Genomic DNA, 452,500 nt, shown 5'->3' with positions numbered 1-452,500 from the left:
AATGTGCCACCCCCGACCCCAAATGTGCCATCCCTGACCCCAATGTGCCACCCCTGACCCCAATGTGCCATCCCTGACCCCAAATGTGCCACCCCTGACCCCAAATGTGCCACCTCTGACCCCAAATGTCATGACCCCAAATGTGCAACCCCCGGCCCCAAATGTGCACCCCCACCCCACCCAATGTGCCACCCCTGACCCCAAATGTGCCACCCCTGACCCCAAATGTGCCACCCCCGACCCCAAATTTGCCACCTCTGACCCAAATGTGCCACCCCTGCATCTTGTTTTATATTTGTATATTTATATTAATGCAAATATAAATATAAATATATTTTTAAATATCATATAGTTACATTTATAAAATGTATATGTATATCTAGAAAAATATATATTTATATTTATAGGTATAGTTATAGTTATATTTATGGTCATATTTATATTTATGTTAATGGTTATATTTATATTTATATGCATATTCATATTATTTTATATTTATACTTATATTTATACTTATATTTATACTTATTTTATATTTATAGTTATGGTTATATTTATATTTGTATTTCTATTTATATTTATATTATTTTATATTTATACTTATATTTATAATTATATTATTTTATATTTATATTTATATTTATAGGTATAGTTATAGTTATATTTATGGTTATATTTATGTTAATGGTTATATTTATATTTATATTTATATGCATATTCATATTATTTTATCTTTATCTTTATCTTTATATTTATACTTATATTTATACTTATTTTATATTTATAGTTATGGTTATATTTCTATTTCTATTTCTACTTCTATTATTTTATATTTATATTTATACTTCTATTTATACTTATATTATTTTATATTTATATTTATACATATATTTATACTTATATTTATATTTATATTTATATTTATATTATTTCTATTTCTATTTCTATTTCTATTATTTATATTTCTATTTATATTTATATTATTTATATTTATATTTATATTTATATTTATATTTATATTTATATTTATATTTATTTTATATAGTTTTCTATTTCTATAATTTTATATTCATATTTCTATGTACATTTACATGTACATTTAGATTTATATTACCATTATGTTCATAAATCGAAGTATTTAACACCATGAGGTGTGTGGATAACGCGGTAGCTGATGTCACTTGTGCCCTTTGTGTCGCTGCGCGCCAGGCGCCGGCGGGCAGTGCCAACCTGCTGCAGCTGCTGTAGCGTCCACGAGCCGCTGTTCAGTGACAGGTACCCCCCACCTCCAAAGCGGGCGCATGGGACACCAAACAGGGGCATGGGGACACCAAACAGGGCATGGGGACACCAAAGGGGGCACGGGGACACCAAACAGGGCATGGGGACACCAAACAGGGGCATGGGGACACCAAACAGGGCATGGGACACCAAACAGGGCATGGGACAACCAGAAAGGGGCAGGGGACACCAAACAGGGCATGGGACACCAAACAGGGGCATGGGACACCAAACAGGGGCATGGGGACACCAAACAGGGCATGGGACACCAAACAGGGGCATGGGGACACCAAACAGGGCATGGGACACCAAACAGGGGCATGGGACACCAAAGGGGGCATGGGGACACCAAACAGGGGCATGGGGACACCAAAGGGGCATGGGACACCAAACAGGGCATGGGACACCAAACAGGGCATGGGGACACCAAACAGGGGCATGGGACACCAAACAGGGGCATGGGACACCAAAGGGGCATGGGGACACCAAACAGGGGCATGGGACACCAAAGGGGGCATGGGGGGCACCAAACAGGGGCATGGGGACACCAAACAGGGGCATGGGACACCAAAGGGGGCATGGGGACACCAAACAGGGGCATGGGACACCAAACAGGGCATGGGACACCAAACAGGGGCATGGGACACCAAACAGGGGCGGGACACCAAAGGGGGCATGGGACACCAAACAGGGCATGGGGACACCAAACAGGGCATGGGGACACCAAACAGGGGCATGGGGACACCAAACAGGGCATGGGACACCAAACAGGGCATGGGACACCAAACAGGGCATGGGACACCAAAGGGGGCATGGGGACACCAAACAGGGCATGGGGACACCAAACAGGGCATGGGGACACCAAACAGGGGCATGGGGACACCAAACAGGGGCATGGGACACCAAACAGGGCATGGGACACCAAACAGGGGCATGGGGACACCAAACAGGGGCATGGGACACCAAAGGGGGCATGGGACACCAAAGGGGGCATGGGACACCAAACAGGGGCATGGGACACCAAACAGGGCATGGGACACCAAACAGGGCATGGGACACCAAAGGGGGCATGGGACACCAAACAGGGGCATGGGACACCAAAGGGGGCATGGGGACACCAAACAGGGCATGGGACACCAAACAGGGGCATGGGGACACCAAACAGGGGCATGGGGACACCAAACAGGGCATGGGACACCAAACAGGGGCATGGGGACACCAAACAGGGGCATGGGACACCAAACAGGGCATGGGGACACCAAACAGGGCATGGGGACACCAAACAGGGGCATGGGGACACCAAACAGGGCATGGGGCACCAAACAGGGGCATGGGGACACCAAACAGGGCATGGGGACACCAAACAGGGCATGGGACACCAAACAGGGGCATGGGACACCAAACAGGGGCATGGGGACACCAAACAGGGCATGGGACACCAAAGGGGGCATGGGACACCAAAAGGGCATGGGACACCAAACAGGGGCATGGGACACCAAACAGGGCATGGGGACACCAAACAGGGCATGGGACACCAAACAGGGGCATGGGACACCAAACAGGGGCATGGGGACACCAAACAGGGCATGGGACACCAAACGGGGCATGGGGACACCAAACAGGGCATGGGACACCAAACAGGGGCATGGGACACCAAACGGGGCATGGGACACCAAACAGGGCATGGGGACACCAAACAGGGGCATGGGACACCAAAGGGGGCATGGGGACACCAAACAGGGGCATGGGGACACCAAAGGGGGCATGGGACACCAAAGGGGGCATGGGGACACCAAACAGGGGCATGGGGACACCAAAGGGGGCATGGGACACCAAACAGGGCATGGGACACCAAACAGGGGCATGGGGACACCAAACAGGGCATGGGACACCAAACAGGGGCATGGGACACCAAAGGGGGCATGGGGACACCAAACAGGGGCATGGGACACCAAACAGGGCATGGGACACCAAACAGGGGCATGGGACACCAGAAAGGGGGGCATGGGGACACCAAAGGGGGCATGGGGACACCAAACAGGGCATGGGACACCAAACGGGGCATGGGACACCAAACAGGGCATGGGGACACCAAACAGGGGCATGGGGACACCAAAGGGGGCATGGGGACACCAAACAGGGGCATGGGACACCAAACAGGGGCATGGGAACCCCAAAAAGGGGGCAGGGGACACCAAAGGGGGCATGGGAACCCCAAACAGGGGCAGGGGTACCCCAAAGGACGGGCTGGGGTTGGGCTGGGGTGCCCAGGGTGGGCAGGGTCTGTCCCCAGTGCTGCCCAGAGGGGTTTAATGGCAGGAATGGCATTTTGGGGTCATTTGGGGGTGCCCCGTGAAGGCCTTTGGGTGATGCCAGGCCTGTGTTTGATTTAACCTTGGTTTTAACCTTTGTCTTGTCTTCGTGCCATCTTTTAAATTAAATGTGTATTTTTTATCTATTTTATTGTATATGTTTAATATTTTTATATTTTTTATATAATATAATATATATTTTATATATGTCAGATATATTATATATAATATATATCTTCATATATTTTAATATATATTTTATAATGATTTCATATTCTATATATATTTTAAAGATATAGTATATATAATATATGTTATATACTTTTATTTATGTTACATATTTTATATATATTTTAAATATTTTGATATATACACCAAGGAGGAGCAACTGCAGCTCCTTGTTTTTATCTATATTTTATCTATATCTTATATATATCTTATCTATATCTTATCTATATTTTATCTATATCTTACCTATATTTTATCTATATTTTATCTATATCTTATCTATATTTTACCTATATTTTATCTATATCTTATCTATATCTTATCTATATTTTATCTATATCTTATCTATATTTTATCTATATTTTATCTATATCTTACCTATATTTTATCTATATTTTATCTATATTTTATCTATATTTTACCTATATTTTATCTATATCTTATCTATATTTTATCTATATTTTATCTATATTTTATCTATATCTTATCTATATTTTATCTATATTTTATCTATATCTTACCTATATTTTATCTATATTTTATCTATATTTTATCTATATCTTACCTATATCTTATCTATATCTTATCTATATTTTATCTATATCTTACCTATATTTTATCTATATTTTATCTATATTTTATCTATATCTTACCTATATTTTATCTATATCTTATCTATATTTTATCTATATTTTATCTATATTTTATCTATATTTTATCTATATCTTACCTATATTTTATCTATATTTTATCTATATTTTATCTATATCTTATCTATATTTTACCTATATTTTATCTATATTTTATCTATATCTTATCTATATTTTATCTATATCTTATCTATATTTTATCTATATTTTATCTATATCTTACCTATATTTTACCTATATTTTATCTATATCTTATCTATATCTTACCTATATTTTATCTATATCTTATCTATATTTTATCTATATCTTATCTATATCTTATCTATATTTTATCTGTATTTTATCTATATCTTACCTATATTTTATCTATATTTTATCTATATTTTATCTATATTTTATCTATATTTTATGTATATTTTATCTATATCTTACCTATATTTTATCTGTATTTTATCTATATCTTATCTATATTTTATCTATATTTTATCTATATCTTACCTATATTTTACCTATATTTTATCTATATCTTACCTATATTTTACCTATATTTTATCTATATCTTATCTATATTTTATCTATATTTTATCTATATCTTACCTATATTTTATGTATATTTTATGTATATTTTATCTATAGCTTATCTATATTTTACCGCTGTTTTCTCTATATTTTTCTATATTTTTAATATATAATGTATATATATACTTTAAAATATATTTTATTTCTATTTCCTATCTATTTAATGTACTTCTATATATATTTTATATACACCAAGGAGGAGCACCTGCATCTCCTCCTGGCTACAAAAAAACCCCAAAAACCCCCAAATCAGTGCCAAAATCCCCCTGTGCCCATCCGTGCCCAGGTACGTCTTTGCCAAGACCCTGCTGGAGGCCGGGCACCTGCAGCCCCTGGAGTGGGCGATCTACCAGGAGTGGCACGAGCTGCTGCTGCGGCACCTGGCACCCCACGCTGCCCCCCACGGCTTCCTGTACCTGCGCGCCAGCCCCCAGGTGGGCACCGGGCACTGGGACTGCCCCAGGTGGGCACGGGGCTGCCCCAGGTGGGCACCGGGCACGGGGCTGCCCCAGGTGGGCATGGGGCTGCCCCAGGTGGGCATGGGGCTGCCCCAGGTGGGCACTGGGACTGCTGCAGGTGGGCACTGCTCAACCCCCAGGTGGGCACGGGGCTGCCCCAGGTGGGCATGGGGCTGCCCCAGGTGGGCACTGGGACTGCTGCAGGTGGGCACTGCTCAACCCCCAGGTGGGCACGGGGCTGCCCCAGGTGGGCACTGGGACTGCTGCAGGTGGGCACTGCTCAACCCCCAGGTGGGCACGGGGCTGCCCCAGGTGGGCACTGCACAGCCCCCAGGTGGGCACTGCTCAGCCCCAGGTGGGCACTGGGACTGCCCCAGGTGGGCACTGGGCACCAGGACTGCCCCAGGTGGGCACCGGGCACGGGGCTGCCCCAGGTGGGCACTGCTCAGCCCCCAGGTGGGCACTGCTCAGCCCCCAGGTGGGCACTGCTCAGCCCCCAGGTGGGCACTGCTCAACCCCCAGGTGGGCACCGGGCACGGGGCTGCCCCAGGTGGGCACTGGGACTGCCCCAGGTGGGCACTGCTCAGCCCCCAGGTGGGCACTGGGCACTGAGACTGCCCCAGGTGGGCACTGAGACTGCCCCAGGTGGGCACTGGGCATGGGGCTGCCCCAGGTGGGCACCAGGCACTGCTCAGCCCCCAGGTGGGCACCGGGGGCACCTGGAGTTCCACACCTGGGGGAGCAGGGCGGGGTTTATCCCGTGGGTTTAGGGTGGGTTTTAGGATGGGGGTTAAGGTTGGTTGTTCAGGTGGCTTTATGGGGGTTTAGGATGGATTTTAGGCTGGGGATTAGGGTGAGTTAAGGGTGGGGTTTAGGATGGGTTTAGGATGGTTTTAGGGTGAGTTTAGGTGGGGTTTAGGATGGGTTTTACATGGTTTTAGGGTGGGTTTAGGAGGGGTTTTACAATGAGTTTAGGTGGGGTGTAGGATGGGTTTTAGATGGTTTTAGGGTGGGTTTAGGATGGTTTTAGGGTGAGTTTAGGGTGGGGTTTAGGATGGGTTTTACATGGTTTTAGGGTGAGTTTAGGAGGGTTTTACGATGAGTTTAGGTGGGGTTTAGGATGGTTTTAGGGTGGGTTTAGGATGGTTTTAGGGTGAGTTTAGGTGGGGTTTAGGATGGGTTTTACATGGCTTTAGGGTGGGTTTAGGAGGGGTTTTACGATGAGTTTAGGTGGGGTTTTGGATGGGTTTTACGGTTTTAGGGTGGGTTTAGGATGGTTTTAGGGTGAGTTTAGGTGGGGTTTAGGATGGGTTTTAGGATGGGTTTAGGGTTGGTTCAGGGTGGGTTTAGGGTGAGGGTTAGGGTGGGTTCAGGATGGGGCTTAGGGCGGGTATAGGGTGGGTTTAGGATAAATTGTAATGTGCTAAATTGATTTATTTTCATGTATTCCCCCCAGACGTGCCTGCAGCGGCTGCGGCGGCGGGCGAGGAGCGAGGAGGGCGGGATCCAGCTGGGCTACCTGCAGCAGCTGCACGGCCAGCACGAGCTCTGGCTGGTGGCCAGGGCCACCGAGTGAGTCCCAACGCGTGCCCAGCCTTGGGGTGCCCCGGGTTTTGGGGTTTTTTGCGGTTTTTTGTGGGGGTTTTGGGGTTGAGCCCTGGCCGTGCCTCCCCCTGCAGGATCCACTGCGAGGCGGCGCGGCGCGCGCCCGTCCTGGTGCTGGACGCGGAGCAGGACTTCGAGCACGACGTGGCCAGGCAGGGCCAGCTCATGGCACAGGTGGGTGCCACGGGGGGGTGGCACTGCCTGGTGCCATCCTGCTGCCACCAGAGCCAGGGTGGGGTGGCACAGGTGCGGTGGCACAGCCTGGTGCCAGCAGAGCCAGGGTGGGGTGGCTCCGAGGGGGTTAAACCTCAGCTGTGCCAGGGATGTGCTGGTGCCACCCTTGCACGGTCCTGGTGCCACCCCAGTCCCTTCCTACACCGTCCCAGTGCCAAGGCCATCCCAGTTCCACCCCAGTGCCATCCCAGTGCCATCCCAGTGCCATCCCAGTCCATTCCTCCACCGTCCCAGTGCCAGTGCCATCCCAGTGCTACCCTACTCCACCCCAGTGCCATCCCAGTCCATCCCAGTGCCATCCTGGTGCCACCCCTGCTTGTTCCTGTACCGTGCCAGTGCCATCCCAGGGCCATCCCAGTGCCACCCCAGTCCATTCCTACATCATCCCAGTTCCATCCCAGTCCATCCCAGTGCCATCCCAGTGCCACCCCTGCCCCATCCCAGTGCCATCCTGGTGCCACCCCAGCCCATTCCTACACCATCCTTGTGCCAGCCCGGTGCCACCCCTTCAGCCAGGCTGAGCCGGGCAGGTGGAAGGCCCTTGTGACGGGATCCCTGGGTCCCAAAGACAAAGGACATGCATCCCAGTGCGGACACGCCCTGAGCTCGGACAAAGGACAGCGTCCCCGGGAAGGGACACGGAGAGGGACAAGGGACACGGTCCCAGGGACAGGGGACACGGTCCTGGGGACAGGGGACATGATCCCAAAGACAAAGGACACGGTCCCAAGGACAGGGGACATGATCCTGAGGACAGGGGACACGGTCCTGAGGATGTGGGACACAATCCTGAGGACAAAGGACACGATCCCAAGGACAAGGGACACAATCCTGAGCACAGGGGACACGTCCTGGTCCCCACTGTCCCCTCATCCCCTCTGTCCCGGCCAGGGCCGGATCCCCAGGGCCGTGCGGGGTTTTGGGGTCAGGATTGCCCAGGTCCTTGCTGTGACCCCCTGCCCCTCTTTGGGGTGGGTTTCCTGCTGCAATTCCCGTGGAAAATCCCGGTGTTTCACCCAACCCCCATCGTTTGTTATTTTGTATTTAATTGTTTCCTTAAATTAACATCAAATCGCTGAGGAGCTGCTCCGTGTCTTTCTTGGGGTGTGCAGGGTTGGGGTGGCCCTAAGGGGACACGGGGGGGACAATAAGGGGACAATAAGGGGACATGGGGGGACATTGTTCCCCCAGTTTTGGGGGTTTGAGATGGGGGGATGGCAGTGCCCCGTGGGTTTGGGGGAAAACCAAGGGGATTTGGGTCCTAAAAGGGGAATGGGGGACGGTGCTCAACCTGGTGTGAGACCCTACAAAAACACGGGGGGGTGGGATTGGGGTGGTGATTTGGGAGGATATGGGGCAGGGAATGGGGGATCCGGGTTGTGAGGGATTTGGGGGCTGTGGGGTGGGATATGGGGCAGGAAATGGGGGAATCGGGTGTGGGGGATTTAGGGAATGTGGGGTGGGATATCTGGGGCAGGGTAGAGGGGATTTTTGGGGCTGTGGAACAGGATATGGGCAGGGTGGGGGGCACAGGAGCCGGGCTGCCACCCCTTGGCATTTCCCCCGGTGACCCTACAACAACACAGAGTGAGACCCGCCCAGACCCCTGCTACCGACCCTACAAAAACAGCACCAACGCCACCAGAGGACTCAAACAACCCCACAAACCCAGCAGGGTCGCACAACCCCCCACCCTACAACAACCCTACAAAAACAGCTCAGCCACCCTACAGCAGCAAAACCCCACAACACTCCCACCCCCCTTTCTCCCTGTTACCCCCGGGGTTCTCCCCCTCCCCGTTATCCCCGTTCTCCCCATTAACCCCTGGGATTCGTCCCCTCCTCGTTGCCCCCCGTTCCCCTCGGGGTTCTCCCCCCTCTCCGTTCCCCCCATTACCCCCAAACCCCTCGGGGTTCGCCCTCTCCCCATTACCCTCGTTCCTCCCGGAGTTCTCCCCCTCCCCGTTTCCCCCGTTCCCCCCGAGCCCCCCGGGGTTCTCCCTCTCCCGTTCCCTCCGGAGTTCCCCCCGTTTCTCCCGGTGTTCTCTCCCTCCCTGTTTCCCCCGTTACCCTTGGGGTTCGCTCTCTCCCCGTTCTCCCCATTTCCCCGGTGTTCTCCCCCTCCCGTTCCCCCTGGGGTTCCCCCCGGGCTTCGCCCCCTCCCCGTTCCCCCCGGGGTTCTCCCCGTCTCGTTTCCCCCCATTTCCCCCCAGGTTTCCCCCCGTTCCCCCAGGTTCGCCCCCTCCCCATTCCCCCCGCTCCCCCCGTTACCCCCGAGCCCCCCGGTGTTTTCCCCCTCCCGTTACCCCCGTTCCCCCCGCTGTCCTCCCCCTCCCCACTTCCCCATTCCCCCGGGGTTCTCCCCGTTCTCTCCGCTGCCCTCCCCTTCCCCATTTCCCCGTCACCCCCGTTGTCCTCCCCGCTCCCCCCGTTACCCCCGCGGTTCCCCCCGCTACCCCCAGGGTTCTCCCCCTCCCCGCTTCCCCGTTTCCCCCGTTGCCCCCGGGGTTCGCTCCCTCCCCGTTCCCCCCGTTCCCCCCGCCGCCCTCCCCCTCCCCATTTCCCCGTTCCCCCGCCGCCCTCCCCGCTCCCCCGTTACCCCCGAGCCCCCGGCGCGGGCCCGGAGCCCCCCGTGCGCCCGGCGGGTCCCCCGAGCGGGCGCTGCAGAACAAAGGAAGCAGCAGCAGCAGCAGCAGAGCGGCGGCGGCGGCGGCGGCGGCAACGTGCGGCGGCTCCGGGCTGCCCTCGGGGTGCCCGCGACATCCCGAGCCCCTCGGGGTCCCCCCGAGCCCCCCCGGCCGCCGGCAGCGCGCTCAGCCCCGGCCCGAGCCCCGCGGGGAAATAGCGGGGGCGAACCCCCATTGATTTTTGGCCGGTAAATGAATTTTTTTCTGTGGAAATTCGGGGGATTTTGGGGGAGGCGGAAAGTTGCCGGTGCGCGGCTGAAGTTGGGAAGTTGTGCGGGGTTGAGGGGGGGGGGGAGGAAAAAATGGAAAAAAAAAAAAAAAAAAAAAAAAAAAAAAGAGAGAGGAAGGGAAAATGAGGTTGGAAGAAAGAAGGGGTGGGATTAAAAGCAGCGAGGCTGCACCCCGGTTTTGGGGGGGGATTGAGGGGTGGGGAGACAGCGGGGCCGCCCCCCCCGTGTGGAAACTCAAACGGGGGGTGACCCGCGGCTCTGTCCCGCAGCAGCCGCGCTGTCCCCGCGCTGGGGGACGCGCTGACCCCGCCATGTCGCCGTCGCCGCCCTGGGGGCTCCGCCAGCCCGGCCCGGCCGCCCCCCCGGCCGGGGGAAGCCCCGAAATCTGACGCTGCCCCCCCGGGATGGAGATGGAGAGGCTCCGCAGGGAGGTGAGCGAGCCCCAGCTCCCCCAAACCCCGTCCCTCCTTCTCACCACCACTTTTTGGGGTGATTTGTGACCCCAAACCCCGTCCCCCCCTCTCAGCCCCACTTTTTGGGATGATTTGTGACCCCAAACCCCGTCCCCACCTCTCACCACTAATTTTTGGGGTGATTTGTGACCCCAAACCCCGTCCCCACCTCTCACCACTAATTTTTGGGGTGATTTGTGACCCCTTTGTAGCGTCACTCGGAGGGGGTGGGCAGGGAAAGCCCCTCCTTGGTCGGTGGTGGTGGTTGGGTTTGTTTTTTGGTTTTTTTTAAGGGTATTTCCGTGAGAAATGGGACTTTCTGCTGCCTTAAAGGCCACTTGGATGCTTTAAACCACCTCCCAAAAAAAAAAAAAATAAAAATTTCATCTCGTCCCTGGGGCATCCCCAAAGCAGCGCCGCGGGACGGGCGGGACCAAACCCAACTTTGAACCGAATTCCTTGGGATTCCTCTCAAAACGCTGCACGGAACCCACCCGGGTGCCCCCAAAAAAAGAGGGGGTGCCAAGGAAGGGGGAGGCAGAGCCGTGCCGGGCCGGGGGCACCTCGGAGCTGAACGAGTCGCGGCGTTTTCTTCACCCCAAAAAAATCCCAACGCCGGGGTGCTTGGAACCCGGATTCCACATTTTGTACAAAAAAAAAAGGGGGGATTTGCTCCAGCTGGGGGGTCCCCAACGTGAGAGGGAGAAACATCTGCTTGGCGTTGATTTTGGTGCTTTTCCCCCTAAAAAAACCCCAAATCCGGTGTTGCTTTGCGCTGTTTTTTTGGTGTGTTTTCGTGGTGGATCCGAGGTTTTTTTTCCCCTCGGGAGGGTGGCACGGGTGGCATGGGGTGGCATGGACCTTGGCACAGGTGGCTCGGCGAGGCACGGCAAGGACTTTGCCCTGGGCAAAACGCGGCTGGAAACCGAAAAGCGGCGGGGAGGGTTTGTCCGTGCTGCTTTTTCCAGGCAGGATTTGGGGGGAAAAAGAGGAATTTTTGGGATGTTGGCCGGGGGGCATCCCCGGGCCGGGTGTGCCGCGATTCCCACGCTGTGCCCGGAGTCTCTCCCTGCACCAGTTCCTCCAGTTCCTCCAGTTCCTCCTGCTGGGCCAGGCCCGCCTGCAGCTCCTGCTGTCCCCCCGGGGCTGATTTCCTGATTTTTCCCCCCGATTTTCCCCATCCGTGGGGAGGAAGAGGAGGAGGAGGATGGCAGAGGTCAAGGCTGAGCTCTCGGACCCTCTGCTGCCTTCCCGCGCGGCTCTGGGTGTTTTTCCCACTCATTTGCATAACTAATCAACGTCTTGGGAAGCCGCTCATTAGCGCCGACCGCCCCAGCCCAGGGAAGGATGCTCCGACCCATCCCCTTCAGTTTTGGGGAAGAAATCCTAAATAAACCCCACAGAAAACCCCATTCCCAGCAAGGATGAGGGCACCAGCCCCGGACTCAGGTTTATCCAAGTCTGGACTTCGGATTTATCCAGCCCCATACCTGGGTTTATCCAGCCCTATACTTGGGTTTATCCAGCCCTAGACTCAGGTTTATCCAAGCCCGGACTCAGGTTTATCCAACCCTTGACTTGGGTTTTTCCAAGCCTGGACTTGGGTTTATCCAACCCTGCACCCAGCTTTATCCAGCCCCAGACCCGCGTTTATCCAAGCCCGGGCTTGGGTTTATCCGAGCCTAGATTTGGATTTATCCAGCCCCAGACTCTGGTTTATCCAAGCCCGGGCTTGGGTTTATCTGAGCCTAGATTTGGATTTATCCAAGGCCTGGACTCAGGTTTATCCAGCCCCGGACTCAGGTTTATCCAAGCCAAATGACCAATATTCCCCAATTAACATACCCAAATTAATGGACAACAATTAACAAGGTAGCCAGGGCTTTAATGGCAGGAGAATGTCGGGGTGCGGTGTGTGTAAAGAGCTTTTGGGGGCTCCCCGGCTGCTTTTGGGCTTTTTTGGCTGCTCCCACCCCCGCCACAGTTTCCTGGGGGACAATGACACAAAGGGCAGGGCTTGGGGGGCGTGTGACCCCATTTTGGGGTTGTGGGGTCGCGGGCCTGTGTCCCTGTCCGCGTCCCCCTAGTGCGCCACCTGCAACCCCCCATGTCCCCTCATGTCCCCACATCCCTCCATGGGCCTCTCATGTCCCACTCGTGTCCCCATATCCCCCCCGTGTCCCCCTCGAGTCCCCACATCTCTGTCATGTCCCCCCTCGTGTCCCCTTCATGTCTCCCCTGTCCCTCCTCCGTGTCCCCCTCGTGCCCCCAAATCCCCCGTGTCACCGCTTGCGTCCCCATCATGTCTCCCTCCGTGTCCCTCTCATGTCCCCACATTCCCCCGTGTCCCCCCTCATGTCCTCACCGTGTCCCCTTCGTGTCCCCCCCATGTCCCTCTCATGCCCCCCGTCCGTGTCCCTCCGTGTCCCCACATCCCCCCGTGTCCCCCCCCGCGTCCCCCACATGGCCCGCTCCTGCGCAGCGCAGGGAGCGGGCGGGCGGTGCCACTGCGTGGGGGAAAGGGGGGGGGGCTGCGCGTGGGGGGGAAAGGAGGAGGAGGAGGAGGAAGAAGGAGGAGGAGGAAGGAGGAGGAGGAGGAGGAGGAGGAGGAAGGAGGGAAGAAGAAGAGGAGGAGGAGGAGGACAGGGGGGGAGCAGGGATGCGGCGCTCATTCCCCCCCCCGGCTGCAGCGGGGCGGCGGTGAGGGAGCGCGGAGGAGAGGGAGACAAGATGGCTTCCTCCTGAGGGCCGGCGCCGTGCGGGGCCGGCGGGGGCTGCGGGGCAGCGCGGGGGCAACGGCGAGGTAAGCGCACCCCTTCTCCCTTCCAAAACCCTCCCTTTGCAGCCCCCCAAACCCTCCCCAAAAATCCCCAATCCCTCCTGGGGCTTGCGGGGCGGTGCGGGGGAGGTTAAAGACCACCCCCCGCGGTGTTGGCGGCCCCGCGGGGCCGAGAGGACAAAGCGGCGGGGCCTGGGGAGGGCCCCGCGCCCCCGCCCCCGTTTTGGGGCTGTTTTCCTTCTTTTATCCCTTTCCTTTCCCTCCAGCATCGCTTCGTGGTTGGGGGGGGGTGAAGGGGGGGGGGTGGTGTTTAGGGCTGGGAGGGCGATAAACCTTAAGGTGCACCCCCCTCTCCCCCCCATATCGTCATTCCCCCGTGTGCTTTTTCGCCTTTATTAATCATTATTTCCATTAACCCATCGCGAAATGCGCTGAGCTCAGAGGTGCGGCGGGGTGATGCGAACAAGGGCGATGAGGCTCCCCGCCGTGACGTCACCGTGACGTCACCCGGGGCCGGTGGCAGCTGTCATCCCTCGCCGTGACGAAGTCCCGGGGTCCGGAGCGGGCATCCCCCCGCTTTCCGTCACGGCAGGACGGAGGTGGGCGCAAAAAACAGCTGCTCCTCCTCAGGATGGGTCTCCCCCACCCACCCAGGCGGTGATTTTGGTTATATCCCGGCGCGGTTTGGCAGTTTTGGCATCCCGAGCGGCTGCGGGTGTTGGTGGCTCCAAGGGACATTCGCCGAGGTCAGGGTGGGGAGAGCGTTGCCAAAAATCCAAGTTGGGAGCCGGCGGTGAGCGGCGTTTTTGGCACCACATGTGGGGATGCTTCGGATCTCGCGGCCGGCGCGTGCGCCCGCCAACGCCGGAGCTGCCTCCGGCTGCTGTGCGGAGAAAAAAGCAAAAAACAAACCCCAAAAATCAGAAATCGCAGCTAGAGCCGGTGGCAGGTGCCGGGGCGGTGGGTTGTGCCGGGATGCGGTGAGCCCCGAGGTTGCATCATGCTGGGAAGGGCTGGGCAGAGTCCTCCAGGGTGTTATGGTGGCCCCATAAACGAGCCCAGCTCTTGGCCTTTGGCACCTCGTTAGCTGTGACCGGGTTTGTTTTCCGGATTGCCTGGCATGGACTCTTTTCCACAGGTAATTAAGGGGGAAGGTGGCTCTGGTGGGGTCTGGGACGTGTGTGTCCCCAGCATTTTGGCCTTTCCTTTGAGGGGCTTTGCTGGCCCAGCTGGGAATGGGGATGGCAAAGTGGTGGCATGATGTCTCTGGGACTCCTGGTTGTGCTGTGGGTCTGTGTCCCAAAAAGCCCTTGCTGGGGTGTTCCTGGTGCTGGCACTCTGGGAATGAGCTGTCCCCATGGCACTGGGGTCCCCAGTCCTTGTCCCCATGGTGCCAGGGTCCTTGGTCCTGGTTCTGCACGTGCTGCAGTCCCCAGTTCTTGTCCTCCTGGGTTGCCTGGTGCCCTGTCTGTGTGTGCTGGGGTGCCTGGTCCCTGTCTCCGTGCCTTTGGGATATTCAGACTCCTTCCTGCGTGTTCCAGTGTTCCCAGTCTCCGTTCCCACACTATTGGGATCCCTGCTCCCCATCCGTGTGACATCGGCGTGCTCTGTCCCCTGCCCGTGTGTCCCCGTGGCAGTGTGTGTGCCCCTGTCCCCACAGCCTTGGGGTTCCCTGTGGGAGTCTCCCAGTCCCTATCTGCTCCATCAGGATCCTCGGTTCCCTGTTTGTGTGTGCCAGTGTCCCCATCCCCATGGCAGCGGTGTCCCTTGTCCCCAGCCCGTGCACGCTTGGCTCCCTGCTCCCTGTTCCTGCAGTGCTGGCATTCCTGATCCATTCCTGCCTGTGCAGGGTCCCTTGTCCCCATTCCCATGCCACTGGGGTCCCCTATCCCCTAGTCCCATTCCCATGCCTTTGGGGTCCCTTCTGCCTGTGCAGGGTCCCTTGTCCCCATTCCCATGCCACTGGGGTCCCAAGTCCTCTACCTGCATGCACAAGAGTTCCTTGTCCCCATCCCCATGCCATTGGGGTCCCTTGTCCCCATTCCTGTGCCATTGGTGTCCCCAGTCCTTTCCTTGTGTGGACAGGGCTCCCTTGTCCCCATTCCCATGCCACTGGGGTCCCTTGTCCCCATTCTCATTCCCCTGGGGTCCCTTCCTGCCTGTGCTGGACCCTTGGTGACACTGGGGTCCTCGGTCCCAGCCCGTGCCAGCTTTCCCTGTCCCTGTGGCGCTGGGTCCCCATTCCCTGTCCCCACCGTGTCCCTGACTCCACGTGTGCTTCCTCTCAAGGGGACATCCTGAAGGGGCCAGCACCAAACCCAGTGTCCCTGTCCCCTCGCTGTCCCCGCTGCGGGCTGGGGTGGGGAAGATGCCCCCAAATCCCTCCTGGGGACACCCCCTGCTCCATCCTGTGCCAGCGCTTTAATCTCGGCGCTTTGAGCTCTGTGTAGAAGGGTGCCAGACCGTTTCTGAGGATGAAAGAGCTTTTTTTATTTATCCCCCGCTCCCCGGGCCGGCGTCCAAGGGGAGATGAAATGAAACGGGAAGAGGCTGGAGGTGAAACAGCTGCGATGGGCCCGTCCCCATTCCACATCTGCCCGCCACACCACTGCCAGCCCCACCAACCCAGCTCAGCCCCTTTGCTCCTCTGTCCCGGGGCCAAAATCCCCTTTTGCTGGGCTGGGGTTTGCAGGCAGGGCTGTGGAGGCAGGGACAATGCAGCGTGTTTGTTTGCTACAGCTAAAATGGCAGTTCTGAAGGGGAAAAAAAGAGAGCGAGAGCCAAGTGCTTCTGCACATCCAGTCACCGCATCTTTTGATTAAATGAGATTTTGCTGTCGAAGGGGGGAGCTGGGGACCACGAGCTCCTGAGCCTGCAGTTCCCATCGCAGCCAAACGAGGGGAAAAAAATATTCCGAACCACCCTGAGCCCTGAAAATGCTGCAAAAAAAAAAAAAGGAAAAGGATTGGAGCAAGTTGTAAATGCTGCAGTTGTCAGCGTGGAGGCCGTGGGGTGGCCAGAGGGTTTGTCACCACAGGGCTGGTGGCACAGTCTGCTCTGCTTCTCAGGCTGGCTGGAAAGGATGGAGAAACATCCCGGGAGCTGGGATGGAGCAGGGAATGTGGGGCAGGGTGAGTGAGGGGCTCCAGAGGTGGGACAGGGTGAGTGAGGGGCTCCAGAGGGGGGCAGGGTGAGTGAGGGGCTCCAGAGGGGGGGCAGGATGAGTGAGGAACCCACTGGTGTTGCAATTAAAGCCTCTGCACTTAAGGCCGTTGCATTGACGCCGCTGCAGTTAAAGCTCAGGCGCCTAAACCCTCACCAATTAACGCCGCTGCAATTAAAGGCCCAGCACTTAATTAACGCCACGGCTGCACCAGCCCTGGTGGCAGTGCTGGCTTCTCCCAGCTGTGCCAGGTGTCTCTGTGAGCCTCCCTGGTTGGGATGTTTGGTGTTGGAGCACACTGGGAACAGATGTCTGCCAGCTGGAGTGCACTGGGAGCACTGGGAGTGCACTGGGAGCACGCCTGCCTGCTGGATCACACTGGGATCGCACTGGGAATCCACTGGGAGCGTACTGGGATCACACTGGGATCATGCCTGTCCTGTGGATCTCCCTGTTCCCCCCGGGATCCACTGGGATTGCCCTGGGGTCACACTGGGATCCCACTGGGATCCCACTGGGATTGCACTGGGATCCCACTGGGATCACACTGGGATCGCACTGGGATCGCACTGGGATCGCACTGGGATCGCACTGGGATCCCACTGGGATGGCACTGGGATCGCACTGGGATCGCACTGGGATCGCACTGGGATAGCACTGGGATGGCACTGGGATCGCACTGGGATGGCACTGGGATCGCACTGGGATGGCACTGGGATCGCACTGGGATCGCACTGGGATGGCACTGGGATCGCACTGGGATGACGCCGCCTGCCCTGTGGCTCTCCCTCCCCGCCTCCCCGCCGGCCCAGCACGCTGCCTGCCCGCACATGGCTTTTTTTAGGTTTACAAACACCACGGCCCCGTGCACGCGCCGCTTCCCCCCCTCCTTCCTCCCGCCTTCCCCGTGAGTCATCATCATCAGCCCCGCACCGCCGGGCTGGGGACACCGGAGGCGGCAGCGGCGCTGTCCCCGTGCTGCTGCTGACCCCAGCGAGGGGAAAAGAAAAAAAGGCAAAACCAGATTACATTTTTCTGTTCTTTCACTGTTTGGTGCTTTCCCCTGTGCTGCTGCTGACCCCAGCGAGGGGAAAAGAAAAAAAGGCAAAACCAGATTACATTTTTCTGTTCTTTCACCATTCAGCGCTTTTCCCCGTGGTGCTGCTGACCTCAACAAGGTGGGGGAAAAGAAAAGGCAAAACCAGATTTCATTTTTCTGTTCTTTCACCCTTTGGGCGCTTTCCCCCATGCTGCTGCTGACCCCAGTGAGGAGGGCAGGGAAAAAAGGCAAAACCAGATTTCGTTTTTCTGTCCTTTCACTGTTCCATTTCCTCTTTTGGCGAGCGAGGTGGGGAGGATGAGGGTGGCTGCCGTCCCGGCTCGTGGGTGGTCTGTGCTGAGGTGTTTTTGGAGAGGACCCACGGCCGTGGTTGGAGGGTGGGAAGGCTGGAAACGTCACCGGCTTCCCCGGCGTGCTCACTCTTTGTTGGTTGCGTTTCTGTGGTGTTGGATTTGCGCGGTGGCTTTGGGGATGGCTGAGGAGGAGCCGGTGAGACCCCGGAGTGCTGGCAGAGGTGTTGGCAAAGGCTCCGAGGAGCGTGGAGATGCCGAACCCCCGCGCTGAGCTCATCGGCTGATGTGGCCCCGGTGACTCAGCAGAGCCGGCGCTGACTCAGCGGCCCCAGCCCCCTGAGGCAGTGGGATAGCAGGAGAGCTTGAAATTTTTGGGTAGAAAAAGGGATTTCTTTGTACAGCGTGCTGCACTTTGCCGATGCCGTGCTGCCAACACATTTTCCTCACCGTGCACCTTCCTCCAGCTCTGGGGAAAGGGATTTCATCCGAAGGAGCTGCGTCTCCCACCTGCCACGAGATGCTTTTCCCCACGGGGAACGGGACGTGGCGGCGAAACCAGCTGTGGGTTTGGCAGGGCAGGCGTTTTCCCCGCTCCCAGGCGGGGCAGGGCCCGGCTCCCACTCATCTCCCGGCTCCTGCCCGCCGGCCGTCGCGCCAGCAACGTGCCTGTGCTTGCCAGGCGGCACACACGGCTCTCCTCCTCCTCCTCCTCCTCTTCCTCCTCCTCCTCTGCTGAAGGTCGGGCTGTGCGCGGCGTGAGGAGCCCCACGTCCCAGGGAGGGGGGGCACAGCAGCATCCCCCAGGTATGATGGGATGGGGATAACCTGGAGGGGAGCTGGGCACCCATGGGTGCTGGCTGGCACAGCAGCATCCCCCAGGTATGATGGGATGGGGATAACCTGGAGGGGAGCTGGGCACCCATGGGTGCTGGCTGGCACAGCAGCATCCCCCAGGCATGATGGGATGGGGATAACCTGGAGGGGAGCTGGGCACCCATGGGTGCTGGCTGGCACATCCCTGGCTTGCACCTGGCGACCAGGAGGGTGCAGAGACTCCTCCCCTGTTCAAAGCCTTGGAAACTGGGGTGCAGTTTGGCTGTGGAAAACCTTTCCTCCTCGCTCCTCCAAACCTGGCTTTTCCCCTTGATTTGCAGTGCAGAGCAGTTGGTGGGGTGGAAATGCTCCCACTGGGGGCTGTGGGGGCTGGGAGGGGACGGAGCCTGCTCCTGTGGGGGATGCTGGCGCTGAGGGCTGTGAAATTGGGCTGGAGTGGGATGGGAAGTGCAGCTGGGCCGGGTGGCAGGTGAGGAGAGGCCCCAGGCCTTTCCCACACAGCTCATGTGCTTCCACTTCCTTCCCATGTGTCCTCGTCCTTCCCTGCCCCTGTCACCTTCCTCCTGTCCCCCTTCCCATTCTTCCCCTTGTTTCCCTTCCTCCCCATCCCCATCTTCCTTTTCTATCCCCCCTTCCCCTCCTTGCCCATCCCCTTTCTCCCATTCCTGCTTCCCCTTTCTTCCCTTTTTCGCTTTTCTCCCCATTTCTCTTCATTCCCTTCTTCCCTTCCCCTTCCCCTTGCCTTGCTCCTTTCATCTCCTTCCTCTTTGCCTTCATCTCCTTCCCCATATTCTCCTTCCACTTCCCTCTTCCTCTTCCTCTTCATCTTTCCCTTCCTCTGCCTCCTCCCCTTCCCTTTTCCTTTCTCCCCTCCTCTCCATCCCTTCCCCGGGGTCGGAGCAGGCTCGGTGATTCAGCCGTGCCAATCTGGGAGCCGGCACGAGGGCAGCCAGCTGTGTTTAAGGAAAAAACCGCTTCGAGAAACAAAAATAGTCCCATGGGGTGTTTTTTTTTTGTTGTTTTTTCTCCTTTTCTTCCCTTTCAAGAGCTGGGCTCCGGGCCGGGCCGGCAGCTGTGCCGTGCCAAGCGTTTCCCTGTGCCTGTGCCAGCTGGCGGCTCCCGGGCGGGCTCGGCGGTGCTGGGAGCACACGGCGTGGGCATTCGGCCTCCCAAAAACTGCTCTGCTGGGAGCGGCCACTGGGAGCAGCTGCTGAGGCAGTGCTGAGCATCCCCGGGTGCCCCCGGCCCGGGTGTCCCTGCTCCGAGTGCCCCTGTTCCCTGTCCCTGCTCCGAGTGCCCCTGTTCCCTGTCCCTGCTCCGAGTGCCCCTGTTCCCTGTCTCTGCTCCGAGTGCCCCTGTTCCCTGTCTCTGCTCCGAGTGCCCCTGTTCCATGGCCCTGCTCCGAGTGCCCCTGTTCCCTGTCCCTGCTCCGAGTGCCCCTGTTCCATGGTCCTGCTCCAGGTGTCCCTGCTCCGTGTCCCTGCTCTGTGCCCCTGCTCTGTGTCCCTGCTCTGTGCCCCTGCTCTGTGCCCCTGCTCTGTGCCCCTGCTCTGTGCCCCTGCTCCGTGTCCCTGCTCTGTGCCCCTGCTCCGAGTTTTCCTGCTCCTTGTCCCTGCCCTGAGTGTCCCTGCCCTGAGTGTCCCTGCTCCAGGTGTCCCTGCTCAGTGTCCCTGCTCAGTGTCCCTGCTCTGTGTCCCTGCTCTGTGTCCCTGCTCTATGTCCCTGCTCCGAGTTTTCCTGCTCCTCGTCCCTGCTTCATGTCCTGACCCCAAACATCTTCACCCCAAGCATCCCCCCAAACATTCCAACCCCAAGCCTTCCTGCTTCAAACATCCCCTTGCCGAGCGTTCCTGATCCCAAAATCCTCACCCCAACCCCAAGCATCCCCACTCTTGGGTACTCCCACCCCGAGCCTCCATTCCCCAACCATCCTGACCCCAAACATCCCCACCTCAAGCTTCCCTTCCAAAAGGGAAAACACTTTTCCTGGAGGAGGTTGGAGGTGGACACAAATCCTCCACCTCCCTGGGAAGCCCCCGGTGCTGGTGGGATGGGGAGTGGGACTCTATCACACTCCAGCTCGTCATACCCCAAAGGAGGAGGAAGAGGGGGTGCAGTGGTTGCTGGGGTGGAAGGGCTCGTGCCCATGGGGGTCCCCAGGAGTGCTCCTGGGACTGGAGTAGAGCAGAGCCGGGTTCCTGCAGGGGAGATCAGCTCAGCTCCCTGGGTTACTCCGGCTTTTCTCCGGGCTAAATGAGGACAGGAGTGAGCGGCTCAGCCCCGGCGCGGGGTCAGCCCGGGCCGCGGAAACAGCTCTGGAAACAGGGCGGGCGAGGGGCGGGACCAGGGCGGGTACCCGGCCGCCAGGGGGGACCGGGGGACCCGGGGGCTCTCACTGCTCTCACTCAGCCCTCGGCCTTCCCACGTTTCCCTGAATTCCCCTTTTCAGGGGCGGCGAGTTGAATTTAGGTCATCTGCTCCTCTGCGGCCTGCCTCCCGCTTCTCCTTCCCCTTCATCTCCTTCCTCTCATCTCCTTCCCCGTATTCCCCTTCCACTTCCCTCTTCTGCTTCCTCTGTCCCTTCCTGTGCCTCTCCCCTCCTCCCCGCAGCTGGGGGCTGTGGAGGGGTTGGGATGGGGAAGGGCTTTCCCATCTCTGGGGGTCCGGTGGTGCTCCCAGCGCGTGCTGTGATCCCTGCAGCATTCCCGTCCCTGGCACAGCCCTTGGGCTGTCATTGTAGGGTCTGCGGCGCTCAGGGCTTCCCCCGGCAGTGCCCCAAAGCCACCGTCCCAAGGGAGGAGGATCCCCGGGGTGGGTGCCAGAGGAGGAAACCACAATCCGAGTGCCGGGGCTGGCCGGGCTCCACCGCAGCGGGGCCGCCAGCCAAAGCTCCCTCTTGGCCGGCCCGTGCTGCCGGCTGGCAGCAGCTCCCACTGACCTCCACGGCTCCCGGCCGTGCCCTCGCTGCAGCCCTGGCACACGCTGCCCCCAGAGCCACCCCGGTGTCCCCAGAGCCACCCCAGTGTCCCCGGGAAGGGCTCAGCATTGCCACCGAGCTTTCTCTGGCCCTCAAATTCTCCACTTTTATTCCAATTGTGTGGTTTTTGCATGGGATGATCCCAGGCTGTGTGTGTGCTCTGTTCTGTGCAGCTCCTGACCTCTTTGGCACCGTCCGTCCGTCCATCCCTTCATCCATCCATCCATCCATCCATCCATCCATCCATCCATCCATCCATCCATCCATCCATCCATCCCTGTTTGTCCCTCCATCTGTTCATCCGTCCATTCATCCCTCTGTCCATCCATCCATCCCTCCATCCGTCCATCCATCTATCTGCCTGTCCCTCCGTCCATCCTTCCATCCATCAATCCCTCCCTCCCTCCCTCTCTCCGTCCATACCTTCGTCTCTCTCTCCGTCCATCCCTCCCTCCCTCCATCCCTCCATCCGTCCCTCCCTTCCTCCCTCCCTCCGTCCATCTCTCCGTCCATCCGTCCGTCCGTCCGTCCGTCTGGCCGCCGCCGGCCGGTCCGTACGTGCGCGCGGCGCGGGCGCTAATGGCTCCCGCAGCTGCTCTGGCAGGGGGCGGGGAGGGCCGGGGCTCCCGGTGCTCCCGCGGGCCCCGCTCGCTCTCTCCTGCCCCGGCCGCTGCCGCCGCTTCTCCTCCCGCCCCGCACCCGTAAGTGCCGCCCGGCCGGAGGCGGCCCCGAGCCCGCGCGGCGCTCCGAGCGCTCCGGGCTGTTCCCAGGGAGCGCTGCCCGGCCTGGAACCGCTCCAAGCCGGGCTCAGCCTCTGTGTGGCTGAATTTTTTTTTTCCCCTTTCATCCTTTCTGTTCAAGGCATTTAAACTGGGGGGGGGATTTAAAATGGGATGAAAAACGGGTTAAAAAAAAAAAAGTTGTTGTGCTCACGGGGATTTTTTCCCCTTTTGTAGGATGCAGAAGGGGATGTGCTTAACCCCAACCATATCGCTTGGTTTTCTCTTTATTTTAATTAATTTCCTCCCCTCCCCAGCTTGTATCCTTTCTCGGGGTGAATGGAAGGAGGTTCGGGAGCTCTGGGAAAACTTTTTCCGAGGAAAATAATGCGAGGGCAGAGGAATTGGTGCCCACGGCAGTGAGGGGGGATTGCAGCCGGAGTGTGTCGGGATGGGGAGGGGGGATCGATTTGTGGGGGGAACCTGAGGGGTCCTAACATCTCCCAGGCAGCAGGGCTGGAACAAAAGGAGCTGGATGGGACAGCCAGGAAAAAATTGTTTTTATATATATATATGTATATATGTGTGTATGGGTGTGAAGTTTTATTCCTCCACTGATTTAGGAGGGTTGTGGCTTTCGGGTTAACCCTTTAGGAGCAGCAGGGGATGTTTGCTCCTCCCTTCAGTTCACACGATGAACTGTTTTCCTACATTCCCAGCCCGGTTCCATAACCCAGTTATGGGCTGGAGCAGCCCAAGGTGCCTCCCTGGCCCTGCGGCTGATTTTTGGGGCTTCCCCTGCCCTTTCCCCGGGCAAACCCTTGGGGCCGCTCCCCACCCGGGGCAGAGCAGGTTTGCCATCATTTCCCTGGGCTGGCGACCCTGGCGGCTCCGCAGCCCTCGAGAGGGGGCTTATCTCCCCGGCGCTTGGGAAAATCCCCTTTGGCTGGGCAGGAGGAGGAGGAGGAGGGCGGAGGAAGGACGGGCGAGGCCGTTCCCTGCTGGGTTTGCAAAGGAGAGCGGAGGCGTGCTGCGCTGTCCCCACCCTGCCCGGCCTGCGCTTTCTCCCCGGACCTGCCGGACCGGTCCCATCGCCCCGAAGGCACCGGAGCCCCTCGAAAAACATCACGGGGTGATGCCGTACCGGCACTGCGCCGCCCTGGGGGATTTCTCCGCTGGGGAAAAGGGGTTTTTTGGATAGAGTCGTGCTGGGAGTGGTTCCTCCGAGGTTTTGCCGGAGTCAGCAGGGTTCTTATCTCTCCAGCGTAGCGTTCTTATCTCTGCGGCGTGGCTCTGCTCACGCTCTCACAGCGAAGGGTGAAGGACTCTGTGCTGAAGCCGTGGTGCCTGAACGGTTAAAGCAGCCACACGTGGTCACTTTGAACACTCGGAGCTGTAACTTTGTATTTAACTTTGTATTTAACCTTGTATTTAACTTTGTATTTAACTAACTTTGTATTTAACTTTGTATTTCGGCTCGAATCTGAGCGGCGGATCCTTCCCACGGGCCGCTGGCGGCCCCATCCAGAGGCAGGAAGCTCTGCCCACAGCCTCTGCTTGCTTTGGCATGGTTTTTCCAGTGAACTCTGCTGTATTTTTAGCTTGCCGGAAGCTCCCCTTGCTTATCAGCAAACGGCACCGAAATCCCCAGTGCCGAGGTGGGACAGCACCACGGAGAGCAGAGCGACCCCCTCCATCCCTGGCAGAACCCCTTGGAGGGTCTTACCCAGGGTGTTGGGCTCCCCGGGTGCCACCGGGTGGGTTTGGTGTGTGCCTGGCACGGCCCCGGGAGCCCTGGCCGGCCGTGTTGATGCAGACACGGGGTTATTTGAGGTGAAACAGCCCCTGGCACCGGCGTAGCCAACTCGGCGGCTTCCTGCCGTGCCGCGGCCCCGGCTGAAGGACGGCTGCTCCCGGCCGGGATGTTCGCTCCTGGCACGGCTCCAAAACCCCCCTCTCCTCCTCGTGCTGCTGCCTTCAGCGCGGGCAAACTGTGCCACCGCAGCCAGGGACACCCTGCCTGTCCCGACCTCGGCGGGTGATGGAAATCCCGAGCGGTCCTGTGAGTGATTTCGAAAGCGAGTGGCGGGGTGGGGACGTGGGTGGCACGGTGGAAAGTGGCCGCCCTCTGAGCTGAGCCGAGCTGCTCCTCACTCAGCCAGCCGGGCAGAACCCGCGTGGCTCGTCTGCCTCTTCATCCCTCCGGTCAGAAAATGAGATGGGGAAAGGAGAACTAAAGGAAACAGAGGGGAAAACTTAGGGTTGGGGCACATGAGGATGCTCATGTCTCTTCTCTGTCCCTCCTCACAGACAGGTTCGGTGGGCAACGCGGTTGATGGACCCAGCAGAAGCCAAATGGAAGAAGGGCCAATTAATTATGTGGAAGAAAGGCGGCTGAAGGAGGGCAACGGGCTCAGCCTGGTGAATGGGGGCCGGCTGGAGGCGGGGGGCACCGTGCTGATGGAGCCCAGCGGGTGGTCGCCGGGCCAGCCGCCCGCCACTGGCAAAGCCCACTTGGAAGACGTCCGCAACCTGGTGGCCTTCTCAGCGGTGGCCGAGGCCGTTTCCTCCTACCGGCTCCCACCGCCGGCGTCGCCGTCGCTGCTCTACGAGAAGTTCGACTCGGAGATGAGCCGGGGCGGGCTGGGCACGGCGGACGGGGTGCCACGAGGAGAGGACCTGCACGCCCTCAAGGCCGCCCTGGCTTTGGCCAAGCACGGTGTGAAGCCCCCCAACTGCAACTGCGACGGCCCCGAGTGCCCCGACTACCTGGAATGGCTGGAGCAGAAGATCAAGACGGCTCTCGGAGAAGAGCTGGCGTCACCGCGGCCCCGCGCCGCCGCCATCCCCCCGCCTCCTCCCCCAGAAGGTGCTATCGACCCCCAGCCGGTGCCTGAGGCTGCCGAGCCGTGCCCGCCCGACGGCCTCCCCTTTTCCCAGAGCGCGCTGACCATCGCCAAGGAGAAGAACATCAGCCTGCAGACCGCCATAGCCATCGAAGCCCTCACGCAGCTCTCGGCCGCCCTGCCCCAGCCCGCGGGCGATGGGCAGCCCCCGCCGCCGCCGTCCCCCGCCGTCCCCTTCGGCCCCGGCCCCCTCGGCCCGCCGGGGGCCGCGTGGCAGCGAGGGGACGAGCCCCGTTACCCGCCGGAGCCCGGAGCAGCACCTGAGCCATTTTTCGGCGCGGCGCCTCCGCGGGGGAACTTCGCGGCCACGTGGGGGCTGGAGGCCGAGGGCGCAGCGGGGGCTGGAGACCCCATGGCAGAGCTGGAGCAGCTGCTGGGTAATGCTGACGACTACATCAAGGCGGCTTTCAAGAGACCCGAAGCGACGGCCGGCAAAGTGACAGCCCCCAAAACAGAGCCCCCCGAGCGAGCACCCAGCAAAGAAGCACCGGGTGGGCCCCGCTTGCCACCGCCGGAGCCCGACCTGCACAAGAAGACGCAGCTGGTCCTGCAGCAGCATCTCCACCACAAGCGCAGCCTCTTCCTCGAGCAAAGCCTGGCAGCAGCGGCGGCACCCCCGGACCCGCCGAGCGGCTGGTGGGCTCCCAGCGCCCCCGCCGCGCCCCCCAAGCCCCTCGAAAAGCAGCCCAAAGAGAAGAAGAAGAAAACACCGCCCGAAAAGCCCCCGCCGGCCAAACCTCTCCGCAAGCAAGTGCAGATCAAGAAGGCGAAGCAGAAGGACTCACAGCCGCTCTTCCCTCCCCTCTGGCAGATCAGCCTGGAGGGGTTTCGGGCGCCCGCCGAACCCCCCGCCGAACCCCCCGCCGAAGAGATGCAAACGGAGCCGCCGCCGGCCTTCCCGCACCAGCCTCTTGCACTACCCCTGCCCGCCGCATGCCCCCCGCCACCAAACCCCCAGGACGGCGTCCCCCCGGCTTCCGACTCTCAGGAAAGGGGTGCCCCCGGGGGGGGCCCCCAAATTCACTCGGCGCCGGCAGGCTCGACTGGCTCGGAGGAAGCGCCGGCTGCCCCCTCGCTGGCCAGCTCGGCTCCCATCATGGTGGATGACAAGTTGGAAGAGCTCATCCGACAATTTGAAGCTGAATTTGGGGAGAATTTCAACCTGCCGCCCCCCGAGACGCCTGCCCCGCTCGCCCCCGGGGCTGCCGAGCTGCTGGGGGGGACAGCACCAGCTCCACAAGGGTCCCCCACCACGGCCACCACCACGGCCACCACCACGGCCACCACCGCCAGCCCGGCTCCCTGCAACGCTCCCCAAGCCGGACCCAAAAGCGTCTCTCCAGGGAAGGGGCCGCTGTCAGAGCCACCCTTCACTGCCCGCTCCCCCAAACAGATCAAAATCGAGTCTTCTGGTGCTATCACCGTGGTGTCTACCACGTGTTTTTACTCTGAGGAAAGCCAAAACCCAGACGTGGACGACGTCGACAGAACACCCACCAAGGACGAGGTGCCGCTGACGCCGACCCTGAGCGGCTTCTTGGAGTCTCCGCTGAAATACCTGGACACGCCGACCAAAAGCCTCCTGGACACCCCTGCCAAGAGGGCACAGGCTGAATTCCCCACCTGTGACTGCGTTGGTGAGCCAGGGCTGCTGGGGAGGGTGGCAGAGGTGGCTTTGCCGGGTGGGTAGGTAACAGAAGCCATGGCATCAGCAAAGCCCTGGTTTTTGTGGGGAGGTAAGGCCCTCACGTGGTGAAACCCCTGCGCTGTGCAGCTGCCTTTTGGTTTCTCTTCTCCTCTCTTGTTTTTACAGTTGGATGGAAATGGCTGTGTCACCACGGGGGTGGCACTGGTGTCACTGGCTGTGCCGGCGTGGGGGGGTTGGATGAGCAGCAAAACCAAAGGGCTGTTGGGTTTTCCTTCTATTTCACCTTAACCAGCTGAATGCCCTGAATCCATGGTGGTCCCAGTGCCAAAACCCACCGAAACTCCCTCTCACCTGGTTATTCCTGGTGTTTTCAGCCAAATTAGCTGGTTCAGGTTGCTTTGAGTGACCCAAACTTTGGTTTGATGCTTGTGCTTATCACTTGCTGCCAGGACGCTGCCTTGTTCACTGACCAGTCCCATCGGGATGCATTGAAAAATCACCAAACTCTTGGATTTGTGAGATTTTTTTGTGGTTATTTTTGGTGTGCATTGGCATTTGTTAGACTTTGCAGCGAATGCTGGAGAATTTCTACCCAGTCCTTCCAGTCCACTTCCATCCAAGCGTGGGGAGCTGGATATTCCCTCCCCAATATTTAGACTGGACCTGTGTGCTCCCCTGGGAGCAGCAGGGTGAGGATTTGGGGGGCATCCACACAGAGGATGCCCTGGGCTAAGCACAGGCTGCAATTTATTAGTGGGGCTTATGATTATTTATTTATCTGCTTGTCAATGGCAGCAGGAATGAGCCCAGACTCCATGGAGAGGAGGGAAAGCTTTCCTGAAGCCACTCAAACCCAGCCTCAGAGTTTGCCAGGAAAAGATTTGTTTAGGGGCTGGGAGAGGGGGGATTCCCCCCTTCCCCTTCTCTGTTTTCTCAGGGAGAAAGAAATGCAGCAGGAGAGGGCTCGGTGCTTTATTGGGCGCGGGAGCTGTTGGAGGCTGTGATAAAATGAGCTTTTTCCAAGCCTCCCATATTGATCCCTGTCTGGACAGCTGCAGCCCAGCTGAGCCCGGCTTTCTCCTCAGCCTGGCTCCCGGCCAGCTGGACATGATGGGAATGAAAATCAGGCTGGTGAGAGCAGAGGGATGCAAACACAGACCAGCCCTGGCCGTGGTGCAGGGCACATCCCAGCTGGTGGTTTTGGAGCATCCCTGTGTGCTGGGGCTGCTTGGGGCATCCATCGCTTCCCACCCCGGCTCCTTCATGCCCTGAAAGCCCCCAGGGGTTTGCTGTGTGCAGGGCTGTGTCCCAATGTCCTTCTCCTGCAGCTCCAGGGTCCTCCTCCTGCAGCCCCCAAGATCCTTCCAGAGCCCAGATCCTTCTCCTGCAGCCCAGATCCTTCTCCTGCAGCCCAGATCCTTCTGCCATAGCCCAGATCCTTCTCCCATAGCCCAGATCCTTCTGCCATAGCCCAGATCCTTCTGCCATAGCCCAGATCCTTCTCCTGCAGCCCAGATCCTTCTGCCATAGCCCAGATCCTTCTCCTGCAGCCCAGATCCTTCTCCTGCAGCCCAGATCCTTCTCCCACAGCCCAAACACCTGAAGCAGGCAGGAAAAGCTTCCTGCCCCCAAAATCATCCCATGATGGCAGCATCCAGCTGGGCCAGTGTCTGTGAGAGGTTCTGGACAGGAGCCCTGGGTGGGAGAAGGATGAGGAGGGGGTTTGGGGTCTCCATCTCCCACCCAGCAGAGCCCAGTGGTCAGAGCAGATTCCCTGGTCACTGCCAGGGTGCTTCCAAGGGCTGTGGCTCCTCAGATGGTTTTTGGGTCTCAAAAAGGGGTGGGTGTTGATGGGTGAGGGTTCTCCAGCAGCGTTTCAGTGCTGGCAGAATCTTCCAGAGCAGGGAATGAGGAGTTGCTGTTAACAAACCCTTGATTTTTGGTGCAGAAGAGCTCGGATTGAGGGGATTTGAGTGTTTGGAATCCTTTGGGGCAGCTGGCAAAGGTGCAAACCCCAAAATCTCTGTCTTCCCCTCCTGTCTCTGCAGAGCAAATCGTGGAGAAGGACGAGGGGCCCTATTACACCCACCTGGGCTCGGGGCCCACCGTGGCCTCCATCAGGGAGCTCATGGAGGAGAGGTAAGAGCCCCTCACCGTGGGGCTGGGGTCCTGTCAGGGGAGTGGGGAGAGTGAGTGGGGTCCTGTCAGGGGAGTGAGGACTTGAGAGAGTGACCGGCAACTTGTGAGACTGAGCAGGGTCCTGTGAGGGAAGTGGGGATTTGTGAGGGTGACTCTGGGTTCCTGAGGGTGGCTGGGGGCTCCTGAGGGGCTCATGAAGGCCAGTGTGACTGTGTGTGGCCATGCCCTGGCAGGTATGGTGAGAAGGGCAAGGCCATCCGCATCGAGAAGGTCATCTACACGGGCAAGGAGGGCAAGAGCTCCCGGGGCTGCCCCATCGCCAAGTGGGTGAGTGCCTCTCGTCCCCAGGCTCGACCCCTCCGTGCCTGGCCACCAGCAGGTCCCTGTGCTGGGACTCCCATGTGCTCCACCATGGCCAGGGGAGGGATGCTGGATTTATGGCTGGCAAGGAGGAATTGAGGGAACGTCACTCACGTCCATCCCCAGGGAAACCCCTCGGGGCTCTGCACCCAGGGAATGGCGTGTCCAGTGCCAGCAGCTCCCCCAGAGCTGCCAAAATCCACGGGGTGAATGCAGCCATGGGAACATGCCCAACTCTGCCCCCCACACCCCGCAGGGCACTGGGGAAGGCATGCAGGGCGTAGCCCAGATCCTTCTGCCATAGCCCAGATCCTTCTCCCATACCCCAAATCCTTCTCTCGTAGCCCAAACTCTTTTCCCATAGCCCAGATCCTTCTCCTGTATCCCAAATCTTTCTGCCATAGCCCAAACCCTTCTCCTGTAGCCCAAACCTTTCTGCCATAGCCCAGATCCTTCTCCTACAGCCCAAACCGTCTTGTAGCCCAGATCCTTCTGCCAAAGCCCAGATCCTTCTCCTACAGTCCAAATCCTCCTGTAGCCCAAATCCTTCTCCTGTATCCCAAATCCTTCTCCTGTAGCCCCCTTTTCCTCCTGTCTCTCCCCCATGCAGCAGCTCCTTCCTGGCACGGCTCAGGGCACCCCGGGACTTGTGGGATTCCCCATCCCGGGAAGTCTGACCCAGCCCCTCTCATTCCAGGTGATCCGCAGACACAACCAGGAGGAGAAGCTGCTGTGCCTGGTGCGGCACCGCGCCGGCCACCACTGCCAGAACGCCGTCATCATCATCCTCATCCTGGCCTGGGAGGGCATCCCCCGCACGCTGGGGGACACGCTCTACCAGGAGCTCACCGACACCCTCACCAAGTACGGCAACCCCACCAGCCGCCGCTGCGGCCTCAACGACGAGTGAGTCCCACCGGCAGCACAGCTGGGGAGGACATGGGATGGGAATGGGGTATGGGGTTGGGGTATGGGATATGGGGTGTGAGATATGGGGTGTGGGATATGGGGTACGGGATATGGGGTGTGGGAATGGGGTATGGGATATGGGGTGTGAGATATGGGGTGTGGGATATGGGGTACGGGATATGGGGTGTGGGAATGGGGTATGGGAATGGGGTACGGGAATGGGGTAGGGGAATGGGGTACGGGATATGGGGTATGAGATATGGGGTACGGGAACAGGGTATGAGAATGGGGTACGGGATATGGGGTACGGGAACAGGATATGGGAATGGGATGTGTTGCAGGAGTGAGCTGTGGGAACAGGATGCGGGAACGGGATGCAGGAACAGGATCTGGGAATGGGATGCAGGAATGGGATGCAGGAATTGGTTGTGGGAATGGGATGCGGAAATGGGATGCAGGAATTGGTTGCGGGAATGGGATGTGGAAATGGGATGAAGGAATGGGATGCGGGAATGGGATGTGGGAATGGGATGTGGGAATGGGATGTGGGAAGGGGATGCGGGAAGGGGATGGGGGCTCCCTCCCGTTCCCAGAGCTGCCGTCGCCGCGCGGCACTGGCAGCTGACGCTCCCGCGCCGTGTCCCCCCCCCAGCCGGACCTGCGCGTGCCAAGGCAAGGACCCCAACACCTGCGGTGCTTCCTTCTCCTTCGGCTGCTCCTGGAGCATGTACTTCAACGGCTGCAAATACGCCCGCAGCAAAACTCCCCGCAAGTTCAGGCTGGTGGGAGACAACCCCAAAGAGGTGGGTGATGGAGGTGCAGCGGGGGCAGCGCTGGTGGGGTGGTGGTTTGGAGCTCCTTTCCTGTCAGGACTCTGAAAATTGGATTCCTTGAGGGGTTTTTATGGGCTAGAGATGAGGAAAGGAAAGGTGGCAGGAATGGGGCCTCTGTAGAAATCCCAGAGGACAGTGAGGCTGGAGCTTGAACAGCCAAATCCTCACGAGGAATTTAAACCACATGCTTTGTGCCGTGGTGGATATTGTGGTTGGCTGCCGTGTGGTGTCTGTGGGCTCTGTCCCCAGTTCCATCCCTGCTGCCAAAACCCCTCCCTGGGTGACATCCTCCTCTTTTCCCTACCACAGGAAGAGCTGCTCCGGAGAAGCTTTCAGGACTTGGCCACCGAGGTTGCTCCGCTTTACAAGAGGCTGGCGCCGCAAGCCTACCAAAACCAGGTCCTGCTCATCCCACCCTTGGCACACACAGCTGGAATGGCTGTGGGGTGCTGCCGTTGGGGGATTTTGAGTAACCAGCTCCTCCTTCCGCAGGTCACCAACGAGGATGTAGCCATCGACTGCCGACTGGGCTTGAAGGAGGGGAGGCCGTTCTCGGGGGTGACGGCGTGCATGGACTTCTGTGCTCACGCTCACAAGGACCAGCACAACCTCTACAACGGCTGCACTGTGGTAAGCAGGCACCTGGCAGGGCTTTTCGAGGTGTTTCCCCCTGATTTGGGGTGCTCCTTTTTGAGGGGCTCCATCCCCAGTTGTTCCACCCTCGTGACTCCAGGTGTTTGCTGTGGGCACACCTCAAATGAGCTGCTCAGGTCTAACAGGGACCAGCATCTACTTTTGTCCAACCCAAAGCCCATGGGAGCTTTCCAAATAATCAGGCTGGGGGGATGCCAGGCTGCTGTGGCTTCATGTCAGTGTGGGGAAGAAGTGGGAGGTTTGGCTCGTCCAGCACAGGCCACATCCATCAGCATCCCACTGACAGCACCTGCTCTGGCCAGGTCTGCACGCTGACGAAGGAAGACAATCGTGTGGTGGGGAAAATTCCCGAAGATGAGCAGCTGCACGTCCTCCCCCTCTACAAGATGTCCAGCACAGATGAGTTTGGCAGCGAGGAGAACCAAAACGCCAAGGTGGGCAGCGGGGCCATCCAGGTGCTCACATCCTTCCCCCGCGAGGTCCGCAAGCTGCCCGAGCCCGCCAAGTCCTGCCGGCAGCGGCAGCTGGAAGCCAGGAGAGCTGCTGCCGAGAGGAAGAAGCTGCAGAAAGAGAAGCTGATGACACCAGAGAAGATCAAGCAGGAAGCGCTCGAGCTCCCCACGCTCCAGCCAAATGCAGGTAACGGGGGCAGAGGTGAGATCCTGCCACCCCGAGCCGCCAGGAAAGCGCGCGAGGGGATGGGGATGTGGTTGGGGACTTTTTTTGGGCTGCTGTGTTGTGGTGCTGGATGGCACCTCTGTGCCACCTGGGTTTTCATGAAGGTGCAAATTGATGCCGGTGCGCCAGGTGATGGCAGGTGATGCCAACCTCTGCAGTTGGCTGGCAAACCCATCACCGTGGGATTTCTGAGTCCGGCCGACCGTTTTGGGGTCCTGGCTCCCCTCCGGTGGCTCCCTCGGCCGGCAGGTCACGGGGGCTGTGTGTGCTGTCCCACAGGTATGGCGTTGAAAGGCGGGATGCCCCCGCAGCCGCTGAAACCTTCCATCAAGGTGGAACCCCAGAGCCATTACAACGCCTTCAAGTACAACGGCAACGCCGTGGTGGAGAGCTACTCGGTGCTGGGCAGCTGCCGGCCCTCCGACCCGTACAGCATGAACAGTGTTTACTCTTACCATTCCTACTATGCACAGCCCAATCTGCCTTCCGTGAACGGGTTTCACTCCAAGTTCGCGCTTCCCTCCTTCGGGTATTACGGCTTTTCCAGCAACCACGTGTTCCCCTCGCAGTTTCTCAATTACGGGGCGCCCGAGAGGAGCGGGAGCAGCTGGGTCAGCAACGGCTACGAGAAGAAGCCCGACGTCTCGGTGCTGCAGGAGAACCTCAACCACACCTATGGGAACAACAATTTCCCTGAGCCTATGACGCATGGCGTGCGGAGCAAAAACCATCACCAGCGCACCTACGAGCGAGCCAACCGCTACGCCAGCCAGCAGAAAGCGGCGGCGGCAACGGCCGGGGCGCACAGGACTAGCTCGGGCTCGGAGGAGGCACCGACGTTTGCACAGAACTGTTTCGGCAGCCGGCCCATCAAGCAGGAGCCTCCGGACCCCCCACCCGCCATTGAGCCCCTTCCCAGCCCTGCGGCCGTGCCTGGCGCTGGCTTAACGCTGCCGGCTGTCCCTGCGCACGGCACAGCACCGGAGCAGCGCTGGAGCCCCTTCAAGGCTCCCCGGGGCACGGCTTCCCCTGAGAGGACTAGCACGGCCGAGGGCTCGTGGGAGCGCGCCGGCGCCGGGCTCAGGCGGGCGGGAGAAGCTGAGCGCCTTCGACGCCGCTGTGCGTTTGCCGCCGCCGGAGAAGCAGTGGTCCAACGTCCTGGCGGGAGAGCCGGCAGCGGCGGCTCACGGCTCGGGCTTGCTGCCGAAACCGTGGAGCCCCTGCAAGCTGGGGGAGACGGCGCTGGCGGGCACGGGCAGCCCGGGCCTGCTGGGGTCACTGGGGTTCAGCTCGGCTCTGCCAGGGCTCCCCAGCTTCCCCGAGGAGCCGTGGGGCTCCGTGAAGGTGGAGGAGCGGAGGACGCCGGCGCCCAGCCCGGGGCTGGCGGAGAAGCCGTGGGAGGCAGCGGTGGGTGAGAAGGGGGTGGCAGGGCCCTGCCAGGAGAAGACGTGGGACCCCTTTGGCCTGGAGGAGGATCTGCCGGAGAAGGCGGTGAAGGAGGAAGAGGAAGAGGAGGAGGAAGAGGAGGAAGAAGAGGAAGAGGAGTGGTCGGACAGTGAGCACAACTTCCTGGATGAGAACATCGGCGGCGTGGCCGTGGCGCCCGCCCACGGCCCCATCCTCATCGAATGCGCCCGCCGCGAGCTCCACGCCACCACCCCGCTGAAGAAACCCAACCGCTGCCACCCCACCCGCATCTCCCTCGTCTTCTACCAACACAAGAACTTGAACCAGCCCAACCACGGCCTGGCGCTGTGGGAGGCCAAGGTGAAGCAGCTGGCGGAGCGGGCTCGGGCCCGTCAGGAGGAGGCGGCGCGTCTGGGGCTGCCGCCGGACGCCAAAGCCTTTGCCAAGAAGCGCAAGTGGGGCGGCGCGTTGGCGACCGAGGCGCCCAGCAAGGAGAGGAGGGACTCGGTGCCCACGCGGCAGGCGGTGGCCATCCCCACCAACTCCGCCATCACTGTGTCCTCCTACGCCTACACCAAGGTGACGGGCCCCTACAGCCGCTGGATCTGAGACCGAGGCGACCGCCATGGCCCCATCTTACCTCAACCCTCGGCAGCGCCGCAGCCCGGCGTTGCTTCGTGGTGCTTTCTCCTCGGGCGTGGGGGAGAAGAAAATAAAAGTAAATAGACGAAACCGAAGCGAAACACAGCAACCACAAAAATTTAAAAAAAAAATCCAACCCATAGGAAACGAACCCAACGCGCGCGCTCGGGAGCAGCGGAGCCGGCGCGGGCTCACGCCGTCGGAGAGCTGCGCCCGGCGAGGAGTTGGCAAAGCAAGCAAAACTTGGTTAAAAAACCCAAGAGGAATGATGCTGTTTGATGATTTTAGGTATCTCATATTTATATCTCCATGTTTTTTAATCTAGCCTCGGATGAATTTCCTAGCGTCCTTGCGCAAGGAGAGGTTTTTAATTCTACTTAAAATGGCCTGTTTGTTGGATTTGATTTTATTTTATTTTTTACTCCGATGACAACGACGAAGCCGATCTTCGAAGAGAAGCCAACATTGAAAAACCACCCTAATCATGAATCCAAACCAACCTGAACACCAAACCAGCTCAAAGGCAAGAGGTGACTCCCTCCATCTCCTCCGCGTGGGGGCTGGTGGGACCGTGTGCTTTACCGTCAGCCGGACACGCTGAATATCCAATTATTTTTATTCCAAGGACCTAAAAATACCAATTTTGCAGCTCGAGGAGACCTTTCTCACAGCAACGGGAGCCCGCGAGCGCGCAAAGCGGGCCGTCCCGGGACGGCGCGTCTCCGCCCGGCTCCTCGCCTCCGGCGGGATCGGCTCTGCCGCCGTGGAGCAAAGCCGGCGTCGCTCCTGGCGCCGGAGACCTCAGGACACGTCCGGGCTGGGGAACGCCGCTGCCGGGGGGCCGAGCTCGGGCTCGGACTTGGGGCTCCTTTGCCCACGGCCTCCAGGGCGAGCGGCAGCGGCGGCGTCTCCGTAGGAGCCGACGGGACAAAAACAGAAGAAAAAAAAAGAAAAAAAAATTACAAAAAACAGGAAAAAAACACAAACCAACCCCAAACTGTGAATAGCGAGTGTTGCTCTCTGTACATCACTGTTGCTAAAGTCTGGTGCTTTCCGTCTCCGGGGGACTTTCTCTCTGTGCAATCGGCTCTGGGAAGAGCGAATCCCAAGACTTGGCTGGTCAAAAGCCCGCCGGGTCCGCCTTCCCCGCCGGTGCCGGCGAGCCGCGGCCAGTGCTGCCGGGGCTCGGTGCTCTTTTCTCTCCCCGGGTGCCATCCCTCCTTCCTACGGATCACCGTTCTTCCCTCAAAAACAAACAAACAAACAAAAAAAAAAGCGCAAAACAAAAACCCCAACCCAACCAATAACCCAGCAACGACGACAACCGCGTGGTGCTTTTGGAACACTCTCAGTCGAGACTTCCCGCCCGGCGCCGGGACGGACGGAGCGCGGGCCGAAGCTGCCCGCGCGCGGCCGGAGCCGGGGGCCGGCGTCCCCGGGCGGGGTCGTTGCTTTTGCACTTTGAGGTGCCTTTTGGAGAGCCAGCGAGGCAGCGCCGACGCCGTCGCCGTGCGGGATCACCTCGTGTTTACCGTCACCCTCCTTCCCCCCACCTCGCACACGGGCACGGATCAGCAGGATCTCGGTAAAACAGCCTGAACATTGACGTGGTTCTGATTTTAAACCTGTAAATAGGGAAAGAAAATTTTTTAAAAGCACTTTCACCTAGATTTAAAAAAAAAAGAAAAAAAAAGAATGAAAGCGAAACTTAAAAAAGCAAACAACTCCCCTCTTTCCTCTCCCCCCACTCCCCCCCAACTTGAAGCAGTATGTTTTAAACAAGATTATCGTGGGAGAACTGTAAATACTGGCAGAATATTTAACATGCTTTGTCCGTCCTTCATCATTAATGAATTTTTTTTTTGTTTTTTGTTTTTTGTTCGTTTTTTAACCGTAACCTGTAAAGTCGCGTATATTTGACAAGGAAACTCAACGAGCTATTCCCGCTTTTCTTAGAAATACCCAATAGCATATCAGGATTGTAAGAGTCAGATTTTAGGGACACCGGCGGGCGATGCCGGGGACCCGCCGCGCGGCCGTGCTTCGGGACGCAGAGCGGGGACGATGCGGGGCCGGGTTCGGGTGCCGGCCCCGTTGTTGTCGCCCGGGGTCTCTGGCTGGCGTGACGGGGGTGCCTTGGAGGAGAAGGAGCGCTGGGAGAAGGCGATGGTCCGTGTAACCTGTCTAAGTCCTGCTTCCTCAGAGGTTTTTCGGTGCAGGGAGGGGTCGGTCCGGCGCGGCAGGTTCAGCCCGGGAGAGCGGGGAGCTGCCGGCGCCGCGGGTCGGGGAGCGAGAACTGCTGCAGTCTCAACGTTTTTACACTACATAAACTTTGTCTAACCTACCTCAACTCTCAGTCATTACGAATTCGCACGCTTCAGACTTCTACACAAACTCGAAATCTATGCACAGCTCTTTACCCCTTGCTGCTGAGAGGCTGTTTCCAAGCAAAATCTTTTTTCCCTTTACCCGTCCCGGCGGCCGCGCTCGTCCCGCCCGTGCCGAAGCCGCGGGGGTCGCGGAGCTCGGGGGGGAGGGATGTTTTTAACGAGTGGGATGTGGGGACCTGGTTTTGCAGCAGGTCGTGGCCGCAATGGTGCTAGAACAACAGCCGTGGTGGAAACCCCAGGGAGGGCTCGGCACGGGGAGCCCCGACCGGCTCCTCCGTCCCGCTTTGGTTTTTCTGGCCGCGGTGCTTCGCCTCGGGCAGGAAACGAGGGATGCAATTTGGGTCCCCCTCCATCTCGATGCTCTCGGGATGAGGCATGGGAAGGAGAAGGAAACCAGAATCCCTGAGGTGCCTCAATTGCTGATTTTTCCTTTTAATACTGGAGTACGCTTTGTGGGCTCTATAAGGCATATTTTTATTAAATGAAATCTTGTAATACAAACGGTGCTATGGTGTTTTAACAAACTGTATCACGCTTCTGCCTGATTCCATCTCGCTGAGGTGCTACTAATGTATATATCAAATTAAGGAACCAAGATAAAAAAAAAAAAACACAAAAAAAAAGCAAAATTTAAGCAATGTCGTTGAGAAGGAAGTTTACTTTTCCGGAGCGACAGCTCGAGGCGTGCCGGGAGCCGGTTGGGTTTATGCAAACTGAAAGAGGCGCCGCGTCCGAGGCGTGCCGCCGGCCGGGGTCGTGGTGGAGCCGTTCCCTGTGGGTCCCAGGATGAGGTGCTGGAGGTGATGTTCAGGTGCAAGGCTCAGCCAGGCATCCACAGGGTGCTCAGCCAGGTTTGTGGTCATGGTGCTTGACCATAATGCCTGGACAGGTGTTTGGTCATGGTGCTTGGCCATAGTGCCTGGACAGACGTGTGGTCATGGTGCTTGGACAGGGTGCTCAGCCAGGTTTGTGGTCATGGTGCTTGGACAAGGTGCTCGGCCAGGTGTGTGGTCATGGTGCTTGGCCACAGCGCTTGGACAGGCTGTTCGGACATGGCGTGTGGACATAAGTGCTTGGACACGGTGCTCGGCCACACGTGGTGGCTGTGGTGGTTGGATGCGGTGCTCGGGCTCGGTGCTTGGTCACACATCGTAGACATGGTGCTTGGACTCGGTGCTCAGGCTCAATGCTCGGCCACAGGTCATGGACATAGCGTGGTCATGGACGTGGTGCTCAGTCGTGGTGCTCGGCCACAGGTCATGGACATAGCGTGGTCATGGGATGTGGTGCTCAGGAACAGTGCTTGGCCACTCCTTGTGGACACAGTGCTCGGACATGGTGCTCAGTGTGGTGCTCGGACTTGGTGCTTGGTCCCCGTGCTTGGCCACTCGTGATGGACGTGGTGCTTGGACATGATGCTTGGACACGATGCTTGGTCCCAGTGCTTGGCCACTCCTTGTGGACATAGTGCTCGGACATGGTGCTCAGTGTGGTGCTCAGACTTGGTGCTTGGTCCCCGTGCTTGGCCACACTTGATGGACGTGGTGCTCGGACATGGTGCTTGACCGCGGTGCTTGGACGTGGTGCTTGGACACACATCGTGGACATGGTGCTCGGACGTGGTGTGTAGACATGGTGCTGTGTTTGGTGCGTGGACATGGTGCTTGGGCACGGTGCTCTGCTGTGGTGCTCGGACATCGTGTGTGGACATGGTGCTTGACCGCAGTGCTTGGACATGGTGCATGGACATGGTGTGTGGACATGGTGCTTGACCACAGTGCTCGGACATGGTTCTCGGACATGGTGCATGGACATGGTGCTCGGGCATGGTGCTCAGCCATGCACCATGGACATGGTGCTCAGCCGTGGTGTGTGGACATGATGTGTGGACAGTGCTTGACCGCAGTGCTCGGACGTGGTGCATGGACATGGTGCTCGGGCACGGTGCTCAGCCATGCCACCATGGACGTGGTGCTCGGACGTGGTGCTCAGACATGATGTGTGGACACGGTGCTCAGCCAGGGTGTGTGGACATGGTGCATGGACATGGTGCTCAGACATTGGCTCTTGGACATTGGTGCTTGGACATGGTGCTTGGACATGGTGCTTGGACATGGTGAGTGGACATTGGTGCTCGGCCATGCACTGTGGACGTGGTGCTCGGACGTGGTGGGTGGACACGGTGCTTAGACGTGGCACATGGACACGGGTGCTCTGCTTGGTGCTTGGACCTGGTGCTTGGACTCGGTGCTTGGCGGTGGCTCCTGGACCCGTGCTCTGCCGTGGTGCTCGGCCACGATGTGATTCGACCACGTGTTGTGGACATGGTGCTTGAGCGTGGTGCTCGATGGCGGTGCTCAGGCGTGGACACAGCACTTGGCCACACACCCAGGACATGGTGCTCAGCCACAATGTGTGGGCGTGGTGCTGAGCTGGGGTGTGTGGGCACAGTGCTTGGCCAAGGGGCTTGGACACGGCATGTGGACGTGGTGGTTGGGCATGGAGCATGGACATGGTGCTCAGACATGGAGCATGGACTTGATGGTTGGACATGGAGCATGGACACGGTGGTTGCTCAGAGCATGGACACGGTGGTTGAGCACAGAGCATGGACACGGTGGTTGCTCAGAGCATGGACACGGTGGTTGCCCAGAGCATGGACACGGTGGTTGCTCAGAGCATGGACACGGTGGTTGGGCACAGAGCATGGACATGGTGGTTGCCCAGAGCATGGACACGGTGGTTGGGCACCCCCATGGGACCACTCGGCCGGGCTCAGTCCTGGTGCTGTTCCCCTTCAGCACCAACCTTGAGTAACCAACCCTGTGCTCCTGGTGCTCAGCACTGCGCCAGCACCACGTCCATCCCCGTGTCCATCCCGTGTCCAGCCCATGTCCATCACCACGTCCATCCCATGTCCATGCCAGTGTCCATGCCAGTGTCCATCACTGTGTCCATCCCAGGTCCATCCTGTGTCCAGCACTGTGTCCATCCCGTGTCCATCCCATGTCCATCCCGTGTCCATCCCGTGTCCATCCCATGTCCAGCCATGTCCAGCCCTGTCCAGGCTCCCGCAGCTCCTCGCTCTCATCCCCTCCCGCCTCCCCCAGCTCCTCCCGCCTCTTTCTTTTCCCCTTCCCCTTTTTTTGGGTTGATTTTCCTTTTTTTGGGCTTTCTTGGTGCTACTTCCCCCCCGCGCCCCCCAGCAGATACCTCAGCCCCCAGCCCCGGGTGCAGCTCGTCCAGGATCAGGGATCCTCTCCCGCATTTCCGAGATCCTCTCCCACATTTCCAAAATCCTTTCCCGAATTTCTGGGATCCTCTCCTGAATTTCTGGGATCAGGGATCCTCTCCATTTTCCCTCCTTTTCCCTTTTCCCTTTCCCACCCGGGTTTTCCCCATTTCTGCGCCTCCTTCAGGGATTTTTGACCCCGCCGCAATTTCCTCATTTGGGTTCCGGGAGCGAGGAGGGGTTTTGGGTCAGTGGGATTCTTTATTTTGGAAATGTTATTTTATTTTATTTTATCTTATTTTATTTTATTTTATTTTATTTTATTTTATTTTATTTTATTTTATTTTATTTGGATTTTTTTAAATTCTATTTTTTTAAATTTCATTTTATTTTATTTTATTTTATTTTGGAAATTCTATTTTATTTTATTTCATGAGATTTTTTTTCTTTTAAATTCTATTTTGTTTTTAAATTTTATTTTGTTTTATTTTATTTTATTTTACTTTATTATTTTATTTTATTTTACTTTATTATTTTTATTTTATTTTTTTATTTTACTTTATTATTTTATTTTATTTTATTTTATTTTATTTTATTTTTTATTTTATTTTTATTTTATTTTATTTTATTTTTTATTTTATTTTATTTTATTTTATTTTATTTTATTTTATTTTATTTTATTTTATTTTATTTTTTTGCACCATGGCAATTCCAAATTTACAACCCAAGCGTCGTTTCTTCTGGGATCTGAGAATTCAGCCGGAGGCGGGGCGGCTCTTCCGGCGCTTTTTGGGACTTTTTGGCGATTTTTGGGGGAATTTTTGGGGAATTCTTCAGGGATTTTTTTTCTGGGGTGTTCCAGTGGTTTTTGGGATTTCTTTTGGGATTTCTTCTGGAATATTCCGACGCTTTTTGGGGATTTATTTTGGGATTTGTTCTGGAATATTCCGACGCTTTTTGAGGATTTATTTTGGAATTTTTTCTGGGGTGTTCCAGCATTATTTGGGATTCCTTTTGGGATTTTTTCTGGGGTATTCCAGAGGTTTTTGGGGATTTTTTTGGAGATTTTTTGGGGGGTCTTCTGGAGCTTTTTGGAATTTATTTTGGGGTTTTTTTGGGGATTTTTTCTGCGGTGTTCCAGCGTTATTTGGGATTTCTTTTGGGGGTTTTTGGGGGGATTTTTTCTGGCGTGTTCCAGTGCTTTTTAGGATTTATTTTGGGGTTTCTTTTGGGGATTTTTTTTGGGCTGTTCCGGCATTATTTGGGATTTCTTTTGGGGATTTTTTCTGGGGTATTCCGGCGCTTTTTGGGATTTATTTTGGGAGGTTTTTTTGGATTTTTTCTGGGGTGTTCCAGCATTATTTGGGATTTCTTTTGGCGATTTTTTCTGGGATGTTCTGGCGTTATTTGGGATTTATTTTGGGGTTTCTTTTGGGGATTTTTTTTGGCTGTTCCGGCATTATTTGGGATTTCTTTTGTGGATTTTTTCTGGCGTATTCCAGCGTTATTTGGGATTTCTTTCGGGATTTCTTCTCGGCTACTCCGGCGCTTTTTGGGATTTATTTGGGGATATTCCTTGGGCTGTTCCGGCGTTATTTAGGATTTGGTTTTGGGGCGTTGCTGTGATTTTTCCTGGGGTGTTCCGGTGCTTTTTGGGGCCGGCAGCAGCTGCGGGGGAGGCACCGGGGGCGTCCCAACCCCTCTGGGCTTCCTGGCTGGGCTCGCTCTGGGGTTACTTGAAATGAAGTTTGGGGGCGGATCGAGGAGCGGTAGAATTTTTTCCCACGTCTCAAGGCAATAGGATTAATTAATTAATGAATTAATTAACATGTAATTAAACTGTAGATACTCCTAGGACAGGAAATCGATGCCGATAATTTTATTTTGTATCATTTTCCCTTTCTCTCTGTGTTGTTTTTCCCCCTTTTCCCTCTTTTTCTTTCCCCCCAGTGTTTCAATAAATTTATTTTTTAGGATTCCTTAAAAATCGCAAGTTTGGATCCTCCCTTCCGGTTTTGGTTTTGTTTTTTTGGGTTTTTTTTTTTTTGTTCTGTTGTTGTTTATTTTTAATTTGTATTTTATTCTGAGTTGGGCTGTGTTATTATTCCCGATACCTTTAAAATATTGTGGGTGTTTTAATAAATTTTATATTTATTTTTTGCACTCAACACCAGGCTCGGCTGCAATTCCTGTGGGATTGGGGTTTTTGGGTTTGGGGGTTTGGGATTGGGATTTTTGGGGTTTTGGGATTGGGGTTTTTGGGGTTGGGAGATCTGGGAGTGAGAATTGAGGGCAGGATTGGGGTTTTTGGGGTTTTTGGGGTTTTTGGGGTTTTTGGGGTTTTTGGGGTTTTGGGGTTTGGGAGTTTGGGATTGGGATTTTTGGGGTTTTGGGATTGGGATTTTTGGGGTTTTGGGATTGGGGTTTTTGGGATTGGGGTTTGTGGGATTGGGGGATCTGGGAGTGAGAATTGAGGGCAGGATTGGGGTTTGGGGTTTTTGGGGTTTTTGGGGTTTTTGGGTCTGGATGGGGTTCTGGGTTTGGGAATTGGGGATCCTTTACGGGGGGATCAAGATGGGGATCCATCTATGGGATGAGAGGGGGGATTGGATCCTTTTGGGATCCATTTGGGGTAGGGATGGGACCCTGGATATGGGAATGGAGCGGGGAGGGAGGATGGGACTTTTGTGGGGTCAAGGGGGGGCTTTTTATGGGGTCAGGAGGGGGCTTTTTATGGAGTGAGGATGGGGCTTTTTTGGGATCAGCATGGGAGCTTTTGAGGGGTCAAGAGGAGGCTTTTTTTGGGGTCTGGATGAGGCCATTTGTACGGTCAGGAGAGGCCTTTTAGTAGGGTCAGGATGGGGACCCTTTGTGGGGTCAGGAGGGAGCTTTTTATGAGGTGAGGATGGGCTTTTTTTGGGGGTCAGGATGAGGCCCTTTGTGGGGTAAGAAGGGGGATTTTTTTGGGGTCAGGAGGGGGAATTTTGGGGGGTCAGGAGGGGGAATTTTGGGGGGGATCAGGAGGGGGATTTTGGGGGTCAGGAGGGGGATTTTTGGGGGCTCAGGAGGGGGATTTTTGGGGGTCAGGAGGGGGGATTTTGGGGGTCAGGAGGGGGATTTTGGGGGTCAGGAGGGGGATTTTGGGGGGTCAGGAGGGGGATTTTGGGGGTCAGGAGGGGGAATTTGGGGGCGGGAGGGGGGGAATTTGGGGGCTCAGGAGGGGGGATTTTGGGGGTCAGGAGGGGGATTTTGGGGGGTCAGGAGGGGGATTTTGGGGGTCAGGAGGGGGATTTTGGGGAGTCAGGAGGGGGACCCTTTGGGGGGCACCGCGGTCTCTCCTGGTCCTCCGAGCCACCAGGGGGCGCTCGTGGGGGCGCAGCGCTGGCCCCGCCCCTTTTGCCACCGGCGCGCTCTGATTGGCTGAGGCGGAGGTGACCCGGCGCGCCCCCGGGATGGCGGCGGCGGGGCTGAGCCGGGGCCCGGTGAGTGTCCGTCGGTCCCCGTGTCCCTCTGTCCTTCCCCTGCCCGTGCTCCCGGCCCGGCCCGTCCCCTCCCTGTATGTCCCCCCGGTGCCGGTAAGCGCGGCCCGCCCCCCTCACGGTGAGCATCGCCGGGCCCGCTTCCCCGCCGTCTCCCGGTGCTCCCGCTCCTCGCAGTGTCCGCAGGCACGGGTAACCCCTCCCGCCCTTCCCCAGGCCCCGTTCCCACCGCCCGATCCTCCGGGGATGGCCGCTCCCGTTCCCGTCCCTCCTTCTCCCGGTTCGCCCGCATCTCCCGGGGTTCCGCAGCTTCTTGTGCTCCCTCCGGTGCCGGCAGCTTCCCCTTCCCTTCCCTTGCCTCCCCCCGTTCCCGGGGCTGGTTTTGGGGTCCCCCCGGGGCTCTCAGGGCCGTTTCCCCGCAGCTGTTCCTGCGCTGCCGCTCCTGGCGGGGTTTGGCCTCCGGTACCGATGGGGAGTCGCGCCTGGCGCGGCTGCTGCGGGACAAGTTCCCGCGGGCCTCGGCCATCAAGGTGGTGGACATCTCAGGTAGGGCCTAAAGCCGCTCTTTATTGCCCTAAACCCGCTCTTTGTGCTCCTAAACCTGCTCTTGGTTACCCTAAACCTGCTCTTGGTTACCCTAAACGGGCTTTTTATTGCCCTAACCCGCTTTTTATTGCCTTAAACCCGCTCTTCATTGCCCTAAACCTGCTCTTGGTTGCCCCAAACCCACTTGTTATTGCCCTAAACCTGCTCTTTATTGCCCTAAACCTGCTCTTTGTCCTCCTAAACCTGCTCTTGGTTACCCTAAACGGGCTTTTTATTGCCTTAAACCTGCTCTTTATTGCCCTAAACCTGGTTTTTATTGCCCTAAACCCACTCTTGGTTGCCCTAAACCTGGTTTTTATTGCCCTAAACCTGGTTTTTATTGCCCTAACCCTGGTTTTTATTGCCCTAAAGCCACTCTTGGTTGCCCTAAACCCGCTCTTTATTGCCCTAAAGCCACTCTTGGTTGCCCTAAACCTCCTCTTTATTGCCTAAACCTGGTTTTATTGCCCTAAACCCGCTCTTGATTGCCCTAAACCGTTTTGGTTTCCCCTAAACCTGGTTTTTATTGCCCTAAACCTGGTTTTTATTGCCCTAAACCCACTCTTGGTTGCCCTAAACCCGCTCTTTATTGCCCTAAAGCCACTCTTGGTTGCCCTAAAGCCGCTCTTGGTTGCCCTAAAGCCACTCTTGGTTGCCCTAAATCCACTCTTGGTTGCCCTAAACCCGCTCTTTATTGCCCCAAACCCAGATTTTATTTTAAACCCAGTCAGTCTCCAGCCCCCCCCCGGGCTGTGGGTACCCCCAGACAGGGCAGGGGTGTGAGGGTGCTCAAGCCTTGACTTTAATGGATTTTAATGGATTTTAATTGGCGTTAATTGGGCCCGGCTTGCCAGGAGGCTGCGGCGACATGTACGAGATCCACGTGGAGTCGGAGGAGTTCCGGGAGAAGCGGCCGGTGCAGCAGCACAGGATGGTGACACAGGTGTGGGGAGAGGGGATGGAGAGAGGGAAAGGGAACAGCTGGAATAGGGGAGAGGGAATGGGGGAGAGAGGGTGGAGAGGGGGAAAGGCAACAGCTGGAATGGGAGAGGAACATGGGAGAGGGAATGAGAGGGAATGGAGAGAGGGGATGGGAACACTGGAATGGGTGTGAGGGGATGGGGGAGAGGGAGGGAAAGGGAACAGCTGGAATAGGGGAGAGAGAGGAGAATGGGGAGAGGGAATGGGGGAGAGAGGAGAGAGGGAAAGGGAACAGCTGGAATAGGGGAGAGGGAATGGGGGAGAGGGAATGGGGGAGAGAGGATGGAGAGGGAAAGGGAACAGCTGGAATAGGGGAGAGGGAAAGGGAACAGCTGGAATAGGGGAGAGGGAATGGGGGAGAGGGAATGGGAACAGCTGGAATGGGTGTGAGGGGATGGGAGAGGGAATGAGAGAGAGGGAATGGAGAGAGGGGATGGGAACAGCTGGAATAGGGGAGAGGGAGGAGAATGGGGAGAGGGAATGGGGGAGAAGGAATGGGAACGGAATATGGGAGAGGGAATGGGAAAGAGGGGATGGATGTGAAGGAATGGGAGAGAGGAAACCTGTGGGGCTGAGGCTGCAGCACCCCTGGCTCTGGGGCTGAGGCTGCTCCAAGGCCAGGCCAGAGCCAGCCCTGAGCTGCGCTTGCCCCGCAGGCGCTGAGCGAGGAGATCAAGCACATGCACGGCCTGCGCATCTTCACCTCGGCCCCCAAGGGCTGAGCCTGCCCCGGCCGCAATAAAGAGCTCCAGGGCTGCCCCCCTGGGCGTGAACCCCACCCCGTGCCGTGTGCTCAATCCTGGGCAATGGTGGTTGTTATTATTATTATTATTAATAATTATTATTTCTGGTGTCCCTTTATATACGCAGCTTAGCCCCGCCCCCTCAGCTGCAGCCAATGGGAGCCGAGTGCCAACAATGAGGGGCGGGGCAAAGAGCGGCTTGCTTTGTTGGGAAATGAGGGGCGGGGCTAGAGCGGGACGGAGCGATGTGATTGGCTGAGAGGGTTCCGGGAGGGGCGGGGCCTGGGCGCACCGGGCCCGGTCGCCGGGAGCGATCGCCTCGCCCCGGGGCCGGGGCATCTCCGCCCTCCTCGGCCCGGGGATGCTCCGGCCGGTGTCCGTCCTTTCCCCGGGCCGGCCCCGCGGTCAGGGAACCCGGCGGGCGCTCCCCCTCCACACCCCGCCGTGATCCGGGACCGGCGCCGCTCCCCGTTCCCTCCCAGCCGCACTCCCCGGGGGTGTCCCCGTCCCGCCCGGGGGACCGGGGCTGATGGTGCTGTTGGGGTTAGGGCAGGAACTGGGGCAGAGCTGGGGAGCTGGAGCTGAACCTGGGACCGGGGTGGGGCTGAATTTGGGATCGGGGCTGGGCTCAGGGTGTCCGTGCCCCCCCCGAGCCGCCAGAGACGGGGAGGACGCTCCGGTGCTGCTCGGACACGGCTTTGTTCAGGAGGGAACATCCACGGGCAGCTCCCGCGGCGTTCCGGACGGGGCGATCCCCTCCTGGCTGCAGAACCCACCGAGGACATCCCCCGAGGAACCGGGCGGCTCCTCCTCAGCGCTCCGGCCGCGGCCGCGCCGTTCCCGGCTGCTCCTTGGCGGCGGCCGGCGGGAGCAGGCGCGGGTCAGCCACCTTCACCTTGAGGGTGCTCTGCGGGGGGACACGGGGCACTCAGGGCGCGTTCGGGGGTGACAGCGGGGTGTTTGTGGGGCGGTGCTGACCGGGAAGAAGGAATGGAGCAGCAGGAGCAGCAGGAGCGCCGCCAGCCCCAGGCCGAGCCACAGCAGGTAGCGCCAGCGGACGCCGTAGCGAACGAGGCGCAGCGGGGAGCGCAGCCACAGGAACGAGGACTTGGGGCGCCTGCGGGGACACCGGGCTCAGCCCCCGCCTGTCCCCCTGTCCCTTTCCTGCGGGGACACCGGGCTCAGCCCCCGCCTGTCCCCCCGTCCCTTTCCTGCGGGGACACCGGGCTCAGCCCTGCCCGGGGGGACACCGGGCTCAGCCCCCGCCTGTCCTCTCTCTGGGGGGACACCGGGCTCAGCCTGTCGCCCTGTCCCCTCCTGCTCTCCCCGGCTCACCTGGGCTCGGGCAGGGTCGGGTGCTTGTTGGGCTCCTCCCGGCCCTTCCCCACCGGCCGCTCCTCGGCCTCCTGCGCCGACAGCAGCTCCAGGCTGAGCTCCAGCTTCCCCTGCGGGGCCGGGCGGGGCGGTTGGATCTGTTCCCGCTGTCCCCCAGCCCCGTGGGGGTGTCCCCAACCTGTCCCCAACCTACCGAGAGCCGCTGGCCGCCGTCCCCGTGCATGGTGCAGGGCCACCAGCCCCGCGCCCTCCTCCTGCGGAACAGGTTCAGGGACGGGCGCTGCAGCGCCGGGCGGCGGCACCAGCGCCGGGAGAGCCGGGCCAGGGGCAGCCAGACCCGGGAGAGCCGGGCCCGGATGAACCGGGGCAGGGAGAGCCAGGGCCAGAAGAACCAGGGCAGGTCCGATGGCGAGGCCCGGCACAGGCGGGCGCTGCGGGCCGGGCGGGGCAGCCGCATCAGCTCCAGCTCCAGGATCCCTGCGGGACAGGCCAGGGGACGGCTCTGTCACCGGGGGGAGCTCCTTATCACCAATGGGCACTCCCTGTCCCCTGTGGCCATTCTCTGTCCCCTGTCCCCTGCGATGTCCCCCCGGTGGTGACACGGGCTCTCACCCAGCAGATCGTCCGCCTTGAACTTGTCATTGTCCCACACCTGCAGGATGAGCTTGGGTGGCACCTTCAGCAGGGTCTCGTCCAAGCTCCACACGTGCTCCTGCCCGGGGGCACGGCAAGGTCACGGGTGTCCCTGGGCTGTGTCCCTGGGCTGTGTCCCTGGGCTGTGTCCCCTCTCTGTCCCCTCTGTGTCCCCCCGGCTGTGTCTGACCTTGCGGCGGATGGCGCAGAGCTTCTCAGCCGCCAGGAACTCGAAGGGGAACACGAAGCGCCAGTTGAAGGCGCCACGGCCGTCCAGGGAGCGATAGTGGATGTCGGTGTGCTGCCGCTGCTCAGGGAGCCCGTCCAGCCACCTGCGGGGACAGCGCTGTCACCCGACCCGTGTGCCACCGCCCAGGGGACAGCGCTGTCATCTCTGTACCCATCCCAGCCACTTGTGCCACCTAGCAGGGGACAGCGCTGTCACCCGTGTGTCACTGCCCAGGGGACACTGCACCCATCCCAGCCTGTCCAGCCACCTGCAGGGACAGCGCTGTCACCTCTGTGCCACCCCAGCCACTTGTGCCACCCCAGAGGGGACACTGCTGTCACCACTGTGCCCACACGGATGGGGACACCCTGAGGTGACAGGGACCCTGGGGATGGCTGATGGGGACCCTGCGGTGACAAAGGACCTGCCAGGGGCGCTGGGGGGTGGCAGGGGACACGATGGGGACACACCCAGACACGTAGATGTCACTCATGCGCTGGCCCAGCAGGTTGATGTCCCCAGGCTCCGTGTCGCGCACGTTCCACACCACGCAGCGCAGCTCGTACCTCGGGAGGGGACAGGGACGGGTCTGTCACCTTCCACCCGGCGTGGCCCTGTCCCCACGGGGGTGGCCTGTCCCTCACTCACCCCTCGGCCTTGCGGGGGTCGATGTTCACGGGGGGCCCGGGGGGGCCGAGGCTGGTGGGGAAAATGTCCACCCACATCTGCACCTTGCCCTGGGGACACCGGGACGGGCTGGCACCGGCCCGAGTGTCCCCAAGTGTCCCCGAGTGACCCCAGTGTCCCCTCTCTGTTCCCACGTCCCCTCAGCCTTGTCATCCCCTTGCCCCATCACCCACTCCTGGGGTCCCTGGCACCCACACAGGTGTCCCTGTCACCGCAATGTCCCATCCCCAGTGTCCCTGCCACCCCAGTGCCCCATCACCCATCCCCAGTGTCCCTGTCCCCGCCGTGTCCCCATCCCCACGTTCTCTGTCCCCTCGATGTCACCATCACCGCTCCCCGCCAGGTGTCGCTGTCCCCGCTGTCCCCCCCGGTGTCGCTGTCACCTGCTCCAGGCCGGGCCGGGCGCGGCTCTGCAGCCCGCGGGTCTCCAGGTGCTCCGGGACGAGCTCGCACAGGTTCAGCACGTGCAGGGCCAGGCGCTCCCGGGGGGCCCCGGCGTGTCGGGGCGGGGGGTGGCCCCGCTCTGTGCCACCGAGCCGCTGTCACCCGCCCCACAGCCACCCCACAGACCCCCCCGAATTACCCCAGACACACCCAGACCCCCCAAATCCTCCCCAGACCCACCCAGATCCCCCCAACACCTCCAAATTACCCCAGACACCCCAGACCCACTCAGATCCCCCAAACCCCCCAGATCCCTGCAAACCACCCCAGACCCTCCCCAGAACCTCCCAAACCCCCCCAGACCCCCCAAAACACCCCCAGCCCCTCCCCAGCCCCCCCAAACCCCCCTCGACCCCGGAAACCGCCCCCAGACCCCTTCAAACCCCCAACAGATCCACCTCAAACCCCCCCAGACCCCCCCAAAGCCCCTCACACCCCCCAGCCCTGCCCTCACCGAAGTGGCTCAGCTGGAAGCGCTGCCCGCCCAGGCTCAGGGCGCTGCCCCCGCGGCTGAAGCGGGGCCCGCGCAGCCCCCGGGCGGCCGCCAGCAGCTCCAGGGCCCGGCTGGGGCACAGCTGGTCCCGCCAGCACGCGGGGCCCGCGCTGGGGACAGGGCAGTGGCACCTCTGCTCCGCTGGGAGTCACCCCTGTGCCTGCCGACCCCCCTGTGCCCGCTCCGTGCCATCCTCCTGTCCCCGCCGACCCCCTGTGCCCCCAATCCTGCCCCTCCTCGTGTCCCAAATCCCTCTGTGCCAGCTCCATGCCATCCTCCTGTGCCCGCCGACCCTCCTGTGTCCCCCAAACCCTCCTGTGTCCCCCCAAATCCTCCTGTGCCCCCCAAATCCTCCTGTGCCCCTCGACCCTCCTTGTGTCCCAAATCCCTCTGTGCCCGCTCTGTGCCATCCTCCTGTGCCCGCCGACCCTCCTGTGTCCCCCAAATCCTCCTGTGTCCCCCAAATCCTCCTGTGCCCCCCAAATCCTCCTGTGCCCCTCGACCCTCCTTGTGTCCCAAATCCCTCTGTGCCCGCTCCGTGCCATCCTCCTGTGCCCCCGTGTGCCCACCATGTCCCCTCCTGTCCCCCCTCCCAGCCCCCCGTGTCCCTCCTTGTCCCTCTTGTGCCCCCTCCCCTTTTGTGTCCCCTCCCTGTCCCTCCTGTGCCCTCTTCCCCTGTGTCCCCTCCTGTGTCCTCTGTGTCCCCTCCTGTCCCGCCCCCTGTGTCCCCTCCTTGTGCCCTCCCAGCGCCCCGTGTCCCCTCCCCTGTCCCCTCCTCACGTGTGGTACAGGGTGGGCAGCCCGCAGTGGGCTCGGTGCTGGGACAGCAGCCGGTCCTCCAGGTCGATGGTGGTGCTGCCGATCTCCTGGTCCGGTGGCACCTTGTCGTGGTCCATGATTGTCACCCGCAGGTCCTTCTCCAGGGGGATGGTGGCCGTCAGCTCGAACATCCTGGTGGCAGCGGCGGCGTCAGCCCGGGGGTGGCACGGGGACAGGGACCCGCGGGGACAGCGGAGATGGGGACACGGGGACATGGCAGGGCAGGGAGGGGGACAGGAGGGGACACAGGGAGTGGGACAGGTGGTGGCACAGGGACATGCCATCCTGGGGAATGGCACAGGTGGTGACACAGGGAATGTCACAGGGATCTGGTGGCACAACAGCACCGGGAATGGTGACCTGATGAGCGCCCCCAGTGCCCCCTGGGGGTGACAGTGCCACCAGGGCCACCCGCCCCGGGGGTGACAGTGCCACCAGGGCCACCCGGGCGCACCTGCCAAAGATGGGCTCCAGGGTGTTGGGCACGTACTGGTCCCGCTGCCCCAGCGTCCTCTTGCCCAGCGCCACGCGCACGTAGGGATCGCTCTGCGGCACGGAGGGGACGGCGCGGTGACACCGGGCACGCCCCGCCGGCCCCGGGGGGTCCCCGCCGCCCTTACCAGCCCGGTGACATCGCGGGGGGACAGGTCGAAGGCTCGCACGACGTAGACGCGCACCAGGCACGGCTGCGGCTGGGCGGGCGGCAGCCGCTGGAAGCAGCGCGGGCCGGGGGCGGCTGCGGCGCCCTCGGGCACGGGGTAGATGCGGAACAGCCCCTGAGAGACCCCGCGGTGCCCCCGGGGGTCCCGCCCCGCAGCCACGGGGTCCCACGGAGTGGGGGGGGGGGGTTCACCCACCTTGAAGCTGCCCACGGGTTCGGGGGCACGGCCGGGTTTGGACAGCGGGAAGGTCTGGCAGAAATCCTGCAGGCCCTGGAACTCGGGCACCGCCTCCAGCTCGCAGCCGTAGATCTGCGGGGCAGGGCCGGCCTCGGGTCAGCCCCGGGCCCCGCCTGGGGCTGCTCCCCACGGCAGCCCCGGCCCCTTCTTCATCCTTGTCCCCATCCCCTCCTCATCCTCATCCTTGTCCCCATCCCCTCCTCATCCTCATCCCTGTCCCCTCCCCAGCTTCATCATCCCTGTCCCCCTCAGCTTCATCCCCGTCCCTGTCCTCACCCACTCCCTCATCCTCCCTGTCCCTGTCCCCACCCTGTCCCTGTCCCTGTCCCCATCCTGTCCATGTCCCCACCCTGTCCCTGTCCCGTCCCAGGCTCTGGCTCACCTTCAGTCTGTCCCCGTTGGTTCCCCACGGGGATTTGGGGTCCTTGTCCTCCATGGACGCGTAGAATTTGCTCCACCAGTCCCTCTCCTCCTCCTCCTCCTCCTCCTCCCTCATCGTCCTCATCCTCCTCGTCTTCATCTTCCTCATCCTGGCGGGGAGCAGGAGCAGGTGGGCACAGGTGGGCACAGGTGGCCCTGCTGGCAGCCCCTGTGCCACCTGGCCCCGTTCCTGTGCCCACCTGGTCCTCAGCCCGCCTGTTCCTGAGGTAGCCCAGCAGGTCCTGCAGGGAGCAAAGGGCTCTTGGGGAAACCGAGGCACAGGGCCGGGCGGTGCCAGCGCCCAGCAGTGCCAGGGCTGGTGCCAGGTGAGCAGGGCGACTCACCTGAGCCATCCTGGCCCGGGCTGTGGCCAGGAACAGGGAACACCAACGTCTGCAGGGGCTGGAGGAGGCGGGCACGGAAAGGAGCTCGTCTGAGGGACACAGGGACAGCGGGGATGAGGGAGGGGACAGCTGGGACAGGGCAGGGGACAGGGCAGGGGACAGGGCAGGGGACAGCTGGGACAGGCTGGGGACAGGGCAGGGGACAGGGCAGGGGACAGCTGGCATGGGCAGGGATGGGACAGGTGGCACCAGGGATGGGACAGGTGGCACCAGGGACGGGCAGGGATGGCACGGGCAGTACCTGGCATTGACACAACCGTGTCGGAGCCGTTGCCGGGCTCCTGGCGGGGCGGGGGGCAGCGGTACCGGCCCAGCTCCCTGACGCTGGCCTGGCCCAGCAGCAGCCGCCGCCCGGGGCCCGCGCGGTGCCAGAGCCGCAGGCGGATGGGCGGCACGAACCGCTCCTCCTCGGGCAGCGCCTGCGGGGACAGCTCGGGACAGCTCGGGGACAGCTCGGGGACAGCCGAGGACAGCCCGGGACAGCCGGGGACAGCCCGGGGACAGCTCGGGACAGCCCGGGGACAGTCCGGGGACAGCTCGGGGACAGCGCGGGACAGCCCGGGGACAGCTCGGGGACAGCTCGGGACAGCCCGGGGACAGCCCGGGACAGCCGGGGACAGCTCGGGGACAGCTCGGGACAGCCGGGGACAGCCCGGGACAGCTCGGGGACAGCCCGGGGACAGCTCGGGGACAGCCGGGGACAGCTCGGGGACAGCTCGGGGACAGCGCGGGACAGCCGGGGACAGCCCGGGACAGCTCGGGGACAGCCCGGGGACAGCTCGGGGACAGCCGGGGACAGCTCGGGGACAGCTCGGGACAGCCCGGGGACAGCCCGGGACAGCCGGGACAGCTCGGGGACAGCCCGGTCACCGACCGGGACAGCCGGGGACAGCCCGGCCCGGTCACCGCGGCCACCCCCGGGCCCGCTCCCGCTCCCGCCCCGCCCCCGTCCCGCCCTCACCAGGGTGAGCAGGAAGGCGTTGCTGGGGAAGTTGGGGTTGGTGGCCACGTCCTGGATCGGGGGGGTCCACAGGCTCTGCTCCCCCCACTGCAGCTCCAGCCGCGGCTCCCGCACGGCCCCGCGCAGCCCCCGCAGCCCCAGGCCAGCACCTGCGGGACACGCGGCCCCCGTCACCCGCGGGGTCCCCTCGGGGCAGCCTCAAGGTGCTGTGCCCGCCCGTGCCGCTGTCCCCACCCCGCCCGCACCGCTGTCCCCACTCCTGTCCCCATCTCTGTGCTGGCCTTGCCTCCACCCCCTGTGTCCGCGCTCATCTTTGCCCCTGTTCGTGTCCCTGTTCTGTCCCCATCCCCTGTCCCTGTCCCCATCCCCAGGAACTTCAGCTCTGCCCACAGCCCCTGCCACGCCCAGGGTCCATCTCCAGTCTTGTCCCCATCCCACCTTTACCCCTGTCCCATCCCTGTCCCCATCCCTGTCCCCATCCCTGTCCCCATCCCTGTCCCCGCTCCCCCCTTGTCCCCACGCGTCCCCATCCCATTCCCCGCTCCCCCCTTGTCCCCGCGCTGTCCCCGCGCTGTCCCCTCCCCGCAGGCGGCTCCCACCTCCAGCGCCACCCTGTGCAGGCGCGGCCGCAGCTCCGGGGGGAAGCCGAACCCGTCCTTCCTCAGGGGCGGGGGGCTGAGCGGAGCCGGGGACCCGTCCTGCCGTGGTGGGGGGGACACAGTGACAATGCCACCCTGGGTGCCCTCTGTGACACCCCTGTGTCACCCCAGCGGCACCGCCTCACCTCGGGCTCCTGCAGGAGCTCGAAGGCCGCCAGCAGCTCCCCGGCCGGGCCCCGCGGGCCCCGCAGCGGGTGCGGCTGCAGCCGGGGCGGCTCCCGGAGCGCCGCGTCCAGCCAGACCCGCGGGGAGCACACGCAGCGGCCCAGGAGCACCGCGGGGCCCTGCGGGGAGAGCCTGAGCACGGGGCGGGCCCAGCCGGGGGTGTCCCGGCCCCTCCATCCCGGACAGCCCCATCCTTCCACCCCGATCCCTGTCCTTCCATCCCTGACTTCTCTGTCCTTCCACCCCTGATCCCTGTCCTTCCATCCCTGATCCCCGCCCCTCCATCCCTGATCCTTGTCCTTCCATCCCTGATCCTTGTCCTTCCGTCCCTCACACCGCCATCCTTCCATCTCCGATCCCCTTGACTCTTGATTTCTGACCTTCTATCCCTCCATCCCTGATTTCTCTGTCCCTCCATCCCTGATAACCCCATCCTTCCATTCTTTAACCCTGTCCTTCTTCCATCCCTGAGCCCCTGTCCATCCATCCATCATCCATCCATCCATCCATCCATCCATCCATCCATCCATCCATCCATCCATCCATCCATCATCCATCCATCCATCATCCATCCATCCATCCATCCATCCCCCTGCTCCCACCCTTCCCTCTCTCCTTCCTCCCTCTCTCCACATCCCTCCATCCCTGATCCCCCATTCCTCATCCCCTCTTTGCCCCCATCCCTCCCCCGTGCCCGCTGTGTCCTGTACCTGTCCCCGCTGGTCGCACACCTCCACCACCACGGCCGGGGGGTCCCTCCAGACGCCCCGGGGGTCCCCGAACAGCGGCACCCGGGGGAACAGCAGCGTCTGCTCCCACTGCGGGTCCAGCGCCCCGCGCACCGCGCCCGTGCGCTGGCTCAGGGTCACGAACGACACGTGCGCGGTGGCATCTGGGGACAGCGACACCGTCAGCGCCCCGGGCTGCCGGCGGGGCGGCCTCCGGGGGCGGGGGGGTCGCACCTATGGATGTCCTGGCGCTGCCTGGCGCCAGATCCAGCGCCTGGAAGATGTAACAGCGGAGCTGGAACCGGCCGGGGCCTGGGGACAGCCGGGGGTCAGGGGGGCTGCGAGCCCCCGGCCACTCCCGACCCCTCCCCGGTCACTCCCGGTCACTCCCCGGTCACTCCCGGTCCCTCCCGGTCCCTCCCGGTCACTCCCGACCCCTCCCGATCACTCCCGGTCACTCCCGGTCCCTGCCGGCCACTCCCGGTCCCTCCCCGGTCACTCCCGGTCCCTGCCGGCCGCTGGGCTCACGCTGGAAGCTGCAGAGGATGAAGGGAGGTGGCAGCTGCGGCAGGGCCACCTCTGGACTGTCCTGGGCCGGCTCCTCGGTGTCCTGAGAGGGGACAGGGCTGGGCTGGGGGGACCCTGGTGTCCCCCTGTCCCTCTGTCCCGTGTGCGACTGTCCCACCATGGCCTCGCTCCACAGGGCTCCATCCCTCCCTCCTCCCCTCCCTCCCTTCCATCTCCCCTCCCTCTCCACGCCTCCCGTTCCCTCCCCGGTCCCTCCCGTTCCCCGGGTCCCTCCCGTTCCTACCGGGGCTCCCTGGAGCAGGAACAGCGGTGCCACGGCCGCCCCGGGCTCGGCGGGCACCAGGCAGCGCTGCCAGCGCCGCCGGCGGCACCGCGGACCGGCCGGGACCTTGGGCTGGAAGGTGCAGCCCCAGAAGCACTCGGGCTGCCAGGCCTCGTCCTCCCACAGCTCCTCGGGGTCCTGGAGGGGACAGAGTGACACGGGGACAGCAGTCCTGTCACCCCCCGGGCCTGTCACCTTCATCCCCATCACCCCCTTCCCGGTCATCGTCGTCCCATCTCCCCAACCCACCGCGCTCATCCCCATCACCCCCATCCTGCCACCCCATCCTTGTCACCTCTGTTTCTGTCACCCCCATCCTGCCACCCCCATCCTGCCACCCCATCCTTGTCACCTCTGTTTCTGTCACCCCCATCCTGCCACCCCATCCTTGTCACCTCTGTTTCCATCACCTCCATCCCCATCACCCCCATCCTGCCACCCCACCCCTGCCACCGCCCCGTCCCTGTCCCTGTGTGTGTCACCAGGCTGCCGCAGGTGTCCGTGTCCCGCTCCTGTGTCCCGCTGTCGCTGTCCCTGTGGCGGAGCCGGACCCAGCGCCGGCGCCGCAGGGTGTGGCACTGCTGTCCCTGGCTGTGCCACGCTGCCGGGGGGCTGCCGTCCTCCGTGCCCACCCCGTACTGCCAACCTGCACACAGGGCTCAGCTCCTTCCCTGCCACCCTGTCCCTGCCACCCCATCCCCGTCACCCTGTCCCTGTCCCCATCTTGTCACCTCCATCCTGTCACCCCCACCCTGCTGTGCCCACCCAGGACCGCCCCCACTCACCATCCTCATCCTCGGCCCCCTCCGTGTCCACGTGCCAGTCACTGGTGACGTGCCAGCCTTGGGGACACGCCACCTCCTCCTTTGGTGGCACTGCCACTCCCTTCTGTAAAACCAGGCGGGCACTGAGCAGTGACACTCTGGTGTCACCCACGCTGTCCCCACGCTGTCCCCCACTCACGGCGTCCGTGCTGGCCGTGCTGGCCCAGTCCCCGCTGGGGTCTCGGCTCTGGTTCTCGTAGAGCTCCTCCAGCACCACGGTCCCTGTGCCCTCTGCCTGTGCCACCACCCTGGGGACAGCAGGGGACACGGCTGTGTCACCGTGCTCCCTGGGGACACCGGGGGACACGGCTGGTGTCACCGCGCTCCCGCAGGAACAGGGGTGGCTGTCCCCTGTGCTCACCGCCGCTGTGGCCGCTCCACGCTCCAGGGCCCGGCCCAGCTCCATCCCCTGGGGGGCCGCAGCTCCTGCGGGGGGGGCAGGGCCCGGCCGGAGCTGTCGCAGAACTCCGGGCGCCCCAAGAGCCGCCGGGGCCCCCATTTCCCCAAGAGCCGCGTCTGGTTCTCGTACTGCGGGGACACGGCGGCTGCCCTTAGGGACACTGTGGGGCGCTGTCCCCTCCCAGGTGTCCCCTCCCTACTGTCCCCTCCCGTGCTGTCTCCACTGTCCCCACACTGTCCCCATACTGTCCTCACTGTCCCCATGCTGTCCCCTGTACTCCCCCCATGCTGTCCCCGTGCTGTCCCCACCCCTGTCCCCACTGTCCCCACACTATCCCCATGCTGTCCCCACTCCTGTCCCCATGCTGTCCCCTGTACTCTCCCTGTGCTGTCCCCCATACTGTCCCCACCCCTGTCGCCACTGTCCCCTCCCCTGTTCCTGCTGTCCCCCATGCCGTCCCCTGTACTCTCCCCATGCTGTCCCCTCCCCTGTCCCCGTGCTGTCCCCATGCTGTCCCCTGTACTGTCCCCATGCTGTCCCCGCTTCCCCTGTCCCCATGCTGTCCCCTGTACTCTCCCCATGCTGTCCCCTCCCCTGTCCCCATGCTGTCCCCGCTGTCCCCATGCTGTCCCCACCATCTCCGCTGCGTGCACCCCCAGGCCCACCACCAGGCCGAGCAGCTCTCGCACTCGCAGCACAGACACCCCACCTGGCGCTGTCCCCGCAGCTGGACACCGAGGGCACAGAGTGTCACCCGGGGTGGGCAAATGGCAGTGGACAGCAGGGCGGAAGGGATGAAGAGAGGATGGGGACAGGGACAGGGGGACAGGGGGGGACACAGAGCAGGGATGTTGGGGGGACACAGAGCAGGGATGTGGGGGGACACAGAGCAGGGACTTGGGGGGACACAGAGCAGGGACGTGGGGGACACAGAGCAGGGACATGGGGGACAAATAGCAGGGACGTGGGGGGACACAGAGCAGGGACTTGGGGACACAGAGCAGGGACATCGGGGGGACACAGAGCAGGGACGTGGGGGGACACAGAGCAGGGATGTGGGGGACACAGAGCAGGGACATGGGGGAGATGAGGTGGGAATAGAGAGGGGACATGGAGCAGGCACAGAGGGGACATGGAGGGGACACGGAGGGACACCAAGGGGACACGGAGGGACACCAAGGGGACAGCGGCAGCTCCCACCAGGAACAGGGTGAGGATCCTCCCGCAGAGGCGGCCGCAGGCGCCGGGGCCGTGCGGGGAGTGCAGGACATCGGTGGCGGGGACACGGGCCGAGGCCACCCGGAGCTGTCCCCGCAGCAGCCACAGCTGCACATCGGGGACACCGGCCTGGGGCTGTGGGGACAACGGGGACAGGGGTGAGAGCGGCACCGCCACGGGGACGGGAACAGCCCCAGAGGGAGCCTGGGCGCACCCAGCCTCAGCGTGGCGGGCTTGGCGTTTGTCGCGCTTTGGGGTTTTTGGTGTCACCTCCACGGCCAGCGCGGCCGCGCGCCGCAGCCACCCCCGGGCCGCTGTCCCCACGGTGTCCCCGTGCCGGCCGTCGGCCCTGGCCTCGCGCAGCAGCCGCTGCAGGAGGCGGCGCCGGCAGCTCCGGAGCTGCTGGTCCAGGGCAGTGAGAGCGGGCTGTGCCTCCAGGTACTGCAGGGCGGCCCTGCGGGGCCCAAACAGCCCAAAATCAGCCCAAAATCACCCCAAAACATCCCAAAATCACCACAAGAACATCTCAAAATCACCACAAGAACATCCCAAAATCACCACAAAACATCTCAAAATCACCACAAGAACATCTCAAAATCACCACAAAAACATCTCAAAAACATCCCAAAATCACCACAAAAACATCCCAAAGTCACCCCAAAACCATCCCAGAATCAACACAAAAACATCCCAAAATCACCACAAAAACATCCCAGAATCAACCCAAAATCACCCCCAAAACATCCCAAAATCACCCCAAAACCATCCCAGCCCAGGGCAGCCCTGCAGCACCCAAACCAGCCCAAAATTACCCCAAAATCACCACAAAACAGCCCAAAATCGACCCCAAAACCATCCCAGTCCAGGGCAGCCCTGCAGGGACCAGAACAGCCCAAAATCACCCCAGAAATACCCCAAAACATCCCAGAATCAACCCAGAACCATCCCAGTCCAGGGCGGCCCTGCAGCACCCAAACCAGCCCAAAATGACCCCAAAACACCCCAAAACCTACAGGATCACCCCAAAATCCCCAGTTTCACCCCTAAAATTATTTGCCCCAAGAATTCCTCGGGTTTTTTTCCCCCAAACGCTCCATCCTCCCACCAAAAACCCCATTTCCACCCCAAAATCCCTAGATCCTCCTCATCCCATTTCCATGCCCTCCGGAATGTCCCACTGCCCCCCAAAGTGTCCCAAAGTGTCCCAAATCCCCCAAACCCGCACTGCCAGCCCCGTTTCCCCCCCAGATTCGGGATCCCCCGGCCCCAAACCCCGAGGTTGGGATTTGGGATCTCTCACTCGCAGTCCCGTTCCAGCTCCCGCAGCAGCTTCGTCCTGATGGCCCCGGCCGTGTCCCCGCGGTGTCCCTGCAGCTTGGCCAGGTTCTTCTCCTGGGAACGGCCCCACAATGTCCCCAAAGGGATTTGGGGTCAATCCCACCCCAAACCATTCCCACACGGGTTTGGGATTGATCCCACCCAGATTTGGGATCATTCCCACTCTGATTTGGGATCATTCCCACTCTGATTTGAGATCAGTCCCACCCAGATTTGGGGTCAGTCCTGCCCGGATTTGGGACCATTCCCCAGCTGGATTTGGGGTCAATCTCACCCCAAACCATTCCCACACGGGTTTGGGATCGATCCCACCCCAAACTGCTCCCAAATGGATTTGAGGTCGTTTCCACCCCAAACTGCTCCCATATGGATTTGGAATCAGACACAGTCCAAACTGTCCCCAAAGGGATTTGGGGTCAATCCCACCCCAAACCATTCCCCAGCTGGTTTGGGGTCAATCCCACCCCAAACCATTCCCACATGGGTTTGGGATCGATCCCACCCAGATTTGGGATCATTCCCACTCTGATTTGGGATCAGTCCCAGCCAGATTTGGGATCAGTCCCACCCAGATTTGGGGTCAGTCCTGCCCGGATTTGGGACCATTCCCACCTGAGTTTGGGGTCAATCCCACCCCAAACCATTCCCACATGGGTTTGGGATCGATCCCACCCAGATTTGGGGTCATTCCCAGCTGGATTTGGGATCATTCCCACCCTGATTTGAGATCAGTCCCAGCCGGATTTGGGATCAGTCCCACCAGAATTTGGGATCATCCCCACCCGGATTTGGGGTCAGTCCTGCCCTGATTTGGGGTCTCACCAGGTGCTGGCACAGCGCTCGCAGGAGGTTCAGGCTGTCCCAGCGGTGCCCGGCGTCCTCCCACTGCGAGGTGACAGCGGCCACCGGTTTGTCCCCAAACCACGGCAGGTAGTGGTAGAGGTTCCCTAAATCCGGCAAAATTGGGAATATTAGGAAATTCGGGATCAGGACGGACCCAGCCCCGCTGCTGAGGGGTGGCTGGGGCTTCCTGGGAGGTGTCACGGGATCATCAGAGATTCCCAAGGTGTCCCCTGATCCACAGGTGACATCTCCCAGTGACACCCAATCCATGTCCCCAACACCCCAAAAGCACCCCAAAACCACCTCAGCCCAGGGCGTCCTTGCAGCACCCCAAAATCCCCCCAAAATCACCCAAAAAAATCCCAAAGCACCCCAAAACCACCTCAGTCCAGGGCGTCCTTGCAGCACCCCAAAATCCCCCAAAATCACCCAAAAATCCCAAACCACCCCAAAATCGCCTCAGCCCGGGGCATCCTGGCAGTGCCCCAGAACACCCCAAAGTAACAGAGAATCACCCCAAAAACACCCCCAAAACACCCCCAAACACCCCAAAATCCCCCAAACCACCCAGTCCCTCCCACACACGCGGATCAAACCCTCCCACAATTACACTAATTAACCAATCCCAGCAATTCATCGCTCGCCCGCTGTCTCCCCGCTTCCCTCCCCAAGTCCCGCCGCCCGCGGGGAGGTGACAACGGCCCCGGTGCCACCCGGGGCTGTCCCCGCTCACCGTGGGACGCGGGCAGGGCGGGCGCGGTGGCGGCCGCGGCGCTGCCCATGCCCAGCTCCAGGCTCAGCGCCTCGGGCCCGCCTGGCACCGCCGTGGCCGAGTGGAAAAGCCCGCAGAGCCCCAGCTGGCAGCGGGGCAGGCGGCTCTGCGGCGAGGAGAGACCCCGAAAGCGCTCAGCCGGCCCCGCGGGGCGCGGGTGGCACCGGCCCGAGGTGTCCCCGTGTCCCCACCGTGTCCCCACCGTGTCCCCACCTGCGCCCGCTCGGCGTCCACGGGGGCGACGGCGTCGCGCTGGCGCCCGGGCGGGGTCCCCGTGTGGGTGCGGAGCTCCAGCAGCAGCCGGCCCCGGTAAACCGGCCCCGAGTCCTGCGGAACGAGCCCGGGCTTGTGGGGTGTCCCACGGCCACCCCAAATGTCCCACTGTGCCCTAAAGTCCCGGCCCAGCAATTCCTGTTTTCAATCAAATGCCCCATTCTCTGGTACCCCCATCCCATTTTCACCCCATTCTCCATTTCCCCCACCCCATTTTCATCCCAAATGTTCCATTGTCCCCTAAAGTCCTGCCCCAGCAATTCCTGTTTTCCATCAAATGCCCCATTCTCCGTTTCCCCCACCCCATTTTCATCCCATTCTCTGTTACCCCCATCCCATTTTCATCCCATTCTCCGTTTCCCCATCCCGTTTTCACCCCATTCTCTGCTTTCCCCATCCCATTTTTCATCCCATTCTCTGTTACCCCCATCCCATTTTCACCCCAAATGTCCCGTTGTCCCCTAAAGTCCTGCCCCAGCAATTCCTGCTTTCCCTCAAATGCCCCATTCTCTGGTACCCCCATCCCATTTACCCCCCATTCTCCATTTCCCCCATCCCATTCCACCCCAAAAGTCCCACTGGCCTTGAAAACATCCCAAATTCCCTTTCCCCCTCCCCAAACCCTCACTGACAAGCCCCACAACCCCATTCCCCCTCCGACCCCCCTGTTTCCTCCTGCATTGCCCCATTCCCACCCCGAACATCCCACGGCTCTCAAAACCCCTTCCTTTGCCCCGATAACTCCTGATTTTCCCCCCAGATGCCCCATTGTCCCCCCAAAACCCCATTTCCCCCAAATCCTGCTCCGTACCCTGGCAGCGTTCGGCCGGGGGCCGTAGAAGGGCAGGAAGCTGGGCCCGAAGGAGGGGTAGAACCCGGGGGTCCCCTCTGGGGGCAGAGAAAAGGGGGTTCAGGGTGGGGAGGGGGCTCAGGGTGGGCTCTGGCTAATGGGGACCCCAAAAAGGGACGGCCCCGCTCACCCTCGAGCTCGTCGGGGTCCCGGGAGATCTGCGACAGCCTCAGGGTGGCCCTGCCCACGGCTTTGCTCCGGCACGACCTGGGGGGGCACAGTCAGGGGTCCCCCGAACGCGGGGGGGTCCCCAAACCCGAGGAATGACCCCTAATCCTGGAGATGTCCCCCAGAGCCGAGGAGTGTCCCCTTAATCCCAGGTGTATCCCCCCAGACCCGCAGGGTGTCCCCCAAACCCTCGGGACGTCCCCCAAACCCACGGGGTGTCCCCCAAACCCGAGGAATGTCCCCTAATCCCGGGGATGTCCCCCAAACCCACGGGGTGTCCCCCAGACCCTCGGGACGTCCCCCAAACCCTCGGGGTGTCCCCCTCTCACCCCCGCAGGATTTCCAGCAGGATCTCGTCACAGATGGGCGGCAGCTGCGGGGACAGAACAGCGCCGGGTGTGGCTGTGGAAATGGGGGCGTCCCCCTTTTTGGGGTACCCCTGGTTTGGGGCCGGGGGCGCTCCTCACCCGCAGGGGGAAGAACAAAACCTCGTTCCACTCGGGGCTGGCATCGGCGGGCACGCCGCGGGTGCAGAGCTGCGGCGGGGACAGCAGTGAGCCCCCGAAAGGATCGGGCACCCCCAGGGCACCCCCAGGGCACCCCCAGGGTCCCCGGGCACCCCAAATTCCCGGCCGGCGCTCACCGTCCTGCCCGCAAAGCCGACCCGCACCGACACCTTCAGCGAGCCCGCGGCGCCGCCCAGGCACGGCCGCGCCGGCTCTAGCGCAAGGGGATGGCGAGCGGCGAGATTTTGGGGGGTCCCCAAATCCATCCCCACCCCAAATCCCCACCCGGTTCCCACCCTGCGGCAAGCAGGGGTCCCTAAATGCACCCTTCGCCCCAAATTCCCCGTGTTCCCACTCAGTGTGGAGCAGGGGGGTCCCTAAATCCACCCTTCGCCCCAAATTCCCCCATGCCCACTTTGTGATCAGAAGGAGGGTCCCCAAACCCACGCCCACCCCAAATTCCCGGTGTCCCCACCTTGTGGCAAGCAGAGGGTCCCCAAATCCACTCTTTACCCCAAATCCCCGGTGTCCTCACCCTGTGGTGAGCAGGGGGATCCCCAAATCTGCCTCCATTCCAATTCCCAGGGTCTCCACCCCCAAACCTGCGTGTCTCCACGCCAATTCCCCGTGTCCCCACAAACCCCAATGTCCCCACCCCAATCCCGGTGTCCCCATTCCAATTCCCGGTGTCCCCATCCCAATTCCTGATGTCCCCACCCCAATTCCCATGGTCCCCACCCCAATTCCCAATGTCCCCACCCCACGCCCCGCTGTCCCCACCCCAAATCCCGGTGTCCCCACCCCAAATCCCGGTGTCCCCACCCCAATTCCCGGTGTCCCCACCCCAATTCCCGGTGTCCCCATTCCAATTCCCGATGTCCCCACCCCACACCCCTCAGGAGCTGGTGTGGTGTGGTGTGGGTGTCCCCACCCCAATTCCCGGTGTCCCCGTGCCACACCCCGATGTCTCCACCCCAATTCCCGATGTCCCCACCCCAATCCCCGATGTCCCCACCCCATTCCCGGTGTCCCCGTGCCACACCCCGATGTCCCCACCCCACATCCCGATGTCCCCACCCCAATTCCCGGTGTCCCCACCCCAATTCCCGGTGTCCCCACCCCACGCCCCGCTGTCCCCACCCCGCGGCAGGTCCTCGCCGCGGAACACGCGGATCTGCAGCGTGGTGGCGCAGGGCGGTGGCCGCAGCAGGTTGGCCTCCACATCCTCGTCCCCCGCCGGCACCTCCTGCTCCTGGGGGTGGGGAGGGGGGAGGTGACAGCCTGGGGACCCCGCAGGAGGGATTTGGGGGCGCGGGGGAGGGCGGGGCGCTCACCTGGGCGCGCTCTCCGGCGCGGCGCACCACCAGGCTGACCTGCAGGAAGCCCTGCGAGCGGCCGTCGCGGTGCCGCGGGTGCTGCAGGCTCAGCCACTTCCCGCTCAGGCTGCGCCCTGCCCCGCGGGGGACACGGGGACACCGCGGTCACCTCCTCACCGCCTGAAACCTCCCCGAAACTTCGCACGGTGCTCCCCCAAAATGAGGCTTCAGCCCTGGCCGGGGCCTGCCAGAAACGCCTCCCAAAATGCGTCACCCCAAAATGCGTCACCCCAAAATGTGTCACCCCAAAATGTGTCACCCCAAAATGCGTCACCCCAAAATGCGTCACCTACAGCCACCCCAGCCCTGTCGTTACCTGGGGCAGAGTAGATGGTGCCGACATCGAGCTGTGGGAACGGCAAAGGGGGTGAGAGTGCTCTGGCAGCCCATTCCCAGTGCCCCATTCCCAGTGCCCCATTCCCAAATCCCCATTCCCAGTGCCCCATTCCCAGTGCCCCATTCCCAGTGCCCCATTCCCAAATCCCCATTCCCAGTGCCCCATTCTCAGTGCCCCATTCCCAGTGCCCCATTCCCAGTGCCCCATTCCCAAATCCCCATTCCCAGTGCCCCATTCCCAAATCCCCAATTCCAAACTCCATTCCCAAACCCTAATCCCCAATGGCCAAACCCCAATTCCAATCCCCATTCCCAATCCCCCTTTCCAGACCACCCATTCCCAAACCCCCAATCCCAATGCCCCAATCCCAATTCCAAACTCCCAAACCCCCAATCCCAATCCCCCATCCCCAAACCCCCAATCCCAAACCCCATTCCCAATCCCCCAGTGCCCCAATCCCCCAATCCCCCAAACCCCCAATCCCAAACCCCCATTCCCAAACCCCCAGTGCCCCAATCCCCCAATCCCCCAAACCCCCAATCCCAAACCCCATTCCCAATCCCCCATCCCCAAACCCCAATCCCAATCCCCCATCCCCAAACCCCATTCCCAATCCCCCAAACCCCAATCCCAAACCCCATTCCCAATCCCCCATCCCCAAACCCCAAACCCAATCCCCCAATCCCAATCCCCCATCCCCAAACCCCATTCCCAATACCCAAACCCCAATCCCGAACCCCCAATCCCAAACCCCCAATCCCAAACCCCAATCCCAATCCCCCAATCCCAATCCCCCATTCCCAAACCCCCAATCCCAAACCCCATTCCCAATCCCCCATCCCCAAACCCCAAACCCAATCCCCCAAACCCAATCCCCCAATCCCAATCCCCCATCCCCAAACCCCATTCCCAATCCCCAAACCCCAATCCCGAACCCCCAATCCCAAACCCCCAATCCCAAACCCCAATCCCAATCCCCCAAACCCCCAATCCCAAACCCCCATTCCCAAACCCCCAATCCCAATCCCCCATCCCCAAACCCCATTCCCAATCCCAAACCTCAATCCCATTCCCGGTCCCCCCCTCCTCACCTCGAAGACGCCGATGACGGGCTTGGTGCAGATGTTTGGTGAACGCAGCACCTGGGACAGGGCAGGGGACATGGCTGTCCCCGTGCCCTTGTGTTCCCGTGTCCCTGCCCCTGTCCTTGTCCCTGTCCCTGCTCCTGTCCCCCCGGTGCCACCTCTCCGTCCCACCTGGATCTGGATGGGCAGCGCCACCAGCTGCTCCGGCGTCATGTGGAAATCCTGGCAAAACACCTAAAGCCCGGAGAAGGGACAGTGAGGCGGGCCGAGGGACAGTGGCCGTGCCCGTGTCCCCTCGGCGGTGTCACCTCGTTGAAGTAGGGGTTGTTCCCGCTCTGGCTGCGGCTGCGGAAGTTCTGCTTCCCGATGTGCACCCTCACCACGGGTTTGATGGCATTGCCCCGCAGCTGGCGGCCCTTGATGACCCTCACCCGCACCTGCGGGGTGGCACTGACGTGGTGGCACTGACGTGGTGGCCGCCAGGGGATGTCACCGCCCGGCTGCCACCGTGCCCGTGGGTGCCATACCTGGAAATCCTCTTTGCTCTCCTCGGGTGCCACCCCCGGCGGCTCCAGGGCCACCTGGCCGCGCTCGGTGGTGACAGGGACGTCCCCGGCCGCGCCGTGCGGGTCGTGGTAGCAGCGGAGGGTGACGGTGCACTGCGAAGGGACAGTGACACGGGGACAGTGGCAGCCCGGGGTGCTGCGGGGCACTGCGGGGCTGGGCTCACCCCCGTGGGCCGGTCCCGGTGGTCCAGCAGCGGGATGTCCCTGACGGCCATCGGCAGGCTGGGGTTGGCCACCAGCTCGCCCAAGGACACCGTGGTGGCACCCAGGTCCCTGCGGGAGGGGGACACGGTGAGGGTGGCCCTGGTGAGGGGGTGGCCGCAGGGTGTCCCCCCAGGCTGGCGCTCACCCCTGGGGCAGCAGGCAGTCCCCACGCCGCAGGCGCAGGCCCAGCGTGTCCGTGGCGCTCAGGGGACGCGTGTGCAGCGGCCACACCAGCTCCTGAGGGGGTGACACGGCTCAGGGGGTGACCCCATGGCCCTGTGCCACCACGGGCCGCGCCGGGGCCACCTCACCTCATTCCAGGTGAGGCTGCGCTCCTCGGGCACCACCTGGGTTCTCCTGGGGACACCTGGGTGGGACAGGAGGGGTGGTGGCACCTCAGGATGGGGACACGGGGCACCGGCCACATGCACGGGCAGCGAGCGTGGCCATTGCCACACGGCCGGTGCCAGCGGTGCCATGGCGGGTCCCACGCCCGCGGTGTCCCCAACCCCGCCGTACCTCGGAAGCAGACGGACAGCAGGACACCGGGACCGAAGCCGGTGGCCCCGGGAATGCGGACGGCGACCACGTGGCACCGCAGCATGGCCACGGAGCGCTGGCACCGGGGACAGAGCTGTCACCAGGGGGTGCCACCAACGGGACACCCCCGAGGCGCTGTCACCGGGGATGGCTGCAGGTTTGTCACCAAGGGGGTGCCACCAAGGTGCCACCCCCGAGGCGCTGTCACCGGTGGCAGGTGTGTCACCAGGGGGCGCCACCAAGGTGCCACCCCCGCGGTTCGGGCACCGGCGGCAGGTGTGTCACCGAGGGGCTGCCACCGCAGTGCCAGCCCCAGGTGCCACCAGCCCTCCGGCCAGCAGCACGGCGGTTGGCTCGCCGTGTCCGAGTGCCAACGGCGGGTGGCGGCGCGGGGGCTGTCACCGGTAACTGCGTCCCCGTGTCCCCACGCGGGACGCTCCGTGAGCCCGCGGGAGCGCGCAGCGTCCTGCGCGGGGGCTGGAGGAGCCTGGGGTGTCCCTTCCCGCGGGGACATTCCTGGGGACATTCCCCCATCCCCGCGGGTCCCTTCCCACGGGGACATTCCGCGATTCCCACGGGGACATTCCCCGGGCCCCCCGGGAGCGCGCACACAGAGGAGAGGCGGGAGCGCGCCCGGCGCACGCGCGCTGAGGAGAGGCGGGAGCGCGCCCGGCGCACGCGCGCTGTGGAGAGGCGGGAGCGCGCCCCGCGCACGCGCGCTGAGGAGCGGGCGGCGGCGGCGCCGTGAGGGGAGGGCGGAGGGGGCGGGGCTCCCGCCATGTCGCAGCGCGCCGGGGACCGCGATCGCGACCGGGAGCGCGAGCTGCAGTGGTCGGCCCGCAGGATGGGCACGTCGCTGCTGCTGCAGCTGTCGGCGCACGAGCGGGAGCTGGACCTGGTGTGCCTCGACCACAGCTACGCCAAGCCCTGGAGCGCGCACCCCGACGCCAGCGCCGCCCGGCCCGCACGGCTCCTCTTCCTCACCCCGCGGAGGCACCTCGGCAGCGCCCCGTGAGAGCCCGGGCGGCGGAGGGGACGGCAGGGGGGGAACTGGGGGGGTCCTGTGGGGCTCAGGGGCCTGTGAGGGGAAAGGAGGGGGTCCCGTGGGGCTGTGAGGGGAAAGGAGGGGTCCTATGGGGCTGTGAGGAGAAAGGAGAGGGTCCTGTGGGGTTGAGGGAGCCTTGTAAGCCTGAGGGGGAAACTGGGGGGGGTCCTGTGGGGCTGAGCGGCATGTGAGGGTAAAAGAAGGGGTCTTGTGAGGCTGAGGGGGAAGTTGGTAGGTCTCCTGTAGGGCTAAGGGGTTTTGAGGGGAAAGGAAGAGGCTCTGTGGGACTGGGGGCAGCCGTTTGGGGTCTGCCGGGGGCCTGAGGGGTGAGGAGGAGCGGGGCTGTGAAGGAGGAGCTGGGAGGTCCTGTGGGGCTGGGGGTGGTCATGAGGGCGAGTGGGGGAATTGTGAGGGGGAAACTGCGGGCCCTGATGGCCTGGGGGTGGTGAGTCCTGATGGGTGAGGAGGGCACTGAGGAATTTCGGTTTGGGGTGTCCAGAGGTCTCAGTTTGGGGGTCCAGGGGCCCTCATTTGTGGACTCCAGCAGTCTCAGTTTGGGGCTCCAGGGGTCTCAGTTTTGGGGCTCTAGGTTTGATGGTCCAGGATGCTTGGTTTGGTGCTTCAGGGAGATCGGTTTGGGGCTCCAGGATAGGTTTGATTTGGGGGCCCAGCGATCTCATTTTGGGGTGTCCAAGATGCTTGGTTTGGTGCTTCAGGAGCTGCCAGTTGGTGGCCCAGGAATACCAAGATCCCTGGGTCGATCCCACTCTGTGCATCCCTGGGAGCGCTGCCCAAACCCCCAGGGACCCCCAAACCCCCTGGATGCCCTCGGGGTGCTCCATCCTTGCCCTGACCGCCGTGTGGTTGGCAGGGAGGCCGATGTCCCCATCGACGTGGAGACGGTGACGCCGACGCCGGTGCCGCTGTACGACAACCAGAAGGCTCGGAGCGTGATGAACGAGTGCGAGCGGCACGTCATGTTCGCCCGCACCGATGCCGACGCGCCCCCGCCGCCCGACGACTGGGAGGAGCACGTCAACAGGTGGGGATGTGGGCTGGGAATGGGGATAGGGGCTGGGAATGGCAGGGGATAGGGGCTGGGAATGGGAATAGGGGCCGGGAATGGGAATATGGGCTGGGAATGGGGCCGGGGATGGGAATATGGGCTGGGAATGGCATGGAATAGGGGCTGGGAATGGGAATAGGGGCTGGGAATGGGAATAGGGGCCGGGAATGGGAATAGGGGCCGGGAATGGGAATATGGGCTGGGAATGGCATGGAATAGGGGCCAGGAATGGGAATATGGGCTGGGAATGCTAGGCAATATGGGAATGGGAATATAGGCCGGAAATGGCAGGGGATATGGGAATGGGAATATGGACTGAGAATGGCAGGAATATGGACTGAGAATGGGAATATGGGCTGGGAAGGAGGACTATGTAAACGGATGGGAGTATGGGCTGGGAATGGGAATCTGGGCCGGGAATGCCATGGAATCCAGACTGGAAATGGCGGGGAACAGCAGGGAATCCAGACTGGGAATGCGATGGAATCCAGGTGCCATGGAATCCAGGCTGGGAATGGCAGTGAGTCCGGGCTGGGAATGGCAGGGAATGCCAGAGAATCTGGGCTGGGAATTCCAGAGAAAGGGGATCCAAGCTGGGAATTCCAGGGAATGGGGATCCAGGCTAGGAGGAGCACATCAACAGGTGGGGTGGCAATTCCAGAGCAGAGGAAGCAGGAATGGTTTGGTGATTTTGTGAGTGACTCTACTGTGTCTGTCCCCGCAGGACGGGCTGGACCATGGCCCAGAACAAACTGTTCAACAAGATCCACAAAGCGCTGCAGTCGGACAGGCTGGCCCGCCTGGCCAACGAGGGGGTGAGAGGGGCTGGGCTCCGGCCTTGCCACAAAACCTGGGGCGGTCAGCGTGGGAGTTGTGGCCCTGGGGTGGCCTTGAGGAACAGGCAGCTCTGGGCTTTGTGGGTTTTGTGGGACCATAGAATGTCCTGGGCTGGAAGGACCCACATGGATCATCAGTGCCACCCCTGGCAGCCCTGCACAGATACTCCGAAATCCCACCCTGGGAACCCTGCACAGACACCCCAAAATCCAAAGGCTCCTGGAGCTCCGGCAGCCTCAGGGCTGTGCCCATTCCCTGGGCAGTGCCCAGCACCCTCTGGGACAGAACCTTTCCCACACTCCAGCCTGAGCCTGCCCTGGCCCAGCTCCAGCCATTCCCTGGGTCCTGTCCTTGTCTCAGGGATCAGAGCTTCCCCTTGGAAGTTCTGGATTGCTCTGAGGGCTCCCCTCAGCCTCCTCCTCCTCAGACAGATGTTGTCTTTGCTCCAGATGTTTGGGCAGCCCACACTGACAGTTCTCTAGGGATGAGGCTGCAGTGCCACGCTCCATCTCCCTTCCCCTGAACTGTGTTTTGGGAATTCCTGCTTCCAGGCCTGCAACGAGCCCGTGCTGAGGAGGATTGCCGTGGATAAATGTGCCCGCAGGGTGCGCCAGGCCCTGGCCAGCGTCAACTGGGACACCAAACTCATCCAGTGGCTCCACACCACGCTGGTGGAGACCCTGAGCCTGCCCGTGCTGGCTGCATACCTGGATGCCCTGCAGACCCTGAAGGGAAAGGTGATGAAAGCGGGGGGAGGCTTGGCTGTCACAGCTGGCAGAGGGGAGAGGCTGGAATTGTTGTCCTGTGGTTTGGGTGCGCTTTCTCAGTCCCCCCTGGCCTCTGTTTGCAGATCCCCGTGCTGATCGACAGGATGCTGCTCTCCTCCACGACCAAGACGGGAGCAGCAGGGGCTGAGGCGCTGTCCCTGCTGCTCAAGAGACCCTGGGACCCTGCAGTGGGTGTCCTGTCCCACAATAAACCAGTGAGTGCCCTGGGGGCTGTGGGGGTCTCATGGCAGCTTCAGTCTCCCCATGCTCTGCCTCTGTCCTCTCCCTGGGCTCTTCTGCCCCAGATTTACACCTGCTCTGAGAATGGAAGGGACCCAGCAGGATTAGCAGTCCAACGTGTCCTTGCACAGACACCCCAAAATGCCACCCTGGCAGCTCTGCACACCCGAAAATCCAAAGGCTCCTGGAGCTCCAGCAGCCTCAGGGCTGTGCCCATTCCCTGGGCAGTGCCCAGCACCCTCTGGGGACAGAACCTTTCCCAGAATCCAGCATGAACCTGCCCTGGCCCAGCTCCAGCCATTCCCTGGGTCCTGTCGCTGTCCCAGGGAGCAGAGACCAGAGCTGTCCCTCAGAAAGGAGAGTCCCTTCTGTTGGAGAAATTCTCCTGGGCATCCTGAGGGAGCTTTGGCTTGGGAAAACAATCAATGAAGGAGCTGTGCAAGATCCTTCCCTCTTCCTCATGGGGCAGGGAGGCCTTTCCTGGGAGCGCTGCTGTCCCTGACAGGCTCCTGTTGGACCTTGCAGAGCAAACTGCCCGGATCCCCCCTGATCCTCATCGCCTCCTCCGGCCCCGCCAACTCCCTGTTCCCCACGTCCCGACGGCACCGCTTCTGGCAGTCGCAGCTCTCCTGCCTGGGAAAGGTCTGTGGGGCTGGCTCTGTGGGGTTCCTCTGTGGGGCTGGCTCTGTGGGGTTCCTCTGTGGGGCTGGGGCTGCCTCTGTGGGGTTCCTCTGTGGGGCTGGCTCTGTGGGACTGCCTCAGTGGGGCTGGATCTCTGGGGTTTCTCTATGGGGCCGGATCTGTGGAGTTTCTCTGTGGGGCTGGATCTGTGGGATTCTTCTGTGGGACTGCCTCAGTGGGGCCGGCTCTCTGGGGTTCCTCTTTGGGGCTGATCTGTGGGGTTCCTGACGCTGTCCCCAACCCTGCTGGCTGGTTTTGCCATTGTCCCCAGCCCTGCTGGCTGTCCCTGATGTCCCCTGTCTCTCACAGGTGATCCCCATTGCCACGTCCCTGCTGAACAATGGCAGCGGGGTGGGGGTGCTGCAGTGCCTGGAGCACATGATCGGCGCTGTCAGGGGCAAGGTGGCCGAGGTGAGGGACAGCAGGAGGTCCCCCTGTGCCCCCTGCCCCCGATGCCACCCTGGGCATCGCCCCAGCGTCTGTCCCAGCTCTCCAGCTTTGCTTTGTGTCCCACAGATCCACAACCACTTCTCTCACAAGCAGATCATCCTGATCGGGTGGAACACGGGTGCCTTGGTGGCCTGTCACGTGAGTGCCCCGGTGCTCTGTGTCCTGGGGGGGCACAGGAGGGGTGTGGGTCTGTTAGAGCAGGTCCAGAGGAGGCCACGGAGCTGCTCCAGGGCTGGAGCCTCTGGAGCTGGGCTGGGAGAGCTGGGAATGGTCACCTGGAGAAGGGAAAGCTCCAGGGAGAGCTGGGAATGGTCACCTGGAGAAGGGAAATTCCAGGGAGAGCTGGGAATGGTCACCTGGAGAAGGGAAGGATCCAGGGAGAGGGATGTCACCTGGGGAAGGTCCAGCAGATTGCTGGGAATGGTCACCTGGAGAAGGAAGGATCCAGGGAGAGCTGGGAATGGTCATCTGGGGAAGGGAACTGGGAATGGTACCTGGGGAAGGAAATTCCAGGGAGCTGGGAATGTACTAAAAGGATCAGGGAGAGCTTCAGCACATTCCAGGGCTGAAGGGGCTTCCAGGAGAGCTGGAGACTGGGATAGGGAATGGAGGGACAGGACACACGGAATGGCTTCCCATTGGGAAAAGAGGGATTTAAATGGGATATTGGGAAGGAATTCCTGGCTGGGAGGATGGAGAGGGGCTGGGCTGGAATTCCCAGAGCAACTGGGGCTGCTCCGTCCTGGGAAGTGTCCCAGGCCAGGCTGGAGCACCTGGGACAGTGGGAGGTGTCCCTGCTAGGGGATGGGATGGGCTCCAAGGTCCTTCCCAAACCATTCCAGAGTTCTGTGATTCTCCCAGAGCCCCTTGGCAGCCTCAGCTCAGAGCTGGATTTCAGTGACTGCTGAGGTTCTCTCTGTCCCTGTGCTCATTCCAGGGCCTGGCTTTGACCTCTGTGTTGTGGGCCCTTTGCAAATTGAGTCATTTAATCACTGTGTTAATTACCAAGGTGTTGCTATTAAGGTCTTTCTGTGCCTGGCAGGAGCCTGGCAAAGCAGCCTTCATTCCTGGGGTCTGCTGGGCTCTGGGGATGCTGCCCTGAGATGGGAAATGTCCCTGCTGGGCTCTGGGAATGCTGACTGATGGGATGTGTCCCTGCTGGGCTCTGGGAATGCTGACTGCTCTCTCCCTGCCCAGGTTTCTGTGATGGAATATGTCACTGCTGTCGTGTGCCTTGGCTTCCCACTGCTCACCGTGGATGGCCCCAGGGGGGTAAGGACCAGATTGAGCTAGTTAAAGAGCTCTGCTTGTCTTTAAACTTCCCTGGCTTGTTTTGTAGAATGGTTCCTGGATAATTGGCTGGTTTTTTGAGAGAATGTGGGTGACTGTTGTTTGGAGGAGCTGTTGCTCTCAGAGGAGGGACTGTAGCAATCCTGGTGGGATTCTTGATCCATGGCTGGTGTGAGGAGTGCTCTTGCCTTGTCTCTGCCGTGGTGGGGTTTTGGAGCTCCTTTCTGGGGGCCCCATGTCCCTCATTATCCATGGCCTGGATCCATCATTATCCATGGCCTGGATCCATCATTATCCATGGCCTGGATCCATCATTATCCATAGCCTGGATCCATCATTATCCATGGCCTGGATCCATCATTAGCCATGGCCTGTGTCCATCATTATCCATGGCCTGTGTCCATCATTATCCATGGCCTGTGTCCCTTGTTATCCACGGCCTGGATCCATTATCCCTGTCCTGTGTCCCTCTTTATCCCTGTCCTGTGTCCCTCTTTATCCCTGTCCTGTGTCCCTCATTATCCCTGTCCTGTGTCCCTCCTTATCCCTGTCCTGTGTCCCTCATTATCCCTGTCCTGTGTCCCTCATTATCCCTGTCCTGTGTCCCTCATTTTCTGTGTCATTTCCACGGAGCCCACATTTGTCCCTTTTGGCTGTGACTGGACAGGGACTGGTGATGGACACAGCCAGGCTGGGAAGTGGCTCCTTCCAGGGCCAGTGGAATTCCTTTGGAAAGGCTCCATTTTCTGCAGCTCAAGCAGAGTTTCCCTCTGGCCTCAGTAAATCCCTCACCCCTGGCACCTCCTCAGCCCCATGCCAGGCTTGCAGCTCCATCCCTGCCCTGTTGCAGGATGTGGATGATCCCCTGCTGGAGATGAAGACGCCGGTGCTCTTCGTCATCGGGCAGAACTCCCTGCAGTGCAACGTGGAGGCCATGGAGGATTTCCGGGAGAAGATCCGGGCGGACAACAGCTTGGTGGTGGTGGGAGGAGCAGATGACAACCTCAGGTGAGGCTCTGCCAGCTGGGCTCTGTCCTCTTGGGAATTCTGGGCAGCACCATGGGGATGCCAACCCCATATCTGGTGTTGGAACGAGGTGGGAATTGCATGGGAATACTCCAGACTTGTCTGTGTTGGGAATAACTGCAGGAAAAACCTGCATGGGAATGGGCCTGACCTAGGGCTGGGCTTGATTTAGGGCTGCACCCAGCAGCACAGAGGAACTTTAGGAGCATCACAGGAGTCAGGGATCTCTAGCAGTGAAAATCCATAAAGGAGAGGAAAGAAAGAAACCTTAAACTGACACTGGGTGTGAAGGCAGAGCTCTGAAATGTCAGGCTGGCTTTGCAAAATGCTTTGGGGAGTTGCAAAAAGGATCTTTGTCCTCATCAGGTGAAGAATGCTTGTGGAAAAGTGTGGATTTCCACCTGTTTTGGTTCTTTTTTTCCCCTAGGATAAGCAAAGCCAAAAAGAAGGCAGAAGGCCTGACCCAGAGCATGGTGGACAGGTGCATCCAGGTACCCACAGGGATCAGGCAAAGGAAGGAGGCAGTGCTGGAGTGCCCCAGGTTACAGCAGGGATGGGTTGGATTGGAGGGAATCTTTTGCTGAGGGGGGTTTGGAAGGGAGGTGTGAGATCCCTGGGGGTGCCCCTTAACCTGAGCAGGTTCCTGAGTGTCCCAACACATCTGCTCGGGGCCACAGCAGCATTTTGGGAGAAACCACTGTGGTTTTTCCCCACAAGTCCTAAATCAGTGCTTTGTGAGCTTCACTGAGAAATCTACATTCTCTCTGTGAGCTTTTGGGGATTTCCTGCAGAATTCCAAGCCCGCAGAGCCTTACCCTTGCATCCCCTTGGGAATGCTTCATTTCCTTGCTTCGAGCTGTGGAGATCCATTGCTCAGAGACCTGCCCAGCACTGAATCCCAGTGTTTCTCCCCAAATTCCCAGGATGAGATTGCAGACTTCCTGACAGGGGTGCTGACCCGGGCCGAGAGCCACTCGGGCTCCGAGCCCCGCGACCTGGACGCTGAGAGGAAGAAGAAACCCCGTGAGTGCAGCAGGAGGGACCTGTCCTTCGAGCTGCCCGAGAGGAGCAGCAGACCCGCCTCCCCTGCAGCCAAAGTGCCAGCCTCACCCTCAGGCTCCGAGGTGGGGGCTCTTCCCAGCCTGATTCCAGCTGGGGGTGGGCAGAGAGGGGGTTTTGTGCCACCAGAATCTCCCAAATCTGTGCTGAGATTGGGAGAGGGAGGTGAGAGGGTACCCAGGGGGATGTGGCCTCAGGAGAGGCTTAGATGAGAGATTTGGGAAAATTAAATCTTGCAGATGAGAGATTTGGAGAAATTAAATCTTCCAAATCTGTGCTGAGCATTGGGAGAGGGAGGTGAGAGCATACCCAGGGGAATGTGGCCTCAGGAAAAGGTTTAGATGAGAGATTTGGGAAAATTAAATCTTCCAAATCTGTGCTGAGCATTGGGAGTGGAGGGTGAGAGGGTACCCAGGGGGATGTGGCCTCAGGGGAGGTTTAGATGAGAGATTTGGGAAAATTGTCTCATGGGAAGCTTTGGAACAGGCTGGTGGAGTCACCAGCCCTGGCATGTTCAAAGCACAGCTGGATGTGGCCCTGGGGGACAGGGCTTGGTGGTGACCCTGCTGTTGACAATGGCACTTGATCCTGAAGGTCTTTCCAGCCTTAAAACTCCCAGGGTTCTCACGGTGAGGGGAATGAGTGCTCAGGGCTGCCCCAGGCAGACGTGGGCTGAGTGTCTGTCTGTCCCGGCAGGACCTGTCCAGCGTGTCCAGCAGCCCCACGTCCAGCCCCAAGACCAAGGTGGCCGCGCTGGCCCTGCCCAAGCCCAGCCAGGTGGGCCCCACGCAGCTGCAGAGGAGGCAGGTGCCCAGGCCCGACGCTGTCCTGACCCACAAGCAGGCACAAGGTAACTCCCTGCAGCTTCCCCACCCTTCCAGCTGCTGCAGTTTTGGGTTTTCTCTCTCTCTGGACCTGTGTAGGTTTTTATTTTCTCTGTCCTGTGTTGAATTCCAAGCTCCCCGTGGCAGCTTTCTCTGCAGCTCAGCGCCTGTCACTGCCTAGGAGGGTTGGAATTGGGTTGGAAATGGTGTTTCTGCAGCTTGTGGAGCCTTGCTGCTGTTGGAAATGGGAAGGATTCTCTCTCTGGCTGACCCTGTAGCTGTGCTCTGATCCTTTTGGGACACCCTGGGCTGGTGTCTCCTTCAGGGCTGCCTGGGGAGACACTGAAGGTTGAGGCTGTTGAATTGAGGTGGAAACTGTGGGATTTGGAGAGTTCCAGAACCATCCTGTGGAAAACCTGCTGTGGAGAAAGGAACCAGCTTGAGCTGTAAGGTTTTGTGGTTTTGGTTAAAAACGCTCAATCTGGTGAACTTTGGGAGTTCAGGGAGTGGCTTTTGTGGCTGAAGATCCCTCCTGGCAAATTCCAGCAGCACCTGGGGGATGGCTCTGCATCCTCCTTTCCTTCTTTGCCGTGCTCAGGACAGACCTGGACAGGTGTCACCTGCAGCAGTGACCCTGCACATCCATCAGTGTCACCTGCAGCAGTGTCACCTGCAGCTGTGACCCTGCAGCAGTGACCCTGCACATCCATCAGTGTCACCTGCAGCAGTGTCACCTGCAGCTGTGACCCTGCATGCCCATCATTGTCACCTGCAGCAGTGTCACCTGCAGCAATGTCACCTGCACATCCAGCAGTGTCACCTGCAGCAATGTCACCTGCAGCTGTGACCCTGCACATCCATCATGGGCTCCAGGGGGAAGCTGGAGCTTGGATCTGCCTTCATTGCTCAGCCCAGGGACTGAAGGGTTGTGTTCCTGAGGGAGGCACTTCCCAGGTGACACAGGGGACGCAGGAGGAGGCTGGAGCTGTGTCCTGGTGCCTGGTTTTGTTGGGAATAAAACCAGGGGTGGTAATTCCTGGTGCCTGGTTGTGTCAGAAATGCTGGGGTATTCCTGGTGCCTGGTGTGTCAGGAATGCTGGGGTGATTCCTGGTGCCTGGTTCTGTCAGGAATGCTGTGATTATTCCTGGTGCTTGGTTTTCTCGGGAATGCCGTGGTGATTCCCATCTGGAGCTGCTCAGGGCACTGCTGGCTGCCATCTCCAGCTGCTCTCAGGTCCTTGGTCCAGCCCAGCCCTGCCCAGCCCTGCCCAGCCCAGCCCAGCCCAGCCCAGCCCAGCCCTGCCCAGCTCAGCCCAGCCCAGCCCAGCCCAGCCCAGCCCAGCCCAGCCCAGCCCAGCCCTGCTCTCCTCTCAGCACTGTCCCCCTGGCCGTGTCAGGCTCTTTGTTGGAATGAGCCAGCCCAGGATGTGCTCCCATGGCTGGATCTGTCCTGTCTGGAGCTCTGCCTGCTCCAGGGTCCCCTCTCAGTGTCACAGCGGTGTCCCCAGAGCCCCTGGCCCCTGCAGAGCCGGGCTGTGATTCTGTGATTCTCTCTGATTCATTTCAGCTCAGTTTGCTGCTTTTCTGAAACAAAACATGCTGGTGAGGAAAGCTCTTCCTCCTGGCACCTCCTCATGTCTCTTTGGTGAGTATCTCCTCACCCCTCGCTGGCTCTGCCTGTCTCCTTCCTTCTCTCTGTCTCTGCTGCCTTCCTCCATCATCCTCCTCTTCCTCTGGGGCTGTGTCCCCACCGTGTCCCCTCGTCCCCTGCTTTGTGCTTCTCTGCTCTTTGGAGCTCCAGCCCAGGGCCCTCTTTGCCAGCAGAGATCTCAGGCTTTGCTGAGCTCCTCCTGCCCCCAGGGATAAATCTCAGGCTTTGCTGATGGGTCAGTGATGGCCTTGGGAAGGCCCTGATGGATCAGGAATGGCTTTGGGAAGGCCCTGATGGATCAGGAATGGCTTTGGGAAGGTCCTGATGGATCAGGGGTGGCTTTGGGAAGGTTCTGATGGATCAGGGGTGGCTTTGGGAAGGTTCTGATGGATCAGGGGTGGCTTTGGGAAGGTTCTGATGGATCAGGGGTGGCTTTGGGAAGGTTCTGATGGATCAGGGGTGGCTTTGGGAAGGTTCTGATGGATCAGGGATGGCGTTGGGAAGGTTCTGATGGATCAGGGATGGCGTTGGGAAGGTTCTGATGGATCCATGATGGCTTTGGAAAGGTTCTGATGGATCAGGAATGGCTTTGGGAAGGTTCTGATGGATCCATGATCGTTGGGAACGTTCTGATGGATCAGGGATGGCTCTGGGAAGCTCCCAAACAGAGCTCCCAGGGGACACACAGGGACACAAAGGGACACAGCTGGCTCCCAGGGCACACAGAGGACACAGCTGGCTCCCAGGGGACACAGGGGACACACCAGGGTCCCTGCCCGTGCTCTGAGGGACACCTGGTGCCCATGACGTGCCACTCGCTCCTGCCTGGCTGCTGGCCCTGGGCTGGGGCTCTGGGGCCTGCAGGGCTCTCCTGGAAGCTTTGGGAACGTTGGGAATTCTCAGCATTCCGGGCTGGGGCAGGGGGGCTGTGCCCCAGCGCTGGCAGGTGTGGCTTGGCAGGCTGGGGCAGCTCGTGGCCGTGTCCCTGGGCTGCTCCTGGGGCTCCTCTCTGCTTTTTGGGGTCCCCCTGGCCTCGGGGAGCTCTCAGCTCTGGGCTTTCTGCCCCAGGCCCTGCTGTGTGGGGTTTTGGGGGCTCGGCTTTGCTGCAGCACCTCCTTGGCTTTGCCTGGTGCCTCTCAGACCCTGCCCAGCTCCTGGAGGGGACCTGGGGGATCCTCTGTGCCTGTGCTGGAGCTGCAGCTGAGCTCTGACCCTCTGTGCCTGCCAGAGCCAGGATTTTGGGGTGCAAATGTCCCTGTGGGGCTGAGGCAGCCGTGCAGAGCCAGGGCAGCCCTGGCAGCCCGTCCAGCTGTGGGGTCTCAGCGGGTTCCTGTGCACAGGAGCTGGGCAGGCTGGCACAGAGGGAGCTGTGCATGGGCATGTTCCCCTCCTGGCACCCCGAGCACCCTGGGCACTCCAAGAGCCCCTTCTGTGTCCCCCAGTTCCGGCGGCCCCCCAGCACTCGGAGGGGGCTGACAAAGGTGATGTGAGAGTGCAGCTGAAGAGGCAGCAGAGCCCCAGCCCGACCCCTCCGTGCACCAAAACCTCCAAACGAGCCAAAATCAAGGTGACCATTGTGTCCCACGGAGATGCCACGGGCACCGGAGCAGCCCTGAGCACCCAGGCTGAAAGTGAGTTGGCACCTGGCTGTGGCACTGGCAGGGCCTGCTGGGAGGGAGCTGCGCTTTGTTAGGCCTGGCTTTCCTTAGTCCTGCTCTCTCCTCGGCCCTGCTCTCTCCTTGGCCCTGCTCTCTCCTTGGCCCAGCTTTTTGGAGGATTTAGCTGCAGGGAAAGATGGAGACTCCAGGTGTGAGTGAGTGGCTGGGGGGGGGCCTTGGCAGGAGCCATTTTTCCACAATTCCACACTCCTGAGAAACAGCCTGGAGCTGGGAGGGATTCCTGCACCTCCCTCTGCTCAGGCACCTCCCTCTGGAGGCCTGGAGCTGCTGCTGGGAGCGGGATGGGTGCTGGTGCTACTGGGAGCAGGATGGATACTGGTGCTGCTGGGAGCAGGATGGATACTGGTGCTGCTGGGAGCAGGATGGATACTGGTGCTGCTGGTGCTGGGTTCTGGTGCTGCTGGGAGCTGGGCTGGTTGCTGGTGCTGCTGGTGCTGCTGGGACTGCGCTGCGGTTCTGGTGCTGCTGGGGCAGAGGTGGGTTCTGGTGCTGGAGGTGCTGGTCCTGCTGGTGCTGCTGGGAGCACGGTTCTGGTGCTGCTGGTGCTGCTGGGAGCTGGGTTCTGGTGCTGCTGGGAGCACGGTTCTGGTGCTGCTGGTGCTGCTGGGAGCACGGTTCTGGTGCTGCTGGGAGCTGGGTTCTGGTGCTGCTGGGAGCTGGGTTCTGGTCCTGCTGGTGCTGCTGGGAGCAGGATGCATACTGGTGCTGCTGGGAGCTGGGTTCTGGTCCTGCTGGTGCTGCTGGGAGCCGGGTTCTGGTGCTGCTGGGAGCTGGGTTCTGGTCCTGCTGGTGCTGCTGGGAGCTGGGTTCTGGTCCTGCTGGTGCTGCTGGGAGCACGGTTCTGGTGCTGCTGGGAGCTGGGTTCTGGTCCTGCTGGTGCTGCTGGGAGCAGGATGGATACTGGTGCTGCTGGGAGCTGGGTTCTGGTCCTGCTGGTGCTGCTGGGAGCAGGATGCATACTGGTGCTGCTGGGAGCTGGGTTCTGGTGCTGCTGGTCCTGCTGGGAGCTGGGTTCTGGTGCTGCTGGTGCTGCTGGTGCTGCTGGACCCCTCTCTCTGCGTTCCTCCCGCCTGGACCCCGCTGCTGCCCGAGGGATCGTGGTGAAGCTGCTCCCTCTGGAAGAGTTCTGTGCCCTCCAGATCCCCCCCCCGGCCCACTCTGCTGATCCCCCTGGGCTGGAGTGTGGCAGGCAGCCCTGGGATCCGCATCCCAGCAAATCCCAGCTGCCATCCTGCCTCTGCACCTGGAAAATGCCCAGGAAGAGCTGGTGGGCTCCATCTTCCTGCCACAAGACACAAATCCACGTCCTTCTGGAAGGTTTCACTTCATCTTCTGGCAGCTTTGAAACCCTCTGCTTTCCAGAAGCAATTTTTTTTTTTTTTAATTTTATTTTTAATTTTCCCAACTTTACTTCTTTCCACAGAAAGGAAATGAGTTGCAGAAGTAAACATGAACCCAAACGAGAATTGCCTCTTTGCCAGGAGGAATGCACAAGGAAGGAATGCAGTTGTATCCCCCAGTGCTGCAATAAACAAATGAACAAATTCCGTGACTTGTCGCATCCCTGTGTATTTTGTAAAGTGTCTTGAAGCAAGAATCCTTACAAAATCACCCAGATCCCAGCCATCCACCCACGGAACAGGAGGGGATTTGTGGAGAGAGCCTTTAGGAGAGAGATTTGCATTTGGTGGCAGGGCCCTGAGGCTCCTCAGGGATTTCAGGAGGCGATTCCTTCCCTCCCGCCTCTGGAATTCCATATTTCGTGTGTTCTAACTGGATTTTGCTCCTCCCAGTCTGGGATTCCTGCAGAAGATGCTCTGGGAGCTGGATGGGTGCTGGAAGAAGGGGGATCCCAGCGGGTTTGTGGGGACAGGAGCTGAGCATTCTCCCTTTTGTTTTGCAGTTGTCTCCGGGAAGCCGCTGCCCCTGGGCCAGGCCGTGTCCAGCACCAAGGAGCTCTCGGGGCTGCTCTCCACCCCCAAGTGAGTGGGAATTGGGGAATTTTGGGGTCTTTCTGTCCTGCACGGGGAGTTTTCTGGCATGAAGGAGGCTCTGGGGCTCCTGGAAGCTCCAGTGGGGCCTGGGGGTGGAGGTGCTGTGGCTGTGTCTGCTGGGCTTTCCCAGCCTCAGGTTTCTCGCTGTCTTTGGGGTGGCTTTGGCAGAAATTCTGAGTTCAGTCCTTCCCTTCTGGCACCTTTGCAATGCAAAGGAACACTTTTGTTGCAAGATCCTGTGATCTGGGATAGGAGAGGAAGAAGAGCTGGTTTTAAGTAAATAAAATTTATTTTATATATAAAACATACGTAAATATATTTTATAAATCAGTTAATATTATAAATATTCATAAAGATATTTTATTTATCTATTTTTTATGTAAATATATATAAAATTTAAAAATATAAAATTAAATTCTAAATAAAAATATATCTTATAAATAGATTAATTTTAGAAATTAATTAATATTATAAATATCCATAAATATATTTTATTTGTATATTTTATATGTAAATATATATATAATTTAAACATATAAAATTAAATTTTAAAGAAAATATATCTTATAAATATATTAATTTTACAAAATAATTAATATTATAGATTTTCATAAATATATTTTATGTATATATTTTATATGTAAATATATATAATTTAAAAATATAGAATTAAATTTTAAATAAAAATCTATTTTATAAATATATTAATTTTATTAATCAGTTAATATTATAAATATCCATAAATATATTTTATTTATATTTTTATATGTAAATATATATAAAATTTAAAAATGTAAAATTAAATTTTAAATAAAAATATATTTTATAAGTATAATAATTTTAGAAATTAATATTATAAATTTTCATAAATATATTTTATTTATATATTTTATATGTAAATATATATAATTTAAAAACATAAAATTAAATTTTAAATAAAAATATATCTTATAAATAGATTAATTTTAGAAATTAATTAATATTATAAATTTTCATAAATCTATTTCATATATATATTTTATATGTAAATATATATATAATTTAAACATATAAAATTAAATTTTAAAGAAAATGTATTTTATAAATATATTAATTTTATGAATTAATTAATATTATAAATAGTCAGAAATATATTTTATTTATATGTTTATACATATATAAATTTAAAACTATAAAATTCAATCTTAAATAAAAATATATTTTATAAATATATTAATTTTAGAAATTAATGAATGTTATAAATATTCCGAAATATATTTTATTTATATATTTTATACATACAGATATATATATATATATATAGAGATATATATAGAGATAGATATATATATATATATATATATATATAATATTTAAAAATGTAAAATTAAATTTTAAATAAATAAAAAGTGGGGTTAGGCAGGGACAGTGCCCTGCAGGCTCGGTGCCTTTGGGGCAGGGTGCCCCTCGAGGTGAACGCAGCCCCCAAGCTCTCTCCCACTTCAGAAATCCTTGGATTTGGCTGCTGCCCTGGAAGCTTCTCTTGCAATTGATGATTTTTAGGGTTTTGCCCAGCCCAGCCCAGCTCAGCTCCCTCAGCCCTGGCTGTCGGGGCAGTGCCAGCTCCGTGCCAGCCCTCACCGGGGTCTCTCCCTTCCCTTTTAGGCTGAGCTCAAGCGCGGAGGCCTCGCTGAGCCCGGCCCAGCCCGGCGTCCCCAGCAGCAGCTCCGCCCCCAGCGCCTTCCACGCCCTGCAGAGCCGGCTGGTGGCCGGCGGCAGCCACGGCCTGCCCGCGCAGCCCGCTGCCCTGCCAGGTACCGGGAGCTCCCCGGGGCTGGGGGAGCCTCTGCTCATCCTGCCCGGCCCGGCTGCGCTGGGGCTGCTGGGCATTGTGTGTGGAACAGCAGCACCCCAAATCCTGCTGTGCCCCACGGCCGCCCCTCTGTGGCTCCGCAGGGAAATGGGGCTGGGCCGGGGGGTTTGGGGTGGGATTTGGGAAAGGGGCTGGCCCCAGAGGGTGCTGGGCACTGCACCAGGAAACGATGGGGTCGGCACAGGGATGCCCCAGGGTTGGATTTGGCTGCAGGGATGCCCAGGAAACTTTGGTATTGGTTCCAGGGGGGTGTCTGTGCAGGGTTCCCAGGGATGCCCAGGGTGGATTTTGGGGTGTCTGTGCAGGGATGCCCAGGGTGGATTTTGGGGTGTCTGTGCAGGGTTGCCCAGGGTGGGATTTGGGGTGTCTGTGCAGGGCTGCCAGGGCTGAATTGGATGATCCCTTCCCACTCAGGACATTCCCTGATCCCATAAACGAGCTGTGGGAGGATCCCCAGTGCTCTCAGGTTGAAGAACAGCTCTGCAGCCCCAGGCCAGCCCCGGGATTTGGTGCTGGTGACCCCTCCCAGGCTGACCTTGTCCTTCCCTGGGTTTTCAGGGGCAGCCTCTGCCAGCAGCCTGCTCCAGGGGCTGAGCTTCAGCCTGCAGGACATGGGCACCAAGGCCTCCAGCCTGGCCCCCAGCGCGGCCGCCGCCGGCTCACCTGTGCAGGTGAGGAGCCCCTGGGGACCCCGCGGGGCAGGGGAGGCTTTGGGGGGCAGAGGGAGCCTGGGTGGGACAGCAGGGCTGGCTCTGGGTGCTCCTGAAAGGGCTGTGTGAGGAGCTGCTTGTGTGCAGGCAGCCCCAGCCTGCTGAGCTGGGGGGGATCACTGGGAAAAGCCACGCTGGCCCCTCTCAGGGTCCCACTCAGAGCTGCAGGAGGGATCAGTGATCATTCCCTGGGAAAAGCCACGCTGGCCCCTCTCAGGGTCCCACTCAGAGCTGCAGGCTGGGAGGGACAAATCCACCAGGACCAGCCCTGCCTGGAGAAGTGTGAGACCCTCAAGGGTTCTGCTGGAGAGGGGAGTGGCCGTCCTGGCCTGGCCTGGGCCTGCAGGAGCTCAGTGTGCCCCTGTCCTTGCAGAGCTCGACCCATCCTGGCCCTGCAGGAGCTCAGGGTTGCCCCTGGCCCTGCAGGAGCTCAGTGTGCCCCTGTCCTTGCAGAGCTCGACCTGGCCTGGCCCTGCAGGAGCTCAGGGCTGCCCTCTGGCCCTGCAGGAGCCCATCCTGGCCCTGCAGGAGCTCAGTGTGCCCCTGTCCTTGCAGAGCTCGGCCCATCCTGGCCCTGCAGGAGCTCAGGTGTGCCCTGCAGAGCTCAGGTGTGCCCTGCAGAGCTCAGCCTGTGCCCTGCAGAGCTCAGGTGTGCCCTGTCCTTGCAGAGCTCGGCGCTGAAGGCCCCTGCAGCCCTGCAGGGCCTGGCTGCCCTCAGCACAGACGCCACGGGCTCCGTGGTTCGCACCATCCCCGTGGCCACCTCGCTGGCGCTGGGGGCCTCGGCCAGCGGCAAACCCACGGCCATCCACCAGCTGCTGAGCAATGGAGGGCTGGCCAAGCTGGCCAGCAGCCTGCCAGGGCTGGCCCACATCTCCAACCAGGCTGCAGGTGAGTGAGTGACACACACGGAGGGAGGGAGGTGCTGCTGGTACCTGGAGCCCCGTTTGGAGGTGGCCTCCACCATCCCTGTGTCTCTGGGACATCTCTGTGTGCTCTGCAGGCCTCAAGGCCCCAGCCACCATCACGGTGACACTGCGGGGACAGCCCGGCCGCGTGGGCACCCTGAGCCAGGCGGGGCTGGGCACAGCTCAGCCCCAGCTGGAGGAGCAGCCCCAGGGCCCTCAGGTAAGGGGGACACCTCTCCTTGCTCACCTGGGCAGCTCCTGACCCTGCCAGGTGTGGCTGCTCCATCTCTGGGGTGTCAGGAGGGGGTGACAGGAGCCAGGGCATTGTCACTGTGTCTGTTCAGGTTTGATTGTCCTCGATACCATGGAATCGTGGCATGGTTTGGGCTGAAAGGGACCTCAAATTCCACCCAGGGCCTTTTTTAGGCTGAGAGGGACCTCAAATCCCACCCAGGGCCCTTTTGGACTCAAAGGGACCTCAAATCCCACCCAGGGCCCTTTTGGGGCTGAATCCTGGGGATCTGAGCAGGGAAATGCTCCCTGGGGATCTGGGAATGGAGCAGTCCCAGTTTGGGTGCTGGATCTGGGAGTAGTCCCAGTTTGGGATCCTGGGGCTCTGGGCACCCTGGCAGTGGAGCTCTGCCAGTCTGGGCATTGTGGCTGCCCTGCCTGGGCTGTGCCAGTGCCGGGGGATGAGCCAGGCTCAGGGTGGGGCAGCTGTGCAGCCCGGGGTGGGCAGGATGTCCCCAGAGCACTGACCCTGTCCCCTTGTCCGCAGTGAGCACCACGGAGCTGGCAGCGCTGCCTGGCTGTGGCAGTGCCAGGGCTGCCCTGTGCCAGCCTGGGCACCCCTCGGTGGCACCTGGCCTGCAAGGCACCTCCAGGACACTCTGGGGACACTTTGTGGGGCTGGCCAGCAGCAGCCACGCTGTCCTGGGGGCTGTGGGGACCCCCAGAATTCCTGGAGGGTGGGAAAGGGGGCGTGTTTTTCTGGATTTGTTGGTGTTTAATAAAAAATTCCTTTTTTTAATAGTTGGGTGTTTTTTTTAATTTTGTTGTGCTTTTGGACTGAGTTTGTGGCCGTGGCCACTCTGGAGATGGTTTTTGTTGGGGGTGGATTTTGTGAGTGCTGAAGGATGGAGGGGCAGAGCAGGGAAGGATCCAGGGAAGGATCCTTGCTGGGCACCTCCCTGAAATAACCTGAGAATCTCCTGAGTGACAGGGGACCCACTGGGATCATCAATCCAGCCCCTGGCCCTACACAAACACCCCAAAATCTGAGCTTGGCCAGCCTTGGCTTGGTCTGGAATGGCTCAGGTGGAGTTGCTGGGGGCAAAAATCACCTGGAGGCACAAAGGACCTGGAGGCAAAAAGGATTCTGGAGGCAAAAAAGGGACCTGGAGGCAAAAAGGACCTGGAGCTGTTGCTGGTTCCCAGCTGGACTCGTGGCTGCTCCATGGCATTGCTGCCATTCCCCCAAACCTGAGGTGGGAAAGCTCCTCCTTCCCTCGGCACAGAGGAGTTCCCAGCCCCACGGCTCTGGGGTCAGGGAGAGGATCCCCCGAGCCCTGCCCTGGTCCCAGGAACCAAGGACACCCCAAACTCTGCCAGCCGGGGAGCAGCCGGGCAGGTTTGTTCCCTTTCCAGCTCTGAGGGAGTGACCCAAACCCCAAAGCCGGGTGCGGGGGCCCAGGGATGGGAACAGAGACTTCCAGCACCGCTTTTGCTCCCTTTTTTATAGATTTGTGTATGGATATATAGAAAATAGAACCGTGGGGCGCCCCCAGCGGAGCCACGAGCAGCTCAGAGCTGGGCAATGGGAACGGCCCAGTCCGCATTGTCCCCTGGCTGTCCCCGGCCGTGGCACAGCGCTAGGGCCGGCCGTGGTGCGGGAAGGCCGGCACGTGCGGGGAGCCGCAGGAGCGCTGCCCGTGCCACGGAGCCGCCGGGTACAGCCGGGCCGAGCCGCCGTAGGACGCGGGGCGGGCGGGCGCCGCTGGCCAGCGGGCGGCACAGCTCGGAGGGCAGCACCAAAGGGCTGGGGAAGGCCGGGATCACCAGGGGGCTCACGGACAGCGCCGGGGCCGCCGGCACGCCCTGGGTTCTCAGCTGCTCCAGGGGCTCCCGACGGCGCCCGGGAAGTGCAGCGCGGCTCCCTTGAAAGCGTCCGGCGGCAGCGCGCGGGGAAAGCCGGAGCGGCCACCACGGCCTTGGGCTTGGCCAGCACTCGGTGAGCGCCGCGAGCGGCTCCGCCTGTCCCTGCCCTCCCTGGCCAAAGGGGACACGGCGCGGCCCTTGGCAGTGGGGCCGAAGGGCTCCTCGTCCTCCTCCTCCTCCCTCATCATCATCTTCCTCCTCCTCCTCGTGGCCGGCCCGGGGCGCGTGGCGGGGCCGGTGGCCCCGGGGGGCACCCAGCAGGCCTGACGGCGGCGGCCCGGCCCTCCCCGCCGCCGCCCGCCGGGCTCCGCAGCTCCGGGGCTGCTCGGGCTCCTCGGGCCGCGCCGAAGGCGGAGGGCGGCTCAAAAAATCCTTCAGGTTGAGAAGTAGCCCCAGAGCGGGGCACAGCCGCCGGGCTGCGGGCCCTCCTGCGGTAGGCGTGGAAGTAGCCGGTGAACACGGCGGGGCCGCGCCCCGTCCTGCGGGCAGCCCGGCTGTCTCTGCCCGCCCGGGGGATGCGCTGCGGGCGGGCCCGCCTCGCTTCGCCGCTTCGGTCCGGAGCTCCCAGGGCTCCGGGCTCCTCTGCTCGGCCGGCGCAGGCCCGGGGGCCCGGCGGCTCGGGGCCGCTGTCGCTTCGGTGCCCGGCGGCCCCGGGGCACTGGCGCTTGTGGCAGTGCAAGGACTCGGCCTTGCTCACCTGCGCCAGCAGCTTCTTCTTGGCCAGCGGGGACATGATGGGGTGGTTCCCTTTGGAGTAGAAGCTGGAGAAGAGGCGCTTGTAGGTCTCGCTGTGGCTCCTGCAGGGGCTGGGGCAGCTCCCCGAGGGGCTGGCGGCCCGGCACGGCCGGGCTGGAGCGTCCGTCTGTCCCCGGGCCCGCTCCGCCGCGTCCTCCGCCCGCCTCCGGCCGCGCCTTGTCCGGAGCCACCTGCGAAGCGGAGCGGTCGGGCCGTGGGTGCCGCGGCCCGGGCTGGGCTCTCGGCTCCCAGCCCCGCTCTCATTGCCCGGCCCGCCCCTCCCTGCCCTGCCCGGCGCCGGGCGCGTTCACAGCGAGGCGGCCCCGGCGCCGCTCCCATCCCCTCGGAGGGGCCGCGCACCTGCTCGCCGCCCTTCTCCTTCCTGGCCCTCTTGCTCTTGTCGTCCTTGGGAGACCTTGTACTGCCGGGCGGGGTTTGCTGGGCGGCAGCGGTTTGTCCTCCTCGCCCTTGAGGTGCCGCACGTAGGGAAGGACGAGCCTGCGGAGCGAGCGGGGAGGGCGGTGAGCGCCGCGCCGGGGGAAACTGAGGCACGCGGCGGGACAGCGCCCCGGCCCCGGCCCGGCCCCACCTCTCGTAGTGGCGCCGGGTGCAGGTGGCCGCGCTGGTGCTGCCGGGGCTGCCCCCGAGCTCGTCGTAGACGTTCTTCCAGAGCCGGCGGCCCGTCACCTGCGGCGGGAGGGACGGACAGACGGACAGAGCGAGAGGTGAGCCCGGGCATCCTGGGGCACACCTGGATACCCAAGGGACACCCCGGCATCCCGGGGGACACGCAGGGGACACCCGGCTGCCCAAGGGACACCCCAGCACCGAGGGGACCCCCCGGCCCCACGGCCAGCACTCACCAGCTCGTAGGCTCCCAGCTTTTCCACGGCCTTGTAGATCTTCCAGAGGTTAACTGGGAATCAATAAAGGGTGCTGAGGGTCAGGGGGACACGGGACCCGAGCACGGCCACCCCCCTGTCCCTGTCCCCTGTCCCCGGGTGGGAGGGACATACTCTGCTTGAAGCCGAGGTGCGGGATCCTCTCGATGGGCGTGTGCCGCTCCTTCATGAACTTGTAGAGGCTGACGAGGAAAGCCTCCTCTTCCTCCTTCTCCTTCTCCTTGTCCTCCTCGTCCTTCTCCTCCTTGTCCTTGTCCCCACCTTCTCCCACCGCCTTGTCCTTCTCGGCGTCATCCCCGGCCCCCGGCGCGTCCTGCGGGACACGGGGCTGAGTTTGGGGGGAGCTGCGGCCCCTTCACCCGCAGCCCCGTTCTGTACGGCCGGGAGAGCTCCGGGGCCGTTCCCCGGGGAGCTCGTCCGTTCCCCGCAGCCCCGGGAGCTCCGTGTCCGTTCCCCGGGGAGCTCCGTGTCCGTTCCCCGCAGCCCCGTGTCCGTTCCCCGGCAGCCCCGGGCCCGTGGCCAAGTTGGTCAAAGCGCTGGATGCGGGTGAGAACACGAGGAGCGGCTTCCAGGAAAACAGACCGGGCAGAAATTCCGAAATTCAGCCCCCCCCGCGCCGCCGCCGCCGCCTTTCTCAGCTAAAAATGTTCCTCGTTTGTTTGTTCTACATTTTCCGGAGTTATAAAACTTGTTGCTATTTTTGGGCAAAGAAGCTGCTCGGCTCCCAAGTCCGTCCTTTTCTATTTTTTTCAGTCTTTCTTTTTGGTTTTTTTTTTTGTTCTTTCTATTCATTTAACGGCTTGTGACAGACACCGGATTTTAACGGCTGAAAGAGTTCAAAGCTTTCTATTTTTTTCTTTTCTTTTTTGGGTTTGGTTTTTTTGTGTGTGTGTGTGAAACAAAAAGCTGCTGGGGGGAGGGAAAAGCTCCAGCGCCACAAAATCCAAACCCCTTTTCCTCACGAGGAGAGAAAATAATTACAAAACTGATCCTATTCCTATGGGACCGCTCACTTCTCCCCCCAAAAATGCCATTTTGGGTCCATTGCCCCTCTCGCCCCCCACCCAAAGCTGGGAATTTCCCATTTCTCTGCCTCATCCTCGCTTCCACCGGCTGCTCGCGCTCCTCCCGCCCTGCCCCGAACTTTGGGGCGTTCAGCCCCCCCCAAAACCCGCGGGGTGCACTCACGGCGGGCTGGGCGGGGCTGGGGGGGTCCCGGGGGTCTCCTTGCGGCTCTTGGTTCTTCTCCATGGGGGGAAATCGCTGCCTGTGGGTTCGGGACGGGACCTGGGAGGGACAAAGAGGGGGAGGGTGAGACCCCAAATTGCTGCTGCTCCCCTAAAATGACGGGGCAATCGGGGGGATTTGGGGTTACCCCTCGGGCACCGGAACCGGCCCGAGGCTGCTCCGTCCGTGCCTCCCCCCTGCGCCCCCCGTTCCGGGCTCGCCGCCCCCAAATCCCCCCCCCGTGTTTTTGAGGAAAAACCCCGGGAAAACGGCGAAAAGCGGCGATGCCAACCTGGGGAAGGAGCGGGGCGGGCACAGGGGGTCCCGAGGGGGTCCCGAGGGGGTCCCCAGGTGCTCCCCACGCCCCCCGGGCCCCTCCGGTGCCCCCGGTCCCGCTCGCGCTCACCGGCCGCGCCCGCGCCACGTGACCGAGGGGCGCGCCTTAGGGGCGGGGCCGCCGCGCCCCCTTCGCTGCCCATTGGCTGCAGCCAACACGCCCCTTCTCCTATTGGGCAGCGGCGCTGTCTGTCCCCGCCCCCCGCGAGGGGCACGCCGGGAGTTGTAGTCCTGAAGCGGCAGCGCGCGCAGGGCTGCGGGTGAGCGCACCTGGGCACAGGTGTGTGCGGGGGGGGGTCCGTGCGCGTGTGCGGGGCACGCGCAGGTGCCCGAGTGTGTTTACACGGGCACAGAGGCGCCAGGGGTGGGCACGGCCAGGTGCGTGTGCCCGTGTGCAGGTGGGCACGTGTGTGAGTGTGTGTGAGTGCAGGTACAGGTGTGCAGCGGGTGCAGGTGGCACACACTCAGGTGTCACACACACAGATGTCACACACACCTGTGTGTGCAGGTACGGGTGTGTCACACACAGAGGAGTCTATCAGGTGCCGGTGTCCCACACCTGTGTGGGCAGTTACCGGTGTCACACACACACGCACCCCCCCCCAGGTGTTTATCAGGCACCGGTGTCTCCCCCGTGTCCCGCCCCCGCCGCCCCGGTTCGGTTCCCGGCACCGCTGACGCGATTTCCTCGTTTCCCGGCGCTGCTCCGAGCGCAGGAAACCGCGGCGGCTTTTGGGGCAAAATGCGGCCGGTTCGGGGCTGAACGAGCCCCGCCGGTGCCAACAACCCCCGCAACCCCCACCCGCCGGTACCGGGCTGGGGGCGGCACCGGGCTCTAGCTGCGCCCTTAATGAGATAACAACAATCATTATCACAACATTCATTCCGGGCGCTTCGGCGGCGGCGCTTCCCGAACTTATCCCGAATCCCGCCCCGCTCCTCAGCCCCCGGGGCCGCTCCTCCTCCCCAGATCACCCAAACCCCGCCGGTTTAGGCCCAAAGTGGCGGGGCTGGAGCGTCACGGCCCGGAATAGCGCGGGAGCGCTGCCAGGCCGTGACGGCGGCTGAGTAATGGGCTGAAGTCATCCTCCCTCTCCTCCCTTCCCCATCCCGCGCCGCCGCTTTGGCCAAACCCCCCCCGGCATCCCGGGGGGCTGCGGAGGGGCCGGGGACCCCCGGGGGCGGCCGCGGCTCCGGAACCCCGGGGGCCCGGTGCGTTCGGCGTTTCGGGGTTCCCGGCCGGTCCCGCTCGGGACGCGGTGATCGCGGGGGACGCGCGGCTCGGGGCGGGCGGGCCCGGGACCCCCCAGCCCCCCGGGACCCCCGGACTCACCGGCGGAGGCTCGGGCAGCGCTCCGGGGCGGCCGGAGCGGAGCGCGGGTGTCGCGGAGCGGGACGGAGCCCGGGATGAGTCAGCCCCGCTCGGGGAAGTGGCGTGTGCGAGCCGGAGCGGGGCGAGCCGCAGCCATTGACTCTTTCCTTACCGGAACGGACGCGCTTTTGGGGCTTCTCCCCCCGCGCCCCGAATGACTGGGCCGGACTTTCCCGGCCCCAAAGCGCCGCTCCCCGCGGAGGAGCCGCCCCGAGGGCGGGGACAGGGCGGGATGCTCCGGGACGGCGGTCCCGATCCCTTCCCGGGGGTCCCCAGCGTTCCGGGGGCGCTGTCCCCTGTCCCTTGTCCCGGCACTGCCGATCCCCGTCCCGCGGCACCAACGCCGGGGACAGCCGGGGCTCAGCCCCCCGAGAATCCCCCCCGGCTGCGACTCGTGAGACAGTCCCGAAAAATGAAAGAAAATAAATTCCCCCGGTGACTCATTTTGGGCCAAAAAGCCGAGAAAGCAGCAGCGGGGGGAAGGCGGGAGGGGCACCGGGCTCCTGCCGCCCCTCCCGGGCTGGGAAGGGGGTGAAGGAGCCGCGGGTGCCACCGAACGCCCCCTTCCCCGCGATAAACCCGGGATTTAGCGAGAATGGGTGAAATAAACCAGCAAAAAGCCCCGCTCGGCGTTTTATTCCCGGTTTTTGTCCGGGCCGGGGCGTGCGGAGCTGCGGGAAGGGGGGGCCCTGCCTCAGTTTCCCCTCGCTCCCGATTCAGCCTTCCCAGCTCTCTCGGCGCTGGGATGGAAGGGATTTCAGGGATAAATAAAGGGATTTTTAGGAACAGCTGGGGTTTCAGGAATAAAGGGATTTTAGGAACAGATCGTGTTTCAGGAATTAACAGGATTTTTAGGAACAGCTCGGGTTTCAGGGTCCTGGGGCTGGCTGAGCACCCCTGGAGCACCAATCCCTGGAATATCAACCCCTGGAGCATCATCCCCTGGAATATCAATTCCTGGAATAACAACCCCTGGAAGAGCAATTCCTGGAGCAGCAGCTCCTGGAATATCAGCGCCTGGAGCATCAATTCCTGGAAAATCATCCCCGGAGCACCAATCCCCGGAGCAGCAGCAGCCTCTGGAATTCCCATCCCCGGAGCAGCAGCCCCGGCCGCTCCTTGGAGCGGAGAAATCCCGGGAAGAGCGAGGGAGCGGCGCGGGCAGAGCCCGGCGGGTCGGGAGCTGCGGCTCTGGGCACTCCCCAGGGAGCTCCATCCCCTGGAAAAGCAGGAACAGAATTCCCGGGGTCGCAGCAGGAAGAGATCCCAGAACTGATCCCATCCCAGAACTCGGCTCCTGGATCCCGTTCCCAGCTGCTGCTCCAGGCTCGGATCCCTGCATTCCCTTTTTTTCAGGGATTTGTCCCCATTTGCTGCCCCACCCCACTCTGGGGTTATTCCTTCCAGGCCCCTCTCCAAAGTGTGCAAAATTTATTTTCCTTGGAAACAGTAAAAAAAGGGAATAATCCTAGGGAATGGTGGGAACAGGGGCCAGGAGTAACAGTCAGTCCAAAAACTGGGAATTACAGACTGGGAAAGACACAGGGAGGGAATTCTGGGACAGACAGACAGAATTTTGGGACAGACAGGAAATTCTGAGATACAGAGAGGAAATTTTGGGATACAGAGAGGAAATTCTGGGATACAGAGAGGAAATTTTGGGACACACAGAAGAAATCTTGGGACACAGAGCAGCCTGGGTTCACAGTGAAGTGCAGGAATTTCCAATCCCAGGGAAGAGCTGCTGGATCCTGGTTGGATCTGTCCAGCCAGGACATCCCTGAATCCCAACCTTCGCAGGGGTTTGGGATTTTGGGATTTCTCAGCATTCCCTGCTGGACCTGGAGTGGCTCCAGGGTCAGGTCCCCCCTCTCACCAGGATATCCGACAGGTCCTCGGTGCTCTCCAGCTTCAGATTCTGGGAATGGGAAGGAAAAGCTTTGGAATGAAATCCCCTGGGATGAGGCTTGGGAATAATCCCAGCCCCTCCTGCCCTGCCCAGGGGCTTTTCCAGGGAATGGGGACAGAGCAGGAATTTCCTCATGGGAAGGGGCCCCCAGGGGGGGTTGGAGTCTCCATGCCTGCAGGAATTCCAAGGAATTCCCAGGTGTGGAAAGAATCCCAGTGGGGATTTGGCACATTGTAACCTTGGAGAGCTTTTCCAGCCTCAGGAATTCTGGGATTTTGGGATTCTGTTCTTATCCAGAGCCCAGAATGCTCAGGATGGCTCTGAGGGACAAACCCTGCACGAGCTGGGAACGTTCCCATTCCCTGGCAAAACTGGGAATGAGCTGTATTCCATGGAAAACCTGGGATGGACGGAACCAGCTGCATTCCCTGGAATCCCCGGGGCTGGTGGGAATGGCTCCCTGCCCTCACCTTCTCGTTGGCCAGGTGCAGGAGGGACACGAAGGCCAAGGGCACCGACAGGTCGGTGGCCATGGTAGGAGGGAGCCTGCGGAAAAGCGGGATGGGGATCAGAGCCTGGGAATGCCAGAGCAGCCAGGAATGGCCAGGAGAGGGGCTGGGCTCTTCCCTGGGAACACCCTCAGGGGTTTGCCCTGTCCTGGTCCCATTCCCAGCCCCTTTTGGGATTTTTCCTGTCCCATTCCCATTCCAACATCCAGAGGGATTTTCCCATTCCCATTCCCATTCCCATTCGGATTTTCCCTGTCCCATTCCAATTCCCTTGAAGGATTTTCCCACTCCCATCTGGGATTTTCCCTGTCCCATTCCCATTATTCCCATTCTGGATTTTCCTATTCTCATTCCCATTATTCCCATTCCCATTCAGGATTTTCCCTGTCCCATTATTCCCATTCCCATTTGGGATTTTCCCTGTCCCATTCCCATTATTCCCATTCTGGATTTTCCCTGTCCCATTATTCCCATTCCCATTTGGGATTTTCCCTGTCCCATTCCCATTATTCCCATCAGTTCCTTCCCATTATTCCCATTCCCATTTGGGATTTTCCCTGTCCCATTCCCATTATTCCCATTTGGATTTTCCCTGTCCCATTCCCATTCCCATGTGGGATTTTCCCTGTCCCATTCCCATTATTCCCATTCCCATTATTCCCATTCCCGACCTGTGCCGCAGATCCTTGATGAGGTCACTCAGGTTTTTCTCTCCGGCCACTTTCACATCCGTCCCTTCCCCGGCCTCCTCCTCCTCCTGCTCGGGAAAATCCAGGAATGCAGAGCCCCGAATGCATGGAAAACCCCGGGAACCTCAGCCCATCTGGCCAATGGGAAACCTGGGGCTGATCCCAGAGAATTGGGGTTTATCCCATGGGACTGGGGTTTATCCACGGCACTGGGGTTTATCCCATGATTGGGTTTATCCCATGGGACTGGGGCTTTTCCCATGGGATTGGGGCTGATCCCAGGAACTGGGAAGGAGCCCCTGCAGAATTCCCAGCAGGAATTTCCCTTCCTGACCTCTCCCTGCTCCGTCAGCAGCTCCCACATGTTCCTCTTCAGCCTCCTCATGTCCATCCTCTTGGCTGTCCTGGCGTACAGGATGGGGATCTTATGGACCTGAGGGGGAAATCTGGGATTACCTGGGATGATCATCAGGATCATCACTGGGATCACAGCCACAATGCCCACAATTCCTCATTTTCCACGGGAATAACAGCGAGTGTGGCCTTGCTGCCAATCCCAATGCTTAGTCTGGGAATTGTTCCTCTGGGAATGCCAATCCTGGCAATCCCTGGAACCACGATGGTGTCCTGGGATTTTTAACCCTGGAGGTGCTGAGAGGTTTTTGCTCCAGCCCAGAGCAGGAAGGAATTCCCAGTTCTAATGAGGAATTCCCGGTCCTAGGGAGGAATCTCCAGTCCCAGTGCTCCCAGTCCCAGTGCTCCCAGCCATTCCCAGTCCTCCTGGTCCCTCCCAGTGTTCCCAGTGACCTTGGGGGGCTCAGCAATCAGCTCCAGCTCCCCGCAGCCGGCGCCGTTCCCGCCGTTGATTCCGGCGTGCTCCGGAGCCTCGGGATGAGCTGGGAGCGGGAGCAGCCCCGCCTGGCCCGGGAATTCTGCGGGATCGGGATCGTCATCGCTGTCAGGAACCTGCCAGGGGACACAGGGGGGACACCGGAGTCACCAGGGAGGAGCCAGAGGCAGCAGGAACTGCTCCAGAGGGTGGGAATTCCTGCCCGGCTTCCCCAGGGGATTGGGTTTATCCCCACGTGGAATTGGGGTTTATCCCCTTGGAATTGGGTTTATTCCCATGGGATTGGGGTTTATCCCCTTGGAATTGGGGTTATTCCCATGGGATTGGGGTTTATCCCCTTGGAATTGGGTTTATTCCCATGGGATTGGGTTTATCCCATGGAATTGGGGTTTACCCCATGGGATTTGGGCTCATCCCTGTGGAACAGGGCCAAGGCTGAAGCCAAGGCAGCTGCAGGGAGCAGAAATCCCAAAGTTTTCCCACCCCTGGGAATATCCAGGCCAGGCTGGACGCCAGGGCTATGCAGCTCTGATTCCTCCCCTCAGGAATTGTCTGGCCATGGATTTTATCCCAGCAGGAATTCCCTAATCCCAGGCTGTACCTGCAGGGCAGGGCAGAAGTTGGAGGTGTCGTTGGGGTTGTTGTAGTCGTAATCCTCAATTCCAGCCTCGCTGTCCAAGGCTCCCACTGGATCCGAGCTGGGGCTGAGCTGGGGGAAAACATTCCAAAATATTCCTGGGAAAAGGCTGGGCCTTGGCCCTTCATCCCCCTTTTTGCCCATCCAGGAGGGTTTGTGGTGAGAGCAGCCCTGGGGAACATCCAGAACATTCCCCAGGGTTTGGTGAGGACAGGTTTGGTGTTGGGAATGATTCCCTGAGATGATTTGCCTGGGATAATTCCCAGGATGGTTCCCTGGAATGGCTCCCCAGGAGGATTCCCTGGAATTCCTTTGGGAATTCTCACCTTGACGTGGGGTTTGAGGAAGAGCTGCCCCAGGTTCTCGGGGTCGTAGTTGAAGTCTGCAGGGAGTGTGGTGCTCCGGCTGTTCTGGCTCTCCAGGATGGATTTGGCCAAAGTTGTGGATGCCTGGGAATGGGACAGGATAGCTCCATGGAAAAATGGGAAGCTCCACCAGTTTTCCATGGAAAAACAGTGAGTGTTTTGTCTGGGAAGGGGCAGGGTGGGAGGTGTCCCCAGGACACGCAGCTGGCGCTGCCCAAATCCCGGGAATTCCAGGCTGCTGTGGGAAAAGGGCTCTGTGGGCACCTTGGTCTTCTGGAAATAGGCCTGGAAGTCGATGTCCTCCTGGAAATCCAGCTCGAAAACCTTCCTGGGAATCCTCTGCCGGGAATCCTTCTCCAGGCCTGGGGCTGCTGAGGGACAGCAGGGAAAAGGGGGAAAGAGAAAAGGAAAAAGCTTGGAATTCCAGGATTGAGCCCTTCCCAGCCCGGAATTCCAGGATTGAGCCCTTCCCAGTCTGGAATTCCAGGATTGAGCCCTTCCCAGCCCGGAATTCCAGGATTGAGCCCTTCCCAGTCTGGAATTCCAGGATTGAGCCCTTCCCAGTCTGGAATTCCAGGATCCCAGCCCCTCCCAGCCCAGAATTCCAGGACTCCCTGCCCTGGGCACTCACGGGGCTGGCGGGGCCGGAAGCGCCAGTGCTCGGGGCCGGCCCACATGGAGAGCACGCGGGGGCTGAAGTAGGAATATTCCCCGGGATTCAGGGACACGTGCAGGCTCATCGTGCCGATGTCCCCCTCTCCCAGGGGAGCTCCAGTGCTCCTGGAACAAAGAAAGGAAAAGGAATGGCAGCCGCTCAGAATTCCATCAGCACCCCAGGGGTTTGTTATCTCTGCTCAGAATTTCTGATATTTGTTATCCCTGCTCAGAATCCCCTTGGGATTCCCAAGGGATTTGTTATTCCAGTTCAGAATTCCTGGGATTTCCTCTCTGGCACTGGGAACTCCCCTGGAATCCAGCCCAGCCCCCATCCCTGGATCCCAGCCCCACCTCTTGCTGTGGCCCAGGGAGTCTCCGTTGGGCTGGAATTCCGGGTGGTTCCCGTCCCCGGCCGGGGATTCGGGCTGGAATTCGGGCTGGGAGGGGGCCCAGCCCTCGCCCTCCTCGCTGTCGGGATCCAGGTTGGGATCGAAGGCGTGCTCGCTCTTCCGGAACTTCTCCAGGAGCGCCGACACCGACTGCAACACACGAGTCCCCAGCCTGGGTTGGGGATCCTGCCTGGGCTGGGGATCCTGCCTGGATTGGGGATCCCGCTTGGATCAGCAATTCCCAACCCGGACTGGGAATTCCCACCTGGACTGGAAATTCCTTATCTGAATCAGGGGTCCCACCTGGGTCAGGAATTCCCAACCTGGATCGGGGATCCTGCCTGGATTGGGAATTCCCAACCCGGACTGGGGATTCTGCCTGGATCAGGAATTCCCCACCTGGATTGGGAATGTGGCTCAGGAACTCCTAATCTCGCTCAGGAATTCCCACTTGGATCAGGAATTCCCATCTGGCTCTGGAATCCCTAATCTGGCTCTGGAATTTCCAAACTGGCTCAGGAATCTGTGTTAGGAATTCCCACTTAGATCAGGAATTCCCATCTGGCTCAGCGATTCCCACCTGAATCAGAGATTCCCACCTGGCTCAGGGATTCCCAACCTTGCTCTGGAATTCCTAATCTGGCTCAGGGGTTCCCACCCACCTCGTCGTGGGACTCCTCATCCCACTTGGTGAACTGGAATCCGGCCAGGGAGGAGCAGATCCGGCGTTTTTCCAGGCACGGGGCCAGCAGGGCTGCGGACAGGGGGGATACAGGTGAATTCCTGGGATCCCAGCAGGAACTCCCACCTGGATCAGGAATTCCCAACCTGCTCTGGAATTCCCAACCTTGCTCTGGAATTCCCAGCCTGGCTCAGGACCTCAAACCTCCCAAATTCCCAGTTTTCCAGCAGCTGGAGCAGGATCCAAGCAGGGAACAGATGCACGGGAAAAGGGCAGGAAAAGCAGGGAAAAGGCTGGGAAAGGCTGGGATTCACCTTTTAGACCCGGCACGGTGACGGGATGGGAGCTGGGCAGGGCCAGGCTCTCCGAGGAGGGCAGGGGGACAATTTCAGAGGGGAAAAGGAGCCGGCTCTGGAAGCCCTGGGAGCGCAGCCCCGTCAGGAAAATGCCGGAGGCGTTGCACTCGTCAAAGGCGGCGACTGCTCGCTGGAACATGGGATCCACCTGGAAAACCGGGAATGGAAGGGGAATCAGGGAATGGGGAGGGGAATGGGAATGAGGGAATGGAGAGGGGAATCAGGGAATGGGGATGGGAATCAGGGAATGGAGAGGGGAATCAGGGAATGGAGAGGGGAATGGGAACCCGGGAATGGGGATGGGAATCAGGGAATGGAGGTGGGAATTAGGATGGAGGAGTGGAGAGGGGAATCAGGGAATGGAGGGGGGAATTAGAGAATGGGGATGGGAACCCGGGAATGGAGAGGGGAATGGGAACCCAGGAATGGAGAGAGGAATTAGGGAATGGGGATGGGAATAGGAACCCAGGAATGGAGAGGGAAATTAGAGAATGGGGAGGTGAATGGGAATCAGGGAATGGGAATCCAGGAATGGAGAGGGGAATTCAGGAATGGAGGTGGGAATTGGGGAATGGGAATCTGGGAATGGAGATGGATATTGGGGAATGGGAATCAGGAATGGATCTGGGAATTGGGGAATGGGAATCAGGGAATGGGGATGGGAATCAGGAATGGAAAAACAGGACAGAATGGCAGGGAGGATGAGGAGCAGGGCAGGGAGGATGAGGAGCAGCCCAGGCCCACCTCAGGCCTCTGGCTGCCCTCGGGCACGTTGATGTTGCTCAGGTTCTGCTCGATGGTTTTGAAGCCTTGCTTCTTCTTTGGCTGAGCCTTCTTGGCAGCCTCGGGGGCTGGGCTGGAGTCTGGCATGGGAAAAGGGACAAATTCCACCTCAGCAGGGCTGGGATACCCCAAAGGAGGGAGAAAACCTGGAATTTGTACAGCAAACTGCAGTGGGCATTGAAATTCCTCAGGATCTGTGGGCATGAGCAACATTCCGCTGGCTTTTTATGGATTCTGTTTGGCAAAAAACTGCCCCTGTTTGATCCCAAGTGCAACCTGAAATCACTGAGCGACAGATCCAGCTCCTCCTCCCACCCCTCCCTGCTCCAGCATTCCAGGAGAACCCATCTGGGATCTCCCAACCCTTGGAAAACCCAATTAATCCAATGAATCCCAAACCTCTTCAGAACTCCCAAAGAGCGCCGAGGCTCCCCCCAATCCTGGCTGGGAAATGACGGAATCCCCGGGGTTTTTTGGGAAGAAAAGAGGGAATTCCCACCTTCCTGGGGGCTGTCTGGGTCCCGGGCAGGGGGTGGCTCCTTGCCCAGGTGGCCCAGGACCCTGAAGGCGTCGGCGTGCACGGATTCCACGCGCATGGCGTAGATCTTGGCGCTGGCGTCCAGAGTCCCGGCTGCCACCTGCAGGGACAGGGAATTCCCAGCTGGACAGGGAAACCCCCACCTGGGCCATCCCCCCAGGGCTCTGCACCCCCAGGGAAATCGGAATAAATAAATACAATAACAGGGAAAGGGTTCAGTGAAAGCTATGGACTCCCCCAAAGGGTGTTCTCCCCACAGTTTGGGGTTTTTTTGGGGGATTGCAGCTAAAAATCCTTTAGGAATTGTTTAGAAATGCCAATTTTGTGCCATGGTTGTGGTTTGTTAATTCGAGAATTTTTTGGTTCATGTATAATGTAATATAATGTAATATAATGTAATATAATGTAATATAATGTAATATAATGTAATATAATGTAATATAATGTAATATAATGTAATATAATATAATATAATATAATATAATATAATATAATATAATAATGAATTATAATGTCATTTGGAAATAGTTGGCTTGTGGAAGGGGCTAACAGCAGGCCTGTTAGCTAAAGGAGCGAGAAGAAGCTGAGAAGCAAGAAGAAGCTGATAAGGGGCTCTCTCCAAGGCTGTAACCAAGGAGACCGAGAGAAGAAAGATAAGAGATGACCGCCTCAACAGCAACATTGGTTTCTCATTGTGATAATGTGAATTATTACATCTGTATTGTCTCACCCTTCATGTGAGACTGAAAATGGAGTACAATTTGAAACCCCTCTCAGCTGCCCCATCTCTGGGTCAGAAAAGGACATGATCCAACAGAAATGAAGCAGCAGCAGCAGGGACCCCTCTGACCTGGAAGTTGGTGAGCTCCGAGGTCTTCTGCTTCAGGATGTCGGTCATGTAATCGATCAGGTGCAGCCCGAAGGCGTTCTTGGTGGTGATTTTCTGCAAGAAAGCACCCAGAAGAAAAAGCTGGGACCGTTCCCCTGGCCGGGGACACCCACGGGGCCCGGCCATGGGACGAGAGGAAAAAGTCCCACAGGAACTTCTTCCTGGGATTGCCCAGAGATAGTCCAGAAGCGTGTGCACAGAACCCACGGCCCAGCTGGGACCGGACACCCCTTTATGCTCCTTTAACCCGCCAAAGCCCCGGGTGTCTCAAACCCCGCTGCTGAGGGGTTTTGAACCCCGCAGGGCCCAAACGCGGCTGCCCTAACCGTGGTATGCTGTAGTACCCGCTGCTGACCGGGTTTTAGCAGCGGCGGGCCGGCTCCCCTCGACACAGCGGCGGTGCCCCCCTCAGCCCATTCTCGGTGGAGCGCTCCCCGCTCACCCGCAGCGCATCTACCGCATCCACAGCGTGCGCTCTCTCCCCCGTGGACACAGCGGGATTGCCGGCTTCCTCGCCCGGCCGGGATGGTGTCCGCTCTCCCCTGCCATGCGGTCTCCAAGCCGGGACACACAGCGGGATCGGTGTCCGGGCTCTCCCCTCAGCCGGGACACAGCGGGATCGGTGTCCGGGCTCTCCCCTCAGCCCCGGCCCAGCGGGATCGGTGCCCGGGCCCCCATGCCGTTTACCCCGCGGGATCGGTGTCCGGGCTCTCCCCTCAGCCCCGCGGGAGTCGGTGCCCGCATTCCCCTCTCGGCCCGGGCATCGCGGATCGGCCCTACCTGAGCGATGGGGAACCGAGGCCCTGTAGCGACGAATCCACAGCCCTGGAGCGGCGGCGCTGGCGCCTCTCGCGCTCATCGTCGTTGTCGGGGCACCCAGCGAACACGGGGGTGCCGGTGCTGCCGGGGGCCCGCAGGGTCGGGGAGAGGAAGGCGGCGGCGGTGGCGGCAGCGCTGGTGGTGCAGACAGCCATGGCCATGGCCCCGCGCCGCGCAGAGGGCGAGCCCGCCATCCCCGGGGCCACGCCCTCTCCGCGCCTTCCTGCCAATCAGCGCGCGGCGCGCCCGCCCCCGAGGCGGGTTTGAACGGCGGCGCGCGCTCAGTAACGGTCGTGAGGGTGAAGGGGGCGGGGCTTCGCTCTGAGGGAGCCGTGAGGGGGCCCGGGAAGGGAAGGGGCGGCCTCGCCATTTCCCCTTTTTCCCCCTAATTCCGGGGCCGGAGCGGGGTCAGCGGCCTCCGGTGCTGCTCTGGAGCCCCCCGGAAGGAGGAGGAGCCGCCAGAGCGGCGCCGCTCACCTCGGAATCGCTGAGGTAATCTTGGAATCTTTGGGATCACCGAGTACAAGCTGGGCCCGATCCCCACCTTGTCACCGAGTGCAACATCCAGGCCTTCCCCTCCAGGTGGGTCCCGATATTCCCTTTGCCCTTCCAGGTGTGTTCCCACATTCCCCGTCACTCTCCAGGTGTAATTCCCACATTCCCCGTGAATCCAGGTGTAATTCCACATTCCCTGTGACTCCAGGTGTAATTCCCACATTCCCTGTCACTCTCCAGATGTAATTCCCACATTCCCCGTGACCCTCACCTGGCTCCAGGTCCCACATCCCTGCGAGACGCTCCTGGGAGAGCCCCGAGCTCTGTGCCTGAAGCAAAGCTCCACCAAAAGGGAAGGAAATCCGTGGCTTTTCCTTCTGGAGCATGCCTCGTGCTCTGGGAGCTTTAGGAAAAAATTGGGCTGGCCTGGATGTGCCAGATCCGTCCCCAAAGCCTGGGAATTCCACTGCATTCCAGAGTTTGGGAAGAGGGGTTTGACTCCACCGGGAGCAGGAGCTGTTCCGGCATTCCCAGCCGGAATTTGGGATTTAGGGACGCTGCCGCTGGCTGCCGCCGTTTTTCCCGGCGGTTTTTCCCGGCCGAGCCGCTGGATGGAGCAGGAGGAAAAGCTGTGGATTGATCTCCGCAGGAATGGTTCCCAGGATTTCCCCTCCCCGCACGGAGCAGCCAAGGGGTCACAGAACCATGGAATTGTTCAGGGTGGAAAACACCTTTGGGATCATTAAATCCGAGCTCCAGCGCGGGATGGAGCCGCGGGATCTCCCTGGGGAGGGGGGATAATCCGGATTTAGGGAATGGTGTCCCTGTCCAGGATATTCCAGGCTCCCGGGAAGGACTGATCCAAGGAAACATCACCCAGCCCTGTCCCCAGGATGGGAGTGACAGCTGGGTTTCCATAGAACCCCTTCCAAACACAGCCATCCATCAGCCAAACAAGGACAATCCCATTTTTCCTAAGGAATGTATGGATTTAGGGTGATCCTGAACCCCCAAATCCCAGTTTTATTTTGGCTCCATCCATCCCTCTGGAGCTTGAGCTTGATCCACACTTGGATTTTTATTCCACACACAACTACACATCAACCAAACAAACAAAATCTCATTTCCTCAGTTGGGCCCTTCCTGGGCTCAATTCACAGCTGAGTTTTTATAGAACCCATTCCAAGCACAGCCATCCGTCAACTGGAACCAAACAAGGAAAATTCTATTTTTCCTGAGGAATATGTGAATTTAGGGTGGTCCTCAACCCCCAAATCCCAGTTTTATTTTGGCTTCATCCATCCCTCCGGAGCCAGGCTCTATTCCTGCCAGGACGGAGCCGGAGGGATCTCAGCTCTGCCTTCATCCAACCCCAAAAATGGCAAAAGAATCAATGCTTGGAGTCTGGAATCTCCTTGGAAGAGCAGCCTGGAATCTCCCTGGAAGATTCCAAGCACCCGGGAGGCCCCGGCCAATTCCCAAACCTGAAGGGTCTGAACCGCTTTGGGGTTTTTTTGTCCCCCTGGTAATGTGGGGGCTGAGCAATGGGGTCGGTCCCTTCCCTCGGCTGCTCCAGGATATTTGAGAGAGGCTGGAAAATCCCGAGCTGGGTTTGGGATGTGTTTTCCTGGGAGCAGCTCCCGCTTTCTGTGGCTGCTGTAAACAAATCAATCTCTGCAGCTGAGCCCATCCCGGAGGAGACTCCAAGGAATTCTGACGGGTTTTATGCCCGAATAAATCATTCCTGCCCTGGCAACGGCATTGGATTTTCCCCCGGCATCAGCAGGATTGTTCCCAGATGGAAGGGGGAATTGAGGGAATGGATCACTGTGACAGCAATGGTACAAAGGGCTGTGATCCCTCCCTGGCTCCAGAAATCCCTGCCAGGACTCGATTCCCAGCTCCCCACAATTCCCAAAATCCCGGGAGGATGTGGGGATGCTCCTGGGTGCAGGGAGAGGTTTCCTTCAGGAGCTGCCGGGGCTTTTCCAGCCGGGCTCGGGAAGGGTTTGGGAGGATTTGGGACACCAGGGTGTTCCCTGAGCTGTGGGGTGGGAAACTTGGGAAAAGGGGATTGGAGGAGACCTTGCCTGGAACAGGCATGGAATGGGCAGAGAATCCCAGCCTGGGACCAACTGACCATTCCCTGGCTGTTCCCTGAATGGAAGCCTGGAAAAGGCCTCGGATTTGGGATTTCAGGGCATTCTCCCCCTTTTTTCCCCTTCCAGGGCCATGTCCATCCCCTCTGGCCGTGGCTCCAGGGCCACGAGGGAAAGCTCGAGAGAGGGAAAGGGGTTGGATCTTTCCAAGATTTCATTGGGAAGCTCTGTTCTGCCTGCCTGCCGCACGCGCTGCTCACATCCAGCTGGGATGGATTCTTTTCCCTTTAGTGGGAATGTTCTGGAAGAGGCTGGAGTGTCACAGACCTCAGGGTGGCCCCAATCCCTTCTCTTGGTTCTCATTCCCTGAGAATGGTCCCAGTCCCTTTTCCCTGCCCCTCATTCCCTGAGAATGACCCCAGTACCCTCTCCCACCCCTCACTCCCAATGAGCAGTGAGGATCTGACCTCTGGTGCTCCCATTCCGTGTGTTTTATCCCCAATTCTTTTGCCACAAATCCCAGGATTTCCCAGAATTTTGGTGCCCTGTCCAACCTGGCCGTGGACACTCCCAGGGATCCAGGGGCAGCCAGAGCTCCTCTGGGAATTCCATCCCAGCCCCTCAGGGAGGAATTTCTTCCTAAAAAATCCTGGCTAGAGCGTGGATCCCCCAGGATTCCTTAAATCTTCCTGCATTCCCTTGGTTACTTCAATGAATAATTAATTTCTAATTTAGCCTATCCTTGTGGAAGCAATTCCTTCTCTCCCCTTTTCCCTTCCTTCCCTCTGGAATTCCCGATGCCCAGGAAGTTCCTCGGCCCCGGAAACACCAAATCCAATTGGATTCCTCATTTCCCACCCCAAAATTCCCACTCAGCCCGGGCTGGTTCCTAATGGCTGCTGCAGGCAGCTCCTGTTCAGAGCTCAGTAATTACCAGGGTAATTAACGCTAATTACTGCTGGGAACAAGCTGGAATTCTCCACCCTCCAGGAACCCCAAATCTGTCAGAATCTGCCCCAAAAATGAAACTGGGCATTCCTGAAAAACGTGAATTCACTTCCATCCTGATGTCCTGAACCCAAATCATTCCTCCCTGAGCTCTGAGTTTTTGGGAAGCATCCCAGAGCCCCCGGGTGCCATGGAAACTGCGGGATCCACCCCAGGAGCCAGGAGCTGCCTTGAGTTCCCGGGGTTTTTTATTTTCTGGGATATTTTGGACTCAGCATTAAGCAAACATTTATGCAAAACGCTGGAATGCATCCATGGAAATGAGGCTGAACCAGAGAGGGTATTGAGCGGGATGGGCTCGCTCAGAACTGCAGATCCCGCTTGAAAAGCACCAAAAACGACAAAATTTGGGGTTTTTTGTGGTCAGCCCCGATTTTGGGGGATTTCCCATGGAACTGGAGATGAAGGGATAACCCAAAGCCCCAGGAATGTGGAATTCCCTTTCCTTGTGTGGCTGAGGGGGATTTTTGTACCTCATTTTATGGGGTGGGGGTGAAATTCCCCATTAGGGACAGCCATGTTAAAGGATGGGATGATCCTGATGGATCTGTTGGGATCTGAATCCCACCAGGAAGGGATAATCCCAATAAAGGAAACGGCTCCGTTGGGATCTGAATCCCACCAGGAAGGGGGATCCAGCCCGGCGTTCACGGGAAGCTCAGCCAGGAACATGTGGATATTTATCTCTCCTTTTTCCCCGATAAAATCACTGATGGAAAACCAACAGCCGGAGTTTACCGGGCCCGTGGGGTTGAGCTGAGCCCGGGAACGCTGCTTTAATTAAAATCCAGAATTCCAGTCGGCTGGAGCTGCCAGCAGGGGCGGGATGCTCCTGCAATTCCCACCTGGAATGTCCCGCCTGGAAAAGCACGGATTGCATGTTTCTGTTGGAGCAGCGGGATTTGGGGAGCCCAGCCCGGGAAGGGGAGCCAGGTTCCATCAGGGACACCGGAAACGCCGGGAATCGCCCGGAGAATGGAGCGGCCCCAAGCCCTGCCCGTGCTCCAGGAGGGATCGGAGCCTTTGCCCTGATTTGGGAATCAGTGCTACGCTCCCAGCCCTGAATTTGAGGAGGAATTTTGGGAATTGTCCCTTTTCCTGTTTCAGTGACATTTCAGGGCAAACCCCTCCCACTGAGGTTGTCCCAAACCCATCATCCATCTTTTTTATGGAATTTTAGCTTTTCCACCTCTTCCCTCTCCCACCCCTCCTCTCCTTGTTAAGCGATAACGAACCATTCTCCACATCAAAGGAATATTTATCCATGGAAATCCACGCTGGGACAATCCAGAGACGCTTTGGGAAGGACGGTTGGGTTCCCTCTCTCTTGGGATGCTCCCATGGGAAGAACTTCCCAGAAAGTTCCTTCCAGCTGCCGCCATCCCGAATTCCCCAGGGATGTCCGAGTCACAGGGACGGGATTTGGGGTGGATATTCCATACAGACGGGATTTGGGGTGGATATTTCATACAGACGGGATTTGGGGCGGATGTTCCAGTGGGAAAGGGGTTTGGGGTGGATATTCCAGCAGGAATGGGATTTGGGGTGGATATTCTGAGGAAAATGGGGATTCCCATGCTAAACTTTGCATTATAATGGTTGTGTCCGTCTTTCAGCTGGACACAGGATTTTGGGGCAGGGTTTAGGAGAGGAATAAATCCCAAAATCCTAGAATCCCAGAATGAGGAAGGCTGGAAGGGCCCTTGGTGGATCCTGAAGGCTGAAAATTGGAATTTTTTGAGATTCTGGTGTTTTTAATGGGAAATAAACCCCGGGAGCTCCCAGGCTGGGCTGTGTGACCTCACACCAGGGCTCCAGCAAGGACACGGAAATCCCAAAAAACCCAAATCCCGTCATTCCCTGTGGGAATGCTCCATGAACAGCAGATCCTGCGCTTCCCTCCTGGAACGCTCGGCCCTGAGGAGCCCTCGAGGGACAGAAAATAAAAACAACAATAAAGGCAAGGATGGGCGGGGCAGGCCTTGTATCCACGGCAATCCCAGAAAAACGCTCAGAACAATGGGAATGGCTCCCGGATGGATCCTTGGCTGCGGCTTCCAAAGGAGCCGCGGTTCTCCTGCCAAACAGACCCAAACCAGGGCCAGGCCTGTTTGAATCCCAGAATCTGCTCTGTGGCTGATTATTCCCCATGCAGCTGGAAAAAGCCTTTTTGGGATTTTGGGATTCAAGATCCCCCTGCATATCCTGCAGGGAGAATGAAATTAAGGATGGGAGGAGGGAGGTGCAGGATGGGGTCATTTTCCATGGGGTGGGATGCACCGAGAGGTCCCTCCTGCCTCACAGAGAACATGGAAGCGCCGGCCAGCGTTGGAATTCTGGAGGAAAACCTGGCTCTGTCCCGTTCCTGCATCCCCTCCATCTCCAGCCAGGCAGTGAAAACATTCCTGGTGTCCAGCCCCACAATGGAACTCATCCCAAGAAAAAGAGACGGGAAAACAGCGCGGGAAACGCTGGCACAGCACAGGCAGGGCGGTGACACCGAGGTGGCACTGAGGGGACATCCCTAGGTCAGGGTGTTGGAGTAGAAGCTGAGGCTCTCGGAAACCGTCTTGGAGTCGCTGCGGGAGGAGCCGTTGGAGGTCATGTCCAGGGAGAGCCGCTCGGCCCGGCCGGGCTCGTCCAGCTCCTCATCGGCCACGCCGAGCGCCGAGGCCACGGTGGTGGTGTCCATGCGGCTGAGCTTGGACACGGAGCTGTGCGTGTGCAGGAAGCGCGCCGAGCGCAGCTCCAGCCCCTCGTACTCGCCGGCGCTGACCCACGGGCACCAGCGGAAGGCGTGCTTGAATCCCACCCGGAACCTGGCCACGAGGACGGGACAGGCGGGGAATGGGCCACAGGGCATGGGCATGGACGGGGAAAGACATGGAGATGGCCAAAGGAACGGGATGGAGATGGGCGGACGGGGAAAGACATGGAGATGGCCAAAGGAACAGGATGGACATGGACAAAGGAACAGGATGGACACGGAGATGGACAAAGGAAGGGGGAGATAAAGCTGAGCTTTTCTAAACATGACAGAATTGCTGTCTTTCGCTGAGGAGAGGAAAAGCTCTCCAAGAAATGAAAAATCCACCGAGAAATGGAAACCCCCCCATAAACTGCGATTAGGAGTTGGGATCGTTTCAATTGATGTTTGCCCTCAAAATCCACAGGGATTAGGGAAGACTCCAGGTGAGAATTGTGCCACCCCCACCTCTGCTGGAAGCGGCAGATGGTTTTTTGTGCCATCCCAAAAAAACCCCATCCATCCTCTCCATTGGGACCCCGCTCCGCGTTCCCGAGCTCCGCGGCGCTCGCACCTGTCGTTGAGGCAGCAGTAGATGATGGGGTTGTACATGGTGGAGCTCATGGCCAGCCACATGACGGCCAGGTAGACCTGCTGGATGAAGCTCTGCAGGTACCACTCGGGCCGCAGGTACTGCAGCGTGAAGTAGACGTGGTAGGGCAGCCAGCAGAGCGCGAAGGTGCACACCACCATGATCATCATCTTCACCACCTGCCACGGGAGAGAGCCATCCTGCAGCCCTTCCAGCCTCGGGAATGGCCTCTGTTTGGGATTGGCCAGGAATTCTGGATGCACCCCCTCCCAGAATTCCTCACCTTGTGGAGATTGGCTAGCCCCTCTTGGAATTCCTTGCCTTTTTCTTGGCCAACACATGCTCATGGTTGGGATTGACCAGGAATTCTGGATCCATCCCCTCCTGGAGTTCCTCACCTTGTGGATGGAGATTGGCCAGGAATTCTCATCCATCCCCTCCCAGGGTTCCTCACCTTCCTCTTGGCCGACACCTGCTCGTGGTAGCGGTCGGAGGAGTCCCCGGGGATGGCGCTGGCCCAGAGCGTGCGGCCGACGGCGGCGTAGGCGCAGCCGATCACCAGCAGCGGCAGCAGGTACAGCAGGACCGTCATGGAAAAGTGGTACCTGGGAAAAACGGGATAATCCCTGAGGATCCAGCAGGATGGACATGGAAATGTGGTACCTGGGGAAAAACGGGATAACCCCTGAGGATCCAGCAGGATGGACACGGAGAAATGGTGGGACCTGGAAAAAACCAGGATAATCCCTGAGGATCCAGCATTGGGAATGCCATGGGAGTGTTGGGAATGCTGTGGAAGAACTGGGAATGCCATGGGAATTCTGGGAATGCCGTGGATCAGTGAGGGCTTCTGTTAGAGAGGAATTGGTTTAAATGGAAATCCAATAATTCTGGGTTTAAGCACAGGAGGGGACGGAGGCTCCAACTTTGCAGAAAATCCTGGAAAATCCTCTCTTCCCTAAAACCTGAGTCCACAAACATGGCTGGTGCCAGCTTGGAAAATTCCCAAATCCTGCCTGGTTAGCGAGAATTTTATTCCCAAGGCTTTGGGGCCTCTGGGTGGATTTTTGGGCTCCAAAAATTTTCTGGGCTCCCAGCTCCTCTATCTTCCCAAGGATTTGGACTCCAATCCAGGCCCTGCTCCCGCTCCTCTTCCCAGGAGCTGGGGTTGAATCCCAGCTCCAGAGGGTGAGGAGCGGCTCTGGGAATTCTCCTGCAGGGATCGGGGCTGGCCCCGGCCCCGCTGCCGCTCGGTACCGCAATCTGATTTTCCTGGCCCTAATTCCATTTGGGATGGCCTTGGCGGGGCTGGATTTCGTTTGCCTCATTCCAGAGGCGTCTCGGCGGCTCCGGAGGAGGATTTTGTTGCGGTTCCCATGGAATTCCGGATCCTCGGAGCGCTGCAGGAATGTCTGGAGGAGCTGCAGGATAACGTCAGCAGCGCAGAGCCCCGTTCCCAGAGGGGTCTGGGCTCCGAGAGCTGTTCCAGACAGCTCCAGGAATCCTTTTGGGATCCAGGCATGGAAAAGCACTGGGAATTGCTCTGCCTGCAGCATTCCCGGGATCGCAGCACTCTGGGAGATTTAGGGTTTGCAGCTGGAAGGGTTTTAGGATCTGGGGCGGGATGGAGGATCCCGTGATGCCGGAGGATGGAGCTGCCACCTCCCTTTCCCTGGGAATCCCGGGAATGTTGGCGTGGAAGGGATGTCCCTGAATTCCCAGAGGATCCAGGGAGGCTTCTCCCTTCCCTCAAAACCCCAAACGGAATTCCTGATCCCTTTGGGAAGCAGGGATTGATGTCCACATCAAATCCTGCAGAATTCTCAGCTCTGGCTGAAACCAGGGATGTTTTCCAGGGAAAAACCAGCTCGGGTACCCTCTGCACACCAGGGTTGTGCTCCCCAGAGGTTTTCCAAAGGAATTTCCCCCAGAAGTGTTGGAATTCTCCTGGGTTTTCCTCCTGTTTTCCTGGGAACTGGAAAAAGGATGGAATTTTTTCCTCCTGACACCACAAACAGAGCAGCTGCCACCGGAGCGTTCCCGGAATATCCACTCCAAGGCCATGGAGTGGGGAAGGGCTGGAATGGCACCTCTGGAATGACCCAAACACCTGTCCCGAGTTATTTAGGGCAGGAAAATCCCATCCCGGGATCTGCTTTTGGGATTCCTGAGGACTGGAGACGCCACTGAGTTCCTCCCAGTCCCCAAATTCTTCGGGATTTGCCATCCCAAAGCTGCCAGGGATCTCCTTTCCCACTTTTCCCAGAGTGCAGGATGCGGATCCATTGTGGGTTTAACAGCGCTGTTTTCCTTTGGGATCAGCCTTTGGAAAATCCACCGGAATAATCCATCCCAATCAGCAGCTGCCTCATTCCGGGCTGGGAATCTGGGAATATTCTGGGATGGAAGGGGCCCCTGAGGATGAACAGTGCAGTCTGGGAATGAGGCGGCAAAGGACACGGGGAGGGTTTGGCACCGACACTCGCGGATCTGACACCTGGCCCGGAATTCCAGAGCGGAATTCCACAGCCCCAATTCCTCCCTCCTCAGGGCTGGAGATCACAAACTCCTTTTTTATTCCTTATTTTATTCCCTCTTTATTCCCTATTTTATTCCCTTCTTTATTGCCTTTTTTCATTCCCTTTTTAAAATCCCTTTTTCATTCCCTTTTTTATTCCTCCCCCCCTTTTTTTTCCTCAACACCTGACATTTAACTCCCCTTGGCAAACCATTCCCAGACCCTTTGGAAATTCAGGAGTTCCCTTCCCTTCTTTTTCCCCCTTTCCCCCCCCTCTTCTTTTTCTCTTCTTTTCCTCTTTCCCCCCTCTTCTTTTCCTCTTTTTCTGCTCCTTTCCTTTTACTTTTCCTTTTCCTTTCCCCCCATCCATTCTCCCCATTTTTCCCCATTCCCACCCTGTTTTCCCCATTCCCACCCTGTTTTCCCCATTCCCACCCCGTTTTCCCCGTTCCCACCCCATTTTTCCCCATTCTCCCCATTTTTCCCCGTTCCCACCCCATTTTTCCCCATTCTCCCCATTTTTTCCCGTTCCCACCCCATTTTTCCCCATTCCCACCCCGTTTTTCCCCGTTCCCACCCCGTTTTCCCCGTTCCCACTCACGTTTTCCCGGACACAGCTCCTCCGGGCTCCGGCCACTCCACGAGGCAGACGAGGCGCCCCGGGAGCTCGGCGGTGACGGAGAAATATCCCTGGGGGAAGGCGAGCAGGAGCGCCAGCAGCCAGATCAGCCCGATCAGAGCCTTGGTGGCCGCGGCCGAGAGGCGCGGCCGGAGCGGGTGGATGATGGCCATGTACCTGTGCGGGAAAACGGGGAAATTTGGGGGAAAATCCTGGGGTTCTGGGTCTGGGAACAGCGGGAATTGGGGCTGGAAAATCCCAATGTACCAGCTTTGGGAACAGCAGGAATTAGGGAGTCTGGGTCTGAGAACAGTGGGAATATGGCCAGAAAATCCCGGGGTTCCTTTTGGGAACACTGGGAATCAGAGCTGGAAAATCCTGTAGTTCCAGGTCTGGGAACAGTGGGAATATGGCCAGAAAATTCCAGGGTTCTGGGTCTGGGAACGGCAGGAATCAGGGACAGAAAATCCCAGTGTTCCAGCTTTGGGAACAGCAGGAATTAGGGATGGAAAATCCCAGGGTTCCAGGTCTGGGAATAGTGGGAATCAGGGATGGAAAACCCCAGAGTTCCCTTTGGGAAAAGGGGGAATCAGAGCTAGAAAATCCCAATGTTCCAGCTTTGGGAACAGTGGGAATTAGAGCCAGAAAATCCTGGGGTTCCTCTTGGGAAAAGTGGGAATTGCGACTGGAAGATCCTGGGGTTCCCTTTGGGACCAGTGGGAATTAGGGCCAGAAAATCCTGGTGTTCTCCAGCTTTGGGAACGGCGGGAATGGGAGCTGGGAAACCCCAGTGTTCCCTTTGGGAAAAGAAAGGACGGGGTGGGAATTTGGGAGCCGAGGGAGCTGCCAGGCCCTGAATTCTTTGGGATTTCCCTGAGGCACTTCCCGCAGTGCCAGCCCCGATCCCGAATTTCCTGCCATTGTCCCGAGTGTTCGGAACAACTTCCGGCCGTTTTTCTTTCGTGCCCAGGGCTGGAGCCGCTCCAGGGGAAGGAGGGGATGGAGAAACTTCCAGCAAAAATCCCGCATGGATCCATGATGGATCCCACAGAAAATCCCACTGGGGAGCCCTGGGTTCCCCTGGATCCCGGCAAGTGCCCAGGGCTGGGCTGGAGGGGTTTGGGGCAGCCTGGGGTTGGGAAGGTGGCACTGGCTGGGGTTTGAGGTCCTTCCCAATCCCACCCATTCCAGGACTTTGGGAGCACGAGGCTTGTTCCATGCTGCTTCCCTGATTCTTGGTGGGAATTGGGAATTGCAGCCCCATCCTGGCTGTGACTGGAACCCCAACCCAGCTCTACCCATTCCCAATCCCGATCCTGCCCATTCCCAATCCCAGTTCCAGCTCTCCCCATTCCTATTCCCAGTTCCAGCTCTCCCCATTCCCATTCCCAGTTCCAGCTCTCCCCGTTCCCAGCTCTGCCCATTCCCAGTTTCAGCTCTCCCCATTCCTGTTCCCAGTCCCAGCTCTCCCCATTCCTATTCCCAGTTTCAGCTCTGCCCATTCCCAGCTCTGCCCATTCCCAGCTCTGCCCATTCCCAGTTCCAGCTCTCTCCAGCCCCATTCCCAGTTCCAGCTCTCCCCATTCCCAGTTCCAGCTCTCTCCAGTCCCAGTTCCAGCTCTGGGAATCCTCCCTCCCAGGCTCCTGGAACACATTCCTGCTTTTCCTGCCTTTCAGCTCCATTGTCAGCTCCCAGCCACAGGAAAAAGAAGAATTTTCCCCACACTTGGAGGGGCTGAGGATGGGATTTGGGGTTTGTTCCCTTCCCCATTCCTGGCTGGAATTTGGGATGCAGTTGGAGCTGCAGCTTCTGGATGGGAGCCTGGGTTTTTTGGGAAAACAGAGCCTCTCTTCAGGGTTTGCAGGTGCAGGAAGATTTTTTGGGAATGATAATCCTCAAAAAATTCCAGCCCCAACCTCCCAGACCTCCCTGCTTTACTGCAGCTTCCCTGGATTGTTCAGGGTGGATCAAAGGCTGTAAATTAAATTATTCATCCCAAAAAACAATTCCTGGAATTCATCCCAGCCCCAAAGGGGCTTTTCCAGCTGATCCCAAAGATCCTCCTGGAACTGCTCCGTGGGAGAGGAACTGGAAATATCCCGGTTTTTATTGATGGTCGCCTCAATTCCCATGGATTTTAGGGAGAGGATTTGATGATAAAACCACACCTGGGGCTGTTTTAATGCCCAGGGAGCCTCACCCACCCCCGGCCCTGCTTCCCGCAGGGAATCCCGGAGCCAGCGGCTCCAGAGGCGCTGGAAAAGGGCAGGAGAAGCGTCCTCCCCCCAGCCCGGATCCCTGCCAGAATTCCCTTATTCCCTGGGAACAGGGAGAGGGGCAGAGCCCGGCTGGCTCCGGGAACGGGGCCTTGGAAAAATCCAAAAGGCTCAGAGGGAGCCACGGGATTTGTCCTGGGGCTCCAGGGGGAAATGTCTCTGACCCCAAATTCCTGGCAGAGGGAAGGGACATCCTGGGGCTTCTGGGGATTTGGGGTGCCCCAGTTCCGCTGGGATCCGACTGAGCTTGGGATCGTGGATCCAGTGGGATCTCTAGTGGGATCCAGTATCCAGTGGAGCTTGGGATCACAGTGGGATCTGGGATCCGACTGATCTTGGGATCACGGCTCCAGTGGGATCTGGCAGGAACTGGGCAGAGAAAGCCCAACCCTGGTCATGGCCTGTCCCCAGCTCTGGCCAGGACTGACCCATCACTGACCTGTCCCCAACTCCAACCAGGACTGACCCATCACTGACCTGTCCCCAGCTCCAGCCAGGGATGGATGACCCCATCACTGACCTGTCCCCAGCTCCAGCCAGGGATGGATGACCCCATCACTGACCTGTCCAGCGCGATGGCCGTCATGGAGTAGATGCTGGCGAAGACGGCGGCAATGGGGAAGAAGTTGTGGAAGCGGCAGTAGGCGGCTCCGAAGTACCACTCGTTGTGCACGGCGTAGCTGAAGTTGACCACGGTGTTGAGCGCGGCCATGGAGGCCTCGGCGAAGGCCAGGTTCACCAGGAAGTAGTTGGTGACCGTGCGCATGCGCTTGTGCGCCAGGATGATCCACATGACCACGGCGTTGCCCACCACGGCCACCACGACGATGAGCGCGTAGGCCACGGCCCACAGGGCCACCTGCCAGGGCGGCTGCACGAACGGGTTGGCCCAGGACTCGTTCAGGGAGGCGTTGAGAGGCTCCAGCTCCAGCTCCAGCTGGGCTGCCAGCGGCGGGGACTCATCCATGGCCACGGCAGATCGGGGTGAGGGACCTCCAGATCGGCGAAATTGGGGTGAGGGACCTCTGGATCAGCGAAATTGGGGTGCGGGACTTCTGCTCAGCCAGTTTGGGGTGCGGGACCTTCTGCTCAGCGAAACTGGGGTGAGGAACCTCCTGATCAGCCAGTTTGGGGTGAGAGACCTCCAGATCAGCAAAATTGGGGTGAAGGACCACCTGGATCAGCAAAATTGGGGTGAGGGACCACCTGGATCAGCCAGTTTGGGGTGCAGGGACCTTCTGGTTTAGGGTGCAGGGCACAGCCAATTTGAGGTGCAGATCCTTCCTGGCTCAGCCAGTTTGGGATGCAGATCCCTGCTGGTTTAGGGTGCAGTAGGATCAGGGCTCAGCCAGTTTTGGGGTGCAGGGCCCTGCTGGCTCAGCCAGTTTGGGATGCATGGCTGCTTCAGGGCATGGGCACCTCCCGGTTTGGGGTGCAGAACCCGTCTGGGTCAGGGTGCAGCAGCTTTGGGGTTCCAGTCCCTCCGGTGTCCGGGGGCAGCTGGAGCTGGGAGTGTGGCCATGGCACGGCTGGCTCGGGGTGTGGGTCCTCCCGGTTCGGGAAGTAGCCGGTTCAGGATGTGGCTCCTCTCGGTACCTGCTGCAGCCGGGTTCGGGATGCAGATTCCTGCTCGGTTCGGGCTGCAGAATCCCCGGTTCGGGCTGCAGATTCCCGCTCGCTTCAGGATGCAGCTGGTTCCGGATGCAGTCAGTTCGGGATGCAGGCGGTTCCGGATGCGAATTCCCCAGTTCGAGGTGTGGATCCCGGCTCGGTTCGGGATGCAGATCCCCGCTCGGTTCGGGATGCAGGCGGTCCCGGATGCGGATTCCCCGGTTCGGGATGCGGATTCCCCGGTTCAGGCTGCGGATCCCCGCTCGCTCCCGGCCGCCGGCGGTTCCGCCCGGCCCAGCCGCGGGCTCGGGGCGCAGCCGGTGCCGCGGACCCGACTGCGGCGGGCGAGGCGCGAGCGGGGCTTTTATGGGCGGCGCGGGCGGTGCCAGAGCGGGGCGGGCAGAGCCGGCCGGGGACAGCCCTCCCCGCTCCCCTGTCCCTCCCCTTGTCCCCGCACCGCGCCCGGTCCCCTCTCCCGGTCCCCCCCGTCCCCTCCCCGCTCCCGGGGGCTCCGCCGCTGCCGTTCCGAGCTCCGCCGTCAGCGGCTCCTCCGCCTTTCCAGGCACCCCCGTCCCAAATTTCCCTCCCCCCACCCTCTCTCCCACCTTTTCCCCCCCAAATCTCCCCGGGCATTTTTGGGCCCCGACTCTAAAACCAGCGGGAATTGAAAGATCCCGGTAACGGCAAAGCTCCGGGGTTTTATCGATGATTTTATCGATTATTGATTGGTTTTATCTTTATTTATCCCGAACCTTCTCAGCTCCCCCCAAAAAGGGCTGGAAAATCCCTCTCCCTGAAATTCCCTCACCATGACATTCCCTCTCCATGACATTCCCTCTTCTCCCTAATTAATTTGATTAATCCGAGATCCCTTCCCGCAGCCCGGGTTCGTATCCAGGGATTTGAGCTCCGCCGCTGCCAGATCCATCCCGGCCCTGCTGCTCCAGGCGGGAATTGTGCCAGGAATGCTGCGGGAATTGTGCCAGGAGCGCCCCCCGCTTTCCCCTCGGGAATTCTGCTCCTCCCTCGGGATGCGCCGCCGCTTTTCCTCCCGGGGAAGCCGCTCCGGTGTGGCCGGGGATGATCCCGAATCCCGGATTTTTGGGCAGAGGAGCCTCTCCCAGGTAAATCCCGCAGGAATTCGGGCCGGCAGCTGCGCGTGGAGAGGAGCCGCTGGAATTGTTCGCTCCCGGAGCGATCCCGGCGTTTATTCCAGGCGGGAATTAATAAATTCTCGGTGTTCCCAGAGCGGGCCGGGCCGGGGGCGGGCGCTCCTCCCGCTCCATGCCGGGGCTCCCCGGGAATGCTGCGCGATGGGAACATTCCCTAAAATCCTGGGAATGGGAATGGCAGAGCTGGGAATGGGAACTGGGAATGGGAGCCGGGAATGGGAACTGGGAATGGGAGAGCTGGGAATGTGGGAATGGGATCCAAGAATAGGAGAGCTGGAATGTGTTCAGGGTGTCCCCAAAGGAGCTTTGGGATTTGCTGGGGTTCGTGAAGAAGGGGAGAGAGCCCAAAATTCCTGGAAAAACCTGGAATTCCCACCTGGGAATTACATCCTGGACAAGGATGTGGCTCCTTCCCGAGCGAGGGGACCCTGAACCCCCAAATCCCAGAGGAAAATCCATCCTCGTCCTCTTGGGAATTTCCCATCCTGGAAGGTTCCGAGGGTTGGATCCCAAAATCTGGGATTGAGGAACACCCGGAGCAGCTCCAGGCTCTGCCTCCTCCCAAACCCCTGGGACTGGGAATTGATCCCTTCGATCAGGGGCTCCCCTTAATTGGGGTGCCCCTTTAATTGGAGTCTGCCCTTAATTGGGGTTCCCCTTTGATCAGGGCCTCCCCTGTTTTGGATCTCCCCTTTAATTGGGGTCTCCTCTTAATTGGGATCTCCTCTGTTTGTGAGATCTCTTAATTGGGGTCTCCTCTTAATTGGGGTCCCCCTTTATTGGGATCTCCCCTTTTTTGGGGTCTCCCAAATTCCCTCCAAACCTCGCAGCCCCGCCAGGCTCGGCTCTGTGGGAAAGAATTTTCCAGACTTTGGGAAGTGAAGTTTTCACTCTGGATTGTTCAAAGTGAAGGTGGCAAAATAATAAAAGAAAATGGAGGTGGATCAAAAAAACCCCGAAACCCCAAATTTGAGTGGGATCTAAAAATCCAAAATTCAAGGCAAATTAAAAAAAAAAATTAAATTTGAGGCAAACTTAAAAAAAAAATCAAAATCCAAGGGGCTTAAAAGGATCAAAAACTGAGGAGATCTAAAAGGTCAAAATTGGAGTGGGAACCAAAAAAATAAAATTCAGAGGTAAATTTAAAAAAAATCAAAATCTAAGGGGCTGAAAAAGATCAAAAACTGAGGGGATCAAAAAAAAAATCGAAATCTAAGGGGCTCAAAAAAAAAATCCCAGGGAATGAAAAGCTGAAAATCCTCGGGAACCCAAAGCAATTCCAGGTCCCTGCGTGGCTCCAGGAGGGCTCGGGAGCGCAGGAGATTCCTCGGTTTCTCCCGGTTGGAAAATCCCTTCCCAGCCGCTCCTTTCCCGCGGCGCGGAGCCTTTAAAGGGTTAAGGCGGCCGCGCTCGGCCCCGGCGGGCGGAAATCGGCCCCAGGTTCGAATTGCCCGCAGGAATCGCCGCCGGGAAGGAGCCGGGGGTTCCCATTCCCCGCAGGAACCGCCGCCGGGGAGAGCCGGGCATGGGCCGGACCTGCCGCGAGTCCCATTTTTATTACTACGGCATCAAATTCGCGCTCTCCGCCTACGCCACGCTCTTCTCGGTACGTTCTTTCCCATTTTCCCCTATTTTTTCCCCATTTTCCCCGTGTTTCTCAGCGTTTTTCCACGTTTTTCCCAACCAGATTTGGCTTTTCCAGCCCCTTTCGCTTTTTCCGCGTCCCAAATTCCCTTTCCCAGACCCCAAATCCTTCAGGAAAACCATCGGTGCTTCCAAACCCCCGGGGCCGCACCAAACTGGGCAATTTGGGGCGATTTTGGGCTCCAAACGTGGCGATTTTGGGGTGAACGCGCGGGTTTTGAGGTTTTCTCCAACCTCATCCTCCCCCCGGGATTCCTTTGTGGCCGCGAGTCCCATTTGGAGCAGAAAAAAACAAGAAAATTCAAGAATTTTCACCCCACAGGTGTCCCCCTGCAGACGCTGTGGGCGTTTCAGCCGTGTTTTTGTGGGAAAAATCCCAAATCAATTGAATTTTAGGCGGTTTTGAAGCCCTGGACTCTGCTCGGGGCGGGATTTCCCCACACCTGGGAGCTGCAAACACCTGCGGGAGAGGGGAGGGGAAAACCGGGAATTCCGCCCGTTTTGCGGTCTCTTTTTGGGGGTTTTTTTGGGTAATTCTGACTTTATTTCCAACTATTTCCTCCCCAGGGTTAAATAACCCCGGGGTGGGGCTGATTTTTCAGGTGTGAGTGCAGAAATTCCTCTGCAGGTGCCCGGAAATGGTTTTAATTTCGGTTTTTATTGATTTTTGACCTGTGAATGAGCTCGGCCAAGGCAAAAAAATCGCCAAAATCTGGATTTTTTGGGATTATCTCTTGGATTTTCCAGGCTCTCTCAGGTGGGAAAGCTCACAGGGGCCAGAGCTCTGTGACGTTCCCAGAAAACCCCAAAATTCCGAATTTCTCCCACATTTCTGGCTCAGGGTGGAGTTTTGGGTGGGATTTGTGCAATTCCAAACAAATCCACAGCAAATCCCAACATTTGGGTTCCCAAGGAGCCGATCCCGCCCAGTTTGGGGTTTCCCAGAGGTTTTTGGGGTGATGAAGGAATTGTGGGATTTTCCTCCCAGTTCCACTCTGGGAATCGTGGATGAGCCCTGGGACAATTCCTGGATTTTGGGGGAATTTTGGGAGAGCTCCGTGGAGAATCCACCAGCGAGAGGCTCGGATTGGTCCAAAAAACGTGAAAACAACCCCACAAAAACCCCACTTTGGATGGTTTAACCCCTCCCACCTCCATCCCCGGGATGTTCCCAGACAGGAATTCTGCTCCAGGGAACCCAGAGCCTTTCAGCCTGACCTAATTCCGGCCTCATTTGCATAATCGCAGCCCAATTAATTCCTGGACACTTCTTTTCCCACAAAACAGAGAGTGGATGTTTCAGCTGACCCTGATAATCCTGAAGACCCCAAAAATCCTAAATTCCATGGATTCGGAGTCACCTCCATGGTTTGGGGATTCTGGGGAGGGAATTCCATGGATTTGGTGTCCAAACCAGGTCTGGGAGGTTGTAATGAGGGAATTCCATGAATTTGGAGCCACCTCCATGGTTTGGGGATCCCTTGGAGAGAATTCCATGGATCCAGAGTCACCTCCATGGTTGGGGATCCCGAGGAGGGAATTCCATGGATCCAGAGTCCAAACCAGACCTGGGAGGTCTTGAGGAATTCCATGGATCTGGAGTCACCTTCATGGTTTGGGGATCCTGGGGAGGGAATTCCATGGATCTGAAAGCCCTGAAATCCCCCAAAACCCTGGAAATCCCCAAACCCCTAAAAATCCTGAAAACCCCATAAGTCCTGAAAACCCCGTAAATCCCAAAAAACCCCGTAAATGCCAGAAATCCCGGAGTAATTCCCATCTCTCCCTGCAGCTGCTGGGGCTGCTGCTGCTGGCCGTGGGGGCGTACGCCGAGGCGGAGCGGCAGCGGCACCGCACCCTCGAGGGCGTTTTCCTGGCGCCGGCCGTGCTGCTGCTGCTGCTGGGCTCCTGCGTCTTCCTGGTGTCCTTCGTGGGCATGGTGGGCAGCCTCCGCGACAACCGCGCCCTGCTCCGCAGCACCGGTGAGCGGCCCTTCCGCCCGTCCGGGGTCACATCCGTGGAATTCCATGGATCCCAGAGTCATCTCCATGGACCGGTCATCTCGTGACGTCTCACCCAGAATCCGTGGTCGGGTCCCTACCGGTCCTATCCATATCCCAGAGCACCCGTGGGTCTGGGGGTCATTCCGTGGATCCGGGGTCACATCGTAATTAGGATCCAATCTCTGTGGATCCGGGGTCATCTCCGTGGATCCGGGGTCACATCCGTGGAATTCCATGGATCCCAGAGTCATCTCCGTGGGTCTGGGGTCATCTCCGTGGATCCGGGGTCACATCCGTGGAATTCCAGGGATCCCAGAGTCATCTCTGTGGATCCGGGGTCATCTCCATGGATCCGGGGTCACATCCGTGGAATTCCATGGATCCCAGAGTCATCTCCGTGGGTCCGGGGTGGTCTCGATGGAATTCCACGGATCCAGGGTCATCCCAAGGAATTACGTGGATTTGGGGTCATCTGCGTGGGTCTGGGGTCGTCTCCATGGAATTCCACGGATCTGGGGTCATCTCCATGGTTTGGGAATTCCATGGATCTGGGGTCATCTCCATGGATTCTGGGGTCATCTCCATGGAATTCCACGGATCCAGGGTCATATCCGTGGAATTACATGGGTTTGGGGTCATCTCCATGGGTCTGGGGTCGTCTCCATGGAACTCCACGGATCCAGGGTCATCTCCATGGATTCCATAGGGCCACATCCATGGAATTCCATGGTTCCGGGGTCATCTCCATGGATCCAGGGTCATCTTCATAGAATTCCATGGATTTGGGGTCATGTGCATGGATCTGGGGTCATCTCCATGAAATTCCATGTATTCCAGGGAGGGAGTTCCATGGATCCGGGGTCATCTCCACGGACCTGGGGTCATCTCCATGGAACTCCATAGATCTGGGGTCATCTCCATGGTTTGGGAATTGCATGGATCCAGGGTAATTTCCATGGTTTGGGAATTCCATGGATTTGGAGTCGCCTCCATGGTTTGGGGATCCCAAGGAGGAAATTCCACGGTGTTTTCCCTCCCGAGATCCATCCCAAGATGTGAATTCCCAGGAAAGCAGAATTCCCAAGGAACGGCAAATTCCCAGGAAAAGCAAATTCCCAGGAAAACTGAATTCCCAGGAGCAGTTTTGTGGGAATGGGGCGGTGAAAAGGCGGGAATTGCTGAGGACAGGAAGGAGCAATCAGAGCCCTTGTGGGGTGGGGAATTGTCCCTTCCAGGAGAATTCCCAGAACAAAAGCAATCAGGGAGAGAGGCCCTGGAGGAGCTCTTGGAGCTGAGCTGGGCCTGGCAGCTGCAGCTTTTGGGTTTTTTATGGAAAAACAGGGAAATTGTGTTTAAAAGGATCTGGGATTTGTGTTTTAAAGGATCCAGGATTGTCTTTAAAAGGACTCAGAATTTACCCTTAAAAGGATCAGGATTTGGATTTAAAAGGATCTGGGATTGTCTTTAAAAGGATTGGGATTTGGATTTAAAAGGATCCAGGTCTATGTTTAAAAGAATCAGGATTTGTGTCTAAAAAGATCTGGGATGGTGTTTAAACCTGGATTTGTGTTTTAAAGGATTTGGAATCTTGTTTAAAAGGATCCAGGGTCGTGTTTAAACCTGGATTCATGTTTAAACCTGGATTCATGTTTAAACCTGGATTGGTGCTTTACAGGATTTGGGATTGGTGTTTAAACCTGGATTTGGGTTTTAAAGGATCTGGAATTGGTGTTTAAACCTGGATTTGGGTTTTAAAGGAGCTGGAATTGGTGTTTAAACCTGGATTCTTGTATAAACCTGGATTCATGTTTAAACCTGGATTTGGGTTTTAAAGGGGTCTGGGATTGGTGTTTAAACCTGGATTTGGGTTTTAAAGGAGCTGGAATTGGTGTTTAAACCTGGATTTGGGTTTTAAAGGAGCTGGAATTGGTGTTTAAACCTGGATTCTTGTATAAACCTGGATTCATGTTTAAACCTGGATTTGGGTTCCAAGGATCTGGGATTGGTGTTCGAAGGAGCCAGGCTGGTTTCTCCCCTGGTTTCTCCCTTGGGCTGTGCAATTCCCACTGAAATTCCGGCTGATTTGTGCCTGCTCAGAGCAATTCCCACCGGAATTTGGCTGATTTGTGCCTGCTCAGAGCAATTCCCACTGGAATTTGGCTGATTTGTGCCCGCTCGGGTGCAGCTGACAGCTCCATCCATCTCCCACCTCCGCAGCGGAACGCGCCGGTACCGACGGCCCCGAATCCCCGGGATCGATGGCCTGGAAAGCCCAACCCCAACCCACGGGATTTGGGCTCCGGAGGGACAGGAATTAACCCCAAATTTGCCCCAGAAGGAGAGGAATTAACCCCAAATTTTCTCCGGAGGGAGAGGAGTTAAACCACCGAATTCGGTGTCTTGGGGCGGAATGTCCGGATTTGGGAATAATTAAGGAGGAACAAAACCTCGGAGATCGTTAAGGGAGGGAAGGAGCAGCTCCCAGAGGGATTCATCAATTCCCGAGGTTGCTGCGGGAATTGGGATTGATGAGCTCGTTAGCGGCCGCGTTAATTGAATCGAATTGAGCGGCTCTTCCTGACTCAGCATCCAGGGTCGGAGAAAGATTTCCTCGGGAAGTTTCTCCAAGAAATCCGGAATTTGTTTGGACCCTTGGGCTCCTTCCCCATCCCTTCCCGACCCTTCCTGATCCTTCCCAATCTCCTTCCTAATATTTCCCAGTCCCTTCCTGATCCTCTTCCCAATCCTTCCTGATTCCTTCCCAATCCCCTCTCCGGGATGGACGGTGACACATGGGGACACCAAGGTGGAATTTCAGCCAAAATTCCAGGGAAAACCGGAATTCCGGCGGTGAATTCCTCATTTCTGGGTGTCCCCATCGGGGTCGGACCTGGGACCTTCCATCCTCTCCTCCTTCCAGTTCTTCTGGGTGCTGCTGCTGATCTTCCTGACGGAGCTGCTGCTGATCCTCGTGGAGATCATCTTCGAGAGCAAGGTGGGGCAGGGACACGCCCGGCATTCCTGGGAATTCCATCGGCATCCCCAAAAATGGCATGGTCATTCCCAAAAAATGGCATGGTCATTCCCCAAAAATGGCACGGTCATTCCCAAAAATGGCACGGTCATTCCCAAAAATTGAATCATTATTCCCAAAAATTCCGTTGTCATTCCCAAGAAACAGAATGTTTATTCCCAAAAATGGGATGGTCGTTCCCAAAAATTGAATGGCTATTCCCAAAAATTGAATGGTTATTCCCAAAAATTCCATTGTCATCCCCAAAAACAGGACGGTCATTCCCAAAAAATGGAATTTTTTTTATTCTTGACCGTGGAATTGTCGTTCCAGAAAAGAGAATTATCATTCCCAAAAATGGGGTGGTTATTCCCAAAAATTGAATCATTATTCCCAAAAATTCCATTGTCATTCCCAAGAAACAGAATGTTTATTCCCAAAAATGGGATGGTCGTTCCCAAAAATTCCATTGTCATTCCCAAAAATTCCATTGTCGTTCTCAAAAACAGAATGGTCATTCCTGAAAATGGAATGGTTATTCCCAAAAATGGGATGGTCATTCCCAAAAATTCCATTGTCATTCCCAAAAAACCAGAATGGTTATTCCCGAAAACTCCATGGTCATTCCTGAAAATGGAACAGTTAGTGCCAAAAATGGAATTGTCATTCCTGGACATGGAATTGTCATTCCCAAAACTGGGATTCCAGTTCCTCGGGATGGAACTCCGGGATGCAGCAGGAATTTTAAAGTTAAATTAATTTAAAATAAATGTTAATGAATTGGGACGATATCAAAAGTGAATTAAACCCCAAATAAAGAGGGAATTGTGGGAAGCACAAATCCCCCTCTGGAACGAGGGATCTTCATCAAACCCCCAGTCCCAGAATTAATTGGATTTCAGGTGAAATCAGCCACAACCGGCAATTAATTTTGATATGCAAATCAGCTTTGTTGATATGCAAATGAGGAACAGGAAAAAAAATCGGGCAGATAAAAATTCCTTGCTTTGGATGTGGCAGGAACGGATCCAGCCAGCTCCAAAATTGTGGATTTTATCCCAAAAAATCACCCTGGGACGGGCTAAATCCCTCCCCTGGTGTGAAAAACGTGGGATTTTGTGCTGTTTTCCATCAATTTTCCCAACTTTTGGCTTTCTCCATCCCAGATGAACGAGGTTTTCCACTCCAACATCCAGGAGGGAATCCGGCACTACTACGACGACCTGGACTTCAAAAATATCCTGGATTTTGTGCAGGAAAAGGTTTGGATGGGAAAAGGGGAAGTTTCCCAAGGAATGCTCAATCCCATATGCCCTGTTTCCCAGGATTTTGAGGGTTTTCCTGGATTTTGAGGGTTTTCCTTGGATTTTCCATTTTTTTCCCCATCCCTGGGGCGTTTTCCTTGGGTATCTTCACCCACTTTGGGATTTTTTGGGTTTTGCCTCCCCGAGCTCAGCCCAGGGGGATTTTTTGGGAATTATCCTGGGATTTGTGAAAAATGAAAAATGAAAATCCCCAAATTTAAGGAGGGAATTCTGGGAATGGGGAGCAGGGCTTGGCTTTGAGCATTTCTAAATGGGAAAAACACCTGGAAAATCCCAAAATTTAAGGAGGGAACTCTGGGAATCCAGGAAAATCCTGGAAATCTGTGCCTGGGATGGAGCAGAGCAGGAGGATCCCAAGAATTTTTCCTGCTTTTCCTTGGAAAAGGGGAGCAGAGGGAAAAACCTCTCCCAAAATCTGCTCCTGGATGAGTTTGGTGTTAAAAAAATGGGAAGAATCCAGACCAGGCTCATTTTTATTCCGTGGAGGACTCGGGGTGACTTTGATTGGAATTTTTTTATCTTTGCTGCGGGAAAAAAAGAGATTTTTTTAAATTTGAATTTTTTCCTTTTGTAGCTGCAGGATTTGATCCCAGTTTATCCTGACAGGAAGAGAAATCCCCGAGGGGCTGGTGGGGATTTTGTGGGGTGGCTGAGAGCCCCCAGATCCATCCCTGCCTTGGGAAAAAACGGATTTGTCACCTGGAATTAAAGTGTGGAAGTGGGGATGGATCTGAGCCGCGCCCAAATTGCTCTGAGATGGGGATAAATGGGAAAAATTCCCTTTTTTTTACTCTTCAACTTCCCTGGGAGCGGGGAAAAAATTGGGAGATGCAGGGAATGGGATTGGAATTCTGGGATGGTTTGGCTTGGATGGGATCCTAAAATTCCCCTTCCCCTATCCCAGGGTGCTCCAGCCTGGCCTTGAACACCAAAGGATCCAAAATTCCCTGGGAATTCCATCCCTGCCCTCCCAGGGAGGGATTCCCATCATCCCAATTAATGATGATCCCAATTACTGATCCCCCATTATCCCTCTGCCCACAGGAATCCATTCCCTGTTCTCCCAAACCTCTTTTCCAGGAATTTTTAAGGAATTTCCAGGGCTGGAAAATTCCCTGGGAATTCCATCCCTGCCCTTGCCAGGGGAGGGATTTCCCCCCAAAATCCCAACCCCAAACCCCTTTGGAGCGGGAATCCCTTCCTGTTTCCCCTGGAATTTCGGGGTTTCCCAGCTCTTTGTCTCCCTGTGGTTTTCCTGTGTTTTTCCTGCAGTTTTCCTGCTGTGGAGGGGATGAATTCCGGGACTGGGAGGTGAACCAGTACCACCGGTGCAACGGCAGCGGCGCCCTGGCCTGCGGGGTGCCCCACTCCTGCTGCGTCAGAGGGGTGAGCGGGAAAACACCCCAAAATCCCGGGGGAAACATCCCAGAAATCCAGGGAAAATATCCCAGAAATCCGGGGAAAATATCCCAAAATTCCAGGAGGAAATATCCCAGAAATCTAGGGAAAATATCCCAGAAATCCGGGGAAAATATCCCAAAATTCCAGGGGGAAATATCCCAGAAATCCAGGGAAAATATCCCAAAATTCCATGGAAAAAAAATCCCAGAATTCAGGGGAAAAAAAATCTCAAAATTCCAGGGAAATCCCTTCTGCCCCACTCCTGCTGGTCAGGGGGTGGGGGAAACCGATCCGAGGAAACCAGAAACCAGGGAAAATACCCAAAATCCATGGAAAAATATCCCAGGGGAAAAAATCTCAAAATTCCAGGGAAAATATCCCAGAATTCCATGGAAAAAAAATCCCAGAATTCCAGGGGAAAAAAAATCTCAAAATTCCAGGGAAATCCCTTCTGCCCCACTCCTGCTAAGTCAGAGGTGGCAAACCCCGAAATACCCGGGAAATCAAAATCATGGAAAAATATCAGCCAATCAGGGAAAATATCCCGAATTCATGGAAACCAATCAGGGGAAAAAATCCAAGGAAATCTTTGCGTAGGGGGTGAGGAAAAACCCTGAGAAATATCCCAGAAATCCAGGGAAAATATCCCAAAATTCCAGGGAAAATATCCCAAAATTCTAGAGAAAAAAATCCCAAAGTTTCTGGGGGAAATCCCAGAATTCCAGGGAAATCCCTTCTGCCCCACTTCTGCTGTGTTCGTGGGGAGAGCAGGAAAATATCCCAAAATTCCTGGGAAAATATCCCAAAATTCCTGGGGGAAATCCCAAAATTCCTGGGAAAATATCCCAAAATTCCTGGGGGAAATCCCAAAATTCCTGGGGGAAATCCCCTCTAAAATTTTGCAGAGCAAAATTTTGCTAAAAATTCGTTTCATCCAGGCCTGCTCCTGCAGGATTCCATCCCAGGATAAATATAATATATATTATTTTATTTTTATATATAATATTACAATATATTATTATATATTTATGTATAATATTATAATATATCTATATATTCTTATATTATTATATTATAAATATAATATCCCAGCGAGGCCGGGAAAGTTTGGGAGAACTCCCAAAAAGGCAGCGAGGAGAATTCCTCATCAATCCCTCATTGTTTTTAATGGAGAAAGAGGGAAATGTGAAGGGGTTTAATTAGGCTGATATGCAAATGAGATGCAGATTTGAGCTCCTCTCTAATCAAGGCCTTGATTAAGGATCCTGAGGCGCCTGGAGATGGAATCAGGGGTTCCTGCAGGGAGCTTTTTTTGGGGTTTTTTACACTCCTGTGGTTTTTTTGGGGACAATTTGGTAAAAATAAAATTTGAGCAGGGGGAAGGGAGAGGAAAAATTCCTCTTAATCCAGAGAGGGAGAAATTGGGGAGCTTTTTTGGGAATGCTGAAGCAGCGTGGGATTTTGGGATTTTGGGATTTTGTCCCTGATGTGGGATGGGATTCAGGGCCCCTTCCCACCCAAAGCACTGCGGGATTCCCTGAGCTGGGGCTGGAGGCTGCTCCAGGAGGAAAATCCGTGGGATCTCCATGAATCCGTGGGATCTCCATGAATCCGTGGAATTTCGATGAATCCGTGGGATCTCCATGAATCCGTGGGATCTCCATGGATCCGTGGGATCTCCATGAATCCACGGGATCTCCATGAATCCGTGGGATCTCCATGGATCCATGGGATCTCCATGAATCCGTGGGATCTCCATGAATCCGTGGGATCTCCATGGATCCATGGGATCTCCATGAATCCGTGGAATTTCCATGAATCCGTGGGATCTCCATGGATCCATGGGATCTCCATGAATCTGTGGAATTTCCATGGATCCGTGGGATCTCCATGAATCCATGGGATCTCCATGAATCCGTGGAATTTCCATGGATCCGTGGGATCTCCGTGAATCCGTGGAATTTCCGTGGTTTTTCCAAGAGGGAAAGGCCCTGCCTGTGGCTCTGAGGTTTTTTTGGGAAGTGAGTCCTCCCCAAAGGCTCCGGAACCTGGGAAGCACCAAAACCTTGGGATGGATTTGGCCTCGTTCCTTGAGGAACCAGCCCCAGAATTCCAGGAAAAGAACTGGGAGAGCCAAATCCCTTGGGAGTTTCCTGGCCTGGGATCCCACCCAGGGCCACCCATGGGGACAATTCCCGCTGTCCCAGGTGCTCCAGCCTGGCCTGGGACATTCCCAGGGGTGCAGGGGCAGCCCCAGCTCCTCTGGGAATTCCATCCCAAAAGCCCAAAATCCCATTTAATTTTCCCACTTTGAAGCCATTCCCTGTGTCCTGTCCCTCCATCCCTTATCCCAAATCCCTCTCCAGCTCTCCTGGAGCCCCTTCAGGCCCTGGAATGTTCTGGAAGCTCTCCCTGGAATTTCCCTTCTCCAGGGGAACATTCCCAGCTCTCCCAACCCCGCTCCAGAATCCTGGAATGGTTTGGGTTGGGATTTGCCCTGCAGACCCCTCAGCCCCAGGGACACCCCAAATTCCAAGGGGCTCCTCCAGAATTCCCGATTTGCTTTGGATTTCTGGTGTTTTCCCGGGATAACCCCTCCCCCTTTATCCCGGGCTAACCCCTCCCCTTTATCCCGGGCTAACCCCTCCCCTTTATCCCGGGCTAACCCCTCCCCTATCCCGAGTTAACCCCTCCCCTATCCCGGGCTAACCCCTCCCCTTTATCCCGGGCTAACCCCTCCCTTATCCCAGGCTAACCCCTCCCCTATCCCGGGCTAACCCCTCCCTTATCCCGGGCTAACCCCTCCCCTATCCCGGGCTAACCCGTGCTGTTCCCCGCAGGCTCCCGGAGCGGTTGTGAACACCCTGTGCGGGTACCGCGCCCTGGACAAGGAGGTGACTTTGGAATTTTTGGGAATTCTCTGCTCCTTTTTCCCCCCCAATCCCAAAAATCCAATTCCCCCTTCCCCAGCTGCTCCCAGCTCGGATTTGGGGCTTTTCCCTGGAATTTTGGGGCACTTTTGGTGCCCTGGGATTCTCACCTGGGAATGGCCTCAGCCCTTCCCAGCGGGAGAAGGATCGAGGGATCAGCCCAGTGCAGAAATGTGGGAATTCCTGGTGGCAGAATTCCCTGCAGAAATGTGGGAATTCCTGGCAGAAGTGTGGGAATTCCTGGCAGAAATGTGGGAATCCCTGGCAGAATCCCTGGCAGAATTCCCTGCAGAAATGTGGGAATTCCTGGCAGAAATGTGGGAATTCCTGGTGGCAGAATTCCCTGCAGAAATGTGGGAATCCCTGGCAGAATTCCCAGCTCGGGCAGGCCCCAGCTGCAGGAATTGGGTGCTCCAGGATCTCTCCCAGGACCCCAAAAATTGGGATTTAACCCCACCTCAGCTCCAAAACATCCTTTGGAAGCACAAGAACAGAAATCCCTCCCCTGTGGGTGATGATTTGGGTCCAAATCCCCAACCCGAGGTTGTTCCCACCAAAATTCCTGGGAAAGCTGCGGTAAAATCCCAAAATTCCCGGGAATTTGGGACCCTGTCTCTGCTCCGCAGCGCCTGGAGCTGCTGGGCACCATCCACGTCCGGGGCTGCATCCACGCCGTGGGGCTCTGGCTCAAGGACAACTTCCAGACCACGCTGGCCATCGTCTGCTCCCTGCTGCTGCCCCAGGTACGCCTGCAATTCCCAAATTCCAGCTGCAATTCCCAAATTCCAGCTCCGATTCCCCAATTCTGGCTGCAATTCCCAAACTCCCATCTCCAATTCCCAAATTCCCGGCTGCAATTCCCAAATTCCCGCTGCAATTCCCAAACTCCCAGCTGCAATTCCCAAATCCTGGCCGCAGTTCCCAAACTCATAGCTGCAATTCCCAAATTCCCAAATCCCGGCTGCAATTCCCAAATTCCCATTGCAATTCCCAAACCCCCGCTGCAATTCCCAAATTCCCGCTGCAGTTCCCAAATTCCAGCTCCAATTCCCAAATCCCTGCAATTCCCAAATTCCAGATCCAATTCCCAAATCCCAGCTGCAATTCCCAAATTCCCGCTGCAGTTCCCAAATTCCAGCTCCAATTCCCAAATTCCCACTGCAATTCCCAAATTCCAGATCCAATTCCCAAATCCCAGCTGCAATTCCCAAATTCCCGCTGCAGTTCCCAAATTCCAGTTGCAATTCCCCAATTCCCACTGCAATTCCCAAATTCCAGATCCAATTCCCAAATCCCAGCTGCAATTCCCAAATTCCCGCTGCAGTTCCCAAATTCCAGTTGCAATTCCCCAATTCCCACTGCAATTCCCAAATCCCAGCTCCAATTCCCAAATCCCACTGCAATTCCCCAATTCCTGCTGCAATTCCCAAATTCCCGCTGCAATTCCCAGCTGGAAGGAGCCCCCAGGATCAGGGGTGACCCCGCAGTTTTGGGGTTCTCAGCGCCGAGGGCTCGGCTCCTTTCCCCTGCTGGAGGGTGGGGAAATTCCTTTGGGATCCCAATTCCATGTGGGATTTGTGCTGGGGCAGGGAAAGTCATCCTGAGGCCTCATCCATTAACAGCTGGCTGCTAATTGGGAATGCTAATGGGGAATGCTAATGGGGAATGCTAATGGGGAATGCTAATGAGAAGAAATCCACGGGAATGGGAACCCTGATGGGTCTGGAGTGGTTAATGGGGAATGCTGGGGGTAAAAAATTGGGAATGCTGATGGAGCTGGAGTGGTGCTGGTAATTGGGAATGGTGGGGACAAAAATCCCTGGAATGCTGGGGACAAATCCCTGGAATTCTGATGGAGCTGGAGTGGTGCCTTAATGGGGAATGCTGGGGGTAAAAATCCCTGGAATGCTGCTGGGTCTGGACTTGCTGCCATGGCTGGGGGAATCCAGGGTCCCCCAAATGCAGGAGCATCCCGGCCCTTTTGAAAGGGAAAACCCCAATCCCATGGGAGAGGTTTTGTTCGTTTCCCTTCCGCTCGGGGCCAGGCACAAACTCTGCCTCCATCCATCCCTGGAATTCCCTTTTTTCCCATTCCTGTGTTCCCACCCCGCTCTGTTCCCTCCATCCCCCACGCTCCTGTCACTCCCAACCCTCTCATCCCAAAATCCCTCCTGGCCTGGGGCTGGCTGTGTTTCATCCCCGCGTTTCCAGCCCATCCATCCTTCTCCTGCCGGGGCTGGGGATGTGCTCGGGGTGGCAGTGAGCCTCAGAAATTCCAGCCTTGTCCTGGAGCAGCTTTCAGGGAATGCAGCTCCAGCTCCTTCCTTCCCGAGCCTTCCCAGGCATTTTTTCATGGAGGTTATTCCAGAGGATCCTGCAATGGTTTGGGTTGGGAAGGAGCTTCAGGGTCACACCCCTGCCATGGGCAGGGACAATTCCCACTGTCCCAGGTGCTCCAGCCTGGCCTGGGACATTCCCAGGGATGGAGCAGCCCCAGCTCCTCTGGGAATTCCATCCCACCCTCATTCTATCCCAAAATCCCATTTAAATCTCCCCTTTCCCAGTGGGAAGCCATTCCGTGTGTCCTGTCCCTCCATTCCCTATCCCCAGTCCCTCTCCAGCTCTCCTGGAGCCCCTTCAGGCCCTGGAATGTGCTGGAAGCTCTCCTGGAATTTCCCTTCCCCAGGTGACCATTCCCAGCTCTCCCTGGAGCTTTCCCTTCTCCAGGTGACCATTCCCAGCTCTCCCTGGAATTTCCCTTCCCCAGGGGATCATTCCCAGCTCTCCCATCCCAGCTCCAGCCCCAGGATCATTCCCTGCCCCTCTCAGCCACCGCAGTAAAACACAAACAGCAGCAGCAGAACCTCTGCAATCCTTGTTTTTCCCTTGCCTTGTTTTTCCCTTAAAAACCGGGATTTTTCCCCCAGCCCCGCGAAGCAGAAAACCCAGCGGCTCCTGGCAGGTGCCTGCCGAGGGCTCGCATCCATCCATCCATCCATCCATCCATCCATCCATCCATCCATCCATGGATCCATCCATCCATCCATCCATCCATCCATCCATCCATCCATCCATCCATCCATCCATCCATCCATCCATCCATCCATCCATCCATCCATCCATCCATCCATCCATCCATCCATCCATCCATCCATCCATCCATCCATCCATCCATCCATCCCTCCCTGTGAATTATTCCTCCCTCTGTCCCATCCATCTCAGGCGGGGGCGGCCGTTCCCTCCCCGCGGCGTCAGTCCCGGAGATGGATGAGGCCGTTCCGTGAAAAACGCGGAATTTCCCTCCGGCCGGGCGTTTTCCAGGCCGGCACCTTCATCTCCCGCTGACAGGGATGGAGAACGTTCAGCATTTCCTTGGAAGATTAATTTGGGATTTGTTCATTCCCCAATCTCCCCCCTCAGCTCCGGGGGTTCTGTGAGCGTTGTCGGGGCGGGAAAAGGGAATGAAGGGGATTTGGGATTTTTCCATCTGAGCTCTCCATAAATCCCAATTTAGGGAATGGAAACCCAAAAATGAGGGGGGAAAACCCCACTTTGGGCTTTGTGAACTCTGGGAAAGTTCAGCATTCCAGGATCCGGCCAGAACTGGGGAATGTTCCCAAATTTCCATGGAAAAGGGATTTTGGCAGGGAATTTGGAGTCAGGCACAGCCCATCCCTATAGGAAAACCTCCATGGGCTTTTCCATTGGAAAATGGGGTGAAAATGGAAATTTGAGCCTTTTCCTTCATTCCTGAGCCCTTTTCCCAGAGGAGGAGGAGGAGGAGAGGATCCCAGGAGGATTTGGGGCCATTCCAGCCCCAATTCCCAGCGGGAAACTGATCCAAAGGATCCCACAGAGTCCCCACGAGCTAAGCTGGGCTTTGGGATTGAGCTGAGCTTTGGGATTCTCCATGGGAAACAGGAGTCAGGTTTAGAGGAACCACGGAATGCTTTGGGTCAGGAGGGGCCTTTGGGGCCGTCCCATTCCATGGAATTCCCAAATTCCCACTGGGAATTTTATGGATTCCCAAAGCTCCTGGGATTTGTGGATTTTTTATGGATTCCCATAAACTCCTGGGATTTATGGATTTTTTAATGGATTCCCATAAACTCCTGGGATTTATGGATTTTTTATGGATTTCCAAAGCTTCTGGGATTTATGGATTTTTTTATGGATTCCCAAAGCTCCTGGGATTTATTTACCCCCTGGATAAATAAAAAATCCTTTTCCATGGATTTGCCCCCCTTGGGCACTCAAATCCCAGCCTGGGAAGGGTAAAATTCCATCCAGGAAAAACAGGCACTTCCCTAAATTCCAACGCCAACAATTCCTGGATCCCGATCCCGGATAAAAATTCCATTTTTTGTTTTCCCAGCTCAGCTCAGCCCTGCCCCGTTCCGTTCCCGTTTTCCCCTCGGCGGTGCCGTAACCGCGGAGCCGATATTGGATCCATCCATAACTGCTGACAGCTCCGGGGATTTGGGAACGGCAGCGGGGCCGTGACTCAGCGGGCAGGGGCGGCAAAGGGGTTCGGGATCGTGGCTGGGGGGTTTGCGTGCCTTTGTTCCCTTTGGCTCTCCGTTTTCCTTGGGATTTGGGATCTTGGGTGGTTTTATTCCCCATTTTCTCTGGGATTTGGGATCTTGGATGGTTTTATTCCCCATTTTCTCTAGGATTTGGGATCTTGGATGGTTTTATTTCCTTTTATTCCCCATTTTCTCTGGGATTCATGATCCTGACTGAAGCCTTTGGATGGTTTTATTCCCTTCTAAAATTCCCCATTTTCTCTGGACTTGGGATCTTGGATGGTTTTATTCCCCATTTTCTCTGGGATTTGGGATCCCCATTGAGGCCTTTGGATGGTTTTATTCCCTTCCAGAATTCCCCATTTTCTCTGGGATTTGGGACTGAAGCCTTTGGATGGTTTTATTCCCATTTATTCCCCATTTTCTCTGGGATTTGGGATCCCCATTGAGGCCTTTGGATGGTTTTATTCCCTTCCACAATTCCCATTTTTTCTGGGATTCCTCAGCAGGAGGAGCAGGAGCCATCCCTGCCCCAGACCCGGCTCTGTTTCCGTGGCATGCACACACAAATCCTTCCGGGAGGCAAAAATGACAGATTTGCCCCAAATCCCACATTTCAAAGGGTTTTTCTGGCTCCGGGGGATCGGGATTGGGATTTTAATGGGGACTGGTGACAGTTCCATAATGGGAACGAGGCTGCAGCTGACATCCGTGGAAACGGGATTGCAAAACTGAAATTCCGAAGGATTTGCTGTGGGTGGGGATCAGCACAATCCCATTATTATCCCGTTGTTATGATCCCATCATTATTATCCCATCATTATCCCCTTTTCCCCTTATCCCAGCGCTGTCCCTGGAATTCCGGAGCCCTTCCCAAAAATCCCAGCCAGGCTGAGGGGATAACAGGGAATTCCCAGAGATTCCCGGGTTTTGTGGGTTCTGTACAACCCATCCCGGATTCCATGTGCGGGTTTAGACGGGATTTGGGGGAGAAATATTGGGATGTTCCTGGAATCTCCAGGTCCAGGCTGGACTGGGAATTGTCCCTGTCCCCTTTTGGGGTGTCCCTGTCCCTTTTAGGATATCCCTGTCCCCTCGGGGATGTCCCTGACCTCTTTAGGATGTCCCTGACCCCTTTTGGGATGTCCCTGATCCCATTAGAGGTCTCTCTGACCCCTTTGGGATGTCCCTGACCATTTTGAGATGTCCCTGTCCCCTTTAGGATATCCCTGACCCCTTTGGGATATCCCTGACCCTTTTGGGGTGTCCCTGTCCCCTTTTAGGATATCCCTGACCCCTTTGGGATATCCCTGACCCTTTTGGGGTATCCCTGTCCCCTTTAGGATATCCCTGACCCCTTTAGGATATCCCTGACCCTTTTGGGGTGTCCCTGTCCCCTTTTAGGATATCCCTGACCTCTTTAGGATGTCCCTGACCCCTTTAGGATATCCCTGACCCTTTTGGGGTGTCCCTGTCCCCTTTTAGGATATCCCTGACCCCTTGGATATCCCTGACCTCTTTAGGATGTCCCTGACCCCTTTTGGGATGTCCCTGATCCCATTCGAGGTCTCTCTGACCCCTTTGGGATGTCCCTGACCATTTTGAGATGTCCCTGTCCCCTTTAGGATATCCCTGACCCCTTTAGGATATCCCTGACCCTTTTGGGGTGTCCCTGTCCCCTTTTAGGATATCCCTGACCTCTTTAGGATGTCCCTGACCCTTTTGGGATATCCCTGTCCCCTTTAGGATGTCCCTGACCCTTTTGGGGTGTCCTTGACCCTTTTTAGGATATCCCTGTCCCCTTTTAGGATATCCCTGTCCCCTTTGGGGTGTCCCTGACCCTTTGGGATCCCCGCAGGTGCTGGGGCTGGCCATGGCCTGGCTGCACTGGCAGCAGCTGAACGAGCTCCGTTCCCGTTGGGATTCCGTGGATTCCCGGCCGGGCCCGGGCGCGGCCCCGCTGGATCTGAGCGGCGCCGGCTGCTGCTGGTGCCTGCCCCGGGAGGGCAGCTACGGGAACAGCGGGAGCACCGGGAATAACGGGAACGACGGGAATGACTGGAATAACGGGAACAGCGGGAGCACCGGGAATAACGGGAATGACTGGAATAACGGGAACAGCGGGAACACTGGGAGCACTGGGAATAACGGGAATGACTGGAATAACGGGAACAGCGGGAGCACCGGGAATGACGGGAACGACGGGAATGACTGGAATAACGGGAATGACGGGAATGACTGGAATAATGGGAACACCGGGAACGACGGGAATGACTGGAATAACGGGAACAGCGGGAGCACCGGGAATGACGGGAATGACTGGAATGACTGGAATAACAGGAATAATGGGAATGACGGGAATGACTGGAATAACGGGAACAGCGGGAACACCGGGAACGACGGGAATAATGGGAATGACTGGAATGACTGGAATAACGGGAATGACAGGAATGACTGGAATAACGGGAACAGCGGGAACACCGGGAGCACCGGGAATAACGGGAATGACTGGAATGACTGGAATAACAGGAATAATGGGAATGACGGGAATGACTGGAATAACGGGAACAGCGGGAACACCGGGAATGACGGGAATGACAGGAACAGCGGGAATGACAGGAGCACCGGGAATAACGGGAATAACGGGAACGGCAGGAGCACCGGGAATAACGGGAACGACTGGAATACCAGGAATGGAGGGAATAACGGGAATACCGGGAATGACTGGAATACCGGGAATGGAGGGAGCACCGGGAATAATGGGGACAATGAGAGCACCAGGAATAACGGGAATGACTGGAATACTGGGAATGGTGGGAGCACCGGGAATAACGGGAATAACGGGGACAACGAGAGCACCGGGAATAATGGAGACAGCTGGAATGGCGGGGACACCGGGAACAACGGGAGCACCGGGAATACCGGCTGGGAAGAGGAGGAGGAGGAGGAGGAGGAGGAGGAAGGAGCCGCTTTCCTCTGCAAAGTGTGAAGAGCACTCGGACTCGGACTTGGAGCAGAACTGGAAAAAATGGGATTTTTCCTCTCAGGTGCTGCATTTTCTGTGGGAAAACTGTAAAAAAAAAAAAAAAGGGATTTTTGTTCTCAGCTCCCATTGGGAAAACTGTAAAAAAATTGGGGTTTTTTTTATTCTCATCTCCCATTGAGAAAATGGGAAAAAATGGGATTTGAGAAAATGGGGGAAAATGGGGTTTTTCCTCTCAGGTTCTGGATTTTCTGTGGGAAAATTGGGAAAAATTGGGGTTTTTTTATTCTCAGGTCCTGTTGGGAAAAGTGTAAAACAATGGGGTTTTTCCTCTCAGGTTCTGGATTTCCTTTGGGCAAACTAGGGTGAAGCGGGATGGGATTTATTGATGTTGCTGTAAAAGGCTGCAGGGAGCGGGGCCAGCCCTGAATTCATGGGGTGGAAGGGAGAACGTGGAATTGGGAACAATTCCAGGGGAAATCCTGACCCTAAACCCGCCCAGGGGAAATCCTGACCCTAAACCTGCCCAGGCTGGGGCGACCTCCTGGGGGCTGAGCCTGGATCTCCAGGGGGTTTGGGATCATCCCACTGAGGGGATTTGGGATCATCCCAGTGCTGCATTTGGGATCATCCCAGTGCTGCATTTGGGATCATCCCATGGATGGAGGTTTGGGGTCACCCCACTGAGGGGATTTGGGATCATCCTAGTGCTGGATTTGGGATCATCCCACTGAGGGGATTTGGGATCATCCCATGGATGGGGGTGTGGGATCACCCCACTGAGGGGATTTGGGATCATCCCATGGATGGGGATTTGGGATCATCCCACTGAGGGGATTTGGGATCATCCCATGGATGGGGATTTGGGATCACCCCACTGAGGGGATTTGGGATCACCCCACTGAGGGGATTTGGGATCATCCCACAGCTGGGTCTCCCTGCCAGTCCCTAAGCTCCAGTCACAGAACCAGAGCAGTTCCCTCCCAAATCCCCCACAACCGATCCAAAACCCACAGAAAAATCCCCCACGGCCCCGCAAACCCCAACCCCACAGCTTGGGGTGGATTTCCCACATCCCAGCGATCCCACACGGAAACCCCACCCCGCTGTGGGGCCGATCCCGTGGGCTCCCCCCTCCCTGCCTGCCCTGGAGCTCCCGTGATGCTCCGGCCGCGATCGATGGATCGGCATCGGGGCCGGCGCTCGCTTTGGGGTCGCTGGGATGTTGGCAAGAGCAGCTCTGGCTCCTGACAGTGCTGACTTCACTGACCCCACAGCCTGATCCCAAATCCCTCTTTGGGGAGCTCCAGGTGAGTTGGGAAGGGGAAGTTGGGTTTTGGGATTTCGCGGGATCGGGGCCGGCGCTTTGGGGTCGCTGGGAGAGCAGCTCAGACTCCTGGCAATCCCAGCTTCCCCTGACCCCACAGCCCGATCCCAAATCTCTCTTTGGGGAGCTCTGGGTGAGTTTGGAAGGGGAAATCTCCCTTTTGGGGAAATCTGGTTTTTGGGGTTTCTTGGGATCGGGACTGGCACTTTGGGGTCACTGGGAGAGCTGCTCTGACTGCCAGCAATCCCGCTTTTCCCTGACCCCACAGCCCGATCCCAAATCCCTTTTTGGGGAGCTCCGGGTGAGTTTGGAAGGGGAAATCTGGATTTTGGGGAAATCTCCTTTTTGGGGTTTCACGGGATCGGGGGCAGCGCTGGGTTTGCTTTCCCTGCCCGGATTTCTGTGGAATTCCAGTTGGGTTTTCAGCTCTAATTCCTGCTCCCGGTTGGGTTTTAGGGATTTAGGGGGGGAAAAGCTCCATGTGGGAAAAATCCCAGATTGTCCGAGCCCGGAATCGATCGGGAGCTTCCATTTAACCGTGCCTAACAAAGCCTGGCTTTACCCCGCGGGCTCTTTGTGCTTCCAGCTCATCCAGATTCCCAAAAAAATCCCATTTTATCCCAGAATTATCCCAGCTGGAGGGGTTTGTACCCCAATCCATCGCCCTGGAACCCCAGCCTGCTGGGATTTCCTGGGGATTGGGATCCTTTATCTTTTAAAGGGTCATTTTTAGAGTAAAACTATTCCTGGGGGCGTTTTCCTGCTTTTTCTGCTTTTCCTGCTTCCTAAAATGCTCAGGGTTCACCCCAGAATGTTTTTGGCAAGCCAAGGCTCATGGATGATGTTATCCCTAAAACTGCCCAGCCTGGGGATTCCCTCCAGAGGAAAAACCCCTAAATTTGCTTCCCCTTAAATTAAATCAATCCTGCCAAAAACATCGGATTGACGGAAAAAAACCCAAATCATGGAAATTTAATTTAAATCTAAACTGGGATGGGACTGGAGCTGGACTGGGATTTACTGGATTTGAGTTGGACTGGGATTAACTGGATTTGAGTTGGATTGGGGTAAACCAGATTTGAGCTGGACTGGGATAAACTGGATTTTTCCAGGTGAAAGGGAATATCCCCCCTGGGATAAACTGGATTTGAGTTGGATTGGGGTAAACCAGACTTGAGTTGGATTGGAATAAACTGGATTTGAGCTGGTTTGGGATAAACTGGATTTAATTTGGACTGGGATAAACTGGATTTAATTTGGACTGGGATAAACTGGATTTTCCCAGGTAAAAGGGTCAGGAATCCCCGCCCTGCCAGCCCCAGCAGCTCCGGCCGTTCCCGTTTTTGAGGTTTTTGGCCGGATTTGGGGTTTTTCTCCCCGAAAGAGCTGGAAAATGCGGGAATGCCGCTCGGGATCGCCCTCCGAGTGACTTTGGGAGCATCGACCGGGCGGGAATGGAAACAGAAACAGCCGCGCCCGGGCAGCCGAGTGTGAAAGGCAATCGCTGGAGCTCGGCTAATTAGGGAGCCGTTAATTAATTCATCAGCAGCGTCCCCGCCGGGATCAAAGTGGGAAACGGCTGGAAGTGGAAAGGAAATGTGGGATCAGGGGTGGGGAAAGGAAAATTTGGGGTGGGAAATCCCTTTGGGATGTGTGGGGTCACCCCAGAATAATGGGAAATTCCAGGGAAATGTGGGATCAGGGATGGGGAAAAAAGTGTTGGGGTCACCCTGGAATAATGTGGGGCTCTGGAATTCGTGGGAATTTGTGTCGGGAATTCTGCCAGGCTCTGGAATCTGGGGAAATTCGTGTCTGGAATTGTGTTGGGAAATCTCTGGGATGTTCTCCGGGAGCCTCTGAGCAGCAGGAATTGGAGGATGGGGATGGGATCCCGGGGAAATTTTGGGAATGCGGGGAGAGGAGAGCGGGGGTGGCACAGGAGGTGCCCGAGGGTCCCCAGTGATCCCCCCGGGAATCCCACTGGGATGTCCCCAGGGGAAGGATTCCAGAGCAGGGAGCTCCTGGCAGGTGTGCAGAGGGCTCCTTCCCCTCCAAAATCCCATCGAATCCCAGATCCCGTGAAATCCCAGATCCCGTGAAATCCCAGATCCCATAAAACCCCAGATCCCACAAAACCCCAAATCCCACTCAAATCCCATTCCCAACCCTTGCCCAGCTCCCCCGAGCAGCCGGACCATGCTGGAGGATGAGGATGGGATGAGCGAGCGCGGCCTCGGCGGCTTCCGGAGGAGATTCGAGGATGAGGAAGGTGAGAGAAATCCCGGGAATGTCCTGGAGGAGGTGGTTTTGAGTTTTTTATTCCACTTATCATTCCATCCACATCACTTGCACCAGGAATTTTTCGAATTGTTTATTACTATTTTCTTTCCAGCCACCTAATTTTTCACCTGGATTTTTTCTCCCTAAAAAGTGATTTTTTATTATAATTATCGCTCCCTCTAGATAATTTTCATCAGGAATTTTTCATTTCAATTATTGCTCCACCTTATTTTCACTACGAATTTTTCTCCCACAAAAATGAATTTTTTGCTGAAATTACCACCCCATGTAGATAATTTTCACCAGGAATTTTTCTCCCTTGAAATTGAATCTCTTACTGCGGTCATCGCTCCATCTATGCCGTTTTCACCAGGAACTTTTCTCCCAGAAAAACGAATTTTTTATTACAATTATCACTCCATCCACATCGCTTTCACCAGGAGTTTTTCGATTTTTTTATTACAATTTTGTTTCCACCCATGCCATTTTCACCAGGAATTTTTCTCACAGAAAAATGAATTTTTTGTTACAATTATCACTCCATCCACATCGCTTTCACCAGGAGTTTTTCGATTTTTTTATTGCAATTTTGTTTCCACCCATGCCATTTTCACCAGGAATTTTTCTCCCAGAAAAATGAATTTTTTATTACAATTATCACTCCATCCACATCACTTTCACCAGGAATTTTTCGATTTTTTTATTGCAATTTCGTTTCCATCCACGCCATTTTCACCAGGAATTTTTCTCCCAGAAAAATGAATTTTTCACTGCGTTTATCACCCCATCCACACAATCTGAAACCGGAATTTTTTAACCCCTTCCTCTCCCCGTTCCCAGACTACCACTCCATCTACATCGGGGTGCCGGTGCCGCGCGGTTTCCGCAGGAAGCGGCGCCGCCGGCGCTCGCCGGGCTCCAGCCGCGACCGGAGCGGCAGCGAGCGCCACTTCGGGCCCCGCGAGCCCTCGGACACCGACGAGGGCCAGGGCTGGCCCGAGAGCGCCAACGACAACGCCAGCAGGACCAGTGAGTGCCCGGAGTCCCCAAAAATCCAGGGAGGGGGTTTGGGGTTGGATCGGCTCGGGGTTGTGTTGTGGTGGCGCTGATCCGCCCGCTCCCGGGTTTGTTGGTCCTGTTGGGATGGGGTTGGAGAGGGTTCCTTGCTGGGATTGGGGTTCTCCACAACCTTCACACCTTGTTCCCGATGGGTCTTTCCCGTTAAAATGGGGTTGGAGGAGGTTCCTGATGGAACTGGGGTTCTCCACAACCTTCACACTTTGTTCCCGATGGGTTTTTCCCATTAAAATGGGTTTGGATGGAATTTTCCTGCTGGGGTTGGGGTTCTCCACAACCTTTGGGAATCACACCTTGTTCCTGATGGGTTTTTCCCATTGAAATGGAATTTGGGTTGGGGTTGGAGGGGATTTCCTGTTGGGATTGGGGTTCTCCACAAGCTTCACACCTTGTTTCCAATGGGTCTTTCCCATTGAAATGGGGTTGGATGGAGTTTTCCTGCTGGGATTGGGGTTCCAGAAAACTTTCGTGCATCACACCTGGGTTTTTCCCATTGAAATGGGGATGGAGGAGGTTCCTGCTGGGATTGGGGTTCTCCACAACCTTCACACCTTGTTCTTGATGGGTTTTTCCCATTGAAATGGAATTTGGGTTGGGATTGGAGGGGATTTCCTGCTGGGATTGGGGTTCTCCACAAGCTTCACACCTTTTCTTAATGGGTTTTTCCCATTGAAATGGGTTTGGATGGAGTTTTCCTGCTGGGATTGGGGTTCTCCACAACCTTTGGGAATCACACCTTGTTGCTGGTGGGTTTTTCCCATGGAAATGGGATTTGGGTTGGGGTTGGAGGGAGTTTTCCTGCTGGAATTGGGGATCCAGAAAACTTTCGGGCATCTCACCTTGTTCCTGATGGGTTTTTCCCATTGGGTTGGGGTTGGAGAGTTTCCCATTGGGTTGGGTTTTTCCTGCTGGGATTGGGGTTCTCCACAAGCTTCACACCGTGTTCCTGATGGGTTTTTCCCACTGAAATGGGATTTGGAGAGGTTTCCCTGGCTGGAATTGGGGTTCCAGAAAACTTTTAGACATCACACCTTGTTCCCGATGGATTTTTCCCATTAAAATGGGGTTGGAGGGGGTTTCCTGCTGGGATTGGGGTTCCAGAAAACTTTTGGACATCCCACCATGTTCCTGATGGGTTTTTCCCATTGAGATGGGATTGGAAGCATTTTCCTTCTGGAATTTGGGATCCTCACAACCTTGTTCCCAATGGATTTTCCCCATTACAATGGGGTTGAAGGGGTTTTCCTGCTGGAACTGGGGCTCCAGACAAACTGCAGGAATCACACCGTATTCCCAATAGGATTTTCCCACTGAAATGGGGTTTGGATGGAGTTTCCCCACTAGGACTGGGGTTCCAGACAACTCTGGGGAATCACACCGTGTGCTCCTTAGGGGGGAAATCTCCTTAGGGCAGATTAACATTTCACAGGGGAACGCTGCGGCAGCCGAGCCCTTCCATGGGCTGGGATTTTCCACCCCCCTGCTGGAAATTTGCATTCGGGTTCAGGCCCAGCCGAAGTTTTCCCGTTTTATTTTTTTGCACGGGAAGAGATTTTTGATTTGCTGGCAGCTCCTTTGTGCCCTCGGCGGAGGCAGGAGCGGGGCCACGTCCCTTCCTTCTCCTTTTCCCCTCCTTTCCCCCTCCTTTCCTCCTCCTTTATTTCCCCTCTTTCCCCTATTCTCCTCTCTTTCCCCTTTTCCCTCATTTTCCCTCATTTTCCCTCATTTTCCCCTATTTCCGCTCCTTTCCCCCTCCTTTTCCCCTCCTTTCCCCTCCTTTCCTCTCCTTCTCCCCTATTTCCCCTCTTTCCCCTCCTTTTCCCTTATTCTCCACTTTCCCCCTCTTTTCCCCTCTCTTTTCCCCCCTCCTTTCCCCTCTTTTCCCCCTCTTTTCCCCCTCCTTTCCCGTCCTCTTTTCCCCCTCTTTCCCCCGCTCTTTTCCCCCTTTTTTCCCCCTTTTCCCTCCTCCCCACAACCACCAAACCCCACTCAGCAATAACTCCAGCCCACTTTGGTGACTTGGACCAAAACCCTCATTTTCCAGATTAAAAAAAAAAAAAACCAAAACCAAACCCCAAACCCTCAACCCCACAACCCCGCCAAATCTCCCTCACCCCTGTACGGATTTTTTCCCCCCTTAAAAACCAAACCCTCAATTTTGGGGTGGCCAGGGCAGGAAAACCCCGCGGGGAGCGGCCCCGAGGTGCGGATTTGGGGATTTGGGGCTCTTCCCGAGCGCATCCCGGCGCTTTGGTAACTTCCCGTCATGGGAGCCGGGCAGGGCAGGATTTTCGTGCCGTAATCTGCTCCCTAAGCCGGGAGTTTAGCGAGCTGCAGTGGATAAAGGAGAAAGGAGAAAGGGGGAAACCTCCGGCCCTCGGCGGCGTTTTGGGATCCTGCGGCGAAGCTTTGGGGTTCAAGCGGGGAGAAATGGGGGAAGAAATGGGAACAACTCCAGGTAGGGTTTGGGGTTTTTATTTCCCAGCACTGTGGTGGGAAGGGGAAAAGATCCTTGGGGTTTTTTTTTGTGATTTTTTTTCCCTCGGAAAAGCAACTTTGGGGCTGCTAAAAGTGCAGAGATCCAAAGCTCATCCCAAAAATCAACAGGGCAGCTCCCGGCTCCTGCTGCTCCTTGGGAGAAAAGTCAATTTTTGGAAGGGTCAGAAATACCCCAAACCTGGGGGATTTTGAGCAAATTTATCCCATGGGATGTGCATCCCACTCTCCTGGGTTTTGGGGCAGTGGGGACTTGTCTGAGGCAGGAAAATGCAGGGAAAAGCCATGGAGAACCCACAGGAAAAATCCAGGGAAAAACTGTGGAGAACGCACAGGAAAATGCAGGGAAAAGCTGTGGAGAATGCACAGGAAAATGCAGGGAAAAGCTGTGGAGAACCCACAGGAAAATTCAGGGAAAAGCTGTGGAGAACCCACAGGAAAATTCAGGGAAAAGCTGTGGAGAACCCACAGCAGCCCCTGGATAAGGCTGGGCTTTAAACCAGGCTTAGTCCTGGCTGGATTGCAGAGCCCCAGCAGGGCCACATTCCCTGATTCCCCAATTTTATCCCAATTTAGTGGGAATTTGGGTTTGGAAGAGGATCCCCAGGTGAGGTTTTGTCGCTGGCTCGGGGTTGGGATGTGAGGGGGCAGCTGCACCTCGGACAAATGGGATTTAAATCATTCCTGTCCTGTTTCCCATGGAAATGATCCTAAATATTCCCTGGGAATCCACAGTGGCTGAAATCCCAGAGTTTTCCCATCCTAAAACCTGGGTTCAGGGAGATCTGGATCCCCCCAAGGAGCTGATTTTGGGGTGTTTTGTGGGATTTGTGTCACTTTTCCCCTCTCCAACCAACACCTGCTGCTTCCTGGGATTTGCTGTGCTGGGTGGAATTCCCGGGAATGCAAAAACCCCAAAGCAGGAGGAGCTGGGAGCTCTCCCAGCCGTGGAATTGTTCTCCAGGTGAACAAATCCCAGGAATTTTGGCCACCTCGGGGAGGGAGGGAAGCAAAACTGGGAGCTGCAAGGTGGGTGAATTCCCTAAAATCCGGCAGGATAAGGAAAATGAGCTAAAAAAGCTCTTTCTGTAGGAGATTTCATTTGGTTTTTTGGGGTTTCAGGGTGGCACAGCCCCGAGACCCCAAAACAAGGCCCTGGGGAGGGCGGGGAAGGAAGGATCCATTTTTAGAGAGGGAATCTGGGCAGAGCCGGGAGCAGCAACCCCAAACTCCAAGACTGGAATCCCAAATCCCTTTTTTTCCACCAGAGACCTCAATTTCCAGCAAAATCCCGATTTTTTTTTTTGTGGTTAACTCATTCAATTTGGGGTTTTTTTGGTAATTTTAGGGTTGGCAGGAGGGCTGACCAGAACTTCACCCGTTTCATCCCTTTTCCGAGAACAAGCCCAGGCTTAGGGAGCCTGAAACCCTCCAGGCACGGAGCCCAGCCCCAGAATTCCCGGGAATATTCCGAATCACAAGAAGGGATTTATGGGAATGGCGGCAGGGCTGGACCTTGGCAGGCTTTGGGCTCGGCTCAGAGGGGCTTAAGTGGTTTAAGCAGGCTCAGCCTAAAGGGACATCCTCTTCTTGTGGGACGTGGGCTCGTCTGCTTTGTGCAGGAAAAGGGGCAGAATTCCTGTTTTCCCCCCATTTATCCGCGGCAATTTAATTCCCTGATTTTTTAAAGCGCTGCATTACCCAATTTAGTTATTCCCAGATTTTGGCCCAAAATTCCCACTTTCCAAGCCTGGATCATTCCTTGAATCAGGAAATACAGGATTTCATTCCAAACACTCCATTTCCATGGATTTCATGGCTTGGATTTCTCCCCAAATCCACCAAATCTGGGAAGTTTTGCCAGAAAAACCCCTGAGGATGGAGAGGGTTAAGAACAAATCCAATTTTTTTTTATTTTCCTGGGAGTTCTTCGCCCTCCCGTGGGCACTGGGAATGTGCTGGGGTGCAAAAGCCTTGGAGGGCACCGTGATCCCAAAACCATTCCCAGATTGCTCCCCAGGCCATCAATGCTGCCCCTTCCCAGAAAAAGATGGAATTTTTCCTGCAGGAATTCCGGATTTGTGTCGTTCCCCGTTGGGAAAAGGGGGAAATCCCAAGGCTGGAAGGGAGCCTGGAAAAAGGGGATCCGTGGGACGGAAAATTTGGGATAAACCTGGGAAGTGGGAACTCCTGGAAAGGGAATTTGATGGGAATTGGTTCCTGGAGCTTCATCCCGCTCCTCCTTTCCCCAGCATCCCCCAGGGAATCCGGGATGGGATCACTCGGAGCCCCCCCAGAACCTTCAACATTTCCCTTTATTTTTATCCCTTCTTTCCTGATCCCAAACCCCCTCAGGGCCTTTCCCTGCAGGATGGAGGGCGATTTTCCATGGAATTTGAGCACAGGGAATTCAGGATGGGATCACTCGGAGCACCCCCAATCCCTCAAACATTTCCCTCCATTTTTATCCCTTTTTTTTTTTTGCCATCCCAAACCCCCTCAGGGCTTTTCCCTGCAGGATGGAGTGGGATTTTCCATGGAATTCCAGCTCTTTTTCCCACAGGGAATTCGGGATGGGATCATTCAGAATTCCCCCAATCCCTCAAACATTCCCCTCCAATTTTTATCCCTTTTTTGTGGTCATCCTGTTTCCCATGGAATTCCAGCTCTTTTACCCACAAAGAATTCGAGACGGGATCATTCAGAATTCCCCCATTCCCTTCAACATTTCCCTTCCTTTTTATCCCTTTTTCTCTGATCCTAAATCCCCTCGGGGCCTTTCCCTGCAGGATCGGGTGGGATTTTCCATGGAATTCCAGCTCTTTTTCCCGCAGGGAATTCGGGACGGGATCATTCAGAATTCCCCCATTCCCTTCAACGTTTCCCTCCATTTTTATCCCGTTTTTTGCCCCTCCGGGGCCGTTCCCAGCGGGCCCATCCTGTTTTCCCCCCGGAGTTCCAGCAGTTTTTCCCGGCAGTGTCGCCGGCCGCGGAACGGCTCCGGTACATCCTGGGGGAGGAGGACGAGCCCCCCAACCCCACGCTGTTCACGGAGATGGACACGCTGCAGCGCGACGGCGACGACATGGAGTGGAAGGAATCCGCCAGGTCGGGGATTGGGGAACGGGGCGGGGGAAAATCCCACCCCAAAATGTCCCCATGGCGGGGATCGGGGAAACGAGCATCGGATTTGGGGGTGTTAGCAAAAAGGGCATTTCTGAACGGGGGAAATGGGATTTTGAAAATGGAATATCAGAGTGTGGACATTGCGTATAAGGGTGTTAGAAAATGGCATTTCCGAATTGGGGAAATGCAGGAAAAAATGGGATTTTGGGAGGGTTTGAAAACGGAATATCAGGGAATGAGAGTTGGATTTGGGGGTGTTAAAAAAGGATATTCCTGAACTGGGAAAATGCTGGAAAATGGGATTTTGAAAATGGAATATCAGAGAATGAGTGTCGGATTTAGGGGGGTTAGAAAAGGACGTTCCTGAATTGGGGAAATGCAGGAAAAACAGGATTTTGGGAGGGTTTGAAAATGGAATCCTCGGCAAAGGAATCCCAGGATGCCGATGGCGGCACAAAGGCACCGCTGGAGCTGTGCCCCCGATCCCACAGGGATTCGTGCCCCAATCCCACAGGGATTCCTGCCCCAATCCCACAGGGATTCCTGCCCCCGATCCCACAGGGATTCCTGCCCTGTCCCACATCCTGCCCCAACCAGGGATTCCTGCCCCAATCCCACAGGGATTCCTGCCTCGATCCCACAGTGATTCCTGCCCCAATCCCACAGGGATTCCTGCCCCAATCCCACAGGGATTCCTGCCTCGATCCCACAGTGATTCCTGCCCCAATCCCACAGGGATTCGTGCCCCAATCCCACAGGGATTCGTGCCCCAATCCCACAGGGATTCGTGCCCCCAATCCCACAGGGATTCGTGCCCCAATCCCACAGGGATCCGTGCCCCCAATCCCACACTCCATCCCGAGCTCCCTAATGACCCAAATTCCTTGGAGAACGGGGCAGAAGGGAGAGGAACAGCGACCTAATCGGCTTTGGGGGAGCGGCGGCATCGCTCGGCGGGCAGTTTGAATTCCATCCCCGGAAAGAGGGAGGGCTGGAGATCGGGATTCTCCAGGGAAATCAGGGATGGGAGCTGTGGGGTGGGTGCCAGGGCCGGGTGTTGTGGTTTGGGGTTCTGTCGGGGTTTTTCCTCCACCCCAATGTTCCCAAATCCCACAGGAGCGATTTGAGGATGGGGAAATCCATGGATTTGGGTTTCCTGGTGGGATTGGGAGCTTTTCCTCCACCCCACAGCTCCCAGATCCCACAGATACAATTTGAGGAGGGCTAAATCCATGGATTTGGGTTTCCTGCTGGGTCTGGGAACTTTGCCTTCCTGCTACAGCTCCCAAACCTCTCAGGAGCAATTTGTTGAGGGCAAAATCCATGGATTTGGGTTTCCTGGTGGGATTGGGAACTTTTCCTCCACCCCACAGCTCCCAGATCCCACAGATACAATTGAGGAGGGCGAAATCCATGGATTTGGGTTTCCTGCTGGGATTGGGAACTTTTCCTCCCCTCCACAACCCTGCAAGCAGCACTTTTGGGAATGATCCACCAGACCCTCCCTTCCCACCCTGGATAACGAGCCAGAACTCTGTGAGATGAATTAATCCAGGCCCTCCAAGCAGGGAAGCTCCCCAGGAAGGAGAAGCCATTCCCAGATCCTCACGCCTGCCCCGTCCCGCTCCCGTTCCAGGTGGATCAAGTTCGAGGAGAAGGTGGAGGAAGGTGGTGAGAGGTGGAGCAAACCCCACGTGTCCACGCTGTCCCTGCACAGCCTCTTTGAGCTGCGGACGTGTCTCCAGACAGGAACGGTGCTCCTGGACCTGGACGGATACTCCTTGCCCCAAATTATTGGTAGGAGCCCCTGGAGATTTCCCCCCTCCATGTCCTAAAATGGTGGGAATGGATTTAAATTCATTTTTTTCCTGAATTTGTCCAGGAATGAGCAAAGGGAGGAGTTGGGAGCCATCAGGTGCTTCCTGAAATGGTTGCGTTGAGGTTTTGGGGGGATCTGGGGGTCACTGCTGAAGCAGCAGATTTTGGGGGGCTTTGGGGTCACCCCTGGGTCACCATGGCTGGGTGTGTACAGATGATGTCATCGGGGAGCAGATTGAGGACATTTTGGGGGGTTTTGGGGGTCACCACCTCTGGGTGTTGCAGTTAATGTCATTGAGGAACAGATCGATGGTGGGGCAGTCTGGGGACATTTTGGGGAGGTTTTGGGGATGTTCTTGGGGTCACCATGGCCGTGTTTTGCAGACAATGTCATCGAGAAGCAGATTGAGGATGGGACATTTTGGGAACATTTTGGGGAGGTTTTGGGGCTCACCATGGCCGTGTGTTGTAGATGATGTCATTGAAAAGCAGATCGAGGACGGGCTGCTCAAGGAGCAGATTCTGGGGGGGTTTTGGGGTCACCCCTGGGTCACCATGGCCGTGTGTTGCAGACAAGGTCATGGAGAAGCAGATCAAGGACGGGACAGTTTGGGGACATTTTGGGGAGGTTTTGGAGGTCACCACAGCTATGTGTTGCAGATGATGTCATCAAGAAGCAGATTGAGGATGGGACATTTTGGGGACATTTTGGGGATGTTTTGGGGCTCACCATGGCCGTGTTTTGCAGACGATGTCATCGAGAAGCAGATCGAGGACGGGCTGCTGAAGCCGGAGCTGCGGGAGAAGCTCAGCTACGTCCTCCTGCGCAAGCACCGCCACCAGACCAAGAAGCCGATCCACCGCTCGCTGGCCGACATCGGCAAATCCGTGTCCTCCAACACCGGTGAGCCCCGGCAGGGAGCGAGGAACCAGGGCTGGGGACACACCCGGGGACGGTGGGTGGGGAGGACCCCAAAATTCTGCCCCAGGGGGTTTAGGGGTGGGGGGTCAGCAAGAGCTGGGGGACAAGGAGGTGTTGGGGACAGGGACAGCGCTGTGTGAGGGATGCGGCTGGGACAGTGTCACCGTTTGGTGACGTCATTGAGTGATGGCATCCTTGTGTGAGGGACAAGATCATGGTGTGAGGGTGATGTCAGTGTGTGGTGATGTAATTGTGTGATGATGTCATTGTGTGATGGCATCATCGTGTGATGACATCACCATGTGAGGACAATGGCGCTGTGTGAGGCCATCATTATGGGGTGGCATCATTGTGTGGTGACATCACTGTGTGGTGACAATGCCATTGTATTATTGTATGACATCACCATGTGAGGACAATGGCGCTGTGATGGCATCAGTGTGCAATGACAGTGGCAATCTGTGATGATGTCACAGTGGGGGAAACAATAGCACTGTGTGATGACATCACCATGGGGACAGTGGCACTGTGTGGCATCAACGTCACTGTGTGATGACATCACAATGGGGACAATGACTCTGTGTGATGACATCATAGTCAGGACAATTACTGTGTGATGATGTCACTGTGTGGTCAAGGCTACTGTGTGATGACATCACCGTGGGGACAATAGGTGATGATAATGTCACCACATGATGACGTCACCATGTGCCGATGACGTCACCGCGTGCGGGGACAATGGCGCCGTGTGGCGCCGGGCTCGGTGCCGCTCGGCTTTGCTGGCGCGGCGGCCGCAGACAAATCCGGTCTGGCCGCGGCTGATCCCGCCTTTCCCTGCCCTTACAAAAGGGGATTTGGGTCCGTTCCGATTGTTCCCTCGGGTTTAGCGGGAGGTCACTCGCTGCAGCCGGGATTGGTCTCCAGCAGCTCCTGGGAGCATCCCGGTGTTCCCAGCGGGATCCTGCCCTGACATTCCCAGCGGGATCCTGTCCCCACGTTCCCAACGGGATCCAGCCCCAGCATTTCTAACGGGATCCTGCCCTGACATTCCCAGCGGGATCCTGTCCCCACGTTCCCAACGGGATCCCATCCCCACATTCCCAATGGGATCCCGTCCCCACGTTCCCATTGGGATCCCCTCCCCATCACCCCTCTCTCTCTCCCCAGCCCGCAGCCCCGTGCGGGGCCCGGCCGCCGGCGCCGCCTTCCACCGCTCCACCGAGGACCTGCGGCTGCGGCAGAGCGCCAGCTACGGCCGCCTGCGTGAGTGGGCACGGCCCCAGAACTGACCCGGGCACCAGAACCTGCCCTGGAGCACCAGAGCCTGCCCTGGGACACCAAATAATTCCCTGAAAACCAAATTCCCAGCCCCAGGGGCAGAGCGGGAGGTTGCAATGAGGTCCCACCACGGCCACCATCCCAGAAGTGCAGCAGGGAATTTGGGATGAGCTGGTGTGGGGTGGAGGAAAACATTCCTTGGGGTCTTTAGGGAGGGAAGGAACGGCTCTTGGAAGAAGGAAGGAATCCTAAAAGATGGCTTGGCTGGGAGAGCGCAGCTGGGAAATCCCAAAGGAGCCCTGGTTTGTGTGGCTGAGACTGGAAATGGTCCCATCCGTGGAGCTTTGGGATCATTAGGGTTGGGAAAGCCCTCAGAGATCACGGAGCACCATGATGTCCCCAAGTGCCACATCCAGAGGGTTTCTGGACCCTTCCAGCGATGGGGACTCCTTCACTGCCCCATGCCAGCCTTTCCACCCTTTCACAGGAGGAATTTCCCCTAATTCCCGGGTTTTCACAGCACTGCTGCTGCTTTACAAGCCCAGATCCCATCACCAATATTTTATTTCTTGTCACAAATTCTCCCCACCAGGTTTTCTCCTGGCACCTGGGGTGATTTTTCCTCACAGTTCCCTCCCTTCCCTGCAGGTCACGCTCAGAGCCGGAGCATGAACGACATCTCGGACACCCCGAGCACTGACCAGGTACCCAAAATCCCAAAATCCCAACACGATCCCTGCCGGGCTCTGGGGCGGTCGGGTCCATGTGAGCCGTGGCTGGGTCGATACCCACACAAATTCCTAATTAGGGCAGTTAATTGCTCTATTGATCCCTGTGGGGAAGCTGCCCCAGAGGTGACACCTGCGCTCTCCGCACAGAATTTGGGACGAGCCAGGAGCCCAAATCCATCAGGGTGGGGCAAAAATTCCCTCCAGATCTGCAGGGAGCTGCTTGGAAGTGTGGGAATCCTAAAGGGAGAGGGTGGCAAATCCCATCCGAGCTCTTGGCATGCAGCTCTGGGGGTGAGGGGCTGGAATTTGGGGTGGGCTCTGCTTTTTCTGAGGGTTTCCCAATGCAAAGCTCAGCCCAGAGGCCGTGGGAGGCTTTTCCTTCTGGGATTGCTCTTAGGAGGAGCTGGGAGGCAGCTCCTGGCTGGGGATGGGATGGATCAGTGGGATTTTGTCCCCTTCCCATCCCAGACTCTTGTTCTGGGAATGGTTGGTTCCTTGTGTGAGCTTTGCTTTGTTTCTGTTGCTGATTTCACCTTAAACCGAAGGCAGAATGGGTTTTTAGGGAATGGGATGGGATAACAGCTTGCTTTGGGTTTTTAGGGAATGGGATGGGATAACCGCTTGCTTTGGGTTTTTAGGGAATGGGATGGGATAACCACTTGCTTTGGGTTTTTAGGGAATGGGATGGGATAACAGCTTGCTTTGGGTTTTGGTGGGATATAGGAGCTTTGGGTTTTTAGGGAATGGGATGGGATAACAGCTTGCTTTGGGTTTTTAGGGAATGGGATGGGATAACCACTTGCTTTGGGTTTTTAGGGAATGGGATGGGATAACAGCTTGCTTTGGGTTTTTAGGGAATGGGATGGGATAACCACTTGCTTTTGCCCAGGATGTCCTCACTGGGCTTACCTGGGGTGATGCCCTTTAGGGCAAGCCCAAACACAATAAATAATGCTTTATTCCCTTGGATTTCATGGATGGAAATCCACGTTCTGCTGGGAGCCACGGGACAGGGACACCACCTGAAATGACTCCATCCCAGTGCCCAGTCAGGAACCCCAAATATCCCCTCCAGCAATGGGGTTCGGAGGGTTAATCCCAAAATATGCAAAGCATTTAGGTTTAATCGCCCTATTAGGCCCACTACAAAGGGACTTTTTAAGTGTTACACGAAGCTTAGTGGCCACTGGTAACTCCTGCTCTTATTCCAAGCTGAACTGGAGGAGTTGCTTTATTATTATTATGATTTTTTTTTTTCCATTTGGATTTAGAAGATTAGGACGGGGCGAGGCGGCTGCCCGGCTCACATGCCTGCCCTCATGCTGCCATATAGATTATCATAACTCCCTGCCTGGCTGGGTATTGAACCCTTTTAGGCTGTAATGAAAAGAGCTGCAGGGGAGAAGAGACCTGGGGAATAAATCCATGGATGAGGTTTTTCCTCCTCCCATTATTTGTTCCGGCTCCCGGAACGGGGCTGGGGAGGCACAAAAACCTCCCCCATGCAGGGCTTGAGGGGGTTCTGTGCCATGAGGGGCTGCAGATAAACTCTAAAAATGTTCCTGGCTCGCTGCAGCACCCCTGGGGTTGGCTCAGGTTTTCCACAGGGCGATTTCAGGGAGTTTTCCTTGCAGAGAATCCAGGAGAGCAAAAGCAAACGTTGCTGGTTGGGTTATGGAGCTGGGGGTGCAGTTTAGTCTCAGTTTTAGCCACATTTCTGAAGAAATTTTGCTTTTTTTTCCTGGCTCCTCAGTCCCCACCTCTGGGAGTCCTGGGACAACCAGAGGTGAAATCTTGGAGCCTGAGGTTCCAACTTTGGTGGGAAAAAAGGGGGGAAAGCCAAATTTTGGCAACCACTCCCTTCCTCGATCTTGTCTTTGCCAACAGCTGAAGAACAAGTTCATCAAGAAGATCCCCAAGGACGCCGAGGCCTCCAACGTGCTGGTGGGGGAGGTGGAGTTCCTGGAGAAGCCCTTTGTGGCCTTCGTGCGGCTGCTCCAGGCCACCATGCTGGGCGGGGTGACGGAGGTGCCCGTCCCCACCAGGTGAGCGCCGTGCCCTGGGCACGTCCGAGGGCTCTGCTGGCACCAGGGCTCCGCGGCGGCCGACACGGCGCCTTTCCCTCCCCAGGTTCCTCTTCATTCTCCTCGGCCCGGCGGGCAAGGCCAAGTCCTACAACGAGATCGGCAGGGCCATCGCCACGCTCATGGTGGACGATGTGAGTGGAGGCCACCCCAGCCCTTGTGTGGGACTCGGAACCCAGCAAAAAAAGCAATTTCCACCTTATCACCCCAAAAATCGAGATTGAAACCCCCAGGAGGACGTGGGGCTGGGGGCTGACCCCTGTCCCGTGTCCACCCCCAGCTCTTCAGCGACGTTGCCTACAAAGCCCGGGACAGGGAGGACCTGATTGCCGGCATCGACGAGTTCCTGGACGAGGTCATCGTCCTCCCGCCCGGCGAGTGGGACCCCAACATCCGCATTGAGCCTCCCAAAAAAGTGCCCTCAGCTGAGAAGAGGTGGGTGGGGCTGCACCCGCCTGTGGCCACTGCCGTGTCCAGTTCTGGGGGAAGAGCCTTGCTTGGCTTCATCCCTGGAAGTGACCCCTCCAGATGTTCCAGAAACGCTGGGTTTGCAGCAGGGTTTGATCCCAGCTCGGCCCAGAGCTGTTCCCACCCTCCTGGGACAGTGGGAGGTGACCCTACCCTGGGCAGGAGTTGAACTGGATGATCCTTGAGGTCCCTCCCAACCCAACCCAACCCAACCCAACCCAACCCATGGCTACACAAATTGAGCAAACCCAGCTCTGGATCTGGCCAAATTCACCCCAAAACCCACGCTCAGTGCAGGCTCAGAGCTGCACCACGGCCTCGGCCATGGTCCTCACGCCGGGGCCATGTGCCTGTTCAGCAGTGCCAATGTGGCGGTGTCAATCCAGTGGTGCCCATCCGGCGGTGCTGATCCGGTGGCACCAATGTGGCAGTGCTGATGTGGCAGTGCCAAGCTGGTGGTGCTGATCCAACGGCACCAATCCGGCGGTGCCCATCCGGCAATGCCAATGTGGTGGTGCCAATGTGGCAGTGCCCATCCGGCGGTGCCAGAGTGGGTGTGAGGTGGTGCCAATTTGGTGGTGCCAATTTGGTGGTGCCAATTTGGTGGTGCCAATCCAGTGGTGCCCATCTGGCAGTGCCCATCTGGCAGTGCCGGAGCGGGTGCGAGGCGGTGCCGTGTCCCGCAGGAAGTCGGTGTTCTCGCTGAACGAGGTGGGGCAGATGAACGGCGCGGCCGGCGGGGCGGGCGCCGGGGGCGGCGGCGGCGGCAGCGACGATGGGGAGATGCCCGAAGTCCACGAGATTGGGGAGGAGCTGGCCTGGACCGGCAGGTGAGCCAGGAGCCACCCCCCAGAAACTTCCAGAATGTGCCAGGATCTGCCAGCGTCTCCTGTGGGCTCATCCTGGGGCACCGAGGGGTGGAATCCTGGTGGGAAGGGGTTTTTGTCAGCGCCAGGCCTATTTATGTGCCTATATATAAATTGTATTTATGTAGCAATATTTGTAAATCTCCCAACTGGCCAGAGGAGCTGTGGATCCCCAGAAGTGCCCAAGGCCAGGTTGGACGGGGCTTGGAGCAGCCTGGGACAGTGGGAGGTGTCCCTGCCATGGCAGGGGTGGGATGGGATGGGATTTAAGGTCCCTCCCAACCCAAACCTCTCCAGGACTCCACGATTCTGTTTTGGTGGAAGTCACCGGGTGTCGGTGTCACCTCAGTGGTGTCTCTGCAGGTTTTGTGGTGGCCTCTACCTGGATATCAAGAGGAAGCTGCCCTGGTTCCCGAGTGACTTCTACGAAGGTTTCCATATCCAGTCCATCTCCGCCATCCTCTTCATCTACCTGGGCTGCATCACCAACGCCATCACCTTCCGGGGGCTGCTGGGGGATGCCACCGACAACTACCAGGTGTGGCCCTGGTGTCACCGGCCTGGGGACAGGCAGGGATGGGATCCGTGGGATGGGATGGGATCCATGGGATTGGGATGGGATCCATGGGATTGGGATGGGATGGATTTTACCCTGCTTGTGCCATGCCAAGCTTCTGGGGAGGGACATTCTCTGCCATGTGGGGCTGGCAGCCCCGGAGCACTGGGATCCCTCCATGGCAATGCCAGGAGCAGTGGGACACACGGTCCCAGCCATCCCGAGCAGGTCCCTCAGCCCCATCTCCATCGGGGGTCCGTGGGGACGTGGCGTGGCCCAGCACCCCCGTGACGCCCCCTCTGCTCCGTCCCCAGGGCGTCATGGAGAGCTTCCTGGGCACGGCCATGGCCGGCTCCATGTTCTGCCTCTTCGCCGGGCAGCCCCTCATCATCCTCAGCAGCACCGGCCCCATCCTCATCTTCGAGAAGCTGCTCTTCGACTTCAGCAAGTGAGTGCTGGGCCACCCCAGGGGACACCAGGGCATGTCCCCACGGGGGTGGGACGTGTCCCCAGCCCCCGGCCGCTCTCACAGGGCCGCGTGTCCCCTCTTGCAGAGGCAACGGGATCGACTACATGGAATTCCGCCTGTGGATCGGGCTGCACTCGGCCCTGCAGTGCCTTATCCTGGTGGCCACCGACGCCAGCTTCATCATAAAGTACATCACGCGCTTCACCGAGGAGGGCTTCTCCACCCTCATCAGCTTCATCTTCATCTACGACGCCATCAAGAAGATGATCGGGGCCTTCAAGTACTACCCCATCAACTCGGACTTCAAGCCCGACTACGTGACCATGTACAAGTGCGAGTGCGTGGCCCCCGACCCAGGTGAGTTCACCCCGGGGCCGCCCGGGCAGGAGCCGGGGGTGGGGGGGTCCTGGCGTGGAGGAATCCCGGCCCAGGACGTGGGAGGAGGCAGCGGGGCTGGAGACACCTGGAACTCATCGTCCTCCTCTGAGGGGGCTGTGGAGACGGAGGAAGAGCCTTGTTCCCCTTGGATGAACTTCCTGGGACACAGCAGACGGAGAGTTGGGATCTCAGCCTGGAGCAGCCAGACCTGGATGGATAAGAAGGAATTATGGAAGAGAAAAAGGACATTTTGGGTGATTCCAGCCTGCTGCTGGTGGAAACTGAATCTCCAGGAAACAGCTGGAGTGGTTCTGTGCTCTGCGGTGTCTGGGACACCCCGGGATGTCCCAGCTGGGTGTGGAAACCTCCATGGACCGTTTCCCTCCTTTTTCCACTCCTTTTCCAAAAGGAGAGGCCATCAGGCTCTGAGCAGAAGGTCCTTGCATGGTTTTGCTCTTGGGTAGACGTCCTGGATGATCCCAGATCCGAACTGTGGAGCTTGGACAGCCCTGGAAGGGAGCGGAGACGGCTTCGGGCTCATGGCAGCGAGCGGCTGCTCCCCCAGGAGCTGAATTATGTCAAAAATCCAAATTTCGGGGAGCACCAGCTGCAGCCAGAGGAGACTGACAGTGGGTGGAGGTGAAGGTGGATGAAGATAACAATGGATGAAGGTCACAGTGGATGAAGATAACAATGGATGAAGGTGACAGTGGATGAAGATGACGATGGATGAAGGTCACAGTCGATGAAGGTGATGGTGGATGAAGGTGATGGTGGATGACGATGATGGTGAAGTTCTGCCCATCTCCTTCCTTCAAGAGAAGCACCCAAGACCCTCCACCCAACGCATCTGCTGCTCCAAGGAGAGCTCTCACCCCGTGGCAATCGCAGCCATTGGGTTCAATTTCACATTTTTCCTCAATTCCTGCTCATCCACCCCTCCGTGAGCACCACGATCCCACTGGGAACCGGGCGCCCAGCACCAGAACCAACTCCTGCCCCAAACCCGAGGCGCAGAGAGCGAAGCCGGAACCCGCAGAGCCGGAATTCCCGGACGGAGCCGTGAGCACCCCCGGGAGGAGCCTTCAGCCTCCAGGGAGGTCTCCCCCTTCTCCAAGCCCCCACCCCGAGCAGCCCAGAGGCATCTGCACCCCAACCCCTGATCCTGCTCCTCCCCCTGGCTGCCCGAGGCAGCCGTGTCCAGGCTGGATTTAAAATCCCTCTAGAAATTACGTTTATTTCCCTCTCCATCCTTAATTTTTTTTTTCAATTCCCTTTTTTTTCCATCCCTGCTGATTTTTGATTATTATAACTGATTTGTCCCATATTTGTCTCTGCTGCACACATCAATTGGGCCTGATTTCAATCTCAAGTGAGTATCGCCTTCTAAATATTAAAACTATTTTAATATTTGATACTCTCCCCCCACGGGGGGGTTCCATTGTTATTTTTTTTTTCCATGTGTTTGACTTTTCTCTCTCTCTGAAAAGGTTTGTGTGGAGCCCTCAGGGCTCCTCTCTTTAACCCCACTGGTGCCGTGCCGCCCTTTAAAGGCGTAGAAACCCCAAAATAGGGTTTGTGGAAAAAGAAAAGGTTGTGGAGGAGAGAAATGAGAACCAAGCCGATGTTTTTGGGGCTGAGTTTGTCCCCCAGAGCTCGGTCCTGGCAGCCCTGGGCTCTCTGTCCCAACCCAGCCTCTCCTTCAGTAATCCCCGGGGCTGGAGGCGGCGGCCGAAGAGGATGGAAGAGGGGGCGGCAAAGCCATCCCAGAATTCCTGAATTCCCGAATTCCCTCCTTTAGGGGCACCCCGAGACATCCCGGGGGTGCTCCCGGAGCTGCGGAGCTGCGTCGCCTGAAGAGCCGAGGAGGAGAAGGTGCCGGGGGCTCGAAAAGACGGAATTTTGCACCGATGACACCAAAACACCCCCAAACTATTAAAAAAATACAATAATAATTTTAAAAAGGCAAATCGGGTGTGATTTGGGTGCCACCTCTCCAAAAAAAAATATAAAAACCACCCCAGGCTGCTTTCCCAGCTTTCCACCCCGGGGGTTTTAAGTCCACCTTGCTCCTGGCAGCTTCCTTGGGAAGCTCCTGGGAATTTTAGGAACTGGGAAGCTCCTGGGAATTTTAGGAACTGGGAAAGCTCCTAAAAATCCCCTCTGGCCCAGCCCTCGCCAGCCCCGCAGGGAGGAGCCGCCGCAGGAGCCGCCGCGTCCTCCCCGGCGCGTGGGATTAATCAGGGAGAATTAGAAATGGGGATTTCCCCCCCAAAATCCCGGGATGCCGATCCCTGGTGGGCTCAGCAGGCCAAGCCCAGCTGGGGTTTAGCCCCCAAAGCTCGGGTTTAGCCCCAAAACCTCAATAACCGACTCCTTTCCCGCAGCCAACGCGACCTTGTTCGATGCTTCGGCTCCAGTGGCACCGAACACCACTAACGTGTCTCTGGTAAGGACCGGGCTCTGCTCAGCCCAGGGGAAATTTGGGATCAGGGAGGGGGAACCGGGGGGTTCCAGCCTGGAGCAAGGGGAACTCAAATTTGGGTTCCCAGCAGCACCAAACCCACACTTTCCCCCCCCAAATTTGTATCAGCTCTGCGGTTCTGGGTATCCCCAAAACTCTGGAAATTCGCCTTTCCTTGTGTGCTGAAACGGCTCAAACTGCTCTTGTTGGGGTTTGAGCAGGAAATTTCCTCTTTTCACAAGTTGTTAATAACGCTGGTTTTGCTCAATTCAGTTGTGAAATCCCATTTTTCTTGCACAGTGTGATCCTTAAAGTACAGTTTTGGGGTTTGGACAGGAAATTTCCCTTTCTTTCCACGGTGCACCTTAAAAATGCCACCTTTGCTGGATTTGGGCTGAAATCCCCCCTTTCCCTGCACACCACAATAATTCCAAATTTTACTAATTTTGCTTTCTTCGGGTTTCTTGCCAGTCCAATGCTCTCAACCTCACAGCTCTGGACTGGACCCAGCTGAGTAAGAAGGAATGTCTCAAATACGGCGGCAGCTTAGTGGGAAAATCCTGCAAATTCGTGCCCGACCTGGCCCTCATGTCCTTCATCCTCTTCTTTGGCACCTACTCCATGACCCTGACCCTGAAAAAATTCAAATTCAGCCGCTACTTCCCCACCAAGGTAAGGAAAGAACCAAATCCTGTCAGATCCTTTCCCAAAAATGAGGGGAAACAGGAGCTGCCGGGAGGTTTGGGAAGGTTGGAAGCAGAGAACTCCAGGAAAATAAATCCCTGTTTTTAGGAGGATTTGGTCACAATTGGGATCCTCCCTGAGGTTTTAGGCCCTGATTTTTGGAATTCTGTGAAGGTTTTATGGCATCCTCCTCTCCGAACTGGAGTTGGGTTAATGGGTGGACAATTAATGAACAAGAATTTGTAGGATCATGGATGAGGAATGGGTGGGATCATGGATGAGGGATTTGTGGGATCGTGGATAAGGAATTCGTGGGATGATCCCACCCACAGGGAAGTGGTCACCAGCCCAGAGTCCGATGGCCATCAGTGACCAGTGGTGACCAGGGCTCCCCGTCAGGGCCAGCATTAATTAATGTGCTCATTAATGATGCAAACAAAGGGGTTTGCAGGTGACACCAAGGGACAATTCCAGAGGATGGGGACGTCCACAGAGACCTGGACAAGCTGCCTTCCCACCCCATAAATCCCCTTCCCACCCCATAATTCCCCTTCCCACCCCATTAATCCCCTTTCCAACCCCGTTTCCCTGTCTTGCCTCCAGGTCAGGGCTTTCATTGCTGATTTTTCCAATGTCTTCTCCATCCTGCTCTTCTGTGGCGTGGACGCCTGTTTTGGACTGGACACCCCCAAACTCCACATCCCCAGTATCATCAAGGTTCGGCCTCCCCTCCTCTTCTCCCCACGCTCTTTTTCCAGGTTTTTTTGGGAATCTCACAGCTCCAGGCACTGTCTTAAAAGCTATTTGATCTTTTCTAACAATATCCTAATTTTCTGACTTTCTTTCCTCTCTTTTTTGTTGTTTTTCCTCTTTTTTTGCCATTTTTCCTCCTTTTTTGCCATTTTTCCTCCCTTTCTTGCCATTCTCCCCTCCCTTTTCTCTCTCCCCCTCCTGGCTGGCAGCTCCGTAAGCTCATTAGCGATTTCTCCATCTTTATGTCCATACTAATGTTTGTGGGGCTGGATGTGCTCTTTGGACTCAACACCCCAAAGCTCCAAGTGCCTACCGACTTCAAGGTAAAAACCCAAAATTCCACAAAACCCCGTTCCAGAAGGATTTCTCCTCCCCCATCCAGGGGTGACCTGGGGATCCCAGTGAAGTTCCCAATGGTGGTTCCAACGGGGACCCCAATGGGGAACCCAAATGGAAATCCCAATAAGGATCCCAGTGAGGATCCCAATGATGATCCCAGTGGAGATCCCCAACAAGAATCCCTGTGAAGATCTCAATAGAAATCCCAATGGGGATCCCAACAGAAACCCCAAGGAGGATCCCAGTGAGGATCCCAACGATGATCCCAATGGTGATCCCAATGGAGATCCCAACAAGGATCCCAGTGAAGATCCCAACAGAAATCCCAGTGGGGATCTGGGGCCGGTTTGGGGCACGGGATTTAGGATGGATCCGGGATGGGGTTGTCCCCAAATGCCACCCCTTGGGTTCTCCCAGCCCGTGCCCCGTTCCTGAGGTTCTGACCCCGCTGTCCTCCCCAGCCCACGAGCGTGGACCGGGGCTGGTTCGTGTTCCCCTTCGGGAAGAACCCGTGGTGGGTGTACCTGGCCAGCGCCCTGCCCGCCCTGCTGGTCACCATCCTCATCTTCATGGACCAGCAGATCACGGCCGTCATCGTCAACAGGAAGGAGCACAAGCTGAGGGTGAGGCCCCCGGGGATCCCCCACAGCACCCAGGATTGGGGTGGGCTTGGGGGCTGCCCCTGGCCTTGGCCAGCCGCAGCTTTGGGGTGATGGTAGGCCTGGGGGTGAAGTTCTGCGGGTAATGGGGTGCAGGGGAGTGATATGGGGTGACACAGGGGGATGTGGGGTGACATGGGGTGACACCAGGTGCCCCAAGGCTGTTTGGGGTGCACCAAGGCCCTGCCTGGGGGACACCCCCAGTGCAGAGCCCCCAGAGCCCCCCGTGCTGTGTTGCAGAAGGCAGCCGGGTACCACCTGGACCTCTTCTGGGTGGGCATCCTGATGGCCGTGTGCTCCTTCATGGGGCTGCCCTGGTACGTGGCCGCCACCGTCATCTCCATCGCCCACATCGACAGCCTCAAGATGGAGACCGAGACCAGCGCCCCGGGGGAGCAGCCCCAGTTCCTGGGGGTCAGGTGGGTCCTGGGGGGCCCAGGTGGGTCTGAGCAATGTCCTGCAGCTGGGGGGACATCAGGGCCAGGGAGGGTTTGTCCTGTCCTGGGGACAGCAGGGCCTGGCAGGCGTTGTCAGTCCCATTCCCACTGGAGGTTCTCGGTTCCTCGGGGGTTCCTCGGGCTGACCCTGCTCCTGTCCCCCCTCCAGGGAGCAGAGGGTGACCGGCATCATCGTCTTCGTGCTCACGGGCATTTCTGTTTTCCTGGCTCCTATCCTGAAGGTAAAATTCCCATTCCCCCCTCCCTGCAGAGATTTGGGGACATGGGGACAAAAGCTGGGTGCTGCCCCGTCCTGCTGAGCGCCAGCGCTGTCCCTGTCCCTGGGGAGGAGCTGCTGCCTTCCCTGGGTCAGGGCCGCGCTGTTCCCTGTTCCCAGTACATCCCCATGCCGGTGCTCTACGGGGTCTTCCTCTACATGGGCGTGGCGTCGCTGAACGGCATCCAGGTGAGTGCCCTTCCTCCTCGGCATCCTCCTCATCCTCCTCATCCCCATCCTACTTCCTCATCCTTGCCATTCTCCTCCTTCTCATCATCATCATCCTCCTTCTCCTCCTCATCCTTCTTGTTCTCCTGCTCCTTGTCCTCTTCATCGTCCTCCTCGTCCTCACTGACCACAGGCTGTCCCACACTGTCTCCAAAAGGAGGATTTTTACTCCAAAATTTCCACACGTGGGACAGCAGATACCCAAAACCCTCAGAGAAACCCCAAAACCCCACAAATTCCCTATTTGGGGGGAACAAAAGAGGCTTTTCCCGGGCAGCCTGTGGGGTGGGGCTGAGGATTAACCCTGGCCTTCCTCCCCGGGCAGTTCTGGGATCGCTGCAAGCTCTTCCTGATGCCGGCCAAGCACCAGCCCGACTACGTGTTCCTGCGGCACGTCCCGCTGCGCCGCATCCACCTCTTCACCCTGGTGCAGATCGTCTGCCTGGCCGTGCTCTGGATCCTCAAATCCACCGTGGCCGCCATCATCTTCCCCGTCATGGTAATCCCATCCTCGATCCAAAGGGGTTTTTTGGGATTTTTGGTGAGGTCCCATCATCCTCTTCCTCGTCATGGTGATCCCATCCTACCTTGGAAGGGTTTTTTGGGATTTTTGGTGAGGTCCCACCATGGCCACCGTCATATTTCCCATCATGGTAGTCCTATCCTCACCCCAAAGGAGTTTTCTAGGGATTTAAGGAGATTTTGGCAGTCCTACCATGGCCGCCATCATCTGCTCCATCGTGGGCATTCCCATCCCCGCTCCAAAGGGGTTTTTTGGGATTTAAGGGATTTTTGGCTTGGTGGTCACCCCACATCTTGGGTTGAGATGCTCCTGGACCTCTCCCCTGTCAGATCTTGGCCCTGATCCTGGTGAGGAGGCTCCTGGATTTCATCTTCTCCCAGCACGACCTGGCCTGGATCGACAACATCATCCCCGAGAAGGAGAAGAAGAAGGAGGACGACAAGAAGAAGAAGAAGAAGAAAGGCAACAAAGGCGACAGCAGCAGCGATGAGGAGGTGGGCACGGGGTCACCGGGGGCTCCCAAGAACAGCGGGACATCCCAGAGCTGGGGAGGGACAATTCCCACTGGGAACTGGGATGAAGGTCTTGGGTCAGCTGGGCAGTGTTTCAGCTGCGTGTCCCCCAGGAAAGAGGGCCGGCACCCGGAGCTTTGCGTTCTGACTCCTCCCCGAACGGCTCGGACATGGATCGCAGGTAAGCGGGACCCCTCCCCATCCCGGGGGGGAATTTGGGATCCTCTCGGCTCAAAGCCTGCAGGCAGGAGCAGCAGCACCCCCGGGGCAGGGGCAGCACCCCCGGGGCGGGTTTGGGGCAGGTTTGGGGCGGGTTTGGGGCGGGGGCAGCCCCCCTGGCTGCTCACCCCCCTCTCCCCTGCTGCCCCCAGTATCACCCTGCACCTGAAGATCTCGTGCCCGTCGTCTCCCGCCTTTAACTACTCCCGCAACCCCATCTGTGCCGTGCCCCAGGTGAAGATCGAGATGGAGTCGGATTACGAGGACAGCGACACCGAGAAGGCCCCGCGGGACATGGGCAGCGAGACCACGCTATAGCCCCGCCCGCCGGGGCTCCAAAATTTAATTTAATTTATATCTAGCTAGGTAGATAGCGCCGCGGTCACGGGTACGGATAAAGGAAACTGGGGGCGTTCCTCTCTGCCGGACAGGCGGCCCTGGAGGCCCCGTGCCCCGGCGGATTTAGGGTCCCACACCCTGGTGCATTTAGGGTCCCACACCTCAGTGGGTTTTAGGGCCCCACACCCCAGTGGATTCAGGGTCGTGGGCCCCGGTGGGTTTTAGGGTCCCACACCCTGGAATTCCCTCTCTTCCCACTGGGCAAAGGCAACGCCGCTGGCGGCAAAACGGGGCCAGAAAGGTGGGATCGGTGATTTTGGCAAAGAAAGGTGGGATTGGTGGTTTTGGCCCTGAAAGGTGGAAATTGTGATTTTGGCAAAGAAAGGTGGAATTGGTGATATCGGCACAGGAAAGGTGGAATCCATGACTCTGGCCCCAGAAAGGTGGAACTGGTGATTTTGGCACAGGAAGGGTGGAATTGGTGGTTTTGGCAAGGAAAGGTGGAATTGGTGATTTTGGCCCCAAAAAGGGAAAGGTGGAATCCGTGATTTTGGCACAGGAAGGGTGGGATTGGTGATTTTGGCAAAGAAAAGTGGGATTGGTGATTTTTGGACCCAAAAAGAGGAAGCACCTGGGATGGGGATGGAGGAAGAGAGGGCAGCTGGGACGGGGATGAGGAGGAGGAGGAGGAAACACAACAAGATGGGGATGAAGAGGAGGAAGCACCTGGGATGAGGAGGATGAAGCAGGATGGGGATGAAGAGAGAGCTCTCGGGCTGAGGAGGAAGAGGGAGTCAGGAAGGGTTCCTGAGGGAGTCAGGCTGGTTTCCACGGGGAAATGGGAATGGTGGCTGCAGCGAAGCCCTTTGGTCGCCCACCCCACATGCTCCCCCGTTACTCTGCCAGGCCTGGGAACAGCCCCAGGGAAATCCCGGGTTCCTCCCTGGAGGATTCTCCCTGGAGGATTCACCCGGGATTCCCTCTGGCTCTGCCGCCCAGGGGGGAGAGCAGCCCCTGCCCCCAGTGCCCCCAGTTCCACCCAGCAGCGTTTTGGGGTCCCCCGGGGGCTCTCCCCCCCCGGGTGGGGATCCAGGCTCCCTCCAGCTCTTCCCAGCCCTGCCGAGGCTTTAAAGGAATTTTCTTTTTCTCCACCCACGGCCCAGGCCCAGCCCTGGTTTAGGAACGCTGATCCCGACACCCCCGGAATCGATTTTTTCTCATTTTTCCTGGATGAATCCTTCAGGTTTTTCCCTCCCAGAGCCCCCAGGCCCTTCCCCTGAGCAGAACTCTACTGACACTGACACCAGCAGCACTGGGGTTCTACTGGGACACCAGTTCAACACTGTAAATGGGACACCAGTGAAACACTGGGACACCAGTGGCACATTTTAACTGGGACACCAGTTCAACATTACTGGAACTGGGACCCCAGTTAAACACTGTACATGGGACACCAGTGACACTGGGACACCAGTTCAACACTGTAACTGGGCACCAGTTAAATAATGCAACTGGGCACCAGTGACACCAGTTAAACCCTGTAACTGGCCTGTTCCTGACCCCTGTAAATACCCAAATCCTGAGACTCGCAGGCCGTTTCCTGTTTATGGCATTTCTCATTCTGGTTCTGGCGCAGCTCCGGGGACTCGTGGCAGAGCCCAAACCCTGCCCTGGGCAGAGCCCAAACCCAGCCCTGGTAACATCCAAACCCTGCCCTGGGCATTGCCCAAACCCTGCCCTGGTAACATCCAAACCCAGCCCTGGGCAGAGCCCAAACCCTGCCCTGGCATTGCCCAAACCCTGCCCTGGCAGTGCCCAAACCCAGCCCTGGGCATTGCCCAAACCCTGCCCTGGCAGCGCCCAAACCCTGCCCTGGTAACATCCAAACCCTGCCCTGGCATTGCCCAAACCCTGCCCTGGCAGTGCCCAAACCCTGCCCTGGTAACACCCAACTCCTCCTGTAGCTCCTGTGCCAACCCTGTGCCAGCTGCAGAGTGCTGTGGGCAGGTCTAAGGTTTTAATCCCGGTTTAATTCTCTCCCTGCTGCCCAGGGCTTTGGGCAGGTCTAAGGTTTTAATCCCGGTTTAACTCACTTTCTCTGCAGCATGCTTCGGGCAGGTTCAAGGTTTTAATCCCGGTTTAATTCTCTCCCTGCTGCCCAGGGCTCTGGGAGCTGGGCCCTGGGCAGAGCTCGGCCCTTTGGGCTCAGTTTGTCCCTTTTGGGCGAGGTTCCCCGAGGTTTTGGGGTTTTTGGGGTACCCAGCCTCAGCCTGCAGCACGGCACCACTGAACCATGACACAACCCAATAAAAACCTTCCCATGAACCTGAGCTCTCCTGTGCTTCATTTGGGAACCCCAAAGTTCCCTCCCAGGGCATGGGGCAGGAGGGGCCTTTTGGAACCCTAAAAATGATAAATAATTCTATTTTTTAAAATATATAAATATATATATATATGATATATATATATATCATATATATAAAATATATCATATATAATTATATATAAAAATATTAAATATATATCATTCTATACATATAAAATATCTATAATTATATATGGAAACATAAAACAAAATTATATAAATATAAAAAATATATAATTATAGACATAATATATATAATTATATCTAAATACAGAAGAGCTATATAATTATCTATAAATATAAATTCTATAATTATCTATATATATAAATATATAGCTATTATAATTCTATAATTCTATCTATAAATATAGAGAATAAAAATTCTCTATTATATATAAATATAAAGATATATAATTTTATATAAATATAAATTATAGATAATTATATATAAATATTTCTATATAATTATATATAGAAATATAAATATATATGGATATTAAATATATCATTATATATACACATAAAAACCCAAGCTTTTAAAGCAAGCCCAGCTCTGTTCCAGAAGTGCAAGAATCATATTATTTACATATTATTAGAAAATTCATTCCAGGGCACAAAAAGGAAATTTTTTGGTCTTCTCACACTTTATTGAGGCAGCCTGAGCTACTCACACTTTACACACAGGGCAGGAGAGCTCCCCCCACCGCCAGCTGTTCTTTGGTTACAAAAAAGGCTTTGAAAAATTCCCCACCAATGCAAAGAGCAGGGAAAGCCCAGCCTAGAACCGGCTTTAAAATTCCCCACCAATGCAAAGAGCAGGGAAAGCCCAGCCTAGAACCGGCTTTAAAATTCCCCACCAATGCAAAGAGCAGGGAAAGCCCAGCCTAGAACCGGCTTTAAAATTCCCCACCAATGCAAAGAGCAGGGAAAGCCCAGCCTAGAACCGGCTTTAAAATTCCCCACCAATGCAAAGAGCAGGGAAAGCCCAGCCTAGCTGCACTCTAGAACAGGCTACACCAGCCCAGGGCCTGCACAGACCCAGGACTAAAGTATGGCTTTAATTTTAATTTCTTTTTTCAAGTAATTCCTCTAGAGAAGAGCTTAAACTACAGATCCAGCCCTGAGGGGGAACTGGGAGTGCCGGGATCCAAACAGCTCAATCACAAAGCTGAGTCTGGGTAATCCCAGCTCAATCACAAAACTGAGTCTGGGTAATCCCAGCTCAATCACAAAGCTGAGTCTGGGTAATCCCAGCTCAATCACAAAGCTGAGTCTGGGTAATCCCAGCTCAAACACAAAACTGGAGTGTGGATACAAAGCAGGAGTTTGGATATTCCCAGCTCAAACACAAAGCGGGAGTTTGCATAATCCCAGCTCAAAAACAAAGCAGGAGTGTGAATAATCCCAGCTCAAACACAAAACTGAGTCTGGGTAATCCCAGCTCAGACACAAAGCAGGAGTGTGGATAAAAAACAGGAGTTTGGGTAATCCTAGCTCATAAACAAAGCAGGAGTGTGGATAATCCCAGCTCTAACACCAAGCAGGAGTTTGGATAATCCCAGCTCTAACAAACAGCGTGATAAAAGCAGGAGTTTGGATAATCCTAGCTCATAAACAAAGCAGGAGCGTGGACAATCCCAGCTCTAACACCGAGCAGGAGTTTGGATAATCCCAGCTCTAACACCAAGCAGGAGTTTGGATAATCCCAGCTCTAACACCGAGCAGGAGTTTGGATAATCCCAGCTCTAACACCGAGCAGGAGTTTGGATAATCCCAGCTCTAACACCGAGCAGGAGTTTGGATAATCCCAGCTCTAACACCAAGCAGGAGGAGTTTAGGTAATCCCAGCCCAGCCAATAAATACCTGTGACCTCACTCTGGTGAAAAGCCCCACGTGCAGGACAATAAATAACAAACATTGAATTACTGCATGTCCTGTCGGGGACTCAGGCTGGAATGGCGTGGCTAGGCCTGGCTCTGAGGGGCCCCCATTAAACCCAGCTCTGAAGGACCCCTGGTTAAGCCCAGCTCAGAGGGCTGTTTAGGCAGGCAGAGCCTGGAGCTCATGGGTTTTGAGCAGTTCCTTGGCAGCGATGACGGCGTTCTGAGGGACCCCTCATTAAGCCTGGTTCAGAGAGACCCCTCATTAAACCCAGCTCTGAGGGACCCCTGGTTAAGCCCGGCTCTGTTTAGGCAGGCAGAGCCTCAGGCTCCTGGGGTTTCAGCAGTTTTTGGCAGCGATGGTGGTGTTGAGAGGGGCCCCTGGTTAAGCCCGGCTCTGAGGGGCCCCTGGTTAAGCCCGGCTCTGAGGGGCCCCTGGTTAAGCCCGGCTCTGAGGGGCCCCTGGTTAAGCCCGGCCCTGTTTAGGCAGGCAGAGCCTCGAGCTCCTGGGGCCTCAGCAGTTTCTTGGCAGCGATGATGGTGTTCTTCATCAGCATGGCCACCGTCATGGGCCCCACGCCGCCGGGCACCGGCGTGATGTAACTCGCCTTCTTCCTCACCCCTGGGGGAAAAGCTCGGCTTAAGGGCCAGGCCAGGCTCCCCAGCCTAAAGCCAGGCAGGTTCTGTCGGGATTAAGGCTTTAGGAACGGGGTCTGGGTGAGTTTTCCCTGCTGGACAGCGGGGCAAGGCCCAGCCTGGGTGTGAAGGCCAAGGTGGGGAAAAGCGCCAAGCCGGGCTTAAAAGCACAAAGGTCCAAAACAGCAAAAAAGGCAGGCCTAAAAGTGCCAAAAAGCCAGGCCTGAGAGCCCCAGAAAGCTGGGCCCAAATGCACCAAGCCAGGCCTTAAAGCACCAAGCAAGGCCTGGAAGCACAAGGGTCCAAAAGAGCAAAAAGCCAGACCTAAAAGCACAAAGTTCTGGAAACACCAAAACCAGGCCATAAAGTACCAAAAAGCTGGGCCTAAAAGCACAAGTAATGAGACCTAAAAGCACCAAAAAGCCAGGCCCAAAAGCAGCAAAAAGCTGAGCCAGAAAGCACCAGGGCCTACAAGCACCAAAAGCCAGGCCTAAAAGCTGATTTTAGCACAGAAATGCCAAATCCAAGCCCAGGGTTGGAGCAGAGGCAGAGACTCAACTGCTGAGGCTCAGGAGGCTCCTCTGGAGCGTCCCTACGGAATATCCCCGAGCTCAGGGACACAAACCAGGCTTCGTCCCCTCCCCAGTGCCCAAAAAAGCTGATCCTGAGCCCAAGGAGCTGATCCTGAGCCTAAAGAGCTGATCCTGAGCCTAAAGAGCTGATCCTGAGCCCGAGGAGCCGATCCTGAGCCCGAGGAGCCGATCCTGAGCCCGAGGAGCCGATCCTGAGCCCGAGGAGCCGATCCTGAGCCCGAGGAGCCGATCCTGAGCCCGAGGAGCTGACCCTGAGCCCGAGGAGCCGACCCTGAGCCCAAGGAGCTGACCCTGAGCCCGAGGAGCCGATCCTGAGCCTGAGGAGCCGACCCTGAGCCTAAAGAGCCGATCCTGAGCCCGAGGAGCTGACCCTGAGCCTAAAGAGCTGACCCTGAGCCCGAGGAGCTGACCCTGAGCCCGAGGAGCCGACCCTGAGCCTGAGCCGATCCTGAGCTCTCCTCACCTTCGAAGTCCACGTCGCCCACGAGGCGGGGCCGGGCTGTGAGCGGGTCCTGCACCCGGGTGATGCCCACGTCGATCACGGCCGCCCCCTCCTTGATCATGTCGGCCGTGATCAGGTTGGGGATGCCTGGAAAACACAACCTGACCCTCAGGGGGGCTCCACGTCCCCTGAGCCCAACGTTCCCGGGGTGTCCCAACCCAGCTGGGATTTCCAGCTTCCTAAAATTATTGGATTCAGGATTTTAGGGTTTCTTCCCAACCTAAACCATCCCAAGAAATGCAAATCTATCCCCTGATCCCCCTCATTCCAATGTTCCCAGGGTGGGATGTTGGGGTGTCAGTGCAGTTCCCAGGGAGGGATTTTGGGGTGTCAGTGCAGGGCTCCCAGGGATGCCCAGGGAGGGATTTTGGGGTGTCAGTGCAGAGCCAGGGGCTGCACCCACGATCCTGCTGGATTCTCTCCCACCCCAACCCAACTCCACGACTCCCCAGGGCTGTCCAGGTGTGCCCAGGTGCCCCTGCCAGGGGCCGCTCCCCATTCCAGAGGCAGAACCCCAAAACCTGAGGCTGCTTTTTGCCCCAACCCCAGGACCCCCAGCCCCCCCCAGGGCCGGGATTGGCAGCAGGAGCAGCCCCGGCCCTGCTGAGCCCTGACCTGCAGCAGCCACCACGATGTCAGCACGGATGGTGTGCTGCTTCAGCTGCTCCTTGGGCGTGTAGCGGTGCGAGATCGTCACCGTGGCGTCACCTGCGGGGACAAGGGACACCAGTGTGACCCTGAGCCAGCTCTGAGAGCTCAGCTACCCTGGATGGCATCCAGTCAGCAGGATGGCTTCTGAGGTAGTGCTGGGAACACAAAAGTTTTATTGAAAGACAAAAAATGTTTCTCTTTCTTACAGAGAAAAACTGAGCTAAGGGCAAGAGGTTTTTGCTCTTGCTAAAACACCCCACAAAAGGGATTATTTCCTTTGTTATACCCCACAAAAGGGATTATTTCCTTTGTTCTCTCCTTTTTCTAGTGAATTACCCAGGCCAGACCTCTTGGCCTCTGCCCAATCGGGCCCCAGGTCTGGGGTGAAGGCCCCAAGGTCCTGTGAGGTGTCTTTTGTACCAAACTGGGAGAGAAACTTCTGGGCTTTTTGCCTTTTTAAGCAGACAAAGAATAATTTGGTCACTCTGCCCAACAAGGGGCACATTCCCATAGGCCAGGAATTCCCACCCAGCACCCAAACCCAGGCAGTCCTCTGCTTCTTCTCCTCCAAGGTGTTCCTCAGGAACATCAGGACCTGCTGGTGACCCCCAGGATCAGCCTCGAGGGACAGGCAGGGATTTGGGGTGGAACAGGACAAGGAGATGCTGAAGGAGGCTCAGGGGTGGAACAGGACAAGGAGATGTTGAAGGTTCAGGGGTGGAACAGGACAAGGAGATGCTGAAGGTTCAGGGGTGGAACAGGACAAGGAGATGCTGAAGGTTCAGGGGTGGAACAGGACAAGGAGATGCTGAAGGTTCAGGGTGGAACAGGACAAGGAGATGCTGAAGGTTCAGGGGTGGAACAGGACAAGGAGATGCTGAAGGTTCAGGGGTGGAACAGGACAAGGAGATGCTGAAGGTTCAGGGGTGGAACAGGACAAGGAGATGCTGAAGGTTCAGGGTGGAACAGGACAAGGAGATGCTGAAGGTTCAGGGTGGAACAGGACAAGGAGATGCTGAAGGAGGCTGGGGTACAGACAAGGAGATGTTGAAGGTTCAGGGAACAGGACAAGGAGATGCTGAAGGTTTGCAGGACAAGGAGATGCTGAAGGTTCAGGGGTGGAACAGGACAAGGAGATGCTGAAGGTTCAGGGGTGGAACAGGACAAGGAGATGCTGAAGGTTCAGGGGTGGAACAGGACAAGGAGATGCTGAAGGTTCAGGGGTGGAACAGGACAAGGAGGCTGAAGGTTCAGGGGTAAGGACAAGGGAGCTAGTTAGGGTGGAACAACAAGGAGATGCTGAAGGTTCAGGGTGGAACAGGACAAGGAGATGCTGAAGGAGGCTCAGGGGTGGAACAGGACAAGGAGATGCTGAAGGTTCAGGGGTGGAACAGGACAAGGAGATGCTGAAGGTTCAGGGGTGGAACAGGACAAGGAGATGCTGAAGGTTCAGGGTGGAACAGGACAAGGAGATGCTGAAGGAGGCTCAGGGGTGGAACAGGACAAGGAGATGCTGAAGGAGGCTCAGGGGGACCTTCTGGCTCTCCACAGCTCCATGGTGACAGGAGGGGGCAGCCAGGGCAGGGTCAGGCTCTGCTCCCAGGAAACAAAACAGCCTCAAGCTGTGCCATGGGGGGTTTAGGGGTGGATAACAGCAAAAAATCCATCCTGGAAAGGTTGTAAAATATTGGAAGAGGCCACCCAGGGAAGGGAGGAGTCCCCAGCCCTGGAAGTGCTCAGAACATGTGTGGATGCGGCCCTGGGGGCTGTGGTGCCCATGGCTGAGCCATGGCTGGATTTCATCACCTTGGAGACCTTTCCAGACCATTTCCCTGAACAAGTGTGGCATTCCAAGACCCCACTGAGCATTATTTCAGCAGGGCACTGCTTTGGGGGGCTCAGGGGGAGGTTTGTGGGGTGTTCCCCCGGGGTGCCCCCTGTCCTACCTCCGGGGCGCTCGTGGCTGCCGTCGGTGTGCAGCAGCATGGCGATGGGCATGCCCACGTTCTTGGACCTGCCCGCCACCACCACGTTCCTGCCCAGCGTGGGGATCCCTGCAGGGCACAGAGCACAGCCTCACACACTGCCCTGCGCTGCAAGGGACGGCTGAGCCCGCCTGGAGCCCTGCACAGCGCCCCAAAATCCCACCCTGGAGCCCTGCACAGACACCCCAAAATCCCACCCTGGGAGCCTTGAACAGACACCCCAAAATCCCACCCTGGAGCCCTGCACAGACACCCCAAAATCCCACCCTGGAGCCCTGCACAGCCCCAAAATCCCACCCTGGAGCCCTGCACAGCGCCCCAAAATCCCACCCTGGGAGCCTTGAACAGACACCCCAAAATCCCACCCTGGAGCCCTGCACAGACACCCCAAAATCCCACCCTGGAGCCCTGCACAGCGCCCCAAAATCCCACCCTGGGCATCCCTGGGAGCCCTGCACAGACACCTCAAAACTGGGTGCGTTTTGAGCTCAGGCCACCCCACCCCAGCCCAGAGCAGGACAATCCCTCCCTGTCCCTGCTGTCCCTCCCAGGACAGAACAATCCCTCCCTGGTGTCCTGAGCTGGAATTCCCAAATCCCCAAAAGCAGCAGCAGCAGCTCCCACCCCAGCTGGAATTCCCAGGAATCCCCAATCACCAGCTCCCACCTGTCCTCTGGATGATCTCCCAGACACCCCGGGGTGTGGCGGGCAGCATGGAGTCCTGGTCCAGGCACATCCTGCCCACGTTGAGCACGTGGAACCCGTCCACGTCCTTGTGCGGGCTCACGGCGTTGCACACCCGGCGCTCGTCGATGTGCTCTGCACAGGGCAGGGCCACAGCTGGGCTGGGCTGCCAGCTGTGCTGCCAGCTGTGCGCCAGCTGGGACCGTGACCCTGAGCCCTGGGATGGAGCTCTGACCCCAAACTGGAGCTCTGACCCTGACCCTGAGCAGGAATTGTGACCCTGAGCCTTGAGCTGGAATTGTGACCCCAAACTGGAGCTCTGACCCTGAGCCTTGAGCTGGAATTGTGACCCCAAACTGGAATTGTGACCCCAAGCTGGAGCTCTGACCTTGAGTCTTCAGTTGAAATTGTGACCCCAAACTGGAGCTCTGACCTCAAGGCCTGAGCTGCAATTGTTACCCCAAACTGGAACTCTGACCTCAAGGCCTGAGCTGCAATTGTTACCCCAAACTGAAATTGTGACCCCAAGCTGGAGCTCTGACTCCAGGTTCTGAGCTAGAATTTCAACCCTGAGCTGGAATTATGAGCCCAAGCCCTGAGCTCTGATCCTGAGCCTTGAAATGGAATTGCAACCCCAAACTGGAGCCGTGACCTTGAACCCTGAGCTGGAATTTCAACCCCCAACCCCAAGCTGGAATTGCAACCCCAAAATGGAGCCGTGACCTTGAACCCTGAGCTGGAATTGTGACTCCAAACTGGAGCTGTGACCCTGAGCCCTGAGCTGGAATTTCAACCCTGAGCCCCAAACTGGAACTGCAACCCCAAACTGGAATTACAACCCCAAACTGCAGCTCTGACCTTAAACCTTGAGCTGGAATTGCAGCCCCAGACTGGGCTGTGACCCTGAGCTCAGCCCCTCCAGAGTGTGGGGCCTGAGTGTGCCCAGCCCTCCCAGTTCAGCTGGCAGCTGCCAGCACAGGCACGGAACACTCTGCAGTGCCAGCCCTGCCCACGCTGAGGGGATTTATCAGGCAGCCCAAGGCCACCCACACCCAGCTGGGGAAGCTGATACTCCACACAGGAATAGCTGCCAGAGACTGAACCCTGCGGGCAGCTGCTGCTGAGGGGGAGGATCAGGGAGTGCTGCCCCTTCCTTGGAAGCTTTCTGGGGATGCAGGAGGGGAAGTGAGCTGCTCACCAGGCAGGGGAAGCTGCACCAGGAGCCCGTCCACGGCCGTGTCACTGTTGAGTTTGGCAATCAGCTCCAGCAGCTCCTCCTCGGTGATGGAGGCTGGCCTGAGGATGGTCTCGCTGCTGATCCCTGCAACCACCAAATCCACAGAGTCACTGAGGCACAAAAGAGTGCATTTCCCACATTTCGTGCATTTCCCACCCTGCTTTGTTGCCTGGCTAAATGTGGGAGGTGCACGCAGAGCATGGAAGGGTTTGTGCCGCTCCCAGGCTGGAGGGACCTTCACAAGCCTTGGGATTTGTTGTTGGGGATGATTTTATGGGGCTGGTGGCCGGGGAAAGGGGGTTTGGGACCCTGCCAGGGCAGGGAGAAACCCAAGCAAAGGCTGCTGCCATGAAAATAACACAACATGGCTGAGAGGCCTCTGGAGACAGTAAAAAAGGGATGCTTGCCTCAAAATGCCAGCTCCAAAAGCAGCTTCAGCTGTTCAGACCCAGGTAAAATGACACCATTTATTGCCCTGACCCTGAGCAGGACCCCGGACTGCAGGATGGAGCCAGAGAGCTGCTGAACAGGGGCTGTGTCCCAGGCAGATGGGAAAAGGAGGCAAAAAATCCCCTCCTGTGCTTTTTATGGCACTGGGAAAGCTGAAAAACCTCCATCCTACCCTGAAGGATCCAACCGATCACATCCAACCACACCCCAGCACAACTGGGCAGCCCCAAGAACCCAAATTCTGGGTGAAGCCAAAAAACCAACAGGTGGGTACATCCCAAAAAAAAACCAACTTCCAGCATCGAGGATTCCCAACCAAACTGCTCTTTTAGGGAAGGAAAGCTCCCGCTCACCCACATCAGCCGCTGCTTTGGTTTTGTTGAGCACGTAGGAGTGGCTGGCCGGGTTCTCCCCCACCAGCACCACGCTCAGGTGCGGCCTCCTGTTGCCGGCAGCCACCCACTGCTGCACCTCGTGCCGCGCCTCCTGCCGGATCTGCCGCGCCAGCTTCCTCCCCGAGATCACCACGGCGTCCCCCCTGCACGGGGAAAGGGTCAGCACAGCCCCGGGCCCCGGGCGGGATGGAGCGGGAAACCAGGGGGGGAAAGGGTCAGCACAGCCCCGGGCACTGCACCGCCAGCCCCGGGCACTGCACCGCCAGCCCCGGGCAGGACGGAGCAGGAAACCCGGAGGAAAAGGCTCCATCCCTTGTGCTTTATCAGGGCCTTCGGCACCTTTGTGCCCGGTCACGTTTTAGGCTCGGTTCCAGCACCAACGCTGGGGCCAAATGGGGCACAACTGGAATATCCCAAGCTTGACCCACCAGGATCATTGATTACACCCCAAAATCCTGCCCTGTGCAAGCCTGGGGATGTTGTCCAAACATGGTCTGGAGCAGGGTGGGATGCTCGGGGGTCTCTGTGCCTGTCACACCAGTGAGTGCTCAGGCTGGTCTCTGTGCCCGTCACACCAGGGAATGTTCTGGGCTCTCTGTCTCCCTCACGCCAAGGAATTATCAAGAAGAGGGGAGAGGTGGTCTCCTTTCTCACTCAGGGGGTCTCTGTCCCTCTCACCCCAGTGCCCGGGGGGTCTCTGTCCCTCTCATTCTGGGGGATGATCGGGGGGTCTCTGTCCCCATGGCCTCGGAGCAGCCCCCGATGTGAGGCGATCTCTCTCCCCCTCAGCCCGGGGTATCTCCGTTCCCCTCACGCCGGGGCAGCCCCGCTGTGAGGCGGTCCCTGCCCTTCTCATTCTGGGGGATGACAGAGGTGTCTCCATCCATCCGCCTCACCCCAGGGGTTGCCCGGGAGTATTTCCATCCCCCCGACCCCGGAGCAGCCCCGGTGTGAGGCGATCTCTGTCCCCCTCAGCCCAGGGTGTCTCCATGCCCCTCACGCCGGGGCAGCCCCGCTGTGAGGCGATCTCGCCCGCCGTGCCGGGGCAGCCCCGCACTCCCACGCAAGGCGGCCGCGGGATTTCATCAGCCTGCAGCTCCCGCCGCGGCCGCTGGGGGCCCGCCCGCCGACCCCGGAACCGCCGGGAGCGAACGAGCCGCGACCCCGGCCCGGGGACCGCCCGAACCGAACCGAACCGGGCCGGGCCGGGCCTCCCCCCTCACAGCCCTCAGTGCCTGGCCCCCGCGGAGCACGGCGGGCGCTGCTCCCACCTCCCTCCCAAGCATCCCCGCACACCCCCCGGTGTCCCGGCCGTACCGGGCGGCGCTGAGGTGCAGGCGGCGGGCGCGGGGCTCCATCGCAGCGCGGCTGAGGGCGCGGAGGGGCTGGAGCGCGGCGGCCATAACAGAGCTACACCCGGCGACCGGCGGGAACGGCTGTGAGAGGAGCGTGGCTTCCCGTGCATTATATACCCGGTGAGCCCCGCCCCACCCGGCGGTAGCCAATGGGGTTCCGCCCCAAAAATGATTGATTGATGTTCTCAGCTAGGTTGGCGGGAGAGCCGCGGGGCCGGGCTGCGATGTCGGACCCGGAGCGACGGCGGCAGCTCCAAACGGGGTGAAAATCAACACAAAACACCGTGAGCTCGGTCATTTGGGTAATTAGTGTCACCTCCGCAGTCCGGCAGTGGGCACGGTGTGCGTGCTGAGAGGCTGGAGCGACCCCAAAGGTGCCCTGGTTAGTGCGGTTCCAACGATGGGAGCGGCGGTGGAGCCCCGGGACCGCCCCCAGCCCGGTACCGGAGCCCCGGGACAGCCCCGGGACCGCCCCGGAACGCCCCCAGCCCGGTACCGGAGCCCCGGGAGTGTCCCGGAGTCCCCCCCACCGCCCTTGTGCCGCGACTGGCCCGGAGGGAGGGAGGGACAGACGGACACCGGGGAACTACGGACGGCGGACACCGGCTGGGGAATCCCAAGGTAAGGAACAAAATAAAATAAAAATGGCAAAAATGTCACAAATGCTGTGGCTGATCTCTGCTGTCCCCAAGAGTCACTTGCCACCCACACAAATCACAAATCCCCCCCAAAAGTGGGGCTGGGACCCCCAGAAATGGGACAGGGACCCCCAGAGACCCCTCCCCATAAACCTAAAACCCCAAGAAATGGAACAGGGACCCCCAGAGACCCCTCCCCATAAACTTGAGCACCCCAAAAATGGGACAGGGACCCCCAGAGACCCCTCCAATGGGCCGAGACATGACAAAAAGAGACAAAACTCCAGGAAAACTCTCCTTGGAAACAGCTCCCAGCTCCCCAGTGCCAGCATGGGCAATGCCCCCGGTCCTCTCCTCGCCCAGGGGCCACCAAACCCCCCCTTGGGGACCTGTCCTGGCTTTCTGGGCACAGCTCCAGGAGAGGCCAAAAAAGAAAACAAAATTCTGCGAAAACTCTCTTTGGAAACAGCTCCCAGCGTGGGCAATCCCTCCAGTCCTCTCCTAGCCCAGGGGGCCACCAAAACTCACCCAAAACCCACCCTGGGGCCACCAAAACGCACCCAAAACCCACCCTGGGGCCACCAAAACTCACCCAAAACCCCTGGGGCCACCAAAACGCACCCAAAACCCGCCCTGGGGCCACCAAAACTCACCCAAACCCGCCCTGGGGCCACCAAAACCCACCCAAAACCCACCCTGGGGCCACCAAAACGCCCCCGGGAGCACCTGGGAAGGCGCAGGGCTGGGATCCTGGTGGATCCTGGCGAGGAGGGCGATGCCAACCCCCGAGTGGCCAGGGCACCCCGAGGCAAGCGGGGCACCCGCTGGGGCTGGCGGTGCCCGAGGTAGGAGCGGCCCCAGGACACGACATGCAGGGAAATGGGGAGGGGGACCCCCCAGAATTGAGGAGGGGGCTCTTCCAGTTCATCCAGCCGGGACAAGCAGCAGCAGCAGCGCCCGCAGGGGCTCGTCCTGGTGGCCACAGCTGGATGGTGGCAACTGGGAAGTCTCCGCACCCCTCAGCTGGGTTGGCACCGTCCCCATGCCAGGGATTTGGGGGGCCCTTGATGCCCTGGTGGCAAGGTGGGTGTGACCAGGACTAGCCAGGGTGGGGCTCCTCTGGTGGGTTTCTGGTGGCCACAGCAATGGGAGAAGCGCTGGGAAGTCTCTGCACCCCTCAGCCAGGCTGGCACCGTCCTTTGGGGGTCCCTGGCACCCTGGCACTGGTGGCAATGGGGATGTGGCCTCCAAAAGTCTGGAGTGGGGCTCCTCCAGGGGGGGTTCTGGTGGCCACAGCCAGATGGTGGCAACTGGGAAGTCTCAGGTGGCCACAGCGATGGAGAAGCGCTGGGAAGTCTCTGCCAGGGAACGTTCCAGCACTCCTCAGCCAGGCTGGCACCGTCCTTTGGGGGTCCCTGGCACCCTGGCACGGTGGCAATGGGGCTGTGGCCACGCCCAGCCCGGGCTGGGCCGCCCCAGGGCTCTGGGGTCAGTAGAAGTGCTTGCGGCTCTGCTCCTGCCACTTGTTGTAGAGGATGATGCCGATGACGATGGCGAAGAAGGCGAGGGCCACCAGCGAGAAGAAGACGATGAGGAACAGGGCCAGGCCGCTCATGGGCTCCAGCGGCGCCTCCACTGCAGGACACAGGGGTTTGGGGTGGGATTTAGGGTGGGATTTGGGGTTTGGGGTGGGATTTAGGGTGGATTTGGGGTTTGGGGTGGGATTTAGGGTGGGATTTGGGGGTGGGATTTGGGGTGATTTGGGGTTTGGGGTGGGATTTAGGATGGGATTTGGGGTGGGTTTGGGGGTTTGGGGTTTTGGGATTTAGGATGTATTTGGGGTTTGGGGTGGGATTTAGGGTGGGATTTGGGGTTTGGGGTGGGATTTAGGGTGGGATTTGGGGTTTGGGGTGGGATTTAGGGTGGGATTTGGGGTTTGGGGTGGGATTTGGGGGGATTTGGGGTTTGGGGTGGGATTTAGGATGTATTTGGGGTTTGGGTTGGGATTTAGGGTGGGATTTGGGGTTTGGGGTGGGATTTAGGGTGGGATTTGGGGGTTGGTGGGGGGTGGGATTTGGTTTTGTTAGGATGTATTTGGGGTTTGGGGTGGGATTTAGGGTGGAATTTGTGGGATTTGGGGTGGGATTTGGGGTGGGATTTGGGGTTTGGGGTGGGATGGATGGGATTTGGGGTTTGGGATGGGATTTAGGGTGGGATTTGGGGTGGGATTTGGGGTGGGATTTGGGGTTTGGGGTGGGATTTAGGGTGGGATTTGGGATGGGATTTGGGATGGGATTTGGGGTTTGGGGTGGGATTTAGGATGGGATTTGGGGTTTGGGGTGGGATTTAGGATGGGATTTGGGATGGGATTTGGGATGGGATTTGGGATGGGATTTGGGGTTTGGGGTGGGATTTAGGATGGGATTTGGGGTTTAGGGATGAGGAACAGGGCCAGGTCGCTCATGGGCTCCAGCTGTGCCTCCACTGCAGGACACAGGGATTTGGGGTTTTGGGGATTTGGGATTTTGGGGGTTTGGGATTTGGGGACAGGAGTTTGGGGTTTGGGGATGAGGAACAGGGTCAGGCCGCTCATGGGCTCCAGCGGCGCCTCCACTGCGGGACACAGGGGTTTGGGGTTTTGAGAGTTTGAGAATTTCAGATGGGATTTTGGGATAGGAGTGTGGGATTTTGGGATGGGATCCAAACTCCCATATGGAAGTCTGGGATTTTGGGATGGGAGTCTGGGATTTTGGGACAGTGGTATTTCGGGATGGGATGGGATTTTGGGATGGGATTTGGGATTTAGGATGGGATTTTAGATTTTTGGGATGGGATTTTGAGACGGGACATTCCCCAAACCCCACTCACTTCCCGGCAGCCTCAGGTTGTCCACCACGGGCAGGAAAACCTCCCGATCCCGTTTTTCCTCCTCCGGCGTCCGCTCCACCGTCAGCTGGTACAGCTTCAGCGAGATGATGTCGTGGTTGTCTGCAAGAAAAACCCCAAATCCGCTCAAGAACTCCACCCAAACCCCCTAAATCCCCTTGGGAACCCCCCCTGGTCCCCCAGGCCGTACCTGAGAGGTCCCCAGTGACCGAGGATGTCCCAAAGTAGTAGCCCCGGGGCAGGCGCACGCCGGGCACGTCGATGCAGTCCCGCCACTCGTGCTTGCCGTCGATGTCGATCAGCACCTGCCAGGGAACCACCTGAGCCTCTCCCTGCGCTCAAAACTGCCTTAAAAGCTAAAGCTGGGTTTAAAATTTAGGTTTAAACTGCCTTAAAAGCTAAAGCTGGGTTTAAAATTTAGGTTTAAACTGCCTCTAAAAGCTAAAGCTGGGTTTAAAATTTAGGTTTAGACTCAGAGCACGTTGAGGATCTGAGGTTAAAGTCGGAGGATTTGAAGGGTTTTGTGTTGGGAGCTGCTGCTGCTCAAGGGGATGCTGCGTAGGAGAGGAAGGCGTGGGAAAAAAATTCCCAAATCCTCTTGGGAATCCCACCTGGAACGCTCAAATCCCACCTGGAACCCCCAAATCCACTCAGGAACCCCAAATCCACTGGGGAACCCCACCTGGAACCCTCAAACCCGCCCAGATCCCACCTGGAACCCCCAAATCCACTCAGGAACCCCAAATCCACTCTGGAATCCCACCTGGAACGCTCAAATCCCACCTGGAACCCCCAAATCCACTGGGGAACCCCACCTGGAACCCCCCAATCCACTCAGGAACCCCAAATCCACTGGGGAACCCCACCTGGAACCTCCAAACCCACCCAGATCCCACCTGGAACCTCCAAATCCACTCAGGAACCCCAAATCCACTCTGGAATCCCACCTGGAACGCTCAAATCCCACCTGGAACCCCCAAATCCCAGGAACCCCACCTGGAACCCCCCAATCCACTCAGGAACCCCAAATCCACTGGGGAACCCCACCTGGAATGCTCAAATCCCACCTGGAACCCCCAAATCCACTGGGGAACCCCACCTGGAACCCTCAAACCCACCCAGATCCCACCTGGAACCCCCCAATCCACTCAGGAACCCCAAATCCACTGGGGAACCCCACCTGGAACGCTCAAACCCGCCCAGATCCCACCTGGAGCCCCCCAAATCCACGCGGAGCCCCCGCACTGACCGTGAGGCGCCTCTTGACGTAGCGGATGACCAGGAAGGTGTCGTGGTGCAGGTTGCGCACCATGGCCGTGCAGCCGCCCAGCTCGGTGGGGCGCCCGTCGCTGTCGTGGTCGTAGGTCAGCGAGCCGTTGTTCACCATGGCCGAGATGTAGGGGAACACGCGCTGCCCGGGGCGGAGAAAACGGGATTGGGATCCTGGAGGAGGTTTGGGATCGCGGGGAGAGGCCGGGAGGGGCGGTGGGGCGGGGATGGAGTTGTTTGGTGGAAGAGCAGAGTGATCCCAAAGTCCTTCAAGCAATGTGGGAATGATCCCAAAGGCCTTCACCCCCAGGGATCTGCTCAACACGACAATGATCCCAAAGTTCTCCAACTAACATGGGAATGATCCCAAAGTCCTTCACCCCACAGAGATCTGCTCAACACAACACAGAGTGATCCCAAAGTTCTTCAACACCCCAAGACCTCACAGGGTCTGCTCAACACCAATGATCCCAAAGTTCTCCAAGTGGAAGGGAAGACCAAAGTCCTGCACCCCAAAGTTCTCAACAACACAGCAATGATCCCCAAGTCCTTCACCCCACAGGAGTGAGCTCAGTGGAAGAGCAGAGCAATCCCAAAGTTCTCCAACCACGACCCCAAAGCCTTCCATGATCCCAAAGTCCTTCCATGATCCCAAAGTCCTCCAACCAACACAGGAATGATCCCCAAGTCCTTCACCCCACGGGAGTCAGCTTGGTGGAAGACTCCACCAAGAGTGACCCCAAAGTTCTCCAATCACAATCCCAAAGTGCTTCACCCACAAAGATCTGCTCAAAACAACACTGGAATGACCCCAAAGTTCTCCAACCTACATTGGAATGATCCCAAAGTTCTCCAACTAACATGGGGACAATCCCAAAGTCCTTCACCCCACAGGAATCAGCTCAGTGCAAGACTAGAGTGATGCCAGAGTTTTCCAACTGTAATCCCATAGTCCTACAACCAACACAGGAATGATCCCAAAGTCTTTCACTCCACAGAGATGTGCTCAAAACAACACTGGAATGACCCCAAAGTTCTCCAACCTACACTGGAACGATCCCAAAATCCTTCACCCCACAGGTGTCAGCTCAGTGCAAGACCAGGGTGATCCCAAAGTTCTCCAACCGCGACCCCAAAGTCCTTCAAGCAATGTGGGAATGATCCCAAAGTCCTCCAACCAACACTGGAATGATCCCAAACTCCTTCCTCCCAAATAATCTGCTCCAGAAGACACCAGCACCATCCTGCTCCATCCTCATGGATCCCAAACCCCAAAAATCTCCTCAAAAGCCACCGGGATGACCCAAAGTCCATCCCTCAGGATCGTCTCCCACCGATCCGGCACCGAGCCCCATCTCCATCTCCATGCAGCCTCTCCCGGCTCCCACAGGGGCTCCAGGAGCTCCAGGTGGGACAGCAGGAGGCAGTACCTGGTTTCCAGGGCTGTACCTCCTCTTCTGAGCCTGCCCTCCAGGATTAGCACAAAGCAAGAGAGAGCAACACGGTCACAGAGTCCAGCAGGGCCCAAAACCACGGAAAATTTGCTTTGTCTCTTTTTTTGGAGCTCTTTTTGTCCTTTTTGGAGCTCTTTATGACCTTCTAGAGGTCTTTTTGTCCTTCTGGAACTCTTTCTGACCTTTTTGGAGCTCTTTTAGTCTTTCTGGAGCTCTGTTTGATCTTTTGGAACTCTTTCTGATCTTTTGGAGTTTCACCGTTTTGGAGCTCTTTCTGACCTTTTTGGAACTTTTTTTTTTGGTCTTTGGAGCTCTTTTTGACCTTTTAGATCTCTTTTTGTCCTTTTTTTGGAGCTCTTTATGATCTTTGGAGCTCTTTATTATCTTTGGAGCTCTTTCTGATCTTTTGGAGCTCTTTCTGATCTTTTGGAGCTCTTTCTGATCTTTTGGAGCTCTTTTTGTCCTTCTCAAGCTCTTTTTGACCTTTTTTTTTGGGAGATCTTTTTGATTTTTTGGAGCTCAGCTCGAAAATCCTCTCCCAATTTCCCTGACAAAATAAAAGTGGAAAAGGAATGGGAGGAGGAGGAGGAGGAAAGGAGCTCAGAGGACGAAGAGATGCGTGTGACACTGGTGGCTCTCACCTCCTGCTGCTTCTCCTCGTTGGGATACGTGTCCACGAACACTCCTAGTCCCAGGAAGTTGTCCTTGCTCCCAAAAACAGGTCCTGGAATGGGAGAAGAAACGTCGGGATAAGGCTGGGAAGCTCGGGGAAGAAGTTTGTCACTTGTCTGGGGAAGTCCTCAAGCCCCAAGGACCACCCAGTCCCATCCATGTGGATGTTTTCCATGAGTCCAGGTTGCTCCAAGCCCTGTCCAAGGTGTCCCAGGTGTCCCCAAAGCCTTCTCCAAGTGCCCCAGGTGTCCCCAAATCCTATCCAACGTGTCCCAGGTGTCCTCAAACCCTCTCCAAAGTGTCCCCAAGACCTGTCCAAGGTGTCCCCCCAATTCCAGGTTGCTCCAAACCCTGTCCCAGGTGTCCCCAAACCCTTCTCCAAGGTGTCCCAGGTGTCCCCAAAGCCCTATCCAAGATGTCCAAGGTGTCCCCCAAGTCCAGGTTGCTCCAAACCCTTCTCCAAGGTGTCCCAGGTGTCCCCAAACCCTGTTCCAAGGCATCCAAGGTGTCCCTAAGACTTGTCCAAGGTGTCCCCTCAATTCCAGGTTGCTCCAAACCCTCTCTAAGGTGTCCCCAGACCCTCTCCAAGGTGTCCCAGGTGTCCCCAAACCCTTCTCCAAGGTGTCCCAGGTGTCCCCAAACCCTCTCCAAGGTGTCCAAGGTGTCCCCAGACCCTCTCCAAGGTGTCCAAGGTGTCCCCAAACCCTCTCCAAGGTGTCCCAGGTGTCCCCAAACCCCTCTCCAAGGCCAGGTGCCCAAACCCCTCCAGGTGTCCCCCTCTCCAAGGTGTCCAGGTGTCCCCAAACCCTCTCCAAGGTGTCCCAGGTGTCCCCAGACCCTCTCCCAAGGTGTCCCAGGTGTCCCAAACCCTCCAAGGTGTCCTGTCCCATTACCCCTCAGTTCCCAGGTGTCCCCAACCCCCCAAGGTGTCCCAGGTGTCCCCAAACCCTCTCCAAGGTGTCCCAGGTGTCCCCAAACCCTCTCCAAGGTGTCCCAGGTGTCCCCAAACCCTCTCCAAGGTGTCCAAGGTGTCCCAGACCCTTCTCAAGTTCTCCAAGGTGTCCCAGGTGTCCCCAAACCCTCTCCAAGGTGTCCCAGGTGTCCCCAAACCCTCTCAAGGTGTCCCAGGTGTCCCCAAACCCTCTCCAAGGTGTCCCAGGTGTCCCCAAACCCTCTCCAAGGTGTCCCAGGTGTCCCCAAACCCTCTCCAAGGTGTCCCAGGTGTCCCCAAACCCTCTCCAAGGTGTCCCAGGTGTCCCCAAACCCCTCTCCAAGGTGTCCAAGGTGTCCCCAGACCCTCTCCAAGGTGTCCCAGGTGTCCCCAAACCCTCTCCAAGGTGTCCCAGGTGTCCCAAACCCTCCCAAGGTGTCCCAGGTGTCCCCAAACCCCTCTCCAAGGTGTCCAAGGTGTCCCCAAACCCTTCTCCAAGGTGTCCCAGGTGTCCCCAGACCCTCTCCAAGGTGTCCCAGGTGTCCCCAAACCCTCTCCAAGGTGTCCCAGGTGTCCCCAGACCCTCTCCAAGGTGTCCCAGGTGTCCCCAAACCCTCTCCAAGGTGTCCCAGGTGTCCCCAAGCCCTCTCCAACGTGTCCAAGGTGTCCCCAAACCCCTCTCCAAGGTGTCCAAGGTGTCCCCAAACCCTCTCCAAGGTGTCCCAGGTGTCCCCAGACCCTTCTCCAAGGTGTCCCAGGTGTCCCCAAGCCCTTTTCCCAAGGCAGGGACGGTGTTTACCCGGCTGCATCCTGTCCTTGGTGTACCAGATGGCGAATCCATCCCCGTTGAGGTTCTTCTTGCCTTGCCCGTGGATCTTGAAGTGCACCTGCATCTCCCAGTCCCGCAGGTAACAGGGCTGGCAGAGAGGAGGAAAAGCGGGAAATTCGGGAATTCCTCACTCCTTAATTCCACACCCACCTTCCCCTGGGCTCCCTTCACCCAATCCTGCATGATTCATCCCAAAAAAACATCGTTAATCCCAAAAAACATCATTAATCCTTGGTTGTCACCCAAGGGTTGAACACCGAGGGAGCGACCAGGAAGGCAGCAGGAAAACCTCATGAGCAGCTGCTAATTGCAGTTATTAATTAGCTGCCAATTAATTCCATGCTCTGAGGGAGTCCCGGTGGTTTTTTGGGAGCTGGAATTCCAAGGAAAAATCCGATTCCTGCTTTGGGAATCCCATTCCCACTTTGGGAATCCCTCTCCTAACCCTGCCGTGGTCCCGATCCTGATCCCAATCCTGACTCTCTCCTGCCCCAATCCCAATGCCAACCCTCTCCTTCTCCCTCTCCTAACCCTGCCCCAGTCCCAGGCTTCATCCCAGTCTTGATCCCGACTCGCTCCTGCCCTGATCCCAATCCCAATCCCGACTCTCTTCCCCATCCTATGGATCCGTTCCCATTGATCCCATGGATCCCATCCCATGGATCTCATCCCAAGCCATGGATCCCATTCTATCCCATGGATCCCATCCCATGGATCCCATTCTATCCCATGGGTCCCATCCCACCCCATCCCAACCCATGGATCCCATCCCATGGATCCCAACCCATGGATCCCGCCCCATGGATCCCATCCCATGGATCCCGCCCCATGGATCCCATCCCATGGATCCCATCCCGCCCCATGGATCCCATCCCGGTCCCCTCCTCTCCCGTCCCTCTCCCGCTCACCACTCGGTTCCACACGGCTCCCTGCTTGCTCTGCACGTCGGGGGTGAGGCGGATGAACTGGGTCATGACCATGGCGTTGCCCAGCAGGTCCCAGAGCCCCGAGCTGGCCGAGCCCACACCTGCGGCCCACACGAACCGTCGGTACCGGTCACCGGCGCCGGCCACCGGGCACCGGGCACCGTCCGCCGGCACCGCCCGCCCTCCCCGCTCACCCTGGTACGGCTTGGACAGCGAGTGCTCGCGTTTGAGGTGCTCCTCGGTCTGCTCGGCCGCCGTCCCGCCGAGTCCCAGCAGCACGGCCAGCAGGGCCAGCCCGGCCCGCCACCGGCCCGCCGCCGCCATCTTCCCCCGCCGCGCCGCGGCCCGCCCCGCGCGCCCATTGGCTGGCACGCACCGCTGTCCCCGCCCATTAGGGGAAGCCCAATGATGATTGGTCAGGTGAGCTGTCTGTCAGATGGCGGTGCGAGGGGGGCGACGGGTAATATAGTTCCGACGCCTGGTGATGGCAGCCGCCATTGAGCGGGGTGACCTCCCTTCTCCCGGGTCCTAGTGCCACCCCGGGCCGAGTGACGTCACACGGGGCGTGTCCTTGTGCCCCCAGCAGTGTGACTCCCTCAGCGTGGGCGTGGTCCGCCACGTGACGTCACCGCGTGATTGCCCCCAGGATCGCTTCTCCTGTTGCGGGATGTGACGTCACATCAAAGGCGTCACCGAGGAGGTGTGGCCAGACGAGTAAGCAGGGGCGTGGTCCTGTGTGTGACGTCACAGCTGAGGGGCGTATCTCTTTAAGAGTTTCGCTACACCCCGTGGGGAGGGGCGTGTTTCTGAGTGACGTCACCACTGAGGGCGTGGCCTTTTGCTTCTGGGCGTGGCCAGAGTGTCCCTCCGCCTGCTGAGTCCTGTTCCGTGCGTGACGTAACCGCTGAGGGCGTGGCCAGGGCGTCCTTCCCCTTCTCTGGGCGGTGTTCCATGTATGACGTCACCATGGGAGTGACCTCATTGAACCATCCAGGGCGTGCCTGTATGACGTCACCATAGGGGGGGCGTGCCCAACCGGCCGCCATTCCCCGAGGGGGCGTGCACACAATGACGTCAGCCCCGAGGGGCGTGTCCAACCGGCCGCCGTTCCCCGAGGGGGCGTGTCCTCCTCGCGTGACGTCACCGCGCGGCCGCGGCCGCCCGTGCGTGACGCTCCCGCCAGTGCCCAACATGGCGGCGGGCGGCGGCGGCGGCGGCGGCTGTAGGGGGATCCCGCTCTCGCCGGGCCCGTTCCTGCCGCCGCTGCTGCTGCTGCTGCTGCTGGCGCTGCCCGGCGGCGCCGTCCCCGCGGCCGACACCGTGGTGCTGGGGCTGCGCCTGGAGGAGAGCACCAAACCGGCGGCGGCGGTGGCACCGGCGGGGGCGGCCGAGCGCGGGCCCATCCGCCTCACGGAAGGCAGCGAGGCCTTGCTGCGCCTCTACGGGCTGGGGCTGGGCCCCGGCGCCGCCGAGCGCGTGGCCTTCGCCGAGCTGCGGCCGGGCGGCAACGCCTCGAGTGGCAACGCCACGTGCCAGGAGCGCTCGCAGGACCTGGTGGTGCGGCCGGGCCCCGCCGAGCCCCGCGACACCTCGGCCCTGCTCCGGGTGCGGGTGCAGCCGCTGCGCAAGGACGAGAGGGCCAAGACCTACGTGCTGTGCTCGCAGCGGCGGCCCGGGCAGCCCTGGCTGCCGCACCAAGGGCCCGACGGGCACGTGCTGGTGCTGGAGGAGAAGAAGTCGCTGCTGCCCTTGTGGCTGCAGGTGATTCTGATCGTGGGGCTGTTGGTGCTGTCGGGCATGTTCAGCGGGCTCAACCTGGGCTTGATGGCGCTGGACCCCATGGAGCTGAGGATCGTGCAGAACTGCGGCACCGATAAGGAGAAGCGCTACGCCCGCAGGATCGAGCCCATCCGCAGGAAAGGGAATTACCTGCTCTGCTCACTGCTGCTGGGCAACGTGCTGGTCAACACCACGCTGACCATCCTGCTGGACGACCTGATCGGCTCCGGCATCGGCGCCGTGGTGGCCTCCACCATCGGCATCGTCATCTTCGGCGAGATCGTGCCGCAGGCGCTGTGCTCGCGCCACGGGCTGGCCGTGGGCGCCAACACCATCGTGGTCACCAAGTTCTTCATGCTGGTCACCTTCCCGCTGTCCTACCCCATCAGCAAGCTGCTGGACTGCGTCCTGGGCCAGGAGATCGGCACCGTGTACAACCGGGAGAAGCTGGTGGAGATGCTGAAGGTGACGGAGCCCTACAACGACCTGGTGAGGGAGGAGCTCAACATGATCCAGGGAGCGCTGGAGCTGCGCACCAAGACGGTGGAGGACGTGATGACCCCGCTGCAGAACTGCTTCATGATCAACAGCGACGCCATCCTGGACTTCAACACCATGTCGGAGATCATGGAGAGCGGCTACACGCGCATCCCGGTCTACGAGGACGAGAGGTCCAACATCATGGACATCCTCTACGTCAAGGACCTGGCCTTCGTGGACCCCGACGACTGCACGCCCCTCAAGACCATCACCAAGTTCTACAACCACCCCGTGCACGTGGTGTTCCATGACACCAAGCTGGACGCCATGCTGGAGGAGTTCAAAAAGGGTGAGGAGGGGATCCTGGAGGGGCTGCGAGGGAAATTCCAGGGGGGTTTGCTCTCCAGGGCTGGAGCTGGCCATGCCAGAGTGGCCACAGACACAAGGGGACGAGTGACACCTCGGGGACAGGCAGGAGGTCGCCAAATTTAAGGTCCCTTCCTACCCCACCTGTTCCATGAATCCATGTGCTGGTTGAGGTGGGATTTTGGGAAGGAATTCTTCCTTTTGGGCTGGTGAGGGACATTAAGGGATTCCTAAACCCCTCCAGGGGTGATTGAGGGGTTCCTAAACCCCCCAGAGACATTAAGGGATTCCTAAAACTCTCCAGGGGTGATTTAGAGCCCTCCAGGGACATTTAGGGATTCCCAAACCCCTCCAGGGACACTTAGGGGTTCCTAAAACCCTCCAGGGACATTTAGGGGTTCCAAAACACCTCCAGGGACATTTAGGGATTCCTAAACCCCTCCAGGGACATTTAGGGGTTCCCAAACCCCTCCAGGGACATTTAGGGGTTCCCAAACCCCTTCAGGGACATTTAGGGATTCCTAAACCCCTCCAGGGACATTTAGGGGTTCCCAAACCCCTTCAGGGACATTTAGGGATTCCTAAATCCCTCCAGGGACATTTAGGGGTTCCCAAACCCCTCCAGGGACATTTAGGGGTTCCCAAACCCCTCCAGGCATTGAGGGAACATTTGGGACGTGCTGTCCCGGTCCAGCCCAGTTCCCAAACCCAGCGAGTGCTGAGCTGCTGCGGGGCTTGGGGTTATCCAGGCTGCTGGCAGAGGCTTTCCCTGCCCCAATCCTGATTAAGGGATTTAGGCTCCCTCTTTCCTCCCTTCCTTCCTTCCGGGCACAAATCCCGGCCCTGCTGTTTTTGCAGCGCCGGCTCAGGAGCCGGGAATTTGTGGGGTTGGGGTTTTGGAGGTGACCCCATAAATCCCTGGTGAGCCCCACAGATTCCTGGTGGGTTCAGGAGCTCCTTGACCCGGCCAGGAGCTGGATCGGAGGCAGGAGAGGGATTAATTAAAGCGGTTGTGTTAATTGTGGGGTCGGAGCTGTGCCCCGGGGTGGTGGGGATGGCACCCTTGGGGTGACAATTCCTTCCCATCTCAGGGGTTTGAGTGGGGAAATTCCCTCTGGAGCTGGGAATGGTCACCTGGAGCTGGGAATGTTCTCCTGGAGAAGGGAATGTTCTCCTGGATCCAGGAGAGCTGGGAATGTTCTCCTGGAGCTGGGAATGTTCTCCTGGATCCAGGAGAGCTGGGAATGTTCTCCTGGAGAAGGGAATGTTCTCCTGGAGCTGGGAATGTTCTCCTGGAGAAGGGAATGTTCTCCTGGATCCAGGAGAGCTGGGAATGTTCTCCTGGAGAAGGGAAGGCTCCAAGGAGAGCTCAGAACCCTCCAGGAGAGCTGGAGAGGGACTGGGGACAAGGGATGGAGGGACAGGACACAGGGAATGGCTCCCAAATGGAAGAATGGGGACTTTAATGGGATTTTGGGAAGGAGTTCCTGGCTGGGATCCTTGGAGGTGTCCAAGCCAGGTTGGAGCCACCTGGGACAGTGGAAAATGTCCCAGCTCGTGGTGGAACCAGATGAGCTTTGGGGTTTCCCTCCAACTCAAACCATGCCGTGGTTCCGTGTGGAGATCTGGGTGGGATTTTGGGAATAAATATTGGGGGAGGGGCTGGGATGGCATTCCCAGAGCAGCTGTGGCTGGAGGTGTCCTGGAGGTGTCCCCAGGGCCAGGTTGGAGCCCCCAGGGACAGAGGGACTGGATGAGCCCTGGGGTCCCCCCCAGGAACCCCTCCAGGGGCATTTAGGGATTCCTAAACCCCATGGGGACCTCCCTGTCCCTCAGGCTGTTCCTCCCCCACCCCAGTTGGGGTTCCTGGGGTGTGTCCCCCCCTTGGTGACCCCAGCCCGGCCTCCCTGGTGCCCTTTGGCCGTGTTTGCTCTGCCCCAGCCGCTCCCAGGCTGCTCATCCTGACTCACCTGTCCCACCCCACCTGGGCCCAGCTGTCCCCACCCAGATGGCCCCATCAGAAATGATGAAATTGTTTCTTCAGCCCTCCAGGCACCGACTTTTCCTGGCCCCGCGGGCGAGGGAGGAGCGAAAAGGGGATCTGGGATCCCCTAAAATCCCAGATTGTCCTAATCAGCTAAAATTCCCCTAAAATCAGCTTTTTCTCAGTGACCAGGAGCTGGTGGGGGATGGAATTAAAGAGTGGAGAAGGTCAGGGAGGGCAGGTTTGGGGTGGAGATGGAGGGGGACACGGTGAGGACAGAGAGGGGAGTTGTTTTGGGATCAGGGCAGGTTTGGGGTGGAGATGGAGATGGACACGGTGAGACAGAGAGGGGAGTTGTTTTGGGATCAGGGCAGGTTTGGGGTGGAGATGGAGATGGACACGGTGAGGACACTCAGGTGAGGACAGAGAGGGGATTTCTTTTGGGATGAGCAGATTTGGGATGGAGATGGAGCAGGATGAGGGCAGGACACTCAGGTGAGGAGGAAGAGGGGAATTATTTTGGGATCGGGGCAGGTTTGGGGTGGAGATGGAGCAGGACAAGGTGAGGACGCTCAGGTGGGGGAAAGGGAATTCCTGGTGGTGACGGTGACATCCCAGGAACACCAGACCCATCCCACACCCCAAGGTGCCTTCAGCCTCACGGGCACCTCTTCCCCAGCTTTAATGGGGTTAATTAGTGTCATTACATTGGAGGTTTAATTAGTGTCATTACTTTGGAGGTTTAATTAGTGTCATTACCCTGGGAGGGAGCCCAGCCCAAGGGCACGTTTAGGTTTTAATGAGTTTATTGCTCCAGGGAGGGACGGGATGGGCTGGGACAGCCTGGGGACATGGAAGGGTGGGGACATCCCAGGGCTGGGACATCTTGGGGACATCCCAGGGCGGGGGACGTCCCATGGTTGGGAGATCCCGAGGACATCCCATGGTTAGGACATCCTTGGGGGCATCCCAGGGCTGGGACATCATGGGGACATCACAGTGTGGGGACATCGCATGGCTGAGACATCTTGGGGTCCTCTCATAGCTCGGACAACCTATGGACATCCCATGGCTGGGACATCCTGGTGATGTCCCTTGCTTGGGACACCCTGGGGACATCCCATGGTTAGGACATCATGGGGTCCTCCCATGGCTGGGACATCCTGGAGATGTCCCTTGGTGGGGACATCGTGGGGACACCCTCAGGGCTGTCCCATTCCACCCCCACCGTGTCCACAGGGAAGTCCCACCTGGCCATCGTGCAGAAGGTGAACAACGAGGGTGAGGGTGACCCCTTCTACGAGGTGCTGGGGCTGGTGACGCTCGAGGACGTCATCGAGGAGATCATCAAGTCGGAGATCCTGGACGAGTCCGACACCTACAGTAGGTTTGGGGCTCCCCCTCCCCAGAATGCCATCGTGGGGGTTCCTGGTGGTTCCCCTGGAGGTGACCCCGCTGTTGCCCACAGTTGACAACCGCAGCAGGAAGAGGGTGTGCAACCACAAGAACCGACGGGACTTCTCGGCCTTCAAGGACCCCGACAACGAGCTGAAGGTCAAGGTGTCACCTCAGCTCCTGCTGGCCGCCCACCGCTTCCTGTCCACCGGTCAGTTTGGGTGTCCCAGGGCTGGGACATCTGGGGACATCCCATGGATGGGACATCTCAGGGCTCAGGATGTCCTGGGGACATCCCAGGGTTGGGACATCCTGGGAACTGGAGGATCTTGGAGCTGAAGGAGCTCACAAAGTCCTTGTGTCCCCTCTGGTCACTGCAAGCAGAAATTTTGGCTCTTGTCCCACTTTTTGTTGTGTCCATCCCACCCAAAATGGGAGGAGACAAGGTTGGGGTGGGTGTCCTGGTGCCTTGGGTCTTGATGGCTTCTTTGGGACATCTGGGATGGACATCCTGACCCTTTGGAGTCCTACAGGATGGACATTCCAGCCCTTTGGGTCTCCTAGACCATCCCAGGATGGAGATTCACTTCCACCTGGTGGCATTAAAACCATCCCTGACCTTCTCCCCCTCTCCAGAGGTGACCCTCTTCACCTCCAACTTCATCTCGGAGAAGATCCTGCTGCGGCTCCTCAAGTACTCGGACGTCATCCAGGAGCTGAAGTTTGACGAGGAGAACAAGAAATCCCCGCGGCACTTCCTGTACTGCAAGAACAAACCGGCCGACTACTTCATCCTGATCCTGCAGGTGAGGCCCTTCTGAGGGACCCTGCGGTTTGGGGACTTCCTGAGGGACCTCATCCCTCGGGGTTTGGGGAATTGCTGAGGGATTTGGGGAGATCTGAGGGACCTCAGCCCCCGGGGTTTGGGGAATTCCTGAGGGACCACAGCCTGTGGGATTTGGACAATTCCCATGGGATCTCATCCCTCGGGGTTTGGACAATTCCCATGGGACTTCATCCCTTGGGATTTTGACAATTCCCATGGGACCTCATCCCTTGGGGTTTGGACAGTTCCCATGGGATCTCATCCCTTGGGATTTGGACGTGGATCGAAGTTGTTTTTCCCTGCAGGGCAAGGTGGAGGTGGAGGCCGGCAAGGAGTGCATGAAGTTCGAGGCAGGAGCCTTTTCCTACTACGGGGTGATGGCCCTGAGTCCTCCTCCTGGATCTGGTGAGCATCTCCAGGACCTTCCCGGCATCCCCGGGTCGGAGCTGCCGCCGGGAACGGGAGATTCCCGAGGTTCCAAACCCCATCAGTGTCCTGGGGACAACAGAGGTTTGGCTTTAAGTTTAGGTTTAGGGTGGGATTCCAGAAGTTAAACTGCTTTTCCCTGTGGAGAATGGGATTCTTGTTAAACCTGCCCTGTTAGGAAGAGTTTAATTTTCACAATCCCACCTTAAACCTAAACCTAAACTTCCACAAGAGAATTCCAGAAACCCTTTCTGCCTTTGGAATGGTGCTGAAAATGGGATTCTTGTTAAACCTCTGCTGCTAGGAAGAATTTAACTTCCACAATCCCATCCTAAACCTAAACTTAAACCTAAACCTAAACCCCCAGGAGGGAATTCCAGAAACCCATTCTGCATTTAGAACAGGGCGGAAAATGGGATTCTTGTTAAACCTGCCCTGTTAGGAAGAATTTAAGTTTTAGAATCTCACTCTAAAAACTTAAAATTTATTTTACTAAACCTAAATCTAAACTTAAACCTAAACCTCCACGAGGCAATTCCAAAAACCCAAAGAATTCTGCCTTCAGAACGGGGCAAAAAACCCAAATTAAGGGGACGAGCTCTTCCGAATGAGTAGAAAAACCGGGATGGGGAATTTTGGGGAAGACCAGAGGATGACTCCAACCCTTCCTGACCCCCCAGAGATCCGTTCCCCGTCCCACATGAGCGGCCTGAACCGCTCGGCCTCGCTGAGCTACCACGAGCGCTCGGACTCGGGCTCGTCGCCGGTCAGCGGCAGCAACAACCAGCTCAACGCGGGCGGCGCGCAGTACGTGGCCGACTTCAGCGTGCGCGCCCTCACCGACCTGCAGTTCGTCAAGGTGAGCGCTCCCGGCTGCAGCGGGGCTGGGAGAACCCTTTGGGATGGGGTTCCTGACCCATCGGGGCCAGGGAACCCTTTGGGATGAGATTCTTGACCCATGAGGGCCAAGAGAACCCTTTGGAATGGGATTCCCAACCCATCAGAGCTGGGAGAACCTTTTGGGATGGGATTCCTGACCTATCACCCCATTCCCAACCCATCAGGGCCTGGAAAACTCTTTGGGATGGGAATTTCCCCCTTTGTGTTGCCCTCTCCCACCCCACTTTGGGATGGGAATTCCATCAGTACCCCATTTTGGGATGGGAATTCCAACACTTTGGGTTCTCCTACCCTGTTTTGGGGTGGGAATTCCATCAGTGTTTCCTCTCTTCTGGGAGTAAAATCTCTTTTTGGTTCCTACCCTTGGGGTGGAACCATCCGCCACTTTGGGATGGGAATTCCATCAGTGCCTCATTTTGGGGTGGGAATTCCAACACTTTGGGGTCTCCTGCCCCATTTTGGGATGGGAATCCCCCCCTGCCCTCTCCCACGCCCTGTCCCGGCGCAGATCACGCGGCAGGAGTACCAGAACGGGCTGCTGGCCTCGCGCATGGACAGTTGTCCCCAGTCCCCCGACAGCGCCGCCCCCAAGGCCGAGCCGGCCGTGGCGGAGAAGCCGGAGCCGCCGGCGCCGGCCGACGAGACCACGAGTCTGCTCAACGAGAGGAACTGCCTGAGCCGGCGCAGCAACCACAGCGGCCCGGAGAACTCCATCTGACCCCGGCCGCGCCGGCCGCCTCGGCGCGCCCGGCACGCAGGGACCTTGCCCGGTAGGAGGAGCCGCTGGAGGAGGAGGAGGAGGATGAGGAGGCGTGGTGGGGATGGAGGAGCTGGGATTTGCTGCTGCTGTTCCAGGCCGGCTCGGTTTGGGATGGACGGAGCGGCGCGGGCACGGCGCCGACGGCTCAGGGAGCTTCGGGTGTGGGTGTGCACGTGCGGGGGACCTGGGGATGACCCCACCCTGGACCTGGGATGGACATCCCAACATCTGGAGACATAACCGGCGGGATGGACATCCCACAATTCAGGGATGACACCCCCCCCCCGGAAACCTGGGATGGACATCCCAACAATTCCAGGAGATCTGGGATGGACATCCCAACAATTCCAGGAGATCTGGGATGGACATCCCAACCCTGCCGGGAAACCTGGGATGGACATGGACATCCTGACCCTGCCAGATCTGGGATGGACATGGACATCCCGACCCTTTCAGGAACCCCGGGATGGACATCTCAATCCTTTCAGGGTCCATCCCAAACCTTCTGGGAACCCCAAACCTTCCAGGCTCCATCCCAACCCGGCCATGACCCCAGGATGGACACCCCAATCCTGCCAGGAACCCCAACCCTGCCAGGAATCCCAGGATGGACATCCCACCCCTGCCAGGGCCCCCGGGATGGACATCCCAACCCTTCCAAGACCCTTGGGATGGACATCCCAACCCTTTGGGATCCTTGGGATGGGATTTCCATCACTTTAGGGTCTCCTACCCATCCTAGAATGGGAATTCCGAACATTTGGGATCTCCTACATAATTTTGGGGTTGGAATTCCATCCCTTTAGGGTTTCCTTCACCGTTTTGGGATGGGAATTGCAAACCTTTGGGGTCTCCTCCACCATTTTGGGATATCCTGGGATGGGAATCCCGACCCCTCTCCGGTGTTTTTGGGGTCTCCTGGATAAATCCCAGCCCCTTCCCTGCTGGCCCGGGGATTTTAGGGTCTGGATTTTGAGGTCTGGACGTCGGGGTTTGGACTTCAGGGTCTGGATTGTAGAGTTTGGATTTTGGGGTGACACAGCGCTAGTGACCAAAGTTGTACAGGCAGGAGGGGGCTGAGAGTCCCCCCAAAACCCCCCTGGAGTTTTTTGGGGTCAGAGTTTGACCCCAAAAAACCAAAAATAAGCACAAAAGTTCCCCCTGGGTGAACTCCTGTAAGTTATTGGGAGAAGGTTGAATTATTTTTGTTAATCACATCTCGACGATCAGTTCCTAGCTCCTTCTGCGGGGAGATTTTAGAAATAATAATAATTAATTAATAAATAATAATAATAATTAATAATAATAAGCCAGGGAAAAAAAAAAAAAAAAAAAACAACAAAAAAACTTTTTTATTAAATCTTCCTCTATGCAAACCCCTCCTTTTCCTCCCCCCTGGGGAATTCCTATTTATTGTTCAGGTTTTGATTTGTATTTTTGGGGAGCTCGGGCCGCGGGGGGATGGGGGGAGGGGCGGGGGGGGCCGGGCCTCCCCCTCCCGGTTCTGCCCCTCCCCCCACGCCCCGGTTGTGAAACCGACCGTGGAATTTTTGTTTCACGGAGGGTTTTTTTTTTGGGGGGGTTATTTTTTTGTCAGATGGGTTAATAAAAATTCTATATCTGTACCTGGGTGTGCTCGGTGCCGCGGGGGGGGGTCCCGGTTACCGGGGGAGGGGCCCGGTTAAAGAGGACGCGGCGCCTTTAAATCGCCCCCACCCGCGGGGGCTGTTTGTACCGCGAAACCCCGCCCCTAAATGCACCGCGAATGCTGATTGGCTACATGGGAGGAGAGGCGGGGCTGCAGGGGAAAGGCGGGAGGTGATTGGCTTCGGTGACGGGTAGTGGGCGGGGCACGCTGGCGGAACACGGAAGTAGCCGCGGCGGGACCGGGACGGGCACCGGGGCTGTGACAATGCCCGGGCCCGGTTGTCGCCTCCGTGTCCCCTCAGGTGTCCAGCAGGTCCCACACGGCCGGGTGCGCCCCGTCCCGCGGGCTGCGGCCCCGGGCATCGCGGAGGGCGGCGAGGGCCGGGCGCTGGCGCAGGAGGAGGGCGCAGAGCTCGCGGTGCCCCTGCTCGGCGGCCTGGGGGGCACCGGTGTCACCGCCGGGGGGACACGGGCACCCGCGAGCCACCACGGGCACCGTGGCACAGGAGGAGCCCCGTGTGCCCCGCCCGATTTGGGCAAGGGGTGCTCCCTGCGACCCCCACCTGGCAGTGGGGTCCCCCGGTGTCCCCTCTGATTTGGGCAGGGGGTGCCCCCCGTGCCCCCTTTAATTTGGGCAGAGGACCCCTCTGTGCCCCACTCTAATTTGGGCAGGGGGTGCCCCTGTGTCCTCCCCAATTTGGGCACGGGGTGCCCCCTGTGCCCACTCTAATTTCGGCATTTGGGGCCCCCCCGTGCCCCGCACCCACCCTGGGCTCTCCCCGGTGCCCCCCCGGTGCCCACCTTGTGCAGGCCGGTTCTGCCGTCGCCGTCGGCGGCGGCGGGGTCGGCTCCGTGTGCCAGCAGCAGCTCGGTGACGGCGCGGTGCCCGCAGTAGCAGGCGCGGTGCAGCGGGGTGGCACCGCCGGGGGTGCGGGCATCGCACGGGGCCCCGCGCTCCAGCAGCAGCCGGCACACGCCGAGGTGCCCGTTCCGGCTGGCGTAGTGCTGCGGGCACGGCGCGGCCTCAGGGCTCACCGCGAACCCCGGGACCGGGCCGCGTGCCCGGCCAGGACCGACCCCAGAGACCCCCGGGATCCCGGTGCCACGGACCCCTGGAACCCCCGGTATCCCGGTGCCAGGGCCGTGTGCCCGGCCAGGACCGACCCCAGAGACCCCCGTGCTCTCCGTGCCCCTCGTACCCGGTCCGGCCCCCCCGGTGCCCCCGTGCCAGGGCCGCGTTCCCCACCAGGGTGGGACACCGAAGACCCCGGTGCCCTCCGTGCCCCTCGCACCGGGGCCATGGACCCGCTCAGGACCCTCGGTGCCCCCCTACCGAGGCCGTGTCCCCGGTGCCCCCCGTGCCCTCCCGGTGCCCCCGGTGTACCAGTGCCGTGTACCCCGCCAGGTCGGGCTCCGCGGGGTCCCCTCGCCGCTCCAGCAGCTGCAGCACCCGCGCCTCGTCCCCGTCCCGCGCCGCCGCCCAGATCCCTGCGGGCAGCGGGGCCTCCTCAGCCACGGGCCCTGCCCGGGACCGGGACCGGGACCCGTCACCCAGAGCCCCCCGTAGCGCTGCTCCAGCCCTTCCCGTGCCCCCTCCGCTACCCCACCCCTGCCCAGAGTCCCCGGTGCCCTTCCGGTACCGGGTACCCCACACGGGAACCCCCCCGTGCCCCTCCGGTCCCGGGTACCCCACACGGAGCTCCCTCGGTAGCGGTGACCCGGCCCTCCCGCCCCCAGCCCCGGAGCCCCCCGGACCCCGCTCGAAGTCCATCTCGGACAGGCTCTGGTGCACGCTGGGCACGGCCACGCGGCCCTGGCAGCACGGAGAGGGCATCGCCGCCCGGCCCGGGCAGCACGGAGCGGGCGGCGAGCGGCGACCACCGGCCATGGCAGCGGCGGCGCTGAGGGACGGGGCGGAGAGAGCCGAGGGGCGGTGGAAAGGAACGAGGGGAAGCGGAAAGAGCCGAATGAGAGCGGAAAGGGCCGAGCGAGATCGGAAGGGCCGAGTACAGGCGGAAAGAGCCGAAAGAGCGTGAAAAGGGCCGGAAAATGCCGAAGGAATCCGGGAAGCGCCGAATGCAGCCGAAGGACGCCGCTTTCAAACCGTTGCGGCGCATGCGCACTCTCCACGGCCGATGCCGTTGCCCGGGGCCGCTCAAAGCCCCATTTGGGGACACGGGGTTCGTCGTCCCCCCAAATTTTGGGTTCCCCCAAATCCCATCCCCACCAGCCACAGGGCTCCGACTCCCCATTAGAGGGGTCCCAAGGATCCCATCTTCTCCCACTCGGGGTTCCCAGGGGTCTCCCCTAAACCTTTATGGGGTCCCTGAGCTCCTCCCTGCTCTGCAGTGGGGTCCCCCAGCAGAAATTGGGGTCCCACAGCAGAAATGGGGGTCCCCCTCCCCTATTTTGGGGTGTCCCTGGGCTCCCCCGCCCCCCGCGTTCCCAGCCCGCCCCCAGCCCCATTTCCCACGCCCCGAGCCCGTTCCCAGCCCCTCCCCCGTTTCCTGCGCGGTTCCCAGCGGAGCCTCCCCGGGGAGGGGGGGGGGAGCCCGGCCCGGCCCCCCCGCCTGGGAACGGCTCCGGTTTTGTCCTTTTTTAGCCCCGCTGGAGCTTTTTCCATGAGCTCAGCACCGTGGGGGGAGAGACCGAAACCTCCCGCAAAACCTCCCCAAAACCTCAACCGAAACTTTCCCAAAACCTCCCCAAAATTCCCCAAAAAACTCCCCCAAAACTGCCGCAAAACCTGCCCAAAACCCTTGCCCATAACTCCCACAAAACTCTCCCAAAACCTTCCAAAAAATCCCCAGAAACTTCCCCAAAACCTCAGCAAAACCTCCCAAAACCTCCCAAAATCTCCCCCAAAATTCCCTCAAAACCTCAACCAAAATCTCCCCCAAACTCCCCAAGACCCTCCCAGAACTCCCCAAGGAAAAAAAGAGAAAGAGAAAAAAGAAATCCAGGATTTGGTTTTGGGTTTTTTGGGTTTTTTTGGAAGTCCTTTTATTATGAATATAAAAATACTCAGGTATTTACAGCAAATAAATATAATTTCGGTAACAAATAAATTACACTGGGGGGGGGGCTTATACAAAAGGGGTGGGGGGCGTGCAGGGGTTGGGGACAGGAGGGGAGGGACAAAGGCCAGGGCAGGGTGGGCACAGAGCCCTGGCAAGGGGGCACGGAGGGAGGGGGCGGAGATAGAAAAATGTCAGGGAGAAAAACCCGAAATCGGCCCAAAAAAATCGTCCCGAGGGCACCGGGCACAAGGTGGGCACAGGGGTGTCCCCACGTCTGTCCCTCCACGGGGACACCGTACCGAAGGTGGCGGCACCGGGAGCCCGGAGTGACACGGGGGCACGGCTGGGTGGCAGCGGTGCCAGGGTGCCAATCCTGTCCCCAGGGCAGGGGGCAGAGTGACAATCCTGGGTGCCAGGGTGCCAATCCTGTCCCCAAGGTGGGCACCGCTGCCAGCGTGTCAGTGGCACTGAGGTGACACTCCCGTTTCCAGGGTGGGCACTGGGTGACACTGCTGTCCCCAAGGTGGGTGCTGGGATGACCATCTTGTCCCCAAGGTGGGCACCAATGCCAACATATCAGTCCCAAGGCGGGCACTGGCATTGGGGTGACACAGGGCAGATCCTGTGGTGACACTGCTGTCCCCAAGCCGGGCACTGGGGTCACCCTGCTGTCCCCAGGGCAGGCACCAGCGTGGCAATCCTGTCCCCAAGGTGGGTGCCAGTGCCAGATGTGTGTCCCCAGCTGGGTCCTGGTGCCAGGGGCCTGTCCCCAGCTGGGTGCCAGTGCCAGACGCTCGTCCCCAGCTTGATCTCGGTGCCAGGTGCCCATCTCCAGCTGGATCCTGGTGCCAGGCGCCCATCCCGAGCTAGGTCCTGGTGCCAGGCCCCCCATCACACCCGTCCCCAGCTGGATCCCGGTGCCAGGCACCCGTCCCCAGCCAGGTTCCGATGCCAGGCACCCGTCCCCAGCCGGATCAGCTGCCAGCTCTGCCGTGCCCGCTCCGCAGCGCCCATGCCAGCTCCCGGAGCGGAGTCGGGCCCGGCTCACACCGACGACTCCTCGGGGTTGGAGTCGGGCAGGGGCTGGCGCTGCTGCAGTTTGCGCCGCAGCTCCTCGGCCAGGTCGGCGCAGGCCGGGCGCTCCTCGGCGCCCAGCGCCAGGCGGATGTAGCCGTTGGAGGCCGAGCCGCGCAGGGGGCCCAGGTGGATGCGGGTGGGCGAGTGCAGCGGCTGCCCGGGGATGGCGGCGGGCGGCGAGGCGGCGCCGGGGCCGCGCCGTTGCGGCAGCAGGCCGTGCCCGCCGTGCTGGCGTGGCCGGGCACGATTTTGAGCGACCCGTCCAGTAGTAATAACTGGACGGGTCCCAGAGCTTCGTCCCGAGTCGGAGGCGGCGCTGGGCACGGCGGGCTGGGCATCTCCTTGGGCAGCTCGATGGGGTACACCAGGGTGCTCTCGATGGCCTTGGCGCCCTTGCCCAGCTCGTGGCGCAGGCGGCGCCACAGCGACAGCACGGCCAGCAGCAGCAGCAGGCACAGGGCGCCCAGGCACACGGCCAGCACCCACACCACGCCCAGGCTCTCCAGCGGCGCCCGTCTCCAGCGGCGCCCCGGGGCCGGCCAGCACGGCCACGCGGTACTCCTGGGCGGGCAGGCGGGCGCCCTGCTCCTCGGCCAGGCAGCGGTACGTGCCGCTGTGCTGGGCGCCCGCGCCGGGCACCACCAGCGCCCGCAGCCGCCGCTCGCCCAGCACCAGCACCTGCTGCGCCGCCAGCGCCCGGCCCTCGAAGGTCCAGAGGGCGCGCGCCAGGTTGGAGGCCAGGCGGCACGTGAGCACCAGGTCGGTGCCCGCCACCACCGTCACGTTCTTGGGGGTCAGCGAGCCTGCGGGGACACGGCCGTCAGCGGGGACGGGGCGGGACGGGGGCGCTCGTGGGGTGTGAGGGGATGGGATGGGATCCATGGGGTGAGACGAGATGGGATGGGATGGGATCCATGGGATGGCATGGGATGGCACGGGCACACCTGTGGGGCACCAGTAGGGTCTCACCTTGCTTGGCCACCTGTGGCACGGAGCAGGCGCCGGTGTCGGAGCTCAGCACGTCCTGCACCAGGTGGGACCTGCGGGAGGAGGGCACAGTGAGGGGGTACCCATGGTGCCCCCTCCCCAGGGACCCCAGGAATCACTGATCCCACCTGTGGCCCTGCACAGACACCCCAAGATGCCACCCTGGCATCCCTGCACAGACACCCCAAAATCCAGAGGCTCCTGGAGCTCCTTGGGGCGGTGCCCATTCCCTGGGCAGTGCCAACCCCCTCTGGGGACAGAACCATTCCCAAACTCCATCCTGACCGTGCCCTGGGCGCCGTCCCTGTGCCCCAGGTGCCATCCCCATGCCCTGGGTACCACCTGGGGGCCATCCCCATGCCCCGGGTGCCCCGGGTACCCGTTGTGCCCGTCGGTGCGGACGCAGGCGCTGCCGTTGCGGCTCCAGGCGCAGTAGGGGTCCCGTGCCAGCACGCAGTCGGTGCAGGACTGGTAGCGCCCGCACTCTGCCAGGGGCAGCTGTGCCACCTGCAAGCGGGACCCGGCGAACAGCAGCTTCTGCCAGGGTGGGGAGGGCACAGCGGTGAGGTGACACTGCCGGGTGGCACCACGGTGACGCTGCCACCCGCACCCCCTGGCACGCTCACCTTGGTGCCCGCCAGTACCAGGCTCTCCACGGGCTGGGCCGGCTCGAACACCTGCAGCTCCTCCACCAGGTGGATGTGGGTGCCCAAATCCAGCGCCTTGTGCACCCAGCCATCACCTGAGGGTTGGCACGGCGGGCATCAGCCATGGGGCACCGCGGGGCTGGGCTCGTGGTGCCCCGTCCCCTGGTGCCACCTCCCCTGTGCCCTGTCCCCTCTGTGCCCCATGTCCCCTGGCATTCCCTGTGCCCTTGGCATTACCTGTGCCAATGAAGAGCACCTCATAGGTGCCCCCTGTCCCCGTGCCCCCTGTCCCCTTGGCATTACCTGTGCCAATGAAGAGCACCTCATAGGTGCCCCCTGTCCCCGTGCCCCATGTCCCCTTGGCATTCCCTGTGCCCTGTGCCCCCTGTCCCCTTGGCATTACCTGTGCCAATGAAGAGCACCTCATAGGTGGCCCCGTCCAGCCCTGCCACGCGGTCCACCACGAGCTGGGTGAAGTTGGCATCCCTCTTGAGCAGCAGCGGGCGCCCGCGCTGCGGCGGCACCGGCTCGTCCATCAGCGGGTGCTTCTTGGCGAAGTTGAGCGTGTTGTCGGGCAGCTCCAGAGAGCTGGCAAAGCCGTTCTGCCGGTGCCAGTCCGTGATGCACTGCCAGGGGCACAGGGGGCAATGTCAGGGCACAGGGGGGCACTGGGGTGGCTCCCAAATCCCTCTCAGGATGGCACAGATGGATCCCAACACCATGGAGGGAACCACCAGCCCCACGGATGGATGCCAACCCCTCAGAGGGCACCCCCAGCCCCACGGATGGATGCCAACCCCTCAGAGGGCACCCCCAGCCCCCCAGCCCGTTGCCGTGCCCGCTCTCACCGCGCCGGGCCGGGGCGTGGGCACCTCGCCCGAGTAGCGCCCCCATTTCTGCGCCTGCTCCCGGTACTCCTTGTAGGGCCCCTCGAAGGCCTTCTTCACCTCCAGGATGGGGTAGCGGCAGATGGCAGAGACGTCCACGTCACCCCTGCGGGCACACCGGGGGTGGCAGCCAGCGGGCAAAGGGACAGGGCCACCATGGGCACCATGGGCACTGGGGCAAAGCCACCATGGGCACCATGGGAACTGGGACAAAGCCACCATGGGCACCATGGGCACTGGGACAAGGCCACCACAGGCACCAGGACAGGGCCACCATGGGCACCATGGTCACCAGGACAGGGTCACCATGGGCACCAAGGCAAGACCACCACGTGCACAAGGACAAGGCCACCACGGTCACTAGGACAAGACCATCATGGTCACCAGGACAAGGCCACCACGGTCACAGAGACAGGGCCACCAGGGCCAGCCGGGCAGGGCGGGCACTCACCAGCGGGCCTGGAAGACGCCGAAGAAGGCGGTGTCCTGCCAGCGGGCACCGGGCAGGGTGAACACGGCCTGCAGGCGGTTGAAGTGCAGCTGCTGCTCGGGGGCCGAGCACACCAGGCGCGCCTTCAGGAACGACGTCCACTTCTTCTGCAGCGTGCGTGCGCCGCCCACGTCACCCTGCCGGGACACGCTGCTGCTGTGGGCACCGCGGGCACCGGAACATGGCCACTGTGGGCACTGGGACATGGCCACCATGGTGACCATTGGCACTGGGACACAGCCACTGTGGGAAAGCGAGAGCAACACCGTGGGCAGGGACACGCATTGGGACACAGGCCAATGGTGCATGGCACTGGGACACACCACTTAGGCACCGTGGACACGGGCACGCCAGCGGCCACAGGACGGGCACACCACCGAGCACCAGGACAAGGCCACCAGGGGCCACCATGAACACGGCCACCATGAACACCACAGGCAGCAGGACAAGGCCACCATGGGCACTGGGACACAGCCACCATGCTGACCATGGGCACCATGACAAGGCCACCATGGGCACTAGGACAAGGTACCTTGCAGACCCGTGCCACCTGTGCCACCACCTGCTCAGTGTAGTGGTCATACTCAATGGCCCAAACCCAGCCCCAAACCAGCTCAGGACACGTCCCCAGGTGTGCCCAGGTGTGCCCAGGCGTACCTTGCAGACCCGTGCCACCCGTGCCACCACCTGCTCGGCGTAGCAGTCGTACTCCACGGCGCGCTCGCTGAAGAAGAAGTAAACCTTGTCGTCGTCGCCGCTGCCCGCGCTCTCGGGCACGAAGGCCGACGCCACGAAGTGAGGCTCTGCAAAAGCTCCTTGTCACACCTGTGCCACGTCCCCTGTCCCCTCCCGTGTCCCCTGTCCCCTGGGGTCCCCACCGTTGAGCCACGAGGTCAGGTACTCCGTCTTCATGGAGTAGTGCGGGCCCAGGTTGCGCAGGATGACGGGCTCCGTGCCCAGGAAGTTGTTGAAGGTGGCAGAGTAGAGCTCCCCGTCTGTGAGGGAGGTGTTTAAGGGGGGTGGCGGGCACGGGTGGCACCCCCCGTGACCCCAGAGGTGTCACCTACCCACGATGAGGCCGGTGTGGCCCTTGGTGGGGTCGTAGGGACATTTGCCTTTGCCGTCCTCGAACGCCACCGGGTCCAGGGTGAAGCCGGAGAGCTCCTGGGGGGCACGGGGGGGTGGGGGGCACTGGGTCATGTCTGTGCCACCCAGACAGGCCCAGGGACATGGACACCCTCCAGGTGACCCTCCTGGGGACAGGGACAGCCTGGGGCCACAGCACAGGGACAGGCCTGGATGAGGGACATGGATGCCCCTGGATGATCCTTCTGAGACGTGGACAGTTCTGGATGACCCTCCTGGGGACAGGGCCAGCCCTGGGGAGGGCAGGGGACACTGGGGACCGGGATTTGGGGACCCCACTCACGATGTAGGTGCACTTGGGCTGGAAGGCGTAGGTGCCGCAGGCGTACAGGTGGGAGCTGTTGTAGCTCTGCAGGAAGCGCACGTAGTTGAAGCAGTCGGTCTGGGAGGGGACACAGGGGACATTAATGGGGACAGGGGATGTGGCACTGGGGAGGTGGCATGGTAAAGGGGTGGGGACAAGTGACATGGCACAGGGACAGTGGCACAGCGAAGGGACCAAAGTCTCAGGCACGGGGACAGTGGCATAGCAGAGGGCATGGGGACAGGGGACACAGCATGGGGACAGTGGCACAGGACAGGGATAGAGAACAGGGGGCACTGCCACCACATGGGGACAGGGGAATGTGGCACAGCACAGAGACACAGGACATGGCACAAGGACACAGGGACAGGGATGCTGGAGCTGGCACAGCACAGGGACACAGAACATGGCACAGGGACACAGGACATGGCACAGGGACACAGGACATGGCACAGGGACACAAGGACACAGCCCCTGGAGCTGGCACAGCACAGGGACACAGGGCATGGCACAGGGACACAGGACATGGCACAGGGACACAAGGACACAGCCCCTGGAGCTGGCACAGTGCCCCAAACCCCCCATCACCCCGTGCCCACCTGGTTGTTCTTGCCCTTCTGCACGCACTCCGCCTTCTTCTCCATGGGCGCCTCCCAGGAGATCTGGGGGTGGCACAGGGGTCAGGGGCTGGCAGGGCACCCCCCACCCCGAATGCCACCCTGCTTTTGGGGTGCCCCAGGGCCTCACCGCCGCCTTGAGCTCCACGGTGCCCGTGGCCAGGGCGAACACGGCCTCGCGGGCGTCCACGTAGAGCAGCGCCTCGGCCTCGTCCAGCGTCAGCGTCAGGTAGTGAGAGACCCCGCCCTGGGAGAAACGCTTGGCAGTGTCCTGCAGCTCTGAGGGGACAGGGACAGCGGGCTGGGACACCACAGCATCACCTAACCCCTGTCAGATCCCACCTGCAGCTCTGTGGGGACAGGGACAGCGGGATGGGACACCACAGCATCACCTAACCCCTGTCAGATCCCACCTGCAGCTCTGTGGGGACAGGGACAGCGGGATGGGACACCACAGCATCACCTAACCCCTGTCAGATCCCACCTGCAGCTCTGTGGGGACAGGGACACCGGGCTGGGACACCACAGCATCACCTAACCCCTGTCAGATCCCACCTGCAGCTCTGTGGGGACAGGGACACCGGGCTGGGACACCACAGCATCACCTAACCCCTGTCAGATCCCACCTGCAGCTCTGTGGGGACAGGGACAGCGGGCTGGGACAGCACAGACTGTGGGGACACCGGGCTGGGACACCACAGCACCCCCAACCCCTGCCACATCCCACCCACAGCTCTGTGGGGACAGGGACACCGGGCTGGGACAGCACAGACTGTGGGGACACTGGGATGGGACACCACAGCACCCCCAACCCCTGCCACATCCCACCCGCAGCTCTGTGGGGACACCGGGCTGGGACACCACAGACTGTGGGGACACCAGGCTGAGACCCCCCTGCACCTCTGTGGGAACTTGGGGACCCCCCCTGCAGCTCTGTGGGGACACCAAGCTGGGAACCCCCCCACAGCTCTGTGGGGACAAGGGGACGCAGAGCAGGGACCCCCGGGGGCACTCCCCGCCCCTGCCGGCCACCCCCGGCCCCGTGGCACACAAAGGTCCCTTTGTCACCAAACACAGTGGCCTTTGCAGGGACCCCCCCGCGCCCCCCCCGTGCCCCCCGGCCACCCCTGGGCTCTGCAGAAAGGAACCATTGAGGGGACAGCGCCAGGGCCCCGGGCGGGGACGGGGACACGGGGCTGGCACGGCATGGGGGCGGCACCGGGACAGTGGCACGGCTGAGGGTGGGGGCCTGGCCGTGGGGACAAGGGACACGATGGCACAGGGACAGTGGCATGGCCGAGGGCGGGGACAAGGGACACTGCACAGGGACAGGGACACAGTAAAGGAGTGGGGACAAGGGACATGGCATGAGGACAGCACAGGGACAGTGACACAGCGAAGGGACCGAAGTTACAGGAATGGGGACAGTGGCATAGCAGAGGGCATGGGGACAGGGGACACAGCATGGGGACAGTGGCAGGGGACAGGGATAGAGGACAGGGGGCACTGCCACCACATGGGGACAGGGGATGTGGCACGGCATGGGGACACAGGGTGACAGCACAGGGCAGGGACAGAGGCTGCTGGCACAGGACAAGGACAGAATCTTGGGTGCTGGCAGGGCACGGGACATGGCAGAGGCACGGGGACAGGGGACATGGCCGAGGGACAGGACAGGATGATGGCAGGGCGTGGGGACAGGAAATGGCAGAGGGATGGGACAAGGGACACGCAGACAGATGGCACGGATGGGCCGGGGTGGTGGCAGGGTGTGGATGCAGGGGACATGGAGGAGGGACAGGACAAAGGACCTGGCAGAGGGATGGGGACAGGGGACAGGGATGGGGACAGGGATGGGACAGGGCCGAGAGCGGGGGACAAGGGACATGGCACAGGGATGGGACGAGGGACATGGCACAGGGATGGGGACAGGGCAGGGATGGGGACAGGGGACACGGCACCGGGCAGTGGTCCCCAGGCGCTGGCACAGGACTGGGGATGGCACACCTGGCACATCCCTGCGTGTCCCCCCACACCCCAGTTTTGGGGACACCCACCCAACACTGTCTGGGAAGGGGCGGGACAAAAGCCACCCGAGGTGGTGACAACAGCCCGCAGCCCGTCCCCAATCCCCTGGCACTCACCCTCGTAGGGCACAGTCCTCCTGGGCACAGCACTCCACGATGCCCCCGGGGTGCCAGCAGCGCCGGTGGCAGCGGTGACAAGGACCAGCAGCACGGTGACAACGGCCATGGCACCGGGGCGGCGGCGGGGACACCGCGGGGTCCCTGCCAGGGGACACGGCCACGCCGGGGCCCCGTCAGTGCCACGGGGCAGCGGCGCTGGCGGCGTCACGCGGGCGGCGCGGGCACAAGGCGGCATTGAGGCCGCGGCGTCACGAGGCCGGGGGCACCCCACGCCCCGGGGACGCTCTGAGGAAATGGGGAGGGGGGGCCCGGCTGCTTCCCACCCCCCACGTCCTGCCCGGGACCCCCCGGTGCCCCCGGGGGTGCCCCCGGCGCGGGCAGGATGCGGCCGGGAATTGTTCTGCCCTGCCCGGCGGGAAGCAGGAAGCTGGGGGGGCTCGGGGGGGCCCCGGTGACGGCTCGGGAAGGATTTCCGGGAGGGTGGGGGGACGGGAAGGGCCTGGGAATGGGGGACACCCCCGGGCGGGCTTCCTGGGGCGGGGGGAGGGTGGCATGGGCACAGCTGGGGTGTGATGGGCACAGCTGGGGTGTGACAGCCATATCTGGGGTGTGACAACCATATCTGGGGTGTGAAAGCCACAGCTGGGGTGTCACAGGAACCTCTGGGGTGGCAGTGGAACCGCTGGGGTGTCACAGGAACTGGGGTGTGACAGGCACAGCTGGGGTGGCACAGGAAACCCTGGGGTGGCACGGGCACAGCCGGGGTGTGATGGGCACATCTGGGATGGCACAGGAACACCTGGGGCGTCACGGGCACATCTGGGGTGTGATGGCCACATCTGGGACGACACAGGAACATCTGGGGCGTCACAGGGACATCTGGGGTGCCAAGGGCATACTTGGGGTGTCACGGCCACATCTGGGGTGTGACAGCCACATCTGGAATGTCAGGGGCACAGCTGGGGTGCCAGGGACACATCTGGGGTGCCACAGGGACATATGGGGTGCCACGAGCACAGCTGGGGTGCCAGGGGCATTTGGGGAGCCAGCTGGGGTGCCACAGGGAGAGCTGGGGGTCCCACAGGCAAAAATGGGGGTGGGGGGTGTCACAGGCCTGGCCAGGGTACCACGGGCAAAAATCGGGGTGCCACGAGCACAGCCGGGGCACGACAGAGAAATCTGGGGCGCCCCAGGGCAGTTTGGGGTGCCCTGGGCACAGCCGGGGTGCCACGGGATCGGCCAAGCTGCCGTGGGCACGGCCGGGGCTCAACAGGCACAGCTGGGCTTGCAACAGGCACGGCGACAGGGACAAAGCACGGCCACGGTGCCACAGGCCACGGGGCGCCAACGGCGTGCCCTGGGCACGGCCGCGGTCCCCACAGCGGGGACAGCACCCTCGGGGTGCCACAGCCACGCCGGCGGCCCCGCGGCCCCCAAGTTTGGCGCTGGACACCGGGGATGCGACGCCCCGGGGGGTCCCCCCGTGACCCGGGGCCCACCGGTGCCCCGGGGTCCCCCACACGGTGCCACCCGGGTCCCCACACGGTGCCACCCGGAGCCCCCACACGGTGCCACCCGGGTCCCCCACACGGTGCCACCCGGGTCCCCCACACGGTGCCACCCAGGTCCCCACACGGTGCCACCCCAGGTCCCCACGGCGCTGCCCGCCCAAGCCGCGCGCCCCCGGCACCCCCCGCTCCCCGCCGCCGTTACCGTGGGGGGGATTTCCCGCTGCACCGACGGTTCCCAGCGGCGGAGGGGGCGATTCCGGCCCCCCCATCCACGGGCGGATCGGGGGTGGGGGGGGGAGCCGGTGGCGATCCCCGGTACCGGGAGGAACAAAGCGCCTCCCCCTCCTCCTCCCGCCCCCGCGGCTCCGCCACAACAATACCGGGGCGGGGCGGCGGGGGGGGCCCGCACTCACCTCAAGGCGCGGCGGCGGCGGCGGCGGCGGCGGCGGCGGCGGCGGCGGCGGCGGCGGCGGCGGCGGCGGCGGCGGCGGGGGCGGGAGGCGGCCGTGAGGGGCGGGGGGTCTGGGGGGCCGGCCGGGGCGGCGGGCGGCGGCGGAGCGGGGCGGGGGCCCGGGCGGGGCGGCGGAGGGAGGCGGCGGAGCGGGGGCGGGGGTTCCGGGGGGCGCGGGGGCCCGGCCGGGGCGCGGGAGGCGGGAGCGGCGCTGAGGGGAGCGCGCCGCGCGGCCCCGAGCGGCCCCGCCCCGCCCGTGACGTCACGCGCCCCCCTCAGAGGAGGGGGCTCGGGGGTCGGGTCAGATCGGAACCGCTCGGGTCAGATCGGAATCGCTCGGGTTCGCTCGTGGCCGGTCTGATCGGATCGGAACCGCTCGGCTCAGATCGGAACCGCTCGGAACCAGTTCGGGTCTTACTAAGACCAGTTGGCTCAACTGGGCTTAGCCCAGCTCAGCTCGGCTCGGTTTGGGTCGGACCCAGAACCACTCAGCCCAGTTCAGCCCATTGGCTTGTCTTGGTTTAACCGGGCTCAGCCCAGTTTGGGGTGTCCTGATTGAGCTCAGTCCAGTTCAGCCCAAGTGGCCAGGTTCGGCTTAACCAGGCTTGGCTCAGACGAGCTTGGCTCAGTTCTTGGCTCAGCCCAGTTCAGGCCAACTTAACCAGGCTCAGCTCAACCCAGTTAGACTCAGCCCAGCCTGGCTTTACTGGCCTGGCTCGGCTCAGCTCAGCCTGCTTTTACCCACCCCAGTTTGGCCCAGTTCACCTCAGCTTAACCAGGCTCGGCCTATCCCAGTTTGGCTCAGCCCAGCCCAGTTCAGCCCAATTTGACCAATCCCAGTTTGGCTCAGCTCATCCCAGTTCAGCCCAATTTGACCAGTGCCATCCCAGTGCCACCATCATTGCCACCCTCAGTGCCACCCCAGTGTCAGCCCCATCCCATCCCAGTGCCATCCCGGTGCCACCATCATTGCCACCCTCAGTGCCACCCCGGTGCCACCCCAGTGTCAGCCCCATCCCATCCCGGGCCATCCCGGTGCCCAGGATCCCTTCCCAGAGAGGACGAGGACAAACCCCAGGTGGGCACCAGGTGTGGCAGCACAGCCAGGTCACCTCCAGGGACAGGACAAGTGCCACGTGGTGCCACCCCCGCTGGGACACGGCCGAGCTGGCACGGCCGCCGGGCGCCTCTCCAGGCGCTGGCACCGCGCTCCGCTAATTAACGGGGCCGAGATAACGAGGGCACCGCAGCGGGCACCGAGCTGTGACCCCCAAAGCCAGCGTGGGGGGGGCACCGGGGAGAGGGAGGTGCTGCCAGTGTCCCCTGGCACCCCTGAAACCCCAAAATGAGCGGGGACACAACCCTGGTGGGCACTCGGGGACCACCCCAGTGCCCAGGGGCCCCCGAATGCACAGGATCCCCTCGGTGCCCAGGGACCCTAAAATGCCCAGGGACCCCAAAATGCCCAAGGATCCCCAAACACCCAGAGACCCCTCAGTGCCCAGAGCCCCCATAGTGCCCAGAGATCCCCCAATGCCCAGGGACCCCAAAATGCCCAGGAACCCCTCAGTGCCCAGAGACCCCTCAGAGCCTGGGTACCCCAAATGCCCAGGGACCCCTCAATGTCCAAGGACCCCCAGTGCCCAGGGACCCCCCGATGCCCGGACCCCCAAATGCCCAGGGACCCCTCAATACCCAGGGACCCCCCGATGCCCTCCTTGGGGACAATTCGGGGGTGTCGCCTCCCCCCCACCCCCACCGTGGGCACCATGCGTGCCCTCACCGGAAAGGGGCGTGGTCTGATCCAAGGGCGTGGCTTTCACATAATCGACCAATAGGAAGCTGCGAACTTCGCGCTGACTCCGCCCCCTACCCCGCCCCGCCGCCTTCAGTCATTTAAACGTCAATCAAAGCGTGGCGGGCTGGCGGCCCGACCAATCACAGGCAGCTCCCGGAGCGTGGGGCAGGATTTAGCGGCTATCAACCAATCAGAATGAACAGTGGGTGGAGCTTCGCTCTGGCGTGCGCAGGCGCGTTTCCGCCTAACCCGGAAGTTCTGCTGAGGGCGCTTCCGGTGCGGCGGCGGCGGCGGCGTCCTCAGGGCCCGCTCCCGTTCCCGGCCCCGCTCCCGTTCCCGGCCCCGCTCCCGTTCCCGGCCCCGTTCGGGGCCCCCTTCCCGGCGCAGCCATGGCGGACGTGACCGCCCGTAGCCTGCAGTATGAGTACAAGGCGGTGAGTGCGCGCTCGGTGTCCTGAACTCCATCCCGTTCCCGTGAGCCCGTCCCGTTACCATGGGCGCATCCCGGTACCGTGAGCTGCCTCCACCCCGAGTTTGGGACTCGTTATGGGACCCTCAGCCTCGTACTGGGACCTCGGGCCCCTCCTTAGCCACGTTTTGGGACTCCTTGGGCTTCTCTCAGCCCCAGTTTGGGATCCCCAGTCCCAGTTTGGGATCCCCAGTCCCAGTTTGGGACCCTCAGCCCCATTTTGGGGCCCCCTGAACTTCTCCTCACCCCAATCCACCCCTCAACCCCATTCCCATCACCCCAAATCCCATTTTAATCACATTTTAATCCCGTTTTCCCCTGTATTAATCCCGTATTATCCCAATTTATCCCATTTTAATCCCATTTTTTCCCATTTTAACCTTGTTTAATCCCATTTTTCCCCCAGAACTCCAACCTGGTGCTCCAGGCCGACCGCTCCCTGATCGAGGGGGGAATCCCATTTTAATCCCATTTTACCCCACATTAATCCCATTTCAATCCCAATTTATCCCATTTTAATCCCATTTTTCCCATTTTAACCTCATTTAATCCCATTTTAATCCCATTTTCCCCCCCAGAACTCCAACCTGGTTCTCCAAGCTGACTGCTCCCTGATCAAGTGGGGAATCCCATTTACCCCCTTTTAATCCCATTTTAATCCCATTTTTTCCCATTTTACCCCCTTTTAATCCCATTTTAACCTCATTTTTTCCCATTTTAACCTCTTTTAATCCTTTTATTTTTTCTTTTCCTTTTTTCAGAACTCCAACCTGGTGCTGCAGGCCGACCGCTCCCTGATCGAATGGGGAATCCCATTTCAATCCTAATTGATCCCATTTTAACCTCATTTAATCCCATTTTAACCTAATTTTTTCCCATTTTAACCTCTTTTAATCCCATTTTAATCCCGTTTTAATCCCATTTTCCCCATTTTTCCCCCCAGAACTCCAACCTGGTGCTCCAGGCCGACCGCTCCCTGATCGAGGGGGGAATCCCATTTTAATCCCATTTTACCCCATATTAATCCCATTTCAATCCCAATTTATCCCATTTTAATCCCGTTTTAATCCCATTTTAATCCCATTTTTCCTCCAGAACTCCAACCTGGTGCTCCAGGCCAACGACTCCCTGATCAAATGGGGAATCCTATTTCAATCCTAATTGATCCCATTTTAACCTCATTTAATCCCATTTTAACCTCATTTTTTCCCATTTTAACCTCTTTTAATCCCATTTTAATCCCGTTTTAATCCCATTTTCATCCCATTTTTCCCCCCAGAACTCCAGCCTGGTGCTGCAGGCCGACCGCTCCTGATCGAATGGGGAATCCCATTTCAATCCCATTTTACCCCCTTTTAATCCCATTTTAATCCCATTTTTTCCCATTTTAATCCCATTTTTTCCCATTTTAATCCCATTTTCCCCCCAGAACTCCAACCTGGTGCTCCAGGAACCCACTTAATCAAATGGGGAATCCTATTTCAATCCTATTTAATCCCATTTTAACCTCATTTTTTCCCATTTTAACCTCATTTAATCCCATTTTAACCTCATTTTTTCCCATTTTAACCTCATTTAATCCCATTTTAACCTCATTTTTTCCCATTTTAACCTCATTTAATCCCATTTTAATCCCGTTTTAATCCCATTTTCCCCATTTTTCCCCCCAGAACTCCAACCTGGTGCTGCAGGCCGACCGCTCGCTGATCGACCGCACGCGCCGGGACGAGCCCACGGGGGAGGTTCTGTCCCTGGTGGGGAAGCTCGAGGGGACCCGCATGGGGGACAAGGCCCAGAGGACCAAACCCCAAATGCAGGAGGAGAGGAGAGCCAAGTGAGCAGGAAAAATGGGAATTTGCATCATTGGGTTTGGAAAAGTTGATTTTTCCCGGTGGTTGATTTCCCAAAAAATTGGATTTTTTTTAGTGCTAAGTATCCCCAAAATATTTGGGTTTTTTGGTAGTAAGTATTTTAAAAATATATATTTATCTTGATGCTAAATATCATAAAAAAACCTGCTTTTCCTGGTGCCCAGTTTCTCAGAAAATCTCTTATTTTGGTGCCCAGTTTTCAAAAAAAAGTTTTTCTTTGTGCCAATTTCCCAAAAAAACTTCTTTTCTTGGTGCTAAATATCCCAAAAATTCTGCTTTTCTTTGTGCCAAATATCCCAAAAAAATTGCTTTTGTTGGTGTAAAATATCCCAAAAAATCTGCTTTTCTTTGTGCCAAATATCCCAAAAAAATTGCTTTTGTTGGTGTAAAATATCCCAAAAAATCTGCTTTTCTTTGTGCCAAATATCCCCAAAAAAATTGCTTTTGTTGGTGTAAAATATCCCAAAAAATCGGTTTTTCCTGCTGCTAAATATCCCAAAAAGTCTTCTTTTTGTGGCATAAAATATCCAAAAAACCTACTTTTCCTGTTGCTAAATATCCCAAAAAAATCTCTTTGTTTTGGAGCTTCCCCTTTTCCAACTCAACATTTTTGGGGTTGGAAAACCCAAAATCCTGAACCAACCCAGCTGGGAGCCACCGAAATTATGTAAATGAAAATAAATCAAATTTTTTTCTCAATTTTTTGGAATCAATTGGTCTGAAAAAAGCAGGATTTGGCCATGAGGGAACTTTTGGGGTTGGAAAACCCAAAAACTCCAAACCAACCTAACTAGGAGCCACCAAAATGATCTAAAAAAAAATGAAAATAAATCAAAATTTTCTTTTTTTTTTTTTGGAATAAATCAACCTGGAAAAAGCAGGATTTGATCCCTGGGCATCCCTAATTCCCAATTTTCCCCAATTTTTTCCAGGAGGAGGAAGAGGGACGAGGACAGGCACGACATCAACAAGATGAAGGGCTACACTCTGCTCTCGGAGGGCATCGACGAGATGGTGGGCATCATCTACAAGCCCAAGACCAAGGAGACACGGGAGACCTACGAGGTCCTCCTGAGCTTCATCCAGGCTGCCCTGGGTGACCAGGTGAGCTTTGGGGTCATCTCTGGGATTTTGGGATTTGGGGGATCCAGCCGCGGTGTCCCCGTGGGATGAGGTTGGGAGATGTGGAATGGGTTGGGTTGGAAGGGGTTGTGAAGTTCTACCTTGGGTGGGGGCATTTTCTGCTGGATCAGCCTGGCCTTGGACACTCCCAGGGATTGCACTTGCTCTGGGGATTCCATCCCACCACCTTCCCAGAATGTTCCCAAATCTTCACATGGAATCATGGAATGGGTTGGACTGGAAGGGGTTGTAGAAGTTGTGGTGTTCCACCATGGGTTGAGATGTTTTCCACTGGATCAACCTGGGCTTGGCCACTTCCATTCCCATTGTCTGGGAATTCCATCCCAGCTCCTCTCCCAATAGTTCTGCCCAAAATCCCACCTAGATCTCCACGTGGAGCCATGGAGTGGTTTGGGTTGGAAAGAACCTTAAAGCTCATCAGGTCCCACCATGAGCTGGGACATTTCCCACTGGATGAGATGGCTCCAGCTTGGTCTTGGACACTTCCAGAGATCCCAGCTCCACTGGGAATCCATCCCAGCTCCTCTCCCAATGTTCCTTCCCAAAATCCCACCTAAGCCAGAACATGGACCCATGGAATGGTTTGAGGAACACCAAAGCTCATCTGGTCCCACCACAAGCTGGGACATTTTCCAGTGGATGAGGTGGCTCCACTTTGGTCTTGGACACTTCCAGGGATCCCAGCCCCTCATCACCCCCAAAAGGAAGAACTCCTGCCCAAAATCCCACCTAAACCTGCCCATGGAACCATGGATGGTTTGGGTTTGAGGAACACCAAAGCTCACCTGGTCCCACCACGAGCTGGGACATTTTCCAGTGTCCCAGGTGGCTCCAACTTGATCTTGGACACTTCCAAGGATCCCAACTCCTCTCCCAATATTCGTGCCCAAAATCGCACCTAAACCAGAACATGGACCCATGGATGGTTTGAGTTTGAGGGACACCAAATCTCACCTGGTCCCACCACGAGCTGGGACATTCCCCACTGTCCCAGGTGGCTCCAACTTGATCTGGGAGACTTCCAAGGATCCCAGCTCCTCACCCAGTATTCCTGCCCAAAATCCCACCTAAACCTGCCCATGGAACCATGGATGGTTTGAGGAACACCAAAGCTCGTCTGGTCCCACCACGAGCTGGGACATTTTCCAGTGGATGAGGTGGCTCCACTTTGGTTGTGGACACTTCCAAGGATCCCAGCTCCTCACCCAATATTCCTGCCCAAAATCCCACCTAAACCTGCCCATGGAACCATGGATGGTTTGGGTTTGAGGAACACCAAAGCTCACCTGGTCCCACCACGAGCTGGGACATTCCCCGCTGTCCCAGGTGGCTCCAACTTGATCTGGGAGACTCCAGGATCCCAGCTCCTCACCCAGTATTCCTTCCCAAAATCCCACCTAAACCTGCCCATGGAACCATGGATGGTTTGAGGGACACCAAATCTCACCTGGTCCCACCACGAGCTGGGACATTTTCCAGTGTCCCAGGTGGCTCCAACTTGATCTTGGACACTTCCAAGGATCCCAACTCCTCTCCCAATATTCGTGCCCAAAATCGCACCTAAACCAGAACATGGACCCATGGATGGTTTGAGTTTGAGGGACACCAAATCTCACCTGGTCCCACCACGAGCTGGGACATTCCCCGCTGTCCCAGGTGGCCAACTTGATTAAATACCTCACCATACTGAAAATCCACCTAAAAACATACCATGATGGTTTGGGTTGAGGGACACCAAATCTCACCTGGTCCCAACACGAACTGGGACATTCCCCAGTGTCCCAGGTGGCTCCAACTTGATCTTGGACACTTCCAAGGATCCCAGCTCCTCACCCAGTATTCCTTCCCAAAATCCCACCTAAACCTGCCCATGGAACCATGGATGGTTTGAGGGACACCAAAGCTCACCTGGTCCCACCACGAGCTGGGACATTCCCCAGTGTCCCAGGTGGCTCCAGCCTGGTCCTAGCTGAGCATTCGCCGTGTCCTGTCCCCCTGGCCAGCCCCGGGACATCCTGTGTGGAGCAGCTGACGAGGTCCTGGCCGTGCTGAAGAACGAGAAGCTGCGGGACAAGGAGCGGCGCAAGGAGGTGGAGCTGCTGCTGGGCCCCACCGACGACACGCGCTACCACGTGCTGGTCAACCTGGGCAAGAAGATCACCGACTACGGCGGGGACAAGGACATCCAGAACATGGGTAGGAAAAAACTGAGGATTCATGGGAATTTCGGGATTTTTTAGGGATTTTTTTGCAAATTTTTTTGTACTTTTTTTAACAATTTTTTTTAAAATTTTGTAGGATTTTTTTTGGAGTATTTTTTGAGATTTTAAAAATATTTTTAGTATGTTTATTTTATTTTCTTTTTTGATTTTTGGGGGGTTTTTTAGGGATTTTTTTCAGGGATTTTTTTCACTTTTCCGGCAATTCTTTTTGCAATTTTTGGCAAACTTTTTGAGCTTTTGTTGGGATTTTTTCAGTATTATTTCTTATATAATTTATTTTAATTTTGATTTTTTTAGGCATTTTTTGCAATTTTTTCACAATTCTTTTGCAGGGTTTTTTTTAAATTTTGGGGGATTATTTGGAGGATTTGGGGGATTTTTTTGGATATTATTTTATATGCATTGTTTTTTATTTTGTTTCCGATTCTTGGGATTTTTTTGGGATCCCGGGTGGATTCTGGGTGGAATTTTGGGTGAATTCCGGATGAATTCTGGGAGGATTCCGGGAGGATCCCGTGCAGAATTCCAGGAATTCCCAGCAATTCCATGCCCTGTTCCCTGCAGATGACAACATCGATGAGACCTACGGGGTGAACGTGCAGTTCGAGTCCGACGAGGAGGTGGGGACGGCTCCCTGTGGGGTCACCCCGTCCCATTTCCCTTCTTCCCATTTCCTTTCATCCCATTTCCATTTTCCTGTGTCCCATTTTGCTTTATCCAGTTTTCTTGATCCCATTTCCCTTGATCCCATTTCCTTGTGTCCCATTTCCCTCCTGGTTCCCCATTTATCCCATTTTCCTTTATCCCATTTCCATTTTCCTTTATCCCATTTCCATTTACTTTTATCCCATTTCCCTCCATCCTATTTACTTTTATCCCATTTCCATTTTCTTTTATCCCATTTCCATTTGCTTATATCCCATTTCCTTCCGTCCTATTCCCTTCATCCCATTTCCATTTTCCTTTATCCCATTTCCCTTTATCCTATTTTCCTTTATCCCATTTCCCTTTATCCCATTTTTCTCTATCCCTTTATCCCATTTTCCTGTGTCCCATTTTCTATGTGGGACCACTTTTATCCCATTTCCCTTGATCCCATTCCCATTTCCCTTTATCGCATTTCCCTTTATCACATTTCCCTTGATCCCATTTCCCTTGATCCCATTTCCTTTGATCCCATTTCCCTTTATCCCATTTCTCTTTATCCATTTTCCATTTCCCTTGATCCCATTTCCCTTGATCCCATTTCCCTTGATCCCATTTCCCTTAATCCCATGTTTTGGGAGGAAAGCAATAAAACGGGATTTTGGGAGCGAAAAGTGGCAAAAAAAAAAGGGATTTTTGAGACGAAAAATGGGATTTTGTGTGGGAAAAGAAGAGTAAAAATGGGATTTTTGAGGAATAAAGGGATCAAAAAGAGATTTTTGAGGAAAAAAGGGGTGAAATCAGGAGTGTCCCCACAGGAGGGGGACGAGGACATCTACGGGGAGGTTCGGGACGAGGCGTCGGACGATGACCTGGAGGGGGACGAGGCCGTGGTGCGCTGCACGCTCTCAGCCAACGTGAGTGTGGCATTGCCAGAAAATGGGAATATTTGGGGGTTTGCTGGGGATTTTTTGGGGTTTTTATGGAATTTTTGGGGAGGGGGGTTAATGGGGTTTTAATGGGAATTATGGGATTTCAATGGGATTTTTTAAATGGGATTTTTGGGGGTTTTTAAATTGGATTTTTTTTAAACGAGGTGTTTAAAATGGGATTTTCAAAATGAGATTTTTCCGGGAATTTGGGGATTTTAATGGTATTTTTTTGCTGGGATTTTTTGAGAGAATTTTCTGAGTGGGATTTCTGGCGATTTTTATGAGGATTTTTATGGGAATTTTGGTATTTTAGTGGGATGTTTTAAATGGGATTTTTATGGGAATTTGGGGATTTTTTTTGATGGTAATTTTTTTTTTTAATTTTGATGGGATTTTTGTGCGATTTTTTGGATTTTTCTGGGATTTTTATTTGATTTGTTTGGATTTTGATGGGATTTAATGGGATTTTGATGGGAATGTTTGGGATTTTGCAGCTGGTGGCCTCGGGGGAGCTGATGAGCTCCAAGAAGAAGAACCTGTCACCCACAGGACGTTGAAAACTTGGGAATAATGGGATTTTATGGGATTTTTTTAGGATTTCATGGCTCTAAACTCCCTCAAATCCCAGGAATAATGTGAATTTTTGGGATTTTGCAGCTGGTGGCCTCGGGGGAGCTGATGAGCTCCAAGAAGAAAGATCTCCACCCGCGGGACATTGACGCCTTCTGGCTGCAGCGCCAGCTCAGCCGCTTCTACGACGACGCCATCGTCTCCCAGAAAAAGGCAGACGAGGTCCTGGAGATCCTCAAGGTCTGTGGCCACCAAATCCTTGAGATTTGGGAGAATTCTCCCTCTGAAAATTGGGAATTTGGGTCAAAACCCCGTTCTTCGTGTTTTTATGGGATTTTGGGGTGGTTTTTCCATGGAAATCGCTGTCCATGAGTTTGTTCCTTCCTGGTTTCTGGAAAAACGGGAATTTATGAGATCCTCAAGGTCTGTGGCCACCAAATCCTTGAGATTTGGGAGAATTTTCCCTCTAAAAATTGGGAATTTGGGTCAAAATTAATTCCTTGGGTTTTTATGGGATTTTGGGGCGGTTTTTCCTTGGAAATCATCCGTGGGGTCTTTTCCCTCCTGATTTCCGTATTTTTGAGGAGAAATGGGAATTTTTGGGATTGTTTTTGCACCTCCATGGGGTGTTCCCCTCCTGATTCCCTTGTTCTTGAGGAAAAATGGGAATTTTGGGCTTGTTTTTAGCTTTTAGGATAATTTTTTCGCTTCTAGGATTTTTGTTCCTCTCTTTTCCCGACCTCTCCTCACCTCCATCCCATGGAAATCAGGGATCTGGATTCCCTGGGTGTGAGAATTCCATGTTTTTTCCCCCCAGACTGCCAGCGATGACCGGGAATGTGAGAACCAGCTGGTGCTGCTGCTGGGCTTCAACACCTTCGACTTCATCAAGGTCCTCAGGCAGCACAGGATGATGAGTGAGTTGGTTTTCCTTTTCCTATGGAATTCTGGCCATGAAATCCCAAAAAAACCCCATCAAATCCCATCAAAATCCCAAAAATCCCATCAAAATCCCAAAAAATCCCATCAAAATCTCAAAAATCCCCATCAAAATCCATCAAATCCCCAAAATTCCCATAGAAATCCCAACAAATCCCATAAAAACCCCAAAAAATCACAGCAAATCCCATAAAAGTCCCAAAAACTCCCATTAAAAATCCCATTGAAAAAAAAATCACAAAAATTCCCATTAAAGTCCCAAAAAATTTAGAAAAAATCCCATAGAAATCCCCAAAAATTAGGACAAAATCCTCATAAAATCCCATTTAAAAATCCCATAGAAATCCCAACAAATCCCAAACAATTCCCGGAAAAATCCCATTAAAAAAATACCAACAAATCCCATAATATTCCCATACAAATCTTGTACAAATCCCCAAAAAATCCCATAAAAATTCCCAAAATGTTGATTTTTTTTTCCCCGTTTTTCCCAGTTCTGTACTGTACCCTGCTGGCCAGCGCGCAGAGCGAGGCGGAGAAGGAACGCATCATGGGCAAGATGGAGGCCGACCCCGAGCTCTCCAAATTCCTCTACCAGCTCCACGAGACGGAAAAAGAGGATCTGATCCGGGTCAGGAATTTTATGGGATTTGTGGGATTTGGGTTTGGGGTTGGATATGGGGGCTGGAATTCCCCAAAAATCTGTGAGGAAGCAATGCTGCCATGGTTACTCCAGCCTTCCCAGGGTGTGTTTTTCCATCCAAATTCCACAAAAATTCAGACTGAAATGCCCCAAATATCACAAAAAACCCCAAATGATTCCTGGTTTGTTGTGGGATTTGTGGGATTTGGGTTTGGGGTTGGATATGGGGGCTGGAATCCCCCAAAAATCTGTGGGGAGGCGACACTGCCGTTGCTGCTTTGCCCTTCCCAGGGTTTTCTTTTCCATCAAAATCCCACAAAAAATCACCCTGAAATGCCCCAAATCCCACAAAATATCCCAAATGCTTGTTCCTGGCTTATTAAAATGGTTATTCCTGGTTTTTGGATGAGTTTTCCAAAGAAACTGAGGGAACAGGAGCGCTTTAAGGGGCTGAATGCCAATTTTTCCCCTCAGGTGCAGGAGCCATTTTTGTGAGGGGAAATTTGGTTTTCCCATTAAAAATGATAATTCCTGGTTTATTAAAATGGTTATTCCTGATTTTTGGATGCATTTTCCCAAGGGCATTGAGGGAATAGGAGCACCTTGGAGGAGGGTGAGCCTCAATCATTTTTTTTCTCCTGGCGGGAGCCATTTTTGTGAGGGGAAATTTGTTTCCCGCCTAAAATTATTATTCCCGGTTTATCAGAATGGTTATTCCTGATTTTTGGATGGCTTTTCCTGAAGAAATTGTGGGAAGAGGGAATAGGAGCACCTTGGAGGAGGGTGAGCCTCAATCACGATTTTTCCCCTCAGGAGGAACCCTCCTGGCGGGAGCCATTTTTGTGAGGGGAAATTTGGCTTTCCCGCCTAAAATTATTATTCCTGGTTTATCAAGATGGTTATTCCTGGTTTATTCCTAAAAAACTTGAGGGAACAGGAGCACTTTGGAGGAGTCTGAGCCTCTCACCTGAGTTGAATCCTGATTTTTCCCCTCAGGAGGAACGCTCCCGGCGGGAACGCGTGCGCCAGTCCCGCATGGACACCGACCTGGAATCCATGGATCTGGACCAGGGAGGAGAGGTAAAATCCTGGGATTTGCTCCCACAACACCCCCAGCTATCCCAAAAAACGTTTGGTCCCACAGGGGAGATGGATTCCCACCTGGAACCTGCAGCTTTCCCTTCAGACATGAGGAGAAACAATTCTCATTTTTCCTTTTCCCCCATTTCCCCTCACTTTTTGCCCATTTCCTCCCTTTTTTCCTCCATTTCCCCCTATTTTCCCCCATTTCCCCCCCCTTTTCCCCCCATATTTTTCCCCCATTGTTTTCCCATTTTTTCCCCTTTTTCCCCCATTTTTCCGCATTTTTCCCCCATTCCCCCCCCATTTTCCCCCCACTGTTTCCCCATTTTTTCCCATTGTTTCCCCATTTCTTTCCCATTTTCCCCCCCGGTTTTTCCCCATTTTTCCCCCCATTTCTCCCATTTTCCCCATTATTTTCCAGGCTCTGGCTCCCAGGCAGGTGCTGGATTTGGAGGATCTGGTGTTTGCCCAGGGCAGTCACTTCATGGCCAACAAGAGGTGCCAGCTCCCGGACGGATCCTTCCGGAGACAGCGCAAGGGATACGAGGAAGTTCACGTTCCTGCCCTAAAACCCAAACCCTTTGGGGCTGACGAGGTTTGTTCCCCCAAAAAATTGAAAAAAATTGATTTATTTCCATTTTTCCCATAAAACCCAAACCCTTTGGGGCTGACGAGGTTTGTTCCCAAAAAAAGAAGAGGAAAAAATTGAATTTATTTCCATTTTTTCCCATGAAAACCTGAACCCTTTGGGGCTGACAAGGTTTGTACCCAAAAAAAAAACCCAAAAAATTGATTTATTTTCATTTATTCCCATGAAAACCCAAGCACTTCAGAGCTGACCAAGTTTGTCCCCCAGAAGATGGAAAGTGGATTTCTTTTCATTTTTTCCCATGAAAACCCAAACCCTTTAGGGCTGACAAGGTTTGTTCCCAAAAAAACCCCAAACATTTAAAAATGGATTTATTTTCATTTATTTTCTTTTTTTTTTTTGTGTCCACATTGGGATTAATCCCAAATATTTTCCCTAACACTGGGATCAGTTTGGGATTTGAGGATTTGGCTTTTCCATGGAATCTGAGAGGATAAAAATTGAATTTTCCCTCATTCGCAGCCCTAAAAAATCAGAATTTTTCCTTTCTGACCTGGAAAAAACCCTAAATTCAGTTTTTTTCCACACTTTCCCTCTTCCCAGCAATTGGTTTCTGTGGAAAAACTTCCCAAATATGCCCAGGCTGGCTTTGAGGGCTTCAAAACCCTCAACAGGATCCAGAGCAAACTGTTCCGGGCGGCGCTGGAGTCCGACGAGAACCTCCTGCTCTGTGCCCCCACGGTGAGATTTGGGGTTTGGCGAAGAATTCCAGGATTTTGGGGGATTTTTTGGGGTGGAATGTCTCCATTTCTGGACATGGAGAAGACCAACATGGCACTAGGTGACTCTTTTTGGGGGTGGAGAAGCTCAGGGGGTTCCTCAAGGTGGATCTGGGGTTTGGGGTGGAGAAGCTCAGGGAGTTCCTTGAGGTGCTTCTCAAGGTGGATCTGGGGTTTGGGGCTGGAGAACCTTGGACCTGTCCAAGAGAATTCCAGGATTTTTTTTGGGATGGACACACTGAGAAGACCAATGTTGAGTTGGGTGACCCTTTCTGTGGAGAAGTCCCACATTTTTTTGGGATGGAATTTCTCCATTTCAGGGCATGGGGAAGATGAGCGTGGGTGACCCTTTTTGAGGGTGGAGAAGCTCAGGGGGTTCCTCGAGGTGCTCCTCGATGTGGATCTGGGGTTTGGGGTGGAGAACCTCAGGGCTTCTCATGGTGTTCCTCAAGGTGGATCTAGGGTTTGGGGCTGGAGAACCTCAGGGTTTCTCATGGTGCTCCTCAAGGTGGATCTAGGGTTTGGGGCTGGAGAAGCTCAGAGGGTTCCTCAATGTGCTCCTCAAGGTGGATCTAGGGTTTGGTTAGAGAAGCTCAGGGAGTTCCTCGAGATGTTCCTCAAGGTGGATCTGGGGTTTGGCCTGGAGAACCTTGGACGTGTCCAGGATAATTCCAGGATGCTGAGGGATTTTTTGGGACGGAATGTCTCGGTCGCAGGGCGCGGGGAAGACCAACGTGGCGCTGATGTGCATGCTGAGGGAGATCGGCAAACACATCAACATGGACGGCACCATCAACGTGGACGACTTCAAGATCATCTACATCGCGCCCATGAGGTCCCTGGTGCAGGAGATGGTCGGGAGCTTCAGCAAGGTGAGGGATCAGCGGGGTCAGAGCCCCAGGAGGGCTGGGATCGGGTCCAAGGGGAGGTTTGGGGTTGGAGATGAGTGGGATCAGATCTAAGGGGAGGTTTGGAATCACGGAGGGGTTGGGAACAGAGGTGGGGAAGGAGTTGGAGAACAAGGACAAGGCTCTGGGGAATTCCTGAGGGATCTGGGATGGGTTGTGGGGTTGGAGAACTTCAGGAATGGAGAATTCCTGAGGGATCTGGGAGAGGAGCTCAGCCTGGAGAAAGTGGGACCAGGGGGCTTTGCACAGCTCCCTGGCAGGAGAGGACATCCAGGTGGGGTTTGGGATCTCATCCCAGGGAACACCAGGAGAAGAGGGAACGCCCTCAAACCGCGCCAGGGGAAGTTTGGGTGGGATTTTGGGATCATTTCTCCATGGAAAGGTCTCTCCACACTCATCCTATGGGTCTTTCCCAGCGTTTGGCCACCTACGGGATCACGGTGGCCGAGCTGACCGGGGACCACCAGCTGTGCAAGGAGGAGATCAGCGCCACGCAGATCATCGTGTGCACGCCCGAGAAGTGGGACATCATCACGCGCAAGGGCGGCGAGCGCACCTACACCCAGCTGGTGCGGCTGGTCATCCTGGTGAGCGCCTGCAGCGGGCAGGGACGGGGCTCCTCGAGGTGTTCCTCAAGGTGGATCTTGGGTTTGGGGCTGGAGAACATCAGGGTGGATCTGGGGATTGGGGTGGAGAACATCAGGTGGATCTGGGGTTTGGGGTGGAGAACCTCAAAGGGTTCTTCAAGGTGGATCTGGGGTTTGGGGTGGAGAACCTCAAATGGTTCCTCAAGGTGGATCTGGCGTTTGGGTGGAGAAGCTCAGGGGAGTACCTCAAGGTGTTCCTCAAGGTGGATCTGGGGTTTGGAGGTGGAGAAGCTCAGGTGTTCCTCAAGGTGGATCTGGGGTTTGGGGTGGAGAACCTCAAGGTGTTCCTCAAGGTGGATCTGGGGTCTGGAGGTGGAGAAACTCAGATGTTCCTTAAGGTGGATCTGGGGTTTGGAGGTGGAGAACCTCAGGTGTTCCTCAAGGTGGATCTGGGCTTTGGGGGTGAAGAACCTTGCACCTGCCCAGCCGTGACACCCACAGTGGAACCAGACGAGCTTTGAGATCCCACAAATCCAGACGAGGGAGGACAATTCCGTGAGCTCTCCCCTTCTCCCAGGATGAGATCCACCTCCTCCACGACGACCGCGGGCCCGTGCTGGAGTCGCTGGTGGCCAGGGCCATCCGCAACATCGAGATGACGCAGGAGGACGTGCGGCTGGTGGGGCTCAGCGCCACGCTGCCCAACTACGAGGACGTGGCCACCTTCCTGCGCGTGGACCCGGCCAAGGGCTTGTTCTACTTCGACAACAGGTACGGGAAAATGGGAAAAATTCCCTTTTCCGTGGATTCTTGGTCACAGTTTCTCCATAAATTCCCTTTTCCGTGGATTCTTGGTCACAGTTTCTCCATAAACTCCCTTTTCCGTGGATTCTTGGTCACAGTTTCTCCATAAATTCCATTTTCTATGGATTTTTGGTCACAGTTTCTCCATAATTTCCTTTTTCCATGGATTTTTTGGTCACATTTTTTCCATAAATTTCCTTCTCTGTGGATTTTTTGTCCCATTTTCTCCATAAATTCCATTTTCCATGGGATTTTGGTCAGAGTTCCTCCATAAATTCCCTTCTCCGTGGATATTTTTTCATGGTGCTTTTTTCCACGGTATTTTGTGTGGCAATTTTTCTGTGAATTCCCTTTTCCATGTTTTTTTTGGTCACTTTCTCTATAAATTCCATTTTCCACAGATATTTTTTATCCCAGTTTCTCCATGAATTCCCCATTTCCGTGGATTTTTTCCTGCTATTTTCTCCAGAAATTCCCTATTCCATGGCTATTTTTCCACGGAAATTCCATTAATTCCATGGATTTTTTTCCCATAAATTCCAGGGATATTTTCCCCCTTCCCCATGGATTTTTTCCCACAAACTCCACAGATTTTTTTCCATGAATTCCCCCTTTTCCACTGACATTTCCCCCCCTTTTCCACAGATTTTTAAAATCACATTTTCTCCATAAATCCCCCTTTTCCACGGATATTTTTCCGTAAATTCCACCGATTTTTTTAAATCTAATTTTCTCCATAAATTCCCTTTTCCCATGGATTTTCTTCCATGAATTCCACTGATTTTTTTCCACAAATCCCACGGATTTTTTCCCTCCCAGCTTCCGGCCCGTGCCCCTGGAGCAGACCTACGTGGGCATCACGGAGAAGAAAGCCATCAAACGCTTCCAGATCATGAACGAGATCGTCTACGAGAAGATCATGGAGCACGCTGGAAAGAACCAGGTCCCACCTCATTCCCAAAAATTTCACTTTTTTCCCCATTTTTTTCCCATTGTTTTCAAAAATTTTGACCTTGATCCTATTTTAAAAAACGGGATTTTCTCTTTTTCTCTTTTTCCCCCCATTCTGTGGTACTGATCCTGCAGAGGAGTTTGGTGGAGTGGAGCTTTTGGGTTTTCTCATTTTTGGGGTGATTCATTTGGAATTTTCCTTTTGAGATGAAGGGATTTGCACCTGGATAAATCCCAGCTCTTTTTCCAGTCTCCCACCCTTATCTCAGGAATCCCAGGCTGATCCTGGTTTTCCCGTGATCCCACTGCCGTCCCACTGATCCCTTCCTGGCTGACCTGCCCCACTGATCTTCCCACTGATCCCAGGCTGATTCAGGTTTTCCCAGGCTGATCCCAGGCTGATTCCCAGTTTTCCCCAGGATCTGTTTCCAGGCTGGTCTCAGTTTTTCCAGACTGATCCCAGACTGCTCCTGGTTTTCCCAGACTGTTCCTGGTTTTCGCAGGCTGATCCCTGGCTGATCCCAGGTTTTTCCAGGCTGATCCCAGGCTGGTCTCAGTTTTTCCAGACTGATCCCAGATGGATCCTGGTTTTCCCAGGCTGATCCCAGTTTTTCCCAGGCTGATCCCAGGCTGATTCCCAGTTTTTCCCAGGCTGATCCCAGGCTGGTCTCAGTTTTTCCCAGGATCTGTTTCCAGATTGGCTCAGTTTTTCCAGACTGATCCCAGACTGCTCCTGGTTTCTCAGGCTTATTCCAGGCTGATCTCAGGAGCTGATCCCAGTTTTTCCAGGCTGATCCTGTTTTCCCAGACTGATCCCAGCTCTTTTCCCAGACTGATCCCAGCTCTTTTCCCAGGCTGATCCCAGGTTTTTCCCAGGCTGATCCTGGTTTTCCCAGACTGATCCTGGTTTTCCCAGACTGATCCCAGCTCTTTTCCCAGGCTGATCCTGGTTTTCCCAGACTGATCCTGGCTCTTTTCCCAGGCTGATTCCAGCTTTTTCCCAGGCTGATCCTGGTTTTCCCAGGCTGATCCTGGTTTTCCCAGGCTGATCCCGGTTTTTGCAGGTGCTGGTGTTCGTGCACTCGCGGAAGGAGACCGGGAAGACGGCGCGGGCCATCCGGGACATGTGCCTGGAGAAGGACACGCTGGGGCTCTTCCTCAGGGAGGGCTCAGCCTCCACCGAGGTGCTGCGGACGGAGGCCGAGCAGTGCAAGGTGAGCCTGGGGGAAAAATCGGGAAAAATGTGAAAATCTGGCAGGGAAAATGCAGGAAAATTGGGAAAATCCAGCAGGGGAAAATTGGGAAAAATCAGGAAAATCTGGCAGGGAAAATGCAGGAAAATTGGGAAGAATCGGGAAAATCTGTCAGGGAAAAAGTGGGAAAATCCAACAGGGAAAAATTGGGAAAAATCAAGAAAATCTGGCAGGGAAAGTGCAGGAAAATTGGGAAAATCCAGCAGGGAAAAATTGGGAAAAATCAAGAAAATCTGGCAGGGAAATTGCAGGAAAATTGGGAAAATCCAACAGGGAAAAATCAGGAAAATCTGGCAGGGAAAATGCAGGAAAATTGGGAAAATCCAGCAGGGAAAAAAATGGGAAGAATCGGGAAAATCTGTCAGGGAAGAAGCGGAAAATCCAACAGGGAAAAATTGGGAAAATCTGGTAGGGAAAATGCAGGAAAATCCAGTTGGGATAAAAAGCAGGAAAAATTGGGGAAAATCAGGAAAAATTGGGAAAATCTGGTGGGGAAAAGGCGATTTCCAGCCCTTTATCCATGGAGGAAGTGGAGAAATTTGGGAAAATTCCCTCAAGGAATTAAATTGGTGGATCCTCCATTCCCAAGAGGTTTTGTGCCGGACAAGCCACGACGAATTCTCCACCCTGTCCAACCCCACCCTGTGGTGATCCCAAACTTTTCCCTTGGAATCTTTTTCCCACTTTTTCCCTGGAATTTTTTGGGCTTTGTTTTCCCCCAGAACCTGGAGCTGAAGGATCTCCTCCCCTACGGCTTCGCCATCCACCATGCCGGGATGACGCGCGTCGACCGCACCTTGGTGGAGGATCTCTTCGACGACAAACACATCCAGGTGGGACCCCAATTCCAGAGGAAATTCTAGAATCAGATCCCAAAAAAATTTCCATTTGGGATCCTGCTCTGATGTGGAAAAAAAGGGATTTGCCTCAAGCATGAAATGGGAGATGAAAATGGAGTTTTTTGGGTGGAAAAGAAGATTTTTGGATGGAGGGTTTGGGTGGATTTGGAGGTTCATGGTTGTATCTGGAGGTTCCAGGATGGATTTGGAAGTTCCAGGTTGGATTTGGAGGTTTTTGGTGGATTTGGAGGTTCCTGGGTGGATCTGATCCCTGGTTTTGAGTGGATTTGGAGGTTCCTGGGTGGGTTAGGAGGTTCCTGCTGGATCTGATCCCTGGTTTTTGATGGATTTGGAGGTTCCTGCTGGATCTGACCTCAGTGTTCCTGCAGGTCCTGGTGTCCACGGCCACGCTGGCCTGGGGTGTGAACCTGCCGGCGCACACGGTGATCATCAAAGGCACGCAGGTGTACAGCCCGGAGAAGGGGCGCTGGACAGAGCTGGGAGCGCTGGACATCCTCCAGGTGGGACCTCCAGGAGAACCTTCCTGGCCTCAAATCACACCCCACATCCCGGTTTTGGATTTCCTCCTCGTTCTTCCCAGTGTTGTGGGGTTGGAGAAGAGAGAGAAAAGTTCCTCAAGAATTCCATGTCCAGATCATTCCAGATAATACTTCAAGAACTCCATGCCTAGATCCACTTGAGATGATAATTCCATGCCCAAACCCAGCTGAGATAACTCCTCAAGAATTCCATGCCCACATCCCCCTGAGATATTTCCTCAAGAATTCCATTCCCAAACCCTCCTGAGATAATCCCTCAAGAATTCCATTCCCAAACCCACTTGAGATAATTCCTCAAGAATTCCATGCCCAAATCCACCTCAGATAACTCCTTGCCCAAACCCACCTGAGATGATCCCTCAAGAATTCCAAGTTCCCTGAGTTGTTTCTCCCGGTTCCAGATGTTGGGCCGTGCTGGGAGGCCCCAGTATGACACGAAAGGAGAAGGAATTCTCATCACTTCCCACGGAGAGCTCCAGTATTACCTGTCCCTGCTCAACCAGCAGCTGCCCATCGAGAGCCAGATGGTGGCCAAGCTCCCAGACATGCTCAACGCCGAGGCCGTGCTCGGGAATGTCCAGAATGCCAAGGTTGGATGGAATTCCCGATTTTCTGTAGGGATTTGTGGCCGTGGTTCTGCCCCCTGAGATAACTCCTTGCCCAAACCCACCTGAGATAATCCCTCAAGAGCTCCATGCCCAATTCCCGGTGGGGATTTTTGGGATTGGGGTGTTTGGGGTGTTCTAGGAAGGGTTTTTGGGTTGGAAATGGAAAATCTGAGGGTGTTTAAGGGTTAATTCCAGAATGTTTTCCAGGAGATGTGGGGAAAGGGAATTGGGCACCAGGAAAAGCAGATTTTCTGGGAAATTAGGAACCGGGAAAAGCGGCTTTCCTTGGAAATTAGCCTCTAGGGATTTTCCCTGGAAAATTCCCTTATTCCTGAAATTCCCAATTTCTTAGAAATTAGGGGCAAGGAAAACCAACTTTTCTGGGAAATCTGGACACCAGTAAAAGCAGATTTCCCTGGATTTCCTGGCTCTATTTTGCGGGATTTTCCCGGAATCAGCTCCGCTCTGGAGCTCCCCGGGCGTGCCAGGACATCGCAGGGATCACTCAGGGTTTGGGAATTCCGTAGGACGCGGTGAACTGGCTGGGCTACACCTACCTGTACATCCGGATGCTGCGGTCGCCGACCCTTTACGGCATCTCCCACGACGACCTGAAGGCGGATCCGCTCCTGGAGCAGCGGCGCCTCGACCTCGTCCACACCGCGGCCCTGATGCTCGACAAGAACAACCTGGTCAAGTACGACAAGAAAACGGGAATTTCCAGGTGGGACAGCAGAAAAATGGGAATTTCTGGGTGGGAGGGAAAAAAAATGGGGATTTTTAGGTGGGAGGTTCCTGTGGGTTTCTCTGGGCCATTCCCATTGTTCTCCTGGCCATTTTTCTTCCCACCACCCCTGTGGTTTCTCCTGGTCATTCTGGCTGGTCTCCTGGCCAGTCCCGTGGTTTATCCCAGCCAGTCCTGTGGTTTATCGCAACCAATCCCGTGGTTTATCCCAGGCAATCCCGTGGTTTATCCCAACCACCCGTGGTTTATCCTGACTGTTCCTGTGGTTTATCCTGACCAGTCCCATGGTTTATCCTGACTGCTGCTGTAGTTTATCCTGACCATTCCCGTGGTTTATCCTGACTGTTCCTGTGGTTTATCCTGACCAGTCCCATGGTTTATCCTGACCATTCCCGTGGTTTATCCTGACTTCCTGTGGTTTAACCTGACCAGCCCATGGTTTATCCTGACCATTCCCGTGGTTTATCCTTTTCCTGTGGTTATCTGACAGTCCCATGGTACCTGACCATTCGGGTTATCCTGACTGTTCTGTGGTTTATCCTGACCATTCCCATGGTTTATCCTGACCGTCCCGTGGTTTATCCTGACCGTCCCATGGTTTATCCTGACCGTTCCCATGGTTTATCCTGACTGTTCCCGCTGTTTTCCCGGCTGTCCCGGCAGGTGACGGAGCTGGGCCGCATCGCCAGCCATTACTACATCACCAACGAGACGGTGCAGACGTACAACCAGCTGCTGAAACCCACCCTGAGCGAGATCGAGCTCTTCCGCGTCTTCTCCCTGTCCTCGGAGTTCCGCAACATCACCGTGCGCGAGGTACGGCAACGGGCAACAGCCAACAGCCAACATCAAACACCCAACAGCCAACACCCAACACCCAACAGCCATTGATCAACAGCCATCACCCAACAGCCACCCCCCAACAGCCAACATCAAACACCCAACACCCAACAGCCAACAGCCAACATCAAACACCCAACACCCAACAGCCATCACCCAACAACCAACACCCAACAGCCAACATCAAACACCCAACAGCCAACAACCAACACCCAACAGCCAACAACCAACACCCAACAGCCAACATCAAACACCCAACAGCCATCACCCAACAGCACCTAACAGCCATTGATCAACACCCAATGAGCATTACCCAACAGCCATCACCCATCACTCAACAACACCCAACAGCACCCAACAACCATCATCCAGCACCCAATGAACATCACCCAACATCTATCACCCAACAACACCCAACAGCCATCACCCAACAACCAACACCCAACAGCCAACATCAAACACCCAACTGCCATCACCCAACAGCACCCAACAGCCACTGATCAACAGCCATCACCCAACAGCCAACATCAAACACCCAACAGCCATCACCCAACAGCACCCAACAACCATCATCCAGCACCCAATGAACATCGACCAACATCTATCACCCAACAACACCCAACAGCCATCACCCAACAACCAACAACCATCATCCAGCACCCAATGAACATCACCCAACATCTATCACCCAACAACACCCACCCTCCATGCCTGTTTTCCCCAGGAGGAGAAGCTGGAGCTGCAGAAGCTTCTGGAGCGAGTCCCGATCCCGGTGAAGGAGAGCATCGAGGAGCCCAGTGCCAAGGTGAGCCCTGGTGGGAATTCCCGGCGGGAATTCTGCTCCCTTCCCTCTCTGGGATGTCCTGGATGGGGCTGGGAACCTCAGAGAGATCCAGGAGATCCGTGGGATTGGGGGGAGGATGGAAAGGGAAGTGGGAGAAGGGAATTGGGTGCCAGGAAAAGCAGATCTCTTGGGATATTTGAGACCAGGAAAAGGAAATTTCCTTGGAAATTTGGAAACATGAAAAGCAGTTTTCTCAGGAATTTGGTGCCAGGAAAAGCAGCTTTCATGGAAAACTAGGAACCAGGAAAAGCAGCTTTCCTTGGGAATTAGGAGCCAGGAAAAGGAGGTTTTTTTGCGAATTTGGAACCAGGAAAAGCAGTTTTCCTGGGAAATGTGGAAAACAGAAAAAGCAGCTTTTTGGGAAACTGGGGAACAGGGAAAGGAGGTTTCCTTGGGAATTAAGCTCCAGGCAAAGCAGCTTTCCCAGGACGTTCCTTGAGAGCTTTTCCATCCCCGTTCCCAGATCAACGTCCTGCTCCAGGCCTTCATCTCGCAGCTGAAGCTGGAGGGGTTCGCCCTCATGGCCGACATGGTCTACGTCACCCAGGTGAGCCGGGAATTCCCAGTGGGATTGGTGAGGGGCTGGGATGGAATTCCCAGAGCAGCTGGGATTCCTGGAGGTGTCCCCAAGGCCAGGTTGGAGCCACCTGATCCAGTGGAAAATGTCCCAGCCTGTGGTGGGATTGGATGAGCTTTAAGGTCCCTCCCAACCCAAACCATTCCATGGTTCCATGTGGAGATCTAGGTGGGGTTTTGGGAAGAACTATTGGATGAGGAGCTGGGATGGAATTCCCAGAAGAGCTGCGGCTGGCCCACCCCTGGAAATGTTCAAGGCCAGATTGGGGTCACCTGGATCCTATGGAAAGGTGTCGCTGCCCATGACAGGGGTGGGAATGGGATGAGATTTAGGATCTCTCCCACCTCAAGCTATTCCATGGTTCCATGTGGAGATTTAGGTGGGGTTTAGGGAAGGGATTTCCCCTGTGAGGGGCTGGGATGGAATTCCCAGAGCAGCTGGGACCCCTGGAAGTGTCCAAGGCCAACGATGACACCGGCTGTGGTGACACCAGTTGGGATTTTGGGTCATTCCCACCGCAAACCCCTCCGAGCTGGCACACGGGGTGGAATGGGAATTTGGGAACGTCCAGGATGTGACCCCAAAGCCCTTCCCTGCCCCGCAGTCGGCCGGGAGGCTGATGAGAGCCATCTTTGAGATCGTCCTGAACCGCGGCTGGGCCCAGCTCACCGACAAGACCCTCAACCTCTGCAAGATGATCGACAAGCGCATGTGAGTCCCGATCCCGCAGAATTCCCCAAAATTCCCCCGAATTCCCGCAGTCCCCTGAGCGCCCGGCTTGTCCCCACAGGTGGCAGTCCATGTGTCCCCTGCGCCAGTTCAAGAAGCTGCCCGAGGAGGTGGTGAAGAAGATCGAGAAGAAGAATTTCCCCTTCGAGCGCCTCTACGACCTCAACCACAACGAGATCGGTGCTGAAATGGGGGGAAATCACCCAAAATCGGGGATGGGGAAGGGTTTGGGGTTGTGGCACGGGAGAATCCCCAGAATCTGGGCTAAAATCCCCTGAATTCGGGTTAAAATCTCCAAAATTCAGGCTGAAAACCCCAAAGTCCAGGCTGGGGAGGGGTTTGGGATTGTGGCATGGGAAAATTCCCCAAATCTGGGTTAAAATCCCCCAAAATCCTGGTTTAGATGGGATTTTTGGAAAAAACTCTTCATTTTGACGGTGGGGAATTTCTCCAGGATTTTGCCTTCCCAAATGGGGGAATTTTCCTCAGAGACGGGGGAATTTCTCCAGGATTTTCCCTCAGAAATGGAGAATTTCTCCAGAATATCCTCTCAGAAATGGGGAATTCCTCTAGGATTTTCCCTTAGAAATTTGGGATTTTCCCTCAGAAATTGGAGGTTTTCTCTCAGAAATGGGGGATTTTTCCCTCAGAAGTGGGGGAATTTCACTCATCAATGAGGGGATTTCCCTCAGAAATGGGGGAATTTCACTCATTAATGGGGGAATTTCCCTCAGAAATGGGGGAATTTCTCCAGGAATTTTGCTGATTGTCTGGACCAGCCACAGAGGCCTCACCCTCCAAATCCCGCTCTTTTTGGGATCCTCCCTGACCCCATCCCATACGTTTTTTTTTCCCTCTCACAGGAGAGCTGATCCGGATGCCGAAAATGGGGAAAACCATCCATAAATACGTGCACCTGTTCCCGAAGCTGGAGCTGTCCGTGCACCTGCAGCCCATCACGCGCTCCACGCTCAAGGTGGAGCTCACCATCGCGCCCGACTTCCAGTGGGACGAGAAGGTGGGAAAGGGGGGATTTGGGGTGGGGAAAGGTGGGAATTGTGAGGGAAAATGTGAGGGAAAATGGGGAATTCTGGGGCTAGGATGTGGAAATCATGAGGGGAAGTGGGGGATTTTGGGTGAGGGGATAAAATGCGAAGGAACATGTGAAGGAAAATGGGGAATTCTGGGGGTGGGGATGGAAATTGTGAGGGGAAATGGGGAATTCTGGGGGTGGGGATGGAAATTGTGAGGGGAAATGGGAGGTTTTGGGGTGGGGGGGTGAAACTGTGAGGGAAAATGTGAGGGAAAATGGGGAATTCTGGGGGTGGGGTGTGGAAATCCTGAGGGGAAAGTGATCTGATCGGGGAGGAAAAATGAGGTTTATGGGGCTGGGGTGTGGAAATAGTGAGGGGCAATGGGGAAATTGTGAGGTTGGGGTGTGGAAATCCTGAGGGAAAATGGGGGGTTTTGGAGTGGGGGGTGGTGGAAATTGTGAGGGGAAATGGGGAATTCTGGGGCTGGCGTGTGGAAATTGTGATGGGAAATGGGGGATTTTGGGAATGAGGGGGTGAAATTTTGAGGGAAAATGTGAGGGGAAAATGGGGGATTCTAGGGCTGGTATGTGGAAATCATGAGGGGAAAATGCCCTGATTGAGGGGAAAACTGGGATTTATGGGGCAGGATAGTGAAAATCATCAGGGAAAATGCCCTGATTGTGCAAATCCAGAAAATCTGGGATTCAGGTTTAAAAACCGTGAGGCAAAACACGATCCTGAGATGAAAAGGAGCCATTTTGAGGCCTGAACACTTGGAATTGTGAGGGCTGGGACAGGGCGTTGAGAATTTCCCCTTTTTTTTCCCCAGGTTCACGGCTCCTCTGAGGCTTTCTGGATCCTGGTGGAGGACGTGGACAGCGAGGTGATCCTGCACCACGAATATTTCCTGCTCAAGGCCAAATATGCCCAGGACGAGCACCTGGTGACATTTTTTGTGCCCGTCTTCGAGCCCCTGCCCCCCCAGTATTTCATCCGGGTGGTGTCCGACCGTTGGCTCTGTGAGTGCCCCTTTTCCGGGGTTTATTCCTGCTTTTATTCTTGGATTTTTTTCTGCTTTTTCTCCTGGTTTTGCCTGGGATTTATTACTGTTTTTTCCTGAGCTTTATTTCTGTTTTTTCCTGGTTTTATTCCTGGCTTTTCCTGGGGTTTATCCTGGGTTTTATGGCTCTGTGAGTGCCCCTTTATTGGCGTTTATTCTGGGTTTTTCCAGGGGTTTATTCTTTTTTTTTTTCCTGGTATCATTCCCAGTTTTTCCTGGTTCAATTCCCGTTTTTTCCTGGTTTTATTCCTAGTTTTTCCTGGGGTTTATTCTGGGTTTTATGGTTCTGTGAGCGCCCCTTTATTGGGGTTTATTCCTGGCTTTTCCTGGGGTTTTTTATCCCTTCTCCCAGAACTTTGGAGTCTGTTTTCATCCCTATTCCCAAACCTTTGGAATTCCAGATTTATCCTCTTTCCCAAACCATTGCAATCTGTTTCTGATCCCCTCTCCCAAACCTTTGGGATTCTGGGTTTATCCCCTCGCCCAAACCTCCGCAATCCATTTCCCATCGCCTTCCCCTCCTTCCAACCCCACCCCAGACCCCCTGGATCCACCCACCTCAGAAAGTTCCAGGAATTCTTTCCCTCCTCCAGCCTGTGAGACCCAGCTCCCCGTTTCTTTCCGGCACCTGATCCTTCCGGAGAAATACCCGCCGCCCACGGAGCTGCTGGACCTGCAGCCGCTGCCGGTGTCGGCGCTGCGCAACAGCGCCTTCGAGAGCCTCTACCAGGACAAGTTCCCCTTCTTCAACCCCATCCAGACTCAAGGTGGGGCTTCCAGGCCCTCATCCCGCCGGGATTTACCGGGATTTGGTGGTTTTGGCTGGAATTTTTGGGGGGAATAGGGAATCGTGGGGAGGTTGGGATTTTTGATGGGTTCGGTGGGTTCTGGAGGTTGTGGTTGATCCTTCTGCTTATTCTACATGGATTTCACCTGTCCCCAGAGTTTTGGGATCTATGGATGATTCACTATTCCCAGTTTTGGGATCCATGGTTAATCCTGTATTCCCAAAATTTTGGGATCCATGGTTTATCCCCTGTTCCCTGAGTTTTTGGATATGTGGTTTATTCTGTCCTAGAGTTTTGGGATCCATGGTTTATCCCCTCCCCCAGAGTTTTGGGATCTGTGGTTTACCCCCTCTCCCAGAGTTTTGGGATCCATGGATTATCCCCTATTCCCAGAGTTTTGGGATCCATGGTTTATCCTGTCCCAGAGTTTTGGGATCTGTGGTTTATCCTCTCTCCCAGAGTTTTGGGATCCATGGATTATTCCCTCTCCCAGAGTTTTGGGATCCATGGATTATTCCCTCTCCCAGAGTTTTGGGATCCATGGATTATCCCTTCTCCCAGAGTTTTGGGATCTGTGGTTTACCCCCTCTCCCTAAATTTTGGGAACCATGGTTTATCCCTAAAGACATTCCCCAGATCTCCTCTCCCTCCGGCTGGATCCTCACCCCATTCCCAATTTTTTTTTTTTCCCCCCCCATAACCCACGTGGACGCCCCCGTTTGCCCAGTGTTCAACACGGTGTACAACAGCGACGACAACGTCTTTGTGGGCGCGCCCACGGGCAGCGGCAAAACCATCTGCGCCGAGTTCGCCATCCTGCGCATGCTCCTGCAGAACTCCGAGGGCCGCTGCGTCTACATCACCCCCATGGAGGCCCTGGCCGAGCAGGTGGGCCCCGGGAATTCCCCGGAGAAGGGAGTTGTCCCACCTTCACCCCTCGATCCTTCGGGATCCGCTCGGGGTTTGCCCGTCCCGCTGCTTCCGGGGGCGGGTTACGGGGGGATTTGGGAATTGCTTCAGTTTGGGGGGAGTTTGGAAGGAATTGCCCAATTTTGAGGGGCATTTGGAGGGAATTGCCCCAATTTGGTGGGAAGTGCCCAAATTTGAGGGGCATTTGGAGGGAATTGCCCCATTTTGGTGGGAAGTGTCCCATTTTGAGAGGAATTTGGAGGGAATTGCCCCAATTTTGGGATAAGACTGGTCTGGTGGGAATTCCCAGGAATTTGGCAGGAATTGCCCCAGTTTGAGGGGAATTTGGCGGGAATGGCCCCAATTTGAGAGGAATTTGGTGGGAATCACCCCAGTTTCAGGGATTACACCACCTCTCCTGTACGAATTCTGGATAAATCCGTTTGGAACCTCCCGGATTCAAGGCCAATTCCCGTTTCCCCAGGTTTTCATGGATTGGTACGAGAAGTTCCAGGAGCGCCTCAACAAGAAGGTGGTGCTGCTCACGGGGGAGACCAGCACGGACCTGAAGCTGCTGGGAAAAGGGAACATCATCATCAGCACCCCGGAGAAGTGGGATATCCTCTCCCGCCGCTGGAAGCAGCGCAAGAACGTCCAGAACGTCAACCTGTTCATCGTGGATGAAGTGCACCTGATCGGGGGCGAGAACGGGGTGAGAGTCCTGGGAATGGGGTGGGGATGGGTCCAGCCCAAAATGGGAGGTTCCCAGGGGATTTTGACTTGTTTCGGAGAAGGTTTTCCTGGTGGGAATTGATCTGATGGGATGCGAGGTGTCCATGCCGTGGGAAGGTCAGAAGGTGTTTCCATGGGGTGTCCGGGATGGATCTCAGCCAGGAACTGTCCTGATCTCGCTGTTGAACCCATTTCTGATCCTGCTCCTGATCCCGTTCCTGATCCTGATCCTGCTCCATCTGTATCTCTCAGGAAGCTCAGGAGGGGTTCCCATGGATTCTCCTGGATGGACCTCACTCCGATCCCATTCCCAATCCCATTTATCCTCCACAGCCCATGCTGGAGATGATCTGCTCGCGCATGCACTACATCAGGAGGGGTTTCCGTGGGTTCTCTTGGCTGGATCTCATCCTGATCCCGTTCCCAATCCCATTCCTGATCCCGTTTTTCCCCCACAGCCCGTGCTGGAGGTGATCTGCTCGCGCATGCGCTACATCTCGTCGCAGATCGAGCGGCCGATCCGCATCGTGGCGCTGAGCTCGTCGCTGTCCAACGCCAAGGACGTGGCGCACTGGCTGGGCTGCAGCGCCACCGCCACCTTCAACTTCCACCCCAACGTGCGCCCCGTGCCCCTGGAGCTGCACATCCAGGTAGGGGCGGGATTCTTGGAAAAATCCCTTGGGATCGTGGGGAATTCTTGGCCATGATCCCTTGGGCTTTTTGGTAATCCTTGGCCATGATCCTTTGGGATTGTTGGTCATTCTTGGCCGTGATCCATTGGGATTGAGATTGGGATTGGCCATTGATCACCAATCCAAGGATCAATCATTTCCGTGCCGGAATTATGCGAATTTTCCAGGATTTCCCACCAGTTTGGCAGGGAATCCTTTGGGATCCATCTGGATTTGGGGTTTTTGGCAGGGTTTCAACATCAGCCACACGCAGACGCGGCTGCTGTCCATGGCCAAGCCCGTGTACCACGCTGTGATGAAGCACTCGCCCAAAAAACCCGTCCTGGTCTTCGTCCCGTCCCGCAAACAGACCCGGCTCACGGCCATCAACATCCTGACCACCTGCGCCTCTGACGTCCAGCGCCACAGGTGGCACCTGGGGGACACCTGGGGACACCACAGGATGGGCTGTGGGGCTGGAGAACGTCCAGGGATGGGGAATTCCTGAGGGAGATGGGAACAAGGACAACGGGGGGACACCACAGAGGATGGGATGTGGGGTTGGAGAAGGTCCAGGGTTGGGTTATGGGATTGGAGGTGGAGTTGGGGAATTTCTGAAGGAGCAGAGAGGACTTGGCCTGGAGAAGAGGGGGATCATGGGGTGGGATTGGATGGAGGTGGAGATTGGGAATGGGCTGTTGAATCAGAGGGATTAGGGCTGGAGAAAAGGGGGGCAATGGGTGGGATGGGATGGGATGGGATGAGATTCAGTGGGATTAAGGGGATGGGATCAAAGGGGGCAATGGGTCAAAGGGATGGGATGGGATGGGATGGGGATTGATGGGATGGAATTCATGGGATGGGATGGGTGATCCTAAAGTCTGACCAACTCCCGGATACCCGCCAGGTTCCTGCACTGTGCTGAGAAGGACCTGGTGCCGTACCTGGAGAAGCTGAGCGACCCCACGCTGAAGGAGACGCTGGTGAACGGGGTCGGGTACCTGCACGAGGGGCTCACGGCCATGGAGCGGCGCGTGGTGGAGCAGCTCTTCAGCTCCGGTCAGGGCACAGCGGGGTCGGATCGGGGTGGGGTGGAATTGATCTTGGGGATGGAATGGATGGGATGGGATAGAGATTGGGGTTGGAATCAGGATTGGGATTGGGATGGGATGAGATTGATTTTGGGGTCGGGATTGATGGGATGGATGGGATAGAGATTGGGGTTGGAATTGGGATTGGGATGGGATAGAGATTGGGGTTGGGATGAGGATTGGGATTTGGATGGGGTGGGATTGATTTTGGGGCTGGGATTGATGGGATGGATGGGATAGGATGGGAAGGGATTAAGATTAGGATTGGGATCGGGATTGGGTTGGAATGAGATTGATTTTGGGGTTGAGATGGAATGGGATGGTTGAGTAGGATGGGAAGGGATAGAGACTGGGATCGGGATCAGAGATTGGGATTGGATGAATCTCCACCTCGCACCCCCAGAAATTCCGGGATCTTCCCACCCCGTCCCGGGATCTCTGTCCCCCCTGACCCCAGGTGCCCTCCCTGTCCCCAGGAGCCGTGCAGGTGATGGTGGCCTCGCGCAGCCTCTGCTGGGGCATGAACATCTCGGCCCACCTGGTGATCATCATGGACACGCAGTACTACAACGGCAAGATCCACGCGTGAGCACGTCCTCGATCCCTCACCGTGGGGTGGGATTGGCATGGGATCCATGGGAGGGATGGGATGGGGTGGGATTGATGGGATGGGATTGGGATTGGGATGGATGGGATGAGGTGGGATGGGATGGGGTGGGATTGGGATTGGATTGAGATTGGGATGGTGTGGGATGGGATTGATGGGATGGGATGGGGTGGAATGGGATGAAATCATAGGGATCACAGAGATCAGTGAGATGGGATAGGATGAATGGGATTGGGATTGGGATCCCAGGTGGGACAGAATGGATGGAATTGGGATTGGGATTAGGTTTGGGATCCCAGATGGGATAGGATGGATGGGATTGGGATCCCAGATGGGATAGGATGGATGGCATTGGGATTGGGATCCCTGGGGCGCTGCTGATGCCCTGGCCCTGCAGGTACGTGGATTACCCCATCTACGACGTGCTGCAGATGGTCGGCCACGCCAACCGCCCGCTGCAGGATGACGAGGGGCGCTGCGTCATCATGTGCCAGGGCTCCAAGAAGGTGGGGCATGGATCTGGGGGCATTCCCGGGATTCCAGCCGGGGTTGGCCTCCTCCCGATGGTGGATGAACCTCACCAGGGTTGGGGTGGGGATTGGGGTGGGATAGGGTCAATGGGATGGGATGGGATGGGATGGGATGGGATGGGATGGGATGGGATGGGATGGGATGGGATCAACAGGGTTAATGGGCTGAGGTGGAATGGGATCCATGAGATCAGTGGGACGGGATGGAAATGATGGGATGGGTTGGGATCCATAGGAATGGAATGGAATGGAATGGAATGGAATGGAATGGAATGGAACAGGATCCAAACCCTCACTAGAGTTGAGATCACCATGGGGACAATCCAAACCCTCCCAGAGCACCACAGTGAGCATTCCTACACTATTTTTGGGATGAAATCTTGAATTCTTTCCCTTTTCCTGCCCCATCCTGCCACAGGATTTCTTTAAGAAGTTCCTGTACGAGCCTCTTCCAGTGGAGTCTCACCTGGACCACTGCATGCACGACCACTTCAACGCCGAGATCGTCACCAAGACCATCGAGAACAAGCAGGACGCCGTGGACTACCTGACCTGGACCTTCCTGTACCGCAGGATGACCCAGAACCCCAACTACTACAACCTGCAAGGTGGGAATGGGGTCTGTGTGCCAGCAGGGAGCTCCTGCAGCCTGGGAACGGTTCCTGGAATGTCCTGGGGTGGTAACGGTGCTGGCAAGCCCGTCCTGTCCCATCATTTCCCATCCCATCCCATCCCATGGATCCCATCCTATCCCATCCCTCCATTATCCCATTATCCCATATTCTCATTATCCTGTTACCCGTTATCCCGTTATCCTATTACCCCATTGCATTACCCCATTTTATTATCCCATTGTCTCATCCCATTATCCCATGATCCCTTTATCCCATCACATCCCACCCCATCCAAATCCTGTCCCATCCCATTATCCCATTGCGTCTCACCCCACCCCATCCACCCCAATCCTGTCCATCCCAATCCCATCCATCCCAATCCCATCATTCCCATCCATCCCAATCCCATCCCATCCATCCCAATCCCATCATTTCCATCCCAATCCCATCATTTCCATCCATCCCAATCCCATCCATCCCATTCCCATCCATCCCAATCCCATCATTTCCATCCCAATCCCATCATTCCCATCCATCCCAATCCCATCATTCCCATCCATCCCAATCCCATCATTCCCATCCCGATCCCATCATTGCCGTGACCCCCCGATCCCGCCGCAGGCGTGTCCCACCGGCACCTGTCGGATCACCTGTCGGAGCTGGTGGAGCAGACCCTCAGCGACCTGGAGCAGTCCAAGTGCATCAGCATCGAGGACGAGATGGACGTGGCGCCGCTCAACCTGGGCATGATCGCCGCCTACTACTACATCAACTACACCACCATAGGTGCCCCAGAACCCCGGGATTCCGCCCTTTTCCCAAAAAACTCCATGGGTTTGGGGATTTGAAACCAAAAAATCCATGGAGTTGGGAATTTCCCTCAAAAAAATCCATGGGTTTGGGTGTTTCCCTCAAAAACTCCCAGTTTTGGTGTGTTGTCCCAAAAAATCCCTATTTGTTAATTTTCATTCCAGAAAAATCCCTAGCTTTGGGTTTTCCCCCCCAAATTCCCAATTGTTTTGTATTTTCTCCCCAAAATTCCCAATTTTTGTGTGTTTTCCCCCAGAACTGTTCAGCATGTCCCTCAACGCCAAGACCAAGGTGCGGGGGCTGCTGGAGATCATCTCCAACGCCGCCGAGTACGAGAACATCCCCATCCGGCACCACGAGGACAACCTGCTGCGTCATTGGGGTGCGGGATCATTGGGGTCAGTGGGATCATTGGGATCATTGGGATCCGTGGCATAGAGTCAATGGGATCACTGGGATCCATGGGATGGGGTCAATGGGAATGATGGGATGTAATGGGATCTATGGGGTTGGGATGGAATGGGATGAGATGGGATTTGCACTCAACAATCCCAACCCCATTAATTCCGCAGTCCCAAAACCTCTCGCCCTCCTCCACCCCGGGGATGAAGCTGGTTTTGGGGTCAAGCACCAATTTGGGGGTTGGGCACTAAAGGGTTTCTCCTCCACCCCCAGCTGTCCCAGAAGGTGCCCCACAAACTGACCAACCCCAAATTCAACGACCCCCACGTGAAGACCAACCTGCTGCTGCAGGCCCACCTGTCCCGCATGCAGCTGAGCGCGGAGCTGCAGTCGGACACCGAGGAGATCCTCAGCAAGGTGGGAGCCCAGACCCCAAAACCCCGCTCGGGGCACGGGGAACGCAGCTAAGGGTTCTTGGGGTGAGGAGCTGGAGAGATCCCCCATCCGTCATGGGAAAACGGGCTGGATTTGGGGTGGGGTGGGATTTATGGCTGAGGAAAGCGGGGCAGGATAATGAGGTTCTTCAGGGATTGCTCCATCCCATGGGGGCAGTTCTCCAGAACTGATCCATCCCATGGGGGCAGTTCTCCAGGATTGATCCATCCCATGGGGGCAGTTCTCCAGGGATTGCCCCATATGGCCACTCTTCTGTGGGGTCAGTTCTGCAGGAACTGCTCCAGCCTGGGTCCATCCTGTGAGGTCCCCATCCCTGGCTGTCACTGACCATCCCTGTCCATTCCTGACCATCCCTGTCCATCCCTGACCATCCCTGTCCATTCCTGACCATCCGTGTCCATCCCTGACCATCACTGACCATCCCTGTCCATCCCTGTCCATCCCTGTCCATCCCTGACCATCACTGACCATCCCTGACCATCCGTGTCCATCCCTGTCCATCCCTGACCATTCCTGACCACCCCTGTCCATCCCTGACCATCCCTGTCCATCCGTGTCCATCTGTCCAGGCCATCCGGCTGATCCGGGCCTGCGTGGACGTGCTGTCCAGCAATGGGTGGCTGTGTCCATGTCCCTGTCCTTGTCACTGACCATCCGTGTCCATCTGTCCAGGCCATCCGGCTGATCCAGGCCTGCGTGGACGTGCTGTCCAGCAATGGGTGGCTCAGCCCGGCGCTGGCCGCCATGGAGCTGGCCCAGATGGTCACCCAGGCCATGTGGTCCAAGGACTCGTACCTGAAGCAGCTGCCCCACTTCACCTCCGAGCACATCAAACGCTGCACGGACAAGGTACGGCCTGGGGACACCTGGGGACACCTTGGGACCCAGGGGACACCTTGGGGACACTCTGGGGACACCTAAGGGACATCCAGGCGACACCCAAAGGACATTTTGGGGACACCTTGGGGATACCAAAGGGACATCCAAGGAACACTTTAAGGACACTTTGGGGACATTTTTGGGACACTTGTGGGCGACTTAGGGGACACCTTGGGACCAAGGGCACACCCAAGGGAGCACCTTGGGACCCAGGGGATGCCTTGGGGACACCCAGGGGGCACCCAAGGGAGACCTTGGGGACACTTTGGGGATACCCGGGGGACATCCAAAGGGCACCCAAGGGACACCCAAAAGGCAGCCAAAGGACACTTTGGGGATATCCAAGGGACACTTTGGGGACACCTTGGGCCGACTGTGGGCACTGCAGGGCGTGGAGAGCGTGTTTGACATCATGGAGATGGAGGACGAGGAGCGCACGGCGCTGCTGCAGCTGCCCGAGGCGCAGATCGCCGACGTGGCGCGCTTCTGCAACCGCTACCCCAACATCGAGCTGTCCTACGAGGTGGGCGACAGGGACAGCATCCGCAGGTGAGACCGGGCTCAGCGGGGCCATCGGGGTCATTGGGATGGGATTGGGGTCATTGGGATGGGATTGGGGTCATTGGAGTCCTTGGGATCATTGGGATCATTGGGGTGGTTCTTCAACTGCTACCCCGACATTGAGCTGTCCCATGAGGTGGGGGACAGGGACAGCATCCGCAGGTGAGACCAGGCTCAGCGGGGCCATTGGGATTGGGGCCATTGGGATCATTGGGGATGGGATTGGGGTCATCGGGATTGTTGGGATCATGGCAATGGAGATGGTTCTTCATCCGCTACCCCAATATGGGGCTGTCCTACGAGGTGGGGGACAGGGACAGCATCCACAGGTGACACCGGGGTCAGCGGGGCCATCGGGGTCATTGGGATGGGATTGGGGTCATTGAGATCCTTGGGATCATTGGGATGGGATCATGGAGATGGTTCTGCAACCATGGATGGTACCCCAACATGGAGCTGTCCCATGAGGTGGGGGACAGGGACAGCATCCACAGGTTTGTATGGGGTCATCAGGGTTGTGACTGGGGTCATTGGGATTGTTGGGGTCATGGAGATGGAGATGGTTCTTCAACCGCTACCCCAACATGGGGGACAGGGACAGCATCCACAGGTCTGCATGGGGTTGGGATCATCGGGATCGCGATTGGGATCATTGGGATCGCGATTGGGGTCGGGATCATGGTGTGAGCCCACTGTTGCTGATCCCATTGTGTGTCTCCAGTGGTGGCCCTGTGGTGGTGCTGGGATGGGATTGGGATGGGGTTTGGGGTGGGATCAGGGTGGGGTTTGGGGTTTGTGGTCACTGATCCCGTTCTCTGTCCCCAGTGGTGGCCCCGTGGTGGTGCTGGTGCAGCTGGAGCGTGAGGAGGAGGTCACCGGGCCGGTCATCGCTCCCCCTGTTCCCACAGGTACCGCGGGGTCGGGATCCCATCCATCCCAATCCCATCCATCCCAGTGATGTCCCCAATGTCCCTGATGTCCCCACAGAAGCGTGAGGAGGGCTGGTGGGTGGGGATGGGGGTGGCACTGCGGTGACAGTGTCCCTGATGTCCCCGATGTCCCCTTGATGTCCCCACAGAAGCGTGAGGAGGGCTGGTGGGTGGTGATCGGTGACTCCAAGTCCAACAGCCTCATCTCCATCAAACGCCTGACGCTGCAGCAGAAGGCCAAGGTGACACTGGGGTGACACTGGGGGTGACATGAGTGACACCGTGGTGGTGACACTACGGTGGCACAGGGTGGGTGCCACGGGCTGGGTGACACTGCGTGACACCGGGCTGGGTCCCACCGAGGTGCCACGGGCTGGGTGACCCCAGGTGACCCATGGTGCTGTCCCTGTCCCCAGGTGAAGCTGGACTGGGTCACACCAAGGTGCTATGGGGTCACACCATGGTGCTATGGAGTGACATCGTGGTGCCATGGGCTGGGTGACACTGGGCTGGCTCACAGAGGTGCTATGGGGTCACACCATGGTGCCATGGGCTGGGTGACACTAAGGTGACACCGGGCTGGGTCACACCGAGGTGCCACGGGCTGGGTGACCCCATGTGACCCGCAGTGCTGTCCCTGTCCCCAGGTGAAGCTGGACTGGGTCACACCAAGGTGCCACAGGCTGGGTGACCCCAGGTGACACCGGGCTGGGTCACACCAAGGTGCTGTGGGGTCACACTGAGGTGCCACAGGCTGGGTGACCCGGGTGACCCCGTGTGACCCGCGGTGCTGTCCCTGTCCCCAGGTGAAGCTGGACTGGGTCACACTGAGGTGCCACAGGCTGGGTGACCCTGGGTGACACTGGGCTGGCTCACAGAGGTGCTATGGGGTCACACCGAGGTGCCATGGGCTGGGTGACCCCAGGTGGCCCTAGTGACACTAAGGTGACACCGGGCTGGCTCACAGAGGTGCTGTGGGGTCACACCGAGGTGCTATGGGGTCACACCAAGGTGCCACAGTCTGGGTGGCCCCGTGTGACCCGCGGTGCTGTCCCTGTCCCCAGGTGAAGCTGGACTGGGTCACACCAAGGTGCCACAGGCTGGGTGACCCTGGCTGACACCGGGCTGGGTCACACCGAGGTGCTATGGGGTCACACCATGGTGCTATGGGGTGACATTGTGGTGCCACGGGCTGGGTGACCCTGGGTGACACCTGGCTGGGTCACACCGAGGTGTTATGGGGTCACACCATGGTGCCACAGGCTGGGTGGCCCCGTGTGACCCGCGGTGCTGTCCCTGTCCCCAGGTGAAGCTGGACTTCGTGGCACCGGCGGCGGGCACCCAGCACTACACGCTGTTCTTCATGAGCGACGCCTACATGGGCTGCGACCAGGAGTACAAATTCAGCGTGGACGTCAAGGAGGCCGAGAGCGACTCCGACTCCGACTGAGCCCCAAACTGAGCCCCTCGGGATCCTAAAAACCCATCAGGATCCCAAACGGCCCAGAGAAAACTCTCCCAATTCCAAAATATCCCACAGAATTCCAAAATATCCCACAGAATCCTAAAACGGCCCAGAGAATCCTAAAAAATCCCTTGGGATCCCAAATGTCCCTCAGGATCTTAAAAATCCCTCAGAATCCCAAAATATCCCAGAGAATCCCAAAATATCCCAGTAAAATCCCACAGAATCCCAAAATATCCCAGAGAACCCCAAAATATCCCAGGGAAATCCCACCCAAATACTGTAAAATACCAGAAAATCCCATCAAAGTCCCAGAAAATCCCCCAGAATCCCAGCAACAATCCCAGAAAATCCCCCAGATCCCCGTCCTGCGCTCCCGTCGGGTTTTAGGGTTTGGATGTTTTGTACAGAGTTTTTTGTTTTAGGTTGGAATAAATTTTGGGATGCGACTCAGACTCGGTGCTGGACCCCAAATTCCCAGATCCCAAACCCCTGGATCCCAAATTCCGCAATCCCAAAATCCTGGATCCCGAATTTCCTTATTTCTGGAGGACATGGGAAGGTCCTGGAAGTTCCTGGGGACGTTTTTTTCCCACTTTATTCCCACTTTATTTGGGAAAATTCCCAGATTTTTTCCCAGTTTATTCCCTTTTTTTGGGGGGCAGTTCCCAGGTTTATTCCTGGTGTTTCTGGGCCAATTCCCATTTATTTTTCCCATTTTATTCCCAGTGCTTTTAGAACAATTCCCAAATTTATTCCCAATATTTTCAGGACCAATCCTCAGGTTTTTTTCCCAGTTTATTTCCAGTGCTTCTGGGATCAACCCCCAGAGTTTTTTGTTTCCCAGTTTATTGCTGGCATTTCCCCATCCATTCCCAAAGTTTTCCTGGGACTTTTCCTGGAATTTTCCCGCCATTTCCCCGTTGGTTTCCCGCCATTTTCCTTCTGTTCTCCGCCATTTTCTGGTCATTTTCCCGCCATTTTCCGTCAATTTTCCGCCATTTTCCTGCTGTTTTCCCATCAACTTTCCAGACATTTTCCTGCCGTTTTCCCACCATTTTCCAGATGTTTTCCAGCCGTTTTCCCACCATTTTCCAGATGTTTTCCAGCCGTTTTCCCACCGTTTCCCAGATGTTTTCCAGCCGTTTTCCCACCGTTTCCCAGATGTTTTCCAGCCGTTTTCCCAGGCGTACTCCAGGTGCTGGGCGGCCCCGCGGGGCTCGGGGCCCTTGGCCGGGCTCAGGTAATCCCTCAGCTCCAGCTCCATCTTCTTGGCCTTCAGCGCCGCCGAGTGCAGCTTCTCCAGGAACTCCGGCATCCCTGCCAACCCCGCAGGCTGGGAAACCCTTCTCCCAAATTTTCCCCCTTTCCCCCCCCAATTTTCTCCTTTTTTTCCCCATTTTTCTCCCCATTTTTTACCCTCTTGCCCCATTTTTTTCCCATTTTTTCTCCATTTTCCCCCCAGTTTTTCCCACCTTTCTCCCAATTTTTATCTTTTTTCCCCTTCTTTCCCAGTTTTTCTGATTTTTCCCTTTTTCCCCAGTGCAGCTTCTCCAGGAACTCCGGCATTCCTGGCGACCCCACAGGCTGGGAAACCCTTCTCCCAAATTTTCCCCCTTTCCCCCCAATTTTCTCCTTTTTCCCCCATTTTTTCTCCATTTCCCCCCAATTTTTTACCATTTCCCCCAATTTTTCTCAATTTTTCCATTCTTTTTCCAATTTTTATCTTTTTTTTCCCATTTTTCCCCACTTTATATTTTTTCCCAATTTTTATCTCTTTTCCCAATTTTTCCCTTTCTGCAATTTTTCCATTCTTCTCAATTTCCCCCCTTCCCTCTCCCATTTTTCCCAGATTTTCCCCTTCTTTTTCCCAATTTTTCCCTTTTTTCCCCAATTTTTCCCTTTCCCCTCCCCATTTTCCCTTTTTCCCCAGTGCAGCTTCTCCAGGAACTCCGGCATTCCTGCCGACCCCAAAGGGTGGGAATCAATTCCCAACCCCTTCTCCCTTTTTTCCCTAATTTTTCCCCATTTTTTCCCCATTTTTCTCCCAATTTTTTCTCCATTTCCCCCCAATTTTTCCCACTTTTCCCCCAATTTTTCCCCCTTCCTGGATCTAAAAAAAATTTTTCCCCCCCATTTTCCCTTTTTCCCAATTTTTCTCCTTTCTCTCCCCAATTTTTCCAATTTTTCCTCTTTTCTCCGCACTTTTTCCCCTTTTCTTTTTCCTTCTTTTCCTCCCTCCTTTTTTCCTTTCCTTTCCCCCAGGATTTCCCTGGAATTTTGGGAATTTTTTGGGAATTCTCACCGCTGGACACCATCCAGCTGAGGCAGTAGCGCGGGAACACGGTCTGGGGGTTGTCGCTGTACGTCAGCAGGTAATCGAAGCCGTTCTGCAAAACACCAAAATCCCCCAAAATCCCAACAATTCCTGCCGGGAACTGACCCAGGAACCACCCCCAGATCCCAAATTCTCCAAATTATTTGGGGGTTTCCCCAATTTTTGGGGATTTTCCTCCCCCTTTCCCCATTCCCACCCCCAGAACCGACCCCAAACTCCCCAAAATCCTGGGATTTCCCAAGATTTTTTTCCCCCTCTTGATTTTTCCCAGTTCTTCCCACTTTTCCCAGTATTTCCCAGGATTTGCCCCAGTTATTCCCAGGATTTCCCTGATTTTCCCAGGATTTGCCCCAGTTATTCCAGGGTTTTTTCCCAGATTTCCCCCAGTTTTTACAAGATTTCCCTGGATTTTCCTGGGATTTTCCACCAATTTTCCTGAGATTTTTCTGTGATTTTTTTTTCCAGGATTTTCCCCAGTTTTTCCCAATTTTCCCGGAATTTTTCCCAATTTTCCTGGAATTCCCCCAGATTTTTCCTGGAATTTTCCCCAGATTTTTCCTGGATTTTTCCCCAGATTTTTCCTGGAATTTTCCCCAGATTTTTCCTGGAATTTCCCCAGATTTTTCCTGGAATTTTCCCCAGATTTTTCCTGGATTTTTTTCCCAGATTTTCCCCCAATTTTTCCTGTTGTTTTCCCAGGATTTTTCCCAGGTTTTCCGGGATTTTGGGCATTCCCACCTCGTCGAAGCCGCGGTGGGGCCGGATCACCATGTGGGATTCGTAGCTCCGAACCCGGACGTGCTCGGGGTCCTCGGGAATCCCGGGATGCTCCACGGCCCTGCGGGGATTATTTGGGAATTTTTCAGGAATTCGGGACCATCCTCAAAAGAATTTGGGGTGGGGGTTGGGGAAAAACCAAAATAAATCCCTGGAAAAACGATGGGAATTGGGATTTTGGGGTGGGAATCGCATAGGGGATTTTTTGGGAATTCCATGGGGTTTTTCCAGGAATTCAGTGGGGTTTTTTGGGAATTCCATGGGTTTGGGGTTGTTTTTGGGAATTCCAGGGTTATTTTTCTGGGAATTCTGTGGGGGTTTTCGGGATTTCAATGGGGGATTTTTCGGGATTTCAATGGGGGTTTGTCAGGAATTCCACGAGGGAATTTTTGGGAAGTCTAGGAGGAATTTTTTGGGGGAATTGCAGGGGGATTTTTCTGGGGGGAATTCTGTGGGAATGTTGGGAATTCTGTGGTTTTTTCCGGACGCCACACCTGGAGACGAGCACCATGAGGTTGCGGTCGCTGTCGACGCTGTAGCGCCGGACGTAAACGTAATCCCGGGAGTACATCGGGTACTGCGGCGGGAACGGGAGCCCCACGTGGATCCCAGATCCCAGATCCCAGATCCGATCCCAATCCCATCTCGGGGAACAGGATCAGCCCCGACCCCAGATCCCAAATCCCGATCCCAAATTTTGATCCCAGACCCCAAATCCCAGGGGCTCAATGGGAACTGCGTGACCCAGTGGATCCCCTTGGATCCCAAACCCCAGATCCCAAATCCCCAAACCCGATCCCAAATTTCTCACCGGGAACTGTGTGACCCTGTGGATCCCCTCGGATCCCAAATCCCAGTACCAGATCCCAAACCCCGATCCCAAATCCCAATCCCAAATCCCCGCTCCCAAATCTCTCACCAGGAACTGCGTGACCCAGTGGATCTCTTCAGATCCCAAACCCCAATCGCAAATCCCAAACCCCAATCCCAAATCCCGATCCCAAACCCTGATCCCAAATCCCCAAACTCCAATCCCCAATCCCAAATCCCAATCCTGATCCCAAATCTCTCACCAGGAACTGTGTGACCCAGTGGATCACCTCAGACCCCAAAGCCCAATCCCAAATCCCCAATCCCAAATCCCGATCCCGAATCTCTCACCGGGAACTGTGTGACCCAGTGGATCCCCTTGGATCCCAAACCCCAGTCCCAATCCCAAACCCCGATCCCAGATCCCCAATCCCAAATCCCCAAACCCCAATCCCAAATCTCCAATCCCGAATCTCTCACCGGGAACTGTGTGACCCAGTGGATCCCCTTGGATCCCAAACCCCAGTCCCAATCCCAAATCCCCAATCCCAGATCCCCAATCCCAAATCCCCAAACCCCAATCCCAAATCTCCCAATCCCAATCTCTCACCGGGAACTGTGTAACCCAGTGGATCCCAATCCCAAACCCCAATCCCAATCCCAATCCCCGATCCCAAATCTCCAATCCCAAACCCCAATCCCAGATCCCAATCCCAAATCCCCATCCCGAATCTCTCACCGGGAACTGTGTGACCCAGTGGATCCCCTTGGATCCCAATCCCAAACCCCAATCCCAATCCCAAACCCCGATCCCAGATCCCAATCCCAAACCCCAGAACCCAATCCAAACCCCGATCCATGATCCCAATCCCAAATCCCCAATCCCAAATCCCCGATCCGAATCTCACCGGGAACTGTGTAACCCAGTGGATCACCTCGGACCCCGTGGCCGGGTCCCGCTCCACCACGTCGAGCTTCAGCACCAGCGAGTCCCACTGCTTCCGGTACTCGGTGTCCAGCTGGGAACGGCCCCAAAACCCCGGGATAGAGGGAAACCCCAGAAACAATCCCGGGATAACCGGAAACCCCAGAAACAATCCCGGGATAACGGGGAAATCCAGGGAAACCCCAGAAACAAACCCGGGATAACGGGAATTCCAGAAATCCAGAAACAATCCCGGGAATTCCAGAAACAATCCCGGAAACCCCAGAAACAAACCCGGGAAAATGGGGAATTCCAGGGAAACCCCAGAAACAAACCCGGGAGAACGGGAAATCCAGAGAAATCCCAGAATTCCAGGGAAAACAGGGGCAGGGAAATCCCGGGAAAACGGGATTGGGGAAAAAAACCCCAGGAACAAATCCCGGAATTCCCAGGAGAAATGGGATCGGGAACGACTGAAAGAATTCCAGGGAAAATCGGGATGGGGAAATCCCGGAAATGAACGTGGGATAATGAGAAATCCCGGGGAAACGGGAGCGGGGGAAAAAACGGGAATAAATCCTGGAATTCCAGGAAAAACAAGAATGGGGAATGCGGGAAAAATGGGATCTGGAAAATCCCAGAATTGCAGGAAAAATCAGGATGGGGAAAACCTGGAATCCCAAGAAAAATCAGGAGGGAGAAACCCCAGAATTCCCAGGAAAATGAGGATCAGGAATGGCAGGAAAAATCCTGGAATTCCAGAGGAAATTGGGATGGGTTGGGAAAAATCGGGAAAGCTCCGGAATTCCAGGAAAAACCAGGGAAAAATCCCTTCCCCTCCCCCAGCCCAATCCCGGAAAAGCCTTGGGTGGAAATCCGGAATTTCCGGGAATGTTTGGGAAAATGGGGATTGGGAATTCCCCGGGATGGGATCAAAAATGGGAATTTTCCAGGTTTTTTCTGGGATCCGCCCGGAATTCCCAAAGATTCCCAGGCCTGGAGTCAAATCCCGGCCGGAATTCCAGGAATTTTTAGAATTTTTAGAATTTTGGGGAATTGAAAGGAATTCCACTCACCTGGACGTTGAAGAATTGCCTGGGAGTGACGTCGGTGTAGGAGCCAAAAACTGTGGGAAAATCCCAAAAATCCCCAAAATCAGCAAATCCCAAAATTCCAAAAATCCCCAAAATCCTGGGAATTGAGATATCCCAGGAATCCAAAAATCTGGGAATTTTGGAATTTCAGAGATTTTGGGGAAGTTGGGAATTTGGGATTTTGAGAATTGGGGATTCTGGAAAGTCAGGAATTCAAGATTTGGGATTTTAGGGGAATTTGAGAATTGAGGAATTGGTGAATTTGGGATTCCGGGGGATTTGGGGATTCTGGAAATTCAGGAATTTGGGAATTGAGGAATTTCAGGAATTTTAGGGAATTTGGGAATTTCAGGAATTTGAGAATTTGGGATTTCAGGGATTGGGGATTCTGGAAATTCAGGAATTCAAGATTTGGGATTTTGGGGAATTTGGGAATTGATGAATTGGTGAGTTTGGAATTTTGGGATTTTGGGAATTCTGGAAAGTCAGAAATTCAAGGTTTGGGATTTGGGGGAATTTGAGAATTGAGGAATTTCGGATTTTAGGCGATTTGGGAATTGGGGATTCTGGAAAGTCTGGAATTTCGGGACTTTGGGAATTTCAGGAATTTGGGAATTTGGGATTCTGGGATTTGGGGGATTGGGGATTCTGGAAATTCAGAAATTTGGGAATTTGGGGGATTTGGGAATTGGGAATTTCAGGGATTTTAGGGATTTTGGGGATTGGGGATTCTGAAAAGTCAGGAATTTGGAATTTGGGATTTGGGGGAATTTGGGAATTGGGAATTTCAGGGATTTTAGGGAATTTGGGGATTGAGGATTAAGGGGGTTCAGGGATTTGGGAATTGGGAATTTCAGGGATTTTAGGGATTTTGGGGATTCTGAAAAGTCAGGAATTTGGAATTTGGGAATTTCAGGGATTTGAGAATTTGGGAATTTCAGGGATTTGGGAATTTGGGAATTTCAGGAATTTGGAATTTGGGAATTTCAGGGATTTGGGAATTTGGGATTCAGGGATTCGGGGAATTGGGGATTCTGGAAATTCAGGAGGTTGGGGGAATTTGGGAATTGGGATTTTCGGGGATTTGGAACTGGGAATTTCGGGGATTTTGGGGATTTTGGGGAGTCTGAAAAGTCAGGCGCAGCGCCCCCAGCGAACTTGAGAACTTGGGGTCCAGCGCCTGCAGCTCCTGCGCGACCTGCTGGAAACCCAGTTAACGGGGGGATTTGGGTTAACGGGGGCGGGAACCCCGGTACTGGGGAATGCGCGTTTTACCCGGGATCGCAGCACCTCGCACGCTCCATCCCCCATTCGGTGTATCCCCCGTTATCCGGTATATCCCGGTGTAATCCCCGTTACCCCAGTTATTCCGCCGTTATCCCGGTATAATCCCCGTTATTCGGTGGTGGGGGAATCCCCGGTGTAATTCCCGGTGTTATCCCCGTTATACCCGCCGTTATTCCCGGTATAATTCCCGCCGTTATTCCCGGTGAAGTTACCCGGTGTTATTCGGTGTACGGTAATCCCCCGCCGTTAATCCCCGTTATCGCCGTTATCCGTGACCCCTCCGTTATTCCCGGTGTTATCCCCGCCGTTCCCGGTGTTATTCCCCCCGTTATTCCCGCCGTTATCCCGGTGTAATTCCCGTGTATCCCCGTTATCCCCCGTTATCCCGGTGTTATCCCCGCCGTTATTCCCGCCGTTATCCCCGCCGTTATCCCGGTGTTATCCCCGCCGTTATCCCGGTGTTATTCCCGGTATAATCCCCGTTATCCCCGCCGTTATCCCGGTGTTATTCCCGCCGTTATCCCGGTGTTATTCCCGCCGTTATCCCGGTGTAATCCCCGTTATCCCCGCCGTTATTCCCGCTGTTATCCCGCCGTTATCCCGGTGTTATCCCCGCCGTTATTCCCGGCGTTTCCCGCTCACCGCCTCAGCTCCTCCTCCTCGATGCGCTGCCCGTCCCACACGAAGGCCCCGGCACCGATCGCGGCCATCAGGCTGCCCCGCGGCGCGCCCGGCCCGCACCGGCCCCGGGGCCCTCCCCAGCGGCCGCGCCCGGAGCCGCCGCTCCCGGAGCCGCTCCCGGTTCCTCTCCCGGTGCCGCGGGCCGCGTCCCCGGGCCCGCAGCGCTGCCGGGCCCGGCGCGCCTCCCGCAGCCGCAGTGGCGGGCGAGCAGCGCCAGCAGCAGCGGCAGCGGCGCGGGGCCGGGGAAGCTCCGCCGCTGGCCCGCCGGGCTCCGGTGCCGCCGCGGGCGGCGAGCGCGGCCAGCGGCCGCCACATGCCGGCCCCGCCGCGCCGCGCGTCGCGCTCCAGCCGCGTCATCGCCGCGAGCCGCGCCGCGATTGGTCGGCGCTGCACCGCCCCGCGCGGTGATTGGCTGGAGAGGATAAAGCCACGCCCAGCAGCGCGTGATACCGGAAGGGGGTGTGAGGGGTAGAGGGAGAAGGAGGCGAAGGGGTGGGCGGGGCTTGTGCGTGGCCACGCCCCCTGAGCAGCTATGGCGTCGGGGGGGTTTTAGGGGATTTTTGGGAATTTTCGGGGTTTTTGGGACGCTCTTTGGGGTTGTTATGGGGCGCTGTGGGGTCTGGGCGGTTCCGGCCTTCCCATTGGTCCGAGCAGTGCCGCCCCGCGCGGTGATTGGCTGCGGAGGGGAAGCCACGCCCACCCGTGCACGGTACCGGAAGCGAGGGCGGCAAGGGCGAAAGGGAAAGGGGCGGGGCTTGGCTGGGCGGGGATGCTTGGGGGCGGGGCTTGAGCGGGGCCACGCCCCCAGCGGGGCTCAAGGGCGGGAAATTTTTGGGATCCCGCTCGGTTTTAGGGGATCCAGGGCAATTTCATGGGATCCAGCCCCATTTTATGGGATCCATTCCAGTTGTATGGGATCCAGCCCATTATTTTTAGGATCCAGCCCGTTTTTTGGGATCCAGCCCCATTTTTCAGGCTCCACCCCCCGGCCTCTTTCCCCCCCATTATTCCCCCAAATCCCGCGGCCGATCCCAAATCCCAAAATCCCCGAGCGACACCGCCCTCCCTCCCCCCATCCCCGGGGGTTTTTTTTGGGAATTCTCTCCGGAAAATCCCATTTTTCCCAGATTTATTCGCGCCCTCTTTGCATATCCAGGGAATCCCGAAGCTTTTCCCGGCGGATCCCAAATCCCGGGATTTTCCCCGCGGGGGTTTTCGGGTCGGTTCGGCTCTTCCCGAGCCTTTCCCGGATTTGTTTGTTTGTTTTTTTTTTTCCTCAGAATTTTTATTTTTCCAGGATTTTTCTGGGATTTCCATCCCGGGGGAGCTCTTGCATAGCCAGGGGGATGAAAAAATGGGGAAAAAAGGGAAAAAAGAGCAGGAAAATGAGGATAAAAGCGGGAAATTCAGGATAAAAGCGGGAAAATCGGGATAAAAGCATTGGGACCTCCAAGGAGTCGGATCCCGGGGTTAAAATTCCATAAAAATTCAGGAGATTCCCTAAAAAATCCCCTGTGAGCCGAAGCCTTCCAGGAATGGGAATTTTGTTGGGAATTTCAATCCTGACAGGATTTTTTTCTTTTTTTTTTTGTTTTGGCCCCAAAAATTTCTGGGAAAAATCAGAGCAGGGAAAAAAAAATGGGAATTTAGTGGGGGAAAAGTGGGATGGGAGCGGAGGGATTTGCATAAAAGCTCCGGGTTTTTCCAGCAGGGCTCATCCCGATTTCCCAGGAGGCCGAAATTCCCAAATTTTGTGGGATGACCCCAAAAAAAACCCCAAAACCAAACCCCAAAGGCGATCCCGGAATTCCCAGAGCCTGGAATAAAGTGCAGAATGTCCATGGGGGGGGAAAGGGGCAGCGGGGATGGGAATTCCCAAATTTTTAAATAGGGGGAGAAATGGGGGAAAAGGGGGGGCCGGGGTGGGGAATCCCAAAGTTTGGGAACCGGTGGGAATTGGGGATCCCAAAGTTTTCATTCCGGGGGAATCCCGAAGTTCTGGATCCTCGGGGAATTGGGGATCCCAAAGTTCTGGATCCGTTGGGAATTCCTGACCCCAAAGTTCTCAGTCCAAGGGGGACCCCAAAGTTTTTGATCCATTGGGAATTTCAGATCCCAAACTTCTCGGTCCATGGGGAACGGTGGATCCCGAAGTTCTTGATCCACAGGGAATTGGGGATCCCAAAGTTCTGGATCCATGGAAATCCCAAAGTTCTCATTCCATTGGGAATTGGGGATCCCAAAGTTCTCATTCCATTGGGAAGTGGGGATCCCAAAGTTCTGGATCCATGGGGATCCCAAAGTTCTGATTCCATTGGGGAATTGGGGATCCCGAAGTTCTGGATCCCTGGAGATCCCAAAGTTCTGATTCCATTGGGAATTGGGGATCCCTTTCCCTTCCTTTGGAGATCCCAAAGTTCTGATTCCATTGGGAATTGGGGATCCCAAAGTTCTGGATCCATGGAGATCCCAAAGTTCTCATTCCATTGGGAATTGGGTATCCCAAAGTTCTCTCATTCCATTGGGGAAAGTTCTGGATCCATGGAGATCCCAAAGTTCTGATTCCATTGGGAAATTGTGGATCCCGAAGTTCTCAGGCCAGGTGGATCCCACTCCCCTCATTCCAAGGAAAACCCACCTGGAGCAGGAGAGGCACGGAACCGCTGCGGGACCGAGGCCCTGGATGACCTCCTGGGATCCACCTGGAGAAATCCTGTGCTGGAAGAACTTCCCGTGTCCATCCAGACCAATCCTTCGTCGACAGAGTTCTTTGGAACCACCCGGACAAATCCTTTGCTGGAACATCTCCTGGGATCCACCCGGACACATCCTCCCCTGGAAGACCTCTTGACATCGCCCCAACCACCCCTCCCACGTCCCCCACCCCCACGGTGACGATCCGGCCTCTGCGTCCACTCGATCCACCACCCTCGTGGTGGCCACCACCAGCTGACCAACATCACAACGACCACAGGCATGGTGACCGGGATCAAGGTGGCCACAGTTAAGATGACCACGATCATGGTGGCCACCACCACGATGACCACCATCACGGTGACCGGGATCAAGGTGACCACCCATCATGGTGACTGGGACTGAGGTGATCAGGATCGTGGTGGCCACCATCGCGATGACCATGATCACAGTGACCGGGATCAAGGTGACCACGATCGTGGTGACCACCCATCGCGATAACCATGGTCATGGTGACTGCAATCATGGTGACCACCATCACGATGACCAGGATCAAGGTGGCCACCATCCTGCTGATCGTGATCACGCTGATCATGGTGATGAGGATCATGGTGGCCACCATCACGATGACCAGGATCAAGGTGACCAGGATCATGGTGGCCACCATCACGATGACCACCATCACGCTGATCATGATCACGCTGATCACAGCGACCAGGATCATGGTGGCCACCATCACTATGACCAGGATCAAGGTGACCAGGATCATGGTGGCCACCATCACGATGACCAGGATCATGGTGATCACCATCACGATGACCAGGATCATGGTGACCACCATCACGATGACCAGGAACAAGGTGACCAGGATCATGGTGGCCACCATCACGATGACCAGGATCATGGTGACCACCATCACGATGACCAGGATCATGGTGACCACCATCACTATGACCAGGATCAAGGTGACCAGGATCATGGTGGCCACCATCACGATGACCAGGATCATGGTGACCACCATCACGATGACCAGGATCGTGGTGACCGCCCATCCCGCTGAGCGCCACCGCGGCGGCCACCGCGGCGCCGGCCGCCATCAGGGCGTGTAGGCGGGCGGCGGCTGGAACTGGTTGACCACCTCGTAGTCGGGCCCGTAGGGCTCGGCCTCCTCCATCTCGGAGAGCAGCTCCAGGGCCTGCTCCTCCTCCTCGCTGGGGTAGTGCCGCAGCAGGTTGGCCGCCGTGGCCAGGATGGAGGCGCCGCCCGCGCCGGCCACCAGGTAGAAGCTGACGGCGAAGGTGACGAACACCTGGGAGCCGTGGTACTTCTTGTGCTGCTGCTGCTGCGCCAGGAGCAGCTCCGAGGCCCAGTAGCAGAACCCGATCACCGTGGCGCACTGCAGGACTGGAAAAATGGGGGAAATCCGGTTAGATTTGGGAAAAGCGGGGAAAAAATGGGGCAAAACCATGGAGAAATGGGAAAAAACCATGGAAAACTGGGGAAAAAACATGGAAAAATGGGTAAAACTGGGGTGGGTTTGGGGTCTGGGGTCTCCAGGAGCAGCTCCGAGGCCCAGTAGCAGAACCCGATCATCATGGTGCACTGCAGGACTGGAAAAATGGGGAAATTGGGTTAGATTTGGGAAAAACATGAAAAAAATGGGTTAGATTTGGGAAAAATGGGAAAAAAATGGGAAAAAAATCATCAAAAAATGGGTTGGATTGGGGGAAAATGGGTCTGGGGTCCCCAGGAGCAGCTCCGAGGCCCAGAAGCAGAACCCGATCACCGTGGCGCACTGCAGGACTGGAAAATGGGGGAAATCCGGTTAGATTTGGGAAAAGCGGGGAAAAAATGGGGCAAAACCATGGAGAAATGGGAAAAAAACATGGAAAACTGGGGAAAAAACATGGAAAACTGGGTAAAACTGGGGTGGGTTTGGGGTCCCCAGGAGCAGCTCCGAGGCCCAGAAGCAGAACCCGATCACCGTGGCGCACTGCAGGACTGGAAAAATGGGGGAAATCCGGTTAGATTTGGGAAAAACGGGGAAAAAATGGGGAAAAAACATGGAAAAATGGGAAAAAACATGGAAATTGTGGTTTTGGGTGGAATTTCACCACTTTTTTTCTTAATTTTGGGGGGATTTTTGGGGGATTTTTTGGTGGAATTTCACCACTTTTTTTTCATTTTTGGGGTGGTTTTGAGTGGAATTTCACCACTCTTTTTTTTAATTTTTGTGGGATTTTTGGGTGGAATTTCACCACTTTTTTAAATTTCTGGGGGATTTTTGGGTGGAATTTCACCACTTTTTTTCTTAATTTTGGGGGGGTTTTTTGGGGATTTTTGGGTGGAATTTCACCACTTTTTTTTTAAACTTTTGTGGGATTTTTGAGTGGAATTTCACCACTTTTTTTTAATTTTTGGGGTGGTTTTGGGTGGAATTTCACCAATATTTTTTTTCAATTTTTGGGGGATTTTTGGGTGGAATTTCACCACTTAATTTTTTTAATTTTTGGGTGGTTTTGAGTGGAATTTCACCACTTTTTTTTAAATTTCTGGGGGATTTTTGGGTGGAATTTCACCACTTTTTTTCTTAATTTTGGGGGGATTTTTTTTTGGGGGGATTTTTTGGTGGAATTTCACCACTTTTTTTTTAAACTTTTGTGGGATTTTAAGTGGAATTTCACCACTTTTTTTCTTAATTTTGGGGGGATTTTTGGGGGATTTTTGGTGGAATTTCACCACTTTTTTTTTAAACTTTTGTGGGATTTTTGAGTGGAATTTCACCACTTAATTTTTTTAATTTTTGGGTGGTTTTGAGTGGAATTTCACCACTTTTTTTTAAATTTCTGGGGGATTTTTGGGTGGAATTTCACCCACTTTTCTTTAATTTTGGGGGGGTTTTTTGGGGATTTTTTGGGTGGAATTTCACCACTTTTTTTCTTAATTTTGGGGGGATTTTTTGGGGATTTTTGGGTGGAATTTCACCACTTTTTTCTTACTTTTGGGGGATTTTTGGGAATTTTTGGGTGGAATTCTCACCCACTTAATTTTTGGGTGGTTTTGAGTGGAATTTCACCACTTTTTTTTAAATTTCTGGGGGATTTTTGAGTGGAATTTCACCACTTTTTTTTAATTTTTGGGGTGGTTTTGGGTGGAATTTCACCACTTTTTTTCTTAATTTTGGGGGTTTTTTGGGGATTTTTTGGGTGGAATTTCACCACTTTTTTCTTAATTTTGGGGATTTTTTGGGGATTTTTGGGTGGAATTTCACCACTTTTTTCTTAATTTTGGGGGGGGATTTTTTGGGGATTTTGGGGTGGAATTTCACCACTTTTTTTTCTTAATTTTGGGGGGGTTTTTTGGGGATTTTTGGGTGGAATTTCACCACTTTTTTTTTTAATTTTTGGGGGGATTTTTTGGGATTTTTGGGTGGAATTTCACCACTTTTTTTATTTTTGGGGATTTTTTTGGGATTTTTGGGTGGAATTTCACCACTTTTTTTTTTATTTTTGGGGGATTTTTTGGGGATTTTTGGGTGGAATTTCACCACTTTTTTCTTAATTTTGGGGGATTTTTGGGGATTTTTGGGTGGAATTTCACCACTTTTTTTCTTAATTTTGGGGGGATTTTTTGGGAATTTTTGGGTGGAATTTCACCACTTAATTTTTGGGTGGTTTTGAGTGGAATTTCACCACTTTTTTTTAAATTTCTGGGGGATTTTTGGGTGGAATTTCACCACTTTTTTCTTAATTTTGGGGGGATTTTTTGGGGATTTTTTGGTGGAATTTCACCACTTTTTTCCTTAATTTTGGGGGGATTTTTTGGGGATTTTTTGGGTGGAATTTCACCACTTTTTTTTTTTAATTTTTGGGGTGCCCCCACCTGTGAGGATGTGGGCGAAGGCGTAGCGCCGGGTGATTTTCAGGGCCGGGTGTTTGGGCCCGAAGACGTCGAGCAGGAACGCGCCCAGGCTGCACAGGATGCCCAGGAAGCAGAAAGCAGCGATGACCCGGAGCAGCAGCACCGTCTGCGGGTTCATGCAGAAATCTGGGGGGAAAAATATAGGAAAAAACCAGGAAAAAAAACGGGATTAGAAGCAAGAAAATGTGGATTTTTTAACAAAAAAAATCTGATTTTTCAGCAAAAAAAAAATCCGAGTTTCTGCACCAAAAAAAAATCAGATTTTTTTGCCCAAACAAATGGAAAATTTGAGGTGGGAAAGGGGAATTTTTGGGGAGATTTTTTTGGGGGGAACAAATCCAAATATTCCTTGAAATGCCAACACCCTTTTGAGGCAAGCTCTGTAATTAGGGATAGCTCATTGATTAGGAATGGCTCGTTAATTAGGGGTGGCTCGTTAATTAGGGGTGAGTCCCTGCACCCGAGGAAGGGAGCAAGGCTGGAAAAATGGGAACGGGAAATTCCACAGGAATGGGGAGGGAGGAAAAGGGAAGGAGAGGAGAAAAGGGTCTGGAAGAAAAGACCAGAAGGCCACAGAAGGCTCTGGAAGGTTCTGGAAGGGCCAGAAGGCTCTGGAAGGTTCTGGAAAGGACAAAAGGGTCTGGAAAGGATAGAAGGACACAGAAGGTTCTGGAAGGGGACAGAAGGGTTTGGAAGGCTCAGGAAGGGACAGAAGGCTCTGGAAGGCCACAGAAGGTTCCAGAAGGGGACAGAAGGTTCCAGAAGGGGACAGAAGGCTCAGGAAGGGACAGAAGGATCAGGAAGGGACAGAAGGCACGGAAGGTTCCGGAAGGGAGAGCAGGCCATGGAAGGTTCTGGAAGGGACAGAAGGCACGGAAGGTTCCAGAAGGGCATGGAAGGTTCTGGAAGGGAGAGCAGGCCACGGAAGGTTCCGGAAGGGAGAGCAGGCCACGGAAGGTTCCGGAAGCCGCGTGCGGCGCTCACCTCGCAGCAGCTCGGGCTGCACGAAGCCCAGCACGTCGGCCACGCCCAGCTCCTGGCGGGCGCAGGTGCCGCCGTGGATGCGCAGCCAGGCGGGCTCGGCCAGCGCGGTGCAGAGCGCTGTGATCGCCAGCGCGCCCCGCAGCGCCGAGGCCAGGCTGCGCTCCGCTGCTCGGCAGCGCCCCTGCGGCGCCGCGCCGGCACTGCACCCGCCGCGCCCGCCGAGTACATGGCGGGGACCGGGACGGGAACGGGAGCGGGGACGGGAACGGGAGCGGGGTTATGGACACCCGCCCTGGGGCACCGGGACTGGGATCGGGAACGGAACCGGGAATAGAACCGGCACCGGGACCGGGGTTATGGACACCCGCCCTGGGGCACCGGGACTGGGATCGGGACTGGAACTGGCACCGGAACCGGGAATGGAACCGGCACCGGGACCGGGGTTATGGACACCCGCCCTGGGGCACCGGGACTGGGATCGGGAACGGAACCGGGAATAGAACCGGCACCGGGACCGGGGTTATGGACACCCGCCCTGGGGCACCGGGACTGGGATCGGGACTGGAACTGGCACCGGAACCGGGAATGGAACCGGCACCGGGACCGGGGTTATGGACACCTGCCCTGGGGCACCGGGACTGGGATCGGGAACGGAACCGGGAATGGAACCGGCACTGGGACCGGGGTTATGGACACCCGCCCTGGGGCACCGGGACCGGCACCGGAACCGGGACCGGCACTGCGGTTACAGACACTGGCCCTGGGTCACCGGGACTGGGACCGGGACTGGAACCGGCACTGGGACCGGGGTTATGGACACCCGCCCTGGGTCACCGGCACCGGGACTGAGACTGGAACCGGCACCGGGACTGGGACCAGGAATAGAACCAGGACCAGCAGCGGGGTTACGGACACGGGCCCTGGGTCACCGGGACCGGGACTGGCACCGGGACTGGAACCGGTACCGGCACGGGGGTAAGGGACACCTGTTCCGGGTCCCGGTCCCGGGTCACTGCCACCCACTCCGGGGCACCAGCACCTGCTCCAGGAGCCCCGACAGCCGCCCCGGGACACCCGATACCGGCCCCAGGATAACCGGTACCGCTTCCGGGATCCCCGGTACCGGCTCCCGACCCCCGGCACCCTCCCCGCGTCACCGACACCCGCTGCGGGTCACTGCTACCGGCTGTGACACCCGCCCGGGAGAACCGGTACCGGCTCCGGGACCCCCGACACCCGCCCCGGGAGAACCGGTACCGGCTCCCGACCCCCGGCACCCTCTCCGCGTCACCGAACCCGCGCCGGGAGAACCGGTACCGGTTCCTGGACCCCTGACACCCCTCCGGGAGAACCGGTACTGGCCCTGAGATCACCGGTACCGGCTCCGGGACCCCCGACACCCGCCCCGGGTTCACCGGCAGTGGCTTCTGACACCGGTCCCGGTCGCTACGAACGCGCTGAGCCCGGCCCCGGGACAGGCGGCGCCGGTGCCGGTGCCGATCCCGGGACGGGCGGTGCCGGTGCCGATCCCGACCCCGCCGGGCCCCGGCGGCGGCTCCGGGCCCTCCTCACGGCCCCGCCCCGCCCGGCCGCGCTTCCGCTTCCGCTTCCGCTTCTGCTCCGCTTCCGGCGCCGCTCCGGTGCCGGGGTCGGTTCCGGTTCCGGTGTGGTTCCGGCGGCGCTGCCGGTGCCGGTGCCGCCATGCCCGAGGCGCTGTCGCTGCTGTGCCGGGTGTCGGCGCACCCCGAGTCCCGCTGCTGGGCCCTGGCCTGGAGCCCCAGCGGGGCCCTGCTGGCGTCCTGCGGCGGGGACCGGGCCGTGCGCGTGTGGGGCCGGGAGGGTGAGCGGGGACCGGGACCGGGAATGGGAACAGGAATGGGAACGGGAATGGGACCGGGAATGGGACCGGGACCGGGCCGTGCGCGTGTGGGGCCGGGAGGGTGAGTGGGAACCGGGACTGGCACTGGGGAAACCGGGGCCGGACCGGGCGGGGGGACCGGGCTGGACACGGGGCTGAGCGGGACGTGTCCGGTGTCCCCTCACTGTCCCGGTGTCCCCTCACTGTCCCTGTCCCGTGCCAGGCTCGGGCTGGGCATGCCGGGCGGGGCTGGCAGGGCTCTGTGCCGGTGTCCCCAGTGTCCCCTCACTGTCCCTGTCCCCATACCAGGCTCGGGCTGGGCGTGCCGCGCGGTGCTGGCAGGGCTGTGGCAGGGCTCTGTGCCGGTGTCCCCTCACTGTCCCTGTCCCCTCACTGTCCCGGTGTCCCCGGTGCCAGGCTCGGGCTGGGCATGCCGGGCGGGGCTGGCAGGGCTCTGTGCCGGTGTCCCCGGTGTCCCCTCACTGTCACTGTCCCCTCACTGTCCCGCTGTCCCCTCACTGTCACTGTCCCTGTCCCGTGCCAGGCTCGGGCTGGGCGTGCCGGGCGGTGCTGGCAGGGCTGTGGCAGGGCTCTGTGCCGGTGTCCCCGGTGTCCCCTCACTGTCCCTGTCCCCTCACTGTCCCTGTCCCCATACCAGGCTCGGGCTGGGCGTGCCGCGCGGTGCTGGCGGACGGGCACCAGCGCACGGTGCGCCGCGTGGCGTGGTCGCCGTGCGGGCAGTTCCTGGCCTCGGCCAGCTTCGATGGCACCACGTGCGTCTGGAGGCGCCACGAGCACGGCTTCGAGGTGGGACGCTGCCGCCGTGGCACCTGTGTCACCCTCACGGTGTCACCTGTGTCCCCATCATTGTCCCCTGTGCCCCCCGGACCCCTTCTCATCCCCCCAAATCCCCCCCAGTTCCCCCTCAGACCCCCCAACCTCCCCAAAATCCCCCCAATCCCCACCCTGTGCCCCCAGGGCCGTGCCCACCCCCGTGTCCCCCCCGTGTCACGGTGCCCTGTCCCCACAGGTGGTGGCCACGCTGGAGGGGCACGAGAACGAGGTGAAGTCAGTGGCCTGGGCACCCTCGGGGTCACTGCTGGCCACCTGCAGCCGTGACAAGAGCGTCTGGGTCTGGGAGGGTGAGCGCTGACCGCTGACCACTGACCAGTGACCACTGACCACTGACCAGTGACCACACTGACCACTGTGTCCCCTGTGTCCCCTGTGTCCCCTCACTGTCCCCTGTGACCCCTGTGTCCCTCCCTGTCCCTGCTGTCCCCTCACTGTCCCCGCTGTCCCCTCACTGTCCCCTGTGTCCCTCACTGTCCCGTGTCCCCTCACTGTCCCCGCTGTCCCCTCACTGTTCCCTGTGTCCCCTGTGTCCCTCACTGACCCCTGTGACCCCTCACTGTCCCCTGTGTCCCCTGTGTCCCTCACTGTCCCCGCTGTCCCCTCACTGTCCCCTCACTGTCCCCTGTGTCCCCTCACTGTCCCCTGTGTCCCTCCCTGTCCCCGCTGTCCCCTCACTGTCCCCTGTGACCCCTGTGTCCCCTCACTGTCCCCTGTGTCCCCTCACTGTCCCCTGTGTCCCTCCCTGTCCCCGCTGTCCCCTCACTGTCCCCTGTGTCCCTCACTGTCCCCTGTGTCCCCTCACTGTCCCGTGTCCCCTGTGTCCCTCACTGACCCCTGTGTCCCCTGTGTCCCTCACTGTCCCCTGTGTCCCCTCACTGTCCTCTGTGACCCCTGTGTCCCTCCCTGTCCCCGCTGTCCCCTCCCTGTCCCCGCTGTCCCCGCAGTGGACGAGGAGGAGCAGGAGTTCGAGTGTGTCAGCGTGCTGAGCGCCCACAGCCAGGACGTCAAACACGTGGTGTGGCACCCCAGCCAGGAGGTACCTGGGGACACCTGGGGACACCTGGGGACACCTGGGGACACCTGGGGACACCTGTGGGATACACCTGGGGACACCTGGGACACCTGGGACACCCCAAACTCCCACGGGAACCCCAGAGACCCCCAAGCCCCCTAAAACCTGCCAGGGTCTCATTCATGTCCCCAGTATCCTCTGTGTCCCCAGTGTCCCCACTGTCCCCAATGTCCCCGTTGCTGTCCCCAGCTGCTGGCCAGTGCCAGCTACGATGACACGGTGCGGCTGTACCGCGAGGACGAGGACGACTGGGTGTGCTGTGCCACCCTGGAGGGACACACGTCCACCGTGTGGGCAGTGGCCTGGGAGCGCTCGGGCCAGCGCCTGGTGTCCTGCAGCGATGACCGCACCCTGCGCGTGTGGCAGCGCAGCGAGGGACACGGTGAGGGACATGGGGGCATGGGGACATGGGGACAGGGACATGGGGACATGGGGACACTGGGGACATTGGGGACAGGGACATGGGGACACTGGGGACATGGGGACATGGGGACACTGGGGACATTGGGACACTGGGGACATGGGGACATTGGGGACAGGGACATGGGGACATTGGGGATAGGGACATGGGGATATTGGGGACACTGGGGACATGGGGACACTGGGGACATGGGGACATTGGGGACAGGGACATGAGGACACTGGGGACATGGGGACATGGGGACACTGGGGACATGGGGACATTGGGGACAGGGACATGGGGACATTGGGGACATGGGGACATTGGGGACAGGGACATGGGGACATTGGGGATAGGGACATGGCGATATTGGGGGGACATGGGGACAGGGACTGGTGTCCTGCAGCGATGACCGCACCCTGCGCGTGTGGCAGCGCAAGCGAGGGACGTGGGGACATTGGGGACATGGATGGGGACACGGGGACAGGGACATGGGGACACTGGGGACATGGGGATATTGGGGACATGGGGACATTGGGGACATTGGGGACCCTGGGGACACTGATGTCCCCGTGTCCCCAGGCGGTGGCTCGGAGCACAGCTGGCAGTGCGTCTGCACCCTGTCCGGGTACCACGGGCGCAGCATCTACGACGTGGCCTGGTGAGCACCGGGGACACCGGGGACATCTGGGGACATCTGGGGACAGCTGAGGACACTGGAGAGACCTGGGGACACCTCACTGGGGCCCTGTGACCCTCTGGGTGCCACCTCCCTGACTGCCATGTCCCCTCCCTTTCCCCTGCCCAGGTGCCACCTGTCCCCTCCCTGACCCTGTCCCTGTCCCTGCTCATGTGCCACCTGTCCCTGCCCAGGGGTGTCACCTGTCCCCTCGCTGTCCCCAGGTGTCACCTGTCCCCTCGCTGTCCCCAGGTGTCACCTGACGGGCGCGGTGGCCACGGCGTGCGGCGACGACGCCGTGCGGGTGTTTGAGGAGGTGTCCCCGGTGTCCCCGGGCTCGCCGGTGACGTTCGGCCTGGCCGCCCACGTGCCGCGGGCGCACGCCCAGGACGCCAACGGGGTGGCCTGGCACCCGCGCGAGCCGGGGCTGCTGGCGTCCTGCGGGGACGACGGGGACATCGCCTTCTGGCAGTACCAGCGCCCCGAGGGGCTCTGAGCCGCCGCGGACATCCCGGCGGCCTCCAGAACCTTCTCATGGCCTGCAGAACCTTCCCAGGGCCTCCAGGAACCTCCTGTGGCCTCCAGGAACCTCCTGTGGCCTCCAGGATCACCCAACGTTCTCCAGAACCTTCCCATGGCCTCCAGGAACCTCCTGTGGCCTCCAGAACGTTCCCATGGCCCCTCCAGAACCTCCTGCGGCCTCCAGAACCTCCCCATGGCCTCCAGAACCTCCTGTGGCCTCCAGAACCTCCCCATGGCCTCCAGAACCTCCTGTGGCCTCCAGGAACCTCCTGTGGCCTCCAGGATCACCCAACGTTCTCCAGAACCTTCCCATGGCCTCCAGGAACCTCCTGTGGCCTCCAGAACCTCCCCATGGCCTCCAGAACCTCCTGCGGCCTCCAGAACCTCCCCATGGCCTCCAGAACCTCCTGTGGCCTCCAGGAACCTCCTGTGGCCTCCAGGATCACCCAACGTTCTCCAGAACCTTCCCATGGCCTCCAGAACCTACCCATGACCTCCAGGAACCTCCTGTGGCCTCCAGAACTTTCCCATGGCCTCCAGAACCTTCCCATGGCCTCCAGAACCTCCCCATGACCTCCAGGAACCTCCTGTGGCCTCCAGAACCTCCCCATGGCCTCCAGAAGCTTCCTGTGGCTTCCAGGACCCTCCCGTGGCCTCCAGGATCACCCAACGTTCTCCAGAACTTCCCCAAATGACCCCACAACCCCCAGAGTTCTCCAGGACGTTCCCCGGTCCCCCAGCCCGTCCCCGTGTCGCTCCCCGGTTGGGTTTGTGGGGTCGGGGCGGGTTTGGGGTCTCACAGCCAATAAAGCCCCAGGATGGCCCAAAACGGCCCCGATCCCACAGGGACCTGACGGGAGCTTGGGGGCGATTGGAGCGTTTGGGATCAGGGGATTTGGGATCAGGGGATTTGGGATCCAAGAGTTTGGGGTCAAGGGTTTGGGATCCAAGAGTTTGGGATCAGGGGATTTGGGATCCAAGAGTTTGGGATCAGGGGATTTGGGATCCAAGAGTTTGGGGTCCCAAGAGTTTGGGATCAGTCGGGGATTTGGGATCAGGGATTTGGGATCCATGGGGGAGTTTGGGATCCATCGGGGGATTTGGGATTGGGGAATTTGGGATCTGGGAGTTTGGGACTCAGGGGTTTGGGATCGGGGAGTTTGGGATCCCAAGAGTTTGGGGTCCAAGAGTTTGGGATCGGGAAATTTGGACCCAGGAGTTTGGGGTCCAGGAATTTTGGGATTGGGGAGTTTGGATTGGGGAATTTGGGATCAAAGAGTTTGGGATCCCCAAGAGTTTGGGGTCCAGGAATTTGAGATCCCAAGAGTTTGGGATCTGGGAATTTAGGGTCCAGGAATTTTGGGTATCAGGAGTTTGGGATCGGGGAATTTGGGGTCCGGGAATTTGGGATCCGGGAATTTGGGATGTGAGAATTTGGGGTGCAGGAATTTGGGGTCCAGGAGTTCGTTTGGGATTTTGCAGCGGGGTTGTTTTTGGGGATTTTGGGGCTCGTCACCCTCAGGAATTTGGGTCAGAAATCCATCCCCATTTCCCCACTTCCCAAAATTCCCCAAAATCCTCTAAAATTCTGGAATTCCGAACCTTTATTGCACAACCACAGCAGGGGGATCCCAAATTCCCCCCCCAAAAGTCCCAAATTCCCCCCAGAATTCCCAAAATTCTGCCCAAAATTCCTTCGGGAATGGGATTTTTTGGGATCGGGATTGTTTGGGATTTTGGGGATTTTTGGGGAATGGGAACTTGGGATTTGGGGAAGTTTGGGAATTTTGGGATTTCCCTGAGTTGTTCCCAATGCCGGGGGGAGCTCAGAGCGGGACCCCCCAAAAAAGCCTGGCCCGGGGAGGGGACATTGGGGACAGCAATGGGGACATCGGGGTGGGGACAGTGGGAGTGTCCCTTGTCCCTGGGGTGGCACTTGGGGTGTCCCTGTCACAGGGGGTGGCACTTAAAGTGTCCCCTGTCCCACGGAGGGGACAATGGGGACCGTCCCTGTGACAGAGGTGGCACTTTGGGGTGTCCCTGTCACAGGGAGGGGACATTGGGAGTGTCCTTTGTCCCTGGGGTGGCACTTGGGAGTGTCCCTGTCCTGGGGTGTGGCACTTTGAGGTGTCCCTGTCTCAGGGGGTGGCACTTTGTGGCAAGGTCCCCACGGGGGTGTCACAGCCAGTCTGGGTGGCACCTGGGGACAATCCGGGTCTGTCACAGGCCAGTCCTGGTGGCAGTTGGGGACAGTGACGGGGTGGTGGCCCTGCGCTCCGAGACGTGGCAGTGACACTGGGGACACTGGGGACAGTCACAGTGACACTGGGGACAGTCACAGGCGGTCGCGGTGGCGCTTGGGGACAATGACGCGGGTGGCCCTGCGCTCCGAGATGTGGCGCCGCACGCGGCCCGGGGGTGGCTCTGGCGCCAGCGAGGGGCTCGAGTGGCACTTGGTGAGCGGCGCGGGGACAGGGGGACACTGGGGGCTGTCCCCCTCGGGGATGTCCCCGAGCTCGCCGCTGTCCCCGAGGGTGGCGCTGTCGCCGCTGTCCCCGCGCAGCCACGCCCCCAGCGCCTGCACGTAGGTGAGGCAGCGCTGGCGCTGCGGGGACACGCGGGTCACCAACCGGGGTGGCACCTCCAGTGGTGTCCCCAGTGTCCTCGATCCAGTGCCCCCAAATGTCCCCAATGTCCCCAATCCCTCAATGTCTCCCCTGATGTCCTCTATGTCCCCAAGGTCCCCATTGCCCCCAGTGTGCCCACTGTCCCCATTGTCCCCCATGTCCCCAATGTCCCCATTGTCACCTCCAGCCACGGGAAGTCCCCGTGTGTGCAGAGTCCCCATTGTCCCCTCTGTCCCCAAGGTCCCCATTGTCCCAATGATGTCCCCAATGTCCCCATTGCCCCCAGTGCCCCAATGGTGTCCCCATGTCCCCAGTGTCCCCTCAGTGTCCTCGTTGTCACCTCCTGGCGCAGGAAGTCCCCGTGCCCGTGTCCCCATTGTCCCCAATGTCCCCAATGTCCCCAATGTCCCAATGGTGTCCCTATGTCCCCAATGTCCCACTCCCGCGGTCCCTTGCCAGTCCCAATGTCCCCAATGTCCCCATTGTCCCAGTGTCCCCATTGCCCACGTTCCCCTCAATGTCCCCCATCCCAGTGTCCCCATTGCCCACGTTCCCCTCAATGTCCCCAACATCCCTGTGCCAACCCAATGTCCCCAATGTCCCCATTGTCCCCAATGTCCCCATTGCTCCCAATGTCCCCAGTGTCCCCAATGTCCCCATTGCTCCCAATGTCCCCCATGTCCCCCGTGTCCCCGATGTCCCCGTTGTCACCTCCTGGCGCAGGAAGTCCCCGTGTGCCCGGTGTCCCCAATGTCCCCATTGTCCCCATTCCCCCCATTGCCCTCAATGTCCCCATTGCTCCCAATGTCCCCCCCATGTCCCCAATGTCCCCTCAGTGTCCCCGTTGTCACCTCCTGGCGCAGGAAGTCCCCGTGTGCCCGGTGCTCCTCCTGCTCCCGTCCCCGTCCCTCGGGCAGGAGCCGCTGGTGCTCCAGGAGCTGGCACGTCACTGTCCCCAACCAGCCGCGCAGCTGGCACTGCTGCTGCTCCTGGGGACACGCTGCACCTGGGGACATTCATCGGGGACATCGATCACTGTCCCCAACCAGCGGAGCTGGCACTGCTGCTGCTCCGGGGACATCATTGGGGACATTGGGGACATCGGGGTCACTGTCCCCAACCAGCGGCGCAGCTGGCACTGCTGCTGCTCCTGGGGACATCATTGGGGACATTGGGGACATCGGGGTGGCACAGGGACATTGGGGACATTGGGGACACCATTGGGGACATCAGGGACATCGGGGACATCACTGGGGACATTGGGGTGGCACAGGGACATTGGGGACGTTTGGGGACATCGGGGACATCACTGGGGACACTGGGGACATTGGGGACATCATTGGGGACATCGGGGACATCGGGGACATCACTGGGGACATTGGGGTGGCACAGGGACATTGGGGACATTTGGGGACATTGGGGACATCACTGGGACATTGGGGACATTGGGGTGGCACTGGGACATTGGGGACACTGGGGACGTTTGGGGACATTGGGGACATCACTGGGGACATTGGGGGGACAGCACTTGGGGACATTGGGGTGGACACACGGGGACATTGGGGACATCGGGGACATTGGGGACGATTGGGGACATTGGGGGGGGACATTGGGGACATCGGGGTGGCACAGGGACATTGGGGACAATGGAGACATTTGGGGACATTGGGGTGGCACAGGGACATTGGGGACGTTTGGGGACATTGGGGACATCACTGGGGACATTGGGGTGGCACAGGGACATTGGGGACATTGAGGTGACAAAAGGGACATTGGGGTGGCACAGCCCAAATTTGGGGGTTTTTGGGGCATTTGGGGTTCCTGTGGGGTTTGGGGTATTCCTATGGGGTTTTGGGGATATTTTTGGGATATTTTTGGGGGGGGTTTGGGATATTTCTATGAGGGGTTTTGGGTTTTTAGGATAATCATATGGGATTTTTGGGTTTTTGGGATATTTCAATGGGATTTTGGGGATATTTTTGGGGTTTTTTGGGTTTTTGGGATATTTCAATGAGGGGTTTTGGGTTTTTAGGATATTTCTATGGGATTTTTGGGATATTTTTGGGGTTTTTTGGGGGTTTGGGATATTTCAATGAGGGTTTTGGGTTTTTAGGATATTTCTATGGGGTTTTGGGGATATTTTGGGGTTTTTGGGGGTTTGGGATATTTCAACGAGGGTTTTGGGTTTTTAGGATATTCCTATGGGGTTTTGGGGATATTTTTGGGGTTTTTGGGGGTTTGGGATATTTCAATGAGGGGTTTTGGGTTTTTAGGATATTTCTATGGGGTTTTGGGGGATATTTTTGGTGTTTTTTGGGGGGTTTGGGATATTTCAACGGGGGTTTGGGTTTTTAGGATATTTCTATGGGATTTTTAGGTTTTTGGGATATTTTTGGGGTTTTTGGGGGGTTTGGGATATTTCAACGAGGGTTTTGGGTTTTTAGGATATTTCTATGGGACTTTTGGGATAGTTTTTGGGGTTTTGGGATATTTCAACGGGGGTTGGGTTTTTAGGATATTCCTATGGGGTTTTGGGGATATTTTTGGGGTTTTTTGGGTTTTGGGATATTTCAGTGAGGGGTTTTGGGTTTTTAGGATTTTTCTATGGGGTTTTGGGGGATATTTTGGGGGTTTTTGGGGGTTTGGGATATTTCAACGAGGGGTTTGGGTTTTTAGGATATTCTATGGGGTTTTTGGGGATATTTTTAGTTTTTTTGGGGGTTTGGGATATTTCAACGAGGGTTTTGGGTTTTTAGGATATTTTATGGGATTTTTAGGTTTTTGGGATATTTTTGGGGTTTTTGGGGGGTTTGGGATATTTCAACGAGGGTTTTGGGTTTTTAGGATATTTCTATGGGACTTTTGGGATAGTTTTTGGGTTTTTGGGATATTTCAATGGGGGTTGGGTTTTTAGGATATTCCTATGGGGTTTTGGGGATATTTTTGGGGTTTTTTTTGGTTTTTGGGATATTTCAGTGAGGGGTTTTGGGTTTTTAGGATATTCCTATGGGATTTTTGGGATATTTTTGGGGTTTTTGGGGGGTTTGGGATATTTCAACGAGTGGGTTTTTAGGATATTTATGGGTTTTTGGGATATTTTTGGTTTTTTGGGGGTTTTGGGATATTTCAACGAGTTTTTGGTTTTTAGGATATTTATGGGTTTTGGGATATTTTTGGGTTTTTTGGGGTTTGGGATATAAACGAGGGTTTTGGGTTTTTAGGATATTTCTATGGGGTTTTGGGGATATTTTTGGGGTTTTTGGGGGGTTTGGGATATTTCAATGAGGGTTTTGGGTTTTTAGGATATTTTATGGGTTTGGGGATATTTTGGGGTTTTTGGGGGTTTGGGATATTTCAACGGGGTTTTTGGGTTTTAGGATATTTTATGGGGTTTTTGGGATATTTTTGGGTTTTTGGGGTGTTTTGCTCACCGGGGCAGCGGCTGGGGACTAAGAGCAGGATGGGATATTTCAATGGGATTTTTGGGATATTTTTGGGGTTTTTGGGGGGTTTGGGATATTTCTATGAGGGTTTTGGGTTTTTAAGATAATTCTATGGGATTTTTGGGTTTTTGGGATATTTCTGTGGGGTTTTGGGGGATATTTTGGGGTTTTTTGGGGGTTTGGGATATTTCAATGGGGGTTTTGGGTTTTTATGATATTTCAATGGGATTTTTGGGATATTTTTGGGGTTTTTGGGGGTTTGGGATATTTCAACGAGGGTTTTGGGTTTTTAGGATATTTCTATGGGATTTTTAGATTTTTGGGATATTTTTGGTGTTTTTTGGGGGGTTTGGGATATTTCTATGAGGGTTTTGGGTTTTTAGGATAATTCTATGGGATTTTTGGGTTTTGGGATATTTCCTATGGGGTTTTGGGATATTTTTGGGATAGTTTTTGGGGGTTTGGGATATTTCAACGGGGGGTTTGGGTTTTTAGGATATTTCTATGGGATTTTTAGATTTTTGGGATATTTTTGGGGTTTTTTGGGGGGTTTGGGATATTTCTATGAGGGTTTTGGGTTTTTAGGATAATTCTATGGGATTTTTGGGTTTTTGGGATATTTCTATGGGGTTTTTGGGATATTTTTGGGATAGTTTTTGGGGGTTTGGGATATTTCAACGGGGGGTTTGGGTTTTTAGGATATTTCTATGGGATTTTTAGATTTTTGGGATATTTTTGGGGTTTTTTGGGGGGTTTGGGATATTTCTATGGGGTTTTGGGTTTTTAGGATAATTCTATGGGATTTTTGGGTTTTTGGGATATTTCAATGGGGTTTTTGGGATATTTTTGGGGTTTTTTGGGTTTTTGGGATATTTCAGTGAGGGGTTTTGGGTTTTTAGGATATTTCTATGGGATTTTTGGGTTTTTTAGGATTTTTTTGGGGGTATTTTTCTCACCGGGGGCAGCGGCTGGGGACGAAGAGCAGGATGGGATATTTCAATGGGATTTTGGGGATATTTTTGGTGTTTTTTGGGGGTTTGGGATATTTCAACGAGGGTTTTGGGTTTTTAGGATATTTCTATGGGATTTTTAGGTTTTTGGGATATTTTTGGTGTTTTTTGGGGGTTTGGGATATTTCAACGAGGGTTTTGGGTTTTTAGGATATTCCTATGGGATTTTTGGGATAGTTTTTGGGGGTTTGGGATATTTCAACGGGGGTTGGGTTTTTAGGATATTCCTATGGGGTTTTTGGGATATTTTTGGGGTGTTTTGGGGGTTTGGGATATTTCAACGGGGGTTGGGTTTTTAGGATATTTCTATGGGATTTTTGGGATAGTTTTTGGGGGTTTGGGATATTTCAACGAGGGTTTTGGGTTTTTAGGATATTTCTATGGGATTTTTGGGATATTTTTGGGTTTTTGGGGTGTTTTGCTCACCAGGGGGCAGCAGCTGAGTGAGGACGAAGAGCAGGATGGGATATTCCTATGGGGTTTTGGGGATATTTTTGGGGTTTTTGGGGTGTTTTGCTCACCGGGGGGCAGCGGCTGGGCGCTGAGAGCAGGATGGGATATTCCTATGGGGTTTTGGGATATTTTTGGGGTTTTTGGGGGGTTTTGCTCACCGGGGGGCAGCGGCTGGGCACCGAGGGCAGGATGGGATATTTCTATGGGGTTTTTGGGATATTTTTGGGGGTTTTTGGGGGTTTTGCTCACGGGGGCAGCTGGCGCGTGCGAGGGCAGGATGGGCCTCCGCAGCGCGCCCGGGCCGGACCCCCACGCTGGGAACGGGGGCGACGAGCAGAGGGCGGCGGCCACGTTGATCCCAAACACCCACTGGGACAGCTCCAGGGGGCTCCTGCGACATCAAACACCCCCGAATTACCCCCAAAAATATCCCAGATTTACCCCACAAAACACCCCTAAAATAGCTGTGAAATGCCCCCTAAAATAACCCAAAAATACCCCCAAAAATATCCCAAAATTAAGCCCCAAAACACCACAAAATTACCCCAAAAATCCCAAATGACCCCCAAAATTACCCTCCAAAAATCCCCCCTAAAATACCCCGAAAATATCCCAAAAATTCCTCCCCAAAATACCCCAGAAATACACCCCAAAAAGCCCCCCAAAATTACCCCTAAAATACCCCAAAAATATCCCAAAATCTTTTTTTAGGATTTGTGGGATTTTTTTCATGGCTTTTTCAGGCTTTTCTGTGCTTTCTGAGCCTTTTATCCTTTTGGGATTTTTTTCCAGATTTGGGATTCTTTTTAGGATTTGAGATTGTTTTTCTGTATTTGTGATTTTTTTTAAATTCGGGATTTTTTCCATATTTCGGGTTTTTTTCCATATTTGGGGATTTTTTTCCATATTTGGGATTTTTTTCCATATTTGGGTTTTTTCCATATTTGGTGTTTTTTCCATATTTGGGATTTTTCCCATATTTGGGATTTTTTCCATATTTGGGTTTTTTTCCATATTTGGGATTTTTTTCCATATTTGGGATTTTTTTCCATATTTGGCTTTTTTCCATATTTGGGTTTTTCCCCATAATTTGGTATTTTTTCCATATTTGGGGTTTTTTCCATATTTGGGATTTTTCCATATTTGGGATTTTCCCATATTTGTGATTTTTTCCATATTTTTTTCCATATTTGTTTTTTTTTTCCCATATTTGGTTTCTTTTTCCCATATTTGTGATTTTCCCATATTTGGGATTTTCCCATATTTGGGATTTTTTCCATATTTTTTTCCATATTTGTTTTTTTTCCCCATATTTGTGATTTTTCCATATTTGGGATTTTTCCCAGACTCGGAATTTTTTTCGAATTTTTGCATTTTTCTCCAGAATTTTCCCTTTTTTTACCCTTTCCCAACCATTTATCCTTATAGGATTTTTTTCCCCAGCTTTACCATTTTTTCCATATTCTAAATTTTTTTTTAGGGTTTCCTCCTTTCTAGGGTTTTTAGGGTTTTTCCCCTGTCCCTTACTGTGCCTGGCACAGGAACTTCGCGGCGGTCGCCGGCGCGCAGCAGGAACACGTTGGGCCGTTTGGTGTATTTGGGGTGGGGCTGGGCCAGGGCGTGGGGCAGCCCCAGAACCTCCTCGGGGCCCTCGGGGGGGTCCCTGTGCAGCACCAGCAGCGGCCCCCGCAGCTCGGCCCTAAAACGCTTCCAGCCCCGCCGGCCCCACGGAGCTGCGGGCAGATCCCAAACAGCAGTCAGTCTGAAAATATCCCCAACAAATCCCATAAATCCGCCCCAAATCCCAACAAAATCGCATTAAATCCACCCCAAATCCCATAAATCCACCCCAAATCCCATCATCCTTCCAAACCCCCCCCATCGCCCACTCCTACCCCCCCTCCCCCATCTCCCCCCCTCCACCCCATCCCCCCCACTCCAAACCCCACCATCAAACCCATAATCCAGCCCACTCCCCCCATTCCCATTCAACACCCCAACCCACAACTATCCCCACTCACCCCCCCATACACCCCAACCCATCAAATCCATTACCACCCCAAACCTAACAAATTAAATCCACCCCAAATGACATGAAATTCCCATAAATCCACCCCAAATCCCATTAAATTCCCATAAATCCAGCCCAAATCCCATCAAATTCCCATAAATCCACCCCAAATCCCAACTAAATCCCATTAAATCACCCCAAATCCCATCAAATTCCCATAAATCCGCCCCAAATCCCAACAAAATCCCATTAAATCCACCCCAAATCCCATCAAATTCCCATTAAATCCACCCCAAATCCCATGTAATTCCCATAAATCCACCCCAAATCCCAACTAAATCCCATTAAATCCACCCCAAATCCCGTTACATTCTCACAAGATCCCATTAAATTCCACCCCAAACCAGCCCCGCCAGCCCCACAGAGCTGTGGGGAAAAAATCCCAAAAATTATTAAATCCTAAAATATCCCAAACAAAATCCCATTAAATCCACCCCAAATCCCATGAAATTCCCATTAAATCCACCCCAAATCCTATTAAATTCCCCCAAATCCACCCCGAACCAGCCCTAAAATATCCCCAACAAAATCCCATGAAATCCACCCCAAATCCCATGAAATCCCCACAAATTGACCCCAAATCCCATGAAATTCACCCCAAATCCACCCCGAACCAGCCCCGCCGGCCCCAGGGAGCTGTGGGGGGGGGGGAAAAAAAAATCCTAAAAACGATTAAATCCTAAAATATTCCCAAACAAAATCCCATACAATCCCCTCCAAATCCCATTAAATTCCACCCCGAACCCCATGAAATTGCCACAAAATCCCATGAAATTCCCATAAATCCACTCCAAATCCCATGAAATTAACCCCAAATCCACCGCGAACCAGCCCTAAAATATCCCCAACAAAATCCCATTAAACTGCCACAAAATCCCCCAAATCCATCCCAAATCCCATTAAATTCCACCAAAATCCCATAAAATCCCATAAAATCCCCCAAAATGCCCCAAAATGCCCCAAACCGACCCTTTTTGCCGTCGCTCTCTGCCAGGACCTTCCTGGCCAGGACCCCCCTTCGGGTGGGGCCGGAGTTCCCCCAGGAGTTCGGGGGGAATTTCGGGATTTGGGAATTTTGGGGCTTTTTTGGTTTTTTGGGAATCGGCCCCGGGCTCGTCCTCGTCGTCCCTGTGAAAATCCCACAAAAATCCCGTGAAATTTGGGGGATTTAGCAGAAAATCCCCCCAAATTCAACCCAAAATAATCCCACCAAAAATCCCAGAAATTCAGCATCAAAATCCCCGAAAATGTGACCTGAATCCTACAAAATTTAACCCAAATCCCAGAAAATCCGACCCAAATCCCACAGAAATCCCATTAAATTGGTGGGGAAATAGCAGAAAATCCAAAGAAATCTGACCCAAATCCCATAAAATTCAACCCAAATCCCACAGAAATCCCATTAAATTGGTGGGGAAATAGCAAAAAAAAAAAAATCCCAGAAAATCCCATAAATTCAGCATCAAAATCCAACCCAAATCCCACAAAAATCCCACAAAAATCCAACTGAAATCCCACAGAAATCCCATTAAATTGGAGGTGAAATAGCAGAAAATCCCAGAAAATTCGACCCAAAAAAAACCCCCAACCCCAATCTCACAAAAATCCCAGAAAATCCCAGAAATTCAGCATCAAAATCCCTGAAAATCTGACCCAAATCCCACAAAAATCCCATTAAATTGGAGGTGAAATAGCAAAAAAATCCCATAAAATCCGACCCAAATCCCATAAAGCCGGGACCAAAATCCCTGAAAATCCGACCCAAATCCCACAAAAATCCCAGAAAACTGGTGGTGAAATTGCAGAAAATCCCATAAAATCTGACTCAAAACCCACAAAATCCCATAAATTTGGCATCCAGATCCCACAAAATCCAACCCAAATCCCACAAAATCCTACCCCAGAAAATCCAACCCCAAAACCCCCCAAATCCCATAAAATCCAACCACAATTCAACTAAAATCCCACAAAAATCCCACAAAGTCCAACCCAAATCCCCCAAAATCCTATAAAATTCAACCCAAATCCCATAAATGTCCCAAAATCCCATAAATCCCCCAAAATCCCATAAATCCCCCAAAACCCCTCTCACGTTGCCCATTCCAGTTTCCGGCTGCGGATGGAACCGTACAGAGCCTGAGGGGAAAATTGGGATTTTTTTTTAGGGTTTTTTAAGGTTTTTTGGGATTTTTTGGGGGGATATTTTTTAGGATTTTTTCAGATTTTTCTCAAGGTTTTTTGGGATTTTTTTAGGATTTTTTGGGGGGGGATTTTTAAATGATTTTTGGGGGTTTTTCTGGGATTTTTTCAGATTTTTGGGGGGATTTTCTTGGGATTTTTTTAGGATTTTTTCCCCATTTTGGGGCTTTTGTGGGACTTTTTAAAGGATTTTTTTTTAATTTTTTTTTAGGATTTTTTTAAAGGATTTTTTTAGGATTTTTTTTTTCATTTTTTGGGGGATTTTTTAGGATTTTCTATCTTTATTTTTGGGTATTTTTTTAGGTTTTATAAAAGGATTTTTCTGGGATTTTTTTTTTTTCCAGATATCTTTTAACATTTTTTAGGATTTTTTTCCTTAGAACTTTTTGGGGGGATTTTTTAGGATTTTTGGGGGGATTTTGGGAGCATTTTTAAAGGATTTTGGGGCGGATTTTTAAAGGATTTTTGGGGTATTTTTGTTGTTTTTTAATTTTATTTTTGGGGTATTTTGGGGGTATTTTTTTAGGATTTTTAAGGAATTTTTAGGATTTCGGGGGGGAATTTTTTTAGGATTTTTAGGGGGGTTTTAGGGATAATTTTTAGGATTTTTGTCGCAATTTTAATGATTTTTTTTGGGGGATTTTTTGGGGTTTTGGGTACCTTGAGCTGCTCCCGGGGGAAGTCCTGCCCGTCCATCATCCCGCTCAGGTTGGTCACGAACTCGGAGCTGCTCATGGCGCGGCCCAGGCGCTGCGGGGCGGCGGCAAAGAAACCCCAAAAACGGGGAAAAACCCCAAAAGGGAATCCAGGGGATGATTCACCCCAAAACCGCCCCAAAACCGCCCCAAAACCACCGCAAAAATGGGAAAAAAACCCCAAAAGGAACTCCAGGGATGATTCACCCCAAAACCGCCCCAAAATCATCTCAAAAATGGGAAAAAACCCAAAAGGGAACCCCGGGGATGATTCACCCCAAATCTACCCCAAATCCACCCCAAAAATCACCCCAAAAAAGGGAAAAACCCCAAAAGGAACTCGAGGGATGATTCGCCCCAAATCTACCCCAAAACTGCCCAAAAATGGGAAAAAACCCAAAAGGGAATCCCAGGGATGATTCACCCCAAAACCGACCCAAATCTGCCCCAAATCGGCCCCCAAAACTGCCCCCAAAATCACCCCAAAAATGGGGAAATCCCAAAGGGAATCCCAGGGATGATTCACCCCAAATCTACCCCAAATCCCTCCCAAAACCACCCCAAAAAGGGGAAAAAACCCCAAAAGGGACCCCAGGGATGATTGACCCCAAATCAACCCAAATCACCCAAACTAAAACCCCCAAAAATAGGAGAAATCCAAAAAACCCCAGGAATTACAAAACCCAAAAGAAAAACACCAAACAAAAAAAAAAAAAAACAAAAACAAACAAAAAAGAAAAAAAAAAAAACAAACCAACCCACTCACCCCAAAAAAAGGGACCGGGGGAACACCCCAAAAAAAACCCCAAAATGGGAAAAAACCCCAAAAGGGAACCCGGGGATGATTCACCCCAAATCTACCCCAAATCCCCCCCAAAAATCACCCCAAAAAGGGGAAAAACCCCAAAAGGAACTCGAGGGATGATTCACCCCAAATCCACCCCAAAACTGCCCAAAAATGGGAAAAAACCCAAAAGGGAACCCCAGGGAATTATTCACCCCAAAACTGCCCAAAATCACCCCAAAAATGGGGAAAAAAAACCCCAAAAGGAACCCCAGGGATGATTCACCCCAAAACCGCCCCAAATCCACCAAATTGGCCCCAAATCCACCCCAAAAAGGGGAAAAACCCCAAAAGGGAAGCCCAAGGATGATCCGCCCCAAATCCGCCCCAAATCGACCCCAAAAACTCCAAATCTGCCCCAAAATCCTAAAACCACCCCAAACCCATTCCCAACCCACCCCAAAAACCCCAAACCCCAAAAAACCCCAAAACCCCAAACCCCAAAACCCCAAATCCCTTTAACCCTTTTTGTGTTCCGGGGCTCATTTTGGGATTTAGGATGATTTGGGGGTTTTTTTTTGGGGTTTGGAGGTTTTTTTCATTTTTTGGGGGGATCTTTCAGGGGATTTGGGGTATTTGAGCTCTTTGGGGGTTTTTTGGGGGGGGTTTTTCTGGGACATTTGGGGATTTAGGGTTATTTTGGGTTATTTAGGGGTTTTTTTGGGTTTTTTTTTGGGGTTTTGGTTTTTGGGGTGCCTCACCTGGCCGTGCAGGTCGGTGTTGAGCAGCATCAGGGCGCAGGTGAGGGTGTGAACGGAATCTGGGGGGGATTTGGGGTTTCAGGGACCCCAAAATCCCCTAAAGGGACCCCAAAACCCCTAAAGGGTCGGATTTGGGGTATTTAGGGTCGGGTTTAGGGTGGATTTGGGGTCTCACCCTCAGAAGGGAAAGCACTGGGGTTGCAGCGGGGATTTGGGGTGGGTTTGGGGTATTTAGGATCAGTTTTAGGGTATTTAGGATCAATTTTAGGGTGTTTAGGGTCACTTTTCGCTCTCACCAGCAGAAGGAAACACCCCGGGGTTGCAGCGGGGATTTGGGGTGGATTTGGGGTATTTAGGGTCAGTTTTAGGGTATTTAGGGTCAGTTTTAGGGTATTTAGGGTCAGTTTTAGCTCTAACTAGCAGAAGGAAAGACCCCAGAGTCACAGCGGGGATTTGGGGTGGGTTTGGGGTCAGGTTTAGGGTATTTAGGCTCGGTTTTAGCTCTCACCAGCAGAAGGAAAGGCCTCTGGGTTGGAGCAGAAATTTGGGGTGGGTTTGGGGTATTTAGGGTCGGGTTTGGGGTCTCACCAGCTGAGGGAAAAGTGTCGGGGTTGCAGCGGGGATTTGGGGTGGGTTTGGGGTTTTTAGGGTCGGGTTTAGGGCGGGTTTGGGGTCTCACCAGCTGAAGGAAACGCCCCGGGGTTTGGGGTGGGTTTGGGGTATTTAGGGTCAGTTTTAGGGATTTTAGGGTCGGTTTTACGGCGGATTTGGGGTCTCACCCTCAGAAGGACAGAGCCCGGGGTTGCAGCGGGGATTTGGGGTGGGTTTGGGGTTTTAGGGTCGGGTTTAGGGCGGGTTTGGGGTCTCACCAGCTGAAGGAAACGCCTCCGGGGTTGGGGCAGGGTTTGGGGTATTTGGGGTCGTTTTAGGGTCGGGTTTGCGGTCGGATTTGGGCAGAAGGACAGAGCCCGGGGTCGCTGCGGGGATTTGGGGTGGGTTTGGGGTTTTTAGGGTCGGGTTTAGGGCGGGTTTGGGGTCTCACAGCCGGGGAAGGAACGCGGTTGGGGTTTGGGGTGGGTTTGGGGAATGCCCCAGGAGTCTGGTTTCGCTCCTGAGTTTCTCCCCGAGGGCAGCACCAGGGCCCGCAGGAACTGCCTGGGACACCCCAAAAACCCCCAAAGTCACCCCAAAACCGCCCCAAAAACCCCAAAAGTGACCCCAAAACTGGCCCGGATCGCCCCCAAAAACCCCCAAAACCCGCCGGAAATACCCCAAAACGCCTCAGAAACACCCCAAACTGAAATAGCCCCAAAGAGCACCCCAAAAATTCCCCCAAAAATCCCCCCAAAATTCCCCACAAAATGTCCCAAAAATCCCCTCTGGAACACCCCAAAACCCCACAAAAAAATCCCCCAAAGCCCCCAAAATTCCCCCAAAAATCCCCCAAAATTCCCCCAAAAACCCCCAAAATCCCGCCCAAAACTGCCCCAAAAATCCCCCAAAATCACCCCAAAACTGAAATACCCCAAAAACCACCCCAAAAATCCCCCCAAATCCCCCCAAATTTCCCCCCAAATGTCCCAAAATCTCCCCAAAATCCCCTCTGAACTCCCCCGAATTTCCCCCAAAAAAAATCTCCAAATTGCCCCCCAAAATTCCCCCCCAAAAAAACCCCCAAAATTCCCCCAAACAATCCCCAAATCCCTCCCAAAACTGCCCCAAAAAATCCCCCAAAATCCACCCCAAATCCGCCTGAAATACCCCAAAGACCACCCCAAAAAATCCCCCCAAATCCCCCAAATTTCCCCCCAAATGTCCCAAACCCCTCCCCCAAAAATCCCTCCAAACTCCCCCGAATTTCCCCACAAAAAAATCTCCAAATTGCCCCCAAAATTCCCCCCCAAAAAATCCCCCAAAATTCCCCCAAACAATCCCCAAATCCCTCCCAAAATTGCCCCAAAAAATCCCCCAAAATCCACCCCAAATCCGCCTGAAATACCCCCAAAACCACCCCAAAAAAACCCCCCCCAAATCCCCCAAATTCCCCCCAAATATCCCAAACCCCTCCCCCAAAAATCCCTCCAAACTCCCCGAATTTCCCCAAAAAAAATCTCCAAATTGCCCCCAAAATTCCCCCCCAAAAAATCCCCCAAAATTCCCCCAAACAATCCCCAAATCCCTCCCAAAACTGCCCCAAAATCCCCCCAAAAAATCCCCCAAAATCGCCCCCAAAAATCCCCTCAAATCCCCCCAAAATAGCCCCAAATCTCGCCCAAAACCCCCCAAATTTCCCCCAAAAATCCCCCAAAAATCCCCTCAAATCCCACCCAGAAATCCCCCAATTCCCTCGAAATCATCCCCAAATTATTCCCAAAATCCCAAAAACCCCCAAATTTCCCAAAAATCAGAATTTTCCCCGCCAATTCTCACCTCAGGGCCTGCTCCAGGCTCAGGCCCTGGAACTGGAAGAGCTCCAGGTACTCGCGCGCCACCCGAGCGCTGAACTCCGTGCTGGGAAGGAAAATTTGGCACCAAAATCCTCAATTCCCACCCCAAAATCCTCAATTCCCACCCCAAAATCCTCAATTCCCACCCCAAAACCCTCAATTCCCACCAAAACCCTCATTTCCCAAAAAAATCCCCCAAAAAAATCCCACCGAAAATCCTCATTTTCCCCCCAAAATCCACATTTTTCTGCACAAAATTTCCTTTTTTCCCCCCCCAATTTGGGGATGAAAACTCCTCAATTCCCCACCCCAAATTCCTCAGTTCCCAAAAAACCCTCAATTCCCAAAAAAACCCCACAATTCTCACCAAAAAATCCTCTTTTTTTTTCCCCCAAAATTCCTATTTTTCTTCCCAAAAAAATCCCCATTTTTTCCCCTCCGAAAACCCCCATTATTCTCCCCCCAAAATTCCAATTTTTTTCCCCAAAATCCACATTTTCCCCATAATTTTCTGCTCAAAATCCCCATTTTTCTTCCCAAAAATCCCATTTCCCCCTCCCAAATCCCCATTTCTCCCCATTTTCCCCCCAAAATTCCTCTTTTTCCCCCCCAAAAATTCCCCATTTTTCCCCTAAAAAATTCCCCATTTTTCCCCCCAAAATTCCAATTTTTTTCCCCAAAATTCCCCTTTTCCCCCCGTAAAATTCCCCTTTTTTTTCCTCCCATTCTCCCTCCCCAAAATCCCCTTTTTTTCCCCCCATAATTCTCCTTTTCCCCCTCAAAATTCCCATTTTCCCCCCATTATTCCCATTTTCCCCAAAATCCCCATTTTCCCCCCCAAAAAATCCCAATTTTCCCCCCATTTTCCCTCCCAAAATCTCCATTTTTCCCCTCTCAAAAATCCCTTTTTTCCCCCCATTTCTTCGCCCAAAATTCCATTTTTTCCCCTCAAAATTCCCAATTTTTTTCCCCAAATTCCCATTTTTTCCCCCAATTTGCCCAAAATCCCGGTTTTTCCCCCCAAACTCTCACTCCTTGCGCAGGTACGAGGCCACCTGGGATTTCCTGACCCCGTCCAGGCGGAAAAGGCGCCGGGCCAGGGACTGAGGATCCTCCCTGGATGGGGGAAAAAAGGAGATTTTTGGGAAAAAAAGAGGGGAAAATGGGGTTTGGGGGTGAAAAATAGGGATTTTGGGGAAAAATATGGGGAAAAATGGGGGAAAATGGGAAATTTGGGGGGAAAATGGGGGGAAAATGGGAATTTTGGGGGGAAAAAATGAGGGGAAAATGGGAATTTTGGGGGGGGAAAAATGGGGGGAAAATGGGAATTTTGGGGGAAAAAAATGGGCGGGGAAAAAGGGGAAAATTTGGGGGGAAAATAATTTTTGGGGGGAAAATGGGGAAAAATGGGAATTTTTGGGGGGGGGGGAAAATAATATGGGGGGAAAATGGGAATTTGGGGGAAAAATGGGGAAAAATGGGAATTTTGGGGGGGGAAAAATGGGGGAAAATGGGAATTTTCAGGGGAAAAATGGGGGGAAAATGGGAATTTTTGGGGGGGAAAATGGGGGGAAAATGGGAATTTTGGGGGGGGAAAAATGGGGGAAAATGGGGGGAAAAATGGGAATTTTCAGGGGAAAATATGGGGAAAAATGAGGGAAAAATGGGAATTTTGGGGGCGGGGAAATGAGGGAAAAATGGGAATTTTTGGGGGAAAAATATGGGGGAAAATGAGGGAAAAATGGGAATTTTGGGGGGAAAAATGGGGGGAAAATGGGAATTTTCAGGGGAAAAATGAGGGAAAAATGGGAATTTTTGGGGGAAAAATATGGGGGAAAATGGGAATTTTGGGGGGAAAAATGGGGGAAAAATGGGAATTTTTGGGGGGGAAAATGAGGGAAAAATGGGAATTTTTGGGGGGAAAAATGGGGGAAAAATGGGAATTTTCAGGGGAAAAATGGGGGAAAAATGAGGGGAAAATGGGAATTTTGGGGGGGAAAAAGGGGGAAAAATGGGAATTTTGGGGGGAAAATATGGGGGGAAAATGGGAATTTTCAGGGGAAAATATGGGGAAAAAATGAGGGAAAAATGGGAATTTTGGGGGGAAAAATGGGGGAAAAAATGGGAATTTTTGGGGGAAAAAGGGAATTTTTGGGGGAAAAATAACGGGGGAGAAATTGAGGATTTGGGGGGAAAAATGGGAATTTTGGGAAGGGGGGAAATGGGAATTTTTGGGGGAAAAATGACGGGGGGGAAATGGGGGAAAATTGGGGATTTGGGGGGAAAAATGGGAATTTTGGGATGAAAAATGGGGTTTGGGGAGAAAAACGGGGATTTGGAGAGAAAATTGGGATTTTGGGAAGAAAAATTGGGGATTTGGGGGGGAAAATTGGGAATTTTGGGGTGGGAGGGAAACAGAAATTGTGAGGGGAAAATTTGGGGAGAAAAATGGGGGGAAACTGGGAATTTTGGGGGGGAAAATGGGGATTTGGGGGAAAAGGGGGGTCCCCATTGGGTCTGGGGTCTCGGGGGGTTCCTCACCCGGGGGTCCGGGCTGGTTTTGGGGGGCGGCTCCTCGGGGTCGGGGGGGGAACCCCCAAAAATCCCGGGGCTTGGGGGGTCCGGGGGGTCCTGGGGGTTTGGGGTGGATTTGGGGGATTTTGGGGGGGTCCTGAGGGGATTTAGGGAGATTTTGGGGGATTTTTGGGGGGCTCAGGGGGGATTTGGGGTGGATTTGGGGGATTTGGGGGGGTTCCTGAGGGGATTTTGGGGGGCTCAGGGGGGATTTGGGGTGGATTTGGGGGATTTGGGGGGGTTCCTGAGGGGATCTGGGGGGGTCCTGGAGGGGTTTGGGGTGGATTTGGGGGATTTTTGGGGGGCTCAGGGGAGATTTGGGGGGGCTCAGGGGGGATCTGGGGAGATTTTGGGGGATTTTTGGGGGGTCCTGAAGCGTTTTGGGGGGGCCCCGGGGACTTTGGGGCGGTTTAAGGGGGGTCAGGGGGTGGGGGGGGCTCTGGATCCCCCATTTTGGGGGGAAATTTGGGGTTTGGGGTCCCCATTTTGGGGGGATGTGGGGTTCCCGTTTTTGGGGTGAATCTGGGGGGATTTGGGGTCTTTGGGGTCCCTCTTTTAGGGGCAAAACTGGGGGGATTTGGGGGTGTTGGGGTCCCTCTTTTTGGGGCCAGTTTGGGGGTTCTGGGAGGTTTTGGGGTCCCTCTTTTTGGGGCACATTTGGGGGGATTTGGGGGTTTTGGGGTCCCTCTTTTTGGGGTAAATCTGGGGGGATTTGGGGTCTCCCTTTTAGGGGCAGATCTGGGAGGTTTTGGGGTAAATTTGGAGGTGCTGGGAGGTTTTGGGGTCCCACTTTTTGGGGTAAATTTGGGGGGATTTGGGGGCTTTGGGGTCTCCATTTTTGGGGTAAATCCGGGGGGATTTGGGAGTTTTGGGGTCCCTCTTTTTGGGGTGAATCTGGGAAGTTTTGGGGTCTCCCTTTTTGGGGTAAATCTGGGGGAATTTGGGGCAAATCTGGGGGGATTTGGGGTCCCTCTTTTAGGAGCACATTTGGGGGTTCTGGGAGGTTTTGGGGTCCCTCCTTTTGGGGTAAAACTGGAGGGATTTGGGGGTTTTGGGGTCCCTCCTTTTGGGGCAGATCTGGGGGGATTTGGGGTTTTTGGGGTCCCTCTTGTAGGGGCACATTTGGGGGTTCTGGGAGGATTTGGGGTCCCTCCTTTTGGGGTAAATCTGGGAGGTTTTGGGGTCTCCCTTTTTGGGGTAAATCTGGGGGGATTTGGGGCAAATCTGAGGGGATTTGGGGTTTTTGGGGTCCCTCCTTTTGGGGTAAATCTGGGGGGTCCCAGGAACTGGGGGGCTCCTGCAGGGGGGTGAGGGGGTCCAGCCCCCCCCATTTTGGGTCCACCCATTTGGGGGGGTCCCCAAATTCCAGGGGTGGATCCAAGGGGTCCCCAAATTCCGGAGGTGGATCCGGGGGGTCCCCAAATTCCGGGGTCCTGGGTGGTCCTGGGGAAGGAGAAGACACCAAGGGGGGGTCCCCAAATTCCAGGGGGTCCCCAAATTCCGGGGGGTCCCCAAATTCCGGGGGGTCCCCAAATTCCGGAGGTGGATCCGGGGTGTCCCCGAATTCCGGGGTCCTGGGTGGTCCTGGGGAAGGAGAAGACACCAAGGGGGGGTCCCCATCAGGATTGGTGGGATCCCCCCAGATTAAGCCAATCCCTCCCAGAATTTGGGGTGACCCCACTCACCCCAGCCGGCGGCGGTGGCTCCGCCCGGGGGGTGGCACCCGAGGGTGGCACCGTGGGGACGCCAGGGGGGCACCCCCGGGGGCAGCGGGCGCTGGAACAGGGGGTTGGTGTGGAAATGGGGCTCCTCGTCCTCATCCAGGTCCTCCTCCAGGTCCTCCTCATCATCCAGGTCCTCCTCATCATCCGCGTCCTCCTCATCATCCAGGTCCTCCTCCTCCAGGTTCTCCTCATCACCCAGGTTCTCCTCATCATCCGCGTCCTTCTCATCCAGGTTCTCCTCCAGGTTCTCCTCGTCTTCCTTCTCATGGGAGGAGCCACCGTGGTCATGGCGGTCTTTGTGGTCATCACGGTCATGGTGGTCATCGAGGTCATTGAGCTCATTGAGGTCATGGTGGTCATCACGGTCATGGTGGTCATTGAGGTCATGGTGGTCATTGAGGTCATGGTGGTCATCGTGGTCATTGTGGTCATCAAGGTCATCATGGTCATGGTGGTCATCATCACAGTCATGGTGGTCATTGAGGCCATCTAGGTCATTGAGGTCATGGTGGTCATCATGGTCATTGTGGTCATCAAGGTCATGGTCATGGTGGTCATCACGGTCATTGAGGTCATCGCAGTCATCGTGGTCATCACGGTCATCATTGGCATGGTCATCACCATCATCGTCACCTTCCTCTCCCTCCTGGCTGAGTTTGGGGGTTTGGGGCCTGGGGGAGATGGGACCATCCGTGGTGGTTCCATCCGTGGTCATGGGATTGGGGGAGGTCCTGGAATCCATGGGAACGTTCTCTGGAGAAATCGCTTCATCGGGGGTCACGGACCTGGCCGAGGTGGGACCGTCCATGGTCATGGACCTGGCCGAGGTGGGACCGTCCATGGTCACGGACCTGGCTGAGGTGGGACCGTCCATGGTCATGGTCTTGGCCGAGGTGGGACCGTCCATGGTCACAGGCTTGGGTGAGATCCTTGAATCCACGGCCAGGTGCTTTGGAGAAAAGGTCCCATCTGTGGTCATGACTTTGGGTGAGGTGGCTCCATCCATGGTCACAGTCCATGATGAGATGTCCCCACCCATGGATGTGTGGGAGATGGTCCCAAAGAGGAACTCAAAGCTTTGGTCCATGGGAACGGCCTGGGGTGGGATGGATCCATCCATGGACGCCTGGAGGATCTCCTCAAACGTGGATCCACAGCTTTGGAGCTCCTGGGAGATGCTCCCAGCCACGGGCATGGATTTGGGTGGCATGGATCCATCTGTAGACACCTGGAGAAGGTTCTCATCCATGGGCATGGATTTGGGTGGGATGGATCCATCTGTAGACACCTGGAGAACGTTCTCATCCATGGGCATGGATTTGGGTGGGATGTCCTCATCCTCAGCCACCTGGGAGGACGTTCTCATCCACGGACATGCATTTGGGTAGGATATCCTCATCCTCGGCCATGGATTTGGGTGGGATGTCCTCACCCATGGACACATGCAGGACGTCCTCAAACGTGGATTCATGGCTCTGGAGCTCCTGGAAGATGCTCCCATCCACAGTCATGGGCTTGGGTGGGATGTCCTCATCCTTGGGCATGGAAGTGGGTGGGACGGACCCATCTGTGGACACTCGGGAGATCTCCTCAAACATGGCCACGGATTTGGGTGGGATGTCCTCATCCATGGACTTGGGTGGGATGGACCCATCTGTGGACACCTGGAAGATGTTCTCCAATGTGGCCACGGGTTTGGGTGGGACGTTCTCAAATGTGGCCATGGGTTTGGGTGGGATGTTCTCAAATGTGGCTGTGGGTTTGGGTGGGACGTTCTCATGTGTGGCCATGGGTTTGGGTGGGATGTTCTCCAATGTGACCACGGATTTGGGTGGGACGTTCTCAAATGTGGCCATGGGTTTGGGTGGGATGTTCTCATCCTCATCCATGGGCTTGGGTGGGATGTCCACACCCATGCACACCTGGAGGATCTCCTCAAACGTGGACCAGCCGCCCCCTGCTGGTCATTTGGACACTGGAAGACGCTTATCCATGGCCAGGGATTTGGGTGGGATGTCCTCACCCATGCACACCTGGAGGATCTCCTCAAACGGGATCCATGGCCTTGGCGCTCCCGGGAGGCGCTCCCAGCCCCATCCTGGAGGAGGTCCTGGAGGAGGTCCTGGTGGTCAGCAGTGTCCGTCTGTCCCTCGATGGCCCCCTGGAGCTCCTGGACACAGAGCTGGGCACGGAGCAGGCTGGCCCAGAACACGTCCGGGACTGCGGCCGGGGCCGGGGTCAGCGCAGGGGTCAGGGGAGTGGTCAGCGTAGGGGTCAGGGGAGTGGTCAGTGCAGGGGTGGTCAGGGGTCGCAGGGGGTCAGCGCAGGGGTCAGTGCAGGGGTCAGCGGGGCAGGGGGGTCAGTGCAGGGGTCAGGGGAGTGGTCAGCGCAGGGGTCAGTGCAGGGGTCAGCGCAGGGGTCAGGGGAGTGGTCAGTGCAGGGGTCAGTGCAGGGGTCAGTGCAGGGGTCAGCGGGGGTCAGTGCAGGGGTCAGGGGAGTGGTCAAGGAGGGGTCAGGGTCATGGTGGGGGTCTGGGCAGTGGTCAAGGTGGAGGTCAAGGAGGGGGCCAGTGCAGGGGTCACTGCAGGGGTCACTACAGTGGTCAGTGCAGTGGTCAGCGGTGCCTGTGCGGGGGTCAGCTCAGGGGTCACTGCAGGGGTCACTGCAGGGGTCACTGCAGGGGTCAGGGTCCGTGCAGGGGTCAGCTCAGGGGTCAGTGTCACTGCAGGGGTCAGTGTCCGTGCAGGGGTCACTCAGGGGTCACTGCAGGGGTCACTGCAGGGGTCAGTGCAGGGGTCACTGCGGGGGTCACTGCCGTGGGCGGCTCGGCGTCTGCGGCACTGCAGGGGTCACTGCAGGGGCGTCCAGCGCCGGCAGCGCCACGGGGGGGGCAGGGGGCGCCCTGGGGGGGTCCATGGGTCAGCGCCGGAGCCTCCCTACGGCCGGAGAGCGGGCAGCGGCTCTGCAGCGGCCACAGGAGTGCCCATGGGTCAGCGCCGGACCTCGGGCAGCGGCTCTGCAGCGGCCACAGGAGTGACCATGGGTCACTGTCATGGGTCAGTGACCATGGCGTGGGGAGACCCTGGGGGGAGAGGAGGAGCGGGGTGAGAGGGGCAGGGGGGAGGGAGGGAGGGGAGAGAGGAGAAGAGAGAAGGGAGAGAGAAGGGAGGCTGGGAAGGAGGGATGGAGGGAAAGGGATGGAGGGAAAGGGATGGAGGGAAGGAGGAAGGAAGGAAGGAAGGAAGGAGGAAAAAGGGTGGGGAGAGGGAGGGAAGGATGGAGGAAAAGGGGAGGGATGGAAGGAGGAAAAAGGATTCGAGAGAGGGAGGAAGCGGGGGAGGAGAGAGGGAAGGAGCGGAGGAGGAAGAAGAGAGGAGAGAGGGAGGGAGGAAGCGCTCGGGGGAGGGAGGGAGGGAGCGGGGAGGGGACACCGACCCTCCCCCCGCACCTGCAGCCGCCACCTCCCCCTGTCACCTCCCGGTGTCCCGGTGTCCCGGTGTCCCGGTGTCCCGGTGTCCCTCCTGTCACCTCCCGGTGTCCCGGTGTCCCGGTGTCCCTCCTGTCACCTCCCGGTGTCCCCGCGGCCACCCCGCGTCACCGTCCCCGTGTCACCCGCGTCACCCGCGGCCGCTTCCGCCCCGCCGGGACAGGAAACGGGGGGGAGGGGACCCCAAAAATCACCCCCGGAACCCCAAAAGTTCCAACCCAAAAAAAACCACACCTCCGGGATCCCCAAAAAAACTTCGGGATCCCCAAAAAAATCCGGCTACCAAAAAAAAAATCCGGACCCCCAAACAATCCCGGAGCCTAAAAAAATCTGGGACCCCCAAAAATCCCACTCAGGACCTCAAAAAAACTCCCGGGATCCCAAAAAATCCTACCCGGGACCCCCCAAAAAAACCCGGACCCCCAAAAAGTCCGGGATCCTTAAAAAGCTTCGAGATCCCAAAAAAAAGCCGGACCCCAAAAAACTCCCGGACCCCAAAAAATCTGGAACCCCAAAAATCCCACCCGCGACCCCAAAATCCCACTCAGGACCCCAAAAACTCCGCGGGGACCCCAGAATCCTCCCCGGGACCCCAGAGTTTATGGGGGACCCCAAAAGGGGGGGCAAGGGGACCCCAAAAGTTCCGAGTGACCCCAAAAAGGGGGGGCAGAGAATTTTAAGGGTTCCGGGGAGACCCCAAGAGTTGAGGGGACCCCAAAAGGGACCCTGACAACGCGGGGGGGACCCCAAAGTTTATGGGGGAGCCCAAAAGGGTCGGGGGGACCCCAAAAGTTCCGGGCGACCCTAAATTTTAGGGGGGCGGGGGGGGGCAAAGGTTACGGGGGGCGGGGCCGGGGGTTTTTGGGGCTCCCCCGGGTTTTGGGGGGCTCCCCCTGATTTGGGGGGTCCTGGGGGGGGCTCTGGGAGGTTTTGGGGACCCCCAGACCCCCCCCGGGCTTTGGGGACCCCCCCGGGGCCGCCCCCTGCCCTCCCCTCCCCCTTCCCTTACCGGCAGCGCCGCGCGGGGGGCGTGGTCTGAGGTGGCCACGCCCATAATGGGCGGGGTCAATCTCATTAGTATGCAAAATACGCCTGTGTGAGGGCCACGCCCCTCGGAGTAAGGCCACGCCCATTGCATGAGGAAAGGGGCGGGACATGCGATCGGACCGGCGTGGGGGCGTGGTCTGTTGTGGCCACGCCCATAAGGGGAGCGGCTTGCTAGTAGTTGGCATGCAGGACACGCCCACGCCGCGAGACCACGCCCCCTAATGGCATTGAAGGGGCGTGGCTGGCGGGGGCGGGTCCTGAGCGCCCCAAAAAAGGATTCTGACCCCAAAAGGAGAATTCTGACCCCAAAAGGGAGGTTCTGACCCCAAAAGGAGAATTCTGACCCCAAAAGGGAGGTTCTGACCCCAAAGGAGGGTCCTGTCCCACCACGGCTCCGTCCTGTCCCCGCAGGTCACACCCACGAGGTGACACCGGCAGTGGCACTTTATTGACAGGGGAGTGACAACGGCCCTCGGTGTCCCCTCAGCCACAGGCGTCCCCAACCCCCGGGTGTCCCCACCATCGATGTCCCTGGTTGGTGGCACTGTCACTTGCAGCACAGGTGGAAGGCGGTGGTGGCACCGGGGATGTCCCCAGTCCCAGATGTCCCCAATCCCAGGTGTCACTTGCAGCACAGGTGGAAGGCGGTGGTGGCACCGGGGATGTCCCCAGTCCCAGATGTCCCCATGAGGGATGTCCCCAGGTGATGGATGTCCCCACCAGGGACGTCCCCAACCCTTGGATGTCCCCAGGTGTCACTTGCGGCGCAGGTAGAAGGCGGTGGTGGCAGTGATGGATGTCCCCCGCAGGGATGTCCCCAGGTGTCACTTGCGGCGCAGGTAGAAGGCGGTGGCAGTGATGGATGTCCCCACCAGGGATGTCCCCAATCCCGGATGTCCCCAGGTGTCACTTGCGGCGCAGGTAGAAGGCGGTGGCGCCCGCGGCCGGTGCCAGCCGCAGCGCCTCGTCCGGGGCCGTGCTGAGGAAGAGCCCGGGGAAGGCGGCGGCCTCGAAGGTGTGCGTGGAGCCGCCGAAGGTCTTGTAGAAGGTGAAGGGCGCGGCCCTGTCCTTGTCGGCCGAGAACAGATCCAGCAGCCCCACGTCCTGCCGGGCAGGGACACAGAATGGTGGCACCGGATGGGGACAGCAGCCGTGGCCTGGTGGTGTCACCTCGGGGAGCAACCATCTGCAGGTGGCACCATCTCCAGGTGATACCACCTCAAGGAACCCACACTGACCTCATCTCCAGGTAAACTCACCTCCAGGTGACCCCATCCCCAGGTGACCCCATCCCCAGGTGACCCCTATTCCAGATGACACCACCTCAAGGAAGACCCATCTGCAGGTAGCACCATCTCCAGGTGTCCCCATGTCCGGGTGTCCCCATGTCCCGGTGTCCCCATGCCCAGGTGGCCCCACCTCAAGGAACCCACACTGACCCCAACTCCAGGTGACCTGTTTCCCACCAGGGTGTCCCACCAGGTGACCCCATCTCCAGGTGGCCCCACCTCAAGGAACCCCCATCTCCAGATGACAACAACATCAGGACCACACCCCCAGGTGATGTCACCATCACCCCGCCCTGGGGAATCCCCACTTCCTGGTGACCCCGCCCCCAGGTTGGCATTTCTGGGGTGACGCCACTCCCGGGTGCCCCACTTTGGGCTGGCCCTTCCCAGGATGTCCACCCTGGGTTCTCCACCCTGGGTTCTCCACCCTGGGTTCTCCACCCTGGGTTCTCCACCTTGGGCTGGCCCTTCCCAGGATGTCCATCTTGGGTTCTCCACCCTGGGTTCTCCACCTTGGGTTCTCCACCTTGGGCTGGCCCTTCCCAGGATGTCCATCTTGGGTTCTCCACCCTGGGTTCTCCACCCTGGGTTCTCCACCTTGGGCTGGCCCTTCCCAGGATGTCCATCTTGGGTTCTCCACCCTGGGTTCTCCACCTTGGGCTGGCCCAGCCGTGGGTGCCCTCACCTCACCTTGGCTCACCCACCTTGGGCTGAGCCATTTTTGGGTCCCCACCACCCCAGGGTGTCCCCACTCCGAGTTGACCCACCTTGATTGACCCACCTTGATTGACCCACCTTGGATTGACCCATTTTTGGGTCCCAACCACCTCTGGATGTCCCCACCTTGAGCTGACCCGCCTGGATTGACCCAATTTGAATTGACCCACCTTGAGTGACCCACCTTGAGTTGCCCACCTTGAGTTGACCCACCTGGATTGACCCAATTTGAGTTGGCCCACCTTGCATTGACCCAAATTAGGTTGACTCATCTCAAGTTGACCCACCTTGAGCTGATTCAGCTTGAGCTGACTCACCTTGGGTTGTCCATCTTGGATTGACCACCTTGACTGACCCACCTTGACTGACCCACCTTGGATTGACCACCTTGGATTGCCCACCTTGGGTTGACCACCTTGGATTGACCACCTTGGATTGCCCACCTTGACTGACCCACCTTGGATTGCCCACCTTGGATTGCCCACCTTGGGTTGACCACCTTGGATTGACCACCTTGACTGACCCACCTTGGATTGACCACCTTGGATTGCCCACCTTGGGTTGACCACCTTGGATTGACCACCTTGGATTGCCCACCTTGGATTGACCACCTTGACTGACCCACCTTGGGTTGACCACCTTGGATTGACCACCTTGGATTGCCCACCTTGGATTGACCACCTTGACTGACCCACCTTGACTGACCCACCTTGGATTGCCCACCTTGGGTTGACCACCTTGGATTGACCCACCTTGGATTGCCCACCTTGACTGACCCACCTTGGGTTGACCACCTTGGATTGACCCACCTTGACTGACCCACCTTGACTGACCCACCTTGGGTTGACCACCTTGGATTGACCACCTTGACTGACCCACCTTGGATTGCCCACCTTGGGTTGACCACCTTGGATTGACCACCTTGACTGACCCACCTTGACTGACCCACCTTGGATTGACCACCTTGACTGACCCACCTTGGATTGACCACCTTGCCTTGTCCTGTCTTGAGCTGTCCCACCCTGGCCTGTCCCACCTTTGTGTCCCCACAGGTCACACCCAGCCCCCCGTGTCACCCCCGTGTCCCCCCCGTGTCACCTCCAGGCCCAGCCGGGGCTCGGGGCCGGTGCCACAGGACAGGGCGCGGGTGCCACCGCGGATGCCCACGATGAGGGGACAGCGCCGGCGCTCCAGGTGCCGGTTGGGGACAACGCTGATGGGCTCTGTGGGACACGGGGGTGTCACCGCTGTGCCCAGGGTGTCACCCATGGAGTGTCACCCCTGTCACCCCAGAGGGACACCCATGGGCAGTGTCACCCATGGGCAGTGTCACCCATGGATTGTCACCCATGGATTGTCACCCCTGTCCCCCAGAGTGTCACCCATGGATTGTCACCCCAGTCTCCGGGTGTCACCCACCTTCCTGGGTGGCGTTGGCCACCTGCAGGCTGGTGGCCACCAGAGGGTCACCCATGGATTGTCACCCATTGGCAGTGTCACCCATGGATTGTCACTGCCGTTTCCCCCCAGGGTGTCACCCATGGATTGTCACCCTTGTTCCCCCCAGGGTGTCACCCATGGATTGTCACCACTGTCCCCGGTGTCACCCACAGATTGTCACCGCTGTCCCCGGTGTCACCCACGGATTGTCACCCTTGTTTCCCCCCAGGGTGTCACCCACGATTGTCACCGCTGTCCCCCGGTGTCACCCCGGTTGTCACCACCAGGGTGTCACCCACGGATTGTCACCGCTGTCCCCGGCGTCACCCACAGATTGTCACCACTGTCCCCGGTGTCACCCACAGATTGTCACCGCTGTCCCCGGTGTCACCCACCTTCCAGGGCGGCGTTGGCGCCCTGCAGGCTGGTGGCCACCAGGTGCCCGTGGCGCAGGCACAGCCCCTGCTGCTCCGTGTCCCGCAGCACGTAGTGGTACGGCCGGGGCTGCGCCGCCGGGCCCGCCCCCGAGAACGTCACTGTCACCTCTGGGGACACCCGGACACACAGGTGGGACACGGGGACAGCGGGATGGACAGGGGGGACTTGGGGACATGGGACACAGGGACAGAGAGGTGGGATATGGGGATGGACAGGGGGGATATGGGGGCATGGGGACAGCAGGACAGACTGGGGGGACTTGGGGATGGACAGGTAAGGACATGGGACATGGGGTCACAGGGATGGACAGGTGGGACGTGGGGACATGGGACACAGGGACAGGGGACGACAGGTGGACATGGGACATGGGGATGGACAGGGGGACATGGGGACATGGGACACAGGGACAGGGGGACATGGGGACATGGGACACAGGGACACTGAGACAGACAGGGAGGACGTGGGGATGGACAGGTAAGGACATGGGACACGTGGACGGACAAGTGGGGATGTGGGACATGGGGATATGGGGACACAGGACATGGGGACATCAGGGACACAGCAGGGACACAGGGACAGGGATGGACACGGGGACAGGGACACAGGGACAGGGATGGACACAGGGACAGGGATGGACATGGGGACACGGGGACAAGGGGACATGGGGACACCTGCACCCACCTTTCCCCAGGAAGTCCTCGAACAAGGCCACCATGTCGGGGTCGATGACACCCTCGGCCGTGTCCCCGCTCCCCGCCATGACCCCCGGGCGGTGTCCCCGGGGTGTCCTTCTGTGGGGACAGAGGGGTCAGGGCGGGTGACACCAGGGACGGGGGGAGGTGACGCTCCCCGGCACGAGGAGGGGGACAGCGCTGACCCCACACTGTCCCCACACTGTCCCTACATTGTCCCCACATTGTCCCCACACTGTCCCCACATTGTCCCTACATTGTCCCCACACTGTCCCCACACTGTCCCTACATTGTCCCCTACACTGTCCCCACACTGTCCCCACACCGTCCCTACATTGTCCCCACACTGTCCCCACACCGTCCCTACATTGTCCCCACGCTGTCCCTGCTCACCTGAGGGCAGCTCTGGAGGCACGTGACATGGTTGGGCCTGCCGAGATGGTGGCGCAGGTGGCACAGGTGGCACAGGTGGCACAGGTGGCACAGGTAGCACTGTGTGCCAGCAGGATTGTCCCCGAGCTTGTCCCTGTCCCGTGTCCTCTGGGCCGTGTCCCCGCGGGTGACAGTGGCTTTATCGAGCCGGGCGGGGCGGGGACAGAGCCCGCCCCGGGAACTGGCGGGGCAGGTGACAGTGACACCGAGCGATGGCGAAATGCCACCTGCTGCCAGCGTCCCCAGCGATGCTCAGAGTCACCGTGCCGGGGATGTCCCCGTGCCACGCCTGTCCCCTCAGTGTCCCCTGTGCCATCCCCTGAGCTGTGTCCCCTGTGCCACGCCTGTCCCCTCAGTGTCCCCTGTGCCATGGTGCCCTGTGGGTGGCCCCTGTGCCCTGTCCCTATGGTGCCATCACCTTGTCACCATTGTCACCATGAGTGATGTCCCCAAGGTGCTGTGAGCACTGTCCCCAGTGTCCCATCCCTGTGTCCCTTGTGCCTTGTCCCCAAGGTCTTTTGTGCCCTGTCCCCAAATGCCACCATCCCTGTCCCTGCTGTCCCCCATTCCCTGTCCCCAAGATCCCATGTCCCCATCCCTGTTGTCCCCCGATCCCTGTCCCCAAAATGCCACCTTCCCTGTCCCTGTTGTCCCCCACTCCCTGTCCCCACACCCCGTGTGCCCCCTGTCCCCGCGCTGTCCCCGTGTCCCCCGTGTCGCGCTGTCCCCGCGCTGTCCCCGCGGGATCCGGGAAGGGGCCGCGTCACCGCCGCCCCTTGGGGACGTCCCGTTCTGTCCCCATCGCGCGGGTGGCGCAAGAGCGGCCACTCCGCCGCGGTGACACATCCAGCGGGGCCACCAGCGCCGCCCTGTCCCCGCCCTGCCACCCGTGTGCCACCACCCGTGTGCCACCACCCTTGTGCCACCACCCTTGTGCCACCACCCCTGTGCCACCACCCGTGTGCCACCCACACTCGGGCACCGCTGGCCTCGGCATCTCTTTATTCCCGCACCGGCCCCCGGGGGGATGTCGCTGTCCCCAGGGGGATGGCACCGCCCCGAGGGGGTGGCACCACACCGGGGGATGGCTGTCGCTGTCCCCAAGGGGATGGCGCGCTCCCGGATGGATGTCACCGTCCTGGGAAGATGTCACCGAGGAGCGGGGCTGTCACCCTCCCTGGGTGAGGATGTCGCCATCCTGGGGGGGATGTCACCTCCCCAGAGGGATGTCACCATCCTGGGGGTGATGCCACCCTCCCCAGGAAGATGCCACCACGCTGGGGCCCCGCTCAGCAGAGCTGGAAGTAGAAGTCGAGCAGGTGGGAGGTGACATCGCGGTGGCGACAGAGCGCCAGGGGCTGGTGGCCGCGCGGGGACGTGCACAGGAACCAGCCGGGGTGCGCGGCCGACTCGAAGCGCCACAGCCCGTCCCGGTAGGAGCGGAAGAAGGTGAAGGCGGCCGCGCTGTCACCGGCGCGGGGCAGCTCCCGGATGTCCACGTCCTGCGGTGACACCCCCGTGTCACCCGCGGGGACAGCGCCGGGCACCGCGGGCACCGTGTGCCAGCGCCGTGGTGCGGTGGGGGCACGGCCTGGAACGTCCCCATCCCGCAATGTCCCATCCCTGAGGTCCCCCTGTCCCCTCCCCAAAACTTCCGTGTCCCCATCCTCATCACCACCCACACGGTGTCCCCATTTCTTTAGGTGTCCCCATGATGTCCCCATCCCCTTGGTGTCCCCATCCCCTTCCCTCCCGTGTCCCTGCAGTGTCCCCACCCCATCGGCATCCTCGATGTCACCATCCCTGGTGTCCCCATTCCCACAGTGTCCCCATCCCCTTGGCACGCCCGTCCCCATCCCCTCGCTGTCCCCTGTGTTGTCCCCTGGCTGTCCCATCGCTCTCCCCGCTGTCCCCCCGCTGTCCCCTGGCTGTCCCCGCTGTCCCCTGTGCTGTCCCCGCTGTCCCCTGCGCTGTCCCCTGCGCTGTCCCCCCGCTGTCCCCGCTGTCCCCCCGCTGTCCGCACCTGCAGCCGCAGCCGGGGCTCTCCGCCGGGGCCGCGCTCGGTGCGGAGGCAGCGGGAGCCGCTCCGGATTCCCAGGATCACGGGCAGCCGGGCGGGCTCCAGGGCGCGGTTGGGCACCCAGAACACTTTCTCTGCGGGTGGGTGACACGGGGACGCTCAGCGCGTGTCCCCGAGCGTGTCCCCGAGCGTGTCCCCGCGCGTGTCCCCGTGTCACCTTCCAGCGCGGCGTTGGCGCCCTGCAGGTGCCCGGCCACCAGCTGGTCATCGCGCAGGTACAGCGACCTCTGGTTCACGTCCCACAGCCTGGCGGGCAAAGCGGGGACAGCGGGGCCACGGCTCGGTGCCACCCCCGGCCCGTGCCACCCCCGCTGTCCCCCGCCACCCCCGGGCTGTCCCTTACCGGTACTGGAACACCTTGGTCTGCAGCGCGGGCGCGTGGCAGAGGGCGAAGCCTTCGGCCTCTGCGCGGAGGAAGAGGAGGGCGAGGCTGAGGGCGGCCACCCGGAGCCCCCCGCCCGCGCCCCCCGAGCCTTGGGGACCCCTCCCGGTGGCACCGGCCGTGCCGGGCGCTCCGCGTCCCCTCCGGGCCGTGCGCGGGGTCCCCGGGCAGCGCTCACCCATGGGAGCCCCGGTTCCGCTGGGACCCCGGCTCCGGTGCGAGCGCGGCTCCGGTGCGACCCCCGGTTCCGCTGGGACCCCCGGTTCCGCTGGGACCCCCGATTCCGGTGCTACCCCGGCTCCTATGGGACCCCCGGCTCCTGTGACGCCCCTGCCTCCGCTGTGACAGCCCCGGCTCTCTGGGACCCCCGGCCCCGGTGCTACCCCCGGTTCCAGCGGGACCCCCGGCTCCGGGCGCTGCGGGCGGCGGAGAGGAAGGGAGGAAGGAAGGAAGAAAGTTGCCGCTGGTGTTGCCACACTCCTGAGAAGGGCGCGCCCCGCCCCCGCCATTGCTCAGCACCCCCGCGGGGTGACAAACGAGGGGACACATGGCGGAGGGGGGTAGGTGACAGCGCGACACGCATGGGGGAGTCCGCGACACCCGCGGCGGCTGTGGCGGGGCTCGAACTCGCGGTCTCAGCAGTTAGAGAGCGGCGCCCTCCCCGCTGCGCCACCGCGGCGGCAGGCGCGCATGCGCGCTGCGGGAGCGGAGGGAAGCGCGCAGGGACGGCGTGGGGAGTGCTGAGTGGCCGTGGGTGTTGCGCGTGCGCAGAGCGAGACACGGCGCCGAGGGCGACACTGCGCGTGTGCAGAGCCCGCGCTGAGGGTGCGGCGCATGCGAGGTGAGCAGGGTGAGGCGCTGGCGCATGCGCAGAGCCCTCCCGGCGGGCGGGAGGGAGGAATCATGGCGGCGCCGTGGGAAGCGCTGAGGGCGGCGATGGCCGCGGTGCTGCTGCTGGGCTGGGGCGCGCAGGGGCTCTACTTCCACATCGGAGAGACCGAAAAGCGCTGCTTCATCGAGGAGATCCCCGACGAGACCATGGTCATCGGTGCGGGCGGCGGCGGGGAGCACCGGGAATGACGGGGGGCCGTGAGGGGGGAACGGGAGAGACCACCGGGAATGGCGGGCGGGGGGGAAATGGGAGAGACCACCGGGAATGGTGGGCGGGGAAATGGGAGAGACCACCGGGAATGGTGGGCGGGGGAGAGACCACCGGGAATGGCGGGCGGGGGGGGGGAAATGGGAGAGACCACCGGACACGGGGGTCGGCTCTGAGCCCCTGTGCCCGCTCGGTGCCAGGCAATTACCGGACGCAGCTGTGGGACAAACAGTCCGAGTCCTTCCTGCCCTCCACCCCCGGGCTGGGCATGCACGTGGAGGTCAAGGACCCCGACGGAAAGGTAAGGAAGGCTGGGCATCAACTGGGCATCCCTTGGGCACGGGGAGGGGTCCCTGGGCACTCTCTGGGGGGGTTTGGGCAATCCCCGGGCTGTGCCCCAGTGCCAAGGGCAGTGGCAGTGTCCCCATGGGATGCCAATAGCCATGCCATGGCCCTAACGCTGTCCCCGTTGGCACAGGTGGTGCCAGTGGCCGTGCCATGGCCCTGACAGTGTCCCCCCGTTGGCACAGGTGGTGATGTCGCGGCAGTACGGCTCCGAGGGGCGCTTCACGTTCACGTCGCACACGCCGGGCGAGCACCAGATCTGCCTGCACTCCAACTCCACCCGCATGGCGCTGTTCGCCGGGGGCAAGCTGGTAATAGTGCCCTGTGCCAGCCTGGCACGGCCCTGGCACAGCTCTGGGGTAGCCCCGTGCCCACAGCCCCTGCCCGCCCCACAGCTGGGCTGTGCCAGCGCCAGGAACAGCCCTGGTGACAGCCCTGTGCCCTGCCCATGGCTGTGCCATTGGTGGTGCCATTGATGGTGCCATTGATGGTGCCATGGTTGGTGCCATGGTTGGACCAGGTTGGTTGGGCCATGGTTGGACCATGGTTGGACCATGGTTGGTTGGATCCATGGTTGGATCCATGGTTGGTTGGTTGGACCATGGTTGGACCATGGTTGGACCATGGTTGGTTGATCCATGGTTGGTGCCATGGTTGGATCCATGGTTGGATCCATGGTTGGTGCCATGGTTGGCCATGGTTGTGCCATGGTTGGATGGTTGGATCCATGGTTGTATGGTTGGATCCATGGTTGATCCATGGTTGGTGCCTGGAGCCATGGTTGGACCATGGTTGGACCATGGTTGGATCCATGGTTGGATCCATGGTTGGATCCATGGTTGGTGCCATGGTTGGATCCATGGTTGGATCCATGGTTGGATCCATGGTTGGATCCATGGTTGGTGCCATGGTTGGATCCATGGTTGGATCCATGGTTGGATCCATGGTTGGATCCATGGTTGGATCCATGGTTGGACATGGTTGGATCCATGGTTGGATCCATGGTTGGACCATGGTTGGTGCCATGGTTGGTCCATGGTTGGATCCATGGTTGGCCATGGTTGGACCATGGTTGGATCCATGGTTGGATCCATGGTTGGATCCATGGTTGGATCCATGGTTGGTGCCATGGTTGGATCCATGGTTGGATCCATGGTTGGTGCCATGGTTGGAATGCCATGGTTGGATCCATGGTTGGATCCATGGTTGGATCCATGGTTGGTACAGGTTGGACAGGTTGGTCCATGGTTGGATATGGTTGGTGACCATGGTTGGTCATGTTGGACATGGTTGGACATGGTTGGTGCCATGGTTGGATTATCATGGTTGATCCATGGTTGGTGCCATGGTTGGTCCATGGTTGGATCCATGGTTGGATCATGGTTGGTCCATGGTTGGATCCATGGTTGGATCCATGGTTGGTGCCATGGTTGGTCCATGGTTGGATCCATGGTTGGATCATGGTTGGACCATGGTTGGATCCATGGTTGTCCATGGTTGGTCCATGGTTGGATCCATGGTTGGTCCATGGTTGTGCATGGTTGGACCATGGTTGGATCCATGGTTGATCCATGGTTGGATCCATGGTTGGATCCATGGTTGGTGCCATGGTTGGATCCATGGTTGGATCCATGGTTGGATCCATGGTTGGTGCCATGGTTGGATCCATGGTTGGTGCCATGGTTGGATCCATGGTTGGTGCCATGGTTGGTGCCATGGTTGGTGCCATGGTTGGATCCACGGTTGGATCCATGGTTGGTGCCATGGTTGGAGCCATGGTTGGATCCATGGTTGGTGCCATGGTTGGTGCCATGGTTGGATCCATGGTTGGTGCCATGACTGGCGCCATATTGGTGCCATGACTGGCGCCCCCTGGCTGCGCGTTGGTGCCCCCCGTGCCAGCCCGTGCCCTGTCCCGCAGCGGGTGCACCTGGACATCCAGGTGGGCGAGCACACCAACAACTACCCCGAGATCGCCGCCAAGGACAAGCTGACCGAGCTGCAGCTCCGCGCGCGCCAGCTGCTCGACCAGGTGGAGCAGATCCAGAAGGAGCAGAACTACCAGAGGGTCAGCGGGCACCTCTCGGGGTCAAACCACGGGCTCTGGGGGCACCGGGGGGGTTTGGGGGGGATTCACGGGGTTTGGGGGTGAGTTTATGGCGTTTTGTGGTGGATTTTTAGCGTTTCGGTGTGAATTTGTGGGGTAGAATTCACAGAGTTTTGGGCTGGATTTGCAGGGTTTTGGGTGGAATTCACAGGGTTTTGGGAGTCAGTCTTTGGGGTTTTGGGGTGAACTTTTGGGGTTTTGGGGTGAACTTTTGGGTTTTTGGGCTGAATGTACAGGGTTTTGCTGTAGGTTTATAGGGTTTTGGTGTGACTCTGGGGGGTTTTGGGGTGGATTTATGGGATTTTGTTGGGTTTATGGGGTTTTGGGGTGGATTTGTGGGGTTTTGGGGTGGATCTATGGGGTTTTGGGGTGAATCTCTGGGGTTTTGGGGTGGATTTATGGGGGTTTTGGGGTGAATCTTTGGGGTTTTGGGGTGGATTTATGGGGTTTTTGGGGTGAATCTCTGGGGGGGGTGGATCTCTGGGGTTTTGGGGGTGGATTTATGGGGTTTGGGGTGAATCTGTGGGGGTTTTGGGGTGAATCTTTGGGGTTTTGGAGTGGATTTATGGGGTTTGGGGTGAATCTCTGGGGTTTTGGGGTGGATTTATGGGGGTTTTGGGGTGAATCTTTGGGGTTTTGGGGTGAATCTCTGGGGTTTTGGGGTGGATTTATGGGGTTTTGGGGTGAATCTCTGGGGTTTTGGGGTGAATCTCTGGGGTTTTGGGGTGAATCTTTGGGGTTTTGGGGTGGATTTATGGGGTTTTGGGGTGAATCTTTGGGGTTTTCGGGTGGATTTATGGGGTTTTGGGGTGAATCTCTGGGGTTTTGGGGTGGATCTCTGGGGTTTTGGGGTGAATCTGTGGGGTTTTGGGGTGAATCTTTGGGGTTTTGGAGTGGATTTATGGGGTTTTGGGGTGAATCTCTGGGGTTTTGGGGTGAATCTCTGGGGTTTTGGGGTGGATTTATGGGGTTTTGGGGTGGATCTCTGGGGTTTTGGGGTGGATTTATGGGGTTTTGGGGTGAATCTCTGGGGTTTTGGGGTGAATCTCTGGGGTTTTGGGGTGAATCTCTGGGGTTTTGGGGGTGGATTTATGGGGTTTTGGGGTGAATCTTGGGGTTTTGGGGTGGATTTATGGGGTTTTGGGGTGGATTTATGGGGTTTTGGGGTGAATCTCTGGGGTTTTGGGGAGGATTTATGGGGTTTTGGGGTGAATCTTTGGGGTTTTGGGGGTGGATTTATGGGGTTTTTGGTGTGAATTCTGGGGTTTTGGGGGTGAATCTCTGGGGTTTTGGGGGTGAATCTTGGGGTTTCGGGTGGATTTGGGGGGAGGGCTCTGGGGTTTTGGGGTGGATCTCTCGGGCGTTTTGGGGGTGGATTTATGGGGTTTTGGGGTGGATCTCTGGGGTTTTGGGGTGGATTTATGGGGTTTTGGGGTGGATTTATGGGGTTTTGGGGTGAATCTCTGGGGTTTTGGGGTGGATTTATGGGGTTTTGGGGTGAATCTCTGGGGTTTTGGGGTGAATCTCTGGGGTTTTGGGGTGAATCTTTGGGGTTTTGGGGTGGATTTATGGGGTTTTGGGGTGGATTTATGGGGTTTTGGGGTGAATCTCTGGGGTTTTGGGGAGGATTTATGGGGTTTTGGGGTGAATCTTTGGGGTTTTGGGGTGGATTTATGGGGTTTTGGGGTGAATCTCTGGGGTTTTGGGGTGAATCTCTGGGGTTTTGGGGTGAATCTTGGGTTTTTGGGGTGGATTTATGGGGTTTTGGGGTGAATCTCTGGGGTTTTTGCCCTCAGTACCGGGAGGAGCGGTTCCGCATGACGAGCGAGAGCACCAACCAGCGCGTGCTCTGGTGGTCCATCGCCCAGACCGTCATCCTCATCCTCACCGGCCTCTGGCAGATGCGGCACCTCAAGAGCTTCTTTGAGGCCAAGAAGCTCGTCTAGCCCCCCAAAACCTCCTCGGGGGGCACCCCAAAATCCATTCCAACATGGGGGCAGCCCAAAACCAACCCCAACCCCAGAAGACACCCCAAAATCCACCCCCGTCCCACGGCGCGCCCCAGAACCCACCCTCACCTCGGGGGGCACCCCAAAACCGACCCCAATCCCAGAGGGATCCCCAAAATCCACTCCTAACCCTGTAATGGGGGATCCCACCCACCTTGGGGTACTGGGGAGGGACCCTCACTCCCTTCTAGGACCCCAAACCCATCCCACCCACCCTGGGGTGCTCCCTGCGGATTTTGGGGTGCCCTGCCTGCCATGGAGGGAGCAGAGAGGCGCCACCCCCCGAGGTGGTTTTTGGGAGGGAAATAAAGAGGTTTTTTTGTTCCACCAAGAGTTGTCGGTGAGTTTTTGGGGCGGGGAGAGGGTCGTGGCGCTCCAAGCATTCAGCTGCTGCCCAAACCCGGCCGTTTTCACCCCAAAATCGCCCCCGGGATTTCGGGGTGTCGGGGGTGCTGTGGGTCCTCCACCGCCAGGGGGCGCGCTCAGCCGCCAGGGGGCGCTACCGGAAGTGTCGCTGGGCGGGGCCTCGCGGCCGGAAGTGCGTGTGCTGTGGGGCCAAGATGGCGGCAGAGATGGAGGCGAAGGGGTTCGAGCACATGGGGCTGGACGGGCGGCTGCTGAGGGTGAGCGGGAACGGGGCGGGGAGGGGAGAGCGCGGCACCGGCAGGGAGCTCGGCCGGGGAGAGCAGGGGGTTGGGGTGCCGGGAGGGGTGAGGGAGACACCGGGGTGGCGCGGGGGTTGTGGGGTCGCTTTGGGGACCCTCTGAGGGCACGGGGACATTGGGGTCCCTTCAGGGGTGGGGCGCCTGGGGGGACACCGGAGCCCCCTGGGGTGGGGGGGCAGTGGGGCCTGTCCCCGTGGGGAGAGGCTGTCGCTGAGGGGACCCCGGGCACTGGGCCTGTCCCCATGGGGAGAGGCTGTCCCTGAGGGGACATTGGGCACTGGGACTGTCCCCGTGGGGAGAGGCTGTCCCTGAGGGGACATTGGGCACTGGGCCTGTCCCCGTGGGGAGAGGCTGTCCCTGAGGGGACCCCGGGCACTGGGACTGTCCCCGTGGGGAGAGGCTGTCCCTGAGGGGACACTCGGGACTGGGACTGTCCCCGTGGGGAGAGGCTGTCCCTGAGGGGACATTGGGCACTGGGCCTGTCCCCGTGGGGAGAGGCTGTCCCTGAGGGGACATCGGGCACTGGGCCTGTCCCCGTGGGGAGAGGCTGTCCCTGAGGGGACATTGGGCACTGGGCCTGTCCCCGTGGGGAGAGGCTGTCGCTGAGGGGACCCCGGGCACTGGGCCTGTCCCCGCGGCGCTGTCCCCGCGCTGGCACCGTCGCTGTGCCCGCAGGCCGTGGCGGAGCTGGGCTGGGCAGTGCCCACGGCCATCCAGGCCCGCGCCATCCCGCTGGCCATGGAGGGCCGGGATCTGCTGGCCCGGGCCAGGACGGGCTCGGGGAAAACGGGAGCGTACGGACTGCCCGTGCTGCACAAACTGCTGCGCGTCAAGGAGGTACCGGGGGCACTGGGGGGCACTGGGGGTACCCAATGGGGGCACTGGGGGGCACTGGGGGATACTGGGGGTACCCAATGGGGGCACTGGGGGCACTGGGGTACCCAATGGGGGCACCGGGGCTGACCCCGCTGTCCCCCGTGTGTCCCCAGCAGTGCCCTGGGGATGGCAGGGCTGATGTCCCCGTGCCCCCCGGTGACCCCGCTGTCCCCCGTGTGTCCCCAGGCGTCCCCAGCCGTGCCCCAGGCCGTGCGGGCGCTGGTGCTGGTGCCCTCGGCGGAGCTGGCACGGCAGGTCGGGCACACCCTGCGCCGCCTGGCCGCCTTCTGCGGCCGCCAGCTGCGCGTGGCCGAGCTCTGCGGCCACTCGGACCTCGCTGAGCAGCGGTCAGTGACCCCCTGACCCCCCCGGTGTCCCCAGCCCCACCCTGCTGTCCCCAGGCTGGTGCACTGGGGTGGGCACACCTGGACGTGTCCTGGCACACCTGGCCGGGCACAGCCTGGCCCTGACCCCTCCCTGGGTGTCCCCTCGGTGTCCTCCCTGGGTGTCCCCTCAATGTCCCTTCAATGTCCCTGACCTGACTTCTCCCTGGGTGTCCCCTCGGTGTCCCCTTGATGTCCCTGTGTCCTCAATGTCCCTGACCTCTCCCTGGGTGTCTCTGGGTGTCCCTTCAATGTCCCTGACTCCTCTCTGGGTGTCCCCCCGGTGTCCCTGACCCCCGTGTCCCCTGGGTGTCCCCAGGCCGGTGCTGATGGAGCAGCCGGACATCGTGGTGGGCACTCCCGGCCGTGTCCTGGCACACGTGGCCGGGCACAGCCTGGCACTGCGGCCCTGGCTGGAGCTGCTCGTGCTGGACGAGGCCGATCTGCTGCTGTCCTTCGGCTTCGGGGACGACATCCGCGCCCTGCTCTGGTGGGGACACCCGGGGGACATGGGGGGGACATGGGGGGACACCTGGGGGACACCAGGGGATACGGAAGGGACAAGGAAGGGACACAGAGAAGGACACGGGGACATGGTGGGGACACAGAGAAGGACATGGTGGGACAGGGAGGGGACACCCAGGGGACACCAGGGGATATGGAAGGGACAAGGAAGGGACACAGAGAAGGACACAGGGACAGGGGAGGGGACATTGGGGACACTGAAGGCTTTGGGGTCTTTAAAGTTTTGGGGTTCTCGGAGAGATTTCAGGCTGCACTGAGGGTTTTGGGGGACATTGGGATTTTGGGGTCTTTAAGGTTTTCTGGGGCACTGAAGGGTTCTGGGGGTTCTGAGCAGTTTTGGGGTGTTCTGAGCAGTTTTGGGGTGTTCTGGGTGGTTTTGGGGTGCCCGGGGCGGTTTTGGGGTGCCCCTGACCCCCCGTGCCCCCCCAGCCACATGCCCAAGATCTACCAGGCCCTGCTGGTGTCGGCCACCCTGAACCCCGAGCTGGAGGCGCTGCAGGAGCTGGTGCTGCACAACCCCGTGAGAAACCGGGGCGGCTTTGGGACATTTCGGGGGGTCTGGGGTGAGGTTTGGGGGTTCCACAGCGAAACACAAGTCCCCCATTTCCCATGCCTGACCCCAAACCCTGTTCCAGGTGCAGGTTCTGCCCCCCAACCCCGGCTCCCAGGCCCTTCCCATTTCCAGCAGTTCCCTATCCTCACTTTTGGGTTTTTAACCCCAAATCCCCAAATTTTAGGTTCAGGTTCTCCCCCCCAGAGCCCCAACTCCCTGGCAGTTCCCAGCTGCAGCAGTTCCAGGTGCTGGGAATTCCAGCTCCCCAATTTTAACCAGATTTCGAGATTTTAACCAGAAATCCCCCAATTCCAGGTGCATGTTCTCCCCCTGCAGCAGTCCCCCAGTGCCCAATTTGGGATTTTAACCCCAAATCCCAATTCCAGGTCCATGTCCTGCCCCCGAGCCCCGGCTCCCTGGCAGTTCCCCAGTGCCCATTTTGGGATTTTAACCCCAAATCCCTGTCCCAGGTCCACGTCCTGCCCCCCGAGCCCCGGCTCCCCAGCAGTGCCCAGCTGCAGCAGTTCCCCAGTGCCCATTTTGGGATTTTAACCCCAGTGCCCAATATTGGGATTTTAACCCCATTGCCCAGTTTGGGATTTTTAACCCCAAATCCAATTCCAGGTCCACGTCCTGCCCCCTGAGCCCCGTTTGCCGGGCAGTGCCCAGCTGCAGCAGTTCCCAATCCCTAATATTGGGTTTTAACCCCAAATCCCAATTCCAGGTGCATGTTCTGCCCCCTGAGCCCCGGCTGCCCGGCAGTGCCCAGCTGCAGCAGTTCCCCAGTGCCCAATATTGGGATTTTAACCCCAGTGCCCATTTTGGGATTTTAACCCCAAATCCCCCAATTCCAGGTCCACGTCCTGTCCCCCGAGCCCCGGCTCCCCGGCAGTGCCCAGCTGCAGCAGTCCCCAGTGCCCATTTTGGGATTTTAACCCCAGTGCCCAATTTGGGATTTTAACCCCAAATCCAATTCCACATTCCCCAGCTCCCTGGCAGTTCCCCAGTGCCCAATTTGGGATTTTAACCCCATTGCCCAATATTGGGATTTTAACCCCAGTGCCCAATTTGGGATTTTTAACCCCAAATCCCTGTCCCAGGTCCACGTCCTGCCCCCCGAGCCCCGTTTGCCCGGCAGTGCCCAGCTGCAGCAGTTCCCCAGTGCCCAATATTGGGATTTTAACCCCAGTGCCCAATTTGGGATTTTAACCCCAAATCCCTGTCCCAGGTCCACGTCCTGCCCCCCGAGCCCCGTTTGCCCGGCAGTGCCCAGCTGCAGCAGTTCCAGCTGCGCTGTGCCACGGAGGAGGACAAGTTCCTGCTGCTGGCGGCGCTGCTGAAGCTGCGGCTGCTGCGGGGCCGGGCGCTGCTCTTCGTGGGCAGCCTGCCCCGCGCCTTTAGGGTCAAACTCTTCCTGGAGCAGTTTGGGATCGCCGCCTGTGCCCTCAACCCACAGCTGCCCGCCCGCTCCCGGTGAGTCCCGAGCGTTTGTGGAGCTTATGGGGTGGATTTATGGGATGGGGTTTATGGGATTTCCTGGTTTTGTCCTCAACCCGCAGCTGCCGGTGTGATCCCGGTGAGTCCTGGGGGATTTATGGGGTGGGGTTTATGGGAATTGCCATTTGTGTCCTAAATTCCTGCGTTTTCACCTGATCCTGGTGGTTTCTGAGGGGAGATAATGGGGTGGGATTTATGGGGTGAGAATTCCCATTTGTGCCCTCAACCCTCTGCTGTCTGTGTGATCCCGGTGAGTCCTGGGGGATTTATGGGGTGGGGTTTATGGGGTGGGGTTTATGGGATTTCCTGGTTTTGTCCTCAACCCGCAGCTGCCTGTGGGATCCCGGTGAGTCCTGGGGGATTTATGGGGGGGGGTTTGTTGGAATTCCCATTTGTGCTCTCAATTCCCGTTCCTGTGCCAGGTGCCCGGTGACACTGGGGATGTCCCTGTCCTGGTGGCACTGGGGATGTCCCTGTCCTGGTGGCACTGCTGATGTCCCTGTCCCTGTCCCCCAGGTGCCACGTCATTGCCCAGTTTAACCGGGGGCTCTACGATTACATCGTGGCCACCGACGAGGAGGGGCCGGCGGAGCCCCCCCGGCACCGCCCGCGCAGAGGGGACACGGCCAGGTCAGATTGGGGACACTGGGGACACGGCCAGGTCAGATTGGGGACACTGGGGACATTGGGGACACGGCCAGGTCAGCCTGGGGACACTGGGGACATTGGGGACACGGCCAGGTCAGACTGGGGACACCGGGGACATTGGGGACATGGCCAGGTCAGCCTGGGGACACCGGGGACACTGGGGTGACACTGGGGACATTGGGCACGGCCAGAATCCCCTGGCACCGCCCGTGCAGGGGGGACACGGCCAGGTCAGACTGGGGACAGTGGGGACACTGGGGACATGGCCAGGTCAGACTGGGGACACTGGGGACACTGAGGACACGGCCAGGTCAGCCTGGGGACACTGGGGACAATGGGGACATTGGGGACACGGCCAGGTCAGCCTGGGGACACTGGGGACACGGCCAGGTCAGCCTGGGGACACCGGGGACATTGGGGACATTGGGGTGACACTGGGGACATTGGGCACGGCCAGAATCCCCTGGCACCGCCCACGCAGGGGGGACACGGCCAGGTCAGATTGGGGACAATGGGGACATTGGGGACATGGCCAGGTCAGCCTGGGGACACTGGGGACATTGGGGACATTGGGGACACGGCCAGGTCAGATTGGGGACAATGGGGACATTGGGGACACTGGGGACATTGGGGACACAGGGGACAGCCAGGGCATGGCCAGGTCAGCCTGGGGACAACTGGGGTGGCACTGGGGACACTGGGGACAGCCAGAGCTCCCCCAGTACTGCCCACGCAGGGGGGGCATGGCCAGGTCAGCCTGGGGACACTGGGGATGGCAGGATGGCACTGGGGACAGCAGGGACAGTGGGTGGCACTGGGGATGGGGACTGGGGGTGGCACTGGGGACTGGGAGCCGTGTCCCTGAACCCACTGTGTCCCCTCAGGAAGGGTGACAGGAGGGGACAGTCCCTGCGGTGTTCCCACATCCCTGACTGTCTCCATGTGCCCTCAGGAAAGGTGACAAGAAGGGTGACAAGAAGGGACAGCCCCCGCAGTGTCCCCAGGACCCCGAGTTCGGGGTCTCCCGTGGCATCGATTTCCAGAACGTCGCCGCCGTCATCAACTTCGATGTCCCCAGCTCGGTGGAGACCTACATCCACCGCGTGGGCAGGTGGGACACCCGGGCCACCGGGGCCACCACGGGCCACCAGGGCCACCACGGGGCCACCAGGGGGGTTCCAGGGTCACAACTTCAGTGTCCCCAATTCGGTATTGTCCTACATCCACCGCATGCGCAGGTGGGACACCGGGGCCACCATGGGGCCACCAGGGCCACCACGGGGCCACCATGGTGTCAGCAGAGTCACCACGAGGTCCCCAGGGGGTCTGGGGGGTCCCCAGGGATGTCTGGGTGTCCCAGTGTGTCCCCTGTCCCCAGGGTGTCCCCATGTCCCTGTCCCCGTGTCCCTGTCCCCAACATGTCCGTGTCCCCACGGTGTCCCACGGTGTCCCCACGGTGTCCCTGTGTCCCCAGGACAGCCCGTGGGGACAGCCCTGGCACGGCGCTGACGCTGGCACTGCCCGACGAGCTCGAGGGGCTGCGGCGCATCGAGGACACGCTGGCAGCAGGTGGCACTTGGGGACACTGGGGGGGAAAGCTGAGGACACTGGGTGGGTTTGGGGACACTGAGGTGACACCCAGGTGGCCCCGTGTCCCCACAGAGAACGGGCAGTCCATGCTGCAGCCCTACGAGTTCCGCATGGAGGAGATCGAGACGCTGCGGTACCGCTGCAGGGTGAGGGGACACCGAGGGGACAGCGGGGACACCGAGGGGACACTGAGGGGACACCAGGGGGACACTGAGGGGACACCAGGGGGACAGGCCTGTCCCTGCTGTCCTTACTGTCCCAATGCTGTCCCCAATGTCCCGGTGATGTCCCCAATGTTCCATTAATGTCCCCAGTGTCCCCAAGGCTGTCCCCAGGACGCCATGCGCGCTGTCACCAAGCAGGCCTGTCCCTGCTGTCCCCAATGTCCCATTAATGTCCCCAGTGATGTCCCCAATGTCCCCATGATGTCCCCAGTGCCCCATTAATGTCCCCAATGTCCCCAGGACACCATGTGTGCTGTCACCAAGCAGGCCTGTCCCTGCTGTCCCCAATGCTGTCCTCAATGTCCCCATTAATGTCCCCAATGTCCCCAATGCTGTCCCGCGGACGCCATGCGCGCTGTCACCAAGCAGGCCTGTCCCTGCTGTCCCCAATGCCCCATTAATGTCCCCAATGTCCCCAATGCTGTCCCGCGGACGCCATGCGCGCTGTCACCAGGCAGGCCTGTCCCTGCTGTCCCCAATGCTGTCCTCAATGTCCCCATTAATGTCCCCAATGTCCCCAGGACGCCATGCGCGCTGTCACCAAGCAGGCCTGTCCCTGCTGTCCCCAATGTCCCATTAATGTCCCCAGTGATGTCCCCAATGTCCCCATGATGTCCCCAATGCCCCATTAATGTCCCCAATGTCCCCAGGACACCATGTGTGCTGTCACCAAGCAGGCCTGTCCCTGCTGTCCCCAATGATGTCCCCAATGTCCCCATTAATGTCCCCAATGTCCCCATTAATGTCCCCAATGTCCCATTAATGTCCCCAATGTCCCCAGGATGCCATGCGCACTGTCACCAAGCAGGCCAGTCCCTGCTGTCCCCAATGCCCCATTAATGTCCCCAATGTCCCCAGTGCTGTCCCGCGGACGCCATGCGCGCTGTCACCAAGCAGGCCTGTCCCTGCTGTCCCCAGTGATGTCCCCAATGTCCCCAATGTCCCCAATGTCCCCAGTGATGTCCCCAATGTCCCCAGGACGCCATGCGCGCTGTCACCAAGCAGCCCTGTCCCTGCTGTCCCCATTGATGTCCCCAATGTCCCCAATGCCCCATTAATGTCCCCAATGTCCCCATTAATGTCCCCAATGTCCCCAGGACGCCATGCGCGCTGTCACCAGGCAGGCCAGTCCCTGCTGTCCCCAGTGATGTCCCCAATGTCCCCATTAATGTCCCCAATGTCCCATTAATGTCCCCAATGTCCCCATTAATGTCCCCAGGACGCCATGCGCGCTGTCACCAAGCAGGCCAGTCCCTGCTGTCCCCAGTGATGTCCCCAATGTCCCCATTAATGTCCCCAATGTCCCCAATGTCCCCAGGACGCCATGCGCGCTGTCACCAAGCAGCCCTGTCCCTGCTGTCCCCATTGATGTCCCCAATGTCCCCAATGATGTCCCCAATGTCCCCAATGATGTCCCCAATGTCCCCAGGACGCCATGTGCGCTGTCACCAAGCAGGCCTGTCCCTGCTGTCCCCAGTGATGTCCCCAATGTCCCCAATGTCCCATTAATGTCCCCAGTGATGTCCCCAATGTCCCCAATGATGTCCCCAAATGTCCAAAGGACACAAAACGGGCATAAACCCCCACCGCTTGGATTAAAACCCCAAATGTGGCTCGAAGAACCGCCAATGGAGCTAACTAAAACTCCAAAATTGGGCTCAAGGTGAGACCCCAAAGCTGGGATAGGAACCCCAAAATCGGGCTAAAAACCCCAAAATCGGGGTCAAAACCCCAAAATCGGGGATTTAAACCCCCAAAATCAGCGTCAGATCCCCCAACTTTGGGATAAAACCCCCAAAATTGAGATGGAAGCTTTAAAAAATGGGATTAAAACCACCCAAAATGGGGATAAAAAAACCCCCGAACATTGGGATAAAAACCCCACAAAATTGGATTAAAAAAAAAAACAAAATTGGGATAAAACCCCCAAAATTGGGATTTAAAAAACCCAAAATTGGGATCAAAAACCCCAAAACGAGGATTTAAAAATACACAAAATGGGAATAAAGCCCCCAACGTTTGGATTAAAAACCCCCAAAATTTGGATTAAAAAAACCCCAAAATTGGGATTAAATAAAACCCCAAAATTGGGATTGGAGAAACCCCAAAATTGGGATTAAATAAAACCCCAAAATTTGGATTGAAGAAACCCCAAAATTGGGATTAAAAACCCCCAAAATGGGGATAAAAACCCCAAAATTGGGATTAAAACCCCCAAATTGGGTTAAAACCTCTACAATGGGACAAAACCCCAAAAATTGGGATAAAAACCCCAAATCTTTTTGGGATTTCCTCCCCAACCCCTCCATTTGAACCCCATGTTTTGCCATTTTAACGCCTCTGGGGGAGGGATTTCCCTGCTGCAATTAATGGATGGCTGATTGATTATTGATTAGTGATTAATGAAGGGGTAATTAATGAATTGCAGGTGTATTTCGAGGACAATCCCCGGGACCTGCAGGCGCTGAGGCACGACCGGCCCCTGCACCCGGCCAGCGTGCAGCCCCACCTGGGCCACGTGCCCGAGTACCTGGGTACCCAAAAATGGGGCAAAAAAGGGGGAAATTGGGAAAAAACGGGGGGAAAATATTGAAATTTGGGGGAAAAACGGTGAAAAAATGGGAAAAAAGTCTGAAATTTTGGGGGAAAAGATGGGAAATGGGGAACTGGGAATGGGGTCAGCCTCACCTGGGCTGAGTGAGTACCTGGGTATCCAAAAATGGGGCAAAAAAGGGAGAAATTGGGAAAGAATGGGATGAAAATGGGGAAAATGTTGAAATTTGGGGAAAAAACGGTGAAAAAATGGGAAAAAAATTAAATTTTGGGGAAAAGATGGGAAATGGGGAACTGGGAATGGGTCAGCCACACCTGGGCTGAGTGAGTGCCTGGGTACCCAAAAATGGGGCAAAAAGGGGAAATTTGGGAGAAAATGGAAATTTGGGGGAAAAATGGGAAAAAATGGAAATTTTGGGGAAAAGATGGGAAATGGGGAACTGGGAATGGGGTCAGCCACACCTGGGCTGAGTGAGTACCTGGGTACCCAAAAATGGGGCAAAAAAGGGGAAATTGGGAAAAAATGGGGTGAAAATGGGAAAAAAATTGAAATTTGGGGGGAAAACGGGGAAAAAATGGGAAAAAAATCTGAAATTTTGGGGGAAAAATGGGAAATGGGAAACTGGGAATGGGGTCAGCCACACCTGGGCTGAGTGAGTGCCTGGGTACCCAAATGGGGCAAAAAAGGGAGAAATTGGGAAAGAATGGGATGAAAATGGGGAAAAATGGAAATTTGGGGGGAAATGGAGGAAAAAAATGGAAATTTTGGGGAAAAATGGGAAATGAGAAACTGGGAATGGGGTCAGCCACACCTGGGCTGAGTGAGTACCTGGGTATCCAAAAATGGGGCAAAAAAGGGAGAAATTGGGAAAGAATGGGATGAAAATGGGGAAAATGTTGAAATTTGGGGAAAAAACGGTGAAAAAATGGGAAAAAAATCTGAAATTTTGGGGGAAAAGATGGGAAATGGGGAACTGGGAATGGGGTCAGCCACACCTGGGCTGAGTGAGTACCTGGGTACCCAAAAATGGGGCAAAAAAGGGAGAAATTGGGAAAGAATGGGATGAAAATTGAAATTTTGTGTAAGAAAAAGGGAAAAAATGGGGGAAATTGGGGTCTCAGGGGGGTTTTGGGGTGGGCAATGGGGTAATGGGGATTTAGGGCTGGTTTTGGGGTGCACTGAGCCCCTTTGTGCCCCCCCAGTGCCCCCCAGCCTCCGCAGCATCGCCGACCCCAACCCCAAAAAGAGGAAATGTCCCCGAGGGGCCGGAGCCCGGCGCCGGGGGAAGAAGGTGAGAGAACCCGAATCCCTCCCCAAAATCCCCCCAAAATCCCTCCCAAAATTCCCCTCAAATCCCCCAAATCCCTCCCCAAAATTCCCCTTAAATCCCTCCTCAAAATCCCCCAAATCCCTCCCCAAAATTCCCCAAATTCCGTCCCCCAAATCCCCCAAATTGCCTCCCCAAAATTCCCCTCCCCCCAAATCCCTCCCCAAAATTCCCCTTAAATCCCTCCCCAACCCCCCCCCAAAATTCCCCAACCCCCCCAAATCCCCCAAATTCCCTCCCCAAAATCCCCCCCAAATCCCTCCCCAAAATTCCCCAAATTCTCCCCCAAAATCCCCCCCCAAATCCCCCCAAATTCCTCCCCAAAATCCCCCAACTTCCCTCCCCAAAACTGCCCTGAAATCCCCCAAATTCCCCCCAAATCCTCCCTAAATTCCCCCTCTGCACTCCCACGGGTTCTGCTGGGGGGGGCACCAATGTCCCCCCAAAGCCCTGAGCCCTCAAATTGCCCCAAATGCCCCCTCAATTCCCCCCTAAAACCCCTCCCAAAATCCCCTGAACCCCAAAATCGCCCCTGACCCCCAAACCCCCCCTGTCCCCCCCGTGTCTCCGCAGCCCCGCGGCTCCGGGAATCCCCTGCAGAGCTTCAGGTTCGCCCGGCGAGGGAGCAAACGGGGGGCAGGGGGCACCCCCTGTGAGCCTGGCACCCCTGGGGGCACCTGGGGGCACCCCTGGGGGCACCTGGGGGCACCCGGGCACCCCTGGGTCACCCCCTGAGAGCCTGGGGGCACCCCCTGTGCCAGCCTGGGGACCCTGGTGTCACCTTCTGAGCCCCTGTGCCAGCCTGGGGTCACCACGGTGGTAGGTGACAAATAAAGGTGCCAAGGAGCCGCTCTGCTGTCCCCTGGTGTCCCCTGGTGTCCCCTGGTGTCCCCTGGGGCCGGGCTGGGCGCGGGGCCGGGCGGGTGCCAGGGACACGGCGGGGATGGGCGTGTGACGCCGCTGTGGGCAAAGGTGCCAGGGCAGTGCCACCCTTATCTGTGTCCCCCGTTATCTCCCCCCGTATTGTCCCCAAGGCCACCAGGGCCATCAGCAGCGGTACAGGGACACCCAGGGGTGGCCGCCCTGGGGATGCTGCGGGGGTGGCACCGATGGCATCGGGGGCTGGCACCCTGGGGGCACTGCGGGGACCTGGCACGGGCTCGGGGGTGGCACCGGGACCGGGGGGGGGGCGGGTGTGGCACTGCCCCGCCCTGGTGACATCGGGGACGGGCGTGACACCGAGCAGGGTCCAAGGCCCTGAACCCGGCGGGGACAGAGGGCAGCGGGTGGCACTGTCACCACTGGGATGGCACTGTCACACGGGGATGGCACCGGGTGGCACTGTCACCACTGGGATGGCGCCGTCACACGGGGCTGGCACGACACTGTCACATGGGGATGGCACCGGGATGGCACCGTCACACAAGGAGTAGCATCCCGGTGGCAGTGGCACCGCTGGGATGTCACTGGGACAGAGGGCACCGGGGTGGCCCTGGCACCACCAGGATGGCATCAAGGTGGCCCTGGCACAGCCGGGTCCCTGCCCACAGCACGGGGGACACCAGGGTGTCACCCGCAGGATGTGGCACTGGCACTGTCGCGGGTGCCCGTGGGTGCTGTCCCAGTGCCAGCCTGTGCCACCCTCTGCTCCCCGATTCCTGCGTTTGTCCCCAGATCTGCGCCCCTGGGTGCCCCCTGATGCCACTCAGTGCCCCCCTCCAGCTCCCAGATTCCCAGTTCGGTGCCCGTGGGTGGCCCTGGTGCCACCCTGAGCTCCCAAATCCCCGAATTCTCCCAATTTCACTGCCCATCGGTGCCACCCCGGGCTCCCAAATCCCCGGTTCCTCCCCGTCCCGGTGCCCATCGGTGCCACCCCGAGCTCCCCCGGTTCCTCCCCGTCCCGGTGCCCATCGGTGCCACCCCGAGCTGCCCCAGTTCCTCCCCGCCCCGCCCCGCGGCCCCGCCCGGATCGATCGATCGATCGGGTTAATGATCGATCCGGGCCCGGGGCTGATTGGTGGCGCTGCCGTCAGGCCAGGGCTGCCCTGCCCGGCTGGCACCGGTGGGCGGGGGCGGTTTAAAGGCGCGGGTGGCACTCGGTGCCAGCCGTGCCAGCATGGCCGCCTCCCTGGCACTGCCCGGCGCCCTCCTGGCCGCACTGCTGGTGCTGGTAGGGGACAGGGGCACCGCGGGGCGGGCACGGGGAGCGGCACCGGGGGCACCGGGCGGCGGGACGCGGCACCGGGGGCACCGCGGGGCGGCACGGGGACTGGCACGGGGGGCACCGCGGGGCAGGCACGGGACGGCACCCGGGGGCACCGCGGGGCGGGCACGGGGACTGGCACCGGGGGCACCGCGGGGCGGGCACGGGGAGCGGCACCGGGGGCACCGCGGGGCAGGTGGCAGAGCCGGGGGTACCATTGTGGTGCCCACCGGGTGGCATTTGGGTGGCACTCGGAAGGTTTGGGGGTGGCAGAGCCGGGGGACACCGGTGTGGTGCCCACCTGGTGGCATCTGGGAGAGGCTGAGAGGGACACCCCAGAGGTGCCCATTGGGTGACATTTGGGTGCCATCTGGGTGGCATTGGTAGGTGGCAGAGCTGGGGACACCCTTGGTGCCCTTTGGGTGCCATTCCGGGGTGATGTGCAGGAGCTGGGAGTGGCAGAGCCGCTCCTTGCGGTGCCCTCGGGTGGCACCCGGGTGACGCCGGGGGGACTGAGAGTGGCAGAGCAGGGGACACCTCCGTGGTGCCCGTCTGGTGCCACTTGGGTGGCAACTGGGTGACATCTGGGGAGACTTGGGGGTGGCAGAGTGTGGGGACGATGTCGTGGTGCCCATCAGGTGCCACTTGGGTGCCATTCGGGGAGCCTGGGGGTGGCAGAGTGTGGGACACCACTGTGGTGCCCTTTGGGTGGCATTTGGAGGGGCTGGGGGTGGCAGAGCCATGGGCACACCACTATGGTGCCCACTGGGTGACATTTGGGTGCCATTTGGAGGAACCAAAGGTGGCAGCGTGTGGGGACGATGCCGTGGTGCCCACTGGCGCCATTTGGGTGTGGTTTGGAGGAACCGAAGGTGCCAGAGCTGCGGCGCCACCCCTGTGGTGCCCACCAGGTTCCGTTCGACCCCTCGAGGTGCCACCACCGTGCCACCACCGCTGTCCCTGTCCCCGCAGGCGTCACCGTCGCTGACCCCCGTGCACCAGGCCGGCGTCTGCGCCTTCTACGGCGAGTGCGGGCGCAACCCCGAGGTGAACGTGTCGCTGGTGCCCTCCAAGGTGCCCTGCCTGTCCAACACGCCGGCGCGGGTGGCACAGGGCGCGCTGCTGTCCCTGCTGCGCGTGGTGTGCCCCGAGCTGGCGGGGGGGGACAACGACACCACGCGGGTTTGCTGCAGCTACGGGCAGCTGGTCGCGCTGCGCCTCAGCGTGGAGCTGTCGGGCGCCGTCCTGGCGCGGTGCCCGTCCTGCGCCCGCAACTTCGCCAACCTCTACTGCCACAACATCTGCAGCCCCGACCAGAGCCTGTTCACCAACGTCACCCGCGTCACCAGTTCCAGCGCGGTGCCCGGTGCCCAGGCCGTGCTGCAGTACCAGCTCTTCTACCGCCGCCGCTACGCCGAGGCCGCCTTCACCTCGTGCCAGGGCGTGCGGCTGCCGGCCACGGGCGGCTATGCCATCTCCACCATGTGCGGGCGCTACGGTGCCCAGCTGTGCACGGCCCAGCACTGGCTGGACTTCCAGGGCGACAAGAACAACGGGCTGGCGCCGCTGCAGATCGACTTCCAGCTGCTGCCCAACGGCTCCGAGCCCGGCCAGGGCATCGCCCCGCTGGACGCGCCCGTCTGGCGCTGCGACGAAGCGCCCAGCGCCGAGCAGGAGCCGTGCTCGTGCCAGGACTGTGCCCAGGCCTGCCCGCCCGTGGTGCCGCCCGCCGATCTGCCGCCGCCATTCCGCGCCGGCCGCGCCGACGGCGTGCTGGTCATCTGCGCGCTGCTCTGCCGCCGTGCTGGCCCTGGCGTTCCTGGCGGCCGCGCTGTGCCGCAGGGGCAGGGCCGAGGCGGTGCTGAAGCCCCGTGCCCGCGGCGGGCTTCGCGAGTCGGTCAGCGGCCTGGCAGCGGCCTGGAGCGGCGTTCGCCGCTGGGGCAGCGCCGTGGCCGCCCGGCCACTGCCCGTGCTGGCCGTGGCCGTGGCCGTGGCCGCGGGGCTCTCGGCCGGCCTGGTGACCCTGCGGCTGACCACGGACCCCGTGGAGCTCTGGTCGGCGCCGGGCAGCCGTGCCAGGCAGGAGAAGGAGTTCCACGACCGCCACTTCGGGCCCTTCCTGCGCACCAACCAGGTGATCGTGACGGCGCCGGGGCGCCCGGGCATCACCTACGACTCGGTGGTGCTGGGCACCAAGAACTTCAGCGGGGTGCTGGCCCAGGACGTGCTGCTGGCGCTGCTGGAGCTGCAGGACGAGCTGGCGGGCACCACGGCGTGGGCAGCGGGCGCGGGCAGGAACGTCACCCTGCAGGACGTGTGCTACGCCCCCCTGAACCCCGCGGCGCCCGGCGTGGGCGACTGCGCCGTGTCCAGCGTCACGCAGTACTTCCAGAACAACCGCAGCCGCCTGGCACTCAGCGCCTGGCAGCAGGACGGCAAACCGCAGGGCACCGTGGACTGGCACGACCACCTCATCTACTGCGTCAAGTGGGTGCCGCGGGCGGGGGGCACGGGGGGGTCCCTCTGGGGCGGCTGGCACGGTCACCATGGGGTGCCCAGGTGTGGGGTTCGGGTGCCCCAAGGGGTGCTGGGCGTGGCGCGGTGCCCATGGGGTGCCCATTTGTGGGGCTGGGGTGATGCCCATGGGGCTCTATCCATGACTTGGTGCCCATGGGGTGCCCATTTGTGGGGTTGGGGTCCCCAAGGGGTGCTGGACATGGCATGGTGCCCGTGGGGTGCCCAGTTGTGGGGCTGGGGTGACATCTGTGGGGTGCCCCGTGTGGCGCAGTGACCGTGGTGTGCCCAGCTCTGGGGTTGGGGTGATGCCCATGTGGGTTGGGGGTGCCACCTGCATGTCCCCCATCACTGTGGGGTGCCAGGCCGTGTCTCTGGGGTGTCACCCACGTGTCCCCATCACTGTGGGGTGCCTGCCCGTGGGTTCAGGGTGCCACCCCCACATGTCCCATGCCAGCCGGGTCCCCGCGGGTGGCAGCGGGCGCGGGGCCGGGGCCGGGCGGGCACAGCCCCCGCTGACGGCCCGGCCCTGTCGCCGCCAGCTCCCCGCTCTCCTTCAAGGACATCACGGCGCTGGAGCTGAGCTGCATGGCCGAGTACGGCGGGCCCGTGTTCCCCTACATCGCCCTGGGCGGCTACCGCGGTACGGGCGGGCTTTGGGGTGTCCCCGCCGCGTCCCCCCCGCGCTGTCCCCGCGCTGTGACCGCCGTGTCCCCGCAGAGTCCGAGTACACGGAGGCCGAGGCGCTCATTGTCACCTACTCGCTGAACAATTTCCCCGCGGGGGATCCGCGCCTGCAGTGGGCGCTGAGCTGGGAGCGGCAATTCCTGCGCGTGGTGCGCGACTTCCAGCGGCGCCACCGCCACAACCTCTCGGTCACCTTCATGGCCGAGGTGGGCGCCGTGTCCCCCGCGTGTCCCTGTGTGACCGCCGTGTCCCCCCCGTGTCCCTGTGTGACCGCCGTGTCCCCTCCATGTTCCCGGTGCCCCCCGTGTCCCTGGTGTCACCCGTGTCCCTGTGTCCGTAGTGGCCTCAGCGAACCCCTTGTCCCCTCCGTGCCCCTGGTGGCCTCGTGTCCCGTCCCTGCGCCCCCTCCATGTCCCCTCCATGTCCTCAGTGTCCCCGTTGTCCCTGTGCCACTTCCACGTCCCCAGTGTCACCAGTGTCCCCCATGCCCTAGGTTCCCCCAGTGCCCCCCACGTCCCTGTCCCCCCTCCATGTCCCGGTGTCCCCTCACTGTCGCTGTCCCCTCAGCGCTCTCTGGAGGATGAGATCAACCGCACGAGCGGGGAGGACATCCCGGTGTTCGCCACCAGTTACCTGCTCGTGTTCGCCTACATCGCGCTGGCCCTGGGCGAGTACACGGCCTGGAGGAGGGTCCTGGTGAGCCGGGGGGGCACCGGGGGGGGCACAGGGACCTGGTGAGCCCGGGGGGGCTCTGGGTGGCTCGGGAAAATCCGGGGAGGGGGGAATCAGTTCGGGGGGGATCCGGGGGTCGTGGCAGCGGCCTGGGGGGGTTCGGGGTGCCCATGCCGGGGGTGCCGATCCGGGGGTGCCCACGGTGCCCATCCCGGGGTGCTGACCCGCGGTGCCCGCCCGGGGGTGCCGCAGGTGGACTCGAAGGTGACGCTGGCGCTCGGGGGCATCGCGGTGGCGCTGGGGGCCGTGCTGGCCGCCATGGGGCTGCTGGCGCTGCTGGGGCTGCCCTCGTCCCTCATCATCATCGAGGTCGTGCCCTTCCTCGTGCTGGCCGTGGGCGCCGACAACATCTTCATCTTCGTGCAGGAGCTGCAGGTGGGCACCGGGGGCACCGGGGGCACCAGGGGGGCATTGGGGGCACCGGGGGATGGGGATGTCCTTGGGGATGGGGGCACCGGGGGCACCGGGGGCACCGGGGGGGCATTGGGGGGGCATTGGGGGCACCGGGGGATGGGGATGTCCTTGGGGATGGGGGCACCGGGGGCACCGGGGGGCACCAGGGGGGCATTGGGGGCACCGGGGGATGGGGATGTCCTTGGGGATGGGGGCACCGGGGGCACCGAGGGGCACCGGGGCCTGGAGGGCACCGGGGGGCATTGGGGAACCGGGGGCACCGGGGTGCACCGGGGGCACTGGGGGTGGGGGCACATTTCAGGACAAGGCAGGGCTGGCATCTGCGGGTACGGGGGAATTCGGGGTCTGGGGGTGCCCCCTGGGTGCCCCCCGGCCCTGGGGGTGCCCCTGGGTGCCCCTGAACCCCCCGTGGCAGCAGCAGTCGCAGCGGGAGCCGGGCGAGACGCGGGAGCAGCACCTGGGGCGGGTGCTGGCACAGGTGGCACCGAGCATGCTGCTCTGCAGCCTCTCCGAGACCGTCTGCTTCCTGCTGGGTGAGGAGAGGGCACCGCGGGCACCGGGGGGCACCGGGGGATGGAGATGGCACAGGGACAGGGGGGCATGAGGGATATGGGGGGCACTGGGGGCACATGGGGGGCACAGGGCGGGCACAGGGACATGGGGGACAAGGGGCACGGCCGGGGGGGGGTGCGGTGGTGTGGGGGGGGCTGGCACGGGGTCCTGGTGGCACGGGGGGTGCCAGGGGGTCTCTGGTGACACGAAGATGCCAGGGGGGTGCCAGGGATGTCCCGGTGAGCCGGGGGGTGCCCGGGGGTCCCGCAGGTGCCCTCTCGTCCATGCCCGCCGTGCGCACCTTCGCCCTGACGGCCGCGCTCGCCATCGCGCTGGACTTCGCGCTGCAGATGTCGGGGTTCGTGGCGCTGGTGGCGCTCGACACGCGGCGACAGGAGGTGGCACCGGGGGGGGCACCGCGGGGCGAGGGGAGGGGGCACGGGGTGGGCACGGGGACCTCAGGGTGGGCACGGGGACCTCAGGGTGGGCACGGGGTGGTCATGAAGCCCCCAGGGTGGGTGTAAGGATGCCCAGGGTGGGCACAGGGTGAGTGTGAGGATCCCCATGGTGGGCACGGGGACCCCAGGGTGGGCACGGGGTGCCCATGAAGCCCCCAGGGTGGGTGTAAGGATGCCCAGGGTGGGTGAGGGTCGCCAGGGTGGGCACAGGATGGGTGAGAGGGTCCCCAGGGTGACCATGGGGATCCCAAGGTGGGTGTGAGAATCCCCAGGGTGGGCACGGGGTGCCCATGAAGCCCCCAGGGTGGGTGTAAGGATGCCCAGGGTGGGTGAGGGTCCCCATGCAGTGCCCAGGCTGGGCAGGGCACACCCGCAGGGCACGGGGGGCCTGTGGAGGAGCCGTGCCAACCCCCCGTGCCAGCCCCGCCGTGCCAACCCCGCCGTGCCCCCAGGCCGGGCGCTTCGATCTCTGCTGCTGCTGCGGGACGGGCAAGGGGGGCACGGCCGGGGGGGGCCGGGGGCTGCTGCGCCCCTTCCTCGAGCGCTTCTACACCCCCGTGCTGCTGCACCCCCTCGTGAGACCCGCCGTGGTGAGGGCACGGGGGGCACGGGGGGCATGGGGGGCATGGGGGGATTTGGAGGAATTTGGAACACGGGGGGCATGGGGGGCATTGGGGGCACGGGGGGCATGGGCGGCACAGGGGGCATTGGAACAAGGGGGGCATTGGGGGCAAGGGGGGCTTTGGAGGAATTTGGAACAGGGGAGGCATGGGGGGGCATTGGGGGGCATGGGGGGCATTGGGGGGCACGGGAGGACATGGGGCGCACAAGGGGCATGGGAACAGGGGGGCATTGGGGGACATGGGGGGCACAGGGGGCACGGGGGGCATGGGGGAATACCTGGGGGATTTGGGGTTTGGGGGTGACACGAGGGTTCTGTGATGGGTTCGGGGGTCCCGGGGGTCCATGGGGGGTTTGGGGGTCCCGGGGGGGTCTCTGGGGTTTTGGGGTGCGGGTCCCTGAGCAGAGCTCCCCCCCAGGTGCTGCTGTTCCTGTTCCTGGCCTGTGCCGGGCTCTTCCTGCTCTTCCACGTGTCTGTGGGGCTGGACCAGGAGCTGGCACTGCCCGAGGTGGGCACATGGGGCGGCACGGCCCTGTGTGGGGACACACAGGGAGGCTGGGACCCCTCTGTACCCCCTTTGTGCCCCTCTGTACCCCCTTTGTGCCCCTCCGTGCCCCTCTGTGCCCCCTTTGTGCCCCTTTGTGCCCCTCTGTGCCCCTCCGTGCCCCCTGTGCCCTTTGGGGCGCCCCGCGGGTGCCCGCGCTGATGCCAGCTGTCCCCAGGACTCGTACCTGCTGCAGTACTTCTCGGCCCAGAACCAGTACCTGGCCGTGGGCGTCCCCACCTACTTTGTCACCACGGGCGGGTACAACTTCTCCTCGGAGAGCGGCGCCAACGCCATCTGCTCCAGCTCGGGCTGCGATGCCAACTCGCTGACGCAGAGCATCCAGCTGGCCACGCGCTTCCCCAACGTGTGAGTGCCCGCGGGCACCCCCGGGAGCCCGGCTGGCTGTGCCCGGCCCCTGCCAGCCCCCCGTGCCCTCCGCAGGTCCTACCTGGCCATCCCGGCCACCTCGTGGCTGGACGACTTCCTGGACTGGCTGAACCCCACGGTGCGCTGCTGCCGCATCCACCAGGCCGGGGAGCACCAGGGCGAGTTCTGCCCCTCCACCAGCAGTGAGTGCGGCTGGGCTGGGGGCACCGGGTGGGCACCATGGGGGCCGGGGGGTGCCCACTGGGTGCCACCATGGGGGCCAGGGGGTGGCCATTAGGTGCCACCATGGGGGCTGTTGGGTGCCCACCATGGTGGCCATTGGGTGGCCATTGGGTGCCCACCATGGTGGTCCTTAGGTGGACATTGAGTGTCCACCACTGTGGCCATTGGGTGGCCATGGCGTGGCCGTTGGGTGCTCATCACAGTGGGCATTGGGTGCCCACCATGGTGGCTGTTGGGTGACCATTGAGTGGCCATTGGGTGCCCATTGAATGCCCACTGAGTGTCCATTGTGTGCCTATTGAGTGCCCATTGGGTGCCCTCTGGATGTCCATTGGGTGCCCATTGAATGCCCACTGGGTGTCCATTGTGTGCCTATTGAGTGCCCATTGGGTGCCCACTGGGTGCCCTCTGGATGTCCATTGGGTGCCCATTGAATGCCCACTGGGTGTCCATTGTGTGCCTATTGAGTGCCCATTGGGTGCCCACTGTAGCGGTCATTGGGCACCTGCTGTGATGCCCTCTGTGCACCAGCTCGGTGCCTGCTGAGGTGGCCACCATGTGCCCTTTGCGTGCCCACGGTGGTGCCCAGCAGGGTGGGCAGTGTCCGGTGCCCACACTGACCCTGTGTGTGCCCCCAGCTGACCCCAGCTGTGCCCTGGGGCAGTGCCTGAAGCAGCTGCGCCGCCCCACGCCCGAGGAGTTCCAGCGCTTCCTGCCCTGGTTCCTGCAGGACCGGCCCACCCTGCAGTGCCCCAAGGGGTGAGTGGCACCATGGTGGCACTGGGGTGGCACCGGGGTGTGCTACCAGGGGGACATGCAGGGGTAAATGCCACCCAAGGGGACACAGAGGTGGGTGGCACTGTGGAGGTATCTAGGGATGGGTGCCACCTGTGGGGACACTGAGGAGCAGGTGCCACTCAGGGGGGACACCCAGGGTCACGAACCAGCCTGGGCACACCCCGGGCATTCCCTGGGTGTCCCCTGACCCCGTGTCCCCTCTGGCTGTCCTGGGTGTCCCCTGGGTGTCCCCTGGGTGTCCCCCTGACCCTGCCGTGTCCCCGCAGTGGCCTGGGCGCCTACGACACCTCGGTGAGCATGGACGCCAACGGCACCATCCTGGGTGAGTGAGGGGGGCACGGGCACCGGGCTGGGGGTGCCCACTGCCCCCTGGGGTGACCACTGACCCCTGGCATTGACCACTGACCACCGGGGTGACGACTGACCCCTGGCAGTTACCACTGACCTCCAGGGGTGACCCCTGACCAATGAGGTGACCACTGACCACTGCTGACCACCCTGTGGTGCCCACTGCCCGCATGGTGCCCACTGCCTGGTAGTGACCGCTGACCACAAGGGTGACCTCTGCCCCCGGAGTGCCCACTGCCCCCGTGGTCCCCACTGTCCCCATGGTCCCCACTGTCCCAGTGGTCCCCGCTGTCCCCGTGGTGCCCACCACGCCGTGCTGACGCCGCCGTGCCCGCAGCCACCCGATTCATGGCGTACCAGCGCCCGCTGCGCACGTCCCAGGAGTACACGGCTGCCCTGCGCGCCGCCCGCGCCCTGGCAGAGCACATCACGGGCACCCTGCGCGCCGTGCCCGGCACCGACCCCGCCTTCCACGTCTTCCCCTACACGTGAGTGGCACTGCCAGCCCGGGGGCACAGGGGTGCCCGCTGAGGGGGGGGCAGGTAGCGGTGCCCATGCCAGGGCGCTGGGGGTGCCCCAGTGCCCTGTTGGGTGCCCATACCGGGATACCCAGTGTCTGTTTTGGGGTGTCCAGTGCCACATCAGGGTGCCCAGTGCCCATATCAGAGTGCCCAATGCCCATTTTGGGTGCCTGGTGCCCATTTTGGGGTGTTCAGTGCCCGTATCGCAATACCCAGTGACCATTTTGGGGTGTTCAGTGCCCATATCACAGTATCCAGTGCCCGTTTTGGGGTGCCCGGTGCCCATATCAGGATACCCAGTGCCCGTTTTGGGGTGTTCAGTGCCCACATCACAGTATCCAGTGCCCGTTTTGGGGTGCCCGGTGCCCATTTTGGGGTGCCCAATGCCCATATCACAGTATCCAGTGCCCATTTTGGGGTGCCCAATGCCCATATCACAATACCCAGTGCCCGTTTTGGGGTGCCCAGTGCCCATTTTGGGATCTCAGTGCCCATATCACAATACCCAATGCCCATATCACAATACCCAGTGCCCATTTTGGGGTGTTCAGTGCCCACATCACAGTATCCAGTGCCCGTTTTGGGGTGCCCAATGCCCATATCACAGTATCCAGTGCCCATTTTGGGGTGCCCGGTGCCCACCCCCGGGTGCCCGGTGCCCCAGCCGGTGCCAGCGCGGTGCCACCCCGCAGGGTGACGTACGTGTACTACGAGCAGTACCTGACGGTGGTGCCCGAGGGGCTGCTGACGCTGGCACTGTGCCTGGTGCCCACCTTCGCCGTGTCCTTCCTGCTGCTGGGCATGGACCTGCGCTCCAGCCTGGCCACGCTGCTGACCATTGCCATGGCACTGCTGGGCACCGTGGGCTGCATGGCGCTCTGGGCAGTGCCCTACAACGCCGTGGCACTCATCAACCTGGTGGCGGTGCGGGCAAGGGGCACGGGGGGTGGCATGGGGGATAGCAGGACATGGGTACGGGGGTGGCACAGGGACACAGGGCACGGGGCACAGGGGGTGGCACAGGGGACAGCGGGACACGAGGCACGGGCATGGGGGTGGCATGGGGACGTGGGGCATGGGGGACAGCAGGGACATGGGGTACGGGGCACGGGGGTGGCACAGGGGACAGCAGGACACAGGGCATGGGAGATGGCACGGGGACACGGGGCATGGGGAATGGCATGGGGATGTGGGGTGGCCCACGTGGGGACATGGGCCACACGGGCTGGCAGAGGGGCATGGAGCACATCGGGTGGCACTGGACATGAGAGGTGGGGCATGGGGTGGCTCTGGGGGCACAGGGGGTGGCAGCAGGAGCTGGGGCCCATGGGGTGACACGGGGGTGGCTCTGGGGGCACACGGGTGGCTCTGGGGGCACAGGCAGTGCCCGGGGTGCCAGCCCGGTGTCCCCACAGGCGGTGGGCATCTCGGTGGAGTTCGTGTCCCACATCACCTGCGCCTTCGCCCGCAGCCGCCAGCCCACGCGGGTGGCACGAGCCGCCGAGGCCACTGTCACCATGGGCAGCAAGGTGGGCACGGGGACAGCGCGGGACACCAAACGCTGCCGGGGTCGGGGTGGCACCGAGGGACCCCAAACCCTCTTGGGGCTGGGGTGACACCGTGGGACCTTTTGGGACCGGGAGGTGGCACCGAGGGACCTCCTGGTCTGGGGGTGGCCCTGCGGTTCGCTGTCCCTGCGGGGCAGTGTCACTGAGCATGGCCGCTGTCCCTGCCGGGCGGTGTCACAAGCGTGGCCGCTGTCCCTGTTTGGGCAGTGTCATCGAGCGTGGCCGCTGTCGGCGTGGCCGCTGTCCCTGTTGGGCGGTGTCACAAGCGTGGCCGCTGTCCCTGTTTGGGCAGTGTCACCGAAGCGTGGCCGCTGTCCCTGTTTGGGCGGTGTCACCGAGCGTGGCCGCTGTCCCTGTTTGGGCGGTGTCACCGAGCGTGGCCGCTGTCCCTGCCGGGCGGTGTCACAAGTGCGGCCGCTGTCCCTGTTTGGGCAGTGTCACCGAGCGTGGCCGCTGTCCCTGTCAGGGCGGTGTCACTTAGCGTGGCCGCTGTCCCTGTTTGGGCGGTGTCACCGAGCGTGGCCGCTGTCCCTGCCGGGCGGTGTCACCAAGCGCGGCCGCTGTCCCTGTTTGGGTGGTGTCACTTAGCGTGGCCGCTGTCCCTGTTTGGGCGGTGTCACCGAGCGTGGCCGCTGTCCCTGCCGGGCGGTGTCACCGAGCGTGGCCGCTGTCCCTGCCGGGCGGTGTCACTTAGCGTGGCCGCTGTCGCCGCTGTCCCCGCAGGTGGTGGCGGGGGTGGCCATGACCAACCTGCCGGGCGTGGTGGTGCTGGCGTTCGCCAAGGCGCGGCTCGTGCAGATTTTCTTCTTCCGCCTCAACCTCATCGTCACCCTGCTGGGGCTGGCGCACGGCCTGGCCTTCCTGCCCGTGCTGCTCAGCTACGTCGGTACGGACAGGGGGACACCGGGACAGGGGGACACGGGGACAGGGGGACACGGGGAGAGTGTCATCTTGGGCATGGGCACAGTGTGACACCCCTGGGAGCAGGGACAGGGACACCGTGTCACCTCCAGGGACAGGGACAGAACAACACCGGCTCCGTTGTACCCCCGTGTCACCCTGTCCTGGGGACAGGCACAGTGACACCGTGCCCATTGTCCCCTCAGCCTGGGGACAGGCACAGTGACACCGTTGTCCCCAGAGCCCTGGGGACAGTGACAGTGACACAATGCCCCGTTGTCCCCGCAGGGCCCGCGCCGCAGGTGCCAGCGGGGGAGGACACGCCGGGGGACACCGTGCAGGGGACAGGGCTGGGCCTGAGCAACCCCGGCTTCAAGGACATGGACGGGGACAAGGACATGGACAAGGACAAGGACAAGGACAAGGACAAGGACACGGACAGGGACAGGGACAAGGACAAGGGCTCCAGGAAGGGCTGAGCCCCCCACTCCCCCCCGCGCCCCTCCCCCCTTTCTATTTAAACTGGTTTTGTCACATCCTGCACTGGTCGGACTGGGATGGATGGGGGGGAAGGTGCTGCACAATGTCACAGGGGTGGGGACACGGGGATGGCATGTGGGGCACAGGGACACCGTGGGGACACGGGGATGGCATGTGGGACACACGAACGTTGAGGACATGAGGCCATGTGGGGCACAGGGACTTGAGGAACATTTATGGGTTTATTCCTGGCCCCACAGGCACTTGGAGGGCACATCTCAGATCATTCCTTTAGGAACATTTATAGGCTTTTTAGGAACATTTATAGGTTTATTCCTAGAGGAACTTGTAGGGCACAGTGGAGATATCCAGATCATTCCTTTTAGGAACATTTATAGGTTTATCCCTAGAAGAGAATTTGTAGACAAACCAAAAAAACACTTTTTTAAAAAAATATATATTTTTTTAAAATTTTTTTGTTTTTTATCTTAAAGAAACTAGTAGGCACCTCATCACATTCTTTACGATTCCTTTAGGAACATTTACAGGTTTATCCCTAGAGGAACTTGTAGGGCACAGTGGAGATATCCAGATCATTCCTTTAGGAACATTTATAGGTTTATCCCTAGAGGAACTTGTAGGGCACATCCCAGAGCACTCCTTTAGGAACATGTACAGGTTTTTTAGGAACATTTACAGGTTTATCCCTAGAGGAACTTGTAGGGCAGGCGGGCGGGCAGGGTCTGCAGCTCCAGGCGCACGGGGCACTTGTAGAAGTGGCCGAGCAGGGTCTCGGTGTAGCCCTGCAGGAAGTAGAGCTTGTGGGGTGGCAGTGCCCGTGCCAGCAGGGCACAGAGCACCAGGAGGTTCCCGCGGCGCTTCAGCACCGGCTCGTCCAGCAGCAAACCCGGGAAGGTCCCGGCCAGGAAGCGCCGCAGGAACGCGTCCTCCAGGGCCCGCTGGGCCGCGCCCGCCTCGCCACGCAGGTTCCCTGGGGACACAGGGGACATTGGGGACATTGGTGACACTGGGTCACTGCCCGCTGGGCCGCGCCTGCCTCGCCACGCAGGTTCCCTGGGGACACGGGACATTGGGGACACTGAGAGACCCCTGTCTGTGCTGCCCCTGCCTCGCCACACAGGTCCCTGGGGACACGGGACATTGGGGACACTGAGAGACCCCTGTCTGTGCTGCCCCTGCCTCGCCACACAGGTTCCCTGGGGACACACAGGGGACATTGGATCACCCCCCCGCTGCACCGTGCCCGCCTCGTCACGCAGGTTCCCTGGGGACAGAGAGGTGGCAGTGGTGGCACTGGGTCCCCTATACCCCCCTGTCCCTCCCTGTCCCCCAGCCCTGTCCCCGTGTCCCTCCCTGTCCCCCAGCCCTGTCCCTGTCCCCCAGCCCTGTCCCCGTCCCCCTGTCCCCCCCTGTCCCCCAGCCCTGTCCCCGTCCCCGTGTCACGCACCGGTGTGCAGGGACAGCCAGCCCTTGCGGTGCCCGATGTGGTGCGGGGCGTGCGCCTGCTCGTAGGTCACCAGCTTGTCACCCCTGCCCGCGCGCACCCGCGCCGCCCGCGTCTGTGGGGACAGCAGCGTCACGGACAGGGGACGGGGGACAGCAGGGACATCGGGGACAGCAGGGACAGGGGACACAGGGACAGGGGACACAGGGACAGGGGAACATGGGGACAGGGGATATCAGGGACAGGGGACAGCAGGGACACCAGGGACAGGGGACATTGGGATAGGGGGACAACAGGTTCAGGGGACACAGGGACAGCAGGGACAAGGGACAGGGGGACATCGGGGACAGCGAGAACAGCGGGACACGGGGACAGGGGATGTCAGGGACGCCGGGGACAGAGGGACACCGGGGACAGGGGGACAGGGCCGCGGGCTCCCCGAGGACTCACCTTGAGGCACACGGGGCTGGTGTGCAGCTGCCGGGTGGCGCTGGGGACATGGAGGGCACGGGGAAGGACCTGCACAGGGGACAGGGCTGGGGACAGCTGCCAGGGGACACGCCGGTCCCCTGTCCCCAGCACAGCCAGCGCGTCCCCAGGAGCCGCACGGAGCAGCCCGGGGTCCCCGCAGTGGGGATGTCCCCACGCTGTCCCCAGTGCCACCGCAGCCCTCGGCCCTCTCATCCAGTGCCCCCCACCCTCAGCGTCCCCCATCCCCAGGGTCCCTTGTCACCCCATGCCCAGTGCCCCTCAGGCTCAGTGCGCCGCGCCCGCAGCGTCCCCAAACCCGGTGTCCCTTGTCACCGCCACATTCAGTGTCCCCTATTCCCGGTGTATTTCCCCCATTCCCGGTATTTTCCCTAATTTCGGTATTTTCCCCAATTTCGGTATTTTCCCCAATTTCGGGGTTTTTCCCCCATTCCCGCTCTCCCCTCACCCGCAGGGCCCGCGCGGCCGCCGCCATCTTGGCTGAGGGAGCGGCGGCAGCGCCCCCTGGCGGCGGGAGGGCAGCGGGGCGGGGACTGGGGGGGAACTGGGGGGAACTGGGGATACTGGGATGGACTGGGGGGGAACTGGGATGGACTGGGAGCACTGGGGAGCACTGGGGGACTGGGGTGACTGGGAGTACCGGGGGTCCTGGGGACTCCTGAAAGCAACCGGGCGCCTTGTGAGCGCTTACTGGGAGCAACTGGGAGCTCCTTGGTGCCCACTGGGAGCCTTCTGGGGGGGTCTCCCAGCTCTCTTCCCCCCCATCCTGAGGGGTCTCCCAGGTTTCCTCCCCCCTCCATTCTGGGGGTGCTCCCAGGTGTGTCCCCCCCATTCTGGGGTCCCCCTTTGCCGCCCATCCCGGTGCCCCTCACACAGACGCTCAGCCCCCCATGGGTGGCACTGCTTTATTCTGGGGGTGCTCCCGGGTGCCCCCCGCACTCGGAGCCCGCCGTCCGTTTTCGGGGGGCTCAGGGGAAGGCGATGGTGCCCAGGGGGGGCAGGGGGGGCTCGGGGGGGGTCCCGCGGCCGGGGGGCTGCCGGGGCCCCCCGTGGTGCCCGTACTGGAACTTGAGGCGCAGCTCGCCCAGGCGGGAGCGGGGCAGGATGTCGGGGATCCACTCGATGGTGAACGGCGTGGGCTCCTTCTGCGTGGGGGACGTGTGTCCTGGGGGGGCACGGCGGCGTGGCTGCCTCGGGGAGCCCTGCTGCACCCCCGAACCCCCCGACCCTATTAACCGCCCCCTGCTGCACCCCCTGAACCCCCAACCCTATTAACTGCCCCTGCTGCACCCCCTGAACCCCCAGCCCAAGGAATCCCCCCTGCTGCACCCCCTGAACCCCGAGCCCCATGGAGACCCCCAACTGCTGCCCCTCCATGAACCCCCAAACCCACAGAACCCCCCCTTTCCCTTCCTTGAACCCCCCAACCCTATGGAGAGTTGGGACCTCCTGGGGCTGTTTTGGGGTCCCACCCTGCCCCTCCTGGGGCTGTTTTGGGGTCCCACCCTGTCCTTCCCGGGGCTGTTTTGGGGTACCACCCTGCCCCTCCTGGGGCTGTTTTGAGGTCCCACCCTGCCCCTTCCCGGGGCTGTTTTGGGGTCCCACCCTGCCCTTCCCGGGGCTGTTTTGGGGTCCCACTCTGCCCTTCCTGGGGCTGTTTTGGGGTCCCACTCTGCCCTTCCTGGGGCTGTTTTGGGGTCCCACCCTGCCCCTCCTGGGGCTGTTTTGGGGTCTCATCCTGCCCATCCCTGCTGGGTTTTGGGGTTCCATCCTGCCCTTTCTGGGCGCTGTTTTAGGATCATACTCTGCCCTTCCCGGGGGCTGTTTTGGGGTCATGCTGTGCCTCTCATGGGGGCTGTTTTGGGGTCCCACCCTGCCCTTTCTGGGCACTGTTCTGGGGTCCCACCCTGCCCCTCCTGGGGCTGTTTTGGGGTCCCACCCTGCCCTTCCTGGGGCTGTTTTGGGGTCCCACCCTGCCCTTCCCGGGGCTGTTCTGGGGTCCCACCCTGCCCTTCCTGGGGCTGTTTTGGGGTCCCACCCTGCCCTTCCTGGGGCTGTTCTGGGGTCCCACCCTGCCCCTCCTGGGGCTGTTTTGGGGTCCCACCCTGCCCTTCCTGGGGCTGTTTTGGGGTCCCACCCTGCCCCTCCTGGGGCTGTTTTGGGGTCCCACCCTGCCCTTTCTGGGCACTGTTTTGGGGTCCCACCCTGCCCTTCCCGGGGCTGTTTCGGGCTCCCCCCGCGCCTCACCGACTTTGAGGAAGGTCTGCAGCTCCAGGGGCCGCAGCGGGGTTTGTCTCTCGTGGGGGCCCAGCCCCTCGGGCAGGCTCTCCACCTGCACGCGGGGGCTGCGGAAGGGCTCGTAGGAGCCGTCGCGGTTCTGCACGAAGCTGCGCGTGATCTCCAGCGGCACCTGCGGGCCGGGCAGCGCTCAGGGCCGGCCCCGCGGGGCTGGGGGGGGGTCCGGGGGGGTGTCCCGGCCTTACCTCGGGCGTGTCGAAGATCTGCTTGACCTGCAGGACGTTGGTGATGTGCCACGTGTACTTGGAGAAGGTGCCCAGGGGCAGCGCGTCCCTGCGCACGAAGGCTGCGGGGAGGGGTCGGGGCGGGCTCGGGGGCTCCGGCCCCTTTGATCTCCCCCCTCTTTTACTGCCCCTCTTGGTTTTATCAGCCCTCTTTGGTTTTCCTCTCCTCCCCCCCTTTTTTGCCTCTTTTCCTTCCCTTTTTTTGCCTTCCTCCCTTTATTTCCCCCTCATTCCTCCCTTTATTTTCTCCCCTTCCTCCCACGTTTTAATTCCCCTTCTTCCTCCTTCCCCCTCTTGTTTATTCTTATTTTCCCACATTTATTTTTTTATCCCTCTCTCTCTCCGTTTTTCTCCCTCTATTTCCCCCCCTTTAATTTTCCACCCTTTTCCCCCCTTTATTCCCTCCTCCCTTTTTTCCCCTTACTTTTCCACCTCTTTCCCCCCCTTTATTTTTCCCTTTTATTTTTCCCCTTTATTTTTCCATCCCCATTTCCCCCCTTTATTTCCCTCCACGTTTTCCCCCCCTTTTTTCCCCCCCCTTTTCCCCTTTATTTTTCTACTCCTCTTTCCCCCCCTTTATTTTTCCACCCCTTTTTCCCCCCTCCCCTTTATTTTCCCCTTTATTTTTCCCCTTTGTTTTTCCCCTTTATTTTCCCCTTTTGTTTTTCCCCTTTATTTTCCCCCCTCCCTCCCTTTTTCCATCTCCCCCTCCCCAGCATCCAAGAAAAACCCCGGAATCCTCTCCGTGCTCCTGCTCCTTTCCCCACACTCAGCTCCCAGCAGGATTTTCCCTTTTTTTGTGTGTGCTTTCCCTTTTTTTGGGGTGTTTTTCCCTTTTTTTTGTGTGTGTTTTCCCCTTTTTTGGGGTGTTTTTCCCCCTTTTTTTGTGTGTTTTCCCCTTTTTGTGTGTTTTCCCCTTTTTTGGGGTGTTTTTCCCCTTTTTTTGGTGTTTTTCCTTTTTTTGGGTTTTTTGGTGTGTTTTCCCCTTTTTTTGGTGTTTTTCCCCTTTTTTTGGGGTGTTTTTCCCTTTTTTTGGGGTGTTTTCCCCTTTTTTGGTGTTTTTCCCTTTTTTGGTGTGTTTTCCCCTTTTTTTGGGGTGTTTTCCCCTTTTTTGGTGTTTTTTCCCCTTTTTTGGGGTGTTTTTCCCCTTTTTCCTCACCCGTGGTGGAGTTGGGCAGCCTCTTCTTGCTGCTGCCGCTGGAGATTCGCTGCTGCAGAGCCTCGAAGAAGGACTGGGGGATGTGGAAAACCAGCGGCTCTGGGTGGCCTGGGAGGGCACAGCGGGCTCAGGGAGGACAACAGAGGTCCCAAATTGTCACCCCAAAGTGTCCCTGTGGCTCATGGGGTCAGCAGAGGGGGAATTCCCAGGGAAATGTTTGGGATTTGGAGGCTGGACGCGCCCTGTCGCAGTTTTGGGGTCACTGGGAGGAGAATGGGGAGAGGGTGGTGACAATGGCATGGATGGTGAGGGTAGGGGGTTCCCAAAATAGCACCACAAGTCTTCTCAAAAAGGCACCAAAAGTATTCCCAAAGAGAATGAACCAAATTGTCTCCAAAAATGGACACAGCGGTCCCAAAAAGGGACCAAAAGTGTTCCCAAAACGTCCCCCAAAGAGCAGAGGGGCTTGAGAATTGTGGAATGGTTTGGGTTTCATCCCCTGTCCCCAGTCCCTCCCCAGCTCTCCTGGCGTTTCCCTTCTCCAGGGGATCGTTCCCAGCTCTCCCAGCCTGGCTCCAGAGGCTCCCAGCCCTTGGAGCAGCTCCGTGGCCTCCTCCAGGGACCCCACAAACCATCCAGGGGACACCCCCAGTCCTGCAGGAGCTCACTCACCCTCAAACTGGTAGTGCATGGTCTGGTGGATGCGCTCTGTGACACTGCCCAGCCACTCCTGGAAGGACAGGGACACCTGGGACTCATCCAGCGCCTGGGGACAGCCTGAGGGGACAGGGAGGGGACACTGCGATGTCACTGTGTCCCCAGCCTCACCCCAGGGCTCTGTGACACTGCCCAGCCTGGCAGGGGACACTGCAATGTCACTGTGTCCCCAGCCTCACCCCAGGGCTCTGTGACACTGCCCAGCCACTCCTGGACCTCAAAGCTCCTCTGGTCCCACCACGGTCCCACATCCCCCATTGTCCCAGGTGGCTCCAGCCTGGCCTTGGGCACTGCCAGGGATCCACAGCTGCTCTGGGAATTCCATCCCAGCCCCTCTCCCAGTATTTCTTCCCAAAATCCCATCTAAACCTGCCCAGGGAATCCTGGAATGGTTTGGGTTGGAGGAGACCTCAAAGCCCATCCAGCCCCACCATGGGTCCCACACCTGCCACTGTCCCAGGTGGCTCCAGCCTGGCCTTGGGCACTTCCATGGATCCAGGGGCAGCCCCAGCTGCTCTGGGAATTCCATCCCAGCCCCTCCCCACCCTCAGACCAGGAATTCCTTCCCCAAATCCCCATCAGCCTGTGCCCACCCCGAGCTGGCAGTGCCCGCCCCGAGCTGGCAGTGCCCCAGGGCTCACCGTGCCTCTTTAGTGAGGAGGAGGAGGATGAGGAAGGTGAGGAGGAGACGACGGGCAGCTTCCTCAGGCTGCTCCTCCTGGGGCTGGGATGAGCTGGGTCTGGAACCAGGAGGGGCCCGGGCACCTGCGGGCCTGAGGGAGGGATTGTCACCAACTGTCACCACTGTCACCAACTGTCACCACTGTCACCTCCCTCCTCTGGGCCTCCACCCTCACACCACCAACAGGGACTCCCCCCCACTTCCAACCCCCCAGCCCTCCAGAGGTTCCACAGCTGGATGTGACCCCATGGAGCAGCTCCAGAGGTTCCCCAGCTGGATGTGACCCCATGGAGCAGCTCCAGAGGTTCCACAGCTGGATCTGACCCCACGGAACAGCTCCAGAGGTTCCCCAGCTGGATCTGACCCCATGGAGCAGCTCCAGAGGTTCCCCAGCTGGATGTGACCCCACGGAGCAGCTCCAGAGGTTCCTCAGCTGGATGTGACCCCATGGAGCAGCTCCAGAGGTTCCACAGCTGGATGTGACCCCATGGAGCAGCTCCAGAGGTTCCACAGCTGGATGTGACCCCACGCAGCTGCCCTGGGGGGGTTCCAGCCCCCAGCCCTCCCCAGGACACTCACCTGGCCCCAGGTCCTTCCTCCTCCTCTTGGCCCTGGCAGCAGCCGCCCCTCGTGCCCGCGCTGTGGGGCCGGGGCCCCGGAGCAGCTGCGGGATCACCGTCCCCTTCAGACCTGGGGACACAGGGACTGTCCCTAAAACATCCCAGCCACAGGGACACTGGGACACTGGGGACACAGGGACACCCCAGAACCCCAGAGACCCCCCACACTCTCAGGAGGCTCCTTTGGAGGGGAGGGGGGGGTTTTAACCTGCTCCCATTGTGGTTTGCACCTTGGACTGGGTGGGATTATTGGGGTGCAGCTTTTGGGGTGCAGAACCTCCTCAATGGGGTGAACCCCAGATATTCCTGCTGTGGGATTTGGGGGAATGAACCCCAGATATTCCTGCTGTGGGATTTGGGGGGAATGAACCCCAGAGGCTGCTCTGGGAAGGGGTTCAGAGTTCCCAGCCCTGGAAAAGGACCCCAAAGCCAGTGGGATCTGCCCCCCAGCCCAGTGGATCTCCGTGCTCACAGCAGGATGGGGCAGCACAAACCCAATGCCCAGGGGATTTGGGGCCACGGAACAGCCGCTGGCAGAGCCCGGGGGGTTTTCAGGGTGCTCCCACCGCTGCCCAGGGGATTTGGGGCCATGGAATGGCCCAGAGGGGTTTCCAGGGTGCCCCCCACCCCGTGCCCGCTCCCACCGCTGCCATCGGAGGCGAGGAACTCGGAGAACTCCTGGGCCAGGCTCTCGTCGCTGGCGAAGGCGCAGATGCAGGCCAGGAAGTGGATGCAGCGCGTGGGGGGCGACTCCTCCTCCTCCTCCTCTTCCTCCCCCTCCTCCTCCTCCTCGTCGTCCCGCTGCTCCCCCTTGGCACGGCCGTGCCCGGGCCCGCGGCAGGCGCAGGAGAAGCGGCGCTGCCCGAAGCTGGCGTGCAGGTAGCCCAGGCTGTGCCTCTGGCTGGCCTTGCACTTGACCACCAGCACGCTCTTGGTCACCCTCTGCACCAGCGGCCCCGAGGGCTCCGTGGCCAACTCCCAGAGGCTCTGCTTGGCCTCGGCGGGCGCCTGCACGGCGCCCAGCACCGAGCTCTTGAGCGGCAGCGGCGTGGCCTCGGCCTGGCAGCCCAGCGCCAGCTTCAGGTGCTGGCACTGCCCCTCGGCCGCCGCCCTGGCGCAGGCGGGCGCGTGGCAGCGCCCGAGCTCAGCTGCGTGATCAGGGTGCCCTCGGGGGTCTGGATGGCCGTCTCGGACACGCCCAGCTCCACGAAGCAGCGGCGCTGGCGCTGGCGCGCGGAGTACAGCTGGCCCTGGCGCCGCTGAGCAGGCGCACGGCGTCGGCGGTGCCCGGCGGGCGGCGGGAGCCCGCCCGGAACACGGCCCCGCACGTCTTGTTCTTGCAGCTGAGCCCCCGCGTGCCGTTGTAGGTGCCGCAGCGAGGGCACTTGCGGATGCCACGCAGGGTGGCCTTGCCCAGGTCGGACAGGAAGGACGGGGCTTTGGGCCTGCCCGGGCACGGGTCCATGGAGCTGCGGAGAGATGGGAGAGGGTGAGGGCTCACAGGGGGAGCCTGGGCACAGCGAGCACCCCGAGAGTCCCTGTGGCACCCCGAGAGTCCCTGTGCCACCCCAGTGACCACCCTGAGAGCCCCTGTGCCACCCCAGTGCCACCCTGAGAGTCCCAGTGCCACCCCAGTGACCACCCTGAGAGCCCCTGTGCCATCCTGACAGTCCCTCCACCACCCTGAGAGCTCCAGTGTCACCACAGTGAACACCCAGACAGGCCCTGTGCCACCCTGAGAGTGCCAGTGCCACCCTGAGAGCTCCAGTGCCACCCCAGTGACCACCATGAGAGCCCCTGTGCCACCCTGAGAGCCCCTGTGCCACCCCAGTGAACACCCTGAGAGTCCCTGTGCCAACCCTGAGTCCCAGTGCCACCCCAGTGACCACCCTGCGAGCCCCAGTGACCACCCTGAGAGCCCCAGTGACCACCCTGAGAGCCCCAGTGACCACCCTGAGAGTCCCAGTGCCACCACAGTGAACACCCAGACAGGCCCTGTGCCACCCTGAGAGTGCCAGTGCCACCCCAGTGCCACCCTGAGAGCTCCAGTGCCACCCTGAGAGCCCCAGTGCCACCCCAGTGACCACCCTGAGAGCCCCAGTGACCACCCTGAGAGTCCCAGTGCCACCCCAGTGACCACCCTGAGAGCCCCTGTGCCATCCTGACAGTCCCTCCACCACCCTGAGAGCTCCAGTGTCACCACAGTGAACACCCTGAGAGTGCCAGTGCCACCCCAATGGTCACCCTAGCAGTCCCTGTGCCACCCTGAGAGTCCGTGTGGCACCCTGAGAGCCCCTATGCCACCCCAGTGAATACCCTGACAGTCCCTGTGCCAACCCTGAGTCCCTGTGCCACCCCAATGGCCACCTTGGCACTCCCCGTGCCACCTCCCCTCCCTCCCGGGCCCGGGGCTCTCTCCCCTCACTCCCGGCGCTCTCTCCTTTCACCCTCAGGCCCGGGGGTCTCTCCTCTCACCCCCAGGCCCCGGCTCCCCTCACGGCCAGGGCCGGGGGTCTCGTCCCCCCTCACCGGCGTTTCCCGGGGTTTCCCAGCATCCCTCGCGGCCCGTGACGTCAGCTCCGCCGCCGGGCCCGCCCCGGTACCTGGGCCCCGTTACCGCCGCCGGCAGCGCCGAGTGAGCGGCTCCACTTCCGCCACCGGCGCGCTCCTATTGGTTCGCTGGCACCACGTGGTGCACCGCGGGGGCTGCTGGGAGTTGTAGTCCAAGGAGGAGCTTAAATCCCTGCGACGCTTGGACTACAACTCCCAGCAGCCCCCGCGGCGAGAATTCCCCAATTTCCCTTTTTCCCCCCAAAATTTCGCCTTTTCCCCCAAATTCCACTCATTTCCCCCCCCAAATCCCGCCCGCTCTCATCCCGCCCCCTCTCAACCCCAACGCGCCACCACCCGACAAAACACAGCACACAAGCAGCTCACTTTTTTTCATTTTTCCTTTTTTCTTTTTTTTTACAAAAAAGCTTTTTCATATTTTTTCCATTTTTGTGAATTTTTTTGTGTTTTTTTCTTAAAGGCTGGGCGAGAGGTAGGATAAAAAATGGGCGTTTTTTGGCCTCTGATAGATGAGGTTTGGGAGCTCTTCTCACCTTCACTCCCTTGTGAAACACACCTGGGCTACGGAGGGAATTTTACACAATGGATTAAAAACTTTATATTCCAAGAGATATCTCATATCCACAAAAAAAGAAGGACAAAAAAAGAAAAAGGAAGATTTGAGGCATAAATCACATCAAAAGGCTCCGTGTCCTACCTTTAAATAAGGAAAACGTACAAAAGTGGCCGAAGGTTGTGCAAAAATTCTTCAATTTGCTCTGAATATTTTACAGAATCAGTACAGGAAAATGTAGAAATCAGTAAAAAATTAAAAAAAAACCCAACCAAGCCCCGGAGGGATCTGTCACGTTTTAGCAACAGGAATTTTGCTGTCCCAGGGTGGGAATCTTGGCTCACGTGGGGACACTTGGGCACTTTGGAGTCCCTTTTATTTATTTATATTTTTTTTTAAATTTTTGTATTTTATTTATTTTTTTTTTCCCCAGCATAAGGCAAAAACCCGACCCTGAAAAACACACAAAAAAAGGATGTAAACTGAAGGATTTCTCTTGCAAAAAAGCCTCCTCCAAGAGGCTCCTTTAAAACTGAGGTGTGGGGCTGAAGGCAGCTCCAGATTCCCACACTTTTGGCTTCTTTTGGGGTGGTTTTTTTTCCAGCTCTTTCTGAGGGAAAAAAATCCCAAAAAACCAAAAAAATAAAATAAAAAATAAAAAAACCCCCCCGAGAATGACTTTGTGCAATTCCTGCCCCGATTCTCAGCTAAGGCAGCCAAGTCCCTGCAATTTTGTGTTTCTAAAAAAACCAAAAAAACACATTCCAAATAAAAAATCAACGGTAAAACCAAGAGAAGAGCAAAGGCGGCGGCGGGCGGGGCGACGCAGCAGCCGGGTGGTTTTGGGGTGACGAGGGAGGGGCTCGGTTCCATCTCGGCGCTCAGGGGGGCTCAGGGGGTCTCGAAGCCCACGCGGAAGCCGGGCTGGGCGGGCACCACGGCGCCGTTCTGGCCCTGCACGCTGAAACCGGGCGCCAGCCAGGGCGGCGACGGCTGGCTCTGCCTGCGCGGGGCAAACACACATCGGGGAGTGCGAAAGAATCCTTTGGGGAGGGCTAAAGTACAGCAATATCCTTTAGGGATTGGTAAATAATCCTTTGGGGATTGCTAAAATATCCTTTAGGGATTGGTAAATAATCCTTTAGGGAGGGCTAAAGTACAGAAATATCCTTTAGGGATTGGTAAATAATCCTTTGGGGAGGCTAAAATATCCTTTAGGGATTGGTAAATAATCCTTTAGGTAAAATATCCTTTAGGGATTGTTAAATAATCCTTTGGGGAGGGCTAAAGTACAGAAATATCCTTTAGGGATTGGAAAATAATCCTTTAGGGATTGCTAAAATATCCTTTAGGGATTGGTAAATTAAATAAAAACCCTTCAGGGATTGCTAAAATATCCTTTAGGGATTGTTATAATATCCTTTAGGGACTGTTAAATTAAATAAATATCCTTTAGGGACTGTTAAAATATCCTTTAGGGATTGTTAAAATATCCTTTAGGAACTGCTAAATTAAAAAAAAACCCTTTAGGGACTGCTAAAATATCCTTTAGGGATTGCTAAATTAAATAAATATCCTTTAGGGATTGCCAAAACATCCTTCAGGGATTCTTAAATAATCCTGTAGGGATTGCTAAATTACATAAATATTTATTGTTATTATCCTTTAGGGATTGTAAAGGGAATTCTTTAATGCTAAAATATCAGAGTAATATCTTTCAATTATTAAGTGTAAAATATCCTTTAGGGATGTTAAATAACTTTGGTATAAATTAAATAAATATAAAATATCCTTTAGGGATTGTTAAAATATCCTTTAGGGAGTTAAAATATCCTTTGTGCTAAATTAAATAAAAACCCTTTAGGAAATGGGGTTGTAAAAATATCCTTTAGGGATTGTTAAGTTAAATAAATATCCTTTAGGGATTGTTACAATATCCTTTAGGGAGTGCTCAATTAAACAAACATACTTCAGGGATTGTTAAATAATCCTTTAGGGACTGCTAAATTAAATAAATATCCTTTAGGGTTGCCAAAATATCCTTTAGGGATTGTTAAAATATCCTCTAGGGATTGCTAAATTAAATAAATATCCTTTAGGGACTGCTAAATTGAATAAAAATCCTTTAGGGACTGCTAAAATATCCTTCAGGGATTGCTAAAATATCCTTTAGGGATTGTTAAATAATCCTTTAAGGACTGCTAAATTAAATAAAAACCCTTTAGGGAGTGCTAAAATATCCTTTAGGGACTGCTAAATTAATCAAATATCCTTTAGGGATTGTTAAACTAAATAAAAATCCTTCAGGGATTGCTAAATAAAAATCCATTAGAGATTGCTAAATGAAAATCCTTTAGGGATTGCTAAATTAAACAAATATCCTTTCGGGATTGCTACAAAAGGCTTGAAGATTGTGGGGAAAGGGTTTGGGGGAGAAAAAAATCCTTTAGGGATTCCCCACCTCAGTGGGATGTCCCCACCCTGCTGTGGGTCTGAGGTACAAGGATCCCTTCCCAAAGGGGTAAATTTGGGGTAAATTTGGGGTAAATTTGGGCTGGAGGCCCTCAGGACTCACCCGAAGCCCTGCTGGCTCCAGGCCTGGCCGTACACGCCGTAGGTGGGCACCTGCCATCCGTTGGGCACGTACTGGCCCAGCTGGGCACCGCCGTACCACTGCCCCCACTGCCCGTAGGCCGGCGGGTAGCTCAGCTGGCCCTGGGACACACGGGCACGGTCAGGGACCGGGAACCCACCCGGGAATCCATCACCAGCCATCCATCAACCCGTGGGTCCATCATCCATCCATCCATGGATCCATCATCCATCATCCATCCATCCATGGATCCATCATCCATCATCCATCCATCCATGGATCCATCCATCCACATCCATCCATCCATCCATCCATCCATCCATCCATCCATCCATCCATCCATCCATCCATCCATCATCCATCATCCATCCATCCATCCATCCATCCATCCATCCATCCACCCATGGATCCATCATCCATCCATCCATCCATCCATCCACCCATGGATCCATCATCCATCCATCCATCCATGGATCCACCCATGGATCCACCCATTGATCCATCCATCCATCCATCCATCCATCCATCCATCCATCCATCCATCCATCCATCATCCATCCATCCATCCATCATCCATCCATCCATCATCCATCCATCCATCCATCCATCCATCCATCCATCCATCCATCCATCCATCCATCCACCCATGGATCCATCATCCATCCATCCATCCATCCATCCACCCATGGATCCACCCATGGATCCATCCATCCATCCATCCATCCATCCATCCATCCATCCATCCATCCATCCATCCATCCATCATCCATCCATCCATCCATCCATCATCCATCCATCCATCCATCCATCCATCATCCATCCATCATCCATCCATCCATCCATCCATCCATCCATCCATCCATCCATCCATGGATCCATCATCCATCCATCCATCCATCCATCCATCCATCCATCCATCCATCCATCCATCCCTCCCTCCCTCCCTCCCTCCCTCCCTCCCTGTCACTCCCAGCTCCCAGCCAATTAGCAGTGGTTAATTAGCAGTTAATTAGCACCTGCTGCACAGGGCTGGCCATGTCGGGGGTCTCCTTGCCCCAGTAGCACTTGACCACGTGGCCCTCGATGGTGGTGCCGTTGACGGAGACGATGGCGTGGGCAGCGCTCTCATGGGAACTGAACCTGGGGGGGTATTGATTGATGAGGATATTGATTGAGGTATTGATTGATTGGAAATATTTACTGGGAATATTGATTGGGATATTGATTGGAAATATTTACTGGGAATATTGATTGGGATATTGAATAGGGTATTGATTGGGATATTGATTGGGATATTAATTGGGAATATTGGTTGGGGTATTGATTGGGATATTTATTGGGAATATTTATTGGGATATTTATAGGGATATTTATTGGGAATATTTACTGAGATATTTATTGGAAATATTTACTGGGAATATTTATTGGGATATTTATTAGGAATATTTATTGGAAATATTTATTGGGAATATTTATTGGAAATATTTATAGGGATATTTATTGGGAATATTTATTGGGAATATTTACTGAGATATTTATTGGAAATATTTATTGGGAATATTTATTGGAAATATTTACTGGGATATTTATGGGGAATATTTATTGGGAATATTTACTGAGATATTTATTGGGAATATTTATTGGGAATATTTATTGGAAATATTTATAGGGATATTTATTGGGAATATTTACAGGGATATTTATTGGGAGTATTTATAGGGATATTTATCGGGACCCCAGTCCCCCTCCCCCCTGGGACCCCCCATGTCCCCCACCTGACGAAGGAGTAGCCTTTGTCGGGGAACACTCGGATCTCCATGATCTGCCCGAAGGGGGAGAAGGTCTGGCGCATCAGCTGCTCTGGAGCAGGAAGGACAGACAGACAGACAGCCAGCCAGCAGGTGAGGCACCCGCGCTGGCAGGGGCGGGGCTGGCAGGGGTGGGCGGGGCCACACGTACCTGAGAGGCCCGAGGTGACCCCCCCGCAGTACACGGTGCAGTTGCTGGGGCTGGACTGAGTGACCACCTCGTCGTAGGACAATTGTTTGGTGTTTGCTGCAAGAGATTGGGTTTGGGGTTTTCAAAGGGCTGGGACAGGAACTGGGGGGGAATTCCAGTCCTGACTGGCACAGGATTGCTGGGAATGACCTCCAAATCTTTACAGAGACACCTCAGAGCCCTTCCAGGGCCTGAAGGGGCTCCAGGAGAGCTTGGGGACATGGATGGAGGGACAGGACACAGGGAATGGTTCAAACTGGGAAAGGAGATTTAAATGTGATTTGGGGAAGGAATGAGGGTGAGGAGGGGCTGGGATGGAATTCCCAGAGCAGCTGCCCCATCTCTGTTGGTGTCCAAGGCCAGGCTGGGCAGGGCTTGGAGCGCCCTGGCACTGGGGAAGGCGTCCCTGCCCAAGGCAGGGGTGGGGTGGGATGGGCTCTGAGGTCCTTCCCACCCCGAACACTCTGGGATCCCCCACGCCAGGAGCTGGCAGGGCACAGGGTGGGCACCTACCCTCATAGGTGCTCTTGGGAGCCGGAGGTTTCCTGGTGGCCCAGTTGGTCCTGATCTGCCGGCCCCCCAGCCACTGGCCCCCCATCTGCTGGATGGCGTTCTCGGCGTCCTGCAGGGGACACAGGGAGAGAAAAACCCCACTGACCCCACTGCTGGCACCCCTCCTGTGGGACAGGGCCAGGGGAGGGACCCCAGGGCCCTCCTGAGTGACCCTGGAGTGTCCCAACCCCTCCTGTGGGACAGGGCCAGGGGAGGGACCCCAGGGCCCTCTTGAGTTTTTACCATTTTTTGAGGAAAGAAACAAAGATCTCTCATCCATTTATTAAAGGGGGAAATAAAAGACTTTACCCATTTATTAAGAGGGAAATGAAGGGATTTCACCCACTTATTGAAGAGGGAAAGAAGAGATTTTACCCATTTTTGGGGAAGGAACCAAAGATCTCTCACCTATTTATTAAGATGAAAATGAAGGGATTTTACCCATTTATTGATGAGGGAAATGAAGGGATTTCACCCACTTATTGAAGAGGGAAATAAGAGATTTTACCCATTTTTGAGGAAGGAACCAAAGATCTCTCATCCATTTATTAAAGAGGGAAATAAAGGATTTTACCCATTTATTAAGAGGGAAATAAGGGTTTTTACCCATTTTTGAGGAAGGGACCAAAGTTCTCTCACCCATTTGTTGAAGAAGGAGACGAAGCCGTAGCCCTTGGACTTGCCCGTGGCCATGTCCTTGACCACCCGTGCATCCCTGAAGCACAAAGGGAACTTTTAAAATCTGATTTATTTGCCATCATATTCCACCTGCTCATTGCAAACCTTCAATAGGAATTACAGAAAATAAAAATAAAAACGAAAAAGTAGGAATTGAAAGGCATGTGTTGCCTATTAACCGAATTCTTTAATTCTCAGGTCAATTTGGTTTTGGGCTTTTTGGGCTGTGGGCAGATGCAAATTTTGATGGGAAAGCAAACCAGGTGGGATAAAGGATCTGCTGTGTGAGCACTGCTGTCCCTGCAGTGTCACTCACTCGACACAAAGCTGTCCCCACTCAGGACACAGACCCTGAGCTGCCCCACAAAAGGACTTACGAGATTCTTCCAAAGGGAGCAAAGGCTGCTTTGATGTCCTCAGTTGTGATCTCAGGGCTGAGGTCTCCCACAAAGACGTGGAAATGGTCTTGGGGGGAAAAGAGAAAGGAGGGTTCAGTGGTTGAAGATGCCCTCTGAGAAGAGCAGAGGGGAAAAAAAAAACCTCTTCTTAAAAACCCCTTTATTAAAACTCAGCTGTTATTCAAAATAGATTATTAAAATGCAGGCACTGATGGGGTTTAGCCCCACCAGCCTGAAATTCCAAGAATTTCCCCACAGAAATTGCTGGGAGTGATGGAGCCCTTCTGGATGCTCCTTGAGGGAGATGTTCAATGTGCCTCAAAAATCCAGAATGAGGCATTTTGGGTTTTAATTCCCAACTGCCCACAGATTTGCACCAAATCCCTTCCTGATGCTACAGAGAAATGGAAGGGAATTTAATGGAATTTTTCCATAAAAATTCAATGGAAAACAAACAAAAAACCCCCAAACTTAGCTTCAGGGAACACCCTGGAGATCCACAATTTGTTGTTAAAAAGACACAATTACCTTGTGAACGCTGTGTGATGGCAAAGATCAGATTTGCCCTGAAGTTTAATTAACACAAACACAATAAACAATTAGGATTCCAATGAAAACCATTCCCACAGAGCTCTGTGTGCTGCATTTCTGTTTCACAACTTGCTCAGGTGACACTTACTGCTGGTGTCTTTCTTCTGGCTGCTGGGGGTGGTGGCCCAGTTCACTTTCACCTCCTGCAAATGGCAATCACACATCAGATCTGGCAAATCCCAAAAAGCTCAGACACCTCCAGTGCTCAAACCTGACCCTACAGGGCAAGGCTGGGGCTCAAACTCAAGTTTAAGATATTTTTCTAGGGAGAGGGTTTGTTCTTAAATTAACAGAGCAGCTCCCCTGCTCTGGGGGGGTTCACCTGGAGAGGAGAAGCTCCGGGGAGAGCTTCCAGCACATTCCAGCAGGGCCTAAAGGGGCTCCAGGAGAGCTGGAGAGGGATTGGGCACAGGGGACAGAGGGACAGGATACAGGGAACGGCTTCAAATGTCTCAAGGGTGATTGTGAACGGGATGGGGACAGACTCTGATCACAGCTGCCCAGTGACAGGGCAGGGACTGAAAGATGGGAAGTTCTACCTGAACATCAGGAAAAAAGAAGGAAAATGTGAGGGAAAATAGGAAGGAAAACTTTCCTTGGAGGCCTGGAACAGGCTATGGGAGCTCCTTCTCAGCAGACACCAAAACCCTGCTGGACTCTACCCTGTGCACTGCTCTGAACGACCTTTGGCTGGGATCATCTCCAGAGGGGCCTTCCAACCCAACCCTGCTGGAATTGCAGGATTGTCCTTCCAGCTCCACATCCTCAGCTCCACGTTCCTCCCAACGCCCTGAACTCCTTCTCCCAACATCCTGAACTTCTCCCAACGCCCTGAACTCCTGTTCTGAGCTGTGTCTCACTGAGATCTCCGCTCCAAAGGCAGAGTCCCACATTTGCAGCATGTCCCCTCCTCTCCCAGCAGGATTTCCCCTGGCACAGCCTCTCCCAGCAGGATTTGCCCTGGCACAGCCTCTCCCAGCAGGATTTGCCCCTGGCACAGCCTCTCCCAGCAGGATTTGCCCCTGGCACAGCCTCTCCCAGCAGGATTTGCCCCTGGCACAGCCTCTCCCAGCAGGATTTGCCCCTGGCACAGCCCGCTGTGCCCCAGACTCACCCCGGAGCAGGGCAGCTTACCTTACCCATTATCTTCCTGCCGTTCATGGCAGCCAGCGCCGCGGCCGCGTGCCGGTGCTCGTAGAACTCCACGAAGCAGTAGGGATCATTGCCAGCTGTCTGAGACAGGGAATGGGCTGGGATTAGGGACCTGAGCTGGGATTAGGGACCTGAGCTGGGATTGGGGACGCTGAGCTGGGATTGGAGACGCAAACCCGGGATTGGAGACACAAACCCAAGATTAGGAGCACAAACCCAGGAATAGGGACTCAAACCCAGGATTAGGGACACAAACCCAGGATTAGGGACTCAAACCCAGGATTAGGGACACAAACCCAGGATTAGGGACACAAACTCAGGATTAGGGACTCAAACCCAGGATTAGGGACACAAAGCTGGGCTCTGGCTGCTCTGCTCGGCCTCTGACTGCTGACACCTCAACAGCCCCACCTGGACAGGTTTTCTGACCCTACAGCGACTAACAACACTCTCAGAGCTTTCAATTCTTCTTCAGAAAGGGAAAATTATGGCAGAGAAGTTTTAGAGCCTCATCTGCAATCCCCTCCTGATTTAATGAGGGGATTCACTGTCCCTCTCCACGTCCACCCATCCTTAAATTCACCACCATTCACGTGCAGAAACGATGCCAGAACCATCTCCAGGTTTATTTGAGGCGGCTGTGCCCCGTTTCCAGGGGAATTCCCAGAGGCACAGGCACAGCCTGGAGGCAGCAGCCCTGAGGAGGAGCAGGGAAATCAAAGGATTGGGGCTCTTACATCCATGATCATCTTGCAGTTCTTGCAGGGTCCGATCTGGCTGAAGAGCTGCAGGATCAGAGCCTCGGTCACGTCCCTGGAGAGGTTCCCCACGTACCTGAGGGACAAACACAGGCAGGGACACGGATGTTGGACATGCTGGAGCATGGAGAGGGGTTTGGGACCAGGGATGAAGTGATGGGAAAAGGGAGAATGGCTTCCCACTGCTGAAGGCTGGGTGAGATGGGATACTGGGATGGAATTCCCAGAGGAGAATCCCTGGGAATGTCCACAGCCAGGCTGGACAGGGCTTGGAGCACCCTGGGACAGTGGGAGATGTCCCTGTCCATGGCAGGGGGTGGCACTGGATGGCTTCATGTCCCTTCCCACCCAAACCCATCCAGGATTCCATGGCTCCATGAAGCTGACCTTCCAAACTGATTTCCCAGGTCAGAGTCCAGATCCTATATTCCTACTCCAATTTCCCAGTACAGACACTCCTGTTCCCACATCCCTACACTGAATTCCCAGTACAGACACTCCTGTTCCCATATCCCTACTACAATTTCCCAGTACAGAAACTCCAGTTCCCACATCCCTACACTGATTTCCCAGTACAGAAATTCCAGCTCCCCTATCCCTACCCCACCATCCCAGCCCCAGCAGCCCAGGCTGCTGTTTTTCCATGTTTTCCACACCATTTGGCCGGTTCCTCCCGAAGCCCTGAGGTTTTGGAAGCCCCAGATCTGCCTGGAATGCCCAAGTGCCAACGTGCTGGAGTGCAAGGATCAGCCTGCCCAGCACAGCCACAGCCCAAAGCCCCTCTCCCACCTGGGACTGTGGCTTCCTTGCCCATCAAGGCCCAGGGGTGGCTGTTTTGTTGTTTTTGTTGAGCCCAAATCATGGGATTTTTATAAAAAGCCCAGTGAGAAACCTCAGCCCCTGAGGTGCAGCTGCAGCTCCTGCACAGGAACGTTCTGTGGGAAACCTCTGCCCAGGAATCCTGGCCAAATGCCAGCCCTGAAACCACCCTGGTGCACCTGCAGTGCCCCCCAGAGGGGCACAGGGGCTGCAGAAAACAGCCAGCAGCAAATCCAAGCTCTGTTTGTGCTCCAAGCTTTGGTTATTTGGGCAGGAGACAGAGTTTTGTCACAAATGGCTCATCCAGGACCTCTGTGCTCATCACTTGGACAACGGTTTTAGGCAAGAGGCAGGACTGGGTTTAAAATCTCCAAACACACCTTCACAGGCTTTGTCTGGCTCCAAGTGAGTGATTCCTGCACCTCTGACAAGTTTCCTCAGAATGGTAAAACAAGGAGGGATTAGAGCACTTCATTAAGGCAATTAACAGCAGGACCTCCTCTCCCCAGCAAGTCCAACAGAGAGTGGGATCAGAGAGGCTTGAACATCAACCTGAGCTGCACTTTCTGCTCCTTCCAAACCCAACCTGTGACACCAGCTGGTGACAATTCCCTGTATGACCCCAGACAGCCACAGGGAGGGAGCCACAGAAACCCCAGGCTGGATTTGCTGAGCCCTGAGTTGTTTTAAGGCAGCAGTCAGTGATCCTGCAGGTCTTTCGCAGCCCCAGGGATGCCCTGTGTGTGCCACCAGCCGCACGGGCTCCAGGACAGGCACCTGCATTCCTTGGCACACATGGAGGCCACCAAACCCACACGAGCCTTGGGATGGGGGAAAACACCTTCCCAATAAACACACCAACACTCCGTGTGTGCAGAGGCCAGGAACAGCTCCCAGAAAGTGGGAAACCAGCGGGATTGGGGAAGCAGGGAGTGCTCAGTGCTCGGGACAGCCAGGGTGAGGCACGTCGGGGTCTTGCTGTCCTGTGGTCACTCAGGCCCTGGGGAGGGGCAGCAGTCCCAGGGCACAATAATCCCTCACCTTGGAATGATTCCTTCTTTCCCTCCCTCCTGTCCTTCCTGCCACACTGCAGAACAAGGCTTCTAGGGGTGGGATGGCAAGAGTGGGGCCTGATTTCCCTGATCCAAACAGGGGAAAGCTACCCCAGGTACCACCTGCCTGGGATAAGGAGGGAAACAGCCCAGGTGAGCACAACAGTCAGGTTTTGCAGCACCTTTTGCTAAAATCCAACCTAAACCTCCCCTTGACGTGGCTTCCTAATTCACTCAGTGGGAAGCAGCAGGTTCAGAGGGTGCTTTGAACGCTGGGACAAGCTCTGGATTCACGGGCACTGCCTGGTCATTCCCACGGAGCTGCTGAGCAGGCCAGGGGGCTCCAGCTGTGTGCCAAGGCAGCCCCCAGGGCAAAATCCAGCCAGTCACTCACAAAACCTACACGGATCACAGAGAGTGACAGGATCCTCACCACGGAATGGTTTGGGGTGGAAGGGACTCAGATCATCCCAGTTCAGTGCCCTGCCATGGGCTGGGATGGACAGGGGAGGGGGGCACACGCACCTCAGACCCCCTTTCCCTCCAGATGTGTGTGGATGTACCAGAGAGGGGACACCTTCCACACTGCCTTCCCTCCAGATGTGACCAGGGATGGACTGCAGAGAGTGGCACAAACTTTCCAGACCCTCTTTCTATCCAGGAGAAGGAGGGACGCACCTTCCAGACCACTTTTCCCTCCGAGTGTGACCTGGCATGGACTGGGAAGGGGCACACAGCTTGCAGACTCCTTTTCTCTCCAGATGTGAGTTGGGACGTACTGGGGAAGGGACACACAGCTTCCACACAGCCCTGTCCCTCCAGATGTGAGCTGGAGGCCCAGGGGAACGCCCGGAGCGGAGGGCAGGCCGGCGGTGCCCAGCACTGGGACCGGGGAAAGGGCAGGAATACCGCGGGAGCCGGGCTCCCCTCGCTGCCGGAGGGGGCCGGCTGCCCCTCAGTCCCGCAGCACTGCGGGCGGCCGAGGCTCCGCGGCGGAGCCCTGAGGGGCCCGTCCGTGAGGCGACCCCGGGCCGCCCCTCCCCGCGGAGCCGGGAACAATAGGCGGTCTCTCGCCCCCTCCCCACTCACAGGGTCTTGGGCATTTCATCCTCCATGGCGCCGCCGCCGCCCGCCCCGGCTCTTCCCGCCCGCCGGGGCGGCCCCGTGAGCCCTGGGCAGCCCGGGCAGCCCGAGCGGCGCCGGCCCCGCCGGCGGACGGTCCCGCGGCGGCTCCTCGCAAGATGGCGGCGGGCGGGCGGGCTGAGGGGCCGGGGGGGGGAACGGGGGCGGGAACGCGCGTGCGCGGGGAGAGCGCGGGAACGGCGCGGGGACGCGCGGCCGCTCTGCGCATGCGCGGCTGTGAGGGGAAAGCGAGAAAAGTGGCGAAAAGTGATTTAAAATAAAGGCGTTAAGAATAAAAGGGTGAGAAATGAAGGGATTTAAAATAAAGGCGTTAAGAATAAAGGGGTGAGAAATGAAGGGATTTAAAATGCGTTAAAAATAAAAGGGTGAGAAATGAAGGGATTTAAAAGAAATGGCTTAAAAATTAAAGGGTTAAAAGGAAAGCGCTTAAAAGCGGGGTGGAAAGGTGCTGGCGGGCACAGGGAGTGGGGGCATCAGAGCAGGGAAATTGCAACTAAGGTGTGAAAGGTGTTGAAAGAAAGGAATTTAAAATTAAAGAAGTAAAAAGAAAATAATTAAAAGGGATTAAACCCACTTTGGAAAGGGGTATACGGGTAAAGGACATGCGGGCACCAGGAATGGGGCCAGCAGGGCTGAGAAATAAATGCACTAAAATCTCATAGAGGTAAAACACGTATGCGCCGCCCGGGAATCGAACCCGAGTCGCAAGAATGGGAATCTTGCATGATACCACTACACCAGCGGCGCGGTCGGTAAGCAGCGGCTCACCGTGTCCTTGATGATCCCGCTGCCCGCAGCCGGCCCGAGCTGCGCTCCCAGCCCGCCCATCGCCCTCTGCCCTTCCCCGCCGCCATGCCGGGCCTCCGCCGCCTCCTGACGCTCTTGCTGCTGCTCCTCGCCGCGCTCTGCCCGCCCGCCCTCAGCCTCCGCCATGGGCCCTCCAAGATCGGTGCGAACGGGGACACGGGCTGACGGGAGGCCATTCTGAGGGACGGCACTCGGGGAGGGATCTGTGAGGGGAAAGCTCAGGGGGAGCTCTTACGGAGATCTGTCACAGCCGGTGTCAGGGGGTGTCCCTTGAAGGGATTTGGGGGGGGAAAACTGTGAGGGGATCTGTGAGGGCGCAGGGTGCCAGTAGGACCTTTTGAGGGGATCTGCGAGGGAGGAGTGAGCACAGGATCTTTTATGGGACTTTGAGGGGATCTGTCATGGGAGGACACTGAGGGGACCTATGTGGGTCAGGGAGTATGGCAGGGTGCCCGTGAGGGATCTGAAGTGGGGGGACCCATGAGGGATCTGCGAGGGTCAGGGAGGCTGGAAGGGGGTCTGCGAGGAAGGTGCAATGGGGGGACCCCCTGAAGGTCAGGGGTGCCCGTGAGGGGATCTTTGAGGGGCAGGGGGTATGAGAAGGGTTCCCTTGAGGGGATTGGGGTGCGGGTGCCATGAGGGGTCTGTGAGGGGGTTCCCTAGAGGGGATCTGTGGTGCAGGGGGCCATGAGGGGTTTTTGAGGGGTTCCCTTGAGGGAATCAGGGTGGTGGGTCCTTGAGGGGTCTGTGAGGGGGTGTGTGAGGTGGGGGTTCGTGGGGCTGTGAAGGTGACCGGGCCCCTTCTCCCAGCCGTGGTGGGCGGTGGGATCGGCGGCTCGGCCGCCGCGTATTTCCTGCGGCAGAAGTTTGGCCGCAGCGTGCAGCTGCACGTGCTGGAGAAGGCAGCGCTGGGCGGCCGGCTGGACACGCTGGACGTGGAGGGGGCCAGCTACGAGGCAGGGGGGTCCGTGATCCACCCCCTCAACCTGCACATGAAGCATTTTGTCCAGGAGCTGGGTGAGCACGGACACCCCACCGTGGTGTTTTCCAGTCCCAAAATTGTGCCTCGATCCGAAATTGATCCCCCTGGGGTGCTCTGAGTCCCAATCTGCTAGGGAGACATTCCTTGAAAGAACAAGGCTTGGTAGCCCCTTATCCATCCCCAGTACTCCACCAGCTCCTTCCCCAATAGCTTGCCCTTCTTTTCCCAATATCCTCCCCATGTCCTTCCCCAATAGTTCCCCTCCTTTTCCCAATATTCCCCCCATGTAGTTCCCTAGTAATCACCTTTGTCCAATATCCCTCTCCCACAAGCCACTTTCCTTCCCAAATAGCCCACCATCACCTCTCCCATGCCCCACTCCAGGCAAAGGAAGCCCACATCCCAAAGGGAATGGTTTCACCCCTGTCCACAAGTGACCCAATTATGGCATCATAAAGGTCCAAAATTTACCTCCAATCACTCCCTGGCCCGTGATCAAGGGCTAATTCCCCTTTCCACACTTTGGCCCTCCAATCCTCAATCACTCACCCTTATCAGCATGAAGCCAGGTTATCTGAGAAAGTTATAACTGAAGTGGAATAGCTCTGCCTTTCCCTAAATTACCTTTTTCTGTGCTTTTCCCAAAGGCCTCTCGGTCGCCTCACCCCAGGGCAGCCTCGCGGGCGTTTACAATGGGGAGGAATTTGTGTTTGAGGAGAGCAGCTGGTCCTTCATCAACCTCCTCAAGCTGCTGTGGCACTATGGCCTCAACCCCCTGCGCATGTCCATGTGGGTGGAGGACATCCTGGACAAGTTCATGAGGTGGGTTGGGGTCCTGAGGGGGGAAGAAGAGGGAAAGGACCTTAAGGACACCTCATTCCATGGGCAGGGACACCTTCCTCTGTCGCTGGTGGCTCCAAGCTGCGTGCAGCCTGGCCTTGGGCACTTCCAGGGATGGTGCAGCCGCTCCACCCTCCTAAAAATCCGCAATGTGGAACCTGAACCTGCCCTCTTGAGCCTCCAGGGCCTTGTCCTGCAGTCCTGCAAAGCCTCCCCGTGAGATCCCCGCAGCTCCCAGGGCCAGAGCTCACTGACAGGGCCAATTGCTGTGTGCACTGGCAGGATCTACCGGTACCAGATGCACGACTACGCCTTCAGCAGCAACGCAGCCTGCTGCACGCCCTGGGAGGCGACGACTTCACGCGGCTGCTCAACCAGAGCATCGAGGAGGCCATGCAGAAAGCAGGGTTCTCCCAGAAATTCATCAACCAGGTGGTGTGTCCGGCCATGAGGGTGAATTACGGCCAAGGGGTCACCGTTAATGGCTTTGTAGGTGAGTGTTTGGAGGGAGCCTTCCATCCTGGGTGTGGGAGAATGGATTGGAAGAGAACAGAGATGGTTCTGTGGGCAGCCTTGCCCTGATGAGTTGGCAGCTGTACTAATTACTAAAGAATGGAAGCAGCCTTGCCCTGGATAGGTGACCACCCTGTCCAGTAAGGATGTGTGGTATAAAAGAGTGGCTGGGCAGTGGTGACGAAGAGGAAGAAGGAAGAAAGAAGGGGAAGAGAATAGTCAGTGTTGCAGGGTGCTGCCCATTTACAGAGAAAAGGTATGGAAGTTTACTGTAAAGGATAATAGAGGGCTGGTGCTGGCCACATCTTCAGCATCAGTCATTTGAGCCCACTGTCAGTGGGGAAAGGTTTAGAAGTTTTATTGAATGATAATAAAGGCTTGTGCTTGCAGAGGGGAAAATCATCTGGGTCTACCAACAATTGGTTCCCCATGTGAGGAGTGACAAAAGCTACAGTACCCAACCTGGGTGTTGGGTTCCAGCTCCCTGGGCTCCAAGCTCTGTGTCCCAAAGGGACGTTAATCTCCCCAGTTTTGCAGTTTGTTTTTCCAGTGTTTCCCTGCTTTGACAGAGGTGCTTTCCTTGCAGGTGCTGTGTCCCTGGCCGGGGTGCAGTCAGGCCTTTGGTCTGTGAAAGGGGGGAACAAACTCGTGTGCTCCGGCCTCATCTACTCCTCCAAGGCCGAGGTTATCCCGGGAACTGTCGTGTCCATAGAGCCAAAAACCAGACACCAGCGTGGCGGTGAGTGGGGCTGCAGTTCCCTTCAGAGGGGAGGTGAAGGTGACACTGGAGAACCGGGCCCCTTGGGAGTGTCAGAGGGAACATTCCTCCCTGGGAGGCTGGGGAGGGGCTGTGATGGAATTCCCAGAGGAGCTGTGGCTGTCCCTGGATCCCTGCAGTGTCCAGGGCCAGACTGGATGGAGCTTAGAGCAAGCTGGGATAGAGGAAGGTGTCCCTGCCATGGAACTGGACGGGCTTCAGGATCCCTTCCAGTCCAGCCCATTCCATGAAAACAGGGCTCAACACCCAGCTGCACAAATTGATGAACCCAAACGTTGGTGGCATTTTGGGATGCCAGGGACAGTCGGGATTCCCTCCCAGCAGGGTCAGGGTAACTGAGCTGTTGTGCACAGGGGACCCGGTGAAGCTCTACGAGGTCACCTACAACACGTCCTCGGGGCTCACAGGGGACACCTACGACATCGTCGTCATCGCGGCGCCGCTCGGCCGCAAGATGGCCAACATCACCTTCCGCAACTTCGACCCTCCCATCCCGGAATTCCCAAATCCCTTCCAGCAGATCTTCACCACCTTGGTGCACGGGCGCTTGAACACGTCCTTCTTTGGCTACCAGGACCCCCAGGCCTTTCACCTTGGTGCCATTTTCACCACAGACAACCCCAAACTGTTCATCAACAGCCTGACCCTGGAGTCCCCCGTGGGTGACACGGGCACGGGCGGGGAGCTGCCGTTGCCGTCGGCCGTCTGGAAGGTGTTTTCCAACGAGGAGCTCAGCAAGGAGCAGCTCAGTTTGCTCTTCTCCTCCTACGACTCGGTGAAGGTGAAGCCGTGGCTGGCGTATCCCCAGTACAGCGCTCCCGAGAAGTTTCCTCCCATCGTCCTGCACGAGCAGCTCTACTACCTGAACGGGCTGGAGCGCGCCGCCAGCGCCATGGAGATGAGCGCCATCGCTGCCCGCAACGCCGCCCTGCTCGCCTTCCACCGCTGGCACGGCCACAGCGCCAGCGTGGACCAGGAGGACCTGCACGAGAGGCTCAAAACGGAGCTCTGACACACCCCCAGGGCTTCATTAACACGAACGAACTCTGTGCTGCGCCCCTCCAAGGAGGTGTTTCCCTGGATCACGGGATCCTTAGGGTTGGAAGATCTTCAAGAACATCATGACCCTCAAGATCTTCAAGATGCCATAATTAACTCTAACGAACTCCATACTTCGTCCCTCCAAGGAGATGTTTCATAGGATCACGGGATCCTTAAGCTTGGAAGAGCTTCAAGACTATAAAGACCATCAAGATCTTGAAAAACGTCAAGATCTTCAAGATCATCAAGATGCTCTAGTAGACTCTAATGAACTCCATACTTCACCCCTCCAAGGAGGAGTTTCATAGGATCAGGGGATCCTTAAGGTTGGATGAGTTTCAAGAAGACCCTCAGGATCATCAAAACCTTCAAGACCTTCTAGATCATCAAGACCCTCAAGTCCAACCATCAGCCCAACTGCATTCACCACTGACGATCTCCTCAAGTGCTGCGTCCATGAGCTGTTTGGACACTTCCAAGAGTTGATGACTCTACCACAACCTAGGCTGGACAACCCTTCCTTCCATGACAAAATTCCTCCCAATATCTCATCTTGACATCCCCTGATGCCGCCTGGTAGCTGTTTGGCCAGCTTGGGAGGATCAGGAGCAGTGAATCGTTCCCAAGTAAGCCGGGACATTTTCCTCACACAAACTCCTCAAACTCTGATTTATCCCTGTCTGAGATTAGGGAATTCACTGAACGTGCCATATTGACCCCAAAAGTGCCCTCCAGCTGGGAATATTGACTCCCTGGCTGTCCATCCCTCTGCCCCACTTTTCCATCCAAAGAATAATTCTTCAGGGGGAAAATGGGGTGGTGGGAGCTGTCAAAATGGGTGGGAAAGAGGAAAAACCACCAATATCCATCACTGTGTTCAGGTATGAAGGAGTTAATAAAGAATTTAACAATGTCTATGTTTTGAAGGAGAAAACCACCTAAAATAGCACAAATTTAACACCCACTTCCATAAATGAACAAGTTTTCCTTGAGTTTTCCCAGGGTTGGGAATGGAATTAACACCCAGCTGCCAAAAACTGATGTGAGAAAGGCTTGAGTTAGGTCAACCATTACAAAATTGTTTTAATAACAAAACCAAATAATTGTTCACTCCTGGGGGGCATCGTGGATGAGGGAATGGGAGCGGTGGGTGGGGATTTGGGGTTCTCCAGGGGTTTATACTCGTTCCAAAGCTTCCAGCATGATGATGCTGTTCCCTCGGATCACCTGCAAGGGGGAAGGCGAGAGCTGTTACCTCTGATTGAAGTTTGTTTCAGCTTGTTTCCCCGAAAAATCACGGAAAATGTGGCTGGAATTCCCGCACAAGAACAAAAACAGACTGATTTCCCAGCTGACACATCCCATTCCTGTTTCTCGCCAAACTTCCTGCTCATTCCACACATGGCTCCACCAGTGCTCCCAGTGCCCTCAGCACCTGCTCCCAGTACTCCCAGTGCTCCCAGTGCCCTCACCACCATGCCGATGTTGTTCTGCTGCCCGCCCGCCGCCATCTCCACGCACTCGTCGATCACCAGGTTCATGAAGGGGTCGAAGCCCCGCAGGATGCCCTGCACGTGCCGGCCGCCGTTCAGCTTCACTGCGGGAAGCCAGGGGTTAAAGGGGGAAGAGTTCCCAAAACGGGAGCGTTTGCCCCCAAATCGGCAGCTTGGAATGAGTGGGACCCGCAGGGGAGTGAATGGGAAGGATTGAGCACAACCCATAATGGGATAAGGGGAATTTTCAATTCATGTTATAGTTAAATTTATGAATTAAGGCTTAATGAATGAACTAGAATTTTAATTAATGAGCTGCAAGGCTTGAAATCAATCAGGGAGGTTGCAGGGGGCAGACCCGTGCACCAGCCCCAGCAGCCAGGACCCCCTCCCTGGGCTCTGTGAGGGGTGGGCGGGGGTCCCCAAAACCGGGCACTGTTGGGGGGGTGGGCGGGTGTCCCCGGGCACCGTGAGGGGATCGGGGCGGGGGTCCCCGGGCACCGGGAGGGGATCGGGGCGGGTGTCCCCGGGCACCGTGAGGGGATCGGGGCGGGGGTCCCCGGGCACCGTGAGGGGATCGGGGCGGGGGTCCCCGGGCACCGGGAGGGGATCGGGGCGGGTGTCCCCGGGCACCGGGAGGGGATCGGGGCGGGGGGTCTCCGGGGCAGAGGATCGGGGCGGGATCAGTTCCAGAACTCACACGACAGCTTCTTGTCCATGAACCTGCAACGAGAAGGCAGCGGGTGAGCACCGGCGGGTGGGGACGGGGTAAAACCTCCCCGCCATTATCCCCTCACGAACCGCCCCCCCCCGCCGCCATTGCACCGAGGCACCGGCAAGCGGCGAACGGCGCCGTTCCGGTGCCCGGCTTCTCCCACACCATGCCCGGCTCCCCTCGCCCCCCGGCGCGGCCCCGGCCCCTCCGGACGCACTTTTTCAGCTCGGGCGGGTGCGCTTTGCTCATGGCGCCCGCAGCCCCCGGCCCGTCTCTGCCGCGCTCTGCCGCGCTCTGACGTCAGCGCGCCGTGCGTCTCTCCACGCCAGCCAATGGCGGCGCTCGGCGCGCTACCGCACTTACGCGAGTAGTGGCGCAGCCAGGGGAAGGTAGAGGGGCGGGAAGGGGGGAAAGCAGGGGGCGGTGAGGGGAGTGCGCGGCTACACGGGGAGGTACGGCGGCATGGCCCCCATCGTGTGCGGCGCGTGTGTGCGCATGTTGTGTGTGAGTCTGCCTGTGTATGTGTGTCCACATGTCCACACGTGTGTGTGTGAAATGTTCACATGTGCGCAGGGTCTTGGGCATTTCATCCTCCATGGCGGCGTCGCCGCTGTCCCCGGCTGTCCCGCCCGGCGGGGCGGCCCCGTGAGCCCTGGATAGCTCGAGCGACGCCGGCTCCTCGCAAGATGGCGGTGAGGGGCCGGGAGGGGCGGGCAAATTAAAGTAATGGAGTTAAACTGAAGTAATTAAATGTAAATAAAGTAAAAGAAAGGACTTTGGAATTCAGGACAAAAGATCGGATTTCGTAATTCAGGATAACATAATTTAGAGGGATACAAAAGGTCCGTGCGCCTCCGGGAATCGAACCCGGGTCTCACTCCCGGCCCGCCCATCGCCCTCTGCCCTTCCCCGCCGCCATGGCGGGCCTCCGGCGCCTCCTGACGCTCCTGCTGCTGCTGCTGCTGGCGGCGCTCTGCCCGCCCGCCCTCAGCCTCCGCCATGGGCCCTCCAAGATCGGTGCGAACGGGGACACGGGCTGACGTGAGGCCATTCTGAGGGACGGCACTCGGGGAGGGATCTGTGAGGAAGGGCCGATGGGGGACCCCTCAAGGTCCTTGAAGGTCAAGGGGGGGCCTACAAGGGGACCTTCAAGGGGCAGGGGATATGAGGGGGATCTCTTGGGGGGATCGGGGTGGTGGTTCCTTGAGGGGTCTGTGAGGGGGTTCCCTAGAGGGGATCTGTGGTGCAGGGGGCCATGAGGGGTTTTTGAGGGGTTCCCTTGAAGGAATCAGGGTGGTGGGTCCTTGAGGGGTCTGTGAGGGGGGTGTGTGAGGTGGGGGTTCGTGGGGCTGTGAAGGTGACCGGGCCCCTTCTCCCAGCCGTGGTGGGCGGTGGGATCGGCGGCTCGGCCGCCGCGTATTTCCTGCGGCAGAAGTTCGGCCGCAGCGTGCAGCTGCACGTGCTGGAGAAGGCAGCGCTGGGCGGCCGGCTGGACACGCTGGACGTGGAGGGGGCCAGCTACGAGGCAGGGGGGTCCGTGATCCACCCCCTCAACCTGCACATGAAGCATTTTGTCCAGGAGCTGGGTGAGCACGGACACCCCACCGTGGTGTTTTCCAGTCCCAAAATTGTGCCTCGATCCGAAATTGATCCCCCTGGGGTGCTCTGAGTCCCAATCTGCTAGGGAGACATTCCTTGAAAGAACAAGGCTTGGTAGCCCCTTATCCATCCCCAGTACTCCACCATCTCCTTCCCCAACAGTTCCCCTCCTTTTCCCAATATTCCCCCCATGTAGTTCCCTAGTAATCACCTTTGTCCAATATCCCTCTCCCACAGGCCACTTTCCTTCCCAAATAGCCCACCATCACCTCTCCCATGCCCCACTCCAGGCAAAGGAAGCCCACATCCCAAAGGGAATGGTTTCACCCCTGTCCACAGGTGACCCAATTATGGCATCATAAAGGTCCAAAATTTACCTCCAATCACTCCCTGGCCCCTGATCAAGGGCTAATTCCCCTTTCCACACTTTGGCCCTCCAATCCTCAATCACTCACCCTTAGCATGAAGCCAGGTTATCTGAGGAAGTTATAACTGAGGTGGAATAGCTCTGCCTTTCCCTAAATTACCTTTTTCTGTGCTTTTCCCAAAGGCCTTTTAGCCAACACACTCCAGGGCAGTCCTTCAGGCGTTTACAACGGGGAGGAATTTGTGTTTGAGGAGAGCAGCTGGTCCTTCATCAACCGCCCCAAGCTGCTGTGGCACTATGGCCTCAACCCCCTGCGCATGTCCATGTGGGTGGAGGACATCCTGGACAAGTTCATGAGGTGGGTTGGGGTCCTGAGGGGGGAAGAAGAGGGAAAGGACCTTAAGGACACCTCATTCCATGGGCAGGGACACCTTCCTCTGTCGCTGGTCGCTCCAAGCTGCGTGCAGCCTGGCCTTGGGCACTTCCAGGGATGGTGCAGCCGCTCCACCCTCCTAAAAATCCGCAATATGGAACCTGAACCTGCCCTCTTGAGCCTCCAGGGCCTTGTCCTGCAGTCCCGCAAAGCCTCCCCGTGAGATCCCCGCAGCTCCCAGGGCCAGAGCTCACTGACAGGGCCAATTGCTGTGTGCACTGGCAGGATCTACCGGTACCAGATGCACGACTACGCCTTCAGCAGCAACGAGCGCCTGCTGCACGCCCTGGGAGGCGACGACTTCACGCGGCTGCTCAACCAGAGCATCGAGGAGGCCATGCAGAAAGCAGGGTTCTCCCAGAAATTCATCAACCAGGTGGTGTGTCCGGCCATGAGGTTTGCTTATGGCCAAGGGGTCACCGTTAATGGCTTTGTAGGTGAGTGTTTGGAGGGAGCCTTCCATCCTGGGTGTTGGGTTCCAGCTCCCTGGGCTCCAAGCTCTGTGTCCCAAAGGGACGTTAATCTCCCCAGTTTTGCAGTTTGTTTTTCCAGTGTTTCCCTGCTTTGACAGAGGTGCTTTCCTTGCAGGTGCTCTCCTTGCGGGCTGGTTGCAGTCAGGCCTTTGGTCTGTGAAAGGGGGGAACAAACTCGTGTGCTCCGGCCTCATCTACTCCTCCAAGGCCGAGGTTATCCCGGGAACTGTCGTGTCCATAGAGCCAAAAACCAGACACCAGCGTGGCGGTGAGTGGGGCTGCAGTTCCCTTCAGAGGGGAGGTGAAGGTGACACTGGAGAACCGGGCCCCTTGGGAGTGTCAGAGGGAACATTCCTCCCTGGGAGGCTGGGGAGGGGCTGTGATGGAATTCCCAGAGGAGCTGTGGCTGTCCCTGGATCCCTGCAGTGTCCAGGGCCAGACTGGATGGAGCTTAGAGCAAGCTGGGATAGAGGAAGGTGTCCCTGCCATGGAACTGGACGGGCTTCAGGCCCTTCCAGTCCAGCCCATTCCATGAAAACAGGGCTCAACACCCAGCTGCACAAATTGATGAACCCAAACGTTGGTGGCATTTTGGGATGCCAGGGACAGTCGGGATTCCCTCCCAGCAGGGTCAGGGTAACTGAGCTGTTGTGCACAGGGGACCCGGTGAAGCTCTACGAGGTCACCTACAACACGTCCTCGGGGCTCACAGGGGGACACCTACGACATCGTCGTCATCGCGGCGCCGCTCGCCGCAAGATGGCCAACATCACCTTCCGCAACTTCGACCCTCCCATCCCGGAATTCCCAAATCCCTTCCAGCAGATCTTCACCACCTTGGTGCACGGGCGCTTGAACACGTCTTTCTTTGGCTACCAGGACCCCCAGGCTTTTCCCTTTGGGGCCATTTTCACCACAGACAACCCCAAACTGTTCATCAACAGCCTGACCCTGGAGTCCCCCGTGGGTGACACGGGCACGGGCGGGGAGCTGCCGTTGCCGTCGGCCGTCTGGAAGGTGTTTTCCAACGAGGAGCTCAGCAAGGAGCAGCTCAGTTTGCTCTTCTCCTCCTACGACTCGGTGAAGGTGAAGCCGTGGCTGGCGTATCCCCAGTACAGCGCTCCCGGGAAGTTTCCTCCCATCGTCCTGCACGAGCAGCTCTACTACCTGAACGGGCTGGAGCGCGCCGCCAGCGCCATGGAGATGAGCGCCATCGCTGCCCGCAACGCCGCCCTGCTCGCCTTCCACCGCTGGCACGGCCACAGCGCCAGCGTGGACCAGGAGGACCTGCACGAGAGGCTCAAAACGGAGCTCTGACACACCCCCAGGGCTTCATTAACACGAACGAACTCTGTGCTGCGCCCCTCCAAGGAGGTGTTTCCCTGGATCACGGGATCCTTAGGGTTGGAAGATCTTCAAGAACATCATGACCCTCAAGATCTTCAAGAACATCAAGACGTTTAAGATGCCGTAATTGACTCTAACGAACTCCATACTTTGCGCCTCCAAGGAGGTGTTTCTTAGGATCATAGGGATCTGCACGGTTGTAAGGTCTTCAAGATCATCATGACCTTCAAGACCATCAAGATGCCATAATTAACACAAATGAACTCTGTGCTTTGCTCCTCCAGGGAAGTATTTCACAGGATTAGGAATCCTTAAGGTCGGACGAGTTTCAAGATCTTCAAGACCATCAAGAACATCAAAACCTTCAAGATCTTCAGGATCTCCGAGATCATCAAAACTTTCAAGGCCATTATGATCTTCAAGACCCTCAAGAACATCAAGACCTTCAAGATCATCAAGCTGTTAGGACCCTCAAGTCCAACCATCAGCCCAACTGCATTCACCACTGACGATCTCCTCAAGTGCTGCGTCCATGAGCTGTTTGGACACTTCCAAGGGTTGATGACTCTGCCACAACCTAGGCTGGACAACCCTTCCTTCCATGACAAAATTCCTCCCAATATCTCATCTTGACATCCCCTGATGCCGCCTGGTAGCTGTTTGGCCAGCTTGGGAGGATCAGGAGCAGTGAATCGTTCCCAAGTAAGCCGGGACATTTTCCTCACACAAACTCCTCAAACTCTGATTTATCCCTGTCTGAGATTAGGGAATTCACTGAAAGTGCCATATTGACCCCAAAAGTGCCCTCCAGCTGGGAATATTGACTCCCTGGCTGTCCATCCCTCTGCCCCCACTTTTCCTGCCAATGAATTATTCCTCAGGGGGAAAATGGGGGAATGGGGTGGTGGGAACTGCCAAAATGGGCGGGAAAGAGAAAAAACCACAAATATCCATCACTGTGTTGAGGTATGAAGCTAATAAAGAATTTAACAACCTGAGCATTTTTTAAGGAGAAAACCACCAAAAATAGCACAAATTTAACATTCATGTCAATAAATTAAAGTTTTCCTTGAGTTTTCCCAGCGTTGGGAATGGAATTAACACCCAGCTGCCAAAAACTGATGTGAGAAAGGCTTGAATTAGGTCAACCATTACAAAACTGATTTAATAACAAAACCAAAATAATTGTACACTCATGAGCAGAGTCTTGGACAAGGGAATGGGAGCGGTGGGTGGGGATTTGGGGTTTTCCAGGGGTTTATACTCGTTCCAAAGCTTCCAGCATGATGATGCTGTTCCCTCGGATCACCTGCAAGGGGGAAGCTGAGAAGCAGCCAAAGCTCTGCTGAATTCCCATTCCTGTCTCTCACCAAACTTCCCGCTCATTCCACACACACGGCTCCACCAGTGCTCCCAGTGGTACTGACCACTCTGCTCCCAGTGCTCCCAGTGCCCTCAGCACCTGCTCCCAGTGCTCCCAGTGCTCCCAGTGCCCTCAGCACCCCGCCGATGTGGTTCTGGTGGCCGCCCGCCCGGCGCCATCTCCACGCACTCGTCGATGGCCGTGAGGGTCTCCGGGCACCGTGAGGGGGATCAGGGCGGGCGGGGTCCTCAGGCACCGTGAGGAGGATCGGGGTGGGATCAGTTCCAGAACTCACACGACAGCTTCTTGTCCACGAACCTGCAACGAGAAGGCAGCGGGTGAGCACCAGCGGGTGGGGACGGGGTAAGACCTCCCCGCCATTACCCCCTCACGAACCGCCCCCCCCCGCCGCCATTGCACCGGAGCACCGGCCAGCGGCGGTGCACGTCAGGACACCGGCCAGCGGCGGACCGCGCCGTTCCGGTGCCCGGCTCCCCTCGACCCCCGGTGCGGCCCCGGCCCCTCCGGACGCACTTTCTCAGCTCGGGCGGGTGCGCTTTGCTCATGGCGCCCGCAGCCCCCGGCCCGTCTCTGCCGCGCAGCCAATGGCGGCGCTCGGCGCGCTACCGCACTCACGCGAGTAGTGGCGCAGCCAGGGGAAGGCAGAGGGGCGGGAAAGGGGAGAAGCAGGGGGCGGTGAGGGGAGTGCGCGGCTACACGGGGAGGTACGGCGGCATGGCCCCCACCGTGTGCGGCGCGAACGGGCACGCGGCGTGCGCGTGTCCAGGTGCGCACACCTGTGTGAGGGTGTGTGTGCACAGGTTCACACTGTGTGTGTGTGTCTGTGTGCGTGCGTGCCACTGTGCCCAAGCATCACCCCCCAATACCCCCCCCTTAACTGCAGTGTCCCCTCAGCACCCACCCAATCACCCCCAGTTACCCCCTACTCTCCCTCGTCACCCCCAGTGCCCCCTATTCTCCATCACCCCCTGTTCCCCCAGTGCCCCCCAGTTGCCTCCATGACCTCCCGTTCCCCAATGCCCCCATCACCCCCAGTGCCCCCCCATCACCTTCCGTTCCCCAACGCCCCCATCACCCCCAGTTCCCCCCATCACCCCCAGTTCCCCCAGCAGCACCCGCGGTTGGTGGGAGATGCCACCTGGCCTTTAATGAGTGTGTGCTGCGGGGGCGTCCCCGGGGTGTCCCGGGGGTGTCCCCGCTGTCACTGCTGGATGTTGGCCAGCCCGTCCCGCATCTTCTTGGCCATGGCGGGCACGAGGCGCAGGTGCTGCTCCCCGCAGGTGGCCAGGCAGGCGTCCAGCTGGCCCCGCACGCGCGGCTCCGAGCCCCCCGAGTCCAGGGCGTCCTTGGCCTGGTCCGAGCACTGCAGCGAGCAGCGGCTCAGCCGGTCCTGGGGATGGCACGGTCACTGGGGGGACTGGGGACACTGGGGACACTGGGGGGCAGCAGCTCAGCTGGTGCTGGGGAACGTGTGGTCAGTGGGGGGACACTGCGGGGTTCAGCAGGGACTGGCCGGTCAGTGGGGTACTGGGGGTCAGGAGAGGACTGGGGGGGTAGGGGGGTAGCAGGGGGGTCAGGGGATGGGCTAGGGGTGAGGGCACAAGGGGTGTGTGTGGGGGGCACAGGGAATGCACTGGGGGGTGCAGGGACGGGGGGGCTCACATCCTGCCCAGGGTCCCGGTGCTGTCCCAGGGGTCCCAGTGCCCCCTCCTCACCTGGAAGTGCTCGAGCTCGGCGGTGACGATGGCCTGGGCGCGGGCCAGGGGCGCGTGGCAGCGCTCGATGCAGCGCTGCACCTCCTGCATGGAGGCTGCGGCGTCCTCGCAGCACCGCGCGCTGCAGCGGAACATGGCGCCCTGGGGACACGGGGGACACAGGGTTAACGGGGGGGACACCGGGGGACATAGGGGTTAACAGGGGGGACACCTGGGGACATGGGGTACTCTGGGGACACGGGGGACAGGGGACACAGGGCACCCTGGGGACATGGGGGACAAGGGGTTAACAGGGTGTGTTGGGGGGCACAGGGTGCATTTAGGGGGCACAGGGTGTGTTGGGGACACAGGGAATGTATGAGGGATACAAGAGATGTACTGGGGGGCACAGGATGCATTTAGGGGGCAGGGGGTGCGTTGTGGGGGGCACAAGGGATGTGTGAGAGGTACAGGAGATGCACTTGGGGGGCACAGGGTGCATTTAGGGGCACAAGGGGATGAACTGGGGGGGCACAGGGTGTGTTTAGGGGCACCGGGGATGCACTTGTGGGACACAGGGTGTGTTGGGGGGGCACAGGGAATGTGTGAGGGGTACAGATATACTGGGGGGGCACAGGGGGTATTTAGGGGCCACAAGGTGTGTTGGGGGGCACAGGGGATGCACTTGGGGGCCACACAGGGTGTATGGGGGGGGTCACAGTGAATTGGGGGGGGTCTCAGGGTGTGTGTGTGGGAGATCACAATGAACGGGGGGCTCAGTGATTTTTGGGGGGATCTCAGTGATTTTTGGGGGATCTCAGTGATTTTGGGGGGATCTCAGTGATTTGTGCGGCGGTCTCAGGGTGTGTGCGGGGGCCGGTCCCGGCGCTGCCCGGGGCACGCACGTGTGTGTGTGTGTGTGTGTGTGGGGGAGCCCCGTGCCCCTCCCTGCGTGTCCCCCCGGTGTCCCCTCCGTGTCCCGGGGTGTTCCCCGGTGTCCCCGGTACCTGCATGCCGCGGATCTGCTCCCGCTCCAGCCCCTGCACGGCGCTCTCCACCGCGGCCTGCACCCGGCCCTGCGCCGCCTCCGCCATGGGCCCGCTCTAAACCTTAAAGCCCGCCCTAAACCCGCCCTAAACCCGCCCTAAACCCGGCCCTGCACCGCCTCCGCCATGGGCCGGCTCTAAACCTTAAAACACGCCCTAATTCCGCCCTAAACCCGCCCCGATCCGCCCTAAACCCGCCCTAAACCCGCCCTGAACCGCGGCCTGCACCGGGCCCGGCGCCGCCTCCGCCATGGGCCCGCTCCGCGGCCTAAACCCGCCCTAAACCCGCCCTAAACCCGCCCTAAAACCCGCCCTAAACCCGCCCCGATCCGCCCTAAACCCGCCCCGATCCGCCCTAAACCCGCCCTAAACCCGCCCCGATCCGCCCTAAACCCGCCCTAAACCCGCCCCGATCCGCCCTAAACCCCCCCGATCCGCCTAAAACCCGCCCTAAACCCGCCCCGATCCGCCCTAAACCCGCCCCGATCCGCCCTAAATCCGCCCCGATCCGCCCTAAACCCGCCCTAAACCCGCCCTAAACCCGCCCTAAACCCGCCCCGATCCGCCCTAATCCCGGCCCTGCACCGCCTCCGCCATGGGCCCGCCCTAAACCTGCCTTCACACCCGCTTCGATCCGCCCTAAAACCCGCCTGGAACCGCCCTAAAACCCGCCCTAAACCCGCCCTAAACCCGCCCCGATCCGCCCTAAACCCGCCCTAAACCCGCCTCAAACCCTCTCCAAAAGTCGCTCCGAACCGCGGTGCGCGCCCGGCCCTGCGCTAGACCCGCCCTAAACCGGCCCTAAATCCGCCCTAAAACCCGCCCCGAACCGCCCCAAAAAGCGCCCTGAACCACCCCAAAATCCGCTGGGAAAACGAAAAGCCCCGAATCGCCCCAAACCTGAGGGAAATTGTCCCAAGCTGCCCCAAAACTACCGGGGATCGTCCCAAACCTGCCCCAAAACTGTGGAGGATGCCCCCAAAACTGCCGGGAATTGTCCCAAAATTGCTGAGAATCGCCCCAAAAGCGACCCAAAACTGCTGAGAATCTGCCAAAACTGCCAAGAATTGCCCCAAAACCTCCAGGACCAGCCCCAAACTGATGGGAATTGCCCCAAAACCGCCCCCAAACCTGGTTCAATCAGGGCTTCAAAATTTGGGATGAAAATTTGGGAATTTGATGCTGATCCCAAAGCTGGGCTTCAAAATTTGGGATAAAATAATGGGAAAATGGGGTCGAGTTCATTATTGGAACATTAGGCTTCAAAATTTGGGATAAAATAATGGGAAAATGGGGCTGAGTTCGATATTGGGGCATTGGGCTGGAAAATTTGGGATGAAAATTTGGGAATTTGGGGTTCAGCCACCCCTGGGAATATCCCCCCACTCCCAGCTGTGGGATTCAGCATCTCCTTCCCAAATATCCCCCCCAAAAAAAAACCCCAAACCACGAATTTTTTGGGAAAATAAAAAATTGTTTTTACATCACTTCAGTAAGTCTAACCCGGGTTTTTAGGATGGGACAAAAAAAAAAACAAAAACCCCAAGACCAAGCGATGACAAGAACATCTTTATAGGAATCAAAATTAATTTAAACCAGGCGAAATAAATTAAAACATTAAATATTAACTTTCAGTGCAACATATACAGAAGACATGAGAGTAACCATGACTTTAAAAAAAAAACCAAAAAACCCCAAAAACAACCCCAAAAACAACCCCAAAACAGAGGGAAAAGCTCTGGGTTGGTTACTAAGGGGGAATTAAGGCTGTGCCTCCAGCCCGAGGAGGTTTCCTGGGATTTAAATTCATTTATTATTAATAAAAAGCTGGGATTTGTCCCCAAAAACGAACCGGAGCTGGGTTTGGCTTTTTTTTTCTGTAGAAAAATAAATCCCCATCCTGGCGGGGGGTTTTGGGTCAAAAATCCCAAATATTTGGGTTTGAAAAAATCCCGGGAAAACGACCCAAAAGTCGAGGGAGAACCCGGGGAAACGGCAGGAAAAGGGGAAAACGCCCCAAAAAGGATCCGAAGGGGGGAGGGGACGGTGCTGGGGGGGTCCCCAGGTGTCCCCAGGGTGTCCCCAGGTGGTCCCGGGTCTGTCACACACCTGTGGGGACGGGAATGGCGGCGGTTACACACCGGGGTGTCACCTGTCCCCTGTGTCCCCTCACCTGTCCCTGTGTCCCCAGGTGTCCCTCACCTGTCCCAGGTGTCCCCCGTGTCCCCTCACCTGTCCCTGTGTCCCCAGGTGTCCCTCACCTATTCCAGGTGTCCCCAACCTGTCCCAGGTGTCCCATGGATGTCCCCAGGTGTCCCTCACCTGTCCCAGGTGTCCCCGTGTCCCCTCACCTGTCCCTGTGTCCCCTGGTGTCCCTCACCTGTTCCAGGTGTCCCATGGATGCCCCCAGGTGTCCCAGTGTGTTCCCAGGTGTCCCAGGTGTCCCGTGGATGTCCCCAGGTGTCCCACGTGTCCTGTGGATGTCCCCTGTGTCCCTCCCCTGTCGCAGGTGTCCCAGGTGTCCCGTGGATGTCCCCAGGTGTCCCAGGTGTCCCGTGGATGTCCCCCGTGTCCCAGGTGTCCCAGGTGTCCTGTGGATGTCCCCAGATGTCCCAGGTGTCCTGTGGATGTCCCCCGTGTGCCTCCCCTGTCCCCAGGTGTCCCAGGTGTCCCTCCCCTGTCCCTCACCTGTCTCGCTGTGGCAGCAGGACGCTCCCCCCTTGAGCAGCCCCCCCGGTTTCTCGGGGCCGGCTCCGGGCTCGCGGCACCAACCGGGACAGGGGACATGGGGACAGGGCCAGGGCCAGCGCTTCCGCAGGCGACAGCAGCTGGGGACAGCAACGGGGACAGCGATGGGACGGGGACAGGGCCATGGAATGGGGACAGTGACATGGGGACGGGGACAGGGACATGGGGACAGGGACAGGGCCATGGAATGGGGACAGTGACATGGGGACGGGGATGTGGGGACAGGGGACAGGGCATGGGCAGGGACAGCAGCTGGGGACAGCAACGGGGACAGCGATGGGACGGGGACAGGGACATGGGGACAGGGACATGGGGACGGGGACAGGGACATGGGGACAGGGACATGGGGACAGGGGACATGGGGACAGGGGACATGGGGACAGGGCCAGGGCCAGCGCTTCCGCAGGCGACAGCAGCTGGGGACAGCAACGGGGACAGCGATGGGACAGGGACAGGGACATGAGGCCATGGAATGGGGACAGGGACATGGGGACAGGGCCAGCGTTTTGGGGACAGCGATGGGACATGGAATGGGGACAGCAACAGGGACATGGGGACAGGGACAGGTCCAGCGCTTCTGCAGGTGACAGCAGCTGGGGACAGCAACGGGGACAGCGATGGGACATGGGGACACAGGGAATGTGAATGGGGACAGGGATGGGGACGAGGACACAGGGATGGGGACAGGGATTGGGTTGGAGTTGGGGTTGGGGACAGGGACAGGGTCAGGGATAGGGGATGGGGACAGGGAACAGGGACACAGGAAATGGGAATGGGGACATGGGGACACAGGGAATGGGGACAGGGAACGGGGACAGGGTCGGGGTCCCTTGTCCCGGGCTGTCCCCAGGGATCCCCCGGTGGCACTCACTGGACCAGCACGCAGACGGTGACGAGCAGGGCCGAGGCCACCACGGCCACCACGAGCAGGGCCGTGATGGTCTGCTTCTTCTGGGTGGCTGCCACCACGGCCAGCAGGTCAGCGTGCTCACAGCGCGTCCCCACGTAGCCCGAGTGGCACCTGGGGACACACAGGGACACAGGGCAGGTCAGAGTGTCCCCATGTACCCCGAGTGACACCTGGGGACACACAGGGACACACAGGGACACACAGGGACACAGGGCAGGTCAGCGTGGAGTTTTGGGATCCCCAGGACACCAAACCTGGAGTTGTGGGGTTAGGGGATTTAGGCACTCACACATGGGTTTCTCTTGACCCCACAGTTTGGGGTTAGGGGATTTAGGCACTCATGCACAGGTTCTCCTGACCCCATAATTTCAGGGTTAGGGGATTTAGGCACTCACACGCAGGCGGGTTTCTCCTCCTGACCCCATAGTTTTGGGGTTAGGGGATTTAGGCACTCACACACAGGCTCTCCTGGCCCCATAATTTCGGGGTTAGGGGATTTAGGCACTCACATGCAGGCAGGTTTCTCCCACAGTTTTAGGGTTAGGGGATTTAGGCACTCACACACAGGCTCTCCTGGCCCCATAATTTCGGGGTTAGGGGATTTAGACACTCACACAGAGGTGGGTTTCTCCCACAGTTTGGGGTTAGGGGATTTAGGCACTCACACGCAGGCGGGTTTCCCCAGCACACTGACCCCACAGTTTTAGGCTTAGGGGATTTAGGCACTCACGCACAGGTTCTCCTGACCCCACAGTTTAGGCTGAGGGGATTTAGGCACTCACACGCAGGCGGGTTTCTCCTCCTGACCTCATAATTTTGGGGTTAGGGGATTTAGGCACTCACACACAGGCTCTCCTGGCCCCATAATTTCGGGGTTAGGGGATTTAGACACTCACACAGAGGTGGGTTTCTCCCACAGTTTATGGTTAGGGGATTTAGGCACTCACACACGGGTTTCTCTCACAGTTTGGGGTTAGGGGATTTAGGTACTCACACACAAGCAGGTTTCTCCTCCTGACCCCATAATCTCAGGGTTAGGGGATTTAGGCACTCACACATGGGTTTCTCCCGCAGTTCGGGGTTAGGGGATTTAGGCACTCACACATGAGTTTCTCCTGACCCCATAATTTTGGGGTTAGGGGATTTAGGCACTCACACACGGGTTTCTCCTGCAGTTCGGGGTTAGGGGATTTAGGCACTCACACACGGGTTTCTCCTGACCCCACAGTTTCAGGGTTAGGGGATTTAGGCACTCACACATGGGTTTCTCCTGACCCCACAGTTTTGGGGTTTCTCAGGGATTTAGGCACTCACACATAGGTTTCTCCCACAGTTTGGGGTTAGGGGATTTAGGCACTCACACGCAGGCGGGTTTCTCCTCCTGACCCCATAATTTCGGGGTTAGGGGATTTAGGCACTCACACACGGGTTTCTCCCGCAGTTTGGGGTCAGGGGATTTAGGCACTCACACATGGGTTTCTCCTGACCCCATAATTTTGGGGTTAGGGGATTTAGGCACTCACACACAAGCAGGTTTCTCCTCCTGACCCCATAATCTCAGGGTTAGGGGATTTAGGCACTCACACACGGGTTTCTCCCACAGTTTATGGTTAGGGGATTTAGGCACTCACACACGGGTTTCTCCCGCAGTTCGGGGTTAGGGGATTTAGGCACTCACGCACAGGTTCTCCTGACCCCATAATTTCGGGGTTAGGGGATTTAGGCACTCACACGCAGGCGGGTTTCTCCTCCTGCACCAGGAAGCGGCAGGTGCCGTGGAAGCAGAACTGCCGGTGTGAGTCGGGGCACTCGTTGAAGTGCGACCTCACCGCCGCCGCCACCGGGGCTGGGGGGAAAACGAGGAGAAAAACGGGGATTTTGGGAAATCCCAAAAAACGGGGGAGCAGCAGGGACACAGGGCTTGGGCTCCTTTCCACCCCAAAAGGACATTTCAAATCCCAAAAGATTCCCCATCCCAAAAGGAGGTGTCCCATCCTAAAAGGAGAGTTCCCATCCCAAAAGTGAGTTTTTCCCACCCCAAAAAGGAGATTTCTCATCCCAAAATGAGTTTTTCCCATCCTAAAAGGGAGATTTCCCACCCCAAAAGAAGTTTTTTCCACCCCAAAAGATTTCCCAACCCCAAAAGGAGATTTTCCAACCCCAAAAGGAGATTTTCCACCCCAAAAGGAGATTTTCCACCCCAAAAGGAGATTTTCTACGCCAGAAAGGAGATTTCCCTGCCCAAAAGGAGATTTCCCATTTCCCAGCCCCAAAAGGAGATTTCCCATCCCAAAAGGAGATTTTCAACGCCAGAAAGGAGATTTCCCTGCCCAAAAGGAGATTTCCCATTTCCCAGCCCCAAAAGGAGATTTCCCATCCCAAAAGGAGATTTTCATCCCAAAAAGAGATTTCCCATCCCAAAAGGAGTTTTTTCCACCCCACAGAGGGGATTTTCGCCATCCCAAAAGGAGATGTCCCCGCCCCAAAAAGAGTTTTTTCCACCCCAAAAGGAGATTTCTCATTTCCAATCCCAAAAGGAGATTTTCCAGCCCAAAAGGGAGATTTCCCACCCCAAAAAGGATTCTTTTCCCATCCCAAAAGGAGATTTCCCATTTCCAATCCCAAAAGGAGATTTTCCAGCCCAAAAGGGAGATTTCCCACCCCAAAAAGGATTTTTTTCCCACCCCAAAAGGAGATTTTCCACCAAAAGGAGATTTCTCATCCCAAAAGGGAGATTTCCCACCCCAAAAAGGATTTTTTCCCATCCCAAAAGGAGATTTTCCACCAAAAGGAGATTTTCCAGCCCAAAAGGGAGATTTCCCACCCCAAAAAGGATTCTTTTCCCATCCCAAAAGGAGATGTCCCCGCCCCAAAAAGAGTTTTTTCCACCCCAAAAGGAGATTTCCCATTTCCAATCCCAAAAGGAGATTTTCCAGCCCAAATGGGAGATTTCCCACCCCAAAAAGGATTTTTTCCCACCCCAAAAGGAGATTTTCATCCCAAAAGGAGATCTTCATCCCAAAAGGGAGATTTCCCACCCCAAAAAGGATTTTTTCCCACCCCAAAAAGGATTTTTTTCCCACCCCAAAAAGGATTTTTTTCCCACCCCAAAGGCGAGCAGAGCTGCTTTAGGGTTTATTTTGGGATCTCTGCGCAGCCACCCCAAAGATCCCAGCCGGGTCCTGCCTCAATAATCCCTGAGGAATTTCCTAAAGAGCTCAGCAGGGAGGAGGAGGAGGAGGAGGAGGAGGATGAGGAGCCCAGCCCCGCTCCTGTTTCCCATTAAACCCCATGAAACCGCCCTGGTTTGAATTATCCCCGCGAGGGAATTTCCTGCTGGGATTGTTCGGGATCGAGGCACTTCCGAGCCACCCCCGGCTCCTGGGCCGGATTTGAGGCAGCCCCAAAGGGGGGCTGGATCAAAGCCTGGCATGTGGGATGGGACCGGGGTGTCCCCGTGTCCCCAGAGCTGGGAAAAGCCACCTTGGGATGTCCCTGTGTCCCCAACGCTGGGAAGAGCCACCCTAGGATGTCCCCGTGTCCCCAGAGCTGGGAAAAGCCACCTTGGGGTGTCCCCAAAGCTGGGAAGGGGCACCTTGGGATGTCCCTGTGTCACCAACACTGGGAAGAGCCACCCTGGGATGTCCCCCGTGTCCCCAGAGCTGGGAAAAGCCACCTCGGGATGTCCCTGTGTCACCAACACTGGGAAGAGCCACCCTGGGATGTCCCCGTGTCCCCAAAGCTGGGAAGAGCCACCTTGGGGTGTCCCTGTGTCCCCAACGCTGGGAAGAGCCACTCTAGGATGTCCCCGTGTCCCCAGAGCTGGGAAAAGACACCCTGGGGTGTCCCCAAAGCTGGGAAGGGGCACCTTGGGGTGTCCCTGTGTCCCCAGTTCTGGAAGAGCCATCCTGGGATGTCCCTGATGCTGGGAAAAGCCACCTCGGGGTGTCCCCTGTCCCCAGCAGTGAGGGGTCCTAGGCTGGGTCACATTGGGATGTCCCCATGTCCCCAATTCTGGAAGAGCCACCTTGGGGTGTCCCCATGTCCCCGATGCTGGGAAGGGGCACCTTGGGGTGTCCCTGTGTCCCCAGTTCTGAGGAGGTTTTTAGGGATTCTTCTGGAAACCCTTTCCTTGTAGGGAAACCCTTTCTTTCGGGGCCAAAACCTTTCCTTTTGGGGTCAGAAATCCTTCTTTTGGGGGCTGGAAACCTTTTCTTTTTGGGGTTGGAAAATCCTTTCCTTTGGGGGCCAGAAACCCTTGTTTTGGGGGACTGGAAACCCTTTTCCTTTTGGGGCTGGAAACCCTTTTTTGGGGGTGCTGAAAGCTCTTCCTTTTAGGACCAGAAACCCTTTTTTGGGGGGAGACTGGAAACCCTTTCCTTGTAGGGAAATCTTTTCTTTTGGGGCCAAAACCTTTCTTTTTGGGGTTGGAAATCTTTTCATTGTGGGTTTGGTGACCCTCTGTTTTTGGGGCCAGAAACCTTTGTTTTTGGGGGACTGGAAACCCTTTCTTTGTAGGGAAACCCTTTCTTTTGGGGCCAAAACCTTTCCTTTTGGGGGCTGGAAGCTCTTCTTTTTGGGGCCAGAAACCCTCTTTTTTTTTGGAACAATAAACCTTTTGTTTTTGGGGCCAGAACCCTTTATTTGGGGCAGGAAACCATTCCAGGTTTCCCCCTCAGAGATCAGAGCCAGGATCCCACCCAGGTCCCCGTAACCCCGTAAAGAGGAAGGGTGGGACCCCAAAAAACCCCAAAATTCCCCAAAATTCCCCGAATTCCCGCTGGGCACTCACCGCTCCGGCCGGCCGTGCTGTTGTCCAGCGCGTGGCACGCGGCCAGCAGGACACCTGGGGAGGGACAATGGGGTCAGCCACGCCCAGACCCCAAAAAAAACCCCATAAAAAAACCCCCAAAGAGGGGGATTTAGGGTCGGCAAAACCGCCCCGAGATTTTGAAGGAAAACGCAGGAATTTTAAGGAAAATTTTAAGGGCAAAATCTCAGGATTTTTAAGGGAAAATCTCAAAGGTTTTGAAGGAGAAATCGTCAAGGTTTTTAAGGAGAAATCTCCAAGGTTTTTAAGGAGAAATTATCAAGGTTTGTAAGGAGAAATCGTCAAGGTTTTTAAGGAGAAATCATCAAGGTTTGTAAGGAGAAATCGTCAAGGTTTTTAAGGAGAAATCTCCAAGGTTTTTAAGGAGAAATCGTCAAGGTTTTTAAGGAGAAATCTCCATGGTTTTGAAGGAGAAATCGCCAAGGTTTTGAAGGAGAAATCGCCAAGGTTTTTAAGGAGAAATCTCCAAGGTTTTGAAGGAGAAATTGCCAAGGTTTTTAAGGAGAAATCTCCAAGGTTTTGAAGGAAAAATCTCCAAGGTTTTGGAGGAAAATGCAGGAATTCCCAATGGGGGTGGAATTAAGGGGCCCTGGCAGGAATGACCCCCTCGAGTGACTCCCTTGGAGATTTTTAAGGAAAAACCTCCAGGATTTTAAAGGAAAAAGATTTTAAAGGAAAGATCTAGAAGATTTTGAAGGAAAAAAAAAATTTAAGGAAAAATCTCCAAGATTTTGGAGGAAAACGCAGGAATTCCCTCTGGGGGCAGAATGATGGGGTCATGGCAGGAATGACCCCTTGGAGATTTTTAAGGAAAACTCTTCGAGATTTTTAAGGAAAACTCTTCGAGATTTTTAAGGGAAAAAGATTTTTAAAGGAAAAGATCTCCAAAATTTTTAAGGGAAAAGATTTTTAAGGAAAAATTTCCAAGATTTTGAAGGAAAACCCAGGAACTCCCAGCGGTGGTGGAATGATGGGGTCATGGCAGGAATGACCCCTTGGAGATTTTTTTTTAAGGAAAATTCTTCAAGATTTTTAAAGGGGAAAAAAAAAAAAAAAAAGGGATCCACCACAAATTCAGGGATCCACCAGAGCTTCAGGGATCCACCAGAGCTTCAGGAACCCACTCGAGCTTCAGGGATCCACCAGGACTTTGGGGATCCTCCATGGCTTCAGGGATCCACTGTAGTTTTGGGGATCCACCACAAATTCAGGGATCCACCCACGGCTTTGGGGATCCTCCAAAGATTCAGGGATCCACCACAAATTCAGGGATCCACCCATGGCTTTGGGGATCCTCCACGGCCACAGGGATCCACTGCAGCTTTAGGAACACACCACAAATTTGGGGGTCCACAACAAATTCAGGGATCCATCCAGGCCTTCAGGAATCCTCCACGGCTTTGGAGATTCACCGGAGCTTCAGGGACCCACCACGGATCAAGGATCCTCCACTGGAGCTTCAGGGATCCATTGGAGCTTCAGGGACCCACCACGGATCAAGGATCCTCCACTGGAGCTTCAGGGATCCATCAGAGCTTCAGGGACCCACCACAGATCAAGGATCCTCCACTGGAGCTTCAGGGATCCACCAGAGCTTCCCCGGTTTCCTCGCAGACCTCAGGGATTCTCCTCCCATGGAAATTCCATCACCAATCCGGTCTGATCCCAACTTTTCCCGTTTTTCCCGGCTCCGGGCTTTGTCCGTTCTGGGGTTTTTGGGAAATGCATCTCCGCTCCTGGGATTTTGGGGAATGGCTCATCCTGGTGGGATGGGTGGGCATCCATCCCCCTGGCATCAGGGTGGGATCAGTGGGTGTTCATCCCCTGGGCATTCCGGTCCTGAGTGTGTATCCATCCCTTGGCATTCCAGTTACAAGCGGGCATCCATTCCCTGGGCATCTTGGTCCTGAGTGGGCATCCATTCCCCTGGCATTCCGGTTCTGGGTGGGCATCCATTCCCCTGGCATCAGGGTGGGATGAGTGGCTGTCCATCCCCTGGGCACTCCAGTTCTGAGTGGGCATCCATCCCCTGGGCATTCAGGGGACATCACCCCTTGGCATTGGGGTTCCGAGTGGGCATCCATCCCTGGCATTCCGGTGGGATCAGTGGGCATCCATCCCCACGGCATCCATCCCCCTTGGCATTCCAGTTCTGAGTGGGCATCCATCCCTGTGGATGTCCATCCCCTTGGCATTCGGGAGGCATCCATCCCTTGGCATTGGAATTCCAAGTGGGCATCCATCCCTTGGCATTCCAGTGGGATCAGTGGGCATCCATCCCCACGGCATCCATCCCCCTTGGCATTCCAGTTCTGAGTGGGCATCCATCCCTGTGGGTGTCCATCCCCTGGGCATTTGGGGCATCCATCTCCTGGCATTGGGGTTCCGAGTGGGCACCCATCCCTTGGCATTCCAGTTCTGAGTGGGCATCCATCCCTTTGCATTCTGGTGGGATCAGTGGGCATCCATCCCCAAGGGCATCCATCTGTTGGCATTGGAATTCCAAGTGGGCATCCATCCCTTTGCATTCCGGTGGGATCGGTGGGCATCCATCCCCACGGCATCCATCCCCTGGCATTCCAGTTCTGGAATGGGCGTCCATCCCTGTGGATGTCCATCCCCTGGGCATTTGGGGCATCCATCCCCCTGGGCACTGGGGTTCCAAGTGGGCATCCATCCCCGGGCATTCCAGTTCTGAATGGGCGTCCATCCCTGTGGATGTCCATCCCCTGGGCATTCGGGAGGCATACATCCCTTGGCATTGGAATTCCAAGTGGGCATCCATCCCTTGGCATTGGAATTCCAAGTGGGCATCCATCCCTTGGCATTCCGGTGGGATCGGTGGGCATCCATCCCCAAGGGCATCCATCCCCTGGCATTCCGGCTCCTCCGCTCCCCTCTCCGTGGGCAGGTGGCAAGCCCAGCCCCTGGGAATTCTCCGTGCCCAGGCCCAGCCCGGGGACACTCGGACAGTCCCCGCTCGAGCCCTGGCCTGGGGCTGCCCCATCCCCACCCCCGCTGGCTTTTCCAGCCCATCCCACCCCTTTCTCGGGGATCTCCGGGAATCTCTCCCTCCCAAGGACTCCCAAACCTCCCCACCGCGCTTCCAGCTGCTCCATCCCGATAATTCCCGGCTCGATTCTTCCCACGGCGTCTCCGTTATCGCTGCATTCCGAGATTCCCCTCCCGGCCCCGATCCCCGCCGGGCTTCAGCCCCGCGCTGCGGGGACCCGGAGCGCTCCCCTTCCCTCCCCTTCCCTTCGCCACGGCCCGAGGGCTCCGGTCCCACCCGGGAACTGCCGGCATCGGGGCGCCCGCACAGCCGGGGAACGCTCGGAGCGCCCCGAGGGCGAGCAGCGGCACCGGAGAGAGACCCGGAGCCACGGGAACGGGAGAGAAGAGAACGGAGAGAACGGGAGAGAACGGGAGAGAACGGGACAGAACGAGAACGGGACAGAACGGGACACGGGAGCTCGGGCTGAGCCCCGGGAGGAGGGACACGGGGCTGGAGACACCGAGGGAGCCTCGGATGAGGAACAGGACCGGGACACGGCGCTGCAGCCACCGGGGGACGCTCGGTGGAGGAGCAGGACCGGGACACGGTGCTGGAGCCACCGGGGGCACACTCGGACCGGGACACGGCGCTGCAGCCACCGGGGGACGCTCGGAGCCCCCGAGGGAGCCTCGGCGGAGGAGCAGGACCGGGACACGGTGCCGGAGCCACCGAGGGGACGCTCGGACCACGACACGGTGCGGCAGCACCGGGAGCTGGAGCGGGGCCAAGCCCAGCCGCTTTCCCACCGGGATACCGGAGCTGCGGCTCGGTGCCACCGGCGGGGACAGCGGGACAAAGCCAACCGAGCTCCAGCCGCCCGCACCGGGATCCGTCCGTCCGTCCGTCCGTCCGTCCGTCCGTCCGTCCGTCCGTCCTTCCCCCGGGAGCATCCCCGCTCCCCTCCCGTCCCGTCCCGTCCCGTCCCGTCCCGTCCCGTCCCGTCCCGTCCCGGCTCGGCTCGGCTCCAGCCCGGAGCGCCCCCGCTTCCCACCGCCCCCTTCCCTCGGCACCCCCCCCGCAACTCTAATTAGCCCCCAGCCCTAATTAGCCGCTCTAATTAAGCGTCTGACCGCGGCCGTACTCACGCGTCGCGGCGAAGGCGCCTTTCCCACAGGGAACGAACTTCGGGAGCGCCCGCGCGGGGGAATTTTATGGGGTTTTTATGGGATTTTTATAGGATTTTTACCGCGTTCTCGCCATTCCCAGAACCCACCCGCAGAGCCCTCGGGGCCGCCCCGCTCCGGGGTCCGGCCGGGGCTGGGGGCGCGGAGCCCCCGGCCGGACCGAACCGAGCCGGGCCGGGCCGGGCCGGGCTGAGCTGGGCTGAGCCCCGCACGTACCGAGGGCGAGCGCGGCCGGGCCGCCCGCCATGGCGGGGCTGCACCGGAGCGAGCGGGGCCGGGGCCGGGCCGGGCCGGGCGGGCGCTGGCGGCGGGGCCGCTGCGGGGCCGAGGGGCGGCTCCGCCCGGCGGAAATGGGCGGCACCGGCCGGGCCGGGGCGGGGACAGCGCGGGCAGCGGCACGGCCGGACCGCCCCGGGCACCGTGCGGGACACACCCCCGGGACCACCGGGACACGCCCCGGGACCACCCGGACCCTGTGGATCCCACCTCCGGGACCACCGGGACCCTGCCGGACCAGCCCCCGGGACTGTGCGGGACCCACCCCCGGGACCACCGGGACCCTGCGGACCCGCCCTCGGGACTGTGCGGGCTACACCCCCGGGACCACCGGGACCCACCCCCGGGACCTCCCGGACCCCTCCCCGGACATCCTGCGGGACCCGCCCCCGGGATCCCCTGGGACCCTGCGGGACTCACCCCCGGGACCACCGGGACCACCGTGACACACCCCCGGGACCCCTCTCTGGACACCCTGCGGGACCCACCCCCGGGACCACCGGGACCCTGCGGGACCCGCCCTCGGGACCCATCGGGACCCACCACCGGGACCACCGGGACCCTGCGGGACCCACCCCACCCGACACCGTGCGGGACCCATGCCCGGGACCACCGGGACACACCCCCGCTCCCCTCAGACCGTGCGGGACCCATGCCCGGGACACCCCAAGACCCACCCCGAAACCCTGCGGGACCCACCCTTGGACCCCCGGAACCACCCGGGACCCACCCCCGGGCACCCTGCGGGATTCACCCCCCGGGACCGCCTGCATTGAACCCCCCGGGAGCGCCGGCGACCCTTCCCCGGGACCCCCGGGAGCTCCCTGGGGCCCCCCATGTCCCTCCCTGCCCCCCCCGTGACTCCCGGGTTGCCAAACCCCTGCCAGCACATCCTGTGTCATCCTCAGCTGCTGCTGATCCCAGCCTTGGTCATCCCGAAATCTGCGGGGCCACCACCCTGCTGATCCCACCCTTGGTCATCCCGAAACCCATGGAGCCCTCACCCCGCTGACCCCACCCTTGGTCACCCCAAAATCTGCTGATCCCACCCTGGATCATCCCAAAACCCATGGAGTTCTCACCCCGCTGACCCCACCCTTGGACACCCCAAAATCTGCTGATCCCACCCTTGATCATCCCAAAACCCATGGAGCCCTCACCCCGCTGACCCCACCCTTGGACACCCCAAAATCTGCTGATCCCACCCTTGATCATCCCAAAACCCATGGAGCCCTCACCCCGCTGACCCCACCCTTGGTCACCCCAAAATCCACAGGGCACCCCACCAATCCCAGCCTTGGTCATCCCAAAATCTGCAGGGTTCTCACCCTGTTGATCCCACCCTCGGTCACCCCAATCTGGCCAGTGGTGATCCAGATCTGGTCGTGACCCAAAACCTGGCCAGTGGTGACCAAATTTGGTCAATGGTGACCCAAATCCAGCCAGTGGTGACCCAAAGCTGGCCAGCGGTGTCCCAAACCTGGTGGTGACCCAAACCTGACCAGTGCTGACCCAAATCCAGCCAGCAGTGACCCAAAACTGGCCAGTCATGACCCAAACTTGGTGGTGACCCAAATCCAGCCAGTAATGACCCAAATCCGGGTCGCCCCCGTGTCCGTCCCATGTCCCCTTCACGTCCCCCTCCCGTGGGAGCCTCTGGCAGCCCCGGGGGGAGCCGGGCCCGGCCCCGCCCTGCCCGTTCCCGTTGTTCCCGGTTCCCGTTCCGTTCCCAGGTGATACCATCTGATCCCATCGCATCTCCCCTGGGCGCTTGAAAGCGCCGCTTTGAAGGGGCCGGAGCCGCCGCTTCCCGACGCCACCGATCCCGATCCCGGCTCCCCGCAAACCCCGGGAATGCGGCTCCGGAGGTGTCCCGGCACAAAGGCCAAGATCCCACCCAGAATCCCACCCAAAATCCCACCCAAAATCCCACCCAGAATCCCACCCCGAATCCCACCCAAAATCCCACCCAGAATCCCACCCAGTATCCCACCCAGTATTCCACCCAGAATCCCACCCCGAATCCCACCCAGAATCCCACCCCGAATCCCACCCAAAATCCCACCCAAAATCCCACCCAGTATCCCACCCAGAATCCCACCCAAAATCCCACCCCGAATCCCACCCAAACACCCCCCGGAGCCCGTGGGATTGCCCTGGGGGCTGCGCGTTCCTGCAGGGATCCCACGGCATTCCCACCATCCCAAAGCGCATTGGAACGCGATCCCAGAAACTGAACATCCCAAAATCCAACATCCCACTGCCCGGCCCTCCTGAAATCCAACATCCCACCGCCCTGACCCTCCCAAAATCCAACATCCCAATGCCCTGACCATCCCAAAATCCCACAGCCTGGGCCAGGTGGGAATGGCAATGGCTCAAAAAACATCCCCAATCCCCACTGGCATTCCTGACCCCAAAAAACATTCCCGACCCCCACCAGCATTCCCAACCCCAAAAACATTCCCGACCTCAAAAAACATTCCCGACCACCACTGGCATTCCCAACCCCAAAAACATTCCTGGCCCCAAAAACCATTCCTGACCCCAAAAACCATTCCTGACCCCAAAAAACATTCCTGACCCCCAAAACACATTCCTGACCCCAAATAACTTTCCTGACCCCAAAAACCATTCCCGACCCCAAAAACCATTCCTGACCCCCAAAAAAATTCCTGACCTCAAAAAACTTTCCCGACACCAAAAACCATTCCTGACCCCAAAAAACTTTCCCAACCCCAAAAACCATTCCTGACCCCATAAAAATTTCCTGACCCTCCCCAAAAAAAAATTCCCAACCCCAAAAAACTTTCCCGACCCCAAAAACCATTCCCGACCCCAAAAAACTTTCCCAACCCCAAAATCCCTTCCTGACCTCCACCTCCCCCCAGGAGTTCCAGGGCTCCCAGTCCCTTTTCCCAGTTCCAAAACCACAACCCCAAACTGAGGCCTTATTTTGGGATGACAATAATATAAATAATAATTAAATTGGGGTTGTTTAATTGCTCCTGCCCCGGGAGCCTCCGGCTGTTGGGTTTTCCTCTTGGGATCGCTCTTTGTTTGTGGTTTATACCGGGTTTGGGATTAAAGGGTCATTCCTGGGGGAAAAACTGGGCTAAATCCATCGATTTAGGGCAAATCCCTGAAAAAGGGGGCGTAACCCCTTCTCCTTCATCCCCCATTCCTGGGGAGGGAAATCCTGGGGGATTTTTGGGCTGGAATGTGGCACTTTGGGCCCTTCTATGTGGGAAACAGCGGGAAAACCCACCCCAAAAATATGGGATTTTGGGATTTATCCAGGCTGGAATGTGGCAGTGCAGTTAATGGGAGAACCCACCCAAAAATATGGGATTTTGGGATTTATCCAGGCTGGAGAGCAGACCCCAGTTAATGGGAAAACCCACCCAAAAATATGGGATTTTGGGATTTATCCAGACTGGAGGATGACAATGCAAACCCCAGTTAATGGGAAAACCCACAAAAAAATGGGATTTTGGGATTTATCCAGGCTGGAGAGCAGACCCCACTCCATGGGAAAAACCATCCTAAAGATGTGATTTTGGGATTTATCCAGGCTGAAAAGCGACACTGCAGACCCCAATAAATGGGAAAATCCACCCAGAAATGGGATTTTGGGATTTATCCAGGCTGGAGGACAACACTACAGTTAATGGGAAAATCCACCCCCAAAAAAAGGGATTTTGGGATTTATCCAGGCTGGAGAGCAGACCCCAGTTAATGGGAAAACCCACCCAAAAAAAGGGATTTTGGGATTTATCCAGGCTGGAGGACAACACTACAGTTAATGGGAAAATCCACCCCCAAAAAAAAGGGATTTTGGGATTTATCCAGCCTGGAATGTGGCAGTGCAGTTAACGGGAGGACCCACCCAAAAAAATGGGATTTTGGGATTTATTCGGGTTGGAAGGTGACACTTTAGACCTCTCCACGCAGGAAACAGCGGGAAAACACACCCCAAATGTGGGATTTTGCAATTTGAGGGCTGCCAAACACCCTCCGTGCCCCCACAGAGACAACCCCGACTCCCTGAGACGTGCCAGGAGCATTCTCCTCCATCCAAATCCTCACCCCTTTTTGCTCTGCCGCGGCTCCAAAAATCCCTGATTTTTTACACGTGGCAACGAAAAAAAAAACCAAAAAACCCTAAAAAAAAGCAGGAAAAATCCCCCAAATCCGGGAACAAGGGCGCTGTGTGCTCGTGTCCGGCAGGAGCCCTGTTGATCTTGGACGGGGGAGGTGAAAATGAGGCCGAGGGAAAACACGGCCGAGGGCTCCCCCCTGCCCTTCCCGCGGCTCCAACAATCCCAAATTGTGGCCGCCGCCGCTGCCGAGAGGGTTTGGGCTCCTCGGAGGGGCCCTGGGGTCGAGCAGGAGGCGGCGGGACGGGAAGAAATGCGATGCTGTTGCCAGGGCAGGGAATTCTGCTGGCCCGGAGCCCCGGGAGGATCCTGTTCCTGCTGGCCCAGCCGGAATTTTGGGGGTCTGACCCATCCTGGGAGAACAGCACCTCCAGTGCCCCCAAATTTTGGGGGTCTGACCCTTCCAGCGTCTCACTCATCCATTTTGCACCCTCGGGGGCCCCACCCTTCCCCCCCCCCTGGGATTGACCCTGGGAAACAGCACCTCCAGTCCCCCAATTTTGGGGACCACTCTTCCAGCGTCTCACTCATCCTAAATTTTGGGGCTCTGACCCACCTGGGGTGTTGGAAGGGCAGCTCTTCCAACATCCCCTCATCCAAATTTTGGCTCTGACCCTTCATCCACCATTTGAGGCTCTGACCCATCCTGGGTGTTTTGGAAGGGCAGCACCTCTGATCTCCCCATCCTTTTGGGACTGACTCTCCAGCATCTCCCCATCCCATTTTGGGGGTCTGCCCAATCTCACTCATCCCAAATTTGGGATCTGACCCATCTTGGGGCTGTTTTGGGAAGGGCAGCTCTCCAACATCTCCGCCATCCCAAATTTTGGGGGTCTGCCCAGATCTCACTCACCTAAATTTTGGGGGTTTGACCCAAACACCTGCAGTGCCCCCAAATTTTGGGGATCCGACTCTTCCAGCGTCTCACTCATCCTAAATTTTGGGGCTCTACATAGGAAGGGCATCTCTTAATCCCCATCCCAAATTTTGGGGGTCTGACCTTTCCAGGATCTCACTCATCCCAAATTTTGGGGATCTGACCCATCTTGGGGCTGTTTTCGGAAGGGCAGCTCTTCCAACATCTCCGCCATCCCAAATTTTGGGGGTCTGACCTTTCCAGGATCTCACTCATCCTAAATTTTGGGGGTTTGACCCATCCTGGGAGAACAGCACCTCCAGTGCCCCCAAATTTTGGGGATCCGACTCTTCCAGCGTCTCACTCATCCTAAATTTTGGGGCTCTGACCCATCCTGGGGCTGTTTTCGGAAGGGCAGCTCTTCCAACATCTCCCCCATCCCAAATTTTGGGGGTCTGACCTTTCCAGGATCTCACTCATCCCAAATTTTGGGGATCTGACCCATCTTGGGGCTGTTTTCGGAAGGGCAGCTCTTCCAACATCTCCCCATCCCAAATTTTGGGGGTCTGACCTTCCAATCTCACTCATCCAATTTTGGGGTTTGACCATCCTGGAGAACAGCACCTCCAGTCCAAATTTTGGGGATCCGACTCTTCCAGCGTCTCACTCATCCTAAATTTTGGGGCTCTGACCCATCCTGGGGCTGTTTTCGGAAGGGCAGCTCTTCCAACATCTCCCTCATCCCAAATTTTGGGGCTCTGACCCTTCCAGCGTCTCACTCATCCCAAATTTTGGGGCTCTGACCCATCCTGGGGCTGTTTTTGGAAGGGCAGCACCTCTGATATCTCCCCCATCCCAAATTTTGGGGATCTGACTCTTCCAGCATCTCACGCATCCCAAATTTTGGGAGTTTGACCCATCCTGGGAGAACAGCACCTCCAGTGCCCCCAAATTTTGGGGCTCTGACCCATCCTGGGGCTGTTTTTGGAAGGGCAGCACCTCCAATGTGCTTCTCATCCCAAGTTTTGGGGGTCTGGAAGGGCACGTCTGACATCTCCTCCATCCCAAATTTTGGGGGTCTGACCCCTACAGCATCTCCCTCATCCCAAATTTCGAGGTTCTGACCCATCCTGGAAGGGCAGGACCTTTGACATTTCCCTCATCCCAACTTTTTGGGGGTCTGATCCATCCTGGGGCTGTTGATGGACAAGCAGCACATCCAAAATTCCAAATTTCGGGCGTCTCATCCATCCTGGCCCTGTTTTGGGACAGGGCAGCACCTCCGACATCTCCCTCATCCCAAATTTCGGGGTTCTGGCTCATCCTAATCCTGTTTTGGCAGCACCTCCAGCATTTCCCCCCGCCCCACTAAAAGCGGGGCTTTATTGGGAATTTTTTCCTGGCTTTATCTCCCAGCTCCTGTTTTTCCGCCGCCTTTAAAAGGCTCTTTCATAGCCGGCATTTTCCCCGTGAATGTCCATTTTATTCCAATTTTTTTTCCTTTCTTCCTTTCCTAAACAGCTCCTCGGGGGTTTTCTCCCTTCCCACCCTTTCCCCCCGCCCAGCTCCCCCTTTTCTGTTTATGTCCCGTTTTTTTTTTTTTGCCCAAAACCTCCATAAATAAAAGATTTTGGAGCGTTCCAAGCCTGGCCACTGACGAGGGCTTTGTTGGCCGGCGGCTCCGGGCTGGCAGCTCCGGGCAAAATGTCAATATTGGATCACTTAGCACCACGTTATTTTATTTGTGTTTTCATCCCTCTCCGGCAGCGGGGAGAAGCACGTCCTGGAGCGAGCAGGAATTCCCACTGGGAATGCGGGACAGGGGCTGCTCCTGCTCTGGACACGATCCCGTGGGTCCTGTGGAACAGGAATTTCCCCCAGCCAGGTCTCACAAGCTCCTGGAGATTTATTTCACGCCCAAGAGAGCTCAGAAGGCATAAAATCGGCAGGATGGCTTCTGTGGCAGGGTTGGAAACAAGAAGGTTTTAATAAAAAGCAAAATAATTTTTTTTCTTTACAGAGAAAAACCCAGCCAGGTGCAAGAGGTGCTCGCACCTCACAAACGCAATTTGTTTCTTTGTTCTCCTCTTTTTGTAGTGAATTGCTCAGGTGGGACATTTTGGCTCCTGTCCTTAAATCTGAGGTGAAGTCCCCCAGGTCCTCTGAGATGTCTTTTTCACCTCATTGAGGAGAGAAACTTGTGGGCTCTTTTCCTTTTTGAGGGGAACAAAGGAGAGTTTTGTCATTCCATCGACAGGGGACACGTTCCTATAGTCCTGCTCTGGCCACGACCCCGTGGTGGCTCTGGCAGGTCCTGCTCTGGCCACGATCCCGCTCTGCCAGGTGTTTTGGGGTTTCCCAGCCCTCCGTGGTCACGGGGAGCCGTGTCTGGCCGTGCTGGGGACACTGGGATCATTGAGCCGCGGTGACCGGAGCCCGCAGAGCACCCGAGCAGCTGCACGTCTGGCTGTGCCCTCAGAAACCCCAAATCCCTGCTCTGGTCTCTCCTCCTTCTCCTTGGGATCCCCCCTGGGCTTTGTGGTGGGACCCCAAATCCACGTTCCAGTTCTCCTCCTTCTCCTTGGGATCTCTCCAGAGTTTTGTGGTAGGACCCCAAATTCACATTCCAGTTCTCCTCCTCCTTCTCCTCGGGATCCTTCCAGGGCTTTGTGGTGGGACCCCAAATTCACCTTCCAGTTCTCCTCCTCCTATTCCTCAGGATCCTTCCAGGAGTTTTGTGGTGGGATCCCAAATCCACATTCCAATTCTCCTTCTCCTCAGGATCCCTCCAGGGCTTTGTGGTGGGACCCCAAATTCCTGCTCCAGTCCCCCTCCTTCTCTTTGGGATCTCTCCAGAGTTTTGTGGTGGGACCCCAAATCCACATTCCAATTCTCCTTCTCCTCCTCCTCGGGATCCCTCCAGGGCTTTGTGGTGGGACCCCAAATCCACATTCCAGTTCTCCTCCTCCTCCTCCTCGGGACCCTCCAGGGCTTTGTGGTGAGACCCCAAATCCACATTCCAGTTCTCCTTGTATTCCTCAGGATCCTTCCAGCAGTTTTGTGCTGCGACCCTAAATCCACACCCCCGTTCCTCTCCTCTTCCTTGGGATCTTTCCAGGAGTTTCCAGGAGTTTTAGGATAGGACCCCAAACCCACACCCCAAGTTCTTGGGACACCCTCTTGGCTCAGGTGGGATGTCCCTGCTGTCCATCTGAGGCGTCCAGGGTTCTGTGCTGGGACCCCAAACCCACACCCCAAGTTCTTGGGACACCCTCCTGGCTCAGGTGGGATGTCCCCACACCCATCCGAGGTGTCCAGGCTCGGGAAGCCTCCCCGTGTCCTTCCGTTCTCCAGGAGCCACCGGAGCGGGGCAGAGGGCCAGCGGTGCCCGGGCAGGACAAAGCCCCTGGAAGGCGGCGGCGGAACAGAGGCGCTCAGTGTCCGGGCCGCTGCCCCGGGCGGTGACAATGCTGGCGCTGTCCCCGAGCGGGATCTGTTTGTCCCTGCGCCGCCTGTTTGTCCAGCGCTGCCATTGTGCGCCCGGCAGGAGCTGAGTCAGCGCCGCGGCCCCGCTCCCCACGCGCGACCGCTCGGGAATCCGCGCCCGCTGCGGGGGCACGGGGGGCACCGGCACCTGGGGGCATCGGTAACCTCGGGGAGCACGGGCACCTGGGGGGGCTTCAGTAACCTCGGGGGGCACCGGCACCTGGGGGGGCACCAGCACGTGGGAGGGCATTGATAACCTCGGGGGCATTGGCACATTGGCACCTGGGAGGTCATTGGCACCTGGGGGGGCATTGGGATCTGGGGGGGACATTGGGACCTTGGGGGGCACATTGGCACCTGGGGGGCACTGGCACCTGGGGGGCGTTGGGACCTGGGAGGGGCATTGGGACCTTGGGGTGGCATTGGCACCTGGGGGGACACTGGCACCTGGGGGGGCGTTAGGACCTGGGGAGTCATTGGTAACTTGGAGGGGCACTGGCACCTGGGGGGGCATCGGGACCTTGGGGTGGCATTGGCACTGTGGGGATGGCATTGGCACCTGGGGGGGGATATCAGGACATTGAGGATGACATTGGGACCTTGAGGATGGCATTGGGACCTGGGGGTGACATCGGGACATTGGGGGGCATCGGGACCTTGAGGATGGCACCCGCACCTGGGGATGGCATTGCCAGAAGCAGAGCCTGGCGATTTGGGACTTTCTCAGCCCCTGGGGACAGCCCGGGCACCTCGGGGCGTGGCCGGCCGGTCACGGCGCATGGAGGGAGCTCCGTTCGTCCTTCCCCGGGAACCGGGAGAGCACCCGGGAACGGGGAGAACACCCGGGAGCCGGGAGAGCACCCGGGAACCGCGAGAACACCCGGGAATGAGGAGAACACCCGGGAACCGGGAGAACACCCAGGAACCGGGAGAGCACCCAAGAACCGGGAGAACACCCGGGAACCGGGAGAACACCCAGGCCGCCTCCCACGGCCCTGAGTCAGCGCTGGCAGCGCGGGAGCCACGCGTGACTCAGCCCCGGGCACGGCAGGAACGCGTTCCCGGTCCGACAGGTCCCGGCGCACCCGCAGCTCCTCCGGGGAGCGGCAGAGCCGGGCCCCGGAGCCACAGGATGTTCCCAGGCGCTCCAGATCCCGCAGATCTCACACGGCTCCACACCTGCGTTTCCCGAGGGAGGCACACCTGCAGGGGAGGGCTGGGAGCTGCTCCCGAGCTCGGCAAGGTCACGGCAGCGCAGCCGCTGCTGCCAGACCCCAAACCGCCCCAAAGATCGGGTTTGGGGAGCAGGGAAGAGCCGCCAGACCCCAAAGCTGTGGTTTGGGGAGCAGGGAGGAGCCACCAGACCCCAAACCACCCCAAAGCTCCAGCTTGGGCTCCTTATGGGGCTGGGAAGAGCCACCAGACCCCAAACTTCCCCAAAACTCTGCTTTGGGCTCCTTACAGGGCAGGGAAGAGCAACCAGACCCCAAAGCTCCAGTGTGGGCTTGTTATGGGGCACGGAAGAACCACCATACCCCAAACCACCCCAAATCTCTGGTTTGGTCTCATTATGGGGCAGGGAAGAGCCACCAGACCCCAAACCACCCCAAAACTCAGTTTGGGCTCCTTATGGGGCTGGGAAGAGCCACCAGACCCCAAACCACCCCAAAACTCAGTTTGGACTCCTTATGGGGCAGGGAAGAGCCACCAGACCCCAAACCACCCCAAAACTCAGTTTGGGCTCCTTATGGGGCAGGGAAGAGCCACCAGACCCCAAACCACCCCAAAACTCAGTTTGGGCTCCTTATGGGGCAGGGAAGAGCCACCACCCCCCTCTGGCCGATGGGAAATTCGGGAATTCAGTGTCCCCCCCTCGGTGTCACTGCCCGGGCAGCCTTGGTGACCCCAACAGGGACCCTCAAGCAGAAGGTGGCACCACAAGGATCCTTTAATGGATGAGGTGGGGGTGGGATGAAGATCCGACAGAGACCCCCGAGAGCCCCCTGAAGGGCCGAGTGTGACCCCCGGGGGACAGGAACGGAGGGGACAGGGCAGGGGACACGTCACAACGCAAACATTCCTGCGGGGACAGCCGGGCACAGGCGGACTTTGCCCCGGCGACAACACTGAGCCGATTCTGCTCCGCTGCCAAACAAACCCCGGCGCTGGGACGGAGCCAGCCTGGAAAATTTCGAGTGCCAGGAGCGGGGAGGGCACGGCCCGGAGTCACCGGAGGGGACAAAGCGGAGGGGACAAAGTGGAGGGGACAGAGAGGAGGGGACAGAGAGTGCGACGATGCCACCGCTGCCGTGGGGACAGGGCTGGAGCGAGAAGGGGAATTGGGGCATGGAGCAGAGACGGTTTTTTTGGGATTGCTGCTTTTTTGGGATGGTGTCGCAGATGTCACCGGAGGGGACAAAGAGGAGGGGACAAAGCGGAGGGGACGGAGAGGAGGGGACAGACCGTGTGGTGATGCCACCGCCACCACCAGGGCAGTGGGGACAGGGCTGGAGCGAGAAGGGGAATTGGGGCATGGAGCAGAGATGGTTTTTTTGGGATTGCTGCTTTTTTGGGATGGTGTTGCAGATGTCACCGGAGGCGACAAAGAGGAGGGGACAGAGAGGAGGGGACAGACCGTGTGGTGATGCCACCGCCACCACCAGGGCAGTGGGGACAGGGCTGGAGCGAGAAGGGCAATAGGGGCAGGGAGCTGGGATCGTGTTTTTTGGGATTGCTGCTTTTTTGGGGTGGTGTCGCAGATGTCACCGGAGGCGACAAAGAGGAGGGGACAGAGAGTGCGGTGATGCCACCGCCGCCGCCAGGGCCATGGGGACACGGCTGCAGCGAGAAGGGGAATTAGATCGGTTTTTTTGGGATTGCTGCTGTTTTGGGGTGGTGTCGCCCATGTCACCAGAGGGGACAGAACGCCGGTTCTGCGCTGGCCGGGGGACACCAGCAGCTCCTCATCCTCATTTTTCTGCCATGGAAAAGGCACCGGGAGCCTGGATCCCGCCGGGATGGAGCAGAGCTGGAGCTCTGCGGGGACGCGGAGCCCTCAGGCTGGGAAATCCTCTGCAGGCAGCCCCAAAAATCCCCGGAATCGGTACAAACCAGGATAATAATGACAAATGATAGCAGTGTGAGGAATCAGGAGAAAAATGGGATAAGAATCAGAATAACCAGAGGCTGGAGGTTGGTCTAACCTGGTCTTGGGCACCTCCAGGGATCCAGGGGCAGCCCCAGCTCCTCTGGGAATTCCATCCCAGCCCCTCCTCATCCTCACAGCCAGAAATTCCTTTCAATATCCCAAAATTCCATCTAAATCTGCCCTTTTCCAGTTTGAAGCCATTCCCTGGGCCCTGTCCCTCCATCTCCTCTCCTGGAGCCCCTCTCCTGAGGCATCAGGAATCCAGCTCCTTCAATTACTGATTGCGATAATAATAATAATAATAATAATAATAATAATAATAATAATAATAATAATAATAATAATAATAATAATAATTTAATAAAATTAACTTAATTTAATTATTCTATAATGTAATTAAATAATTTAATTTCATTATTATTAATACATTACATCATAATATAATAATTATATAATGATAATGTAATATATTATAATAATAAAAGTATAATAATAATATCTATTATAAAAATAAAATATATATTATAATAATAAAAATAATATATAATACAATAACGTATTATAATAATAAAAGCAATTTCATTAAATTATTCTATACTTTAATTAAATAATTTAAATAATAATTTAAATAATTTACATAATTTAAATAATAATAATAATAATAATAATAATAATAATAATAATAATAATAATAATAATAATAATAATAATAATAATAATAATAATATTTTTTCTTCTCCCATCACCCAAAACCCTTCAAGATTACAAATTCCTCCACATCCTCGGGACCTCAGTGCCGGTTCCCGGGGATCCCAGCCCTGCCAAGCCCCCGTCTCCACCGGAATCCCCCCGTGGCCGCCCCTCACCCCCAGCTCGCTGCAAGGCGCTGAAAAGAACCAGGAGCGCAAAATTCCAGCCGGAGCATCACAAAGGCGGCTGACGTCAGGGAGGCGGAGGGCTCCGGGCCAGGAGAAGGGAAGCTGTGTTGGGAAAAATGACAATTTCTGTCTAGGAAAGGCGGCCGTGAAAGGAGCCCTTCTGCGGGAACAAGAAAAGCCTTTGAACGGCCGGGGAAAGCGGCTCGGCCGGCGGCCAGCCCGCCAAAAAAAAAAAAAAATAATTCCATGGGCACGGATTTCTCCTGGCTCGGGAGACACATCCCGGCTCGGGGGGGATGCTGGAATCGCGCCCTGCTCCCGGCTGGGGTGGGGCTGGAAGCGGGATGGAGGTGCCGCTCCAGCGGGCGCAGCGCCGGGATGGCTGTGCCGGGAGAAATGTTAAAAAAACAACAAAAAAAAAAGGAGAAAATCCCACTTTTCCCACTTGCTCCTGCAGCCAGGGATTTTGGAAGGTTCCCCCTGCACCCGCAGGCACCTGGGAACAAGAATTTCCTAGAAAAATCTGGTTCCTGCTGAGTCCCAGTGTCCGCGGGTGAGGTGTGGGGTGATGCTCACCCCATCCCAGCTTCAGCAATCCCAAACGATCCCAAAAAGGGGATTTTGACCCTGGATTCTCCTTTGATGTCGAGAGGATGAGGATGAGAGGAAATAATTCCAAGCGGTGCCAGGGGAGGTTTAGGTTGGAGATTGAGGAAATTCCTTCTTAGGAAGGTCTCAAAACATCCCAGCTCCAGCAATCCCAAATGGCCCCAAAAAGGGGATTTTGCCCCTGGATTCTCCCTGTGCTTGGATTCTTTTGATGTGGAGAGGATGAGGATGAGGATGAGGATGAGGATGATGATGAGGATGAGGATGAGGATGAGGATGGGATGAGGATGAGGATGGGAGGAAATAACTCCAAGTGGTGCCATTGGAGGTTTAGGTTGGAGATTGAGGAAATTCCTTCTTGGGAAAGGCTCAAAACAGCCCAGCTCCAGCAATCCCAAACGACCCCAAAAAGGGGATTTTCTCCCTGGATTCTCCCTGTGCTTGGATTCTTTGATGTTAAGAGGATGAGGATGAGGGTGAGGAGGATGAGGATGGGAGGAAATAATTCCAAGTGGTGCCAGGGGAGGTTTAGGTTGGATCTTGGGGAAATTCCTGCTTGGGAAGGGCTCTCCAGCCCTGGCACAGCTGCCAGGCCGGGGTCCCCATTCCTGGTGGGATTTAACAGCGGATGTGGCACTTGGGGACACGGGCAGTGGCGGCCCTGGCCGCGCTGGGGGTGCAGGTGACCTCAGGGGGCTTTTCCAGCCTTAGGGATTCCATGATCCCAAATAAATTATTCTGTGATTCCGAATTATTCCATGATCCCAAATGAACGATTCCATGGTCCCAAACGATTCCACAATCCTGAATAAATGATTCCACGATCCTAAATGAACGATTCCATGGTCCCGAATGATTTCATGATCCCGAACGATTCCATGGTCCCGAATAAAGGATTCCATGATCCCAAGTGAACGATTCCATGGTCTCAAACGATTCCATGATCCCGATCCATTTCATGATCCCAAATAAATGATTCCATGATCCCAAATGACCGATTCCGTGGTCGCAAATGATTCCATGATCCCGAATGATTCCATGGTCCCGAATAAAGGAGTCCGTGATCCCGAATGAACGATCCCATGGTCCCAAACGATCCCATGGTCCCAAATGATTCCGTGATCCCGAATGATTCCATGGTCCCGAATAAAGGATTCCATGATCCCAAATGAACAATTCCATGGTCCCAAACGATTCCACGATCCCAGAGGATTCCCCGGCCTGCAGAACCCATATTTTTGGGGGGTGGCAGCTCCAGGCAGGAGGATGGTGCCATCTCCTGGCATTCCCGGGCTTCTCCCGCCGGAGCCGCGGCACTGGAGGATGCTGAGCCCGGGCGAAGGGAAACTGAGGCACGGAGGAGCGATTGAGCAGCGATCCTCCTGGCGCGCAGCCCAAATTCCTGGCATTCCATGAAAATCCCTGTTGGATTTCTCGGCCGGCTCAGGGAGAGAGGGGTCAGGCTTCAAGGGGTCAGTCCTGCCTCAGTTAAATCCCAAAATAAACTTTTTTTAATTTTGGATCTCTGGATCCCGTCGGGGAGGGGAGAAACCCTCATCTTCCTCCAGCACCGCCTTGCCAGGGGTTCCCTGGCTGAGCTGGAAAAAAACTTGGCTTTTTCCATGGCTTTTTTCCATGGTTTTTTTTTTTTCCATGGCTGAGCTGGGGGAAAAAAAAATTCCTTCCCCAAATCCCATCCATCCCTGCCCTCAGGATGGGGAATGGATCGGGAGCAACGCTGAGGATGAGGATGATGATGAGCCCGAGCTGTCCTTGCCCTTTGTCCTCATCCAAACTCCACAAAACTCGGTTTTTCCAGGTTTTTTTCCGGGCACTAGAGGGCTGCAGAGACCGGCGCTTGCAGCTCCTGCAAGGAAAACGAGAAATGCGGGAATGGGGCTGGATCTCCTCTCCCGGAATGAGGATTTGGGATTTTCTGCTCCTAAACCCCAAACCAGCCCGGTTTGTCCTCAAACCAGTGTCCTGGTGGGATCTGAGCATCAGCCAGGACAAGCATGCTCCAGACCCTCTGGAAAACTCATCCTGGGTTTGATCTTTGTACATTAAAGGGGGAAAAGGGGGGAAAAGAGGAAAAAGGCTTTTTTTGGCATGTAAATAAATCCCATTTTTGGTATTGAACTCAGAGAATTCAGAGAATTCACAGAATCACCAGGTTGGAAGAGACATTAAAGGCCAGTGAGTCCAACCCATGCCTCAACTAAACCATGGCACCAAAGCGGGAAAAAAGAGGGGGAAAAAGGGAAAAAGGCTTTTTTTGGCATGTAAAGGAATCCAATTTTTGGCACTGAATTCACAGAATTCACAGAATGACTGGGTTGGAAGAGACCTTCAAGATCAGCAAGTCCAACCCAGCCCCAGCACCTCAACTCAACCACGGCACCAAAGGGGAAAAAAAGGGGAAAAAAAAAAAAAAAGGCTTTTTTTGGCATGCAAATGAGTCCAATTTTTGGCACTGCATTTACAGAATTCACAGAATTCAGAAATTTCACAGAATCACCAGACTGGAAGAGACCTTCAAGATCATGGAGTCCAGCCCAAGCTCCAACACCTCAACTCAACCCTGGCACTGAAGGGTGAAAATGGGGGAGAAAAGGGAAAAAGGCTTTTTTGGCATGTAAATGAATCCCGTTTTTGGCACTGAATTCACAGAATTCGCTGTGAGTTCAGTGAATTCAGGGGCACTGTGGCTGCCCCTGGATCCCTGGAAGTGCCCAAGGCCAGGCTGGAGCCACCTGGGACAGTGGGAAATGTCCCTGCTCATGGGGACAGGGATGAGCTTTGAGGTCCCTCCAACCCAGCCCATTCCAGGATTCCACAACCCCAGACCTGGATCCTCCCCCTGGATCTCCAGGCGAGGCTGCCAGGCCCTGCTTTGTTTTCTGTTTACTCTTTTCTCCTCTCCTCCACTCATGAATATTTATCCGGAGCTCCAAAATAGCCAAGAGCACTTTAATCAGGGCCTATCTGCAGCCTAATCAGGGATCAGACTAATGAGGAAGTTCAGAGAATTCTGCTGCAGGAGACCAAAGTTTGCTCCCAGCTCCAGGACCGGAGTTTGGCAAAGCCTCCGCTGCATCTGCCCCAGTTCCCAGAGGAGAGAACCAGGATTTACTGTTCGCATCTGGTGGTTTAGAGCTCCTCAGCTGGAGACCAGGCAGCGCTGGAGATGCCACCAGGGCCCGGGGTTGTCACCAGGAAATTATGGGGAGAGTGTGGTGCTAACTCAGCCCTGACACCTCCTGCGCTTCCAGCCACAGGGATCCCGCCTTTCCAGCCAACCTCACCAAATCCTCATTTTTTCCTCAATTTTCTCACGTGGCTGGGGCTAAATCCTGCTTGCAGGAGGAGGATTTCCACGCAGAAAAGCTGCTGAGCTCCTCCTCTGTTGAGTTTATAAATCATCAGCTTTGCCATCTCCCCCAGCCGGGATTTTCCGACAGCGATAGCGTCCGGAGGGAGGGGAAAATAAAATCCCCAAGATAAATAAAGGTAAAACTTTTTGAAGGTTTAACAAACTCAAAATGAGAGCTCCTGAGGGCTGCAGGCCTGGTTTTTTTTCCCTCCCTTAGACAGAGAATTTTGCAGAAAATCCTTTAACACGACTCACATGAAAGTCTTGGCTTCCCAAGGCCTCCTCAGATATCCAGGACAAAAGCTCCCGTTATCTTCCACCTTTTTCAAGCACAACTTCACGGGATAAGGAGGCACAATGCACCTGGATTAGGTCTGCAATGCAGATTTGCCAGCCAGGCTTTCTTTTTGAAAATCTTAATTTATAGAAAAGTGGGGATTTCAAACCAGATAATTCCTCTGCCGGGGTACGACCCTGCTTGAGGGAGGCAGAGTTTAAATAACGTGTGGTGCTCTTGTTTTGCTGCTTCCTGGGTGGATTTCTTCTCTTTTCCTTGGATAATGAGGAGCTCTGGGCCCCATTCCATCACAGGGATGGAGCTCCAAAGCCACTGGAATGGCATGTTGGGGATGGCAGGATGTTGGGGATGGCAGGAATGTTGGGGATGGATCTTAAATCCCACCCAGTGTCACCCCTGCCATGGGCAGGGACACCTCCCACTGTCCCAACCTGGCCTTGGGCACTGCCAGGGATCCACAGCTGCTCTGGGAATTCCATCCCAGCCCCTCTCCCAATATTTCTTCCCAAAATCCCATCCAAACCTGCCCATGGAATCCTGGAATGGTTTGGGGTTGGAGGAACCTCAAAGCCCATCCAGCCCCACCATGGGTCCCACACTTTCCATAGACCAGGGTGCTCCAACCTGGCCTTGGGCACCTCCAGGGATCCACAGCTGCTCTGGGAATTCCATCCCAGCCGCTCCCCACCCTCCCAGCCAGGAATTCCTTCCCAAAATCCCATCTAAATCTCTCCTTTTCCATTTTCAAGCCATTCCCTGCGTCCTGTCCCTCCATCCCCTGTCCCCAGTCCCTCTCCAGCTCTCCTGGAGCTCCTCTCCTGAGGAATCCAGCTCCTTCAGTCCATCCATCCATCCATCCATCCATCCATCCATCCATCCATCCATCCATCCATCCATCCATCCATCCATCCATCATCCATCCTTCAATCAATCAATCAATCAATCAATCAATCCTTCAATCAATCAATGACCTGCAGACTCATAACCCCACCAACTCCCCACCCTCACCAGCCTACCAAAAAATTGCTCCCTCGCAGTGATAATTATGGATTTAAGCATTTTCTGTCAACTAAGAAATATTTTTCTCATCTCAATTATTTTGTTTCTTCTGGGAAGATAAGAACCCACCCCAAACCACAACTCACCCAACCCATCAATTTATTTGATATAAATTTGAATTTATTGGATAAGCTCCACAGCACGGGGAATATTTTCCAACTTGGTCCATGGTGGTGAAAAGAATCCTCATTTCTCCATTTAGGAAAAAAAACCAAAAAAAACCCAAACAGGGAATGAGAAACATCAGCATCAACAGATGGACAAGGCAGCGGGAGGATTTGCAGGAGCCACCTGAAGTAAACGAAGCTGATGGAATTTGGCATTTCTATCACAACAGATCTGGAGCAAAAGCTCCCAAATTCAGCCTGACAAACATTTTCGGCCTCTTTTCCCCAGGATTTTTTCGCTCTGCTGCTGCACCTGAACAACAAAACAGCCCCAAAAATAAACAATGTCAGAGGCACGATCAAGGCTCGACCCAAGAGAGGCAAAGCCAACAGTTTATACACTTTAAAAAATCAAGATTTTGGGTATTTCACAGCCTGGTGGATGTGGTCCTGAGACAATTTTCCGTAAAAATAACAGCCAGATTTTTGTGGGGTGCTGATGAGGCCTGGAAGAGTTGGTTTGAGAGATTATCAACCCCTCAACCTCAAAGACTCCCTCGTCTGCAGAGAGCTCCAAGCTCAACGCTCCAATTTGTGTTTGATTAGGCCCTTTCAAAGCCTCTCTCTGGAATGAAAAGGGAAAAATGTAACATTGTTCTTTTCAATTCCAGCAGAAAAGCCCGAGATCAGGCTGTTAACAAAAAAAGTGTGGGGTTTTTTTCCCATTTCCCATCATTCTGCAATGAAAATCACCTTATTATAAATACAAGACAACCCAACCACCTCCTGATGATAACGACTCAGCCGATTCATCATAACAAAATCTCAGTGTCACCCTTGGAATAATCATGGCAAAATACCTCAAGAACAGGGGAAAAAAGGGGAAAAAAGGAACACTCCAAATTCTGCTATAACTGGAGGATTTGCTTGCGAGAACAGTGAAAGTCAGAGGCTTAAGTGATCCAGACAAATATTGAGCTGGTTCATTTGCAATTCGATTTTAACCACGGGCACGACGAGGGAAAACAAGAGCGGCAGCGTCGGCGTCCCGATATTAATAAAATATAATTAGCAGGGAGATTTGCATAGGAGGAGGAAAATCACCTTAATTCCCCTTCCCTGCTCCTGCCAACCTGGCTCGTGCTGCCGAGGTGATTTTCCGAGGGCTGGTGTTTACAGGGGGTTGATTAGAGGGGGAGAATTAACAAATTAGCAGGGAATTCACTGGCAGCATTCCCCTCTGGAAGGTGCTTGTAGATCCCAGCTGGAATGCCCTGGAATCGTGGAATGGGGTGGGTTGGGACGGACCTTGAGGTCAGTCCAACGAGGGTAGGGACACCTTCCACTGGACCAGGGCTCTGAGCCCCATCCAAGCTGGCCTGGGGCACTTCCAGGGATGGGAATTGGAATGGCAGGAGACCTGGATTCGGTGAGAAGAAAACCAGATTCAGTGGGAAGAAGACCTGGATTCAACTGGGAGAAGATCAAATTCAACGGGAAGAGGACCAAATACAGTGGAAAGAAGACGAAATTCAATGGGAAGAGGACTTGGATTCAGTGGGGAGAAGACCTGGATTCAACTGAAAAAAAGACCAAATTCAATGGGAAAAAGAACTGGGTTCAACTGGAAGAAGACCAAACTCAGTGGGAAGAGGATCTGGATTCAATGGGAAGACCTGGATTCAGCTGGAAGAAGACCAAATTCAGTGGGAAGAAGACAAAATTCAATGGGAAGAGGACCTGGATTCAATGGGAAGATGGCCCAATTCAGTGAGAAGATACCCTGGATTCAGTGGGAAGAGGATCTGGATTCAATGGGAAGCAGAACTGGATTCAACTGGAAGAAGAACAAATTTAATGGGAAGAAGACCTGGATTCAACTGGGAGAAGTTCAAATTCAATGGGAAGAAGACCAAACACAGTGGAAAGAAGATGAAATTCAATGGGAAGAGGATCTGGGTTCAGTGGGAAGAAAACCTGGATTCAACTGAAAAAAAAGACCAAATTCAGTGTGAAGATGACCTGGATTCAGTGGAAAAAGACCTAGATTAAATGAGAAGATGCCCTGGATTCAGTGGGAAGAAAACCAGATTCAATGGGAAGAAGACCTGGATTCAACTGGAAGAAAACAGCAGCTGGGAAAGATGAGGAAAACCGAACAACACAACAGTAGGAAAAAGGGAATTCATTTCTCATGGGAGATGGAGCATTGGAATAAAAACAAGGGCAAAAAAAATCACGCGCCCTCCCTGTTTCCTCAAGGGAAAAAATTCATTTTTCCTGCTGCACTTCCTTCCACCCCAGGGCACAGTCTCCCTTTGGAAATAGGGTTCAGTTTCCAATTAAAAAACCATTCCTGGAAAAAAAAAATTGTTTCCTGAGCATCCTGCAGCCACGGGAGGAAGGTTGGGAGAAGATTTGGAGTTGCACAAGAGGCTGGGAAATAGAAGGGGCTGTTTTTTCCAAGGAAATCATCCTGAACACATCAGCACAAACCAAAAATCCCAACTTTTTGCCGGGAAAATGGTGGATTTGGGGCAGGGCACCTCAGGTGCTTTTCGACATCCAGGTTCCCCCTCCTCTCTCAGACCCAATTCTTTATTTTTCACCTTCAAGGGCAAAAAGAGAAGACCAAAAAAAAGAGAAAAATATTCCTTCTTCAGCCTCCATGTGACGTCTTTTGTTCCAGTGTAAAGGCAGAAAATCTGGGAAAATCATTGCCTCGCTCTCCAGCCGAGACTGGCAAAGTGACAGCGGAGAGAAAGCCACTTGCACGTTTTATTCATACAATATTTTAAAATTATCTAAGCTCCACTTGAGTCTTGACATTGAATATCGCCCAGTCAAGGGAGAAATCCAGTTTTTTGGAGCTGCTCCCAATAACTTCAGTTTTTGCTGCAGAGATTCAATAAAAAACGGCAATTTTTTTTTATTTTCATGCCTAGTCCAGAGCCCACCTTCCCTTTCCAAGAGGAATGCTGAAGTGGTTTGTGCAGCAAAAACTGATTGTGTGGATTAACAGATATTTGACCTGGGACTAAAGAGCGAATTTGAGCAACTCAAATTAAAATTATGGCGTTTTTTAGATGTTTTGACCTGGTGCAAAAAGGGTGACACCAATCTGGGTGATTATTTTGGATCCATTCCCACATTTTCTCTTCTCTGATCAAAAATGTGAATAAATTCTATGCCTGAAATAAAACCATGGCTCAGTGGATGGTCCTCAATGTTCTAAAATCCCAATTCTGCAGCTTTTATCACCCGAGCTCCTTCTTATCAGCAGAACTGATTGGTGATTAATCACCATGAGTGCAAAGATGGATTTTTGTGCAGCTTTCTCAAATCTGGGAGTTTTTTCTATCCCATGCAAAGAGTGATTCCCTCCCATTTGGTTCTTTGGACCAGCAACGTTTTAACTTTGTCTCTCTTTGACCCTGGAAAAGCATGAAGGATTTATTTCTATAATTGTATATGAATTTCTATAATTTATAAAATTTTAATATAATAATATATATAGTTACTATATATTATTTTATATATTATAAATAGTAATTATATTATTAATATAATATATAATAAAAGGATATAATTTTAATATAATTTATATATTTTATATAATTTATATAATTTATATAATTTTTAATATAATCTCTCCTTGACCCTAGAAAAGCATCAAGGACTTATTTCTATAATTTTATATGAATTTATATAATTCATATAATTTTAATATAATAATATATATTATCATTATATATTAATTTATATAGTATTAATTATAATTATAGTCAATAATATAATAATATACTTTAAAATTATTTAATTTATATATAATTTATATAATTTTACCTAATAATATATATTATTACAATATATCAATATATTATTATTATTATAATTATAGTAATCGCTATAATAATAGATGAAAATTATATAATTTTATTATAATTTATATAATTTATATGGTTTTTATTTAATTTATATAATTTATATAATTTTCATAAAATCTCTCCTAGACCCTAGCAAAGCATCAGACTTATTTCTATAATTTTATATGAATTTATATAATTTATATGAATTTATATAATTTATATATAATTTATATAATTTTAATATAATAATATTACTATATACTAATTTATATATTAGTAATTATAATTATATTAATTAATATAATAATATACATTAAAATGATATAATTTATATAATTTATATAATTTTTTAATGCCTGTGAGCCCCATGGCAGCACTTTGTGGCCCCACCAGCACGGCGCTAACAAGGCACACATGTGACGTCACTAACTCAGCCATTTAATTAGCTCCACTACGCTTAATTAATTAGAGATGCACCACTGGAGACCCGATGGATGATCCTGTTTGGAGCGGGCTGCTCCAAAGCCAGGCTGGAGCACCCTGGGACGGTGGGAGATGTCCCTGCCCATGGCAGGGGTGGCACTGGGTGGCATTTGAGCTCCTTCCGACCCAAACCACCCCAGGGTTTTGTGATTCCTGGCGCAGCACGCCTTTCCCTGAGGAACGAGGCAGCAGAAATGATGGATGGACACCCGCAGCTCCACCAAGAGCCCGGGGTGATGGATGGGCCTGGAGAGAAAGATGCGATCCCTTGATTAAAACAGAAATTAATTAATGGGCCGGGAGATGCAGATGATGGCTGGGAGCTGGGATGGATGGAGAGCCGGGAAACGCTGGCTCAGCAGGAGAGGGGGGGAAAAGGAAATGAAAAACTTGGATGTCACCTGGATCAGACAGCAGCAGAAGGCCGGAGTCAGCGGCGCTTTCCCCAGACACCCTGAGGGATCTGCTCTGCTCATGGGGAAACCTTGAAGGACTCTTCGAGGAGGCCCAACCTCCTCCAGGCTGCCGGGATTTAGGGAATGTTGGGGATTCAGGAAGGGCAGGAAGGGAAGCTGAGCAGCCTCAGAGAAAATGGAAAACCGTATAATCTCATTTGTGTTCTGCTGCTGTGGAATGTGGCTGGAGATTGTTTATCCAACAGGGATTGTTGCCTTGGTTTCATGTGAGTTGTTTTGACTTAATGGCCAATCACAGTCAGGCTGTGTCAGGACTCTGGAAGGACTCATGAGTTTTTCATTATTATATTTTATCCTTCTGTCTGCATCCTTTCTCTATTCTTTAGTATAGTTTAGTATAGCATTCTTTAACATATTATAATATCATAAAATAATAAATCAGCCTTGTAAAAACATGGAGTCAAATTCACTCATTCCTCCTCCGTCTGGGGAACCCCAAAAATCCCAAAAATTTTGGGGGGAACAGGGATGTCCCTCCCATGTTCCTGTCCCACACATGGCGTGCCCCAGATGACACAAAAAACATGGAGCAAATCCAGAGGAAACCATGAAGGGCTGGAGCAGCTCTGGAGCTGCGCTGGGAGAGCTGGAAAATGAACCTCCGATGCCCAGAGCCCGCTCAGTGATTTTATATTTCTTTAATGATCACCCGGCTTCGGTTTTATTCGTGGAAATAAAAAGGCTGTGGTGCAAATGGAGCGTGGGATGCCTCTGCGTGCATCCATCAGCAGCAATTCCTCCTTGCTCCGCAGATCCCTACGTCCAAGGCAGGAGCTGAACACGCTGCATTGATTAGAACCAATTAGGAACCCTTTTTTTTTTAACTAAACAGAAAATTCTCATTTGATCGCCTCAAAAGTCCTTATTTAAAAATCGAAAGGAAGAAAGGTTGACCTGGGAGAGCCTGGGATGGATTTTTAAAGAATCAAAAATGGCAAATAGGGAAAGATGATTTAATTAAAGCAAATGGAATAATGAAGGGATTTCTCATCAGGTGTTTTTTCCATCTCCTTCCCATGGAATTTCCAGCCTTGTGGAGGGTGCCCCTGGATCCCTGGGAGTGTCCAAGGCCAGGCTGGACAGGGCTTGGAGCAACCTGGGACCTTGGGACCTGTTTGGGTTGGAACTGGATGGGCTTTAAGGACCCTTCCAACCCAAACCATCCTGTAATTCCACAATATTTATTCCAGGGAATTCTCTGGGAATTCCATCCCAGCCCTGCACCGCCCTCACAGAAGACAAATCACATTTGTACCAATTCTAGGTTAAAAAAAAAAATCTCAATTTTTGGTTCATAACATCAATTCCAACGGGTTCCTCCACACCCAGGAGTCAGGAGCGGTCTGCCCTGCTTTTGGAAAGGGAAGAGACAATGCTGGAGCCTCTGAAATAAAATTTAATTCAGCTTTCTGCTTCTTCAGGGCAGCCTGGACTTTGTTTAGCCTCTCCTGGTATCTGAAAAATCATTATTAGGCCGATAATTTCTGATGAAGGTGCTCTAGGAAAAGGTGTCAATTAGAGCTGAGCAGGTCTCAGGTATTTCAGTCCATTACCTGGAAATGAGTTATTGGGAACAAGCAGTTCCATTGATAAATGGAAAAAAAATCAATAGGTGAGGTTGTTGGGATTAATACAGAGTTCATAATGGATTTCCCCCCACTGAGATTTCCAAACTTTTGCAGACTCTGTCTCAGACCTAAAATTAAGTTTCTCAGAGCTAAAATTTGCAGCTGAAACCAAGCGAAACTTCAGCAAATCTTTATTTTGCCCAGAGTTCGTTCAAAATCCCAAAAGTGCAGCCGTTGGGGAGAAATGAGGAGAGCCATAAAAACACGCCGGACCCTCCCGAGTGGAAATTGCCGGAAATTTTCTGGATGCAGCACATTAATGAGCGGGATGGTAATTGAGTTTAATCTTTGTTTTATGGTGCATGGCAAGGATCAGGATGTTGCTGTGAGGCCGCTGCTCAAGGAGACTCCTTCCATCAGCGAGATTTCATCTGAACACAGAGGGAAAAGGGAATGTTTTGCTGTGGGGGATTAAAAATTGGAGCCTCCAAAATCCGAGCCGAGTGCCGGGCAGGATAACTGGGATTGGCGGGAATTGGGTAACTGGGGATGGTTGGAAGAAAAGGAGGCTCCAGGGGGAACTTCAGGCTCTGCACAACTCCCTGCCAGGAAGGGGGAATGTTCCTTTTAACTTCACGTCGTGGTTTTGGTTTGCCAATTTGAGATTTTAATGATTCTGAGGTTTCCTGGTTAATGTACTAACGAGTGTGGCAGGTTTGGTGTTGCCAATTACCAATGAGCTCGCTTTGTGTTGTGAGATAGGATTAGGAGAGAGGTAAAGCAGGTTTAAAACTTTAAAAGGGCGTGAAGAAAATTTTATTAACAGCAACTAAAAGAAAAAAAAATAGTAAGAATCAAAGCAAACACTTCAGAACGCTCCTCCTCACCCTACAATTGTTTCTTTCCCAAAGATAAAGGGGAAAAAAAAAAACCCTAAAAAACCTTCAGCTTCTCAGTTTTCATAAAATGTGTCTGTGACAGGAAAGGAAGTTTTCCAGGCTCAGTGAAGCCATCCACTCACTCTGACACCCTGAGCTCTCCACTGCCCTTCTCAGGAGAGAAATCCCGGGCAAAGGGATTTTTCAGAAAATATGAATGTGACACCAAAACTCCCCATAATCCCAATTTTCTGAGGCCATTCCCAGCTCTCCCAGCCTGGCTCCTCATGGTCATTCCTGGGCTCTCTCCAGCAGCTCCACACCCCGAATTAAACCCCAGAATCAAATCCCATTTTGGCCATTAAGTCAAAACAATTCACACGAAACCAACGGAACAATCCCTGTTGGATAAACAATCTCCAGCCACATTCCAAAGCAGCAAAACACACGAGAAGCAAATGAGATAATTCTCGTTTTCCTTTTTCTCTGAGGCTCCTCAGCTTCCTAGGAAACCCTGGGCAGCGACATTTTTTGGAAAATGCGATGGTGACGCCAAAATTCCTCATAATCCCAATTTCCTGAGGCCATTCCCAGCTCTCCCAGCCTGGCTCCTCATGGTCCTTCCTGGGCTCTCTCCAGCAGCTCCAAACCCCGAATTAAACCCCAGAACCAAACCAGGACCCCCAGCCCTGGTTCTGCTCATCCCAAACTCCCTGTTTTCAATGCTCCTGACACAGCTGCTCCTTGGAATGATCTCCAGCTCCCCGGAAAACAAAACAAATCCTCGTCTCAGCAGCCCCATTTCTCATTCCCCTGCTGACAACACCTAATGAAGTGGATAAATGATTAATTAAGAAACAATATTTCTCTGCAGAAGCTCGCTCCTGGGAGGAGGGAAGCGAATCCCTCGGCGCTATTGTTCACTGGAAATGTTTCCCACTGTTTTCTGCAAAAATAGGAGGAGAAGCCGGAGCAGCACAGGGGGAAGCGGAGCCGTGTTTGATCAGAGCAGGAACAACAAACAGCCCTGAGAACAAAACTCTGGGTGTTCCCTGGCTCTGGAATTAACTCCTCTGCCACTCCTCATCAACACCGAGCTCTAGGAACTGGATTCATTGCTAATGTGAGGTTTGGGGAAAATTTCCCTCTCCAAAGGGGGAAAAACGGGGTCACTTTTGGTCATCCAAAGCAAAAAATTAATAAATATTTTAAATAAACAAAAAATAATACAATGCCGAACCTTTTCCTCAAAGAAAATCATTCCACTAATAAATATTTTAAATAAAAAAACCCAATACAACACTGAACCTTTTTCCTCAAAGAAAATCCTTCCACTAATAAATATTTTAAACAAAAAACAATACAATGCTGAACCTTTTCCTCAAAGAAAATCCTTCCACTAATAAATACGTTAAATAAACAAAAAAACCCCCACAATGCTGAACCTTTTCCTCAATGAAAATCCTTCCACAGCCTTCCCAGTCTTCCGCACACCGACTGTGGCATCAGGAATATGGAGCAGGATATTAAATCTCTCCAAGATTAATTCCTGGAAAAGCCCAGACAATAATTAAACGACGTCCAATTAACAGCTTGAAAAGACCCATCTGAAAGTTGCAGTTACAAACTTTGACTCCAGTGGCCCCCTCGAGATTATTCCCTAATCTCCTTTAATTAAGATATTCATAACAAACCAGGCAAGGATTTTGGAAAGAGGCTTTTTAAGCTTCCCATTCCCATTTAGGAAGTGGCTGGAGCCAAATTTTTTTTTATAATTAAAAAAATAACTTTTTGATGGACAGTTTTACCTCTTTTTTGTGTTCTGGTGTAGAGCAAAGGAAAAGGTTGTTAAAAATATAATTCACACATCAAAGTGCAATAAGTGGGACAGGAATAGGTCCATTCAATCCTGTTATTCCAGGCAGTGGGAAATGAAATTTTTGGTTTTAGGTTGGAATTTCACAGAATCCTGGACCGGTTTGGGTTGAAAGGGACATCCAAAGGCCATCAAGTCCAACCAAGGGACACCTTCAACTTGCTCCACACTCCACCCAATTTCTCATCCTTGAGTATTTTCCTTTAAAATACAATTTTTTCCCCTTAAAAATACCCAATAGAACACTCAGGGAGGCACTGACAGCAGGGATTTGAATTTTCCTGTAAACCCACTGACAAATCCCCCGTCACTTCCCATTTCCTCCCCATTCCCGGCCTTATTTTGGAGAGCAGCTCTTGCGCTCAGGCTGATCCCCCGCAGTTTAACCTCTGCCACATCCAGGTTGTTTTCCTCAAAAATCCCCTTTTTTCCCCTTTATTTTGTTACAAGTCTGATGTGACAGGGCTGAGCTCAAGGCCTCTCCCAGCAGCACCAGCTGCCTTTGGAATTGTTCCACCTCCATTTTCTCCGGGAGAGAGCAGCCAAAATCAATCTCTCTGCTGCATTCCCCTCTCTTCTCTCTCATTTCTCTTCCCTTCCTCGCCCGACACCGGAGGTGGAAAAGCCATTTTTTGGGAGCTGAGGCCTTGGCAGGATGATTTCCCACTCATTATTCCTTCCTGGCCTCCAGCTCCACACACAGAGACCTCCCAGCTCCCCTCTGGACGGCCCTGATTGTATTTTTCAGCTGTAGATCCCAAAATTGCAATAAATTCCTTGCTCCTACACCACTCCTTAACCTCAGAAAAGGAATTAGAAAAGTCACTGAAGCAGAGAATCATGGAATTGTTTTTGGGTTGGAAAAGGCCCCTAAGACCATCCAGGCCACCCTAACCCATGTCCCCAAGTGCCCCAAGTCCATTCTCAAACCCCTTCAGGGATGGGGACTCCACCACTGCCCTGGACAAGCTGCAGAGAGAGGTTTATTCCAAATTTCCATGAAGGAATTTCCCCTAAAAATCCCAAACTCAATGGGCAATTCCGTTCCAAATGGGGGCGCAGGGGCTGGAATGGGTCAGAATCCCAAAACTGCAATAAATTCCTCGCTCCTGCACCACTCCTTAACCTCAGAAAAGGAATTAGAAAAGTCACTGAGGCGGAGAATCATGGAATTCGCTTTGGGTTGGAAAATCATGGAATTTTTGGGGGTTGGAAAAGCCCCCTAAGGCCATCCAGGCCATCCTAACTCACGTCCCCAAGTGCCCCAAGTCCATTTTGAAATCCCCCCAGGGATGGGGACCCCACCACTGCCCTGGACAACAATTTCCATGAAGAAATTTCCCCTAAAAACCCCAAACTCAATGGGCAATTCCATCCTGGGGGCTCTGGGGCTGGAATGAGAGTCAGGAGAGGATCATGAATAGTCTCACCTCCCCGAACAGCAGCTCCTGTTGGTCCAGAGAAAGCTTTTGGATGTTTGGTTGGTGTTAAACATCTGAGACAGAGCAATGTTGACGTGGCACAGGCGCTCCCCGGGCCTGCTCTCACATTTTTCACGCTTTATTACCCAGGATCTTCCCCACCACCTCCAAAAAGCCTGGGGAAAACACGAGGAGATTAAAAGAAAAGCTATTGCTTAATATCAGAATGAAATAGATCCAAACTCTCGGGCTGGTTATGAAATAATGATAATTACAGCCAGGAGAGCCGGGCCCAGGAGAGCCCTGAGTGCTCCAGCAGCTTTGTCTCTCTAAATGAATTTGTCCCATAAACATTTTTAGTGATCTCATTAGCATTGTTAATAAAAGTCATTAACTATGACGCCATCGAGGCAGTTTGGGGATGAGTTTGGAGTTCAAACTGAAGGCACAGGGAATGCTGGCCTGGGAATTTTGGGATAAAACATCCCTAGGAGTGTCCGAGGATGGGGCTTGAACCCTACTGAAATAGTGGAAGATGCCCAGGCTGGAACTGGGTGATTTTTAAGGTCCTTCCCCACCTAAATTCCATGATTCCACAATTATGTCAAAATACACAGGACTCGGGATGGTCTTTGCCCGCCCTCCCCTGCCCTGTGCACATTTCGCAGTCAGAACACAGCGCCGGGTTAAATCGGGATTCTCACCCCATGGATTTGCTTGGGTTGGATGTTCTGCTCTGAAACCTCCCCACCTTGGCTTGTCCTCGTGTGCTGGGGGTGCCTGGCTGAGCTCTCCACTCCCAAAGGATGTCCAGAAAAACAGATTTTTCCACCCCACTTTACGCAAAACCTGGAAAGCCGCACCGACAAATTGGAAAGAAATGCAGGGGGAAGAAAAACCCGAGCTGCACGTCCTGGGTGCAGATTTCACAACTCAGATTTTAAGGGGAAGGTGGATATTTTATTGCTCAATCAGAAATTCAGCATTTCCAGCCAGGGCTGATCCAGGGGAGGCTGAATTTCACCCCCTCTCCCCTTCCATCTGCCTCTCCTCCCCTCCAGCCGTGTCCCTGGCATGGCTCTGGCACAAGAAATGCGTTGTCTCCCCTGTCTGGGGTGAAGGAGCTCTTGCAGGGGCCTGGAAATATCCACAGCCAGGAATCCATCTCAGCTCCTTGGCTCTGGGCTGGCTCTGAGACATCCTGAAAATTTAATGTGATGGGAGAGGCGGGAGGCGCCGCTCCGCCAGGAAATGTCACCGCGAATGTCACCCCAAAGGACACCTCTGTTTCCCTTCCCTCTCCCTTCCATCTGATTTATTTCTTTTTTCCTGCCTTCTTCCTTGTTTTCCTTCCTTTTTTCCTCCTTTTTCCTTTTCCTTCTTCCCATGAGAGGAATTCCCCAGCACCACCAAGGCCACCACCGACCTTGTCCCCAAGTGCCACATCCCCAGCGCTGTTAAATCCCCCCTGGGGACTTTTCCTCCATTTCTGGGATGAAATTATCCCAATATCCAACTTCAGCCTCTCCTGGCACAACCTGAGGCCGTTTCCAAATGCCAGGAAACGCCCAGCCTAATCCTGGGGCTCCCAGGTTGTTGTCCTTGCCATTTAGAGCTGCACAGACAATATCCCCTTGTCCCATTACCAGGTATGATAATATAAAATAAAATATAATATAAAATAAAATAAAATAAAATAAAATAAAATAAAATAAAATAAAATAAAATAAAATAATATAATATAATATAATATAATATAATATAATATAATATAATATAATATAATATAATATAATATAATATAATATAATATAATATAATATAATATAATATAATATAATATAATATAATATAATACAATACATTTTGAACCTTTTTTGTGGCTCAGAACCCTGTGACCAAACCCCTGAGCTGAGTCTCGGATTGTCTGGAAGCGGTTCCAGCTCCATCTGTGGATTTGCACCCACATGAGATGGAAAATCCTGGGACGGTTTGGGTGGGAAGGGACCTTAAAAGTGCCACCATGGGCAGGGACACCTCTCACTGCCCCAGGTTGGTCCAACCTGGCCTTGGACACTTCCAGGGATTCTGGGGCAGCCACAGCTCCTCTGGGAATCCTGGAATTTCCCAAATTGCTCCGAGATTTTGCTCCGAAAGCCTTCTTGGGATATCCCAGAAGGATTTGCTTGGGAAGCAAAGAGGTTTCTCACCCGGAGCGCTCCCACATCCTCTCCCTTCCAGTGCCCCTCTCCAGCCTGGCTGGCGCTGATCTGGGATCTCAAACACAGCCGTGCCAAGGATTGGGACAGTTTTCCAAGGAATTCCCTTCAGCTGGGTGCTGAGAAGGGGCTGGAGGTGTGGGAGCAAGGAGCCTTCACCTTGTCCCCACCAACAGGGTGCTGAAAAGCGGCAGTTTGCTTTCAAAACCAATTTACTTGAAATATCCCCATTTTCTCTGTGAGGAAAACGCCTGGGTCACCCAGGAGCTGATTTCACCGCTGGTGTTGGGTTTTTTTTTTCCTTTTCTTTGCTAACAAGGCAAGGCCATGAAGCAGAAACCTGACACCCAGCAGGGCCACGGCGGGGCTTTACCCCCATCTCAGAGCTCCTTTTCTTCATTCCACGTCACCTTCCCTCCTCTAATCTTCCCTGACAGGCGCTGGCTAAAAGCAGGAGCAGGGAAAAGGCGGTTCTGAGGCTTGGAAAGATCCCTCAGCAGCTCCTCAGCCCGCTCAGGGTGCGACTTCTCACACCCGCTCCGCGCCTGGAGCATCGGCAGATCCGTCCTCTCGGGGAGGATGAAACAGGAAAACCTTGTAAGTGAGATTGCCTGGCAAAAGATCTGGAGAATATGGAAACTAGAAGGGAAGCTGAACCGAAAGCAAGGATGTCTTGGCATTCAGAAGAGCCAGGAAAAGTCCAAACTTCCCCTCTGTTCCAAAACCGGATGATTTCGCCCTTTCCCAGCACCTGCTCCCAAAGCTGGGTGAAGGGCGTGGGTTACTCTGGAGGGTGGAATTCTTCACCCATGGAAGGGCAAAGGGGTTTAAACTGAGACAAGGGCAAGTTTGCATCAGATTTTAGGAGGGAATTCCTCCCTGAGTGGGGCTGGGATTGAATCCCCAGAGAATCCTGCAGTCCCTGGAGCGTTTCTGACCCATTTCAAGCCCAAAAACCAGGAGAAATCACGGGCTTCCCTCTCTCTTTTGGGGCTGAATAATTCACATTTCCATTAGTATAAACCCAGAGCCATTTTTTAGAGCACTTTTTAATCCACGGATTTTTAAATTTTTTTTTTCCCAGGGAAAGGCTCTGCTCTGCAGAATATCTAAATCAATGCCAGCCAGTTCGGGTGCAAGACCTGGAGCGTTGAGTTTCCTGTCAGGTGGATGCACACGGACATGGATCACAGCATTCCCCCAGGGAAACTCTGGAATAAAGCAGAATTAATTATTGGATTTTTCTGGCTGTGGCTTTGCTCAGCATTTCCATCACTTCTGAATTAGGAAAGCTGAATTAATTTTTATTATTATTTTTTTTCCTCAAATGTCCCTTTATCTTCAGACACTGTGTTGTGTTTTATGGCTCTTGTTTTCCTTCCTAGTCTGGGAGGGCACAGGGAGCCAACACCTGGCGCTGGGAAACCCAGAGCCTCCTTTGCTGAGAGGGAAAATTTATTTTGTGGATGATTTTCCCCCCGACTTTCAGTCCCCCCAGCTGGCTGGGATGCAGATTCCAGCACTGCCCGAGGCGTTTTCTGTCTGGAGGAACAATAAAACTTCCCGGGTGCCCAGGGAGCCCATCTGGCAGCTCATTCCCCACCATTAATGGGGTTTGCGGCAGCTCGCTGCCTCCTTGTTCCCAGGAATTCCCAAGGGTCCTTGGGTAAAGGAACATTTGGTGGATGCTGGTGGAACATTCGGAGAGGGGGAAAGAACATTTCTGGCAGCCAGGAGATCGTTCCTGGGTGGCTGAGGCAGGGATGGGATCACGGAAGCACAAAATAATGGAATGGTTTGGGGTTGGAAGGGAATTAAAACCCATCCAGTGCCACCCCTGCCATGGCCAGAGACCATGGGATCACGGAAGCACAAAAATTTGGAATGGTTTGGGGTCGGAGGGGACTTAAAACCCATCCAGATGTTCAGGGACCATGCCAGGTGCTCCAAGCTCCATCCACCTGGCCTTGGACACCTCCAGGGATGGGGATCTGCTGTGTCCATACTGGGAGCTCTGGATGAGTGTCCCAGAGCCGAGGGAAAGGGAATAATCCCCTTCCACCCTCCTGTCCTCCCAAATCAGCCCTCAGGTGCAGCACCTGCTGCTGGTTTCCCAAAGTTTCCACCTCTAAAAGTCCTGCAGGAGGTGAATTTTTGATGCATCAGAACCTCAGTTTGATCCATCAGAACTTCAGTTTGATCCATCAGAACCTCAGTTTGACCCATCAGAACCTCAGTTTGATCCATCAGAGCCTCAGTTTGACCCATCAGAACCTCAGTTTGATCCATCAGAACTTCAGTTTGATCCATCAGAACCTCAATTTGATCCATCAGAACCTCAGTCAGAACCTCAGGATCTCCATTTCCCACCCCTCATCCTCCTCATGGACAAGATCCAAGGGATTCGGCCTCGGGGGGAGTTCCAGAAGGAATTGTGCCTGCCTGGGCTGCTCTGGCTGTGCATTCCCACCAACCCATCAGTCAGCAGCAGCATTCCCGTGCCTTTGGAGATATCCAGATTTGAGGGCAGCGTTTAATTCCCCGTGCTCCATTGATTCCCAGCCCTGCTCCGGAGGGCGCTGACTCATCCTGCTGATAAAAACAGCGTTTAACATTTTGGAGCCAGGGGGTGGGGATGAGGAACGCTGCTCCGCCACAGACAGCTGGGCATCGTGAGCTGGATGCACAACAGGGAGGCTTTTCCTCCTGCCCTGACGCTGAAATGCACGCAGGATTTCCACGGCGTCATTTTTTGGGGGGGATGTGATGCCTTTTGGGGCTGCCTAAAAGCAGAGTCAGACAAAATTAAGGGAATAAAAAGCATTTTATTTATTGAAGGGACTTCAGGTACATTCAGGGCAGACAAAGCTACCTCAGGGGCTACACCCAAAATGGACTCATGGGTTTTCACATTTTTATAGGTTTGGCTCATTTGCGTATTGGAGTTAATCTTCCGATTACAGCTTCAGGTAACAAAGTCATTCAGCCCAAGTTTGCTGTCCCCAGCTCACTTTTGTTCCCATCTCTGGGCCCTGAGATGTCCTTGGTTGCCAGGCCTGGAGAGGAATTGTTGTGTCTGCCCAAAATGGGAGAGCAGCAGCCACAGCTCCTGTGGGAATTCCATCCCAGCCCCTCTCCCAATATTCCTTCCCAAAATCCCATCCAAACCTGCCCATGGAATCCTGGAATGGTTTGGGTTGGAGGGACCTCAAAGCCCATCCAGTCCCACCATGGGTCCCACACCTCCCACTGTCCCAGGTGGCTCCAACCTGGCCTTGGACACTTCCATGGATCCACAGGTCCTCCAGGAATTCCATCCCAGCCCCTCACCACTCTCCCAGCCAGGAATACCTTCCCAAAATCCCATCCAAATCAGCACAAGGAATCCTGGAATGGCTTGGGTCGGAAGAGATCCCAAAGCTCCTCTGGTCCCACCATGGGTCCCACACTTTCCACCATCCCAGATGGCTCCAACCTGGCTTTGGACACTTCCAGGTAGCCACGGATCCTCCAGGAATTCCATCCCAGCCCCTCCCCACCCTCAGACCTTGCACCAGCCTGAGCTTTACAGAACAAATCCAGACTCTCAAGCTTCCGGCACCAATTTTTATCAGAGCTGAAAGGATGAAAAACGGAGTGGGGAGAGAAAACTGCTCATCGCAGCCTGGGAGAGCCATCCCTCAGTCCTGGATCAATAACCCCCGAGGAGCTCCTCCTCTCCCGGAGCTCCCATCGATTTCCCTCAGAACCTGATTCCAAGGGAGCTGCTGCCACCTACTGAGGTGATTTCTCACTCTCGCGGCATTTTTCTTGATAAGTATGAAAACATCTTTAAATTTTCTTTAAAGCAGGAGCAGTGACATTAATGAGCATCCCGATTTTTGATGCCTGTTTGTCTCCCCGTGGAGAAAAACCACTCTGAGAACTCAGAACAAAGCTGCGAGGGCCCCACCCGAAAGGAAAAACACACAAGGAAGAGCTGTGAAGTTGGGTTTGATTTGATAAGCGCATTTTTCCCCTGCCTCCCATGACCTCATGAGCTCTCCTGCCCAAGCTCACCTTGTCAGGACACATTTGATGCGGATCCAGAGGGATTAAAGGGGTGGGTGCGGTGCTGGGAATGCAGCATTCCTCCTCTCTGACACAGCAGCCAAGAGTTTGACTCATGCGGCTCCTCACACCTTAAAAAAACAGAGGTAAAGTCATGTAATGCAAAAAAAATCTGTGGTTGCCACATCCCTGGGAAGGTCCAAGGCCAGGAAATGAACCTTGGAAATGAGAATGTGCTCAATCCTTCCAATGATTTTCCTTTCCTGATTTCCTTCATGGAAACCTCATCAATCTAGGAGCCTTTTGCTTCTTCTTCTTCTTCTTCTTCTTCTTCTTCTTCTTCTTCTTCTTCTTCTTCTTCTTCTTCTTCTTCTTCTTCTTCTTCTTCTTCTTCTTCTCCTTCAATGAATCTTGGAAATGAGAATGTGCTCAGTCCTTCCAATGATTCTCCTTTCCTGATTTCCTTCATGGAAACCTCCCTGCTCTGAGGTTCTTCTCAATCCTAAGGAAGTCGTGCTACAAAAATCCCAATTCCACTAAAATTACTGAGATAAAAGAACGGCTGGGATTCTGATGAACTCAATCCATGATTAATTTAATGGACTTAATCTAATACAGGTCAGTAAGTGAAGGTTTTTGAGTCAAATCAGCATTTGGGAGAATTATGCAGAATTTTCCCAACAGCTCCACCTTTTTTTTTATCCCATCCCTGAATCCAGCCCTATCCAGGCCTGCAATTAACCATGACAGGAAGAGAATTAAACGTGGGCTTGGACACAATTTTTAATGAGGATGTTTTCCAGGACTGGGGCCAAATGAGCCTAAATCCATCAGTGCCCAGAGGTGAGTGTGGAGCTGCAACAGGGAAAGGACAATCAGAAACTTTCCCATTTGGACTAAACCCGAAGCATTAATTAGGACATTAATTTAATTTCCCTTCCTATGTCAGCTTTTAATTAAGCCTTCATTTGCCCTCTGACGCTGGCTTTGGGATTGCGTGGAATTGCCATGGAATTTGTGGCATCCTGCAGAGCTCTGCCAGCTCTGGGCCTGGGGGTGGCTGGGCAGAGGGGACAAAGGGACACAGCTGTCACCTGGCCTGGTGGCACAGGGAGAACAGAATTCCTGAGGCTGCTCCAAATCCCAACGCAAAATCTTGGACCTTCCACTCACCTGGATCTCTGCAGGTGCCCCAAATTTCCCCTCCAGATTTCAGAGCGGGCTCTAAAATTAATGCAGGAAAATTCCTAACGGCGCCTTCGTTAAATCCTCTCGCTAAACCCAGCTCCTTAAATGGAATATCTGGCGGCTCTTCATTCATCACTCCTCAATTTCAACTTTTTAAGGCTTTCTTTTCATTCCAGGATATTGGATTTGATAGAACAACAATGGCCTCAGCAGAGGAAAAAGGTTTTTCCGGAATTATCTTCCCTGCCTCAGCACGATCGCCCTTCTCCATCTCCCTCCCCATTGTGTGCTCCCTCCATTCCTCATTCCCATGGTGCAGAGAGCACCCAGAGCCACCCAGGCTTTGGGGCGACCTCAGCTACCCCCTCACCAGGAAATTTTATGGGAATTAGGGCCTGGGTGTGGTGATTGAGTTGGATAATCCGGATTGGAATGCTGGTCCTGCCCCAGGACGATGCTGGAAAAGCCATTTCAGGGATTTATGGGAGAGTGGAAGAACAGTTTGTAACCCCTTGAAAGGATCCATTTCTGATCCTGGAAATCCCGCTCAGGAATATTGGTTCAGTCAGGACACAGAACAAAATATTGGAATATGAGTGAAGCAGGAATATTGGTTCAGTCAGGACACAGAACAGAATATTGGAATATGATTGAAGCAGGAACATTGGTTCAGCCAGGACACAGAACAGACCCTGCTGGATGGGAGTGAGACCCTGATTTCCCAGAGAAGCTCTGCCTGCCCCATCCCTGGAATGCCCCAGGCCAGCTTGGACATGGCCTGGGAGGTGTCCCTAAGGTCCCTTCCAGCCCAAACCTTTCCCTGTTCCTACAATTCTGTGTTCCCACAGAAATCCTCGGCCCAACGCTTCCAGAAAAACCTCATGGGCAGAAAACCATGGAGAAAAGACAAACCCTTCCCATCTGGAAGGAAATCACTGGATCACCACCCATTAAAACCAGTAGGAAGCCACTGGTGAATTTAATGGGGCAAGAAGAATTTTCCTGGTCATGTTCCTGCAGATCCAGCAGAGAGATTTCTGTGGTGCTCCAGAGATGACTCAGCCAAGTCCTTCCCAGTCATTCCCTCCCCTCTTTCCAGGAAATTTGACCAAGCACAAACTTCGGCAGGAGGGGACTGTGGAGGATATTCAAGCGAATTATGTTTTGCTGTATAAAATTAAGAGGGGAATCCGTTAAAAATCATTTTAATCAGGGAAACAAATGGAGAAAGGAACGGAATGATCCCTCGTAGACCGCTTTTGACATTTGTGGATTTGTTTTGTATTCCCTCTCACTCAATAAACTGAAGGATGACTGAGTTCATTTCACAGGAGATGGATTGGATTTTCTCTGAGCAGCTCTGCTGTGCCCATGGAATTCAACCAAAAAATAAAAACCCCAACCAACCCTGTGCTTTAAAAAAATCCTGAATTCTGCATTATCAGAGCCCAACTGCACCACTGGGGCAGGGGAGCAGCGCACTCACTTTTGGGGAGGAAGGAGATTTTCTGCTGTGGAATATTTGGGGGAAATTTAAAGCAGATTTACACTGAGACGCAGCCATGAACCCCAAAATGAAGAGTTTAATTTATGTACGAGCTGGCACCCAGCCCAAATGATGGGATTTTTGTGGGGAGCCAGTTTGGGGGTGAGAGCAAGAAAAAAGGGAAAACCAAAGTGGAAAAGGGGGAAATCAAAGTGGACAAAGGGGGAATCAATGTGGGGAAGGGGAAATCAAAGTGGACAAGGGGGAAACCAAAGTGGGGAGGGGGAAACCAAAGTGGGGAAGGGGGATATCAAGGTGGACAAGGGGGAAATCAAAGTGGGGAAGGGGGAAATCAAAGTGGGGAGGGGGAAACCAAAGTGAGGAAGGGGAAATCAAAGTGGAAAAGGGGGAAATCAAAGTGGGGAAAGGAAAATCAAAGTGAGGAAGGGGAAATCAAAGTGGAAAGGGGGAAATCAAGGTGGGCAAGGGGGAAACCAAAGTGGGGAAGGGAAAATCAAAGTGGACAAGGGGGAAACCAAAGTGGAAAAGGGGAAACCAAAGTGGGGAAAGGGAAATCAAAATTGCAAGGGGAAGTCAAAGTGGAAAAGGGGGAAACCAAACTGGAAAAGGGGAAATCAAAGTGGACAAGGGGGAAACCAAAGTGGAAAAGGGGAAAATCAAAGTGGAAAAGGGGAAAATCAAAGTGGAAAAGGGGAAAAGGGGGAAATCAAAGTGGACAAGAGGGAATGGCTTCCCACTGCCAGAGGGAAGGCAGAGATGGGATATGGGGAAGAAATTTCTCCCTGTGAGGGTGATGAGGGGCTGGGATGGGATTCCCAGAGCAGCTGTGGCTGCCCCTGGATGTCTGGAAGTGCCCAAGGCCAGGCTGGAGCCACCTGGGACAGTGGGAGGTGTCTCTGCCCATGGCAGGGGGTGGAATGAGAGGGTTTTAAGGTCCTTCCAACCCAAAGCATTTCGGGATTCTGTGATCCTGTGAAGGCAAAAGGAGACGAGAAAAGCCACTGGGGCTCAGCTCTGCCCAGCTGGGTGAGGCGTTTTCCCTCCCAGCCAAACCCAGAAAGGTCCCTCTGTGCCTTCGGGTTGAAGAGGCTTTTCAATATTGTAGGGAAACTGGTCTCTCCTATTTTCTGCATCCTCAAGCATCGAGGAAATCGATGTCAGTGCAGTGTTTTTGTCAGGGCAGCCCCCACCAAAGCCTCCGCAGTGACTGATGAGGGGAAAAAAAAAGAAAATAACGAAGCAGGAAAAATAAATAAAACTAAACCCAAAACCTGCTTATTCCTGGCAGAGACTGAGGAGAGGGGGAGGCTCTCCTGCCCCCCAGGAGCTCCTTGCATGGATTAGCCACGAGCTGGAGGCTCCCAACAAATCTGCAGCCTGGATACCAGACCTGCAGGACAGGTTGGATCAGGCACCAGCTCCCTCGAGGATTTGGGGGAGATGGAAGATAAACACGAGCACTTTATCAGTTACATCTCTGGTTTTTAAGCTTCTGGGCTTCTTTTAAGTGTTGAGGGCAATAAGGAAACACATTTTATTTATTTGTGGGCGTGAGAGAGAGACCGTAAAGCCAAAGTAAATCCTGATCCAAAGTCTTGGCTTTGCAATTCCCTCGCTGCATGAGCCTGGCTCCAAAATCAGAGTGTGAAATGTCAGGGAGAGCACCTCTCCCTGTCTTTTCACCCAGATAAACTCCCCACCTCCACGCACGCTCCTCTCCTCCCTCAGCAAAGCCAGAACATCAATAAGAACATTTCCATGAGGTTTTTTTTTCCCCCTCTGGGCTTTTTTTTATTCCCCCGTTGGCAGCAGGCGGCGACGGCCCAAGGAAATCACCTCCACGCCAGGAATTTGCAAATTGGCTTCACCATTTAGCACGAGAAAGTTGTTCAAGATTTAGCAGGTCCATTGCCAAAAAAATACTTTGGGAAATTGTTTTGGTTTTTTTTTCCCCCTGATCCCTCGGCACAGGCTCGTTGGAATGCTGTGAGCGCTCAGTGCAGATGCTGAGGACCCTGAATTATTTAATGCTCCACACCTCACTGAGCTGAGACCCTGCGGAGCCAAAGGGAGTCGGGTGCAGTTCCTTCATCCACAACAGACATTGGGAAATTGGGAAATTGCAGCCATGGGTTAGGGAATTAGGAGGAATTCCTGCTGGCAATCCTTCCCAGCCTCTCACATACCCAATTCCAGCTTTTCCATCCCCAATAACACCTCCAAGCTCTCAATTCCCCCCATTCTCTCTTTAAAGTTTTTAATAAAATCCCAGCATGGTTTGGGTTGGAAATGACCTTAAAGATCAACTCCACTGCCATGGGCAGGGACACCTCCCACCATCCCAGGGAATTCCATCTTCGGGGATTCCATCCCAGCTCCTCCCCACCCTCACAGGGAAGAATTTCTTCCCAATTTTTATTCTAAACCTTCTCTCTTTTGGTTTAAAGCTCTGTGCAGGTGGCAAAATCCTGAAACCTTCTGTAAACTGGATTAATCTCAAAGAGTCATTTGCTCCTTTTCTCTCTCATCCTGGTCAGCCTCAGGTCCCAGCATCTTGTGGTCCACACACCAAATCTTGTGAAAATATGAGGAATAAGGACATCAGCAGATCAAAAAATGCTCCTCGCCTTTCTTGGCCACCCTCAGACCCTCACAAAAAGCAGATTCTGAGAGGATTCCCCAGCACAGGAACCTGTACCTTAAGAAAGGCCATTTTTACGCTCTCAAAAATGCATTTTTTTCCCCTGGAAATAAATGCAGAGCAGTGAGTTACGAAGACTTACTCGAACGATTAATCATTCCAGGAGCACCCCAGGCCATTGCAGCCACAGCTGGGATTATTCATTCCAGACAGTCCACACTTCTCACTGGAATAATGAACATTTTCAGAAATATTCAACAGCCAACAAGCTGAGTTAGGCAGAACCTGAAGGTTTTTTTTTGGTACAAAATCACATTATCATAAAATCATTGGAAAAGCCCCCTAAGGTCATGAAATCCAAATCTTCTCCCAGCCAACCCACGTGTACAAATGCCACATCCACACATTTTTTAAACACTTCCAGAGTGCTCAAACCAGGCTGAAGACCTTGACTCAAACATCTTCATGAAGGGAGATCCAAAACCAGTGGTCTAACACACGCAGGAATTAATTTTAAATACTCACCCTCGTTGATGAAGTTGAAAAACACCCATGGAACACTCTGCAGGACAAAACCACCTCTTTTATACTTTTTAAAATAACTCTACTGTATCTCCTCTCCTCATCTGCCTCATCTCACCAAGCAAAACCTGTGTAAAGCCAATTAAAGGACATTTGTCACGGGGTAAAAACAGAAACGCTCCTGGTCTGCTCACAGCTCACTCCGAGCCACAAATCACAATAACCATTCTGTGGAAATCGTAAGAGAGAAGCTCGAAATCCTGCTGAACTCAATGAGCCATTAAATGCTTGACAATATTCTTTATAGGAACCACGAATAGTTAATTAATCCCCAAATATGAATGGTGAGCATGAATAATTGCCACCGTAGATCCCGATCAAGAGATCTGCAGCAAGCGCAATTTGACATTGCTTCGCGTACAGCAGCTCACGCCAGCTGGGAGACCGGCCCTAAAAGGTTGGGCTTGGCTTTAAAATATGGGAATCCCAGATGGGAACACAGAGCTCAGTTCCGTTCCCAATGTGCCACTGCACCGACTTTCCATGAAATCTTCACTTTTTAAAAAAAATCTGTTTGCCTATTTGTGTCACTTTTCTCAGTCTCAACATGTACAAAGGGTCTGTCTATTCCTTCATCTTCATCCCTATAAGAACCTCTTATCATCATTCCTATTCCTTCACACCTCCTGGATTAACAACTCCAGAGGGTCCCTTCCCTTCCCTTCCCTTCCCTTCCCTTCCCCCTTCCCTTCCCTTCCCTTCCCTTCCCTTCCCTTCCCTTCCCTTCCCTTCCCTTCCCTTCCCTTCCCTTCCCTTCCCTTCTTCCTTCCCTTCCCTTCCTTCCCTTCCCTTCCCTTCCCTTCCTTCCCTTCCCTTCCCTTCCCTTCCCTTCCCTTCCCTTCCCTTCCCTTCCCTTCCCTTCCCTCTCCATTCTGGCATTTCCAGGCCGGTGTTTTTCTCTCCCAGCCACTCAGGTTCCTCTCTCTGATGTTCAGAACATCCCCTCAAGTCTGGAGCTGTTGAGATGTGACCTTCAGAAGTTCTTGCACGACACAAAAGCAAACAAGGAGCCGCCACGGCGGCGAGTGCAGGGAATTTCTCAATCAGTGAATATTTGCATATCCTTGGATGAGAGATATCAGTGGCACCAAGAGTTGTTATTAATCAAAGCCCGCTGAGAGTCTCCTGCTGGGCAAACATGGTTCATAACGTGCCTTGGCTCTGTCTTGGTGTCCCACCAAGAGTCACTCGGGCTTTATCAAACCCCAGCTTCTGCTCAGGACACAGAGCCTGGCAGAGTTTGGACGGGTTCTGGTGATCTGGGTGGGAGGGGAAGTTCAGACAGGAGGAGAGACCCTCCCACCTCACCACAAAGGTGTCGCATCCAACCCGTCCATTCTTTACAACCCAACAACCCTTTCCAACCCAACCACCCTTTCCAACCCAATCAATCTTTACAACCCAACCCAGTATTTCCAACTCAGCCATTCTTTTCAACCCAGCCATCATTACCAACCCATCCATTCTTCCCAACCTAACCACCCTCTCAACCCAACCACCCTTTCCAACCCAATCACTTTTCCAACCCATCCATTCTTTCTACCCTTTCCAACCCAACCACCTTTTCCAACCCAATCACTTTTCCAACCCATCCATCCTTTCCAACCCAACCAATCTTTCCAACTCAACCCAACAAACAGCAAAACAGCGCCCCTGATCCTGCAAATATTCCCAAAGGTGCCCACATCCACTTCTGCCTGTTCCATCCTGTCTAACCACTGCCTTTTTGATGCTGGAGGTTTGAAACCTCCCCTCAATCAACCGACAAAAACATCTTCAATTGAGCCGCAGCAGCTCCGTGACCTCTCGTGCACCTTTTTGTCTTTCAAAGCACAGCCAGGTGCTGCAGGAGGGAATATCTGAGGACTTGGAAACGGTTTCTTCCCCTTTCGCTGCCGCGGCGTCCGCAGGGAGCCGAGCGCCGGGATGTGCTGCACAAATCCATTTGTTGCAGTAAACAGCCCCAGGCACTCACGAACCATGGGGGATTCCTTGGAGGGTTTGTTCCTCCTTGCAAATTTGAAGATATGAGCTCAGGAGGGACCAGAGGCTTCTTCCTGGCCTGAGGCCAAGCATGCAAAGTGTACAAACAGATTCTGACAATTTTGTACACAACACCAAGGAGAAAGAACAATAAAAACACCTGAAACAAATAATATTTGAACTAAATCGGACAGAGGGTCAGCCGTCATTTCATAGAACGGAATCATGGAATAGTTTGGGTTGGAAGGGAACTTAAAGATGACCCAGTTCCACCTTCTACCATGGGCAAGGGCAGCTCCCACTCCCCCAGGTTGCTCCAAAGGCATCTGACCTTGAACACTTCCAGGGATCTCAAAAGCCTTTTCCAACCTTAATGATTCTGTAATTCATTCAGTTCAGAGGCAGCTCTCACCCCTGGGTGAATCCCCCTGGAAATTTTTGCCAGCAGCAAAGCCAGGACCAATGTTTCCGTGTTTCACCACTCACCAAATTCCCACTTTTCTGCTGAGGCTGGGACTGGCAGGGGACTGGGATGGGAACTTCCTTGTAGGAACCTGACTTTAGTTTCCCTTTCCAAGGCCCCTTCTCCATCAGATAAACTCTGTTTCAGAGTTTGGTGGCTGTGAAAATAAAACCAAATAAACTGAACCTTGCTGGGACAGGCTGAGCCTGACCCTATTATTGCTGTGACACGAATTCCATTAAAATCTGCAGTGGCACAGAGATAAGTTCCTATTGAAGACCGGGGTTGGCAGTGAAATTCCAGCAGAGTCTCAAGTCAATGGCAAGTTCAGCCCCCCTCGTCCTTGAAATAATGATTCGGCCACCGTGGCTGCAGGTCTGGAGTGTCACACAGAGCAGCACAAAGTGATTTTTCCAAAAGATGTCCCTGGAGAAGGGCTGAGGCAGGGGGAGGAAATGAGGCTGACATTGCGCTCAGTGCAGAGAACAACGAGCACAGTTGGATTTACTCCGCTTCTACAGCATGGGAGGGGTTTCAGCAAAGTTCAGCTGCTTTTTAGGGCATCAGAAAATGCTTTAAGAGGCACATAAAAATCTGAAAAAACCCAAGATCTGGTAATAATCCTGCTTTTTCTGGTGTTTATAACAGCGGCAGCAGGAAATGCTCACGTCACGGTCCAACCTCTTTTCGATCTACGCGACCTCAACTTTCACCGGCCGCACAGAGCAATCAAGTGCTGTCTCAGGCACAGCCTAATTGGCCGTGAAAAATCAGATTCATCCAAAAGAACAGCACAGGGAAGATCCAGCTCCTGCCCCAGCAGCTCCATAGCTCCAAACACCCAGCGTCAGTTTGGGATCATTAACGTGATGAGGCTGGGTCTGCTCCGGTCCCCCGTGCAACGAGCATCAGCCACCACCAATTTAACTCAGTGAGGGAGAATCTGTCGAGTTATTTCCAGGGTTAACGACTCAACAGTGTTTAAAATATAAATTCCATGCCTGGCCTGAACTTGGCTGCTTTCAGGTTCCCGCTCTTGGGTCTTGTGATGTTTTTGTCAGGCACATTAAACAGCCTCGATGATCAGAACCATCCTCCCCACGTGGACGGGGATGAGCCACATCAAGTTACCTTTGGAAGGCTTTTTCTCCTCAAATTAAGGTAACAAGGACTAAACCACACCAGGGCTGGTTCCACCACGGGGAGAACCTGAGCAGAGAAGGCTTTCAAAGGCACAAAGGAGCAGTTAAATCCTCGTTTCCCACTGAAAATCACGGGCCCCTGGGTGTTCTGCTCCATCTGTGGAACTTTGAAAGCCTCCTCCCCTGTCTTGGACAGATTAATGGGAAATAATAAAAATATCATTGAAACGTGGAGTCTCGGGGAGGTGATTCAACCCTCAGTCCCAGCTGCCACAGTTGTCAGTAAATTAGGGGAGAAAAGAAACACATAATGATCCTTTTCCAGTCCCTCCAATTATGCCGGGATGGTTCTGCCTCAGATGAGGGATTCTGAGAGCATTTCCCCTCCTCTGGGTGGGAAACTGCTCGGCGAGGAGTGGAGAGCTGGGGAAAAGGGGGGCAAAAGAGGACAGCCAGCAATTCAGGGTGCGCCAGGACACTGAGCACTGCCACCAGGAGCCTGGTGACATCTGCCATCCGACAGGGAAAACGCAGCCAGGGAAAGACTGGAGAGGAGAGAACACAACCTCTGTCTCCCCTGCACCAGCTGCTCCCAGGGGAGGGCTGTCAGGAACAGAGAGTTCCCAACAAAGCCAGCTGAGGAGAGAGAGACACAGCGCAGGGAAAGAAGCGAATGATAAAAAAATGACACATTGCAGGTGCATAAAATAAAATAAATCCTGATTTTAGAGCCTGGGAAACACACACACACATACATGGCTGAGCTGCCCCACCTGCTCAGGTGCAGTTTAACTCCTCCTGGATCTGCCTCATTCCTCCTGTGTCCTCCCACCAATTCATTAACTGCGCAGCATTCCAGTTCCACGTATTCTTAAATAAAACAGCTTCGATGTTCTCTTGTTGTAAATGTGAAACTTTGAACTCTGCGAGGGGATTTTGGGCTGTGGAGTCCAGACCTGGGGTAGGACGAGGGGGAATGGCTTCCCACTGCCAGGGGAGAGGGTTGGATGGGATTTTGGGGAGGAATTCCTGCCTGGGATGGAATTCCAGAGAAGCTGGAATTCCAACCCACATTCTGGTCTGGGCTTGGGTTTTGCACGTGGATGTGGCTGCAGGGAGATGGAGTGTGAAATGCTCCATGCATCCACGGATACATTAATTTAATACATTCAATACATTCTGCGGACAAAGAGTTCCCGGTTCAGTTTTTGATCTCAGCCTTTCTGTGCCTCCACCAGCATTAAAAATCCCCGAATTAAAGGAAACAGAGTAATTGAAATCTTTCCCCGCTAATACACATGGGCAGCCATTTGGAAATGGAGCTGTTATTACGGAAACCTAATTAAATAATTTTCTCCGCTTGCCCCCCAGCTATGAAACAACCGTAACGTGTGGTGACTTTTCTCCAAGCAGCCACCGTGAAATCAGCACAAATTTTCCATCAGAAATGGACAGCTGTGGCCATCAAACCAGCGAGTGCTGGGGCTGTTACACCTGGGCAGCCTCAAAAAGTGCATTTTTCGTGTGGAGTGGGAGGCATTCCTTCTCCTGAGCCTGGAACTCAGATTTCCCATGCAGAAAAGGAGCTACAAAAATTTTATTTTCTCCACGAAGAAAAAAATCCCCTTTCTCAATGGAGATAAAATTCCTTTTTCCCAATTAAATTGTTGGTCGTTAAGGTCCTGGCCTTTTCCTTGGAGCAAACCAAAACTGGTTTGGGGAGGTTCCAATTAATTTCCCTCTTCACTTGCTGGAGGTTGACTAAAGAACCAGAGGGGTGTAAAAATGGGCTGGAAAGGGGTGAGATCGTGAGTGTAAATGAGGGAAGGAATAATGGAATTATTTGGGTTGGAAGGGACGTCAAAGCCCACCCCATCCACCTCCCACTGTCCCAGATTGCTCCAAGTCCCGTCCATCCTGACCTTGGGCACTTCCAGGGGTCCAGGGCCAGCCTGGTTAGGAATCTGCTGCTGTTGGCAGAAATGTCAGGGCAAATAAAACACAAACAGGCTCCAAAGAAGGACCCAATCAGCAGCTTCTGCCTCCCCATCCCTCATTAGAGTGTCAGAGCCTCAGCTCAGCTCGTCCCGCTGTACCCTCGCTCCATCTGTTCCGTCTCTAATTTCAACGTCGATCAAAACAAACAGAATTCCTGAAAAAAATGCGAAAGAAATCTGATGCTTCCAAGTTCCTTTTGTCTCCTCCAAGGCTTCACCTCCTCCTGTTTGGCACAGGCAGCTTTCCAAGCCGATTTTTTTTTTTTAGGGAATACTACAAAACAGAGAACTCGGAGCCCTCCTAGAGAGCTCTCGTAAAACTCCATGGTTGGGTGGAAGCTGGAACAGATGGGAGAGCTCCTCCAGGCTCTGCATTAACCCTGCTGTTCCCTGACTGGGGGCCAGCACTCTTCCAGATTTCAAGAAGTACAGAGCTAAAAATACATCTCCGAGCCAGAGATGATGCAAAGTTCCAATAAACATCAACGAGATTGGTGACGTCTTTTTGGGAGGATGGCAAACGGCTCCTTGTGGGGAAATTCAGGAATTTCAGCACCTCAGAGGCTGGGAGAGGGGAGGGATTTAAGGCAAAGATGTTTTGGAGGGAATTTGGTGGCCATTGCAGCTGGAATCCTTCAATCATCAGCTCATTACATGGAGAGCAGAGCCAAGAGAGCCGTGATTGGGGTGGAAAAGCTGAGCAGAATTCCTGGGGGGAGATTTGCCATTCTCCACTCTGTGCTGCTCGATAAAAAAAATCTCCAATTTTGCTGCCGAGAACACAAATTCTGGTTGGATTCCAAAGCAGCTGTGGGTGCCCAGAGTCTTTTAATCTCAGCCATTTGAGGTTTTCCATACCCACCTTCCCTCCCTGCCACACAGGAGGGGAATGACACAAATCCACTGGGAGCTGGTCTGGGAGCTCTCGGACACCACAGGGTGAGGATTTCACAGGTCCCAAAGGGATTCAGGATGTTCTGAAGGGCCTGATGTAGGAAATGTTCCATCTCTGCAGTGAGGACCCTCCTTTTCATGGAATCATGGAATGGTTTGGGTTGGAAGGGAACTTAAAGATTTTCCAGCGCCGTGGGACTGGACATGGATGGCTCCCACTATCCCAGGGTTCAAAGATCCTCAAGACCCCTTTTAAACTTTTAAATATTTCACGATTCCATGGAAATTGAGGTCCCAAGCAGCAGCCAAGCTGCTCTCTGAGCCCAGGAAAAAAGTATCCGAATTCCCCTCTTTGTCTAAATAATTCCTACCAGACTCTGCCTGCTAAAACACCAAGCTCCTTCTTGCCTTAAAGGACACCTGGAAGGGAAACAGAAGGAGAACAGGATGAAAAATTTCCCAGATATGAGCGGAAGGTCAGCAGATGAAACACGAAATGTCACATTTGTTGCTCAACTGAGCAGGATTGCATCTGGAAAAATGCAGCCCTTCAGTTTATTTTATGAAAATAAACCCAAGTCAAACAGAAGTCCTTGAGTGCAGACACAAGGATTGGAACTAAATTCCCTCCTAACTCCTGGGTAATGGAGTTCTGCCAGAGCCAGGAGTCAATTAAGGGGATAAATACTCCCATAACTCACAAACACTTTGCATTTCAGGGGTATTTTGCTGAAGTAAGCACTTAATGTGATTATTGTGTTTTCAGCCTGATTTAAGATGACAACTTCTGCATTTCCTAAATATTAATTAGCCTGAGATTTCTATTTATTTAAACTCGGAGGCAGCAAGTGGGTGGCTGTGTGATTTACCTCTGGCTCCTGGCACTTGTCTGGGCTGGGACGTCAGGGATGCAATTGTGACCAATTAACCTTTGTGCCTGTCAGCAGCGAGGGCGAGCAATGGAGCTTGGTGGGTTTGTTTGGGGGAATAATCATCCCACAAACCAGCCCAGGCATCTCCTCCTCTGTGTGAGGCTTTTGGATGCCTGCTCAGGGCAAAAAAAAATTAGTTTTAATGGATTTTTCAGCTCTTTGGGTGCTGTTGCCTTGGGATAAGGCTGTTTTAGAGAGTGGCTTTTGGGGACACGGTGCTGCAGGGTTTGTGTGGAGCTCCTGGGGTGTCTGCCCACCTGAGCGTTTGGAATTATTATTGGAATGATAGAATAATATATATTATTATTGGCATAATATCACAATATATGTTATAATTGTAATAATATAATAATATATGTTATAATTGTAATAATAGAATAATATATATTATTATTGGGATAATATCACAATATATTATTATTGGAATAATAAAATAATATATATTATAATTGGAATAATATCGCAATATATATTATTATTGGAATAATATAATAATATATTATAATTGGAATAATAGAATAATATATATTATAATTGGAATAATAGAATAATATATATTATTATGAAATAATATCACAATATATATTGTAATTGGAATAATATAATAATAGATATAATTATTGGAATAATATCACAATATATATTATTATTGGAATAATATAATAATATATATAATTATGGGAATAATATCAGAGGAATGGGAATGACAGAGATGGATTTTTTTAAACTGAAAGAGGGGTTAGATGGGCTATTGGGAGGGATTTCCTCCCTGGGAGGGAGGGGAAATCCAGAGTGTTTACCCAATCATTAGTATCAATATATCAATATTTATTTTTACCCAAATATGAATATCAATTATTGTACCAAATAATTGACAGTTTGGGGGTCATTTTCACTCAGCACAAGGAGCCCCAGTGCTCCCAGTGTCACAGCAGCTCTTGCACAGCCACAGTTCAGGCGACAGCTTGACCCAGCCAGGGGCACAAAACCTCTAAACCTCTCCTCAACGCCAGGTTTAAAGACATCCCGTTAAATAATCCCTGCGCTGGAAGAGGAGGGAGTGTGATCACAGCTCCTCTGGCACCCAGAGGAGTTTGCTGGGGTTTCACAGCAATTTGGGAAGGCTCCTCCAGGGGATTCTTCCTCCATGTCCCTGTAAACCGCCCCAAAACCTGTTTGCTCCTTCCCACAGGCACACGGCCGGGGCTGCTCCTCCGTGTGTGACACATTTCGGTGTTTTAGCGAGTTCAGGAGGTGTTTGTCACATTTTCCTGCCTTCCTGCGCTAATAAACCACCCTGGAAAGCTGCACAATTCCCAGCTGGCGCGGGAGTGAGGGAGCTAACAGTGCCTCTTGGATGGACAGTGATTCTGACAGGCAGAGCTCTGGGATTTACAGGAGTCAGGGCTGAACAGGGGAACGGAAATAAATTTACAGCAGTGTTGGCGCAGGGGGTTTCACAGATTAGACAGCAGCACTTCACAGATCAGATGTAGGACTCCACAGAATACAGCCAGCAGTTCACAGATTTAAGGCCAGGATTTCACAGAATAAATTCAGAATTTCACAGATTTAAGGCCAGGATTTCACAGAATAAATTCAGGAATTTACAGATCAAAGGCCAGGATTTCACAGAATAAATTCAGGATTTCACAGATTAAAGGCCAGGATTTCACAGAATAAATTCAGAATTTCACAGATTTAAGGCCAGGATTTCACAGAATAAATTCGGGAATTTACAGATCAAAGGCCAGGATTTCACAGAATAGATTCAGAATTTCACAGATTTAAGGCCAGGATTTCACAGAATAAATTCAGGACTTCACAGATTAAAGGCCAAGATTTCACAGAATAAATTCAGAATTTCACAGATTTAAGGCCAGGATTTCACAGAATATATCCAGGACTTCAAAGATTAAAGGCCAGGATTTCACAGAATAAATTCAGGACTTCACAGATCAAATCCAGCGTCCTGAACTGCATCAGGAAGCAAAATAAAAAGTCATGGAGAAGCCAAGTTTTGGGAAGAAATGTTGTGAGAAGAAATCCCACTGAAATCCATAGGAATCCCTGTGCAGGTTCAGAATTTACAGGACCCAAACTGAGACAGGAGCCACAAACAGGGCCAGACCCAAACTGAGGCAAAGCTTCCAATTCCCTGCTTTTTTAAGAGTCAAACCACGCCTAGGAAGGTAATTAAACTGATAAATTTGATTATCAACACAACATCATCCCACTCGGGCTCCTGGATGAGCTCCAGACAAAACCTCCTGGTCACCTGCACGCCCCATTGATGCCTCCGCGTGCTTATCCAGAAAGAAATCAAATTCCCTTCATTTACTCCGCCCCAAAGCTGGGGAGTAAACTCTGTGTTTAATTATAAACTTTCCACTCAGAGCAGCTGTAATTAATGAGCTGAGGAATCTGCAATATGCCTGGAGCAACCTGGGTTCCTCCTGGGGACCCTGGTGCAGTTGGAGTCGCTTCCCATTAGTTTTGGGAGCTGGAGTGCCCACCTCAGGCATTAATCACAAAATGCCGCAGCTCCTGGACTTTTAATTACTGCGCTGCACATGGATTGTCCCACCCTGGTAATTAATGGCCTTCCTGGGGCTACCGAGGGCCTTGCTCGGTGTTGTTCAGTTTTGATGCAAGGTTGTTGGAGAAATGGGATTTTTCAGAGCTGGGAATGGCTCTGGGATGGGGCAGAACGAGCTGCAGCCTGGAAATAATGAGGGATTTACAGTCTGGAGGGCGGGGTGCTGATGGGGGAGAGAATTTGGGCGCCATTCTGGCTTTTTCACTTCCAGTGATTTTTCCTCCTCTCTGAGAATACCTTGTCAGTCCCCCTCTGCAATGGTGTCGTGGTTTTGCATGCAAAAACCCAAAAACCACTACAAATGGGTACCTCTGGAAGTGAAATGTTTCCTCCCTTCTGCCTCTCCACAGGTTCTGAACTAGAATTTCAGGATAATTTAATCATTGGTGGACTCTTCCCGCTCTCCTGGAGCGCGACTTTGGGAAAGGAATCCAAACCCCACTTAAAAAATGCTCCTGCCTTCCAAGCCAAACTTTTGGGATGGGACACAACTTATTGGGACCTCAATCCATCCCTAAGCTCTGACCTTCCAAAACTCCTTCCCAGTTTGTCCCCTCCGAGTCACTCCTCTGCTCGTGGCGGGAATAATTAGGAGGAGGAAGAGGAGGCACGAAACAAACTCCAAATATGAAATCAACGTGGGAGAACCGTCCTCAGCTCTTGTCCCTGTCCCAACGTTTGGTGGGGTTTTACCTCCTCTCACGATGCCCAAACCACCCCCAGAATTAAAGCAGGGGAGTTGTGGACGTTAATTATTAATTATCAACAAATGAAAATTGGAAGTCAACAATGCAACCCTCAAAATGGTCCAGCACGGCTCCATTTGTTTCAGGGACATCCAGAACATTTTCCCATGCCCAAGACATCACTCTCCTGTCATGGCAGGAATCTCGGAGCCACATCAGCCTGCAAATGCTTCTGCAGGAAATTGGGTTTTTCGCTCTATTAGGAGCATTTCATTTTTATGATTAAAATCAGACAACAGTGTTTTTCCCCAGTTAAAGTGCGATGTGCAAAGTACTGCTCTGCTGGAACTGGGTTTTGAAATCCTTATCTAAAGTGCTCAGAAAAGGCATTAATAAATAAGGATGAGAAATGACAACTGCATCGCTGGCGTGGCGCATAATGTGTGTTTGCTGTGAGTTATGGACAACAGGCTTTGGGGGAATAATAATAATAATAATAAAAATACTAATTTACATTTTTATACAAAAATACAACCAGTGATGGTTAAAACTAACCTGGTTCTTTCTGGAGCAGGTATTTCCCCTTCTCCTTTGGCCTCTTAATCACCACCACCATTAATTTTATGGATTATTACCAGAAATGTGGTAAATTCATTTCCCACCTCGACCTGCCTCTTCACATTACAAAAATACAAAAAAAATACAAAAAAATACAAAAAAAATTAACCAAAAAAGGGATGGTTAAACCCAACCTGGTTGTTTTTGGAGAAGGTATTTCCCCCTCTCCTTTCATCTCTTAATCACCATCACCATTAATTTTATGGGTAATTACTTACCAGAAACGTGGTAAATAAACCCCCTAATTTCCCACCTTGAACTGTCTCTTCACATCACAAAAATACAAAAAAAAAATTTAAAAAATACAAAAAAAAAGAATGATGATTAAATCCAACCTGGTTATTTCTGGAGCAGATATTTTTCCCTTTCCTGACCCCTCTTAATCACCACCACCATTAATTTTAAACAGCGCTAATTGCGAATTGTTTGGCCTTTCCGAGCACATCTCGCCCATCTGCGGGACCTGAGCACATTCCAAACGGGCTCTGAGCCCTGCCAGGGGAGGGAGAATGCGAGAGCTGAGCCCAGGCTGGTGAGGAGGAGCTGTTGGAGGCACCATCTGGATATCCCACATCCCGCCCGGAGCTGCTGGGGATGAGGGGAGGCACTGTTGCAGCGCCGAAATTCCTGCAGGGATTTCCGCGGCCACGGTGGCTCCCGCGTTTCTGTGAGCTGCTGGAAAGGCAGCATGGAGTTCTGGAATGGTTTTGGTGGGAAAGGACCCTAAAGTTTGTTTTTGACACAGGTAGGGATGCCTCCCACTGCCCCAGGGTGCTCCAGCCTGGCCTTGGGCATTTCCAGGGATCCAGGGGCAGCCACAGCTGCTCTGGAAATTCCATCCCAGCCCCTCACCGCCCTCACAGCCAGGAATTCCTTTCAATATCCCACCTAAATCTCCCTTTTTCCAGCTGGAAGGCATTCCCTGTGTCCTGTCCATCCCGTGTCAATCCCAGCCAGTGCTCTCAAATATCCCACAGAGTAAATGCTCATGAAGCTCTTACAAAGACCCTCGTGCAAAAAATCCCATTTGTTTTCACAATTCCAGTTCTAATTTTTGGGAAATCTGCATATTTGCAGGAGGCACAGTCCCCAGAAAAGTCCACCAGCCACTTCTCCATGGAGACAGACCTGCTAAAATAAAATCTCCACACAAAATTTTGAGCCATTTTGGGGTGAGAGATGGGAATGTCCCATCCCTGTCATCCTCAGGCAAGGATGATGGAGCTGAACACATTTCCTGAGAAAAGCCCCTGCCCAAAGTCAGCTGGGCCTTTGGTTGGTGCTGAATTAATGGAATTTAGGACAAAAAGGATTAATTTGTTCCCCTGGTGGGAGCTGATCAGTGTTGAAGCCAAGCTAAACAAATCCAACCTCCAAATTCTTAGAAACCCAACCAAAACTGCAATGGGTTTTCCAGGGTTGCTTTGTGTTGATGTCAAACGTCTTCCTTCCACCCTTGGCCATTTCTTTGTGCCAATTAAAATCACAATCCTGGGTGGGAAGGGACCCACAGGGATCCCCAAAATTCCCACTTTTTCCTTGAGGGAATTGTCCAAACACTCCCGGGGCAGGTTTGGTTCTAAACGAGGGGAGAGGCAGAAACTGCAGCATCTCCTGACAAAAATCTGCTCAATTTACAGCTCAGTTTTATGCACCTTAAACACTCTCACACTTCCAGCAAGCCAGGGACAAGCTGGAATATCTGGAATGAACCTCCAGCCCTCCTGAATTTCCCCAGCAGATGGGGGGAAGCAGCTGCCAATCTCAGTGTACGTCTGATGAGGCAGCTCCGGAAAAATAGAGAGGAACTATTTTCTAACAGAGCCTCCAATGAGTCAATCTGAGCTCCAGTTTTCCACATTCTGTGACTAAATGTTGGTTACACAAGAGGAATTTGGGCCCAGTTTCTCCAGCGCTGGTTGTGATTTGCTCAATTGAATAATGTGAGGCTGATTTGTCTTTAATTTGTGTATTTTGAAGTCCAGCACCGGGTTGGACTTGCTGATCCTTGAGGGTCCCTGAGGACAATCTCCGGTTCTGGGAGCCCTTTGAAGTGATAATGTTAATTTTTCATACTTGTTGCAGGAGCTGGAGGGTGTTTGAAGCCCAGCCCCCCTTTTTTCCCTCACCCCAGTGGAATCAAGGAGGTTTTGCCACGGAAAACACAACGGATGGTGACAGCCAGGCCATTCTTTGGGATTAGGGACAAACTCCACAATCCTGACCATCTTTTGGCCTGCAGACCACACAGGCACCGTGGGTGGTCATCTAAATAATTGTCCTAATCCCAAACTCTGGCAGGAATTATGTTTTTCCCAAAAAACAGATCCCTGCGCCCCCTGAGCTCCCATAATTCAGGGGGCTCCAACCTGGCCTTGGGCACCTCCGGGGATCCAAAGGCAGACACAGCTGCTCTGGGAATTCCATCCCAGCCCCTCTCCCAATATTTGTTCCCAAAATCACATCCAAACCTGCCCATGGAATCCTGGAATGGTTTGGATTGGAGGAACCCCAAAGCCCATCCAGTCCCACCATGGGTCCCATACTTTCTATAGACCAGGTGGCTCGAACCTGGCCTTGGGCACTTCCAGGGATCCACAGCTGCTCTGGGAATCCCATACCAGCCCTTTTCCCAATATTTCTTCCCAAAATCCCATCTAAACCTGCCCAGGGAGTCCTGGAATAGTTTGGGTTTGAGGAACCCCAAAGCCCATCCAGTGCCACCACGGGTCCCACACTTTCCATAGACCAGGGTGCTCCAACCCAGCCTTGGACACTTCCAGGCATCCAGGGGCAGGCACAGTGAGGAGGAGAAGAAGGAAGGAGGATGAGTGGATTTTTAGGGCGTCTTTGCAGAGAAAACAACATTATTTCTGGAGGAAATGAGCTGCTGGGAGAGGGTTGGGAAGGGCAGAGCTTGAGACACGACAGAAAAGCAGCACCAAGCTCTGAAGATCTTTTAAAACCAGGATTTTTAAAAGTGGTTTCCTTCCCCTGTTCATGCACAGCCCAGAGTTGGAGTGCTCATCATGGGCAGGGCTTTAATTCCCTGATCCCAGAATTAAATCAATGCTCCTCTGGCAATGCCATTGGCTCAAGGAGGAGCTGAATCAGCAGGGAGAGCGTGGAGGAGATGTGGAACGTGAAAATTGCCTTCTCCAAGCACCAAACAATGGGAACCTCCCAGCTAAAGAAGGATAAGGCAGGAAAAGCTCATCCTAGGCTCCGTTCTGGGCAGAACACCTGAGTTTTCAGTTAATAAAGGGCAGGAGATAACTGCTCCTATTACAAATAATTGCCAGGAAAAAAGAATGAATCAGGCTAAGAAAATACAGGGCCCATAAAAGCTCTCGTTAACATTCTTTGTCCGTGCTTATCATCAATTTTATACAGGGTTAAATATATTTTCTGGTGACTACCACGGCAAGGCTGAGGATTAAAGAGGATAATGTACAATGTGATTTATGAAGTTTTAATGGAAAATCCCCATGGGTTGTGTATAAATCTTATTTATAGCTTTAAAAGTATGTAATATACTTATTGTATATTTAAAAAACTGTGGGAGTGCAGTCCCTGTCATAGTTAATCCATTAAAAAAAGCAACTCCTGAGGGGCTCCTGGGGATAAAGTGTTGGATATTTCAGAGGCTCTCCGTGAGTTCAGCAGGAAATGTCCAACACAATTTGGGTACTGGGGGGGAAAAGGGGAATCAGAGAACCCAGACTGGCCGGGAGGAAGGGCCGGGCTCTTGGATTTGTGGGGTTCCCAGACGAAAGAAGGAATGATGAATCTGACTCCATGTTCTCAGAAGGCTAATTTATTATTTTATGATATTATATTAAAGAATGCTATATTAAACTATACTAGAGAAGGGATACTTACAAAAGGTTAAAAGATAATAACGAAAACTCGTGACTCCTTCCAGAGTCCCGACACAGCTTGGCACTGATTGGCCAATAAATCAAAATAATTCACGCCAGAAACCAATGAAACAACCACCTGTTGGATAAACAATGTCCAACCACATTCCAAAGCAGCAAAACACAGGAGGAGTAAATGAGATAATTATTGTTTTCATTTTTCTCTGAGGCTTCTCAGCTTCCCAGGAGAAGAATCCTGGGTAAAGAGATCTTTCCAGAAAATATGAATGTGACACGCGGCTTGGGAATTAAACAACCTGATCCTGGCCTGGGTAATCCCTGCCTGAGGCTCGGACTAAGCTTCAGCTTTGTGTTTAGGTGAGAGGGGCTTTGAATGTCACCAGGCCAACGAGGGAAATTCTCCTGGGTCACCTTCAGTGGACCCACATTTCTCTTCACAGAGAAAATCAAGGCACAATCCCTCCCAAGAATATTTCTGGGATTCACATTCTCTGAACCTCAGAGAAAGGAAAAATCAATTATTATCTTGTTTGCTGTGCCTGTTTGTGCCAAAGTAGAATGCAATATGGAGACAGTTTACGCACAGTGTTGGTGTTTTGGTTCCTTGGCCTGCCAGGGCCGAATCTGTAGCCCCACATTTCTCTTCACAGAGAAAAGCAAGGCACGATTCCTCCCAAGAATATTTCTAGGATTCACATTCTCTGATGTGAGACCCATGTACATCATTTCTCTCCCCTTATTTCTCTCCCCTCATTGGGGGTCCCTGCAAGTTTGGTACCCAGCAGCTCTGTCTGAGGAGGAAAACAAGATCTTGGCCACCTGCCCTTGTGGACTTCCTTCCTCTCATCCTTCTAAAACCACAATTTTTTTTCCCCACTAAATATTACAGAATCCACTTTCCATCAATTCAGGGTAGAACCTGATGGACTGTGTGCTTTAGACATAGAGGAAAAACCCGCGATTTTACCTCTTTTTGTTTTTTGTCTCTACCTGAAGAAAATCTTCATTTCCACCTTCCAGTGACTCCTGTGGGAACTGCAACGTGAACCCAGCAATGCAGAAAAGGCACTGAAAGGATGAACCAACACATTTTCTGCTTCGGGCCACCCAGGTTTGTTTTTTTCCATGGCGGATGTTCAGCCTTTGGGCACCAACCCCAAATATTCCCATAGTTCCTGATGAAAAGTGAGATTATCTCTTGCAAGATTAAAATCAGACTTTATGAAAGATCCTGAGCTGCTGTGGGAGGCTGTGGCGGGTTATTTTTAATACAGGGAAAAATTCCCAGGCTCTGGCCAGGGAAACAAAATCCCTGATCTCATCTGAGTCAGGTACAGGGGAATGAAGAAGGGCGGGCTGAAAATTAATTTTGCTTTTTTGTTTTTGTTTTTGTTTTCCTTGCAGTTTCTTAGGAGGATTCTGATAGATGGGAATTCCTAGACGAGACAATTGCAGCTGATGATTCATTCCCAAAGTGCCGAAACGAGCCAGCACGGGGCTTGGATGAGAACACTGCACAAAATCAGATTTTTTAAAAAGGATGTTTCAAAAGAAACGATGATTTCTTCTCTCCTAACACACTCAGGTTTTTTTTTAAATTATGTCCTGCGGCTCAAAATCTTTGCTCTTAATGACAACATGAGGAGTGGAGCAGAGGAAGGAGAAACCTGTGGTCACCAATTGTTGTGGTGTTGAGGGTCCCCAGGATGAGGTGAGAGATGAGAATTGATTTCAAGTTTTCAGAAGGCTGATATATTATATTATATTATATTATATTATATTATATTATATTATATTATATTATATTATATTATATTATATTATATTATATTATATTATATTATATTATATTATATTATATTATATTATATTATATTATATTATATTATATTATATTATATTATATTATATTATATTATATTATATTATATTATATTATATTATATTATATTATATTATACTATATTACACTATATTATACTATATTACACTATATTATACTATATTACACTATATTATACTATATTATATTATAATGATATACAAAACTACACTAAAAAAGAAAGGAGACATCCGAAGAATGAATAATAATATAATTCATTCAAAGAATGAATAATAAAATCTTGTGACAGAGAGTCTGACGCAGCTGGACTGTGATTGACAATGAATTAAAAACTATTCACATGCTGGGTGAACAATTCTCCAAATCACATTCCAGAGGAGCAAAACATGGGGAAGCTGAAGCTTCCTAGGAGAAGAAATCTTGGAGGAGGGATTTTAAAGAAAATATGGCAGTGACAGAAACCCGCATGAGGAGAGACATTCCCCACTGGAACTGACCTGCAGGAGTGAGGAGATAAAGGGAGTGAGGACATCCCAAACCCCAGAGGAACAGGAAAAAGGGAGTGAGAGCATCCCAAATCCCAGAGGAACATGAAAAAGGGCGTGAGGGCATCCCAAATCCCAGAGGAACATGAAAAAGGAGTGAGAATGTCCCAAATACCAGAGGAACATCCCAAATCCCAGAGGAACATCCCAAATGGCAGAGGAAGATGGAAAGGGAGTGAGAACATCCCAAATCCCAAAGGAACATGAAAAGGGAGTGAGGACATCCCAAATCCCAAAGGAACAAGAAAAAAAGAGTGAGAATATCCCAAATCCCAGAGGAACATCCCAAATCCCAGAGGAACATGAAAAGGGAGTAAGAACATCCCAAATCCCAGAGGAACTTGAGCCTTCCCAGCCTTTATCACTTCATTTTATCACTGAGTGTTATCACAGAGTGTTATCACTGAGTGTTATCACTGCCCTTATCACTTCATCACCTGAGTTTCCCAGGACAGGGATAATACAATTTTCCCAGGTAGCTGCAAAAAAAAAAAGCTGCAAACCAGCCTGAGATCCATCCCCCAAAAGTCTCTTACTGTTATCAGAGTAATCCTTGGGGGCATCTCCAGTCCGTCGGAGTTTAATAGGAGTAAATCCCAACAGGATTTCGTAGGAAGTGCATTAAATTCTGTATTTGCGATAGAAAATGATAACCTTTCTGTTTGTGATAGAAAATGATTCCCTTTCTAGGGTTGGAGCAGCAGAATTCAACGGCATGGGCAACATTTCCTATTACATTACATAAACACAACATTCCTGTTTTATGGGATGATTTAAAACCTTTTTTTTTTATTTTTATTTTTTAATGCCAATGCTGCAGATATTGGAAAGATCACCCGTGTTTATCTTAGAAAGGGGGAAAATACCAAGAAACAGAGGAGGGGAGAAATGTGATGAAATATACCCTGGAGGAAACAGAATGAAAATTCCTGAACATCCCTTAATGACTTATTAGGACAAAAAGAGTTTCTTTCAATATCACACTGAGGCATCAGGAAAAGCAAGAGTTCAACTAATTCAGGAAAATTGGTTGGAATAATTTAATAAATTGAACTCCTTAATTCTTTTGTTGCAGGGGGTGTCGTCACCCCTTTTCTCTCCACCTGATCTGCAGAAATAGTGAATCCCTGAGGAATAAAAGCTCATTTTTGCTTTCAGTTGTGGAAATCCTTTGAAAAAGGCAAAGATTTACTATTGGTGTCACCCCTTTTATCTAGGCTAAGACGCAAACACAAAACCTGCAGCTGGAGTAGGAAAAAAAAGGACAATTTTTTTTTTAATTGCTCCATGAAAAACAACCAAACAAACCTCTCTTAACAGAAGAATTTTGTTCTGAAAACCTGGCTCGTCTCTGTGTGAGGAAAATGTCAGAAATGTGTTATCAGACAATTCCCAAATGGCCCCCAGGGTACCTGGAGCACCTCAGCGGAGAAACAGCTCCATGCCAAAGCAGCAGAGCCATGAGAGACACTTTATTCCTTCAGAAGGAAAAGAATTAAACACACGAAAAAAAAAATCAATGTGTGTGCCTGTGCAGGGATGTGAGAGCCAAACACCCTCTTGGAGCTGTCACAGAATACAAAATCGTGGAATATCCTGAGCTGGAAGGGACCCACAGGATCTCTGAGTCCAACGCCAAGGGTGCCAAGTGCTGACATCAAATGTTTTTCCTCATAGAGCTCAAAACTAAAATTTTTGCCTTTGTGTCTCTTTTTTTTTTCTTCTGTCATCAGAAGTGCATCTCTGACTTTCAGCCTCGTCCTGGTTCATAAATTATTTTAAAAAACGGGATTCAGCCCACAGACGTCTGAATTTATCTGGGATTTTTTTGATAAAAGATAAACCCGAGCAATTGGACATTTTTAAATGTTTGTTTTCTGGGCCCTTAAAAGGGCCTTAAGGGCCCTTTAAAAATTATTTTTAGAATCTCACTGGCTTTGGGATGTTCCAGAGAATAAACCTCAGGCTCCACAAGGAAATGTGAGGGGGAAAAAAAAAATCCCTGTCAAGCTCTCACCAATTACTGCAGCAGGAGGAATTCCATTAGTAGGGATTTTATTATTTTTTTTTTTTTAATATAAATAATAAGCATTCTGCGCATTTTATATTTTGCTGCTTGGTTTCCAGGAGCCATTTATTTCCCAACAATGTCCTGGCTGTCAACAGGATGCAGAATAATCCTCATTAGCTGTGTTGAGGGAGGGCTTAGAGAAGGTCAAACCATGGGCCAGGACAATGCAATGATGTTCCCTGCTAGAAAGGTCACTTTTCCTCATCAGACTAATTACCTCGACAGGATTGCATTTATTTTATGGATTTTAAGGCAAAAACTTCGGCGGTGCCTTGACCTGTTTAATTCCAACACTGCCTTTGGCCTTCTCTTCACAAAAAAATCCTTCTTGGGGCGGGGAAAGAGCAAAAATGTTCTACCAGGGGGCAACAAAAAAAAATCACCGAAAATGGAACAGCAAACGACAGCCAGGGAGAACTGTAATTAAAAGTTAAGGAAAAAGTGATTTTGCAGTTCCAAGATTCTCACAGGTTTTGTTTTTGTCTCAAAGGAGACTTTGTGGGACAAAAGGCAACAGCAACGAGACGTGGAGCTGCTGGGCAGTCCAGAGGTCATGGAGATGCTCCAAGGGCTGGAGAACCTCTGGAGAGCTGGGATGGTCCATCCTGGAGAGGAGAAAGCTCCAGGGAGAGCTCAGAGCCCCTGGAGGGGCTCCAGGAGAGCTGGAGAGGGATTGGGGACAAGGGATGGAGGGACAGGACACAGGGAATGCCTCCCAACTGGGGAAGGGAAGATTTAAATGGGATTTTGGGAAGGAATTCCTGGCTGTGAGGGTGGGGAGGGGCTGGGATGGAATTCCCAGAGCAGCTGTGGAGCCCTGGAAGTGCCCAAGGCCAGGTTGGAGCACCCTGGTCTATGGAAAGTGTGTGACCCATGGTGGGGCTGGATGGGCTTTGGGGTCACTCCAACCCAAACCATTCCAGGATTCCATGGACAGGTTTGGATGGGATTTTGGGAAGAAGTATTGGGAGAGGGGCTGGGATGGAATTCCCAGAGCAGCTGTGGCCGCCCCTGGATCCCTGGGAGTGCCCAAGGCCAGGCTGGGACAGTGGGAGGTGTCCCTGCCCATGGCAAAGGTGGGATTGGATGAGATTTAAGTTCCTTCCAACTCAAACCATTCCAGGATTCCATAAATATCCAATATTTTGAGCTTCTACCTGCCCTGTGCAGGGGCCTGAGCCTGCTCAGGGACATCTGGAATTTGGGGACACTGTGGCAGTGACATTGGCATTAACCCCTCTGGTGCAGCCTGAGCGTCCCCTCAAATCCTCAGCCTCGAGCACAACATTCCACCAATAATGACAAAAATCCGAAGGACTGTTCTGGGCCAGCCACCCTGAGAGCAGGAATCGTTATTTCCTTAACCAGATTTACTATTATGGGGGTAATTAAAGCCGCCGAGCAATGGATGCTGCCTTTCTCCAGAATCTTTGTATTTCAGGGGGGAAGTTCCTGCTGCTGATCAATTTTAGTGTTTTCCCTCCTTTCAGCTGCAGTGGAATCTGTATCCCTGCCTTTGCAGACACATCCTGGTCTTCCCTAATTAACCCCCCTGGGAGAGCAAACGATTCTGCAGGTGATTGTTTAAATACCCCCTAAAATTAGCAACTGTTGAAGAGAATCCTCTTTTTTTTTTTTTTCTGGAAATGTGATCACACTGAATGGAAAACAGCACAACCAGAGCACACGAGGCGGAATTGCTGTCTGGGCTGTCAGCACGTGCTCCAGGTCCCATTTAGAGCCTCCAAACAGGAGCTAAATTGCTCAGAGGACAAGTCTTGGATTCTTTATGGGGAAAAATTTCATCTCCCAGCAATGCCTGTCCTGGCTGAAATAAATTGCTGGAGGGAGTTGCTGTGCCTGGAAGGAAATGTTCTGCAAGGGGGATGAGTGATGCTGCAGAGATTTCTCTCCTGGCAGATTCAGCTCCATTCAAACCCCCCCAAGCACTGCAGGAAAAAAACCAAAAAACAAAAAAAACCAAAAAAAAAGCTCTTGGTTTGCATATTCCAGCCCAAAAAGAGCTGGGCAATCAGAGCTGTGCTGGGAAGTGATGGAAAACCTGGATTTGGGTGTTTGTTACTGCCTGCATTGCATTGCAGGACGCTGGAAATTAAACACCTCAGCTTAGTGGTCTCCCCTGACCATTAAAAGTCTCCCTCCCTCCATTTGCTCTTTGTCATCCGGACATTTTGTCTTTTATCTCTTGGAGGTGCGGCGAAAAATAAATTGTTTGTGAAAACCTCCAAAACCAGGGAGCTGAGAGCCATTAAAAAACCCCCGCGGAGGAGATTCAATTGGATCGGGGGGGAAGGTTTGGGGGAATGCGCTGGAAATGAGGGGCAGGAGCTCTCTGAGAACAACCCAGGAGCTGATAAAGTGGCGGATGGGGGTTGGATAAGTGAGACCCACCTGCCCTGGGCATCGTGGATCCAGCCCCGGTGAGGGGAAGGAAGGGAGGGAGGAGGGAGATAATCAGGAAAAGTAGAATTGCTCTGTTTTGGAGCTCAGGGTGTCCTGAAACCGCGGCTGCCCCATCCCTGGAAGTGCCCAAGGACAGGCTGGGCAGCGCTTGGAACACCCTGGGGCAGGGGGAGCTGTCCAAGGGGTGGAATTAATGATCTTTAAGGTCCTTTCCCGCCCAGTTCCGTGATTCATGACAGAGCTGGGCTCTGTTTCCCAGATTTCAGTTCTTCATCTCCAAAACTGACTTTTCATCAGCAAAACTGTCCCGTTGAGGATGTACTCTGCCACAACAACATTTCTGATGGTGTGACCTGTCCTTTCCCCATTTCCAGGCTCGCTGTTAGCCCCTGGAATGGTTTTCGTGGGGTTGGAGTTATTTGGGTTCATCCATCAAACCTGAAAGGAATTAGGGATGGGAACTGGGCTGATTCCAAAAGAAATCCCTGATCTGAGTGTGAAATCCCAGATCCCTGATCTGAGTGTGAAATCCCAGACCCCCAAATTGAGTGTGAAATTCCAGACCCCCCCAAATTGGGTGGGAAATCCGAGACCCCCAAATTGAGTGTGAAATCCCAGACCCCCAAACTGAGTGTGAAATCCCAGACCCCTGATCTGAGTGTGAAATCCCAGACCCCCAAGTTGGGGTGTGAAATTCCAGAGCCCTGATCTGGGGCGTGAAATTCCAGAGACCTGATCTGGGGTGTGAAATCCCAGACCCCCAAACTGAGTGTGAAATCCCAGACCCCCCAAATTGAGTGTGAAATCCGAGACCCCCAAACTGAGTGTGAAATCCCAGACCCCTGAGCTGGGGTGTGAAATCCCAGATCCCACGTGCTCATCCCTGTTGTTGGTGAGTTGTTTTTAAGGGATTTTGCAAACTGTTGTTTTTAAATCCCAATATTTATGCCTTTGTAGGTATTTTGCCTGTTGGATGGAGAACAGAAAAATGTCATTTCCAAAATTTCCTTCCTTAGGAGGAATTGAAAATCCTAAATCTTCCTTCAGTCCCTGAAACCTTGGCAATGTTTTTCTCCCACTCAGCTGAGCGGGAGGGCTGATTCCACAATGTTTAATAAAAAAAGAAAACAGCGTTTCCAGCCTTTGCTGATGCATCACTGCATGGAGTTGTCACTTCCCTGCTCCCTGGGATTAAAAAACTCGGAATTTGGGAGCTGCAAATGGAAAATTCTCCTGGCTCCAACCCACTTCCCCTTTGTTGCATCAGCAGGAGGAGAATTTCTGGAGGAGGCAGAGTGACAGCTTGGCATCCCTGCCCAGGCACGTGACTCCTGGTTTTTCCTTCCCATGGATTCTGCAGAGTCTGGGGGTGTCAAAACAAAGGAAAATAACCCCGAGCAGCTGATGGGTGTTTTTAGTACAACCCAGGGTGGATCTGCTCGTGCTGGAGCTGAGAGGAGCCCAAATCCCCCATTGCTGCTGTCAGATCAAAGGAGCATCCCATCAATTCCCATTTGCTGCCGTTTTCCTGAAATTTTCGAGGGCTGAACCCTCCACCATCCCTCTCCAGGTGTTGGTTTTGCAACGCTCTGAATCCAACTCCGAATCCAATCCAATCCAATGTTGCCTTTTGATACATGTGGCCAAACAAAAAAAAAAATCACTTTAAACATTAAACATGTGCCTAATACACCCCAGGAAAAGTGGGAAATGGAAATTATGGAAATTCCAAACTCACACAGCTGATTTTGGGTCCTTGTTTGGCTGCTTCTGACATTTAAGAGAAATAAAAAAAAAACCCCAAGCTCAAGGTTGATAATCTCAGGGACTTTTAATTAGGTTGAAATCCTGCAGGATTGAAGTCAATAGCTGGGAATTGTCTCTGTGCCTGCAGTAAATCGTTGGGAATTGGATTGCTGGAAAAGACAGTCCCAAAATACAGGTTGGTGCTTGCTCTGACTCAGTAGGTGTTTAATGAGGTAAATGCAGGTGATTCGTCCATTTTCAGCGTTTTTTTTGCATGTACTGGACCAAAAAAAAGTAAAAATTTGGGAGATGACCTTCAAAATACCTGAATGATAAATACTGAAAGGTTTTTATTACATTATAATAAATAATAATATTATATATTAATACAATAATAAATAAACAAGGGTGTGCAGAAGTTTCAAAAATATCTAAAGCGCATCCACTAAGAAGTTGGGGTAGCACAAATTTTGCCATTTTCCTCTATATTTCAAATTATAAATTAAATGCAATTAAATTAAGCTTTGGAAAGTGAGCTCAAGACATCAATGTGATGATACAGGGAGAGAATATTTTGATTTTCCTGGTCTCTCCTGTCCCATCACTGCAACTTCTCCATAAACATGAGCACAGAAGGATTCAAGGGGAAGAAAGGACCGATTTGGGAGTGATTGAGTCAAAATCCCTTCACACAGAGTTTGTCACATGGGAAAATCTGGTGACAAATTTGATGGGAATGAATCCCAGACACACCAGCATTTGTGTGGTTTAAACAGGAAAGGGTTTTGTGGGGTTTGCTCCTCATTTTTCAGGTTGTCTCACAGGTTGGGATTCTGGTTTCTCATCCTTGTGAATGGCTAAAGTTTAAAAAAGTGGAGTTTGGTCTTGATTAGGAAAAGAAAGGGAATTTTAGCGACAAATTTGATGGGAATGAATCTCTAACAGGCCAATATTTTTGTGGTTTAGACAGGAAGAGATTTTGTGGGGTCTGCTCCTCATTTTTCAGGTTAATACAGGGAGGTTGTTGGGATTCTGGTTTCTCATCCTTGTGAATGGCTAAAGTTTAAAAAAGTGGAGTTTGGTCTTGATTAGGAAAAGAAATTGGGAATTTTAGCAACAAATTTGATGGGAATGAATCCCAAACACGCCAACATTTGTGTGGTTTAAACAGGAAAGGGTTTTGTGGGGTTTGCTCCTCATTTTTCAGGTTGTCTCACAAGTCGGGATTCAGGTTTCTCATCCTTGTGAATGGTTAAAGTTTAAAAAAGTGGAGTTTGGTCCCGATTAGGAAAAGAAATTGGGAATTTTAGTGACAAATTTGATGGGAATGAATCCCAAACATGCCAACATTTGTGTGGTTTAGACAGGAAGGGGTTTTGTGGGGTCTCCTCCTCATTTCCCGGGTTGTCCTACAGGTTGGGATTCAGGTTTCTCATCCTTGTGAATGTTTAAATTTTTGAAAAGTGGAGTTTGGTCCTGATTAGGAAAAGAAATTGGGAATTTTAGCGCTTTCAGCTGCCAACCATGGGGGCAAATGGTGTTTCCCTGTTCCATCTCCCACGGAATGAACCGCGCACAAAGAGCCCCCAGGTATCATTAGTATCACTAATTACACACTTTGTGTTTAATGAAAGGCTCCTGGCTCCTGTCAGAGGCTTTCATGAAATGTAAATTTTTGCTCCTAATCAACTTGAAACATTAAAGTGGCAGCTCCTGCACAAATCAGTGAACTTTGTGTTTGCCCTGTGCTGCTTTGGAAGTTTTCCAAGCTCTTCCCAGGACAATCCATCTTTTTTTCTTCCTTTATTATTTTTCTTTTTTTTTTTGGCAACTTGGCAGAACTGCCATAAATCCATCACATTTGGAGCAGTGAAATCCTTACCCTGGGTTTTGGTTCAGCCTCACAAATGCATTTTCCCTGGGCAGGTTTTCCTCTCGGCAGCCCTGGGATGAGCTCTGGAATTCCATCCTGGTAAATAAAGATGATGAGAGGCTCTGTCAGGTGGAATAAGTAATTTCTCTAAATCTTGCCCCTCTCCAGCCTTTCTGAGCCAGGCTCTGAGCTCCTGTGGGCCCCAAAATCTGCTGAGACCTTGGGAATTTTAAATTTATCTGGGGAATGGTTTGGGCTGGGAGTGACTTTAAATCCCACCCAGTGCCAGCCCTGATTTGAGGGAGCATCCTGTGCTAAAAATCATTATTGGAGCTTTTCTTGTCTATTTTAAGTTTTTTTTTTTTAACCCATTTTAAGCCTGTTTCTGCCTATTTTAAACCTATCTTAAGGCTGAGCATGCAGGAGGTGTAAATGAAATGCAGCCTCATTATCCATTATCACCCTTTTCCCTGGGATCAAATAATTGAACAAATCAGATTTTGGGGTCACTTGGAGCTCCTGCCTCATCCTCACTGGTTCCTCTCTGGCTGCTTCAATGGCTCCAACATTTATAAATTTGGAGCGCGGATTTTCAGGGGAAAATTCAGGTTTGCCTTTGAGTTCACACTTTTCGGGAGCTCACATGGATTCAGGAATGTCTCTGGGCATGGCACAGACCCTGCTTTCAATAATGCTCCTGTGACCAGAAAAACCAGAGCAGCCCTTCTGCCCCAGAAAGCAATTTAAGATTTAATTAACATTTGAGGGCCACGCTGCTCCAGTGAAATGAGCACGAAGGTCTCCTCATTTCAGGCCCTAAGCGTCCTACATTTGCTGCTAATTAAAGCAGAAGTTTGATATTAAAAAAAATAATTTTAAGAAAAGAAAATAAAAGAAGGAACCCAGACTTAAACCAATGACTAAACAGCCCTTGTGTTCCTTGGGTGTCTTTTATAGTTGGTGTTAAATGTAAATTGGTGGAGCCTCGGAAATGGAAATGGGGAATGAGAACTCAGATATATTTTCTTCCCTCCTAAAAATACCTCTGTTTATGGGGAGGCTTTGCTCTGGGATGATGAAATGTTTCACCACTGCAACAATAATTACAGAAATTCAAGGAAAACAGTGCTGGAATGAAAGAAATCTCTGGGTATTTGTGTGGCCTCTGTGTGGAAGCAGCACCCGATACCAATTTTCTTTTTTTTCCTTTTCAGTTGATTTGATTTTTAGCACTCATTTCAAAACCCAGCCTGGCTGTGTTGCCCTGATGTGCAGGTTTTGCTCAGAGGGTCTCTGCTCCCGCTGGATGCATTTCACAGGGCCTGATTTGCTTCTAGAAAGGAAATTTTAGATTTTGGGAGATCCACAGGGAGGATGGAGAGCGTGATTCCAGAAGGGACAAGTGTCCAAAAGTCTGCAGCCCTACGGTTTTAAAAGATTTGGACTACAAATTTCCAATGGATTTTGTAAAATCACCCTTCAAAATTTCTCCCCGTGCCACCTATGGCCACATTTCCAGTTTGTTCCATTTTGCTTGGGCCGAGTTTCATTTTATTTATTTGTGGTTTTAATTTGGACATTTTGGGGCCTCACAGAGAATTGACTTTCTTAACGATGCTTGGCTCAAAACATACAAGATCATCTCTGTTCCTAATTGTCTCTCCCTCCCCAATGAGCTGCTCCTCTTGTCCTGACCCATATTTCCATTTCCAAATCCTGAAAAATCAGGAGAACAATCATCCCCTCTGAAACAAAAGTCACCAGCCCCGCTCCTTGATGGCAGATTGTGGGACTCCGTTGGCACTATCAAACCAGCCCGAGTTGGCACTGGTGCCAGCTTGGGTCTGGGAGGCATCCAAGTATGCTTGGATTTTCAGAGCCGCCAGGCCACTCCGGGCCTACGGCCCCCAAACGTAAACAACGGGCCTTTCCCTCTGAAACAAAAGTCACCAGCCCCGCTCCTTGATGGCAGATTGTGGGACTCCGTTGGCACTATCAAACCAGCCCGAGTTGGCACTGGTGCCAGCTTGGGTCTGGGAGGCATCCTGCGTATCGCCGATTTTCAGGAGCCAGCCGGCCACTCCGGGCCTATGGCCCCCAAACATAAACAACGGGCCTTTCCTCTGAAACAAAAGTCACCAGCCCCGCTCCTTGATGGCAGATTGTGGGACACCGTTGGCACTATCAAACCAGCCTGAGTTGGCACTGGTGCCAGCTTGGGTCTGGGAGGCATCCTGCGTATCGCGGAGTTTATGGAGCCAGCCGGCCACTCCGGGCCTACGGCCCCCAAACATAAACAAGGGGCCTTTCCTCTGAAACAAAAGTCACCAGCCCCGGTCCTTGATGGCAGATTGTGGGACTCCGTTGGCACTATCAAACCAGCCCGAGTTGGCACTGGTGCCAGCTTGGGTCTGGGAGGCATCCTGCGTATTGCAGATTTTCAGGAGCCAGCCGGCCACTCCGGCCTATGGCCCCCAAACATAAACAATGGGCCTTTCCCTCTGAAACAAAAGTCACCAGCCCCGCTCCTTGATGGCAGATTGTGGGACTCCGTTGGCACTATCAAACCAGCCCGAGTTGGCACTGGTGCCAGCTTGGGTCTGGGAGGCATCCTGCGTGTCGCGGATTTTCAGGAGCCAGCCCGCCACCTCGGGCCTATGGCCCCAAACATAAACAACGGGCCTTTCCCTCTGAAACAAAAGTCACCAGCCCCGGTCCTTGATGGCAGATTGTGGGACTCCGTTGGCACTATCAAACCAGCCCGAGTTGGCACTGGTGCCAGCTTGGGTCTGGGAGGCATCCTGCGTATAGCCGATTTTCAGGAGCCATCCGGCCACTCCGGGCCTATGGCCCCCAAACATAAACAACAGGCCTTTCCCTCTGAAACAAAAGTCAGCAGCCCCGCTCCTTGATGGCAGATTGTGGGACTCCGTTGGCACTATCAAACCAGCCCGAGTTGGCACGGGTGCCAGCTTGGGTCTGGGAGGCATCCTGCGTATCGCGGATTTTCAGGAGCCAGCCAGCCACTCCGGCCTATGGCCCCCAAACATAAACAACGGGCCTTTCCCTCTGAAACAAAAGTCAGCAGCCCCGCTCCTTGAT

The 452,500-nt window shown here is 56.0% G+C and overlaps 34 protein-coding genes, 2 long non-coding RNA genes and 1 other non-coding gene across 51 annotated transcripts in view; 13 read left to right on the top strand and 24 right to left on the bottom strand.

The window, feature by feature from the left end:
- DGUOK (deoxyguanosine kinase) overlaps positions 1–10,653 on the top strand; it is an 11,902-nt gene extending 1,249 nt beyond the window's left edge. Inside the window, 6 exon segments of the mRNA XM_030964087.1 lie at positions 1,210–1,247; positions 1,249–1,275; positions 5,337–5,484; positions 6,965–7,080; positions 7,188–7,671; positions 10,534–10,653. Of these exon segments, the coding sequence (XP_030819947.1) occupies positions 1,210–1,247; positions 1,249–1,275; positions 5,337–5,484; positions 6,965–7,080; positions 7,188–7,671; positions 10,534–10,653 (933 nt within the window).
- TET3 (tet methylcytosine dioxygenase 3) lies at positions 10,061–35,252 on the top strand. The gene is given in 12 exon segments (XM_030964148.1): positions 10,061–10,222; positions 10,537–10,695; positions 24,852–27,084; positions 29,144–29,234; positions 29,468–29,561; positions 30,292–30,500; positions 31,156–31,306; positions 31,646–31,735; positions 31,829–31,966; positions 32,293–32,629; positions 32,948–33,758; positions 33,760–35,252. Coding segments are annotated over 11 exon segments (5,106 nt in total). The 5' UTR covers positions 10,061–10,222; positions 10,537–10,668; the 3' UTR covers positions 34,685–35,252.
- Positions 35,253–43,773: 8,521 nt separating this feature from the next.
- BOLA3 (bolA family member 3) lies at positions 43,774–46,194 on the top strand. Its single transcript, XM_030964149.1, has 4 exons — positions 43,774–43,821; positions 44,241–44,364; positions 45,258–45,346; positions 46,041–46,194. The coding sequence occupies exons 1-4, from the start codon at positions 43,792–43,794 to the stop codon at positions 46,104–46,106; spliced, it is 309 nt and encodes a 102-aa protein (XP_030820009.1). The 5' UTR covers positions 43,774–43,791; the 3' UTR covers positions 46,107–46,194.
- A 190-nt stretch (positions 46,195–46,384) lies between these two features.
- Positions 46,385–56,078, bottom strand: LOC115912503 (myoferlin-like). The gene is made up of 26 exons (XM_030964086.1): positions 56,049–56,078; positions 55,815–55,991; positions 55,532–55,613; positions 55,238–55,315; positions 54,986–55,167; positions 54,236–54,394; positions 53,972–54,149; positions 53,452–53,600; positions 52,732–52,909; positions 52,431–52,519; positions 52,303–52,328; positions 52,049–52,196; positions 51,625–51,738; positions 51,388–51,543; positions 51,222–51,313; positions 50,729–50,899; positions 49,910–50,058; positions 49,395–49,534; positions 48,973–49,061; positions 48,795–48,890; positions 48,286–48,427; positions 48,075–48,174; positions 47,656–47,939; positions 47,463–47,572; positions 47,106–47,244; positions 46,385–47,034 (listed from the first exon to the last, which is right to left on the bottom strand). Exons 1-26 carry the CDS (start codon positions 56,076–56,078, stop codon positions 46,939–46,941), a joined length of 3,354 nt encoding a protein of 1,117 aa, XP_030819946.1. The 3' UTR covers positions 46,385–46,938.
- Positions 56,079–56,377: 299 nt separating this feature from the next.
- Positions 56,378–56,886, bottom strand: LOC115912551. Its single transcript, XR_004061341.1, has 3 exons — positions 56,817–56,886; positions 56,639–56,741; positions 56,378–56,499 (listed from the first exon to the last, which is right to left on the bottom strand). It is a non-coding gene; the product is annotated as an uncharacterized LOC115912551 (long non-coding RNA).
- A 6,690-nt stretch (positions 56,887–63,576) lies between these two features.
- Positions 63,577–67,217, bottom strand: LOC115912502 (fer-1-like protein 5). The gene is made up of 12 exons (XM_030964085.1): positions 67,133–67,217; positions 66,925–66,980; positions 66,759–66,850; positions 66,574–66,682; positions 66,371–66,502; positions 66,152–66,280; positions 66,015–66,077; positions 65,850–65,900; positions 64,738–64,768; positions 64,380–64,495; positions 64,165–64,297; positions 63,577–63,581 (listed from the first exon to the last, which is right to left on the bottom strand). The coding sequence occupies exons 1-12, from the start codon at positions 67,215–67,217 to the stop codon at positions 63,577–63,579; spliced, it is 1,002 nt and encodes a 333-aa protein (XP_030819945.1).
- Positions 67,218–67,916: 699 nt separating this feature from the next.
- On the top strand, positions 67,917–86,233 carry KANSL3 (KAT8 regulatory NSL complex subunit 3). Of its 3 annotated transcripts, XM_030964226.1 has the most exons (21): positions 67,917–68,164; positions 69,070–69,240; positions 69,989–70,079; positions 70,653–70,838; positions 70,952–71,083; positions 71,634–71,750; positions 72,099–72,200; positions 72,306–72,377; positions 73,437–73,511; positions 74,380–74,537; positions 74,983–75,046; positions 75,479–75,679; positions 76,311–76,464; positions 78,006–78,083; positions 79,532–79,720; positions 81,672–81,750; positions 83,407–83,555; positions 84,173–84,285; positions 84,993–85,215; positions 85,328–85,452; positions 86,011–86,233. In XM_030964226.1, the coding sequence occupies exons 1-21, from the start codon at positions 67,932–67,934 to the stop codon at positions 86,011–86,013; spliced, it is 2,715 nt and encodes a 904-aa protein (XP_030820086.1). In that variant the 5' UTR covers positions 67,917–67,931; the 3' UTR covers positions 86,014–86,233. The 3 variants fall into 3 exon arrangements, with proteins under 3 accessions (XP_030820086.1, XP_030820084.1, XP_030820085.1); XM_030964224.1 differs by lacking the exon at positions 79,532–79,720; XM_030964225.1 differs by lacking the exons at positions 78,006–78,083; positions 79,532–79,720.
- A 702-nt stretch (positions 86,234–86,935) lies between these two features.
- ARID5A (AT-rich interaction domain 5A) lies at positions 86,936–92,141 on the bottom strand. The gene is given in 16 exon segments (XM_030964325.1): positions 86,936–87,472; positions 87,474–87,571; positions 87,573–87,769; positions 87,772–87,819; positions 87,822–87,870; positions 87,873–87,998; positions 88,000–88,224; positions 88,226–88,357; positions 88,485–88,532; positions 88,534–88,551; positions 88,553–88,622; positions 88,714–88,811; positions 88,988–89,040; positions 89,141–89,339; positions 90,215–90,313; positions 91,923–92,141. Coding segments are annotated over 15 exon segments (1,929 nt in total). The 5' UTR covers positions 90,278–90,313; positions 91,923–92,141; the 3' UTR covers positions 86,936–86,967.
- A 1,248-nt stretch (positions 92,142–93,389) lies between these two features.
- Positions 93,390–101,287, bottom strand: NCAPH (non-SMC condensin I complex subunit H). Of its 2 annotated transcripts, none has more exons than XM_030964323.1 (15): positions 101,176–101,287; positions 100,287–100,425; positions 99,749–99,867; positions 98,963–99,152; positions 98,629–98,720; positions 97,929–98,116; positions 97,552–97,700; positions 97,185–97,291; positions 96,882–97,004; positions 96,520–96,627; positions 95,876–96,034; positions 95,403–95,501; positions 95,051–95,136; positions 94,341–94,416; positions 93,390–93,879 (listed from the first exon to the last, which is right to left on the bottom strand). In XM_030964323.1, exons 1-15 carry the CDS (start codon positions 101,221–101,223, stop codon positions 93,820–93,822), a joined length of 1,743 nt encoding a protein of 580 aa, XP_030820183.1. In that variant the 5' UTR covers positions 101,224–101,287; the 3' UTR covers positions 93,390–93,819. The 2 variants fall into 2 exon arrangements, with proteins under 2 accessions (XP_030820183.1, XP_030820184.1); XM_030964324.1 differs by having other exon boundaries at positions 97,185–97,288.
- Positions 101,288–106,697: 5,410 nt separating this feature from the next.
- TACR1 (tachykinin receptor 1) lies at positions 106,698–115,955 on the bottom strand. Of its 2 annotated transcripts, XM_030964182.1 has the most exons (6): positions 115,470–115,955; positions 114,951–115,439; positions 112,093–112,287; positions 109,428–109,578; positions 108,956–109,152; positions 106,698–108,454 (listed from the first exon to the last, which is right to left on the bottom strand). In XM_030964182.1, exons 2-6 carry the CDS (start codon positions 115,352–115,354, stop codon positions 108,160–108,162), a joined length of 1,242 nt encoding a protein of 413 aa, XP_030820042.1. In that variant the 5' UTR covers positions 115,355–115,439; positions 115,470–115,955; the 3' UTR covers positions 106,698–108,159. The 2 variants fall into 2 exon arrangements, with proteins under 2 accessions (XP_030820042.1, XP_030820041.1); XM_030964181.1 differs by having other exon boundaries at positions 114,951–115,955.
- Positions 115,956–130,155: 14,200 nt separating this feature from the next.
- SLC4A5 (solute carrier family 4 member 5) lies at positions 130,156–165,969 on the top strand. 2 transcript variants are annotated; one of them, XM_030964176.1, is made up of 27 exons: positions 130,156–130,229; positions 140,499–140,591; positions 141,443–141,631; positions 147,154–147,283; positions 148,938–149,098; positions 149,868–150,023; positions 151,209–151,304; positions 151,968–152,023; positions 153,938–154,095; positions 154,181–154,268; positions 154,415–154,569; positions 155,289–155,432; positions 155,832–156,006; positions 156,339–156,472; positions 156,579–156,850; positions 159,259–159,320; positions 159,807–160,007; positions 160,623–160,736; positions 161,072–161,095; positions 161,573–161,734; positions 162,011–162,189; positions 162,377–162,449; positions 162,605–162,673; positions 163,038–163,211; positions 163,565–163,729; positions 163,861–163,928; positions 164,119–165,969. In XM_030964176.1, exons 2-27 carry the CDS (start codon positions 140,519–140,521, stop codon positions 164,282–164,284), a joined length of 3,444 nt encoding a protein of 1,147 aa, XP_030820036.1. In that variant the 5' UTR covers positions 130,156–130,229; positions 140,499–140,518; the 3' UTR covers positions 164,285–165,969. The 2 variants fall into 2 exon arrangements, with proteins under 2 accessions (XP_030820036.1, XP_030820037.1); XM_030964177.1 differs by lacking the exon at positions 161,072–161,095.
- MTHFD2 (methylenetetrahydrofolate dehydrogenase (NADP+ dependent) 2, methenyltetrahydrofolate cyclohydrolase) lies at positions 156,963–177,224 on the bottom strand. 2 transcript variants are annotated; one of them, XM_030964185.1, is made up of 9 exons: positions 177,002–177,224; positions 175,643–175,827; positions 174,801–174,923; positions 173,585–173,737; positions 172,880–172,987; positions 170,898–170,990; positions 170,244–170,369; positions 169,014–169,173; positions 168,258–168,959 (listed from the first exon to the last, which is right to left on the bottom strand). In XM_030964185.1, exons 1-8 carry the CDS (start codon positions 177,085–177,087, stop codon positions 169,034–169,036), a joined length of 1,014 nt encoding a protein of 337 aa, XP_030820045.1. In that variant the 5' UTR covers positions 177,088–177,224; the 3' UTR covers positions 168,258–168,959; positions 169,014–169,033. The 2 variants fall into 2 exon arrangements, with proteins under 2 accessions (XP_030820046.1, XP_030820045.1); XM_030964186.1 differs by lacking the exons at positions 168,258–168,959; positions 169,014–169,173 and adding an exon at positions 156,963–157,079.
- Positions 177,225–178,290: 1,066 nt separating this feature from the next.
- LMAN2L (lectin, mannose binding 2 like) lies at positions 178,291–186,978 on the bottom strand. 2 transcript variants are annotated; one of them, XM_030964183.1, is made up of 9 exons: positions 186,839–186,978; positions 186,627–186,745; positions 185,689–185,806; positions 183,928–184,010; positions 183,263–183,295; positions 181,813–181,974; positions 180,754–180,868; positions 180,546–180,665; positions 178,291–179,312 (listed from the first exon to the last, which is right to left on the bottom strand). In XM_030964183.1, exons 1-9 carry the CDS (start codon positions 186,966–186,968, stop codon positions 179,167–179,169), a joined length of 1,026 nt encoding a protein of 341 aa, XP_030820043.1. In that variant the 5' UTR covers positions 186,969–186,978; the 3' UTR covers positions 178,291–179,166. The 2 variants fall into 2 exon arrangements, with proteins under 2 accessions (XP_030820043.1, XP_030820044.1); XM_030964184.1 differs by lacking the exon at positions 183,263–183,295 and having other exon boundaries at positions 178,310–179,312.
- Positions 186,979–187,846: 868 nt separating this feature from the next.
- On the top strand, positions 187,847–195,744 carry CNNM4 (cyclin and CBS domain divalent metal cation transport mediator 4). Its single transcript, XM_030964180.1, has 7 exons — positions 187,847–189,252; positions 192,493–192,636; positions 192,722–192,859; positions 193,285–193,454; positions 193,780–193,879; positions 194,581–194,759; positions 195,309–195,744. The coding sequence occupies exons 1-7, from the start codon at positions 188,442–188,444 to the stop codon at positions 195,516–195,518; spliced, it is 1,752 nt and encodes a 583-aa protein (XP_030820040.1). The 5' UTR covers positions 187,847–188,441; the 3' UTR covers positions 195,519–195,744.
- A 1,184-nt stretch (positions 195,745–196,928) lies between these two features.
- Positions 196,929–199,114, bottom strand: ANKRD39 (ankyrin repeat domain 39). Its single transcript, XM_030964192.1, has 4 exons — positions 198,963–199,114; positions 198,592–198,695; positions 198,009–198,212; positions 196,929–197,643 (listed from the first exon to the last, which is right to left on the bottom strand). Exons 1-4 carry the CDS (start codon positions 199,093–199,095, stop codon positions 197,506–197,508), a joined length of 579 nt encoding a protein of 192 aa, XP_030820052.1. The 5' UTR covers positions 199,096–199,114; the 3' UTR covers positions 196,929–197,505.
- Positions 199,115–200,193: 1,079 nt separating this feature from the next.
- Positions 200,194–201,260, bottom strand: LOC115912573. Its single transcript, XM_030964190.1, has 2 exons — positions 201,154–201,260; positions 200,194–201,112 (listed from the first exon to the last, which is right to left on the bottom strand). The coding sequence occupies exons 1-2, from the start codon at positions 201,239–201,241 to the stop codon at positions 200,232–200,234; spliced, it is 969 nt and encodes a 322-aa protein (XP_030820050.1). The 5' UTR covers positions 201,242–201,260; the 3' UTR covers positions 200,194–200,231.
- On the bottom strand, positions 201,127–210,434 carry SEMA4C (semaphorin 4C). The gene is given in 17 exon segments (XM_030964179.1): positions 201,127–201,490; positions 201,493–201,820; positions 201,822–202,107; positions 202,274–202,344; positions 202,671–202,828; positions 202,918–203,033; positions 203,342–203,564; positions 203,787–203,931; positions 204,277–204,452; positions 204,973–205,118; positions 205,194–205,310; positions 205,383–205,479; positions 205,745–205,843; positions 206,365–206,427; positions 206,513–206,661; positions 208,527–208,670; positions 210,243–210,434. Coding segments are annotated over 17 exon segments (2,604 nt in total). The 5' UTR covers positions 210,310–210,434; the 3' UTR covers positions 201,127–201,271.
- Positions 210,435–212,613: 2,179 nt separating this feature from the next.
- SNRNP200 (small nuclear ribonucleoprotein U5 subunit 200) lies at positions 212,614–248,406 on the top strand. The gene is made up of 45 exons (XM_030964196.1): positions 212,614–212,723; positions 214,429–214,592; positions 215,562–215,733; positions 217,776–217,968; positions 218,559–218,614; positions 219,458–219,556; positions 220,229–220,381; positions 220,959–221,058; positions 221,575–221,711; positions 222,720–222,803; positions 223,228–223,401; positions 223,999–224,136; positions 224,891–225,046; positions 225,499–225,669; positions 226,247–226,440; positions 227,293–227,416; positions 228,489–228,638; positions 229,400–229,510; positions 229,906–230,037; positions 230,478–230,666; positions 231,212–231,399; positions 232,083–232,245; positions 232,994–233,074; positions 233,577–233,660; positions 234,295–234,401; positions 234,481–234,599; positions 235,283–235,437; positions 236,283–236,472; positions 237,107–237,280; positions 238,029–238,189; positions 238,695–238,922; positions 239,401–239,592; positions 239,864–240,042; positions 240,521–240,672; positions 241,181–241,289; positions 241,709–241,817; positions 242,260–242,449; positions 243,077–243,241; positions 243,522–243,639; positions 243,937–244,084; positions 244,796–244,972; positions 245,391–245,551; positions 246,389–246,459; positions 246,631–246,734; positions 247,799–248,406. The coding sequence occupies exons 1-45, from the start codon at positions 212,679–212,681 to the stop codon at positions 247,940–247,942; spliced, it is 6,411 nt and encodes a 2,136-aa protein (XP_030820056.1). The 5' UTR covers positions 212,614–212,678; the 3' UTR covers positions 247,943–248,406.
- A 1-nt stretch (position 248,407) lies between these two features.
- On the bottom strand, positions 248,408–256,226 carry STARD7 (StAR related lipid transfer domain containing 7). The gene is made up of 9 exons (XM_030964084.1): positions 255,831–256,226; positions 255,060–255,099; positions 253,884–253,933; positions 252,791–252,901; positions 251,567–251,649; positions 251,034–251,133; positions 250,263–250,347; positions 249,101–249,277; positions 248,408–248,502 (listed from the first exon to the last, which is right to left on the bottom strand). The coding sequence occupies exons 1-9, from the start codon at positions 256,224–256,226 to the stop codon at positions 248,408–248,410; spliced, it is 1,137 nt and encodes a 378-aa protein (XP_030819944.1).
- A 3,394-nt stretch (positions 256,227–259,620) lies between these two features.
- TMEM127 (transmembrane protein 127) lies at positions 259,621–263,691 on the bottom strand (the record flags this gene model as incomplete). The annotated part of the gene is made up of 3 exons (XM_030964082.1): positions 259,621–259,967; positions 262,446–262,610; positions 263,469–263,691. Coding segments are annotated over 3 exons (696 nt in total), but the record flags the coding sequence as incomplete, so codon positions are not given.
- A 1,403-nt stretch (positions 263,692–265,094) lies between these two features.
- Positions 265,095–269,681, top strand: CIAO1 (cytosolic iron-sulfur assembly component 1). Its single transcript, XM_030964187.1, has 7 exons — positions 265,095–265,308; positions 265,985–266,133; positions 266,357–266,468; positions 267,126–267,217; positions 267,443–267,635; positions 268,236–268,314; positions 268,585–269,681. The coding sequence occupies exons 1-7, from the start codon at positions 265,170–265,172 to the stop codon at positions 268,826–268,828; spliced, it is 1,008 nt and encodes a 335-aa protein (XP_030820047.1). The 5' UTR covers positions 265,095–265,169; the 3' UTR covers positions 268,829–269,681.
- A 7,013-nt stretch (positions 269,682–276,694) lies between these two features.
- On the bottom strand, positions 276,695–282,947 carry LOC115912577 (PH and SEC7 domain-containing protein 4-like). Its single transcript, XM_030964195.1, has 6 exons — positions 282,898–282,947; positions 281,318–281,407; positions 280,551–280,594; positions 279,428–279,586; positions 277,915–278,120; positions 276,695–276,778 (listed from the first exon to the last, which is right to left on the bottom strand). Exons 1-5 carry the CDS (start codon positions 282,925–282,927, stop codon positions 278,087–278,089), a joined length of 357 nt encoding a protein of 118 aa, XP_030820055.1. The 5' UTR covers positions 282,928–282,947; the 3' UTR covers positions 276,695–276,778; positions 277,915–278,086.
- A 1,056-nt stretch (positions 282,948–284,003) lies between these two features.
- LOC115912580 lies at positions 284,004–286,464 on the bottom strand. The gene is made up of 3 exons (XR_004061342.1): positions 286,377–286,464; positions 285,328–285,408; positions 284,004–284,052 (listed from the first exon to the last, which is right to left on the bottom strand). It is a non-coding gene; the product is annotated as an uncharacterized LOC115912580 (long non-coding RNA).
- An 8,618-nt stretch (positions 286,465–295,082) lies between these two features.
- On the bottom strand, positions 295,083–299,197 carry LOC115912576 (interleukin-36 receptor antagonist protein-like). Its single transcript, XM_030964193.1, has 5 exons — positions 299,146–299,197; positions 298,742–298,851; positions 298,018–298,167; positions 297,281–297,405; positions 295,083–295,280 (listed from the first exon to the last, which is right to left on the bottom strand). The coding sequence occupies exons 1-5, from the start codon at positions 299,172–299,174 to the stop codon at positions 295,083–295,085; spliced, it is 612 nt and encodes a 203-aa protein (XP_030820053.1). The 5' UTR covers positions 299,175–299,197.
- Positions 299,198–300,177: 980 nt separating this feature from the next.
- LOC115912572 (interleukin-36 receptor antagonist protein-like) lies at positions 300,178–302,254 on the bottom strand. Of its 2 annotated transcripts, XM_030964189.1 has the most exons (5): positions 301,825–302,254; positions 301,608–301,668; positions 301,422–301,510; positions 301,208–301,338; positions 300,178–300,686 (listed from the first exon to the last, which is right to left on the bottom strand). In XM_030964189.1, the coding sequence occupies exons 1-5, from the start codon at positions 302,153–302,155 to the stop codon at positions 300,474–300,476; spliced, it is 825 nt and encodes a 274-aa protein (XP_030820049.1). In that variant the 5' UTR covers positions 302,156–302,254; the 3' UTR covers positions 300,178–300,473. The 2 variants fall into 2 exon arrangements, with proteins under 2 accessions (XP_030820049.1, XP_030820048.1); XM_030964188.1 differs by having other exon boundaries at positions 301,608–302,254.
- A 252-nt stretch (positions 302,255–302,506) lies between these two features.
- On the top strand, positions 302,507–307,537 carry TMED4 (transmembrane p24 trafficking protein 4). Its single transcript, XM_030964191.1, has 5 exons — positions 302,507–302,694; positions 302,946–303,046; positions 303,276–303,401; positions 305,012–305,158; positions 306,994–307,537. The coding sequence occupies exons 1-5, from the start codon at positions 302,550–302,552 to the stop codon at positions 307,141–307,143; spliced, it is 669 nt and encodes a 222-aa protein (XP_030820051.1). The 5' UTR covers positions 302,507–302,549; the 3' UTR covers positions 307,144–307,537.
- A 202-nt stretch (positions 307,538–307,739) lies between these two features.
- Positions 307,740–318,909, top strand: DDX56 (DEAD-box helicase 56). Its single transcript, XM_030964197.1, has 16 exons — positions 307,740–307,829; positions 308,547–308,708; positions 308,934–309,094; positions 309,450–309,620; positions 310,085–310,175; positions 311,437–311,681; positions 312,222–312,335; positions 313,306–313,464; positions 313,828–313,922; positions 314,016–314,089; positions 314,949–314,979; positions 315,146–315,160; positions 316,564–316,701; positions 317,924–318,012; positions 318,622–318,742; positions 318,774–318,909. The coding sequence occupies exons 1-16, from the start codon at positions 307,767–307,769 to the stop codon at positions 318,869–318,871; spliced, it is 1,827 nt and encodes a 608-aa protein (XP_030820057.1). The 5' UTR covers positions 307,740–307,766; the 3' UTR covers positions 318,872–318,909.
- A 2,065-nt stretch (positions 318,910–320,974) lies between these two features.
- NPC1L1 (NPC1 like intracellular cholesterol transporter 1) lies at positions 320,975–331,943 on the top strand (the record flags this gene model as incomplete). The annotated part of the gene is made up of 19 exons (XM_030964081.1): positions 320,975–322,023; positions 322,094–322,738; positions 323,308–323,408; positions 323,486–323,658; positions 324,020–324,148; positions 324,377–324,559; positions 325,017–325,131; positions 325,421–325,548; positions 326,061–326,198; positions 326,649–326,738; positions 326,953–327,143; positions 327,219–327,346; positions 328,025–328,145; positions 328,451–328,506; positions 328,870–329,020; positions 329,746–329,977; positions 330,469–330,582; positions 331,345–331,507; positions 331,810–331,943. Coding segments are annotated over exons 1-19 (4,023 nt in total), but the record flags the coding sequence as incomplete, so codon positions are not given.
- A 590-nt stretch (positions 331,944–332,533) lies between these two features.
- On the bottom strand, positions 332,534–334,456 carry MRPS24 (mitochondrial ribosomal protein S24). The gene is made up of 4 exons (XM_030964286.1): positions 334,404–334,456; positions 333,917–333,985; positions 333,470–333,581; positions 332,534–332,992 (listed from the first exon to the last, which is right to left on the bottom strand). Exons 1-4 carry the CDS (start codon positions 334,428–334,430, stop codon positions 332,709–332,711), a joined length of 492 nt encoding a protein of 163 aa, XP_030820146.1. The 5' UTR covers positions 334,431–334,456; the 3' UTR covers positions 332,534–332,708.
- Positions 334,457–334,853: 397 nt separating this feature from the next.
- Positions 334,854–342,322, bottom strand: C22H2orf42 (chromosome 22 C2orf42 homolog). The gene is given in 11 exon segments (XM_030964263.1): positions 334,854–335,120; positions 336,203–336,365; positions 336,439–336,539; positions 337,637–337,744; positions 338,309–338,413; positions 338,995–339,126; positions 339,615–339,725; positions 340,300–340,797; positions 340,800–340,907; positions 340,910–341,124; positions 342,185–342,322. Coding segments are annotated over 11 exon segments (1,764 nt in total). The 5' UTR covers positions 342,211–342,322; the 3' UTR covers positions 334,854–334,923.
- Positions 342,323–342,601: 279 nt separating this feature from the next.
- TIA1 (TIA1 cytotoxic granule associated RNA binding protein) lies at positions 342,602–362,288 on the bottom strand. 7 transcript variants are annotated; one of them, XM_030964166.1, is made up of 13 exons: positions 354,460–354,574; positions 354,049–354,148; positions 351,479–351,575; positions 350,724–350,818; positions 349,678–349,732; positions 348,978–349,065; positions 348,562–348,637; positions 347,884–347,992; positions 347,332–347,427; positions 347,148–347,232; positions 346,390–346,512; positions 345,355–345,522; positions 342,602–343,782 (listed from the first exon to the last, which is right to left on the bottom strand). In XM_030964166.1, the coding sequence occupies exons 1-13, from the start codon at positions 354,483–354,485 to the stop codon at positions 343,671–343,673; spliced, it is 1,230 nt and encodes a 409-aa protein (XP_030820026.1). In that variant the 5' UTR covers positions 354,486–354,574; the 3' UTR covers positions 342,602–343,670. The 7 variants fall into 7 exon arrangements, with proteins under 7 accessions (XP_030820026.1, XP_030820028.1, XP_030820027.1 ...); XM_030964168.1 differs by having other exon boundaries at positions 345,355–345,494; positions 346,389–346,512; positions 354,460–354,570; XM_030964167.1 differs by having other exon boundaries at positions 350,724–350,822; positions 354,460–354,569.
- On the bottom strand, positions 355,190–355,260 carry TRNAG-CCC. Its single transcript has one exon. It is a non-coding gene; the product is annotated as a tRNA-Gly (tRNA).
- On the top strand, positions 355,307–360,381 carry PCYOX1 (prenylcysteine oxidase 1). The gene is given in 7 exon segments (XM_030964164.1): positions 355,307–355,462; positions 356,131–356,337; positions 356,950–357,124; positions 357,425–357,462; positions 357,465–357,635; positions 358,242–358,394; positions 358,787–360,381. Coding segments are annotated over 7 exon segments (1,500 nt in total). The 5' UTR covers positions 355,307–355,365; the 3' UTR covers positions 359,446–360,381.
- Positions 360,351–362,007, bottom strand: SNRPG (small nuclear ribonucleoprotein polypeptide G). Its single transcript, XM_030964174.1, has 4 exons — positions 361,900–362,007; positions 361,668–361,690; positions 360,947–361,071; positions 360,351–360,701 (listed from the first exon to the last, which is right to left on the bottom strand). The coding sequence occupies exons 1-4, from the start codon at positions 361,929–361,931 to the stop codon at positions 360,651–360,653; spliced, it is 231 nt and encodes a 76-aa protein (XP_030820034.1). The 5' UTR covers positions 361,932–362,007; the 3' UTR covers positions 360,351–360,650.
- LOC115912558 (prenylcysteine oxidase-like) lies at positions 362,145–367,024 on the top strand. The gene is given in 8 exon segments (XM_030964163.1): positions 362,145–362,699; positions 363,062–363,268; positions 363,832–364,006; positions 364,307–364,518; positions 364,670–364,822; positions 365,213–365,256; positions 365,258–365,303; positions 365,306–367,024. Coding segments are annotated over 8 exon segments (1,503 nt in total). The 5' UTR covers positions 362,145–362,599; the 3' UTR covers positions 365,872–367,024.
- Positions 367,025–367,348: 324 nt separating this feature from the next.
- Positions 367,349–370,077, bottom strand: FAM136A (family with sequence similarity 136 member A). Its single transcript, XM_030964173.1, has 4 exons — positions 369,987–370,077; positions 369,001–369,141; positions 368,424–368,675; positions 367,349–367,582 (listed from the first exon to the last, which is right to left on the bottom strand). The coding sequence occupies exons 1-3, from the start codon at positions 370,071–370,073 to the stop codon at positions 368,487–368,489; spliced, it is 417 nt and encodes a 138-aa protein (XP_030820033.1). The 5' UTR covers positions 370,074–370,077; the 3' UTR covers positions 367,349–367,582; positions 368,424–368,486.
- A 1,816-nt stretch (positions 370,078–371,893) lies between these two features.
- TGFA (transforming growth factor alpha) lies at positions 371,894–382,962 on the bottom strand. Its single transcript, XM_030964270.1, has 6 exons — positions 382,910–382,962; positions 378,476–378,529; positions 375,415–375,529; positions 373,645–373,794; positions 372,714–372,853; positions 371,894–372,134 (listed from the first exon to the last, which is right to left on the bottom strand). The coding sequence occupies exons 1-6, from the start codon at positions 382,938–382,940 to the stop codon at positions 372,127–372,129; spliced, it is 498 nt and encodes a 165-aa protein (XP_030820130.1). The 5' UTR covers positions 382,941–382,962; the 3' UTR covers positions 371,894–372,126.
- Positions 382,963–452,500: the final 69,538 nt, after the last annotated feature.

Source organism: Camarhynchus parvulus, chromosome 22 (assembly GCF_901933205.1).
Source record: "Camarhynchus parvulus chromosome 22, STF_HiC, whole genome shotgun sequence".
Taxonomy (NCBI): Eukaryota; Metazoa; Chordata; class Aves; order Passeriformes; family Thraupidae; genus Camarhynchus; species Camarhynchus parvulus.
Note: the sequence above shows the minus strand (reverse complement) of the source record. Positions and strands in the feature narration are given on the sequence as shown.

Excerpts from the sequence above, each read along its gene's own strand:
- SNRNP200 (XM_030964196.1), top strand. The coding sequence starts at position 212,679 with ATGGCGGACGTGACCGCCCGTAGCCTGCAGTATGAGTACAAGGCG. Across the intron at positions 238,190-238,694 it reads TGGAGGCCCTGGCCGAGCAG|GTTTTCATGGATTGGTACGA; the intron begins GTGGGCCCCGGG and ends CCGTTTCCCCAG. Across the intron at positions 239,593-239,863 it reads CCCTGGAGCTGCACATCCAG|GGTTTCAACATCAGCCACAC; the intron begins GTAGGGGCGGGA and ends GGTTTTTGGCAG.
- DDX56 (XM_030964197.1), top strand. The coding sequence starts at position 307,767 with ATGGCGGCAGAGATGGAGGCGAAGGGGTTCGAGCACATGGGGCTGGAC. Across the intron at positions 313,923-314,015 it reads CGAGGACACGCTGGCAGCAG|AGAACGGGCAGTCCATGCTG; the intron begins GTGGCACTTGGG and ends GTGTCCCCACAG. Across the intron at positions 316,702-317,923 it reads CCACGTGCCCGAGTACCTGG|TGCCCCCCAGCCTCCGCAGC; the intron begins GTACCCAAAAAT and ends GTGCCCCCCCAG.
- LMAN2L (XM_030964183.1), bottom strand. The coding sequence starts at position 186,968 with ATGGCGGCGGCGGGCCGGTGGCGGGCCGGGCTGGCCCTGCTGGCCGTG. Across the intron at positions 186,746-186,838 it reads GCTGTCCAAGCCGTACCAGG|GTGTGGGCTCGGCCAGCTCG; the intron begins GTGAGCGGGGAG and ends TGTGGGCCGCAG. Across the intron at positions 181,975-183,262 it reads GGTACAGCCCTGGAAACCAG|CGCGTGTTCCCCTACATCTC; the intron begins GTACTGCCTCCT and ends CGCCCCGGGCAG.
- TACR1 (XM_030964181.1), bottom strand. The coding sequence starts at position 115,354 with ATGGATGAGTCCCCGCCGCTGGCAGCCCAGCTGGAGCTGGAGCTGGAG. Across the intron at positions 109,153-109,427 it reads AGGTGTCGGCCAAGAGGAAG|GTGGTGAAGATGATGATCAT; the intron begins GTGAGGAACCCT and ends CTCCCGTGGCAG. Across the intron at positions 108,455-108,955 it reads TACTGCTGCCTCAACGACAG|GTTCCGGGTGGGATTCAAGC; the intron begins GTGCGAGCGCCG and ends CCTCGTGGCCAG.
- CIAO1 (XM_030964187.1), top strand. The coding sequence starts at position 265,170 with ATGCCCGAGGCGCTGTCGCTGCTGTGCCGGGTGTCGGCGCACCCCGAG. Across the intron at positions 266,469-267,125 it reads GAGCGTCTGGGTCTGGGAGG|TGGACGAGGAGGAGCAGGAG; the intron begins GTGAGCGCTGAC and ends CTGTCCCCGCAG. Across the intron at positions 267,636-268,235 it reads GCAGCGCAGCGAGGGACACG|GCGGTGGCTCGGAGCACAGC; the intron begins GTGAGGGACATG and ends CCGTGTCCCCAG.
- LOC115912572 (XM_030964188.1), bottom strand. The coding sequence starts at position 302,155 with ATGGCGGGGGCGGGGCGCGCCCTTCTCAGGAGTGTGGCAACACCAGCG. Across the intron at positions 301,511-301,607 it reads ACCAAGGTGTTCCAGTACCG|GCTGTGGGACGTGAACCAGA; the intron begins GTAAGGGACAGC and ends TTTGCCCGCCAG. Across the intron at positions 301,339-301,421 it reads CGCCAACGCCGCGCTGGAAG|AGAAAGTGTTCTGGGTGCCC; the intron begins GTGACACGGGGA and ends ACCCACCCGCAG.
- CNNM4 (XM_030964180.1), top strand. The coding sequence starts at position 188,442 with ATGTTCAGCGGGCTCAACCTGGGCTTGATGGCGCTGGACCCCATGGAG. Across the intron at positions 192,860-193,284 it reads CCACCGCTTCCTGTCCACCG|AGGTGACCCTCTTCACCTCC; the intron begins GTCAGTTTGGGT and ends CCCCCTCTCCAG. Across the intron at positions 194,760-195,308 it reads CCGACCTGCAGTTCGTCAAG|ATCACGCGGCAGGAGTACCA; the intron begins GTGAGCGCTCCC and ends GTCCCGGCGCAG.
- FAM136A (XM_030964173.1), bottom strand. The coding sequence starts at position 370,073 with ATGGCGGAGGCGGCGCAGGGCCGGGTGCAGGCCGCGGTGGAGAGCGCC. Across the intron at positions 369,142-369,986 it reads AGCAGATCCGCGGCATGCAG|GGCGCCATGTTCCGCTGCAG; the intron begins GTACCGGGGACA and ends CCGTGTCCCCAG. Across the intron at positions 368,676-369,000 it reads CCGAGCTCGAGCACTTCCAG|GACCGGCTGAGCCGCTGCTC; the intron begins GTGAGGAGGGGG and ends TGCCATCCCCAG.
- NCAPH (XM_030964323.1), bottom strand. The coding sequence starts at position 101,223 with ATGACCGACATCCTGAAGCAGAAGACCTCGGAGCTCACCAACTTCCAG. Across the intron at positions 100,426-101,175 it reads CGGAGCTCACCAACTTCCAG|GTGGCAGCCGGGACTCTGGA; the intron begins GTCAGAGGGGTC and ends CTGTCCCTGCAG. Across the intron at positions 97,292-97,551 it reads CTTCCGGCCCCGCCAGCCCC|CAGCCCCAGGCCTGGAGAAG; the intron begins GTGAGTGCCCAG and ends GCTGTCCCTCAG.
- LOC115912503 (XM_030964086.1), bottom strand. The coding sequence starts at position 56,078 with ATGACCGGGAAGGGGGTGATGGGGATGAAG. Across the intron at positions 55,316-55,531 it reads CATCCTCTGCAGCTTCCAGC|GCCCCGGCCGGTTCCAGCTC; the intron begins GTGAGCCCAGCG and ends GGCTGTCCCCAG. Across the intron at positions 53,601-53,971 it reads GGGGAATGGGATGGGGACGC|GTGCTGGCCTGGGGCTGCGG; the intron begins GTGGGGACAAGG and ends CGTGTCCCGCAG.
- LOC115912577 (XM_030964195.1), bottom strand. The coding sequence starts at position 282,927 with ATGCTGCTCAACACCGACCTGCACGGCCAG. Across the intron at positions 281,408-282,897 it reads ACACCGACCTGCACGGCCAG|CGCCTGGGCCGCGCCATGAG; the intron begins GTGAGGCACCCC and ends GCCGCCCCGCAG. Across the intron at positions 279,587-280,550 it reads CGGAAACTGGAATGGGCAAC|GGACGACGAGGACGAGCCCG; the intron begins GTGAGAGGGGTT and ends GGATTTTCACAG.
- MTHFD2 (XM_030964185.1), bottom strand. The coding sequence starts at position 177,087 with ATGGCCGCCGCGCTCCAGCCCCTCCGCGCCCTCAGCCGCGCTGCGATG. Across the intron at positions 175,828-177,001 it reads CTGCACCTCAGCGCCGCCCG|GGGGGACGCCGTGGTGATCT; the intron begins GTACGGCCGGGA and ends TTCCCCGTGCAG. Across the intron at positions 172,988-173,584 it reads GGAGATCATCCAGAGGACAG|GGATCCCCACGCTGGGCAGG; the intron begins GTGGGAGCTGGT and ends TGTGCCCTGCAG.
- STARD7 (XM_030964084.1), bottom strand. The coding sequence starts at position 256,226 with ATGACGCGGCTGGAGCGCGACGCGCGGCGCGGCGGGGCCGGCATGTGG. Across the intron at positions 252,902-253,883 it reads GGCAATTCTTCAACGTCCAG|CTGGACACCGAGTACCGGAA; the intron begins GTGAGTGGAATT and ends GGCCGTTCCCAG. Across the intron at positions 248,503-249,100 it reads TGGGAAACGGTGGGAAAACG|AAATAAGGAAATTCGGGATC; the intron begins GCTGGAAAACAT and ends CATGTCCTCCAG.
- TIA1 (XM_030964166.1), bottom strand. The coding sequence starts at position 354,485 with ATGGAGGATGAAATGCCCAAGACCCT. Across the intron at positions 348,638-348,977 it reads GCTCCCTTTGGAAGAATCTC|GGATGCACGGGTGGTCAAGG; the intron begins GTAAGTCCTTTT and ends TTTGTGCTTCAG. Across the intron at positions 347,233-347,331 it reads GGTCACCTCGGGCCTCTCAG|AGCAGCTGATGCGCCAGACC; the intron begins GTACGTGTGGCC and ends TTCCTGCTCCAG.
- SLC4A5 (XM_030964176.1), top strand. The coding sequence starts at position 140,519 with ATGCTGGAGGATGAGGATGGGATGAGCGAGCGCGGCCTCGGCGGCTTC. Across the intron at positions 147,284-148,937 it reads GAGTGGAAGGAATCCGCCAG|GTGGATCAAGTTCGAGGAGA; the intron begins GTCGGGGATTGG and ends CTCCCGTTCCAG. Across the intron at positions 155,433-155,831 it reads GAGCTGGCCTGGACCGGCAG|GTTTTGTGGTGGCCTCTACC; the intron begins GTGAGCCAGGAG and ends GTGTCTCTGCAG.
- LOC115912573 (XM_030964190.1), bottom strand. The coding sequence starts at position 201,241 with ATGGGCGCTGCGGAGCGGGCACGGCAGAGCTGGCAGCTGATCCGGCTG. Across the intron at positions 201,113-201,153 it reads GAACCTGGCTGGGGACGGGT|GCCTGGCACCAGGACCTAGC; the intron begins GCCTGGCACCGG and ends GTGTGATGGGGG.
- ANKRD39 (XM_030964192.1), bottom strand. The coding sequence starts at position 199,095 with ATGGCCGGTGGTCGCCGCTCGCCGCCCGCTCCGTGCTGCCCGGGCCGG. Across the intron at positions 198,213-198,591 it reads TGGCGGGGTACACGGCACTG|CACTACGCCAGCCGGAACGG; the intron begins GTACACCGGGGG and ends CCGTGCCCGCAG. Across the intron at positions 197,644-198,008 it reads GCAGAACCGGCCTGCACAAG|GCCGCCGAGCAGGGGCACCG; the intron begins GTGGGCACCGGG and ends GGTGCCCCCCAG.
- LOC115912502 (XM_030964085.1), bottom strand. The coding sequence starts at position 67,217 with ATGCTGCGGTGCCACGTGGTCGCCGTCCGCATTCCCGGGGCCACCGGC. Across the intron at positions 66,078-66,151 it reads ACAACCCCTACTTCAACGAG|GTGTTTTGCCAGGATTTCCA; the intron begins GTGACACCGCCG and ends TCCGGGCTTTAG. Across the intron at positions 64,496-64,737 it reads CACCATCTACTCTGCCCCAG|GGCGCAGCCTGAGCGGGAAG; the intron begins GTAACGACAGGG and ends CCCGCGGGGCAG.
- KANSL3 (XM_030964226.1), top strand. The coding sequence starts at position 67,932 with ATGTCGCAGCGCGCCGGGGACCGCGATCGCGACCGGGAGCGCGAGCTG. Across the intron at positions 68,165-69,069 it reads AGGCACCTCGGCAGCGCCCC|GGAGGCCGATGTCCCCATCG; the intron begins GTGAGAGCCCGG and ends TGTGGTTGGCAG. Across the intron at positions 85,216-85,327 it reads CATCTCCAACCAGGCTGCAG|GCCTCAAGGCCCCAGCCACC; the intron begins GTGAGTGAGTGA and ends TGTGCTCTGCAG.
- SNRPG (XM_030964174.1), bottom strand. The coding sequence starts at position 361,931 with ATGAGCAAAGCGCACCCGCCCGAGCTGAAAAA. Across the intron at positions 361,691-361,899 it reads CACCCGCCCGAGCTGAAAAA|GTTCATGGACAAGAAGCTGT; the intron begins GTGCGTCCGGAG and ends TTCTCGTTGCAG. Across the intron at positions 360,702-360,946 it reads AGAACAACATCGGCATGGTG|GTGATCCGAGGGAACAGCAT; the intron begins GTGAGGGCACTG and ends TCCCCCTTGCAG.
- MRPS24 (XM_030964286.1), bottom strand. The coding sequence starts at position 334,430 with ATGGCGGCGGCCGCGCGGGCCCTGCGG. Across the intron at positions 333,986-334,403 it reads CGGCCGCGCGGGCCCTGCGG|GTCCTTCCCCGTGCCCTCCA; the intron begins GTGAGGGGAGAG and ends TCCCCTGTGCAG. Across the intron at positions 332,993-333,469 it reads CTGGCTGTCCCTGCACACCG|GGAACCTGCGTGGCGAGGCG; the intron begins GTGCGTGACACG and ends CTGTGTCCCCAG.
- LOC115912576 (XM_030964193.1), bottom strand. The coding sequence starts at position 299,174 with ATGTCACGTGCCTCCAGAGCTGCCCTCAG. Across the intron at positions 298,852-299,145 it reads GCCTCCAGAGCTGCCCTCAG|AAGGACACCCCGGGGACACC; the intron begins GTGAGCAGGGAC and ends CTGTCCCCACAG. Across the intron at positions 297,406-298,017 it reads CGCCAACGCCGCCCTGGAAG|AGCCCATCAGCGTTGTCCCC; the intron begins GTGGGTGACACC and ends CGTGTCCCACAG.
- BOLA3 (XM_030964149.1), top strand. The coding sequence starts at position 43,792 with ATGGCGGCGGCGGGGCTGAGCCGGGGCCCG. Across the intron at positions 43,822-44,240 it reads CGGGGCTGAGCCGGGGCCCG|CTGTTCCTGCGCTGCCGCTC; the intron begins GTGAGTGTCCGT and ends GTTTCCCCGCAG. Across the intron at positions 44,365-45,257 it reads CAAGGTGGTGGACATCTCAG|GAGGCTGCGGCGACATGTAC; the intron begins GTAGGGCCTAAA and ends CCGGCTTGCCAG.
- TGFA (XM_030964270.1), bottom strand. The coding sequence starts at position 382,940 with ATGGCGGGCGGCCCGGCCGCGCTCGCCCTCG. Across the intron at positions 378,530-382,909 it reads CCCGGCCGCGCTCGCCCTCG|GTGTCCTGCTGGCCGCGTGC; the intron begins GTACGTGCGGGG and ends GTCCCTCCCCAG. Across the intron at positions 372,854-373,644 it reads ACCGTCTGCGTGCTGGTCCA|CTGCTGTCGCCTGCGGAAGC; the intron begins GTGAGTGCCACC and ends TGCTGTCCCCAG.
- TMED4 (XM_030964191.1), top strand. The coding sequence starts at position 302,550 with ATGGCGGCGCCGTGGGAAGCGCTGAGGGCGGCGATGGCCGCGGTGCTG. Across the intron at positions 303,047-303,275 it reads TCAAGGACCCCGACGGAAAG|GTGGTGATGTCGCGGCAGTA; the intron begins GTAAGGAAGGCT and ends CCGTTGGCACAG. Across the intron at positions 303,402-305,011 it reads TGTTCGCCGGGGGCAAGCTG|CGGGTGCACCTGGACATCCA; the intron begins GTAATAGTGCCC and ends CCTGTCCCGCAG.